General features: G+C 43.3%; 11 protein-coding genes and 1 long non-coding RNA gene across 29 annotated transcripts; 8 read left to right on the forward strand and 4 right to left on the reverse strand.

The window, feature by feature from the left end:
* The first annotated feature begins 1,321 nt into the window (after nt 1-1,321).
* Nucleotides 1,322-21,674, forward strand: CLGN (calmegin). Of its 4 annotated transcripts, XM_064711337.1 has the most exons (16): nt 1,323-1,652; nt 5,336-5,506; nt 6,278-6,348; nt 8,106-8,164; nt 9,470-9,611; nt 9,795-9,876; nt 10,604-10,796; nt 12,638-12,827; nt 13,204-13,317; nt 13,870-14,026; nt 14,893-15,108; nt 15,919-16,038; nt 16,216-16,354; nt 18,141-18,221; nt 19,903-20,030; nt 20,515-21,671. In XM_064711337.1, exons 2-16 carry the CDS (start codon nt 5,345-5,347, stop codon nt 20,587-20,589), a joined length of 1,929 nt encoding a protein of 642 aa, XP_064567407.1. In that variant the 5' UTR covers nt 1,323-1,652; nt 5,336-5,344; the 3' UTR covers nt 20,590-21,671. The 4 variants fall into 4 exon arrangements, with proteins under 4 accessions (XP_064567409.1, XP_064567407.1, XP_064567408.1 ...); XM_064711339.1 differs by lacking the exons at nt 19,903-20,030; nt 20,515-21,671 and adding an exon at nt 17,730-17,821 and having other exon boundaries at nt 1,322-1,652; XM_064711338.1 differs by lacking the exon at nt 18,141-18,221.
* Nucleotides 21,675-23,246: 1,572 nt separating this feature from the next.
* SCOC (short coiled-coil protein) lies at nt 23,247-31,868 on the reverse strand. 3 transcript variants are annotated; one of them, XM_064711343.1, is made up of 4 exons: nt 31,790-31,868; nt 26,233-26,304; nt 26,049-26,132; nt 23,247-25,484 (listed from the first exon to the last, which is right to left on the reverse strand). In XM_064711343.1, exons 1-4 carry the CDS (start codon nt 31,851-31,853, stop codon nt 25,342-25,344), a joined length of 363 nt encoding a protein of 120 aa, XP_064567413.1. In that variant the 5' UTR covers nt 31,854-31,868; the 3' UTR covers nt 23,247-25,341. The 3 variants fall into 3 exon arrangements, with proteins under 3 accessions (XP_064567413.1, XP_064567412.1, XP_064567411.1); XM_064711342.1 differs by lacking the exon at nt 31,790-31,868 and adding an exon at nt 26,928-27,038; XM_064711341.1 differs by lacking the exon at nt 31,790-31,868 and adding an exon at nt 26,928-27,028 and having other exon boundaries at nt 26,233-26,307.
* Nucleotides 31,869-54,461: 22,593 nt separating this feature from the next.
* Nucleotides 54,462-216,330, forward strand: MAML3 (mastermind like transcriptional coactivator 3). Of its 2 annotated transcripts, XM_064711345.1 has the most exons (6): nt 54,462-54,693; nt 54,826-55,980; nt 147,223-148,695; nt 208,696-208,920; nt 209,745-209,832; nt 212,460-216,330. In XM_064711345.1, exons 2-6 carry the CDS (start codon nt 55,567-55,569, stop codon nt 213,446-213,448), a joined length of 3,189 nt encoding a protein of 1,062 aa, XP_064567415.1. In that variant the 5' UTR covers nt 54,462-54,693; nt 54,826-55,566; the 3' UTR covers nt 213,449-216,330. The 2 variants fall into 2 exon arrangements, with proteins under 2 accessions (XP_064567415.1, XP_064567414.1); XM_064711344.1 differs by lacking the exon at nt 54,462-54,693 and having other exon boundaries at nt 54,740-55,980.
* A 24,556-nt stretch (nt 216,331-240,886) lies between these two features.
* Nucleotides 240,887-259,590, forward strand: SETD7 (SET domain containing 7, histone lysine methyltransferase). Of its 4 annotated transcripts, XR_010439919.1 has the most exons (10): nt 240,887-241,001; nt 244,989-245,118; nt 249,274-249,475; nt 250,008-250,197; nt 251,768-251,849; nt 252,511-252,628; nt 252,922-253,079; nt 253,569-253,655; nt 256,538-256,624; nt 258,863-259,590. XR_010439919.1 is itself a non-coding variant. In XM_064711349.1 (9 exons), exons 1-9 carry the CDS (start codon nt 240,962-240,964, stop codon nt 258,885-258,887), a joined length of 1,032 nt encoding a protein of 343 aa, XP_064567419.1. In that variant the 5' UTR covers nt 240,887-240,961; the 3' UTR covers nt 258,888-259,590. The 4 variants fall into 4 exon arrangements, 3 of the variants coding, with proteins under 3 accessions (XP_064567419.1, XP_064567418.1, XP_064567417.1); XM_064711349.1 differs by lacking the exon at nt 256,538-256,624; XM_064711348.1 differs by lacking the exon at nt 258,863-259,590 and having other exon boundaries at nt 256,538-256,710.
* Nucleotides 259,591-260,528: 938 nt separating this feature from the next.
* On the forward strand, nt 260,529-270,616 carry LOC135447414 (uncharacterized). Of its 5 annotated transcripts, XR_010440108.1 has the most exons (9): nt 260,529-260,780; nt 261,262-261,505; nt 262,395-262,454; nt 263,073-263,204; nt 263,986-264,132; nt 265,244-265,304; nt 265,475-265,746; nt 269,578-269,703; nt 270,422-270,616. XR_010440108.1 is itself a non-coding variant. In XM_064712350.1 (7 exons), the coding sequence occupies exons 2-7, from the start codon at nt 261,308-261,310 to the stop codon at nt 265,576-265,578; spliced, it is 702 nt and encodes a 233-aa protein (XP_064568420.1). In that variant the 5' UTR covers nt 260,529-260,780; nt 261,262-261,307; the 3' UTR covers nt 265,579-266,265. The 5 variants fall into 5 exon arrangements, 4 of the variants coding, with proteins under 4 accessions (XP_064568420.1, XP_064568423.1, XP_064568422.1 ...); XM_064712350.1 differs by lacking the exons at nt 269,578-269,703; nt 270,422-270,616 and having other exon boundaries at nt 265,475-266,265; XM_064712353.1 differs by lacking the exons at nt 269,578-269,703; nt 270,422-270,616 and having other exon boundaries at nt 260,569-260,608; nt 261,374-261,505; nt 265,475-266,268.
* A 1,797-nt stretch (nt 270,617-272,413) lies between these two features.
* On the reverse strand, nt 272,414-279,523 carry RAB33B (RAB33B, member RAS oncogene family). The gene is made up of 2 exons (XM_064711350.1): nt 279,247-279,523; nt 272,414-275,330 (listed from the first exon to the last, which is right to left on the reverse strand). The coding sequence occupies exons 1-2, from the start codon at nt 279,487-279,489 to the stop codon at nt 274,887-274,889; spliced, it is 687 nt and encodes a 228-aa protein (XP_064567420.1). The 5' UTR covers nt 279,490-279,523; the 3' UTR covers nt 272,414-274,886.
* Nucleotides 279,524-279,668: 145 nt separating this feature from the next.
* LOC135446876 (uncharacterized) lies at nt 279,669-283,563 on the forward strand. The gene is made up of 3 exons (XR_010439920.1): nt 279,669-279,809; nt 279,890-279,957; nt 283,098-283,563. It is a non-coding gene; the product is annotated as an uncharacterized LOC135446876 (long non-coding RNA).
* Nucleotides 283,564-287,097: 3,534 nt separating this feature from the next.
* On the reverse strand, nt 287,098-322,166 carry NAA15 (N-alpha-acetyltransferase 15, NatA auxiliary subunit). Its single transcript, XM_064711351.1, has 20 exons — nt 321,881-322,166; nt 308,537-308,621; nt 307,583-307,687; nt 306,785-306,942; nt 304,905-305,039; nt 304,577-304,730; nt 302,137-302,256; nt 301,378-301,473; nt 301,137-301,243; nt 300,658-300,730; nt 299,785-299,954; nt 299,167-299,319; nt 297,494-297,622; nt 294,835-295,048; nt 293,856-294,049; nt 292,136-292,244; nt 291,674-291,772; nt 290,838-290,981; nt 290,303-290,400; nt 287,098-288,556 (listed from the first exon to the last, which is right to left on the reverse strand). The coding sequence occupies exons 1-20, from the start codon at nt 321,932-321,934 to the stop codon at nt 288,356-288,358; spliced, it is 2,598 nt and encodes an 865-aa protein (XP_064567421.1). The 5' UTR covers nt 321,935-322,166; the 3' UTR covers nt 287,098-288,355.
* Nucleotides 322,167-322,285: 119 nt separating this feature from the next.
* On the forward strand, nt 322,286-325,230 carry NDUFC1 (NADH:ubiquinone oxidoreductase subunit C1). The gene is made up of 4 exons (XM_064711354.1): nt 322,286-322,567; nt 323,277-323,380; nt 324,185-324,264; nt 324,964-325,230. Coding segments are annotated over exons 1-4 (246 nt in total). The 5' UTR covers nt 322,286-322,506; the 3' UTR covers nt 324,965-325,230.
* A 789-nt stretch (nt 325,231-326,019) lies between these two features.
* MGARP (mitochondria localized glutamic acid rich protein) lies at nt 326,020-346,047 on the forward strand. Its single transcript, XM_064711352.1, has 6 exons — nt 326,020-326,278; nt 327,660-327,763; nt 328,814-328,916; nt 333,001-333,282; nt 343,168-343,216; nt 344,919-346,047. Exons 1-5 carry the CDS (start codon nt 326,194-326,196, stop codon nt 343,212-343,214), a joined length of 621 nt encoding a protein of 206 aa, XP_064567422.1. The 5' UTR covers nt 326,020-326,193; the 3' UTR covers nt 343,215-343,216; nt 344,919-346,047.
* Nucleotides 346,048-353,658: 7,611 nt separating this feature from the next.
* Nucleotides 353,659-382,111, forward strand: ELF2 (E74 like ETS transcription factor 2). Of its 5 annotated transcripts, none has more exons than XM_064711355.1 (9): nt 353,659-353,795; nt 359,343-359,536; nt 360,495-360,660; nt 374,681-374,794; nt 375,766-375,939; nt 376,899-376,985; nt 379,256-379,448; nt 379,814-380,167; nt 380,399-382,111. In XM_064711355.1, exons 2-9 carry the CDS (start codon nt 359,465-359,467, stop codon nt 381,024-381,026), a joined length of 1,788 nt encoding a protein of 595 aa, XP_064567425.1. In that variant the 5' UTR covers nt 353,659-353,795; nt 359,343-359,464; the 3' UTR covers nt 381,027-382,111. The 5 variants fall into 5 exon arrangements, with proteins under 5 accessions (XP_064567425.1, XP_064567429.1, XP_064567426.1 ...); XM_064711356.1 differs by lacking the exon at nt 353,659-353,795 and adding an exon at nt 354,215-354,343; XM_064711358.1 differs by lacking the exons at nt 353,659-353,795; nt 360,495-360,660 and adding an exon at nt 354,218-354,343.
* Nucleotides 382,112-386,174: 4,063 nt separating this feature from the next.
* On the reverse strand, nt 386,175-394,620 carry NOCT (nocturnin). Its single transcript, XM_064711360.1, has 3 exons — nt 394,359-394,620; nt 389,116-389,385; nt 386,175-388,287 (listed from the first exon to the last, which is right to left on the reverse strand). The coding sequence occupies exons 1-3, from the start codon at nt 394,543-394,545 to the stop codon at nt 387,452-387,454; spliced, it is 1,293 nt and encodes a 430-aa protein (XP_064567430.1). The 5' UTR covers nt 394,546-394,620; the 3' UTR covers nt 386,175-387,451.
* Between the last annotated feature and the right edge of the window lie 16,845 nt (nt 394,621-411,465).

A 411,465-nucleotide genomic window follows, 5' to 3' on the forward strand; every position in this document is an offset into this window, starting at 1 on the left:
GACATCTAATGGTCAGAATTCCTTAGCACATGGAGCACAGCTGCACCCTCATTCCCCTGCACAGGCATTGCATCCTGACAGCAGGAAATAAATGTAGAATATACTAAAATAATAGATTTTCACAGTAAATTGAGATTTCTCTCTAGTTGTTGAAGGGTATTTTCAAGCTCAAAAGCTTATCAGAATACTTGAAATTGTATTAGGAAATGACTGGACTTTAAAAAATTAAATGAAATTTTCCATTCTGTGCTGCCAGCTTGGTGCTTCATTCCTCGTTTCTGTTTTTACACATTTTACACAACTGTAAATCAGAGAATACCCCTCTCATCACTCTGATGTAAATGAGGTTTTACCTGATGCTGTAAATAATTAAAGCTTCACAAGAACCATTCATTCTCACAAGAGCAGAGGTTTCTTGCGCAGTCTGCAGAACCCCAGCTCCACAGTAAAACCAAAGGAACCTCCTAAGGGGAATTCTGGATTTTCAGTGAAGAGGCAATAGAGGAAATGCAAATATTCCAGCCCCAGGAAGTTTACCACAAGGGAGAGCAGTGGAAGAATGTGAAAAATGCACGTATTTTATGATTGGCCTTTTGCAAATATTAAAATGAATGTTACATGTGTTGTGTTAGAAAGTAACGCTGTATTAATTCTCTTGAGTACTGTGTTAAATATAGTTTAGGTTACAAAAATTGTTAAAATAGAAACGATGCTGTGTAGGATACTTTTTTTAAAGAAAGGACTAGCAGCAACAGGACACGTGAATCTTTCAGAGAAAAGGAATTTATTGCCCTCTTATCAGAAGAAACGAACTTCTTCCCGCCTTGGAGGCGCTGTTAGGATAAGAAGGAAGAAGTTGACAATGACCAGACAGAATCCTGTGTTTGAATGGAATTTATGCATCATGTATGAAGTGTATGAATATGCAACAGGCTGTTGTTCTTAAGGGTTAATCCTCTGTTAACGGGGGTCCTTTTTCGGGCTCGTGCTGCCCAGAAAAAGGTACCCGGACATCCATAACTCTTTGTTCTTGTTGTCTCATATTGTCCTAATTCAAATTGCCCAAATTATTATTATTCTAATTGTCAGCGGGCGATTGGCTGGGGCGCCCCTGGCGGGGCGGGCCGGCAGCCGCGATCGAGCCGCGCATTGGCTCTCGCCTCAGCTCGGGCACCTCCGATTGGCGCAGCCCGCTGCCCATCTGCCGCGCCCACACACCCTTCGCGGCCGCTCCGCTGGGCCGCGCCGTGCCGCGCGCGCAGCGCCGTGATTGGCCGGCGGGGCGCGGCACGCGCTGCGGCACCTGCTCCCGCAGCCCCGCGAGCGGCGGGGGTGCCGTGCGCGTCGTGCGCGTGCGCGGCCGGGGATGCGCCGGGACCAGCGGCCGGGCCCGGCTCCTCCCGGTAACCGCGGGCTGGACAGCGCCGGGACCGCCGCCGGTAACCGCCGGTAACTGCCCGCCGCGGGCCAGGCAGCGCCGAGACCGGTACCGGTAACCGCGGGCCGGGCAGCGCCGCCGGTGACCACCGGTAACCGCCCGCCGCGGGCCGGGCAGCGCCGGGACCATCGCCGGTAACGGGCCGCCGTGGGAGCAGCGGCGTGGCGGTGCTTGGTAACCAGGCCGGGGAAGCGGCGGCCGGTGGCGGCGGCAGGTGCGTGTGGGGCCCGGGCGTGGGTACGGGGGGTGAGGGTGGCTGCCCTGCTCCGCCTCGCTCCCCTCGGTCCCCGGAGGCGGCCCACGGGAGGCTCCGGGAGCTCGGCCCGTACCGAGGCGGGCGGGAGCCGCGGCATCGCGGCCTTGGTTCTCCCTTGGCGCTGTCCCAGAAAGCCGGTTCGTGTTGGTGCTGACGGCACACCGGGTGGCCCTAGGGTCTGTGTTTTCAGACCGGGAAATAAGGTCGGCCTGAAGGGTTTGGTGGAGCTCGCTGTGGCAGCGCAATGCCTGGAGCGCCTGCGGGAGCGCGGCACTGCGGCTGGAGCGCCGCTGAACCCCACATTCGGCATCCGTGCCCGCGCAGGGTGCTCAGCGTCACAGCTAACGGGAGCGGGGGACAGTCTCACACCCAATTAAGGAGAAATGTAAAGTTGTGCGAGTGTTCTTGCGTGTGTTTCATGGAGCAGTTACAGCTTATGTCAGGTTTATGCCAATGTAGGAGAATGAGGGAGGAATAAAGCAGCCCGTGGGTACAGGTGGAAGAAGGGGTGTGTGAAAAAATCCTCCACTTTTCATGGCCCTGGATGGAATTGATATTTGCCCTATGAAAAGCACACGTGTTGATACTGGATGCAGGAACTTTGGAGGGCACAGTGAGAACGGCTGTCTTATTCCCTTTCTGCTTGAGAATCCGGAACTCCCAGAGTTACATGAAACAGGCATGACCGTTTTCAAAGTCCAGAAAAAAGTTAGTAGTCTGGAAGATCCTGACCCCTTACTTAGTTCTGCAGCAGATGGAATAATGATGTCACTGACTAATGGCATGTACACAGTGCACTAAACACCATGGTACAGAGGTGCAAAGGTGGACACAACCCAAATCAGATCATTCAGCTGGGAAGGGACACCAGGAGGTCTCTCCTGACCTGCTGCTCACTACAGCAGCAGCCCTGAGGCTGGTCCAGCTTGCTTGGAGATTTTTTCTGGACTGTCTTGGAAAACCCCAGGGGCAGGGACTGGGCAGCCTGTATCAGTGCCCACCTGTCCTCGTGGGGATAAGCATGCTGATACCCAGTCAGACCATGTTTACAGCTTGTGCCTTTGTCTTTTATAAATACTGGTGTGTGTCTCAGGAAAAGCAGCTTGTTGCTTTGGGTGCAATGTTGTGCTGATGTTGCAGCACTGTTGCTGGTCCCTAGAGCATGCTTTGCCGTAGTACTGCTGGCTTATGCTGATGTGTAGCTGTGCTGTGGTTACCCATGGCAAAAAGTGACAAGTTATACAAAATATATGTTAAAATTAAAGTCTGAACTTAGATACATTGACAACACTGCTGGTAAAGATGTTTGGTGTTTTGTGGGAGCCACAGGCTCTTCCAATTTGCTTTGTTTTGATAACAGCGAGAATCCTTTTGGTTTATTTGCATTGCCACCTTGAAAATGGAGTAAGAAAAGTTTCTCATAGTCTTCATGTGTTAATTAGGAAAATTCAGTAGGTTTTAAAGATAATTAAATGTGTAGTGTGAAGTTCTGTTTTGAGACCAGAATCTCATTGGCTTAGGTGAAAGATTTATTTTATATGCTAAGACTTTAGTGTGGCAGAGTTCACAAAAGTGAAAGATGTCATGGGCTGGTGTCATGGTTTGAGCCTGGCACAGAGCTCATGGGGGCACTGGCTCTGTGCCAGGCTCAAACCATGACAGCTGGTTAAAACCATGTCTGGCTGGCAGTTGAGTGATAGCTTTGATTGGTCTTGATAACGTATTTCAGCATTTCTGGGATAATTTTAAAAGTATATCAAAAGGTCAAAGGTTAAAATGCACCTTCTCTTCTTGAAGGAAGAGGTAAGAGATCCAATTGAAAGCTGAAGGAAATTAGGGAAGTCCTAGGTAGGATCAGGGAGTAATGATAAGATTCAGTGGGAACCAAGTGAAAGCAGCAGAAATTTTGGAAGGGAGCTGTTTGGAAAGGTGAGTACTGGTGTGTCCTCTTGGATGCCCGTGTTAGTCTGTGTATGGAGCAGAAGTGAATGGGGCTAATTACAGTAAAGTTACAGCTGTCTAAGTGGAAAGCATTTTGGGTCATACACACACACACCTGGATGTACTGGAAGAGAAAGCTGTGCCCCTCATGCTGCTTTAGGAGAAGCAGAGATCACGTGCATGACGAGCTAGCGAAGGTGAGGTAGGCAGGCTGTGTGCTGAAAATGCAAGGCTGGTACTCGGTTAATATCGGACACCTTAGCTAGGAGCTAAGCAGTCCAGAAGGTATTGATGTGGAATTCTTGGAGTGCTTGTCCTAATGTGATGAGTAAGGAACAAGAAAAGGGGGTTGGTAAAACTGATACTCCTCAGACAGAGGTGTTCCAGAATACACTGTAAGATTAAATGTTCACCTCTGATAAACTCAGTTACTACAAATCTTCAGGGCGAGATTATTTTCAGTTCTAGAACCGCTAAGGAGGTCTATGAACTAACAATATCTCTAGTTTTAACCTAAAAATAAAAAAAAATTCAAATACAAAACACTAGTAGAATTTGCAGATAACTATTGAAATGTATCACCTGAGGAACCACAGACTCACCATCTCCAAGCAAGGTTGTAAAGTCCCACAAAGAACAGCAGGAATTGTGGATAGTAGTGGGGGAGGAAAAAAAGAATGGTAATATGTTTAATGTAGTTTTGTGGAAAATAGGCGTTAGTCCAAAAAAAAGAGCTTTTGATTATTTCCTAGTATTGCCATGGTACCGGTGTGTGAAACAGTCCTTTATGGTAATCGTGTGGTTTGTGTATGTCCTGGCTCTAGATATAATCAATGCAGTTAATGTTAAATTAATAGATCATAAAAGAAATAAAGCCCTGATACTGTTTGATCTCTATATGTGTTGCTTGATAAAACTTGGAGGTGTTAAAAAATGAATGATGAAGTAATTATTGGTGCAGTTACAGTGTTTGAATTGCTTCCCACATTTGATAAAGCCAGTAAGAAAGAAAGAAAGAGACTCACACTTTGAGTATAAGATAATATCTGTAATTGCTGGGACATTCAGTGAGTATAAGATAGTATCTGTAATTGCTGGGACATTCAGAGTTGTAGTGATAAACAATTCAGTCTCTAGGGAGTGATGATGTACCTGAGAGGGTGGCTGCTCTCTCAGGTGCAAAGGTACTCAGCACCAGAGCTTTTAGTATAACCACTAGTGGCTGCAAGTAATGCAAGGCTTGACAATGTCTTAAAATAGCAAAATAAACACCAGCATTTATTTAAGCTTGCTGTGAAAGGGATGTTAGTTATTGCTGCATTATAGAGACTGATTTAATTTAATCACTTGTTCAGATTGTTTATGAATGAGAAAAACAAAAGCAGTCTTGCTTAGTTCTTTAAAAGCATACATATTGCAGTCAGATTCTTGCTAGATTTGGCAAGGTAAAGGAACAGGCTATGAGCACTTCCATAGGGAAAACAGGAGGGGAAAGAGAGTCTGAGTTGGGGCTCAGTAATAAAAAAAACTTTTAAAAAGCAAATTAAGACAATATTATAGTGACAACACTTTTTCATAGTTATTTCTCATTATTTTAATGGGTTTTTTCCCTCTTTTAGATAAAGTCTGGGGTAAAATTGAAATAATACTAATAATATAGTTGAAATTATATTTAAAATGTAAAACTTTCAATTCTGCAGATAAGCAAGATGCACTTCCAGTGGGACTGGCTGTGCTTGGGTGTCCTGATAATTAGCTCGATGACTGCAGGAATGGAAGGTGAAGAAAATCTGGATGCAGATGTTGAAGTGGAGAATTTTGACAAGCAGGCCCAAGAAGCTGATGTTGACAGAGATAAATCTTCTCTAGAGGTAAGATTACAGAATTCTTTAGTTCAAGCTGGTTAAATACAAGATGCATAGTTATAACTAGAGCAAGTTAATCTGCATTTGACAGCTGAGTGGGTCTCAGATGTGGCAGTCTGAGTTTTTCACTTGCTATATGTGACATTCAGGGCAAACTTAAAGAATGACTCTCTTATGCCTGAGTGTAAAATATCCTACTGTGGTCAGTAGTCATGAAAAAGGTTTTTCTTCAATCTAAATACAGAACCTTTTGTTGCAAGTCCTAACGTGACACTTGTAAAGAAGTAAATGGAAAGCACCTTGGTCTCACTGAGACTTTGACTTTAGACCAGTTTCTTGACTTCATCAGTCACAGCTGCCTTTTGACACTGTCTTTATTACCAGAAAATCTGTATGCTATTCTTCAAAAGAGATGTAGGCAATAGATGGGAAAACAGAAGAATGGAAAACATACAAAGAGAGAAACAGGGATGAAGCAGATTTGGTGCAGGTTCAGAAAAATTTTGGAGTTTTGTTTCACAGAAGATGTAACAAAGCTTTAGTTATGAGCTTTGAACAGAGGAAGCAACTTTTAAAGTTCAGAGATATGAAACTGCTCACAGTTGGAGGGATGCACACAAAGTATTGAAATGTGGAGGGAGAGAAGTGGTTTTATGCTGCTAGGTATTTCTAATGAAGAGAATCTGTTGTTCTGCCTGGGTGGATTACTTCTGGACATAGGAGAGTGTATTTCAATTGTAATTTATGTTGGGATGTGTATCTGTACATGTCTCTTAGGTTGTGTACCAGACTCCAAAGCCAACTGGGGAAGTGTATTTCACAGAAACCTTTGATGAAGGAATGTCGGGGTAAGTTCATGTCTTAAAATGATTAACTTCTACTTTCAGCAGTTTTCACTTACAGTGGCAGCACTTTTTTTGTATTCATTTTTCTGCTACTGCCTTTTAAATATTTTTATGGGGATTAGAATTGGGAAGAATATTAAGGCTTGGTCCAAATACATCATAATGTTAAGCTGGACACTTAACATTTCAGATATATTACTCTCCTGTGTGTGTTTTAAGGAGGCTTTTAATAAACTCTGGATTTGTGGACATTGAGAAAAATAATCTAAAGATTGAGCCGGTTGGGTTTAACTAGCTGAGAGGGTGAAGTGCCATTGCACTTCAGTAGCAAACACTTTCTTTCCACATGATCTTAGGTATGTGTCAGTTCTAAATGTTAACTGCAAAAGCAGCACCTGTGATGACAGAAAAAAATATTAGATAGAAGAGGTGATAATGGTTGTTAAAAAAACCAAATAAACCACTGAAATCCTTGACTGACAGATGGAAAGATTTAACTGGGGTACTTGAATGATATCATTCATCCAAGTTTCTAGTTTTTTGAGAACTGTTCAAAGATTAATTTGTCTTCCTACTAAATCTAATGTTCAAAGTTTTAGCTACAATGCTTGGGATTTCTTGGTCTGGCTTTGCATAATTTATGTAAGACTAAGGAGTATGAAAGAAAGATTTATGAGAAAGTAAGCAGCATGCTGCCTTTCTTCCCTGAAGTGTGGAAAAGAATTATATATAAATGGACTAGGTAAGAATAGAGTAGCTTTTCTGAGAATGGGCCTTGAAAATTTTTTCACATGACTTGTAGAGATGTTTTATTCCTCACTGGTCTCTCTCCTCATAGGCTGAGGATCTGGTGTGCTACTTATACTGTCAAGCTTTTGCAGCGTCTTTGTTAACAGTGAACAAATGTGACTGCAGTTCAAGCAGAAAAGAGAAAGTATTCATCCCTGGATCACTCCATGCAGAGGAGAGTTCAGAAAGAATGCAGACAGTTCTTTCCAGAATGAATTATTAGAGTGTATTCTTGTGGCTGATACAATAAAGAGTTGAGCAGTGCTGTTGGCTGTAGATATTCCTGTGCGTGGCTCCAGACAGAACTGCTGTGGGTCCAGATGAGGGGGGACTGCCCTTTCCTTTTTTCCCTTTCCAGAGGAGCACTTTGTGAGGAGACTGTGCCTATCTTGTGATAGTGCCCTGAATGAGATGGCCAAGTCTGCCTTGCTCACAGAATGGAGATCAGTCTGTGTTCGCCCTGCTGGATCTCCTGTGTGCAGTACCCTTGGAATCTTGCACTTGTCCCTCTTGTCCTCTGCTCTGTGTGTGTACTGCTACTGTCACATAAAGTTAAGATTCATTTGGCTGAGTTCTTTTTCTTTTCTATTGAAAGTATTATTTCCTCTGTTGAAGGTATTATACTTGAAACTTGCTATTTTCAGTGATTTTTTACGTTAAATGCATATTACATTCTGAACTTGTATATAAAACTGAAGTTTATTCAGAATTAAAGAATTCAGGAATTTAATTACTTTAGACTTTTAATTGTCTATTCATTTACATTTTTAGGAAGTATTTTGAAATGCTGTATTAGACTACTCTCCTTTAATTTTTCTTTGCATGTTCTTAGAGCTACATGCAGTTCCACGATGCTGACTCAAAATCAGTATTACAGGTTCACAGCCTAGAAACAAAAGCTATTTTTCCTTTATTTGTTAAATAATACAGCTTTGCCTAGACAGATCAATGACCAGTACAATTTTTTTTAGGTGGGTGTTGTCTGTAACTCTGAAAGAAGACATGGATGATAATGTTGCTAAATATGATGGTAAGCAACTTTATTGTTTGCCTCCACTGTGTAGTTTATGATGTTCTGTTGCTTTTTTGCTTGAAATAAATATTTCTTTGAGAAATAGCACAGAACTTGTCTTTGAATGTCTAGATGGCAAAAGTCAAAAATGTTAGTTTGTATAATGGCTGTTATCCTGAAACTGTGAAATGTTGCTCAGTGGGTTATTTAGTGTGAAGATAACTTTTTTTGTCATTCCAACAATGTATTGCCATGGATGATACCAGAATAACCTTGGGAAACTGAATATTTAATCCTGTTTGTTTATGAGCATTGTTTCTTTAGAACTGTCTTCTCTGAAACCCTGTGAGAGAGATTTATCACTTCAATTTCAGTTGTTAAATAGTTTTCTGAAGCGTTGTTGTTCCATTTTGCTCCATCTGTCCTGCTGCTGATCCACGGATTGGTTTCTTGGTATAGCCTCTGAAAATTAAAACAGCATATTTTTTTAAATACTTTTCCAGATTTCCTGTGCTTGAATGAAGGGCTCTTCAGTGGTTCTTGTACAATTTAGTCTTAGAGTAGCCAAAACCAAATTTGGAGAGCAGTAATGGAAACAGTGTACTGATGGTTTAATCATTGCAGTTTGCACTTGTGATTTCCTAGTCTAGAATTGGCTGCTTAAGCATTCTTCACAATTACAGTGGATTGTCAAAGTAGGGTACTTTGTGCTGTGTTCTTTCCTGGAAAAAAACCCAGTGGATCTTGTCCTGTTAGTCTCTGAGAAAATGTAACTGCCCTTTTAGAAGAAATCTTGTTCTTTGGATATTGGGCATGTGTGTATTTTTCTCAAACTTGGAGAATGTATAAATATAAATCTTCTCTTTTCAAAGCTGTAAGCTTGTTTTGGACCAAACCTGGTAATTCCTGGAAAGACTTTGGGGAGGAGGAGGGAACTTCATCTACCCTGTGATTAGATTTGACTCAAGAGATTTTAATTTTATGTAAGCAGAAAAAAGTAATGATGCAGGTCTTTGGCTTTACACAGTGCTCTGTGACTCATGTTTTTTGTGTGATGATGGTAGAAGTAAATTTAAAATCTGGAGAAATACTTTGTTCTTCTGGCCATTGTATGATACCACAACCTAAAGATACAGATCTACAGGAATATAGTCTACTTAAATTTGAGAACAAAAAGAAATAACATCTTTGACATCAGATGCCAACATTTCTGCCCTGTTTTGGCAGCTAGGCTTTATTTGTTACTAACCCTTTACTTTCAGCAAGGCTGATTTCTGTGTTCACACGGCATTTTTTCAAAGACTTTGTGCATGTATGTTTTAGGAAGATGGGAAGTAGAAGAGCTGAAGGAAAATGCAATGCCTGGAGACAAAGGATTAGTGTTAAAATCAGTGGCAAAGTATCATGCAATATCAGCAATGCTGACAAAAACATTTGTTTTTGTTGATAAACCTTTGATTGTTCAGTAAGTATTCCTTCTGGTTTTTTATGTTTATTAGTAATTTAAAGCATTTTGCTAGCATAGAAGTGTTTTGACAGTAGGTACTAATGTGCAGTCTGAATATATTAATAATTAGAACTGCAGATTAGCAGTTAATTGATATTTTTCTGCTACTCAGAATGTTTTTCTCACTTTCTCTTTGCTCAGATATGAAGTGAATTTTCAAAAAGGCATTGACTGTGGTGGTGCGTATATTAAACTTCTCTCCAGTAGCAATGACTTGAATCTGGTATGTCCTCTTGCTTAGTATTTGGTATCAGTTGTTCATTTGAGGGACAGCTTGGCTCTGCATGGCTGGTGTCTGATATGCAGGACAGTGGACCTTTGTGTACATTTAGTATGACTTTCAGAATTAATAGAAGTCAGAGGATCTTAACTGATAACTTGTGAAACAATTTTACTGATCAGCACATGCATATTACTGTGTATTCCAAATACAGAGAACATAGATAAAGATACTGTGACATAACTGTGTATTGCAGCATACTGTGAAGGAGAATAACTATATCGATATTTTTAGGGTTGTTTGTTGCTGTTACTTAATGTGGAGAGAAAAAGGTACTTATAAAACACTGGGTATTAATATCCTGGGGTTATCTTTATTGGAAAAGAAAATTGTTATGAAGAACAGTAACTAGTTCCCTTCCATCTTTTAGTGTAGTGTTTGTAGAGGGAAAGAGATACTTGGGTGCTTTGATTTGTAGCAGGCATTCCTACTTAAGGATAAAGTGTAAATATATAAATGTGTTCATCTTCCTTGAAGAGGCTGAGAGTTAGTGCATTCCCTGGAAACAGAGAACTCCAGAGGGCTTGAATTCCTTTCATGATTTACCCTACCACTTTTCATTTACCTTTTACAGATAGGTAACTATGCTCTGCACCAAGACAAAGAAGTACCAAAAATGACATAATAAAGTGTCCAGTGTATCACATGCTCAGCTTTCTTGCTTCTACAGGAATACTTTTTTGACAAAACACCTTATACAATTATGTTTGGACCAGATAAATGTGGAGAGGATTACAAACTACACTTTATCTTCAGACATAAGAATCCTAAAACCGGAGAATATGATGAAAAACATGCTGAACGTCCTGATGTAGACCTAAAAAAATTCTATCTGGACAAGAAGACACATCTGTATACTCTTGGTATTGTTCAATTCTTAAAAATGGAATTCCAATTCTTATGTTGGAAAGGAGAGATTAAAAATGTGGTTTTGTCTGCTGAAGTTTTATAGTTGAGTCTTTGTTTGTTTATAATAGCTTGTTAATTCTGAGTGCTGGTTGTTTAATGATTTGGGTTAAATGGTTTAATGACAGGCCTTAACTACAGGACATAAAGTAGCTTTCAGATGCTACTGCTTAATATCCAGTTACAGGACAAACTTAGCAGCCCTGACTAGCCTTTACTGATAAATGCCTTCAGCAATTATTATAATAAAACTATTTTTACTGGGAAAGATAGTAGAATGTACAAGTGCCCAATCTTCTGGGAAGGTGTCAGAGTTCAGAGGAGTTCAGTTCAATCTGTAGCATGCCACACACCACTCTTGTCCCCATGTTAGGAGTTCTCACAGGCCCTGCACCTGAAGCAGTGTGCACACACAGGTCAGCACAGACTCTGCAGTGAGTACGTGTGGGCTGGTTGTAATTCATGCGACAGCTCTTCATGTACCAGTGAGCTGTACAGAGAAATAAAAGTTAGTTTTTATCCCTTTTTCTAACTTCTGAGGAAGAACAGCAGTCAATGGGCTAACCTATGGCATGCTGCAACCCCAGCCAAATTGACTGTACTTAGGAACTTCCACTGAGGAGTAGTAACAGAAGGCATGTTCAAGTGCTGTGCCATAGGAAAATAATTCAGTGGTTTCTAAAATGGATTGCTGTAGTATGCCACAGCAAACTTACACTTTTAGATAGTTTTATTTGCTTGAAGAATCTCATAATAAAGGAATGCATGCATTCCTGTATTTGGATTGTTTGTTAGAAATTATGAATCAAGGTACTTAAACTTGAATTGCATTTATTCTGTTATACTTGTTCAAACAGACTTCATAGAGCTGTGTGATTCCAATGCATTTATGTGACTGATAACAGGAGTTTAAAGATTAGTTCTTTGTGTTTTATCTAAATGTGATATGGGGGTTTCATTTTTGCATTTTATGGATATTTTAATGCTGTTGAAAATTTCAGGGTGGAAGGCCATCATTAGATATTATCAAATTGTTACAAGACTGTTACTGTGATTTTCTTAACCTGTTTTTAGAAAACTGTCATAAAAGTAGAATAATAACTACTTTTACTTAGTAATCTTCATTCTGTTAAATGGCCAGTTGAATCTGCTGTTAGACCAGTGAGCACACTTATAAGTGCTTATTAGAAATAGATCTGGATGCATCTGGGTACCAAGTCTGGCAGTGCTCAGTTCTTACCTTGGCTTCTCAGTTACTCACACTTGCTAACATCCAGGGAATTCTCTTCAAATGTGTGAGCTCTTGCAATGTGGCATTTGAGGAAAATGGCTTAGAGAGGTTAGAACCTGATAGAAAGTGCTGTTTTATCCTTCTGCTATGGTACTGGTACAGTTCTTGTGTTCCTATGCTTTCAAGTGTGAGATTATAATTTAGTAGCAGAGATGCCTTTTGGGACAGACTTTTTTTTCACTGTCTGTGCTTTTGAAGTAAAACCACAGAATTTTGCCCAAGTTGTTAGGTTTTTGAAAAATCTCTTAGAATATGTTTGGACGTGTTTCAGCAATTGAATTTTCTTCAAATTTAATCTTTGTGGGCCTGATGCTGGTCATACATCCCCTCAAGGGCAATGTTTTGTGTCCAGATCCAGTGCCTGAGTGAGGAGTCTGTCTCCTCTGCTAGTGAGGATCCTGTTTGCTCTTATTTGACTAAGTCTGTGTTTATTCTATAGTTTTGTTAAATGTATCTGTAAAATTAAATGGCTACCTTATTTCTTCAATATAAATTTCTTCAATTTAGTGCTAAAACCAGATGATACATTTGAAATATTAATCGACCAAACAGTTGTCAGTAAAGGAAGTCTTCTTGAGAATATGATTCCTCCAGTAAATCCTTCCAAAGAAATAGATGATCCTACTGATAAGAAGCCTGATGATTGGGATGAGAGACCAAAAATACCTGATCCAAATGCTGTCAAACCCGATGACTGGTAAGGAGAACATTCTACATTTTACAATGTCTTTTACATACAGGTTGTTTACTTGAAAGATTTGACTGGTTTTATTTTGGGGTTTGCTAATGACAGTTGGAATACATTTCACTAAAAGCACTGAAGTTTGAAAACATATTTGAGGTGGGCATAAGGAAACAAATAAAATCATTATTTGCTGATTTGTTATAGAACAATGTAAATATAATCCAGATATTTATAAGCAGATAATTATATAGCTAATGCTCATGATCAGCGAGTCTAATTCTGTCGTGTTTTTGGAAATCATCTCTTCCATGCCAGTTGTAGTCCTCTGAACAGAGCATTGGTGCAAAGTCAGGCTGCTGTATTTTCTAACAAAAGTCTGTAATTGAAGGGATGAAGATGAACCTGCCAAAATAGAAGATCCTGATGCTGTTAAGCCTGAGGGGTGGCTTGATGATGAACCACAGTATGTTCCAGACCCTAATGCAAAGAAACCAAAGGACTGGTAAGTGCAGATTGCTAATGTGTTTTGCAGATAAGACTGTTCTCTGTGGCATATTATTAGTTGTGGAAGTCAGTCCAGATTTCATTGTCTTTTGAGGTAGTAATGTGGAATGTGTAAGGTGGTATGGCCAATATTTGTTGATGTGGGGACTGCTTCTGTAAAAACATGTCATTGCCTTTGTTTTCTGAAGATACATAAGTAAAAACAGAATATGAAGGTCCCCTTTGAAAGAATTTGCTACAGTTTAAGTTGATAACTTGAAATCATAATGTAAGTCTCAAAGGGATCTCTAAGCATCCTGGGCAGAGGATGCTTAGAGGCAGGAATGCAGTTGAAGTCAGTCATGCTGTGGTATATATGAACATATATGGCCTTTAAGTAAAAAGGTGTAGCACTCCTTTAAAAAAGTGTTTATGCTGTTGGGTAAAATTGTTTGAGCTGGTCAGAGTTCTGGGGTTGTTACAACAATACACATAGACCCTAACTTCAGACTGCCAGTGTTTGACACCTGGCTGATCTTGAAGCAGTTGTTGGTCATTTTTTTCTCTGTAGGGATGAAGAAATGGATGGGGAGTGGGAAGCGCCCCAGATCCCTAATGCAAAATGTGAGACTGCACCTGGCTGTGGAGAGTGGGTGCGTCCCATGAAGAACAACCCAAAGTACAAAGGAAAATGGAGAGCACCTATGATAGATAATCCTAACTATCAGGTAATAGTCAAAATGTTGGGCATGGCTAAAAGATACAGGCAGCAGAGCAAGCAAGTCAAAGCAGTATATTTACTTAGGCTTTTCTGCAGTGTATTTATATTTTACAATGAGTCTGAAAACCCTCACTAATTCGAGAATTTTTTGCTTTTAATTTGCCTTTTTTTTTTCCTTGAAGCATACTGGGAAACAGTAATGCTTCTTGTATTAAAACAACTTAGCTGTTTAAAGTTGCCATTTTTGTCATTGATACCATTTATTTAGTATGGTCTTCAGAATTGTATTCTGAATTACATTAGGCTTTTAAATGTCAGTCTGTTGAATTAGTCTCTTTAATATTAACAAATGAAGCCTTTCAGCGAGCAAAATGCCTTACTAGTTCAATTTTAGAGGAAGCTTCAATTTTGGATAATTAAAGTCCTGTCCTCCCCTCCAAATATAAGAGGTAATCAGCTGGATATTAAAGAGAGTTACTTTGTATTAGTTATGGGAGTACTTGAAATTGATGTCTCAGAGGGTAAGATCCTAAGCAGGTTTGCAAACAGAATTTGGCTCTAATTTGCACACGTACCATAAGGCTGAATTTTCCTTTGCTAAAATTTTCTCTAACACTTCTGGTAAGAGTCAGTTATTACTGTAATCTCTACAGTAAAAAAGAAGATAATTGCTTAGGAGGTCTGCCCTGAAACATGAAAATTGAGACCCATTTGCCAAAATCCTACAGGCTATTTCCAATTCTGTTTTAGATAGATTAAACTCTACTGCTTGTCTCTTTTTAAAGAAAAGTTCTTATTATTTTGAAATCCCTTTCAGAAGCTGTTGTTTTGGTGAGCTGTAGGTAATGTGATTGTGTTTGTTTCCATTAACAGGGAATCTGGAGCCCTCGGAAAATACCAAACCCAGACTACTTTGAAGATCTTCACCCATTCAAGATGACTGCTGTCAGTGCCATTGGTCTAGAACTCTGGTCTATGACATCTGATATCTACTTTGATAACTTCATCATCTGTTCAGAGAAAGAAGTGGCAGATCGCTGGGCAGCAGATAGCTGGGGCTTGAAGAAATTGGTAGCAAGTGCTAATGAGGTATAAACTTTGCTATGTTCTTGATAGTAGAAAGTAGTAAGGAAGCTGTGCTGTTGGAAGAATTTTCTGTCCATGCTGACATTAATTTGTCTGCAATCATTTTGCTGAGTAACTGATAGCTTTTCTGTCTTGTAGTTTGGCTTTTTACCTTTCCCAAATCAATATTTTCTTGAGGTTAAAAGGGTACTGCATTTTACTTAAACACCTAGTAAGTACTTCCTCTTTGTTTATGTGTGAGCCTGTATCCGTACCTGTACACACAATGGCAAAAATAATTTCTTTGAGTGCCCTTGTTCCACTGTGCCTCTCAGACTTCCTTAGTGCTGCTGTACCTTTTACAGAGATGCACCAGGCACTTGCCTGAGAGTCTCTACTCTCTTAATCAGAGCTGTACTGGGAGGACAGTTTACTCCCTGAATAATTGGCTGTCAGAGGAGAGAAGGTGATGGTACAAGTGGAGCCAGCATTGCTCCTCAGGAACTGCTGCCCTCAGGCTCTTGATGCTTTGGGAGCGTTCAGCTGAGTTGGTACAGTGTGCAGGTATTGCTTTACAAAGCTGAGTTGTGTCTGGTCTGGTGTGTTTGGAGTTCTACATCTGTTCCTCCTTACTCAACACCTGCCACTTATTTGCAATTGGTAAAGTTGTTGCTTTACCAGTACTGAAATGCATTATTGCTGTTGTCATTAAAAAGCAAAGGTAAAGAAGGGTTTTGGACAATATAAATGTATACAGTACACTTCATAAACGTGTTTAAGTGTAGAGAGGGATATAAATACAATTATTTTAATTTTATTTTTTTTTTAACACAGCCTGGTATGTTTAGTCAGTTGGTGACTGCTGCAGAAGAACACCCATGGCTCTGGGTTCTTTACATCTTGACTTTAGCTCTCCCTGTTGGTCTAACTGTGTTGTTCTGCTGGCCAGGAAAGGTTAGTGAAATTTACTATGTTTTTATTTGGTTTTCTTCTTAGTACTTTATTTGGAAACTCTTGTGCATCTGTGCAACAATGTGCCCTTTTAATATGCCATTGGTATTACTTAGCTTACAGTGCCTGTTTAATTCTTCACTGGAGTTGAAATATAAATAGATTTTTCATTTGTTGTAGAAATCAGATGAATATATTGACTTCAAGAAGCCTGATGTATCTAAGCAAATTACAAAGGGAAAACTAAAAGAAGTGACAGAGGATTTTGAAGATGATGAACTAGAGGAGGAAAAAGAAAATGAAGATACTGATGAAGATGGTAAGATGAGTGAGAGTGTGTCAGCTTGCAGTTTGGTTAAAGACATGAATAGAACCAGTTCATGGATTGCATTGCCAATAATTACAACCTGTTTTCTTAGACTATGTGAAATGTGCCTTGCTTTGAGCTTTTTTTTGTCTTTGGTAAGTGAGTGGCATCCTGTGCCTAATAGGTCTGATAAATATAAGCAGAAAGTAAGGCTCTACTCAGCATTTCTGCACTTTCAAGAAATAAACATGCTTCCAACACAATTTTTTTATGTTTGTAGACTGTGACACACATGTTGTCCCTTCTAAATATTTCAAAAGATTTCATATATTAAACACATTTTAATTATTCAGATATAAGTACCTGAAGTAGTTAAAGTCACTTTATTCTTTAAAATGTGTCTGGAATAGCTTGAAGTCTTCTAACATAAATCTGCTTACACCTCTCTGGGAGGGTTATACTTGAAAATACAGTAGGCTTGAAATTCTGAAGCCTGCAGCTTCCTTTATATTTCTTTTTAGCAACTTGTTGCACACCTGCAGAGGTGTGTCCTGCTGCCCAGGGAGAAATGAATGACTCAGTAGGTTGAGCTGTACTCAGGCATCCAAGAATAAAACCATCCCATGTTACTGTATCAAAGATACTGGCTGCTACTCAGCTGTAGCTTTGAGGTGCTGGTAGCATTTCCCTGTGTCTATATAAAGAATAAAAAATCAAACTCTTGACTTCCAATGCATTATCTTTGCTTTGATGAGAAAAATTTTAGCTTCAGAATTCTGTAAGATTCTGCCTGTTATTTCAGTCTTCCTTGGTGAGAACAAAGTAAGTGACAAGGGACAAGCATGGATAGAGACGTAGCAGACATTCATGTTGTGGTGGGTCTTTGTCTTGGTGCTGCCATCACTTTGTGTTACTGACTGAAATTGGTGGGTTTGTCTGTCTTTGCACCATGTTCCATGAGTGTGGATGGCTTGTGTCTGTGCAGAAGGCATCACTCAGCAGCAGCAGTTCCCATGCCATCACTGACACAATTGAGTACATACTTGCACACTAAACTCAGTCCATTTGCCTTGGAGAGCCTTACCCAGGCACTTCGTTATTCTGGTTATGCTCCATACACTCTTTACTTTAGCCTAAATTGTAGGTGTTTGATTTCAGTGCTGTATCTTCCTAATTTTCCTTTTGATCTTACTCTACTCAGCCTGTTCTTTGCTCCTGAATTACCGACTCTGTTTTATTCTACCCAGTCTTGATGCAAATCATAGTTTGTACATAATATGCTGCAGCTGCAAGGCTGCCATTCCTCAGTTCCAATATTCAGTTACTTGATTTAATTATAACACATCACTTAATAAATAATACCTTAAAATGTGTGTTTCAATGTTAGAAATAAGGCCCGGGCAATTGCAGAGGAACACTGTTCAGCTCCTACAGCTTTCTTAAATTGTACTTGGAACAGCTGTTCATGGTGGTGCAAAGGTAGGTTCTATTTTAGCCTGTTACTTTTAGTTACTAAAGAGAACACAGAGTAAAACTAACCTAGCTTGCTTTGGTATGACTAATCCAGGGTTTTCAAATAAATTCTAGGCTTCAGAGGGAAGGATTACACTTTGCTGTCATATGTCTCCATTGTTTCTTGCTTTAAGAAGAATTGCTTAGCTTCCCTCAGCTTCCTGCCACCTTTTACATTTGCAAGTTGAAATCTTCCCTTTTTTTCTATTGCTCTTTTGCCTCTTTGTGTCAGAAAGCATTAGAGAAATTGTCCTCTGCCTCCTTTTCCTCATTCTTTTTGCTACAGAGAGAAGAGAAATGGAGGAGACAAAAAGAGAACTTATAAAGGATAACACAGAGAAGATGGGAAGGGAGGCTTCTCTTTCAGGTACTGGGAAAGGGAAGCAATTTGGGCCAGGACTTAGAAGTGGGTCTCTCCTATCTGTTTTCTTCCCTCTGCTTTCTTGTTGATGGTAGAACTTCAGTCTGGTGGATGCCAGCTTCCATCAGGTCCAGATGCAAGTTTCCTCTGAGATTTCTCTCTGTGGTGTCCATAGTCATAAATATTTTCTACTAGTACCTTTCTCTCCTTATGGTTTTTACGATTTTTAGTGATTTTGTTCCTTCCTAGTCATTACCTCCTCCTTTGATTTTTTTGCAGTTGAAGGCAGTGGGGTTTTGAGCTGTGGAATACTGAGTGACTCAAAATCCACATTGTATCTTGGGACCATTTAAAAAAGAAAAAGGAAGTGCAGCAGAACAGCAAATTTTAGAAACACTTGACAATTTCTTTAACACCAGTGACAATGAGTTGCTGGCAGAGTACTTCTTGAGGGCATTGTCCATGGGCTTTACTGCTTTATTTTGCTCTGTGTTAATATTTGTGGCGTTGTCTGTTTGTCTGCTTTGTCTCCTTGCTTTCTTTGACCTGTATAAAGACATTGCAGGAAGTAAAAATTGTTGCCACAGAATGGAATTTCAGGGGCACAGTCTGAACCTTATTTGTCAAGTTCTACATTTATTTATATGAAATAATGCTTCAATTACTATTATGGTTAAATTTAAAATAATAATTTTAAATAGTATATCTTTCCAGTGGTGGGTTCTATAGCTTCTGATATCTCAAGTACTTTTTTGGGAGGGTTTTTTCACTTCTGTTGAAATTTGTACTTGTGGGAGGAGCTGGATTTGCATAATTTATCATTTCCACTCTCTTTATTAGAATATGACCAAAGGCTTTGTGAATTTCTGCCAAGCTCTTCTATTACGGGCTTATTTTAGGACTGAGATCTTTGTCTGCATCTCATAAACATGATCTTCATTATTTGGTCATACTTCTCCTTTTGATAATAGAAAAAGAGACATAGTACACATGAACCAGATATACTGACATATGGCAAAACTGACTTCTTAGTTCATACCAATTAGTGAATCTCTGGCTCAATTTACAGCTGTATTGCAGACAGAGTTCTTGGGACTTTTCAGTACAAAGATTCGAATTCCTCAATTTGAGACAGAAGTCTCAAATATTTTAACAAATTAGGTATTTCTAGATTTTCATCACCAAGAATCAGGAGAGTCATGTCTGATATCTGACTACATTCTTAATTTGTCTGGATACTTTTGTTTCAGTTTAACTCAGATGCAACAGTAAGAATTTGGTGTGGGTACAGATTTTTGGTGTTTGTTTTTGGTTTTTTCCCTATTTTTTTCACACCTAAGCAGTGCTTATGAGACGTAGGTGTGACCTGACAAGGACAGAATTGAGCACTACTTCCCTGCTGTTTTTAAATAAGCCACTGGCAGACTGTTAAGTTGCAAAATGCCAACGAATATCCTTTCTGTCAGATTTAAGATTTGTAAAATTGGTTGTTAAATCTGGCAGTTATCACTTTCTACTAATTCATGAGAATTCTACTCTATATCCCAGAGATGTTTTTATGGGTTATTCTAAACAAGCAGTTCATTCTAGGACTGAAATTGGCTTATTTTCCTTACTGGTGTGCCTGGATGTAGTGTATCATAGTAATGTAGTTCTGTTTATGAAGTAAAATTAACTTCTTCTACAGAAGGTGAAGGTGGTGAAGATATTTATGATGATGAAGAAGAAAATGGAGTTCCAGATGAAGAAGAAAATGAAGTTCCAGATGGAAGTCAAGAAGGTGATAGGTCAAATAAATCTGATTCAGAAGATGAGGTAAGTTTGCATTTTTCCCTGCTTTCTCCTTGCCATTGTCTGACATTGTACTTTCCATTGCTTTCAAACTGGGAACACCACATCTGATTTAAGCACAGTAGCTCTATTTGTAGTTCTCCAAAGGGAACAGTTAAAATGTTTTAAATGCATCTTACTTCAGAAGCAGAACTAACATTAGCAAAAGGTCCTCTTTAAGGAGTTGGTAAATTAATTTAAAAGTTACTGCTTTTAAACCAGCAAAGACACAGGCAGAACCAAATTTCTGACATCAGTTTACAGCTCTCTTTTCTGAATATAGACATGAAAAGTCTTCTACCCACTTTATTAACCATGACATTAGTAGTGTGGAAGAAATGTCCCACCACTTAAGCGCTGCATTTAGTGATAAAAGGACTGGGGAATTGAGGAAGAGGAGTAGCACAGTGTGCCAGTTTCAATAATTACAATAAGTTTGAACTGTTAATGCTGAATGTATTTTTTCCAGAAGAAGGAAGCTGATGAAGGCATGGGAGATCGCCCGCCGAAATCAGTGCGCAAAAGAAGAGTGCGCAAGGACTGAGTTATTTCCAGCTGCTGTTTGCAGGTCTAGAGACAGTGACGGTAACTTTGGGTGTGCCACCTCAGTGGGCCTGGCAAATTCTGAGCTTTGATGGGAAAGGAGGGCTCATTGCTCTATAACCTCCTGTTTTAATTCTCTGGCCTTGTTAACCATCGCAAAGTTCCTCAATTCCCCTTTTTTAAGGATAAACGCTATCTGTGAAGAGTTAGCTGGTATTTCGAATCCAAAATAACAGGGAAATTACAAGCTGACCAACTGATTTTTAGGTGAAGATTCTTAAGATTTGAAGTTTCTTAGAAATTAGTATTAGTTGGAGATAAACTTACTCTAAATATTTTTTTAAATAAATGCATTATAATACTTTTGTAGCTCTAGCACAAAAGAAGCCGTTTACAGTTTTCAGCTTAAAGAAGATGGTAGTATAGATGTAGCATCTATAGCAGTTCACATTGCTATGAGAAAAGGTATTATTTTCTGTGCAGAGCTAAATGCAATAATTGTTTTTGTATTATGATTTTGTGCTAGGAACGATTTTTATTGTAAATTATTTATTTTAGTTGATCTTGTTACATGGGTGGTCACCTGTTCACTTTAGGCATTGGTTGCAGTAATTTATTTTCAAGATATATTTTAAATAGAATACAAGTGGTAATTGATGTTGTTTGTTTTACTCTTGAATGCAGGTATCAAATCTGCAGGTCATATACAGATGACTTTTTCAAACTTTTATAGTTCTCATGTTCCAAACCAGAGTGGTATAACCTGTTTATAGAATACTTGCTACGTGTATATTGTTACCTAAAAATATTTATTAATTCTTGCTTAATATGAAATTTATTAATATAGATAAGAATTTTTGATGGATTAAGTTTTTTACGATGTGAGTAACTTGGGTATTCTCATAGTTTAAATAAACTGCTTATTGTAAAGAAACATTGTTTCATTGAAGTTCAGTTGTATATTAAACAATAAAATTTCAGTCACCAGAAACCTCTTGCTGCTTGGCAGCTGCCTGTAGTAGTGGTAGAATGTGTAAATGCTAGCAAAAGTATCATACATTACAAAGTAGAAATACACTAATTCATTAGGAATGTAACAGATTTTCTTGTGCCTGTCATAAAATTTGTCTGCTTTAAAAAGAAGTATTTTTCACAGCAGATTCCACAGAAGTCTGTAAGAAATGAATGCCTAACCCTGATGAAGAAGGAAGTGTCCTCAAGTGCTTGTTTTGAAGTGTTCAAAAGTTAATGATATTTGACTTCTATTTGGTGTGAATTACATGGAAATGTCTCTAGGTTTTTGTTTAATTTGGGGCTTTTTGTGTCTTCTTTAAGTTTATTGCCATTCCCACCTCTTTATTTAGGGCCTCTGTGCAAAAGGTAAGAAGTGAAGACTCCAGGTCACTCCTCAGCAATAGACAGAGTCTCTCAGCAGTGTAGCAGCCTGCTGACACCTTTTACATGAATTATATAATTTCAGCTCAGCTTTTACATGAATTATGTCTGAGTCTGATAGAAGTCCTTTGGAATTGTTGCAGCATTTGGGTGTCCTGGGGGGCTGGTTTGTTTGTTTTCTTAGGGGTTTTGGAGGGTTTTTTTCTCTGAGAAGTGATAAGTTACTATCATTTCTTTGATGTGATTTAGTTAGTCCAGGGATTGGCCACCCCATGGGGGATTCTCATCTTCCTTTAGGGTTCTGAATTTAAAGTTCCCATAAAAGTCTTGATTGATGCCCCATGAGCTTTGACCACCTAGAATCTAGAGATAGCATACATCCTTCTGCACATCAGCTGACTTGGATCTAGATTTATGCTGGTAATTAGAGCAGAAATACCAGAGATGTTGAGGATTTAAGGTTCTGAGGTGGAAAGCCAAGCAAAAGGGCAACCCCTGTCCATTGACACAATGCAACAGTGAGATTTCACACACTTCCTGTGCACTGTCCATTTTTATCTGAACAGGTATTTCAGGAAACGTGGTTCATCTTGCTGTCATGGTCGCTTGAAAGATCTTTAAATTTGAAAAAATCATCATTTTCAGTTCCAGCATCCCTTGCTATTAAAACTGTCAGTTATCTTTGGACCTGTGTAAGTAGCAAGACCTCTAGATGCTGCACTCCCTGTGACTGCTGCAGCTTGGTAAAAGAGCTCTTACTGAGGATGCCAGATCCCAGACTGAACACCTGATATGCAGGGAAGGCCAAGTAGGACTGAGGCCCTTTTATTAATTACAGTTGAAGCTACTCTTCAGTTGGCATCTACATTGATGAAGTAATTCTGGGTTCTGTCTAATGTAAAGCTCACTAAAAGTGTAGGACAAAGTAACATTTCTAACTTGGCTTAGCAGTCTCCCACATTGAGAAGTGCAAGTTTGAACTTTTTTACAACAGTGGATGCAGTCTACCAATCCTTTTACTTTAATAAGAACAGAAAAGTAGACAAATTTAAGATTGATGGCTGAAAATAGCAAGGGAGTCAGGAACTGAAGCTTTGTTAGAACCACATTCATTAATTCAGGTTTAATATCAAATACATCTGGTTTTTCAGACAATTCAGCTGTGTCAAAACCTTTAAGATTACTAACCCTACTGCTTTTTCACCTTTTGACTACAGATATTTATGAGAAGTTTTAGGGTTTACAAATGTTAAACCAAACTAATTGAGACAAATGAAAAGTTTTTATTTGGTGTAAAGTCAGAAATACAACATCTTTAAAATGTTCATAAGTTAAATGAAGGCCACAGTAGTGGGATGTCAAATGGCATGGAGATGAAATAACTGCTGTATACACACTGATGGGTAAAATACCACTATCCAATGTACAATACAAACCATGATTTGAAAATGACCTTATACTGGAATTGCTGCAGCCTAACAAGCGCATGCTGTGTTACCAGGTGACCTGCAGTGCACATGGAGGTGACAGTGGTGTGGCTTGAAAGCTACGGTGGCTGGAATGCAATGCAATCTTCATTTGTCAAGTGCTTGCTGGGATTTTTCTTCCTTTAATGCTCAAACTCTGCACTAGCCATGTGATCTACTCTACCTACTAGCAATTCTTGGATTAATTTAGTGTTCCAGTAATGTGAGAAAGTAGTCCATAGAAGATAAGAATTAATTTTAGGTGTTGGCAAGGACCCCATGACACAAATGGTATCATTCAGTTTTTATTCACTGGGTTTCTTGACCCAGACGTTTAACCAGCCCTCAAGACTGTACTATTAGTGCTTTGTTTGCAGTCTTTTGACTTTGTTAAGTGTCTTTTGACTCCGGTGAGCATTGTACAACCATTTTAAATGGGGAGAAATTCGCAACCTCACCTTTGGGAGGGGTGAACCTCACAATGTCAACTTACACTTGAGACACAGCAGTACCTAGCTAAGAAACTTGGGATTTGAGAGGGATTTGTTATTCTATTACACTGACTCATTCACACCACGCTTGAGGGAGATCCTTGAACTAGAAGTTTCCTTTAAAAAGGTCAAGCAAAATGGCTTCATTACTGAAGCAGCAACTCAGCCCTAGCCAACACCCATTAGTAAGTCTATAGGGCAAGATGAAACAGGTGCAACTAAGTACTGCTAAAATTTACACAGTTGTTTGTATTTCAGCTTCTGCTCTCCCTTAATACTGACTGTGCTGGACATGCTTCTGTGGGAAGTGCTCAGACCCATCATCTGGGCTGAGCTCCCCTACAAAACCTAACAACATCCAAGACAGGAACAACCAGCACCTTGACACCAGAGCAGCACAGCAAAATCCACCTTTGTTCCACTGCATCCTTGTGCTTTAGATGTTTTTGTGCAGTGCCTCAGGAAGCACTTTGCAAGTGTAGTTCTGAGGCAGGAAAACAGCTGCTCTGAGGCCTGAAGCAAAGACAAGTTTGGCACTGCAGGAGGACAGTAAAAGGCAGGAAGGAAAAGACTTGTTCTCAGTTCCTCACTGCACTGCTCACGAGCATGAGCAGCATTGCTGACCACCTCTTGCAAAGTTTATCACTCAGGTTTTTACTTAACTTTTCCTCACACAACAGAACTTCAGGAAGATCATACATTGTGATGATGTGCCTGGGCATTCTTCAGGAAAATGGGAAAGTAGCAATGGTTTCAGGCATACATATTACATCTGATACTGCATCAGTTTGGTATTGCCCTGAAAAGTTGCTTACCCTTGTGGCTCCTCTTACCTTCCCCCTTCCCAGAAACATCTGAGGTGTTTTTCTGTAAGTAAGCCCTGCAAACAATGTCATACTGTTCCTACTTCACAGAAATGCTTAACTGGTTTATAGGTTTTTGTTTTGTTTTCAGAACTATGAACAGTACTATGCAGTAAACACATCTCAGGTGCAAAAAAGTGATGCAGTAAACTCTGAATATTTTTATCAAATGGGGTTTCAACACAATATTGTAACACAATATAGTCAAGAAATCTACCCTAAGACCTCAGAGTACCAACAGACCTTTGTTTAACCTGACAAACTAATCTTCTTTTTAACAAGATATGGTAATTTTTAAAACGAATACAAAAATTTTGTAGTTATCTACACTACATTTGCACATTGCTTAATCTTAATACACAATCTTCTTCTGTCTCCTGTTCGTGATAATGCTCTTAATTCCATTTATTATCAAAGTCTATAATCTCTGAGGATCCAGTAAGCCACAAACTAAAGTATTTTAGCTTATGTAGCCTATGCCAGTTAAAACAAAACAAAAAAAACAGCAGCAATACAATGACATAATCTGAGACCACCCTTACTTCCTTTTGCTTTTTGTGTCAGTTGTTTGGAAAACACTAGATGCTGACATCAGATTTTCTATATACTGTCCAAGAACTTGGTTTTCTGATTTCAGTTTCAAGTTTTCTTCCTTAACAGCATCTACTCGTGCTGAGAGATCTGCAAAGGTGATATTATAAGAAAAATGTTAGACACTGTTGTGAACAATAATGAACATGTTCTATGGGCCTACATCACACTAGTTACACCTTTAATCCAGAAGGCATTACCAGAGGGTATTAAGTTATAAAACATTTTCCTATTCGTGTTTTACCTAAACAGCATTTTCCTCTATTATTTTGTAGTACAGTATTTTGACCCACCGGTTAAACTGAATGCTAGTCTGTAAGCTTATTACTTCCCTGAATTTTTAAATTAAGGTATTGCAAACCAAATTACTTGGAAACAAGAGTTCAGTGATGAGCAGTCTCAGATATGTGTCCTCTAATAAGCACATTATTAGCTGCATCACCTGTTCTACTTGCTGTGTACTACCAACGCTGAGCAAATGTAATGTTGCATAAAGAGGAAGAACAAAACTATTTCCACGACCTTGGTTTTGTACCTTCAACTGCATTAAGTAATATACTTCTGGACACTGTGACTAAGGGTAGAGCAGTCAGGTTCTCTTCTTTTGCTTATTACTGTGTACTTGTAAAAAATCTGGTACATCAAGCTGCTAACCTTCAAGTGTGTGCTGCAGTTCCAAAACTTGATTAATAAGCCGTGTTTTCTCTTCCAATTCCACCTGATTCTCAGCCTCAACAGCTGCAATAAAGCATGAGAATTTTAGTGCAACCTGTGTTAACAGTTAGAAATTATACAAAACAGAATACCAATGAAGAGCAAGAACATTAAGAATTTATACCATCCATATCGGCGTTCATCATTGTGGCAGGGGCTCCTTCCACTTTTGAATAGCGTTTTCTTGAGCGGTACTCTGCTTAAAGAAAAAAAATGGAGGCAGCAATTACTGGAACTTCCATTATATTTGAGTTTTAGACGTATTTTTCTAATTCTGAAGGGTCAGTGCTTTAGCCTAAGGCAGAGCAACCTTCTTCACCATTCTTTAATTATTTTTCCTAGGCCTCACGCTGTACATCCCTACAGTTCGTTGAGTAACTATGCCTCTGTTTACAAAAATAACTGATCTAGATTACTGCAAAGCATGAAATGCCGCCGTTCCAATGATGTAATCGTCGCCCTCTCAGCTGGCATCATTGTGGAACGGGTTATTCTAGAGCGGCTATTCCCGAAGGCCGGAATGGCTCTGCGCTGTCCCCCCAGCACCCCGGGCCGGTGCAGGGGCCTGCGACACGGGGCTGTTCGCCTCGGGGCTTGGCACCCCGCTCCCATCCCCGCCCGGAGCTGCGGGCCGGGGCCGCTGCGGGAACAGCAGCACCGCGGCCCGGGAGCGCCGGCCGGGGCTGGCAGCACTGCAGAGGGGTGGCCCCGCCCGCGCATCCCACCGTGCGCTCCCGGCCTGGCTCGACACTCCCCGCGCTCCCGCGCTCCCTCCCTCCTTCCCTTCCTTCCCTTCCTTCCCTTCCTCCTGCCCCGCACCTGCCCCGCCGCCGCCTCCCGCGGGCTCTGTCCCGGCCCGGCCCAGCCCAGCCGGCTCCGCGCTCCGCCGCCAACGCGCCTGCGCCGCGCGCGGGGCGGGGCGGGAGCGCCATGGCCCCGCCCCTCCGGGCACCTCCCGCTGGGCGGCCCGTGAGATCCAATGGTTCTGATCCATTCCTGCTGTGCATGTCATGGGCCGGCCGTGCCCCTTACGGCACATCCCGCTGGGCGGCCCGTGAGATCCAATGGTTCTGATCCATTATTGCTGTGCTCATGGGCCGGCCGTGCCCCTCACGGGCTCCTGAGGCCGTGCCCCCTCCCGGCACGTCCCGCTGGGCGGCCAGTGAGATCCAATGGTTCTGATCCATTCCTTCCATTCCTTACGCCGCCAGTGTTCAGAGCAGCGGTCCTCAATGGCCGGTCGCTCTCCCTAGTGTTCCAAAGAGATTAAGAAAAGTCATTTGTTCCCCGATGTGGAACCCCTCAGATTTAGGGGTTGGCAAAGCCTGAGGCAGGTCCGAGGAAGCAGCGCGTGTGTGGGTGCCGACAGCTCCCCGGTGCTGTATGTGGGCTCCGGGAGAAAGCAGCCTCCCAGACGGGCTGCAGCGGCTTTCCCTGCCGCATTCAGTCCCTGTACGCCCGGCCCAGCTGCTTCCACTCGGGCACGTCAGAAACCTTTCCTCAGCAGGGTCCAGAGCAGGACACTTGTGGTTAGCTCCGTGCCGCTGGATCTCACAGCCCTGAGATCACATCACACATCACCTCAGTAACTTCGCGGAGCTGCTCTCACCTAATGGCTCAGCAGCTCCCGAACAACGCTCCTGTGTCATTGTTCTTTCCCTGGCTGGAATAACCCTCGCAGAATGTCACAGCACAGTCTGTGAGCCACGGCAAAGCAATGGAAAACATTCATGACCTGAGCTAATTTTGGTGGCTTCACTGAAGGGACTGCACTGCATAACTTGTAGTACTATGTAGCTTGAACTGTATGTTGCATTGAAATATATTCATATTGTATCTGTAAATTGCAGTAATACATCTAGCTGTAAATAAATAATTCAGTGCTGTGCAGACACTCAGGAAGATAAAGGCATTTGGGAAGTGAGCCCTCTACTGTATTTTTAAACACACTTCAGAAAGTGTGTATTTCTAACATCATCTGGCTGCCTCCACGCTGTTATTGTGTCAATGACTTTTTTTAACCTTACAATCAGATGAATTCAGATTAGACTGAATGCTTTTCAAGGTCTGAAAATGTACTGCAATTAGAGTCTTGCTATCCATCTGTAGTGGAAAATGCACCTGTTTCCAGTTCCATTAGCTGGTTTAGTTAAATGTCTCTACAAAGGGCATTTTCAACACAGCAGTTCCTCCTTATTTCTTGCAAGCAGTCTTCTCAGGTGGTGGGTGGGCTTTAGGTGCTTGTTGGAAAATTTCCTTGATTGCTGTTTTTAAATGCCAGATTTAATGCTTGCGCTGTTTCAATCTTGCTTGCTGCACTGGCAAACCTGGCAATCAACAGGTTCTCCTAATTCTTTCTAATGAGACAATCTCCAGCACTTGCATCAACAGGGGAAAAAATTATGGCCATATTCTCCAGGTGTGTACAAATGGAGGGAGACCCTGCTTACCTGGTAAAGGATGTGCTGTTTTTCTACTGTAAAAGGGGGAAAAATATTGTGGGCTGATCTTGAGGAAATGCACCCCTCTGCTGCAGAAATTCCACTTTTCTTGCTGCATTACAGTTGCAGATTGTTGTCAGAACTGTCCCAAAATGAGCAAAATGGGGAAATCCTTGATGTTAAATTAGAGGACAGAATGGAAACCAGACATATTGGCTCCTGTGCTGCTGTAGCTAAAACAGTAGTAATTTCAAGAGCTGCTGGTTTACCTCCTGTTTCCTTTTTGGTATGCGTACCGTTGGGGTTCATTCTGCTTTGCCTGGCTGTGGTTTCTCACTGTAGTACTTTCTTTTGATTCTGAGCTCTAAGCATGAGCACCAGGATGAGCACCTTTGCAGAAATCAGCCTCTGTGAGAGGTTTTTTTGGTTTTCCTACAGAGAAAGCTGTTGTTCTGAGCTCCCACTGTTGGCATTGCAGAGGGGTTATCAGCAGAGAACAGATGATGTGTCTGGTCTGCAGAGTGCTGTGGGTTATGAGGTTAGCTTTGAATGGTCCAGGGACGAAGAGGTTTGGATTGGTACTGCTGGGTGCAAATTCCACAGAGAGAATGCCTAGATCATCCTGTGCTCCCCTAAAAAGGCTGGCATTCCTAACCCTTCTTCTGTATTCCAGGGCAAAGAAGGCAACTCCAGAATTCTAAATATCCAGTGCACCACTACTTTTAAACAAACAAACACCAAAAAACATGCACACACTCAAAAACCCCAAAACACAAATGCAAAAATGTCCAAACCAAATATATCGCAAAATAAAGGTCCACAGCGCAAAGTATTCTTGTATGAGAAATCAACCAAGAAACCAGAAGCTTAACGTTATCATGATTTACCTACTGCCTTTTAAAATTCTTTACCTCGCCTGTCTTGCATTGTATAATATATTAAAAATTGTGTGGACTTTAAATGTAAAGCTTTAGGCACTTAGGAAATATCCCCAGCAAACAGATTCCTTTTATAACACAGAATGTGTCCCAGGGAAGGCACCTATGCGTATTATGATACCAGGCTGGGTGGGAGTGTTGATCTGGCAGGTCCTGCACTTGGGTCACCACAACCCCAGACTATTTTCTAAGGCATTTAGTTAAATCAGAGGAGGCATTCTGATATTGTCATTATATTAGATTTATAGCAACAAGTTTCAGTTTACAAATGCAGCTATCTGTACTTACTTGTATCCTAAGTTCTGGTTAGAGTTTCTAAGAGTAGCTGATGCCATTGGCAAAAGGAATTAATCTATTCAGTTTCACTGAAAGAGCAATTTTTGTTTGAAATAAAACAGCCTCCCTAGGATAAAATACATCATTAATAGTTTGCCTGAGTTCATGTACAGGTAAAGTTACAAACTGAGGAGAGGATTTCATTGCTCTGCACTCAGAGTCTCAGTCATTGCTGCTAACGACAAACATTTTCAGACATTTTATTTCTGAAGCTCAGTTTTACATGCTGTTTTCCCATGGCACACCAGCAAGGCTCTGGCTTCCCTTGTGGCAATGTTCCAGGCCCAGAGCTGACAGAGGCTGTGCTGTTCCCCACCACAATGGAAATGGATCCTGTTATGCACTAACACAGGCAGGCATTGTAACCATTGCTGAGATGACTTTGCTGTTGCAACTGCACTGTTTGCTCCTTTGACTAATTACTGCCACAAAGAAATAGACAGAAAGGAACACGAGTGGCTTAAGTGCTTTTCCTTACATTGCTAACTGCTGAGACCTTTTACACCAAATCTTCATTCTTTTGCATATTTGCAGAAATAACACACTCTGAGGTTCTTTTTTCATGTAATGTTGCTTTACACCAAATTCTCTGCAATTCTTATTACTCTTTCAGAATAACCTTAAATAACCTTAGTAAGATAACTTCTAGGTACTCTTCAATGAGCAAAGAGGGCCTTGATCTGCTTATTCAACATTAATTGGAAGTACAGCAAAGAAATTTTTGCAGATGTTGGACAACATTTCATTGTTTTGTTTTACTTTTGGTTTGATTTGCTCTGTTTAGGTTGGTCATTTTTTGAGGGAACTTTATCCGGTGCTTTGAGTGTCTACAATGAAAGATATTTCTTTCATTAAAGGTGAAAATATTTTCACATGTTTTGCTTGATTTCATGCGCTGTTAATGTTGCTATTAAAATACTTTCCAGTAAGTTTCTGTCCATTTTGTGTTTGTCTTAATTTACATGTTTTATTTAATACCTGCATACTTCACAAATAGACCAAACTCTGACAAATTGTCTTCTTGAGAATAGCTTGGGCCAGCCACATCTTGGTGTCAGTAGCCCTAGATGATGTACAAAGAAAGTGTGTTCAAACATCCAGCTCAGCCCCATCACACTGATATGGAATTGCTAATAGAAAATTATCTTCTAAAAATAAGATTAACTTAGTGGAATTTGGGGGTTTTAAAATATGGGAGGTAAATACAGCATGCACAATAACATTCTTTAAAAAAAAGGAGGGGAAGGAAATGTAGCTTCTATTGTTCAAAGAAGCCCTCCAGAACCCTAGCAGTGTGAATTAGCACACCTCTTTGGCAGCCCTGCTGACATAATCAAGTTGATACTCTGGCCAGGCCTTTCTAAATAATTTATTATTAATTCATATTAACTCACTTCATTTTTCCACTGTGTAGGACTCTCCGACTTCCCCTTCCAAGTAATTTTATTGTATAAGTGGAGAGGAGGATGGTGGAGGGATAGGCAGACTGTGCTTTTGTAGTTTCTTTCAAACAAATGCCTAACAGTGAGGATTTAAAATATCACCTTATTTCCATTGCCAATTAACTTCCATCACTTCTTGTGAGTTTTCACTAGCATATGTCAGAGTTCTGTTATTCTGTATACAGCATTATCTGTATTTTATTTGATAGTAGTAACTACTGAGTAAATACTTGTGTAACAGTGTCTCTCTAACCAGAGAAAGGCTCTGTGTGCTCAGATGAGGAATGTATATCACCCAGGGCTAATATATGAAAACTGGGGTAGCCTCGTAGCCTCCATTCCCCCAAACCCTCAATTCTTAGCTCAAAAGGCTTACTCAAACCACGCAACTAACAAAAGTTTGTTTGAGGGTATTTGCCAGAAATACCTTGTACCTGGTGATCGGGACAACCTTTCCTGCTCTCAGTGCTGTTATTCAGCCTGTGGAATTTGCATTGTATCAGCGGAGTGCTGCAGTCTCTTACCTGAGTCGTCTGCCAAAGAAATGCTGGTAAAGGTGCCATCCTCCTCGTCCAAAGGCAGCTCCATTTCTCTGCCTTTTCCCCAAGTTTGTGAGGTGTGTGTTAGGCTTGGCAGTTGTCAGCCATGTTCAGGGCACACGTGATCCTCTGTTAAACCTTTAATGAGTCCTGCACAGGTGGCGTTGGCAGCTGCACACGTCTTGCTCTGTGCCGGCTCCTCTGAACCTTGAGCTCTTGGGCGGAAATCGTTTGGCTAGAAACTTTCTCTCTTCTCGCTGCTTTCTCAAACACATGCTGAACACACCCTGCTGCTGCAAGTTCTGCCTATAACAGAACTGTATCCATCCTGCCTGGCTTCCGGTTATCATTCTCCTTTGTTTTCTCTAAGGCTGCACAAGGGATTTTCTTGGAGGGGTTTTTGATAGAGGAAAGGGCAAAAGTAACTTAGTGTTCAAGAAATGCTGCTTACAGTCCATGAAAATGCAATGGACTTTGGGCTGGGTGAATTTCACTGGATACTCTTACTGGGCTGCCTGCTGTTGTTGCAGGCTTTGGAGGAGAGGGTTGTGTGGGAACTGCATCTGCTGGTCTGGGGTATTTTGAGTGTGTGCCAAGGGAGGGCTTTGGCTTGTTCATAGCCCTGTGTGAGATGCAAAGCTGTGTTTCATGTCAGGTACAAACAGGCGACGTGTGTATTTGTGAATGCGAAATGTGTGGACCCCGACAATGGAGAGCTGTGAATTATAATAATAACTGAGGAAAATAAAGCATGGAAAAAGGCCTTTGAACCTATCTTTTGTTTGCAATTAACCCTGGTTGATTTAGGAGCAATGGAATTAAGGTATTAAAGATGTTGCTTTTTGCTTGCATTTAATCCACAAAAAGCTCTGCAATAATAACCTTTTGAGGTATAATTTTAAAATATTACTTGTATCCTTGAAACTATAGCTTTGGGATATATATAAAGGAAATATGCTTATCTCACTCCTTATTGAAGCAGAGAAAAACAGCTTGAGAAAGGAAGATGAACATTACCTCAAGGATTTATGGGTTCGACCAAAGGGAAGCTGGACATCACTGTTATGAGATTTAGAGTCTCTGCAATTAAAAGGTGGACACACATCTGGGGAGCTGGACCCCACTAGATGGGATTCGGCTTTCTTCTTTCGGAAACTGGACCGTCACCATCTGGGGATACTCCTTTGAGATACATCCTGAGAAAAACTAAATCACTGTAGTGTGTAGAATTGTGATGTAATAATTTGGAATAAAAATTGCTGATGAGTAAAAGACTGGAAATAGAAACTGCTGAAAAAAACCCAAAACTGATGGGTACCCCTATAAATACCTGTAACCATCAATTATCGGTGGGCAGTTGGAGGGAAAACTTCCCCCACTGTACCCAGTGCTGTATTGCTCATACTTTACCATATTAAATAATAAATTGATTGCTGTTAGAATATTGGCCTAGTCAAGCTTCTTATTCATAACACCTGTAATGTGCAACTGGTGAAGAGGACTGGGTCCAGAGTACCAGGCAGAATTCCAAGCCCTTGACAACTTATTAGGTGAAACAAATATGGCATTTGTCATTTTCTCTGGCCAAAGTGACCAAAGCACAAAAGCAGCCTGCTGCTCCTCCCTTGGAGCACTCTGCAGAATAAGGTGTGTGTCAAAGAATGACAAAGCCCATGCATGTGTATCTGTTTCTTCAAAGCCCCATACTTTAGTAAATATTACTGTCACTTGCATGCAGATGCCCCATTCAAAGATCTCAAGTTTCCTGTTGTTACACACCGGGTTTCTAGAGGAACCTGCAGTGGAATGAAGTCATGTAACACATTTGCTCAGTCATTTGTTTCTTGCTTATTTTTGGATGTTGTCTATTTGAGCAGCAGCTCTGCTGGCTTTCCTTCAGTACAAGTCTCCTGGAGGGCTGTTGCTGATGGCATCTGTGGCCAAGCTGGTCTGGAGAGATTAATTATTTAATGTGACTAATGCATTTAATGGACTTGATGATCAATAGTGCATATAACAATACAATAGCAGGAAAATCTCTGTTGAGAGCAAAAATGTTTTCAGATATGATAAAAGCAATTTCTGGAGAAGGAGCTGGTCTTTGGGCATATTCTTTCCCCTACAAAATGGGCTGTTTCCCAGTGACTTTAGTAGAATTGTGCACTAGATCTTAGTTTATTCATGAATCTTAAAATGGTGTTTCCTTAAAAAAAACCCTGAAATTATGTGAGAATCTTCATGGGTTTTATTTTTAAAATGCATGACTTGTGAAAAGGAATGAAAGTTTAAAAGGATACTTGTGAACCGTGACAGAAACTGAACACAAATGTGAAGTATCTTAATGTATTAAGGAGAAATTCTGGTACTTTAAATCTAAATCCATGAGTAACAGCATTTAAATGGTGGAATACTCACTTTGCTCCCATGCTTCACTCTGAAAATATTCTATCAAGGCAAGGGGGTTTTTTAAGAGGTTTAAGTTTTTTTCTTTTTTTTTTAGACTGTGGAAGTGGTTACAAGGTGTTATCTCTTGTGCTCATGTTTGAGTAACTTTGCTTACCAAATTCCCTGTGTGGGAATTGCATCATCTTGAAGAAAAGGCTTTCAGTTTTGATTTGGAAAAGCTGACTGAAATAAGACAGACAAGACTGCATCTGCCAAGGCCAGGGAGAAGGATGTTGTGGTAATCAAGATGAGGATCAGAGTTTGAGCTCTGTGGATGGGTAAGGAAAGTCATGGCTTAGATTTGTTATCCAGTAAGAACATACAAGACACCTCTAATGGAAAGTACAGGTCATCTGCCTCGAGCAGGTGTTTATTAGAACAGTTGTCTAACTGTTAATTGCAGAGGAAGTGGGAGGAAGGGTGAAAAAATAGATGAAAGAGGTAAAGAATAAACTGTAAGAAGGTTTCTAGCACTGCTTTCATGTGTCACCACACCATAGCCAGAGGCTGATGGCATATATCTGATCATAAGGTGAAAGCTGGTCTTTTTCTTCATTATTTCATTGTTTCCTGAGATCAGCAGCCTTGGTGCTGTAAAGTTGAAGGAGTGTTGTGCACCCACCCTTAGTGGTGGTGACTCTCATGAGCTATACTGAACCACCAAGCCTGCAGGACTCAACAGATGCACCTCTGCCTCAAGCTCCAGCAGAGCAACTGGCTGGGCTTAAATTATTAACCAGGCCCTGATTTATGGGTTTTTCCCAGCCCTGTGTTTTGCTGACAGCAACCACTTTCCTAGTGAAGTTTGATTTGATCCTCCTTCCTTGCTTCATAACGTTTGGGTTCTTTCCAGTGTCATTTACTGAAATGCTCTTGGCTGGGGTAACAGGTACATCATTTTCTCCAGTTTGTGTACAAGCAAAACAGCTTATTTGTTAGTTAAGGCAACAGGCAGAATCTGGCAAAGAAGTGATCACAAATTTGCTGCTCTCTGGAATATCTAAGGGTGGTAATTGGGCCTTTTCTTCTTCTGACATTCAATCCATGGAATAAAGCGTTAATGTCAATTGATTTATGTTGTTAAAAAGATACAGAATTCTGTCTCAGTATTACACTTCACAGATAGAAAGCATTGAGTCCTAGTGAGTCATTACTATATATATAGTAATGATTATTATTGAATACAGAATATACTATTCTGTTACTCGGGATCTTTCTCCTATGGTCCCCAAACAATCTTTTCTATGTAATAATTATGAGTTCATGTGAAAGATAGCTTGTAGCTCAGAGAACTTCCTTGGCTTCAAAGTTGGCTTTTGTTGTTTTATTTGCTTGCCTGTGACTTTCACATTAACAGCATGGTTCTGAAATGCTTATTTGCAGATGTCACTTTAAACAGTATTTTTCAAGAGTTTATTTTTCTTTGAAAACAGATGTCTGTAATTATCTTCTTTGACCTTGGGACTTATCAAAGTCAAACAGGTAATCATCCAATCAGACAGGGTATCATTATCAGAAGAAAAGTAATTATAATCTGAATATGTTTGAACATGATTATTACAAGCTTTAAACAGTTACACTTCTGATTGGGGCAGAACTAAAGACATTATCACTTCATAATTCACATGATGTGACTTCACTTACTCTTGTCATTTTGGAATATGAAGAGCTAAATTTATTGAATAGTGTAGTTCTTAAAACTTGTGTAAATTTATTGAATAGTGTAGTTCTTAAAACTTAACTTCTCCACTGGTATCTATCAGAAAGAAAGGTTACAGGCAAGAGATGAAGTGCATCACTCTGATGGGGACTTTGGATTCAGATGTTCTTCCTGATGATAGAAAAATTAGTATTTTGATGTTGCTGCTGCTGCTTTTAAGTTCAGTCATAAACAAAATTATGCTGCTGGTGTCTGTAGCCAGTGTTGCAGGTGGTTTTTCCATGGTGGGGAGCAGGGAAGTGACTGTTCAGTGAAAAATGTGACTGCTGCAAAGAAAGCACAGTTGTCATTGTTCCTCCTTGCTTGTCAGAAGCAGAAATATCTCTGTGCCCTGGAAGCAGGAACACAGAGACCAGAATTAGCCTCTGTTGCAACTGAAAGCTTCCATGCTACTAGAATAATGTATGACTAGCAATTTTAGTTTCTAGTCATGAATTAGAACAAAATGTTCATGTTCTACTCCTGCTGTTCTGAACTAGAAATACCCTTTCCTCATTTGCTAGAAGAAATTTGGGAGAGAAGGGGATAAAAAGCTGCAAAGTGACATGGACAAGATGGAAATCATTTGGGGTTTATGTCATGAAAACACTGAGATAAAAATGATAAAACAATTATTTTTAAAGTCAGTTGTTGAGTTGCCTAATTCTTGCTGGACTCAGAACTGACATTTGGGACCCAGATGGGAAGTGTGTCAGTTAATGATGAAATCATCTGGCATGAAAAACCAGGTTTTCTTTGGGGTTAATGGAATTAGGTCCTGGAAGTGTTTTATTGCCATTGAATGCCTTTAGCTTCTCAGAAGGGAAAGAGTAGATTTTGTAATTTTTAAAATCTGCTTTCTATCCAAAGTTATTGACATTTCTGTCATTTGCTAAAATTAATCACAATTTCCTAAATCTGGATGGATTTTTCTGAGAGAGGAAAAACCCTGCTTTTTCACCTTTTCTGCTAATTCTATTACTGACTTGACACTCTGCATGTCTATTTCTACTGTTTCAGAATTCTTCACTCTATTTTAACCCCAGTATCTTTCCTAAGGGATCTGAACTTGCTTAATTAAGTAATTTATCTAATCCTGCTTCAAAAATTCATCTGTTCTGCATCACAGCTAATCCTGAAACTTGGCATGAAACTATGCACAGTTTATTCTGCATTATCATGCTGTATTCTTCAGAAGGCATGATAGCAAGGTTAGTGGACATATTTTCAAAGCACAAAAGACTGAGATTTATTTAATCTCTACCTTTAGCTCAAGGAATTTCCTGACCTACAAACAGTTCAGGCTGGATGGACTGTTCAGTAGCTCCTCTGTAGCTGTTCAAGCACATTCCATCAAAAAAGCTGTACCCAAATTTGAATAGAAACTAATAATATTGTGCTATAAATAGTGTCTCTCATACCACCACTGAAGTTATAGCAAGTAGATGGTGTTAGTCTTGAATTATGGCATCTATTGGAACAATGGCTTCTGTCAGTTCATTGGGCGTCCTGCAGCTTCCATCAGTTCTGTTCAACCTCATTGGATCTGAATGTTTGTAGCGTCATAAGCACAGAGAGCATTTTTAGAGGAGGAATCCAGCTGAATCAAGGTTGAAATGTGTGTATCTTGACTGAAAACCCACAGTCTCACTAAAATGCTTTTACATGTGCTTTACATTCTTGTGCTTCTAGTCATCTTCCTCTTTTCACTGACTGGACCAAATACCTTTTCTTGTGAACAAGTTTGGGACAATAGGATTTAAACCTCTGTTTCATACTCTGATATCAATAGCCCTGTCTTTTGCATGATATTTACTGACAGCTTTTCAATTTAATGCAGATTAAGAACCTGTTTCAGTTAGGCTCTTCTTGCTCTAATATGTGTATCTGACAAATAAAACAATCCATTGCTTTGGAATAATTTTCAGCTTTGAGAATGGTGAATATTTATTAAATAGTTAGCATTAATAAATCCAATGTTCCATTATCCAAAATAAAAGTATTTTTCCATAATAAAATATAAAGACCTAAGACTACTTAACTTATTGTTTAAATATTTTTAAATCATATATTGCTCATATTGTTTCAATAGACACTCATTTACGAGGATAATTTATATTTCTGTCTATACTCTGTCCACACACAACTAATTTGTAATAACATTATTGTGACTGTATTTAAAATTGCGGGTTGTCATAATTAACACCTTGTATTTAACCTATTAAATTTTCTCCTTTTTGTATTTTGCTTTGTGATGTACCATTTGAATATCATTGTATTCTGTTGATTTGGGTTTGGGATTTTTTTCCCTAATGATTTGTCTCAGTGTCTAGCAAGGCTGGTGTCAAATGGAAACAAGTCTGTAGAACAAAACAGAAGTCTGTAACCTGGAAACTACAGGTGATAGTGGCAATGGTGTGAGGGTTACAGGGACAGTGCTGTGAGGGTTAGTTACTCAGACTATGCCCTCTTTTTAATTCCATCTCCTTTATTCAGACATTTGGTAAAAGTTTGGTTCTTCCCTTTTCTTCTGTCGCTTCTCGGTTCTCGTACATCAGATTAGCTCTCCTGGGTATTCAGGTATCTCATCACACCTAAACTCAACTGCCCCCTGGTTTGCATGTCACCTTCATTTGCTGTGGTACCTCAATGAATCAGCTCCTTCTTCATCACCTTTAGCTTCCCTCCTCCATTCATATTCCTACACTACTTGTCAGGAGAATTCATCTGCTTCCTTCCCTATTCCAGTTTTCAGACTGACTCTATCCCCAGTGAGGTCTTTTTTCAGAACTGCAGGGGTTCAGCTCTTACTCTTCACCCTTCTGTGGCTGATTCAATAAACTGTGTTACCTAACTGAGAACTGACTCTTGACTCTCACAAATTTTCCCACTGAAAGGTCTTGAAGAAGGCTGAAGTATTTCCCCAAGTACACATGGCAGTGACACTGCTTCCACTTGAAATCTTAGAGAGCTGCAGAAAGCAAAGATTAAAAATAATGTATAGTTCTAACTATTGAGCAGCTCCACTAATGATGCATTTGATCATCTCTCTCAATTTCTGCTTATCATTGTGATTTTTTTAATAGCAGAAGCCACATGATCCATCTTGCAGAGAAAGCTTTTGATAAGCACAAGTGAGGGGAAACTTGTCTGACTTTCCTTGACATGCTGTGTGCTAGAAGCATTTGGTTGCTGCTCCCATCTGTGCCAAAACTTTCCCTGCATCTTTAAATACATCAATATAAAGCAAAGTAAAACAACTCCTATGCTGAACTATAGTTATTAAAGTATTTTAAATATGCTTTTAAATATACTTTGTTATACTTGTCTCCATAGAATCATTTTGGTTGGAAAAGACCTCTAACCTCTAAAGTCATCAAGTCCAACCATTCACCCAGCACTGCCAAGTTCACCACTGAGCAATGTCCCTGAGGGCCACATCTAGAGTAATAAAGGACAAGGAATCAGTTTAAAAGCAGTGCAGAAATAAAAAAAGGAGCAGTGGAACATAGCAGAAGTTTTGATATGTTGTCTTTGTAAGAATAATATATTTTTTTAAGATAAGTTGATTGTAACTTTTAAGTAAAGCTAGAAGGGAATTAGGTATTTTGTACTTCTACAAATAATGCCAAATGTAAGAGGTCACAATAAAATAAACTTGTAGTGGTATGAAATTCAATGATTAGGGTTTGTGGGTTTTTAATCTAGAGGTATTTCTCAACTGCTGTGTTCTATTAAACCACATGAGCTCTGGCTTGTTCCTCTTTGGGAAGAGGTGTGCCTTAGTTACTAGGAGAGATCCCAGTGTACTGTGAACTCTTAGGGAAGAAAGGAAAACAAACTGCAGCATTTAAAGCAGTGCAAGTATGGAAAAACTGAGGGTGTCTGGAGATATTCTGCATTTGTATGTCACATCCTTTCCCAGCATTCACAAAGTTGCAATAATGCATTACGGACACACAGTATCATAAATTGTGTAATGCTACCTCCATTTCATTGACAGGGGGCTGAGATACAGAAATACTCATGGTTTTTCAATTCATTCAGTGAGCTAGTTCAAAAATGGAAATATTGTTCCCCTTTTAAAAATCCTTATTGTGTTTCAAGTCAAAAAGGGCTTTTCCACTCATAAAATAATATATTTTTTTTGTAACCCCCAGTAAGAGTTCTGATTTCTTTTTAATATCAGTCTCAAAATATGTTTGTTTAATTTGTTCCCTAGCGATAAATACATCACAACCTCTCCAGACAATATGTTTCAGTTTCCCTGCACTTATCACTAGGAAAGTTTCCTGCAATTTAAATCTATTAATCCTTGTTCACAATGGGCAGGCAGAACAAATTACTCCTTTGCTTTGAAAACGGCGGCCCTACTCCTCCCCAGCCTTCCCATCTGGAGATAAAACAGTTGCAGTTCTTTTGATCTTTCATGGCAGGCTGTATTTTCTAACCCTCTGATCACTCTCTTTGCTCCCTGCTGCTCTTTGCAGTTAACAACATTCCTGACGCGTGCCCAAACCAAAGTGCTGCCCTCGAGCCTGATGCCTTATTAGTGATGAACACAGCAGAAGGATTACTTCCCTTGTCTCACAGCAATTTCCTGTTGCACACCAAATGTGTTTGCCTTTCCCCCCAAGAGGGACTTTGCTGATTGTTGTCCTGAGTTGGAGACCTGTTTTTCTGTGGAAAGGCTTTCCTACCACTCCAGTCCCAGCCTGGCCTCTGTGTGCCCCCCTTGCAGTTGTCATTGACATTTGGTTTGCAGTTTTAGCGTCAGGCTGTCTTCATCCTTTCCAGACTGGATAGACAGAGCTCACAGGAGCATAAAGCACAGAGCCCACCCCAAGCCATCATTACTGCCGCCATCCCCATGAAATATCTACTTCTACACATTCTTCAAATGGAAGTTTTTTCTTGCCTACACCATTCTGGGATGTTTGTTACCATCCAAGGTTGATCTAGTTGGACTGTATTCACTTGTTCTCATAGCAGAACATTCTCCATGGCGTGGATACCTGTGCAAAGAGCAGCCCTGTCCCTTGTTACTTCACAAGGTCCTGGAAGCCAAGGCATTCTGATCTCCTCTTGTGTCTGGAGTGCTGTTAGTGACAGGACATTGTGTGTTTCACTGCTGTTTTCCTGGCCTGGGGTGACTGCAAAAAAAGAGCAAATAATTATCTGCAGCATCTGGCATGTGATAAACAGGTGTTGTATTTTCCTTTATTTTCCATTTATCTTCACAGTTTTCACTCTAAACATTCTATGTGATGTTTTACTCAAATGAAAGCGAATGCTTTCATTAATATGTGGTGTGTTACGTTGCTGAATTCCCGAATCCTTGCTGAATCCGCTGGGCCTGCCCTGTCCGTGCCCGCCGGTGCCGGCCATTCCCTCAGGGAAGCCGCTCCCCAGCCGCGGTGCCGCCGCCGGCCCCCAGGTGGCGCCCCTGCAGCGGGCCCGGGCCGGCGGCGCTGCCGCTGCTTGGTGCAGCCCCGGGGCTCGGCACACGCCGTGCGGGCCGGAGGAGCGCGCCCCGCTCCGGGAGGATCCACCCCGCAGCTTGGCTGCGGCTCCCGGCGTGTGCTCCTCAGGGCTGGTTTCCCTGGAGCCCGGGCCCGGCGCTGCGCCGCCGGTTAAAGGGCATCTCGGGCCGGGCCGGGCCCGCTGCCGGCACACGGCGGGAGTGCTGCCCGGCCCGCCGGGGACAGCAGGGACGGCGTGCCCAGGGCTCGTCCCGCCCCGCCGGCGCTCCCTCCGGCCGCAGCCAGCGCCTGTGCGGCGGAGCGAGCGGTGGTGGGGCAGGAGCCGATCTGGAAAGGGCCTGCTGGTGATGGGAGGGTGGAAAGGCCTCAGTGCTCCCGCTCCGAGTTTTGGGTGGTGTGCGGAGGGTGGAGAGGCCTCCGTGCTCCGGCTCCGAGCTGTGAAGGGCACACCCATCCCATCCCGCAGGATTTACACTTCGCTTAGTACAAACACTCAGATAATCAAAAAAGCTGGATTCAGGAAAGAGAGCAGAATTAAAGTGTCGCTGATGAGCCAGTATTGTCCGCAGTGTTGCTCCATTAATTTCCTAAGTGTGAAAAATGCATGTAGTTTATGACTGGCTTTTCGCAAATATTAAAATGAGTATTGTATGTGTTGTGTTAGAAAGTAATGCTGCATTAATTCTCTTAAGTAGCGTGGTAAATATAGTTTTAGGTTATAAAAATTGTTAAAATAGAAACGATGCTATGTAAGATGTTTTGTTTAAAAGAAAGGACTTGCAGCGAGATAGCAGCAACAGGACACCTAGATCTTTCAGGGAAAAAGAATTTATTGCACTCTTATCAGCAGAAACGAACTTCTTCCCACCTCGAAGGCGCTTTAAGGATTAGAAGGAAGAAGTTGACAATGATCAGACAGAATCCTGTGTTTGAATGGAATTTATGCATCATGTATGAGTTGTATGAATATGCAACAGGCTGTTGTTTTTAAGGGTTAATCCTCTGTTAACGGGGGTCCTTTTTCGGGCTTGTGATGCCCACAAAAAGGTACCCGGACTGTCCGTAACTCTTTGTACTTTTTGTCTCATATTGTCCTAATTCAATTTGTCCAAATTGTTATTACTCCAGTTGTGTTACTATTTTTTTAACCATTTTATTACTATTAAACTTTAAAAAATTTTAAAAACAAGTGTTTGCGTTTTTCACACTAAGAATGTTGTTAGTCAGGCCATCGGTTCTGGGATGGGTTGTCAGAGGCAGCAGGCTGTGTCTGTGTTAGGCAGCAGTGGGGTGCAGCGGGAGTGGATCTGTACAGTGAATCTTGCTGCATGACCATGCTGTGTGCTTTTCAGGATACTTCACTGTGTGCTGGCTCTGGTCTGGAGCAGTGGACTGGATCTCCAGTAATGGCTGGAACACATCTTCCAGTGTAACTTCATTTGAAATTAATCCAGCTTCAAACAGCTCCACGGATTGAGCAAGCCAGGAGGAAACTACCAGGACAAATCTCTTCAAAAGCACACTCCTCATACAAAATGGAACAGTAGTGCCAAGGCACTCTGTGCATATTTTTTATCATCAGACCTACAATGCTTACTTGCTTTCAGTACTGTGGATGTAATTCATCTATTCCATGAAGTTTAGCAGGACTGCTGCCCCAGTGCTTGCTAATCACCTGTGATCAGCTGGGATAGAACAAGGGCTTTCCAAGAACAGCATGGGCCTTTGTGGATTTTGGAATGCAGCTAGCTGCATCTCTTTCCAAACCTGAGATCAAGACCACATAGTGGTTATTTTAAGTGAAAAGAGTAAGATTTTTAGATGACTCTGTGTAAAACATACTGCCGTTTCCCCCCCTTTATACCTCCAGCAACAGCTTAAAAAAAAAAACCAAAAAAGGCAGCAAGTAAGAAAGGTGCAAGCCTGCCTTTGAAGGTTCACCGAATTTCAGATGTATCCCTCTTCCTCGTGCTGAGAAACATTGTAACTATCTACAGAATCCACCACAATTAAACAGTATGTGTATAATTTCCCTTCAAAATTTGGAAATTTCAGCATGAGTTGAAAAAATCTGGTTGAGCAAATCAGGTTGAACAAATCTGAACCCTGCTGTACGTACAAACACAATGAGTGTTCACAGTTTTAATGTTTTCATCACAATGTAGGCATAGTCAAATAAAACTAAGTTAAAACATGGGATCTGTGTTGATTTCTGAAGAGCACTGCATTCTGTGAAGGCTGAAGGGATAAGTTCTTCTATAACACTTGCTTTTAACAGGGGGTGCTTACAGTTGATGCTGGATTTTTCTATTTGAAACTGGAATTTGGCCAGTGGAATTACCACTGAATCACAGAAAGTAGAGATGGAAAAAGCCCAGTTATGTCATCCAGCCTTTCTCCTTCCTGCTGTAGGATTATTGTGTACCAACACTTCAGTGTTTTTTCCAGTGTAGTTTTAAAAGTCCTCAGGGACATGCCATGCCTCTTCCTTCAGGCAAATACTGCACAACTTTCTGTATTTTACCATTAGGAATCTTTTCCTGCAATTTGACCTAAATTTCTCCTTTCTTAAGTACATTCCTTTTGCTGAAGATTTATTACCTTGAAGCACTCTAAGTAATTCCAGTCACTCTTTAGTATTGATGTCTCTAGCATGCTTGTTCTTTCCTAATGCTTTGTCCTTTAATCAGAACAGCTATCCATGACTAGCCTGTCTTTACAGTCTTACACCTCTTCTACTTTGGTCTGTAGGGTAATAAAGATTTTTGCGCTATTTATTGCACTTCCACCTTAAGTTCATTTTCTTGAGAGTAACTTTTATAAGAGTGACTTTTTCATGGTTAGCATGCCCGAAATTGCAGGGTTTTTTTCTGAAGGAAAATTGTCAAAATGCTGTTATAATAGTTATTATTTTTCAAAGATGTACAGAGATGGAGAGAGTAAAACACAGTGGCACACAGTGAAGGGGAGGGGGAAAGCCTAATTATCCCCCACTTCAACTAGCTGCCTTGTTAAATCATTACATATTTCTGAAAGTCCCTTGATAGATGTAGATCCTAAATGAAACCAGATGAAGGAAGGACCACATTCAGATGCCAGGAACTCATGCCACAAAAGATTAAAACTTCTGAAACAAAAAAAAACCCGCTCTCTAAAACTCTCTGGAAAGATATTTGTTATTTATTTTGCTACTCTCTACCAAAGAAAAAAAAAATTAGGCTAATTTATCTCTTTTGGAAAGAAAAAATTACATTGAGCTAACATATTGCAATGACTATTTTTGGTCTTACCATTTAAAATTATGGAGTTATAAATAGAGCAGTGTAAAATGCTGCTATTTTGGTTCTCACTGGGGTTCACACAATCATTTGCTTTGCTTTCTATCATTGGATTAAACACTCCACTCAGTGCTGTTTCTTCTTTGAATACAGAGGATTCATCATTTTTTGATTTTTAAACAGCCAAATCAATTTGCATTTGAGATTTTTTTGCTGACACTAGACCTTAAGCTATCTATTGTTTTGACATCACCTCTAGTTTGCCAAAAGAACTGCAAAAGTTTCAATGAAGGTGGCTCAGTGAAGGTGCTGGTTTTACAATGAAACCAGAATGAAGCAAATTTTGTCTGGCAGTGGACATTGTAACAAAAGCTCTGGTTATAAGGGTCAGAACATTTGTAATGGAAGTGGCCAGTGAATCCTAAATAGCAACAGAATATATTGCTATGAAATGGGTGTACCTAGAGGGGGAAAATATTGTCCCACTCATGATAGAAAAGCAGCAACTTACTTGGAGCTATTCTCGGATGTTAGAGTCATTCACCAACTCCCTGGTCTGTGGTGGGGAGGTGGGTTTAACCAAACTTAGGCCATTGCTTCTTTCTTTCTCTCACTTCCCACAAGTGTGTAAGAAAGAGTATTATGTACCTCTAATGGACCAAAGTCTACTTTAATTTACCCAGTCTAAATATACATATTTTTTACATGTGTTAAAAGAGTAACTTCACAGCTTTCAGTAGAATTACTCCAGAGAATCCCAACTCCAAAGCACATTGTGTCTCCAGATGTTTCTTAAGGTTTTGCTAATCCAGGCTCCTACTTACCCAAACCAAGAACTTGTTGCTATTCCCATCTTACTAGGCATTATATTTCTGTGGAAATCAGGCTGTAGAGGGGAAAAGCTGATACAAACATAAAGATAAGATTTGGTCAAGACCTAGGAAAACTCTTGCACTTTAAACATCATCGGGTTACCTGCACAGATGGGAGGGAAATAGAGATGTGTAGCCCATAAACCTGTGTTTACTCAGGTGAGTAAATAGCCTAGTTGTTGGAGACTGAGAACTGCACCTTCACATCAGAGCAACACGGCTTATTTTATGGCAGGACTTAGGGACTTATCTCAGGCATGTGGTATCAGAAACTGTTTGACCCAGGGACATTGCCTTTGCTGGGACTTTTGCCTTGAAAAACGTATTATATTTAATATCATTTCCCCGGCAGTTAAACATTCAAAGGTACATTTATTAGCTATAAATTGCTTAGAAAAACACCTGGCACTACAAAACCTCTTTGGCACCCAAGAGCTTAAAAAGCAGGTGGGGTTTTTTTCTCAGCTTAAAATTAAGATGCTCATGGACTAAAATTTCTAGTAGAACATATTCTTAAGAGCAGCTTTTAAACCTGTACAAATAAATGGAAGCAGTCACAGTTTTTTAAATATAGGAACAGTATGGATGCTGACAGAGGTTTATAGGGCTTGGAGAAGAATTACTATTTCTTTGCATTAGGCATTAATGAAATAATTTGAAGATATAGGAGAAGTTCTGCACTTAATGGTGGGAGAAGATAATACTGATGAAATGGTCTGAGCTTAGTTTATACAATACTTATTTTATTAACAATGCCTGTTAAAGACATCTGCTGGAAGTCTGTAATACAGATTTAATAGGGAGAAAAATTAACAAAGTTCTTTAGCAATTCTGTCTTCAGTGTAACACGAACTTTTAAAAGAGGGTTTATGAGTGCTACATTATTAACTGAAGCTCTGCTCATTGAAATCAGGCCCACAAAACCTGTTTTTCTTGAGATCATGCTAGGTTTTTAAAACAAATATTTAAAATTACACAAGAGAATGAATATACTTTCACTTTCTTTAGGATTTTTAAAGGCAATCAGGTCAGGTAGAGAAATATTTCTAAACACCTATTCTCTCACTTACAGTATGTGACCTCTCTAGCAGTGTTAAAGTGCAACAAAATATTACCGGGTTCCTCCACTAATTCATTACCTGAGAAAGACAATCACCTCCAAAGTGACTGAATTACAACTTGTAATAAAACACCCAGTACTTTATACTGGCTTTGTCAGGGCTGAAGGATATGTCTTTAGTTATGAGAGAGACTGGGGGCAGACAGAGGTGGGAATGGCAAAGATCATGATCTGAAAGAAAAGCTTCCTTACAGGAATTAAATGCTGAGCTTAAATGAATCCCATTGTTGCCTTAAATTGATCCCATTGTTGCCTAAGTGACATTGCGGAGTTGTTCTTTTTTTCTGAACATAAATGATAAAAATTAAAGTAATAAAATAAATAATAAAGTAATAAAGCAATAAAATTTTATCACTTAAATTTGGAGAGGCCTCATGTTTTGCACACTTGCAGCCTTGATGGATCTTGAGGCAGTTCTGCCAGTGATAAAAGGAGTAACTCACACTGTCAGAGAATTTGGCTGTTTCATCACTGACATGAGAGGCCAGCCTCATTCCACGGTGGTTGCTGTCTAAATTACTTATGCAGTTTCTTCATGTACATTTTGACTGAAAAGTGATAAATCATGCAATGAGTTATTTGGCATCAGCCTCCAAGACAGTCTTTTTTCTTCTTATAAATCCTGCAGCACCTTTCAGCCACCCATTTTTAAATAAAACTATAGTGGGTTAGCTTCTAATGTCAAAGGATGGTTAAAATAGTTTTGCTGCCATTCTTCTTTGTTTAATTTTTTTTTATTTTTTGTAGAATTATATTTCCTGAAGTGGTATTGAGAAAGTGAGAGGTGAACTCAAAGACTGTCTTTATTTTACAACCTAGGAGTGTGACAGGGCATTTCCTTCCTGGTGGTAGTGACACTCTTTCTTCCCACATTGTCCAAGAATCCAGAGGAGAAAATACACTGACACCAGCCTGACTCTGAAGTCTTGGACACACCCAAGAGGAAGGAAAACAGTAAGTAAAAATTTTCTACAACTGAAAAAATGATGAGGGATTGTGCAAGGAGGAAGGTGGTTGTACTGTAAATTTGGTAAACAACAGGTAGGATTATGCTGTGAAGCTGACAGGTTTTCACATTTGAATTTTTTTCAGTTCTAGCCAAGTATTTGGATGAAAACAGCAGCAGTTTCTTTGCTCTAGATTTCCTAGAGTTTTATTTGGAGGGTTCCCCACACAAGAGGATGACTGAGGAGTGTTAAACACAATCTGAAGAGCTGCAAAGGTGATGGGTGCTTTGGACATCACTTTCTGAGTGTCTTTTACTCTTTTTAGTAAAGTAAACCAGTTAAATCATACAGAAATACTTGCAGCTTATATTTCTATTAAGCCAATCAATCTCTTGTGTTTCTCTATCTTTTTTTCACTTTGGCTCTTAATTTTTAGACAAAGCAGTGACTCAAAACTATAGGTGAGTTTCGCAGTATTTACTCCATAGGCTCCAAGTTAGAATCCATATCCTTTTAAGGCAGATGTTCTTTAACCAAATGTAAGGATGCAGTTCCTTCTTGAAGGTGTATATGAAAACCATCTGCATCAGGCATGTCTTGATTGATGTCACCAGATGAAAGATACCACTTCTTGTCAGTCCCATTTAAACCTTGAAATGACAGTGCATCATTGTGTGGTTGCTTTCAAAGGATTCTAGCTATACAAAGTTTAGTATTTGTCAATGAAAATAGGAATTATACATAAGGAGAAAAACTAATCATAAAGCATTTGTATGTACAGAGTCAAAAGTCAAGAGTCAATGAGTGTCACCTGGGTTAATTTGGCATGGGAGGTTCCTGTTAGTTACCCAAAGCAACTGAGAACAGATGAGGGGTTGCCATTCCTCACTTTTCTCTCACTCTCATTTTAATCCTTTTCTAGTTTTTTCACTTTCATGTGTATTTTTAGATTTTCATTTGTATTTTCTATTGTTCAGGTTGAGCTCCCTCATAGAAAAGAAGGACCTGCACTCTTCTTCACTGTCTTGGGAACTGATTACTTTTTGGTTCCAAGTAGCACCCTGGCATTCATGGTAACAGGTGGGCAATGCTGATGGCCTTGGCAGACTGCAGGGCATGTGTGAGATGCAGAACCACCTGCTATACTCAGTGGCAGTCCTGAGAGCCCTTCTGGTGCAGGAGCAGAGTTCAGCAGCGTCCATGGGTGTGCAGACTCTCCAGTCACAGCCATTCCCATGAGTGCCCCATTGCTGGCTCCTACATTGTGCTTACAGGAGATCCTACCTTCTATTCCACTCTTCATTCTCTCCATTCAGGTCCAAACCTTCAGATCTGAATTTGCTGTTTTGTGATTCTGACATTCCGCTTTATTGGTCTTTGATTTTTCAACCTCACAAAACCTCACTTTTGTTTTCTGATTAGTTTTTATTCTTTCTCTACAGTAAAATCTGCCAGTCATGGGAATCACATGTGGAGCCTGACCCAAGATTGCTGAACTCCTTTTCATGCATGGCTAAGTGCAGAATTGAACCTCATGCTCCAGAAGTGAAAGGTTATTGATTTTAGATAATTTTTAAATAATGCTACAGGACCAGATACAGCTACTCTCAGTCTACTCTAATCCTGTTTTTTGTTGACTGTGCCCTTGTGAAGGTACTGCTTTCTGTCAGTGATTAAGAGGAGAGATTGGTTTTCAGTTCTGTGCTGATTCAGCACAGCAAAGAATCAGTGCATTAGCAAGGACTGTGAGGGAATTTTAAATATTGGTAGAGTAGCAAACTTCTACTGTTACTATGTCTTGGAGGTGAAATTCCAATGTAATTACTGTACCAGGCAATGTGGGAGAGGTGACAGCTCTCTGAGTCATAGGAGAGAAAAATGGAGAAACCTTGTATCCAGTTTTTGGCTTGTTAAAATCACTGCTATAAAGTTAGGATGTGCAGAATATAGGCCTATAGAGCTAGTATGCATTCTACTGGACTCCATTTATGAACAAAATTACATTGGCAGCTGAATAATAATTAACCCTGCCAATTCAGTCTCTTTACACTTCATGGAATGATACTCTATAATCTTGAGGTCTCTTCTTGGTTTTATTTTTCCTTTCTGCATGAAATAAGATGCTTTCCTAAGTACAACATGCAGCTTGGTTAGTTTTGTTGAATCATGAGGTGCGCTTATGCACAGAAAGCTCCCTAATCTGTACCTCCACCCAATGGTGTGACACTGACATAGAAATTGAGTAGCATGCCATTAAACACCAAGGAAACCCACCAAAGAAACATTTTCTTTTTTCTCAGCTGGCCATGTGCATAGCTGCACTTGGGACAAAACTGGTGAAATGGGGTTAAGGGAGCAGCTGCTCAATACTCCAGCTTGAGATGGTACGTGACACAGAACCTGCCCTGGTATCAAAATATTGCTAAAAAACTGGATGAGTAACTTAGAGAAGTAGGAGAAATGGAAGTCAGACAGCTGAAATGGAAAATGAATGACTGTACATCTCAAGGACTAGAATTTTTAAAAAACAAAATCTATAGATAAAGGTATTGATGCTATACCCTGGAGAAGTTAAAATGCTATTATTTATTTCCTGTTTTATGGGGTATTGTTTATAGACCATGTACTTCTGCAAAGATAGTGGTTTTGGTAGGTAGTTCTGGATTTCTCCAGAACATGTCCCACATGAGTCACGGGAACATCGATGGGCTCAAAGGCCCAACAACGTGAATGTTGTGTCTGTATCACCTTATTCAATCAGAATGCCTTGATGAGCTATCAAATACTAACATGCTTAAAAAAACAAGTCACCTTGAAATATCTGTTGCATGAAAATCATTCTATGTTACATTGGTACAACACAAATATTTGTTAAAAACAAGTGAAAGAGGGACCGGAAATAAGAGTGTAAACACCGCATCTGGGCATGTTTACTACATAAAATCAACTGTAATTATAATAGCAATTAGAAAGTAATGCCCCCAGTAGTTTTGGGATCCTAATAAACAAAGGAGATACCAATATAGGTAGCAGAGTGAAATGAAGAGTCACAGGTACTGTCTTTTGCCACTTCTCTGTTCTGTGGCTCATAAACGCTCTGCAAAGAGGAATGATGGCACTAAGAAAGGTCTGAGAACCACATGCTAATAAATGCTAATTATTTTCAGTGTGTATTTCAGGCAAACTCAGGAATCAGAACAGATACAAATGAACCCTCAATTATGTCTGGTTACATCCAGGAAAACCACAAGTCCTTTTGCAGTTGTTTGTCAGTTTACCAGCTACTACTGCCCTAATATATATATATATATATATCATTTGCATAATTATGTATAACAGATACATACACACATCCATAAGCATATATATGCATAAATACATATATAGCTTGCTGAACATTGAGATTGCTCTTTAAGAATGACCTAACACCCTTGGATTCATTATCTTTGGGGAGCAGCAGAGGTCAAAATGCCCACTACTGTTGTGTTCATTTCAACATGGAGAACGATGTGAAAATGAGAAAGTTTGCCAAGAATAGACAAAGAATCCACACAAGACAATTAAATCCAAAAAGGCAAGATGAAGACTACACAAGGAGACCCAATAGGCAGCAGAGTGCCAATGCACACTATCTACTGAACACTCCTGAAGTACAAATGAGCAATCATGGACAAACAGCAAAGAAAAATAAAGAAGATGTTCTTCCAAAAGCTAAAGACATATGCAAATGGGAAAAAAAACCCAAAACCAAACCAAAGTATCATAAACACTGATAGATATACTCTTACAACTATTATGAGTCTGAGACCTAACTACTGAGAATCAAAAATTGGTCAATATTCCTTTTTCAATCCATCAGGAAGGAAGAGATCGTCAGTGAGTCTGAAAATGACAAGAGTACAAACTGAACTCTCAGGGAGGGCAAAATCACTGGAGAGAAGCTGAACACTTTATGTCCTTTGGTTACTGTGGAGGATGGGTTTGTAAAAAGGCAAGGAGAGACTGGAAAAAACTTTGGAAGAGATGCTGTAGAGTGCACTAACTAGATAAATCACATAATTTGACTTGAAAATGTTTGAAGGGGATTTCACAGATACATTCATTCATGGAGGCTGTGGGGTTTTTACATTTCAGTGGACCCTCAATACACAGCTTTGCTTTTACTATTCTCCAAATGACCTTTAGTGTGGTTTCTAATAGAGTGGGACTCCCATTTGTCCTCACAGTGGTATTTCTCATGTTGCCCCTCAACTGAATAACTGTCTGGCTCAGCTGACCAACTGCAGTGCTCTGCAAAGGCACATTTTATGTGTTTTTATGGAGTCCCTCCCACTAATATGACTAGCTGGATTATGTGTAAGGCTGTGCTTGTTCTGAAACCACTATTGATTGAATGCTGAGATGAATTTTTTTTTAGAAGCTGTCATTGGAACATGCTTAGGCTGCACTTGCTGTCAGCTTAACAGTCATGTTTCTGTGTCTTCCTCTAAATTCCTCTCCCAGCTGGGCTCTTTCATATCTTAGCATTAAAATAGTTCCTTCCTAATTAGACAGATCTCTGTCATGATAATCATCTCGAGAACGTATGCTGTATTTTCATACTGCGTATCTTTCCACAGATCAGGCCTGTTTTATCATTTTTCAAACTCCTAACTCGCTGAATAGATCAAGCAATAGACCAAGCAATCATCTCCTGTAGCTGGTAATTAGCGTCCTGTCAGCTGATAGAAGTCGGCATTACTGTTCATCTGCTGCCATCAGCACGTTCATCTTAGATCATTTGGAATTCTGATAGGTTTGATACTTTTCAAATTCCAGTTGTGAGGATGGTGTTCCAAAGCTGATGTGCAAACAGGGGAAAAAAGGTTACAGGGCAAATAAACACATTTGTGCGTGCAAAGGGAATTTCTGCAGAAGAGGTGTTTGTTTGTAAGCCCATGGTCATAAAAGTGAGAGCACACACAATCATGAGTGAGTCTGTGATTGTGTCTGACTACAGAACTGAGCTGTTTGGTCAGGGCTGTGAGGAACATCTGTTTTAATGACAATAATCAGTAGTTAGAACAAAACTGAGATCTCTCTATTTCATGTATTGCTCAGGCTATAACACAAGGAATTTGTTTCTTGTTTTTATTTTTTCAGTCTCGGAGGCTTAGCAGAAGTGTTGTCCTTCTCAAAAATTGGATTTAAATAGTTCACTAAATAGCTCATTTTACTTTAGCTTTTTAGAAGCTGGTGATTGTTTATGTAAGTGTCCTTAAAATAAATGATGCAAAAATGAACTGTGAAATCTTATCTAGTGATTTGTTTGCAAAACTTCTGACACTAAGCACTGGTTACTCCAAAATTTCTTTTACTCCAATCATCACCCTTGGGCTGTGCAGCCTGGCAGAACCAAGGTGCATAGCCGAGAGATAAAAAAAATCCTACATTTTTAATAGGCTGAAATTAAATTCTATAGCAATACAACTTAAAAATTACCACGTTGACAACTGCCAAAGTAATATGCTGGAAGTTAAGGTGTGTTTGTGTGACTTCATAGAGATTGAAAAATGTTATTAATTGCAGTCGTAGGAAAAGAAGAAGACTTCTGTAAAATGCACCGAAAAAGCAGTCTGTAAGGAGACCACTGCTTTTATAGGTGCTTCTGCCCGGTGGGTGTAAAAAACCTTTTTCTGGCCAGGCTGCAGCACACGGGCTGCGAGCTGCAGGGGGCACTGATGAGGAAGCCAAAAAGTGCTCGCTCCGAGTTAAACCTACTTAGAGCCCTTTCCCTCCCTGGCCTGAGCACACTTTCCATTTCTACTACTACTATTATTATTATTATTGTTGTTGTTGTTGTTCCTGAAATTCCTTCTTTTTTCCTCCTGTTTCTATTCTCACATTGAATCTTACCTGTTCAGTTACTAGAGAAATTCAGTTACTCGCGGAATTACAACACATCCCCCATTTCCAAATTAAGAGAGGTACGAACGTCTATAATTGACTCAGGATTGCAGCTTCCCCACATTCTTATGCTGCTTCTGAGCAAAGCTGTAATTTCCCCGTGCTGGGTCTGTGATAACGTAGTAATCAATGATCATGAAGCACTTCAAGTGAGTTCTCAAACTGATACTACAGAAAAGTTTTCTTTTCTGGAGGGACGATCTCTTTGTTAATCCCAGCGTGGGTCAGGTACTAATTGCTGGTTTTATTTGTCCACTATTATGTTCCATGCCATGAGTTGTGGCAATAGGCATGAAACCAACCCCAAATTTCATGCTGCTGAGCACTTAAATAAGACAAAGACTGCTCTTTGTCACTGTATCTTAGAAATAGTATCCTAGGCTAATCTGCAATGGCAAAAATGAAGATGGTTTAAATCAGATTACATTACCAGTGCGTGAGTTCCCAATTTTCGTTAAATTGGCTGCATGCTAGAGAATAAGGGCGTCTCTCTGAGATAATTCTGTTCTATACAGATGTATTAAAAAAAATTGGAAGTGCATTTCTCCCAGGGCTAGATAGAAAATAATACTCAACGACAATTGTGGGCGCAATAGCTTTGTCTGCCAAACGGTTTAAAGCCAGATTCCCGGGACGTTATTCCTGATCCATGAATCACCGGCGCTCTCTGCGGAGGCAGCCGCTCTCTATGTTCTCCCGGAGCAATGCCGCTGTCGGCCGTGTCGTGTTTCCCGTGCTGTCTAAAATAGCAAGTTCAGCCCGCGCCGGGGAGGCAGGCAGGGCTGGGCGCTGCGCTCCATCCATTATGCAACACGGGAGCCAAGGGCGGCACACGCCGCTGCCCGCGGCCCCGAGCGGGCCGGAGCTCCGCCCGCCGCGGTGCCGGTGCCGGTGCGGTGCGGCCGCGGGGCCGGCAGGTGTCGGGGAGCTCACCGTGAGCGCCATGTCCGCTCCTGCGGGCCGGTCCGCGCCGGGTTTTGCACCGTGTCCTCGGGCCTGCCTCCCGGCCCCGAGCCGCCGCCGCCGCCGCCGCGGTGAGCGCTCCTGCCCTGGTATCACTCCGCTGGCACGGACGGGAGGCGGCGCGGCAGCAGAGCGTGTGAGCATTGTCATGGTGGTGGCAGCAGCAGCAGCACCGGCGCGGCACAGCCAAGCGCCAGGCTGCCTCGCTCAGCCTTTGGCAGAGCGCTATTTTTTTTTTTGCTTTTCGTTTTTGTTTTTTCCTCTCCAGCTCGGTCCGGATTGTTCATGTGTTTACTTCCCCCAGCCCGAGGATTTGCTATTTAGGTTCCTGTTGAAATGCAACTGAGCAGCCAAAGTACTTTGCGAACACCCAAACTTTTTTCTAGAAGGAAAATACAATAAGCAAGCGGCTTTGCCTGTCTGTTGATGCCGGGGAGCGCGAGTGAGTGCGCCGTGTGTGCCCAGCGTGTGCCCGTGCTCGGATGTGTGTGTGCGAACGTGCGTGTGAACGGGCGTGCATGTGGAGGGGCGCGTGTTTCTCCCCATCCATGGGGAGAGAAGGCTTTTGTCAACATCTCCGGAAATCCCATGGAATCTGTTTTGAAATAATGGATTATAAAAAAGAAAGAGGAGGAAAGGAACTGGTCTGATATCTCCTGGAGTTTGCTAACCCGAACTGCTGCTGCTTAGTTTGTTGTGCTTTTTGTGTGTGTGTCTGTGTGTGCGTGTGTGTTTGTGTGTGTTGCTGGCGATAACCTTTTAGCACCTTCTCTATTTCCCTCCCCCCTTCCCTCTCTCTTTTTAATGTTTTGGAGCTTCTCGAGAGGGATTGGCTGGGGGAAAAGAGAAACATTTGCTTGGGATCGCTGTTTCCCTGAGACATGATGGTGCCCCTTTCCCCTCCCCGTCCCCGGTTCTCTGAAAAGTATCCCATCAGGACCCCGGAGAGACTGTCCGTGTGAAGTGTAGGATAAAAAGTTCTTCCAAAATAGTGTGCGCGGGGCCGAGCATGGGGGATTTCGCAGCCCCCGCTGCCGCCGCGAACGGCAGTAGCGTTTGCATCAACAATAACCTGAAGAGCGGCCTCGGCGGGGCCGGTGCCGGGGCTGGCGGCTCTCCGCACGGCCCCGCCGCCGGTAACAATGCCGTCCCCAAGCACAGCACGGTGGTGGAGCGGCTGAGGCAGCGCATCGAGGGCTGCCGGCGGCACCATGTCAGCTGCGAGAGCAGGTACCAGCAAGCGCAGGCGGAGCAGCTGGAGCTGGAGCGCAGGGACACGGTCAGCCTCTACCAACGGACCCTGGAGCAGAGGGCCAAGAAAGCGGGCACCGGCACCGGCGGCAGCAAGCAGCAGCAGCAGAGCAAGCAGCAGCAGGATGCCGAGCCCGCCGCGGCGGAGCAGAGGAACCACACGCTGATCATGGTAAGGGCTGCGGGCCGGGGGCGCAGCGCTGGCCGGCCGGGATGAGCTGCAGCTCGGGCCCGTGGCTCGGCAAGGGGAAGCGGGGCTCGGCTCAACTTTGGCAGGCTCTGGCGGGACGCTCCGCAACTTCTCACGGGCTGGGCTGGAGAGAGCGGACAATTGTTTTTGCCCCCGTCCCCTTCGGAAGGGTAGAAACGCTCTGGGATAGGGGGAAGGAGCGGTGCCAGGCGTGCACGGGGAGCCGGGGGAGGGTTTTGTGTGTGTGCGTGTGCGTGGGGCTGGCCCCTTTAAACCCCGCAGGCTGCAGGGAAAGTTGGGCAGGATTCTCGCTGGGGCTGCCCCGGCGTGCGGCAGCGCGGCTCCCCACGCTGCTGAGCCGCTTCCCAAAGTTTTCTCGGGAATTAAGGAGTTTGGCGAGCAGCGGAGGGGCGGAAGGGGGCGGGGGCTGGGCCGGTAGAAGCGTAGCGGCGAGTAGGAAGCGGAGTTTCCCACTCCCCGGCTGTGCCGATGAATAATGAGAGCTGTGGGGGGAGCCGGGCCCTGCGCTCCGCCTGAGCCTCATTTGGAGCCGGTGGCGGCCGCCGGCGGTTCTGCTGGGGCTGCTGGTGCTGGCTGGCGGGCGGCTGTGCCCTGTGGGACACGCGAGGGTGTCCGTGTGTCCTGACGTGTGTCCGTGTGTCCTGACGCGTCCCCCGGCGGGCGGGGGGCGGGCACGGGCAGCAGCGGGGCGCTCCCGGCTGCCGGGGCACAATGGGAGGAGGGAGGCGCGATGGCAGCGTGCGCTTTACAAGCCTCGCACGTCCCTCGCTGTCGCCGCCCTGCGCTGCGCGGAAGGCGCGGCCGGGCGGAGGGGCCGCCGGGGGAGGGCTCGGTGACAAAGCGGCGGGCGGCCGTCCTGCCTCTCGCCCTCCCCGCTTTCCGTGCGATTTGTGTCCCTCCGGGGCCGCGCCGAGCCTGCCCAGCCCCGGCCGCAAGTGCCGGCTCGGTGCCCCTGCCCCCTGCCCCGCGGCGGGGATCGCTCCGGCAGCGCGAACAAAAGCTCAGCGCCAGTGCTGCCCCCGCCTCCCGGGCTGGGAGCGCAGCATCTCCCGGCGAGGCCGGCGGGACGCGGGGATGCGCGGGGAGCGGGAATGAGCGGGGCCGGGCGGAATGCGTGCGGTGCCCTTGGCAAACAGGAAGCAGAGCGACCTCACTGACATCTTGCTGCTGTCCTGATGTTAGCAGCGAGCCATAGCCGTGTTTCCCTTCCCTCAGCAGCCAGGCTTTAAAACACGCTCCTCAGCACGGAGCTTTGCCTCGGCTTACCCCTATCCCGGGGCAGCAACAGAGTCACTCCCCCGTGAGCAGGGACCGAGTTTTCGTCATTTGAGCTGTCCTCAGATCCCCTTTCACACCTCATGTGTGCTCCCCAAGGCACAGGAGAGGGGCTGGAGGCTTAGCAGACATTCCCAGAATGATTCTCTCCAGGGCAGCGCTGTGTCCCCATCCAGCTCCAGCACAGCCCGGGTGCTTTTGGGCCTCGGCTAGAATAGAATAGAATAGAATAGAATAGAATAGAATAGAATAGAATAGAATAGAATAGAATAGAATAGAATAGAATAGAATATTATAATAATTTCTCCTTTCCCCTTATTCCCAAGCCCCGGTGCTGAGGCATTAAAGCCAGGATTTTTTGATAAAGCAGGTAGTTGGTCTTCCCCTGAAGATGTGGGACAGAAAGCCAGAGCTATAATGTGGAAGTTATAAAAAGGAAAAAATAAAAGGGGGAAGTGCAGTTTCAGCTCTCACTGTTACTAGATCCTTTCTAACACTTTAAAAGCTAAGAGCAGCCTAATTAGGAGATAGTTTATTATGGAATTTATCATAACTCAATTCCTGGGCTATGATCTTCATGTTATTTGAATATACTCAATGTGCCCTATGCCTTTAATCTTAAAAACATAAATTCTACTGCCTTATTACAAAAAAAAGACCCATTTCCGTTTCTGTTTTTTTTAAAAATACACAAATGTTGCAAAAAAAAAACTCTAGACACATCATCTGCTTTGTTTCATTTGTAAAGTGTTAATTATGATTTTTGACTAATGTCTAAGGACACTGGGGAGCATCCATGGGAACATGAAAGCAGTACTTAAAACCCAAGAGATTACTCTTTTTCAAGCAAGCAGTTGGAAATTATTTTCTTTCAGACTTTTATGCTTTTTGCAGTAAAACCAAATGCAAACTCCCAAACTTCTTAGTTTCTAGCAATCATATCAGTATGGTAAGTTTAACTGTTTATGTACATCATAACTTTTATTTAGCAGAAAAATTCAACCTAAGTTTTACATTTTATTTTTTTTTTACATAGGGAAAACATTAAGTACATTTAGGTGTTTTCTCCCTTTCTTTATTCTCTGGTAAACTCCAGTGTAAACTTTCACTGTGGAACAGTCTGCTGAGAATCTGTTACTAGTTTACTCTTCTTTTTACACAAAAATCATTATTAGATTTTTCACTCATATTATTAAACTGCATTATTTGGAAAGGAAGCTGTTTGGATTAAATGACAACAAACCCAATGAGGACAGCAAGAAATGCTTTTTCTAATTAATTTTTTTTCAATGAAAGCAAATTAAAGGAAAATATAATCTGTGTGTGTGTGTGTGTGTGTGTGTGTGTGTGTGTGTGTGTATGTGTCCTCCAGACTGAGAGTTGGATTATTAAAATGCTGTACCAGCCTGGCTTTCAGAGGAAGTATTGGGAAAATTTGCAATTCATCCCAAACTCTGCTGTTCATATGTGGATCGGTTCCAGGAAATATCAACATTTTATCAGTTCTTTGGTGCTTTGTGAGCTAATCTGCTTTCTTGTTTCCTCCTTTCAGTGCAAGAGTCCTCTTGGCTCTGCATCCCTGTTATGTGTGGGGTTCAGAGGTTGTAGGTGTGTGTATACACATACATTATATAGAGAATAAATTATATATTTAGTATTTAATAGCCAAATACATAATAATAACTGCAAGATATATCACTTATTTTTCTTGTCCCTGTGACTGTTGTCCTTACCATGCATTCTTTGTGCAGTGACGTGTAATTATCACACTCATTTTCCAGTACACATTTATTTCCATCTGAGCTCTCTTGTAAACTATGAAGAGGCTGGAGCTACTTTTTCCTATTTTAAGGCCCTTTGAGACTTTTTTTTGTTTTAATTTAGCATTGTTGTGGGTTTGATAGCCACTGTCTTACTCTCCGTTTCCTACTCTAAACCCAGTACTTGGGAAATTGTGTTTTAAACACAATTGCATATGTTCACAAACCTGAGTGCATTTCTTGTGTTCTTTCTTGTGTAGTATTGCTGTTCCACTTTACATCACTCATGCTATAGGAAAAGTCCATTGCTCTGGCATTGCAAAGATGAAAGAAGATAATTTTTTAGATGTTTTGTTTTGTTTTCCACAAGAAGTCAAATACTTGTAGCCCTTACTCATGCCTGATGACTAGCTAGGATTAAGCATCTCTTCAGTTAATAAGCTATGTCTGATCTTGCTCACACAGGGGTAAAGTCAGTAGTAAATACACAACAGGGATGATACCAGAGTTAAATCCCAGGCCAGCAATGGAAGGAGTCATTGTGTAACCCTTTTTATTTTCCCTTTCCTGTAAGGGTGGATCTCTGTGTCTTTCTTACTCCACAGGCCTCTCCCATTTGTTTTCTCCTTTTCATACCAACGGGGGCTCGATGTGCCTGTGTGATTGCTGTCCTCAGGACAAGGAGTTTTTGTGCTGACCTCCTTTTGCAGCTAGTCAGCACAATAGGTTTCAGTGTAGCAAACTGAAAGCAATGAAGAGACTCTTCACTTGGAGCACTGCTAGCCTCTGGTGACCTTAAATGCTCGGATGGAAAGTGTGTCCCTTTCAAAGACAGTGGCTCGGGGTATTACAAGCCGTAGCCTGAGCAGGGCAAGCTGTATTTTGACACAGGGTATCCAGTGGTAGTGAAATCTCAGCTTCAAGTTGACCAAACAGAATGTGCTGAAAGTCCTGCAGAGAAATTCTGGGCATTGTGAAGTTCAGGAAGAGCAGCTTTGTCTGGAACACATCAAAAACCCGTTCTGCTAACGCAGCGCCGAAAATATGAACGTGTGATTGTGTTAGGACAATTGGCTGCCTTTAGATTAACCTCAATTTACAGTAACTTGACCTAAAGCTTGAGGCCACACAAATGGCCTCAGCCGGTGCAAGCTGAGCTGAGGAAGTGTCTCTCTCTCCTCTTTCCTGCTCCTGTGCTGAGGGCTCTGCTTGTGCATCCCCGGGTTCACGGGGCAGGATGAGGGCACACACACTCCTTCCCTCTCCTCGGGTTCTCTTTGGCTGGATCACATCCATCCTCTGTTTGTTTGGCTGCCCCTCCCGCAGGGAGCAGGAATTACAACACCTTAATGTTCCTGTGAAACCCAGCCCTTATTCCAGGACAAACACCTGGGCCCTCTCAGTTCAGACGTGCTCACCTGGCGGCACACACTGAACCTCGGCTGAGTTACACCTGGTGTTGTTACTCCTGGTGTCAGTGCACAGCTCTGCTCCTGAGCACAGCCACTGGAGCAGGGGCACCTGTGGGCAGCACAGGAGCCAGGGCTCATTGTTATTTGAACACTTGCATGTACAAGACACTTGGTTGCATGTCACTCCAGTGTGTATAATTCATGTGAGAGGTGTGCTTGAATTAGCAGAGGTGTAAGAACAGGCAGTGGCTGCTGGCTGGAATGCTCCAAGTGTGCTGTTTTGTGAATTGAAGTGTGAGGTGCAGCCTTGTCGGGGGACACAGTGTGGGTAAATGAAGGTGGGAGAGAATGTAATCATGTCCCCAACGAGTTGCAGCTGAACCCAGTTACTGAAGATGAGGAGCAGATGTGATGTTAACAGCCCACACCTGTGGCCAATAAGAGCAGTAGTATAAAAGAGTGGGTTGCTGGGATTTGGAGTTAGTTGGCTGCTGCAAGGACCGGGAACAGGCAGTGCTGGAGGAGCTGCCTGCGAGGAACATCGAGGAGGTATGGAACTCTGGCAGTATGAGATCCTTGCACCATTATGATAAGAAAACCCTTGATATATAAGGCAACACAGCCTCTGACTGGAGTTACCAACCTGTGACCAGCCTGAGGTCTTACAGGCTGTTTAGATAAGCAGCTTGCTTGTACGTTCAGGGGGAATTTGGGAGCCTTAACAATTTCAAATACATATTTTCCTGGTTTGTCTAAGCTGGTGAGTCACAAAATCATGTAACTTTGATTGCTCTTTTGCTTTGCTCTTACTTGTTTTATTTTCCTGGTGTTTGTAGCTTTAAAATCCCACAAACTGCTCCTGTTTGCTTTCTGAGTACTTGAAACTCAGTTCATAGGGCTCAAGAGAAAATGTCTTTTCTAACTTGCAGTAGTTAATAAGATTGCAGCTGCTGAAATTCTGTGCTTACAGCAAGAGCTGCCTTCTTTGAAGGCTTTCCTCTTTCAGACTGATTTTGTTTGCCTCCACACACCTTTAAAATTGGTGAGGAGATAAGAATAATTAATTGTTTTGTTGACCTGAGAGAAGTGTGTGTGCACCCATAGGAACTTTTCTGGATTTTCTGGAAGTTTGTGGAAGTGCTAGAGCTAATGTTGCAGTGCTGTTGGCAGCACAGATGATCTATTGCTGTTTGCTTGCTGTCAGCTCTTCACAACCACAGCTCACAGAGAGCAGGAAAGAGGTTTGAATTTATGACTTTCAGAATAACCAAGGGAGTAAACAGAAAGATCAACAGGTCAGGTATTTCTTTTTGCTTTTTTTTTTTATTACTTTCTGCAATTGTTCAGTGCTGCAGTGAAGGTGGGGTTTTCCTGCATCATCTTTGTGATGCTTGTGAAAATCTGGGGCCAATTCAGAAGGTCCTTGGATGTTGTGTGTCTTGGGAAAGGACAGAGAATTGGTTTTTAACCTTGCTCTGACCCTGGGCAGCATCACAGCCAAGAAGCCAGCATGCCTATGTGTGTGTGTTTGTACCTGTACTCACACACCAGTGTTTAACTGTACTCCAAGGCAAAGTGAAGTGATTTGTGATCAGTTTCGATGGTGAAATAGGATGTAATAGTCCAAAAAGTTTAACAATTACGGATGCATACCCATTTTCTGTATTTGCATCCTCTTCCTCCTTCCTTTAGCTCATGTCTGATCTTCTGTGATGTTTTGGCACTTCTGCGTTGTGTTTCATCTAAAGGAGGAAGGGTGGCGATGGCAAATGAGATTGTAGAATAGTTCTGGAAAGTATAGGAGCTCTTTAATCATCCTTACATTGATGGGGGTAGATCAGCCCTTTGCCAAAAAAGAAATCGTTGTGTTCCCTGCCCAAGGATTTACCAGGGCCATGCTCATGGTCAGCTGCAAACACCAGCTGAATGAGTTACTCTGATTTTCCTGCTTTTCCAGGTTCTATGTCCATCAGAACATCTCAGTGTGCTGTGCTGGCTGATTTTCTGCACTGCTGTTAGCTGGGGGGTGACCTGCCTCTGTTTTGCTCAGATTTCAGGAGTTCTAAACGCTTTCCAGTGGCATGGCTGATGAATATGTATTCACAAAATGCAGCACCAAACAGCCAGGATTTTGGGAAGATTTACACTTTAATAAGCCACAGTTATGGTCTTGTCCTCTTTTTGTCCAAGCAATCCTATCTGTGCCTTAGTGTGTGAACTTGGTGCTTCAGATATTTGGGTGATTTGCACATCCTTCAACAGGGGAAATCACTGAACAGCTTGAAATCAGTGCTGGTTTTCATCAGACCCATGTGGCCATTACTGTCTGAGGCAAAAGAGTTGGGTGTTTCCACAAGAATCCAGAGCTCCTCACAGTGTTTTGTAATATGGTTTGTGTGATCCAAAAGTCTGCCTTCTGCAGGCTTAGTTGCCAGAAAAAAGTTTTATATGCCACATTTTGTGTTTCAGTCATAACACTGAGATGTCAGCGTTCCTCAATTAGTAATCATTCATAATATTGGCATTTCAGTAGGGGTCTTTGTGTCACAGAGCTGCGCCTTTGGTCTGCAGGGTGGCACAAGGATGTTATGGAGCTGATTGTGTGTTTTCAGCACGGAGACTATTTCCCTAACCCTGTGGAACTGCATGGAAGTTCTCAAATCATTTTGGTAATATTAAGCAATAATATTCTTATTTTCCTCTCTCGTTATTGCCTGCTGTGGTTTTGTGTTGCTTCTGTTGTTCTGTAAATATCAATATGAGTCAATCTCTTCCTCTTTGTGATGTCGTATAGGGATTGTTTGTACAATGAGATATAAAAGGTGTCCTACAGCTTCAGTTTAGCTCATCTTTGAGGCACAGAACATGGAAGCAGAGACAAATTGAGAGATGTCTGTGGTGGCAGAAGTGAAATGTTACTGGCAATATTTGGAACAAATTTGGGGGTATATCTTGGAAAGTTACTGCTGACAGTAACTGTGTACTGCATATTAGAACTATGCAGTATCTTTATCCAATACATGCATAAAGAAAAATCCTAATTCCTGTAAGAAACGGAGTTTTGGCAAACTGTGGGGGGAAAAAAGATATTACAGAAATCCCCAACATACGTTTGAGCCATTTATATGGATGACTTTATTTATAACCTTTTTTCTGTCACACATCAGCACTTCCTGGCCCTGTTTTCCAATTCTCTCTATATGTAACTTTTATTTCTAAACCTGTAGAATTTAGAAAACCAGAGCTGTCATTTCTCACAGTTTAGAAAAACAATTTGTGTACATGAAATTTCTGCAAGATCTCTGCCAGGAAAAAGCCTCCCTCCCTGAAAGCTAAGAACCCACAAACTGTGAGCTATTGAGAACTAATACAGACCTTAAGAGCCACATGTCAAGTGCAAGATATCTTTGCAAGTTTAGGAGATATTAGAATCAAGTTATTGCTGAAGTGTGTTGGCTGGGCCCATGACTGAAAGGAAGAAGATAAATAAAATAAAAGGAAAAAAAATCCTGGGTTTTTTTTTCTTCTTTTCCTTTTTCCCCTCAGTTCCTTGTTTCTTTCTTCTTGTTTCTTGTTTCAATTTTTCTTTCTTCCTCCCCCCTTTCTTTCTCCACCTTTTCTCCTCCCCCCTTTCTTCCCCCACTTTTTCCTTTTCCCCTTTATTTTTCTTTCTGTGACAGGGGCTCGTGTCAGACCTTCAAGGGGAAGAGACACAAGTCTTCTGAATTTTTACTGTTTGTGAGTTTTGTACAACTAATGTAATTAATACAGAGAGAACCCTGCAGTGAGTAATGGGCTTATTTATGGTAAATGTGTGTTTTGACAACTGAGACCACACTCTTAATTTCCGTCTGTAAGGTGAAAGTTTTGAAGAATTGGGGGGTTCTGCCACTTGAAGAAAATGATGTGATTGGAAAAAAGGGCTAATTTCCTCCAAAATCATTTTTCTGCAGAAGCGTTTCATCCTGGCACAGTTAAGTTGCTTTAATTCCTCCAAGGGAAGTGTGTGTGAGGGAAAACTCAAAAAAAACTGTTTCTGCAATAGGGTTTTACTGGCTGCTTCAGCTGATTTATCTCAATAATGGCTCAGTCACACAAAGGAGTTGAAGTTTCACAACTAGGTCATCTTTAAAAAAAAAATTTGTTTAGTGTTGACTTTATTCTTTCTGGCTGGAGCTTCTGTCAGGTGTGGATCAGTGCTTTTAAGAAAACTGAATTGTAGTCTGGTCATCTCATTGAGCTGGGTGTGTGGGAATGGAGAAGTGGCAAGATCTTTCCCAGTGCTGGTATGTAAAATTATTTTCATTCAGTGTGATGTTAGAAATATATTCTGGCCTATACAGTAACATAAAAAGATTATTTCCATATTTAATATTTAAAGCACTTAGTGCTTTAATACATTCATATGGGCAAGTACATCAGGTACTTTAAAGAATTTAGGAAAACAATTATAAATACTGAAATAAAGTCTACTCGTAAAATACAAGTTAAGGGAAGCGGATAAGTTACTTAGATCTCTCACAAAGTGTAAGGTGGTGTAAGTTGGACAGTGTGCAGAGCCCATTCCCAAAATTAAAAAAATTAAAAAATCCTTGGCATTACTGCTGTGTGCAGAGGGAAGACCTTGGTAAGAAGCTTTGAGCTCAAACGCTGTCCTGGACATAAAAATAGCCATCTGTGCAGGGCTGCAGGGAGGCTCAGGAGGCAGGAGATGTTGAACACCACTCCTGTTCCCTGTGTGATGTGCTGGTCAGCAATGGCCAGAGCACTGCTGTCCTTCTGGGGCCAAAACCCAGCTGCTAGGTGAATGGCAAAAATACTTTTTAAAAGATGCTGTAAAAAATGTGTCCCCCTTTCACCTTCCACCTCTCATATTCTGATTTTTTAATTTAATTTTTTTTTCAATTTAAGTTGTTTAATTAATTTTTTTTAAATTTTTCTGCAATGGTTTCTTCCAATGGGCATTGTTCAGTCTCTCTCACTCGCTTTGCGCTGCAGGGAAAAGATTTGACAAGTGCTCCAAAACAAACAAACATGGTATTTCTGCCTTAGGTTTTCCTGTCTTTTGGCATGGGCTGATGTGTGAGGAGCGCTCATGGGTTCGCTGTGGCATTGAGCAGTTTTGTGTGGGTTTATATTCCTGAGTGCCCTGCTTGTTCAGATTCTGCCCCAGGAAGGTGACAGAGGCAGCGAGGGGAGAATTCACTGAGACAGAAGAGAGAACCCCAAGGTGGGTTATCCTGGCAAAAAGGTCTTGGTGTCTTCCTCAGGAACTGCTGCCATGCTTAGTGTAAAACAGGTTAGCTTGGTGAAAGGAAGCGTTTTCTGCCTTTTTTTAACTGCAAGCTGGAGTGATGCTGCTGTTTGCAAGCCGCAGGAGGATACAGGCAGCCTGAAATCGAGCTGTATCTGATGATCGCTATGGAGCAGTCTGAAGGGTTTCTCTCAAATTTCCCATAGCATGGGGAAAAACACTGACAGCAGTCTCCTACACATGCACTTCGTCTGGATTTTCATGTAGCTCACCTACCTCAGTGGCATTAGAATAGTAAGACAAGGAATTTTGAAACGAGACACAGATATTTAGAATGTCATATCCTGATGCTCCTTTTCCTCAGGGCCATAAAGGACCCTTTCTCTCCCAGGTTTTGAGGTGGTTATAGAGTCACGGAATGGATTGGAAGGGATCTTAAAGGTCATTTACTTCCAGCCCCCTTGCCACTGACAGGGAAGCTTTCCACCAGGCCAAGCTGCTCAAAGCCCCATCCAACCTTATGCTGTTGTCCTCTGGTTATTTGCAGTCTGTTCCAAAAAAGATAATTCAAAATTAACCAGGTTAAACTGATGGATGAGGGTGATTTTTTTCATATGTCAGCTGCAGTTATTCTTTAATGAGTTGTTTGTTGTATGTGTTTATTTCCTTGTCTCTGCTGAGGCCCTTGTTTGGAGTGTGACTTTATATTTTGTTAATAGACATGCACACACTCTCCCCACCTGAAACACTGATTTTTTTTTTTCCCCCTAGTCCTTAATCCGGATTTATGAGCCCTATTAGTAAAGTTAAAATCAATTTTCAAAACCTAAATCAGATGTGCAAATAGGATAGCTTATGCCTAAACTTGCTGTTACCTTTTTAAAATAATCCAACCATTTAAAAAAAAGCAACTGAGCATCACGTTTATACTGAAGTTTTGAAGGAAATTGAACCAGCAGAGGTTGGCATTTAGGAAGTATTCTGGAACAAGGGGGTCTTAAAATTCTGCTCAAGGTAATAGAAGCCTTTGTGCTGATACTGACATGGGGTTCGATCAGTTTACGGGTTTCAGTTCAAGGCTGGAAGCTGAGTGTGAAGATAGCTGGAGGAGAGTTCTGCTTCCCATAAGGTGAAAGACAAGTATCTACTAATCTTTAAACATTTGTAAATATAGCAAAACCCCAATTTGATAAACTTTTATTCTTGCATAACAGGTGCACTGAAGGTATTTTTAAAAATTAATTAGGAATCAGTGTTTTCCTGTGTTAATGCAGAGTGGTTTGTGTGTTCATGCAAGTGGAGTTGTCAAGTAACACATTTTAATAGTTACCAATCAGTAAGAATTGACCCTTCCTTAGAAAAATTAGTACAATCCAACCATGCTCCCAAATGGACTTATTCATATCAGGATTTCCTGCTTGATGATTTAAAGCCTGTTTAAATTCAGCAGTTTAAATCACTTTGATTTACATCAGCCATTCAGCCTTGGGTGAAGTGGGGTTGTGCTGGGACTGAGTCTCTTTGCCATTTAGCACTACACTTACTCCATCCTCCAGTTTTGAGTTGCTTGCATGGTTTGGCTGATACCTGTGTGCACTTCCTTTGCTGTGCTCATCAGCTCAAACATGTTCATTTGTGTGTGTTTTAACACTTGTATCAGAATAAGGAAGGGGTTGAGTAGTTTAACAGTGTAATTGAGATGATAATGCAGCACAAATGTGTAATTTATACAGATGTTCATGACCAGTAAATATTTTGTCTCATAATGAAACTTGTTTATGTACAGTTAATTTATTTTGGTTTTATCATTTTCAGTTCTGTTTGCTTTTTTACTGGGCTGAAATTCAGTGAGACCTTGATGAGTTTGGGTTTTTTTTTTTCTCCTCTTGCTTAACTACGGATATCAGACTCTGTCCCTCTCTCTCTTTTCCTTTAACCTGAAATCACAGGAGAAAATGGTACTTTTCCAGGTCAGATGGGCTTTGTCTGTGCTCAGCTGCCAGGTGGTGAAGGTGTCTGCAGGGCAATTAGATCTCATAAATGCACTGTTCTACTCACTAGGGTGAATTGATTGCTTTTATTTACTCAAGTTAGTTATGATTTATGATATATCATAATGGGAAGTTTTTTTTGACATGTCAACTGGCATTTTTGAATCATTTGTCATGTTCCTGTCAAAAGCAATGAGGAAGGACAAGGAGTTCAAGTAAAACACAGAAGCTTTAGGTTTTAGCAGTGAGCTAGGGGTCTGTTGATCCAGGTGCAAAGCACAAGTGCAGAGTTGCTGTGGTGGAAGGTTTTGGAGAGCACAGCACCACCTCCCTCCTCTCCCTGCTGGAAACTAGTGAGCAGGCATTGTGACAAAAGGTAGATTTGTGTGTGAACAGAAGGGTAATGCACCACAGCATTTAATTAGGAGGTGAGCTTGAGGGATGCTGCGTGATGCTGCTGTCATCTCCAGCACCTCAGTTTCAGTGCCTGGATTGTTCAATGGCTTGTCTTCCTGTTCTTCAAAGGGAAGGAATCAAATGTGGTCCAGAAGGTTTGAAGCAGTAGTAGATGTGAGTTCAAGTGTCCAAGCTGTATTGTTCTGTTAGCCTGGCATTATTTATAGATTTACAGATTGCTATCAAATCAGTGCAGACTGGGACATGTTTCCATCACCACTGAGTTCTGAGTTTGTGTTGGATTTGCTGGAGACCTGATCTTGAGAGCTCCCAGAAGAATATGGGTGGGAAACATGAGGGTGCTGGATAGTAAAATTCCTTGAGGAAATGGATTTTTCTGGGGATTAAAGGAGAGAACTTGTTTGGCAGATGTTTTACTTTTCTGATTGTACAGATCTTGCCACGGTAGGAAGTGAAGGGGAGGGTAGAAGGTGGTTTTAACCTGTCCTGGTAATTCATTAGAGCAGGAAGGCTGTGCCTGTGCTTGGGAAACACCTGGCACACCTGGAATGCACCCCTGGTCAGAGGGAATAGTGTGGTTCACTGGGGTTCTGTAACTGAGTTTCCTTCATTATGGACATGGGCAAAGTCCAAAAACAAATTTTGAGGTTGTCATTATTGCAATTGACTGACATGAGCACTTAAAGATTCTCTGTGTGTGTATGTATATACATATATATGACGACATGTAGTTTTGCCAAAAATGCTAATGTAAGTCTATGTTTACCTATTGAAAATATAATTGACACTGTTGCCAATTCAGCAGTCCATCCAGGTTTGGCAAATCCAGTAAATGTTGTAGAAAATGACAGCCTTCATATCTTGGGGATAAAAATTTGAGTGTGGCCTGTCAGTGGAACTTGGTTGACCATATTGGAAAATGCTCAGCTGGAGATTGCTTGAATATCATGATCTTTTATTAATTTGTAGATATGCATGGAAGGGAGAACTCTCTTCTCTTTTGCTCTTTGGAGGTAGATATTGAGCACAGGGTAATAAAATATATCTGCATACTTTTCTTCCCCCACAGATTCTGTGGTTAGGAAAACATTAGCAAATCCTGACTGTGACCAACCTTGCCTTTCTGACCATGGAAAAAGATGATAAAATTCTGATAAACTAAAAATAGATTGTCAAAAAAATTGGTCTGTGGGGAAAATGGGAAAGCAATTACATGGAAAAAAATAATGCAGAAACATTTATGTGGCTTGATTTGCTTTCCCCAGTTATGTTTGTGTTAGAATGTAGACAGATACACCTATATCACTTCTTTGCAGACATGCTTGGCACTAAAGTTCTGTGTGTAATGAAGTCTTGAAAAATGAGTTATCTGGTTATATTGTAGGAATAGAAATGGATACTTAATGAAGTGGTACAAGAGTAGAAATTATCTGCCATGCATCACAGTTGTTAATCAATAAATGCCTGCAGAGTTTATTTCTGTATTTAATGATACCTGGAATGCTTGGCCCAAATCTGACTGGTGTTCACAACAGCTAAAGTCTTTGAACCGTTCTGTGAAATTCAGACCAGGCCCTCAGTTATGCTGGAGTAAATAATCTATACTCTAATACTAATTATTTTTCCTTAATTAGCGTAATTGAGAAACAGTACCGAAGTCACAGCCCGTGCACATTTTGGTGGGAAACTATTGCGCTGCTTTCTAGAAAACGCTTTTTCTGCAGCTTGAAACCTCAGTCAATGTAACATTTTTGGTGGGAAATTATTGCACTATTTTCTAGAAAACACTTTTTCTGCAGCTTGGAAGGTCAGTCCAATGTAACATTTTTGTGTAGATGTGGTCCGAGGAGTGCAGGGGCTGGGACAGACAGGATGGATGAGTGCAGTGTGTTCCAGACAGAGATCAGATCCAGCACACACACCTGCGGGTGGGTGTAGGGCTGAATATAATAAATGTTAATGAGAAATATGAAAACTCATTAGGAGGGCTTGATGAGGAGAAAAGGAGGTGGAAATGGCAGTGATGTCAGTAGTGCCCGACTGTTCATTAAGTGTGGTCACAGTTTTACCAATTGGGGCTCACTAAGATGATGCTGCACATTTCAAGATGAGTTTGGAGTCACCGAAAGGGTTCTCTCGGTTTCTCTGTAGTTGGTTGCTTGTTGTGCAAGTCCTCACCTTCCCTAAAAGCTGGGTTTTTGCAGGGGAAGTGCCTGTGGCTGCCTGTAATTTAACACCTCTCATTACTCATTAGCAAAGGCATCCAGGCTCTCCTTGTAGATGTTTCTCTTTGTCAGGCTTCGCTTAGGAGAAATGGCTGAGTGATTTGTGACTTTCCTTGCAACTAATACTAGTTTACTTGTTGACGTATGGGAGTTTTCATTCATGACGTATTTTCTGTTTTCACCTGGAAAATCTCTCAATTGTTATATCACAGAAAAGTAAATGTGCTGCACATATTCTTTGGGGTTAGTCTGTATCTGCTGGAGGGAGATAGGGGACTGATACGGAGGGAGGAATGCTGTGGCTTGTTTGTGGCAGTTTGCCTTTCAGGAAGGGGAAGATCTGGTAGGGGATTTCTTGTGTTTATTCCTGAGGAAAGACTGAGCGCTGATTCAGAGTTACATGGCTTGGATGCTTACCAGCCTACGTACAAATACTAGCTCTACAAAACACTAGTTAATGAGTACGCTTCTTCCCATCAGCAAAACCATCCTTACACGTTTGACAGGGAAGAGAAAGGGAATTTCACTCTGTATCTGTCTGTGAATATTACAGCAGTTCTCATTGCAGTACCTGAGTTTCTTGGCTCCTGCAGGAGATCAGTACTGCAAAAAGCATTTGCTTGTGTTGGAAGGAAACTGGGAAGGTATTGGTGAGATAAGTTCTATTCTTCATATTTTATCCATCCTTAGACTTCAGGTGAGATTTTGAAACTCAAAGAACCTGCAAGACAAGGGTTCAAACAGGAGAAATCATGCCCCGGGCAATAGGTCTGAGACAACACAAGTTAGGCATGCCTTTGGGTGGTTGCAAAGCCTCTCAGACCGCTGCTGTTCTGAGTGCAAGATTCTGCATCTACTGTATCTGTATTAAAATTAAATGAGAATAAATTAAGCCTGAGAGGATAAATAAATAAATACCAGAACAAAAATACAGTTAGGCACTAACACATGCAGGGACAATGAAGCTGGAGGTGTCTGACATGTCCAGTTGAACAGATGACTTGTTGTTTGTGAACGTGCTGGCTCATAACTATAGAAGCAGTCACTGAATGCAAGTGCTGTATGTGCAGGGACAGCTGTATCTGGTGTGTCTGTCTGAAAACACCTCAGATGCTGCCAGCTGCAGCACTGGCCTGCAGAAAGCACCTCTGCTTTGGGAGGAGATGCATGATAGATGTGGAAGCATGTGATGCATAGGTACACATCTCTCTGGTCTTTGATGCTTCCTCTAACTTTCAGGTGTGATTCATGTTTCTGTTTGTGGTTCTGTTTAGTTGTCTGGGTTTCTTTTCTGCTGCCTGTTGTGCTCATTACATTTTGGCTTCCAGTAGTCTTTATTTATCTATAAATAGCTATAAATATTATAGCTATTAAAAAGTTATTAATTCTGATTTTTCCTATTTCCTGACTTGGTAGAGTCTCAATGCTCTGACCAGAGCTTGCTTTTCATGGCAAATTCGTAATAATTGGAAAGATTCTTGCATAATAAAAGCCAGAGCATAAAGAAAAGAGGAGAACCTAATCCTCACATTTAGCTAAACTATTATTCTGGTTTGCGCTTTTGGTTCTTGCAGTGGCTATGGATACCTATTCATGTTCTGAGTGTTTCATCAACAGTGGCAGGTTGACTTATTCAGCTTCTTTGTCTTCCTTCTGGACAGTGTGTGTGTGTCGTGTGTTCTGCACAGGGACATTTATCTCAGATTAGCATTGACAAATAGAGCCAGCGCTCTTCCATAAAAGCAAAGATTGCTTTGCAGACTGTATCTATTGGCTGTGCATCCCCTGTATGAATTAGTAGTAATTTAGGAAGATTAAAAACAGGAAGATGGACCCCCACTCTAATTCCTTTCCAGAGATTGGGTGTTGCACACAGAGGAGCTCCAAAAGATGTGGCCAGTACAGGACTGAAATTATGTTATTAGAATTAATCTTTCCCATGGAAAGGGGAGGGAAAGGAAACAAGTGCACCAATTTGAGGGGGCAGGAACCAAATCTTCTCTGAAGAAATTCTGAAGTAAATCGTTTGACACTGTAAGATATCTTTAAAAAATAAAAGAGAAGTTAGTGCAGTGGTTTTGATAGTACTGGCATGCAGGTATAGTAAAGGGGAAATACACTGCAACAGTAAGACACTGAAGAAATGAAGGCAAGGAATCTGTTTGAGACACTCTACCTGGAGCAGATAATAAATAAGAGCCCGGTTAGAGGACGCTGCCGATCCCTGCCATGGCAGAGCCGCCACGGCTCCGTGTGCGGGGCTGGCGCTGGCTGTTCCCTCGCTGGGGGAGCCCAAGGCGAGCCCCGGCGCTGCAGAAGCGCTGTGCACGGTGCTGTAGGTGGCACCCTTCCCTTTGCGATGCTGCTGAACCCGTGCCAAAGGCACACCGAGCTGGGGGCCCTCGGAGCGGGGGGCCCGGCCGGCTCCAGCCGCCCGGACCCGCTGGGTGCTGCTTTGCCCGGCTGGAAAACCCGGCAGGCGAAAGCAGGGCTGCCCCCTGTGCTCAGCAGGGCCTCTGCAGCTGTGCATCGTGCTGGGTGCGAGCTGCAGAGCCCCTGTGGGCCGTGCCCTCCCAGCGCATCCCATCCCTGCGGCTGTGCTGCGGGAAACTGCGCGGGCACCGGGAGACGCACGGCATGCTGCTGTTAACGAGACATGGGATGCTGCTGTTAGAGATACTATTGCCTTTGCTGGTTGAGATGCTGCTCTTAAAGATACATAGGATGCTGCTCTTAAAGATACTATTACTTCTGTTGGTTGTAACGTTTTATTCGGCTGGCACGTTAAGAGGTGGTCGTTAAATCACAGCGTTGCTTCTCTAGCAGTAGCTCTGCCACGAGTACTGGAGGTTATTCCAAATGCGTGCTTGAGCGACGTGGGGACTGAGGGTCCTCAGCCTTGTTTGTGCTGCTCTAAGTAGAGACCACAAAAGGCTGGCTGGCTTTTTATTGACCTTGTGGTTTGGGAGCTGAGAGTCAGGGCACTGGGGCCGAGCTACAGAGGGGTTACTGTGTCAGCCGAGCCGGGGTAACCCTGCGTGGCAAAGCGAGAGGTGGGCTCTGAATGAAGCTTTCATTGCCTGGTGCCAATGCTGTGGCCAAAAGCAGTCAGCTAAAAATATGTCTCTAAAATGGGCAGTCATCTGACATTTTATTTACTGTTGTGGTTTGGGCATGGGTGGATGAAACATTTTAATAAATTACTGTATCTTTTTGTCTGCTGACATTTATCACATTTCACTAATTCAAGAGGTATTTATTATGTGCCTAATAAATTGGAGCTTTGGTGTGCTGACTAATTTGCATGAAGGTGCTTGGAGGAGGAAGGATTGGGACAAGGAGTATGAGGCAGAAAACAAAGCTTTTCATTTCTTATGCATGTGACCTAATCCTCCAGCACCAAATCCTGTGCCAGGAGGTGCTGTATTTGTGCCCACTGCAGGGTGAGAGTGCAGGCACTCAGTGTCCAGCATTTGCCATACTTCAGCGTAAGTTCTGCTGCTCTGTGTCGTGGCTGGGCTCCCTCTGCCCTCTCAGCTCCCTGCAAGGCAGGCAAGTCATGTCCCTGTGTGATCATTTCACCCTGATCTCCATCCTAACCATGGCTGTGGCCACAGACAAAGGAATAGTATTTTGGCATTTTCTGCCAGAGATGGAGGGAATGCAGTGATCCTTTAGGGACCTTCAGAAAGGGTAAAATTCTGAAGCACTGCCCTGCAGTTGTGCTTTAAAAATGAAAAATTACAAGATATAGTGGGTGCAGGGGAGGAGCTGCTGCTCTGCTGTCTGACACAGAGCTCGCTCTCCCTTCATCTGAAGAGCCATGCTGCTTCCTGAGGCTGCTGCTGCTGCACAGTGCTTGCTCATTTTGATGGGAAGGCATTTTCCAGGAAGGGGAGGGGAAAAGGGGACAGCTAATATCCTCTCTTCACCCCCAGTGCGAAACCAAAAGGACCTTAAGTGATGCTCTACAAATAGAAGAGAAATTTTCACTTATCCCTCTTAGTGGTTGGTACATTCCCCTGCTTGTGATTAGTCCTTCAGCACTGTGAGGAGCCAGTTTGCTCTCACTGCTGCATTTTTCTGTCAGGCACAGACATGCTTTTCACTCCTCCTCTCCCTTCCAAACCCACTTAAGGTTTCTTTTGGGGTTTGTTTTCCCTTTTTTTCTTTTTGCAAAGCAGCCATGAGAGAGGAATAAAATAATTTCAAAGGGCGTTATATGGTGAGGATTTTGACAATGAGTGGAAGATTGTAATTACTCTCTGCCATTAGGCTCAGTGGCTCTGGACAGATAAGCTGTATTGAAACGTGTGACCAGGGCATGGGATCATGGATTGTCTTTGCCTGTTGTCATGGAGACAGTGATGCAGGTGGCCTGTGACTGCCTGCCTGTCAGATCTTGTACATCAAACTGCTGCTAAGTGAAAGTATGGTGCAGGCATGGGGGTAGAATTGCCAGCAGTCTTTATAGGATCAGGTGGAGGAGAACGAGATGGCTGTAAAGGCAGCTTTTTGTGGGAGCTGTGGATGGCTCAGGGATGCCTCTTTATTTTGTTGATGCCTTCATATGAGCAAAATCAGTTTTAAAGGGGGAAAATGTATACAAATATACATCATTATGATGTCTTTGCTGCTTTCTCAAAGTAAAAATGTTGGTGGTGTTAGGCTGAGCTGGAAAGGGAACGGGGAGAATGGCAAATACTTGTGGGGGGAGCTGGAGCAGGCTCTAGAACCCAACAATAACAGAGGAAAAGATGGTGGTGATGATTCGCTGCTGTACCTCAGAGCTGCTAGCAGAAAGCTGTCCAGATTTAGAGATGTTTAAAAAAAAAACTTAAATTGTGAAACAGCACCTCAAAGTCAGGGCATCTCACAGAAAATGTTTGCTAGATTTGCCGTAAAGTAATTTCTTTTCCAGAGCTGTTTTCTTGTGGGTTTGAGGCCTGCATTCTGTGACATTTCAAACAGGTTCTGACCCTCATCCCCTCCCCTTTCCAGCTGATGGTGCCTTTCAAACCACTGAGATTTACAGTAGTTTCTGACACTAAAATGAATCTGTGTCATTTTGGCAAGTCCCCCTTGCCTTGTAGTGGCCATTGAACTGCCTTCCCTCTCTAATCTCTCTTTTCTTTGCAAAGAGAAGAGTGAAAGTGATGGTGCAAAAATTAACTTCTGTTCTTGTCAAATGTGAAGTATTTGCTTCCTGCCGTACTTTTTCTACTTCTGGCAGAGCCTATGGGAGACTTGCTTACCCCTTGCCAACTTTAATTGCACCTTTGTGCAAGACTTTGTGGCTAAAATTTTAATAGAATTTTAAAATAGAAAAAATTTTAAATACAACTTTTTTAAAATTTTAAATAGAAAAAAAAATTTTAGTTTCCTGGCTTAGTGCTTTCTAACCTGCTATTGAGCTTCTCTGCACTCCAGAACCCAGCAGTACATGTTTTGGTTTCGTGTATTTCGGGGTTTGTAGGTGACACAAATATTTTGTTGCTAGTAGGAGGAACTTCTATTTTCATCACAGTTCCCTATGGAGTGTTTAACTAGAGTCAAATACTTATTTATGGATCTGTCAGGGATACTATTGATGTAGGGAGTTATTGAATATTTATAATGAATTAACAAAATTAACACCTTTATACAGTGTGTGTAATTAACACTTTCATACAATCTGGTAAAGACACATTGCATAAAGGGCAGTTTTGATCTGGGTGGGAGTGGAGGAGTTTCTAGATTTGTTCTATTTTTTGTCTCTGGGGTTTTTTGCTATTTTTTTGACCAAGTTTTGATCAAGGTTAGGTTTTTATTCCTGTTCTAAACATTGCAGTGTTTAGAACAGGAAGGATGGAGTGGGAAAGGTCCTGCAGTTTAATGGTTGCTCCCGACCAAGCAATCTGTTCTTCCTTCTCTTAAATGGCCAGAATTGTGGGAGATTTGCCTACTTTGAGTCTATTGATGGAAGGCATTAGGTAAGTTAGATGCTATGCACAAATTGCAGGATGAGAGTAAAATTGTTCAGTATAGTAGTGAGGGAATGGTGTCAGATGGTTGGAAAACACAAAGCTGAGCCCTGAGGTTTCCACGTCAAGATTTGCTCTTGGTGAGCAGTGCAACACAGAGAAGGAAATGAGCATTTCCTACACCTTAAACTGTACAGATTAATTATTAGTGTTACTAAAACTTTGCAATTCTTGCCTCAGAAGTGTTGTGAAATAGCAGTCAGTGGTGAAGAGGCAGAAGTATGTGAGGTATGAAAGCATGTAGTGATGTTCTGTACCAGATAGCCAGTGTCAGGTAATGGTCCTCAATAGGCGTCCCAGTAATCCATAAGAATTGCCTTCAGTGGGTGGTTACTGACAGAAGGCAACCTTGGCTGAGATTTTGGGTTCATTTGTGGGTGCCTTTAAAGGTGCTGTGGTGTCTTCAGCTTCCACTCCGACCCCAAATGCATTAGACCAGCTTACATAAAGATTTGCGTCTCTAATGCGGCTTTGAGATCACCAAGAGCCAGAAAAGGCCCAGATGTGTGCATATAAAGGTTTCCTAGCTTAAGATGAAAAAACTGTGTTTAAGATGATGTCTTAATTCATGTGCTTGAGGTGCTTCATTGTTTTTTTAATCATAGGTTGCTGGTACCAAATTAGCATTTTGTAATAGTTTTAGCATTAGTATTCAGGACAAGTCTGGGTAGGAGGGGACTGGTTTTGTTTTTTTCCCCAGTGTTTTTTTGTTGTTTTCTCCTGAAGCTGGAACACAGAGGAGGTTTGGTGTTTACAGTAGCTGTACACAGTTTTAAAGAGCAGAAACAGGCACAGCAATGTAGCTGCTCTATTTCCTGACCAACAAGTCGGCCTGGCTGGTGGGCTGGACTCTTGTTTCTGGTGGTGTGCACCGCACAATGCGGCTTGGGTGTTAATTTGGAGGTAACCAGGGAGGCTGGAGGCTGGCAAGTGTTATCACCTCATTACCCATCGCTCAGGGTTAGCTGTGAGGTTCTGGCCATCTGTACACACACACAGGGAAGGGAGGAGGGGAATGGACAATACAGATTACATATTTCAGGCCAGTGTGGATCCTGATTAAGTTTGCAGCTCATCTCAGCAGGACGGAGCTCTCTGGTTCTGTCTCATTTTTGCAGCTCACAATAGTTGCTCAGCTCCTGCTTGCTACAAACCCATGCCTTTTAACAGGTATTTTTGCTAGGTTACTGAAAATAATGCTTACTGGTTTTTTGGGTAAGTGATGTTTTTCCCAGTTTTGCTGAAAAAATTGGGACTTCTGACTTTTGAACAGTTTAATCATACTCTAGGTGAAAAATAACTAAATAAGAATAATGTTATTCCATCCTCAGGGCTTTTTAAATACAATGCTATACCTAAATAATTAATAAGAAACCACTTTAATCCTGGCACAAGCAGGCTGTGGTGGCATTGTGGTTGTTGCAGCCACCACGGTGCATGTTGTTTTACATTATTAACAAAAATAACGTGGCAGAAGCCGCATGGTGGTGCATCGTGAGTTTTGTGCTGTGCCGTTTGCTAACGCACAGGAAATATGTTCCTGTAAATCTTGTTCAGTGCCAGCCCTTTGCGTTGGAGCAGGGTATTTGTGGGCTGGGTTGAAGGATGCTGCACGCCGAGGCGTTTCCCATTCCAGCTGCTGTGCAGCTGCTCCAGGGAAGGGAAAGGGAAAAGGAGCAGTGCAAGGAGAGGGCTGGAAGGTGCCTCCGAGAACCCAGAGAGCGGGGCGGGGAGTTTCCTTCAGGAACAACAAAGCCAGCAATCACCAGGATGCTCGTCTGCCACAGGAGTGTCTCTGTTTGGGTGTGAGCTGCGTTCCGTGCCTCCCTGAGAATCGAGGATCGTTTGGTTTGGATCTCTGAGGGTTTCTTTTCCCCTCCCTGGTTAAAGGCTCTCCCCTTTGCTCCCTCCTCCTCCTGCCTGTCCCCCCTTCCCAACACATCTCCCCATAGGTGGGCAGGCTTTGTGGAATGAAAGCCTGTGTCTGAGAACAGCGGCAGTGCAGGAGCACGGCTTCAGTGCTGCTGACAGGGGTGTCTCTTGCTGCACTAATAAATGCAGCAATGTACTTCTTCTAATGGCGTGGGTAGGGGGAAGTTTGGGCTCTGAAGCTGTGCAAAGGGAGAGAGTGAAGTGGCACATCCATCCTCTCTGGATCTCCTTGGTTTGTAACTGCTTGGGATGGAGACACAGCCTTTGGTGTCCCTGGCAATGTCCCTCCCTGTTGGGTAGGGCTGGAAACAAGTGCAGATCAGGGCATGTTTGGAGGTGAGGCTGCTCAAAGGCTGCTCTGGGCACTCCTGAGTTGCAGATGGGGGCGAGGAGCAGGGATTTCGTTCCCCAGGGTGCATTTTCAGCTCAGATTTCCTGTGTTTCGATGCTGGAGCTCACACAATTTCCTGCACTGAGCTCGGTGCAGAGGGGAGCGTGCCTGCCACGTCCATTTGCGCTGCTCAGTGTGAGCCTCAGCACTGAGACACGTGCCGCTTAAACCGAGTGGCTGTGCCTGTGCCAAGAGCCTTAAATCCACCCGCGGTTAGTGTGCTTCCCTGCACGCTTGGCCCAGCCTGGTTTAGTTTGTTTGCAAAGGGATAAGGCAGTGCTGTGGCTCTAGTGGCATAGGAAACAGCTCTCTGGGTCCCCCTGCTCGCCAAACCCATGCTCTCTTGCACAAAACTGTCAGGAAGGGGTGGGCTCATGAATGGTGAGCCCTCCACACATGGCAGATGGGCAGAGCTCCCTCCTTTAGAATTTGCCTCTGGTCCAGGTGTGTCCTTTCCTAGAGTTTGCTTTTTTTTTTTTCTTTTCTAATACTGCTGCTCTCTAGGAGCCTAGCAGTCCCCCTCTCCTGTGTCAGCCTTTGTCTCCTTTGTTCTGCCAGTGATGCCAACACTGACATGCTCTCAGTTCACGTGCAGCTGTGGCACAAACAAAGGGGACCAGGGCTTGTGCTGTCACATGAGCATCGTTTGGCTGATCAACAGAGAGAAAAAAGCCAAAACTTTCCACATGAAGTCAAGAAGCTGTAGCTGTGGTGATTCATCGTGACTTTAGGATGGGTGAGAATTGCAGTGAAGGTGGAATATTGCATAGCCTGATCTCAGGACTGACAGACATTCTGTGTCAGAGTTTCAGCTCTCTTTGAAAGCACATCCCAAAGCTTGGGCTGTCACAGCAGCTTCATGGATATTCCACATGCCCTTAGTGAGAGCAGCTCTTCCTCTTCTCACCATGTGCTAGTGAGAGCAACTCCTCCTTTCTGTGTGCCTGGAAATGCCCGTGCACAGCAGAGACAATAGTAAATATGCTAAAGAAGAAAACATGCCTGCTCTCAGGGGCTGGGGTAAAGAACTCCAGCAGCAGAGGGTTTTGATTCCTTCTAGCAGTAATGGAAGAATCACAGACTCGACTGGATTGGACAAGACCTCTGAGAGCATAGAGTCCAACCAAAGACCTGCCACCACCTTGTCAAGCAGGCCATGGTGCTGAGTCCTTCCCTAAACACCTGCAGGGACTGTGATTCCACCCCTCCCTGGGCAGTGCATTCCAGTGCTCACTGAAAGGAAAGAATGGAAGAAAGAGGGCAAAACAGATCACCAGTCCTGATTCCAAAGCCAAGCACCCACACTTCATTTAAGTTCTGATGTCAGTGACTGCTGTTGGCCTCTGGATATCTGTCCGAAGGCTTGTTGTCAAGATGTAAATTATAGCCAGGTTCCTTCTGCCTGCTGTAGCAATTGAAGGTTGCTGTTAATTAAACTGACTGACCATTAGGAGAGAACCTGAAATTTATACATTCTCAGCTGTTTCGGATGATATATGCACATGCATGCACAAGAGAGCTCTGCCTCTGGTGAAACACTAAATCTCAGTCCCAAAAAAGCAGCTTTTTTGTCCTCTGTGGGTTAATAAACAATTGTAGCTATTTGTTGCAGTTCTGTCTGTGCTTTCCTTATTGAGAACCTCTGGATGACTGTATGCACTATTAATCTTAGAGCTGGTTTTCCATACTGTTGGGCTCATTGTGTTTTCCTGGGGACATGGGGCAGCCAGAAAAGAGGCTGGTGTACTGTGTCCTGCTTCAAAGTGCTCCAGTTTCAGTGCCATTTTTCTTACTTCTTGTAGTTTAACACTTGCAACGATTACTGCCACTCAGCCAAAGGTTCTGGTCTGTCACAGGTGGGAGGAAGTGCCCAAGTGACAATTATGGTTCTGCCTGGCCAGCAGTAGCAGCCTTTGGTCAGTGCTTTGGAGGAGCTGTAACACGTTAATTGGAATGTTTCCCTGTTAACATGTCTCACTCGGGTTCGTGTCTGGTGCTGCTCTAGTGGGGAGGTGGGGGAAGGCTTCTCTTTGTTGAGGTGGCTGTTTATTGTTAAATCCTATTGAAATGTGTCTCGTTTGTCATGTTGTCTCCTAAGATTGACTAGCTGCCTTTTTTTTTTTTTTTTTAAGGTAGAAGCTGCAAGGAGAGGAGTAATACAAGCTAGATGTAATATTAGCTGTGAGATGGAAATAGGATTTGGCATTCCTGATAAGCTCACAAATTAACAATGTACATTTCACACTGACCAGCTATGGGGATTACATACATTCCTTCCATCTGAAGAAAAACACTGGTAGCAATAACTTAAATGGATAGATAATATACACATTTATTATACTGAATAGATATTTTTCATTCTATACAGCATTTATTCTTAATTTTAAAATTATTTTTTACGGCTTGAAATTCAATACTAGCCATAGTTTGGAAGACTCTGACTGGGCTTCCTTGTTGCTGGTGGAAAACACAACTTTCCACCCTGACTTGCAGTAGTAATAGGTGGAAGTAGTTAATTCAGTAACATTTGTAAGTGATAAACTGAAACCTCCTTCTTTTAGATTTTAAAGACTGAGAAGAAGAGAGTGCAAAGAGCCAGGTCTTGATGCTATGACAGCACAGACTGGCCTGGCATGTCTGAGGCGGCATAGCGTGGGCGGTGAATATTGTGATACTGACAGATAGCAAACTCCAGAGAAAACACAGGTTGCTTTCACCCATGGAAAGGTAATGCATTGCATAAAAGATTCCAGGAGCTCCTTTGCAGAGTGTTTCAGCTGGGAGGCCTATAAAGCAGAGGAATGGCAGGAATAAAAATTCCAGAATGGATTGTAAAGCTGCAGCAGTAAGTAGTGTGCTGTCAGTCTCTGGATCAAAGCGGTGACAGCAAGTGCAGCAGCTCAAGAAGAGTTTAAAGACCTGGGAAAATCAGCCAGAAGGGCAGTAATGTTAGCTCCATCTGCCCACCAACGCGAACAGGCTGTAAATGACAGAGGACATAGCTCTAGGAGTGGGTAAGGACAGACAATGTTTCCAAATGGGGTTGGTTTTAGTTTTCTAAAATATTCAAGAGGAAAGCTGTTTTCTTTCTAGGAGTAAATATATCTGGCCCCTTTCAGCAGCTTGTTTTATGTCTTGCAGTAGTTATCCTCCTAAAAGAATGTGGTTGCACTGTGCTGTGAAATGCTCCCTCATCTTTTAAGTTACCAGACTGGGCAGGTCATTGTTTGGGAGGAGACACTAATATGCCTAATTGCAGGGGGAGAGGAAAAGGTGATCCTTTTACTGAAAAGCGTGACTCCTACAAAGTGTGACACCAAGGTAGCTACAGCTTAAATGCCTGGAAAGGAAAAAGATGCTTAAATGAGAAGAGACAAATATTAATGTAGAGCAGAGAAATTGTTGGTGAGGGGAAAATAAGCTCAGTATGAGTCATGCAAGTAGTGAAGTGTATGCTTTTGTAGGAAAGCTAGAGACCAAGATGAATGAAAGGAAGTTAAAAGGACAAATATATACATACATACATATATTATTTATATATATATAATTTTTATGTGTATATGTATAGATAATGAGTAATTTTCTTCCAGAAATATATTAGAAATCCACTAGAGAGCTGATGTTCCTGAATAGCTCTGGAGGCTCAAGGGACAATTAAGAAGAGAAAATTAGAATATAAAATACTTTTTACACTGGAATACCCGGTGTGCTTAACATTACCTTTTGGTAAAAAGTTGGCAGGAGTAGAGATACTTTTATACTTCATAAACCCTCATTGAATCTTGTGATTTAGCGGGCAGTGATACAAATATGAGACTTGGGCTCTGCTTGTAACTTTGCCCTGTAATGCCCTTGTCTGTGCTTTATCTTCCTGGTCTTCTAAATGGAGATAAAGATTGTGGCTTTGTTGTTAAAGCAGTTTGAGATTGACCAACATGAACGTGTAAATATGGAGAATATTAATATTATAATATTTGAACTGCATTAATCTATTAAGTCAACAGTTATTTCTTTAGTATTAGCTGAATTACCTTCTAGGAAAAAACAACCCCAAAATAAATGTGATCTATCGTTACAGCTATAATAAGAGTCTGGAAGATTGCCAGTGCTCTTTTTATTAAGGTGGGAGAGATGATAAGGGTGATCCAGGGAATTATAAACTCATGACCCTCATTTAAGTGCCTAAGAAAATTGTTGAGAAAGTCGTCATAGATGTCATTATAAAGTACCTGAGGTGCAAACCAGCGTAGCTTTCTCTAAGTGTAAACTTCCTCTAACATATTAGAATTATTTCAAAAAGCTAAGGTGGTAGTGCACAATGGGAAAAATGTTTGATTTACTGTAACTTATTTACATAGGCTGTATTTACAAGGCTTTTGTTGAAGTTTTTCAGAGGAGGCTGTTAGGGAAAGCTGGTAATCAAGGGGTGAGTCTTATAGTCACGCTGCAGGTTTAATAACTGTCTTAAATAGGAAGCAGAGAAATTGGTTGGGCCAGAACCAGTTAAAGGCAGTGTCTTCTGGGATGCTTTCATGCCAAGTTGTATTTAACCTTCTGATTTCTGGTAGCAAGCATTAGCAGGTCCCAGGAGGGCAGAGAGCAATGCTCTTTATAGCTTGCCTTTAAGCATTCCAGTTTGTGGTAATCAGTGGCCAAGGAAATTCCTCAACTAAAGACTTCCATGTTTAGGAACAATTCTAAGGACAGCAAAGGGAATCTACAGTCTGTTAACTTGTTTTAATCCCTGGTTGAGCCCTTTCCTAGTTTTTGCACCCACAGTTGCCCAGTTTTCTGCAGCTGCACAGCAAGCAGCTTTTTCCTGTTGGTCTCAAACCTTTGCCAAAAGGCTCAGAGATAGCTTGCTGCAAAACCTGGAAAGAGAAGAAATACTTCTCTGTGTGTGACTTCTACTACCCACAATTTTCAGCTTCTGGTGTCTACTTCCTCACTGCTTTGTCAATTGTAAGGCTGTCTCAGGAGGTTATTTTTGTTTATTTTGTTTATAAAGGCTCCTAAACCACTGGTAGCTTTCCTGCTGCCCACCCTGTGTGCTTTGTACCCTTTTAACATATTAAAATGGTTCATTGGCAGATATGACAAGGATCAGGGCAACATACAGTAATCTTTGTGGCTGGGAGTAGTGAGAGACAGGAGGTGGAAAGGGAATATGGGAGCTCCTCTTTTTGGTACCTGTGAGTTAAGGGGTTTTGGCTTTACATCTCGTCTGAATACTCAACCACACTCCTCTGTGCTGTACATTCTCATGTACAAAAGAGTTGTTCCAAAAACTAGAGGATTTTCACAGTTTGTGAGCAGTTCTCAAGAAAACATGCAAGATGCTGAAAGCCTGTAGTCAGATTTTATCTGGAAGTGCACATGCATTATTTTCCCTGGAATTGTGGGCTCCCCTGGATACCTGCATGCCTCTGGACACATGTTTTCCTTTATTGAAGGAGTGGAGAGTGTGGGCTGATGCAGGACTGAAGCCACTGCTCCAGATGTGAGAAGCTGATGCATTCAGAGGCTGTTTCCATGCACACTATTGGATTTAAAGGAGAAACCCAGCAGGAATTCTTTGTTCTGCAGCTTCCCGGCCTGTTCCTTGTGCTCATGCAGCAAACCTCATTGGACAGCCACTCTCAGGCTGGTTTTTCCCCCATGGGAGCAGTCACTTCAGTTGAGCCCTTTGTTGAGATGGCTCCTGCTGTAACTTTAAAAAATAAAGGGCGTGGGGCACCTGTCTATTCTTAATTGAACAATTCTTTTGAAGTCTGTAAAATGTTTAATGAGTGGTTTGGGGATTTTGTTGTTTTGCTTTTGCTTTTGATTTTTTTTCTGTTCTAGTTTTAAGCACATTCCTTTCAGTAGGTTATCCTCACACAACTGCGAAGATAGTTCTGATACTTTGTCAGTTCTGGTAAATTGGTAAAGTCCAGCTATGTAAGATGATCTTTTTCTGACCTAAATTATTCTATGATTATAGAAAAAGTGAAGCCAGAGCATGTTAAATAAATAAGACAAAAAGAGAAGGTAAACATTACTTCTCTGTCCTCTCTAAAGATGGGTGAAAACCACCATCTTTAGAGAGGACAGAGTTGACATGAAAACTTGTGAGCTGTATTTTGAAAAACAAATAGTCTAAGTAGTGAAAGCTGTTTTGGAGCCAGCACCTGCCCAGAGTTGCCAGCCAGTTTGTGTTCTGCAGTGTCACTGCATTGTGGTTGATGTCTCTGTGCAGTGTGCCTGCAGTTACAGAAGTTGTGAATCAGCAACTTCACTGGGTCAAACAGCCAGAAATTTTTCTTCTCTGATGTGTTTCCCTTATAAAGCTTAAAGATGTTAATTGTAAGAATAGCAAGTGTTAACAGAAAAAAAATAAGCATACAGCATGGCTCTTAAAAAGGGGGAATGCTCACTGCCTTGAGGTACAACTGTGTTAGAGTTTTGCCTGAATGAAGTCAGAAAGATGAGATGCTTTGTTTTTTGAGTCCCTTAGTTATGCTCTTACTCCTCAGTTTTATAATATATATTCTGCTTTATCTGAGAAAGAAACCAACTGTGATTTTGAAGCACTAGGCTTAATTCTTCCTGATCAGTCCATTTGGAATTATACAGAGGGAGAGTTTGTTCCAGGCTTCCTGAGTATTCTGAGAGAACAATTATAATCTAACCTGCAAAAAAAAACATGGGAAGATCTGTAAGAGTACACTGTTACCAGCAACATTTCTAAGGCGCTTTTATTTGTCTTCCCTTCATTTTATGCTGATTACAGTTGTGTTTATTACATATGTTCCCTTCTTTCCTGTAGATTAACTATGGAGGGATAAATGTGTTTGCACATAAATATGTTTACAATAGGAAACTGTCATCCTTTTTAAAGAAAAAAATTATGTATTGCTTACAACTATACATATATGCTATTTTATCAGATCTTAAACATTTGTAAATTTAAAGAAAAAATATTTGAACTACTAGATTTGCTTTCAGCACAGGAAGAACTAAGGTAATAAGAAGATATTGTGTTATTTTGTCTCTTCTATGCGTAACCCATATAAAAAGCACAACAGTAAAGGAAGTTCAGATAATGTCTTCTCTCTTCTGTAAGAAACTCAGTATTCCTTACCTGGTCTCTCCTGCCTTTTACACGTTTGGACATGTCATTTAGCTTCTTGGTGCATCAGGTCGTGACAGAAATTATATCTGTTAATAAGAATTTAGCCAACTGATGGTTTTGGGGACCACTCAGAAGTGTGGCTTGTGCTGTCATCCTTTTAGCTAAGCTGAACCAAATGGGATCAAGGTGTTCTTGTTCCACAAGGGGATCCCCACAGTTGCAGTTCTTCAGGATCGACAGCTGTGCTTTAGTTTTGCATCCTGCCTTAATCCGAGTTATTGTTCAGGTCCAGGCAAGTACCGTCCTTGGAGCAAACAGGCCCTGTTAAAGCAGACAGAAAACCAGCTATGTGCTGTGTGTGATTAAACATAAGTTAATTTCAACATAAATCCACCCACACAGTGATCTTGCTGTTACCCAGAGTTCATAAGACTTATCATTAGAAAGGGGAAATGCTGCTATTCCAGCCCTGCCTGCTCAGGGACACAGCTTCATGTCTCAGCCTGATCCCAGCCCTACCCAAGCTCCCTCCTGACCACAGCCAAGCCCTGGCAGCACAAAAACAGCACTCCAGCTTCACAGCAGGAAAAGATGGTTTTAGATGGTTTTATCTTCAATTCCTCCTCCTTGTTCTAGGGAGCCAGGTCATGGTGATAAAGCCCCCCTCACTCCTTCATGTTAAGGTTATTCTTTTGGTCTGCACTGCCGTGGAACTGCTTGCACTGCACTCGTGGTGGGCTGTGAAAATTTATGCCTGCAGAAAAATCAGGATAGTGACTTGGCAGGCCTTACTCAGTGCAGATTACTGGGAAGATTATGTATGGTGTTCACAGCTCCGAGTGAGTAAATGGCTCGGGAGGTGTCTGTGTCCCAGAACTAGGCTGCTGGGTGCTCCAAGGCCACCACAGACAGGTAGCTTGAAATACTTGCTCAGGGAGATTATGAATGAAGGTCACTCAGTGCTGATGAACGAACACAGCTCAAGTGGTGACAGCTGTGTTCTCTGGTGAGAAAGCTGCAGAGAATTATAATTGTGGGGATGATACACAGATGCTCTGAAGCCTGCAGAACTCTGGTTCTGTTCCTGGGCATGCCCCTGCTGGTGGCTCGTTTTGATTTGGTAGAAGAGACACCGGTGAGTTGTGTTGGCCAATTAATTGTCTCTCAGTGAGATTTCAGTCCTCGTTTGGCTTAACAGCTTTTCCAAAGTGCCTGCACACCTGAGTAACAGAAAGCAGGGTCCTGAAAAGCAAATTGGTGCCTTGTATGCAGAAACAGTGACTAGAAACTCACCCCTTGCTGCAAAGGGAGATGTGTCCTGCAGCATATGGTCAAGATATCAGAGGTGGTTACCCTTGGTTCCCCTTTCTGTGTCCATCACATTCCTGCAGTCCTGGCTTTGCAGAGACCCTGGATTGGCAGAGCAGCCCAGGGCACCCCTCAGCCGTACCTTTGCCCTTTTACAGCATGACCTCCATCCTTCTCCAAGCAGCCACAATGTAAAACCAGGTCAAGTAGTTCTGTCCTAAGGCTGAGCCACATTAGTCCTGGATGCAACTAAGTCACAGGGAGTACAAGTTTCCCCAGGATGTAAATGTGATCCTTAATAAGCAGGCGTTTATGAGCTGATAAAAATGATCTCAAAGGCCAAGGATCAGCCCCACAAATGGAGAGAGCAGAAATGATCATTGGCTGTTTCTCCCACTGTTTTGAGTCAGAAGTCTATCTGAGGGTTTAGTGCAAAGAGGGTTAAAGCACTTGTAAGTCAGTGCCTGCCAGTAGGGAAGAATAATAAAGCCTGCATTTCTGTGTTGGTATGGGGCAAATGCTGCAGAAACAGGAATTTTATTATATAACTCTGCCTCCTACGTAAAGCTTTGGGTGGTGTGGAGGGGGGAAGCTGGCAGGGCTGTGCGTCATTAGAATCTCACAAAACATGGTGCCACAATCAGAGTCCTGTGCGTGCCCAGGACTGTGTGACACTCACACATTCCCTGTGGCCCTGCCACGTCCCTGGGCTTCAGTTCCCTTGGTGGTGCACAGCTGGCAGGGAGGAGGCTGCCTGAGCTAAAGGTGCTGTGCTTTCTGCCGTGGAAATGGAACATGAGAGTGTGGGAGGGGTGGTGGTGTTTGTTGTTGTTTCACAAAGACTTAATTAAATGATTGCAAGGAAAGGGAGGGAAAATGCAGCTCCTAACTCAGAAAATGCTGAGCTGGGCACACCACCTCTTAGAAGCAGAGAGGCCTGGAAGCACTGCAGGGTCAGGAAGCCCTTCTGGATCATGTGTGGTTGTTTTGTGGTGTCCCCTTTACCTTCTGCAGGAGTGCTTCTCACAGACACTGGGGGAAGCTGCATTCAGCTGTTGTCAGGATGAGGTGGTCCTCCCACAAAAAGAGACTCACAGATTTGGAAGGAAAAAAGAGATCCTGGTTATTTTAATATTGGAGTAAAAATGACCCTTTGTCTCAAAGCAGTGGATAAGCAACAAATCATATTAATGTCTCTTAGGGCGAATTGAGCAGCACTTGTCCTGTTATACAAGAGAAAACTCTGACATTGAGTGATTGTAATTCTCTGCCAGAAATGGCAGCTCCATGGATTTTCTCTGAGCACATGCCTGGTGGTCTGTCTGATGAGATTTGTAAGTGTTTTCTGTTGTCTGCATCTTCTTTAAGATCCAATGCACAAAGTTAAGAGGAAGTGAGAAGATATTTCTGGTTTTGTGTATGTTGTCAGCAAGCCACCAATGCAGCCAGGAAGAGCATTCTTCGATCTGATTATTCAATTCTCTGTAAGCCAAAATTAAAGCATTCTTTCTGTTCTGAAGATCTGACAGTTAAAGGGTTTAATTCAGAAAAGTGTTTAAACCATCTGTATTTAAATAGGCATTTAAGCACTTCTTTGGATTGTATCCTAATAGGGAGGCTTAGCTGAATGAGGCTGAACTGGAAAAACTGAAGGCAAGGAGTGTATTATGTTAGTGAAACACCTGGGGGATGCCTGGAAAGCGTTTTGCTGCTTCCATTTCAGGTTTTTTTTATTCCATTTTTGTTTGGTGGATTGGATGGAGTCATGCAGACACAGCCCCAGTGGCACAGGGCAGGGAGAGAAAGCAAAAGGGTGATGCAGGTGAAACAGCCAGGAAAATGGCAGAGGTGTGAATGAAAATCAACTTCTTGTTTTAACATACAAAACAAAGATCGAACTATTTCGGTTCCCATACGTTGGGAGGAATGAAGAGCTGGTTCATTAACAATGGGTTCCTCTAGGTGTTTAATTGCTGTTGGTACCTTGTGGGGGATAATAATGTGTGACTTCTATCAGCACCATGAACGAGTTACTTGATTATAAACCGAACATATCAGAGGCAGGGATGTTTTATAAATCTCCCTGTAAGTCTGCAGCTAACTTAAAGAAGAGGTCAGCAAAATTTTTTAGCAGCCAAACAGTTTGCACAGATTATGACACGTGATTCAAAGAAATCTACTGGGCTGAAAAAGGGGATTCAAGTTCAGTTTTCATGGACCAGAGATACCAGCAAAGTTGAAAAGCAGATTCTGTTTGGCATTATCACCACCCACTTTTCCCAAAGATGTTCTACTTTTCTAAGCAGCCTCTCTATTGCTGTAGCTATAAATAAGTATATAACTGTATGCATGTGAGAGATCCAAGTTAAAGCTTGTATTTAAGCTGAAAGGTTATATATAACAGAGCTGTACTAAAGATGATAAAAGCCTTATTGTTTTGTTCATGTTTTATCTCAGTGTAGTGTGCGTGTTCATGGGCATACAGACAAATATTAACATAGACAGACATGCATAGGACCAAAAAGACAGATGTTAACATAGGCATGCACAGGACAAAAAAGCAGTCCTGATTCTCTGCTCAGTTTCTGTAGTTGGTGTAATTAACTTTCATGATGCAAATGGAATAATTCTAAGACAGTAGGCCAAACAGACAAAACCCTGTCTGTTTGTACACAAAGACTGAAATTTAGATGAGGATACTACATGGCAAAATGTGTAATTGCTAAGTTTGGTCATTTCAGGTTCACTTTAAGAATCTTAAAAAGCTTAGGCTTAGAAAGCTTCCCGGGCTCAGCTGAAGAGTTCAATGAGTGTGTGTGAGCCCTGTGTGTGTGTGTTACTTGAAAACACCAGGTAACAAGTGTTAGTTTGTAGCTCCATGGAAAGTTGTAGGTTAATGAGCTTTTACCTCATGTCTGCTACGATCTAGCAATGCACAATTACTTCCTGTGGCTCATCCAAGTCCTGCTAATTTGTTGTGCTTGCAAACTCGGCTGCTTGTCTGTGAAATCGCAGACACTTGTGAGATCCACAGCCTGCCTTATTCTCTGTATCTTCTATTTTTATTATTTTTTATTTTTATTTTGACTGATTTGTCATCTGTTGCTAGTCAAATGTATATGGTTCTTAAGTTCCTGCAGGAATCTTTTAGTATGATTCTAGATTTGATGCAGCAATTCAGACAAGATGCTCTTAGGTAGCAAAGCAGTACTGGAAAGGACATGTAGCTCTAAAAGGATTTCAAATAAAAAGGGTTGCTAATGGAACACAAAATCACTGTGTGGAATGTGTTTGGATTATTGAGGTTTCACTGTATGCCAAGGTCCAAAGCAGACACTAAACAAGTTCCAGGTCACTGTGAAATCCACAATGCTTTTTAAACAGTGAAAAGGGGGTTTGTGAGACCCAAAAGATACTCCCACTGATGTCTGCTCATAAATCTCTGATGCTTAGGTAGGATGCTCCTGTTATATCTCCCTGTACTTGAAATTGCTCCATTTGGTGCTCAGTTCAGAATAATTCTCTTAATTTTGGCCATTTGTTGCCCTCTCAGTCCTATTCCAGATTTTCTTTTGGATTTCTCATGGTTTTATCCTAGATTTGCTATTGCAATGTCTTGTTCGTTGGTGTAATGTGCACAATAAGGTGAATATCTGTCGTGTTTCGCTTCCAAACTGTACTAAGGATTTGCTATACAGGGGAATTTCTTATATTTGTGCTTTCAAACGTTTTGCACGTCTTATGGATTTCCCCCCATAATTGTTGTATTCTTCATTTGGATTTATTTTCACGTAGATGGCATCTTAAATTTTACATTACATCACCAGCTGGTTGCAGAAGGACATATCAAACTTGAGAAGGAAATGTTGAGCTGCTGGAACATCACTTAGAAAATCCACACTGCGGTTACCCCTTATCTCAGTGTTTTACAGAAAGAGTTAACAGCTGTACTTGCATGGCTGAAGAGAATTACTAGCCTGGCTGCTAATTATCTTCTCTGCTGGGTCAGACTTTCCAAGAATGAGTTTATTACAATGAGAACTGTCTCTCATCTCTCTCTTCAATATCTCTCTCTGTCTTAGTTTTCCCCCCTAGGAAAATATTTCAAAGGATCTGCAAAACATGCTTTATTGTTTGAAGAGGAATAGTTTTTGAAATTTAGGCGAAAAAGTAGTTTGCAAACTTCTCCTTGGGGATTTATTAATGGAAGGTTTTGCCTGTATTGCTAAAATGGATATAGAAGCTGTTATCTGGATAGTTGTTCCTTTTCCTTCATTGTATTTCTGTTGGAAAGTGGAGTCCAGCCCCATTGACACTTGGGGTGGTTTTCAGCCCGTGATAAATACACAAGGTGTCTGAGCCCATCTCTATTCTTGTATCCCTAGTCTGTGTGGATTTCTTGTTTGTGCCTTTGTGTTCTCTCTACTTGATAAAAAATGGCAGAGAGGAAGTTTTCCCCTTCAGTGACTGTGATGTGGTTTGGTGGTGTGGTGATTATTGTTCAGGTCATTTCTTGTAGTACGGAATATGGCTGTTCCTGCATGCTTTCCCATTGAGCAGGTGCTTTAGATTTTTCCAGTTCCAATTACTACTCAGTAATTTTAGACTAGTGAAATGTGTAATTGTAGATGCTGTTTTGGTGCCCTTGTAAATTTTTTTATTTCCAGGCTTAAAAGCTGACAATTGCATTGTTGGAGGTGTCACTGGAATCACACCTTGAGCTGGCAGGAAGACACCATGCCCATCTCCTTGAAGGACTTTTGGCTGCCATTTGCAGGTGTTGTTTTGCTCCATGTGAGGTTGGTTTGAGGGGCACTCCTCATCTTCTCTTGGTTTCTCACCAGGCTGCAGGACCTGTCAGGGTGTCCAGCCTCTGGGAGACAGAGCTGTCTCTCAGGTAGCAGAGCATCTCACACTTGTCTAGCACCCTGATTTATTGTTTTGGTTCCCCTGAAGTACTTGGGTTGTTTCACATCCTGGCTTTTATTATCTGAGGAATATTATCAGCGGCAGATAATTTCTCTGTCATGGAGACAGATTTCAATTCATGCTTTCTTGGGTTTGAGACTGGGTTATTTGATTCTATCTGCCTCCACCCTTTAACTCTTGCAAGTAAAATCAAAAAGCTGCAGGAAGGCTGCTGCCAAAAATCAGCTTTTCAGAACAGGAGGAGTCTTTAGTGTTCTGTGTTCAGTGGTGTGTCAGTTGTAAACTCTTCATGCTGATTTATAAAGCTTTGCATGGCCTTCGAGTGTCTGATGAAAGTGTCTTGATAACCACCCACTGGTGCTTCCTTCCTGGCTGCCTGTGGAACTGGATTTCATTCTGCCACTCACAGAGCACTGCACCATTATTCTCCTGCCTGCTGAAATGCTCTTACAGAGCTATCATTCCACTGAAGTTGTGTAAAAGAAGCCTGGTTTTTGGTGGCACTACCTGACACCAACAGCAAGACTCTCAGCTGGCTTTCTGTTACCAGCCATGCAAGTAACATAAAGCAGCAGCTTTACCAAAAGGGTCATGATTGGTTAGAAATGCATTTTTATTGTAATTTTGTAAGGCTTTTCTTAAAGAGACAATTAGTGGTGCAGTTGGAAAAAATGTTTTTCTCCTTTAGGCATTTTTTCTGCTTTTCCTTCAATGTGTTGGAAGGAGCAAGTGTGTTTATGAAAATCCTGTCTATACAGAAAAACTCTTCCCTCTAAGTGTTCTTAGTTTTTATTTACAAAACAGAAACTAGACAAAAAAGGTTTGTTTTGTTTGTTTTATTTTAAATTCTAAAGAATTCTGTATTGTTTTCCTTAAGGTAAATTCCTCATTTCCCTTACCAAATGAGAATCTTTAGCTCCACAGAGAAGAGTATTGATTTGTCTCCTACAGTGAAATTGCTGAAGCATAAAGGAAATGTGATGTTTGTGGTGTTTAAAAAAACCCCAATGCTTAATTATTCTCCTTCTCCCTTCTTATTCCAGCAACTTAAGGTACAAATTAAAAGATGGGCTGTTAAGAGGCATTGTTCTTCTTCAGATCATATCAATTCAGAGGTGGGCATGCAAATCAGTCCCCCAAATGAGAGCTTTTAAACTTTGTATGTGTAATGTGGAGATGTGGTTAGGTTACATAGGTTAGGTTTCATAGGTTACTTTGAGTAACCTGTGAAAAGTGGAAGGTGACCCTGCTCATGGCAGGGAGTTGGAGTGGTGCCTAAAGATTTTTTAGCTTTTTCATATATTTGTAGCCTTCCTTTCCATGTACTGTATTGATACTTCAAACAGATTTCACATTCGTGAGATAATAACAATGACCATGAACCTCATTTAAAGTTATGAACATATCCCAATGGGAATCCTCAAAGCTATCTAATACCCAAGTTTACATTTTCAGTAAGTTCAACTTTTTCTACCTCTGCTCAGTTCCTGTAATCTGTAGATTTTTTGTTGGCAAGGTGAAATCCTTCTATGGAGGAAGTTAAAGGAGAAGGAGGCCTGCAACCCGTTCCTCCAAAAATACAGGTTCCTCTTTAACAATTACATATATGTTTTGGATATATTGAATCTAGGGAAGTACCATTTCCTTTCTTTTATTACATATCCGTTGTATTGTTGAATATAAGGAAAATGTAATAGAATTGTCACACAAAAGAAGTGAAAAGGATAAAACAACACCCTTGGTTGCTTTTAAGCTCCTCATTCTGAGTAGAAAGAAGGCCCTGGTTGGGCATTATTTTTTGGTTTTGAGCTGATCTGTTTAGAGCTGTTCAGCTGCTGCATTTCAGTAGGCCTGACTTGCAGGATTATGTGTTCAAAGTTGGAAAGGCCAGCAGTGATACACTCCACATGCAGAGGGACTTACATTTAGTTTTATAATTAAAAATTTAGATCTACACAAATGTAAGGCAATTGGGAGAAAGAATAGGGTCAGTGACATTTGCTGTACAACTACTTCATTTGGGGATGGGTGGAGAGGAGGGAGACATACCCTACACGTGAGAAAATTATGCTTTCCCTGGGGGGTGCTCAGAGCTCTTCTTTAACAGTGTCAGAAAGGAAAATATCTGATGCCAGTTGCATGGGAGGGTTGCAGGCCCTGTGTTCCCTGTGGAATGATCTGCATGAAATCTCTCATGTTGCTCTGAACAGCAGCTTGAAATAATCAGTAATCTCTCAGCACAAGCCTTCTGTGTTTCATAAAGGAACTAAGATCTGCAAAATACTTATTTTTTCTGTCTTAACACCTTCCTCTGCTATTCCCTTCCCTGCTCTTTAAGAAACTTTTTCAGAAGTAGCTGAGATACAGGCTTATGCTTCTGGAGGCTGAATAATGGCACAGAGAGTGTCTTTCTGCAGTTGGTTAAGTCTTGGGTTTTTTGCTAATAGATAGCAGGAGAAAAAGCAGATGAAGGTAAACTTGTTTGTTCTTTCTGCATAATCTCATCTCTGGCTTTCTTCCTGCCCCATCCTTCTTCTAACACATCACATCTTGCATCCATATTGTTTCAGGCACAGAATCCGTTCTTTACGACCTGCATTAAATACAGGCTGTATTGAGATTGGCTGCTGCTTGTAGGCTCTGATTAGGCTCCTATATTACAAATGCAGTATGCTGGGCTCTCAAGCTGCTTTTGGTGGGATGAAGGGCACCAGCACCTGTGGCTGCCACCCCTGCAGCAGGCAGCAGTGGTGCAAGGGCAGAGCTTGCCCACTCTCTGAGCCTTCCTCCCCAGCCCTGTCTCCTCCTCCCTCTCGCGGGTGCACGCACACGCTGCCAGAGAGTTCTGCTGTTGCTAAGTGAACAGCTCCAGCTCGCACACAGAGCAGAGCCAATAGCATCCTGACCTCTGAAGGCTGCTGAAAGCTGAAGAAAGAAAGGGAATCTAACAGATGCCATCTTTTCTGTGCTCCCCTCTCACCCCCCTTTCATGGGGAGGTGAACACAGGATAGTGGAGGTAATTTACAATAGCCACTCGTGTTCTGGTGGCACAGGCAGTAATACCTGGGGGAAAAAACATAATCTTATGCTCCTTTGTGCTTATACACATGCAGAGGCAAACGTGGTTTTCCTTGTGCTGTGATTAGGAAATGAATTAACACTATGGAGTTATTTTGCTGTGCTTTTTGCAGCTGTTAATCTCCTAATCACTGACACTGCAATATATTGTCATTATAGGCTCATCTTTCCCTCGCCCAGAGACACACTGAGCACTGCTTCAGCCTTCCTGTCACTAGCCATGACACAATTATCACCTCACAGCTGTTGTTTCCCTGCTCTCCTTCAGGAGTTTTTGGGAAGAGGAGCTGCTCACCACACTGCAGACACTTGTGTGATGGCTGTGGTCCCAGTAAGAACACAGCCACATGGTCAATAGCTATAGCAATTGGCCATTTTATAGTCGTATTTTGTTTAAAAGAAGTTTGTTTGGGCTCCCCTGTCACAAATGCAGCACAGGATTTTTGTGATTCAAGTGGTAAGATAAAGCATGTGCTTGGTAGCCTAATGTTCAGTGGGAACCTAGTATAGGTTGTTTTGTAATATGAAGTTCTTCCTGTTTAAAGATGTTTGCACCTTGAGCATAGTTTTTTAGGCACAGCAAAGAAATGAATGAAGTTTTTCTGTAAACCATCAGTGCCAGTGACAAAAGTACTTGTGTTTGTTGCCCTATGGCTGGATTGAGTCTGCTGGTGTTATGTGAGGAATATAGCACACACCTTGCCTCTAAGCAGCAGTGTGAAGGACTGCAGTTAGTTCTGGGTCTGGAAGGAAAAGGCATAACCTTCTTTCCAAGTGTAAATGAGAGCAGCATGTCCAATATTATTGTTTGCATGTCACAACCACATGACATGTTTTAATTGAAAACAACCACATGAGACCAATCACAGATGCACCTGTTGCATTCCACAGCAGCAGATAATCAATGTTTACATTTTGTTCCTGAGGCTTCTCGGCTTCTCAGGAGGAAAAATTCCAAGGAAAGGATTTTCCGTAAAAGATGTCTGCGACAAAGCGATGCAATAGTTTAACATAAGATCAGCAGCGCTTCACTGGATGTCCCCTGAAACAAAAGGTTGCTCTGCTTTTATAGTCATGCACCATGTAAGTCATTCATGTCCCTTGCTGTGACATGTCCCAGCTGCCTCTACAGACACAATCCCAGTCCTTTCAGGCCAGCAGAAGCCAGCTGCATGTGGCAATCTTGTTTAGTGCTTTGTAGAGCTAATCCCATGCTTGCCTCCTTAGCCCAGCTGATGACTGTAAAAGTGATAGAACTTGGAAGAGCTTGCCACAGTCAATAATTTTGCATTGCGCAATGAAATATAACGTTACAGTTGTCACTTTTAATTAACAGATGACACATTGTCAATCTGCAATCAATTGAATTTAATTTTCAGTTTGGAACTCCCTTTGCATTATTACCATATTAACTGTCCTTACATTAAAAAATATTGCATAAAAGCATAGAATTGTGCTTGATAAAAAAAATTGTTCTGATCCATAGATTTCAAGAAAACTAAACAGCTCAGGATGAAGTCTCACTAGTGTCTCTACTCTGAGAATCATCTTTCTTCCTTCGTGCAAGGTCTCAGCAGTTCCTTGCTGCCCCTGCCTGGATGGTGCTGCATGGGCTGGTGCAGGGCAGGCACCTGGTACCTGCCACCTTCTGCAGATTTTTTTTTTTAAATTCTCTTGTATAGAATTCACTGCATACAAATCCATTTGTCTGTCTCGACTGTTGTGTTGAGTGGTGCTCCCAGTGTGCCCATTGCCATGGTATCTAAGCACTTTTTAATGTGTTCCATCTGAAATTTGCTATGTATTTCAAGCTTAACAAAGCTCCAGCAAGAGGAAGGCCTGGACTGAGGAAGAAATGACACTTTGGAAGAGCAGTAAAAGGAGAAAAATATGTTCAAATTATCCCAGTTGTTACGTTATTCCTTCCTTCTCCACAGAGGATTTATACAAATGAAATTTTGGTATGCAAGCTAAGGCTGACTTTTGTCAGTTCAATTTATCCTCTGAACCTGGAGATTATTGATTGCTCTGTCACTTCCCATAACTGCACCATTCACTAATCTCCTCTGCCTTTCCCCTCTTTTTCTGCCCCCACACAGCTCACTCAGGCTTTGTCTGTGTTAGGCAATCTTGCAGTGTAAATAAATTGATGTATCAGTCGCTGCACCGTTATAGACTTCTCTTACAAGCACCCTTCTGGTGTAACAGTAAACTCAAATTGTTTATTTCTTTTGGCAATTAAATCCAATTAGGCTAATCTGGACTACAGCTTTGCAGTGTGCCCATTTAAAGATTTTTCACTGGTGTAACTGTATCTATTCACGTGCCAGTATAGTTTTTTTCTTTGCTTTATGTTGCCACTGAAGGACTTTGGGGTGTGATTCCACTGAGGTCTGGGTGCACCTTTGCACGTGTTCACACAGAGAACACACTCTGTACTAAAAATCTTATGGGCAAGAACAAATATTGACTTTCCCTGGCTTTTCACGTTACACAGGTGGCTGTTTCTGACCTGCCAGGTTGGAAGTTAAGCCACTGTCTGTAGAGTCAGAAGAGTATACTTGAGGTGAAGGTGGAGAAACAGACTGACTTAGTTTTGCTTTCCTGATGTTCAAAACCACACTGTACAAGAGAGAATCTTATCATTCTGTAACTGCTGTAAGTGCTTGAATTTATGTAATTCCTCTTGTCTGGAGAAGTCCAAATGCTTTAAAAACTATCCTTGGTTCAGGAGAGTTAATTTCAAGATACAAAATAAGTGTATGTATTAGAATGTAATGTAAAATCATCTGTGGCTCTTAAAATATTTAACAGCGTAAAGTGGATCATTCCTCCCTAATTTTACACAACTGTGTAGAATTCATATAGTGTCATACACTGGCTATTAATCACCCAGATAGAACTGTCATCTTTGTGGGCTTCGCTGGAATTGCTAAGGTGCCCTCTGCAGAAGACACTGTGGCTAATGTTCTCATTACCAGCTAATTGGCTAAAGAGAATTCTCTCACACTGCATTTAGTCTGATGGATATTTTCTATCACCTGATGGATGGAATAGACAGCCAAACCAATTATCACAGCTGAGAGTGCTCAGAAATTCCGGGCAGAGACAAAAGAGCCCTGTAAGGTTGTGTCCGGTTGGTGATGCTGCAGTCTGCAGCGGTGGTGCTGGATGCAAGCGGTGCTGCCTCTCTGCAGGGCACCACCGTTCCCTCTCCCCAGCAGGGTCACAGCCTCCTCGAGCTGAGCTTTTGTTCAACTGCTACATGGATTTGGGTTCTGTGGTAAAAGCTCAATCCAGAATACCTTGAAGCTTCTGTAAACCAGGCAGCCCCTCTGCTGATTTTGGGTCATGGTGTTAGTGTTTTGACCCTAAGTGAGTGTGGAGGGCTGAAAACAAATTGAGTAGTCCTGAGGTGTTAACAGACAATGTTCTGGAGACTTTATACCTGAATGAGCCTTGTGATTCAAAGGTGCTGGGGTATGTGCTATTTGCAAATTAACCCCTAGACGCAGGCATTATTCAAATTATTTTTGTGCTTATTTTCCTTTCGTGTAGCTCTCAAATTTGAAGGAATGTTTGTGCAGTAATTGAGATGGGAAGTTGCTTGGTTCTTTTCTTTGTAGTTAAAGATTTAATTTTTGAGATCTTTGTTTGAAAGGCAAAGGTAATTTTCTGGAGTAAGGGAGAGCAGGTGTACAGTTTTTTTTCAGGCCTAGCTTTGGGTGTTTTGGGAACATTCTCTGTTTTTCCGGCATCAGTGGAAAAGCTGTCTTTCCTATGGATTCTGGAAAACCATGCTCTTAGAGACTTGGCTAGGAATCTCACTTTTAGTAATGCATTCCTTTTTTTTTTTTCAAGTCATATAATTTGTAGCAGCGTTATTTTAAATAAGCTTTCCTTGCTTCATTGAAACCATAATGAGAAACAGAAGAAAAGAAATTTCTCAAATAAGGGCAGGTGACACAGGAGAAAGTAGATTCCTTTTCATGTACAAAATGAAAAGTGTGTGTGGTCTGTTCCTTTTTTGTTCTTTGCTGCGTATTCTGCCTCCTTACTAGAGGGGACTGCACAGGTGGAGACTTAAGGCTCTGTCCCTGGGAAGCTGTAATCCAAATGGATGAAGGGAGAGGAGCAGAGGAAAAGGAGAGGGTTTCCATGAGAAAATCACCTGAGTGTGTGCATGGAAGTGCATGGGTTGCAGCTTCTCCAGGTGTTTGTTATTGAGAGGGTATAAGCCGCCAATGCTCCTAAAGAACACTCCAAGAAGGATGAGTGGAGCCGAGGGAAAACGCTTTGGAGCATTGAATTGTCTTTAAATCTCACAATGTACTTTAGCTCTGCATGGCTGGTCCGGTTTATACCTGTGAGCTGCTGCAGTAGTGAGGTAAGAGAGGTACTGGGCACTGCTGATCTACATCTAGTTTGAAAAGACAAATTTTAAGTTAAGCATTTCTTTCACCCTTGCTTCTTAGTGACTGACAAGGACGATGGGTGCTGGATGTGTTCTGGCTCTGGATCTTGAGCAGCAGCAGCTCTGTACAGAATCTGCACCCTCCTGCACAGAGGGAAAAGCCGGAGAACTGTAATTCAGCGTGACACAAGGGCTTGTTTGTGTTTCTGAGTTGTCCCCGTGCCTTAGTACGCAGGATAAACAAGAGCTGGTCTAGGAAACACCGTGAATATGCATGCTCAGTGTTAATGCTTTGTTGTTCAATGAATACTCCAAATAAAGTGGACAAAAAGAACCGAAGTGCACTTATGCAGTTAGTATCTCCAAGAATAACAAAGTTGTTCTTTTATTATTTTATATTGTGGTGACAAACCTCTTAAAAACGCAGCCAGCCTTATCCCTAGATTGCTAAAGCAGTTCACTCCCTTGCATAGATGGGCTTTGTTTTGTGCTTCAAAGTTCACTTCAGTTCATTCTTGAATATAATGCAGCTCCTCAGCGGTTCCTCAATAATAAGTACATCAGAATAAAACTTTAATGATAAAATAGACACTATTTCTGATCAGAACTAGACCAAAGCATGTGCTGTCAAGCTCAAGTGTGGGAAATTTGGTGTTAAACTTTATTGGTTCTATTAGCATTTTAATGTAAAGTCTTCCCAGGCATTCCCTAAAGGTAAAGAAATGAGGTGTCTCTTAAAAACTATATTTTATTGAGAGATGTAACCCAAGATGCAATAAGTACACTCCTGGGTAAGGAAAAGGACAGTTTGGGCCAAGGCTAAAATTGCAGTAAGGAAGGAAGCATACATTTGCTTCTTTCACCTGCCAATAATGTGTGATTTTCCACATGATGGCCATAATCAGATTGAAGTGGGGTTTTATTTGGCATAAACATCTGTTTCTCATTGTTCTGGGTGAACAATCCCAGTTTTTTTTTTTTTCTTAAAAAAATAGAATTGTATTTTAAATATTTGATTGTAAGTCTCTGTCCACCCTGCCTGGACTCTAGGATACGCAACCCTTGATTGTAGATAGAATTATGGCGCATGTGAAACATCATTCCAGATTTCTTGGCTCAAATCTCCTGGGGGGTCTCAAAGTGACAACTGCCTTCGTGGGAAAAGGATGCTTTGTGTGACTTATGCTGTTCAAAGGAAATAGAAATTCTGGGTTAAAAATCAAAACTATTGCAAAAGAGGTATTTAGGTTAATTTATCTCTAATTTACAGGAAAAAAAATTAATTGGTGGTTTGCTTGTTACATTTTGTAAGGAACATGCACAACTGTTGGGCTAATGTAAAAATGACATTTTAGTAATAATTATGGATATCTTGCTTCAGCCTCATTTAGAAACATGTTATTGAAGTGATAGATGGATCTGTAACATCTGAAAATTTTGTTAGTGTTTTCCTGGTGGTTTAAGGGCAGCTGGTATCTCTTTTCACATGCTTTATGATCTACTAATCTCTGTTAGGCAATGACTACAAGCCAGGTATCCATAACTTGTATTTCTGATACTAAAAAACATTCTTTAAAAAATTCTGGGGACTTCTGCCCAAAAAAGTTTCTTTGCTCTCAGTGAATTCTGATGGACGAGTGTTGCCACTTAGTGGTCTTTTATCTCACAAAATCTTCTCCCCACCTTGCATCTTTTATTTGTGTTCCTGTGCATAGGCAGGGTAGCTGTGAATTGTTTTGTGCTTTTTATTTTATCTGAACAAATGGAAACAGCATCCAAACATTGAACTGATGGAGAGAATGGAGCTGAACAAGCTCATCATGTCTGGAAAGAAACATTTGTCTTTGTGGTGAAATGGTTTGAGGCACAAGCTTTGTGGGGCAGTGGCTTCCTGCCTTATGTCTGTAAGGAGGATGAAATATCTTCAGAAGCTGGGACAAAGTACATGCAGCATAACACCAATGCATTTCCATTTTTTGGTGTTGAAATGATTAGTTAGTGTGACTTTTGCTCTTCCTTGTCATTGGTGGGGAATGTTTCCAAATACTGGCAGTGTCTTGGATTCTTTGCTTTGAACTGCAAAGCTGGTAACCTCTCAGAGCTGCCAACATCAGGCATTAGCTTAGAGGTCTCTTATGGAGTGAAATATTGGACATGAACCAGCACGGAGAATGAGGCAGGCTTGGGGCAGTCAGTAAAAGCAGTGTTTCATGTGTAGTGGGACCTATGATCTGTGAAAAGAGTTGTTCTAAAATGTATTTTCTTCTTAATTGCAAAATTGCAAGGATAAACTTAGAGTCAATAGGATTTGAGTTGTTTTCTGTAATGCCTTTTTTTGGACTGGTTTCACCTACAGGTGCTCTCATGGAAGAAAATGGAAATGAAAATTTCCACTAAAAGTCTGATTGAAGCCAAATTGCCTTTAGAAGGCAGGGGCTAAAGGGAGTTTGGGGAAGACAGGTCACTATAGGTTTTCTTAATGGGTAGGTAACTCATTTATGTGAGGTAGAAAAAATGAAGTTGGGACACAGGGCAGCATTTGAAATCCAGGTAGAGATGCCCTTACCTTTGTACAGTAAATGTGGAAAACAGGACTTGGTTTCCCCAAGATGTGAAGAACACCCTTTTCCCCTTGCTCCAGAGTGAGCAGAATAGTTTTCCCAATGCATCAATTCCCCAGATCAGAGTTGTCAAAGAGAGGTTATAGGTGGGAAAGCAGAGTAGAACAGAGCATTTAAAGGAGGAGAAAACTTAAAATGCAAACTTGAGAGGCAGGTGCCTGCCAATCAGCACATTGTGATGTTGCAGGGTGGGAAGCTCCCTCAGTGCTTCTAGCCATGGCACCTTTGCACACCCTGGTGAGTGATATATACATGCACATGATGGGTCCATGTTCATGTGGGATTTAGGGGTTTTTTGGAGTTTTTGGTCTTTTTTAGTTGTTTTTAAACACACTTGGAGGAGAATACTTGTGTGATGGCCACTACATCCCTCCTGTCTGGGTTATGTGCAAGGCTCTCTGTGAAATAATGAGACACCTTTTATGTATCCTGTTATAGTTTCCTTTCATTCGGTGAGCAGAGCTGATTATTCAATTTCAGTGTCCACTAAAGCAATCTCCCCAAGCAGTTAAAATAAAACTCATTACCTGGTGTATGTGATATGGTATGTTTAGAATCCTGAGAATGTGCTGCAATAAAACTTCTGCTAGCTTTCCCTCTCCATGGCAGCAGATAACAAAATTTCCACCGTGTCTAAGAAACTGAAAAGATGAATCCCCACAGACTGGGGACGATTGTTTCTTTGTCTGCTGAGAAGTATTTATTTATTTGTGAGACAAACCCAGAAGTCACCTCCAAAGGTGAAATCTGTATTTCTTGAAGATGAAAATAAGCATTCTGTGACTGATAAATGACTGAATTTTCTAAAAATATGGATTTATATTTTTCCTCACCCTTTATTTTACCACATGGCTCTTCTGAACAACATGGAAATATTTTAACTCCTTTTGTAGCTGGGATGCACTGTCCTTGACAGAGATTGGGCTGGTGTTTGTATAGGGCTGCTTATGCTGGAAACCTTGTCTTTCTTTTTTGTAAAAGACGCAGAAACCCTGTGTTTCTCAGTTCCTGAGGGCTGCTCTGCAGAGAGGCTGTATATAAATATTGGATAAAGTGGGAACCCCCTGTGCCACAGTTCACCCCAGATGCTGGCAACCAGAGGTATTGGGAAGGGGCAGAGGAGGTGAGGGATGGCCTGGTTTGGTTTGGTTGGGATCTGGCTTGATTCATTTTTACACTGCAGTTGTTTCCTTATGGGTCATTCATTTTCCCAGTGCATGATAGTCTTCTGATTTGTTACTCATGGGTAAGGTTGCTGCACTTTGACATCACTTGCCTCCTAGAAATGTTACCTTTTGTTGTCACAAAAGGTAACATTTTTGTCAGAGTGTGTGACATCTGTTTCAAAGGGAATTCTGCTGAATAAGTGGACAGCCACAAAGTGTCTGTAGTGAAGCACCTGGGATGGGGGTTTTTTTAGTTACTTCTTTGAGCACATTGAAGACACACCTCTCTGGTGCTGTTGGTTTGCTGTTAGAAATGCAGTCTTGCTCAGTAGAATCTGTTATCTGTTCCCTATTTCTTGCCTAACTATCTCTAAAAGAAACCAAGTGCCAACCTCACTACTACCAGAGACGATGTCCTGGCTATGGGGCAGACAAGAAATAGAAAAATGCTTAATAGAGCCCCATCCTCAAGGCTGTTTGATATTGCTCTGTTATAGACCTCCATCTTCATGGAATGTAAATTTGATGCATGCAAAAGGACTGTGCTTGGGTTAGGGTGGCATCAGACCAGTTTGGGTTGATAAATAAAACCAAAGTGTAGTAACCTGAGGTCTGCTCTTGGCACCATGGATCAGAAACACCAGAGAATCCATTTGGGTGTCCTTTTAGAGCAGTAACACCTCACAGTATCTGTAGTGAAGCACCTGAAACATCTTACTGAGTGTACTGCATTAATCTCAGCATTCCCTGGGGCTGGGCTGTACCCACGAAGTTGTATCCAAATGAAAGCTGTGCAGCCACCAGACACGAGGTTTCAGAGCACTGTTTTTCGTGCTTAAAAAGTATTGTCTAACTTGTGGTTAAGAACATAACCTTCCGAATGTGAAAGGAATCTAAATTGGCACAGAGCAACTTGTCAGAATCAGCACCCGGCTTGCAGCAGGAGCTTGGGAGGGATGTGAGCTGCCTTTGTTCTTTGCAGTGGGGGTGTTAACACTGAAGTTTATGATAATGCACTTGCCAGCATTGTTAATTATTCTGCTGGAAGGAAGGAGCTGGAGTGTGTGCACAATTTACTGTCAGTGAGGGGCTTATTTTGGCATTCCACTTTGGCATCTCAAATAGGGGGTGTCTGGGAGAGTCCTGTTTTCCTGGGGGAATGTGGGGCTGTGGGAGGCGCTCTTTTCACTCTCTGATTTGTGTCTCTATTCCTCCTTGATACAAACAGGATTCTTCTGGAAACTTGGATGAGCAAGCTTTCAATGCTTATGGTCTTTAAAATTTTTTTTTTTTCCAGTTGATCCTCATAACTGTGAAGCTCATTAACCTGAATGGCTCAATTAGCCAAATGCTAACATGCTGCCAGCACTCCTGCTACTGTCAGTGATGCCACTTCAAAAATGTTGTTTTTCATGCGTATGCTTTAAATGTTCCATTTCTGCTTTCCTCTGGGGGAAAAGATCAAGCATGTGCACTAAAAAGATAGATATCCTTGCAGTAGTAACTGAGATAATGCTGAGTAGTACCTGCCATAGCATGAACGTGTTCAACAGCTTGAGCAGCAAGCTGTTTCTGAGGTATCTGGAGTAAGAAGCTTTGACTGTAGAGTGACAGGTTTACTACAATCAGCAGAATTAAATACATGTGTTTCTCTTTGTCATGGTGTTAATGAATTTTAATTTTACTTAAACATTTTAAAGCACATTTGGAAATAGTTGTATAGAGGTCAAACTCGTTGGTTTCTGTCAGTTTCTGCCTGTTGCCATTTGGACCCTCAGCTGAAATGTTACACCTTGTTTGCATCACATGCCCATGCTCAGGACAGAGCAAATCTATGTCGGTTCAGGACAGTGATAAAGGAAAACCTGATTTTGGGCACAGTGCATGGCTGTACAGGCTGCTGTGAGCACTGCATTGATGTGGGCTCTGATCAAAACAGGTGCTGCTTTTACGCAGTATTGCAACCTGATTTTAATGATGGGGTCCTGGCAATTGTTATTGTTGGGTAACTGCGTGAAGCATTAATTTCTTTAGTTTATCCAGTGAAGCTGTAAAATGAGCATAATCAGACAAACTAGTTTCCAAAGACATGGTGTATAATTTGGTGTTTGATGTGATTTCTCCATACCTGACCAACAAGACAGAATGCATATGGTTTGTTTGGATTAGCTTTTCCTCTCTTTTTTTTTTTTAAGAATAAATAAATCTACCCTTTTTGTACCTTAGGGCTATTCTGTGTTACCAGCCTCTTTCCCAAGTCTTCCAGGATCTCTCTCAATGCAAGCTTTTGTTTTAGAAAGTAAAATAAAAACTGGAAAGAATGTTTATACTCCTTGGGTTATGAAAATAAGAATCCAAATGTCAGTTGGTACACTGACTGATTCTTCCAAATATTCAGTGTGAGTAGTAGAAGTCATATTGTGTGTAAAACCATGCTGTGTAAAATGAAGCTCTTGAGGGCAGAGGAAGGTGGTTTACCACAAAAGGTGTTGTCTATTTGCATTCTTCTGTCTCTAGAAATGGGGCACTTCTTACAAGGCCTGTTGCCACTCAAGTTTGCCTCCATTCCACAAACCAGGTTCTGATATTTCTGGGCTGCAACGCCTTCTATTAAACAAAGGGTAAAAAATACTTCTATGATGTGCCAAAGCATGACACAGGTGTCAGCCTTCCTCATCTTCTGTTGCAGAGGATCTCCTATTTGAGCTCTTTATGACGCATATAAAGGGCAGAAACAGTGGGAAAGGACGTCATGTGCTCAGCAGTGACTCAGAGTTTGTGCAGGCTGGTGCATTTGCAGGGGCAAAAATGGATGGAGTGGAACTTTGTTTCTGGCTTGGCTTGGTCCCGTACTTTGTGTTCCAGTTTCAAGTAATCTGTTTTGTGGGGCAGGATGGAATGTAATGGTTCAGTTATGATGGAGCTATTAATACCACACCATCTTACCTTCCTGTCAACTCTGCTGTAGCTGACAGAGGGCATGAGTCTCATTTGTTTGCTCCACATTGGTAAGTTTAAAGAAATTAAGTGAGAATTTCTTGTGATGTACTTATCTTGAAGCTTGCTGGTTTGGGGTCTGATCTCTGAAACACCCACTGTGTATTGCATGTCCCCAGAGAGGGGAGGGACAAAGATGCAGCACCACTGCATCAGGGAGGGTTTAGGGGCAGGCAAGATGCAGTGCTTTGTATTTTCTGGGAAAAGAGACCTGTCTAGAGCTGAGTTCTGAACATTGCATAGAAGCAAAATAAAGGAAGGCAAATGCTCACCTTTCCCCACAAACTTCAGATTACAGCCTGAGCTAAGGAAAGTGGGTTGATTCCTCGCCTGGTGGCCAGCTCTGATTTGTTGTAAGGCTGTGCACAGAAACATTGCAGCTCAGAGCGTGCCAGGCTTTGTTTGCTGGTTGGTTGGATATTTATGTCAGGTTGCCAGGCAAATTCATATACTGCTATGCTGCAGGCAAGGTCTTGGGGGCGGGGGAGATGAGTAAACATCTCAGAGAGATCTAAAGGTGTAGGAAGAGGCTTGGAAGAGAAGAATGAGGAGCTGGGTGTGCAAGCTGTAAAACTTGCGTCTATTTTTGTCTTGTGTTGCTGAAGCAGAGGTACCCAGAGCGGAGCTGCTCTGCAGCGCTGCCAGCTCCACATCCGTGCTGCTTTGTACCCTGGTGCCATGGGCAGGCAGCATCCCGTGGAAAACTTCACAAACAGCTGGTCCCTGAGATGTGGTGTGACTTTGTGTCACTGCCTGCACAAGTGCATCTTTATGGATGCTCCAAATCTGCAGTAGTTTCAGTTGGAGTCTGTTCAGCCAGCACAAACCATGAAAAAGTAATTAAATAGACAATAAATCTCCCTGTGCTCCATGAAACGGTTCCCTTTCTCACCCCTGACTGCCTTCCTTCTCCAGCCTGTGTGTTGCTCCTCAGGTTCAGACCTGCAGTTTATGATGCAGGATGATTTTTAATCACCATTTGAGTGCCTGGGAAAAGGCTGGTGACTCCCTCTGTGTTTGCGAGTGCGTGCTGTGCTTTGCTGCAAGACAAAGTGTGCAAGCCAAAGCAGTGGTGTTCTGAGAGAAAAGTTAAATCAGGAAACAGAAGTAAAGGCCTATATCAGTCTTTGATATATTTAGTTACCAAACAGCATCCAGTTTGTCAGCAATACATGTATCAAGCACAAAACAGAGCTGCCCATTGCTTTTAGCTACTGTCTGTGCCAGGGCATTCTGTTCTTGTATTCGCACTCAGGAATAACTGAAATTATTATAAGTATTTTTGAGCAAACGGCAGCTTTTGTTGTTTTTTAGCAAGTATAATTGCCAAATAAACTGGGCGGTTGCAAAATGCTGATGTTTAGCACTTTGCTGGACAAGCTGTGTGTGCTTTTGGGACAACCAGCACAGGGGAGATAGTCAGCAAACTACTGTCAAAGACCTTTGTGACTCACAGCAATGGAGAGTTTTGAAAGGGAAATCATGTTAGGTAATCACAGCCTTTGCACGTCAGTGGAAGCATATTTTTCAGTTATTGCTTGAGTCCTTTCTCAGGCTTGGTTGAAAATCAGTTTGGTTTCATTCTCTTTTGATTAGGAAATTAGAAATTTATATTTTCAATCTATCATTATTTCTCTTCTGGAAAAAGGAAGGGCGTTTATTTGAAAGGTGAGTTGCAAGAGATTAGTGTTCTCCAAGTATGAGAGAAACATTCTTTACGTCTTGTTTCAAGTTGTGAAATGCTAGGAAGTTGAATCTTTATAGCTACTGAACAGATCCCAGGGCAGGTACATAGAATTAGTTTGCTTTCAGCAGAAATAAAGCTATTTCTTGTGTGGGAAGATAGAGGAACAGGAATTCTTATGTAAACAAATTCTGGAAATAGCCAGCCCAGCAGAGAGGTAGCTCCCAGTTTATTTGTGAAAGCTCCTAATGAAATGGAAGATAACAAGTTAGCATGATGGACAATCTGGAGGGATGAACCTGTACTTCAGATTTGACAACACTTAAAAATATTTATTTCTGCAATTTAAGTAGAGAGTATCAAGAGAAATAATGTTTTATTTCTGTCACTTCACCTTCTCTATAACATAGAAACAAGTAATGTAAATAGTAAATGTTCCAGTGAGGACCTTGCACGTTAATATTTACCTCAGAGCACAACAGACAGTGGTTAATTCTTCTGCCTTGGCCTTGGGTGGAAGCTGGGCAGCCCCTGTGCTGTCACTGAGTTTTTCTTCACCTGCACCTCCAAGCAGTATTCACAGTGGATGTCCTGGGCATTGATAAAATTTCATATAATAGTTGCTTCTAATAATTTTATACTTTCTAACTCTTTTTCTTTCCTTTTCTTTATTCTTCCTCACTACCAAGTACTAAACAAAATATTTTGCTTTGCTGACAGAGCTTCTGGTTCTGCAGTACTTCTTTCCCAAGGAGACTTGCTCTGTAGCTGTTAGGCACAGGGCTGTGTTAGTCAGTCACAAATACATTTGCTTCCCGTAGTTCATTTGAGCCCAGAACATAAAGCAGTTCAGTGTGGGCCAAGAGTAAGAGGTGGAGAAATTGGGGTTGCTGCCTACAATTACCTGAGATGGCAATTTTTTTATTTACTGCCATTTGTGAAATGCTTTCCAGGAAAAGACATTAGAAACCAAGAGCTGACTAGTTAAATTTTAAAATACTAAAATGCTAAACCACTCTTTCCATGTGGTTTCCCAGCAGCAGTCCAGTAACATAACACATCTGATTTCCAAGCTCCTGTCTCAGTTTTACGTGCTGGAATCATGTAAATAATCTCACATTCCAACTTTTCAGATAGGCAAAGGATTTATTAAAGCTCTAGCTACCTCCTTGAGTGCTTTGAGTCTGTTCTTGTCACAGTTGTGCTCAATATGTTGCCATTATTACAAATCTAAACAAGGTGTGACTGTGGGCTCCTGCATAAGAGCAAAACTCCCACAAGAAAGGGAGAATTCAGCAAGGAAGTGACTCTGCAACTACAGAAACAGGATAAGGTGAACCATTTTTCGTTTATTTTTCGGGGAGAGGAAAATATCTTTTCTGGATAATCTTTTTTTTCAGGTCAGTAAAACAGTTTGTCAGGCTTCATTCCTTTTTTTCTACATACACAGGCAAAGAAATCCCTAGGAGTCTCCCTGAATGAAACACTGCATCATCTAAAGGCACTGGTCTTGGACAGGAATGTCTGATAATGAAAATTTGTGTTGCAGCAAATTTCATCTTAATTTAGGTGAAGATGATAGATCTGTGATGTTTGAAGGAGTAAATCTAGTAGAACATTCCAAACTAAAAAGCACTGCAGTCACTCATATAGATATAATATAATATAATATAATATCTTTTGTATGTTTTATATAAAATACAATATAAATATATAATATATAATACATAATATATTTAAACATATATAAATATATATTTTATATACACAATATAATTATATTTACCTGAGTAAAATTATATATATAATTTTACAGCTCAGGTATCAGCAGGTGCAGGTTTGTGTTCAGAGATCAGTGCAGGACAAGTGGAATCCATCTGGAGCGTAAAGACACCTTTTAGGCAGGTGTATCTGGAGAGTTGTTTAAAAGGTCCTGGTTAAGCCTGGAATTCAAATTGTTCTTTGCAGATATTTTGAGCAATGGATGAAGGTTAGATATGAATTGTCAGCCCCTCCTCTTGTTAAGGCAGACAGATTTACTGCATTTTGAATTTGTGTCCATCCCAGAAGGTAACATTTTACTGGATTTTCAGTTTGTCTCCACCCCAGGGCTCATGTGCTGCCTCTTCCCTTCTGATCCCTGCTGGTGTCAGATGCTGAGGCAATATTACAGAATCAGAGTGGTTTGGGTTGGAAGGGATCACAATGATCCCCTTGTTTCCAGTCCCTGCCAAGGGCTGGAAGAGACACCTTTGATTGAGCATGTTGCTTTTAAGAGGTTCCTCTCCATATCTCTTCTACTCAATGCTTTATCATTTATGCCACCGTGGACTAAAGCTCAAAGGCAACTTTGTGTTGGAGCAGTTTGCCATTAACAAATACTGTGTTGCTCCTTGGAGTATAGGACACAAGGTGGGAACAATTCTTGCAAGATGCAAAAGTCATTTTTGAGGCGAACTGTTAAGGGTTACTTCCTCAAATATTATTTATATTATATATAGATATATATATGATTATATTACTGTATATAATTATATTATTATATATTATATTACTCTATATATTTGTATTATATATAAATATTACCACTTTATTTTATTCATTTTCTAAATTCTTTCTCTCCCTTCCTTCTGTCGGTCTCGCTCCAAGTCTCTGTTATGTGGCGCATATGTGCAGAAGGGGCTGTTTCTAATGAGCTTCTAGGCAGGCAGAAGGCAAAATAGATCACTTTTAAAATTGAAAGAGAAGGGTGTGGGTGGCAGTTTACACAGAGGGACACTGTATTTTTAATAGATTCTTATTTAATTAAGGGCACTTCTGGAGGGATGAGGGATGATGGTGTCTTTAGTAACACATTAGAGAACAGCAGTTGTTTTTGATATTTTTTTTCCCCCCAAAAGCACTCTGTGATTTTTCTTTTTGAGAGCTGCGTTTGTGCATTTACTTTACGTGCTATGGTTAATAAAGAAAAGAACACAATCGTAAACCCATTGTGAAATACCTGTGTTGTCTGAAGTGCATTGAAATGAGCTCTTTTTGACATACATGTGAAGTCTGATGTCTCTCTGATTAATAATGAGGAGAAGGTTCTGGGCATACACTGACATTGATTGGATCAGATAGACTCCCTTTAGTAAAGTATGTTTAATTAAAATTCAGATGTAGGAAAGAAGTATCATCTGAAATTAAGAATTGTCACTCTAATGGATGCAACCAAAATACTAGTTTGACACAGGTCTTTTAGTGCAAGCCTTAATTTGAGAAACTGATCTAACTTGGGGGGAAACCCTGGTCCCACCTAGGTTAGTTGTGGTGCTGCTGTGATGTCCTTGGTGCCAGGAGCTCGTCCTGTGTCACAGTTTGCTTACACCCCACATCAACACTCTCCTGCTGTAAGCTGGGAGTCTGGACTCCCCTTGCACTGGTCCAGGCATCCAGGTTTTGGCATCTGACTGGCAAGGTTGGGATGGATGGATACCCTGACAAATCTGGTTTACAGCCCCTTCACCAGTACAGCGAGCTCCTGACCCAAGATGGTTTTTGCTTTCTTTGTCAGATGGGCTGGTCACATCCCTAATGCAGGCTCCTGGAAGGCTGCACGCTTCCATGTAGCATAGCTCAGGCTATGACAGACAGAGCCTCTGGACCTCCTAATCACTCACTGCTATCACCCACCGCCTTTTCTTGGTTAAACTCGTTGTTAATTTCTGTATTTGAGGAGCAGCTTGGGCCACTCTGCGTGGCTCTGGCTGTTGTTTCAGTGGGTGGGTGCTGCCTCCCTAGCCTGCAGAGCTGTGAAGTGGCGCTGAGTGGGCACGTTCAGCTGGGTGGGAATGTCTGCCTGTGAAGGAAGTCTCTTCCTTTGTTGGTTTCTTTCCTGTTCCTTTTGTTGAGCCTGGCCACGCTGGGATGCAGTTCTCCAGCACTGAGTGATGAGGTTTGGGATTAGGAGTTTCTGTGACACACACCAGTGTGGAAGCTAGGCACCGTGCTTGAGTCTACTTCTTTGTGTCAGCCCCACGCCCTCACTGCTAGCTGTGATTGTGCTACCCAGACTATCTTGTTTTCTCTCGTTAAAAATAAGAACAAAACCTTCCTGCTTTGTGTTGCTGTTGTGTTAAATACCAGTGTAAACCAGGAGAGCGTTTGAGAGCAGCACAAAGTGCCTATTGCAAAGCAGTGTCTGATCCCTTCCCACCACAAAGACACAAAACAGACTGGTTGCTTGTGATGTTGCCTCAGAACAGGTTAAGCAGATGCAGGTCATGTAAAATACATGGGAGTTCCTTACAATCACTTTAATATTGTTTGTTTGTTTGTCTGTTTGTTGTTTGAAGTAATGCCATTAGCCACAGGACCCACTGTACCCCAGCAATTCAGCTGTGTCAAAGATGTGATTAAGCCTCAGCTGTGGGGCTCAAGTAAAACTGGCAGACCGCATTAGTAATATAATTTGTGGCTGTACAGCAGCAATTTCCAGCTTTCTTTCTATGTCAGGCTTTGATGCAGGTCTGGTTTTCATTCTTCACTCCTGTTCATTGAAGGGACACATGGGATTATAAATCAGTAGTTAAAATTCATATTAGTTGGAATTTACAAATTAAGAAGTTTGACTTCTTAATGGAGAACTTTGACTTTTTGCATTAACATTTAAATTATGCTTGATGGCAAAGCTGAGTTGGGGCCAGATACGTTCTGATTTCCTATGAATTCTGGTTTCTCAGGCCTCTGGTATATATAGAATTTGCCCTCCACATAAACCCCATGCATGAAAAGCTGACCTTAAGACTTGGCCTCCATGGAATTTATGTGTGATTCAAGAGAAGGTTTTCCAGAATCACATAAGGCAGGAAGGGTCTTCTTCTCTGTTTTTCTTTTCAGTGAAAATGAGGTCCTAACCAGTGTATATTCCAGATCTCTCAAAAGAATCCTAGTATTGTCTGGGACCAAGATGTTCTGTCTAATATTTAAATAGCTTTTTAACTTTGACTATTTTTGTTTAAAATGTTTCTAGCTGGTTTAATTACGCCAGTCCCAATCCACTAAGCATGGCAAACACTAGATTCATGAAACCAGGTAGTTTTCTTTTGGTGTTTGTTTGTTGGGAGCAAGGGGCTATGTATCCTGGCTGGGTGTACATCCCTGCAGGTGGCATGGTGCTGCATTTGAGATGAACCTCAGCAAAGGCTATAAATGTTAAATGGAGGAAGTTTTCATCTTCAGTTCAAAAGTGCTGCCCAGTAATGCCAAAACTGCAGGCACACTGCTCTCAAGTGTGCACACAAACACTTCTTGTAAACACCTAAGAGAAGGCATTTTGAATAATCCTGCTTAATTCTTTTTAGGAAGAGTTATTTAGACAGCGTCCTATGAGAACACACAAGCTTGATGCACTGGTGTCAGTCCATGTGCAGTTCCCAGCAGTGCAGGTTTGATATGAGCACTGTATTTATCTTTGCTAGAAAGGAAACCCTGGACTACTTTCAAGTGCCACAGGGTTTGTGGCTGGTAGTGAACATTCCAGAGTCAGAGTTTGGTGCCAGCATAAGCAGTCCCTATGGAAGCCCCAAACCATGACAAGATTCCAGTTAAACCTTAAATAATTGACTAATAATTAAATAGTTTGTTTCCTTTATGCTTCAAAAAGTTTCTAGGCATGAGTAGTGGCGGAATCTGAAGAAGAAAAGCCATCTCATTTTTAGAAATGTAGAAGTCATGTCACTGCTGCTTTCTAATTTGTTTTTCAAATTAATAATTCCCATGGCGACCAGGAGAAGAGAAAGAGGCAGGAAGGGATTGTGTGCTGGTGGTGAAGTGGACCTACACAAAGCTGCTGTGCATCAATTGTGTTTTCAAAGTGATCAACTGTGACTTTCAGACCATGTGAGTAACATCTGACAGATCCTGCCAACTCCATCCTGTGATGTCTGGCAGCAGATTTTGGAAAAGCACCTATCCTCATCAGTAAGATAAAGCTGTCAGAGGAACCCAGAGACATCCATGGAAACAAATAATGATTCCATATGCAAAACCACTTTTCTAGTCCCAGGGAAAGATAAGAGAAGCACGTTTCTGAGAGCTGCATTTGAGCATCCAGATGGATGAGGGAAGAGAGAATTGCAGTGACCTGGTGAACTGAATGTTCTGGAGGACTTAAAATTATAGGAATTATTTCTGAAATGTTTGCTCAAAATACCAGTTTATCAAAGATAATATTTGTGGCATATCAGGCTCTGACACGTGCATCTCTATACTATATACACCTAATACTGTGGATAAAACACTGATGTTCCTCATATTGTATATTTCCTGGGTATGTGGAGTAGCAAGGAGAATGAGCAGACTGAATCTGGTACAGGAAAGGATTAGTTTATTGCATTTGTTGTGGGAGTTGAATTGTTCAATGGAATGCAATAGCAGGTTACTAGTAATTGGCTCCAAGGACCCCTGAGATGAGCAGGCAGTAAGAACAAGAATCACTTAATGCATGTCATTAGCAAGTTGCATTAAAGTATCTGCCTCTCTGGTGTGTTCTCAGAATTTTGTGGCCAACAGGCTCACTGGGAAATCATTCCTCATTGGTTTAATGTCTTTTCACAAGGATAGGATTTGTTTCCCTGACTTTTGCCTTTTAATAGACTTTAATTGAGCACAGAGCTGTTGGTTTTTGTTTTCCTTGAATGTGTGTGGCAGGGTACGTTGGAGTGAGTGCATTCTGTGTTAGCAAAAAGCACCTGATGAACATCCTTCAAGCTGGCACAAGCTCATGCTTGTTTTGGGAGTGCCTGTAAACCCTGACCACATATCAGGATCCCTGTAACAACTGAAGGCATCCACACCTGTGCAGTCCAGATATAGCAGAAAAACATATACCCTTGTGCCTTCATTGTTCTCAGCTGGAATAATTAATTAATGTGATGAGGGTGCTTGTTTCCTGTGCAGTGCTATCCTGCTGTATTCCATGGCTAAGAGCAAGAAGTGGCCAGAGCTATGTAGGTTCTTTCCTTAAAACTTGTATTGTGGAGCCCTAGAACTAAACTTTTTAAAACTGGCAGTTGTGAAGGATTCCTGTGCCACTTTCTGCAGGAAGAAGAGAGGGAAAGAAGGGATTAACTGCCATTGCTGGCATACTCTGCTTTTTTGGTAATGAATAATTACTCCCTAGGCAGGGCTCTTAGTACAAGCTTCTTTCTTAAGAGTTGTCCTTGCTGTGCATTGTGGTGAGGATTCTTCTTTTCATTCTCTGCACAATGAGCAAATTCCAGCTAAAAATCGTCCTGCCTGTTGAAGCTCCCTCCTGCTGTTCAAGCAGGTTTGGAATACACTGCCTTATGTCCCAGGCTGCTGCACACTGATGAGGAGGAATCCTGGCACCCACTTTGCAAAAACAGCTCAGTGGTACAGATCTGCGCCGTACTAATTTGATGGTTTATAATTATTTGAAAAGTAAGACATTTTCTGCAGTTAATTTTCTGCATTCAGGGAAAGGGTTCCTGGGGAGTACAGAATTATCTGCAGAACTAGCTGCTACAAATTCTCCTCAGATGGTTCTGTTTGGTAATTTCTTCAGAAATTATTTTTCTTGTGGTGATTAAATACTCTGTACTTGTAAAGACATTTTTGAGTGTGTTCCATTTTGCTAACAGATCCATAGGTCAGTCTGTGCTGCTGTGGGACTGTCTGCCCTAAAACACAAGGAAGGCTGGTTCTCAAGGGATGAAAATTTGGTTTCAAATGCCCAGAATTCCAGCTCTAAGGGAAAAGGACCATCCAGGACATGAGGTCTGTTCTCACATACTGCTTTTATTGCCAGTTAGAGAGCTGATCTCTGTCAAAGCATTACTTTTGGTTTAGCTCCTTAAAGGGATGGTGTAGTCCCATAAAATTAAGGGTATCATTTTAGTTATTCCTAACATGGCATTATATCTCTGTGAAATGAATTCTTTTTCTGTATAGGAATAGGGAATAAATAACCTCTACAGTAGAACAAGGTCTTACTTATCTAGAAATCAAAATGCAAACCCCAAACCTTCACCCCTGTCCTAATCCAAGTTGTATTGTTTTATGGGAAAGAACACACTTCTTCCTAAGCAAGTACTTACTCCTCCTTTTCATGCCTGGATTTCTGTGGGAAGGGGGGCGGTGTCTTTAAACGTACACGGTTCAATTATTTTTCTGGTGTTAGTATTAATTGCGAGACTCAAAATAGGTTGATTAGGATAAGACCTCACAGGGATGTTTATAATTCAGATTTTGGAGATGTGACTAATGAATAACAACCACAGCTAATCAGTTCTCAAAACTGATGGTAATGAGCAGAAAAGGGGGAGGAAGCCAACCTGGATCTCTGCTAATGCACTGCAGTGGAGGACGGCAAGGTCTCCTAACATGTGTTTGATTTGGGTGGAATTATTGATTTTTCACAGGAAAAACATTTTTTTAAAAGCAGAGCTTGAAGATAAATTTTAAATAACCAGTAGTCAATTACAGCCTTTAAAGTCAAGGTAGCATTTAATTGTTTGAACTGTTAAGAGACTTGAGGATTGATTCTTATGGCATCTTTAGGCTTTTTATTTGTCAGTTGAGAATTTTGGTATTCATAACTGCTGCAGAAATGACAGCACTGAACACTGGAGTCCCTTATTCATAGAACTGGCATTATAGGGGCATTGATACTGTGTTTTTTCTCTGTGCTTCCAAGATTTTTGACCTTGATCAAGGTAATTTCTTAAAGATGAGATGAGGTAGTACGTCTCTGGCTATAACCTGCTCAGTCCTCTGCCCATGTGCATGTATTTGTTTAACCATGCAGTGAATTTGCTGTCCTGAATAAGAAGGAACTTGAAATGTATCAGAGGCTCCTAGACTGGAACTTCAGTCAGGAATGATCCTGATCCACCTAGGAATTGGTGTAGTGTCAGTCTTGGAAAATGCCTTTCCAATCATAGGCAGAGACCTTCATGTCAAATCTCTCTGTTTCTGCCTTGCACCACATCCTTGTAAGAAGAGAATTTCCTACCAGCTCTTCAGGTCATGCATTTTAGTTTGGGGATTTTTGACACATTTGTTGTCAAAGAGCATTCTCTGCAGTTGAACAAATAATTCCACTTATACCAGTGAGACTGCTTTTGGAAGGAGGGCAGGAGAAGGAACTGTCCTTGGCTGGTGAAGCACTTGTACCTAGTTCAGTGCACCCAGGGAGGCTCTGCAGATGCCTGCTGCCCTTCAGAAAAAAACCAAAAAATGATGACCAAACACCATTTCAGAAACTCAGTTTTGTAATCTGACCCAGAGCTGAGCTGCTGGTTTGTGTCATTTCTTTAAATGATACCATAGGACCTAACTCAGTGTGACCATGAGGATGAAGTCCTTCTTTTGGCAGTGAGCAGTGTGGTTTCTAAATAAAGCTAATGGTAGAAATTAGTTGTGTTTGATACTGGGGCAAAGAGTATGGTGAGGCCAAGGTTGTTGCAGTTGCTTGTATCCAGCTTGGGGCTTTGGGGAAGTGAGACAGGCACCTCTGCACATCTCCTGCCCTTGACTTTAATTCCCACTGTTTGTCACTCACAAGATCAGACTCAGGAGCAGCTCAGCTGAAAACTTCCCTGTTCTGGGGGACAGTGGGTGGAAATCAGGGAGCACTCTGGTGCAGCCCACTGAGCAGCTCCATGAGCATCACTGCTGCCATGGGACGAGGAGGATGGATGCTCACACAACAATTGTGTAAGGGAGGATGGATGTTCACTGCCTTAAATCAGAGGTTATGCCACGCACACACCTGAAACCTCCTCCCCTCACCCTTGGTTGCAGGAAGGGCAGGGGGATTTGGGGTGTGGGGTTATGTGCAAATTTGGCCTCCTCCACCCCAAACCCAGCCAGGGATGATTCTCTGCTGTGTTTGGCTTTCTTGTGGGTGCATTCCTTTCCTTCAGCCTTGTTTATTTTTCCCCAGACCTGAGGTGATCCAAAAATAGTGTTGCTTTTATCTTATCTAGGTGGCTTAACTCACAGGCCAAAGTTCCAGTCAGGAATCTTTTAGGAGGGGTGGGCTTCTGTGCTTGTAGCTTCTTTATGCAGTTTTTGCTATAATGGGGCCTTCCAGGCACAAAACATCTTAATACAGGCAGGAAAGATATTGATTGACTTTGTCTAAGGTAGTTACATTTAAAATCGTAGGGAATTAAAGCAATGCAGAATTTTGCACAGAGCATCTTGGCATGTAACTCAAATTAATATAATTAATCAATCCCTGCAGTCATCACCTTCTTTTAACGGAAGAGCTGATGGAACAAGGAAGAGAAGAGCATTTTTAACATGCTTTTCACATGCCTGCAGTTAAGCACTGAAATTTGTATCTTTGCACCCAGGTCAGAGGCTGCATGTTTACACTATACATGTAAATGAGCGATAAATGGCGACATTAAAGACATTATACCTCCTACAAATAACCCTCAGCTCAAGCCTAGTAACAAAATAGAGCTTCTTTTATCTCGGGCTCATTTAGGACGTGCCTAGTAAAGCCATGTTTGCATGGTGTTTCAGTTTGTAGCATTTACTTGTGTGAGAAGGACTAAATGCTTCTGCATTGGCAGTAAAGTGTGATAATCAATGCAATGAGGGCAGTTCACTGGAAACAGCATGTTTTCCCTAGTCTGAGCAGTCCTGGGGGAGACTAGGCTTATTTTGTGCTTAAATCCTCTTTATACTCTTCATTCTCTGAAGCAGCTGGATAAAAATATCATCTTTGCATGATAGTAAACTGCTGGAGCAGATTTTTATTTTGACTAATTCTGTGTTGGTAGCAAAATACGTACTTGGGTGGCAGGACTTGAGAATCCTAGAGAATCAAATTGAGTAGATGGATTTTTATTTTTAAGTGAAAAAAACCCCTGCATTTCAGATTCTGAAAGGATGTAGGCCTTTGGAATCTGACTACACCTAGGTTACAGCTGATATTAAGGTGCATAACTGGGAGCAGAGGAAAATCACAGTATCTGAAGCAGTAATTTACTGTGTTCCAGCTCTGAAAGAGTTTTGTCTGTCTCTAAACAGGAAGGCACAGAAAACTGAAGAACCTTTCAGAAATATTTTTGTTCTACAGCATGACTAAGAAAGAAAGAATTTCAGTCATTAGGACGTATTTTGCTGGAAATGACAAATTCATTTATGTAAATAGTGGGCTTGCCTTTTAAGGTTTCTTGTGAACAGTGTTGTACAGTGATCTTTATGAATTCCAAATGCACAATGGAGATAGAGAAGTGAGAACACAGTCTCTTGTTTTACTTTGATAGCAGTTCCCCCCCCCCTTTTTATTTAATTTATTTTTGTATTTCCAGCAGAAGAGCAGATGAATGCAGGGTGTTCTAAGAAATGTTGGTTTCACTGATACTGTGCCATTACTTGCTTTTGGAATAAGTTTGCTCTTCCTAAATAGGACACATCAGTAGATGAAGTATGTCCGAGACAAAAACTTGGACTTTTCATTGTTGTGCAAGAAGGCAATTCTACATGAGAACAAACAGAGGCACTTAAATACCTGTTAAATATTCCTGACACTGAGCAGCAAAACTACTATGGAAGGAAGGTAGGAAGATTTCTTTCTTCCTAACTGTAGGAAGATTTATTTATCAGCCTTTTAGTGGGATGCATAATGAAAAAACTACTTATTTCACTTGTCCATCAAAATACGACTTGCCTGGAGTGGATGAGTAAAATTTTGTAACTCTGCCTTAGGACAGGAGCAGACTGATGCTGGGGCTGCCCTGGGAGTTGTGTTAGTGTAATGTAACCAGTGCAAGGGGAAGAAAAGCACAGTGCCTGCAGTCACACAGGACAGAATATTGTCACAGTAGAAGGGGTGGCTCTTGTGCTTCTTGCCACCACCTGTGCCCGCAGAAATGGAAGCCTCTGTCCCCACAACATGGTCTTGGGCTTCAAGGAGAGCTTGGGATGTGCTGGTGGCAGCATCACCTCTCCCTCTTCTCAGACAGTCTGCACAGATCCTTTAGAGCCCCCTGTGGACTGTGTGTACTGCTCCTGAACATGCAGGAGCACATTTTCTACATGCGTGGTACATTGCCCCTTGTACGCTGCCCCTGCATGCTCCTGAAATGCCCTCAGTGCCCATGGGCAGCCTGGGCACTCCTGATGAGGCAAATGTCATGCCAAGGGACAGGAGGTGAGTTTCCCTCCCTTGTACGAGCTCAGGCACTGCAACCAGGCAGCGCCAGCCTGCTAACCTGCTCTCTGTCCACTGGGAGGGTAAATTGGCTTCTTTCCTCAGAGAACTGAGCTTAGACCTCCATCGTTCTGGAATCTTTTATGAAATGAAGGGAAGGGTTTGGCTGACTGTAGAACCCGAGCTAGAAGGGCAGGCGAAGTGCTCAGCTTGGCAGGAGCAGCCTTGACTGATGGCAGAGGGTCACTGCCTTTGCAGAACGAGACTGTTCCTGTGCTCAGCTCAGACCTGAAGTGCTGCAGTGGTGTTGAGGGCAGCTGGGGAACTCTGTACACGAGTAACTGGGCAAGAGATAGAAAGGGTTTGTGACAGGAAGCCATCAGTAGCACTGAAAGCAAACAAACAAGCATCAGTGGTTTGAATTTCTTTGTGGCAGGAGAAATTCCCTAGGCCAAGCAGCTCCCTTTATACATTCTTGTTGTAATTGCGCAAACCATGAGACTGGTTTATGCAATTTGAAAAACAAAAACAGGACAGAAAGCCGGGGGGGACATGTTGGGGAGGTGCAGGGCTGTCCTTTGCTCTGGAAAGAGTAGTCAATTCTAAACTTTTGTTCATCTGCAACAATGCATTGGGGCTGTGCAATGACTGTTTGAATGTTAAATTACAGCGCTTGTTTCACTCTTTATGTCTGTGTCTGGTGTGACGCAGTTTGTACCAGCAACATCTGAATGTTTTGGCTTACTTTGAAAGACTAGGGGAGTTAAGGGTCTTTCGTGAAATGAAAGAAAATCCTGAAAATAGCCTTCTGTGATTTCTGAATTGTATTCTTAGCGGTATTAGCATATAGCTGGAGTCAATTCATTTGCATTAGTGAAAAGTTCAAGTGAGAGCAGAATTAGGCCTTTTTGAAAACCAAGTCAGAGTCAGATCTGATGCAGCTCCATCCTGGCTTCGATCAGAAGCCTGTCATGTTGCTTGTGAACCTGGGGACGTGGATGTGCCACACTCATCCCGAACAGAAGCTGTGTGACATACCAAAGATGTGACATGCCAAACTTGGGATCCAGCCAAGTTTGTTCTGTACAGTGGCTTGAGGCAGAGGCTTGTCCCTCCTCTCCGTCACTGGCCATCCACAGAGCCCGTGCTGAGCTGGCCTCTCCCACTGTCAGAGCTGGCTGGCTCCCCAGACTCCTGTTTGCTGCTGCTTTTCTCTGACCTGTAAAGGCACAGCTTTACATGTTTGAGGATGTGGGTTTGTGTTTGGGGGTAATGAGGGGGTGGTCAGCAGCACTGTGGGATCTCAGCACGTAATTGCCATGGATTTCAGGAGGAACTGGGTGCTCAGCTTGCATAGGCACTGTGGAAGTCTCTAGAGATGCTATGGTGAGGCGTTCTGTCGTGGTTTGACACTGGCCAAACACCAGGCACCCACAAAAGCCTTTTGCTCACCCTCTCTTGCTCTCAGCTGGGCAGAGGAGAGCGGAAAAAAATTAACAAGGGGTTTGTGAATTGACATGAGGATGGGAGGAAACACTCTAGGGACAAAAAATGGGTTCAAATTTAAAGGTATAAAGTAAATTTATTGTTAACAGAGTTGGAAGAGGACAATGAGAAGTAAAACAAGCCTTTAAAACACCCTTTCCCCCCCAGCCCTTCCCTCCATCTGAATATTATTTTTTAATCATACTGCACTTTAGATGTATTTTCATTAAATGTCAGAGTCTTCATTTATTTCTGTTTAGGAAAATATTAAGAAAAAGGGAGCTAGACCTTCCTTAAAGCATGTATTAGTTGACATAGTTTTTATCACGTCAGTCCTGACCTGAATTCTCTTTAAACTGATAGTTACAATCTCTAAAATCCATCCTCAGATGGAAACTTCTCCATGCCTGTAATAACATGTATGCTTTTTGAAATGGGCAGCAAGTATTTGAGTGGGGAGTGTTCGTGAAAGCTTTACTTACCCCTTTACTTTTTTTTTTATTTCCTTGTATTAACACATTCTCCCACCCTCTTGTTTTGTTTCTTTGCTGCTTCTTTGTCCTTCTGTGTAGAGCAGGTGTTTTCATTCAGCTGCCTACAGTGATGCTGAAGAATTTCCTAGGGCAGGTGGAGTTGAGATAACATCCATCAGCAGGCATGAGGAAACCCCAGTTCTTTATGCACATTACCTTGCATTTGTCTATACTGAATTTCAGCTGATCAGAGAATATTTCCTCAACATCTAGTGCTTGCCTTTTGTTAGGAGGGGCACTCTCTATCACCTGAGGTAAAACTGGGCACATACCTGAGGCAAAGGCTGTGTCTGCTACCCCAGAGGATTCTGAATCACATCAAATAAAGCCAACTGTAATCCACATTGGGTTCAGCTGTCTGCAGTTGAGAACACACCAATTTGTAAAGTCTTAACTGGATTTTTGCAAACAGAAAAGCACTACCCAGAAAGTTCAATTGAATTTTCAGTTGTTCAAGACAAAATTCTTATCTGTTTTCCATCCCAGGTATCAGGAGCTTCACTGTTGTCACTACTGTTTCTTCCTTGTGCCATGGTACATTTATTGCTCAGGAAGCCGTAGGGCACATGAAAGTTCATTTTCTAAGCAGATTTACACATGGTTTTGTTGAAACTTCGTTGATATGGCGACGTGATGCAAGTACATATGTGCTTAGGATGTGTGTCTGTAAACTTCGTAGGCAGCCTGTGGCAAATGCAAACAGAATGTTTCAAATGTGTTTCTGTCTTTAAAGACCAAACATACCAGCTGAGCCATCCACAGTTCCCACTGCCATCCAAGCCCCAAACCCTGCGTGCTAAAGCAGGCAGGGTGAACTAGTTTTGAGCACCACCTCTAGCTGAAGATTTGTCATAGGAATTATAATTTACATGCATGACTTTTAAACACAAATCTGATCATTCTTTAAAGAAAATTTCTCATATTTCATACCGTCTGTTTGTGTGTTCAGAATGCAGTGTCCCTTCACCAGGGAAGGATGAAGTATGTTCACTGCTAGATCGCTATTTAAAGAGAAGTCACTCAGGTGTTGTAATTGGAATACCCAAATTGTGGGCTGAGCTTCTCCTCCTGGGGTCCTGTTGCAGCTTTGATATACAGACTTAGCTGAAGGTTTTGAAGGCAGAAAGCCTGCCAGGAGGAATAGTAGCAGAAAGCAGGGAAGATCAAGATATCAAAGGCAGTGGTACTGGCAGAGGAGAAGTCTGCAGTGATGAGGCTCCTATGGATCTTTTCCTTTCTCTTCCCAGGGTTCAAGAGCTCTCTCCCCCCAGCAGAAATTCAAATGGGAAGCAGTGGGCATCAATACTTTGTGCTTGTCAAGAGTGGCCCACCAGAGCCAGGGAAGGAGGGAAAAGAGAGAGAGCTGTAATTTGCTTCTTTTCTTGCTGGCTTCAGTGAACCTGGCTCACCATGGCTCCTTCTCTTGCCCTTGCAGAATGCATCTGAATTTGGTGCAGCATAAATGTGAATAATTTCTGCTCTGTGTTGAAGAGCACAGAGTGGTGCTGTCTTGCTCTTGGGCTTGCTCAGACACACACTCCATGTATCACTTACCTACCATGCAGGGTGGTTATGAGGATTAATTAGTTAATGTTTGTAGAGCACTTTGGAAATGTAATGCACTATTAGGTTTTAGTCTCTGCTTGATGCATGAGTGGAACACCTATTAATCTAATAGAAGTTGCATGCATTCCTCAAGCAGGGAATACATAAATGCTAAATATAATGTTAATTTTTCTTGTATTTTGCAATATTCCTTGATCATGGCTTTGTAATTTAGCTTAACTTTTTTATAAATATATGGCTTGCAGAAATAAAAAGCAAGTTCTTATTTTTTAATCTTGCTTTCAAGAACTCCCTCAGCCTGAAATAAGTAATAATCCTTTGTTCATCCTGTTTCATTATTTTCTCCCCCTTATTCTGTCTTGTGCACTGCCTGACCAGCGGTAGTTTCTGTGTTCTGCAGTTGGCAGAGGTACCTTGCTAGCTAAGGAAGCAGACTCCTAACACCTCACACAAATAGTATTTGATTACTGCTAATTACAGTGCTGTCACATAGACGGGGGAAAGAACGGTGGCTGGCTTTGTCAAATAGCAATGAAATAACCTGCTGTCTGTCTACTGACTTAATGGCTTTAATTGCCAGCGCATAATCAAGATCTGGTGAATTTGTTTGAACATATCAGCAGGCACCAAATATTTCAATTAAGATCAAGTTGTATAACTAGTGTTGCTTCAGCTAGAGCAGGATTCTGGTAAATTCAGCTTTTTGAGGCTCACAAAAGGGTGCTTGGCAAGAGCCAGCAAGCAAGCAGACAGATTATTTCTTCTTTTTTCAGACATTGGGTAAGCTTCCCCTCTGATGCTATGGGGCCCTTGGAGGTGGCTTCCTTTTTTCCTTTTCCTCCTTTTTTTGCTTTTCCTTCTTTTTTCCTTTTCCTTTCTTTCAGTATTTCTTCCATGTGTTGACAGAGCTTTCTTACCCTTTTGGCACTCATCCTCTTGCCAGAACAGTCTTTTTCAAGGGATCAATCCCTTCCCTATAGCCAGTGAACGATACAAAAGTTTGAAATAAATGCCTTAATTATGCTCAGCTTCCAGAGATGGTTTTGTCCCAAACTGTCAGAAGGCACTTTATATTTGTCAGAGCCTCAAAGATTTTTGTTCTATCTTTGAAGGATCCTTCCTCCAGGGATTCACGCCCATTCAACCAGATCATTAGCAGCTTCTTAAGCAGCGCAGAGCAGGTCCTTGTGATAAAATCTGCAAGGCCATGAGCTGGACTTGCCTTTGCTCTTTCATTAAAGGCTGAAACAGGAATCTGCTACTTCTCTAAATCGACTTTGAGCGCTGGACGCTGTAGACCACCCTTATCTGTTCTGTTCATATTTAATCACAACATTTGAAAACACCCACCTGGTCCAAGTCATGCCTGTTTACCTCATCAGTTTTCATTTCGTTACATAGTTGAATTTTCTGGTTTATTTGTGTGGTTCCTATGGCTTGCCGCCTGGTAGGTATTAGTCCGGGCTGGTGGGTGGATTTTCTTGGCACAGTAAATGATCTTCTTAGTTTTGGTGGTTAGAACTGATGCTTAACACCAGGAGAAATGCTCTTTGCTTGTCTGTATGCTGTTATTTATCTGTAACCTTCATCCCCACATCGCTCAGGGCAGCTTTGTTTGACCCCGGGATGTAGCTGTGACCTGTCTTTTCCCTGCCTCCATAAGCCATGTAATTCTAGGGATCATGCTCAGCAGGCATGCACTCCAAAGCTGGCATGCAGAAAATCACAAGTTCTTTCTGTTTGTTTTCAAGGGCCTTCAGAAAGTTGTACCCATCCCCTGCTTAATTCTGGAGTCATTCTTGTGTGTGTTTAGTGGGAGCTGTCAGTGCTCCACAGCTGTCTAGATCAGACCTGCAGCCTGAGAGCTGAAAACAACACCAAAGTGCAGAGATGATGTATGACAGACAGTTGTGCATTTGCAGAAAGGCAGAAAATTAAGCCAGAGTTTCCTTCCTACATTTATTTCTTTTTTTTTTTTTTTTTTTTTATGTTGAAGAGAAGAAGCCTAGACCACTAAATGCTGCTCCCAGTTTTGATTCTTTTGGATATGTGTGTGCATGTGCTTCAGTGAGTTTGCAGTATTGGAATGGATATTTTAAAGGTGATATCATAGTAATAACAGGGTAGGGCAGAGATGCTGAGTAAGGTCAGTGGGCATGCACACTGATGGAGTCAAAGAGTAGGAGGAATGAGGAGGGCTTGTAAGAGTACTTACTTTGTGCTTGCTATCCCTGAATCTAAATTTAGCTGAATTCAGGAATCTTGAATCACAAAGAAACCTGCATTAAACAAAAAAAGTCAGGTAGTGTTTAAATTACTTTCAGGTTTTTTTCTCTTTTATTTCCCCCAGATACTCAATTTCATTGTCCAGCTTAAATAACTCAAGTATCAGTCACACAGTTGCACTGCTCTCAATGATACCACACAGAACTAAATTACATAATGTGATAATGGATTTTCCATCTCCAGCACCGCAGAAGATGCTGGGGTGGCAGCTCCTAACTGTTACACATCAGAGCCACCACTGTGATGGACAAGGAACAGTCACTGATCCCTGCTTTGGAAGCAGAAAAGTAACAAAAGAAAACAGAGGTTTCCCACTCTGTTTTTTTGCTAGTGTGCTTTCCATTTTCTGAGTTTACTAATACAATCCCATATAGGTAGCCCAGTAAGAACTTCCATGTTATGAAGTTCATCTTCATTTTCTGCTGGATAAATATCTACCCTTTGGAGGATGCTGTTTCTGTTCGTTTTCTGTTTCTTGATTGGTTTTCAGTGTCGCTGGTTGACTGTAAGCAGCAGTGTTCCTAAAAGTGCTGGCCAGATGCTTGGAAAGGATGAAGCAGCACAGCAAAGCAGCTGCTCCTGCTTCTGCCACCTGATACCCCCTTGTTATCTCTTTTTTGGACTACCATTTGTGCATTTTGTAGCTCTGAGCAAACTTTGTTCATGTTATTTTTGGCAGTTATATCTTCATTAGTTTCTGTCCTGCCCATAAACGCTACCAGCATTCCTGCCTTGTTTATTTCTGCTCAAGAGCTGTAAGCTTTGGTAATTTTCAGGCTGTCATCTCACACTTCCAAAGTCACCAGATTTCTTTCACTTGCGAAAGTGCAGTCTTTGAAGTGTCTTTTACTCCCTGTAAAGAGGTTACATCCAGCTTTTTTTAAAATTTTAAAAGTCCTGTTTCCTTCTAATTATTCTCCCCAGTTGGAATTAGTCTGCACTGGTGCAGGATGTGTGTCGTTGGGAGCTCTGCTAGCTGGCGGTGGAGTTAGAAGCTCTGCTCTCAGCCTGTGTCCTCTTTAATCTTAATGAGGTGTAGGGATTGTGGATAGCAGATGTGTGAAATCCTGAAGGTTTTTGCATTGCCTTTTAAATTCAGTCAAAAATAGTACTGCTGAAATGCTGCTGCCATAAAGAAATGTTGGGGATCCATGTGCTTGGGTGGCAGAGAGCTTGCAACAAGTGAGGTGGAACAGAGCAGGGACAGGCACCACCAAGGTCAGATTCTTCAGTGTTCACTCCACTATTTTGATTATTTTTGTAATTCTCGTTTTATTTTTGCTGATGAAATTTCTCGTTGGATGCCCTTCCGTGGAAAACTTAGTAATTTTCCTACATAGTTAATATTCAGATATAAAAAAAACCTATTACAGTCTAAATGATGAATAGATGCTAATTTATACATATATACATATACTCAGAATGCCTAATTAATGATCTTCTGTGTCAGTCACGGATATGCAAATGATTATATTTTGCGAGTCTTATCGTAATTGTGTTGCCCTGCTGCCTTCAGTTTGGGGAAATGTTTTTACTGCAGTTTTGGAGGGGATAAGGAAGAGACTGAGACAACAAAGCAGTGAAGAGCACAGCTGCTGTGATCAGTCAGAACCAGGTAGATCCTGGTTGTTTTCATGGGTGCCAGAGGCATTTCTGGAGCAGGAACTAAGTTAGAGGATCCAGTAGCTCTCTGGGGAACTCACCTATCCTGCCAACTACAGATTGGGCTATATTCTTATACTTTACTGGACTAATGCCTAAAGTAATACTGGGAAGTCTTCATGAACCCAGCATTTCTCATTTTTCTTTCCCTTAGCCATTGATGCAGATGTTCCTCAAAACGTATAAAAGATTCTCTGTATATTTTAGTAGAATTTGTGGGTATGTTTTGCAACATAATTCTGCTCTCCATAATTATGGAGGACATTAATAAAAATAATTATTTGTTCCCCTGGTACATATGTGCACAGAAGTCGCTCCAAATCTGCAAGTCTTGGTACAAAGGAAAATGGACAACATTAATCGTTGTTATGTCTATCTTTTTGATATCTTGGACTGAAAACAGTTGTGAGGGTGGAAAAATTTAAACCTGAAAAAATTCATACAGTTCCTGGCCTTGGAAAATATGTAATTTTTTAAAATGAATGAACACAAGCTTGTTTCTAACCCTCCAGCACTTGTATCAGGGTGCTGTATGGGCCGAATGTTTGCTGGGGGCAGGATTGTCTGTGCCTCCTGGCAGTTCTACTCGTGCTTATCCTCTTTGCCTGCTTGCTCTGGCTTTGTGGTCACTTCAGCCATGTCAGCATATTGGAAATTGCTGACAGTAAACACCAAGGGCAGGCATGCATGCTGCTGAAAAAAAGAAACAACCACAAGGAAAGCAGCCTTGGGTAAACAGTGCATTTGCTAATTGTTAAATGTTCACAGCTTCCACACACAGCCCATAGCCTCTTACTAAATTCAGTTTTTAAAGGGCATTGATACAGACTGTGACACTACTCTTTTCCATGTGAGTTTTGGTACATGCAGTAGGAGAGAGGATCATCCTGCATGGTGCTGTACAGAACAGCAGAGATATTCAGACTTCCAAGAAGAGCAGCAGCCATAGGCATGTGGGTCCTGGGTTTTGTGTCAGGAAATTTGGCCGTCCATCCACAGGACAGCCTGGGATGTGCCACGGTCTGATGTCTCCAGAGTTAAAAGTCAGTTTCTTAGTGGAAATTATTAATTATTCTGCCATCAGATGATGCAGTTAGGATTCAGAGCTGATGTGTACTAATGAAAGGAATGGGAGAGAGGTGTCTTTACAAACAAACTGTGAGCCTGCAGGTAGATAAACCCAGATAATGATGTTTGGAAAAAGCAATAGGACTAACCATGAATTCCATAGGAATTCCACTAATTGGCATAGACTGTTGATCACCCAAGGCCGTGCTAAATTCCTGAGCTTGGAGAAAAAGAACAGAGACACAAAGAAAAAGAAGGGGGGGGGGGGGGGGGGGAATGCACATTGGATGCCCTGATCCAAGCACTGTGCAGGCAAGGAATAAACCCACCAAAATCGGTGACACCAAAGACTGCACTGAATCTGCTGTAAAGTTCCCTGCACTGGAACCCCAAATACTTCTTAAAGGGTTCCTGGAGGAGGCTGGCATGGACTGACTGGTTTTGTAAATCCTGCATTAGAAATGGAGCTGTGCATTGGAGAGCCTTTGCTATATTTAGAATGAAACTCCATGCTCCCGCTGTCAGGATGGGAGCTTAATTACAGCGTGCTGCAAACTTTGCTTTTGTGAAGGATATTTTTCTGCACTGCTTGCTTCAGAAAGCACAGTTTTGCTGCTATTTTTATGGTGCTTTTGCAACAGCAGCAGGAGTTTAAATGGGTTAGGTGAAACTTGAGAAGGATTCTCTGACAAAACCAGCAATAGTCCGTGTGGTTCCCAGCGTGGAACTTCTCACCAGCTGAAATTAATCAATGTCAGGAGGAAGTTGTTGCTGGTTGCTGTTGCTTTGTTTCCCTTCCTTTTTACTTTTCCCCTCTTCCTGCAACTTGCAATTCACTTTTTTTATTACACCAAAAGTTATCTGCTCAGATTTTTAACATGGATCCGTATTTGCTGCTTATGAATAGATAGCTGTTAGAGGATTGCAGAACTGGTGAGTTTGGCAAGTTTTGCATCCAAAAGCAATGAAAAGGTGCACATGATTTAGCCTCCCTGCCTTAAGGGGTAGCTGTTTACAAGAATTGCCAAGCTCTAAGGAGTCTTTTGTCATTGTCATGGAATTGGGATGCATTTTGCTTTGCTGCAGGGAGTGGTGGTGTGTGGTGTGGTGGTGACCAAGAATGGAATGGGTGCTGGGCATGAACAGCAAAGCATCTTAAGGCTGCAGAGAAAGATGTTTAGAAAATAGAAAACAAGGTCTGGGGAAAATGAGGAGTGGGTGGTCTGTGTTTGTGTTTTCTCTTTCCCTTGTTCAGAGGAGTTATCTGTCTCTATCAAACAAAGGAATTTGAAAGTCCATATTCAGTCTGTACCTAGGAAAAGATTCCCCAAAGAAACTAAGTAATTTAAAGTGAGCAGCATTTGCCCACCTTTTTAAAAAATGTATTTTAACATTGATTAAAGCTGTCATAAAGTGGAAAAGTCTCCATTTTTAAATGGTAACAGAGAAGTTTTCTAGAAAATATTTAATTTGTCAACATGTTACGCTAAAAAGTAAATAGGACGTAACCTGCTGGAAAAAACATTATTTTCACTTCTACAAATAGTAATGTAAATGTTAAATTTGCTTTTATTTCCCCTCCTTGGTTTTTAAAAGGAAAATAAAATAATTGGCCAGATGTCTTTGAGATTTGATGATAGATTACACAGTACAGAAGCTTGACACCTGCTAGAAAGTATTCTCTCTGCAAAAGCTTTTATAATGTAACGATATAAATTCATCTATCTAGGGTAAGCTATTTTCTGTTCCCAGGAGACTCTCACATGATGTAAGGATCCTACTGAGACTGCTTACCCAAAGAGCAGAAAATGTATACAGGTGCCACTTGCAAAATCCCCAAAGAGAGACACTGTAGTTGGAAATAATAATAATTGAAAGCATTTTTAATTTAGCCAGAGCCAAAGGCATTCTCAAAGACATTCCAGCAACTTGCTAGAAAATTACTGCTGCAATAATAAGCAATGCGAAAGGCTGGGCATGGGGTAAATAATTCAGGATCAGGACGTGGTGTTTTGCCTGTGTGCTTGTGTTTCTTGGCTTTAAGAGTATCACAGCTGCCCTCCTGTGAGAAGGGTGCTCACCTCCTATAGAAAGGATGTAAAGTTTCCTCACTTTTTGAAACACTGAAGGTCCCTCAGTTTCTAGAAACTTGCCTGAGTAGAGCTGCTATCTGAAAGATGAACAAATAAACCTCACTTGTCCCTGCTTTCCCTGTGATGTGGGACTCTTGGCTCAAGCAATACTTCACACTGAAGAAAAGAATTTGTTGACATGGATTTATTAATTACAGGCCATATTTTGACATTCCAGTTCTTTCCTTATCTATTCTAAGCATCATCTGGGAAAGTAGAGTGAATATTTTTCCTAGAACAACTCTGTTGTGCTTATGTTTCTTTAAACATAATGTAAGATATTAAAATCCTTTCAGTGAGATCTAGGCATTAGTCCTTATACAATTCTTGCTGCAGTTAGGAATTGCATAACAATCTGATTGTTATAGATAAAAATAATAAACTAGTTAGGATTAATAGAATATTTGTCAAGAAAAAAGGAGTCTAGTTGTCCTGTCTTTCTGTGGAATATGTAGAGAAAAGCTCCTCCACATAGACCAAAGCTTTTGGAGAAGAAGGGATTGAAATTGTTGATTTAATGCCGCTTCACAGAATAAATGTTGTGACTCGTACCTTCCCCAGGTCATTAGGTAAATGATAAAGCAGAGTTTCTTTGCTGCAGGCCATTCTATTTCCATGAAGGCACTTCCATGAATTTGGTTGCATTTTGCTGAGGAGTACTGACTCACTGAAACAGACTAGACAAAGGGCAGAATATTTTTACCTCCTGTTGGTCTCTCTCAACCCCATCTCTTCTCTTTCAAGGTCCTGCAACGACTCTGCATCAGAGGTAGTTTTAAGTGAGGACACTGTGATTAGTTTTTTTATCTGCCTACTCCTAGTCAAGGTACCGGTGTGGTCCTTTAAGGAGAGCTCTATTAATGCTATTAATGCTGTTCATTCTCTCCTAAATGCATTGCTGGCACCTCAGGGCTTGGTCTAGCAGGAATGGCCAAGAGGAAAATTGTTGAGACCTCCTGTTCTCCAGCTCCCCTGAGAAGTGCAGATGGGTGGAAAGGAGAAGCAGGGAGGCACTGGAGAGAATGTAGCTCTGTCTGGTTCCTTCCTCCTATAAATGGCAGTGCTGGAAGCTTCCGTCTGGGATGTAAATCTTTCCAGCTGATACCAAAATTATGGCAGATCTGGCTTAGAAGTAGCTCTCTGTCATTTTCTCTTCCCAGATCCTAATGCAGTGACAGCTCTGGTTTCTCAACACACCCACCATGGACCTCTAGAAGCAGGAAGGCCCAAAGGATCAAGAGTCACCTGTTACTAAATAAATTTATCAGACCCAAAATTTGGGTCTGATAAATTTATTTAGTAACAGGTGACTCTTGATCCAAAGTTTGATTGGGTGAACTGGATCAGGCAAATATTTAGCTGTCCAGCCTGTAAACATCATGGCGTGTGCAATATAATATATAATAAATATGTAATATGTAATATATAATTTACGATGGGGTAAGCCACCAATAGCTGGGCAAAGGGCCAGTAGATGCCAGGACAGCCATGCAAGGCATTCCCTGTCCTGAGCCAGGGTACAGCCTCTTGGCAGAGCCCCAGACACAAGAGAGCTGGTCCGTGAGGGGCTGGACATGGGGGCTAAATGAGGGAGAGAAGAAAAATGACATTCTCCTTTCCTCTCCCTCCTTAAAATCAGTGCTGGCTGATGTTCCTGTTGTTACTGATGCATTTCAGGAATAAACACCAGCAGGAGCTGGAGATGCAGAGCTAACATCAGCACAGCCTTTGTGTTCCATGGGCTTTCCCTCCTGTCACTTATTTTTCTGAGGAGAATTTTCTGACTAAGTCAATATTAGGCTGCTTTGTTCCTGGCTCTCTCTTTTGGTCAGTCCACCAGCCGAGATGATTTGTAAGCTGGAATGAAGATAAAGTCCTAGAAGACAAAGTAATCCAAATGAGGCAGGGTGGAGGGGGGCAAAGTGCAGGAGAAGTGCAACTCAGGTATTCCCTAACTTTGTGGTGCTCACAGCTGGGTTGCAGCTACACAAGGGACCTGGTTCCTAATGGATCTGGGTCTTCAACACCTCTGCAAAGTTTTCCAATAGCTTCTAATTTGCCTTCAGGCTTCTTATGAGCCCAACAAAAATCACATGTGGTCCGCAGTTCCTGATGTGAGTTTATTAATGCCTGGGCATATCGTAACATTCTCATTAGGTACCTTTAGTGAAGTACAACGGATGACTTGCCATTTCTGTGCACTGTTCTGTGCTGGCTGGTTTTTGTGTGGTTAGTGGTGGTGAATGCCAGTTGCTGATTTCAAGGAGGTGACTACTGATGTGAACTGGCAAGAAGAAAAAAATTTCCAGAAATGTCTTTCACGTTTGGGGTGCCTGTTCAAAGGTGCTTAAGTGTGAATTATAAGAATGTTCAGGTTTTTTTATCTAAACAGATTACAGACATTGGATGTAAAGCAATTTATTACACTTTTCTTTTGCAATATTGATTAATAGGAAACTACCTCCATTGTGTAAACCTAGGTTCTAGGTTCCTGGAGAAAGCTATTTTATTCTGAGGAATGATCAGCTTACACTGTAAATGTATAACTGTGCTGTCATGTGCAAAAGGAGGCAGCAGCCTCATCCCACGTTGCAGAGGGATGACACACACGTGTAGGTGACTGAGATTACAAAGCCCTTCTCTGACTGGAGCAAATGCTGATATTCCTTGTGGGATGCTGTGGCTAGACCTTCCCTCAGGACTACATCTGCTGCTTCCTCTCACTGCTGAATGTAGGCAAGGGGGAAATCTACCTTTCTTGTCAATCAGAGCTTCCCAGTAACAGCAGAAGGACAAACCTGGCAGGATTCTTGGCAGTTTTGCTGCTGCCCATAGGGTACTGATTATCATTAATGAGCCTTATTGATTTCATGGTGCAGCTTCTTGGGAGCCTGTCTGCAGGCTCAGAAACACAAGCACATCAATGGCCATGTTTGAGAAGTTATCTGTGCAATCACGTGGGCTGGGGTTTTTGCTCTTGTTGTGCTGTTTTGTTCAAATTAAAGCCTAGATTCTGCAGCAGTTGATGGTTTTAAGAGCCACATCCTTCCCTAGTCTCATCAGGAAATCATTCCTCTTACCGCTGGTGAGTGGGTTTCTCAAGCCCTCACATTAACTGTGTTCTCAGCTTCAAGTTATATATAATATGACAATAGCCTCTTGGGGATCTCTGATGCTTTCAAGACAGCCTGGTTTTTGTGTTGGTATTGGTTAGGCTCTGGCTGCTGCATTGATCCACCCAGGGCAGTGGTGCTCTTTGCCCGTTCTTCCTAGTGACAATTTCTGTTCTAAGGTGTGCAGATTCAATCTCTGAATTCCAAGCCCGAACTGAAGAGCAGTGTGTGGAAGGATTCCCTCTTTACCTAGACATGATGTCTCCGGCTCATCCTCCCCCCTGCCCCAGCTCTGGCAAGGAATACCAGCAAAAACAAGTGCTGTTTGTTTGTTTGTGTTTTGCTGTAAAACTGAAAATAAGAAAGCTACTGTGCTTTATTTTCTTTTTTTTTTTTTTAAATAAACAAAACAAATGTTTCCCAGTGCTTTTACCCTCTTGGTTTAAAGCTCCTCATTTCTGTCAAAACACCCATCAGGCATCACTCTCTTGGAAAACTTTCCATATCATTTGCAAAGCTGCTGCCAGAGCGAGGTCATCTTACAAAGTCTGCTTAAAATTAAAGAAAAAACCTAGAGTATAAAAGTAAAACATTCCCTTGCTACCTCCTTTCCTTATCTTTCACTTAAAAGTAAAGGAAGTAGAACACTTTAAAGCAGCTTTGTTTCTGTGTATTAAATGGACTGAAATGCATCCTCTTTCTCTCTTGACTTTCTGCCCTCAGCCAGGTAAAGAGCAGGTCCAATGAAATATTGACTATCATTAGTCTGAGATTTGGATTTTTTTCATCTCTCAATGAAGCACAGATCTTTTTTTGGTTACCATCAGCCCTCCATCATAGCTGCTCCTGTGTAACGCTTCCACTTTGATATGACAATGAGTTTGTACAGCGGAAAGGACCTTTACCAGAGAAAGAATTGTTTCAAGAATCGATGAAGGATGAGACAAAATTGGCAGCGTATAATTTAAAATTTAAAAAAAAAAAGACTAAAAGGTGTGGGCAGGGAGGAAAGAGAGCACAACTGGGGATGTGGATGAAGAGGGAAGGAGCTCTGTGGGGTAGGAGAGCATTGCTATCAATGTGCAGCTCGCCCATTGACTTCCCCTGCCCTCCACAGGCCTGGCTGCAGTGAAACCTTGTGTCTCTTCCTAGTGACGCTGAACAGAAATCAGATTTTGCTTTTAGTTGTTCAATCAAATTTCCCTTCCTTGAGCTCAGAAGGCACGCCTATAGTAATTGCCTCCCCCCGCTGAACTGCTGCTACCCTTATTGGGTTGGCATAGGGTTTCAGAGGGCTGTGTTTAACATGCAGCGAGGCGCAGCAATGCAAACAGCTCCCGTGTTTAAACAAGCATCCATTAGCGCAGGAAACGAGGCAGGGCCAGCCCGTTTGGTGCTCTCTCTTTGGGGCTGGCAGTTCCAGGGCTTTGCGGGGATGGGGACACCATGGGGCAGTGGCAATTGCAGTGTCAGGAAAACAAGCAAAGCATCTCTGTGGGTCTGTGAGAAACGGGCTGCAGAGGGGGGAACGCTTGGATCTGGGGACATGTGCAAAGCTCATTACTATCTCATTATGTTCCAATTGCGGTCTCCCAGAAGATTGGCATTAATGTGTGATGTGCTGGAGGAAGGGGCTGCAGGAGAGCAGCAGAGATATTTTAAGCAAGAGGGGGTTTTTTTCTTTCCTTTTTCCTTTACATTGAAGAAGGAGAAAAAAATAGTGAGTGCCAGCAAACCCTGATATTTTGTGCATTAGCCCAGTACAGTGCACTTCATCAAACGAGAACAGTGCTCAGTTGGGCTTATCATAGCACCCACTAGCATCTTTCAGTATTTCCAATAAACCTCCTTTATTTTCAGCACTGGTGAAGTCAATTGTAAGGTTTGGCTCAGTGTGAAACCTCCAACTTTCAGCATCTCAGCCCAGGATTAATTCTCCCCACCCCCAGCTGGAAGAATTAGGGAGTCCAGGGGGTTCTTAGACTTTTTTCCCCTCCCATAAGTTTGTAGGTAGAATGATGTCCAAAATACTTTTTCCTCATCCTCCTGTACTGAAATAGCTTTTGTTTTATGCTTAACTGGAGGGCTGCAGTCATTAGCTTACCAGCTGATAAGCTGCAGTCATTAGCTTATCGACTGACATCAGTGCCTGCACTTGCTTCTGCAGGACCACATAACATTTTTCTGATAAGATCCTGAGTGCCATGTTACTGGGAAAAGACCCATTTGTTTTAGAGCCAGTTATTCCCTCACTTTCTGTACCTGGACATATAAATCCTCTTAAAAAATAAAACGCAGCTCCCAGCAATGGCTCATCCAAGGAAGAACTGCCAAAGACTTTATGTGGAGGGAGCACCTTGCTGCGCTCCCAGGTGCTGAGCTGCCTGATTTATCTCTGTGAACTTGCCTTGGGAAGACTGGAGTCAGGAGAGGGACAGAGAATGGGCTTCTTTTGTGCTCTGTAGCCCTGGGCTTTCATAAAAAGTGTGTTACTGGCTCGTCCCAGGAAAACCTACAGGTTTGCTTTCCTGCAGACACCCACTCATCCTGCAATCTACCAAAACCATTTAGTAGGAGGTGCATTGGAGGAGGCGTTTACAGCCAAACTGTAGGAAAATCATTCTTCTTCAAATCCTTTTAAGCCACAAGAGCAAAACAATATTAAAATCAGTCCCGACTCTTACAAAATACTTGCAAGCCCATACATCTCGGTTCAAAATGAGTATTATGTTTGAATTTTATTGCCCAGGCTATTTATGTGTTTATCCTTCCTAGTAAACTTTCTTTTGCTTTTATGAAACAATATTGGAGCCCTCCAGTGGCCAAACTAATCATTCTGAGGAATGGAGTTCAAGTTCTGCCAATGAGGTTGATTTTTTTTCCTTCCCTATTAAAAAATTAATTTGGTGATCTTTTTATATTCAGAGTTTATGTGGAGCTAATTTGAGTCACAGCATCATTTGTGAAAAGCAAGGAAACCCCGGAAAAATAAAAAATAGTCTCTTTGCCTTTCTAGGATCGCTGTATTTTTATTCTTCTATATTTTCAAAAATTTAAGGAGTTTATGGTTTAATTAAATTCTGTTAGATTTCATTTTCAGAGAGGATCCCATCATATGTACAAGGCAGAGAAAATGCATTTTGACTACCATGACAATTCACATTTCCTTAAGTGACTTTTATCAGTTCTGTGACTCTTTATCAGTGATGTGACTGGTCTGTTCTCTGGCAAAACCTAATTTTTCAACAGGACATCACCATTTGTTTCAGGGGCCTCAGCACATTGAAGATTTTGGCCCCAAGGCTCTTGGTCATATGTGGCTTTCACTTTCTATGTGAAATAGATACTCTGTGTATTTGAAAAAAATAGCTTTTGATTACATTGTATGCACTGGTATTAGTGAGAGGAGTTCTCTTTGGGAAGGATGTTGAGTTCCTAACACCTAAAATTGCCTATTTATGCCTCCTCATGTTTAATGTGGTAGTTATTGCAGTCTTTCCTTCTTCCAAATTGTAGGAACAGTCTTTCAAAATCCAAAATCAGATACTGGTAGGTTTTGGTTGTGTTGGAGCTGCAGGTTTGGGTGGAGGCGGGGGATGAATAGGGGAAGAGGAGAAATTGGAGAAATTGTTCAATTGGTTATCTTTTGACTGGATGACCACAATCTGGCATTCAGTCCATGTTCAAAAAGCACTAAAGCAAGGGATTAAAGTTGTTATCTTGCACCAGTTTGTCTTTATTTAGGGGCTACTGAACATGAGTTTCTACCACATTGCACTGTATAGCTGCTGCTTTATAAAATCATATATTATCACCAAAATACTTCATAACAGGACATTGAAAGTCTCATAGAGGGAGGGTTCTGTTTGTTTTATTTCAGCAAAAATCTTTTTAAGTAAAAATCTTAAGTTTAAAAAATGCACCACACTGCATTTCTTCTGCAGACACTTGGGTATAGGAGCAGTTGTACTGGGTCATCTCAAAGGGGAGTTGAGCCCAGTGTCCTCTCAGTGAGCAAGTGGAGTGTGAGAAAGAGAGCAGGCGCACAGTCAGCCTTCCCTGGCACATCTTCCAGCTACCCCAGGTCTGAGAGGCTCTTGCTGAGCCCATCTGCACACAGTTTGCTTTTGCAGCCCCCTGCGTATGTGGAGAAGGTGTCTTCTTGTTCCTGAAGAGTGGGGTGAAATGAGAGAAGCCAAGGAAGCAGCTGTAGCAGCAGCTTCTTGTTTGCACTGCATATTGGGGGCATGTTATGCAAATCCCTCTCATGGGCAGTAGATGGAATTCCTGGAGCAACCCTAGGCTTTGTCTCCTTTCATGCTTTTCATGTGAGTTTGGAAATCGCTGGAGGAGATGAATGCCCTGCTCCAGTTCACCTTTTGAGGAAACTGCTAATGAGGTCAGTTTTCCTCGTGGCTTTATTCGAGACCGTAAACACCAGCAGCGCTGGGTAAAAAGCAGCTGGAAAGGTGGGGAGAGGTTGTTTAAAGAATATGAGCATGCGGCAGCAAGCAGAGGCTCCTTGGTGTCACAACAATGTCCTAGGGCTGCCTTGCCTTGTGCAGCCACAAAACATGAGGCTGCACAGGGCTCACACTGCCCTAGACAGAGAAAACTTTGTCTGATGGGTTGTGCTGCTGTAGAGAGATGCTGGGAGCACTCAATGGGAAAAATGCCTGCTTCAGTTCCAGGCACTGCAGTCCTTTCTCATCAGCAGGGAGAGGAGAAGGCTGCCACTGCTTCACTGATGAGTCAGGAAAACCCTCTGTGTTTACAGTGTTGGATGTTTCTAATGTGATTTTGCAGGTCTGAATTTGGAGTTCGGCAATATCAGTTTGGGTTTTGGGGAAAAAAAGGAAAGAAAACAGTAATGACTTGTGTCCCCAGATACAATGAACTCATGGTGCCCTGCAAATCCTGCAGCCATCAGGACCCACACTATTCAAGGTTGTTCTTGGCCTCATATCATCACCTGGCATTGAAAAAAAGTCAGTCTCAGGCAGCTGTGCCTTTTAAAGCTGGGCCCTTACTGTAATTCTGAAATATGCTAATTGCCAGGCTTTTATTTTCATTTGACTGTTTTGAAAAGCTTAGAAGAGAGGAGAAAAAATAAAGGAGTTTTGGAAATAGCCCTAGGAAAAACCTCAACCTGCTGCCCATGTAATTTCCTTTAAAAACAACATTTTGTGCTGTGTGAAATTATCACACAGCAGATTTGCACACAATCCTATATGTCCAATGTCTATGTGATTTCTTTAGCATGTTTGTTCATTGTTACAGTTGTTACTAATAACTGCCATTAAAGAAGGAGGAAGTGGGTGCTTACCCCAAAGCTTGGTTCCCTGTGTGTCTAATTAAAAATACTTTTTTGTTTCCCCTCACTACAGACTTTGCTTAGACCATCATGGTTGTAACACTGTTCACTGTTTATCTGGGATTTAAATTTGTATGGTTTACTTGCCCATATTTAGGGCAAATCTGCTGTGCAGTGCTGGCTGGCCTTCAGCCCATGGCAAATAGCTCCCAAACCGTGCTCAGAATAATTCAGAACATGTCTGGGGCATCCTATACAGTCCTTTGATTCCTTGAGTCTCCACAGATCTTCAATGACCCTGCTTTTTTTTTTTTTTTTTTTTTTTCCCCAGTACTGGCTATAACTTGTATTGAAATCAAAAAATGAATGTAAAGTGGAGTTGTTCCATTAGACATAGTTCTATCTCTGAAGAAATGCGGATGCAGAAGAAATGGCCTTATCAGTGCCCCCCAAATTCCTAGTGAACCTAATGGGGTTCACCCTGAGCCATGGGTTTTGTCCAGGAGCCTTTAAGAACTGCTGCTGCCTCTGTTCTTTTAAAGAGATATGCAAAGTCAAGACCATCAAACAGTTCCTGCATTGCTCTCCTTTCCTAGAGATGGATCAAGCTGACTGTGCTGATCAGGGAATTGTTTGACTGAAGAAAAAAGCTGTCTCTGATAGCTTTTCTATTTTGGGATTTTCAGTTATTTGATTTTATTGTTTTTTTTAAATGATCAGTAGCTTAGCACAAACTTATTTCCAAACTCATCTGTCCCATGTTGGATTTTTTTTCCTTTCCCCAAAAGACATGTCTCATTACTATGCAAACAAATAAAATGTAGAAAAAATATTATAATTAATTACCATGCAAAGCATTCATTTCCCTCTCCTTCCCCCATGCTTGGGTCTGCTTTGCAATTCTTACTGTATCATTAATTGTTCAATCTGTACTTAGATAACCTGCACTCCTTTAAAGGTATTTGTCCTTGCAGGGAAATCTTCAGCTGACCTATGTCCTCAGCCAAGCTGCCTGTTCAGGGAACAGATGGGGAAAAGGAGGCTAAATTTACCATTTTGTTTGCAGCACAGTATGACTTATTCACAAGATTTTTCTTTTAATGTGTTGGTTGTGGAAATCTGTTAATTTGATATTTAAGTTATTTTCAAGTGGAAGCTTCATTTATGGTGTTACCTCAAGAGGGTGACTAAAATCTGTGGGCTTGAACAGGTACAGTGTGTAGACCATGTGGCTCTCATTTCCTTCCTTTTCCAGTTGTATGAAACACTTTGCATCAGAAAGCATGAACTTGAACTTAGCCATGTGGAAGAATGCCTGGAATGACTTAGCCCACACTGATTTGAGGAACTGGAAGGTGCTGCCTCATGCACCTATGGAACACGTAGCTCTGTTGCCACGAGGTGATGTGTGTTGGGAGTTAACACCGGTGATGTGAATGTGCAGGAAGACAACTGTGCCATTTCTGCTTTCAGCCTTCTGTCTGCTAGAGATCATGCACTAGACAGGCTTCGGTAGTAACAGAGATCCAGTAGGAACTCACAGTCCATGGCAATCTATGGTGCCATCGGGGGATTTCTGTCATGCCTTCACCATCTCTTCTGGCTCTTCCTTCAGAGTTTCTCTGAGGGTAGTCTGCAGTAATATATTATGTATGTAGATTGTGCCAGGGCAGTATTTTGCAAGCAGCTGGAAGATAATTTGCTTGCCCCAAGCATAGGAAGGGCTTTTCCCTTATATCAGTCAGAAAAGGTTTTGGTCTGTCAGTTCTGAAGTCAGGAATAGAGCTCACATGCTACTGGTGCCTTAATGACAAGGAGAGCAGAGCCTGTGTCACAGAGCTGCTCCTCCTTTGTAGAGGACAGGAATGCTTTCATGTCCCACATATCCCTTTGCTAGGCAGCCAGGATGCCATCAACATATTCACTAGCCTGCTACAACTTGTGCTCGTGCAAGGATGGACTGGGACAAGATTTTCCCAGGAAACCATTCCAGTGTCACATACACAGTTTAAAGAGCTGCTGAGTAGCTGTGGTGCACGTGCAACAGCACCAGCTGTGCTGTTTTGCTTCTTCTTAGTTTAAAACACAAGAGGTTCCTGTGTTTCTTTTCAATCCTGTTTTGTGGTAATTTGGGAGGCACAACTTTTATAATCTCTGGAGTCTGCTTTTTATCATTACCCTCTCTTCTGTCCAGATACAAAGCAGATTGGAAAGGGTGAAGACTTATCAGAACAACTCCCAGACACGTCAATTGGAGGCTGCCTGACTAAATTGTCATAACACACCCTGAAAATGCAGCTCTTGCCATCTGCAAGGACAGTTTCAGAGAGAGCAGATCTCAGCTGCTGGGTGAGAGAGGCAGGAATAGGTACTGCCAGCTCAGTAGTTTAGCTTATAGGCTCTTACACCTTCTGAAACTTGCACAAATGGAGCAGTGCTGGCACTGCAATGAGGTCACTGCTTTGCCACTGTTTACCCCATTGGGCCAAAGCAGGATTAAATGAGACAGATCTCTGCAGGACACTGCAAGTGTCATTGGGAAGCTGCTGTGGAGCTGGTGGGCTTAAAACACTGGTGACAAGATGTGGCTGTACCTCAGGAAACATTGGCTTTTGAATGGCAGTGTCAGAGGTGATACAGCAAGGAGGTGCATGCAAAAAATCCTTTCAAAGGTTGAAGCTGAATTTCTGGCATGCAAATGGCAATGCTGATTATTCCTTACTGATCTTAGATGCTGTCATGTCAAATCCACTTGCTTAGTGTCACTTCATAGCCACCCCTGGGACACTTCCTGAATTGTTGATAGGATTTAAGCACAGCACAAGAAGTTAAGTAGGAAACTTTGCTCAGTCTTTAGGGTGCAGGCTGGAGACTGCTGAACTGGGGGGGTGTTTGGCAGAGCTTATGGTAACTACTCCCTGTTGGAGGGAAGAAGTACCAAGATCTTTCTATAGAAGCTCTAGGAGAAGAAGAGAGAAGAAAGAGGGGGCAAACTCAGGAACAGACACACTGGTATGTTGCAGACATCTTTTATGAAAAATTCTTTCCTTAGGATTTTTCCTTCTGAGAAGCTGAGAGGCCTCAGGAACAAAATGTAAGCAATGGTTATCTGCTGCTGTGGAATGCAACAGGTGCATCTGTGATTGGCCCATATTGGATGTTTGTAATTAATGGCCAACCACAGTCAGCTGGCTCGGACAGAGAGCTGAGCCACAAGCCTTTGTTATCATTCTTTGCTATTCTATTCTTAGCCAGCCTTCTGATGAAATCCTTTCTTCTATTCTTTTAGTATAGTTTTAATGTAATATATATCATAAAATAATAAATCAGCCCTCTGAAACATGGAGTCAGATCCTCATCTCTTCCCTCATCCTAAGACCCCTGTGAACACGGTCACACTGTTGGGAGGGAGAGTAGAAACCCTAGAGGAAGACCCAGGACTTTAATTCATTTCATGGAAAGGAACTGAAGGTCATGGTGACTGGTGGGCCAGACTGATTCAACATAAAGAACTGAAAAGATCAATTTTTAACAGAGTCTCTGAAGAGCATGTGGAGAAGATAATAAGCCCTGTTTTTTGTAACCATGCATATCTTCTGAGTGAGATGGACTTTGGGCTTTGGCTAGTTTCTCCGCTTTCCCACCGGGAGCCAAGATAACTCCAGAGCAGGGCTCATTCCAGCAGAGCTGGGAAGCCAAGTGCACCCAACCTCTCAGAATTGCTGCCCTTGTCTTGTACTGAAGCTGCTGGAGCTGCCCTAGGCAGAGGAAAGTCAGTGGCTGCATGCAGCTGGTACACAAAAACACCTGCCAAAGTGACAAAGGGACATCAGCCTCCTGCTCTGGGGCCCCAGAGGAGCAGTGGACCTGTGTCAGACCCTGTGAACAGGGCATAGAGAGAATTTATCCTCTCAGCTCCCCGCCTCGCCCTGGTTTTTGTGCTGTTCTTTGAGGAGCAATGAAAGGATGTTCTGGTGCCACAGCCTCAGTCCCTGCCGTGTGCTGGGGCTGAAGCAGCCGCCCACCAAGGCAGCTCCTGGTGGAGGATGGGCCCGGCTGTTGCTATAACAACTGCACCTCTGTCTCGTTCCTTTTGAGAAATGGATTGCTGCTGGGGAGATGAAGCGCAGCAGCCTCTCCTCACTGGTGAAAGCCCTGCCACAGCCTCCCCACACTCCTGTTTATCTGCTGGCCCTGCCACGGTGCTGCCCAGGGTTTCGGGATGGGCTGCATCCCACCCTTCAGCTCGGTGTGTGTTTGTGTTTCTGTGCCCCTGCCTCTCCTCCAACCGAGAGCCATTTAAAAAGTCAACCTGCCAAAATCTGACCTTTTCTCACTCTGCGACTAGAGTTTTTTCAAAGGCTTATAAAGAACCGATAGTCCTGCTTGCCCCTCTTGTGCTTTGGGGTAGAGAAAGCAGTGAAATGAAGAATCATCAGCCAAGTATTTTGTGTGAATAAAGCTAAAAGCTTATGAAGCTGAAAGGGGGTTGTTTTATTTCAATATTTTCCTTTGATTTTGATATTTTCCTTTTGTTTTTATTCTATGTGTCAACAATCTTTTGTTCCGAGACACAAATCTCTCAGCTCCTGCTAATATCTTCACAATGCACGACGTAACACATGCACAAACTGTGTGCTTGTGCTGAGAAGGAGAGGGAGGGTACTTTAAAAGGTACTATTTTACTTCAGGGATTGTGTTTATAGAGGGAAGGGGAAGTGCTGGGGTTTTAGTCTAAGACATTCTGGAATCCTGATTGTGGTAAAGTGTTTGCCAGTATATGCTCAGTGTAGGATATCCAAACCATTCAAGAGTTCATATGGTGACTGGGAATTAAATCAAGATATGAAAAGGAAATCTTTCATTAAAATCATTTGATAAGAGTATTTCTGTGTTGTACCTCAAAAAAAAGGAGATACATTTATTGTCATGACTCCCAACTCCCCCAAAATGCTGGAACCAAGAGGCTTCCCCAGCATGTTGCCTTCTAACAAACCTTTCATGTTAAGTCTCTGTCTACCTACAGTTTTTCAATGAGCAAACAAGACAAAAATATTAGTGCCTGTTAACCCCCCAAATCCAAAAGCTTCTGAAGGAGAACGATGTGGATAAACAAACTTAGAATAGATTTAATTTTATTTCTTTTTACAAAAAGGCACAACTTCTATATGTTTCATATTTCATTGAAAATAGTTTTCATGTCAAGCTGCTTTTTGTTGTAATGCATAATAACATGATTATGAATATTTATATACTGGGCTAAAGTCACTGTCTATTTGTACAGGGGGACATCCAAGTTCCAGCACATGATGAAACTAGGAACTGATATTTTTAGGGCTGGTTATTTGGTTATTTTCCACTAGATAGTTTTGATTCTTTTGGAAAATTCTTTTTAATTTGTATATTCATATACAAATAAGGTGATAGATTCAGGATAAGATGGTAAATGTTTTAAAACCTGGAAGTGTGAAACCATGTAAAAGCATATCACTCTCACCAATATTTTTGTAGAGTATTCATTCAAATTTGCAAAACGTATGGAGTCAGTTCACTTGTTTTCCTCAGGAGATAATCACTCTCACTGGTCCCTGCCTTGTCATTAGGGAATTTTTTCCCCCATATTTTCCTTATAGAACTTTACTTCATGATGAGAAGCCTGCCACCATGTCCTGTTCTTACTTTATCCCAGCACTGGTCAATATGAAGTTGGGGTAAAGGGCCATGACACATTCTGAACATTTCTTCAAATCCTGGTTTTGCCTGAGCATTCCCATTGAGCTCACTCTTGAGTCACTTGCTGTTGGGGGAATGCAGTTTTTCTGCTGTGGCAATAGGGACTTTGCAGTGTGATGGCTTAGGAGCTGAAATGGGTGATTTCAGCTGTAAATTGTGGGAGTGGTCCATTAAGGGCAGTATTTAAATATACTATTTTTACATTTACATAAATATGCTATTTTAACCCATTACATCAACTGACCAACCTGTGCCAACACCTCACCATCCTCACCAGGAAGAATTTCTTACTAATAGCCTAAACCCACCCTCTGTCAGTTTGAATCCATTTCCCCTTGTCCTGTCACTTGTAGAAGTTCTTCTCCAGCTCTCTTGTAGGCCCTCTGGGTGCTGGAAGGTGCTATAAAGGTCTGCCCAGAACCTTCTCATCTCCAAGATGAGCATCCACACCTCTCCAAATTCAGGGTTTTGAGATCAGACACCGGAGAGGGAGCCCAGCCATGGGGCAGAGGCTGTGGTTACAGGGCAGCTGGTCTGTGTGGCACCACAGAAGCACCAAGGGGAGGAATTTCTGCCTACAGGAGGCTTGGCACACACTGGCTTTGTGCAGGGTGGAACAGGCAGCAAAGTCTCGGCCACTTACGCCAACAGTGACCCACTGGTGACTCTTAGTCACATTTTAATTATTTTCCCACATTAAAAAGCTGATCTGCTCCAGTGAAAATCAAGGAGTTGATGGTCTGCTTAGACTCATGGCATTGCCTTTCTGCCCGGCTCTCTGCACTAGAGCAGCCTCGCAGTAGCTTGGTGTCCCATGCACGCTGAGCTGTGGCTGCAGCAATGCATGTGCTGGCCGCATCTCTCTGCACTGTGTGATGAGAGAGGGGCAAGAGAAGGGCACAGCCTTCCCAGAACCCGGGCAAGATACGGGTTTGCTTGCCCATCTTATGCATGGGATGAAAGGGGGACCAGCCCTCTGGGAGAGGAGAAATAAATGGGATCTGGATTATGAGAAGAAAGAAGATTGAGGACCTTTAGGTTAGGGAAGGGGTGGGAGTTGCGTATCTGGGACTTCCCGACCAGTGAGAATACTTTAAAAACTGATAAAATCTTTCAGTATTTTGTCTTCTATTGTTCTAGTATTAAGGATGCAAGCGTGTCCTGAAGGCGTTTGCTGGAGCTGTGACCTCTTTGCTTCCTCCCCTCCCCACTATTGTTTTTTGCCTTAGTGAAGAGAGATGCTTTTTTTAGCCTGGTACATAAGTAAAGGACTCTGCTTGCTGCAGTTCTTTGCTATGCTTCTACAACCAGATTCAAAACTGATGTTAATATACTATTTTTTTATAAAATTCCTATATTCCAATTTATTTGCTTTTCTGTAGACTTGCCTGGCCATTATTTCTGTTAGCTATTTATGTTTTATGTTAGCTCTTAGCACATAGTCACATAGTTGATTCCTTTTTTTTTCATTATTTGATTGAGTTAAAGTTATGCAAAGCACTTTCTGTTTTCTAGGGTGGATTTTTTTTTTCTCCCTTAAAAGTGATTCTCAATGTGTTAGCCAAGAACATAGGGCTAAGCAAATGAAACTATGCAATTTTTTTTGTCAACAACACATTTCAATATAAGTAGTCAATCAATTATATTGCAGTTATTTTTTTATGAAGCTTCTAGAAACTTCCAAAAACAAAAAAAAATTCGGAGTGACTAGTAAGTTTTAGTGATTCCTTTTTTCTCTTTTTTTAAATTCCTTTTTAAGACTCCTCACTGTGTTAGGCACACTGTTTAAATCTTATCCCTGTATTAGGCACTAAAATGTCAAATTAGTCAACTTGCTCCCTAAATTTTTTGGAAGCTAGCACAGATTCAGCCTGGAAAGCACAGACATATTTTACAGCTCTGCTTTCCTAGTCAAAGGAAGGTTTGGTTTGGGACAGTGGGAGGTGTTTGGTTGTTGGGGGGTTTTTAGACTGTGTTTTCAAAGTGACCAAGGCATAAGAATGAAATCAGAGAAACCTCCTAATCAGTTTTGAAACTTATTGTCACTGGCTTGATGAGGAGTCTCTTGTCACAGTGCCCATGAGCACTTCTTTTGCATCTGCAAATGGTTAATTTTTTCCTTTCCTCTTGTTTTCTTTAAGCTTCAAGAGACAGTCAAAAGGAAGTTGGAAGGCGCACGTTCACCTCTCAATGGAGAGCAGCAGAATGGAGTTTGCGATGGGAGCTTTTCTCCAACCAGCAAGCGGACACGCAAGGATGGGCAAGGCATTGAGGCAGTCAACAGCTTGCCCATTAATCTGCCTTTGCCTGCTGTTTCTCCTCTTCACCAGCTTGACATGAAAGCTCCTGTGCTCCTGCAGAACAGTGGAACTCACAGGAGTGGTCTGGAAGACTTGGGTGAAAACGGTGGGCTTTCTGAGATAAAGCTCCCTGTTAACGGCTGCAGCGAGCTGGATGATGGTTTTAACATCCTGCACAACAAGGAGCTAAAGCAAGAGCCCCTGGATGACTCCAACTGCATAGACACTTCTGAAACATCTCTTTCCAATCAGAACAAGCTCTTCTCAGACATTAACCTAAATGATCAGGAGTGGCAGGAGCTCATAGACGAGCTGGCAAACACCGTCCCAGAAGATGATATACAGGATTTGTTCAATGAAGACTTTGAAGAGAAGAAGGAGCCTGAATATCCCAGGCCTGCCACAGAGACTCAGGAGAGCGTGAGCGTGAAAAGTGATCCATCCCATTCTCCATTTGCTCATGTCCCATTGGGATCTCCCCAGGTCAGACCATCTTCTTCCGGTCCTCCATTTTCCAACATCTCCTCAGGCTCCAGCGTTGCCTCAGCATCCAGCGCGCCGCTGGCCCCGGTCCCTGCTGGCTCTCCAGCAAACTGTGTGGTGCAGTCCCCTCAGACCCCCAGCCAGGCCCACACGCCCGGGCAGACGCAGGGGCGCTCCGGGAATGGCTTCCTGATGAGCGCGGCCTCGGCCGCGGCGGGCTCGGGGCCTGGGCCCAGCGCTGACCTGTCCCCGGCCGAGCAGCTCAAGCAGATGGCAGCCCAGCAGCAGCAAAGGGCCAAGCTCATGCAGCAGAAGCAGCAGCACCCAAATCAGCCCTCAAGCTGGTCACCAGGGGGGCCTCCATCCAGTCCCTACGGAGCACCCTTCAGTGCAGACAAACCAAATAGCCCAATGATGTATTCTCAAGCCTTTAACAACCAAAACCCCATAGTGCCTCCTATGGCAAACAACCTCCAGAAGACCACAATCAATAACTACCTCCCTCAAAATCACATGAACATGATCAGTCAGCAGCCAAATAATTTGGTCACAAACTCCTTGGGCAAGCAGCCCAATCTGCTTTCTTACGGCAACACCAAACCTCTGACCCATTTCAGCACTGAGCTGGGTCAGATGATGGCCCCGGCGATGGCAAACCCCGGGAAGAACACCATGGTGCCCTACATCCAGCAGCAGCAGCAGGCCCAGCAGGCACAGGTGCCAGCCCAGATGGCACACCTGAGCGAGGAGCAGAAACGCGTGCTCATCATGAAGCAGAAAGGAATGATAAACCAACCCGTGGGATATGCAGCACTCCCTGCCCTTGGTCAGGTAAGTGAGGGCACAACCAGAGGCTGATATGAAGGCTTTGTACAATGGGCCTCTTGTGTTGCTCATACAGAGTCTGACACCTCTTTGTGCAGTCTCCTCCATTCGCCTCCTCTTTCTCCTGGAAAATATGGAATGTCATTGCAGATGCTTCTTGGATTTTTCATGTGGTATTGCAGCCTGATTATTTTAAGAACTGAAATTATGTTGCACTATGCTTCAGTTGTTAATTCAGTGTTCTCTCCCTGTGTCTCTTCTGATGAGTGCCTGGGGACACTCTGGGAAATTTTGAGTTAGAAGTCACTCTTCCTTGGATGGTTTATTTCCTTTTTTTCATAATACAAGACTTGGTGGTTGTAGATCTCAAACCACTGCATGGCAGTGTAGCTAGCATTGTAAAAAAAAGATGGAGCAGTTGGTCCCTTCTTCTTGGGGTAGAGATCAAGCTACCTTTAAACAGCATTTTTGGCATTTTGGCTCTGGGAGCAAAGGAAAAACATTTTGGGTTCTAAGTGCTTTTGGTTTTAACTAGAAAAAGTAAGAACAACAGAATGCTTTTAGTGGTGCTTGGGCCATGATGATGAGATGGTTTATTCTGGGATTTTCAAGCAGTCGTTAGCAACCCCAAGTATTTTGTCTTTCAGCAAGAGGCTAAAGCCTTGGTGGCTTCAGAGCCCTGGCATCACTGTCTCGTGTGTATTCCATGCTAAGCTCTGGTGCAGCAGTTGCCAGGCCTGGGGAATACTTTGTAATGAGTTAATAACGGGTTGGAATATTGCTTATATTAATGTCCTATCACCTCCTGGGTCAGCAGGGTGTTCCTAGCTGTGCAGCCCCTGTAAAGATCTGCCCATGGAAAGGTTCAAGAACAAATTTTCTAAATGTTGTATTGAGAGTTTTAAAATGGATTAAAGTTAATAATCAATTCTCAAAGTAAGTGATGTCTTTGCAGCAGTTATGCCACCAAAACAGGTCAAGAAGTCTGATATGCACCAATAGTGTACAATACACTCATAGAATTGTTGGTTGATCATTTTAGCATAACATCTTTTCACCAAATTAGCTGTTTCCACACCACCTACAGGGAATACTTCGTTCTGAGTATGGTTTAGCTGTGACTCACACTGTAATGCATGTAGAAATACAGCAAATTTTGTTATTCCTTCAGCTTATGGAGTTTGGGGATCAACCAATAAGGAGAAGTAGGAGCTTTACCAGGTCAGACCACATCACATATTATTTAAAGTTAACTGCAAAACAAAAAGAAATGTTCATCCACCTCCTGGTTTTGGTTCAGGATGTATGGTGACAGCTCAAAAGTTCGTATTTTTATATTAATTCTGCTTGCCTATTTTATTAGACATAGGTGATCTAAAGCCTCTTTTTCTGGGAAAGGCTTATCTAGAGAAATATTGCAATAATGACTTAGAACTCAGACTGTAATTGTAGCTACAGATCAGTCATTTTGTAACTAAGAGGCAGAGGATGCTTGGTCATGCTGCCAATGCTTTATTGTTTCTTGCTTTTGCTTTTGTTAAATCTGCTGAACTCAAAGACCCATCAAAGAGCTGAGAGGATGATCTGCCTGTATGAAAGAGTTAATGCCATCTCCTCCATTTCATAAGTCGAGAAATTCATGTTACTATCTCTCTGCAATTCCACAATATGAATGGATAGCCAAGGTTTCATTTATCTAATCTCATTCAGTTCCTTTTTTTTATAAGTGTAGGAAAAACTGGATATTTGGATAGAATTAGATATTCTTTCATAAACAAGTCCAGATATTAAGTCATTTCTGTGACTTATAAAGAAGAAACTTAGGGCAGAGCCATAAATAGTTTGTTATAGTCAGGGATAGTTTGCTTGAGTCAGGGATTTTTTCAGAGGTGGCCTGAAGGTAATTTTGATGGGATTTTTTTCTGGAGCGGAGTGTTAAATCCATAGGCAGATTCTGACTCGTAGATATCCAAAAAACCTCATGACTTGTCTACCTTATCAAGACTCTTTCCTACCAATATTACCTCATACCTGACTGTTCTCCCCTTGGTCAGACTCAGAATTCCCTGCTCTCTACCTTGCTCCATGTCCCCTGATCTGCCCCAAAACCATTTGTTAGTTTGTGAGCATGTGGCAGGTGTTGCCCGTTTTTGCTTTTGTTTTTTCTGGGTGGTTCTTCCATTCTTACTTGGCTGGGGCTCATAGGCTAATCCAGCAAGTAGATTTGCACAGATTTGCTTGGTATTTGAGGGGTAGAGATTCTCTTCTCTTGGGGTTCTCATGTCAGAATAAGAGAAATCAGTTCCCCCCTCAAGATGCAACAATCGCTTTGTTTAGACTTTTTATATTATTTTAGAAATAAAAGGGAGAAAACCTGAACCCACCTGCTTCTCAAAAATTACACTGCTTTTTAAGCTAAATGTTCCATTAAGTTTTTGAGATCTATGCAAGGTTTTATGGGAGGCAATTTTTCTCTTGTTCCTCAAACCAAAAAGTAATTTCTAATTGAAGAAAAGTAAAAAGGTTTTCTTTGGGAAATTTAGGAATAATTAATTGTGCTTTTTCTTACTTCCAGCTGTTCTATATGAATGCATAATGGTAAAAAAAAAAAAAAAAAAACAGCCCAAAGGAATAACTGTTGAATGGCTGAGGCAAAATTTGATGTTTGGAGCCAAGTGTGTGAGGGAAAGTAATAAGAGGTCAAAACAAAACAGAATTCTCTGTGGGCGTAAGAACAGTAAAACTAGACTGCAGCTATTTGCCTGCATGGGACTGTGAGAATGCTGCAATTATTTCCTAATGAAACCACTAGTTATTTTGTTTAAAATTGTAGGGATGCGAATGAAGGAGAGAAATGACACCAATCCTGCAAGCATATTTCATATTTAATTATCTGCCCTTTGTTTTAATCTTATGCAATCAAGATGCATCATCTGCTCAGTCTGGTTTTGTATGCCAAAGTGAATACTGCTAAATCCTCCAAGTTACTGCTGGTAGAGAGCTGAAACCAGTTGTTCCATTGCTTGGCTAGACAATGTGTCAGAATAACTGGTCTTTTCCACTTTATAAAACACAGTTGTAGTGGTAACTCTTTGATTCATAGAAACTTCTCCATTTGTTTAAGATTTATAAAAATACAGTGTTGTGTGATTTTCTCCTTGTCAAGTTTCATGAAGACTTATAACGTGTATTATTCACATCTGTAAAGAAAATGTCCTGTGTTATTTTTAGAAGCAGATATTTTGTATTACTGACTGCACAAAATGTATATTAAATGTCCTCTATTTTACTTCTTTTCCTTACACTTTTCCTTCCTACATGATCTAGGTTTGCTACATAAAGAGAGTTTGTCCTGTTATTTAGTAAGTTCCAATAGTTTAATGATTCAATGTGTGCCAATCAATTCTCCTTCAGTTTTATTCATTACAACTGCAGTTGTGAAGTACTGTGATTTTGAAATGTCTATAGCCAGTAGCAGCATATTTTTACATAGAGTGCTACCCTTTCCTGGTGGTTTTTTGTGCCATTTTTTTCCTGAAAGTGCAAGTTAGCATCATCAGTTTTCGCTTTCCAATCTCATAGCCCATTCCAGCTGCTCTGAGCTCAGCATGCACCTGACCCGTGTCTGTGTGAAGGAGTGCTCTCTGATGGTCAGTCTGTACTCCCTGCATGGCTAGGATGTTCCACATCACCACCAAGGTGTACCTCACACCTCTGACTTCCCATTTTGTCTTTCATTTTATCTATGTGGGTCCTATTTCTGATGCTTTCCAAAACATTTCTAAATAGTCATGCCTTATGCCACATAGAAGCATTAGGTTATCGGTATGTGTGTTCCCTGCAGAAAGATTTCCTAACGTTGCAACGTGTGAGTGTCCGTAGTAGGAACACTCAAGATCTCTTGAAAGACTGTCCAAGTGAGTGGTTAAGTGCAGATTTGGAGTCCTTTGCTCAGGAGGTTCTGCCAAACCCCAGCTGATGCATCTAATTTGCTGAAGAATGTGGCTTCTGCTCTCTCAGCAAAGATTTCATTCCTCATGGGCAATGGGAAGCTCGCCCTCTCTATGTTAATGCTCACCAGCTCAGTGTTGTCTGCCACAGCCAAATTTGTTAATAAGGAGGGGAACAGATCTGCTGCTCCCTGTGTTCTTTGTTCTCTTGTTGCATTCTGGAGTCCTCCCACTCACACTCAGCCCCTTTTTCATGTGTGAGAGGAACATTTTGTGTGCCTTAGCCTGCAAGCATATCTTACACACTGGGACAAAGCCACCCATTCTGTGGCAGCACATCTCCCAGACAGGGGCTTAGTCCTCATTTACACCCGGTGGGAGCTTGTTAGCAGCTCTTGCTGTACAGTAAGAGAGGAGCTGCCCGGAGAGAACCAAGTATCTCATGAGAAAGCAAGCCCAACTTTAGCAGCATTGTCACAAAATCATGTTTCCTCTGTCTCCTTTTCGCTTCTGTTTCACACTTGGGCAGTGTTAAAGCTGATTACTCACTCCAGAGGCTTTGTCTTTGGCTCATGCCAGCACCCTTCTGTTGAATCTGTTCTGTCAAATCTCTCACTTCTGGTTAAAATCTGGTTTGAGAAACAGGTAAACATGTAAAATGCCTTTTGTTTGGAGAAACGGGAGAAAAGTCTGTGTCTTTGAAAAACAGAAAGAAAAAAATTTGAAAGTGTCTACCTAGAGAGAGTGTAAGGTCTGTCCTGAGATGACTCCTCCTTTTGTGACATGACATTCCTTGAAGAGTAAACATCCTCAAAAGAATCTGACTTTTAAAATAATTTTTGTACATAGTATTGCCTAGAGAAAGCAAGATTCCTGAGACTGCCCAGCATGCACTTTCCAGGGAATTATTTTTCCAGTGTGTATTTATTTCCCTCTGAATCCAGCAGGTTGGGGGGATTTTTTGTTTTTGTTGTTTTTTTTGTTTCAGTCTGTCCTATATTATTTGTCTGCTTCTTTTCTCTCTCCCACTACTGCATAAGGCATTTTTCTTTCTCCCTGTCTAAGTTCCCTGCTGAAGTTTACTTCCTGTTTCCCCTCATCCAGCTTTTATCTCTCTGCCTCCTCTCCTTACCCCTTTAATAGCACAGGACCTTTTTTTGGTGTTGTCACAGCTCACAGGAAATTACTGCAGACACCATGGCTTTCTGTGGTCTGTATACCTCTGGCAGATGGAAATAGTATGAAATATTTGTTGTCATAGTAAATGGTTTTTTAACCAGTCATGGGACAGGTGCAGAACTGGGGAATCTCAGCTATAATCTCACTAATGTTGCAGCACCATCCATGAGATGAATTTGGCCTCTACACCTGCAGTCTGACTGCTAATCCATCTCAACCAGAATTGCAGCGTTCCAGACTATGGAACAGCTTTACTGGATCAATATTATTTGCAGTGTGCCCTTATCACAGATGGCTAAAACAAAACAAAACAGGTAGGAATGTTCTATTGTTAAGTGGCATAGGACATGCACACCCTAGGGGATTTGTCTATGGCAGGAGAATGCAGTAAATTAGGGTTACAAACCCTTGCAGCCTTGCAGATGGAAAAGCAATTTTAAGTGATTTTTTTGGGAGAGTAACTTTCAAACCCCTCATATCATGTGAAACTGGTCCCATCACTTGAAGACAACTTCACTGTTCTCACAGACATGCATAGAACAGAAATATTTAAAGCCTTTTAAGACATTTCTGGCATAATTACTATGTGTATCACAAACTACACAGTGCACATGGATGTATTGTAAAATTTAGTGTATGTGGTCAGTCTGAAGATGCATTCACTTTACCCATCTGACTCCGTGAGGGTTGCTAGTCCAGAATCAAGGAGAATAATTTCTGTGGTTCCCCAAGCACCTGCTCACATCCCCCAGGTAAAAAGAACACAGTGGGGAAACTGTATGTACCAAAAAGCTTGTGTGTCTGCAGTTGGTGAAGCTCTGGGTGTCAGTGCGATTGATTTTCAGTGAATTGAGAATACAATACCTGGTCTCTCTTTCTCTCTCCTCCATTTTTCTTATCTATTCCACCACTTTTAATTTCCTATTAATAGACTGTGCTTTTCCTTTTCAACTTAGTGAGAGATTTCTCACCTACACAACCTTAGTCAATGGGAGCACTTACATAAGGACTGCACTGTCTGCCCCTGTGCATCTTAACGAAATTGGAGAAATTGTGGGGGTTTTCCCCTTGTTCTTTGGAATTGCATTCTCCTTTCTCAAAGACTTTTTTTGGCCTCACAAAATTAGATCACAACTTTGCAGAAAACAACCCACTGTGATCACAACTTCATTGCACAATGCCTGTGCTTTCTTGAATGTTGTTCCCATCTCTTCAAGATGAAGTAAGATCCAGTGGGTTGGATTTGATCTGCATAATAAAAGGCAAGGAGGTAGTTTGTAAATCCTTCCTTTCTCCATCTTTATCCTTTGCAATTTGGGACTCGAAGACCTGAAATAATTTTTGCTTGCTGAGAGGAAACTTTATGTAATATATGTGGAGAAACTATTATGATAATTAGCGTTGTTAGGAAAAATCAATGTGTATAAGTGATCCAACAGCAAGCAATGATCTTCTCACAATCAGCAATTTATCATGCATTGCCAATGCAGGAGGGCTAAGACTATTTTATTCAGATAAATTTCTCATTCATTTAGTCAGTAAATCATGGTGCACTTCATGATAGTAATTTTTAATGTGACTGCATTTTGTAAAGTTTTAATCACACATAATAGATTTTATCTGACAATGAGGTCAACCTGTAGTCTCTTCCTCTGTCATTTGAATCTTACCATCCCATCATGGGGAAGATCACAGTCACACCTGGAAGCCCCAGACTGCAAGGAGATAGGAAATATAAGGGGCACAGGAGGATGAACAGTTTAGACTAATTTTTAACAGTTGAGGCTTAGGTGAGGATTTACTCTTGGTGGAACAATAACAGATTATACTTGATGTATCCTTGCGTCTGAGTGCAGCTGAATTTGTTTGAAAACTCTTTGCATGAGCTCTCCGATGAAGCTTTTGATCTGACCAGCTTGAGCCTGGGCTGCAGGAGCACCTTTAATCCACTGGGTACCCTGGGAGGGATGTAGCTAATGCTGCTCTTTTGTCTGCACTCCATGGTGAACTTTTCCATTGGAAAAGCAGTCAACGATGAGGCATAGAAGTGAGGCAGGGAACCTTTGTGGTTTTCAGAGAGAGACAGGCTCTTCAGTGTCTTCATCTTGAGTCTGAGCTCTGCTGTGACTTGCTCATTCTTAAGCTGGTAGGAAAAGCCCTGTTGTCTTTGTCTACAACAGGAGTGTGCCCTGGATCTCCCTCCCAGCTTCAGTACAATTCTTCAGGTCTTGCTTTTGTTTCTGAGTAGCTGAGGAGTGTTTCCATTTGCTTCTTATAGATGTGGTTTGAGTTGATGTCTTTCCCCTTTGAAGCAAGCTATGGATGGCTCTTCTCTTTCCTGCTGCTCTCCCTGTGTTCTGTTAATCTCCTTTTCCCCTGCACTGCCTTGCACAGGTCTGTGGTACATGGTTGGGTCCAGGTTTATTAAAGCCCTGTAGGTGTTCCTGTGCTCCTTCCAGCACAGGAGCTATCCTATGGCCACCTGCAAGGACATGGTTTTCTCTGCTCCCTTTCACTGATGTGAGATCAGGATGTCATTTAGAGAGGTGTTTGAGTTCCTTTGGGATCAAAGGGCCTCTAGAAGTACAAAATCCTCATCATGTCCCACAAGGCTGGCTCTTGGAAGACCCCTTTAATTTCTCCCTCCAGATCCCCTGATTCCTTCCTTTTGTTGTTCCTCTGAGAGACTGACAATCTAGAGGCTGATGACCCTTTCTCTTACCACAGAACTAGAGAGGGGAGAGGGAAAATTAATTGTCCATGAATTTTGCAGGAGTTTTTTCCTCCTGTATCAAAAGACTGGCATACCTTGCATGTACTGAGGCTGTGACTTGCCACCCTGTGATGGTTTCCATGTGGAGCCTGACCTGCTCTTTCCAGGTCAGACTCTCTCTTGTTACACTGCTGCAAGTCAGGAATATTCACTGGATAATGAACTTATGCAGAGGCGCTTTAGAAAAAAGAATGTGGTCATTAGTTTGGTAAATGGAAATGGAATAAACCTGCTCTGATGTTTTGTTTGGGCGGTTGGAGTTTTGTTTTGTGAGTATTAAAGAGAAGAGCAACCTTAAAACATTTTGTCTTAGCAGGTTTTTAGTATGTCTCTCTGTGCCTTTCTCTGTCTCACTAATGCAACTTTGCCTACAGCTTCATGCATTAGCAATGCAAAGCAGATTTTGAAAGCCAAGGGAATCCAGGCTCTTCCAGATGAACACTGATTTTAAAAAGACAAAAATCTAGAAAAAATAAAGGTTGTTCAAGTGACATATGGTGTGACAGTGACCCTACTGTAAGGACAGATGTACAGAGCTAATGGTAATCCTACACCAGAGCCAGATAACATTCTGAGGTTAGGAAATCAAAGCCCCATGCTTTGGCTTAGCAGAGAATTAGCATGTGGAGCTCTGGAAACAGGGCAATTCAGTTCTTAGCCGTGTTGCATTTGGGGCTTTCAGCTTTGGTAGCAGCAAGATCCTACCTCATCCTGTGCAGGAAAATCAGACCCACGTAGTTTGGCCAGGGAACAGAGTGTATTTAGTAAAGTTCGAGTGTTTAGATGGATTGGTGGAGAAGGTGTGTACTCCCTCTGATAATTAGTTCTGAGAAGCTCATGTCTCTTACTGCAGAAACAGCTCATACACTGCTTCAGAGCTGTGGGGCTTTTAAACTGGGGAATAAGTGCTGATTTTCAAAGCAGAGGTAGCAGCAGTGGTACCCAAGGGATGTTTTGGAGCCTATTCCCATGGGGACCCCAGGAGCTAACCTACAGCAAACCAAGCCTCAGGTGTGCTCAAGAGCCACCTGTGCTGACACAAGTTTGATATCCTTTAGTGACAGAAGAGAATCCCAAGGCTTGGGGTGCAGCCGTGGCTCCCTTGAGCCCCCGGCCAGCAGAGTTTGGAGCAGCTTCAGGTGGCCAAGCACTGTGCAAAGACATGTTCTTCTTCCAGAGAGGGGACTACACATAATGCCATTGTTTTATTTGCCAGTGGCTTGGCATTTACATAAATGCTGTGCCCCTGTTAAAAACAAAGTCATGACCAGTAGAGAAAACCAGGAATGTTCTGTGTTCTCTGGCAAAATACCTCTGTCTTCCTCAAGCCCACCTCTCTGCCCTACTTCTTGTGACTCCCCTCTCTTTCTTCTGGTTTTAAAATATATTTAGCAATGAGATCTTCCTTATTTGTATTCTCTGAAAATACAGGAAGTAGGTCATGTCTTCCAATACATTATATCAGCAGCAGTCATTGGAAAACAGAAATTAATAGGGTAGGACCATAATTTTTTGGTGCAGTTTTGGATGCCTTAGCAGCATTCAGTTAGGCTTTATTTTTAAAGTGGCAAAATGTTCCCAGTATCAACAAAAAAGATTATAGCACTGACTTTTTACCATGCTCATTCAATTTCTTTTTTATGTTTACTTTTGCTTTCCCTCAAACGAGGTATTTGGGTATAGGAGAAAAACATAAATTTAAAATGTCTAAAGGCAACACATGATTAAAAAGTTAAAAACTTTTTTCAGGCTTATTTTGGAAAGTGTCCTGACTCAGTTGCAGAAAATAGGCTAGGATTTATAGAATTTGTTGATGTTGTTCTTCAAATTCTATGCACATATTTTCTATCATTATTGTTCAGGAATGGGGACCTGTTGTATTTTTTTCTATTTGCTATCAAATATTTTCTGTCACAGTATCTAGATCCAAGTACAAAATCTATGTTATGTTAAGCTGTATTTCAGTCACTACAAAGTTGAACTCCTTTATCTAATTAAAAGGCACGTGTTAGATTTTTTTAATACAATCTTTCTGAAAGATTTTTGGGCTTATTCATTACTTTAGAAGGAAGCTTGGGTGTTTAGTGTCATTTCTCTTTGCATTTTGCATTCAAATGGTGGTGTAATTAAAAAAAATTAATTAGCCTCTGTGCATATCTGTCTCTGCTTTTCTGTTGCATCATCTGCTTCTTGTTTTCCTCCTGCAAGCAGAGTTATATCCTCTTGCTTAGAATAATGTGTGATGGGGGAAAAGAGGAAACTGATTTAAATACTTAAACCAGGAAACAGTCCGCTTACACAATCCCCTCTTGTTTTTGCTGGTGTCCCTGGAAGCCAGAGCACAGTCAGTCATTCCTGCACACAGTCAATAGCAAATATTTTAAATCCAGGCTGTTCGCAGAGTATCCATGTTGGGTTTTGTTGCAAGTGATGGATCACTAATAGTTCAAAACTCCGAGACTGGGAGCTTTTTTTGTAAATGGAAGGGGATTATTTCATGCTGTTGAGTGTCCCTGCCAGAGTAGAAAAGTCTCTTAGGAGAGGTGGGGTTGTGTATCCAGGAGTTGCTTGCAATGTACAATTTCAGTAAAAACTGAAAACATACTTAGGAAAAATCAAACCAAGCAAACAAAATTTCAGCGCTATGCTGCTGCTCTCAGATCAAGCCCCTAAAAAGGAAACACAACATAATACTCACCTGGCAAATGTGGCCTGATCAGGGTTTTGGCTTGTGAAATATGGCTTGGCTCAACAGCTAATAAAGTTGCTTGTAATACAGAGGCTTGCTCAGCAATGGTATTATGAAAATTCTTTTAATTGTTACACATAATTGCTCCCGAACTTCATGGTAATTCTATTTTGGAGTACTAAAACTTGAGTTAGTAGAATCATGAGCACCGAGCCAGTCTGCCTGTCCTTGTTCCATCCCCTTGACAGCAGGTGCAGTGTTTCGGTTCACCCAGCTGTGTTCTTCACATGCAAAGGGAAGTTTTCACAAAGGCAGCGATGCTCCCAAATCGCACAGAAACTGAGTGCAGTTATGTGACTGAGTCTCTAATTCTCATTTCTTCTTTTAAAAATTTCTCTCTGTATCTTTATCATTTTGGTTTCACTAGACAAGAATGCCCAAACATCTTCCACAGTTGGCACATTTGATTAGAAACACTGACAGATAAATATAATCCCTGCTACTTTCCCATGTTCCTGCTTTCACAGGCATTAGCTGTTAGGCCTTAAGAACTGGGAAACAAAATGTAATAAATCTTCCATTTCACCTCTTTGTCACCCTTTTTCTATCAGAGTGGCCCTAAAGGGGCTTTTGGTCCCCATGACACCTCTCCATAGCCTGTGTCAGGGATGATATAGCATTGGCATTTTGGGAAATCCCTGTAGTTCTGGGCACTTAACAATTTGGCTTAGGAATCACAGCCTCTTTACTTGAGTCACTGATCTTATTAGAGAAACCTCCTAGAAACAGGGTTGCAGTTTTTTGGAGAGAGATGGACAGCCAGCTGCAGGACACAGGTTTTTCCTAGAGCCAATGAGCACCTCTTTGTCACTAGAGCAGAGCAGAAGACTCCAGAGTGGCAATGCTGTCTTGGCAAATGCCTTTTCCATTGCAGACTGAACTGCTCAGGGTCCCCCCAAAACAGGGCTTGCCAGCAACTCAACCTTGGACATACTCATATCTTACCCTGCTTCTGTGTACTTGCACTCCTCTTCCTTTAAACATCCCTGTTTCTCTGAAACCTTGAAAGGGCAAAGGAATGTACTGCTGATTCTCACTTTCTCTTGAATGATGCCCTTGAGTGGCCTCTGAGAGGGATAACACTTCCCAGGCTTATCACCTCTTTGGTATGGAAAACCCATTTTTTCCCCTCCAAGGGAGTGTCCTTGAGCCTCTTACCTCAAAATTCAGGATAAGCTCTCTTTCTCTGACAAAATCACAGTGAGTGGAAGGAGACTGGGGCATTCACAGCTGGCACAGAAACCTTGTGAAATACAGAAGCTTCCTTGACTGTGGAGTAGCTGAGATGTCCAGAGTTCACCCGTCTTGCAAGATGGCAAATGTTGCAGTACTCATCAAACTCCAGCAGAGAAAGGAGGGAAAGGAGGTGCCTTTTCCTTTTCCTGCCTCACCTGCGTGTGTGCAGGGCCCGATACATCCCTAATGCACATCTCTCTAATTTCCAGAATTGTCTCACTTTAGGAGCTTTGATCCTGACTGGCTGGGAGTCTGAGAAACAGCAGAGAGCATATAAGGGGTGCAGACACAGAACTGCTTCCAGGCTCTCTGATTTGTGAGCTAGAATAACGTGTAACAATAGTTACAACTCCATAGCAAAATGTACTAAAATAGAAAGCTTCCTATTTGATTTTCTTTGAGCCACACCTCCACAAAATCCAGCCACCCACAAATGAAGCACCAACAGCTTCAGCTTGACACTTTTATATATAGTAAAAAGCTCTTGAGAAGGCTTCCAGGACAGCATACGTTTTTTGGGACATGTAGATCCATTTTTCTCTGTAAGAGGGAGAGGCGGTTCTGTGCAGCACGAACAGGAGTGGGGAGCAGCAATGGGAATTAGAGTGAATTTTCTCCCATCACTCTGGAGAGTGATCACTTTAGAGTTCCACCTTGTTAAATGGCTGGCTGAAATCATGCATGATTAATGGGCAAAATGAAAATTAGATTATGTGTCTTCACTCTTCCTGTGACCTCTACTTTCTCCTGTATCAACTTAAAGCAGCTGGGGGTGGGAGGGGAAGGGAAGGAAAAGAATTGAAATCCTGTGTAAAAATCCAGGAGAGAAAGGGAGAAGGAAAGGAAAGGTGCAGAGCCCCTCTGCAAATTATATGCCAAGAATCATGGCTTCTGAAGTATGAATCCCACAGTGCTAAAGCTTGAGGAATTAAAATGTGTCAAAAATGCCAAATTTTCAGGCTGCCTGTCAGTAACACCACATATGCCAGTCAGCCACATGGAATTGCATCCTCTGGGGAATCTGGTTTCCCTGTGCACCGCACACAGGAGGTGACCTGTGGTTCAGACACAGTCAAGCCATCGGAACAGATGCCTTCCCCTTTGTGGAAGAAAGTTTCAGTGTGTTGCCCATTTTTGGACTCCTGTTTGGACTATCCATTTGAAGACGTGAGTCCTAGAGGCAGAGGGAAATCCCTGCTTGCCTGCAGGCGTGGGGCTCTCTGGCAGTTGTGACATCCTTCAGTGCTGTCTGTGATCAGAGCATGGATCTCTGCGCTCACTCAGGGGCACCCCATGTGTGGAGGCACCAGCAGCCTGCTCTCTTTTCATGCCTCTCTCTGTAATATCAGACAGTAAAGGTTTTCCTCATCACTTACAGACTGCTAGCACAGAACAAAATGCATCTTGCTGTGCCCTCCACAACTTCATTCTTTGGAGGAAAAATGCACATATGAATCCTATATTCACTTGAAATAGCTAAAAATCAATGTGTTACATGATTTGCTACAGAGTCCATGGAGTGTGCTCCCAGGCACAGGGTGTGAGTCCTGGGATATCCTGTGCAGGGCCAGCAGCTGGACTCTATGATCCTTGTGGGTCCCTTCCAACTCAGGATATTCTATGATTTTGGGAATTTGATTCCTGATTTTTAAAAAGTTCAGGGTTGGCTGTTCTGTGATGGTCTTTTAATCTCCCTTGCATGAGAGTAACAAAATGCTATAAGAAACTTCAGCATTTCCTTTGGGAGTCACTAACTAGGTCATGGGTATTGCTGCTGTGGAGGTACATGAAGTTTCCTTTAAATTGTTCTGAAAATCAGGGGCTTAAAGGAAGAGAAGATGGCTCTGAGCAGAAGTTCTATTTCAGGACTGGCATGTTTTTCCATCCTTTAATCAACTTGTCCAGATTCCATTCTTCTTTTGTTGTCACTTGAGTTATCAGAGTTGGGCAGCACAAAATGGAAGTGAGTGATGATAACTGTAACGAGGACCTCCTTGTGCCTGTCATTTCCCAGTTCTCAACAGGCTGGTTTGGCCACTTTCTACCTAAAGTCCTCTGGCCTACAGCAGGAGATCCCACCTCCATGGCATCATGCTGCAGGGGCATGCTGAGGAGCCCAGGGCATGGTGCACCCTTGTTCTTTGTCTCATTCATGCCTTTTTTTTCTGAGTTTCACGTCAGAATTCTCTGTGCCTCTCCTGTCATCTTCTAATGGTTTCCTTTGTAAAGGGGAGCCCTCTGAGAGTGTGTCATCTCTGCTAGAGCTGTCTGCTGCTGCAGGGAGAGATACAGCTGAAGTGACCCACCTCTGGAACTCATAGTGGGACACCAAGCACTGCAGCTTTTACCTGGAGCTGCTCATCACGGTCAGCCTGGTCCCTGAGAAATCTCTGTGTCTCCTGTTTCTGCTGCAGTTCTATGGCAAGCTTGTTGTTCATTGTTCAGTTTGCTCCCTGTAAAAATTATCCTCTGGTGTGAAGGGAGAGGCAGAGCCTTAGAGAATGGCAGGAAACATCTTTCATGAGATTTTTGAAGCCGCTTTGTCAAGGCTATCATTTTCTTATGAAGGCCATATGCCTCAAGCAGCAAGTTAAGGGTCGTGTTCTTTGTAGAGGAGTAGGTGGTCATGATACATGTCCAAGAGTTGAATACATGTATAATTGAACATACATTTCTACTCAGGTATTTTGACCAGTCAGCTAATAGCTGTGAATAAGGTATTCTGCCCTCTTCTATCAGTTCATCTGCCACTGTCACCTGCTAAGTAAGATATATGCTGCTTTTTATGCATATAACTCTTGGTAATGCTAAGGATCATTATGAGTGTGGTTTGAGAGGTGTCCTTGCTTCATCCTTTCAGGATATTGTCCCTGAAGAGAAGGAGTTAGTGCTTTGTACGGTATGGCTGTCCAGAAAGGCTTGCAAATCAAATGCTTTCATTTGCTGTTTGTGCAGGGAGTGGGAAGGAAGGGGGCTGCACACCTTAAAAATCCTCTCACCCAGCATCTGGCTTTAAAGAGCAAAGTCTTTTTAGGTTTGCAGGAGCACAAAAAGGCATTCAGTCACATCCACTTTGAATAATTTGACATGAACCTGTATTGTTAGTTAGATATCTGTCTGCAAAGTCTATTTTTAAAAAATTTGTTTTGGTTTGGTGCTATCCCTGTCTAAGCAGGGAGTGGGTGTCAGGAAATCCTAAGTTTGTTTCCAGTCTCTAACACAGCTGTCCACATAACATACAATGAGCCACTTAACTTCTCTTTTTCCTCATCTCTAACTAGTTGAACAGTTTCCCAATGTATCTTTTCTTTCACGTTGCCCATCTGTTCAGTTCTGTGCTGGGTTTGGTTTTTTTTTTGGCCTGGGATTTCCATTATTGCTCCAGCAAGGCGTGCAGTTAGGGCATAAGGCAGAGCAAGCAGTGATTGTCTGTGCAACATAGAGAGCCATGAGTGAAGAGAAGCAGACCTTTATTTACACAACAGTGCCAGTCTGTGCCGTGCACCCCAGCCAGTCAGTGCACAGGAGGCTCGCAGCTACACATGCTCTGGAATATGGGCACTCCATGTGGTGTTCTGCAGCCTCCTGGGAGAGCTTGCCTGCTGAAGCTGTGGGATCTGGATCTGCTGTGCACTCAGTGTCATTTCTGTACCAGCTGATAGCATAAAGGCTGAATTCATTTGCTTGATGTGGCCCTCTGCAAAGAGACATACCTGTTCAGAAAGCCCTCCATGATGTAATGAGTTATCTGTAGCCACAGTATCACTGTGCAGGGTAATTACTTCTGTTTATTTAAAGGAGACCCAGAAAGCTATTAGCAGGTCCATGTCCAGGGGAACAAGAAGAGGAAAAAGAAGAGATAAAACCCCCTGTTTGGTGGCTATTAATCCCTTCATCATAAGGGACAGCCTGTAAGAAATTGCACTTGCTATCAGTGTCTCCAAGTACCAGCAATCATGCAGGGGCATTGCTTCTCCTTGCCAGTGATAAGGGTGACTTGTGGTGGCTTGGATAGGATGGTAATTTCTATCTGCTGAGTGCATGATGCTTGTAGAAACAGAAGTGGCCTTGTTAGCACTTGATATGACAGTAGTTTTGGCTGTTTATGCTGACAACCACTGCAGCCCCTTTTAAAGCTCCAACCTGGGCTCAGATTCATTAGAGAACATCTGAAATTATAGTGATACAGCATCTCGGCTGATTTTCTCATGCTCTCTGCTCCAAGCAAGAGGGAGAGAGACAGTGTAGCCCAGTGGATGATCTTCGCTTGCTTGTCAGATTTACTTTCTGTGGTGAAACAGTGACTTGTGGAAAAGCAAATGAGGTGCTTAATTTATGTGTAGGATGACTTACACGAGGACAGGGAAGATAACTCTGTCTGCAAGCCCTGAGAGATGAAAAGGAAGCAGGCTGCAGCACAGGTTGTGTGCAGCTGGCTGGTGGCCCCAGCTCCCAGCAGTGATGCTTCTGAGGAAAGAGCTGTGGCAGTGGCTAGGCTCAAACAGATCTTGCATTCATTTAGGACTCCTGAACTGAAAAGTCTTGAAAACAGTGTCACCTACAGCATTTGCTTCCGAAACCTGTGGCATTTAATATATTGGAGTTTTTTCCTGCAAGATTTCTAAACCATCTTATATAGGCTATTAGTGAATTATTTCCCTGTTCTGTAATTGGCTTATAAATTTTACAGAAGGGTTATTAGCTATAAAGGGTTGTGACAAAAGACCTGTGTGAAGGAGGGAAACTTAGTTAACTTTTCTTCCCTGCCTCCACCCCTAGATTTAGCAGTTGTGCTAAGTCTGTGCAGGCTTTCCATCTTTGTAAAGATGGGCACCTGTGAGGAGATCAGTGAGTGATCCTGAGCTCCAAGGAAAGGGCATCTCCTAAGAGGGGCAGAAAACCCTCTGGAGCTCCCCACTGAGACTGCAGTAATTATTAGTGAGCAGCTGCCTGAGTCACCTAAAATAGACTCTAACAATTGTCAGGGCCCTGATCTGAGCATCTGCACTGAGAATGTTCCCATTTACTGCCCTAAATCCACACACAAGTTGGAACAGTTTTGGTGAAAACAAAGCTGCATCTACCAAATTCTGTCAGGGCAGGCAAGAGATGTTGCTGCCTGCAGAAAAGGGACAGTCTTCACAGAGAACTAGGAAACCTCTGGCAGTCGCATGTGACTAGAATCCATTTCATATTGGTCAGGGCTCCTTTGTCTGAGCTCCTGCAGAAGCTCATTTTCACATCTCTTCTCTCCATGGTGTCCTGAGCAATTTCTGTGTATAAACCAAGCCATTAAATAAATAAGTAATCCCCATCTTCTCAGTACCCTCAAGTGAGATTTTACATCAGGGCTGTTTCTTAGATATCTTTTATTTCTAAGTGCTCTCACTTCTACATACCATGTGATACTAATAATAATACTGCTAGGAATCTGAAAGCTGCAGATTTTTATGGCCAAACTGTGGTATTATTCTCTGAATCCACATTATAATTTTCCTGCTTGTGGCTGGCATCCGGCCCTCCTTCACATGCAACCACCCTGTTCTGTTCGACCATCAGCTGCCCTGGGATTGCTGCATGTGTAATGCACCTGTAATCCTTCAGCCTCAAAGCATGGGGGAAGGTAGCCAGCCAAACATATGAGTGAGATTTTTGCAAGCATGTTTGAGTCATTTGTCAAGAGTTTCTTGTTTCCATGGGAATTAGTGAGTGAGAGAAGACGTAAGTCAATCTTATCCCTTGCTTTAGCCTCAAGTCTGCCTGCATCAACCTGCAGGCCCTATAATTTAGACCTGTGGGGGACTGAGAAAGCTCATTTTCCTTTTTAATTATTATTGCAGTGAATAGATGGTGACCTATCATGGGAGGAGAGGAATTGTGTGTCTACTTTTTAGAATAGCCCAGCACTGCAGTCCAAGCTTCCTTGTGTGGCTGTAAACATGCCAGGCCTGCCTCTGTGGTGAACTACAAATACTCTCTTTTGAGAAGCCCAGGGAATCAATTCCACACTCCAAGGAAGAACAATCCATCCCTTTTCCCATCCCCCTGTACATACACACACACACCATCCCCTTGTCTCTTTTTAGGTCATTTATAATCAGCAGTCATGGAGCACTGGCCTCATTAGTGATATAGCCATTCCTTCAGCGCTTCAGAAATAATCATTTAGAAAAAATGCATGGTTTTCTTCCCTTGAGAGCCCGTGAGTGATGAATTTATTTCAGTCTGGCTGTCTTGGCTGTCTTGCTCAGACTTATCTCCATATTTATTTCAACAAATAATGTACTATGGTGTCCTGGTTTAGGGCAAATTTGGGAGAGAACCTCCGAAGGGGTTCCTCTAAAAAGCAGATTCAAGCAGCCTCTCCCCCCAGCTGGTTCAGGAAAAGATTTCCTTGGAGAAAGGTGGAAAAAAACCTTTAGGGCAAATTTGGGAGAGAACCTCCGAAGGGGTTCCTCTAAAAAGCAGATTCAAGCAGCCTCTCCCCCCAGCTGGTTCAGGAAAAGATTTCCTTGGAGAAAGGTGGAAAAAACCCCTGTTTATTTAACAGGCAAAGCATTCACCAGCACAAGAAAATGAACAATATTAAACTATAAAGCTCCTTGCCACAGCCTAGGCCCAGCCTGGTGGCCACAGATGGAGCTGCTGGTGCTCTGCTGGGTGTTCAGTCCAGAGCAGGTTAAACAGGTCCAAGGAAAAGAAAAGCTGCAGTCCCGGGAACCTCTCTGTCTCAGCCAGCTAAAAACTAACTAAAAGCAAAGGAGAGATTTGTCCTGCTGTCTGTCCATCTGTCCGCAGACAGTCCAGGAGCAGGAATGTGGAGGAGTGAGTGCAGTTTCTGAATAACATTAAATGCTCTGTATTCCTTGAAATTGTGCTTTCTAAGGATTGGCTTTCCAAATGGGTAAGCTCTTCCTGTTAGACCACTTGGCACCCTTGCTGCTGGGGAAATAAATCTGAGTATATGGCATCACTTCATGCCATGTGGCTGCAAGCACGAGTCAGCTCTGTGTGACAGGTGTCTTATTTGAAGTTTGGGTTTATGTGTCCTTACAGAAAGGAAAGCTGAGCCTGTCCTCTGCCAATATAGCCCCTCTCCTTCCCTCTTCCCCTCTCCTGCAAGCTCACATGTGAAGTGGTTTTTCTGTTATTTTTCTATTGTGTCTGCGTTTCATGTGTTCCCTGGGATGGCTTTTCTGAAGCATCTGGAACTTGTGATTTTTGTGTGCAGCTGTAAAGTACATGTAATTTGCCTTGCTCTACGTTTTCAGAAGCAGCTCCTAGCCAGATTTACTGACAGGTGACACTTGTGAACAGAACACACAGCATTTGACTGCAGGGCTCCAAGCAGTGATGCACATAGCAGCCCTGTTCTATATTTTGTGAATGTGCACAAACATCCTTAATGACTCTTCCAGGTTTTTGTTTCCTTAGTAAGCATGGCATTCATTTACCAAAAACCCTTCCCCTGCTGACTTGTTAATTAATACATATTCCCAAAGTTTTCTTTCGTCCTCTATCCCTTTTATACTGAACTTTCAAAGGCTCAAGCAAACCAGCTTTCTGCCAGCATAAGGATAAGAGGTCAGCAACTAATATTTTAAAGCCAGTTCTCGTGTTGCTTCAAATGTAGACACAAAAATGCCCCTCCAGTCTTTCCTATAAAGGCAAAATGATTGTTTAGTTGTTTTCAGCTGGTTTCTTCATGCATTGCTTTCTAATCACCTTGGCAGCAGGACTGTAACTAGGTAAAGGGGGAATAACTAGCAGATTGCTTGCTGTCTTCTTCCATAAGAAGAATCAGTGCCTGCATCTGTCCTACCTTAGAGATCAGCATCATCAGCTCATGAAGTGTGGGGGGTGTTCATAACCAGGAAAGCTCAGAAAGGTGGCATCTCTCTATGAACAGGCAGAGTTCTCAGGGGAGGAGTTTAGCACTTTATTCTTTCCAGCTGCTGGTTGGGAATGCTTTCAGCTTTTGCAAAGTCATACCTCCCTTGCCTTAAAAGAATTTACCCTTCAGAGGGTAAAGAGGAAGCATAGATCCATATCTTTGAAACACTGCAACTGGTCACCTTTGTTTTACAGGTGGAGAAAATGACTTGAAAAGAATTTCACAACAGGCAACAGTTGGGGGGAGAAGGGGTGGATTCTGAAAGAGAGCAGGCAGTTTCACTTTGCTGCACAGGCCTCAAGGATATCTCTGCTTTCTGACAGAGAAACTCCTGAAAGTCTCAAAGACATTTTTTTCATCTTTATTGAAAAGATGGGAGTTTTACATTTACAGAACAGATGTCCTTTGTTACAAATTTTTCAGTTCTTATTGAAATAGATATGAGGAAGAATTCATACCACACAAACTCAGGGGGAAGCAGCATTTCAAATGAGATGATTAAAAACCTTGCCTTCATTTTTCACTTGTGACTCCTGTGATGTCACCCATTTTCTCTTCTCTAGTTGTCATAGCTTTTGCTGGAGAAGAGAGGAGAAACTCACCTTGGGTGTCCATAACCAATGTCAAAGGTAAGGGAAAAAGAAAATAGAGGAGAGGGGCTATCTCTTTTAATCTTTCCAGATCAGAATGATCAGGATCCACACCTGATACATTTTCTTGATGCTCATTAAGTTGCTTTTGTGGTAACCTACTGTAAAACGGTAAGGCTTCAGGTCTGAGAGCAGGCTGAGATGCTGTGCTGGCCATCACTCCCAGATGAATGATCAGAAGTGACAGGTCAATACATCCAACAAAACCTTGGCTGAGACCAAGCTCGTTGTTAAGGCAGTGTGAAAGGAGGTCCCTGTGTGCAACTGGGGTTGCTGGGTCCTGCACCTAACATGTGAGCCAACTGAACCACCGTTTACACCAAAAGCTTGTGAGCTCCTGAACTGTGTGGTTGCTAGTGATATTAATTTACTACAAATCCTTCCTGTAAGCTCTTTGTAGAGTTTCACACTGTGAGCCTCTTTTTCTGTTAATCTTTTCTTTTGTGGGGCTGAGTTTAGCGCTGGTGAGGAAAGGCAGCCTGATGTCCATGGAAAATTAAATCCTTTATTTATCCATAGACTGAGCACCAGCTGTTCCAGCAGCAGAACCCACTGCAAGATTGAATTCAGCTCAGTCAGCCCTCTCCTTCCCCTTGGTTTGCCTTCACCGACTGCCTGTTGTGGAGTGAAATTGGTAACATGGATGTAGAATCCATTCTAAACTAGACTGACACCACTCAAAAGTTTTTGCCTTTCAATAGTTTTGCAGGTTTTGTCAAGTACAGTAAGACTGAGCCACTTGCTTCAAATCTGTCAGGCAAAGTCGGTGCTCCAGAGGAGCTGTGCTTCACCTTTAAAATTCACAAACTGTGGTATATGCTAACCACCACCAGGGCTCAAGGGTTAGGGTTAGGGTTTGTCAACAGCTACTGAGGCCAGTTTTAAAGCTGGAGCAAAACAACCAAATTCTCACTATTTATCCTGATGTTTCAGCCTCAGATGGATTTGCTTTAGGCTGTGAACACAAGCCAGCCTCCTGTAGTGCTTCCCTTTTTTTTCATCTGTTTGTGTATCATTGAGTGAACCTAGATTAATTGTATTTTCCTTCCTCTCTAGACCTGGCTATCTTGAGTAGTTGTAACATCTGCAGGATATGGTTCAGTCAGGGATTCACATGGATTAATATCTTCCTTTAGCCCATGGCCAAATGCAAGAAATCCCATCCCAAAGCATCCCAGCTTTCTTTAGTTTGGCTTTTGCAATACTGGTTTCAGACCCCATCAGATTTCCACAGCTTTGGCTTGCAGATGACATGAGCAATCCTCCTTACCCTCCCTCCTTTCATGCTTAGTTTTGCTATTTTGGGAGTGAGCAGTTCATCAGACCGAGCAAATCCTGCCCAAACCCCCACAGTTATTGAGGAAGTGATGTTTTTACACCAGAAACCCTGGACCAAAAGCAGTGTCCCCAGTTACCAAGCCAGCACTGGGTAACCTCTGTTTCTGGTCTGTGTCCCACCCTTAACCCCACAGCCAGTTTTAAATTGCCCTGTAATAGTGTGACCAGCAGGTAGAGATGAGACAAGCAGTGATGGCAGAAACACTGTAGAAATCCTCACATAAAGCACATGGATGGAGGCCTGGAATAATTTCTGCTGCTGGCATATCTCATTCTCCTACCTGTGCAAAAGTGGGGAGTGAGGAGCGTGGGTTAGAGCAAGTTTTGCAGCTCTGCATCAAAATGGCAGTGCTTTGTTAGGGCCTTTCTTCCAGAGTTCCTTCTTTCCTGGCTGACACCAGGCAGGAATGAGAGATGTGGTGTTTCCCTGGTGCCATTCTCCTGTTCTCCATCCTCCCCCTCCCCTGCGCTCCTCGTACTCCCCACTGCCCACACTGAACATGTACAGATTTTATGGTTCACTGGAGAATAAGTGGCTGTCATTTCACAGATGGGCCAGGATGTAATTAGCCACAATGCATCCAAGTAATGGAACAGATGTCTCTTTGTAAACCGAGTTTGCTGTTGCACACTGTGTGTGTGACCTGCCGACTGCTGCAGGCAATTCCAACCCCAGCCCACTCAACCCCTCCCCTGGCTCTGCTGCCGAGCCCAGGGCTCAGCTCCCATCCAGTGTGTGTGTGTTTGCAGGTCTGTGTGTGTGTTTGCAGGTCTGTGTGTGTGTGTGTTTGCAGGTGTGTCTGTGTGCCTGCAGGTCTGTGTGTGTGTTTGCAGGTTTGTTTGCAGGTCTGTGTGTGTGTTTGCTGGTCTGTGTGTGTGTTTGCAGGTTTGTTTGTGTGTTTGCAGGTTTGTGTGTGTGTGTTTGCAGGTCTGTGTGTGTGTTTGCAGGTCTGTCTGTGTGTTTGCTGGTCTGTGTGTGTGTTTGCAGGTTTGTTTGCAGGTCTGTGTGTGTGTTTGCAGGTCTGTGTGTTTGTTTGTAGGTATGTGTGTGTGTTTGCAGGTCTGTTTGTGTGTTTGCAGGTCTGTGTGTTTTGTGTTTGCAGGTTTGTGTGTGTGTTTGCAGGTTTGTGTGTTTGTTTGCAGGTCTGTGTGTGTGTTTGCAGGTCTGTGTGTGTGTTTGCAGGTCTGTGTGTGTGTTTGCAGGTCTGTTTGTGTGTTTGCAGGTCTGTGTGTTTTGTGTTTGCAGGTCTGTGAGTGTGTTTGCAGGTCTGTGTGTGTGTTTGCAGGTTTGTGTGTGTGTTTGCAGGTTTGTGTGTTTGTTTGCATGTCTCTCTGTGTGTTTGCATGTCTCTCTGTGTGTTTGCAGGTCTGTTTGTGTGTTTGCAGGTCTGTCTGTGTGTTTGCAGGTCTGTGTGTGTATTTGCAGGTCTGTGAGTGTGTTTGCAGGTCTGTTTGTCTGTTTGTGTGTCTGTTTGTCTCCCTCCCTCATGTGGTCTCTCCTGCTGCAAGGCCGCTGATTGTGTGATGGATTGTTAGCAAGCAGAGCCTGCATTTATCGATGGAGCCACTCAAAACAGAAAAGGTGATACCCCTCTTATGAGATAATTGGCACTTTCAAGTTGCTCTTATTACCCGATGATAATACACCAGTAAAATCATAAATTACTGTTATGATGCCCAGCCTCCTCCTTTCTTTTTTCTTCTTTCTTTAACTGAAACTAAAATAGCTGTTCTCCCTGAGCCCTCAAATTAGTATTTATATTTTACATAAGAGATAGACTGTTGGATTGGTTACAATGGGATAATGCACACAAGCTGACAACAAACACAGCCACTCTCAGAAAGGTGCCCATCTGACTCAGACAGGAACTGCAATCCAACCACCAGTACAAACTTAAAAGGAGCAAAACCAGAACCTGCTCATTTTGTAGAGCATTCTTGTCTCTGTCAAGTACAGAAAATGGATACATTTAATTTATCTAGTGGAAGGTGTCCCTGTGCGTAGGGGGTTGGAATGAGATGATATTTAAGGTCTCTTCCAACCCAAAACCCTTCTATGATTCTACAGTTCAAAGAATTTTCTCCCTTAATATTACTGATACATACAGGAAGCAGATTTAGAGCAAACACTTTTGTGTGTGTGTTTTTGCTGCTTCTGGGTATTGTCAGTGTTTGTGTGTCAGAACACTCACAGTCAAATCATGCAGGTAGTCCCCCTGCCTCTGTGTGTTTGCATGCATTTATGGTTTATTTTCACACAAATTTCCTGAAGAGACATGTGTTTTCCCCAGGGCAGTTTTGATGAGAAGTGTCCCATTATTTCCCCTGCCTTCCACTCAGCAAGCTTAACTTCAAATTGCACATCTCCTGAGTGTTAATGGTGCTGAGATGCATTCAGGGATGATGGCAAAAAACAGGTCTTTTGTGTAGGTAGGATAAGTTTTTTACCTCAAGCTAAAATGATAAAGAGGCAAACTAGCACCATGATGTGTGTAAATACATTGGATGTGTGGGAACCAGAGAACGGTATCGTAACCCAAAATAATCCTCTGCTGATTTGTGGATAAGGCATTGGCCTGCTGCCGTCTTCAGCCCATGGAGTGGTTGATTAAAGATTTTAAAGGACACAAAGATTGGGACTGGGCTGCAGCTTCATGGGTATCTCTCAGCATAGCCATAGGGAAACACAAGAGAGATATAATAACCCAGTTGGAGCCTGCCCTTGGAAGCAAATCATCTTGCAGTGGGTTTCTCTGCCCTACCACAAAGCTCTTTTCACTTGTGTGGACACATGCACTGAGCAATCCCCATTGTCAGGAAACACAGAACTCACCAGCCCTGCAAGTATCCATCGTGGAGGGCACCAGAGCTTTTCCAGGAGTCTTTCAGGTCATCTGGGTATGTGCAGTGCTAGAAGAGTCTTCTGAGTCTTATCAGACCAGCAGCAAATTTTACAAACACTGTAGTGCAGATTCCTTTAAGTCAAAGACCATATAATGAGACATGAGAAGTAGCCTTTAGTGCAAGAGTGTGCATCTCCACAGGAAGAAAAAAACAAAGCAAATTATGCTCTGGAGTTGAGAGTGTAGCTTTTAGTTTCCTCTGACAGTTTAAGTAGTAGGTATTTTATGAGACAAGAAGTATAGAGCTTTGTCACAGTTTTGCTGTGCAGCTATTCCTGGCCAAGGCTTGTTTCTGCCTAGCATTTAGTGAAGGGAGCAAGGCACAGGGGTGTAGCCCAGGCCCATGGCCTCACTAAACCCACTGACCCAAAGATCTGTCACTTGGGGTGGGCATGCAGGTCTGGCAGAGCCATTCACATCAGCAGAAACTCTTCCATGGACTTCTGTCAGTGCTGGTTCTCTGCAAACCTCATGTCCCCCTAGGAGGACTTTCCTGAGCTATCTGCTTCCAGCTCCTTCCTTTGTGTTTATTTTTTTTTCTTTTTGACACCTGTCTCACTGGCATTAATAGAAAGCACTCTTAACCCACATTATTGGGAGAGAAAAAATTAGTCATTGGTTGTGATTTTTCAAGCTTATTTAATAAAAATGGTCCTGTGGGTTCCTTGGGTTTTAGTCAGCATTGTACTCTGCATGGTTGGTCTGCAATGAAGTTGGTACTTGCATGGTATTTGTGGCTGGTTTCATCTGGTCCCTGCCTTTCAAGAGGCAAAACTTGAGGTTTGTTATGTCTTTGCAATACAGTAAAATTGCAAAGCAGGTACAATGGATTGGTTGAGCTTTTCATTTGCCTTGTCTCAGAAGAACCAAACCTATTGCTGCAAGTGCAGGATGGTCTCATTAGGGAGAAAGAGGGAGTTTCTGTTTGGGTCTAAACATAGGCAGTTCCTGGCAGCTTAAATTCAAAGTGGTTTGTCGGTCCCTGGTAGTGACGATTGCACAACACTTCAGAAGAGACACTGTACAGCAGCAAGTGCTTATGACAATGAACTATCCCTACTGAACTCTTTTAAAAATAGTATACAGTTTATTTGACAAGTGTGGCTTTTTTTTTTATTGTCTAAACAATAGCTTTCACACTCCCAAAGCCCTTTCTCAGGCAAAGCTCCCCCTGACCCAGCAGAAGGAAGACTGAGTTGACTGCAAGGTGCTATAGTGTACTGGAAGGCTGCATGTAGGATTTAAGTGCATGCTACTTGATTTTAAACAAACAGCAGCTGATCACCAGATGCACATCTGTCTTTGCAATTACCTGTGACAGTTTACACAGCATCCTGAGGTGGTAGTTTTTCTGCATACTCTGACAATGTACCATTTACAGATGGGGTAAACTGAGGCAGGGAGCAATTAAGTACCCAATTCTGTCCCCAGCACTTACCAGTGAGAGTCATAAAACGGGATTCTGTGGGTCTGAATGGTAGGACATGCATTAAATATGGAGAATCTTGACTTGTCACTGATGTTCAATGCTGGGTTGTATTAGCGGAAAGAGCTTTCCTGCAAAACCCTGTGCTTCCAGGGTGTGTGTTACTGGAACCCTCCAGCAGGCACCCTCTAGCTTGTAAATGGTGAGTCCCTGGCACTGTAATTTTGGGGATTGCTGCTGCAAACCAGCACAGGCACTGAGAGCAAAAGCACTTATCTTCCACAAGAGCAGTGCAACCTTGCTGTGATGTGAGGGTGACCCTGGAGGAAACATAATCAAGCAGTGCTAGGCTCCTGCTCAAGTGCTGCTCGGGTCTGGCACTACTTTGGTTCCTGTGCAGATTTGACATGTTCCAAAGTATGTCCCTAGGCCCATGGACAGCCTTATGTCCCTTTGAAAAACATGGCCTGGCCCTTTAGGGCAGCATAATGGCCTGGTTAAGGTGGGGTTAATGTGAATCTGAACAAAGCAAAGGTCCTGCTTGCTGTGCTGTGCTGCAGGGAAAGGCTCTGGGTGCCAGAGGAGACAGCCAGGTGTCCAGGAGGACATGGAAAAAGCCTGTGTCACAGGGCAGGTGGAAACTGGGCCCAGGGTAATGCTTCATCAGGACAATCATTCCAGAACATGTATTCCTTTCTCTCTCTCTTTACATCTGACTGGTTATCTATTGCTCCTCTTTACTGCAGTCTGCTTGTAGAGCTTCATAGCTTTTGAAGGTATAAGAATAGGACTTTCTTTCCTTTTTTTTATTTTATTTTTATTTCTCTTGCCTTGAAGTAATCATCTATATTTAGGCCAGTGACATGATGAAAGATGTTTATGTGTTTTTATCTAAAGCTGGAAATTGCCTTTCCGGATATCATGGAATGGAAAAAAGCTAATGGAGCCCTGTTGTGCTTTCACTGTTTTTGCAGTGGTCTTCTTGCTTAAGCACTAAAGCACACGAAGCATCCTTTCCCCTCCCCATGGCCCTAGGCTCTCAGCTCCCTCTGCATCCTCTGCTGGCTCCCCTGTGCACAGGGACTCGGTGAAGGGCAAGGGGAGGTCACACAAAGTTGTTTCTGTCTCCAGTACCTGGAGCAGGCGTTGCCAGCCCTGGCCTATTAAACAGAAAATGTGGCACTGATAAATCCTGTCCACTAAGGAGCTGAGCCTTTTTAATATGCAAGTGCTTAGGCAAAGAAAGTAAACGGACATCTCCTTCTGCTGGGAATTATTAGACAAATGTCTACCTCCCCTTACCCTCCTTCCTTCCTCCTCCCTTCCATTTAAGTGTAGGAAATTCTGCTTGCTTTATTTGATAAAGGGGAGGAGGGGAAAGGACATGCACTGAATCATGGTTAAGCTGCTGCCTTCTAGCCCAAGACCTTCCCGTGTAGATGTGCTTCATTAGTTTGATAAGCAGACACCAAAAAGGGGGAGGGTGTGGGGCTTGCATGAGGGGATCTGCCTAGGGGCTGCCTGCAGGTTTAAGAAGATGAACTGCTAATGATGTTGAAGTTGTACCTTTTTGGGACCTTGGCTCCTGGAGGAAAAATGGGCCCTTTCCACTAATTGTGTTGTGCTCAGTAGTATGGTGGAAAGGATCTCACAGGGGAACGGAGCAGAAACAGAATGAATATCGGCTGGGCGCTTCCCCTGAGCAGCCCCTCTCCCCTCCCTCCTTCAGTGCCGTATCTGGCATGAAGTAATCCTAAATACTGGGAGATAACATTAACAAAAGAGATTACTCAGGCATTTATTTGGACAGTCTGGTGCAAGCCTTGTAAACCGAACACAGATTTTTAACAAGTGTTGTCCAAATTGGCAGTGCACATGTTTTGATGAATAGCTACCAGCAAGACTGTGAACCTTGGATGTGGCCCCGCCTGTGTGCAAACACAGGATCTGAGGACTTTCAAATGCTGCTCTCTCTCATCCTGTGCCAGCCCCTTTCCTCTCTGACTGATCCATGTCTTGGGAGCACATAGCTGTGTTTTCCCTGTGCACTGGGGTGTGCAGGTTTCACCTCAGGTGCTACTGAGTATTTCCACATGTGCTTATTTCCCTGTCATGCCGCCCCAGTTGGGAAGGTAAAGAGCAATTCCCAGGTGCACTCACTATTCCCATGGAGAGCACCCTTGCTCACCATGGCATTTCCTCTCTCCTGCAGTGGTGTTAGTTAGCCCTGCTCAGCAAACCCTGGTGTTCCACTCTGAGTTTTGGCCTGGGAGTGCCAGGCTGTGCCAGAGTCTGTTTCCATACTCCTGCCAATGCCGCCCCAGTGAAGCACCCCGTGTAACTGGGCTCCTCCTCCCTGGACAGAGGAGACAGAGGCTTGGCACCATTTCCTTCTCAAATAGCAGCAGGCACAGCAAGCCCAAACCATGCAGATTGATGGGCCTCTAGGTTCAAAAGGGACTTTTTCAACCTAGTCATAGCATCATCCTAAAATGGTATATCCCTGCCATGATTGTGGCTGGCCAGTCAGTGACAAACAGGTGGGAATCACTTGAAAAGCTGTTCCTTAAGGGAGACACGGGTGGAGCTCCAGGAGACAGCTGGGTGCCCAGGGAACTGCCCCAAATGTGAGATCTCCCCACTGTCAAGGAAAAAGAGCATGATAATGCAATGTCTCTGGAGCATTTCAGCAGCACAGGAGTGGGTAGGAGGTTTAAAGCAGAAGAATGTTTTGGAGTTGTTTTGTTCGTTTTTCTGCACAACACAACAATGTGCAGAATTCCCTGCTGCACACTGCTGCAGAGATTGTATGTAAAAGGAATTGTTTAAATGCACCAAGGAGAGCTTTGCAGGTAAGAACAAGGGTGTTGGATGTATACAGTCACAGGGTGCTCCTAATGCTAATTGCTGAACACTGGGAGGGATCCCAGGGGCCAGGTTACTGTGCATCCCTCCTTGTTCCCTTTATGCTTTCCCTAAGACTTTGTGGCTGGCTACTGTCAGAGATGGGACACTGGGCTAACAAAACCTCTGAGTGTAAGAACATTACGTTGCACTGATAGGACAAGAATGGAATGAACTGGGACATGGTGGGATAACCCGGGCTGCAGAGCAGAGCTTTATGGCACTGCTGCTGGCCACAAGTGGCTGCATCCATGACTTCCTCAGCATTCCTTTGATGGGGTTGGTAAAAAGAGGAGTGCTGGCAGATGGTGCAATAAATGCTGATGTTACATGAGCTGTAAACTACTTCACAGGGAGCGGTGAACATTTCCCAGGGATTGGTGTGGCCGGGCTGAGAGACGGACTGTTTGAAGTTATGCCCAACTGCATCTCTTCCTTTCTTTTCAGAGGTGACTTTACATAGAGACAACTACAGAGAGCCCCACCTCTGATGCTGCATGCTGGGCTGGGAGGGCCGCTCTGGCCCAAGCCATCAGCTCTCCTGCCTGGCCATTATTAACTTTTTGTGGCTTCTGCTGCTGTGGTCAGACTGGTGCAGGAAGGACACTGTTAGAGCACTTCCTCCTTTCCCCACCACAGGGACTGGTTTGGGAGTTCAGAGCTTTCCACATTAGCTGCACTGATAAACTGGTTTGCACTGCAGTTGCTCCTGCTGTCTGTGCCCTCTTGTCATTGCTGTTGACTCATCAGGCTGAAGTGTCTGAGCTTAATTGAAGCAGTAACAATGCAATCAACATTTCTCTCTATTTTTATCTGCATCTCCCCCTCCCCTCTGGTTTTTCTGCTACTTGACATGCTATTTCCGGGGCTGAGAGCTTGGCAGCCTTGCCTTGGTTGCATTGGAAGGGAATGAAGCCACAAAGAGAGTAAACCTACCAGAAGTAACAGAGGTTTTTTTTTTTCCTTTTTCTGGGTGCAGCTGGACTCTCTGCATTGCATTCATCCTTGCTGTGCCTTGTCAGCTCCCCCTGTCATCCTTTCTGCAGCTGAAGAAGGCCTGGGCAGGGGGAAGCAATTCTATAGCAGGGCTGCATTGACACACCTGATTAGCATAAAATTAGCATAACCCCCTTTGTTTAACAGAGTACTCAGCTCTCCTCTTTTATCCAAGTGATGTGACCAGAGGCAGGGAGCAGTGGCTGGTCCTGGTGCAATCTTTATGAGAGACTGGGGGTGAAGATGCTGCCAGCTTGGCCTTTGAACACCAAAGTGTTCTGCCCTGCCTTGAGGAGAGCAGCTACAGCCTGCCAGCTATAGCCTGTAGCAAGGGCATCATTTTCCTGGGATGTAGAAGCTGGAAGTTCTCAAGTCTCTGTAAACATGCCCACTTAGAGAAAAAGGAGTGATGGGAGGCAGGAAGGAGTAAGAAAATATGGCCATTTTGTACTAAATGAAATAGCAATTTTTGAATGCAGTTCCTGTGGAGGGAGTAGCAAAAAACACATGTAGCTTAGAGGTTCTTAAAGGATGCCAGCTGGCTTTTAAACGTTTCTTCTTCTGAAATCAGTTAGGGTTACTATTGATGTTGGTAAAGTCTAAAGTGCCAAGAGGAAAAAGTATGAGGCAAACAACTGTTTTATTTTTTTCCTTATCAAATGTCTTGGTGCACTGAACAGCACACGTGTCATTGATGTCCGAGCTTTTTCCATCCCCCAAATGCTTTTTAGCTCTTCTGCAAAGGGATGGCAGGCAGAGAATCATCTGAAAGTATGAAAACATCAATAGAAAAAAAACAGAAGTGAGAGCAGGCATCTGGGTAGGTAAATTTATTGAAAATACTGTAGCTTATGCCTGTGAAATGCCTGGATTTCAGGTTGACGGAGTCCTTTGCCATGAGACATGCCTCTCCTTTGTGTGAAACTTACCACCCTGCATCCTCTTTCTGCACCTTTTTAGCATTGTTATTAGACTACCATCTCTATTTTGTATTCCTTTAATACAGAATTAACATACTGTTCTCCTCCTCCATACTACCCTGCAGTACAGAGAAAGACTGCTGCTTTGTATCAAACCCAGAATTGTTTTTAAGGCAATAAATATATATCTAGACTTCTTACCAGTGATGCTGTAATCTCTGCTGGCATCCTCAACAATTTTATATCCTTGTGTTAGACTTTGCCTCCCAAATATATATACAAAGCCCAAAATGTGTTATCTAGAGAACAAATGCTTTCAAATCTGTTCAAAGGGTGTGTAAGAACCAGCCACTAAAGCAAAGGAAGGCAAGAGGCAGCTGACTTGGTTAAATATTTGTTAATGCCTCTTGCTGTTGGTAGTGCCTGAAGTTGCAATCAGCTCTGTCTGTGTGTCTCTCTATGCCTTCTGCCCATGCATGTGCCTTTTTGGGCACGCACAGGTTGGGATGGTTTGTGTGTAGCTGCATGGCTGCTGGCACATGTCCCACGTGTGCTGTGTGCCTGCCTGCTCGCCACGGGCTCTGCTCCATGTGTTCTGTCACGGATATCTTCTATGGAAAAACCTTCCCTTAGGATTTTTCCTCCTGAGAAGCTGAGAGGCCTCAGGAACAAAATGTAAGCAATGGTTACCTGCTGCTGTGGAATGCAACAGGTGCATCTGTGACTGGCCCATGTTGGATGTTTGTAATTAATGGCCAATCACAGTCAGCTGGCTTGGACAGAGAGCCGAGCCACAAGCCTTTGTTATCATTCTTTGCTATTCTATTCTTAGCCAGCCTTCTGATGAAATCCTTTCTGCTATTCTTTTAGTATAGTTTTAATGTAATATATATCATAAAATAGTAAAGCAAGCCTTCTGTAATATGGAGTCAGATCCTCGTTTCTTCCTTCATCCTCAGACCCCTGTGAACACCATCACAGTGTCCCAGCATGTCTGCCTGCATGGGCTCTGCAACCTGCCAGGATCTGCCTCCCTGTGCTCCTGAGGGTGTGTGTCCCTGTGCTCCTGAGGGTGTGTGTCCCTGTGCTCCTGAGGGTGTGTCCCTGTGCTCCTGAGGGTGTCCCTGTGTTCCTGAGGGTGTCCCTGTGCTCCTGAGGGTGTCCCTGTGCTCCTGAGCATGCCCTGTGATCCTGAGGATGCCCTGTGCTCCTGAGGGTGTCCCTGTGCTCCTGAGGATGCCCTGTGCTACTGAGGATGTCCCTGTGCTCCTGAGGGTGTCCCTGTGCTCCTGTGGGTGTCCCTGTGCTCCTGAGGGTATCCTTGTGCTCCTGAGGGTGTCCCTGTGCTCCTGAGGGTGTCCCTGTGCTCCTGAGGATGCCCTGTGCTACTGAGGATGTCCCTGTGCTCCTGTGGGTGTCCTTGTGCTCCTGTGGGTGTCCCTGTGCTCCTGAGGGTGTCCTTGTGCTCCTGTGATGTGCCTGTGCTCCTGAGGGTGTCCCTGTCCTCCTGTTGATGTCCCTGTCCTCCTGTTGATGAGCCTGTGCTCCTGAGGGTGTCCCTGTGCTCCTGAGGACATCCCTGTGCTCCTGTGGATGTCCCTGTGCTCCTGAGGGTGTCCCTGTGCTCCTGAAGGTGTCCCTGTGCTCCTGAGGACATCCCTGTGCTCCTGAGGGTGTCCCTGTGCTCCTGAGAATGCCCTGGCTGCCTGCGCACCCCTCTCCCCATGCCTGGCATGCCTGGCATGCCTGGCCATGGAAGGGGGTGCAGGATGCTCTGTGTGTGGCGTTTGAAGATGACTGTGCTGGTGGTGATCTGAGGACTCCATCGTTTCCCTCTGTCAGCCTCACTGACACTCGCACCGGGGAGGAAAAGCTGCTGCCCTCGTGGCTTCAGCAAAGGGAAATAAATGCTGCTTCAAGTCAGTGGGAGTGGGGATTGCTTTGCAGATGTCAGCTCCTTAAAAATGGCCTCACTTAAAATATATATGGAGTGAAGTAAATGGATTTTTCTCTTAAAGGAGGGGCTTGTACCCTTGCATGGTGTTGGATTTCCTCCCCCCACCAAAATCCAGGCAGAACGCTGTGCTCTGAAGGGAAGGTCTTTAAAAACAAAGCAAAAGGCAGCTGTCAATTTAAATCAAGCTCCCTGATAAAATTCCAGCAGAGTTCCTTTTCTCAGAGATGAAATAAGAACCCTGGCAGGCCCTCTTGACTGGCCACATAAATCATTGGTGGTAATTGCTCTGAGAAAGACGAGTGCCTTTTCTCTCAGGTGCAGGGAGGGGGAAGGCACCCAGAGGCCGGCACAGCACCCGGGTGCCCCGGCTGGTGCTGGGGACCCTGCAGCAGGATGGGTGCTGCAAACCCCAGGGGACAGTGCACTGCAGGATGAATAACAGGGTTTCCTGTTGCCTTCCTTTCCTTTGTTGTTGGTCCTGCTAATTGCCCTGGAGGGATTAGAAGTCAGACGGTGGGGGAGGATTTGGGGATGGAGGGGCTGAGAAGGAGAGGGGGAGGGAAGGATGAAGAGAATGAGATGGAGGTGAGAGGAAGAAGGATGATTTAAGTGACTAGCGTTCAGTGCGGTGGGGCACAATTTCAATTAGCTAATATCTCCTTGGGTTGGTACATGACTCTGCATGCTCCTTGTTGCTCCAATTAGGAACAGAGCGGCAATAAAAAGCAGAGTGCCAGGCTCTGGTGTCAGCTTTTCTGGCTGCAGCAGTGCAGGGGGACAGCTGCTCCAGGAAGCCGCAGAGCTGTGATTGCACTTTCCCTGGGAACTCGTAAAGATGGGGATAATAAAATAACAGGGGTCTGAAGCAGCACTACAGGAGTGGCCACAAACTCCACGAAAAGGGCATTGCTCGATGCAATCCTTCGCTTTCAGGGTAGAAGCAGCAGGGTGTAGTTGTTATCATATTTAGTATAAATCTGCAACTGCTGCTGCAAAATGAGCGTTTCTTAAGCGTTTGTCAAACCCCAGTGGTCTGAGTAGTTTTGGAGGCATAGCTGTGGCTAAGAATAAGAAACAAAAATTATATATAAAATAGAGTCAGTTCATATGAACGAGGCGTGAGGACCAGAGTGGGAGACTGGAGGTCTGGCTTGTGTTCCTGTTCTGCCTCTGGACCAGACTCCTCTCCCCTGAGCCCACCTTGGAGCCCACCTGGAGCAGCCTCTGGGTTATGGCAGGGACATGTGAGCTGGGCAGCAGAGCTGCATGGTGGCACAAGAGCCACTGCTGTGGGAGCAGTGACATGCTGGCTTTCAGCATCTCTTAAGTGTGCTGCTGCTTCTCTGTGTGAGCCCTGCCTGCTGCCTTGCAGGTGAGCATTGCCGTTCAGCAATTTAACTTTGAAATACAACCTGCACCAACTGGTTCTGTGGCACCTGCTTATTCTGCTGCTCTCCAGTGCCATTCCTAGTGCAGAGCCAGAGCTGACATGGCCTCTTTTCCTTGCCACAAACAAGCTGCTCTGCCAGTGTGTCAGACATCTCATTCCCTCCCTTTTGTGTGGGCATGGAGCCCAGCTGCTGAGCACATGCTGCAGTGTCTCTCTGAGCAGAGCCCTGAGAGAAAGGCTGAGGAACAAAGGAGTGCAGCCAGCATGGCTCACTGGCAGCTGGGGTCAGTCCCCCAGACAAGCTGCTTGTACTGTTTCCAGCACGGTCTCTGGGCTGAGAGGAGGGGACAAAGATGTGCTCACTGTACATTCCCCTGCTGCTCACTCCCAGGTTCCACAAGTGCCAAGCTCTGGGAATGGCCCTCACAGACCGTAGCATCCCCTGCTTTTTTGGGTTGCCACTTCCATGCCCTTCAGGCACTCCTCTCTCTCTTTAAAAACACACAGGCACTTGCAACAGAGAGAAAAAAAATAGTTTATGGGTGGGAAAGTTGTTTGTGGGTGGGAATGAGTTAGGTGTGTGGGAGAACAACTGCAAAGGTATGGCACACGGCCTCACACACGTGTGTGTTACACACATGTACGTACCTGACAGGGTCTATGTTGAACAGACTGTGGTGAGAACCTCAGTCACCCCCCCTCCTTCTGGGGGCCTTGGCCTGGAAACGTGTGTGAGTTAGCGTGCAGCAGCAGAGGAAGCTGCTGTGCCCGGCTCTCATCCATCCCTGATCCCAAAGCGGCTGCCCTTGGAGCAAGAGCCACTCAATCATTTTGGAATCAGCTCCTGAGCAGCCACAGCTCACAGCCCAGCACATTAGGGTGAGCTGGCACACACTGCAGTTTCCTTAATGGGCTGCAGCCAAGCAGGAGAGGCTTTTGCAGCCATGGAGCTCTCCCTGTCACACAGGTGGGAGTGCAGGGGAAGGACACAGCCCAGCCCCATCTGTCAGTGCTGGAAAGCTCACTGACAGGGGGAAGGGGAGTGAGCCTGCATGCTGCAGGAGAGTGCAGGGATCTCAGCCTGCTTCAACACATGCTGAGCTGAGCCTGGGGAACCCTTCCGGGCCAGCCCCCCTCTGTCATCACCAGCAGATGTGCCAACAGCACCCGTTAGTGATGGGGTTATCCTCCCAATTATCAGAAAGGAAGCAGTTGATTTCCCTTTTAGGAAAACTGGGACACAAAGAGGTAAAGAGCCAAGAGTGAAGTAGTTTGGGATAAAGATCTCTGTGTCAGCAGTGGCATCCTACTACTTCTCTAGTACACACTTCTTGCTTTCTTAAACCCTCTGGTTCATTCTAATCAGTTCTCCATGAAATGTACCTACTGTCTTGCAGGTACAGCATTCAGTTTCCTGTTCCATTTATTCTCCCAATTGCCTACATTTCTCTTTTCTGTTCTTACCACTTTTGTAAAATGTATTAAACTACATTTCCTGCTGTTTAAAAATGAACCAGAATTAAAAAGCACCTTGCCTTTGAGGTGAAGCTGTTAGAAATCATAAAATGGTGTTAAAATATCTGCACCTACATTCTTTTTCATGGTGGGCCACAGTTCTAAGGAAGCTGCTGACTGGGTGGGAAAACTGGCAGTTCCCATGTGGTGTGATGGGAAGGGCTGATTCCCACCCTGCAGCGCTTAGGACAGACATGATAAACCCCTTGTGTCACTTGGTGAGGACTGTCACCTCGAGAGCCACCATCCCACCCTTGCAGATGGGCTCAGAGATCCTGGGGGCTGGCATGGGAGAGGGGCTGAACTGTCCCTGCTCCAGCCTGTGGGCAGCCTCACTGGGAGCTACACTGAGTCAGAGGGAAAAGGAGGATGGCCTGGAGAGAAGGCCGGTCCCTCTCTCTCCTAGCAGTTTCAGAAGCTATCCCAGGGCCAGCTGCCAGGTGTTTCATTTGTTACACTGCTGAAAGCAGGGATGCTGTTTCACAGGATGGCTGTCCAGAAAACTGGGCTGGATTCCTCCATGAGACCCAGGCTGCTGAAGTTACCTCCCAGAGAGCCAAACACGTGGTCCTTTGTGGATAAAGCTCTGGGAAACCTTCACTGAAAGTGTACAAGAATCTACATCTCTTTTACAGTTAAATGTGTGATCATTCCTGTTAGCTGATGGATTGTGACCCCTTGAAGTGCTTCTGAGTCACAGTTGTTTCCTTACTTGCTGGATTTTAAAACAATCTTTGTCTCTTCCTGTAGACTTTACTAGGGCTCTGGTTTGCGCAGGATTCCACTGGAGCTGCCTTGAGGAACAGATTTCTACTTAGCTAGCTGAAATGTCTCCTTCAGTGCCCTCTTGTCAGGTAGAACATTCAGAGATGCTTCCTAAACCTGAGCCCTATGGGCTCATGAGGGCTGGAAGGATCCCAGGGGTGCTTGGACACCTTATGTTGGTATTAACAACAGCTGTCAGCATGCAAGTCAGTGTGTGATATAAAGGTAAGCAAAGCTGGAAGCTTCCCACAGAGAATAGGATAGGATTTTTTACAGTTTGATCTCCTTTTGGATCTGCAAGCTGTGCAGGTGAGTCCCTTTGTTGCAGTGAGAGCTCTCCCTTATTTTTCCTGGACAGCACAGAGGGTGGAACTGAGGGAAAACATGACTACAGGCAACCTTGTATGTGCTTGGGGTCAGAGAGAAACCTTGTACTGACATCAACACAAACCCCAGTCCTGTTTGTAACCTCCACTGTGTGAAATGCATAATCCAGGGTTATCTTTCACTTAAGTGTAAGCAATCACTAAACTCAGTTTCCAGCTGTGACTACAGCTTACCCTGTAACTGCAGCACTTGGATGCTGACAGATGTGTTAGCAGCTGACACTTGGAAAGCCAGATTGATTGGCACAAATAGAAATTCAGAGATTTATTTGAGGGCTGTATAGGATCTTCAGAGCATCTCCTCCATTCAGGCTGTCAGTTATGCCTTATAAGCACATCTGAAAGGTGGCTGCTCAGGTTCTGCTTAGATGCAACATGGCAAAATTACAGTTTGTTCTAATTTTTTTACAGATATAGTAGAATAATGTCTAGGTTTATTTTAGTTCATTGCATAAGGTTTTCTGTAAGCTACAGATCTGGGAACTGCTTGATTAGTTCAGGGTGATATGCTGGCATATCTAGCCCCTCCTCTGAGGCTGTGCAAGGTATTAAAGCAGAGAGCCTCAGAATCTAAATGGTGTTTTAGCATGATATATTTCATTCTGTTTTCACTGTAATGTCTTTTTAATGACAGTACAGAAATCTCTGCAAGGTGTACTTTCCACCTGTATCTCCATACTCAGGTCTCATACATTTGTACTCAGGAGGTACATCCACTTTTTTCTTCCTAACTTGGATCAAGCAGATTTTATTTGAACACATCTCTGGCTGTTTTATGCCTTTTACCTGAATAATTAGGAACTGAATTCCCAATTAGCTTCCCTTTTGCAACTGAAATCCTGTTGATTTCAACAGTATAGCTTTGTTTGAAATACAGAGTGAAACTGCTCTCCCAGTGCATCCCAGGGGAACCTTGTAATCTTATTAGATGTACCTGCTGCCATTTCATTTTAACCTCTGAGTTTTTCCCTGAAGCATAATGAATTCAATATTCCTCTGCCACAGAAAACCTTCCCAAATGTACCTTGCCATCACTTTGAGGAGGAGCATGCCTGCCTCTGGGGCACTGCCAGCAGCACCTCCATCCTTCACTGCCCAGCCTGGAGCAGCTGGGAGTCACCTCCACCCTCTGCAGGTGCCAGCAGCCCCTCCTGGGTGCCATGGATGCTCTCATGACTGCTCCTGGTGCGTGTCCCAGCCCAGAGAGGTGGAGCTGTGCTCTCCTCTCAGCCTGCAGAAACCTGACTCTAAATCTCTTCAGGTGGCTGTTAAATCAGTAATAAAGCAGGATATAAAGTGGTTTTGAAGCTTCTGGGATACTGGGCCTCCTCACTGCTGGCTTCACAGCTGTTACTTCTAATCAGCTGGGCAGACACCATAGAAATGTCAATTTCAATAAACACTCCTTCATTTCAAGTTGGGTTTAGGTTTTACTGGTACAGTGGAGGGGCGGCTGACCTTGCAGTCTCCCATGTCAGAGCTGCTCACAGAATACATGTTGCTTCCCCCTTTGCTGCCCTCCTGTGTCCTGAAAATGTAGTCTGGGGGGGACAGGAGGGAATGACATTACACACCTGACAGGGGACCAGCCTGAGCCTGTGGACCTGGCCTCCCAACCCAGCATCCCATCCTGGGCAGTGGTGGAAGCCAATGCCTCGGGAGGAACTGAGGGCATGAGAGGGCAATGGAGCTTTCCCCAAGACACTCTCTGAGCTTTCAGTGGTCTTCATCTCATGGATTTCAAGAACTACCCACTACGTCTCTGTGTTTAATTAGAGGGGTATAATTAGCAGTGGCTCTGTTTGGATCTCACGCTGCTTTGAGCCCAGTCTGTGCCAAACTCGGTGTGTACTGTAGAGCAGCCACTTAAAAATCTGGGAATAAAAAAATGGCAGAGTCAGCACCTTGGCTTGAATCCCAAGCTTGGCATGGTGGGCTGAGACCTGGGTCGTGCTTTCAGGGCTCACGTTCCTCTTTGCATCTCCCAGCCTGTGCCAGGCCATGATCTCTCCAAGAAGACCTGCCCTTGGTGCCACTCTCTTGCCATAAGGATTCGACTGCCCACCAGCCTTCCCTCGACCCTTCTCCCTGCCATCATTGCCCACCCTCACTATCTCTAGACAGGCCTTGTCCATCCTGTCCCCTCCCCTCCACAAGGCATCCTGTGACATTTTTATTGCTCTTTGTGGGCCTTGCTATGTCTAGGAAAACTACCAGGTGTTATCCAAGGTTTGGGGAGAGTAGCTTCTTGCAGGTACCATTTTTTATCAAAGCTGTGTGGGTTAAGGGAAGAAAAAGAAGAGGAAGAATACTGATTTGTTCATTTTTCAGTCACTGCTGTGGAATTACAGGCATGGGAATGAATCCATTCCCAGGAAGCCACTGGCAGAATTTGTTAAAGGGTATGAGATGAAGTATTCTCAGCAAGTGGAAGTAAATCATGGTGGGAAGGAGACAGGCAGAGGGGGAAGGCCCCCATGAGCCCCATTGCAGACGCTGCCTTCTCAGCCCAGCAGCATTCCAGGGCAGACACTGATGTGGTTTGGCTCACAGGACTCCCACCATCCTTTTCAGACCTAGGAACAGCATTCCCCTCTCACAGCGCTGTCAGAAGCTGTTACACAAGAGGCTCTGCATGTCCCTGTTCCACTTGTGCATGTGTGCCTCAGCACGGGGGGAAAGCAGGCAGGGTTTCATGCTGATCCTGGGGAATTTGGCTTCCTTTAAATTCAGGATCTCTGCTCAAACTCATTTTTTTCCCCCAGCAATCCCTCTTTGTCAGGACCTCAGTATTTTCTGGAAACATGTAATATGCCTGGCCATTTCTGTCTGTTGAGGAAAATGAACGTGTGGGTTGTAATATGTATTAATTCCCTGGAGGAACATTGAACTGTTTCCTCTGCCCAGGTGGAAAAGGATAAACACAGCCACTGACATGCTGTTTAGTCTGAAAATAGCCCACTGAATGCATAATGAAGAGCCTCCTGAGGTGTTACTCTGCATGTTAAAATGGTGTTCAGCAGCCTGTGCTGTCACACAACATAATTAGACAATAAATGTGCATCTAATCAGCCTCCCAATAGCTGACTGTCACTGTCTGGCCATTAGTATTACCTGTCTGTTCAATGGTAGCCGCATCTTTGGGAAACAGGAACTTTGTTGGTCCCAAAAATACATCTTGTATGTGAGCAAGACAAACGAGGAACTCTGTGTCCTGGCTTTGTGCTCAGTGTGCATTTCATGCTGAACAGCCCCTTGGGTTTAGCTGGTGAGCACAAAGGAAAATGAACGTTTTTCTGCCATGGGAGGATTTCTGAATGATCAGGGGAAAGAGCACCCCGTGTCCTTTGTAAGCCTAATGAAGGCAGAGCAGCTGAGGGTCCTTCAGTGACTGATGCAGCATCTTCTGGTCCCTGCCTGCACCGAAATAAAAATCGTCAGCCTTGATCCTTTAAAACGCAGGCCAGGTTTTGAGCAAAATGGCTCAGGTTGGAGTCAATTGACAAGTGGCTTCTGCTGTTTAATTCACACCCTGGTAACAACACTTGCATGAATGATATATAGACAGCCACTTTTGTCTCTGAACGTTTGACAGCAATTAGGGCTTCACTCCAGGGCAGAACATCATACTAACACTGGAGTGCTGGAGGAGGAGGTTAGGGTAAAGAAATTAGCCATCTGTCTGGTGGAGACTGTATCCTCCAGGAGGCAGTTGCATGTCAAGAACAGGAAAAATGTTTCCATTCTCATTGTCCCGCACTTCAGTAGTACACAAAGGCATGAAAGGCGCATTCACTCCCAGTTATGTGGAGGTCTGCCACCAGCCGCCCCAACAAACACTGCCTGGCAGTTGCAGCAAGTGGCAGCTGAGAGCTGCCCCCTGTGTGCTGTTTGCAGAGCAACCTGTCAGTCTGGGCTGTCCCATCAGGGAGAGCTGGGAGGCAGGGACGGAGGTGTTCAGCAGGGGAAAGCAGAGCCTGACTGCAAATGAGGAGGCAGAGTGGTTCTTACAGCCTCCCTTTCCTTTCCTTTCCTTTCCTTTCCTTTCCTTTCCTTTCCTTTCCTTTCCTTTCCTTTCCTTTCCTTTCCTTTTCCTTTTCTTTCCTTTTCCTTTTCCTTTTCCTTTCCTTTTCCTTTTCCTTTCCTTTCCTTTCCTTTCCTTTCCTTTTCCTTTTCCTCTCCTTCTTTCCTTTCCTTTCCTTTCCTTTCCTTTCCTTTCCTTTCCTTTCCTTTCCTTTCCTTTCCTTTCCTTTCCTTTCCTTTCCTTTCCTTTCCTTTCCTTTTCCTTCCCTTTCTTTCCTTTCCTTTCCTTTCCTTTCCTTTCCTTTCCTTTCCTTTCCTTTCCTTTCCTTTCCTTTCCTTTCCTTTCCTTTCCTTTCCTTTTTTAAAGAAACCAATCAGCTACAGCATTTTCCTGTCAACAATCTAGTTCTGATAAACACAATGCCCTTGCACAAGTCCCCTAGCTTGATGATTATAAAATTCAAATGTAGGACAATTTTTCTTGCCTGATTTTTAAATGCGTCTGTGAGTCTACAGAGAAAAGCACCTGTGAGAGAGCAAGGGGCAGCAGAACATGTATTTTCATTGGCTGTATTTGCCAGCTTCAGAGGGCAACTTGATTCCAAACTACTGTTGTGGTAAAAAAAATCACAACTCACCAGTAAAGCTGCTCTTGTCAGCCTTCCTAATTGTACCTAATTGAAAGCAAACCAGTGGGACACTCCAAGTCAGAACTACAATTTAATAGGAAAATGAAAATAAATGCAAAAGGCTTAAGCTGACAGAGTGACCTGACACCCTGTGGGTGAGGGTGTTGGCAGCAGTCCCATTAAATGGTGGCTGCAGCCCTCAAGAAGGGATTGATGGATGTGCCTCTGTTGGAGCGGGGATCCTGTAGAAAGGCCTGGTGTTCCTCTGAATGTCCAGTGGTGGTTCTGTAGCTCTTGTCCTCTGGGAATCCAATAGGTAAGGCTGTTTGTGGAGCTCCAAATCTCCGGCTATATCCAGGTAGGGATGTCTGGTTTCTCCCCCTGGGTGGAACATCTCACAATGGGATGGTGCTCCTCTCCCAGCAGCCATGTGAATGAAAGACCACAGGAAAAGGCTGCTTGGGAAAAAACACCTACCACGTTTTTCCTTTGTACAGACTTTGCCTTTCTTCTTTCAGATGTGAAAGATAGAGCTGGCAGAGGATGCCTTCCTTTCCTGCAAATGAGATTTCAATACCCAAAGAAGTTGACAGTGTCCCTCTCTGTCTTATGCTCTGACACAGTGGAAGGCTTCAGCTTAGCCCTGGTAGTTATGCCATAATTGTCTGAACTGATCCAGGGGGAAGCTGTGGAAAAGTGACACATGTATCCTTTTTTTTTTTACATGTCACTCATCCAATTGGCTTTTAAGAAGAGCACTCTCCAGGCCGTCTCTAGAAGGACCTGTCTGCTAATGGGCACATATCACAAACTTCTTGATCACCTCCTCCTCCCAGGCTTTTTATTGTTTGTTAAAGAGCATTGATGTGCTGCAAGATTGTCTCATTACAGTAATTCCAGTGTGCTGGACTAAAAAGTCCTCATGGGAACTGGGAGATGAGCTAGCTGATCTTCTCCATCACTGCCTTCTGTGATTCTGTCGTTTGTATGTGACACTCCTCTAAACACTGCCCTCAGAGAGCACTGCTGGCAATACAGGGCTGAAACGCTGGGATTGTGCAAGGAGAGCCTTTCTAGCTCAAAGCAAATCACATAATTGAAGGTGCAGACAGCTTAACCAAAGCAGGGCTTTGAAGTTTAAGCATGTGGCTCCTGCCAGCACTGAGCCTGGCTGTGCCGTGGCAGAGGTGCCCATAAGGAGGGGCCAGGTGTGTGCCTGGCAGTGTGCAGCACTCAGGTGACACCTGACAAAGGGGAAAAGCAGTTTGCTGAAGGGGGAACACACAGCTGTCACAGCTGTCGCGGTGGATTCGTGGTGCTCTGCTGCTCCATCTCACCCTGGCAGATACAAGGAGATGCTTGTGGCACTGCCTCGGCCACAGAAAATCCCTCAGTTTTAGCCAAGAATCCTGGTGTCCTTCTCCTGCCTGCTCCTTAACCTATGTTCTTAGTGACATTGCTCAAAGGAAGTGGAAATCACATAGGATAGAAATTTTTTTTTTTTTCCTTGAGTATTGAGGAAGGCTTTTTTGTCAGTTGATATGTTTAGGTGCATGCAGAAAAGAAATACAATTCTGGGCTTTAATTTCGAGAAAATGTTTTATCTGAGAATGTAACTAAAGCATGCAGGCACTGTAGCTCCCTGGATCCTGTTGCCTTGCTGGGGCTGGGGCAGTTTGTTGAAATCAGAGGAACTGTCACTGTTGTGTAGGGGTGGAGATGCCAGGGCATCAGGCACAGTAGTGATTTGTCCAAAATCTGCATTGTGAATATATCAGGCTGCCAAAAACCAGTCTTACAACATCCTCTCCTGTGTAGGGTTAATAAAAACATATCCTGCACACTTCCTAGAGCTGCATACACCCACCTGCCCCCTTTCCACCAGCTAATGACCTGTCTGGAAGCAAAGAAATGTGCCTGTTCTTGGGAGACCGGGTAGCTGCAGGCAAGGTGGCACCCCGGGCTTTTTGCCTGAAAGAAAATGGGTTGATCTAAATAAGATTCTGAAATAAGTTCCTTTTTTCCCCTCATATCAACAGCACACAGGACCCTAAGGCCACAGTACTTCCTTACATTGCTATTGACAGAATGCTCTGGATCCCAAGGAGCTCTTCAAAGAGGAACAGCTTGTTTACCTTTACTCCTTTTTGATCTTGCTTCATAAGCACACACAGAGCTGTCCTGTCCCTGAGCAAGGAGAGGTGTGCTCTGGCTGACTGGAATTACTTGGACAGTACTGAGTATTCCCAAAGCTGAGATCAAATGCAGTCAGCTAGCCATCACTTGAGAAAAAATTATAAGATGGAGTAAGAAAGGACTTATTAACAGAAAACAGGAGCTGGTTTTGCATCCTGCTTTTTCCTTATCTCAGTAGGAAAAGGTTCTGTGTTGTATTCATGCCTTAGCTGTGGTGAAGTGGAGGGTCTGATCCTTCTCCAAGACTGAGGCAGCAGGTGAGGTTGTGGCCAAGGTGCCCTGTGCTTGCCCAGAGCTGGAGTGGTGGCTCAGGAGCCATGGGAGCACCGGGCAAAATGCCACTTAAAAACATCGGGGACAAGGATTTGATGGGATTCTCTGTCTGTTCTGGAACTGGTACCACAACCCACCTGTAGATATTCTTTAAGGAATAGAAAGCCTATGTTAGATGTGTGTTCTCTTTTATGATTTCTGTCTCTTGAAATGGATCTGACAACTCTTAAAATTTCTGAAAGCTTTGAGGAGGAGGAAGAGATCTCTGTGTGCTTGTTCAGCACTAGTCTCTAGCTCTCTCTCCTCAGGCTTCTCCCCTCCCATGTACTCATGGGCATGGTATTGGGAACAGGATGCATCCATTCAGCCTTATCCCAGCAGGAGATAGCTGTGGCTATTCTGTGTTCCAGGGTGCACCCAGCACAGTGAAGTGTTTTATTCAGCCTCCTTGCTTGTTTGAAAGGAGGCTGTTGAGCACTCTGACCACCACTGAAGCCCCACTTTTACAGCTGGCCATGAATTTCCAAGTGTGCAGTGATATCTTTAGCTCTGACTCCAGAGATTTCCTGTGGAGCGGCGAGATGCAATCCTGAAAGCTAAATATACTTTCCTGAGCTGATATGCAGCCAGACAAACAGGGGCAGTGTCAATACCAGCCTTTTCCAGTGCTGAAAGGGGTGAATCATTCTGGAGGAGGTGAGGCCTAGTTCAATTAATTACGCAATTAAGTTTGTTTTGGTATTTTACCAATCTTTGGACCTCTCTGTGTGTTTCTCTTGTTTGTACACCTCTGGAAAATGCCGTGTGACCATTGCAGAGGAAGGTTTGCACCCTCCGGGCAGACTTTGGCTGCAAAACAGTGTTGTAGGTTTTCACTTGTATAAGGCCACAGCCTTTAAGAAAGTTGAGAAAATACATTTTGAAGCAGTCCCAGTTTAGTGAGGGATAATAACAGTAAAAACCTGGAAATGAGACAGACAACACAGAGCCACTCCACGAGCTTCCTGCACCACTTCCCCAGCAGCTTTTGAAGGCCTGTGCTTCTGCCCTGACTTGCATCTCTGCTGATTTTAGTGCCTAGCCAAAGCAGCTGGAGTTTGCTGCAGGATTGTTTCTGAAATGTTAGGGAGAGGAAGAATGAGGTTTACTTATGCTTGGGGGTTTTTTCCTGAGCATTGTCAGCATGCCTTTTTCTGGCAATGGTGTGTTTATATCTCTTAAAAGAGAAATGTCTCATTGTAAGCAGTGAAAACACGCACTACTACCTCAGCTCAGAGTAACAGAATCATTTGGAAGGAAGCCAGCAAACAAAACATGCCACTTACAGTTAAACAAAAATAATACTTCTGGTTGATGAGTATAGGGCAACAATGCACATTGCTGATGTGTTGTGCTTGTTAAAGAGCTGATGTTTTCGCAGTGACAAACTGAACACTGAAGTCTGATGACTGTTACAATTTGGAGATGTCTGGCAAAGTTAGACATGTGTCATCATGCTAAAATCCCAATCCTTTCTGTAGCAAATCCCTAGCAGCATCTTCAGCTGCTTATTTCCCAGAGCTTGTTGGTAGATTTTGGTGAAGCCCAGAAAGATGCCAGCACCAGGATGGATGGTGATTCTGATGGACACCACAGCTGCCAGTCTGGGTGCCAGAGATATCTCAGTCTTACATGTGTTTTCATACATAATATCTAGAAAATCAGGTGTGGGAGGTTGAAATCCAGTGAAAATTCAACAAAATGTTTGCTCCCAAAGGATACAGGTCAACATTTTCAGGAGCTACTGTGAGATATCTGAGTGCTTTGATTTTTGGACACTAAGAAGCAGATGAGAGTCTTCAGAAACTCACAAAAATTGTGACACTCCTAGTAGTGATAACTGCATCTTTTATTTGAAACATTATGAATTACCAGCTAGAATGTAGCACAGGAATCTCACATCACATGGTGTTAGGGGGAATATTTGGTTAACAAGTTTGCTAATGGAGGAACAGTACTGCTAAAAAGTGACCTGTTAAACCTGTCTGAAGTAAGAATTGTGATTCATTTAGGTGTTTCCTACTAGGTACCCAGTCTGTTGCAGTGTTGTAGGTAGTTTTGGAGGAAAAAAAAATTTCAGATGCTAATGACAGAGTTACAGCTAAAACCTAAGGGGAGGTGGAGCTAAACAAAAGAAGGATTCATTAGAGAACAAAAGAAACACTGGAGACTTTGAACCTAGGAGTCTCCCACACATCAGCTAGGTGTACTGCCAATATGCTACAGATGTGTGTTACATCAACACATAAGGTAATGATATATCTACAAAGGGCTGAATGCATCTGTTTGATATTTTGTGGTGAATTATATTTAAGCAGGTGGGAAGCTGCAGACTCCCCAGTCCCTCCACATATCAGAAATAAGGTATCAAGAGGTCCAAAGCTATCTTGTGCAGTTTTTGTAGACTCTCAGCTGACAGTCACACCATGTGTTGGTAAATTGGAGCCCTGCTCTATGATTGGGAAGTACAGCCCGTGGTTTCACAAAGCCACTTTGGCTTTGCTTCGTGAAAGGTTTGAGGTATCATGAAAAAATGTAGTAAGGAAATGTGAATGCTCAGCTAGAGGAGGTCACTGACAACCTAGGCACCTGCCAATGTCATTAGCTCCTTTGGATTTTGCACTGTAGGGACCTAAAGGAAATGTTCCCTAAAAATAGCCACCTAACTTACAAAAATGAGTCAGCGAAACCTTCCTTCAGCTGAGCTGCAGCTGCCTGAGCATTCTGAGCAGTGGTAATAGCTGCATTATGGATCTTTTTCCTTTTCTCAGGAGACTAAACTTTACAAAGGGTAAAGAATGATGGATGGAAGATCTGCCCTGTTTTCAGTTAAATAATTTCCAATATCACCTAAGAGGGAGCCGAGAGATTCTGTCATTCCATCAGCATTTTAGATTTTCGCAGAGCCTGGCCTTGGTTTGGTGACTGGGATTTGAGTCACCAGTGCTCTGCCACTTACTGGGTTTTTTTCAGATACACAAACAGCTTTGCATTGGGACCCTGAGACACGGTCATATTCACAGTGATGGCAGGTTGTATTAATGAAGGGCATCATTCTTTGCAAACAGTGGTGTTTTTAATTAATAACTCCAGCAGGACTTTTCTGGGATTTGCATTTTTCTATTCCACGTCCTTTTTAAGTTACTGAGATAATGAAATTACAAGGATGAAAGTGGGGGCAGGGGGAACGCAACTCAAAGTCTGGAAAATAATTGCTGCATTTTTTTCTAAAGAAAGACTGTAGTCTTCATTCCTGTTAGTGATAGCTCAAACAAGGCACCAGAGTTGACTGGCAACTGCACCAATTAGCAATGCTGCTGTTGGTTTGTGAATTGCATGTGAAATGTAGAATTTGTCCAGAAGTGCTAATGCAAATTGCCCAACAAAAATGTGCCTTCTGTGTCAAGTCTTTTCACTTGTTCTGACACACTGATGTCTCCCCAGATTTCTCTGATCGGCAGATCCCTCTCTCAGCTGACAGCTACCAGAGCTCATAAAGTAATGAAAATATTTCTTATTGCCATTAGCTGGGTCTTTTCAGGGAGGACTCCAAGCCAGCACCAGCTACTTGCTATACAACATCATTCTGACTTTTATTTATAGCCTATTGGACTTCACATTCTCAGACTTAAATGCTAAAAGCCCAGTAAATGCCTAAGATTTTACCTGCACAGAAGTTCAAAGACCTGGTCATCTGCCACAACAGTAATTTGGTCACTTTGCATGTGTTCAACATCCCCTGTTATTGTACGTGGTGATAACCTTTGTACAGCACTGGAGGGGGCTGAGCTGCAATTGCCATGGGAACTGTAACTTAACATTTCCTGGCTTTTTCAGCACATGATAGCTCATCCTTATATTGTGTTCTTTAAGAGAAGAAGTAGTGAAGCAAGGGCACAGTGAAATAATGGTATTTTCACACCTACAGAATGTAAAATAGTGTATTTAGCTGTATGCAGATTGAAGTTGGATTTGTTACACTATTTATTGCACCTCTAAACTGTAGTCCCAGTTTAGGAGTCTCATTGTTCTGGGCCCTCTGCAGATGCGGGACGTAAATATGTTTCCTTCCCCACAAATACTTCTAACCTAAGAGCAAGATAAGAGATAATGCAGGCAGACAAACACACCAGAGAGTACAAGGAAACAGAAGGCTTCTGGACATCATGGAGACAAAACTTCTACAAATGTAACTATAGTGGGGCACGGTTCAGGGTCAGATTTGGGTGGTCTGGAGACTCTCCTCCCCAGAATGACATCCAGCAGGGAGAAAAGCACCAAGGCACTTGTAGCTAAAATGTAACTTGTGGAAAAGAGTGGGTTGTGATGGGGTGACAGAAAGTCTCAGCAGTGAGAGAGAGATGATGTGTGAGGCGGCATATGCTGCAGCTGGGTTTGAGAGCAAGGGAGGGTGTGGAAATTCAGAGTAAAGGGAATCACAGAGAGGGCCACAAGGAGAGAGATAGCACAGGCAGGATGACAGGCTATGATAGCATAGCAGGACAGCAGAACCTGGGCAGTCACCAAGTAGGGTAGGATTGCAAGTGCCAGGGTGTGAGGCAGCAGGGGCCTGGCTGTGGCACTGCACAGAGCATGGGGGCACAGGTAACAGCCAGGCCATGGACTGAGTGAATCCAGGCTGTGGCACTGCACAGAGCATGGGGGCACAGATGACAACCAGGCCATGGACTGAGTGAATCCAGGCTGTGGCACTGCACAGAGCATGGGGGCACACACAACAGCCAGGCCATGGACTGAGTGACAGCCAGGCTGTGGCACTGCACAGAGCATGAGGGCACAGATGACAGCCAGGCCATGGACTGAGTGACAGCCAGGCTGTGGCACTGCACAGAGCATGGGGACACAGATGACAGCCAGGCCATGGACTGAGTGAATCCAGGCTGTGGCACTGCACAGAGCATGGGGGCACACACAACAGCCAGGCCATGGACTGAGTGACAGCCAGGCTGTGGCACTGCACAGAGCATGGGGGCACACACAACAGCCAGGCCATGGGACTGAGTGACAGCCAGGCTGTGGCACTGCACAGAGCATGGGGGCACACACAACAGCCAGGCCATGGACTGAGTGACAGCCAGGCCATGGGGACTGAAGGACAGGAAGGACAGCAGGCCTAGGGAGTAAATGAGAGCCTACTTTGAGCTTGAGCTGACAGATATCCACAAGATAATCCCAGAGGCAGGGCATGAATTTAGCTGGAACAGACGGGAAGTGGCCAGGGACAGAGAGGCAGGTGGGTGAGTCACAGGTGCAGAGAAGGTTCCTGAATGTGCACAGGGAGAACTTAGTCTGAGACACAAGGGACAAGGAAAGGAGACAAAGAAGGAGGACACAGAGGCAAAGAACAGCAGCAGGTGGGAGGGTGAGCAGTGACAAACTAGTCTGAGTAACCCTGAGCAAGCAAAGGAAGGTGCTGGAGTCAAGCAGGAGCACTGGGAGAGGAGGACCAGGCTTCCAGAAGGAGCTGACAGGCTATGACAGAGAGCCTGGTGTAGTGCAGAGCTGCAGCCAGACAAAGAAAATTGGAAACTCTCTGATTCTGCTTCTGTGACAGGAGTGAGGTGAAAGCCCGTTTGAGAAAGAATCTGTTGGAGATGGAGCCTGAATTCAGTCTAAATCATATAAATCAGCAGCAGCAGACTCAATAAGCTTAGAGCTGACAGTGAGAAGAAATAGAGAGCTGGAGAGTCACTAGGAGTCAAAGGTTGTTTGGATTTTTTTTACACATGAAGATAAAGCCAGTTTGTGTTGCAATGGGAAAGAGCAAGAGGAGAGAGAGATATACAAAAGGAGAAGGCAGATGGGGGCAAGAGAAATGAGAAGAGAGGACCCAGTGAGGTTGCCAGAACAAGAATAAGGGCTGGGGACCACTGATGAGGCCACCTCTTGTGTGGGCAGGAGCAGGGAGCTGGGCAGGATGGGAAGTGGGGGTAGAGGGAGAGCATGTCTTGCTTAAAGTCTCTGTCATGGTTTGAGCCTGGCACAGAGCCAGTGCCCCCATGAAAATGCCCTCACCCTGGTGTCTGCTGTGAGATGTGACCAGGAATAAGCAAAACAGGCTCCAGCTTAAACATAAAGAACACTTTATTACCTAAACTACAGGAAAATAGGGAAAAACTATAAGGAAAAGGAAAAAAAATTGAAAACCTTACAAAAAAAAACCACTTTCCTCCTCCCCACTACCTGAATTTCCCAATCAGATACATTCTCCCAAATCACCAACTGCCCAGCCTGGCACCACACTTTAGTATACTCAAACTTCAGTTCATGAAGAGGAGAGGAGTCCTTCTTGTTCCATAGGCTTCCCCTGGAAACACGCTGAAACCTCTGTGCTTCCAATGTCACTCGGCACCGCCCGGAAAGTCCTTTTGCCGCTTGTGACATCTTCCTTCCATGCCCAGTGCTCTCACCACCGTGCATGGACCAGAGCTGCTTTTAGGGTTGTCTTTTAAGGATGCCTTGTCTCACTCCAAAAAGGCACAGTCTCTGCTTTGGGACATCTGTCCCCCCCATATTTTTCCAACCCCCTGGGGCCGGGGGGTCCCCACGATGAACCCTCCTGGTTCTGAGGCACTGCCTCCCCCTAAGTGCAGTCTCTGTGTCAGAGGAACAAACTGAGTCCATGGCCACAAGAAAAGTCCAGCCAAAAGGCCACTCCAAGCATCTCTCTCTTCACTCAGCCAGTCTTCTCTACGTCCTTCGGGCCAGGTCCTTGTTTCATCTTATCTCTTATCTCCCTTCTTAGTCAGCTCCGAGGAGGATCAGCATTCTTGCAAGGCCCCAATCATGAAAGAAAGGGGTTAAAAATTTCAGTCTCTGCCTGTCTCAGAACGATGATACTCCCACACGCACTGCTGCTGCGGCCGGCCGGGCTGCACCCTTCTCCCCCCTTTCTCCTCCTGGGCCGGCTGCTATCACATTCCGTCTCGCCGACTCTCCTCTCTCTCCCTCCTGGGGGGGGAATGGCTGCCCGATGTCTCTTGGGGCTCCTCCACCCTTCCATCCTCAAGGGCCTTCTCACCCCCATCTCTGTCCAGGCCCAGGCCTACCGCATGGCTGCCCCTCCCCCGCCCAGCAGCAGCGGCTGGACAGGGGAGGGAGATCTGACCTCTTTCCCTCAAAGTCCCAAGAGAGCCTCCCAGGGCCAGAGCTCTGCTTTTTAACCCCTGTGTATTCTCGGAGGTGTGTCCAAACCCCACTGGCTACATCAGGTGCCAGTATCAAACTCCGAACATCCATTGGTTTGACCACAGCATCCCAGAATTCCCACTTCTTCCTGGTCAAACCACCACAGTCTCTTATGGGAGAGATCAGCACAAACCTGTGCAAAGTCCAGTGAAGGCAGGGCTTCAGAAGTGAGTCCAAGGCTGCAAAAAGGCAGGGTTGTGCTTGTGCTGGGAGGACTAGTTAAGCTGGCAAAGATAAGTGGGCATTAGGAAGATGGCAGTACAGAAGGAGGCGAAAAAAGCATTCATGTTGTGGAGTGAGGGAAAAAAAAGAGGAAATGTAAGGTTTAAGAGGTATCAAGGCCATCTAGAAAGACTCAAACAGCATTAATAAGGGCTTGGTCAGCAAAGCAAGCTGTGCCTTAGAGACCTGGAAGTCTAGGGATAAAATCAGTTCTTCTATAACTTGAACTGAGTTAGGCTTTGCAAAGGAAATTAATTCAATTGTGAGATTTTCCTTACTTGTATAAATAGAGGGAGTCATACATATTGAGGTTAAAGACCTTAAAGGCAAGCTAGGCATAGCCCAAATCAGAATGCCTTATTCAGTTTTCAGTAAGGCTAAGATGACTGTGTCAAAGTAAAGGCCAGGTGGCTAATGGAAACACAAAAACAACATCCAAGAGGGAGGAAAAATCAAAAGAGTTTCAAGTGCTGGAACCAGGTGGTCTGGGCTGCTTGGATTCAAGGGTGTTAAAAGAACTAGCTAATGAAACCTACACCTGGTTGTGCCATCCCAACCAGCCTGGTTTATCAGCAGTTAGCTAAGTAAAACCACAGCAAAGGTCCTGTTGCTTTGCCAGGCAGCTGGACCACTTCCCTTGGGCCTGCCAGCTCCCTTATGGAAATATTTGGCTCTGGATTTGAGATGGAAGTCCCACTTCCAGAGGGGCTGCACAGACAAGCACATGCAAACAAGGCAAGGGAGTTATTCCAGCTCTTTGCAGTCACTGTCAGGCCCGAGGAAGATGATGGAATTTATACATTAATAGGTACAGATGAACATTCTTCATAAGCAGCAATGCCTTTATCATAATCTGCTGAAGGCCACCAGGGCTCTGAGTCACTGTGTACCCATTTGCCTTTCTTTTTGCCTTTTGCCATTTTTCTGTGGATATTTTTTTTTTTTTTGCCTTGGCAGAAGCAACGCCATGGGGGTGAGTGTAGCTTCTACCCAATTTCTGAGGTAAGGTGCCTTCTGCACAGGGGAAGGAGAGCATATGGCCCACAGCGTGTTTATTTCTCAGCCAGGATTCTTTCAGGCTTGGCAAATTACACACTGCTTGCTGAGGAGCAACACAAGAGCCAAGTTCAAATTTCTAAAAATGAAAGATTTAATTCATCGCAGCACAGAGAAAATGATCTGAAAAACACCTGTAAGTGTGAAAAAATACCTTTTGTTTATGCTCAAACAAAACAACTAAGAGGAAGTTTTAAAAAAATTCAGCTAGAGTAAAAAAAAAACTCTGCAGTCATCCACAGGAGACTTGAGGCAGCTTCTGCTAGGCATGAGCTAGAGCCAGGCTCCTCAAAATACCTCAACAAGCAGGGAGCTCCGCGGGTCCAAGGGGATACTGTGGTACAGGCTCAGGCCATTAGAAGGAAAGGGGCTGCCTGATAATGCAGAATGTTAACTTCTAGAGAGCTCCATTAGAGAGCATCTTTTTCTTACACTTTTGCTTTTTCCAAGCCCCATATTTTTCCCTGTGTGTGCTTAGAAGCTTTTCTTTCTCTTACATCATTTATTTTTATTGTGCCATTTTCCCTCTCTTCCCCCTTTTCATTGGCCCTGTGTGAGTGTTTGTTTAAACCATTTGCCTGCTTTCATCTTCCATTTTTCTTCTCTCCCTCTTTCCAGGAGCTCTCTAGCTGTGATTATCCTTACAATTCACATCAGCTTTCCTCCCTCCTGCTCCAGGATGGGCTTGAAGGAGGCATTGATTAAAGCTAAAACCTGCAGCAGGAAAATTTCTATCAGGCACCAGCTTCAGGGTCCAGTGGCTTCCATGAGCTCAGCTCTCACTTTTAGTTTTTCTCCAGGATCAGTTTCAAAGTCCCAGGAAATCTACAAGGACAGGGCTGAGCTGGCACTGAAATGGCAAACCACAGCTCCTTTTGCGGGCTGATCTGTATCCTTGGAAGCCCTCAGCCCTGGGAGAAGGCAGCAGGGATGTGGCATGGAAAAGCTTTGGCACGGGCCAGGTTTTCACCTCCCTTCCCCTGCCTTTTGCTCCCTGAAGGTTCCCTCTTGCTTTCTGAGTGCTAGACCACACTGTGGAATGCTATGGTGGCACAGCTTCACACAGCACTCCTTGAGTGGAGTAATTACAGCCTTCACAATATGCCTAAAATGTAAGGTTGGGCACTTCAGTGTTTCTTCAAATCCTCGCCCTCTTCCTGCCACCAGCCTTGCCTGAAGGCCAGTGCTCCTTTCTTTTATATTTTACTTTTTTTAAAGATATGGACGTAAAGAGGGTGTTTTGGTTTGAATTTGGGCTGATCCACTTTTTCTTTTTTCCTCTTAAAAATAATAATACCAATTAAAACTGCAATTGCAAGGAAAATAGTTATTTGAGATAAATGAATACTTCTCAGTGCACAAACCCACCCGTTATATCCTTACACTCCATACCATGGTCTTATGGTGTGCTGGTGAAACTGGGGGTAAACAAAACTTGAAAGTAGGACTGATTTCCCCTGCAAAGGGGAAGAAGGGAGAGATCACCAGAGCTGTTATTTGCAAAAGAGAAAATGAAGCTGGTTTTATTGAGCTGGTTGAAGTTTAGTGGCGTTCTGTTGAAATGCCACATTCCTGAATCCGTAATTCCTGAATCCCTCAGGGGTTTGTGGAGTGGAACCCCTGGGCTGGAGCAGAAGGGGGTGTGTGGGGAGGTGCCAGCAAAGCCCCTTCTCCTCTCAGGCTTTGACAAGAACTTCTGCTGGCCTTCAGCTCTTGAAGAGTGTTACAAAAAGAGCTGCCCCTTTTAGAGCCCTTTGTTTCCCACTTCATCACCAGAAATGAAGACACTGGAAGAAAACAAAAATACACCAAAGTCTGACAGATCCTGTGTGTTTTGTGGGCAGAACAAACTGTATGGAAAACACAGGGAGGAGAGATGCAGGTGAAGAGAGGTGAAAGGAAAACAAATCAGCTGCACGCAGAGGTCTGGTGTCAAACATCAGAGGGATCTTGTTTGCTCAGATACTGCATGATACTGCCAGACCATGGCAACCGGGGGCCTGGGGGGAGGAGAGGTCTGCAGCCCCTCCCTGAGGCTGGGTGACACAGGAAATGGGTGAAGCAATCCGCTCTGCTGAGCCTGCTGCTGGAGCTGGAGCCAGTGGATTCCATCCCTTCCTCCTAATCACTGCTTTTTCTGAGGCAAAAAGCACCCCCAGAAGTCTGAAATTAATGGATTTGTAATTTCCTTAGTCTGTCAGATGGTGCCATTCTGAGAAAGGTGGCTTTGCTGTGGGCAGTCTGATTTAGAGAGAGGATTAAGATCCCTGCGAGACGCAATAAGTCACAACATTACATTACAAAGAATCCAATAGAAATATTTCTGAGGGAGTACAGGAATGTGCTTTCAGGCTGCTCTGAAAACACTGGCCAGAGATGATGTTTCACTGTGACTCAGTGTATGGAAATGGAGTCATATTTTTGATCCCAGTAATAGGCTGGAGATTCCCCTGGTTAACAGCCAGCCACACACAGACACAGAGATATGCAGGCAGTGCCTGTGTCCCCAGCAGCAGCCCAGGGCTGTGCAGAGCAGGGCTGTTCATCAGCCCTACACATCACCTGGAGCATCACGCCCATCCCACTGCACTGGTGCTGTGTTTATCCACAAGGGCGTGCACCCTTTAAATGGTGGAGATCTGCCATTTCTGATAGGTAACAGAATCAGAGGGTAAAAATGTGATTCTTCTTTCTGATTTGAATCTGTCTTCAGCTTCCAGCCCTTGTATCTGGTTTTGCCTTCTTCGTTGGATAAAAGAGCTCTTTAAGGAATTTCTTCCCTCATGAAGGTATTTTTATCCACCATGGTCAAAAGCATCTGTCCGTTCTTTTTGTGGTAAGCTAAATGGATTGAGCTCTTTAAGTCACTCGCTGGCAGGCATTTTCTGCCACAAATCATTTTTTTGTCTATTTTTTCTGCTCTGACTCTAAAATGTAGATGTCTGATTGCATACATTTTTCAAGTGTCATTCTTCTGATGCACAGTGCAGGATAAGCTACCTCCTGGCTTCTATTTGCTTTTTATATTCAATATCCATTCACTCACATGACACAGAACAGCACAGAAAATTATGTTTGTTTGTCTGTTTTACACATTCCCAACCCTGCTCTCCAGTCTATGTCTCTTGCAGCTTGTTGGGCAGTGCTTTGCTCAGAGATGTGGAATGCCCATCCTCTGTTGATTCCTGCCAGTAGCTGCCTGGAACAGCCCCCTTTTCCCTGAGGTGCCACTTTGGCCCCCTGGCCTTCAGCAGGAGCAGAGCTGGCTCCTCCAAATGCACCAGTCTGTGCACAGAGGGATGGACAATGGGCAGGCCTGGGTGTCCCCACCTGGCTCCTGGGGCTTCAGCTGGTGCTCGTTCTGCTTGTTCTGCAAGGAAATTGCATGATTGGTTTTGGCAGCAGTTGGGGGATTGAATGACATGTGCAAGGAATAAATCACTGCATGATAAGGAAGAGGCACGAAAGATTTGAGACAAAGAGGAAAATCTCGTTTCCACTTCCCTTTGTTATCATTTTACTATGCATAACTGTACATATCACACATATGTTACTCTGAGCTCCTGCAGAGTATTCCATCACTCCAGCAGAGCCCTGGAAATTCACTGGGAGGACACAGGATTTATCTTCCTGCTGCTTAACTAAGGATTGGCTTATCCACAGGGGGCAACTCCTGTGGAGGCATTAAGTGAGCAGTCAGATCCCTGCACAAGTTCATCTTGCCCTACACCTGTCCAAACCTACAGGCCTGTCCAGGTGTGCTGTGCTGACCATTTGGAAATGCTGACCATTTGGAAATGCTGGCCATTTGGTCACATTCCAGCTCTGGGAACAGGCAGCTCTTTGGCTCCTTCAATCCCTGCTTTTGTTCCCAGGGGCCAAGCTCTTCATTCTGTCCTGGGCTGCCTTAAAAGTGGGCAGCTGAGGCTGCAGGGGCAGGAGGGCTGCCAGGAGGCTGATGCAGGGCCTGAACCTGCTCTGTGTCACAGCTGAGGCCCTTGGCACCATTGTCCCTTTATGTCAGCAGCCCTTGGCCTCACCTGTGCCTGGGCGAGAGCCCTGCAGTGAGCTGCAGCACGGCTGCTCCCCGCTGGAATGCCTGTGACTCTGCTGAGCCACGGCGAGCAGGAGAGAGCTGTCTGCAGCCTGAGAGCAGCACACAGCGGCATGGCGTTAAACAGAACCAGAGCGACAAGTGAGAAATCACATTGTACCACTTTCCCAGATAGCATGAGCTGAGAACATAATCTGTGTTTCCCCTTCCAGGGCATCTTGTCACTGTCCTCAGGGACCAGCTGCCCACAGAGCAGCCCTGGGCACAGGGCAGGAGCTGGGCAGTGCCCTTGCTGCTGCAGATCCCTGGAGCTGCAGGGTGAGCCAAGCTGTGTGCATGGGCACACCAGAGGGGTGAGATGCAGCCACGGGCTGGGGGCTGATGGGGGTGTCTGGAGTGCAGCAAGAGGCAGCAGTGCCGGTTGGTGGAGAGAGGAAAAGGCAGAGGGTGTAGGAAGGAGAAAGGGATAGCAAGGAATGAGGAGGAGGAGCAGGAAGGCTCAGGGTGCAATAGGAGGATGAGGGAACAGTCAGGCAGAGCAGGAGCAAAGAGGGCTGTCAGTGAAGCTTGCATTAGTTTGGGTTTTAAGCTCTGTAAGTGTGAAGGTGCTGCACTCAGCCTGCGTTGTTTGACTCAGTGTTCAGCCCCTGTGTGAGGCTGCGTCTGGGTCTGGAGCTGCCATGGCTTGCAGGAGGCAGCCCTGTGGAGCCCAGTGCTGCTCCCTCCCTGCCCAGCTCCTGCCACACTGCCAGGTGCCATCTCCCCTTGGAGCACAACAGCAGCAGTGCCAGCTGCAGGGCTACAGCTCTGGGGACAGAGCTCTGCTCCAGGGGCTGGGGAGCATTTTCCTGCAGACACTCTTGGCCTGGGCTGTGCTCTTATTTACAGGACACACAACGCAGAGCTGCTCCCAGTGATCTCAGAAGGGCCCTTCAGCATCAGTTGGGAAGAGTTTTTGCCAAGAACAAAAAGAAAAGGAGAAGAAATGTTCTGGGCAGGAGGGTGGTCTAGATAAAGGACTGGCTTTAAGAGCAACAGGAAGTTTTCATGATGTACCTCGAAATGACTGAACACACAACACTGGAAGTGACACCTGTGTGCTAATCTTCTGTTTCCTTCAGCTGCTGCACAGTTCACCGGGCTCACGCCAGCTGGTGGGGCTCCTTTCAAAACTGTCTTCCTTTTAACCTCCGGCATTAATTTATAACATAACTCATCAGAGAATGGAGTGCTTTCTGTGTGGAGTGAGCTGTCCTTCAGCTGCACCTGTGTGTGCATTGGGAGCCAGGACAGGAGTTCTGTAGGAAGGTTTGTTTTTAGGCAATTCAGAGAGGACTTGGGCTGCAACCCCAAAGGCAGCTGAGCACTGAAGCTCGCAGAGGAAGCTCCAAGGGATGTCACAGCATGCCCCTCCCTCGGCTCCGGGGGCTTCCCCCTCCTTTTTCTTCACCTTGTGGTGGCTGCAGCAAAGGCTCCATTATTTGGCAGCATGGCCTTGCTTTTGTCTATAAATGGAAGCAATTGGCCATGATCCCAGTATAACACAGGATGGTCCTGCACACCAGTTATGCAACTGGGAGCTTGATGACTTCATCAGAAGCTGGGGGAGGGCCAGGGGGGGTAGGAAAAGGCGTTTGCCATCAGCTCTGCTGGAGACAGCCAATAAATGTGTGTTCCCCCAAAGCAAAGCAAGCAGAAGCTCAGCGACAGGGGTGGGTTTGATGAGGGGTTTGGTGCAGGAGCAGCCAAGGGATCCTCAGTGATTCCTGGACCCCAGCTTGGGGCAGACCCAGCCACTGCTGCAGCCCTGGCCTTAGGGTGCTGCAGGGACCATGCTGGACCAGGCTGCAAAATGCAAAGTGGGTGATGTGACTGGGGGAGAAGTAGAAAGAGGAACAGGGAGAGAACTTTCAAGCCAATATAGATGTTAAAAGGGAAAGAACCTAAATGTTGGAGAGCTGCCTTTCAGCAGAGCCCTTCAGGGAGTATCTGTGAAAAGTAGAGATGTGGACAAATTGTATTTGTTATTTCCATGGGAGAGTCCTTGAAAACCCGACCCTCATGCAGAAAGGCTGACCCTCATTTCCCAAGGTACACTCCAACATTGAACTTAACCCTTTCCCTGAGTGGGTGGCGTGGGTGCTGCAAGATGCCCTTTCTGTACACCCAGATCACACAGTGATGGCAGAACTCAAAAGCCAGCGAGGCAGGTGAATCCGGACCTCACCCTGGCAGGCCTTGGACAAAGGATGCTAAAGCGATACAGGTCCGTTCCATCGAGTTGGTGGCTTTGAATAAGTACTTGCCGTCTCTATTCTTCGGTTAAAGAGGTTCTACGGGCTCTCATCACCCGAGATAGGGACCGGGCCCGGAGTTTGCAAACACGGCATCGAGAGCGGCGCGGTGCGAGCCGGGCCCCCAGCGAGCGCTGGCGGTGAGGCCGGTTTGCCCGGGCCGCGGGACAGCCGGCCTGGGGCAGGGGGCTCGGAAAGTCCCGGGAATGCTCCGCAGGCCGGCAGCGAGTCCCGGGAACGCTCCCGAGACCCCGGGAAGCGGCGGCACCGCGCGGCTCCACCCGGGCCGGGCCGCGAGTCAGCAGCGCCACCTGCCGGCAGCGCCGGGACACCGCTCCGTTTTCCTTCCTTTTCCTTCCTTTTCCTTCCTTCCTTCCCTCCCTTCTTCCCTTCGGGACGTGCATGGGATTTCCCTCCCTCCTGACCTTTCCTCAGTGCTTTTCCCAGCACTAAAATGCAGCAAATTGGATTCAGAACACGAAGAGAGAGTGGGATGTGTGCAGGGAAGGCGCTTGCCCTGATTCCTCCTAGCCACACACACTGGTGCAGTGCTGCAGAATGGAAATCTTGAATAAAGACATAAAGGAGTTAAATCCTGAGGTTCTGGAGAGGAATTAGTGCTGCCAGCTCCCACTGTTCATTGTGTGTGCCCAACACCTTGGCTTCTCAATCCAGGGGGCTATGTTGCTATGTTAAATGAAGAGAGGGAAACGGAAAGGAAGAGAAAATATAACATTCTACTTGAGAAAGGAGAAAAAGTTTAGAAAAACATTACTCTGAAGCAAGAAAAAACTTAGCTTACAACTTCATTGTTTCACTAGTAATTAATTATAAAGTGCTCCTGCTTTACTTGAGGGGCTTTGAATTCCAGGAGAAAAGGGGAACCTATTCCCTATGGGGAGCAGTCCATGGCTTGTTCTCCAAGCTCCAGGCTTCACACACAGCCTGTGTGCCACCTCAGCCTGGAGAGCTGCATTCCCTGCCTGTGCAGCAGCCAGTAATGGGGCATTCCCTGTCTCCGTGCACAGGAGCACCAGGCAGCACAGTAACAATGCATTCCCTGTCTCTCTCTCTGCACAGGAGCACCAGGCGGGAGTGCCGCGGCCCCTGCAGCCGGCGGGCTCCAGCAGCATGGGCACAGGCTCCAGCCCCGGGGGACACTTCCTGGGCAGCCAGCCCCAGGCGGCCCTCATGAAGCAGATGCTGATGGAGCAGAGGGCGCAGCTCCACGTGATGGAGCAGCAGAAGCAGCAGTTTCTCCGGGAGCAGAGACAGCAGCAGCAGCAGCAGATCCTGGCGGAGCAGGTACGGTATCCATCTGACTCCAGTGCATCTGGCACCAGCTCTTCCTTCTAGATTTGGGAATTATCTCTGTGGGTCCTGTCAGGGTATTTCAGCAATGCTTGTCAAAGAAGAGGCAACAATCAGCCCTACCATTAGCTTGGGAAATATTACCCGTTTTTCCAATAGTCGTGTTGGATTTTAGGCACTGGAAAAGTTAGCTCTTAATCTGGCATCTAGTGGTGCACTTAGTCCAGCAGAGGCAGACTCAGCTGCAGTTACAGTCACAGGTCCTCTCCCCTGCATTTGGCGGTCACCACTCCCCAAATATCATTCACTGAAGCACAAGAGGGAATGTGCCTTAGTAATCCCTTTCTGTTTTGGCTCAGGAATGCTCCAGCTTGCAGCTGAGTGTTATAAGTGCAGACACGGAGCAAAGCCTTGCAGCAGGAGCACAAGCCTCTAGACCTTGGCAGGGCTGAGGGAAAGAAGGTGTGTGTGTGTGGCTACAGCTGCCCTTAGACCTAGATGGGCAAAGTTAATTCATATCCCTCCCTCTCCTTTCTGCCTGGAGACAGTTCAGCTCGTGCTGTAGAGGTCAGGGTGAAAAGGCTGTAAGCAAGGAGTGATGATGGTGTTGGCCTCAGTGCATGTTCCTTTTTGAGCCAAAAAGAGTCTGAGTGCTGAGTAGCCCAGGTGCTCTGAGGAGGACTCCAGATGACTCTGCCTGTCTCTCCAGAACACCTCACCAAATAAGAACCACTGCAGGTTCTGCAGTTTTGCCACCAGCCTGTTAATTAATTAATCATCTCTTCCTCTTCTGCTTTGTTTCTGTCCTTCATTTTCAGCAAATGCAGCAGCAGTCACATTTGCCTCGGCAGCATCTGCATCAGCAGCGAAGCCCATATCCAGTGCAACAGGTCAACCAATTCCAAGGTAAGAGTCCAGTTGTTTTTCCTGTTTTAGAGTTAATGCCCTAAAGGTAGCAAATGTGTGAAGGCTTGTGCAGTTTGTGACTACCAGGTTTAAAGCAGTGTGCCAGAAGAGGAATACAGGCTGTTGCACACACCACATATTTTACCAAAGACAAATGCCCAAGTTTGCATATTCAGTTAAGTTTGTATTTTCCTTTCTGCTCTCTTCAGTGAAAACTGCTTGCTTTTTCTTTTTTTTTTTTCCTTTCTCCCCCCCTTTTTTAAATGACATTTGTTTTGCCTCTTTAACATCCAGATGTCATGGATTCATTGATAGATTTATCTTGTTGACTCTTATGAATTTTTTTCCTGCTAGCATTTCTGAATGTATCTTGGTTTTGCCCCTCCTTCATTCCCCACTTTATCTAATTCAACGAGCAGAGAATTTAAGAGAGGGCATCCTTATCTAGAGAAGGGACAGATAAATGTCAGGTGTGGGAAACACAGTAAAATATATGAGATGTAAATAGAGGGTTTTTTAAATGATCTCAAAAAAAGCACAAGTATTATTTTGATGTGCTCCTAGGTAACTGAAGTGCACTCATTTTGGCTTAGGGAAAGAAGTTAATTCTGAGCTTTTTAGGTAAAAAGCATCAGCTGAAGTCTTCACTAACCATGACTTCTATATTGACATGAAATGAACACACACTTGTGCTGTATATTCATGGTAATACCATGTAGATGCAACAGAAAACAAGGGAGGCACTTCTGGACATTCCACATTGCCATTCTGGTTCCCAGGATGTGAACGGGCAGCCACATCTTCTGCTGGCATATATCAGGGTGGCCTCTTCTAATCACATCCTCATTTTTATCTTTGGCACCATAAGTTCTGTACAGAATTACTTTTTTCCCCAATAATTCATTTCCAAAATCAAGAAGTGTGAGTGCACAGCCATCCACTGAGATGCATACATACAATCTCTCTGCATTCATGCTTCTTTGAAACACTGCCTTTGCATGTATTATTTAAAATAAAGAGAGAAGAGTTTAGGCTAATCTGACAGAGCAATGAGTTCATTTTCATAAATGAACTAATTTAAATAGTTCACCATTTTTTCCTTTTTAGTCACATGAATGTAATCCAGTGCAGTAGGTTATGTGTAAATGAGACCAGAAGGTGGCCTAAAACCTTGGCATCTGTTGCAACTCTCATTTAACTACTCCTTGTCTGATCTCCTGTCACTTATGCCATGTACAATAGTTAACAAAAGTAGTATGTGAGCCTCTTGCTGTTAGTGACTCTTTTGGAGCTTTTCAACTGCCATTCTCAATTAAAAAATAGCTAAAGATGCATTAAGATTTTTACATTATCTGTATCTTAAGCACTTGCTCGAGTCATCATAAAAAGACTTTTTCTAATCATGAAAGGAGCTGATCTAAGTTAAGAAAAATAGGAACCCCAGTGCCAATCATTAAGAAAGCAGTTTGATAGCATGAATAAAGTAAAAGCTGCCACTACACACAGCCTATTCCAGTGAGATCCAGATGGTCTCACTTCATGCTACAAAATGTTTCATTTCCAGCTGTGTGCTGGAGCTAAAAGCATCCACCAGAAGCTTGTGGTGCTGCAGAAAATGGAGTTGTAGCCATCCTCTGTTATATAATAGAATTACATGTATAGAAATGGTGCTTCCTTTATCCACCTGTTTCTCATGGAAACCAAGCCAATATCAATAACAGGGACCAGTGTTCTGTTGTCTGCCACTGAGGGACAACCAATAGGAGCAGATTTAAGAACATTCAGATTCTGTTGTACGGTTCAGAACCCTTAAGCAATGATTTCATATTTACACCTGGCATTTAATAACATTTGGGCCTGCAGAAGTTGTGTGCCTCAGATACTCTGAGCTTCAACTGCCGAGTGTTGTATTTAGTCAGTGACTCAAATCTGCAGAATCTGACTATTTAGTTAGTGACTCTGACTGGTGTATTTGGTAGTGACTCAAATCCACAATGGACCCATGGTGTAATCTGAGCTCCAGGTAACTGTCTTTATTTAAAGATTGTAAATATAGAAGCATATTGGCTTCCCAGAAATCAATAGCTCTCCCCTACCCCTGAAAGTAAGACACAAGCATGGTTAAGTTATCTGTCATGGTGTGGAATTTAACAAGGCTAGGATCTTCTGGTTTCCCATCACTGGCCTAAGGTGAAGTAAAATGTGCTTATAGTATTGATTCACTAATACACTCTCCCTGCTTTAAATGTCCACAAAAACCCGATTTTTCTTCTTTCCATAGAATTAATCAGTAGCTATGCTATAGAAAATCCATTCATTAATGCCTCCTGAGCTATTAAAAGAATTGATTGGCCTTCTGAGACTGACATTTCCATTTTCAAGGCTTAGTTTTGAACGACAATGGAGATATTTAAAGGAAAGCTTCAAATGGTAAAGTGAAGTTCAGCTGCTTCAAAGAAGACCAGTGGAAGTTTCTCTGTTTGCTTGCTAGAAGCTGAATTAGGTGTAGCTGAAGAAGATAAGTGCTGCTGAGGATGCTTCTACAGATTGTCTCTTATGCAAAAGTGCGTTAATTAAGATTTGCAGGTCTGTGGGCTTTTCCTTACCTTCCTCCTTTTTTGGTGCAGGTTCACCCCAGGATATGGTGGCTGTGAGGAACCAGGTAGCCCTGCAGAGCATGAGAACATCCCGAATGATGGCCCAGAACGCAAGCATGATGGCCATGGGTGCCTCCCAGAGCTCCAGCACGCTGCTGACCACGGCAGGCCAGTCAGATATGGGAGTGACTCCTTACAGCAACGCCTCTGCCAGCCAGCCAGGAATGTACAGCATCAGCACGGGCATGAGCCAAGTGTTGCAGCACCCAAACCAAAGCGGCATGAACCTGGCGCAGAGCACGGGCCAGGGAGCACGGCAGGCTGCCTCTGGACAAGCAGTGGGAATGGTTGGAAGTTTTGGTCAGAACATGCTGGTGAACTCTGCTCTTCCCCAGCATCAGCAGCAGATGAAAGGACCTCTGGGCCAGGGCTTGCCGAGGCCGCAAGCACCACGACTTCAGAACCTGATGGGGCCTGTCCCTCAGGGAGCACAGAGCTGGCAGCAGCGAGGCCTGCACGGCGTACCTGGCAGGACTAGTGGCGACATGGGGCCCTTCAGCAACGGCACCGCGTACGCCGTGCCAGCGGGGCCGCGGGTGCCCAAGCAGCACTTCCCTCAGGGCCTCAGCCAGACTGTCATGGACTCGAGCGCCACCGTGAGGGCCGTGAACCCGGCCCTGGGCAGGCCACTGCTGCAGCCCCTGCCCGGGCAGCAGGCGGGCAGCCAGGCCAGGCCCGTGGGGATGCCAGCAATGAGCCAAGGGGTGTCTGCCATGCCGGGCTTCAGCCAGCCCCCAACGCAGCAAATGCCAGCTGGAACCTTTGCTCAGAGCAGCCAAGGCCCAGCCTATGAGAGGAATCCCACTCAGGACATATCTTACAACTACAGTAATGGAGGAGCAGGGGGGTCATTCTCCAGTTTAGCAGAGGGCACAGACCTTGTGGACTCCATTATCAAAAGCGGACCAGGGGATGAGTGGATTCAAGAACTTGATGAGTTGTTTGGAAACCCCCAGTGAATGGGATTGTACAGTCTGGAGCTTTGGTTATGTTTTGTTACGTCTGAACAAGCAAAGAGGAAGTCAGATGTTCTCCCCATCCCTGCATTGTTGGTTTTTGTGTTGGTTTGGGGTTATTTTGGGGTGTTTTTGTTTTTAACTGTGCAAACCGAGCTGATCTGTAGCCAACTTTGGAAGATTCAGGGGACGATGAAAACATCAACATCCCAAAACTGTCACCAAGCAATCCTTGTTGCGTGGCAGTGCCCACTGTGTGGTGTATGTGTGTGTGTGTGTGTGTGTGTCAGAATGGAGAAAGTGGAAAAGCCAGCTGATGTGTGTGGCTGGGAAGATTCCTTCTCCCCCCACTCAAAACAAGGCTTCATTGCACAGTGGTGAGGTGGGTCCTGGTACGTCCCATCTCTTTCTGACTGTGCACATTGCAGCTTCCAGGGAAGCAGAAGGAAGAGCTGGGAGCAAAGCCTGCAGACACTCAGGGGTGATTGCACAGCCCTGGTCAGAAATGGGGCAAGCAGGTCTGGGGCAGCCATGGCCAGGCGATGGGGCTGGCTGGGCTGTCCTGAGGGAATGCACAACACTCACATGGCAAACCTAAACAGTCACAGGGAGGTCACCGTTTTCACTGCACAGTGATAAACCCCACTGCAAGTGCAGAAGAACATAAATCTGGCAGTGTTGTGAGGGCAGATTGATTATGTGACTGCTGCTGGGGACAGCCCAGTGCTGGGTTAACTTAATGAACTGCTCAGTCCCCTTGGGACTTTAAATAATGTTTCCCAAGCCAGAGCACTTGGCATGGCCCAGCTGTCTGGGCTGCTGAAGGGCTGAGAGGAACCAAGGGGCATTAGCAGAGCTCCTCACTGGTGCCTCCCTCTGCTTCCTCCCCAGGGTGCTCTCAGTTCCCTCCCTTCCCCTCCTGCTCCTGCAGTGTGAAGCCAGCTGAGCTGGCTGCGCTTTGTTTTCAGGCAAGCCACAGAGGGCCAGGCAGGGGAGGATAAAACAGGCATGAGAAAACACACAGGGAGGGTTTGGCACACAGGAAGACCTTCTCCTCCCCTCTTGAAAAGCCCAGGTTTGGCAGGTAGCACTACCCCACGGTGTCTGGGCTCTTGATGTGGTACATTCATTTTTAAACAGATGTTTGGTCTAATATCTCTGGTTTGCTGGAATAAAATTCACTGCAGTATTTGAAGAACAGGAGTCAGTGAGGGACTACTGTAAAGAACATTCAAGAGTGGGTAAAATAATTGATATTGCAAGCATGGGATCTGCCCCAATAAGGTTTTAGATAATAAGGATGTATCACTGTTTCCACTGTTTGGACCTGTGATGAAGTTGTTATAGATCTCACACAACACTGAAGTCACCAGCCATTCTGAGTGTGTACAGCAGGTTCCCAAACTGCAGTTGGAGGCTGTTTTCTGGAACCTATTACCTCTGTAGTGTTTTCAGCTGAGGGCTGCATGTCAGGTTATGTAGTTGTGCATCTAAAAAATGTTAACATGACCCACAGTCCAGAGCTGTAGCACCCTGTGGCCCAATGCTGGCCTCTGAGAGCCGTGAGCTCACTGCTCTGCAGCAGTGTGCCAGTGCCAGTCCCAATTCCCCAGCTCCTGGTCACCTCCCTTTACGCTGCTCTCCCTGGCCACAGCAGTGCCAAGTGTTGAGCCCCTGAGTTCCAGGGAGGCTGAGGGCCTTGGCACTGGGCACTTTCATGTCCTGCCTTTCCCCGTGGAGCACAGACAGGCATCACATTAAAGAGGGAGAGCAGATGAGTCTGGAACCATCTCTGTGCCCCCTTGAGGCTCCCTTCTGAGCAATTTCCCTTGCTGGGCTTGCCTAGTGGGGGGAATCACCTGTTCTGAATGCTGTGAGGCAGCAGGACAAGCTGCATTTTTAATGTGCTAAAGGTGAGCTACCAATCCAACCTGCCCTGGCTGCTATATTTTTTAAAATGGCTTTAATCTCATCTCTTTTAGCTGACCCCTTTATAAAATACAGCACAAGGGCCAATCCCAGCTCCTGCTGAGGATGATGAGCATGATTAGCATGCCTGCTGCTTCAGTAGGAGCCAGGTTGGGCCTTGATTCAGTGGAAGGGAGCGCCAGAAGAGTTTTTGGTTCATCCTGTGGGTCAGCATCTCCTGGGCAGACTGGAAGGGACAGGCAGACCCTGGGAGGAGCCCACCAGGGCTCACCTCCCAGCACAGAGGGGGAAAGGGGAACAGAAACACGCACCCACCACACAGCCGCCAAGCAAGCCCGTGTGCACCGGGGAGATACAGGCCCTGGTGATGAATGGTGGTCAAGGCGAGTCTCTGTTGTCTTTGTAAGGCTTCCTCCAAATACTCCACACTGGGATCAAGTACTAGAGAACAGATTTTATTAGATTCAGGTTGATTGTTTTTTTTTTTTTTTTCTTTCTTACTATGGTGCTGATGTACATGCAATGTTTTAAAAGAAGTCACTTGTAAATATGTTTTTACAATTCTACAGATATCACTGGGTCTACTATCTGTAAAATATATACATATAAATATATATATATAAATATATATATATACTGTTTGTTTAAAATAGAGTATTTTTATTTCATTCCTTGACTCATCCTTACTGCAGTGGTATTGCACTTCAGATGACATCTAATTACTAATTTGTACTGTATCCCTGACAGCAACTTGCTCCATTTTATTCAGATTTTTCTAGTTTTCTGGTTTTACTTTGTACATTAAGCATTGCTTATTTCCTTTTGAGACCTGTACAGAGTCTGAAAACATAGAAAAACACCTGATGTTGCTTTTAAAGAAAAAGAAACAAAACAAAAAAACAAAAGAAACAAAACAAAAAACCAACCAAACAAATAAAAGATGGTTATATGAGTCATATACCTGGTGTATATGGATCATGTCTTGCGCCTCAGTGAGCAATCTTGCATGGAGGGGAGGGAAGCTGCATGCAGGTTGGTCTGAATCAGCAAAAATAGGGAGTGGGGAGGTACTTCCAGGGGGGAAACAAGGTGGAGGCGAGGTGGGGAGGGAGAAGGGAAACACGTAGCTGGACAGAGAAGTCGGAGAAAACAGGAAAACTGGAGAAGGATAAAGACACAGGCTTAGGGTAATTCCCTATCACCTACCAGTACAACAGTGTGAGAATTGTGTTGTCAGAAGCCTTTAGGAACGTGCAGGTAGATCTGTTGGACATGTTGGACATGTATTTCCTGTCCATACATGGGGACAGGAGGTAGGGCGAGGAAGAGGAGAGAAGAGAACGTAAAACATCAAAGCACTATAACAGGTAAGCTTGGAATAATTTCAGAGGCAAAGGACCCATTTGAATCAGATGGGCTTTGGACCTCCTCTAGTCTGTATTTTGGCTCCGTTACATAGTTTGGAGCAAAGCACGTGCCCACAAGGTGAGCATCGAAACTCTTCTCTCTCCTGGCCTGCAGCACATGCACATCCCAACTTGGGCTTCTGCTCTAACACCCAGCCCTCTGCCCTGAGGGCTGCCAGACCATTGCATTCAAGTATAATCACTTTTCACTGCCAGCCCTTGGCTCTCAGCCCAGCTGCAGACCACAGCCTGGAGCTGTTAACCTGCATCCAGCTGGGAACCTCCTACCTTCCTTTCACAGACTGGACAGAACCATGGAAGTACTTGTACAGCATACCCCAAAAGGAAGCTAATTCTAAGAAAGAAAAGATTAATATGGTGGAGGAAAACAAAAAAAAAAAAAAAAAAAAGAGGATTGTAGACAGTTAACCACTCTAGTTATGTTTTCCAGTTATATTGCTTTGGGAATTTTTACAGCTACCCATAACTTGGGAAGTTACCTTGGGAAAGAATCATTCAAAAGAGATATAAGTATTCTTACACAGTCACTGCAAGAGGTTCTTTCTATGGGTTTACAGATAGGGGTGGATGTAGGACTGCCCAAAAATATCCAAAAGCATTCCTTCAAAGGGACATCTCAAGAACGGACAGGAATCCTAATCCCCCCAGTTTGGTCATTATCCCAGGAATAGGACAGTGGGTAGAAGCACTGTGGCTTGACCCAGCTCTGTCATTTTGTATTATTATGGCAGTTTGTGCTAAGGGGGGTGTTTGTTTTGGGAAGAGAATCCTGTTTATGTTGTTAATAACCTGCTTTGCATTTATATAGCAACTTTTATCCAAGGACAGGGAAGGAAGTTGTAGTGAAGTCAGCTTTCTGACCTCCCTGAGGGAAGAGTATGAAGTCACCTCCACTTGATTGATGGCAGGGTATGGAGGTCAGTTGTGTTATCCAGGACTAAGCAGTGCTTGTTAATTTTGTGGTTTGAACCTCTGTGTGTGTATTATAGAGCTTTCACTGTGTGCTGGATTAACTCCTGTAAATATACCTGTGGGACACAGCTGAAACATTACTTCAAAGGAAGGTTGTCATGATCTTTCATTTCTCACATGTGACAGCACCTGTGTTGCTGGCTAGCAGCTGTGATCTTCCCTGATTCAAGTGTCTGTCCATGAGCACGTGTGTTATTTCATATAATTTTGTTGACTTAAGTGGTGCTTCTTTGGATTTGCAGTGGAGATGGGACTGTAAGAAAGCCCCAAACAAAAAATTAATGGTTTGGAGCAGAGAGAAATGGAGAAGTTGTTTAGGAAGGAGAGGAATGTGGACATGAGCTGGTTATCCTTTCCCCAGCCCACAGATTTGATGCTTCTAAAACATTAGTTGGGAAAGGGTTAATAATAACTGTCCCAAGTTTTACTCTATGAGAGCTCCCTGGTTTGGAGAGAGAAGGGAAAGCTGGTGGGGCTCTGTGAAATGCCATGGGGATTTCAGTGTCACTGAGTGTTCTTCTAGGAAGGCTGTGTTAATTAAAAGCAGGGGAAAAGATGTCTACAGTCAATTACTTCCTGATAATCCCAACATTTTAAAAAGTTATGTAAAACTTGTCAGTCCAAGATAAAAGCAGAAAGTATTTACCTTGATTGAAAAACATCCTGCAGTCCAGAGCCAGTCAGGAATATTGGGTAAAACTCCACACAGTTTTTTCTGCAGAATAAATTTGAAAGAACATTAGTCTGGAAAGGGAAAGAGCTGTGGGTGGGATTTTCAAGGAGAGTCATCTTTGGCCTTGTTTGGTGCCACCAAAATTAATGCTAAAGTCATATCCAGTGGGAGTACTGTCAAGCCAGCACTAGGTACTCTTAATATTTCTCATTTTTGAAATCTCTGATACAAGCTGTTTAAAATATTTTCCTGGCACTTAAACTTAGGCATGGATCTGGATCCCAACTACATGGAAATAAACAGGACAAATAATCCTCAATCAAGTTGCTGTGCAGCACAGACAGGCAGGAATTCCAGTTCATTGATGTGGTGTTAATCACTTATCTCCACACTTGCTGGTATGCAAGTTTTGGTGTCAGCATTACTGGGGCTGCCAGAGGAATTTGGATTACTCTGCCGAGGCGCAGACAGCACATCATAGATTTTCTTATGGCAAGGACTATAACACATTTATCAGTTTTCCCACCAATACATTGTTTGTATATCTCTTTTCAATGGTTCTGAATTAATTTCTTTTTAAGGAATTAGGCAAACTTCTGTGTCTAATGAGTCATGTTATCTAACAAGTTGTCTAATGCATGGTATATCTCATTATTGTTATACACTACAACTACAGTTACAGCAGATGAGATTGTTTGAAATAAATATAAGTAATTTTGCACAGGGTAATGAGTAAGTAAAGATTTTCATAGTTTTTCTTTCCCTTGTATCAAGTAGTTCAATTCTAACAGGCTAAATTAAATATGACTGAGGTAGTTACAAAGCATGCTTGACTTGCCTTTGTATGCCTTTTTTTGTTTTCATCTTCAGGTAGCATTTATGGTTACTGAGCCAATACCTTTACTCTGAAAACGTGGGACAAAGGAGGCTTTCAAAGAACATTACTCTCAAATATTTTATATGTTTAAAAAGCCTGTTGAGTTGCTGCTACCTGTGTCACATTGTATGATAATGCATATTAATTTGCATGGCCTGGCCTAACAACCTGTAAAAAACCAATCATTGTCATCTTACTGATAGATAAATGTGAAGGAAAACTCTAAAAGAGCTGGTCATTTGAAAAGTTAAAAACACAAGGGCTAAACAATTTAAGGCCAGATGACATTGAAGATGTATTTCTTTTTCTGACTTTATTCAGAAGATGCAAATTTCAAGATGGTGACACACATAAAATCCAGCAAAGATTGACATAAAAGGAGGCAGGAACAGAGGTTCTGAGGAGTGAAATCTCATGTAATTCAGGACACTGGTGGTGTCTGAGCAGATGTAAGTCTGTCCTGTTTGTCCTGTTTTACTTTGCTTTTCAGCAATACATTACAAAGAACATGGGCCTGTGTGGCACTGGGTCATACTCAGCTTTAAATTTATCAGAACTATAAGACAAGTAAAAGCGGAATAAAATATGCTTATTCCTTCAATTATTCCCTCTTTCTGCCCCCTAAATACCATTTGTAACCCATGTCTGTATCTTTTCATATGTACTTTGTGTGGGGTTTCAGAGGAAGGACAAATAGCCCATTTCATCCAGTTCAGTTTAAGGTCTGCCTGTCCAGAGTCCCTGCTTTGTGGCAGTGTTACCAAACTGATCCCATTTGTCATCCCCATCCTCTGGGGATGAACTCCTGCATGATGGCAGCAGCAGAGCAAATTCAGAGGGATTAAATACAGTAGTAGACAGAGGTTTGGATTTTTCCCTGAACTGCAGCCTTGTGTCACCTCTATCAATATTGTGTATGAGACAGGAAAGGATTGGCTCATGATGTTCCATCCAGTACTGTCATGCTGCTCTCAGGCAGGTGTGCAAGGCATGGATGTCATCTCCTTGAGAAAAATAACCCAAGCAGCTGATGTTGTGAGTGCCATATTTACATGGACACATTTTGAAAAAAATAAAACCTCTCCAGAGCCCTTCCACCACGCTCCTCCATCTCTCTCTCCAGCCAGGAAAGCCCCACTCACGTGCACTCTCCCCGATGGATGCCAGCTCAGCTTCCAGAGCACTTGTACAGGAAGCTTTGCCTGCTCCTGAGCAGGGGAGGGATGCCCTGGACGGGGTCTCGTGTTGCTTGGCAACCTCTTTCCCTCTCCTCCAACACGGTTTTCCCTCGCACTGTCTGCTGGTGCAGGCACAACAAATGGCAGCAATGTCACTGAAGCAGTTGTTCCTGTCGCTGTTTGCTTGTTATTTATGGTTATTGTCATGAAAGGATTTGTAAACATTTCTGCACTTCCTTCCTCGGTCAAAGCAGATATCGTTTTGTGCTTCTGTAGCATGCCTACATAATTAACGGATGGTCACTGCATTCCAGTGTAAGCGACATACAGTTTCATTGGTGGTTTTTAAAGTGGTTCCTGGCTCTGAGTGCTTCTATTTTTCAGCCCCAAATTGAGACATACAAGGTTTTACATTCAGAAGTGAAAAAACCCAGTGTAAGCAAGTCTGCCTTAACCACCTCAATTTGTGGTTCTCGTGTCTAGGTGCACATATGCCTAAAAAAGGCTGCTCTGAATGACTTTCTGTCCCCTTCAGGAGTCTAACACTGAGATTGCAGAACAAAAATGCTTCCATGAGCAGAGATAAAGCTGCCAGGGTGTTTCTGTTTGCCATTTCCACCTCCACACTCACCACTTCCAGCTCAGTCTCTCTGGTTTGCATTTGTGGGTGCCCCAAAGAAGACACACAGATTCCCTTGTTCCTTTTCTCCAAACGAGAAGAAAGCCAGACTCCAAGTGTTTTCTGAGCTTGCAGTGAAAATGCTGCTGAGGCCTTTCTTTACTTAACCAACAGTGGTCACTCAGGACAGACCTGGAGAGCTTCATGCCTGCTCTGGCCAGTTACACACTGCCAGGTTTTCAGCCCTAGATAGGATTTATTCCCTTTGTGACTGCCAAGCTTGTGACAAGGCCTGGAAGGCCAGGGAAAAGTTAGTTTTCTGTTTTAGGGATGCTTTGCAGGGCCAGCCTCAGATGCACATCTGCCATTGCCCTCTGCTACACCACTTAGATAGTATATTTAGTTATTGTTTGTATATTTATAAACAATTAGAATGCAGAGATGCTTTCTAACCACAGCTCTGCAGCATATTGCCTGTACGACATCCACCCACTTATCTTCATACTGAGTAGAGACAGCTGCAAATCACAGCCTAAAGCAGTTAGGGGGTGATCCTGAATCCATTTAAAGATCCAACCTTCCCACAGCCAGCCTTATTGAGGACAGCCTTTTTGAAATGGCTTTATGGAATTAAGGCCTTTGAAAGGCCTTGAAATTAAGTCCTTTACAGAAATTAAGGCTCAGTTCTGAGGCACTACATGCCTACAAGGAAGGGACATCTTGCATTTCAGGAGTTTTGCAAATCAGGAGTTTTGTGAAACTCTGAAAAGAGATTTGAAGAGTGCTTTGAAATCCTTGAATGAGCACAGCCTGGCCAGGGGTAGTTTTCAGTCCTATTCATCTTGAAAATTCCTCTGTGTTTTCTGGTGGAAACAGAATTGGAGCAGTGTTGGTTCAACTCATAACCTGGTAAGTCTCATGTGGATGCTCTCAAGAAATAAACCAGGTAACAAGGGAGTGCAATTTCCCTGTCCTCACCACGGTCCCTGTCTGAATCAGCCAACATATTGTGCTGACTGAGTTGCCCTTCTCAACTCAAAGAGACATGATATTGCAGAGTACAGAAAACTGCTGATAAATCATCAGATTTTAGGGTAAAAGCCATTCCAGTTGCAGAAAGGCCTTATTACTCTTTGAACGAGCCAAATGTTTCTTGATATAGTTAATTTAGTCAGCTCTGAAACAGGGAATGCAGAAATAGGTGGCATTGAGTTGAGATTTTTTTTTTAGGTAATGCTTTTTGTTCCCTTTCTCAGCATAAGAACTACTTTCATCTTCTTCAGAGGCAGAGTTGTAAGTATCTTCCACTGAGCTCTGGGGCCTCTGAGATGAGGGCGCAGCACTTTTCCCTGCTGTACACAGCAATCATATTTCCTTCCATTCCACTCTCTCCTGACAGAAAAAAGCCCCTCATCTTGCAAAATCCATTAGGTATTTTCCTGAGGAGTAAGAGGATGCATGTGGGGAAACTGCATTATTATTATTATTATTATTATATGTTGTATCAATATGAAACAGAGTGTCCCATTTCTGCCTGTGCCTAGCCAGACTTACACATTTCACAGTCCTGGACCTCAGTGGCCTGGTTCTTGTCTGTGCAATCAGTAACATGTGTAAACTCCTGTCCTTGCTCCCCTCTGCTTATTGCTGCTTCCACATGGAGGAGTCCTTGCCGATGGCACTTCAGACATGACAACACTTTATTTGTCAATGTCTCTTTCAGGAAGGACCAAGCAAAAAAGAACCAAAAGTGTGTCAATGGCAAATTTACATGCTGCTCTACAAATATCTGACAGACCCCATAAAGATTTGTAACCCATTGTTCCCCCAGGGAAGGACCAAGGCTCACCTTTGGGTCCATTTTCTCTGATAGGTACTGTTCCTTTAGGAAGCCTTGCTGAGGTAATCTAAAAGAAAAATGACTGGAGAAAATAAATGGAGCAATAAATACATAAATTGGTGGGGGAATGCCTGTCCGACAGAATTGGGAGATGCAGATAGGGAAGTAGCATTTCCTATTAACTATCTTAACTTTCAAGTGCATCAACATATAAATTGTGCTTAGTTGCCCTGATGGATAGAGCATGGGTGCATTGCAATCCATGGGCATGACTGAATAAGCAGTGTTATGAAACACGTGTAACCTGAAATAAGCACAGTGTGACCATGAATATCAGAGAATATCAGAATGTACTTCAAGTTGTACAGTTTCAGCATTATACATGATTTAGGAATGTTCAAAAGGAAACAAAAGCATTTCAGATCATTTTGGAAATGTGTCCATTTTAAATTTCTTATGGTCATTGTTGTGATGTTACTTCTTAATTAAAATTTAATTTTTTTGGCATTTGCTAGTGCTGGCAGTTAGGTTTCTTCAAGGAATTTTCTTCCCATTTGTTGTCATGGAAACGGCAAATGGATGTGGATTAAGAGACAACACCTTGGCACACCCTTCAGATTGGCTTGGGGAAAGCAGTGTGGTTTTGGCAGATTCTTAGCTGGAGGTGCTCCAGTTTTTGCCTGGCTTGGAGAGGCGATGGTTGAGGTGCTTGTTAGCATCCCATGAACTCTCTCCCCTTGGTCAACCCCCAAGCCCTCAGCCCTGGAAACATCAGTAAGCATACTCACTATAGCTATAACTACTCACTCTTCATATACACACATATGTATGTGTGTATCTATATATGTACATATATATTCTAGTGAAGAACTGTCATTCTTCTCCCCATATCTTTGCCTGAAAACCCTGTAGTTTCAAGGTTATAATAATTTGGAGGGAGGGGGTCATCTTTTCCATTACAGGAAGGTTCCCACTTTCCTTGGCAGACAGCTGTCTTTTAAAACAAGGACAGCTAGCTCAGCATTATTTGAAGATTTTAGTTCAGATTTTACCTGTCACTTTAAATCCCACATTTCCCTGAAGGAGAGTAGGGAGGGCACAATTCTTTAATGGGCAATTAATATAAACCAAAAGGTTAATATTACAAACATTTGTCTATTTTGAAATTAAACCAATAATTCTATAAGGAGAAAAATATTTTAATGGACTTTAAAATGCAAAAATTTAGTTTAAAAATAAATTAAAAACTGGGCATTCTTGAAATAGTTTTACTGCTAAAAGCACACTAGTGAAAGTATTAACAACAGTGCTAAAAATAGGTATTAATCATATTTCCTAGTCAAATCTATGCTTTTTGTATTTTTGACTTTGTTCTATTAATTATATAAAAATATCAAGGATGTAGTATTTATGAAAAAGTGTGTCTTTCCAGATTATAAACTTTGAATAAGGCAATTGGATAAATTTTGGTTTATCAACCAAAATGTTGTGGTATCAACACAATTCATGAATTCATGTCAGATCCATTTTCTTTTAAACTTCATGAACAACTTCTCTGTAAAGGTTTAATTCTGTTCCTTTCTTTTCCCCATGATCCAAAACAATGTCAATGTGACAATGTTCAATACTCATTCTTTTGAGACCACCTGCCTTTTAAACAGAAATGGACAAGTTAGCATTTTTAGACGGCAGATGTGCTGTTGAATATGTGATGTACTGGAAAAATCCATACATTGATTATTGTATTTTGCATAGTTGGCAAGGCATTGAATCTAAGACAGCAAATAAATGAATACACCCCATTGCTTTCCCTCTTTCTCTTGCCTGTGGTTGCACATTTCAACAATGAAGCGAGGCAAAAATTGGAGTTAAAAAAAATACACGTCTAAAGGAAAAACAAGGTAGTCAACTGTAATCCAAATGAAACCATTACCTGATACAACCTGGAATGTTATTAGGGTGTGGAGCTGACTCTGCTAGGAGAGCACCAGAATCCCTGCCTTTGGTTGTAAGGCCTTTGATGCCCACACAGCAGCACCACTCTCTACCTGAAACCAACAATCTCATCCCCTCAGGTCTCTGATGTGGGGCATAAATTGCCACAGTTGTAGTTTATAAATTAGCATCATTATTATACAGTGATAAGAGAAGAGGGACACTTGGCCTGCTGCCTCCCATTTAAAAGTGTTTATAATGCACAGAGAGGCTCCTTGTTTGGTGCTAATGGACAGCATCTCTTTCTGCTAACTGAAATATCCATTTTGGCAGCAGAGTAAGTACTTCCCATTGCTCTTTCCAGGCACAGGTTTTATTTCTTTGCTAATCTGAAGAACTACTCTTGAGTCAGGCAAGGCAGTCCAAGCAAATCCTGAGTGCTTCTGCCAGAGCTGCTCTTTTTTATTCCGTCCAGTGGGAGGTCTCAGGTTCACTGGCATCATTGATATTCACTGGTTCAACTGAAGGGACAGGGCTCGTGCTTTCTAAAAATCAGCTTGTCCTCCAATGCCCTCTGGTGACAGGAACTAATTAGATGCTACTGCTTTTACTGACTCCAACTGCAAAACACTTAGGTAATTTTATTCCTATTAAATATTTCAGGCAAATACTGAGATTTAGCTCAAACCAAAACCACTAGTTTGAATAAAACCCTCCTCTTGTAATTGCTATGGCTCTTCCTAGGAGTTGAAAAACAAGCACCCTCCAGACACACCATAACTTAGGGAATCTCCAAAGCTTATTAGGCTGAGCCCTTAAATACTTTAGTCCTGTTTTTTCCTGTAGCCTGACTTTACTGTTGCACCATTGTGATATTAAGGAAGCAGGTAACAACACTGAAATGCACAGTAACTGGTTGGTGAAAAAATATTGAAAATAAGCAGGTCAGATTTTCATTTTATGAGCCTGGTGACCTTCTGAGTGTATCTTTTTAAATTGTTTCTTCTATTATTTGCAGTCTCTGTTCTTCAAAAACAAACCCCATAGGAATAGCACATGCCTTAAAAACAAAATGCTCCAAGAATGCTGCCATGGACTGAAAGCCTACAGCTTAGTTACTAACCTATGATAAAGAGAGTTTGTAATTAAAACTACCAGCAGGGCCTTGATTACTGAGGGGGACGTGGGTTCTGGTATAATTTAATAAGGTCCTTGGGCATGCAGATCTGCAACCCTTAGTTACTGTCTCCAGCAGCCAGCAAACCTAAAGTTTATTTGTAAAAGCAAATATCTTTTTCCATTCGTCAATCAGTGGAATCCTTCCCATTGTTTCCTTTATCTCCCAGTGCTGTTTTTATCTACCAGCAGACCCACAGCTGGTTTGTAAAGACAAATCTGCCATTCCTCTCAGCCAGGGTTTGCAATATCCCATATTTGTGCAGTGGTCTTTCTAGCACAACTCTTACCTCCATGTCCCAGAACAGCTCCTTCCATGCCAAGAGAGCTCTCCTCCTGCTCCAGGGGTTATCAAGCCATTGCCTTGCATTTTGTGCATTAAATAGCCTTTTCCTGTAGCCATGCATCTGTCTAGCACTGGAACTTCAGAAATAAAGAAAAGAGTTAGGCATTTTATGAGCTTTTTGGAGTAAGGAGATCCACCTTAAAATTGAGCTGGGCATAAATAAGGAGCATGATATAAACCTGTGCAGATTACCTCACCCCTGAGCAAAGGAAGTCAATCTTTTGGAAAAGACGGGTGCCTGTTTATTAGAAGCAATTACAAGCAATGGTCATAATCCTTTTAGGATATACATGGAGAATTACTCAGATAATTTGATGAGGTGCACTGCTGGTTTTCCCTGATGCACTGGCCCAGCAGAATTACTAAACTCTCAGAACAGGAGGGTATTAGGGCAGCATTTGAGTGAGCTCATGGTGGCAGGCAATTAAAGTGTTGGGGCAGACCAAGGTGAAACTGGCAGCATGGGAAAGCTCACAGAGGTTGGATCTCCCTCAGTGGGCATCTCCCTCTATGCCATCCTTCTGTGCTCTTTTGGTAGGCCTGCAGAAAAAGCTGTGAGCTTCTAATATTCTAGCAATACTTCAAATTACATGGCTGAGACGCTCAATGCTTTACAGATATTAATTTATCTTCAAAGTAGGTATGTGAATGAGATCCCACATTTTCACATCTACAGCACATATGAGGCATGGACAGAGAGAGAATAATAGTTTTCCAGTCAGTGAGAAGCATGTCAAGCTCAAGACTTTGTTCAAGGCTTGCAGGAGGGTTAAGCTCAGGCTTAACAGAAACGCTAGAAGTGATTTACTTCCGCACAAGTAGGCATCAATGGCAGTTAAGCAGACCTGAATCAGGGCAAAATGTTATGGAAAACATTGCCTGAAATGCCCTGTAGCTGGCTCTCCAGGGCTCTGTCATACGGCCTAGAAAATATCCTTCATCAAAGGAGCATTTTGTCTGCCCTCAGGTCCAGTGATAGCACCAACCTGGCATTTCAGAGGAAGACAGGATTTGCCATCTACATTTTTAATTAGAGTTAACCCAAATTTTGAGTTATTTTGAGCACTGTCTCTGTGCAGGTGGATGTGTGGATGTTCTTGCTAACAAGATAGGGGTACTCTAAGCAGAGGACTTATTTTATAATGTCTCTTCTTTGCAAGACTCTGTGTGCAGACTGCTCGGAATGCAGCCCTTCTGTCAGCACTAGATGCGTACATATAAAACACTTAGTGCCATGCTGGCAGCAGCATCTGGGAGCATCCCTGTTAGGAATAAAGCAGGAGTGCTCTCAGCAGGTAGCACGCACAGCTGCTTCACAGCAGTACCTTCAATTCTCTGCTGTGGCAGGGCACAGCTGACCTAACATTAACTGTGGGTTTGCACAGGGTCAGGACAGCCCCAAAAGTGTCAAAACAAGGCGGGAATATTAAAGGAGAAACCTGGCAGGGAAAATTCTACCCAAGATGGATTGGGTGAGGTGACTAATCCTTTTGAAGATCAGTGAAAAGGAAAGGAAATAAGTAGAGATAAATAGCCTAAGTCTGCACACTTGGATGCTGTGAAACTTAAAATTAGGTAGTGGCACAACTGAGTATACAACTTTTATCTATCATTAGCTGTCCTTAAAAGGATAGGGCTATGAAAATTTGATTTTCTGTAGGAATAGATGTTTGGGATGTTTCATGCACACACTTATGTTACATTACTTACATCAATAAGAGATGCAACTACTAAGTGTCTCCATCTGCTTCTCAGCTGAAACAAATTATTAAAAATCTCTGTGGTAGAGATAAGAGTTTAAAAGTGTAGTAATCAGATGCTTGTGAACATGTATTGGAATATGTATCCCAATATAACCAGTTAGATGGTGCCTAGGCCAGTTCTGACCTTCGCTGCTTGGCCAGAGGCAGCACTGTGGTGTTTAACCCCAGAGATACCTTGGCTGGCGGCAGAGTGCAGCGGGGCACAAGACAGGACTCCGTTCTCCTCAGGAGAGAGCTTCTGGCGATGGTGGAGAGAAAGGGAATGGATTCTGCTAGAAGGTAGCCAGATGTTTATTCCATGAGTACAGATACGTCTGCACTGGGCCACTGCTGGTAACAGAATAAAAGCCGCATGGTCTCATTCACATTTTAAGCTCAGGACAGGGGAAGGGGAGGGGACAGGTGAGTCACCAACCAGGTGAAGGGGCAGGGTCTCAAGGTACTAGGGACACCTATCACACGACGCCTTGCTGGTATGTTAGCCTGATTGACAGGGCACACTCAGCGAGGGGCGAGGGGGAAGGGAGAAGGTAAAACAGGATATTGCAACACACCACAACATCTCCCCCTAGTTTTGTTTAAAAAGAAGAGGGCTGTGTTTATGGTGCAGAATGATTCTACTGAGGCTTCCAGGTCATCCACTGGAGCACTGAGGGCTTCCAAATGGTAGACTTCAGGAGGGGGAGATGAGTTTGAGATTAACTTGAGAACCATGCGTCTGATTACTCCAAAAACAATGCTAAAAACTACAATAACTACAACTAAAATAAACAGCACTAAAATTAAGTTTTAAACAGCACTAAAATTAAGTAAGTTTTCAGAATAGATCCCAACCAGCCCGAGAGTCCCCAGCCATTGAAAAGTCCATTCAGCTCGTTGTCAGTTTCTCTGTTGATGTCTGAGAACCTTTATCGAGGTAGTCCATATGTGGTTTGGGCTGCGGTACTATGTAGGAGATTGCAGGTGGGATGATCACGAGTAGGACGAGAAGCAGGCTCGGTCTCATGACGTCTCGAGGCTACACACGAACAGTGGGATCTAAACTGGTACAAAAACTTGAGACAAACATATATTACAAACTATTCCAGATAGGAGGTTTAAATGGAATTTCCTCCAGAGAACGTGCGCGGCGTTTTCTTCTCCAGGCAGCGTGAGCAACCTGGGGTGCTTCTGCAGATTTCTCTGAGACTTTGGGAACATAGGGCTTTACCCATTTGGAAGGAACCCACCTTAAACCAGAGGGGGTGGACACACAGGCGTATCCACGTCCCCAAGTAACCAATTTGTAAGGTCCCACCATTTTCCAAGTCTCAGGGTCCTTTACTAAAACTGGAGGTTTTTCTTTCATCAACCTGTGACTGTTCCCCCCAAAGTGGCGTAGGATGGGTGGGTTCAGGCTGTCAAAAGAACAATTCAGAAAATTGATTGTGAATAGTGCCCTGGATAACCGGATGTGGGGAGGTTCTACCTTCAGAACCTGTTGTTGCTGGTCCAGGACCCTTTTAATATCACGGTGAGTTCTTTCTACAATGGCTTGACCTGTAGGGGAGTAGGGGATGCCAGTTTTGTGCTCTACTCCCCATTGCTGCAGGAAGCTCCCGAATTCCTTGGATCTATAAGCAGGCCCATTATCAGTTTTCAGCTCCTTGGGGATGCCCATGAAAGAAAAAGCCTGTAAGAGGTGCTTAATAGCATCAATAGATGATTCTCCTGTGTGGGCAGAAGCATAGACCGCTCCAGAAAAGGTATCTACACTAACATGAACATATTTCTGCCGTCCAAAAGCCTGTATGTGTGTTACATCTGTTTGCCACAGTTCACAACTGTTCAGTCCCCTTGGGTTTGCTCCCGTACTCACTGTAGGGAGTGCATGTTGTTGGCAATTTGGGCACGTGGCCACAATCGCTTTGGCCTGTTCTCGAGTGATGTTAAACTGGCGAACCAGGCCAGGTGCATTTTGGTGGAAAAGCTGGTGGCTGATTTTTGCCTGTTCAAAAACATTTGGGAGAGTGGCCATCACTGCAGGCGCAGCAAGAGCATCTGCCCTTCTGTTGCCTTCAGCAATAAACCCTGGCAAGTCAGTGTGTGACCTGACATGCATCACATAAAAGGGTTGCTCTCGGTGAGTGACTAACTTTACCAGTTTGGAAAGCAATTCAAAAAGTGCAATGTTAGATACATCTTGCAGTATTGCTTGATCTGCTCTGGATACTACTCCTGCCACGTATGCAGAGTCTGTAATCAGATTAAATGGTTCTGAGAACCTTTCAAAAGCCCTAACAACTGCAGCCAATTCAGCAACCTGAGGTGAACCTTCCACCTCAGCAATGTCCGTCTCCCACTGCTGGGTTTGAGGATCTTTCCAAGTCATAACAGACTTGTGGGACCTCCCGGACGCATCTGTAAAGACAGTCAGAGCCCTTTTTAAAGGTCTCCTACTTAGAGCAGTTCTTAATTTTAAAGTAAATTGAACATCTTGTTCAAACAATTTGCAAGCGGGCCGTGCTACCGAAAATTGTCCTGAGTAGGAATCCAGAGCAAACTGCAACACTTCATTTTCTTGAAACAATTGTTCCAGTATTTTCATAGTATTTTGACCTGATTTTAACTCAACTGGAATGTGAATGCACTTAAAATCACATCCTGCTAACTCCCTGATCCGGGTCCTTGCTTTCCGGATCAGTTCTGCTATCAGCTCTTGAGGCTTTGTCAGCCTCTTGGACCTTTTGTGACTGAGGAAAACCCATTCTATGATCAAGAGAGAGTCCCTCTGGTCCCGGTCCTTTTTTGGTGTGTCCTTTGCCTTAGGTGTTTGTTTTTCCTCCCACTGGAAAATAATTCCATGGAGGTGTGGCAACTTACCTAGGATGATAAATTTGAATGGCAGGTCAGGCCGGCATCGGTGGGCCTGTCTTGTGGACATTGCAATCTGAACCTTTTCTAGAGCTTTCCGTGCCTCTGGGGTAATAGACCTAGGAGCCCCTGGGTCCTCTCCCCCTTTCAATAAATTGAAAAGAGGGGCAAGGTCTTCATTAGTCAGACCAAGCCATGGTCTTACCCAGTTCAAAGACCCACACAACTTGTGGACATCCGCAAGGGTCTTGATCCTTGGATTGATTTCTAGTTTTTGAGGAACAATGGTCCTATTTCCAATTTCTAAGCCCAAATACTTCCAAGGTGGCATCTTTTGAATTTTCTGTTCCTGGAGCTCGAACCCTGCAACAATCAATGCATCGATCGTTAGGTCAAGCGCATGTGTTAGTAAATCATCATTGGGGGCACACACAAGGATATCATCCATGTAATGATAGATGATGGCCTTCTCTGCAGCTGCACGCACTGGGGAAAGCAGGGAAGAGACATACCACTGGCAGATAGCTGGAGATACTTTCAGGCCCTGAGGAAGAACAGTCCAATGGTACCTTTTCATAGGAGCTTCTGAATTGATAGAAGGGACTGAGAATGCCAAACGCGGTGCATCGTCAGGGTGCAATGGGATTTGGAAAAAACAATCTTTAATATCAATAACAGCTAATTTCCAATCTTGAGGAAGCATTGTTGGGGATGGCATACCAGGCTGGGGAGAACCCATATCTTCAATTACATTATTAATTTGTCGGAGGTCACAGAGAAGTCGCCACCTCTTTTTGTCAGCTTTTTGGATGACAAACACTGGAGAGTTCCATGGGGACATGGTCTCCACAATGTGGCCCTTTCTTAGTTGCTCTTGTACTAGTTCTTCAAGCACTTTTATTTTTTGTTTACTGAGTGGCCACTGTTTCACATCAACTGGTTCGTCTGTTTTCCACTTAAGTTTTTGAGTGGGGTGCTGTTGTTTAATGACTGCTGCACAAAAATGCTGTGGAGAGTCTGGAATATTAATTGTGACACCCCACTGGGCCATTAAATCTCTCCCTAACAAAGGTTCTGAATAATCTAACACAAATGGACGGATATTTGCCAATTGTCCGTTTGGACCCTCGAATTGAATAATGCTTTTGGATTGCCTTGCCAATTGCAGACCTCCTACACCTCGAAGGTGACCAGCAACATTTTGTAAAGGCCAGTGTGCTGGCCAGTCTTGTACTGGAATCACTGTGCAGTCTGCACCTGTGTCTACAAGCATTTCAATGCGTTTAGACTCCCCACCCCCACTGACATTGCACCACAATTTGGGTTTATCTGTCCCAATAACTTGGACCCGGGCGACTGTGGGCCCTTGTTTATCGACATTTTCAGGTAAAGATGGCACAGGGATAGCTTGAGCAACAATTTGTCCCTTAGGAAGAAACAGGGGTGGGTGGAAACAGTGCAGGCTGAGAACAAATTGCTTGGGATCTGATGTTGTCAGTCCCGGAGCAATTTCGATCTCTTGTGGTGTGTTTTTGTCCCCAGTGATGATGTACTTACAACGAATTTGGTTCCAAGTACCTTTCTGTTCAGGATTTACAGAGACAATATGCCAGTCAGTGTCCTTCAGGTGGAGTGACTCTGTCAGCTGCAACCTGTAAGGCTCATTGACAGAAGATGCGGTTAATACAGAATCACTTAAATCATAACAAAGGTTATTTTGTTTCACATTTAACAGTGGACTAGCGGACTTGGTCTTTGAAGCACCTGCTTCACTTACACAAATGTTAATATTATCGCGCGCTTGATTTATTTTGCTACCCTTATTCTCTTGGCCTGCTCCTTTTATGTCTGCACGCCTGGCAGGCTGGCGCTTTATTCTTCGTTTTTTTGTTGTTGACCCCCAGGGAGGGCTTGCAGTTCTCCTCCCCTGCTATTTTTAAATTCATCAAATCCCCTTTTCAGGGGGCACTGGTTACTCCAGTGCCCTAGCTTATTACAAAGCAGGCATGGTTTAGTGGGCTCAACCATTGCCGGTCTCCGCTGCTGCCCAGGGTACTGCTGTGCTGAAAGAGAAGGTGCAGGGCTGGCAACAGCAACACGCTGAGGTGGTCTTGGCAGCAGCCTTGGTCTGGAGTCTTCAGCAACACTCATCAGAGGCACTTTCCTGTTACAGACTAGAAGCATATCTTTTAATGTAGGGGAAGGTTCCATAGGAAGGCTCAGGATTGCTGCTCGACACTGTTCATTTGCATTTGTGAACGCTATTTCTTCTAAAATTGCTTCCCTTGCATTTTCCTTTTTAACTTGTATTTCAATGGCTCTAGTTAGCCTTTCTACAAATTTCACAAAAGGCTCTGATGGTAGTTGTTTGATTTTACTATAGGGCTCAAAAGGCCCCTCAGGTTGGAGGGAAAAGAATGCCTTTTCAGCTGCTTCCTTTACTTTCTCAAGTGTTTCTGCAGGAATTGCAGCAGCTTGGACTGAGGGAGAAGACCATTGACCCTCACCACAGAGGTGGTCAATAGTAATAAGGTTACCATTGTTGTCTTTTGCTGTGTTTGGATCAGCCTGTAAGCTTGGGAGAGCATCTTTTAGCAGTTGTTTCAATGCTGATTCCCATAATTTGAATTCCGTGGATGTCATGAGACATGAAAACAGTTGTTTTAAATCATGTGGAACTACAATAGTCCTACTTAATTCAGAATTTAAAAGGCCACGGAAATATGGACTGTGTGGACCATATTCTTTATGAGATTTACAGATCTCTTTAATCAATTGTCGTCCAAAAGAACTCCAATTAGCAGTTGGGGCTGCTCCAGCTTGAGCTGCAGGCTGAAACGTAACAGGGGCCAGTGACAACATGGCACCATGCATTGGGTCTGCTGTCCCCTGCTCTGTATCCCTTGAATCAGAAGCATTGGGATCACAGCTACAGGTTTGGGGACAGGCAGTGGGTGTGTCCCCACCGTGGGAACCCGGGGAGGGGGCGGGGACAGGGAGCCGGCAAGGGGCGGGGAAACCGTGGGAACAAGGGGCGGGGTCAAGGGGCTGGCAGGGGGCGGGGATACCGTGGGAACAGAGGGCGGGGTCACCTGGTGACATCACGTCAGCAGCCGCCCCCTGGCAGGAGTAGAGGGGCGGAGCTGAGGGTACTGCAGGAAAGGCGGGGGGAGGGGGAAGGTGTCACGAGGAACAGGAGGAGAGGGGATGGGGCAGGAATTTTGGGATGCTTAAGAGGATTTTGGGAAGAAGAAGACCAGGTTTGGGAAGATGCCACGTGGCACCCACCATCTTGTGCACCCCCTAGGACTGGGGGCCATTTTGGACATCACTGCTCTCCGAAAAGCTAACACGTGCTCGGGATTTTTTTGGGGAAAGAGGTTTAGGGGTTTTAGAGGGAGAGGGAGGAACAGGGAGAGCAGAGGCACATGGCTTTACATTTGGCTTTTTCTCCATTTCCTTTTGTTTGAGTAATGCTGTTCGAATTTGTAAACTCCAGAACACAAATTTAGCTGAGGATAATTTGCCAGATTGTCCTAAGGTTATCAATTCATTCCCAACTTTATCCCAGAATTGAATATTGTGGATTTCTTCAGGGGAAATGTTTGGGAACTGCAGAAAAAGCCATCTTATAAACTGTTTCAATTTTCCTTTAGAGAATTTCACATTACTCTTGATTAGAATGCTAACAATATCATAATACACTCCCCTTTGTACAATGCTAAGTTTGGAACCCATGATAGATGTAAAAAAGCAGAGTACTTAATCCCGCCTGACCAAAAACAAAGCTAAAATCAGCTACCAATTTCTAAAAAAAACCACAGATAGAAAGCGATAACGAGCAGACAAAAGCTTCACAATGCAGCTGTATATAATGCTTTTAAAATTCCCGGGCAGCAGCGGCAGGGCACGCCCTGCCGAGCCCAGGCAGAAACAAAGCCTCCCCCGCGGTGGAATGCAGCACCCCCGCGGAGCAGAGACAGCAGCCACTCCACGTGGCAGCCGAAACCGGGACGCCCCCCCCCCCGCCGCCGCGTGTGCAGAGCACTCTCGACCCCGCAGGTCCCCCGGCCACGTGGAAAGAGAGCCCCCCCCTCCCCCGCAAAGAGAAAGAGAAAGAAAATCTCCTAACACGTGTCTGAACACGCTGCTGAGCCGGGGGGGGAAGGGCAGAGAGCGATCCCGCTCCGGCGCGAATTCTAAAAAACAGTGAAACACACAGCAGGAAAGCTAAACTAGAACGCTATGAATTCTCGTCTGTGGGGCTGCGCAGCCAAAATGCAAAGGCAAAAAAGGAACAGAACTCGCGGCAGAGTCTGTTTTTGAGCTTCTGCTCTACCGAAAGCAGAGATACTCACGTGAAATGGAAGCTGTAGGCTGGGTACAGGCAGGCAGGTCTCCACCGGAAAAGGACCTCTCTATGGGTGCAAGAGAGGCTGCCCTTTTCTCCCTCTGGAAAATGTGCTCACCACAATGAAGCAGGGCTTTCCAAAGGCGCCGAACAGTCCACGAAACTTTTTCTGGGAGTATTCCCAAAGTCTCTAGCTGGGAGTCTTGAAGCCAGGCTCCTTTCAGCTGGATGCACGGCTGGCAGAAGCTTCTCTGAGGAACTGCGAGTCCGTTTTTGGGCTCAGGGTCGCTTGCCCACCCACAGGGACGCCAATATATTGGAATATGTATCCCAATATAACCAGTTAGATGGTGCCTAGGCCAGTTCTGACCTTCGCTGCTTGGCCAGAGGCAGCACTGTGGTGTTTAACCCCAGAGATACCTTGGCTGGCGGCAGAGTGCAGCGGGGCACAAGACAGGACTCCGTTCTCCTCAGGAGAGAGCTTCTGGCGATGGTGGAGAGAAAGGGAATGGATTCTGCTAGAAGGTAGCCAGATGTTTATTCCATGAGTACAGATACGTCTGCACTGGGCCACTGCTGGTAACAGAATAAAAGCCGCATGGTCTCATTCACATTTTAAGCTCAGGACAGGGGAAGGGGAGGGGACAGGTGAGTCACCAACCAGGTGAAGGGGCAGGGTCTCAAGGTACTAGGGACACCTATCACACGACGCCTTGCTGGTATGTTAGCCTGATTGACAGGGCACACTCAGCGAGGGGCGAGGGGGAAGGGAGAAGGTAAAACAGGATATTGCAACACACCACAACAAACATGTACAGATTAACACAATCTAGTCAGACAAGATTCTGTTGCCCCCATCACATCTTGACTGAGTTTGCCTTTATGCATTACACATACATCCTCAGGAAGGAGAAATCTTATTTCTCTCTCCTCTCTCTTTTTCTCCACCGCCTTCTCAAACACCTGTGCATTGCCTTGTTTATTTTTACAACTCGTCCATGCAGTGGCACGCCAAGGATGAGAAAAGCTCCCTGCACCTGTATCCTCATGGCCTCTGCATTGTGACACATCTTCTGAGAAACAGCAGGACATTCAGGGCAAGGAGAGATTTTGTTGGGGCTGCAGGCTAATCACATGTGCTGGCACCTTCAAAGGAGCATCAGCCTGTCTCTCCATTCTCATTGCCTGGTCCCAGAAGTACAAATCGTTCCCAGAAATGATAATTGGTACCAGTTACTGAATCACGTTTTAATGGAAAGCTACAATTAACTCTGCACATCCCTCAGAGAGACCAGATTGCAAAACTGCAAGCAGACAGGAACTCATCTTGCTGTTAACAAGTGTTAAAGTTTCTATTTGAAATTTAGTCATGCTTTTTACAGTAGGTCAGTCCAGCATTATTTGTGTGGATCAGCTTGGCTTCCTTTCAATGCTTACACAATTGAAATCAAAACCTCCGAGTAGCACAGGGGGGTCATAGATGAATGAGGTGATAAAAAACCCACACAGCTCCGTGCAGCACACACATGCTAGCAAAGGCTTTACAGGAAAACTTCTCATTTATCACAGCTTCTGAAATGAGATCCTTCCAGCAGACAGATCTAGCAGACTTTTAGCTTTAAGTCTTCAGTCAGTGGTGAAAATTAATCTTCACTTTCAGATGGGCAAATAAATATTGGCAAGGGCGTTGTAGAAACAAACAGCAAGGTCCAAGAGTCTCTTTGGCCTTTTTCCTTTACCCGGAAATTCTTCTGAATTCTTCAGGGATTATTCCCTGAAATGCTGGGATTAAACTCTAGCACACTGGGTCTGGAGCTGTGCTGCAGCCCTGTAAGCAACTCAGGCCTTAGCCTTTCCAGCCACAAGTGGGACTGGCAGTGACCTGAAGGACTCCTGACAGCTTTCACTGCACCACTGTCCAGAGGCTTGCAAAGGCTGCAAGACTGCTCAGGCTTGCAAATGGCACATCACTGGAAAAGTAATGCAATGTTATTCTGAGAGAGAAAATACCAAATATCACACCCCTACTCAGAGAAATTACATGAGAAACCACTATGTGGAGCCAGCCACTAATTATTTGGCAGATGAGAAAACTGGATTCAAACTAGTTGTCACTTGAATTTCAGGTGCCTGTGCTACCCCACAGGCTTTTGCTTTACCTCTCTCAGAAGCCTAGACATGATACAATTTGCTGTAAATCTGAACACCAGCCTAGAGGTGCCTCTGCAGTCTGCCAAGTCTAAAGTGATGTGACCCCTAAACACTGCAGCCTGCTAAGAGTTTGCTAGGGATGGCTCCCAAGGTGGGCACATTGGTTCGACAAAACTGGTGGCAGATGATGGCCAACATGATTGTTTTCCACTCCACAATAGTGCACTCTCCTGCAGCAGCCTGGCTCTGGGCAATAGGTGGGTGGGCTTTTCTTAGTTTGATGTTAAACTTTCCCCCATTTCTTAATATCCAACATGAAATGCTAAAACAGTGTGTTTACCATCATTTTCTTTTAGGGTTGCTCTTCTGTTCTTAGAGCTGCATTTGAAGTTAATGCAAATTACTCTTTGAGATGCTGCGTAATGCTAAGAACTCTTGACAACCAGCACTGGATATTTACTGGACACTTTAATAGCTTCAGCCAAGCCTGTTACTTCTCCTGCTGCAGCAGGATAACGTGCCTAGTGCCATCACTGCTGCAAAAACATGTTATTTAATGTGGGAGGAAGCTGGGTGCCATGGAGAGGGAAGCTCAGAAGCTCTCACCACTGTCACCCTTGTATGCAGTGGAGAGTAGGAAATAAAATAAGCAAGGCCTGAGGCTGTATGTGGAATGGTCAGAGCAGAAGGCAGCACTGTAATCACAGAACAAGGCATGGAGCCTCTGAAGAGTATGTGGTCATGCAGGTAAAGGCAGGAGAAGAACTTGTGCACAGAGCTGGGCACCTTGCACCTGGAGGGGATTTCTTGTATTTGGAGAACCTGTAACTTCAGCATTTTTACTCTCCAATTTTGGCCAAAAGGTCTGCTTTTAGTCTGAGTGCTGCTGGCTCATATCCCCATGAGTACTCACCACATTACTGTGTTTAAAGGTCTGTTGGTCTGCGCTTTGTGTAAGTCACAGCATGTCCTCTTCCATGCTTTCTGCTGTATTCCCGGAACTCCTGTTATCTTCCAGTAAAAGGGATACCTACTTCAGCTCCAGCCCCACAGCCTCATCTCTTTTCTGACCACTAGGAATGTTCATAGCTTAAGCACATCACCTTTAATAATTCAAACACTGTGTATGTGCTGATTATGAATTAGTCTCTTCAGGGACTTTGCATAGGGGTTCCTATTGTGCTCAACATTTACTCTTTCCTTTTCAGAGGATTGAGGTCAGAATTGTTTCAAGTATGTGGGCTTTAAACCACAAATCTTCTCTCCTAAACAGCAAAACGGACTGTTCTTCAGTGGAATAACCACCTATGATACAGAGGCAAGACCTTCTGTTCTGCTCAAGCTTTCTGTAAAAATCAAATCCTCCCCAAAGCTCTCAAGATTAATAAGTTCTCATATCAAATACTAACCTCATTATTCTAGTTCAAAGATTTCCAGACTCTCTTTCTGCAGACATATCTAATTATTTTGCTTTGTTAAGTCATAGCTGTCCCGTTTTCCCGGTGGGATGCATTCCCTGCCTCCAGCAGCACTGCCTGGCAGCGTGTGGCTGACTCAGCCCAGACTTAGTGAGACCTTCAGGTGGGAAAGGACCTCTGGAGTTCCCCACTGCAGCCTGCTGCTTACAGAGGGGCAGCTCTGAGGGCAGCTCAGGCTGCCTGGGGTTTTAATGGGTCGGTCTTAAAACGCCCCGAAGGATGGAGACTGCAGAACCTCTCTGGACAATCTGCTGCACTGCTTGGCTGCTCTCACAGCGAGCAGACTTCCCTGTATGCCATGTCTGAGGTCATATTTTCAGTCACCGAAAGCCCATTGTCTTTTGTCCTTCTTGTGGAGCACTGTGACAAGCCTGTTTGCATGGCAGCCCTGCTGTAAGTGCTGGTGGGCTGCTGCTGGGTCCCCCTGACGCTGTTTCTTCTCCAGGCTGAAGGAGCCTCATTCCATCAGAGAGCCCTGACTGTCTAGGTCACCTCCAGTAGGATGGAGACCCTTCCTGTGCTCCCAAGACAGCTGACTGGAAGACCTAGAAACACTCTGCCTTTCCTTTAAGGTATGCCTGCATATTGTCAAGCTGTGGTGCAGAGGAAGGCCCCTGCAGTAGACTGAGACATGGTGGTGAAGAGCTCCAAAATTGCACCCTCTCCTTGGGGCTGTCGCCCTTCCTGCAGCCCTGAGATCCAGGAGTGTGATTCTGTGTGTTTTGTGAATTAAATCCTTCAGCACCATGAGGGAGAACTGCTGCTTGTCCAACAGGATTTCCTTCCACAATGGGGTATCCCACCTAGCTGTTCTAGGAAAGCCAGTAGATGTAACTCTTTTGGACTTCAGCAAAGCTTTTGGTACAGCCTGTCACATACTTCTGGACAAAATGTCCAGCACACAGCTGGATAACCGTGTTATGGGATGGGCGAGCAGCTGGCTTACGGGGCAGGAACAAGGAATTACAGGGAATGGGGTCACACAGGAATGGTGTCCAGTCACTAGTGGGGTTCTGCTGGCTCCGTCCTTGGCCCTGTGCTCGTCAACATCTTTGTTAATGACCTGGATGCAGGACTCAAAGGAATGCTAAGTAAGTTTGCTGATGATAGTAAACTGGGAGGTCAGAGATGCCCTCCAGAGGCCTCAACAAATCAGAGAGATGAGCAATCATCAGTTGTAGACAGTTCAGCAGGTGATTCTGCCCCTGGGATGGGCCAACCCTGGGTGTAGGGAGAGACTGGGCAATGAGAGGCTGGAGAGCAGCGCTGTGCAAAGGGCCCTGGGCTCCTGGCCCATGGAAAGCTGAAGGTGAGTCAGCAGTGCCCTGGCAGGCAGGAGGGCACTGTGTCCTGGGGGGCATCGGGCACAGCATGGCCAGCTGGGCAAGGGATGGATTGTCCTGCTCTGCTCTGCTCTGCACTGGGGGGGCCTCACCCTGAGGGCTGGGGGCACTTTGGGGTGCCCCAATATAAAACAGACATGGAGCCATTAGAGAGGGTCCAAAGGAGGCCACGGGGATGGTGAAGGGCCTGGAGGGGAAGTTGTGTGAGGAGGGGCTGAGGTCACTTGGTCTGTTCAGCCCGGAGAGGAGGAGACTGAGGGGAGACCTCAGTGCGGTTAGAACTTCATCAGGAGGGGAAGCAGCAGAGCAGGCACTGATCTCTTCTCTCAAGTGAGCAGTGGCAGGACTTGAGGAAACAGCCTGAAGCTCTGTCAGGGGAGGTTTAGGCTGGATGTCAGGAATAGGTTTTTCACCCAGAGAGAGGTCGCCATTATCCCGAGGGCCAGGACAGGCAGCTCCAGCCATCCCCCTCAGTCCCGGGCGGCCCTCGGGCCCGCCCTCAGGGCGGCGCTCGGGCCCTCCCCGGGACGGTGCCGGAGGCGGGGCGTGGGGTGCGCGCCCGCCCCCGGTACCGCGGCTGCGCCTTGCCCGCGCCCGCCGCCGCCATGGACAGCGACGAGGAGACGCTGGAGGAGATCGTGGAAGGTGCGTGTGGCGCGGCTCGGGCAGCGGGCCCGCCGCCGCCGGGCGCTGCTGCAGGAGCTGCGGGGGCGTGGGGCGGGGGCGGCGGAGGAGGCCGCCGGAGCTGGGCGGCCGGGGTCGGGCGCAGCGCGTGACATCAGTGGGCTTATGCAACGGACGGGCCGGGGCCCCGCACGTGGCCGAGCTCGGCCGGGGACAGCCGGGGCCGCGCTGGCGCCGGTACCGGGCGGGCGCTCCGGGCGCCTCCCGCCGCCGAGCGCTCCGCCACAGCCGGAGGCTCCGCGCCCCGGCCGCGGGGATGGCGGCTGCTCCGCTCCCATTGTCACGGATCAGTCACGGCCGTGGTTTGTGCCGCTGCTGTGCCCCCGTGCGGGCGGTGCCCGGTCCTGCCCCCGGCGGCTGAGGGACACGGCGATGCCCATCCTCGGGGAGAGCCCAGGGATGCAGTCACGTACGTGCAAATGGAGAAGGGAAATGAAAGAGCGGCTCCGAGAAGACACTGTTGCCATATCCATGGACAGCCGGGCTGGAGCAGTCCGTATGGGAGCGGGGTTGGCCGCCTTATAGCTAATATACACCCTCTGTGTGCAGTTCACTCTCACGTGTGGATAACTAACCCTTGAAGAGCTCTAAACACAGAGGCACCTGTCCCTGGAAGTGAATTACTGGTGGAAACCTTAGCAGGCGGGGATGCAGCTCCCCAGCACGCTTCATCAGGCTTCTGGGAGCAGGGAAACAAAGCATGGCATCTCCCTCTGAGGGAAAGCACCAAAGGCTCCCCAAAGGTCCCTCGCAGAGAGGGCACCGTGGAGAACAGTCACACCTTGCCCAACCATCTCCTTCCTGTGCTGTGCCCTGTGCCCTTACAGATGTGGTTTGCCACTGCCTTTCCTCCCAGCTCCTCAGATCTGTGCCTTGCAGTTGTCTGGGGCAAGGACTCATAGTGTTTTCATCCTTAGATCCCAGATAAAGTGATCTGCTGTATCCTGGATCTGTTTGGCATCTCTGTGAGCTAAGGAAACACATTTTTAAAGCATCTTTTTTTCAGCAGTGTATATGAATTTTTGTGTTTCTCTGAGTGAGACAGAAGCAGGATGCTCTTTGGGGATGGACAGGATTTTGCACTTACCCAAAGGAAGTTAGAAATACAGCAATCAGCACTTCCACTTTGGTTGGGGGCAGTTTGGTTTATGGTTGTGATCCCCCAAACGTCCATCTGGCATCTCTGTGGCCAGAATCTTTTAGTGATGATACACATTATATGTCATCTGTTAAGTAATAGGGATACTGACAGTAAAGGGCTTTATCTTTGGTTTGTATACATCAGTGGTTTCAGAAAGTGACTTCATTGTGAACTAGCCCCTATCAGGGTAACTCCTTTTCTTGGGAAGTTCATTGTCTGAGTTTAAGAGGAAGTCTTGGGAGACCCTTAATGAAGCAACAAAAGTGAGATTTTACAATCATTTAAAAATATGTTTAGACGTTTTGGGTTTATTTTTTGCAAATGGAGGAGAGTGGTGAGGAAGGAAAGTAGAACGCACTGCTCCCCATGAAATAATGAGGATTTTTTCCATTTGACTTAATTTGAAACAGAGGTGAAGGCCTCAGCCATGCAAAAAAAAAAAAGTTGTATTTATGTTATGAAACTTGAAATTGCGTTTTCCCCATGTTGTTGACTAAGAGAGACCGTGTTTCTTGTTTTGTTGCAGTGGTGGGGGCATGGTTTTATTTTTTTTTAATAGGGGAAGCTTCTAGCACATTAGAATAATTGGATTCTTTGTATTGTGGCTGAGATTAAGACCCTGTATAGAGGGCACTGGATCAAAGCTGACCATTTTAAATCCCCGAGGTAGTCTGTATCCTGCTGTGCAAAAGGCCTGACGTGTGTTCTCTGTACAGACATGGCAGCTTTTGTGTTGGGCTTTGCATTCCAGCAAAATCCTGACAAGGCTGAATAGTCACAGAGAGCAAAGTTGCAAGAGTTTGTTTTTGTTGTTGCCTTGGGTGTTTTTTTAAATGATATGATGTGCCAGAATTATCAGTGTACATTTTTAATCCAAGTGTTTTATAAAAGTTTTGCCCCTGTAGTGATGGGGAAATTGGAATTGTATTGTTTAGGGTTCGTTAACTTACACCACTGTACCCTTCTATATTGATAAAACTTATTTTAAAAGGCTTTTAATTAAAACTATACATGTTGACATAGTTTTTGGTCTAAAAGAGGTGTCCGTATCAGAAATGTTACTGACCTTTTAGTTAAATTGGTCATTAATTTATTGGTTATTAAATGTTTCACCATTAATAATAATTGATTAAATTTAGCTAAAATTTGTCCTTTCTACAAAAAGGGGTGTCCTGACAGAATGGGAGGGGAAAAAAGCCTGTTTTCTCTTTGGAAAGAGCAGTTTCTGTTTAAAGAGTTCCTCTTCAAAGTAATTAAAAGCCTTTAGTGATAAAGCTTTTTCCCTTCCACCTTTTGCGCCCTCTTTTTACTCTGTTATTTCTCTCACTGTGAACTGATAATCAGTGCCTGATTGGATTTACTGGCTTCTCAAGCTTTTAACTGTTTTCAGTGTGCTTTGGTGTAGGGACCTGAAGTGAGAGCACAGTCATGTGCAGGTGCGAGAGGAGCTTGGTGGAGCATGCAGGGGAAGGGTGAGGGAGGGAACCCTGGCTCCTGGATGAGTGCAGATTCCCCCCTGCTATTTCTCCTGTGCGCTTTTCTGGGTGCATTTCCATGCTCAGTAAAGTGTGCCCGTCCTGTTCCCTGTCTGGGCACCAGAGCCCAGGTCTGGCAGTACTGAGGTGCCTGGTTTTGTCTGCATTAGCCCGGGCTGTAAATCAGTCCCCTCACACTGATGTTCGTTTCTGCCTTTCCGTATTGGTGATGGACCTTTCCAGCTTAGGGCAGAGTTGGTCAGGGAAGAGCTTGCCCCAAAGCCCGCAGAAGTGGACACAGGCACTGTCTCTCATCTCTAACAGGCTGTGTATGCATCTCCAGGGGACTGGGGCAGTCAGTTTGGTTAGAAGCATAGCAGAAAAGAAGTATAGGCTCGCTGTTATTTATTTTACAGTTTCCATGCAAAATTTATACCTGATAAAATGTCACTGTGGGAGCTGCAGCACCCGCTCAGTGTGTCCCTGTGCTGAGGGCAGCCCTGCTGAGCTCTGCAGCCAGAGCCCACACAGCCAAACCAGGCAGTAACCATCCTTTGAAACACTTCTCTGTTGTTTTCCTTTGGCTTTGAAGAGGCAATTAGAGATGCCTTATTATGCTTTAACTTAGTAGAGTTGGCCATTTTTATTCAATAAAACACAAACCATGCAGGTGAGCATCCAAGTGTGTTGTCTCTGCTCTCCCTCTGTGCAACAGTGATAATAGGGAAAACTGATATGGCTGGGGGTAGGAACAGGATATAAAGTGAACACATAGGAAGGGCACTGGAGAGCAGCATTTAAAATATTTAATACCACGTTGACTGACATATGGCAAGGGTGGAGCATTATGGATATTACATACTTTTATTTCTTTAAATTCCTGTGAATACAGCTGTATAGTGGCACACCCACATTATCATAAGGCACGTGTTTATCAAAAGAAAAAAATCAAACATTTTTTTATCCTTTTCTCACCAACACATGTTTTAGATAAAGAATTCTAATACTTTTGAAGATGTATATTCATACAAGTTAGAATACTATAAACCTTGTTTCTTTCAGAAACCAGTTTTGCTTATTCTCTTCTCTATCCTGTCTCTCATCCCTTTTCTTTTATCCTTATATGTTATTTTTATTTAAAGCTATGTGATACACAAGTACAAACGTCAGTTGTACAGAATGTCTGATCACTGCTCCTAACAGCAATGATCTGGATTACTGTTTTGTACTAGGGAGCTACTGCATTTCTAGTAGCTACATAATGAGAGCAGATATAAAATCTTGCATAATAATTCGTGTGTTCTGTTGCTCTTTGTTTGGGTTTGATTTCAGGGCATCTAGATGACGATGGGCTGCCGCATGGATTCTGTACAGTAACCTACTCATCAACAGACAGATTTGAAGGAAATTTTGTGCATGGAGAAAAGAATGGCCGTGGCAAATTCTTCTTTTTTGATGGAAGGTACACTCTGATTTTTCCTCTGTATTCTTCCTTCTGCTTGTAGTGATGCAAAACTAATATACATTGATTTTATACTGCTGAGTTCCTGGATAAGAGTTCTCGTTAAAAATTGTAGCTGGAAAGTTTGCTGCTGCTGCAGCCATTCCTGTGGTGGCTTTGTGTGTGATGAGGTGCCTGTAGTTGTTCCTTGGAGGGAGAATGCAGTGGTGTGAGCTCTTTTAGCACTGACTAGTTATGAGCTGATTAGAAATCATAAGGAATGGGAGATGGTCAGAACTACTGAAACCATGCTGACAATGACTTGGACATCAAAGGTTGTTACTTCAGGTGGACTTGTTTGCCTTATAGAAAGTGCAGCTGGACCAGGAGCTCCCTGTGCCAGCCCTCACGCACAGATACAGGACCTTGACAGTGAGGTTTGCCTTCTGCTTTGTCAAATTGTTTATCACTTAAAGGACTGAGTTCAATACAGGTTTGTTAGCAACTCTAGTTAATCCTCTGCAAGTTGCTTGTGGCATGATTTTCTGAAAGAAAGCCCCCTATCATTTCCCTTCTCTTCACTGGGAATTGTGACTGTGAAATTGGGCTAGTCCATGCCCGTGCATTGTTTTGTTCTCTGATCCTCATTATGACCACCTTGTAAGCCTTCCCCCCACCACCACTGCGGCCCTCCTGTGTGCAGTTGCTCAGAACTTCCTCTGAGGGAGCAGCAAATGTATAAAATGACACAATTCTTCGTGGTTTTGCAGCTGTTGGTGAGGCTCTGAATAGCGCCTGTTAAACTGACAGTCGTGCTGGATCTGCTCTCTTCCTGCTCAGCAAAATCCTGAGCAGGAGCAGAGGTATTGTGCTGTCTCAGTGAGTCAGCTCCTTGTCTGTACTTGCCTTTGCACTTGCTTCATACTGGGCATTGTGGGGTTTTTTCATGAGAAACATAATATATTTATTCAGTGATGTAGAAAGGGATCAAGCCTCCAAGCTTGGATGAAGAAAATTCCTCACTGTTGTTGGTTGTGGCCTTATTAAATCTTCTCTGAGTAACTGAAAATCAGCACTGCCCAGCAGCTGAGTTCTCTAAAACAGTTTTGGTGTAAGTTGTTCTGCAGCATCTCTATGGACACATGTACATCATGTTTCTGTGCTGGAGGATGATCTCAGCAGAGTGGCTGCTGATTGCACAGTCAGAGGAACTGACCCACTGTTGTGTTTGTAGGGTTGCTCCTCCATGTAATCCAGGGTACAGGCAGCATTTCCTGGGAAGAGTCAGTTGTGCTGTTTGAGTGTTGCCCACTCTTTTTTCCTTCTTTTTTTTTTTTTGGTCTTTCAGTTTTCCTTAGAAAACTAGAATAGCTGACCACTGATGTCTTCAGAAACTAGCAGAATGAAAATATGCAAAAATAGTCTGCAATGTGGTTTTGGAAAATGGGATGTTTTCATTAACTTTTCTGTATTTTAAGTTAGCTAAAGCACCCTTAACCGAGCTAATTATTGAAGATGTCATTTATCTGTCTATGTCCAGCTTGCAAGACTAAGTTGCTTTCTGAAATGGCTGGTTCAGGAATCATGACGTCGTAAGAATGACCTGGCATAAAACAGGACTTGCTGTTTCCATTAAGTGTGCCATGGGCAGGGCTGAGTGCTCATGAGGATGAGCAATAAATATCAGGAATGTCTCTGAACAGCTCTCCCTTTGCAGGATGCTGTGCAGTAAGCTGGCTGCTCAGCACTCGTGGTGTGTTTCCCTGGCAGGCTGCTCAGTAAAGGCTGACAGCTGTCCTGCTGTTCCTCTGCTGCTGGGGAGCAGCTGGGTCCTGTCAAGCACAGGACTGGCTGCACTGTCAGCATCCTCATTTCTGAGTTTTGGGCAATAGCACTGGCTGCCTGGCTGCCTTGTTTGGTAAAGGAAACTTCCCTTTACTGAAATTACTGCCCCCTTCCTGTTGTTTCTTTAAGGGAATGGAAATCTGTTATGAAATATCAGTTGTTTTTTTCCTTCCCCTTCAAGAAAATGCAACAAATCACAGCATATTCTTTAAGAGAGAGAAGTTTGCCCTCTGGCATACTCCCTGTTTTGGATTGTGGACTTGAATTTTCCTTGGTGCCAGTGGTTCTGGAGTGTATTTTGCAGAACTCTTTGCACTGCAAAGGCAGGCATGAGAGCTGTGCTTGGCACAGAGCTGCAGCTGCCCTTCCTCCCTAATTGGAAACTCCTGTAAACTGACATCTCCCAGAACTCAGTAGAAAACTATTCTTATTAGGGAAAAAGTTTTCCCTATTCCCATATAGAGGGAGCGAGAGATAAATGGATCAGTCTCTATAGATATTAACTTAATCCCTGGAAGGAAATTGGAGTAAGTATTTCCTCCCCCAGTCCATATAATTGGTTTAATTGTTAGATAAGAAGTATCTTCCATCCCTTCAGGGCATAGTGGATAATGGGAAGATGGTACATTTGATCAATCTTGACTGTGGTAGAATTTATGTTGTCAGAAGTATGATCATCTGAGAAGGAAACCAGAGAAATACAGGCTAGTTCAGGGTTTGTATTAAAAAGGTTTTGCTTATGGAAGACACAGAAGCTATTTATTCATCTTTGTGCTGGTCAGGTCTTAGTTGCAATTATTGTATCTGGCTGCAGGCATCATAATTTGGGAACTTATAATGAAGTGAGGAGCAGGGTGGAAATAGCTCAGAAACTCTGAACATCATAAAGGTTTCTGAACCTGACTGTTTAGGTGATCTTGGTGGACATAGACTTCTTTCTTAAGGTATCATCCTTTGGATTTCCTTAGATGAGATGGATCTTTTGGTCACTGCTTGGAGCTTAATACAAAGAGAGAAAACATAAAAGTTTGGGTTACACTAAAATAAAATATATTCTTTCCAGGGATGAAGCGCTGTTGCAATTTAGCAATGTTTTAACTTCAACTAGTGCAATTAAAGGTAACAAGACAGAATTTTTGACTGCAAAAACTGAGGGTGGCTGCTTCTTTTAAAGAGTAATCCTACATGTGCACGCTGTGTCTGTTGTCACTACAATGGAATTAAAATCTAGTGATCTGTGATAAATTAGAGGGGAAAGTGGCATCATTTATAGTTAAGTAAGGGCACTGATGTCTGGTGGTTCTCTCATTGTTCCCCGTGCTGTAGTGCCATAGCTGTCTGTGCAGCTCTGTAGCAACATGGATCAAGAAATCCATTTGACTGAAAAGTAATTTTCCTGCCCCTTGTTGTTTTGCATCTGGTGTGCACTGAGGCTTTTACTGTAATATATTTTCCCATGGAAACCTCATCCAGTTTGCCAAAGTTACATAAAAACAGAACACAGGGCTTTAGAAGCAAGAAAGTGAATTCTGAAGAAACATTTCTTCCACAACTCTTGCAAATCTGTGTGGTAAAACATGTACAGTCATGTGCTCACAGACACTAGGTCAGCTTATACCTGAGACGTCTGCCTCTGAAAAAGAATTCTGCAGTGAAAATATGTGTATGCTGGCAGCTGGATGTTAGCTGAGTGTGCTGAAGTAAAAGCTAAACAGGTTGTGTTCCCTTATTTTAATCCTAACATGAGAAAGAAATATCTGAATAGATCCTCTTTTATGGTGGTAGTAAAGGGTTTGCAAGACAAAACCAAAATGCAGTGTTTCTTTGTTTAAATCCAAGTGCAGCACTAGTTCTGTTTGACAGGCTGTGTTTGATTTTAAGATAAATGCATGAAAAAGGGCTGGTTTTATCAGGGCCTGTACGTATTGCTGGGGTGCTGATGCTGAACTGTGGCAGGTTGCAGTTCATTCCCTGTGTCCAGCAGCTCAGTTTCTTCTCTCCAGAGACACGTCAGTAAAGGTCCACACACAGCAGGTAGAGAATCCTAATGTGAGAGTGGCCTGCTTGAGCAAGAGCTCCTTCTTTGACCAGGAGTGTCCATTTGCTGACTATTCAGCCTACAGAAAATGCCAGGCATGTGATGGAGAAGAGTGATTCAGTGTCTGTGCAGCACACCCTGATGAAAGGGTGCTGTAAGTTGTTTGCTGCCTTTGGAGCTCCATAGAAACAAGTGTCTGGTTTTCACCTCGGTGTTCCAGCGCTTTGGGGCTTTGGGTTCGCCCCTGAGAGGCGAACAGTTTTCCAGTGCTGTTCTCTTTCTCCCTTCACCAGCACCCTGGAGGGATACTATGTTGATGATGCCCTGCAAGGGCAGGGAATCTACACCTACGAGGATGGCGTGGTCCTTCATGGCACCTACGTGGACGGAGAGCTGAACGGCCCGGCGCAGGAGTACGACAGCGACGGGCGGCTCATCTTCAAAGGGCAGTACAAGGACAACATCCGGCACGGCGTCTGCTGGATTTATTACCTGGTAAGCCGGACCGCCCTTTGCATTTTCTGAATGCTGCCTAGAAAATAGAATTCCCAGCAGCATTAGTGAATATAAAAGCAGACCTTTATTGAAAAGCTGTCAGGTACTCAATATGGCAAAAACTGTACATGGTACAGTAAATTCATTATTTTCTAAGGTTTGTTGATTAGTGTAACTATCATGTATTGTCCAATTAAAAGGTTAGTTGATTAGGTAATAAGTGCTTGGGTTCTGCCCCACTGGAAGCAGTCCCCAGGCTTCTTTTGCCCCGCTTTTGTTATGTCGGGTCCAGAATCTTGTTGGAAAACAGAACATCCTCGTAAGTGGGACTCTTCTTGGAGTAAGACTAAAGAACATTTCAGGAATGTGTTTATAAGGCTAGCATATTGTTCCTAAATGTAGGGGAACAGGATAGGAAAAGTAATAGAAGCTACAAATGCATGAAAAATATAAAAAACTAAAAATCTTAGGCATCAAGGATAGTAAAGTATAATTAAATGCTTTGCCTTTTCTTTCTTGCCTGTGCTCTCAGGATGGAGGCAGCCTTGTGGGAGAAGTGAATGAAGATGGGGAGATGACTGGAGAGAAAATAGCCTATGTGTATCCTGATGGAAAGACTGCATATTCTGGAAGGTTCATAGATGGAGAAATGATAGAAGCAAAACTGGCAACTCTGACAGCTGTTGAGGATGGCAAACCTCAATTTGAAGTAGTTCCAGGCAGTAAGTTCAGCTAACACAAACTTGTACTCCTGCTGCCAGCCCTTTGCTGCAGACAGCTTGGTTCCTGTGGTGTTCCTCACTGGACACTGGCTGTGCTGACACAGGCTGTTAGTGAGGGGCCCTTTCTCCAAGTCACAGAGGAGGATGGTGTTTGTCCTGGGAAATGCCCCCTGTGTGGTCCTGCCCAAGTGCATTTCATGGCCCTTCTCTCACTGCTGTGCTCATGGGCACAGTCCTGCTTGTCACACATCCCAGTGCCCTCTGTACCAGGTGGAAAACCTGTTCCATTCACCCTGGTGATGGTGCTGCAGCATTTCTTGCAATGAAATAACTGCAGGAGGAGAGTGAGGCCCTGGTTTGGCTGTAGCTGTCAGCTGGGTTTGTGCAAGTCAGTGTTTGCACTGTGAATGTTCTGGCACCTGCGCTGCTGGGCTGAGACTGGAATTAGTGAACCAGATTCAGTCGTTGTGTAATGGTGTGATTCACCAGCACCCTTCTGTGTGTCTGGTCCTGCTGGCAGAAAGTGGCGGTGAAGTGCACAGGGTAGGGTGGGGCCTTCTCCACCTGCTTGAACCTGTGGTTGTGGGGTGGGTTTGTGGTTCTGAGGTGTTTGTGATGTTTGGAGGAGTGTGGGTTAAGCTGCAGTAACAAGTGGGGACTGCTAATGCATTTACTGCTCTTCTAGCAAAAAGTGTCTCATTTGACACGAAATAGGCACATCGAGCTCAGTGAAAAGGTATTGACAGGCAAATGCATGGGAGTTTATTTTCTCTCAGTTATGATAGCAAGTCAGAATTTAACTTAAAACTTACTTTGTAGGAGGATATGATTGTGCTTCATAGAGAGGATGAAGTTACGCTCAGGAGGAAGCTGCCTTCAGCCAGAACAGATCCTGGGCACCAGGGGCAAAGGCCTTATATCAGACATTGTACTGTTCTGTTCTGTGGGGTTTTTCCCCCATCTTATTTTCACATTCTTCTTAATCTATGTCCAAGATAGTCCTCTAGCATTGAGGACAGGGATATAAGAGTATAATTACAGCTGTACCACTAAGTTCTTTATTAATGACAAAAAATAGAGGACTGTAGCAAGCGTGCTTTCTGATTACTAAATGTTATCTTCTGGCTGAAGTCTCTTCAGGATCTGGGCTAAAAAATATTTCATATTTGAAGTAATCAAGTTTTTGTGGGTTTTTTGGGGATTTTTAAATGAGCTGTTCAATATATCCTTTTAAGCTTTGTTTTACTTTCAAATTATGTTTAGAGACACTAGGAGGGTCAGTTTTGGAGGAGTATCCAGTCCTCCTCTGCAAGTTGGTAATGTGAAGAACATATTTATCATCTTTTTGTATTACTCTAGAATGTTGAGGGGAAAAACATAATCAAGAAGCAGTATCTCATTTAAGGCTTTTTGCAGGTGCAGTTCTGTTCAATACCTTTTTTTGGAAGTTTAGCATTTTTTGCAGCCTTTAAAATTTAGTTTTTCAATGTCTTAATTAAGTCAAGGATTGTATACTCTCAGTACTGCCAATTAGTTGATTTCCTTCATTGATGTCTGATTTTTTTTTTAGGCCCAGTGTACAGTTTTGACAAATCCACTTCATCCTGCATTTCTACAAATGCCCTTCTTCCTGATCCTTATGAATCAGAGAGGTAAATGCTTTTTCTTCTCCCCATATTTCTTTACTGTTACCTATTTAGAGTCTAATTTTGCAAGCCTTTTCTCATCTAAAACTTAAAGGATGTGTAAAGGTTTGTAAAATGGAAGCCCTGTGTGTACCTCAACTGTATGTGCTTTCTGATACTCTGAAATATCTAAACAAGGGATTAGTAAAATTCTTGCTTTGATTTGCATTGAGTACTTGAAGATGTGGTGCATCACCTTGAGAACTCCTGCTTCCCAGTGCATGTACATACCAGCAACCCCAGCTTGGTGGGGACTTCTGGGGTTCTGGAATGTTATTGAAGGCGTTCCTGAATTGAAGCCATCATTGTGGAGTAATAGTGGATTGGCACTTAAAAAAAATATATAAGTTTTCCAAGTCAGCCAAAACTTTCCATGAAATCTCAGTTTTGACAAAATAGAGAGAACATATGGAAGAAAGAACATAGGGAAGAGAGGAAAGAAAGGAGTTCCATAAAGAGGTTTATTATGATGTTGATCATGATAATAATAATAATTTTGTTTTGTTGTTGTTGTTATTATTAGCTTTATTGTTATACTGAAGTATTAGGCTTTATCCTAGTAGTGTTGTGCTTCTTGAAAATTAAAACTGCAGCCAGTCACAGATTCCATGCCCTGTTCCTCTTGTAGGGTGTATGTGGATGTCTCCCTCATTTCCAGTGCTGGAGAAGGATTGTTTTCAAAAGTAGCAGCAGAAGCCAGTACAGTGATGTCCTTCTATAACGGAGTGCGAATTACACACCAGGAGGTAAAGAAAAGAAAAAAGTCAGTCTGAATTTTCATTGCTCCTCCTGAAATTTTCTTTTCATAGTAGGATCTAACACCTACTGCCTTCCCACCCTAGATTTAACATGGTGGAGTTTATTTGAAAGAAAGTGCATGCTCACCTATGTATAGATTTTAAAAGTGTGTGTTGTTCTTTCCAATGACGTACACCCATGAAAAGCTTTATTTGCATATATTTTGAATGTTGGCTTTCAAACCGCTGACAAAGTTGATCCCTCCTACACACAGACATTGGATTTTTGCCTTGCAAACTAGGTAGACAGCAGAGACTGGGCCCTCAATGGAAATACAATATCCCTGGATGATGAGACAGTCATAGACGTGCCAGAGCCCTACAACCACGCTGCCAAGTACTGTGCCTCCCTGGGGCACAAGGCCAACCATTCCTTCACTCCCAACTGCACCTATGAACCGTAAGTACAGCCCTGAGTTTGAGGGTGGGAGCTGCACCTGGCTGGCTGGGCTCATAGGGGTCCCTGGGCAGCTGGGGGAGCAGCAGGGCTGGGCTGGGAGTAACAGTTGAGGCACTGGAGGAGTTCCTGCTCACCTGAGTTGGAAATGGGCTACCTTATGGTCCTTGATGTCTGTTGGGACTTGCCATGGAGGATCTTGAAGTTTGCAACTTGTTCGTTTTGTCACAAACTTTGAGTTGCTTCTGGATTGTAAAATGCATCATCGCAGCTCTCTAAATCCTAGCTTGGCTAGAACCACGCTGTATTTGCTGAACTGCCAACGCTTTGATAAATCAATATTTTTGCTCATATTTTTAAATATTTATGAGGTTGACTCAAGTCTGCTAATTCAACATCAGATTATGCTCTGAAGTGAGTGAATTCTGGAGCTGTTCAAGGGGCTGGCAGAGTACGGGAATTGACAGCCTAGCAAAGATGTTTTTTCCCTAGGTTTGTTCATCCTCGTTTTGGGCCCATCAAGTGTATCCGTACCATCAGGGCTGTGGAGAAGGATGAGGAGCTGACAGTGGCTTATGGGTATGATCACAACCCTGTGGGGCAGAATGGGCCTGAAGCACCAGAGTGGTACCAGCTGGAACTGAAAGCTTTCCAGGCTGCCCAGCAAAAGTGACATGGGAGCACCTTCTCCGTTCAGCAAACTGAAACAGAAACTTGGATCTATGCACTACCTTTATACTGAAAACTGGACAACCAGGGATTGTTCATGCTGTTGCATCATAACCTTGCATTCTGTGTTAAGAGATAAGTTCCTTGGATACTAACTAGGTTTAACTGTGTTACTCATAGCAGATTTAAAAATTAGCTAGCATTGCACCAGTCTTATCTGAAAAAATTATTTAATATTCTATACAAGATGTGGTATTCTTTGGTAGCTTCTGCTTTTGCACCATATGCAAAGATGCCAAAAGACTAGGAAGAAACTAAAATGGGTGTATTGTTCACTTTTAGTCAGCAGACTTATAGTGTTGCTCTCTACCTGCCTAGGCATTATTGTGCAACTGCATTTTGCATATATGCCACTTGTGATGATAACAGTAATATTTTGATATTCTCTAATAGTAGCATAATTTTGCCTTTTTAAATCTTTGATCTGAATCTTGCAATAGAGCAGTTTATTTATTAGCATATAGGAGGCTGGGTTTTAACTCCCCTTTCCTCTTGTCTGAACATTGTTCTTTCTACAAATCCTCTTTTGCAGGAGCAAATCCTTTCTAACTAGTGGAAAGGCTTGTGTGTGTATGTGAGAGTGCTGTGTGTTGGTCTCTGTGGCTCTCTAAATAGTATAGCAACATGTCTAAACCTAATATTTATCTAGCCTGTACGGCTGGCTTATTTTATTTAATTTATTATTATGACATGCAAACGAAGCTGTTCTTTGCATGAAGATTTTGTGAAAAGGAGAAAACAGACTTGCTGTTGAAAGACTTCCAGAAGTACATGTTCTGGACAGCAAGCACATGACTTGCATCCGTGTTCATGAGTTGGTTTGTGTATTTTCACCTGTTCAAGTGGCCAGTTCTCAAGGCAAAAGATGCTTGGATCTCCATGGATTCTCTGAAAGGAGGTGCATGTGTCTGGGGGCAGGCTGTAGTCCTTGGTGAAGGAGAGCTGTATCTTTTCACTTGATGTTCACTTGATGGAACAACATAGCCTTATAGCCATCTTTTAGTAGTTCTGGTTTATGACACAGTGAATTAACATGATATGAGGTATCAAAAGAAGATTATTTTTTTTAAGAAAAGATATTAAAAGATTGTTTTTGAAAGACACACAATGAATGTAAAAACATCACTCAATGCTCATTTATAAACAGCAGTCAATCCATAGCTTTGTTGCAGCCAGCAGTGGGGGCTTGTGAATATTCATCTGCAGGGCTATGTTCTGGGGTTTTTCAGGGCTAGGGAAGTTGTCTCTTTTTTCAGATACTGTACTCGTCTTGCCTAATGCTATATAAGAGAGAAATCATGCATTGTCTTGATCTGGATACTGGAGTCTTTCTGGGACTCTGATGTTCTCTTTTGGGTTTAGCAGCTTAGGACAAACTCAAATGCATTTGCAACACTTTCTTTAAATGTTTGTAGTTTTAAAAAGTTTGTATATATGTAACATAAATTATTTGAGAATCAGACCTACCTTTCTATTGCAACACATTTTGGTTCTTACTTGAGCTGTTGGAGGCATCTGGCTGTCTGGGGAGCTGGGCAGGGAGAGTTGTTGGGTACCTGCAGGTTAGAAGGATGAGGCTGCTGTCAAGTGCAGTCTGAGAATCCGTGCTTTGGTACCTGAGGAAAGTTGGGAATTACTCATAACAGCCTGGGCTCTGCTCAGTCCCCGTGGCTTCTCTCAACCATTTTCCATCCCCTCATCATTTCGGTTTGCACAGAAGTCGCTCTGTGCATGTGCTGAGGCGGGCACAGGCAGGCTCAGGGTATTGTGGCACTCTTTCAGCAGGGATCTGCACATGGGCTGTGACACCTCCCGTCTCCTCGTGCTGGACACTCAGGTCACAGCTCCACGTCCCGCCCACGGCAGAGGTGACAGGTCAGGGACTCACCTGAGTGTGCAGAGGCACAGCCAACCTCACAGGTGATGGAGAGTTGGCAGAGGTCAGTCAGCTGCTCAGCTTCACTAAGTGATCCTCAAAGAGAAATACGCATCACTTCATCTGTCCCTTCCTGCCCATGGATCATCACTTTAGGTCATCAGCCTCTGGTAGGGAGCTCTTAGGTGTATCTTGGGAGTTATTGCACCAGGGCCGTGAAGTTTGCAAAGCTGAGGCTTGAGTTTAGGTGCAGGAAAGAGCAGAGGGAAGATGTGACTGAACCCTGCTGGGACAGGATGGTAACTTCCACAATCTCTATAACCTGCTTTGGACTGCTGGCCTCTCTGTGCTCACTGGGGAATTGTGTCTAAAATGTTCTGATCTCTAGAGTTCCTTTGCCTTCCTTTCTGATCAGTCTCTGATTCCTCTGCTAATCTCCTGTGTGGAGTTGCTTATGTTTTAATAGATTTGTCAGTCTTCATATTGCCTGATTTTGAGATAAATAGAATATAGGTGCTCTTTGTGCATCAGGCTTGAAGATTGTATCCTAAAATAGGGAATTCTAGGGAAAAAAAGGCACTGAGGTGTCCTGTGTCTTCTCAAAAAAATTGGTGAGAGTCAAGCAGATTCTTTTGTACATGTGTGTAGCCTGGTAGGTAGCACGCCACAGCTGTGGCTGTTGTCTCTGTTATCTCTGCTGTCCTTCTCAGCTCTGTAAAATCTGTTGGTCCTTCTATAACTCCCTTCTTCAGGGATGAACCTTCTGTAAAAGTTGTGATTGCAGAGCTGCTTTGGCTTGATTCAGGACCAAGCCTTTTAACTCTTCTTTGTTTTCTCTCTCTTCTTGGTCTGTTAGCGTGGAGATGGCTTTTGCCACTGGGTGGTGAAAGAGCTCAGTGTGTCCTTCCAAGGGGCGAGCTGGCATCCCCTGGTTCAAACACAGGTTAGTTACAGAACTCCAAATAATGCCTTAACTTGGTCAGTGTGTTGCAGCTCATTCTCTGGGGCTCACTAGAGAGCAAGACCAGCTTCACCAAGCTCCTCATTGGTAGTGTGGTGACATCCATAGACAAAGACCCACACCCAGCCGTGGTTTTTGTTTGGGGCAGAGGAAGTATCACCTGCACAGCAATCTTCTTGGGTCTGTAGGATGCAGCTGACTACTGGTGAATATGCAATAAGTAAAGAAGCTCCACTTTTTAGAGTCTGGCCAAAGACCTTTCCTGTTGGTACTGAACTGGGAGGAGAGCTGGTGGCTGTCAGCTGAGCCTGAGTGAGCATCTGGCTCTCGAGATACCCACTGGGAATAAAGAACAGCATAGGAAAACCTGGAATTGATGCATTTTTGAGGTACAGATCAGTTCCCAAAATCTGCCTTTGGTCTGCAGTGCTGAACATGGCTTCTCTGTGATGGGAGGGTTACTTGAGCTCCTTTATGAGAAGCCTGTGTCACGCTGTATTGGAGGCTGCTGATTGTCTATTAAAAACTAAAATCTGAAGTGGATCTTCCTGTAATGGCAGCACAGGGTTTTGTCACCAAGAATACAGAGGCTTTGTTTTCTGGAAGTGGCTGCTGTTGGAGATTAGAGCCAGAAAAGTTGCAGCTCAGAGCTGCCTGCTCCTGGGGTCACCGCTGGTAAAGAAGGAAGAAAAAGGGCTTAGGCCGTGGAGGGGATGTCTGAAGTTGAGTCTTGTGCTATAATTTTACTTTTGGGGATCCTGATTTTCTTTTAACAAACCTGAAAAGGCTTTTTATTCCCTTTTTTAAAAAGTAGTAATTATAAAAAACTTACCCTCTGTAAATACCTGTAAATTTTGACTGCTGAAAAAGTCAAAGGAGATACATGGAAATGACTTTCCAGCTGTGAGAGTTTTTTGACTTTTTCTACAGTTGCCATGATACCTCCTAGTATCTCCTAGGATGGCCCATGCTTTTAGTCAGGTGAAGCTCCTGGGGAGGTTTTGGGAGCTTTGGGAGGCCATGAGGTGAGGCTGCATGTTTTGGGAGTGACTAGGCAGGCTTCTCCTTGGCACACAGATGGCAGTGAGTTTTTTTCCCAGGGGTCTTGTAGCATGTTGCTAGGAGCTGGAAGCAACATGCTATACGAAGCAAGAGCTCTGTCAGGGATTTCTCAGCCTCTGTCAGGCACTGGAGGAACAGAGTAGCCAACATATCCCATCTGCTAAGAGAAACTCCTAAATTACAGAAATTGACACTGTTTTGTTTCCTTCCCAGCTGTCTGCCCTTGTCCTCCAGTCAAACCAGCGCTCACCACTTGGGTTGTGCCAGGGGTGCAGCGGGGTTTGCTTCTGTCCCAGAGACCTCTTTGATCTGTGTCCTTTCACTCAGTTTGATGGTCTTTAGGAAAATGCTGCTGCTGTGATGAGGTAACATTACACAGAGCCAAGTATCTGCTGCTTTGTTCTCCTGTGGCCCAGCAGAATTGCTGGAGCTGTGGGTGCCTGAGGGTGCCTGAGGGCTTCACCTCCAAGCACTTAAAAAAACCAAATTGCTTTGGACACGGTGGTACTGAAGTATTTTCTTTTATGCTGGGGTGCTGCCTGTTCCTCACTTCCGCTGCACTGCTGTGTGCCAAGGGCATCCAAGCAAGGAAAGCAGGTGGGAGCAGCTTCATCTGCAAGTGCAAATGAGTTTCACCTGCAGTGAACTTGTTCCTTATGTTTCATGTAATGGAATCATGAGAACTGTATTGTTGGACAAAGTATTTCTAAGCAGTCTTATAAGGGATTTTTTTTTTTAAGGAAAAAAAAAGAGGTGCAAGATTAGGTGCATGTTTACTTGTCCCGGATCAAAGGCTTTGAACACTAAGGTCACTGTCTTGAGTGGACCCTCCTCTGTCTTCGGGCAGTAGACCTTCCCGCCCTTTCTTCTCTTTACCATTTTGCTGTAATTCTTTTTTTCCCCTAGGAGAAATATCTGTACAAAAATTATAAGCAATTAAAAGTTCAAGCCATAAAATCATGAGTGTGGGAAGACCCGCTTCACAGGTTTTAACATTTGTATGTAAAATGATGTTTGTATGAAATATTTTCATGGTAGAAAGACTATTTAAAAAAAAGTTCCACTAAGATCTAAACCAGATTTAAAGAGATGTCTTTTTGTAAGATGCAAGTGTAATTGAATACCAGTAAGTAGATAATTTTTTTTTTTTTTTTTTAGGGGAGATGCAACAAATGATCCTTAAAATTACAAATGGTCGTTTCTGCTCTTTGGGGAGGTATTTATGCAGCATTACATGCAGCCGCCATAAATAATTGCAGTAGTAAGGCTAGTCACGTTTCCAGGACGTACCTCTCAGCTTGTCTCTTCATGATACCCTACAAACAACCCATCCCTCCTTCCTGTAGATTCCCTTCTAGAAAACTTTTCCTACTGCAGCTGTAACAAGTTTAACTTTGAGCTAAGAACCAGACTAAAATTGTGTATTACTTAACAGTTTCTGCTGGGCCTTCTGCTATTTTAATACTCTCTAGCCCATAATTACTGGGTGTTTCTGTTCTGAAGAACTAAGTGCTAAAGAATAATCTTTGGGGTAAGCTTGTACATGTGTTAACAGTTAACCCTGGAGTATTCAACTTGTGTACAGTACTTGACAGGTGTTTTATGACATTTGTACTCGAACTATGAGCCTTACTGAACATCTGTAGGTTTATTCATGACTTTTAAAAATGGATAACTACAAGAAAGATGTTTACATGAATGATGTTTGCCCTTCCTTTCATGTTATGAATGGGGTTTTTATAGTGTGTTTGGGCGTATGTGCAAGGAAGCAAGAGAGGTGTTTCTGGGGAAAAACAGACTTGACAAACATTTGTAATAAGTGAATTTTAAAGATTGCTTTAATTGCGCTATGAAGGCAATGCAAAAATAAACTATTCAACAGAAAACTACTGTCTCTCCTTGTTATTTGTATGTCACCGTTTTGGGCATCCTCTGACCTCTCCCTCTTCCTTGTGTCCTGTGTGACCACAGTTTTTGCTGATGCACAGGAGCAGGATTTCACACAGTTACACACATCTAGGCCACATTATGTAAGTAATGAATGAACACCTGACACCGCTTGTTGTTTTTTCTGTCACCTCTGCTGCTTTTCTTACTCCTCTTTGCCAGGGGAGCCTTTGCCTGTCATCCTAAAGAACCAATTATACAAGTCATTAACAGTATGTGTGGAGTTTCATGGAATCTTACAAGCGCAACGTGGCTTAGACTGTGAGAGATCTTAGATGTGACCATGGTCACAGGGGTCTCAGGTTGAGGGAAGAGATGAGGATCTGACTCCATTATTCAGGATGCTTGATTTATTATTTTATTATATATATTACATTAAAACTATACTAAAAGAATAGAAGAAAGGATTTCATCAGAAGGCTGGCTAAGAATAGAATAGCAAAGAATGATAACAAAGGCTTGTGGCTCCGCTCTCTGTTCGAGCCAGCTGACTGTGATTGGCCATTAATTACAAACATCCAACATGGGCCAGTCACAGATGCACCTGTTGCATTCCACAGCAGCAGGTAACCATTGTTTACATTTTGTTCCTGAGGCCTCTCAGCTTCTCAGGAGGAAAAATCCTAAGGAAAGGATTTTTCATAAAAGATGTCTGCGACGCTTAGAGATCATCTAGTTCTGCTCCCCGACCTTCTACTAGAGCAGGTTACCCTAAGCCCCATCCAGCCTGGCCTTCAGCATTTTCAGGGATGTTGCATTCAACAGGACCTGTGAGCCACCTGTGCCGCCTTCCCCATCTCACAGGTTGCAAACGTGTATGGTGTGAAGCAGCACTTACAGCGGCAGGGGGGAAATAGAGAGATAAACAAGGCCCAGTTGCTGTGGGGCAGGGATGCGTGGAAGGCTCGGTCCCGGCAGCCAGAGGGTGCCCGGGGCGGGGCGGCCGCTCCCGGCGAGGTGGGACGGGGCGGGCGGAGGAGCCGCGGCCCTGCTGGGTCACGGCACAGCTCGGGGAATTCTTTGGGCACGGGCTGGGAATTCTGCCTGGGTCAGGGCACTGCTCGGGGAATTCTTTGGACACAGGCCGGGAATTCCGTTCCCCGGCCGCGGAGCAGGAGCTGTCCGTGAGGTGAGGGCGCGGCGGGCCGGAACGGAGCAAGGGGACACGGGGGCACACGGGAGACGGAGCTGGAGCCGGAGCCGCCCCTGGAGAGGGCGTGCGGTGGGCGGCAGCAGCCGCGGGGAGTGTCGGGGCTCGGTGCTGGCCGCCCCAAGGGAGCCGCGGCGCCTTCCCGGAGAGGTGCGGAATTTTAGTTCCACATGGGAGAGAGCCCTGCGCTCTGAGGGCAGCACAAACCAGGATGGGAGAGAGCCTGGGCACTCTTGCGCTCTGAGGGCAGCAGAAACCCCAAAAGGAGAAGGATGGGAGAGGGCCTGGGCACCCCTGCGCTCTGAGGGCAGCACAAACCCCGGAGGGGGAAGGTCAGCCATGGGGTCTGAGGTGACAATCGCGCATTCCGCTCCAGCATGGTCGGGAATGGTGTCCCAGGCTCCTGGCACAGAGCAGCAGCCCCAGCCGATGATCCCGGCCCTTCTCTCTCTCCTGTTAGGAAGAGCCTTTCTCCTGGAAGGCCCCGGTGCAGCTCGCCAGTCTCCATGTTCAAGGGTTTATGTGGGAATCAGAGCAGAATGGATCGGTATCGGTATTTCATCTTTAACCAGAGGAACATGATCGTGCTGGGGATGTTCCAGCTTGCCTTCAGCACCGTCTGTGTCACCTGTGGGTTCATAGATGGCATTTTCAGAACAGAGTCCCAGCTGGGCAAAACCGGAGCTCCAATTTGGGCTGGCATGGTAAACTTTTACTATATTTTCTATGCTTTGTTTTGCCGTGTTTTTTTCCCCCGCTGCTACCTACTAGTACTCATATTGGGGGTGGGAGGGAAGCCAGGATTTCTTGCCACCTCTTCCCTTGTTTTATGCTTTGAACTCAATTAATAAAAATTTCCTTGTAATGGTATAGCCAGAAGAGTGCAAGCAGACTTTCCTCTGGAAGAACTAAATTAAATACATTTGTGGTGGATAATGTAGAAAATGGGACACAGTGACAGTTGACTGGGGTTTTTTGCAGAAGCATAGTGACCACAGAGAGGCCACCAAAGATGAGGAGGGGAACACCTTGTCCTCTGCTCAGGTAGATGAACCTGTGTCCCACAGCACAGTGCCCCTAATTTTGGTACTGCAGTGAGGTGTGGGCAAGAGGTGTCCCTGCTCCCTGGCATTCAGCACCCTGATTCACCCTGCTGAGCCATGCTGCAAGGAAATCACACTGAAGAGCTGTCTCCAGGGCAGAGGCTGCCTGGCTCCTTTCATTAGCATCTTTCTTTCCTTTCCAAGATGCATATGGACTTGGCAAAGCAACGTGCATTTTCAGCACCTTAAATCAGAATTATTCAATCAGGTTCATTATTTTTCCCGACTCACAAAGCTCTGGTCAGCAGTAGCAAGACTGTGCTGTGTGGGTAGCAAGTGGGCAAGGTGCATGTCACCCATGTCCTGCATCCAAGAGATGCTGCAGAGAAAAACAGAAGAAATGATAAATTCTCTTCCCATTTCTGATGCAGCAGTTACTCTGATCCAAGCCTTGAAAACACCTTTCATTACTTTTCATTACTCTGTAGCAGTTTATCTTCTGAATCTGCTGCTAGTCTCCCAAGCTGCCATCTCCTTTTGTGCTCTGCAGGTGATGGGAGTCCCAGGTGTCCTGGCTTTGTTCTCCTCGCAGAGGAAGAACCCAGTTCTTGTAAGCTGGAGGGGCAGATGGGTGTTTGTGTGCATGGGGCAGGGGAAGAATACTGGGGCAATCAAAAACAATCTGAGGAGGGAATGAGCTGACTGGTCCTCCTGCAGAATTGAGAGCTTATTTCTTTGAGTTACCTTCACAAAAGCTGCTGTCTTTATAACCAAGAGGAGGATGCAGTATTACCTTGCTTTCTGCTGCAGCAGACAGGCACTGGCCCTAATAAAAAGCAAAACTCTGTAAAAACACTTCATTTCAATGCTTTTCTTTTCATCCTTCATGTTGTTGAGCACTGTGTACACTAAAATTTGAAATGAGTTAAGAGGTTTGCATTTCCTAGGTGGGTTTCTCCAGCCATGTAAACTCCAAGGGAGGATACTGTATGCAAATTAGAGGTCTTTAAGTGGCACCTCTGATTAATATTCAGGACTCAGCTGTAACTCAGAAACTCAATGTTATGAAAACCTCCACTTCTCTGTGTTTGGCTGTTGTTCCTGGGGATGTTGCAGTGTTGTGGTAGGTCAGAGGCTACCATACAAGCTGTAATGCTTGTATTGGCCCAAGGACAGCTTTGATTCCTGCTGCCCTTCTTTTTCTCACCAAAATTCTCTGTCTGTCTAGGTGAATGTACTGATAGTTGCTTCCATGATCTCTTGTGTTGCCATCTTCATTGTAATAGCTTATAGCTCCTTCACACTGAGCTATGGTGAAGAGGAGGAGCTGAGTTCTGCCCCAGTCCATGTTATCCATACTGTAAGTATTGATATCACAATTGTTACTGGGGAACACGCCACCCTTAATCTGCAGGCAGTGCCAGACGTGGCTTACAAACAGAACCAGACTTCTAGGAGGGTGACACTAGGTCAGGTTGGCTGCTGTTGCTTTGCAGTGCAAAGGGGAGGTGTGGGCTGAGCCGTGGAAAAATACTGGTGCTGCTCAGGGAAAGGTGCTGAGAGCATCCCTGGCCTGGTTTGAGACAGTGCTTGCAAGGCTGGAATCTTTCAGGTGATGAAGTTACAGGTCAGCTGGGTAAACCTGGTGTTATTTCAAGTGTGTCCTCCGCAGTAAAGCTGTAGAGAAGGAATGAAGCCTTTTTGTATCTCTGGTCTACAAGCAATTGCTTGCTGCAGGGATAAAGGCATTCCAGAGAGATGAGGCTGATCATTAGTTTATTGCAGGACAAATCAAAATGCCAGGCTGCTATAAGGTGCAGTGCAGCAAAACAATGTTTCTCATGCTCAGTGTGAAGTAGAGCAGCCATTCCTTGGGTTTTTACTCATTGTCAACGCTATTTCCAAACCCAATTGCCATTGCATAGCATCTCACATTTAATCAGCAGCCTTATTTCCCTGCGTGCTCAGTTTGAGGTTCATACTTGGCTTGCTTTTCAGAGCACAGGAAAATCTCAAATAACACTGGCTATGAATCAATCTCCTGTCATGCAATGACAGCATTCTTGCAGTCATTAGGTTATTTTTTGGTGGAGAGTGTCACTTTTTGAGTATGGCTTTACTGTGTCCGTTTGTGTTTGCAGAGGTTTGTGCTCAGTAGGGTTGTCCAGGGTGCCAACATCGCCATGCTGGCCGTGTCCATCTGCAGTGCCTGTTGTGTGCTGGCCATGGCTTACCTGGGCTGCCGGAGCCTCCCGCGCTGCTCCTGCTACGACAGCGTCACTGGCATGGTGAGTGAGGGAGTGAGGAGCCCAGGGCACAGCCTGGTTGCTGCTCAGTGTTGGTGGGAGGGCAAGAAACCCAGGGGAAGGGGTGTTTTTCCTCTGTGAACCTGGTCTCAGCTCCTACCTCAGTCGTGTCACCCTGTTTTTTTAAGATTTTCTAAGCCTTCTGTTGTTGACATTCTTGTAGCGAGCTTTCTGACACGCTTCCTGTAAATAACTCATTGTTTTGCATTCCTTTATGGAGGAAGGGAAAGTTGATAGACTGTTAGTTTGTCCAGTGTCATTGGAGAGGTGGCACTGTCACCCTCCAATCCACTGTCACTCTTGGAAAACTACAAATGTTGGAGTCAGAAAATAAACTTCCCCTTTTTCTTCACCTTGAGAGCAGCTCTGTGCACTTCTGTTCTTTCGTGTCCTATAGTGACACAGTCATGCAGGGCTAATTCTAAGAAATTAAGTGGGATATTAGAAGGGTTTTTTATTTCTTACATTTTTTCCTTTTACTATCTCCCTCTTATTACAGTCTCATGTAACATCTAATATAAGTTATCTCTATTTTCCAAACCATTTGTGCTGAAGCTACTGTGGCCCCGTTTCCCAGGAATTCTGCTATCCTCAAAAACTGTTCCTCTCATCTTTAAGCCACCAGTTGCTTCTGGTGCAGCATTACAAAGACTTGCTGGTACTTACATGCTGGAACTTCAAATCCAGTAATAAAAGTATCTCCAGTGCTGTGTGTGCAGTGCTGGGAGGCTGACGTGTAATTCACTCCTCATTCCTAAGGACTCTGCCTCAAGTGATGGGGCCCACGGCATCTCTGCTAAGTGAGCTCAGTAAATAAATAAATACCAACTGCTTCTCTGCTAGAGCAGTTCTGGTGCTGTGTTATTAAACATGTGCATCCAACCATTTGGTTTGGTAAGGAATTAAAGGGTGCAGGCCACAAGGCAGCTGTTCCTCACTAAAGACACCGAGTGGGTAATGTGACGTTGGTTTAAACTTTCAAACTTAAACATGTTAGGAGCTGTGGACTGCACAGACTTTTAAAATAAGTTCAGGTGTATCTTGTTGAAAAAATTTCCAGGTGAGGTATTTGATGGTGCTGTTTTTTCCATAGGAATGGTTGCAGCCCAGTGAGGACCAAAATCAGGCCGTGGAAATGATTTGTGCTGTACAAAGTGAGTAACTCCTTTGCCTCCACATATCTGGGTGTTCACCAGGGATGAGGAAGGAACATTCTGAATAAGGTTTACATCCCAGGACAAAATCTGATAACCAAAAGGTACTGAGGATTTTGTGCAAACATCTATACCATGTTTAATGTTTTTCACTTTCTTTTCTCACACAGGCCCTGGGCGGGGAATTTTTACCTTCACAGATCGGTTTCCAGCCCAGTATGCAGATGCAGAAGAAGACACATCCAAACCTCCACCATATATCAGAATGACTTGAAAAAGTGGCTGAACATTCTGTTCAAATGTGGCAAGACAGTGCAATCAGTTCTTAATCTTTAGAGGTGGTTATGCACTTTTCCTTGGCCATTTGAAAAGCGCACACAGAGTGAACTAGTGATTGTCTGGCACTGAGCAGAGATCACAGTGCAGAGGGAAACATCTGCAGGTGATTTTGAACTTTCAGAATATGTACAGTGAAAATACCTCATTGCTTCTGGGAAGTGAGAGCATTTTTTAGTCCGGCTTTTGTATTTAAATCATGTCTTATTTCACTAGAATTCATCATGTAATTTGTGTAGCAGTGCTAGCCTTAGGCATTTAGATATTAAATACAATTCCTTTTTCTTCAAATGCTATCTCGATTTCTCCCTCTTACTGCATGAATTATTTGGATGATAATGAAGGACACACTTCATCCTTGAGCTTCAGAGTGTTTTCCTTTTGCTCTTGGTAGGAATGGGGGCAAGTAAAGTTTTTGATATGAAACCTTAATAGTGCCATTCAGATACCTCTGTCAAAACCTGGCTTCTGTGGGGTGTACATGATTAGTTTTAGCACTGACGTGTAACTATAGAATGGCAGGAACTGGAGCTGCTGTGGCTCCTCTTATAAAGTAACTTGAATACTCGAAATTCAGTTCAAGTTTTCCTATTTTGACTTTGTAGATTGAAAGTTTAAAAGAAATACTTATTTTAGGGCCTATTCTGCTAAAATGTATTACAGATCTAGACAAAGGTGTTTTGTGTATTTTCTTGAGGGCACCTCTTGTAGTTCCTCTAGACCAAGGAACTACAGCGTCCAGTCAGGTTCCGTCATATTCTGAAGTGCACAGAATTCCCAGATGTACTTTCTGTTTCACTTTTAGGTGAATGCCAAGTGTTGATCTTGCCAGCAGGCCTTGAGCAGGGAGTGGTAGATGACTTAACCCTTGGTACAGATTAGCTCAGCATTTGAACAGGGCCTGGAAAATAAGTTCCCATCTCGAGAAAGTGGGCAGTAGGATAAGTGATACCCACCATGAGGCGTGGAACTCTGGGAATGGTCTCATATAAAACTTCTCTAGTTGCAGTAAGTAAGGTGCCTTTTGTGGTCCCAAGAGAAGAGTTGTTACTGATTATTTTCTCTAAAGAGTGAAGTCCTTTTCATAATGCTGGTAAAGGGACTCCAATACCTAAATGGCTTTAAACTAAAGAGTGTGGGTTTAGATTAGATATTGGGAAGATTTTATTTTCTGTGAGGGTGGTGACACGCTGGCTCAGAGTGTGCAGAGAAGCTGTGTCTGCCCTATCCCTGAAAGCTCAAGGCCAGGCTGCATGGGGCTCTGAGCAGCCTGCTCTAGTGGAAGGTGTCCCTGCCTGTGGTAGAGGGGTCAGGATGAGGTGATCTTTAAGTCACTTCAAAACGATTCTATGATTCTGTGAGGATTCTGCAAAGATGTTACTCAGCTTTTTCTAGTAATCTGGAACAGGGAAACACTCTTAGCCACATACTGAGGAAGTCCCAGTGAACAGAGACACCCCTCTGTGTGTGTAAGGTGCTTGCCAAGTGTATCTGTTGCTGACTTTAACCATTATAATTATTGATGTCTGGGAATATATCAGATTGAGAGAGCAGCCCTAACCACCAGGCTCCCTTCACAGCCCTTCTCAGGTCACAAATTGCTTCTTCAGCCAGGGAAGCTGTCCCCAGCTTTGGGTGCTTGGGCTAGCAGCTTAACTTGGGCCTGCAGGTCCTACTCTGGCAGCTGGAGGATTAATTATGTGCCACAGTAGCCACATTCTTCCTGACTTTGGCTCTAAATACCTTCATTACCTTGCCTGCAGAGCCACAGAAGGGTTGAGCTTGGAAGGGATGTCTGGGGATCACCTGGTCCAATCCCCTCCTGTGCCAACCAAAACACTGCTGGTGTCTTGTTCATTTGAAGGTGTTAATGTTTGAATTGCTTTAATATATTAATCCAAACGTTGTGACTCAAAATGGGGTGCTGTGCTTTTTCCTCTGAAATAGTGCCTGTCAACAGGCATCAAAGCACCCAGTGTGACTGCTCTCCCTGTCCTCAGATGCTTCTGGCACAGCTCCACACCATCTGCAATGAAATGCTGGGCAGTTTCTTCTTGTTTAACACAAACTGCGCTTCTTGTACACGAAAAGAAAGTCAGATATCTTCACAGGGTATTTCAGGTAGCTGAAAGCAGTGGCTCTGGTCAGTCTAAAACAGATTTTACATTCCTACAATGCACTGCTCAGCCTGTGTCCTCTGGGAGTTATGGTCCCACCCAGAAGTGCTGTTCCATAAGCAGTCATTGCAGTGTGATGTACTGAGCATTTGACTGCTGGTTGAACAGGGCAATTTGCCTTTACTGTGAGAGTGCAGAGCAGCAGGTCACCACTCCTGTCTCAAATGCTGTGCTGTTTCCATCAGCACAGGCAGATAACTCCTGGGATGAGGGTGGCAGTGCCCCCATGGCTGCTGCAGGTCAGGTCCTCCTGGGACACAATCCAAGTACCCAGCCCAGCTCTGAAAGCCTTTGATGTGGCATTAAGTGACAGGTGTGGCAGGTACTGGTTTGGCTGTGAAACAGCCTGAGCAGCACATACCGAACTCTGAGGGTGTAAAAGAGAAGTATGCTCCATGCTGCTTCTGAATAAAAACGTCTGCAATTGATTTAGCAGCAGCTATAAGATGGTTTATTTCTTACACAGTCCTTCCAGTTGTGCAACTATTGCAGGTCACTCATAGACAGATGATTTCAACAGTTCTTTCTACAAAAGTGGGGGTTTCCAGAAAAGCGACAGCTGGAATAGAAACTGGTGGAAACTGATTATCAGTTTAATGTTACTCCTCTTTGGTTAGTGTTGCAGAAAATAAATTCCTGACTGCAGTTTCCAGTGCTATATTTAGCAGCCCGTTCCACATGCAAGCACCTTCCCAGAGCCTGCCTGCATCTCCAGGGATATTCCATGTCTTGTGTCACGCCCAGCTTCCACTGGTGGGAGTCAGGTGGAGTTATGGCCTCCCAATTATGGACCCAAGCATTCTGTGCTCACCTTGTGTCAGCATTGCTTGTGTTAAGACAAAGACAAGGCATTTACATCAGAAAAAGCTTCCTTACCTAGGTAGGCTGAGACAAACATGACCCTGTTCCCTGACGCACAGAACAAGGCACACAATATCCATGGGTGGATAAAGGCAAAGCCTGCCAGCCTGCCATTAGCAGGGGCCAGAGTTAATCACCCAGTGTAATCAGAAGGCAATCAGGGAAGCTGATTCTGGAAGTTAATGTTCAACTAAGGGCAAAGAATTTTTTGTAGTCATTTCCCCAACAGAAGGGGCAGGAGGTGCAGAGGAGGAGGGAAAGAGGAGGGATGGATCTTCATCATGGTGAGAATCAGGGAACCCTTTCAGGCACTTCTTTGACAACGAGCTCGTTTGGGATTTTTTAAATATACACATTTATTTTTATTTATTTATTTGTGTCTGAATTTTTATTTTTCATAGATCCATGTTTGGTGCAGTTCCTCCCTGGTGCTCAGGGTCAGGGCAGCCTTTGCTGGGCACAACCGTGTTTCCCCTTTGCTGGCAAAAGGCAGTGAGAAAACAGGGGATACCAAGTCACAGTTGTGTGTCCCCATAGCCCACCCTGGTTTTGCATGAAGTTGGAAATTGAAGTAAATCTTCACCACAGGTAGATGAACTGGCCTAAAATATTTTGAGTGGGGAACACAATAGGTCTTGCTCATTAAACAAGCAAGGCAGTCTACAGAAGAGAGCCTTAAAAGAGCTGGGAAAGGACGGGAGTAGTACTAATTAATCAAAATACAGATATGTCCTGAAAACAGAAAGTGGTATTTGCCTGCAGCTGAGAGGAGGAATATTCCCTTTTCTGCCCTTTTTTGGTTTGATTTTTGTTTTTTATACTCAGTAGAAAGCCCACCTAATATAAGACAGACAACATGCATTTTTTGGAGTCAGACTATGTGATTTCTTTTTTCCTAGGATCACAGAACCACAGACTTCTTTATGTTGGAAAGAATCTTTAATATCATTGAGTCCAACCACTGATCCTTATCGGTCCCTTCCAAACTGAGATATGATTCCTTGATTCTCAAGCACCAACAATGTGTAAGTATGGGGAAAAGTTGTTGAATTTACCTCTAGCTTGAGGAGGGATGCCCATTAAAGCAAACCCCCAGCAGTTCTCCCAACCTGCCGTTCCCAGGTGCTTCTCCATAAAAACAAACTGCAGTTTCACTTGCGCTTTCTAAGACTGTCAATAAGCCTTCAAATGCATTTCACTTGCGTTTTAAGCTTTTTCTCCTTTCCTTTTTTTTCCTTTCTTTCCTTTCTTTCCTTTCTTTCCTTTCCTTTCCTTTCCTTTCCTTTCCTTTCCTTTCCTTTCCTTTCCTTTCCTTTCCTTTCCTTTCCTTTCCTTTCCTTTCCTTTCCTTTCCTTTCCTTTCCTTTCCTTTCCTTTCCTTTCCTTTCCTTTCCTTTCCTTTCCTTTCCTTTCACAGAAATGTGTGTTCTGTTTCATTGACTTGACATTTATGTCATCTTAATTTAAAATTACTTGTTTCATGGTTCATCTTTCATCCTTTGGCTTCTGTCCACTACATGTTTTTAACTACACTCATCGCTTTCTTCTTTAGTCAATATTAGTTGTTATTATAATTGATGTTTATGGTGGAACAGTACATGCCAATATTGCTAAACCCTTTATCCCCACCCAATAACCATAGGACTGATTCAGGATAACAGATGGTGTTTTCAGCTTCCAAATTCTTTGCTCTAAGCATATCTTGCAGCACTTGCTTCTGTGTTTCTAATTTTGTCTGATGCAGGCAGCCTCCCAGCCCCAGGTGACCCAAGTTTTTGCTTCATTCAATGGTTCTTCACCCATAAAGCCATGAGCTGGAGCCTCAAGGCAGCTGCTAGAGCTGGAATCCCACCAGTGTCGTGTACCACACATCAAAGAGTTGGAATTCCACACAGCCCTCCCCCAAGTGTTGCATTATGATGCAGAAGGAAGCATGCTATGGTGATGTGAATATACATGTTTTCTGGTCATCATTTTACATATATAGAGACTATATATCTTATTTGTCTTTATTTACCCTCTCATCATGCATATGAATGAAATGTACCTATTTAATGACAGATGCAAGTATTGAAATGAAAGATCAAAGTACTGAAATCAGCTCTTTCATGTCAGATGCAGTTTGACAAAAGCACTATGAACCTTGAAGCAAAGGACAAGGGCTGCCAGCATTTGTGCTTTTTAACAGCAGCACCACAGTGACTCAGGTATTAGCTCAGAACTGAAGCTAAGCACTGCAATGCAGTCATGAGGATCCACAGGAACTTAAACACCCTCTCTGATTAGCACATGCTTTTCTTAATCTACAGTTGAATCTTTGCTTGCTGAAGCCAGAAGCTCTTCACTGTCTCTATTTTGAGTGTGTTAAAAATAACTTGAAGTAAATAGAAAAGCTGTTTCATGTATTTTCGGGTCAGTTTAGTCTTTTCCTCTTTGCCTGCCCTTCCTTAACTAAAGAAAGGTCTGAGGGACAGAGGACTATGAAGGGCAAGGAGAACCTCAAAGGCCCCTGAGCATTTAAAGTGTTTTCCTGTAGAGGAGTGGGTGTGAAGGATGTGGGGATGACCAGGCTTTGGAGAGGATAAATGGTTTGCAAATGCAGCTTCTGCTTTATGACTCCTGATTTAGAGGCCCAGCGTGATGTTTTCAGCAGTAAATCACTAAGTATTTTCAGAAAGAGGGAGTTCAGCATATTGCCTCACACCAGTCTTTTTTCTGCCTGTGACCTTTCCAAAGGGGCGGTGCAAACAGTAAAAAGTAATAATAGAAAAGGAAGTACTGAGCTAAGATCAGGGTCTTATGACTCTTAGTTTTCATATGCTAAGAGCTTCACCCAGCCTTGCCTGGAACACTTCTGGGGCATCCACAGGTGCTCAGGGCAACCTGTGCCAGAGCCTCACCACCCTCACAGGGAAGAACTTCCTCCTAATCAGAGCAGCCTATTTATTAAATGCAGACCAGGGACAGGATTGTGCTCTATTTTGGGGTTTGTTAATGATCACTGGTATTGCTGGGAAATTTGTTTTCCGTTAATTCCAAATGAATACCAAGTGGTTTTTTTTTGTGAGCCCTAGAATAATGACAACTTCTAATGTTATTTCTGACTTTAGAGTTAAGATTACGTGTTGGTGTTGTGTTGATTTCCCTAGAAAAACCAGACTGCCATTTAAAAGTAATATTATTATTACTTTTAAATTACATATGGCTCTACATTTATCTGGGAATTGCAATGTCAAGCAACACCAGTCAATGACCTCAATGAAAGGACTCTGGGGGAAAAAAAAGTATTAGAATTATATATTCTGGTGAAGTGAAAATACTCAGAGGGGACAAGAAATATGACTTTCAGCAAATTTACAGAAGTTAGAGGTTTTATTTCTGAACAAGATGAGACGAGAAGAAGAGTAATGGAGAAGATTCCTTTAGGGTCTTGATTTACATCCAAGGGTCAGTAATTGCTATTTTTGTAACTGTTGTTTCACTTCCCATTCTTCTGGAATCTGAAATAAATACTGAACACAGCTCTGAACCATCAGGTGGGTGCTTCAGATGCCCCAAAATCACCCAGAGTCATTGCAAGAAAGCAGTGATAGTAGTCCAAGTATTGTGACAGTCTTTTTTGTAAAAACTGTCACCCACACAGCCAGAAACTAGAAACTCCTTCAACTCCCTCACAGCATTTTTAACCATACGGAATTATATTATTATTTCTATTATAATAATTGAAAACAAGTGGTAACAGTTTGTGGCAAAGCCCGTTTATTAGTTTTCTAGGACTGTGCCCTGCCTGCCCCCAGCACATACAAAAGAACACAACTTTACAGTCTGATAAAGTGAAAATACACATACGAAGTATTCAGTACTCTGATATCCATCCTGTGGGCAGAACATCACCACTGAAAGCCAGGGAGCAACACTGAATCCTGCATTACTGACCACGCTGCCTCCACGGCAGAACCATTAAAACATGCTTTGTGCTGAACATGGAATTACACACTTCAACACCATTTGCACACAATTTCCATGACATGAGGGCCCTTATTTACAAGTTGTGATAACTCAAATAAAACTTAACAGATGTGCAGGTGTTTCAGATCAAATTTAACAGTAACACTGCAGCTACATGATTTTCTTACCCCAACCTGACTTTAAAATTCTTAATTCTGGGATATTTTATTAAAACAAACAAACAAAGCAAACAAACAAAAACAAACAAAAAAACCCACAAAACTTGCTGACATATTTAGTATACAAATAATTAAGAAGGATCCTCAGAAAAAGGATTAAGGACATGAGTGAAAAACAATTTGTCCAACAGGACTGTAAACCATATTTATACCATAGTATAAACATCAATTTAAAATCAATAATTTTCTTAAAGAAATCATTAAAGACACTAGTGTTAAAAAGGTGATTGTTTCTGAAACAACTGTAAATTTTAGTCATGTAAGGTTCAGAGGAATACAAAAGCTTCCTTTTACAAATGTTTCCTAAGCAAAAATACTGTCACAACTGAAGCAGCTTTATACAGGAAAAACTACTACCTTTTGTTTAGATTATTTTTAAACATCTTAATCATATAAGACCATATTAAATGGTCTTCTAAAATCTAGAAAAAAGTCAATGTATTTTTTCTGTATAGGTTGCAATGAAATTACATCTTAGGAACTGTAATAGTTTACATAATAACAGGTATCTTGTTTCAGTAATTTGTTTATAATGTGATCATTAGGGTGGCAGCTTCAGAACTAGCCCTTCCATTGAGTTTCCAGTAAGCAACACATGCTACACATTGCCAATTAAAAAAAAAAAATCTTCATTTATACTTCAAAAACTAAGTCACAAAACATTGTTTGACATGGCACATGAATGAAGTCATAGATTGCATTCTATGGCTGACATTTCACTTTATGCAGCTCTGTGCAACTTAGCACCATTTTTATTATGAAACTTGATCTGCAGGGAGGACTGGAAAAAAGCAGCTGCAACTATGAGAACACAGAAAAAGGTGATCCAAGAGGAATTTTTTCCCTTATCTAATCCCTACTAGTTCACATTAGTAATGCCAAGGATGCCCTACATAGTCACAACATTATATATGCAGGTTTTCCCTCAAAAATCTGTAACAGATGATGTAGTTGGTAGATTTATTCCATATTTCAAGAACAAATTTAGTTTGTGTTTGGAAATATTTTAAGAATGTACCATATTCCTAAGCATTCCTATTCCTGAAATATATTATCAAGTTGGCATTTCAAGATATCTGAGAAGCACTCCTGATATCTTAAAGCCCTGCAAACCCCATCTTTGAAAAGCAGTATGCCTCTGCCAAATTCACCCAATCTTTTACTTACTCAACTGTTTTTACTTACCCTGAGACACTCAGCTCAAATACAGCACCTTCAGAAATATATAACTTAATTTTAGTAAGATCAGAGAACTTGTGGACAGGTAGAGTCCCAGTTTTACCCCAAATCCTGCGCTACAGTACTTTCCATAATATGGGTTAACAGAACATAGCTTGGTATCACATGCTAATTATGAAAAATTAATGAAGTTTTAAGTATCAAAAAACTGTCTAGAGGTAGGGAGAAGTTGGTTAATTCCATTACCACTGCCATGAAGAAACAGACCAAGTTCATAGTGGAAGGACAGGCCAAACCTAGCAATATGCACCGACACTGGCAGCCCAAACTTTCACACACCTGTTTTGTTTTGCTTTTATAATAAAAAAGGTACCTGCTTTCTAATTCCCTAGCAGCCACCTCATATTCCTTCATATGCCAAAAATCTCCCCACTGCTGACCCAAAACCCAAGTTCCCTGGTTGTCACAAAAGGCTCTTTCTCCTACATGATTCCAACACAAGTAGCAACCAAAAGTATTAGTAAACTGGCACACTAGTTATAATCTTACCACAAGTGATGAGAACAACCTCAGGCAGCAAGAGCTCAACTAGGACTGCTTTGTCAAAACCTGACAAAGTACGTTCCCATATATTTACAGTGAAACTTTAGTAATTCAGAAAGTACAATTACAAAGTGCAAGAGCATAAGATGGGCACATCTACACCAAGAAAAATTAAAATAAAAAACACATTAAAGTGCCAAAGAGATTTGCTATAGTTGCTACCAAAACCTGTAACTTTGCCAAAGATCATAATTGAAGCACTTGCAAACAAGACAAGGTGATAACCAGCGACAATGTGACCTAACACCAGCAGGATGTGATAGGTTTTGGTTCAGGCTTTATATGAATTTCATCATGATCTGGGGGTTGACTAAGCATTAATGGCTTGTGACTTTTAAGCTTGTGAGCCAGTGTCATGAATATGGCCTCCACATGGTCATTGTCATTGGGGTTCTTGGCAGAGGTCTCAAACAATGGCATGCTGTGAGTGTCAGCAAACTTCTGGGCCAGGTCCGTGGGCACCTGAATTGCACTTCTCAGGTCACATTTGTTGCCAACCAGAATCCGTGGTATATCACTGGCAAGAAGGTGCTGTTTGCACTCCTCTATCCAGGAGGGCAGGCTGTGGAAACTGGCAATGTTTGTCATGTCATACACAAACACCACAGCGTGGACATTCCTGTAGTAGTGCTGCACCATGCTCTTCCTGAAGCGCTCCTGGCCTGCAGTGTCCCATAGCTGGATCTGAAAACACAAAGACAAGGAGAGGAAAATATGCTTTATTGCTCATCTTGGAAAATAACACAAACTACCTGCAGTGAGAAGAGTTGCATGATCACAGAAATCTACTCTTCTGAATTAACGATACTGACAAGTTGGTGCTGAAGGCGACTGTTGTATTCACACAATTTCAGAAGCTTTAACTTTCAAAGCTGCTCACAAGTGAGGCCAGGAGGAATGATGACACTTGAGAGAAACTACAAATTTCTGAAAGTGTCTTGGAGCCTGTATTTTTAAAGATTTTTAGAAAAATAAATCCTGAAGTCTCAGCAATAGCACTTTCATTTGAAAATTAAATAAGCGTTACTTCCCAATACAACATCAGCTGACACAATTTTTGTTATTTCCAAAAATAATCTCATCTTCCCCAAAATTTTGTTGTTAGCATGATGTTAACTGCCATGTAAAAGTAGGAAGAAATCAAACCATGCTTGATTTCAACATCACCAACAAAAACAGGACAAAGAAATCTTTCTCTGCAGTGTGTTGGAATCAAACCCTCCTGCAATGAACATCTAACTTGCTTATTGAGTGCTTTAACTGGGGACCACACTGTGGTTTGTAGTATCAAGGCAGCATAAAAGAAGGAAATTTAAAAAAAAAAGGTTAGAGTTGAATGAAAGGAGTTTTCCTTGAGACTCAGAACTCAAGGAATACTAAGTGTTCTGCAAACAATGAAGATAAATTTGAAATTTAATCTGTTCTCATCAAAGTCACAGGCACTATGTAATTGTTGAAACTGTTCTCCCATTACCATAGCTCTGCATTCCTTTGATCCCAATCTTTCAGTAAAACTTCTTTAGAAACTGCAGATATCTTGCAAGTTGTCTTGTCTACCACTTTAACCAGTGACTTTTTATATTAAAAAAAGGAAGCCCAAGTGCACGGGAAATCTGCCAAGAGCAAGAAGATGCATCAGTGATAGAGAGTATCACATAAAATTGTTTTGAAAGCTACAACAATGGAAATGCAGTGAAACTGAACAGAAGCAGATGCAAAGTCTTGATACCAGTGACTGACAATAAGGAGTTTTTCTTTAAGCACAGCATTCATCAGGTTGGAAATTATTAAAAGAATGACAATCCACATCCACGAGTCGATCACAGGATGTCATGAATCAGTCATGTGACAGACTGAAACAAAAAGAGTAAAAGATGTTTCATATGGTGTGAATTTTTCTGCAGCACATCTGTGTAGACAATATTATGTTATGGAATCATATGGATAATCCTGGAAATGCTATCAAATTAATTTAATCAGGGAGTTCGTTTTCACAGGCAGCTGTGAGCTTACAATTCTCTCCCCAGCTTATTCACAGAGCAGGAATTGGTTGTGCTTCAGTCAAGCAGAGTTCTGCAAGTGTACTGCCAGCCTTGGGTAAAGATGGGGAAATTAAATTAAAGGTTTACATAACTTGCAAGTGAAGCTTAAACTACAGCTCCTCCAAAATTTCATTTACATGCAGCATTCAAGCTTGAAGGGCATCATCAACTGAGTCATTTGCACTGAGAAATAAATCCTTTCCCAATGTTGAAAACTACACATTTCAGAAGTTTCTTATTTTTCTTGTTCAAGGGGAACTTGAGGAAATGGTTCTATTTCTGCCTCTCACCCCAAATATTTTCTCTTCTGAAAAACAACACTGAAAATGTTCATGTTAATGGGAGTGCACTAATGAAGTAACATTAGGATTACTATTTCATTGTTAGTCCAGTAACACCCATCTTCAGGGGACCACTGTTTTATAACAGTCCTTTAAAATACGTTACAGTATTGAAGTTTGAATACAGTTTGAATATTTGGTTTAATAGCATAATTCATCTAATAAAATTGGACAGAATCACTTGGTCACATTCCCTAGGAAAGACAAATGGCATAAAAATATTAAATACACTGACTCAGCTATCACAGCCCACCTTCTGATTCTGTTTCTTTGATCCAGAAAGGCTCTTTTCTAAACAAGGACTCACTCTGTATGTGTGGTTTATAACACAGTGATAAAAACATAGCTGGCCTTGATGCTACGTCTCCTTTAAAAAGGGAGAAAATTTGGAATAGCTCAAGGTACAGAACATGATGTTCAGATTTTCTTATTTGAATTTCACTTGTGTTTTGCTCTTGAATGTAGGTCAGTGAAGACTGACATCATTGTTTTCTTCAATTTTCAACACTTGGATCAATTGAGGAAGAAGAAAATGTAGAAGGCAACAGATCCATTTGTTGAAAGTTTTAATTTACTGATCACATTTAGGCATCAGCGTTAGATATGGAGCTGTCAGCCTGCTGTACAAGGAATGAATATGCTTGTTCCTGTGCCTGGGAACGCACACAATGGCTGTGTGGGAGCCCACCAGGAGAAGAACGGTGCCTGTGTTCCTGCGGATGACACAGCACTTTTCCAGCTGTGAAGGAAACAGTTCCTGCTGTGGCAGCACAGGACAGAACCACCCAGCTGGCTGGGGGAAGGGACAAGACACCACTTTGTAACCTATTTGATGCAAGAGGAAAAATTCCATTCTGGGCACACAAGGACTACAGTAATTGAGTTCATCGGAGCTGCTCTCTCCTGCTTCAACTCGTGCTGCTGCTGGAGCTGATTGCTACACCTGAGAAAGGTGCAGAGCAGTGAGAGAAGCTGCCAAAACCACCCAAAATCAGTTCGAACTGACAACACTCCCACTGAGAACTAGGGTCCTGGCCACAAGGATAACATCTATTCCTTTAATGCTGAAACAGAACTCACACTAAACAATGTGTCTCAGAAGAGCCTCCTTCACTTCTCTCCCTTCCTCAACCAGAACTGGCTTCTTTTACAGGTAATGCTCTTAAAAAATGCAGCAAAACAATCTACAGAAACACGTATCTCAGAATGGCACAATAACCCATGTGAAGCATCTAAGAGCTGTGGATTATGCTACGTTCTTTACTTCTCTCCAACAAAGGTCAGGCATCACTCAGACGTGATGAAAATGCCAGTGAATAAGATGGTGCTGACAAGACAATGTCCCTCAGGAGGAGGGATACAAAGGGATACAAATTCTGTACAAAGGAGTACAAAATTTCAGTTGTCAGAGAAATTCTAGTCAGTGGTTTTACTAAAAAAAAACCAAACCAAAAAAAAAAACCCAAACCACCAACAAAAACTCCTATTCACCTTCCTTTTTCAGTTGAAAAAGGATATGAGATAAAAATCCCACAGGAGTAGGAAAGCAAAGTGGTTCTCCTATTCTTATATATCCTCCATAATCTCTTTAATCAGTAAATGAGCAAGGAAAAACCATGGCTTTTGGCTACATAACTATGAGCTGTAATTATAAGGCCTGATGATAACAAATGCCCAAGTACAAGCTCAAGACTACTGTTAACTTCCTTTATTTTTGCACAACTGAGCTTTTCTCATAGAAACAAGCTGTAATACAGAAGCAGATGGGGATTCCGTCTAAAACCATGTTAGTAAACAAACTGCATCTGTAAGCTGTAACAAGAGTATTCTGCAAATGATGCTCACAATCATCACACGGCAAACTTAACAGAATCCTAAAGAGATCGATATACACGCCCACTGTAAAGATAAATTACCGATCAGCATCTGACCAAAGAGGCGAGAAGGTCTGGCTTACGGCCGGAATCGGTTCACCATCCCAGACACCTACACCGTGACTGCCTTTCCAACAGGAGCAGGGCCAGCAGCGGAACAGTGTCAGGGCAGGCACAGCCGCGGCTGCTGGCGCCGAGCCGAGCCGAGCGGAGCCGAGCCGAGCCTCCGGGCTACGGCCGGCACAGCCCCGCCAGGGCTGCGGCCCGGCCCGGCCGCTCTCCCGGCCCCTGGAGCCCCGTGCCAGCGCTGCCCCCCAGCCCGGCCCGGGCGGGCCCCGGGTACCTTGATGCGCTCGCCGTCGATGGTGACGGCCCTCTCGCGGAAGTCCACGCCGATGGTGGCCTCGGTGCGCTGCGGGAAGCGGCCTGCGCAGAAGCGGTAGGTGAGGCACGTCTTGCCCACGTTGGAGTCCCCGATGACGATGATCTTGAAGATGCGGGAGCGGGCGGGGGGCAGCGCGCCAGGCAGCGCCCCGGAGCCCGTCAGGCTCAGCTCCAGCGAGGACTCCACGTCCCCCGCCGCCATGGCGGCCCCGCCAGCGCCGCGGAGCAGCCCCGGGGCGGAGCCGCCGCCGCCACGGGCCCGCGCGCGCCGGTCTCGCGAGAGCGCGGCCGCCGAGCCCCGCGGGCGGGAACGGTGCGCGCGTGGGCGCTGCCGCCGGCAGGGGGCGCTGAGGGGACGGGAGCGGGATCGGGATCGGGATCCGCTCGGGAATCTCCGAGCAGCGGGAACGGGAGCGGGATCGGGATCCGCTCGGGAGTCTCCGAGCAGCGGGAGCGGAGTGCCCCTGGAGTCATTCCTGAGGCACCACGGGACTGCAGGGATGCCACAAACCCAGAGTCTGTGTAAGGGACAAAGGCAAACTCCCCCCAGGAAGGTGCCTGTGTTTTCCTACCTAGCCTGAGCAGATATTCTGTGCTTTTAGAGGCACCTTCACCACAAAGAAGACCAGCTGGAGAGGATCAATGGAGCGTCGTTGGGATCCATGGAGTGGTGAGTGATATTTTCTTTATTTTGTCCCTGTTACTCTCTTTCTGTCCCCCCCACCTATTTTCTATGTCTTTCTCTCTCCCATATTTACTATCAAATAAAACCCGTGCTGTTGTCACTAGGAAATGGTCTGAAAAGCAGACTACACTGAAAAGCAAATGTAGATTACAGTAGTTGGGAGAACCGGTGCCCTAACAGGGGGTTTGCAAACTGACAGCTGAGCCAGAATTCCTAAGGCTTAGGTCAGATACCTAATAATAGGCTTTGGGAGTCCTCCTCTTTACACTGCTGCACTTGCCCCTGACCACTTGGGGTTTCTGCCTGCACAATAATAAATGATCCTGACCTCCCAGAGATCAGCTGTCATGTGGTTGAAGCACAGTGCTTTGAGCAACCCATTATTACTCATATAAAAACAAGAGGCTGCACTAAATTAGAAAAACATTAAAAACATCCTGAGTTCAAAGCAACTACACTTACAGTGCCCGTTTTACATTTTGTCCCTCCCTTTCCCCCTCTCTTGGACCAATCCCTGAGACTGTAGAGATGTTCCTCCACCCTGTAGTCCTCTTCTGATATTTCTTTTCCTTTCTAATGTATTTGGAAGCCAGAAAATATAATTGAATTTATTTTTCGTCACAGAATAAAGTAAAAATGCTTCTTGCTATAAAAGCTCTTGAAAAATCTTTTGGTTTTCTTCTTTTGCAAGGACAGGTACTTTTAATGTGCTCTTCAGATGTGCTCAGTGAATGAACATATAAGAGCCTAAATTCACGGCTGTTTTTATTTAGCAGATGTAGAACTTTCCAAGAAAGGGGATTCTGAAAATAGTTGCGAGTCTCTGGACTTGCTTAGCATTTCAAGAATAGTTATTTCTGTTTTCTCCTGAAGGAATATTTTAACCTGTTGGTCCCATGAAAATGCAGAGTGTTTAATATCTAAAAATTGCCTGTACTAGGTCCTAAGTTAAGGAACAAATTAGGGGGGGAAAGGTAAGTCTAAGGCTGTCTCATTCACTTGTTTTTTTTCTGATCAAAAAGTTTCCAGGTGATTTAATGACAAATAATTTAAAAACGGTTTTAGAGTCTCTTTAAAGCTTTGTTTAAAGTTTTGCAGAGATATTGTATCTCTAACTTCAGGCATCTTGTGGGGCTTTGGTGTGAGGCTTCACATGCTCTATCTTTGCCAGAAAAAGTCCTGTGCTTTTGCAAGGAAAAGTTCTGCTATTGCAAGACCTGACTCTGCAAGTTTTAGGGAGAGTTTTACCCCCCCTAACACATTCCCTTATGACAAAATACGGATGGCAGAAATGTTGAAGCAGCACAGATCGGCTTTTTGGGAAGATGGGGTTCTGACCCTGTATGCCAGACTGAAAAAGCAAGTGTTAACACACCCTGTTGAAATCACAAATGTCCCACCTGAAATGAAGTTTTGACACAGCTGCTTTACTGCCAGCTGCCAGAATGTGCCTTTTGTACTCACTTCCACGCCCTTATTCAGGGTGTGGTTTTGTTACTCATTTCTGCAAGAATAAGCTTTCCTTCTTTTCCCAGGCTCACTCTTGTAATGCAGGGCCTAGTCCTACTGTGATTTCAACTAAAACATTGAATAAAAATACATTTGAGCCTCACAGTTTCACCCAGGCAGCCCCCAAGTCCCAGACAGCTGCTCCCAGAGATCCCAGGATGGGGGAATATTCAAAAGTAAATACTGGGATGTATTTGTGCTATTGAAAATGCTGTGATCACACCAGGAAGAACAATTTATAATGTATGTAGAAAAAGAAAAAAAAAACATCTCCAAAACAGATGGGGCCCATGCATCTGGGAGTATGCATAGGTATGAGACACAAGCTTATTTTCCTGGTGGTTTGCTAAGATGTCCTTTCAGATATGAGATTTATACACTTTTTTACGCTATTCAGAATGTAATCCTTATAAATAAGGATAAATACTTCTTGTTTATTACCTATTCCAGTGCCCTCAGTCTTTTCTCTCTTCTTAACACTTGGCAACAGCCAGTGCCTGCAGCCTGGCTCTGAGCTCATTGTGCCTCCTCAGCTTCAGCTTAGCTGCAGCACAAGGATTTCCCTCCATTTAGGTAAATTTAGGTCACCATACGTTTTTCACATAGCTTCTATGCAATTTGTGTACCTGTCAATAATTTAGAAAAGACAGGATGGTTTTGGGGCCAGCAGGGTCCTGCAGTGCCTAAACAGAACATAAAGGACATGGTGAAAAGGTGCTCATCAAGGGACAAAACAAGAATTCAAAAGGACAAACAATTTCACTCTTCAATAAAGCAAAGATTGGGGTTTTTTCCCCAGCTCAAACAGTTACATTTCACTGAGATATTTGACTAATACTGCAAGTGAAGTGAGATGCAGAACTGTGAATGTTTGATGATTCCAGTGAGGAAAAGGAATGGAAGGGGGCAGTTTCCAATTCTGACAAGTTCAAGGCAGGCAGTTTCCCAGCACAAATGCCCTTTCCCTCCCACAGAAGAACAATGAAGTTATGAGGGCATGGATAAGGAAGGGATGCTGTTTTTTAGGGGTGGTGGTTTTCAGGAGGGCACAGAAGGAGCCCTTCCTGCAGCAAGCCCCCCTTTCCCATCCAGAGGGGTCAATGTGAGGATATTGCTGCCCTTACTTCAGTATCACACCCCCCTTCCCTGCAGGCAGGGTTCATCAGAGCTGTCATTCATTACACACAGTAATTTACAAACTTTTTTCTCTAGGTAATCTGAAATGCCAGGTGCACAACACACTGTAGGTTCCTGTACTGCAGTATCAGCAGACTGCTTAGCTACTTTTACTACAATTTGGCAGCATCATCATATTATTTTGCATGGTAATTGATTAAAATCACAAGATACTCTGGGACACAGTGAATCAGGAAAACTGTGGGAGCAGGAGGGCTTATGGGTGGGGAAGAGAAGCCTTATTTTTTTTAATCCCCCAAAATTATATCTGAGGAAAACAGCAAATGCTTCTTCCTTTAGCCTGCCTCTGAACACCCATTTATTCAAATCCCACATTGGCTCTTAGCAGCCTCAAGGATCAAAGGATGGTTTTTTGTTGTACATACAGTTTGTTTCTGGGCTAGGACAGACAGCTCCTTACCAAGGTGGTTCTTTCCCAGCCTGGCTCCGAAGGGAGTCACAGCCTTCTCCTACAGACCTGTTTTTCCTTTTGGAGAGCTGCACCCCCATGAACAGCCCATCAGCCCGGAGGAAGACAAGGGGATGAAGGGCGCCGGCAGAGGGATCCTTTACCACAGAGCTGGTGGGGCAGCCAAGGAGGACGCTGAACCCTACAAGGAAACACTGGCACTCATTTACAAACAGAACTCAGCATTTTTATTCTTTGATTGACTTCCTGCTAGTTTTGATATTTGCTACCACCAGAGAAGAGCGTAAAAACACAGTACAACATTGTGAACCAGTTAGGAAGGCTGGAAGGGAAAGCAAATCCCAGTACAATTGCAAGTAACTTGGTGGAGTTCAGAATTGTTTTGAACGGATCAGCAATGAAGCAATAAATATGCTGCTGCACTGAACCAACAACAGGATTTAATCACTAACTTTGTGGTTTATTGCATTACAGTTTAAAACTAAATGTTGTCCCTCATCATACATTCACCAACCAGGTAAATGACACTTTTTCATATGTTTGATGCTAAATGGCTAAAATTATGCAGTAGCCAAACTAGACTAGGACTAGTAGAGGTAGATATTGAATGGGCAGTGCCAGGCAGAAATATTTTGTCAAGGTACTTCTTTGTCTTTCATTATGAACAGTTAGCAGGTTTAACACTTTTAATTAAAACATCTTAGGGAAGCTATTCTAAGATGCTTTGGACTTTGTAGCAATATTTCTCTTGCAATATTACAAACTCTTTGATAGTGTCTCTTGTAAAGTGGACAATTTTTGTCCTTCCAGTTTTCTGCCACAATTTGCATGGAGATTAACACACACAACTGGTATTTGTGAACATAATACTGCTTTTGCTTGTACCACTCCAGAATACACATTCACAGCTTCCTTGGCATGGGAAGACTGCATTTATAGTATTTACAGCTCCAGTCATCTTCCTAGCAATAAAAAAGCCATTTTATATTTAATCTAAAATGGAATTTCTATAATGCCAGCTCCTTACAACTCACTTCAGTCTTCTTTTGGCGAGCTGCTCTATCAGTTGCTCCTTGCCATTCCCACTGCTGGCTGCATGCTCTGGGGAAATCTCTGCCCAACACAGCCATTAAAATTAGTGTTTGTAGATTGGAGCTTTCATTTCCAGGAAACAGAATCACGATGGCAAGGCCAGAAGTTTTGTAAAATCATATACCCTTTGTGCCTCGCTTCATCCCAGGACAGCTGATTACTGGAAGGCTCGTGGAAGCAAAAGCCTTTCCTCAGGCTCAGCAACCACTTTCTTTCAACTGGAACCTGACCTTTCATGCATGAGCGTATAGATGGCTCGAATCAATTACTGACACAACCGCCTCTAATTACACTACATTTGCACCATTTTCCTTCACAGGACCCCAAAGCACTGCGTGACCACACGAGTGTAACTCTGACTTCCACACAGTTCAAGCTGTTTTACATTACACTTCAGTAAAAATGGCATTTGTAAAGCAAAATTCCTTAGGGGAAAAGATTTCAAAGCTAGCTACATACTCTGTACAGAACACTTAGAAAAACAGTTAAAGCAATCACAAAAAGGGGAAAATACAATTTTTATCTGGGTCTATCGAGCTGGGTGATGGTATCAAGTGGTTTTATTTGCATTAGTAGTACATGTCTAAAACAGAACTGTGGCAACAACATGGGAATGCTGCAGGAATGATGGCACCATTGCTCCAACCCCAAAGGCATCCCATTAGACAGACACCTTAATTCTTCTTGTTTATCTTGCTCACATGATACTGGTGGTTGCACCTCTGGCTCCTCAGGCCTGATCTCCCCCTGCCCTCATGGGTGTTTTCTTTCAGGGAAAATATAATTCAATCTCTGAGTTTCTATACCAGCTTTCCGAGTCCACTCTTATGGCTGCAGCACCTCCAAACCTTGCAAACCCTAATGCTACAGGAAGATGTAACAGGCTGATCATAAACACCTTATTTAGCCCTAGAGAGCTCCCTGGGAAATGTGAATTTGCTCCCCATGCTAGGGGAAAATCTGGGTGACAAACTTCCCTCTGTTCTGGCTGAGACAGCACACATCAGGACAAGCCTTCCCCCTATAAACATGCAAATATTAAGAACCCTGCCAACAACAACAAAAAAAAAAAGGTCAAATATAGATTTCAAGGTATTTAATATGCAAAGCAATTAATTACTGAATAGGTAATTTTGAGGCTGTTTTACCTGCTTGTTCACACATGTACCTGCATGCTTTGCTCTCTACATGGAGGAAGCAAGTACCTCACCTACCATCACAGGGAAAACCACAACTTCCAGTTCCCTACAATTTAAGCCCATGAATAACTCTGGCACTGCTTCATGCAGTGTGCACCATCTTCTCTTATCTAGGCAAAATTTAATGTCAGAAATTTTTTCATACCCAGGAAAGATACCCGTATCGTGTGTCATCACCAGTGGCTCCACTGATGGTGACACTTTCCTTCTCCAGTGAAAATAATGAAGAATCAAACTAAATTGTGTCATGCCAATGCTCTAGGTCACTGACCACAACTGCACTCCCTGCTCCCCTGCTCTGGCAGCCCAGCACCAGTGATCACAATTTTGGATCTCAGCACACAAAGGAAAGCTTCCACTGCAGCACAGCACTCTGTGCTACCAAAGAAGACTCAGTGCACTGGATCTCAACTTCATTTCCAGCTCTATAAGCTCTTCCTCAGAAGTCAGTCTTGCATCTAACAGAACAGATGTGAAGATGAAGGAATAACAATTTCTTTGCCAGTTAAAGAACCTCCATTTTCAGGCAAACTCTTGGCTTAGTTTTCTCTCCTGGGCTTGCAGTCTTCTGGAAGGGGATGAGTACCCTCTTTAATCCAAAAGCACCATCTCTGAAGCAGTGTGCATGCCTTTCAGCAAGGCTATGGGAAAATCAAAATAGATGTGTAGATGAGGACTTCTGGAAGGCCCAGTGAAGCATCCTTTTCCCCATTTGCACAATTAAAGACAACGAGTAACTTCCAGCTTTTAGTTCATTCATTTCAACCCAAAAACAGGCATTGAAAAAGAAATAATCCCATTTATATGCAGCACCCAAAACCCCAGTATCTGGAAAAAAAAGCATTTGCTTGATGCAATAAACAATCTGTTGCGAGTGAGCACTCATCTGCCTCCAGCAGCTGAGAAATGGGCAGCAATACTCAAGAGGCAAGGCCAAAATCTCACAGCTTGTGTAGGCAAGACTGAACCATCTCCAGGAGTTGCAGAAGACATGCAGTCCAAGTACCTCAGGCTGCAGAAACCACTGAGATCAAGACATCAGTACTTGAGTCAGTTAAAGGCTCTGTTGGTATTCCAGTCCCTAAAAGCCCAGCAGGTAAATATACAAATACAGCAACCCACACTCGTGATGGGAACTATACTGCAAACATACACCAGGATAGGCTAGCCATGAAAAGAAGGGGAGATGAAGACACAATGAAGAAAAGCCTGTTGTTCTGACACTTAGGAATCTACAAACCCCAGCAAGTCCTCCAGAATCTCTTAACTGTACATGTCAATCACTGAATTCCACTATGTGGAAGAGAAAGGCTGTGTATCCACAAAACAGATACTCTGTAACTGAACTCCTGCAGCAAAGAAGGCACTCACTTTGTAAGCTGTAGTTTATTTCTGCTCTGTTTTATATGATGAGCCTACAAAAGAAAACATTTGAGTACTTATCTATATTATTAACACAGTAGACTTATAGACTGAAGCTTGACTTGGAAACATTGGTGGAACTTAGAAGCCGAGTAGCAAAGCATTTTGTTATAGGACTTCCCAGACATTCAGTATTTACACAGAATGCATTTGCACTTTATATTCAATGACCACCCATTGTCAGCAGTGACACTGTTAGCATGACTGGACAGCACAGTGAGCCAGCCCTGAGCTGCACTCCAGCAAACCCATTCACTGTCCAAGTACAACACAGATCGGTTGGAATATTCACACAGGTGTTTTTCAAAAGGTTTTATTGCATTATATTTGGTACCTTATGTTTGACAAAGGAAATTACATCTGTAACTGCAGGAATAAGAAGCTGGTCTGTTATTGAAAAAAAAATCTTGGGCCCCTTAAAAGTTACAAAGTCTCGGGCTTGCCTGAAACAACTGAGCAAGAAATATATTCTTAGAAATGTAGGGCTTCAAGTATTACAAACCTGTGACACTGTGGAAAAGTTCCAGAGGTATCTAAACTGCAGCACTTTTTTTTTTTTTCTGCATAACGTGAACAAGGCCTGCTGAGGTTTTAATCTATTAGTCTCTTGATCAGTCAAAATGGTAGTCGGGAGTTTTCCTCTTTGCAACTTCAAGCCATAGTATGTTCTCATTTTGTTTTCACTCTACGTGAAAAATGCATGCGATCTTTCTAATTGGTGCCACATCACAGTGCATAATTTTATTTGGTTCTTGCATTACAGTTTTAAAAAGTTTGGCCAACCTATGCCGATAGGTTCATCTCAAGAACAGCAATGCTGATTCTCCCCTCCCCACCCCAAGTTTAATTCCAAGAGAGACCATTGTAACTGGTTCCTTCCTTCAGGTAAAAACTGTGGTGCAAGAACACCGAACTGATCGTGTACAGTGAATTTCAGAGACACAACAAGCTTATTGAACACACTATGTTTCTTAATTCTGGTTGATATCCGTATGTCCAAGCACCCCAACGTAACAAGTACGTTGTGGGTTTCTCTATATTCTGATTCACATTGCATACTTCCTATGGACACAATCATCCCCCGTATCAAAATCAGTCAGATGCTAAAGCCCCATCAACTCTTTGTGCTCAGTGAAAGAATCCAGTGCTAAAACAGCAGTTTTGCTGTCTGAGATAACAGTAATCTCACAATACAAATTTAAATTTAATATTTCTGCCACACACCTGCTCTGAGGGCTATACACCTCCAGGTCTCATATAAATTAGTTTAAAAACATGGGTGGGTAGGTGAGGAAAAGGGTTGTTTATTTTTTCCTTTTTTTCAATTTTAGCAGCTTTTAATTTTTAAGAAACCAAACAATCTATAACCAGTAATATGTTAGATATTTTATATATATACTTTGTCAGCAGGATAAAAAAAAAGTAAAACTATTTGAAGGCAACGGGGTTTTTTTTCCTTCTGTTCTTTGTGTAAGTTAGAACAATTCAGCAGGTGCGTGACAAAAATATTATACACCAGATATGGTCCAACGTCATTTTTTTGCAATAAAGTTGTTCATATTTCATTGGCCAGTTCTTCAGGTTCTGCAGAACTATCTCCATTAACTGTGATCTTCATATCCTCTTCATATCCAGGGGGCATGAAAGCCAAAGCATAAGGGAAAAGCTTATGACAATTTGCTCTGTAAGTTTCAGATGCTTCTTTACAGTCTCCAAGGCTACCGTCACATAAAGCTTCTAATACCTCCATACAAGTCTAATTAAAGAGAAAAATAAACAAGTGTTATGGCTTCTTAAACATTCAGCTGAACACTCACAACACAGGTTTCAAAGAGCAGTTCTGCTCTCTCAGATAAGAATAATTTCCCAAGACACATTTAAAACAGTATTTCTGACACAGACCTGCTCAAAAGGCCACCTTTCATCAAATGACATTCTAACTAAACACAGCATGAAATACCAGTGTAGTCTGATTTGAAAGAATGCACTTTAAAAAGGGATCTAAAATAGAGCTAGAAATATTGACTGTAAAATGAAATACTAATTTGTCACCTGTTTCTTATTTTCCTAAGAAAAACCCATTCTTGCTAACTGACAACCAAGAACCCCACCATTCCTGGGACACACTGACCACTGCAGCAACACATAACATACCTTTCAAACACATCAAATTACTCTGGTATTACCACGTTTTTCAGATTTTAGTTAATGATTTAGAAGAGAAAATGGAGATTTCCTGCGTAACTTTTTGCAGCCTGCATTCCAACCATGAGAAACCAACCTAGTGAGCTCCACTAAAGCCTGGCAGCATTTAACACCTGCCCATGGCTGTGTGCAGGCATTAGCACAGCCAGGCAGCCTTCTCCTGCTCCTCTGACATTTAGTACAATTTTTGTTTCTTCTGTGGACTGGGATTAACTGCTCTGTCCTCCTGCTGAAGGGTCGTGGAGCTCTCCTCAAGGACCTGTTTTGCTTTCTGTAGCATTGGCATCCACCAAAGGTGAAATATATCTGGTTTTACAGCTGCAGCGTGCCCTGAGACACCTGGTCTTTATACAATGAAATGTAATAAATTTGATCTCTTTGCACACAAAAATGCCTTTCAACAAACACCTAGACTCCTTTAGATCCTCCTCCACTTTTAGGGCACTTTGAATTTCTCATCTACAAGTTCAGAAGAAGTCCAACCCTTCCTTCATGTTGGCACCAAACATGCTTAAAGTCAACATTTTCAGTTGTATCACAATGCACAACCAAGCAGTTTTGGTCCCACTTCATCTTTCCCCAGTCCAATTCCCAGAATTCCACTCACAGGCAAAGCCCAGCCAATAGAAGGCAAATTAATTTTTGTTTGCTAAATCTACTTATAATCTAGATAAACTCTTTGAGACCACTCAAACAGAAAGAAAACTCGAATCATCCAAAAACCAATACCCAAACAAGACAAGTTTATGAAAAATGCTAAAGGCAGTGTCAAAGGGAGATTATTCCATGACCACCAGAATGAAGCAAAGACTCACTGGTGAGCTTTTCACTTAACTACAGCTAAGGCATAACTGGGCACATGCAGCTTTTATTAAGCTTATGGTAATTCCCACAGCTTGCAGGAAGCTGGCCATGGAAAGCCTTCCCAGAGTCTGTGCCACTCCTTCTCTTGTGAGCAGTTGCCTGTGTGGCAGTCAAAGCTCAGACAAACTACTACCTTTTCTTTTGCCCTGTGAATTCTCTCAAGTTTAATACGTTTTCCCATTACCTGTAGCAATCATATGGCTTCCACTGCTGCTATTTTCCTATTATCACAAAACTAAATTAATTTAAATGCGCAAAAAGGATATTAAATATTTCAGTTCAGGTGAACCTGACATACCTTTCTTTCACAACTCAACCTTCTTGTGTGTTATGACAAGGCACAGCAATGACTTCAGCTTCCTCTTACCTCCAAATTTTGCTTAAAGCTTCCACAGATACAACAGAAGTTGTCTACAATTTGTAAATACGTTACCTGAAGATTTCTGTTAATAAGGGATTCATCCAGGGTCATTGCCAGTTCCACTGCCCTTTTCTGACTGGAAGGATCTAAGTAGTACATCATTTTGGCAGCTACAGGAGGAAAAGAAAGATTCATCACCCAGTGGATGACCAAAATCATCTTATACACAAACAAAATAGGGATAACATGAGGAAGAGGGGGGACTGAACTCTCCAGCAGTAGTTCCAAATGGAACCAGCTTGGAGCATAAAGCATGATACCTACACAGGTAGAAGGGAAGCTCCAAACAAAGCATTAAAACAAACATTCTGCACACATTAGAAACAACAGGGCAGAGGTCCCCACATTCCCACTTCAGCAGCACAAAGAGAAAATTAAGGAAAACCACAGACAACCTGGCAATCATGTTGTCAGAAAAACACAAACAGAGAAGAAAGCACTCCAGAGGAAAGGAGTGATTGTTACATCACTGGGGCTGATACTGAGATACCACTGCCAGAGAAGCACAGGAAATGTACCAGGCAGAACAAGGAAAAGGGCAAAGTACCTGATAACCTATGTGGCAGTGAGTCATAGTTCCTTTTAAGGAAAGCTTCATTGAAGTTCTTTGGATTAGTTGCTCCAAAAAGCCGATTCATTTCTTGGCTTAACACTGTTCTAACAGCATCAGGCAGATCCTTACTTTCAGATACTGTTGGAAAAAAAGAAGTTGAGGTGAGCACAGGTAATCACAACAAAATACAATTTATGTATTTATTTTGGCATTTTTCATGTTTACATTATTAATATAATTGGAAAGTATCTCGAAGATGCATGAAATTAGATCAGGTAAATACTGGATGTGTTAGAAGAAGCTTAACTGTGGCACTCACCTGATGCCTAGAACAAGTCAGAGCTTTTTTACATTAATATACTCTCCCCCGCTTACTAATTAAAACCTATTAGGCTCAGAGGTTGAGGTCATACAGGTCTGTTCCTAAATGAGTCTACTCTGCAGCCTCCATCAGAAAGGGTGACCTTTGGGGCAGGGAGAGAATTCTTCCAACTTTCACCAGTAAGGACAGAATTCTAAGCCCTCTCCTTGCATGCTGACACAGGCTGTCAAGAGAAAAGTCCCATTCCTAACTCTGCAATTTCCATTTCTTCACTGTCACTCTCTCTCAGGCTTCACATACTGCTCAGAGTCTCAAAAACTCTTAACAATACTGGAATGACTCCTAAATACAGATGCAATCATAATAACCATACTTAAATTTTAGCATGAATCAGTTTTCTAATACATGCTTTAAATATTTTGAATTAATTGTGCTAAAAACCAATGACTGCAGGTTTGGCATCACCTGGCAGTGTGCACAGGTGGAGTCCTACCAAACAGACACATACCACTGCTGAAGAGATGAATCATGCACTCGTGGAGCCAAGGATGACTGGAATCAATGGCAAAGGCTCTCTTCACAGACTGAAGCATCAGAAGGAACTTCTCTGGAAAGAAAAACCAAGTGTTGACAAGTGTTCAAAAACCTGTGGCAGGAAACCACTGCACTGTGTTACAAGAGTATTTAGTGTTTGAAATTAGAATGATCAGAAGAATTTACAGCTGAGTGTGCTGCAAAAGCCATTTTTAATAACATGCATCTATTTAACCAGTGAATTAAGTGGATAATCACCAAATGTTCAAACTCTGGTTTGCACATACTGCTCACTGCTGGAGTGCTGGTCCAGTGAAAAGTTCTGTGCCGTGACAGGGATGGGCTCCTCACACCTCATCAGTAATTGCTGCTTAAGTTCCAATACACACCTTTACCATTCACAAATTGCTTGCCTTCATTAAGTGCTCTCACTTACCTTTTCGAAAATAAATCTCAAAGGCAAAAAGATGAGTCTCTATTTTGTTCTTCACTAAATTCTTCAAGGGTGTTAAAAATTTAATGGCTTCTTCCAAAGGTGCTTCAACCTACAGATTCAAGGAAGTGACACACCTAAGTCAAAGTTGAAACCTAGTAAATACAACAACAAAACCCAGCTATTGCTGAGTCACATCAGAGAGTTACTCTCCTAAGGCAGTGCAGAAGATGCTTAGAATCTCTTCTGTTACAAATTCTGCAGCTTCTACTCAATGTCTAAACACAGACTAAAAAGTCCAAAATATTTGCTTTCTGATGGCTACAAAGCACGTTCTGCTATAGAGATACAATTATTTTCCTTCTATCACACATCAGTAGTGAACACCCCTGGAGCTGAACCTGCACTGGAAAGGGCAGTGTGGCTGCCCACACCAAACTACATACATGGGCCTGAGGTAAATGACTGATAAACACCCATGACATCCTGCTCATGTGAGCTTCAGACAGGGTCCTAAAAGCTGCCAGGTCACAGTGACAGTCCTGGCCAATATCACAATACAATACTGTGATATAGAATTTGGAATCATATTAGATTCACATCTGTATATTACAGACATAACTAGATTTGCCAAAGAAATGCATTACACAGCTGCACCTGTTCCTTATAATCTTGGGGACTGGCTACATTTTTCATGACATCTCTGTACTACAGAACTCAATTTCAATAAATGCAGCTGCATTTCCATCTTGACTAGCATTGCAGTTAGTTCTGCTTCTTGTAACCAGTGAACTACACAATGGAAATTCCAGCCATATTCTTAATAACTAGTCAAGATTAAGTCACTTGTTTCTTGGCTACAGAGTGAAGTTCACTGACTCAACTTTCAAATATCCCTTCAAGAGCAAATACAACTCACTTCAGTGTGATTAGTATGAATATAGATCCAGAATACTGGATCTATTAAGACTTGCAATCTATACTACTATTGCTGTAAGTAATTTTTCCAGTCTCTATAATTTTCTTATCTTTCCCTTACATTTTTTTGAGTGTTTTCCTGCTCCTTACAGACATAATTTCTGCTAAAGGAAGAGTCTTCTGAGTCACCTCCCTTTTATAGCTCTCTATAGTTCTTAATCCAGATCTCTAAATACATCTCAGTCTAGTCTACTATTTACTACTACAGCTTCTTTATTCCTTTTTCCCCCCATTCAAAACATGTTTGTTTCAAAACGTGTTTTATTCAAAACGTTTGTTTGTGCAAACAAATCTCGTTAAAGCATTCAGTGCTTCAGGGTCTCCTCTTGGACAGACTATGTGAACAGAATAAAGAAATGAAACAGAAAAGCGTATCAGGGGGCATAAAAGAATGAACAATAATCACCTTACAGACAGGATAGAAAGACTTCCACAAAACCAGCTAGAAATAGGGCACAATCAACAAGGTAGTGCAGCAGACATATGGAGATAATTCCACATGTAGCAAATGTTTATGACTTCAATGATGGCCTTTGAGAACTAGGCACAAAAACTGCGATTTCCACACTACTGACACTGTATCTAACCAACTAGCCCTTGAAAGGAATTATTTTTAAAACACTGCCTGTCAAGAGATGCCATCAAAAAAAATTTACAAGTGATTTGAATGGCTTTTAAGTTTTATGTGTGCTTACTGCAATTTTTCTAGAAATTCCTAAGACTTTATTATTACATTGGTAAGCACCTTTGCCAGTTTCTCAGGGATCAGTTCCTCTTTCGGTCCTCCAATTTCTTCATCATCATCATCCTTCTTCTTTTTCTGATTCCTCTGTTGCTTCTCCTTCTCAGCATTTTTCTTCTCCTCCTCCAGTTGTGCTTTCTTCTGGGCTCTTCTCTGCTTATTTCGTAGCTTCTTTAGCTCCTTGTCAGACATGTTTGCTGCACACACACAAAGGACAAAACCACACAACACTGATGTCTCATAATTAACAGCATCAAGCAGATGTCAGACAGCATCACCAACATGTTTTAAACTATATCTACTAACAAGCAGTGCTCTCATCACCTTTGTAAAAGCTTATTTACTATGGATAGGTTGTTTTATAGTCTATGCTGATGCTTCATAATCCACAAATTCCTTAGTGGAATCAAGGGACAGAAATTAAAATAACAGTATAATGACATGAAAAGTACTAAAACTTTACAAATTCCTCTTAAAGGATTCTCTCATGAAGGATCCTCTATTAGTACCATTTGAGATGCCCCAAGCCATAACTGCTTAAGCTGCTCTCAAATCAGAAATGTGAGAAAAAAAATAGATTATTTAAACATTATTTTTACATCAGAAGAAAGAGATGATAAAATTTAGGTTGCTACCAAGAGAAATTTCTGCACACTGATAAAACGCTTAGAAAAGTTACTACCAAGCACATCTGCTTCAATCTCCTGTTCCATGGACCAACCAACATAAGAATTCATGTTTTTGCAGTCATTCTGTAACACAAATATTTTTACTTAAGAACTACAACTCTCACTACAAACCCATCATTGCTTTGCAATAACCACAATAAAGCAGACATCAGTTTAATTTCCAGCAGAACATCTACTTTACCATGCAGTCCAAGCTGCAATTTGCCTACTTTGTTTTTTGCTATCACAGACTTCCCTAAAAGACCCACTAATTAGTGAAACTGCACGATGAATAAACCCTGAGGGTTGAATACCTGTGTCAGTCTCATGCTCTTTATTCTCATCTGTTAGGGGATTATCATGAAGTTTCAAGTAGATCTCTATGGCAATGCGTGCTGCTTTGAAGTAGAAGGGGTGTTGTCGAAGCACATCTTCTAGTTTTAACAAATCCACATAAGACCTGAGGGTGATCTTCCTCATGCAGTAGGTGTGGAAGTCGAACTGGTCATCTGTGATTTCTACAAAGTGCTGTCACAATGTAACATAACATTTGTTAGCAAATATTAACAACGAGATACTAACCTGCACTTTCAAAATAATAATTTAATAAAAGCCTACTGTTTGACAAATACAACCTAACTATTACAAACGTTAACAAAACCCTCCAAAAATGAAGTCATGATGAGAACAACAGAAGGCATCTTAGCCCAGAACAAAAATACATCAATTTCAGTGTCTTACAAGTAACTACCTCTGAGAATTTCCAGTTTAACAGACAAATGTTTTAAAGTTGTTGCACTTAAACATCATTTGAGAAGTTTTTCTTCCTTGAACTGCTCTGGTTTTTTTAATTCAAAAAAATTAATTCTGATTTCTACTAAATACTATGGCAATGAATCTCACTCTTAAATCAGACATGAGAAAGTGCTTTCTTTTGTTCAAGATCTGCTTTCCAAACCATCTAATGTCCCTTTGTCTTTGTTTAAGAAGCAGTAAAAAAGTCATTCCCCTCTTGAGCTTCTCCAAGTACTTAACATCTCATATAAATTTACCCTAAACTCAGCTTAGTTTGTCAAAGCTCAGGATAGAAGAGTAAGCACAACAAGCTAATTGAGGTCTCTTCCTTTGAAAGCTACCCCAGCTGGTGACTTACTAACACATTTTTAAGATGTGACACTCAGATGTGAACACTGTGACAGATTTATATAATGGAAGAAAAGCACTTCTTCTCGAGTTTTAATTCCTCACGTGTCCTTTCCACTGCTGCTCCACACCTGCATGTAAGTTTTTGCAGCATTATCTTTAATAGTTTTTAGGATTCCTGAGTAGCAATATTGTAGGACCTTTTACTACTTACGCATAGGCAGAGAATTTGTCACTGACTACAATGCTGAACATTTTATTTCATGGGCTGCTTAATCATTTAGTACTGAGACAGAGCAGGTGTTGTCCTTGCAGTTGTCAGTCTGTTTCTGTGATCATGTATTGATGGAATAATGAAAACTCTATAGAGACGCCCTAGTAATCTCCATTATAAACTCCTTTTCTTGCAAGAGCTGATTATTTGCTCCTACTCTGTTTCCCCAGCCATGAATCAGCTATTAAATCCATGAGATCAGCTTCCCCACTTTTTCTAAGACAGTTTAGATCCTTTAGGTGCAAAGAATGAGATAAAAATGCTTCTGAAAACCAGAACACATTTCATCAACTAGACTGGCCCCTTTGCATAACTGGCCCCTCTAAAAGATTTAGAAGGCACTGCTTTTTCTTACAGAAGCTTTGTTCATGGTTTCTGAATTCAACATAATTGCTTATCTTGTGGTTGAACTTTGCTACACCTTCAATTAATCCAATAAATAAATTAAACACAGTGACTTAAATGCTTAGAAATATTCTTTTTGGTGGCTTAAGTTATCACTTCATTTGCTGACCTCTTCTGGTACCTTAGACAATTTATAAGACTAATAGTTTCTTATACAAAAAAAATCTTACACTAATTTATTTAAAGGATTTGTGCAAATAAAACACAATCCTGGCAAATCACAAACTGGTGTGGATTGGAAGGGACCTTGAAGGTCATCTGTTTCCAACCCTCTGCCATAGGCAGGGACACCTTTCACGAGACCAGGTTACTTTGGAAATTTTACATCACTTTTTTCAAATCAGAATGTTCCAGAGCTGAGTCCTCCCTGCAGAAGACCAGCAGTGCTGAAATCCCCTAATGCCTCTCTATTTGCAAAGAGGCACAGCTTCCTACTAAGTTCTGCTCTTTCAGCACTTCTTTTACACCCTCTGCTGTCTGGTCTTTTCTCTAGACTTTAGAGTGCTTTAAAAAACCCCAAATTCATACCTGCTTCTTTTTAAAGTTGTGCATCCAAATTTTGTTGTTTGCCTCACTATGGGTATCAACATTTAATGTGCAAGTGTTCCCCCTTTTAAATAAAATTCCTACTTTAAGATGTCTTTATTTTTGCAATGGCTTATTTTAAACTGTAGCTTTTTTAAAAAGAGAAGACAGTTAATATTTTTGGTAATATTTTAAACATTTATTGTGTAACTCTAAAACAGTGACTTAATAGTAACTGAGATCTGTCCTTCACTTAAGGATGGGCTTGTCAGCTCACCACTTATTTTTGGACTTAGAGTGCACATACTCTTCGTTTGTATCTAAATACCCATTTCTTATGTACACTGCCAGAACTAAGATTATTCTTGACAGTTTTCTCCTCTTGTCTGGATCTTTAAGTAACTTTATAAAATCTTTTCATAAAACACAGTTTACAATGGAGGAATTCATAAAACACAGTTTACACTTTTAGGAGGAAATGCAACTATATAATCTTGCCAGTAACCAACATGAAATCCCTCCTGAAGCTACATGAAATGCACCCTTACTGCTCAGAAAAGTGACATAGCAGCACAGTAAACTTAAACCAGTGTTTTCCAATCTAAGCCATTGAGCTGAATACGTACTCTCTCAATTTCATGGCATTTCTTAAGTGCTTCTCCAAATTTGTTCATTGCCTTGTAGGCCTGCGCACATTCTGTCTGAAACCACATGCACTGCATTTCATTAAGGTTCTCTACTGCCGAGGTTCCTTCCTAAAAACAAAAACAGCATTATACAGAAAATAAATCCCATAGGAGTCATCAGCTGCTATTTCTTTTATCTTGCCCTCATTAAAAGCACAGTTAAGGAAATGAATGTTAAATCTCAGAACTGGAGTCTTGAAAGTTGGAAATACCACAGTTAAAATTGACTAGCTTTGTTGATTAACATAAAAATACAAACAGCATGGAAAAAATGACAGAGAAGTTCCAGCCCACAACAAGACACTAACACCTGCAGGACTTTTTCCCCGCTCAACTAAAATTGCCATGTGCATCTTTCAGAGAACTGCTGATTGAGCTAAGCATCCTCACAGTAGTAGTAGTAGATGATTATTTCTAATGCAATCAGTACTAGAGAGTAAGGCATGGCAAAAGGAACACTTTAGTTTGACACCTTCTGGTTCAAAAAATGGGATTACAGTTGTCTTTCAAATCTGGTATTTATATTTACTTGCACAGATCCATAGAACTTAGCAATGAAAGAGAAAGGCAGTGTTCAAAACAGCCTGATTTAGGCAACTGAAAATGAGGAAAAGTATCAGTTCTATTTTCAGTATGCTTACTCTAGGACTCCTCTAATTATTTTTGGGTTTTTTTTAATTAAGAAGCCTGTATTTGAGCACTAGACATAAGATCAAATAGAAATAAATAAGAATGTAAAGAGTAACTTCAGCAATTTCTTTCAGTATTTTTCAAGTTCAGTTTTGGGTAACTGGCATGCTTCCTTTTAACATCATCTTAGAGCTGCTTAAGGCATTGAGGGAGGTCAAATTAACCTAAATTCATAATGGGTTTGCATCAAAACTCCCACATGGAGCTACTGAGCATACATAAAACAGAACTTTCTCTCCCCTCACGTCTGCCTCCGCATGGCCTTCATTTCACAAGATCCTTCAGGTTTCCTTCATAAATACCATTCCCCCTTCTCTCCATTCAACCTACCTTGCATTCCAGGTTTCTCCTGCTCTTTAAGAGAGGAGAAAATGAGACAAACAAACAGAAAAGGCTTTACTTTTGCAGGTAGATCCCAACAGCTTGCTGCCTGTCTCCCACAGACAACACACAAATGACACTGCCAGTATTCCAAAACTGGAATTTGACAAATAGTCTGGAGAGACTTCACTGAGCTGTTTTGACTTGCAGTTATGAAAGAATAATACCAAAGTAGTACATTTTAAAAAGTAACTATGTGTGACCATCAAACCTATCCGAATGGGGCTACAGCAGGGACATAAAGTGACGCATGAAATCGTGCCATTTCCATAACCCAACATTCATGCTGTATTTTTCCTACCTAGCAAAAATAACCAAACCGAAGCTTTATAGAGTTTTCACTTATTCCTATGGCATCATGCTTATCCAAGATTAATTCAAACCCTCCTATGGTCTACCATAACTGAAGCAAGCAACCATAGGTGCTCTGAAACAGAATTTAAATATTCTGACAGTGAGGCTGACTGCAAAGTTCAAAAAAGTTATTCCACAAGGGATTAGGCCCACACTATTCCAAAGACTTCTAGAAAAGTGCAACAAACCCGTGTAAACTTAGAACACATTTCTTCAGCTTCTTTAATGGAGTTTGCTTTCAACATATATTTTGCACATTTGGAGTTGATAAATCTGTCTGCTGTGTCCAAAGCCTGAGCTTCATCCATCCACCTTGCAGCTTCTTTAATATTTCCAGCATGCTATAAAGACAGAAATTTGAGTTGATTGAGTAATTGTAAAACACGCATGTTTTATCTACTCACTGCTTGATATAAATAGGTTTTTCTTTAGACTTTTAAATATCTTTCCTCATTATGGAATTACTGGTCTTTTAGCACTGAATGTTTTTCCTGAAAATGCTTAAAGAATCAGTTTGGATAATCCCATTCTGACACAGTATCATAGTGCACCCTGAGAAACTGTTTTAAGCAGCTACAAAAACAGGGGGTAGGAACAAATGAAAGACTCAATTTAATTTATCAGTGTGATTTTTAAACTAAGAATTCACATTTCTCCTTTACTGAGTTAGAAACCTACATAGTGGCTTTTTCATATGCAGCAGAAAACCCCATCTCAAACAGCTTAACAATACCCTTACCTAGAAACTCACTACAATTCCTAACAAACAAATCACCTTTGGTCACTAAGAATAAAGCCAAACTTACCTTATAAATTTTTGCCTTCACAAGGAAGAGTTCTATCAAAGTGGGAGTACTTTCTATAGCAGCATTTATATATTCTAGAGCCAGGGATGGCAGTCCAATTTTATCATAATGCTGAGCCAAGTAATACTGGACCCAGAGTAAAGTGGTTGGAGGTTCTTCTTTACCATCATCTGGCAGGAGCAAAATGGAGAGGGGTTGTTTGTTGAGTTTATTACTAAAACAACATACCAGAAGTAAAATGCTCTAAGCACAGCCACTGAAATTAATTCTGTCTCTATCAGACCTAGGAGAGCTTTCAAACTACTGGCTTTAGGTACGGTACGTACATGAGCTTTTAAGTCCATCCAAGACCTAGGTATATCCTTCTCCTTCTGTGGTTTTAAGGAAAAGGCAGTTGGGGGTCAAAAGCAGGTGCACTCTGTTCCAACTATTTGCTTAGGGCAGTCAGATATGCAAAACCTCCAGGAACACAAAACACAGTCCACAACAAAAGCTCCAAAACTACACTTTTCCTTGAAGATTGTACTATCAGTATATTGCCTTTTGTTTGGCATTTCTGTAGTAACAGATTTGACACAGCTGCCAAACCTCAGTTTTCTGCACAGTGATAAACTCAAATCTTGAAAATAGCATACTTGAACTCAAGTCTGCAAAGACACGACTAAATTCACGGATCCAGGAAAAAAGTTTAGAGCAAGTGACTACATTTTGAATAGAGACTTTCTATTTGACAGCTAAGGTTCTGCATTAGGGGAAAAACAAAAACCCCACATCCCCTTTGTTTCTTCACTCCCATTTCCCCACCTCTGAATGGAAACACAGTGCTTACAACCAGGCACTACTTCCATGAAGCCCAACAGTCTCAGCACTCACCATTTGGGTTAAATAACCTGCAGCTTCTTAGAGAGGTTTCATAACCTATCACGAGCTCTTCTATGATTGCCACCTACATGTATGTACAAGACGAGACACAGGAAAAATAATCTGTAGGCCACATAGTATTTTATTTTAACTTGAGCTACTTGGTGTTACCCAAACTAGTTATTTTGGTAAGAAAACTCTGCAATATCCTGAATTACATTACTTCTGAGAATGTACTCAATCTCACTTTATTTTTAACCAGGCCTCCCTTGGTGAACACTTACACAGCTTAAAATTACTAAATTTTAAGTTTTTTACATTTACCAACTTGGCACACGTATGCCCACATACATACTACTTTCTTCTCTCCACTGTATCAGGTCATGTAAAGCAGCGCTCATGGAGAGAACACTGAAGAAAAATGGTTTCCTTCATCTCTTCAATACACTACAGTTATGAGGTAGAACACAAAAACTGGTTAGAACACTTACCTTCTCTTTGTCTTTATATAATGACCTCAAAGTGTTGAAGACTGGTGGGCAACCTTTGCTGAAGTTCATCCTTAAGAACTTGTCCAGACATTCCTTGAACTTTTCACCTTGAGAGGAAAAAGACCTGTTGATTTTGTTTTACCAGACATTACTCATCAATTGCAGGTTGTTTATACCTTTACATCAGAATCTAAGAAACACAAGTGTTGATCACTACCTGCTCAGCAAAATATGCACTTACCAGACAAAAAGTTTAATGGTAATCTTCTTGGAACTAGTCCCCTTGGGTATTTAGTCCAGGCCTCCTCATAGATCTTTAGTCTCTCCATCATATTAGCTGGAAAAGAATTTTACAGTTTACTTTCCCCTTCCATTCAGGCAAGAAGGAAAAGGGGAAAGTGATTTATACCTGACTAAAAAAGGAATCAGAATATATAACAACTATAATATAATATATATAATGGCTTCCTAAAGAACAGAATTTCCTCCTTATTCTTATTAAAAATAATGAATTGAATGACTCCAAGGTACACAGTATCTGCTAATTCCTCTTCCACCACTAGAATACTAACTGCTTATCTCTCATCTTAAAAACAGCCCCTGCTTTATTGCTGTCTAAAACCTTCAAAGAAGGTCATTCAGTTTTATCAGCTACAACATAACATTAAGATAACAGAAGCAGTAAAGGAAAAATTCAAAATTAAAACTGTCATCTAAGAAATAATTCTATTCTTTCAACCACACACAAAGAGTATTGCAATTTTATGATTCTATGATTTTGGATAAGACAGGGTAACAACAATGCAAGAGATATTTCCTGTCTTTCTTAAGAAACCCCAACATTATGACTGTATGTACACACGTGGACTAAAAAGCAAAATTTAAATGGGGACTTTTAAAATAATAGTTTTAGTATTTAAAGCAATACAAGCTTTTCATACACATAGTAATTTTAAATATATAGAAAAAGCTTATTTACTACAAGATATCAAATGATTACCTGGCTTAAGTGCCTTTTCTAAGCCTTTGTAATAAGCCCAGTTTTCAGGATTTCTTTCTTGCAGTCCCTTGTAGACATCAACTGCTTCTTCAAGTCTGCCAAGCTGAAGCAGGAGTTCTCCTGTGTGAAGAACAAGATGGTTTAAATTGTAAAAGCAGTGTAACATTTATCTCTCTACACTAAAAGACTGGATAATCCTTAGCTCCATCTGGATTCTAATTTCATAGAAAAAATAAGCACTACATATAGCATTACAAACTAGCTGACAGATATGATTTTACTTTGACAATAGCTGCAGGTAAAGTAAGATTTTACAACTTGGCCCATAATTCCTGAAATGTACTTGAAAATTTAATGCAAAATGCCTCACTTACTGAAGTTTTTTTCCTCACTTACTGAAGTGATTGCCTTCTGCAGTAAAAACTGCACTTAAAGTAACCAATTAAAAGCAGCACATGGTATTTGATGTATACAGCATCTTGAAAACCAAACAAACTGCAGAGCTGCAAGTAAGAGAATGGTTCTTCAATCTGGTATTTCATGAAACTAACTTCAGTGTTTTTAATCAAGCCATTGATTAGATGGATGAATTTTCAAGATTATGCCAACAAGTTTCCTTTTCACAATACTTCAATACAAATTAAAATTGATAAAGTAAAGATTAGCTCTAACAATTGTATAAGCATCTTTGTTAATGCTGGAACTGCAACAGGAGTAGATTTCCTGTTTCACAATGGAAAACTATTTAACAAAGCTTTGCTATTGGCAAATGTTAGGCATGAACAGATTACACACCAGAGGTGAACAATACAAGTCTAGACTAAAGCAAGATTTTTTAAACCCAGTTTAAAAGAGGAAAATGCAAATTCACCTTTCTTCTTCCCAATGTCACACAATTAACATGCAATTTTGTCAAGAGATGCTGCTTTACACAGTTAGAGTAACTTGAGGACTACACACAGAATCTAGTGCCCAGGAAAATGTTCACTCACTGAGAATGACAGAATTGGGAAAATAAACCTTAAATTCTTTCTCTGAGGTGAAAGTTAATTTTTTTCCTATCTAAGACCAGCAAATATCAGCACAAGTTTGAGTGTTTTTCTGCTGTACTTCATCCTGTACATTCAGAGGCTTTTGCATGTGTGCTTAAAATTTGCACACACTCATTTATTACAATAGAGAATACACAGCAGCCAAGCCAGTCCAAACAACACAATGGGAGCTGTGCCCAAAAAATTAATCACTTGTACCCTGCTGAAAGCACACAGCCTGCAAAGAGTATTTCCATCCTTTTGTCTGGTAACTTCCTAAGGAGGTTTTGTGTTTTGGTCTCAGGTTTATTGTTAATGAAGTCCTATTTGCAAAACTTATTTTCATCCTACACTTTGGACCTTCAAACACTAAGAATGTCATATAATACATCAATCAAGAACATAAAGTATGTCAAAAGATCCTTCAGATAAAAAAATAAAGTCAAAATAAACTCCACTCCTACCCCCAAAAGTCTCACCATTGTGTTTCAAAAATGATCTGTGATATTGTAGTCTCTACATCCATCTCCTTTCATATGCAAACCAAGTAAGATATTCAGCTACCGTGGAGAGTCATCTGCAATCAATTTCCTTGAGGAAACACCACACCTACCATTACTGTCACTGCTCAATTCCTAGGTTCCTTTGCAAGACAGTGAGATTACTATTACCAGAAATAAGAACTTGCTACACCATCTACATGAACAAACCAGGGTAAAAGGATTTCTTCTCTTTAAGCAATCACCTAAACAGATTCCAGTGTGAGCCGAGAGCAAGCAGCACCTTCAATAGATGGGCAGTTTCAGAGACTGTACAAGCATCAAGCAGAAAAGGAAGAGAGCATGCTTTAAGGAAGTGCACCTGTTAAGAGAGCTGCTAGAGTGAACTTGTATCACTCTGCAATTCCATGTGTGGAATATAAGCTACAATACTGTACTGATCTCTTACAGTATTATACACCAGGCTTTTCATAGTACAACAGAAGCTCCCCCAGCCTCACTGAAGAGTCAATTTCTACATGCTGCAAGGGTGACTGGGGACATTTAAAAGCCTTCTGCTGTACCAAAGATGATTCTTCCTTTGCAGCACGTGCTATCCTTGTCAGGGCCACTATCAAAGCTGTAACAGCACAGGGTACACTCACACAGACCTTCAGCACATCAGTTTAGGATCTCCTGTCTGAAACATCTGGCTGCTTAAAAGTTTCAAAACCTCACTGATGAGTTACCAGCTTGGGACCTGAGCATGACAGGGACTGAATAAGCTGTGAGACAAGCAGTCCTACATAACATCAAAATTAAATAAATTAAGCTAAAAACAAATCTGAGTTCCAAAAGATGGGAAAACCTGACAGTACAGACATCCCACTGTATGCTATGTGTTTAAATGTATCTTCAGAAAGTGATTACCTTTAGTTTCTTCAACAGCCAGTTTATCACAGATCTGCTTTTCATAGGTACAAAGATGCTCCAAGGCTTCTTTAAAAAGCCCTGCTTCCCGGAGGACTTGGTTTTGATAGAGCAGCAGCTCACTGTACTCATAGTCCACTTTGTCAGGTGATGTCTACACAGGAAAGCCAGACACAGGACACAGATCAGCCTTCTAACTCTAAACTTTGGGATCAAATTTATTTGACTAAACAAAGTTTAGTCATGCATGAAGTTCTCATCATGAAAGGAATGTTTTATTTTTGGCTTCCGCAGCACTCCATATAGCAATTTCATGTTCTCCTCTTACCTGCTGTGTCTTCCTAAATTCCTCTAAAATTTTTGCTGCCATTTCATAGTCTTCCAGCAAATGGTAAGCGATGGCATAACCGATCCATGATGCTCGCTGTGCAGGTCGGAGCTGAAGCAACTGGTATCTTGTTTCCTGCAAAAAAGGAGCTGCTAATTTTACTCTGATACTCTGCAGAATCCCTTAGGCAAGATCCTGTCTTCAATATTCTAGTATTTGAGAAGTCACTGAGAAATAGTTTTGTACATGCATTTTATTAACCAGAGAAAGAATAAACTCTGAATTGCAATGGTGCTCGCTGAATAAAAAAGTAAGCCTTCACAAAATAACATGTCCAACCAAATCCTGATGAGTCAGACTAATTTTGTTAATGCATGACACACATGCTTTTCCTGTCTAACCACTTATGAACAGAACATAATTAAGGATACTTGGTTTGAATTGCAGGAACATTTACCAGTGTTTCACATTAACCTTGAAAGTACATATGTATTTAAATAATTGGAAGTGTTCTTAGGCAACACAGGTCACGCAAACACATCCCTGTTCTTTGGCAAGAGGATAATCACAGCTGGAAAAGACAACAGATTTGCTTGGTATCACGCAATTTTAATGCTACAACTTGTTTTGTTATAGACTGCTGAAAGGCATTTTCAAATAACTTAAAGGAAAAAAGTTACTTCCCATTGAGAAATGTCTAAACTGTCAAAAATAGGGATTAACAAAGAACCAAATCCAGTTACAGCTGTTTTAATAGAATGGTGATCACTCAAAATATTTTCATGTGGAGGCTGGAATTTAAAGGAAAGGAAAAAAAAAAACAATCAAAACACAATCTAATTCCCAGTTTTGAGAGCAAATTCACATTTCTTCAGAGAGCAGCATATGATTAGCCATGAACTACTGACTTCTAAGCATCCTAACATTTAATCCTTAATGCATTTGGCAACCATGTGTTACTTGTATGTTTAGAGATTACAAAATTTGCATTCACATTTATCCAGAAGCCAAGAAAATAGAAATTTGCAAACACATTTTGCAAATGTGCATTTTGGCACCTACACTAAGTTCTAGCTATCTTGTATTGGCAAAAGCGGAACCAAATTTCTAAATGAAAAAAATTACTATGAAAAAATCAGTGATTAAGAATTGTCCTGACTGAGGAATAAGTCCTCTAAGGGCCTGTGCTAGCTCATGGCTCCACACAACTCTGAGCACAGAATTTTCTCCTGGCTATAACTAATGTTACCATAACTTGAAAAGGAAGTATTACATGAAGAGACCAACTAATCTGTTTTAAATAACACAACTTTAGAGGTGCAAGGGAAACCTAAAAAGATGAAAACCTGACAAAAAAATTGAGCAGTCACTCACTAATGCCCAAGCTGGCAAGGAACCAAATATGATCTTTCAAGCAGCACACTGCTTTTTCAGTTATTACCTACTGCTAAGAGAAAACAGGGGGCTTGTGATATAAAGGCGGAGGGATATATAGTACAAAGTTACTAAAAATACAAGCTCCTTTGCCTGAATAAAAGTCAAGTTCTGAACACATTGCCCCTTACCTACAGGAATCCTCTCAAGAAAAGAACAAGACTGGAGATTGCCTACAGCTGGGTTATACAGCACCAAAAAAAAAACCTCCACAAGGCAAACAATTCTGCACGGAGCTGAAAAATGCATAATTTAATTTGCCATTAAATCTTTGTATTTTGTAGAAATTGCCCAGTAGCACATCTGCTTTTACTTTATGAAGTGAAAGAGCGGCGTATAGTTTTAACCCTCTGGACCTAACTATTTTTTCTTAAAGTGTCATTAATCAATCTGCCCCCTTTGCTGCAGTTCCCCAGATGATCATTAAATGCAGCATGCATACTCACCCTGTACCCTTCAAGATCCCTCATTTGAATCTGTAGCAGAGAAAGGTCTCTCAGGATTTGAAGATTGTCTTTGTCCCATTTCAGTGCATTTCTGTAGCATTTGATAGCTTCATCATACTTCTTGTCTGACCTCTGAAGAAGGCCATAGACGTGCCAACCTGGAAAACTCTATTAAGGCTTCCTCTGAATTTGAACAGGGACAAATGAGCGCTCCAACAGGGCAGGGACAGAACAGCTGGCAACAAGCTCTCAAGCTGTTTTGTAAATGGACAGGAAAAGTACAATTCCTTTTGTCAGGACTTTGCCAGTTATATGTATACGATCTGTACAATATGCTGTAAATGTTACTTTTCACACACTGGGGGAGGAAATAAAGTAACAGGATCTCTGAAAACACTCTTAGGCTTACTCAAACCCAATTTTAGACAGCTGAAGTGCTGATACTTCCTGAACTCTAAGTGTATGAGCATTCTTTTAACAATGTAATGGCAACCACTCATGCTTCCAAAGCAAATCACATGCTTAAATGCCCACCATGGGTTTACAGTTGCAGATTAATGATAAAAAACACACACTTCATGCCAGAAAAATATGTAAGCTAACTGGGAGTGTAAGGACTGCAAAGCATTTGCCCTTTGGAGAGCTTAGACAAAACATTTATTGGAAATTGAAAATTCTGCACTTCCAATCTGAAGTTAAAACTGGCTTTTATTGCTATTCTATGAATGAAGCATACGCAGAAATGAAGCTTTTCAATTTTTCATTTGACCAGCAAAAGCCCTGTTTCACAAAGGATACAGACATGACTCTTCAGGTCATTCCTCAGGCCTCTGCGCACAAGTTCATAAGCCTCCTCTTTCTTCCCAAGACAGTTCAGTGTCAGTCCTTTCATTGCCAAGGTTTCTAAGAAAGAAAAAGATTAAGTTATTTAATTTTTTATTCATTTCATGGGTGATTCAGTTATTCATTTTCATGGGTTTTAAGCTCCATATAGCAGCCCTAAACATAGTATACATGCAAATTTAGATTCGGTTCTCACTATCAAGAATTCATTCTTTTCTCACATGGAAAACTCTACTGTCAGATTATTCACTTAAGTATATCATACACAGCAATAAACCTTTTATATTACTTCCATGAAAAGATGAAGGAATGCTTTATTTTAAATCTGTCTGTTCTACAAGCTTCTGGAGATTTTTTTATTCACAACTCTGATATTTATTCACAACTCTGATATTTCTACACATCTACCCATACCAAAGTAGTTGGAAAAAACCCACAAAGCCATTTCTGAACAGTGCAAAGAGACTTTCACTAAGTGGCAAGAGCTGACTAAAAATACAGTGAAGGAATAAATACCTTTTTCTTTTTTTAAAATACAACTATTCCTTCAGAAAAGTAGCATCCCACAGCTGACAGAATACTGAACAATATTCAGCCTCTTCCTTTTGTTTGTCACTTTTATGTGAGTGAATATCAATTTCCCATGAAAAGTGATTTTATTAATGCATACTTGTATTAAGAAACTTGCTCCATGAATCTTAGACTTGAATGATAAAGAATGGGAAGCTCTGACTACTGGTAAGATCAGTCTTTAAAATGACAAATCTTACCAACAGTAAGTGCTTAATACACGTTCCTGGATGCTCTTACTGCTTTATGGGCAAAAAGTTAACAGTGAAGGGTTAAAAAATTAAAATAATTACTGTAAAGTACAGTGAAAAAGAGAGCACATGCCATTTGAACACTTACCTCCATGTTCTGCAAACTTGGGATTGGAAAGGATCTGTTTACAGAACTTCAGCCCATTTCTATACTGCTTATGTTCATAACACCTCTGTTGAAAAACAAAAGAAGTTTTTTCAAAAAATTTATGGAGTGGAAGTGTTCATGCATGCCTGAAATGAAGCATCAGTACAGATACAGATTTTAGAAAATGTACTCATATTTTAATGAATCCTGTTTATTGAGCTTCTTGTGTTTAAAAATTCTTTCCATTGACAGGAAAAAAAAAAGATGTTAGCAACACCATGAGTTTAAATGTAGAAGTGAAGACATTATCATACAGCAGAATCTCAAGACACCACAGGAAGCTCAAGTGCCTGAAGAGATTCAACCCTCCCTCAACACAAAAGGTAAGCACTGAACCCACTCTGGCCAATTATCCCGAACAGAGACCCACGAGACAACCTCCAACAAGCACACGAGCTGGAAAGACAAAAATCACTGGAACTTGGCTTAAACTACCTCTGACAGCAACCTCTCAGGATGAGTTTGATTACAACATGTATCTCATACACCCAGACTTTCAAAACTGGTATATAGTAACATTATCTTGCCATACTGGAAATTTAAACATTCCTCTACTGTTTTCTTAGTCCAACTGTTTTGGCTGAGCCTCATTCATTATGCAAGGTGACCACAATGCACTGCAGCACACAGCATGACCTTTTGAAACTAGTTTTAGTATTTTATTTATCTAAATATACTTCTTCTGCTCATATTTAAATAGAAGGCAGAAGAAATAACATTACAAACACCAATTCATAGATTTTAGGTCACTTCAGCAAATGCTTGGAACCTCTTACATTTAATGTTTCTGTAATGAAATAAACATTTAAGAGCCCAGGAGTACAGGACCACACACTGACTGAGCAACCGCCCAAATCTTATTAATCCTGTTATTAATTACAAAGTCATTCATAACAGGATCTCACTGACTCTGGTTGATTCATTCTGGTGGCAGGATGGTGGACAGGGGTGTAAAAATTGGGTACAGCTCAGTTTTCAGGTCCTTCTAAATAAGTTGTTGCTCAGGATTCCATCTTTCCTCACACTGCTCCAAAGTAATTATCCAAGAGCATTCATAAGCACATATGGACACCATGTGTCCTCAAACCACTCTCAACAAAAATATTTAGGAAAGGCAGACCCAAGAGGTCTTCCCTTCAAGCAGACAGTTCTAAAAATAAAACTGTAAAGAGTTACATGAATGTTAGGGGAAATGCTTAAAAAAGAAAATGGCATATTTACAACTTCTGTGTTTTATGCTGCTCTTCATAATGAAAGACGATGTTTAGTGTCTGGTTTTCTCTTGGAAATACCAACAATAAATTTCAAAGCTATAAAAAATGGCAGAACGCTAAGTGCATGTATTATTTTCTAGCAATAAAGTCATACAGGTGAAATAATGACTGAAGACCAAGATGCATCACTCACCACCCATCCTGCTCCCCCTACACTGTCGCCCTTAGGAGAAAGGGAATTGCTCACATGGAAACAGAAGGAGCAGGAAGAGCCCAGAGAGAGCAAGCCAGATGAGGCTTGCTCAAAGAGGAGCAGATCAATAAAAGAATTAGATGGTTTGAGCTTGAGCAGACCTTCAAAGGCCATCTAGTTCCACCCACCCCCATGGGCAGAAACACCCTACACCACCTTGTTCAAAGCCCCATCCAGCCCTGACTTTGAACACTTCCAAAAGACAACTCCCTCTGTTCACCAAGGACAGGAGAAGTCAGCACTGCAAAAGAACATTTGAAGGGTTAGGTAAGAGAAAATCTGTACAGGCAACTTTTTTTTTTTTTTTTCTATTAAACCTGACTGGGTATTACTTACACCTTCCAGTCATTATCAGCTTTCAAGCAGCTGGCTGAGTCACTATAATCAGCCAACTAGTCAAAGCTGACAGACTTTCTCTTTTTTTTTTTTTTAATTGAAACCATCAGTCATAAATGTTACAGGCAGGCCTCCTCCCTGAAAAGCAGAGCCCCCACCCAGGTAGTTGTGAAAAGCAGCAGAACCTGTCACAGAAGTGGGGCAGCCACAGGAACTGAAGAAGGTGTCTGCAGCAACCAAGGCACTGACACAAGCAGATGGGGCACTCTGGATTTCTGCAGTCTGGCTTTGAGCACAGCTTGCTCAGATGCTGGCTATGAACGTGACATCTTATCACTAAGTGGTTCCATTTAATGTATTCTAACAACCAGGCTCCCACCTTGAAGCTTAAGCAAAGTCATATGGGATACATGCTAAAGACAGGAAATATCTGCACATAAAGTTTTCTAGGGTGATACAGAGCTTACAATGCAAGGTAGTTTGGAACAGAGCAAAGTCACTGACAATTGTAACAAATTCTTCCTTTAGGCTTCATGGAGGAAAGATTTACAAGTTTATATATACTTACATCTCATAACTCAGAAACCACTTGGATAGGGCCAACAAATTATCAGGAAACAATCTGGATATACTTTTATCTCCAGAATATAGCTCTGTATATAGACATGGCTGTGTATACTCCCCAGTGAAGCAACAAAGGCCTCCTTTGACAAGTCAGTTCTAGATCAAGACAAGTTGGAATGATTTCCTGTATACAATTTCACCAAGTTTTCTCGTTAATACTTTCAAGGTTATTTCATTCTGTTAATGCAAACACTTCAAACTGCGTTTTTTTATGAGTTTCCTTATTCTGTGTATGTGTTCTGTGAGCATACTGTATGCTTTGACAATGGAAGGAAAGAAGCAAATGAAATTGAGGTCACATTTAGCTCTTCAAAAAAGAAGAGACTGTTTCCTCATAGTGGGTCCAACAGCACATTGAGATTCCCCTGCCTGAGCTGTGCACATACTTAACTCATCCTCCAGAGAGATTATGGACTAGCAAACTCAAATTAAGGTGGGAATGAGACACAAGGAAGCCAGGATAGAAGCACATGCAACCACGGCTGGTACAAACATCAGTGAACCCATAGTTTCAAGGAACAGACAATTCAAACAAAAAATCTTTTAACAAAAAGGAGACAGCAAATAAACACACAGCCTGGGAAAGAAGATCCTTAAGCAAGTAAGCGGCTTCCGACTGAAAGAAGAAAAAAGAACAAGCAATTAAATTTTAAAAAGAGAAAAAATCACAGAAGCAGGAATGGTGACATGTCAAGTATTCTTGGGACATAAAGATACAGGCTTCCTGGAAACAGGAATTTTATTCATCTGGGTAGCTTGTTTCCTCCCAGATGAACAGCTTGTAGCAGTCATTGCCAGAGCTCCAGCCCCTGCTTCAGGACAGATGTTCTGCAGAAGTGACACATTTCTCTGTCCCAGAGATGGCCAGAGGAGCACAGCTGCCTGCACTAAACTAAATTCCTGCACATATAAACTTCAAAGCCAGCAGGGCCAGTGTGCTTGTGATGCCTGACAGACAAGGGCTGCAGCTACAACTTGTGACATCATGCAATGAGAAAACATGAAAGCTAAACTTTAAAAGAGTAAGGTTAAGAAGGCTTCAGAAGAACAGAATCTGACTCTACATCAGTACTGAATCTATTACACATTTCCTGCCTTTCAAAGCTTTTAGTTTAATAAGTTACCAGATCTTTTAAGACATCTAACAAACTTATGTATACATGCTGTGGCCAGAATTAAAACCTATTCTAAACACACCAAGGTTCTTTTTATATCCCTTAACTAATTTTCTATCTTTATAGGAAGGAAATAACACCTGCTTTTATACAATTGCACAAAGAATTAGTAAGATGAGGCAGGCAAAGTCTGATTCCTTCGAAATCATGCAAGGCTATAGGAGGTAGGCTATAGGAGGTAAGTTACATTGCTTCCCCCACCAAGTATTTATTCAATGGATCAGAATGCACAGCAATTACTAGATGGCCCATATTCTCTACAATTCCAAGTCTGAGGTGGCAGGAAGGCTTTATTCTGATGTTCTCTAAACTGCATTAAGGCATCAGTGCAGACTCAGTCTCTGGCCAGCAGATGCCTTACACGCACACGGCTCACTGTGCCAAATGTGAATAAATTCCTCCCCGTTCCCTCTTTGGTGGCTGCCATGAAGGAAGGTGAAGAGACTCCTACTATTCACAGCTTATCTACATCAAGTCACAGCCCATGGCTACATGGAGTTTGTTCCTCCCTTGCTCCAGCTTTCCATTTTTGAATCTTCTCCCATCTACTCTCTAAACCCTGCTGCCAAACCTACAGGCAGTGAACACTGACATGGATTCTTGAACAAGGTAACCACAAGGTTGTTATACAAGGGCCCTGCTACTGATTACAGTAGCACTAAGAGCTGCTTACAAGCAGAAATTACTTCCATCCAAACTTAATTCAGCACTGTTTTCTTTATATACAGTATAAGCAAATACATTGTGACCAGAGCATTTTAGAGATTTTATATTTTTGAAATTTACACGACTAGGCTCTGTAACTGTTTACTACTGTGTTAGGTTAACACAATCTGGCTTTTAGTGGTGGCAGAGGAAGCCACAGAGGCTTCTGGAAAAAAAAGGGTCCTTGAAACTTCTACTATGCCCAGCAGAGCCAATTCCTAAAGGCTCTGATGACTGAACACCAATTCTCCCTCGAGTTGGAGAAAAGGAAAAGGTGAAAACACCTTTTTAAGTTTTATTACTGTTTTGCCCGTGAAATGCTTCTTTCCAATCCTTACCTCAGCTCATGAGCTCCTTTATAATTGTTCTTTCCCCCTCCTCTGCTCAACTATACCAAAGAATGAGTGACTCATTCGATTTTTTGTGGGTGCACTGGCATTTGGCCAGCATCAAACCCACGACAGCTACCTATAAGCCAGCAGTGTATTTTACCTCCCAAGTAATTCTTCCCTCTCAAACTAGACATTTTAATGGTCAAATACATGTACTTCCAACACACGATATTAGTCAAGTGAAGGATTCTGACAAGCAGATATGTCCCTCAGGGGACACAGCACACAGCAGACTGGACTCTGACATTTATACATGAAATATTTTGCACATATTCACACCAAGGAGTGCAAATCCTTTTATCGCAAAGCAGTCTTCACATCCTCCAAACATTTAAAAACTAAGGTAAATTATTTAACAGCCATCCAGACTTAAACGTGCTATTTATAAGAAATTTTATACAAACTACACTGCAGACTGAAGTGTGTTGTACGTTGAGTAACACCAAGAGTTAAGATCAGCTCAACATCAGGTGTTACCATAAGCCTGATCTGAAGCTTCACAGTGAATCTACACTGCCACAAAGTACCACTCAACCTACACAAAGAATCACCTCAATCACAACACAAAGCAGAAAACTCCCTTTCAAGCAGGTACACTTGAGAGTCAATACACAGGTACAACCCAGCTGATTCAAGAGTGTTTTAAAACTAATTTGCAGCAGTAAAAGAAAACAAAAACACTCACAGGAGTCTATGCAGCCTGGATTTTGCAGCTGATTAAACAGGTGCGAAGCACACCCAGAAGTGTTTCATGAGCAAGATGAAGGCAGTCACAGAAAACCAACATAAAGGAGAAACCACCTTTGTCATCTCACCTGCAAGCATGCAAGACTAGAGGTTTTCCCTCTAGAGTAATTATCAAAGACAAGAAGGTATCATCTATTCCCCAAGCTCACAAGTGGGAGCACTGGGGCATTATTGACTACTTTCTTTTTATTCTTACTTGAATCAGCCCAAGAAAGAGCAGAGTGAGAATTAAATCAATATAGCAGAACCAGGTGGGTGGAATGGGATCACATTACCAATTGTTATGCCCTTTGAAATTGAACAGAAACCAAAAATAGTGTGTAATTTCCATTAAAGAGACAGAATTTTAGAAAAAAAAAACAGCATAAAGAACTTTTAACTGTTTTCTCTTCTAAGACTCTGTGTTTTACCAGGTCACACTTTTTACTCCAACCTAACACACCACATCTGCACTGCAACTGAAGTAAAATGAATGTAAACTACCTCATGCCCCAATACTTAAAAACAATCAACCCAAACCAACCAAACAAAAAGCCCCACCAAAACCCCCACAGGAAATCTCTTCTCACCCAGAAATAATGCTGTAGAAGTAAGCATCCTCATTTAGTCAGTGCTGTGACAGACCAGCTGAAGAATATGATTTTCTTGAGATTGAGCCCCAAAAGACATCAAAGCTGCAAACTGAATTTCTCTGGAGTTCCCTGTACTCAGCCCCTCTCCTTCAGCAAGTGACACAGCCAGTGTCACCATCAGAGGAAACATACTGCAGACAATTCCCCATCACATACAAGAGTCACCAGGACAGCTGATCTACACATGGGCACAGGTGAGCATCTCACTGGCAAGGCCCCAGGAAGAAGCACAGCAAAGAAGGGGCTGCTCAAACAACACAACTCACAAATTTGTCACTGCTGTCCTCTTCCCTAGGGTTCTGAGGCTTGAGCCCATCCATGGTGGAGGAGGAGTTGGACTACATGACCTTCAAAAGTCTCTTCCAACCAAATTACTGGCCCCCAAATGATTCTGTGGTTCCACAACAAACCCTTTCAACTACAGCAGTGTGCTCTTAGGGGACCCCAGTTTCTCCCAGTGGCGGCCATGGATGTACACTTGGGGCATCCCCTGGCAACCAGGATGCTGTGAGATCTCTGGCAGCAGGAAGCACTGCAATCCCTGGCCTTTGAATCACCCAAGGTGTGCATATCCTGCACTGTAAGTGCTCATCTGCCACTCTGATTCTACTTCTTCCAGCACGGCTCAGAGGCAGCACTTCCCAGACAGTGAACTCAGGTGCTGGGCAGCTCAAGGCTGTGTTCCAGCACAGTTCCTCTCTACAGGCAGAGGAGACCAGGTCAAGTCACTAAAGTGCACGAACTCAAGCTAAATGCAGTAAAGAAGATGCTGAAAGCTGGAAGCATTAGGAGCTACTACTCACCATGAATTAGTGGGCTCTTTGAGCACTAACCATATCAAACAGCTCAGCAGCTCCAGGCAAAAGATATTCCACACCGATTCAATCTCATGACAAACACAAGATATATAAACCCAAGGACTGAAGAAACCACACAAATCTTGCAGCTGTGTTAATGCTGAAACGCTCTGGAGCAAACTGGCATCGTTTTCTGCTGTCAAATTGAAACAAACTATCCTCTTTCACCGCTCTGAAGTGTTAATTAATTGAATTGTTCAGTGAAACAAACAGCTTCAACAATTGCCTGGTTCAATGGATTAATAAATCCTCCCCTGCACAGCATGCTTTACCTTTGGAAGTCACTGACATCTTCCTAACTAGCGGAGCTTGGTAGCATACAACCAGAGGAATAGAAAAAGTTGAAATTCAAATTAGTTAGGAAGAATCTAAGAAATATGTATACCTTTTCATTTAATACTAAGGCAGAAAAAAAAATCTATGCCATGTCTACACTTCGGAATTGGTCTTATTCCTTTATTTCAGAAAATTCAGCTGGAAACAGGAGCTGATAAATAGTTAACTACAGCTCTTCTAGAATACTAGGAATCCTCACTCACTGAAGACAGACTAGATGAAAAAAACACACTGTTTAAAAATCAGTTCTGTTGGCCTGTACCTGCTTACATTAATCTCTTATTGGGGAGAATTACCATGAATTCGGCCCTGCCAACTAAAATACAGTGACTTCTGTTCACAGCCTCCACATTCAGGTTTCCTCCCTGAACTCATCAAGAAACCCACTGTACCTCACAAGAGATCCAGAATGCACAGGATCACAGGATATAGTTGGTTTTTAATGATCATCTGAAACAACAAATTGTACCAATCCAAATTCCAAGATGAGTATAAAAATGTCTAAAGGAGCCTCGGCTGTTCTGGACTGAGACCCGAGCTGAAGTATCCATGTATCTCACAAAATAATCCAAGACACAGGGTGAGGCTACTGGCATTTTCCACCTATGTATTACACCTAGAGTACTCCTCACCCTTAGCACTGAGATATGCAAGATGAGGTCTGGTGGCACTGAGCATTGAGAAATAGTTAAATGGGCCTATTAAGATAAGAAAGTTGTTCTTTAACATTACAAGGTTTGCTAACTTGATTCTGTGGTATCACAAAAGCAAACAGAAATCCCTGCAGCAAGTCCCACTGACCTCACTTTTAAGGGTGGCAGTAAATAATTGTTAATTTTCCCTAAATTCCCTATCAGCAAAATCAGAAAATGCATAGTTCCTTACGCCCACTCCCGCTGCATTGACACGGTGCTGTTGCAGACAAGAGATTTAAACCTGAAACATCCACATAAAGTCCAATCAACAAAACCTCATTACAAAAACCTTTCAAAAACAGAAATAAACACAGCTTCATCAAATCCTAACCAAAATAATGGGTAGTGGCATATAAATAATTAACTTCCTTGCCTCAATTAAAACCACTTTGGGTTCAATTAAGAGTATCTATAGCCTTAACAATGTAAGACTGGCTGTAATCTTACAATCGACAATGTTTATGTTAATGAGTCTTTTATTTTCACCAGCAAAACAGATAAAATTATGCTGCTCCTTGGAAATTTACAGCAGTGAATCATGTTTCTACAATTTCTGACAGCTCCAGTGACAAAAAATGGCCTAATTTCATGAACAGGCTTTAGTAACATGTATTGCTCAAGTGAATCCTCAATGGCATCCTAAAGTCTCAAACAGTAATTAATTTCTTAAGCAGCTTTGAGAAATAGTTCTGAAAAATAAGATCAGTGATTCTGCTTAAAGCAGCAAGCCTATCCTGTACTTCCATTCCAATGTTCCTGCCACGACACCATTTCTCTTGCTACTGCTACTGACCAAGTAGGGTATTCCTCTTGGCAAAGAAAAATGAAGTAATTGACATCTCAACAGACAAGCAATTGGAAGAGGCATGTTAGTAATTCCATATTTCAACAGAAAGACAATATATGATAAAATTCCAGTGGTGTGCATACTTGATTACTGTACAGCCATGCAAATGCAACAATGACTGCAAACAAACTAATTTACTTGGTTACTGATAAAAGTAAAATTCTGGAAATCAAGTCTTTAATCTTTAATTAAGATGACTTAAGAAGAGATTTCCAAGTCTTGTCACCTCAGCAATCTTAAAATCAGCACCTGAATTTCTATGACAGAACAAATTTTTAAAGGCTTCATGCTGATGAGAGTGTTAGTAAAGGAGAAGCACTGGTCTGTCTAGTTTCAAAGTGCAGGGACAGGGAGTAGATTCTAGAATGAAGAAACAGGAAGATGGCCCAGCACGAGGGCCTTGGCATATTTACAGCAGAGGCACGGGAGAGAGGTTGTTCGACAGGCTTTTTACCACCAGCAAGTTCCTCCATCACTTGGTAGAGCACTTCTCAGAGCCAGCACGGAAAGGAAGCCCACCAGCTCACAGACAATGCCCTCAAGCACTGCCATGTGCAGGTGAAAATGACCACATGAAGGGGAAATGTTCCTGTCCCTCAGCAGACACTGCTTACGGCAGTGCCCCACAGCAGCACACAGGTCTGGCCATGCCCTATCAAGCCTGCACAGCACCTAAGGAAAGGACAGAGATGGAAGATGAACAGCTTCCATGTGTCAAAATGGCCATGGCTAATCCCCAGTCCTAAACAGGGAAACTGATCCGCACACAATGCAATACACACCAGCTCAGAGCAGTACGGCATCCCCTTCCTTAGAACATGACTTCTGGAGCACAAAGCAGAGTTGTGACCAGTGGAACTGTTTAAACAAGGACTCCACACACTCACACAGCCCAACTGCTTGTTTCCAACATAAAACACAACGACGTTTCACTTCTGAAACGCTTGGACTTTTCTCCTCTTTGCTCATCAAAGGCTAAGCTCACTATGCATGGTGAAAAATACTCGCACCACCTCAGCCTGCCAGAACTCCAAGAACTTCAACCTGATGTTTCAAGAGACTGAAAAAACTCTTCCACAAAATATATGGCACCCCTAACAGCTCTATATTTAATTTCTCTTCAACACCTTTTCAATAAATATATTTAACTTCTACATCCAAAGAAAACTTAATTGAGTATTGTCTTTGGGATTTGTGAAATAAAACTGAACATCATTGATGAACTGTACCTGACCAGATACAGCAGATGAATAATTTGGCAAAATTCCAGGAAGGGTTAAGGAATGTTCATCAGCTACATTTAATTAAAAATCAGTCAATCTTACATCCTACAACTACTAGTTCTACAGTTGATACTAGAGGAGTGGGGGTAGAAGGAAATGGAGTACATCTCTTTCTCCATTACTTCATAGTGTATCCAGCCTTATGTGTATCAAAATGCCAATTTAACCATTCCTGTGCTCTGTTCACTATTCTACCCTTTCCCCTGCCTTCACCTGAACTATTCTCCAGTAATTTCTGGACTGCCTAGAAATTATGTGCGTTCAAAAGAATCACAAAGACTCAATTATTTTAGATGTTCAAATGCTGATATCCACTTTTGCTCTAAATTCCTCAGAATCTCTGGGCAGTAGAACATCTACTTGTAGACATAACAGCAAATAGTCAAAACTATAAAAAATATATGAGCTAGACACTTTTATTTTAAATGGAAGTGCAGGTTTAAGGAGAACAGTGATTGCTAATCCTGTGGGTGTTTTTTTTATTCAAGCTAATTATGCAGATCTCTTTCCTGCTGTACTACAGGAACTCTGAATTGTAAAATGTCTTTCAAATGGAAAAATGTTTCTATTAGAAACTCCACATGCCTGTAAAGTGACTAGAAGAGATTAGTCTAGTTACAGTGTGTTGAACACACAAAGCATACACACTTCTGAACTCAGAATTTGTCAGGTAAGTGGAAATGCTGTCTTTGAGCAAACCCCTACACATGAGAAAGGTACTGACCATGCAAGACGCTTACTACTGAACCAACAATCAACCCAACTCTAAAAGCTAATTATTGCCCTTTGCTAGGCAAAGCTGGGCAGGTTGGTAACATTTGTATTACAGGTATATATATCTTAAAAAAAAAAAATAAAAAATGAGGCCTCAGGAATTGAAAACACACACAAAAGCACATTGAAAAACACCCCAACTTTATGCTCACTCGCAAAAATACAAGGCACTTATCCACTCAGGTCCTGTGTTTATTTCCAGGGAATTCCAAACGGGAATGGGTTTCTACCTGTGTTAACAGCCTGTGTACCAGCAATTCCGTGTCTGTAAGGTATTGCATCCTTTCAGTAACCCTTGGGCCAGCTCCCAAAGCACCTGCTGACAAACCTCATGCAGGCACGCTGCACAGGACACACGGCCTGGCTGGGCCAGGAGGCAGCAGGGCTTTACCAGGACCAGCTCCCTCCTGGCTCAGGGCCGCACAGGCAGCTCCTCCCGCTGCTTCCTACAGAGCACCACACGGTGTGCCAGAGATACAGGGGCTACAGGCTCCAGAGAACACGTGTACAATGAGCAGAGGCCGCAGCATGACAGACATGTGAAGGGAAGAGGGAAGGCACACAAGGGAAGTAATTTTTCTCATGGCCTGCACTCAGGACTCCCTAAAAGATGTCTCACTGATTCAAGTCAAACACATAACTAAAACTTCACAAAGCAGGGTCACTATCTGTAGCAGGACATACAAGCACTTCATTAGCAAAACTTTCAGTGTGATGAAAACCAGTTTTGAGCCTTTTCTATTCACCACGTGTTATAAAGATACCACATCAGAAGGCAGTCTTAAATACCAGATTGCACATCTGTCTCCCAGGCTCATCCTTGTGAGACACAGGAAAAGATCACAATGATACAACAGCTTCAGCCTATCCAGACACCTCAGACTCCACGATTTTTATTAAAGACCTTCAACTTGAAAAAAAGCATACAGAAATCTGCTTGCACTGGGGCACACCTTTTCTAGTCTGAATCAAGCTTTGAATGCAAGGCTGCTGAGCCAGCACTTTCTCTAAAGACACACTTTTTCCTTATTTGTTCCTGCCCTCCACACAAGTACTCAGACACATCCAAGCAAAGGGAAAAATTAAAAAAAAAAAAAACAAAAAAAGAACAAAAAACCAACCAAACCCGCTCAGACTGAAACAGGGAGAAGCTCCTTGATTCAGTGTACCCTGTAATCACACAAACCCTCCTCAATGCAAAGGAGGATGGATCACTGAGCAGCAAGGCAACATCTGCCCCAGCCCATAACACATGAAAAACCACACTCAGTACAAGGTCATACCAACTCGAAAGCATGACTGAATCTTTTCAGAGATTTATAGTTCATATTTACTTTTTAACCCTAACTGAAACTGCATGTCTCACGGCCACATGCCTGAGCATAGGGCTTTCTAGTTCTACATGCTCAGTTTCCACAAAATATTTTGGAAACAGAAGTGACAGAAGACTGTACACATCCCTCCCACTTAAGTGGCAGAAGTTTACAGAACCTTAAGAGTGCTGTTGCTCTAAGAGGACAACAGTACTCATCCTACTTCTGATCTTCGGAATGACTCAAAATAGTAGCCTAAGTCTTTCTGAAAGACAACATGAGATTTTTAGACAAAACCGACTTCTTCTGAGAGAAAGCAGCTTAATCTGGATACAAAATCTGGTTAATAAATCCACTGAAGCTGCTCACTAACAAACTTAAGACACTTCCAATTCAACCCAAGTCCTTAGAAAGATAAATGTCCCAGCAACACCGCATGAAAGCTGAAACAAGTTCCTTAAGATGTAGATGAATTGGGCCCCTTTTGCTGGTTATTAGGACTGTAGACCATCTTAACCTCATTCTGCAAACCAGGCTTCTCGCCTAAGTTACACTGAATGCTCTCTCATCCATATGCCAGCCGCCACCCAGCAAAATCGATTGACAAATTTCCATAGGAGCTGGCTGCAAATTAAACTTCAAGAAGACTTCAAAACCTTCATCCTTCTCCACTTCCTCCTTCGAAAGCCATCTTCTTACCGACCAACTAACATGGTTATTACCTACAGCAAAACAGTGAGTTACAAAAGAAAGCAAAAATAAAAAATGAAGTGAACCCAGGGTGGGTGCTCGGCAGGACAGCGGCTCTGCAAGGCGAGCGATGAATGAAGCGGCGGCGGGGCATTTCCCGCAGCCCGGGGTGCCTCACCGCGGCCGGCGCCGGGACCCGCGGGGCGAGCGGGCGGACGCGGCGGCCCCGGCGCTGCCCCGGCCGGGCGGGACGGGGCGCGGGCGGCGCTGGCCCCGGCTTGCCCCACTGGAGGGAGCCGCGGCCGGAGCGGTGCCGCCGGGACTCCGCTCCCCGCCGGCTCGGGGTACGAGCCGGGGCCTCCTCGACCCGCTCCCCGCCGCCGAGCGCGGGCCTCCCGCTCCGCCACTCACCAGGATGCGCTTGAAGAGCGCGTTCTCCTTGGGCGGCAGGCTCACGGACGGCATCCTCCCCGCCGTCGGCTCCGGCGCCGCCGAGGGGTTCCGAGGAGGAGACTGAGTGGGCGGGCGGGCGGGCTACGTCCCGTCTCCACCGCTCGGCCGCCGCCGCCGCGAGCCTCGCCGCTGGAATTCCGCAGCTCCCGCCGCCCGCGGGCCCGGCCCTTCCCGGCCCTTCCCGCTCCTTCCCGGCCCCTCCGGCCGCCGCGCGCGCCGGGCTCCCCGCGCCAGCCCCGGGCGCGCTCACGTGGTCCCGAGCGGCCGCCGAGCCGCCGCCAAAATGGCAGCGCGGCACTTCCCCAGCCGGGTCACGGCGGCCCCGCGCATGCGCCGCGGCCCCGCGCCGGCCCCGCCCCGCCGGTTGTGTGCGCTCCGCCGCCGAGCCGCGGCCGGCCCGGCGTGGTCCCGGAGCGGCGGCGCCACTGCCCGGTGCCGGCGGCGGGCGGGAAAGAGCGGAGAGCCATCGGGCTGTGCAGGGCCCGCCGGGTCTCGCGCGGTGGAGCTCGCCCGCCTGGGCGCCGGGGCATGGGCGGGGCGGGGTGGTCCCACCCCCGCGGGCGGAGCCGCGTCCGGTCGACAAGATGGCGGCGGGCCTGAGGGCGGTGAGGCGCTGGGGGCTGGTGGCGGCGCCGCCCAGCCTAGGTGAGCGGCGGTGGCGGGAGGAGATCCCCTTCGGGGCAGGCTGGTGGGCTTTAACCCGGCCCATTGACCTAGGGCCGCGGGAGCCCTGCTGCCTGGTCAGGTGGCGGCGTCCCCGCCAGCCAGTCCGCGTCTGGCGGTAGAAGAAGCTTCGTTGGTAGCTTCTCTCCTTTTACTGTTTTTAATCGAAGCCCATTAGCTATTTTTAAATCTTTTATGTGTTTTAAGTTGGTGTTGCTTCCAGGCCGGGAGAGGGCTCACCGTGTCTCGCCGCGGTGGCGGTGCCGGCCCTTCCCTGGCAGGCTGTGCCCGTAGCGCGCTCGATTAGCGGGGATCGGAGGCGGGGAAGGCCCGGGGCTGGGGGCTTCGGGCAGGGGACTGTGAGAGGCGTCCTTATGGAGCAGAAGATGCGGGGGGAAATTGTTATTGTGGCTGGGGAACGGGCAAAAAGCGCTGCTTTGAGGTGTTGGCAGCCCGCCCGTCCCCTCTCTGGCGGGTGAGGGAGCGTGTGCTGCGGGAATCCTGCGAGCGGATCGGCTCGTTATGTTATGTTATGTTATGTGTAAGTGTTATGGAGACCACTTCATCATTGCATTCGTTCGGGGTTTGTTGTTGTCGTTTGCTATTTTCCTTGATTGCACGGATGTCAGTAAGAACCTGGTAGTCTAACCCTGAGGAATGTTAATGCATTTGTAATCTTGTGCCTTTTTAGCTTTTACTCGTTCTGCATTTGTTGTGAAAAAAGCGAATAATGCCCAACCAAACTGGCTGCGAGTTGGCTTGGCGTTTGGCACCAGTGCTGCCTTGTGGGCTCTCGTAAGTGTTTTCATTTGGTTTTGTTGAACTTAACTATTCCTTTCAAATCATAACAGTGACATGAATGCAGTGACTGCGAACTGTTGAGTTTACTGAGGTAATGGATGGTCATAGCAGGTCTCAAATTTGAAGCATGATTATGTTCATTACTTATGTTTTCCCAGCTTTATGTTGTGCTCTTATTTTAAGAAATGACCAACTTCTTAAGCTTCTCTCTGTTGCAAACAGAGAATTCTTCAAGCCTGTTGGATTAATGCTTTGGCATTATTTTCCCCATGGTCTTTCCAAAAAGAGAGAAGACCTAGGGATGTGCCCAGATAATGTTGTATTTATCGCACTACCAATGCGTTCTCACTTTTCAGCTGGTTAAGGTGGTTTTAGCTGATTTCAATGGATTAAGACTCCTTTTTCCTGAGCAAAGTGCAGATGTAAGATACCTCTGTTTCAGAGAACTCACAGACTTTGTGGTGGTAAAGGAAACAGGGTGCAGTAGAATCGTGCAGGATCAACAGCATTCCCCATGGTGACAGTGTTTTCAGGGTGGGATGGGTTCCCTTTGGGGTTTCCCCCTTTTTTGGGGGTGGTGAATTCGTTGGCAGTGGTGAAGAGAAAATGTTTGTCCTACGAAGCATTGTTCTCACACCTTTTTCAGTTGTTAATTTAGATAGGTTGTGTTCTGGACGGTCCCAGTTACATACTGGTTTGCATGCTGGTAACAAGTATTTCATATTCTGCAAGCTGTCTTTGCTGTCTGGATCCAGCTGTGAATTGTATAGCTGTTTATAATATTCTGCCCTTTTATAGCTTATCAAGCAGCACCATGAGGATGTAACGGAATATGAAAGAAGAAAAGCAAGAGCACATCAGTGTAGACAATGTTCATAGTAAGTATGCACATAACCAATGCTTTTGACTTAGCTGAACACAAATTATGAAGGTCTTTGACATCTTTTGGAAGTCAAGATACTGAACTGACTTACAGTCTTCTTTTTTTCCTCAGTACTTCACATTTTGGATTTTACTATTCTTTTAAATCATTCCCAGCTTTAAAATGATAAGTTGGCTGATCTGTATTTTCATTTATTCACAGTGTATTCCCTCTCAGCTTTCTGTCTTGAACATGCAAACTCTTAGAAAATAACATATCTCTTACAGTGTCTGCAATGAATAAAGGTTGTAAATTGAATACCTTATAAATGGCTCAGTGGCAAGGAAACAAGAGTGACTAATGATAGCTTATCTTTTCATCTTGGTTTTTCTTTTAACGTATGTACAGTGGGGTCTGTGCCTGTAGATGTGCACTATAGGGCAAAGTGTATGTAGTTATTGTCCCCTTTTCAGTCAAAAAAAACCATAAATTGTGTTTCTGCCAGCTAAGAAGTCTTTGGGGATTATGACCTCAGAGGAATTAACATGAAAAAAATCCTTATACTACAGAAAACCTTGTGGTGCTGTGGTTATTTTTCCCCATAAACATTCCTCTCCAGATAAAGATGCAGGATGTTATGAGATGTTTCTTGCCACTTTGATCACATCTATTTTTCTTATTGCTAGGAATTTTTTCTCTTCTTTTCTTTTCTTAGGCTGATGACATGGTCACAAAGAGACGTGCACTACAGAGCCAAGTGTATGTGGTTGTTGTCCTATGAATAAACGAGCACAGAAGAAGTAAAAGGTTATCTAATTACTTGTATGTTCATACATTTCATGTGCATAATTAAAAATAAATTATAAAGTCTAGAAGAAACCTGAAACTACTTTCTTTACCATTAATATTTCATTCTGCTGGTTGAAGTTGTTTCATGTTTTCATTTCCATTTCTTAGTTTATCAATCTTATTTTCAAAACTGCCTTTGCTATTCTGGAGGGTATATTATAAAATTAAACATCAGTTCAGATGAAGTTCAGTAAATGTTCCCGAAGTGTAGTCTTGCTCTGCCATCACTGTCACTGCTAAATTTATAAAATAAGCAAATATAAGAATAGGATCTGTATAAATGCTAAAATCTGCGTTTTCCTGTGAGCATTTTGGGGACTGGCCGTGCCTGAGAGGTGCCCCCAGGGAAGGACTGGCCAGCCCGTGTCAGTGTTGGGTGTGAGCTCTGCCTTCTGAACGCTTCTGCCCTCTCTTCGTGCCTCAAGGTCAGTCAAGGACGAAGGCTGGGAAAAGGCCATCGTGGCAGAGTGTGATGGCATTAGATGATCATTAGGGAACAAAGGAGCTCTGTACAGAGGAAGGAGGGGAAACAGGGCTGCTGCCCAACAATGCAGGTAGGACAAGGGGAGCTGCACAGGTCTGACCCGGAGACGCCCTGCGCTGTGACAGTCCGCATGGTCCCAGAGCAGCGATTCACTGCGAGCACCTCACTGCCCACACCTCACTGCCCACACCGAGCGCCTTTGGCACCGTGCCTAACCCGAGCGCCCTTCGCCGTCAATGTAGTTGATTTCTTCTTTGGTTTTGTTTTTTCTCTTGGAGAAATTCCTTTTTAAGTGAAACAGTAGCTCCCCCCTATCTTTTCTCTCCTTGGTCCGTGCCATCCCGTTGTCCCGGGTCAGTTGTTGCGGTCAGTTCCGAACGCCGCTCCCTTGCCGTGGGGCGGGTGGGTGTCGCAGCCCCGGCCTTGCGCAGTGTGCGCGCCGCTTCCCCCGTCCCGCCGCAGCCGGGGCACCCCCGGCCGGGAGCGGCGCCCAGGTGCGCGGGGCGGGGCTGCGGCTCGGCCCGCCCCCGCGGCACCGAGGCGGGACCGGGCTCTGCCGCCGCATCCTCGCCGCACCGGCAGCGCAGAGCCGGCTCCGTTCTGCTCGCCACCATGTCCCTGTGCAGGGCCGCCTCGCAGGCGCTGGCCACCCGCCTGAGCAGGGCTCCCGCCGCCGCCAGCCGCCTCAAGCAGCGTGGTACGCAGGGCCGGGCCGGGCAGCGCTCCCGGGATGGCGGGACGGGGCGCGGACCGGGAGGCGGCGGCGGAGGGGATGCGCGGCGGGGGCGACGCGGGGCCGGGACAGGTGCGGCGGGGGCGGGCGCGGCTGCTCGGTCATGCTGGGCTCCGGCACTGGCTGCTGCAGAGCTCCGCCGGCAGCCGAGCTGGTCCGGGACCCCCTGCCCCCGGCCCATGGCAGAGCGGAGGCCGCTGCTGCCTTCCCTTCCTTTAAAATAGCGGGGTGCATCCCCCCGGTAGGGCAGCCGCAGCTGCGGGGCCCCAGCAGGGAGCGGGAGCAGAGCCGGTGCGCCACAACCGTGGCTTTTGGCGCATCAGGGGTTGTGTAACAGCTGGCAAAAGAAAAATCTGCCAGCCGCGTTGGGTGATGGCAGCTTGCTGATCACTGTCCTATAGCTGGCTGCCCCGGGGGGAGGGTTAAGGACATTCTGATGCTGAACGAAAATATAAACGTATGCAAAGCCGTGAGGATGCCCGGCTATTGGAGAATAGTCTGAGAATTGTGTCATGAGACAGATGATGCTAAACATAACCTAGCGCACCATGGCAATGTTTTGACATCGGGATTATTTTTGCAGCTGTCAATTGCAATGCCCTGAGCTATTTTATTTTTCATGAGCGCTTTTTCAATGAGACATTTCTTATCTGGAATCAAGTCACAAAATTCCACAGAAAGCTTTGTTGACCAAGAGAATTACGTGTGGTTTTTCATGGTTATCTTTTTGAGGCGTATGGATGAATCCAAGACTGTAGTAAGAATCAGTTTATAACAAATGAATGGGTAGCACTGCTGTTACAGTTAATATGTATCAAGTCAGGTAAAAAACTCTGTAGTTCTACTTCTCTGTTGGCTCTGTTGGCCAGTTCATGAGGTGAAGGGTATGGATCAAAGTGTCAGCAGTCTGAGAGTGAAAGAACGTGAATTCAAATGAAAAAGCTTTCTAAAAAATTCCTTGTTATTACCCTGAAGAGAGAATTCATTACTTCTGCTGATCATAAGGAATAAGGACAGATCATTATTTTACCTACCTTACCTTAGTCAGGAGCTTTTTACATTCTTTTTTTTATTAAACATTCCTTAGTCTATATAGACTGTGCCCAGAACCTGGAAGCTGATGGTAGACGACATAGTTCACAGAAAAACACCTCTTAGGAAGAGCTCAGCCATGGAGCACCACACCCTGTGTTACTCAGTCATAGGATACATTAATATGCATCAACATCTGTTTTTATAACCTTTTTGAATCATCCTTTCCCATACAGGGTTCAGGTTCCATAATTCATTTTAGTGATCATATTTTAGCAGCACTTTACATCACTTTCCCTAATGGTTTTTGTAGCGCCTCCTCGCCAGATGTCATCTGGGAGCGTTCCTGGCTCTTCTAGAGACAGCATGATGATCTATCTCCTTGCTGGTGTTGCTGCTTTTGGTGGTTTATTTTATGTAAGTGTTTGGGGATGGAGCTGTGTGTGCTTTCTGAGCTGGCATGGTACAAGTTGTGTGCTGGGTTAGAGCATGGTCAGGATGCAAACCATCAATGAACGCAGATATTGCAGCTAAGTGCAGCCTAACTTAGAAATCAGCTTAAGAGGATTTAGTGAAGGTGAAAGCCTATTGCTTGCCTGTTCTAGTGTTACTTTGATAAGTAGTGCTGGCTCTTAATGGAAAGCATGTTTAAAACTATGTGAAATGAATGTTTCCAAAGATTGTAGGGCACCTGTCTCTAACCCCTTGCCTTGTCTTGTCAACCAGAAACACTTGCAGTGTTTCCAAGTGGGCGAGGCAGATGTGAAATAAGCAATCTGAAGCTACAGGGGGAAGATACGAACCTTGTTAATTTGGGCACAAAAAAGGAAGATAACAGCCTTAGTTACTGCAAGGAAGCATGTTAAAGTTTTGTAAGCATCTGGTTTGGTTAAGCTTTTTGGTAACCATTCTCCTCCCTGCTTCTAAATGTGTCTGATTTTGTGCTTCACATCCCTAAATCCTCCGTTCTATAGCTTCCCTCTACCCTCTCCCCCAAGACCTGAGACAGTGCCTAGCACACCCCAGAGAGGTACATATGTCCCTGTCCCACAAAGTAATCCTCTTGAATGGTTAAGTAGCTGTTTGTTCAAAATATCAAACATGTATGATTGCATTTCTGAATGTATAACATAGTATCTTCCTGTCACATTTTTACCACATTACAAAAATAGAAATCTTAATGTAATTAGCTTTTAAAAAGCTGTTTTCAATTCCTGAAGCACTGCAGCACTTCAAAAGCTGCATGGTATATTGTATTTTCTTTCTAACAAAGGAGAAATATGAAATACATAAATATATTAATTTAGTAGATTATTAATTTTTTTTAGCCTTTCTTAGGATAAATTTTATATGGATTTTAAGATGGGCAGTAACACTTGTTTAAAATCCCTTCTCTCCTTCTTGCCTCTTTGTGTTTGGTAAATTTGTAGGGATGTAGCTGTAAATTCAGGTATAATTCCCTTTCAGGCCTACAGAGTAGTCAGTTCACCCCGCAGCAAGTTTGTTGAAGATACAAATATTCTTCGTGAGAGAGCCGATGAGCAGAAAAGCAATCCTGGGTCAAGAAAGGGTGAGTTGAGCTCCTTTCTCTTGTTCCCTTGGTACTTGAGGATTTGGAACAGATTTCTATATTGTCTAATCAGGCTTTAGCACTGTCCACGTCCTTGTCTGAACTGCGTGAGTGGGACTGAAGACAGAGGTGCTTGTACAGTATTGTTCTGCTACAAAGCTCCTGCTGCAGGAATTTTGGTAGTGGCCTTAATGTTCAGGCATTAATCTGGTCTTTGGTCCACCTATGGAGTCTCTTGGAATGGAAAGAGTTGATGTGTGAATCCTATTAATTGTATAATGGGTATTTGATTTACTGGAAGCTTAATGAAACTTGACTGAATACATAATGCTGTCAAAATCAATTTTGTTCTTTTGTTTTTAGTGGGGGGGAGAAGATAATATCTTTTCTTAGTCAACAGGTTGGCTTCAGGCCACATGCCATCAGGAAATACAGCTCAATAGAGGAAAAAACCTGCATTAAAAAAAATTAACTTGCATCGATTTTTTTGTCCTACAACCTTGATTTTGTCATTTCTAATTTGGGGTTAGATGAAATGCAGGCATTACCTAAATGTATAGTAAATCCTTACTTAGCTCTTCATGCTTGAATAATTAGACTGTGTTAGTTCAAATACTTGTAATGGAATGTTGTCCCTGTCTACATCAATTAGTGTTAACTGATGTTAATTTCACATTAATCTAAAAGGTAGAACTTTGGCAAGCATGGCCTTGCTAGGAAAAGCAATTAGGAAAATTTCTTAAGGATATTTAAATATTTTTTTGGTTGTTATTTAAAAGAATTAAGCATTGAAGCCAGAGCACTTGAAGCTCTTCCTTTTTTTTTTAAAATATTGGCTTCTAAGAATTACTTTAATATATTTGCATGCACACAAAGAATACCTTTGATTAAAGTATCAGGAGTTTAAATTTTGTCTTCAGTGTGAGAGCATGGTTTAAATTGTCTGCCTCTATAATTATTCCTTTAGAGGTTGTTAGCTTTGAACTTCTACAACACATGCTTTAGTTTCAGAACATTAAAACTACAGACCTTAAGATTTAAAGTAGTGAAATACCTTAATTTCCAAAAAAGAAAGCAGTTTAGTTTTAAAACTCAATTGTTTAAACAAATGCTGAGAATTCAGCCACAATTTGTAATCCTTCGTTGTCCCTAAAATAGAAAATGTAATGAGGACCAAAGTGGATCTCTCCCAGGGACCTGGTGTCCTGCTGTTCAGGACAGAAGTGAGGATTACCCTCGTTACATTCTGACTGCCATAGCTGGGAGAATGGGGAAGCACTAAGCAAACCTTCCAACATACTCCCAGTGCTCTCTCTTTTCTCCTAAGGTGCACTTCTGCAAGGTACTGAGTTCTGGCCCTGGCCTCTCCACATGCTGGAGTGAAATACCCACAGCACTGAGTGCTCAGCAACCGCTCTTGGGTGCTCTCCAGACATCCCATCATCTGCTGCTTCATAAGTCATCAATGTCACAACCAGTGGCAGATGATTGCTGCCTCCCTTTTTATTGATAGTAAGAAGTCCAAAATGTTTCTAAGGCCATTCAGGGAATACAGTTGAAACTTGTTTCCTGTATTATTTTCAATATTTGACTTCTGAATAAATGCTCAACCCAGAGTTTTTAGTTGGACTTCTGAGTAGTTAATTCCAATTCACAGTACAAAACCACTGTTGAATCAGCTCCTTTTTTAAATCCTTCTTCATTCCCAGCTGTATACACCCAAAAGAACAGAACATGAAGAATGAGCATCAGTTCTGTTCTTACTTTTCCTACAGAATCCTCTGTGTGCATTCTGAAAAGAGTTATCACCCTTCTTCCTCCCCTTTTTTTCCTGTTCCCTGCATAGTCATATTTTTGTGTTTACCTTGTCACAGAGTGCTGGAATAGCATTGCTTTTCCCAGAAGTGCCTTTGCAGTTTCTTTCCCTGTGCATTCTTTAGAGTCAATCCTTATACTTTTTCCCAGTAAGCATTGCTGATTAGAGCAGTTAAAAATTCTGTTCTCAAAGTATTCTGGTGTTTTTTTAGGGGCACATTAAATCAAGCTTAAAGTAAGGTCTAAAGCAGAGCTGGCAACCATATGAAGTGATGGATAGAAAAGCAGTATGCCAAGCAGCATGTTCATGGCATATTTGCTGGCTCTGATAAAAGAACTTCCTGGGTGGAAGAACTTAATACTGGAGAACAGCTGATCAGAGATTCTTTTCATAGGATTTTTGTGATTTCTCATGTGGGGGAAAATTCTCCCCTTGTGCCTGAACCCAAAATGTGTATTACAGAGAACTGTACATAGCAAACAAGTCTGTCAAAATAAGAGAAAGAATCATACGAGGGTTCTTTGTTTATTAGAGGGTTGAAATGATATTTAATGGTATTTTAATTAATGATAACAGACATTTAGAAAGAGATCTGATAGGAAATTTCTGTGGCTCATTTTAACTGAAAGCTACTCTCAAATTAGGGAGGGATTTAAAAAGCCCCTGGAAGAGGCCTGACTCACAGTAGCAGAAGAAAATCTGGGACATCATTTCAAATGTAAAATGATGTTTGGCTTGCAGGATGTTCTCCTTGCTTATTTAGTGAGTTTTGTCTTCCATTTGTTGTTCATGTCCTTTAAGATTGTTCCTGATTTCTTTCTTTTTTCTCTATGACTTTTCTTTTTAACTTGTTGCAAGCTGATTCAATCTTTCTAATCTATACTCTGCTTTTACACTTTCCAGACACAAGGGAAATCTCTTTCCAAACCTGAGGAAGTTAAATACAAACAAAGGACAATCGTTTACCATTGAGTACATTGCAGCCTACCTTGGGATGACTTTGTACCTTCTATTGTAAAACTCCATTTGTGTGAGACTTTTAAAGAACTACCTATGTTTGCAAGGCCAAACCATATTGAGCTTATTACTGAATCTGCTTTGTAGAAGGCAGTTCTGAGATGGAGAAGCTGGCTGTTCTGAATGAATGCACTCGATATTTGACTGTCCAATAAAGTGTACTGAATGCTGATCTTGGCTGTTAGCCTGTTCTTTGTGTGATGAATTAAGGGGTTTTTGAAAACAATGTTTTCTTAAAGGGACATGATCAGGTTGCATAATGCAAAGTTTTGATTTTTACTGAGCAATGAATGGACTTGTCTTGAAACCTGAGCACCAAATTATAGGCTTTCACTGGCATAAGAAGACCAAGAAATGAAATTGGTCTGTTTAGTTTTTAAACAGATACAAAAGAATCAAACAAACTCTGACTATGTCTCCTTAAGCTCTTTTGTTTCAATTCTCACATAGTTGACACTTTGTTACAAACTTATTTCCAGTTCTTTTTTTTTTTTTTTTTTTTTTTTGCATCCTGAGTTGGTTCTAGTGGTGAACTTGTGATGTACAGTTGGTATATAACTTTTCCTTTGTGAACTTGATGTTAGTGCATGTTTGCATGGTGGTTTAGCATCCCTGTTGCTTTGTGCTGTTAGTTTTTCATGACTTGTCTCAGCTGAATTTGAAGTGATGCATGACTGGGAAACACTGTTTTTCAGGTCCTAAGGAGTTGGACCCATAGTGGTGTAAACAAGTCTTTAAAAGGGAGTTGTGAGTTGTAAAAAGAAAATAGTCATAAGTGGTCATACATCTAAAAAGTGAGCTCTGACCACTTGAAATTAGCAAGTTATTTTCTATATAAGACCAAATGTCTTATTCCCCACGTGGTAATTCCACAGAGTCGTGCTCCCTCTGGCACCTGTGTGTGTACCACCACTGGCCCTCTCAGCAGAGTGCTTTGAAGCAACACTTGACACTGTCCTTTTTATCCTTCACTGCTCCCCCAACACTTGCTTTAAGCCACAGTTTCTTTTCTTATCACTGAAACGTGTAATGAAATCAGTAATTAAGAATATGGTTTCCTCATCTTAGTTTTTTGATGCCACATTAGACAATATGGGGGATTAATTATTGATCTTTTTTGTTAATTCTGATCCCAAATCTTAGCTTCCCACTTCAAATTTAAATGAGGATGATGATGATAAAAAGTATTTGGTGAATTTTTTGTTGCATGCATGCATTTTACTCTCTTTATTGTATTGAATGAATCCTTAGAAGGTGATGCAGAAGAGGTGGATGAGGTCACTGGAGCAGAGAAGGCCACGGAAGAGGCTGAGGCAGCAGCTGCTGTGGAACCTGCAGCACAGGAGGAGAGTGCTGGACCCACAGCACAGGATGAGAGTTCTGGGGTGCCCCCAGAAGCTGGAGGGGAGAATGACTTGCTGGCTCCAGAGGAATCCCATGCTGTGGAGGAGGCACAGCAGGAAGCTGCTGCTAATTCAGAAGCTGATGCTAATTTGGAACTTGCTGATAATTCAGAAGCTGCTGCAGTTCAAGGTTAATTTATGAATGTAGTTTTTGAGTGTGTGTGTGTGTTGTGGGTTCTAAAGCTCTGCCTCTTACAGAACACTGAGAATGAGCATCAGTGTTCCTAATGGAGTTTGTCCTGCAGTGAAAACTAATTCAGGCATTAAGATTGACATATCATGAGCATAAGGTAATTAAGTTTATTAAATCAGTGTCTCTAAAAGCATCCCACCTCTGGCACCAGAGTTACTGTCTAAAACAAGTAGAGTCAAATGTTTTATTTCCCTAACCCATCCTATTTCTTAAGATATTAAGTTGAGCTTATAACGTGATCAGTTAAGCAGTTGTTTAGTGATGTAGTTCTCAAGGGTTTTTTAAGGAATCTAAACTCTTTAGTTCACTAGCCACTCCAAAGATATTCACACTGAATAATTATATCTGTTCTATCAATGTAAGTTAAACAGGATCTTGCATAGCAAAGGAAATGCTGTCATGGTCTCAATTCTAAGGATATATTAGACTAAATTTTCACAACACAATAAAACTTCAAATTGTTGTTAAACACTGAAATTGGTAGGTGGCAAAACATTCAGTATTTTGAGCTGTCAGGGTGTTTGAAATATTTTGGTTTATTGTGCTTTTCAAAAAATTGCAATAATATAAATGCAAAACTGTCCATAAAATGTGCAAGATACAGGATTGTAATTTAATTTGGCAGATTTAAAAGTATTTTTTTAAATTTTCTTTTTACTGCTAGTCTTGAGAGGATATATCTAAAACACAGATCAAACTGAGATTAAAAATATTTTGACTGCTAATCTATGGTGTTTATCACAGTACCATCAAAGGCATTAGCAGATTTGGAATGATTTTCACTTTTTTCTTGGTGTCTCCGGTGAGGAATGGATGCATTTTAATTGCCTTTTTAACAAATAAACTTGAGAAATAGTGCAGCACTTCTAATCACTGAGTTTTATGAAAGGTCTGTGTATGAATGTGATTTTAATTCAAATGTGCTTAGTTCCTGTGCTTGTCTCTGAAACCACCTATTACAAATAACATTTTAAAACAATTCCTAGTGTGATCTGCTGTAATACAGTTTATAGAAAGCAGAAGTAAGTACCTTGGCTGTGATTATTACTGCTTACATATAGAAATATTTATAAGGTAGTAGTTAAAATACCTAGAGCCCTAAAAATTTCCATTTCTAAGGAAGTAGTCTGTTTTATGTTAAATTTGGTGAATTAGAGCCATTAAGAGATATGTTTAAAAATGTATTGCAGCATTTCTTGCTCTAGAGAGCAATTGCAAAATTTCCCTTTAATGTCCTAAGCACTTTCTTGTATCTGGAGGTGGTTGTATATTCCTTTGACAGTGCTTATCTATGAATAACTGTCCATGGTTGGATAAGGTAGGATCTGCTCTATGGTGAATATTTCTGCCATTTCAGACAGTTAACAATGATACCTGCCTGGAATGTTCTCCTTGCCTCAAGTTAGGCAATTTACAATCCACAATTCCAATGTGGAATTCTGTGAAATACTGTTACCAAAATGAGTACTGAACTATGTTACTCTGTTCCCAAGGTTTTAACTTCCTCTAAATGCTAATTCTCTCTACCTTTTTATTGCTTGAGCTGTCACTCTTGGTTACTGGTTCAATTCCTGTTGCTCTCCTTTCACAGTGTAGTCTGTGTGTGGGACCATAAATTAAATTTTTCTTCAGACAAACCAAATGCTGTAAAATTCACCGATTGGCAAACTGCTATTTGGATTAGGCATCTGTGACTTCTGGTGTTTGGGTTGCCACCATAAATTCTTCTCCAACTCTGGTATTGAGGCTTGAGGTTCTGGCATTATCAACTGAAATAAGAGAACCAATTAGCCCCAAACTGTGCTTTTCCAGATTTCTTCCTGACTTCACTAACAGGTTTTTTCCCTATTCTTTAAAGTATTGAAGGACATGGTCTCTGTTTGTTATTTCCAAGGCCATTTGAGTGAGTGCCTGGGTTTGGGGAGGATTAGTGAGTGAATTGAATGTGCCAGTGTTTTCCATGCTGAGCTTCAAACACGCTGCAATGGCAGCTGTGTGCAGCCCAGAGAAACAACTGGAGGCTGCTCTGCACAGGAGCTGCTGCTCTGGGACAGGGCTTTGCTGAGCCCATCATGCAGTGGTGCCAGGCAGACAAAAGCACCTGATAGAATCAGTGCACGCTGGCTTGGCTTGGTGCACTACCAAATCCTGGGTGTGCTGACAATGGTGGTACTTAGAAAATTACTGAAGAGTTCTCAGGGTGATGTGCAATTGCTCATAATTATTGAGAGGCTTTCAGAATGATGTTGCTCAGTAGAACAGGCACACCATTCTAGGCATCTGTTTGTGTGAGGTGGAGGAATGAGCTTTTTCTCTTTACTGATTATGATAGACTGATCTAACTAAATTAGGCCCTCAGAAGTTGAATTATGTAAACATTATCATATTATGTAAACATTATCATATGGGGAAATATCTGTATCTGGAACTGCTGGTTGGGTAGTTCTGTTTCACATTTATCACTTTCTTTTATCTGTCTCTTGGACTGCTGCACTTACCTGATGGCCCTGCACTGGCCACTAGTCTCTTCTTCTTCCTCCTGATTTTCCTTCATAAAACTGAGTTTTAGATGAGTCATCATAGCATAACTGGAAAATCTCTGTTGGAAGAAAGTGAACAATATTTAGAAAAAAAAATTCTGTAAAAGTTGTGAGCGTTGAAGAGCTCGCAAGAGCTGAGAGTTGAAGACCCAGCTGGTCCATGGAGAGTCTGTTCAGTTTTAATCAGCATAGCCAAATAGAATTTTACAGCATGCACTGGGCTGGGGAGGAAGATTTTGGTAAAATGGAAAAACCCCTAGAAGCTCCCAGCTGAGTGCAAACAAATAAGTGGGAGAGAACTGCCTAAAATAACTGTCTTCCTATTTGTCTATTCTAGAACAAGGGGGCAAGCAGCTTCTCAAAAATGGTAGAAGGACATACAGTGAATAGTAATGCCTAAATGAATGTCACTATTAATGAGAAAATAGATGCTTTTACTAGTATTAATAGCTCATTGCCAAGACTTAAAAAAAACCCTTAAAAATAACTGTTTGTATTTAAATTGGAAGGCAACAACTCACTTTGTACAACGAAATCTGTTAGCATTTAACTTACTGTACATGGTATTACCTGTGTTTGAAATTTTCTTGTAAATACAGTCACCATTGGAATATTTTTAGTCTCCTACTTTAGAGAAAAGACAGCAGCAGGGACCCCTTGCTGTTTTCCTATCGTGGCAGTTCAAACCAGAATGGGAACGATAGGGATTTTGAAATTAATTTTTGGGCAATGTTTCCTGTAGCAGAGAAAAACATCCTTTTCAAACAGAAACTTTTCTCCTTTAAAAACTGTGGATAAAGTGGATAAAACTTGATGCATTACTTTGTATGAAGAATGTTAAAGAAAATGTCTTGACTAGAAGTGTTTTTAGAACTCCCAAAGGATTTAATCCATCAAATTATTAGGGTGCATTTCATACACATGGTTTATATTAACTTATGCTAGTTTTCCTTGTGATCCATTCCAATCAGTAACTAAAGATTGTTCCATGTTAAAAGCAAACAAACAAACAAACAATGTGAGTTGCTTCTCATTGCTACAATTCCATGCTACAGAATATAAAACAATATTCTTGAAATGTCTGAGGTATTACAAACTATTCTGGATTAATGTGACATGCACTGTTATGCTTTGATTGTGACCATTATAGGGATCTCTGAATCTTTTTCTAATAAACGACTGGAGAATAAACACTCTTCAAGGGAACCTTCTGACCATTAGTAAGAGCTAATGAGGCTTTTCTTGGGAGCTAGTGACCTACATCAGACACAAACAACCTGTGATGTGCTTGGCTCATTGAACACGTTTCTCTTTCTGTATGGAATGGTGAAAATTTTTATTCTTATAATGGGCTTCATAATGCCATGATTTAGGCTCTCAGGTAGACTTCATGGATTTTTATCTGGATTGCTTGTGGATGGCTTGCAAAAAGGAAATTATATCATATTTGTGTAGTGGCAGGTTTATGAGAAATCCTAGCTTTCCCTTGCTCATCAGTTTCCCAAAGACCTTGGGCTCTGAGCCTTTGGTTTATGTTCGTCCTATGGAATATCTGGAATGCCAGAGGGACTGAACTCCTGCTGCCCATGGGCTGGAGTGAGGGAGGGCTGGGGTTGAGCTGCCCTCATGTTGTGTCCCAGTACCAGCATGATCAGGGCAGGTGGTTCCACACACAGCTCAGCAGCTGCCAGCCATGAGTTCCTGTCCTGTGCATCCAAGGATGGGAACGATCAGACTGAAAAATAATCAGTGCTTTTCTAAGTAATTGTTCTTGCCTTGACTCTGCTTAGAACTAAAACGTTTATTTTTCCCTGTGTGGAGCTCAAGTGCTGATTTCACAGTATTGCACAGAGGCATTAGTCTGTGGTCGACCACCCAGGACCTTTTTTCTTTTTTAAGGCCAATGTAGGCGTAAAGTGGTTTTCCTTTCCAAGCAATAAGTTGAGTAACTTGCTCTAGCTGGTTGGAATCCTAACTGTTCACTGAATAAAATGCCAGAGAGGAGACAGAGAATATTTCAGATGGTCCTGAGAGACATTCCTGGTGATGGGATGTTCCTGATGGGCGTCTGCAAGCCCTCCATGCTGAGCTCCCTGGATCTTCCTGGCCAATGGCACCTGAAGCACTTGGTCATGTTACAGGGACAGCTGCATAGCTTTGCCTGTTTTGTCCCAAACTGTATCAGTGATCATTATTTCCCCCTGTTTCTTTTGATGTGGTTTGAGCCCCCATGAACAGAGGGAGAAGGTGTGGAGCCCAAGCTTCTTGTGCTCTGTTTTGCAGGTTTTCTCAAAGAAATCCTTGAATTACTTTTCCAACGTGACAGAATTTGACTCTTTAAAAGTCAATTCTATTCCACTGCCAGTTTTCCATTAGCAGGTCTTTAAACTATTAAAATGAACCAGGAATATTCTGCTCTGCTTATCTTAACATTTCAGGGGACATCCTGAGACCTTCAATGGACCTGACTGAGGAAGCTTTCTGTAAACAAAAGCATCACATTCTAATGTGAGATGGTCTCTAAAAGACTGTAAATAAAATGCTGTTTCTAATTTCACAGTTAAATTTTACTTTCCCCCTGCTCCCTGCCCACCTTTGGAATTAGTGTGTGACATTGGTTATGCTACAGGCAGCTTGAATTATCAAATCCTTGTTTTGCACTCCAGCTTTGGTTTGCGTGCTCAAGGTGGATTCCATTTGTATGATGCTGGATAACTTGTGTTATTTTAGCTTTATAAAACCAAATTCTTCTGCAAAGAATATTTTTAAAGTAATTGAACCTGGTGTTTGGCATTACAGATACCAGCCTCATCTTGACTGCCTAGAAAAAAAAATCATCATATGACGGATACTGCTTCAAGTAAAGTGATTCACTCAGAAAAGTGTATTTTTAAATACCTGTAAAAATTGCAGGATACCAGTGCCTGTTTAATTTTTTTTGTTGTTGTTTCTAAATGGAAAGATCACTTTTAAATTAATCAAAGAATTAGGATTAGAATCAAAATATGTTAGCTTTAAATGGGTTGGTAAGGAAATGCAAAACTGAGGGAAGAAATACAGGCTGAAGTCCTGAGAAGGCTGGGTTATCTTGTATAACCTATTATAAAACTTCTGTCCTTCTGGAAGGAATCCCCACCTCTCCCCAAGCAAGGAAAAGACTGAATACAGCTTTCATTTTAAAATCTGGAACAGCTGTCTTCTTAATCTCTATTGTAAATCAGGAAAACATACTTAGAAAACCATTTAAAAATACAAGGTAGAAGATTAAAATCCAGTAAGATTTAAAAAAATAATATACAAATTAGTTTGTATCTCTTCCACCTCCTTGTTTCAAGGTCATCTTATATCATGTTTTCTACTGGGTTGTAGGACATGATTGCCACTGTAAGCTGGCCAAATTTTGCACTAGGGCTTTACATCCCAGACAAAACCCCAGGCTGTTTCTGCATAAAAACTGCCCCAGGAAAGTTGGAAAGCTTGCTTTAAAAGCTTGAAGGCTTTTGGGGAAGAGGCTGTGCAAGCAGTAGGATCTGGGTTCTGGGAGTCAGTGCATTTGCATGGTGTTCCCTTTATTATTAGCAGGAAAAAGTCAGTCTGGGCGCTTTATTTTTTATTATCAGCTGCAGCAGGGATTAGTCAGTCACACAGGGCACACAAGTCCCTGCTTATCTTGTCGCTCTGTTCTGCTGAGCTCACAAATATTCACACAATTCAAACTGACCATCACAAGCATGCAGAATCACCCTGCATTTGGGCTGCTTTCCACTCTAAGTGCACAGAAGTGTGTAGCTCTGCACTCACTCTCAGGGCTGCAAGTTCAGAGCTTGTAAAAATTGTCTTTAAAGACTGCAGGAATTACTGCTTTACATAGGAAGCAGGTTTTCATGGGTTTTCTTTCACTGAAATTATAGGGATGGTTTCCTAAAAATGACATTTCTAGGTGAAATGTTGGATATTGTGCTAATAAGCTACTGGAGCTTCTTGCCCAGCTCTGTTCTGTTCCTGCAAGTGCAATTTGGGAGGCTGCATTTCTTCTCCACATGGTTCTCTCCTAAAGTAGAGGAGCTCAGGACTCCCTGGGAATTCCTGTAGCTCTTGGAAATGCTTGCCCTCAGAATTCCTGCTGTGTCCAAGTCCTGAGTGCTTTGGCAACAGCTGTTGGTGCAATACGCAATGCCACGTGTCTACAGTTAGCAAATGTGATCCGTTTGACTCCTCTAAGGTTTTAAGTTCTTTTATATTGTCTTTTGTTGAAACCATGGGAAAGTTAAGGTCCTAATTCAGACCTGTAAGTGCTATGGTATACCTAAATGCCTGGCAAAATTGAAGAAAGCTGTAGCCAGCAATACTGGGATGCAGCTACTTATCCCAGGAGAAAATTGAAAATTGACAAATAGCCAGTGAAAAAGCTCAAGAGAAAAAAAAAAAAAACTTTCAGGAAAAAAATATATATACGCAGAGGGTGAGATTTTTTGCTGGCAGTATAGCACCTTGTATGAAACTGTGAAGTAATCCTTGTGTATACTGTAGAGCAATATTCTGTAAATTCTGTAGAGTAATAGATCGTGCTAGGATGGGGGGAATCATAGCACACCAAATGAAGCAGCAATATCGTGAAGCCATGTAACTCCAGTGCTTTTGATGAAGGATATGTGTGTGCAGGGGGAGCTTTCCCCCAGAGAAGGAAGAAGGAGCCCAATGAGCCCCACTTCTGTGGATATGAAGGGAAACAAAATAATTTGTGGCAGGGTTTAAATTGTATGGGTCAGGATGGAATTATCCCTTGGCTGAGATCCATTTGGCAGGAATGCTGCAGGTGGGTGTTTTGGTGAAGGTGTCAAGGAGCTGGAGTGGTATTGTTCTATAAGGATAATACAGCAGCTGGGCATTCAGTGGAAAGCATAACATTAAAATGCCATGTGTCCTCATTGCAGGGAAGCAGTTGCACAATTCAGATTGTTTTGTTAACTTACAGCCTGTGGAAATTGTAAGAAATCTGGCATAAACAGACAAAATGGATCATAGTCATCACTGCATGAAGAAATGCAGGGACTTCAGCTTTTCAAACTAATCATCATTCAGGAAACAACACAGAACCCGGTGAAGATGCTGTAACTCCTCTACAAATATTTTGAAAAAAAATAAATAAGCCTAATATTTTAGTATTTGAACTAACAAAAGTTAGGAGTGATTTTAGTTACCTCCATTACTTGCTGCAGAGTTCATGAAAGGCTTATTAACAATAATTTAACTGACTGAAAATCCTTCATCCAAGGATTATGGAAAATGAGTTACCGTTGTACCAGGCAGAGATTAAAGTATCTTGTATGGAAATAGGGTGTTACTGCAGGATTTTACAGGGAGCAATTGCAAGAGATTAAACTGGATTGAAAAACTATGAAATGCATGCAGATTAAAAAAAAAAGATAGAGGGTGTGAATAGCACTGGGAAACAGGGAAACACAAAGGAGAAATGCCTAAACTCTGTAACTCTGTCACACTTTGCATATTTTTTGCATTAGATTGCCTTTCTGATGGCCATATGGTTCAGACCAGAGACAATTTTTCAGTACAAGTGGTTAATGTTTGGTTTTAAGGCAGGTATTCATGTAGAAGACAAATAAACACAATTCCCATCCAAAGGAAATGAGGTTTTGTTAAAAAGCAGAAAAGACTGTGGTGCTCCCTCTAGTTGCCTACTGATCTACTCTTCTTAGTGCAAAAGAAATTAGAATACACACAAGGGAAAAAAAAATTAAATACTATCAGCCAGAGAAAGAACTTTTGGTAATATAAGCTGAATGTTTGATGCTACAAACTGAAACCTAGCAGCTTGTTACCATAGCGAATATGTGGCATTACATCAAGTATTGCTTCCTGTAAAATATCTAAAGTTCCAAATTTCAAATGTACTATTTCTATTGCATGACTTTTCCCTATAAAGGCAAAAGTGCCAATTCCTGAGCATTTCTTTTCCTGTTGCTTCTTCAAAATCCAGAAAGCATTCTGAAGAGTAAAGTGAAATAATTGATGTTCAGAATATGCTGTATTTAACTAGGGTGATGTGTTCTCTGTATGGAGACTGCCTACGACTAAATATTACCTGTTACAGGCTTTTTATAGAGACAGACTGCTTTATGCTTTAAGGAGTATTGAAAAATGGCCAGCTGGACATTGCAGCCTGAATTGCAGCCTGAATCTTCAGCCTGATGCTAGAAAATTTTTCCATTAAAACTACCCATGATGTCTTTCCAAGGTTATGTGTAGTGTAGATGTAATGTCCTACGAATTAGACAGAAATCAGAAAACAAAGCAACAGTATCTGCAAGAGAGAATTTATACATTAGAGAATATTTGCCTATGTCTATATACATGAAAATAGTTCCATCTGTGGTGCAGTAGAAGGAGGCTGCTAAATTTGATCGTGGCAGTGGGGTGAGCTCAGCGCCCTGCTCAGTAAGTGGCTGGATGTGAACTTCATTAAGAACAAAAAAATCCCCTTGTGCTGCATACAACACATTTTATCAACATCTGCCTTGATTTGAAAGACAGAATTTTCCTAAATTGCATTGGTGTAAAGAAAAATATGGTGCATGATTTAATTGCTCTATCTTAGGGAAGCAAACCAAATCTGTAACTTGATATGAGATCTTAGAAGTGTGATTTCACCAGAAAAGTCAAGCAGGTTCTAATATCTTAGAAAAGGTAATAAATCCTTTAGAAGTAGCAAGGGTGTACACAAAAAAAAAAAAAAAAAAAAAATCCCAAAAGTATTACTTGCCATGCAAAACTCACAAAAAAAAATGGACCAGAAAGATGAGGAATTAATTAGTGTGACTAGCAAGCAGTAAAATAATTTTTAGAAGAATTTTGCCTCTCTAAACCTAAAGTTCGAGCTGTCAGAATAGATTGTAAAAGGTCTTATGTTAGAAAGTGTGAATGGTATGAATAAAGCTTGCAGTGCTTTGATGCAACTATAAACAATCTGATAAACAATTGCTTTTGAAGTTGAGTGATGTAATTGAATGCAAAGAAAAATGTGTGTTAGAATCATCACTGTTGAGATTTTAAGCAGGAGTTTAGAAGGCCTGGCCTCTGAACTCTTTTAAAATTAGAATTAAAAAGATAAAAGGAAAAATGCCTGCATACCTAATATAGCTATGTAAATTCTATCCCTTTAGTCCAAGGATCCTTTGGACTAAGGGAAACAACTTGGTTGACTATTTGCCATTGAAGAAATAATTTCCAGTGTTTCTCATTGGTGTTTTGTCTCCATTTGCAGCTTCTGAGGAGGAGAAGACAACTGAAGAGGTTGCTAAAGAGCCCTAAAGGTACACAGTACAATTGCAGCGTGTGGTTTTCTGCTCTTCACCCATCTTTTGTTCTCAGTTAGTGGCACCTGCAGTATGTGGTAAATGCTCACGCACTGTTATGGTGAATTTGTATTTCTGCTCTCAACAAAATGTAACTTTATTGAAGTATTTCTTATTTTTTGGGAACAACTGCCAGCATCTTTAAGGGGCTAGGGAGCAAATCCTATATAAATTGTCACAGTGTGTGTTTATTTATAGCTTTATCTTAGTCCCATGCAAACTGGATAAAGATCTGAGAGTTGTAGCTTTCTTCCAAGCAAAAAACGTCCTTTGGATATTTGGTTTAAATTATATGTGGCTACTGGACTTCTGGAATATTGTTCTATGCAATAAAGCAATAGCCCCCTGGACTGTTTTATTTTAAATAAATTATTTCATTATTAGTCTCTCTGCACTTGCAATTTGTGCTAATGAAAAATACTGAATATCCTTTCTATTTTGCTAGTGTCTTTCTCATGTGGCTTTATCTATTATTTTATTGTCAGCAAAGTTGCAAGCACGTACCTCTCAAGGTTTTTATTTTTGCTCAAACTGAAAATTAAGAGCACCTTAGGGTACCACATCAGAAAACCAAATGACCAAGAAATTCTTTCTGCTCTGGAACACATAAATGTTGAGGTATAGAGAAGGCAAATAGATGAAAAAATAGATTAATTTCCTACTAGTGTACAGGTTCACTCAATTCTGCTTCAACTGCTTGGACTCTTTTTGACAAAAAAAAAACTTTTTATGAGTATAGCAACACAAGTTTACAAAAGGGCCTCTCATTGACTTTCAATTTGATCTTGTTGCCAGGGAGAAGATGATTTATGAAATATTTTACCATTTGGTGCTGGAAGATTACTGGTCGTTTGACCAGTTTGCAAGTCTCAAACCACACTGTATTCCTAGTCAGGAAATCATTATTTCTTTTTTTCTTTTTTTTTTTTTTTTTTTTTTTTTTTTTTGTGTGTGTTTTTTGTTGTTGTTGTTGTTGGTTTTTTTTGGTGTTTTGATTGTAAACACTTTGGAGTATGAAGCTCAACTCTGACTTTGCATTAAAACACATCGTCCTTTTTAAGGAATTCAAGGCAAAGAAAATGAAATTAAAAGAATGTTGACACGAGAATCAAATCACTATCTAGCTAACTTTTTTAAAAAAAATAATCACTTATTTGGTGAAGGGATAGAGGAAGTAGTAGTGGATTAAATCCTCAGATAAAGCCCTAAACTGATGCTCAGAGCATGCCTGAGTAAAGATGTTCAGCCATTTTCCTGAGTGTGGCTATTGGGCCCCTATTGATGCTGCTTTGGAATTACTTGTATCAGTAATCTCAGCACATACAACTGGTTTACCCTGTGCTTAAATTTAAGCATGTAACTATTTGTAGAAGTCCAGCATGCAGGGGAATTCACTTGTGCCTGAGCCATGTGGGTGAACGTGAGGGATTCCTTGGAACTGGGCTCTGGTGATGGCAGCAGAGCGAGTTTCCCCGAGCCATCAGACCAGCATGATTCACACATCAGTTCTGTGTGTACTCTGTACTTCACTGTAACCTGCAAAGTCACAGTGTGCTTTGAATGTTTGCAAAGAAAATGACCTGCTGAATGGTGTCTGTTGCTAAACACCATTTATTGTTGCTTACTCTAAATGAGATTTTCTTTTTTTCTTTTTCCCCAGTAAGCAGTGTGGACACCTTTGGAAAGTATAATGCAAATATTTGTGGCAATCAACCAGCTGATTCCTGTGTGAAACCTCATCATACTCTTCCTTGGAGACATCGAAGAAACTGTGCAGTTTGTCCTACCACACACTGGCCATTCTGGCCAGTACTATCCAGTGCTGCAAGAGATGAATTGTGCTGCCTAGAGAAACGCTTCTGTGACTAACAACTCTGCTGTAGAGAGTAACATCCAGCCAAGCCACTCAGCATGCCCTAAATACCTGTGCTAGGAGAAGCAGTATGATGCCAGATGAACTCCTTCTATGTCATTTCTGTCCTGATGTGTACATTGATTTCTTCCTTTTGGCCCAAACTGTTGTGCGTAGTTATACATTTGTAAAATCCCATGCAAAAATGTAAGCAAAATGTTAAGCCAAAATATTATAAAAGTACCTGTTAGCATTTTTAAATTGCATCACAGGGAAAATAACAACGTGTTTGCTCCTGAGTTTGGATTTGTGATTGTGAGCATAGGACATCTGGCTGCACATGACCTCATTTTCCCCCTGCATAAACATTTCAGATGCTACCAGTCCTTGCACAGTAACATCCAGGAGTAAACCCATTGCAGCCATCACAGAATGGCAATGGTTCTAAACCAGAGCCAAATAAGGTACATTATGTACTATTTGTATAGGAAGTTTCACAAGGTGTGTCTGACTCTTCTCTTCAAGCAGAAGTTTGGAAAATGTTGAAAGAGAAACAACAGCATCCTCCTACACATGGCACAAAGCAACCCATGCTCCTTCCCCCATCCTAAAGCAAATTACAATAGTGTTCCAACAGAGATATAGCCTATTGCTCCTGGATCTACTTAGGAATAACTGGAATAATGCAGAGGCAAAAGCAGGCTCCCAAGCTTCAAGAAGACAAACCACAGCCTTCTGCTTGAAGGATAAGGCCTCTGTGATTAAAAGCAATTTGTGTAGACCAAGCTACTGGAATAAAAATCTTAGACTGATATTTTGTTGGACAAGAGTCTATGTTTGTCTTGTGGATTAAAAATGCTGTGATGGATGTATGCATTTAAATGTTCTATATATTCATTTTCACTAATTCCTAGTAAAAGAAGCTGTTTTAACTGGATCTAACAGTAGGGTTTCTGGTAAAATGTGAGCTTTTCTGAATGGCTCTTTATCTCTGGAACTCCTCTGGTACATGGCAAAGTATGTTAGCCCTCTGAACAGCTGCCTGAATGACTGATTCACAAACAGTGGTTTCCAAAGCTTTTCATCCTTTCCATTTCAAAAAACAGTGAGAATCCCAAAACAGCCTGTCCATGCTTTATGCTAGAGTTCCTCTTTTTTTACTTTTGTTTTGTTTAGGTTTTTTAAATTAAAAAAAAAAAAAGAAGACCTGCAGCACAGCATGGTCTGCTTCAGCACTTGAATATTTTAGAGTAACAACAGTGATATTTTGCAATTTGCAGAGGTCTGGCCATTGTTTCTTCAGCCTTGCTAGTATGGAGTCTGAATACCACATAAATTAAAATTTTTCTGTCCTTCACTTCCAAAAAGTGAATTTTTGGGTTGCTACACAAAGGCTGTGACAAACCATGGAAAATTTTGAAGTATATTGTTGAAATGGATCATAAAGGAGGGTAATGCCACAGCAGAGAAGAGACACCATGCAAGACTAAAGCAAAGGAGATTGGGCAAAAGGTTTGGTCTTGACAATACACTTCACAGGCCACAGCAAAGCTTGAGACTCCAGAATTTGTCCAAACAGCACGTTGCTCCTTTGCTGTCAGGAACTATCTGTGAGAAGAGCTGGCAAGGATTTTCACCTCCCTTTAGTGCCAGTGAGCCCCTCTAGTTCACCTCTCTGAAAGCATGAACTACAGGTAATTAAACAGTGTGTTGGAACAGCATGGTTTGTGTGGAGAGCCTTTGTGCGGAGAGTCTCTGTGCAGAAGTGGCTTGAGGAAAAAGGCCATGATCATATACAGCTGGTTAAGCAGTAAAAAGCAGCGGTAAGAAGTAAGTTCTCAGCCTTTTCCTTAAGAGAAAAACAACAACACTGCGTCCTTGAGCAAATAACAAGAAAAACACGGTGAAAAACATGGTGCCCTTGAATGTAGTCAACAGCAGGATGTAAAAACAAGTATTAGCCTCAACAAGAAAACCACAAGTATTTTGAGAATGAGCCACAAAGGAGGGGTTGACATGTAATCTGTAACCAATGATGAGCTTAGCTTTTGCAATATGTATGAGCTTAGTTAACACTACTATAAAAGTATGTAAGCTGGATCAATAAATTTGAGAGCAATGATCATCAATAGGATGTGCTCGTCTCCCTTCACTTCCATCAAATGGTGACCTCGACCTGATACGGCGACAGATCACAGAGGAGTGAAGAACCGGGTCGGGTTCTGAAGCAGCTGGGATGGCAGATAAGCGCGGAGAATAAAGGAGAAAAAAGAAGCTGAGACGCGCCGTGCCCTGGGTGTCGTAGAGGCGAGCCCAGCCGATACGTGCTGCCGAAACCTTGAAGAGCTGCAACAGCGCTGACGATTTAGGTATGGAGAGGCAAGCAGCATATGATTTATTTACTGCCTTTTTACAAAAACGGCAGGTTAGGCAAATAGATTTACGAAACGATTTACCAGGGCTTTTAGCCTATGGGTACGCTAAGGGAGTTTTTATTAACCCCCACACTGTTCACGAGTTAACAGAGTGGTGTAAATTCGGTGATTTATTGTGGGAGGCTACTTTAGAGGACGATAAAACTGCCAAGAAGCTAGGTAAATTATGGAGGGTGGTTCACAAGGAGCTTTTACAACATCAAGCCGAGAGAAAAGCGGCCGAACAGGCAACAGCTGCACATGGCCATAATAAAGATTATAATCAGGATGCGGGAACTCCCCTAGCCCCTGCAGTTAGGACGGTGTTTTTGCCTTCCTCACCGTCCTCCTCTGCTTCGGCAGTACTGGGTATAGAGCACACTTGTGAGCCTTCCGCACCCCCTGAAGAACAGGAGCCGTGGCCAAGAGCACCTGATAAGCTCCTGCAAATCAATGAGCCGATCCCTGGGGCGGAAAACGACCTAGAGGAGACTATTGTGAGGGAGTGAAGGGAGGCTTGGGCTGCATTGGCAAAAGACGCCATGGAGAAAGGGGATGATGAGGTTATCAGCGCTGCTACCCAGCTAGCTTGTCCTGTTGTATTCAGTCTGCAGCAGGGAGGGGGCATGCAGGCTACCATTACAGCCCTTGATTGGAAATTACTATCTCAGCTGAGGTCTACTGTTAGTCAATTTGGAGTGAAAAGTGAGCCAGCCAAAAAAATGTTAGACTATATCTTTGATACTAGTCTTCTCTTGGTAAATGATTGTCGGGGAATAGCTAAATTGATATTTACTCAACATCAGCAATTGTTATTCAATGCTCATTGGCAAGGGCTTGTAAATGAATGCGTAGCACAATTAGGGCTAGGCTTACAAGAACAAGCAAAGACCTCTCAAAATCAGGTGTTAGCTGCTCTTGCACCACTTCAAGCGTCAGCTGCACTGGCTCCAATGGCTAGTTGGTGCCAAAAATGCCACTCAGACACCCTCAATACGGGCGCTTGCAGGCGGAGACCGGGAGGCTTCAACCAGGAGCACGAACCGCAGCGACCACGCACCGACACAAGTCGTCGCTGCAGCAGCGGCACCCCCTCCTGTCTCCAACCCACCACCACCGGGAGCCTCGGCTTGGAGCTGGCAGCTGCCATAGAAGTTACGCTGACCACCCTGCACCCACGAAAAATCCCAACAGGGGATTCAGGGACCTATTGTTATACAGGGTCAAGCTGGGTGCTTTGCTTTTCGGAAGATCATCTGCGTCTATGTTGGGATTATTTGTTCTGCCTGGCATCATTGATGCGGACTATACAGGAGAAATTATGGTCATGGTGCATACCCCTTTTCCACCACTCCAAATTAATAAAGGACAGAGGATTGCTCAGCTGGTGCCGCTTGAACAAATGACTAAGGGATTACAGGCTGTAAGAGGACAAGAGAGGGGAGAAAATGGTTTTGGATCCACTGGAGGACTTACCTTGCTGACTTTGAACCTTTCTGAGAGACACAAGAAAAGAGTGGAAGTGGAATTTCAAGGACAAAAAAGATCATTTTCAGGCTTGCTGGACACTGGAGCAGATTCCAGCATTATTAGCCCTAGCTGCTGGCCTCAACACTGGCCTTTGCAGCCAGCAACACCACAGTGACGGGGTTGGAGGCTTAACCCTGGCTAGCCGTTCTCCTCCTCTCCGGGTTCACAGAGATGGAAAACAGCTAACAGCTACTTTTTCAATACTCCTATTACCACCTAGTGTGCAATGCCTTATAGGGCGGGACATTATGGCTCAGTTGAGAGTGGTTTTAACCAATGAACACCCTTTAGGGTAAAAGCCATTGCTTGGAGCGTGGCTGAGGAACCTTGTGACATATGCTATAGGGATACTGGATGTGCTTTTAATGCTTTTGCTTATTTTGCCTTGTATTTTTAATTGCATTCAAATTATGGTCAGTAGAATGATAGAAAAACCTGGCAGACTAACCTTCTTGCACAAAAAGAAAACGGGGGAAATGTGGAGAGTTTTTGTGCAGACGTGGCTTGAGGAAAAAGGCCATGATCATATACAGCTGGTTAAGCAATAAAAAGCAGCTGTAAGCAGTAAGTTCTCAGCCTTTTCCTTAAGAGAAAAACAACAACACTGCGTCCTTGAGTAAATAACAAGATGTCCTGGTTTTCGGCAAATTTGTTAAAGAATCTGCAAAGGAGGGCCCCTCCAGAAAGTGAAATCCACACGGCCCCTCCCCCCAACCGGTTCGGGAAAAAATTCCTCGGAGAGAGGTGGAAAGAACCTGTTTATTTGACTGGCTCAGCACACAAAATGAACAATACCCGATGACACCGCTTTGAGAAAGATGGCAAAATCAGAAAGTCTCTTTCAGGGGTGGTTGCTCTGTTCTCAGTCCCTCCGGCGCTGGGCCAGCTGCTGCAGCCGAACCTTCGGTGTTCCGGGGTCCCAGTCCGGAGCAGGTTGAGGTGGTCACAGAAAAAGGAGAGGAGAAACAGTCCAGGAAGCAATGTGGACTGTTTAGCTAGAACTAGCTAATAAGCAGAGGCAGAAAGCAGAGCAGAAGCAAGAGCAGAAAAAGAGAGCAAGCAAAAGCAGCAAGCTGAAGCTGGAAGTGAAAAAACAGCCCTATGTACTGCTCGTCTCTGTGTTCCTGATAAGAGAAACCCAAACAAAACTTCCACTCTTCAGAGCCGGTCTTAAAGGCACAGAACAGATGAATGGGGATATACAAGCATCATAACGTCACCCCAGGACACAAGAAAAACACGGTGAAAAATATGGTGCCCTTGAATGTAGTCAACAGCAGGATGTAAAAACAAGTATTAGCCTCAACAAGAAAACCACAAGTATTTTGAGAATGAGCCACAAAGGAGGAGTTGACATGTAATCTGTAACCAATGATGAGCTTAGCTTTTGCAATATGTCTGAGCTTAATTAACACTACTATAAAAGTATGTAAGCTGGATCAATAAATTTGAGAGCAATGATCACCAACAGGATGTGCTCGTCTCCCTTCACTTCCATCAGGTTTGCTTGTGGTTTACTGAGAGAAACCAATTTATTTTTTATTTATGCCTGAACATATGTTATAAATCCATTTTACGACACGAGGTTGATGCCTCAGGTTTGAGCTTTTATATTTTTCAGATTCTGTGCTGCTTTAGTGCGGGGCTCTGGGCTTCATATTAGGGGATGGTGGGCTGGGACACGTGAGGGGGAAGGAGACTGCCGACATCACAGGCTCTAAACAGGCTTTTTTAGTGATAAATAGTTTTCCTTTAAAATTAAAAACCTTCACGTCTTAGAGATCTTCAAAAATATATATGTATGAGCTCTGCTTGTGCCCTAGGAAAAGTGTTAAAATTGTTGTGGTTGCTGTGTTTCCCCTCAGGAAGTTCAGCTGCCAATGCGTTTTCTTCTCAGTTCAGCATTGACTGTGGTATGCAAACCAATTAAAGAGGGAAATACAGAGAAGCAAAGAGGAGAGGCAGTAATATGCATGAAAATCATATTTTCACTATAACATAATTAAATTACTTAGGCCCATAGGGTTCATTGACCATTCTCCCATAATATGAGATTTTTTCCTGGCTTCCTTCTTCCTGCATAAGGCTATGTTCTTTCTGAGTAGTTAGTGGGAAATGTTGTTATCCAGTGAGGGCTAATTGAGCATAATTAACCATTGGGTAACTCACATCATCAAGCAGAAGAGGGCAGTAAATCAAAAGCAGTAAGTTTGCTAAAACCTGGGACAGAGAAAGACTCCCTCGTCCCCAAACCCCGGAGCTTAACAATACAGGAGAAATTCATAATGTGTGTTTTTTTCACAGTGAAGAAAATTGGCTTGAGTTTTTTGTTTCTTTTGGATTTTTGTGTTTGTTTGCTTGTTTTTATTTGTTGTTTGTAAAAAATCCAAAACACAAAAATGCTTTCATTCTGCTGTTTTAGTAAGTGACTAATTTCCAATGGAACCTGTTCAGTGCTGGGCTCTTATGAAGTGAAAGGAGTCAAACTGGGATTAAGTGCTCAAGGCTTTACAATTCTTGCCTCTGGGAACACAATGATGCTGGATGTTCATGTCTTTGCTACCATTTAAATTATTAATGAATTCTATGAAATCAAAATCTCGTCAGCCTCACCTCTCCTCACTTACTACAAGTACTGGCAGCAGCAGGAAGCCACACAAAGCACCAGTTCTAGTTACAAACAAAGAGAAAGGGACACTTTAAAGTGTCTGAAGTTGTTACTTTATGAGAAGCCTTTAATGGCTTGATTTCTACTCCACTGCCTTTCTGCACATCTCTTCCCAGAGTCTTGTGTTCTATACCAGTTCTGAGATATCCTCACTCACCACTGTCAATGTGAATTGGCTGCTCCTAAATCAAAAGTAGTTTTCCATGCTGAAGTATAATGCTATGGAAATTAAAAGGTCCTTGAGGACAATTATTTTGTATTTTTTCTTTAAACCAAAACAACAGAAAATAAACTGGCTAATCTCTGTATGGAATTTCTTCTTCACAATTTTCAGACAGTTTCCCTGTATAAGAAGTGGGCATTGTGTTATGTGCTACCTCTAAATTAAGAAAAGCAACATGCCATATATATCCCATGTATTTTCTAAGTGAAAATGAGGTAAAGCCCTCTTTCATACTGGTTCTTTTTCTTTCTAAAATATTTCAACTACTGTATTTTAAAGCGTCACATACAGCAAAAAAAAACCACTTAGTCCTTTATTTCTATGTAATTCTTTCTTTTTAAAAGCAGGATAAATTTATTCAAGAATAAAATCCTGCCGGAAACAGGTTTGTTTTGGCATTGCATTGTTCCACTGCTCAAATCATGTAACTCCTATGTATTTAGTGGTGTTACAACCCCTGCTGAGTATCAAAAGTTTCTTGACCTTACCGACTTTGCTTCTAAAGCCATTGGCCAAGGGAGCTGGGTGGTTACCATTCACAGCCAGTCAGGTTCAAATGCAGAGTGTGAAAAATGCATGTATTTCATTATTGGCTTTTTGCAAATATTAAAATGAATATTATATGTGTTGTGTTAGAAAGTAACGCTGTATTAATTCTCTTAAGTAGCGTAGTAAATATAGTTTTAGGTTATAAAAATTGTTAACATAGAAACTTTGTTATGTAAGATGCTTTTTTAAAAGAAAGGACTTGCAGCGAGATAGCAGCAACAGGACACGTGAACCTTTCAGAGAAAAAGAATTTATTGCCCTCTTATCAGCAGAAACGAACTTCTTCCCACCTCGAAGGCGCTGTAAGGATTAGAAGGAAGAAGTTGACGATGATCAGACAGAATCCTGTGTTTGAATGGAATTTATGCATCATGTATGAAGTGTATGAATATGCAACAGGCTGTTGTTTTTAAGGGTTAATCCTCTGTTAACGGGGGTCCTTTTTCGGGCTCGTGTTGCTCAGAAAAAGGTACCCGGACATCCGTAACTCTTTGTTCTTATTGTCTCATATTGTCCTAATTCAATTTGTCCAAATTACTATTACTCTAATTGTATTACTACTTTTTAAATAACGATTTTATTACTATTAAACTTTTAAAAACAAGTGATTGGCGTTTTCCACACAGCGTATCTCGTACTGCCAGGGAACAACAAGAACTGGATGAGAAATTTGCCTGGTTCCACACCCAGCGCTCTGTGAGCCGGCGGGGTACAGCTGCGGGCCGGCATTTCAGCACTGCGCTGCCAGGACACTGCCCGCATGGGTTCTGCACGCCCGAGGCGCCGCAGCCGGCCCGGCACGGCGGCAGAACCGCTGCGGGGCAGCCCCGCGCCCGCGGCCCGGAGCGCGGTGAGGGTGCAGGCACCTGTTCGACACAGCGGCGGGGCAACGGCACCCTGGGCCGCTCCTCCCCACGGGCTGCCCTCGGCTCGGGGTGCGGCGGCGAGGAGCAGGGGCCGCTGAGGGGCGGCTGAGGGGACGCCGAGGGGCGGCTGAGGGGACGCCGAGGGGCCGCCGCTCCACAGGATCACCCCGCGAACGCTCCGGGGCTCGGGCGAGCCCCGCGCATGCGCGGAGCGGCCGCGCATGCCCGCAGCGCCCCCGCGCGCCCGGCGGCGGCGGCGGCGGGGCGGGGGGGGCCGGGCCGGGCCGGGCAGGTCGCGCGCTGCGCCCCCGCCCCTCCCGCGCGGGGCGGCCCCGGCCCGGCCCGGCCCCGGCCCGGCTCTGCCCGGGCGGCGCCGCCGCTTCCTGCTCCCGGCCCGGGCGGGCCACGGACGCGGCCTCCCGAAGCACGGCCACGGTAAGGGCGCGGTGTCGGCTCCTGCCGCCGCGGCGGGCGGGCGGGCGCTGACAGGCGGCAGCTGCCCTGGCAAGGGGCCGCGGGGCCGCGGCGGCTCGGGGGAGGCCGCCGGGCTGTGTGGGATGGCCTGGAGGTGGCCGGCCCGGGGGCCGCTCCGGCGGCACCTCCCACCCGCCGCCCCCCCGCCGCAGCCGCACTTTCGCTTTCGCGCGGGGCGCGGCGGAGCAGCCGGGGCCGTCCCGCCGCCCCCGGGCCCGCTGCCCGCGGGTCCGCGCCGGCGGAGGGGGCGGCGGGCGGTGCCCGGAGCTGTCAGCGCACACAGCCCGGGCAGCGTGGCCGCCGGGCCGGGAGCGGGGCGGAGGCGGCGGGGCAGCGCCGAGGGGCAGCGCCTTGTTTACACGGGCGTCGGGAGAACATGGCAGCCCGGAGCGCCGGACACTCGCTGTCATGCGTGAGCGCTCCGCCGTGCCCGTCCCTGCCCGCGCCGCTGATAACAGCGCGGGTCCGGCGGGCTTTCATTGTAGCGCGGCCGTGAAACGCCGTGCTGGGTGAGCCCAGGTCGTGTTTGTCTGTTACCTTCTTGGATGCGCTCCCTCTTGTCTCTCCCCGCTTGAATAATTCAGTTTTTCATTCTGCCTGCTTCCCCCCCTTATGGCTGGTCGCTGTTGCCTCTCGTGTGACTTTTCTTTTGTCATTTAACTTCTTTAGCAGAGACAGCACAACCTTACTGCAAGTTTAAAAACTGGTTCTGGGTCTAGTCCTTATTGCTCTTCCTTCTGCACTCATTCCATCTCATATACAGTGCTTTCAGAAGGGTGCTGGGAAAAGGAAGGTTCTTTTGTGTGGTGCCATCAGTGACACATTCTTCATCTCTCAGGTTTCAGTAGTATCTGGTTCAGAAGGTGCCTGAAGTTTAGACTGTTACACACATCTTTATATTCAATAGTCTCATAAGCTACTCAGGAGTTTTACCATCATATAGCTGTCTAACTTAAATCTTACAAGTTTTTGACCTCTAGAATATACTGCCAAAGCTAATTATGGATTTTTTGCACACTGCTTCTTTTTAGAGCGTGTGTTGGGGTTTGTTTTTTAAACCTACATCCTCACCATTTAATTTAATCATCTCTGCTGCGTTATTATGTAAAGTGATGAATAATTCCTCCCTACTCTGGCTCGTGGGGGAGTGGAAATGATTGTTAAGGACCAACAATCAATTCTCTGGAAAGAGAGGTGCAAGTGAGACTTGTGTCAGAGGGAAGAGAAGGTTACCGGGTGTCTTTAAATAGAGAGCAGTGGGAAGAGAGCCTGCTAATAGGATGAGATGCAGAAGGTCCAGGAGCAGCCTGCTGAAGCCACAAAGCTTTCTGCAGAACGTTAATAGTTTCTAAGTGATTATAAGCTTACATGTTTTGGGGCTCATCAGCTGCAGCTTTTGAGGCTTCAGAGCAAACTTTGGATGTTCAGATTATATATGTATGGAAGGAGATCATCTGGTGTTTTACTGGATTTGATGCATCATTAATTTGATCCAGCATAACAGTTTCTGTGCATTCAGGAATAAATTTACTGCTTTTTTTTTGGTATGAAAACTTATGAAGTGTGGTGTGGCTGGGACTACTTTGCACATCCCTTATTTTGATTTGTATTTCTAAATTTTAGTGCTCGGTCTGAATTGTGAGGTACTGTAGACTGTGTGGTTGGCATGCTCCCCTGACCTCGTGGATGCAAGGATTTACTTTGTATCCTAATTTGGATATAACCTGTGCAACAAACTTTATCAAGAAGCTTAGGAGTTTTTGTTCTGCTCAGACAGCTTTTTCAGTAACTTAATTTTTCAGTTCTTAGACTCGTTGAGTTTCAGAAAAAGAAAGGCAATTTGCTGTTTCTTCTGCGCGTGCCAGTATGAATCAGGTAGCCAGAGATGTAAATATGATCTGGGAAAGCATCTTTAAAAAGACTTTTCAGTCAACATGAAATGTGTTACAGAGTGTGCTGTGGTTTATCTGTGTCAGAGTGATAGTGGCATTTACTGCAGTATTTGAGGTTCTGCCTGTGAAACATAGAACACCTTAGTGCCCTTAGAAAGCCATATATTGTTCCTCTTAATGGGATTCTGCAGTGATCTTGGCCGATGGACTTCTGCTCGTGCAACTGACTTAATTTTCAAGCCAACTTTCTTAACTTTTTTGGTTTTGATTAAACGAAAAGAAGGCTGTTTTGAAAAAAAAAAACCCAAACCAAAAAAAAACCAAAAAAACCCAGTTGCATCTCTGGAGGTATCTGCATGAATCTCCTCAGGATTTAATTGCGACCTGAATCAAAGGGGGATGTTGTTCCACGTGCTCCCGTGGTGGTTCTGAGTGCTGGAGGAGCAGCTGCCTCTGCTGCTCAGACTTCTGTGTGTTGGTCTTGTTTTTGTGTATGGGCATCTTTTTCCAAGCATTGTGTTTTGAGGGGTTTTTCACTAGTTTCTTTTATAATTAAAATGAACGTGTGCTAAAGCTATTTGCAGACTTATATTTAGAGTTTTGTTTTGAAATTAGTCCTAAATAACTTCACTTGAAGTGTGGCCTAGAAGAGATGACTCTCTCTACCATCCTTTCTACACAGTTTTTCAGTTGTTATCTTTTATTCTGTTGAGCTGCATGTTTGCTTCCCTGTTAATTTGATAGGTAATTATGCACAGGGGGAATCACCTTCAGGTTCTGTGTTTACTGGGATTTGTGTTCATCACAGTTGTGATTTTGTTTTTACTAGGATTTACAGTTGTGATTTGAAAGTTTTAAACTTTGTGCCAGAAACTCACAAGAATAGTTTGGATTTCTTGTAGGCACACCCTTGGATACGTAATGTAGGTCAGATTAATGTACTATTCAGTATGTGAATGAAGTGGTGTTTTGCAGCCTTTATTGCAAGTGCCCGGTGGCCTCTGAGGACCTGCTCTAATTGGTTGTCTTGACCAGTGAAAGTTATAAAAAATTTGAGTCTTTGGTGTGTGTTTTGTAGTGTAAATAGTTAGAAACTTCTTGCTGTTGGGGCAAAGTATTCAAGATTCAGAATTTTTTGTTTGATTGGGGCTTTGTTTTTTATTATATGGTGATGGGCGCATGTAGATTTATTTTTGTTTTCCCGTGAGATGTGTATAAAAATAACAGCAAGGATGTTTTTGTGGTCACAAGGGTTTTTCCAAATGTTTCAGAACTAGTTTTTCTCTGAATTTTCCATTGCCAGGAAGAACAGGAGTGGACGTCAGAACTGTAATAACATGATTTAGTAATTTTTTTGGAAATATTATATTTATTTTTTCCCCTCTGATGTTATTCTGTATTTTGTTTTATTGTGAGCATCTATCCAGAGAGGAATTAAATTTGTAGTGTGCAGTTTTTTGTTTTTATTTTTAATCTTTCTGCAGGTTGTTCTGTAATTCCAAACTAGTTGTACTTTGAACCAGCTTCTGTGCTTGCTAATTGTATCACTGGGGACAGCCTAGATTCTAACAAACCTGAACCTTTTCTTACTTTAGGAGTGTGAGTCCAATTGTCTTTTGGCCTTTTTGGCTGCCTTAGTTTTGGGAAATGTGAATTTCTGAGCTGATTCCTGAAGTGACCAGACAGCATTTTCCTTTTACAGGAATGTAATGAGCTGGGACTTGCTAGAGAGAGGATGGGGAATAGATTCAGTGTCCTGCTGAAATTTGAGGGTGAAGCAAGAAGTCTTCCATTGAGACACACTCCTTAGGGAGAGGGACAAGGGAGGTGCTGGCTCATAGAGGAAGGGCTGTGTCTGTGGGAATCTCACATAAATGTGGGTGCGTGTGTGTTTGAGTGTCTGCTCTAACCTGGAACTCCCAAACCAGGCTGAACTGAAACCCTTTCACCTTCTCACGTGCTGATGAGTGGGCTTGTTGTTTTCTCTGCCCTGGCAAAGTTTTGGAAACATTGCTGGCTGAACGCCAGTATGAAGTTCAGATCCTGTTGTATAAAGACTTGGAGTACCTTGATGGACAATTCCACGTATTCAGTCTGAGGATACAGTTCTTTAATGAATGCTGAGATTCAGCATCTCACACATTGTTCTGTGTACTTTCTTTCCCCTGTAAGGTCCTTACTGTGATTTCTGCCCCAGCTGGAAAATGAGACTTATCATTTATGTTTCTGCATTGCCTTAACTTCATTTCTATAGGAAATCAGTGATTCATATAGAGATAGATCAGCATAAAAGTGATTGAAACCTTTTGTAACCTAGGAGACAGAGTTCTAGAGAGAGCCTGATCTTGTAAACAGTATTGGGTGCTTTCAATTGATGCAATTTGGCAGTTACTTGGCCATCTGTGTGGGATTATAGTACCTAAAATATAAATATACAGTAGATGTGGTCTAGTGTTCTATTTCTTTGCATCAATATTTATTATCAGTGATTGTTTGTTTGCATTAATATTGTGCATGAAAATTAGCTTTGTTATGTGCTTAAGCAGAGGTACCATATGAAGCACTGTATGTTCACTGAGCTGTGAGTCTGAGTTGCAGGAACAGTGCTGATGTTTGAAACAGGTTAGAAGGTTTGTGCTTCTAAATTAATATGCAATTTAATTTCTTTGGCCTTCTATTTTGGGTTATGGTTCATTGGCAACATTTCTGTTCTGTGTATAAATGGAAAACTGTAGAAGAAGAAAAGATTTTGCAATAAAATTGATTTTTTTTCTTTGAAATGATTATTTTAGTGTATTCATAAGCAATTGTTTTTCTACTTAATGTATTTTTTGAATGTAAAGACTTTTGGATAGGTAAGGAGTGGGCTTTTTGTTCTAAAAGGTCTGCAGGGTGACAGGTGTCTGTGGCTCCAAGGGATGCCTGATAAAGGCTTTTCAGCCCGAGTCTTGTTTGGGGACCATAGGAACTCTTAGTTTCTTCTTCATCAAAAAGTGGTGAAACCATGGACAATAAAGTAGTAACTTTGAGGGGGGAGGTTTGTGCTGTTACAAATTAAATATAGTTAGGTATGAGTTGTGCTTTGTCATGTAGAGTGGACTGCCTAAGTGAGCAAAAAAAGCCTTTTTTTTTTCCTAAATTGTGTATATTTTTTTCTTTCTTTTCAAATGTATCTTGTGCTTATTCCTTGCTTAGTTTGTATCTGGCTGGGGAGATGATCAGCATTTGTAATTTTTGTTAGTGTAACCTTGCCTGTAGGAAGCCCAGTTACCCTGCATGAATCCACACTAGTGTTTCCCTGAATGAGCAAGATGAGATTAGTTTAAACCAGCTCCCTGCTGTTGGAAAGCAGACTCACTGAGCTTGCCCACTGCAGTATGGATGAGCATTTCTTTCTTCAGTACATATTAGATGGTCCTGTTTTCTTGCAGACCTCAGTGATTGGTGTAGCCTTCTAATGGATGGATTTTAGTAAAATGTTGGGCCAAATTCTGTCTTTTGTTACAAAGCACTGATCTCACTGTTTGCTGATGCCCTATTTTGATGTAGAGATGCAGCATGCAAGAGAAGACTTTTGAGTATAAATTATGCAAATAAAAATTATTTTGTGTTTCAGCAACCTCTGCCTAGCTGTTCAAGAGCAGCGGACTGTGAATCCAAGCCTTTGATATCCTGAGGTTATCAGCATTAGTATCTTCAGGAGAGATAACAGTTCTCAGACTCTTCGGGAGATGCACCATGACATCAGTAGTGATTGACAATGGAGGCCCTGCCCTGGAGTTTGACAGCAATGAAATAAAAAATCAAGAGGTCAGAAAATAAATAGCACTTATTTACTATCAAACTTTGAAACCTTTTATCTTAATTTGAAAGAAAATTTTGCTGTGAACTTGCTGTGAAAACAGATGAAATGGATCTGAGGTTGTTATGTAAGGAGGAGGAGTGCAGCAATTTTTCAAATACCTTTTAGTAGAAGAGTTTGTTGTCACAGCAGTGGAAGCAGGAAGTCTTGAGGTCTGTACTACAACTGTAGACTGGGTGTACAAACTTATATTCTATATATAAGCTTTCTTTAACATCTCAGATGTGAGATATAGAACAAGTTGAGCAGAACAATACATAGACCTCTTTTAAAGTTAGCCAGCACAGCATATTTTATTGTATTTTGCATTTTTATCAACAAATAATAAATATATTCTACTCTTTGGTAGCTTTTAATAAAGATCATCTGGCACGGTTCTACCTCTGCAGCACTAACTGATTATATATGCTTTTACAGACATTTTCATCCTTAAATAAGTAGAGATGGCACATAGGCTTTGAAGTAGTCAGTTCTTGTGTAATAACTTAGGCACTTAACCCAAAACATGTTTGGAAGACACAGGTCAGGTGTAGGTACCTTGCAGTGCATGGTCAAAGCCTTTGTTACCTTTCTTCAAGCAGAGGGAGGAGAAACACTTCCCACAGCTCAGTGTCTTCATCAGAAAGTATGCTCTTTTCTGGTATCTTAAGCTGTCTGGTGCTTTAAATTTTCCTTAAACTAAGGAAAACTTTGAGATTTTGAACGTTCCCTCTAATGGCTGATAACTATCTGTTATTCCTTTAATCTCTTGCTTTGGAAGAAAATTTCCTGTAAAAATATTTGAAATTATTATCATTATTTCGTAAAGCATTTAAGAACATAAGAGGAAAACATTGACATAGAGTTCAATAGTGCAGTATTTAGAGCATTTTTTTTCTTTTCTTTCCTTTTTTTTCCTTTCTATAGGAAAATGGGCCTGTCTCTGAATTCCCAGCAGTGGTTGTGGAGCCAGTTCCTAGTGCCAGACTAGAACAGGGTTACGCTGCTCAGGTCCTGGTTTATGATGATGAGACTTACCTGATGCAAGATGTAGCAGAGGAACAAGAAATTGAGACTGAAACTGTGGAAACAGGTAGACTGACTTAATTCTTTTCTTCCATGAGGCTTTTGTACTTTTAGAAATCCCCAAGGAATGTGTCTATCCACAGGATGGAGGTCTTGACGTGGGGTCACATCTCTTTCCTCTAAGCTTAGTTTTGCTTAGGCTTCACTGGTGCCAGGATCACCTTGGTGGGTGAAAATGTCACGTTGCATTCAGAATGCTGCATTGTAACACTGTGTCTCCTCCCTCATGAGCAGGCAGATCTTCAGTTGTGTCTTTGCTATGTACTTATGCAGGGAGTTTACTAGAGAGCTAAACTTGGAGTGTCTAACAATCAGCTGAGCCATGACGTTAGTTGGAATTCAGTTTTACGCTGTGTGTGAGGCACACAAGGGCAGGGCAGCTGGAAGTAGGTACTGTGTGGCTCTGTTTACCCCATCCTCCAGCTCTTGTCCCTTCCTGTCTGTCCCTTCCTGTCCTGCCTTTTTAATGCAGGAGTTTGTTATTGCTGGTTCGGTTGCAGGAGTGGGTGGCTAGGGGGAGTGGAGTTGGGCTGTCCCTTTATGGGTGAAAAGCCTAATACATTGAAATTAACACATCTGTCTATAAAATAACAAGTTAGGAATGGAGAAAGGAGTGGAGCGTTGCTGTGAAAGATTAACTGTTTAGATGAGGTGAATCTTTCTGTACACCATCTCTCCAAAGAACATACATGATCAGGAAGTTTGCATTTTCTGAGGGGCACCAAAGTGTCTGCAGGAACAAAAGCTGTGCTGCTGGAGCAGCCTAATAACCTCTGACTGTTGGGCTGTGATTCCTGCTCTCCTTCCCTCTTGCTCTCTTGTGTTGCTTCTCATACTTCTCTATGCTAATCTTGCAAGAAGAAAAATAGCAAGGAGACCCTCAACTGTTTTGTATTTTTGTTGAGGTAAATTTCTGCTGGATTAGCAGAGTGTTGGAGCAGGGAGCACATGGAACTGCAGCCAATGGACAAGTCCTCTTGGACACTCCATATGTAACTGGTGAGACCCATTGACATTGGTAGCATCTGCTCCTCTCCTGCAGCTGCCTTATTTAGAGCTGGAGTTTAAATTCATGATGTCAGGAAAGCAAAATAAAGGTGAGAGACCATCCCAGCTGCTTAACTTGGCATCTCCTTAAGGCTATGTTCATTCCTATCAGATTAGGTAAGTTTCAGTGCAGATTTCTCAGTAAACAGTGCATGCAATTGCTCATACATCCCTCTCAAGTTGGATGTTATCCTGTAGCACTGCAACAAAAATCACAGGCATCAACTTCACAAGGTGAGCATGAGCTAGTGATGCAGGTTTTGGGACAATACTTACAATTCCAGTTTACTGAAACATGTTTTGAAAGAAATATGCTAGTTAGAATTTCAACAAAGAAATGTAAAGAGAAGTTATGAAATAATGTATTTCTTAAATTTAATTTCTGACTATGGTAAGAAAACTTTTGAGGATAAGGTAAGTGAGAAGTGAGAGTATTCTTCCCAAACTGAGTTTTACAACTAAAGTTTATATTGGGAAACCTTAAAGAGCTTATACTTCGAACATTTTTGTATTCAGAAGTTGTTTTTAAACATTAAATATGCTGCTTCTAGTAAGATTTTTGTAGAAAAGTGGTTAAATTAATGGCTAACAGAACAGCTCTTTTAGGATAAAGAGCTGCTGCAAATGAACTCTTTGTGTTTTTAAGCATAATTTTACGGCCATAATAAGTGGAGGGAAATTACAGTTAAAAACTTGTAGCTCTTCTATAGAAATAGTTTTATGTAAGCTGCTGTTCAAAGAAAGGGACATGGGTGTTTCCAAGCCTTGATATTTGAAAGTATAGTGTTAAAATTTACGGGGCAGTTGATCTGATAATTTGGTGTCTGTGGCTGGAGGTGGTCAGAGATGTGTCTTGACTGCATGTAGTTTGTTGGTGTTTTCTGTGTTGCTTTTGTTTTTCACAGTTTGGCATTAATATGTTCTTAAAAATTTAGTATGATAAGATCATGATATATTTAAATCAGTTCAAATATTTATTTGTTTTAATAGTTTTGATCTAAGAATTAATAGGCAGTGAAAAGCCAGTAAACAGTGGAGGAGAAATTAAAGTTAATGAAGATTTTAAAAACTCTGAATGCACACCCGTTCCTACAGTCCATCTTTTAAGTATTATTTGTGTAGTGTATACCCTTATTAATCCAGTGTGGTTTTCATGGTGTAGTTACACCTGAGAGTGAGTAGTGGTCCTTGCACAGAACTAATGTCCAGTGTTGGTGACAGGAGTGCTTGGGTTGGGCTGTTCTCAGGGAGGCATTCATTGGGCTGTTCTTGTGGGGCATGTGTTGTGAGCAACAGATACAGCCAGGAGTCTTTCTGAATTGTTTCTCATACAGAGAGGTAAGATGGGCAGAGAGAAAGTATGAAAGCCCTGAGGAACATTCATTTTGGAGATGCACCATTATTAATAAGCAGTGAATTGCAGGACAGTGAGTCTGAGTGTGCTGATTTTAAATTTTAATTTTGTAGTAGTTACTGGGCTGTGGGTAGGTAGCAATTTACTGTAGGGGAGAGGTGGGAACAGGTGCCATGGTAATTGTTAATGAGAAAGCAGGCTAAGGCAGTAAACAAGGTACAATGTTTAAAGAACATTTTAAGGTGCTAATTTTTTGAAGTGCGTGCCTTTATTATGCTAATGATCCCAATTTAGAGAGGTGCAACAGTTAGATTTTTCTTCTAAGATGTACAGAAATCAATTCTTGCTAAAGTAGTCTCAATACATCTACTTCCTAAATGACAGAATTAATTGCTACAAAAATTTTCATATTATTTGATAAATGTATCATTGCACCAAGAATGAGTAGACTTAATACCTTTTGTGGTTCTAGATTCTACAGACAGCATTGTAAATACTGAGACCCGTCTTAAAGAATCCTTGGCATTACTTGAAAAGGATCCCTTTTCACATAATACATCCCCCGTTGTCAGTATCTTTCCTGTTGGCCATGGACCTGATTTTTTTCTCTTTCTTGTGACAGTTCATTGGCAATTCCAATGGCTACTGATTTACGTGGTTTAGAGCATTACAACACACATTCAAATAGCCTCGGGCTACCTTGCAGTTAATCTAAAGCTGCATAATTTATTACAATATAGCATTATTCTAGCCTCCAGAGATAGGGATTAGTACCCTGTGTGAAAAATGTTGTAGGGAAACTGCTGTGGGAAGATTTACGTGGGGCACTAAAGAGATGATCTATGCTGATCACTGAATGGTTCTGCTTGTGGTTTGCTGTTCTGTGAATGGTTTTGAGACTGTGTCCACTATAAGGACAGTTGTGCTGAGCCAAGGGCAGAATCAGGGTCTGCAATTTGTTTTTAATTAAAAAGCTTCTCACATTTATGAAACCACAATTCAAATAAAATATATGACATGATCATTATAAGTACTCATGAATTTTTAGTTAATTCTAGTGGAGTATGTGAGTTTTTGCCCCCCATCAGACTCCTTCCCACTAATCTATCTTGATTCTTGAATCAAGGATCATTATTTATAATTAATCCTTTAACTGTAAAATTAATCCATTAACTACTAAAGTAAAACCCAAATGTCTTTCAGCAAATAAGAAAGACTTAATGGTTCATTGTTTTTATTCTAGAAAAATATGCCTATTTGCTTGGAATAGAAAAAGGAGTTTTCTAGGAAAAACAAAAGATGGAAATCTGGGTCATTTCATGTGACCTTGTGACATTCTTTGTGGAAGTAGTGAGTGCCTTTTGTAATGATTGGAAGGGGAAATAAAATTGTTAGTTTGACAGTATTTAAATGTTTTCTTTTTTTGTTTGATATTCTTGGGAGTGGTACCTTTAAATCATCGAGAACTGAGTTACAGCCTTAAAATTTTGTTTACTGCAACAGCGAACATGTTTATATCATAAAAGATACATCCTTCTTAACAAGTTTTTAGTCATACTCAAATTCTGTTGGCTTTCATTTCCTGCAGTTTTTTTCCCCTGAAAGTAGTTAGCCCTTCAGTTTTAGGATTTATTCAACAAAACATTTGTAGTTTGCATAATACCAGAAGCTGCTTTCTTTTAAGAAGCAGTGTGTTTGAAGTTAACAATTGCTACAATTCTGTTTATTTTGTCTGCGTTTCTTGATCAAAAAAATAGTGAAAACTATTGACAGTAATAATTTTTAAAGGTGATCTGCATATTAAAAAGGAGATTGTAGTTGACAGCAAGCTGTAGGATGAGAATAAAGCCATGTTTGTTAAGGACATTTAGTCCTTAAAAACATTCAGTGGACTTGTAGAATAGATGTTTGTTGTTATCAGAAATGCCTTAAGGACTTCAAAATGATGCATCTGGGACAGAGAAATTGCTCAAGTGTGGCATAGTTTATATGCCAGTCTATTACCAGTCTCAAATACTGTTAATTTTGTAAAATCACATAGAGTGCTATGCAAATACCTGACCTATCATTGTCTGATAGACTGCCCTGGAAAGAATTTCCTTACAAAGCAGGGAAGTGTAAATATTGATTGTTTGTGGGTTGGTAGTTTGGTTTTCTTAATTTTTTCAAGACCACTGAATTTTCTTACTCTGCATGCACAAGTAATAATGCTGAAATGTAGACACTTGCTATTTTGAGTAAGTGTGTTTCAGTTTGTCAGAAGTAGTGCCAAATCCTGAGGATACATTGTTTTTTTTGTTTGGAATCATTAATTGCTCTCACTATTCAGTAACATCAGGACCCTGAGTTTACTCAAAGGCACAGATTGTGACACACTTTGGTATTGTTAGACTTCAGATGGTGTAGTTAAGAAAATGAGCTTGGCATGGTCATGGACCACTTTCTTCAATATTTCCCTCCATCTTCCAGGGACACTTTGTGGTTATTTTGCTATTTGAGCATTTTCCACTGTCAAATCCGCAGTGGATGGTAACGATTATGTTGATGTGCTGATAAAACAGATGGCTGCATCATCTTGTATGTTTTCTGGCATTTAACTGTTAAAATGCTTCTTTCTATGGTTACCTTTGCAATGCAGCAATAGCTATGAGCAGTGATGGCCTGCTGTTGAAGACAGCAGCTACTTCTATAATTATTAGATCAGAATTTGAATAGAATTGTGTGCAGCTGTTCAAGTCCATTTCATGTGCACTGGCAAACATTGTGCTCAATCTGTGCTTGCAGTAGTAAATAAATGCTGCTTAAGAAACTGGTGTTAAATCAAGAATTTCATGTTCAATACTTTCTGGGCTTTTTTTAATTTTGGACCTATGAGGTTTGTCAGAAGTTACACAGTGCCCATTACTTGCATGCACTTATTCAAGGAGTCCAAACATCTCAGGCAAAACTATTGGGTATGAGTCAAACACTTCAGGTTTTGACTGGAAGCTGCCATCAGTAAACAATCCTCACTGAATTACACAGCAATCAAAAAAGGAAAAAAACTATGAGTGCACCTTTTCTGAAGTATGGTAGTGTGAATTCCTGTTGACATGGGTGTGGATCTTCAAAGGCATTTAGCATCTCAGTACAGCTTTTGATCTGGATCTAAACAGACAAACTTTCAAACTGTATTTTATTGCTTGGAGTGCGGGTAAATTATAGTTTTTAACAACAGGAGGTACACACAAGTGCACAATGTGACAGGAGTACAGGATTATTCCAGTACTCTGTACATAAGCTGAAGCTATGGTGTTGCTAAACTGCACCATGTAAAGCTTCCACTTCGATCTCAGGATGTTCTAATGAACAACTGTTAAATTTTATTGCACATATAAGTGTAGGCCTGCCTAGAATGCCTTTTCTTGTCCTTGGGCTTGTCTCCACTAGGAAAGTTTCTGCTGGAGAATACAGCAGAGTCCCCTAGTGGAAATGTGCTGATGGGAGGAATTCTTGTTAGCACTGCTGTTCCAGCTCTCTGAGTAACAAAAGCTGACAGGAGCACTGTGCAGTTGGCAAAGCTGGATCTGCATGAGAGCTTTTTGCCCTCACAGCTGGCTAGGTGCCTTTTTTGTCCGTGCTTCTGGCTGTGGAAGGATCTTGATGGGCAAATTGTAGCACAGGCCTATCCTTAGGTATCATGGCCTCTCTTGAATGTGACAGTGAATGATGCTGCTTGCAGGTCTTGCTCTTTATCCGATGAGGCACTGAACAAATTTAATTCCTTACACCCAGGAATAGATGAGTGCTATCTACAAAATGCCTGATTTTTTAATTGCATATTATAAACATTATCTATAAATACAGTCATGAAAATGTATTCCTATAGTGTCTTGAGAGTTGTAGTGGAGGAATAGTATTTGTCAAGAGTTTGAAGCACTGAATTTACCAGCTGTAGTTGATTTTTGCTGGACACGATTTTGTGATTTCGGTGCTGGGCAAAATTGTTTCTAAATTGTTCCTTCTGCTCCAGGACTGCTGAAACTTGAGAAGGGAAGAGATTGTGTAGTCAGATTGCAGCTGGATCCCTTTGCCTTCTTTTAATGGAGCTGTGCAGATGATGTGTTCAAGGAAGGCTCTGTAGGCAGTGGGTGTTTGTGAGATCTTGACTTAACATTGTAGGCCTGCTCAGGTGTGTGGTTTAATGAAGGAATTCCTGTGTGTAATTTCCATGCACCGCTCTGTGTGAGACATACTTGGCTTTTCTTGGCACAGCTGCTCTTTGTATGCAGCCCTCAAGTTTTACCCTGGGAGTCATTAGTGCATGGACTGGGTAGGAAGTGTGGAGAGTGTCTTCTCCTGACTGGTGCCTCTGTCCAGGGCTGTGGCCTTAGTGAGTGACACAGGTGTTCTTCAGGGGAGAGAGGATGCAGCCCCAAAAAGTGGTGGTAGTGCTTTGGGTTTTTTTTTTTTAATTAAGAGAGCAATGAAACTTTTTTTTCACCCCACAAATCTTTTCCGAGATGAAGGCTGGCTAACTGGAATAGGCCCTGTTCCTCTGACGGAGATAGGGTGGATTGCAGGCACGGAGCTTTTCTGGCAGTTGTTACTAACATAGGTGCCCTAGGGACTTGTCAAGGAGAAATCTTGTTAATGCGTCAGCGGTCACCTCGGTGAGGCCTGTCCGGGTTACACCGGTAGGCGGTTTGGCCCCGCTCACAAAGCGTCACCGGGGCACGGAGGCGCGGATGGCCGAGGGCTGCGGGGAGATGGAGCGGAAGGCGTTGGCGGCTTGCGGGGCTGGCGGGGCTGCGCCGCGTCCTTGCCCTGGGGCGGCTCCGAGGCCGCGCCGGGAGGCGCTGCCCGTGCGTGCGGCGGGGCGGCCGCGGGGCCCGGCGGTTCCCCCGCGCTGCGGCGGGAGCCGGCGCGGCACTTCCTGTCTGGGGCGGGCAGCGGAAGGACCGCGCGCGCCGCCCCGCAGGAAGCGCTCCCGCCGCCGCGCGCCGTGGCGGTGAGCGCTCCGCCCGCCCGCCCGCGGGAGCGCGCCTCGCCGCCGGCCGCTGCGCGCGCCCGCCCGTCAATGTGAAGCCGCTCCGGCAGCGTAAACATGGCGGCGTCCGTGCATGAGGGGCCCACGAACCAGCTCGACCTCCTCATTCGGGCCGGTGAGCTGCGCCGCGCCGGGCCGACGTGGGGCGGGAGCGGGGACGGGCCGGGGCGGGCGGGGGGAAGGACGCGGCGCACGTCGCGCTCCGGCGGCGAGCGGGAGGCAATGGAGGGCAATCAGGAAGTGATCACCTTGGTAGCGGCCGGCCCGCGGCACTTGCCTCCCGGCGCGGGCGGCACCGCCGCGAGTTGCGACGGGGCGCGCGGAGGAGTTTAGCGGGGTTTGGGAGGCTGGGGCGAGAACCAGGAAGTGCGCGGGGCTGTTGTCCTCCCGCCTTTCCCGGCCCTCTCCTCGCTCCTCGCGCTGCCGCCACGCTGTCTGAGCGGGCAGGCCGAGTGCCGCCGCGCACCGCACGCAGGGCCGCGGCCCGGTCTCCCCGGGCACCGCACCCCCGCGCGCGTCCCCCGCTGTCGCGGCGCCTGCCCCCCGTGCCCTTTTAAACTCGGCTCCGGCGGCGGGGCGGGAGGAGGCGCCGCCGGCAGGGCCGCGGCCCCACGTGTGCGACGCGGGGGGGCGGCGGCGCCCCCTCCCCCACGCGCGCCTCGTAGCGGAAGCGGCGCGTTCCCCCGGGGCCCCGCGCGGGGGAGGCGGGGGGCGCCGGCCGCCAATGGGCGCGCGGCGGGCGCGGGAGTGGCGGCGCGGCGGGCGCGCGCGGCACCGGGGGGAGCCGACTGTAAACACGGAAGTGGCCGCGCCGCCGCCGCACGTGGCCGCGCCTGCCTGCGGGCGCCCCCGGCGGGCGGGGCACGGGCGGGCGGTGCGCCGGGCCGGGCCGGGCCGAAGCTGCCCCGCGGCGGGAATGCCGGGCCCTGCCGCCGCCGCGCTTTCTCTCCGCACCGCCGGACCTTGCAGCCGCCGGGCGCAGCCGCTGCCGGGGCAGGGCCGTCTGCCCGAGCTGCAGCGCTTGTTCGGGGTTGTGTTCTGAGCCCTGCGTGGTTTGGCCTCGTTCCGTTATATCCGTCTGACAGCAGGATACTCCGGTGATCGCAGACTTGTCTTAAAGTGTGGTAAAGCCCTGGAGAACCAGCAAGATTACCACTGACCCAAAGCTCAAATGCAGTGTCAGGCATTCAGTTCTCCACCGAAGTTGTACTAGATCTGGTTTTATTTTTGCCTTTACATCATGAATCTGAACTTCTAAAAGTGGTCCTTGGAACCATAAACAGTACAGTGTATGGCATTATAGGTAATGAAAGTTGTGCAGTAGCTGCACATGAGTTTTCAGAGAGAGTCAAGCTTAATACTGGCTTTGCATTGACATGGCAGTGGGTTTTTAGAGGCCTAAAGATAAATGCTCTGTCATTTATCAGTGTATTAAGACATGTTTTCAGAAAGGGCCAAGTCACATCATCATCATCATTTATTTTATTCAATGTGGAAAAATACCCAGGGTTTTTTGGAGGAGGATTACCCACACCCCAGACCTGGAAAAATATACTACAAAGCAGTGAAAAACTGTTGTGCTGCATAACGGAGTAGGTCCTAAGCATTTTGACGCTTGGGTCTGAAATGGAGCAATAGCTTGACTTTGCCAGCCGAACAACTTTGATTTCTGCAGGTCTCAGTGAGTTGTTTTTTACTTTTGATTGTCCAGGAATAGAGAACGTTTAAGTAGTTGGTCATTGTGTCAACACCTTCTTAAGTCACTGTAACTAGATTGCTTGAGAGCCAGACCTTAGATAAATAATGAATGGCCTTTGCATTGCTCTTTTTGATGTCCTTTGTCATACTAATTTCATTAGCCCAACCAATTAATTCCTTTTTTTTCCATATTTGCATTGCAGTGAGTGATACCTATGCATATCTAGTATTCCCATCATCATACTATCAAGATACCATTTCTGTTTACTTCATTTTGTATGTAGATATCACGTGGATTTAAGTGAGGAATTCTTTATCCTAAGGAATTATAATAATTACATGTTGCTTTTTCCCATGGCTGCTGGTTTCAGTGTTGACAAAACTTCAGTGTTTAATAACTGTGGGAAACAAGATGGACCAAAATTATTACTGCTTAGAGTTCTCTTAATTGCCTGTTGTAACAGCAACTCCTAAATGACTTTACAAAGTTATGTTTTGGCTTTGTAGTTAATATTTCTGTCAATATCGGGCTGATAACATATGGCTCACAGTGAAACAAGTGTTTTGAGATGGTTGCTCTCATCTTTGTTATTGATCTGCCTTTATGCAGTGGGTTAGGCATCATCCTTACGTTGTGTGCAGCTGAGAGTCTTGAGCAGAGGCAGGCTTAGGGAAGTATTGAAAAACCCAAGAAACTGGTTTTTGGTTTCTGAATAAATGTCTGCCATGAAACAAGCAGTAAACTGAAGAATGTTTTCTTTTCCAAGTCAGGTTTTGCATACAGAAAGATTTCTGGGTATTACCTATAGAGGCAATTCAACTGCTTTTAATTAAGATGTTGTTTAAGCACTCTTGCTGACTTCCACTGCTGATTTTAAATGCTGAAATAAAACAAGCACATGAACGTCAGTAAACTTTAATGAGGTCTGTTAGTGTATAGGTAGTCACTCTACTGAGTTCCATGCTTGGAATTGTGAATTCTTCAGTAAAATGTTGCTTTGATTGCCTGACAGCATTAAAGGGTAAGCTATTGCAGGTGCTACTGCAGTGCAGTGCAAAAGAAGACCATTTTGAAAATATCAATCCATTTTTTCAGTCTCATAAATTGCTTTCAATAATTTTGTTAGCCTTATGTTAAAAGGGGGGGGACATTGTTACCAAATGAGTGTTGCCACAGTTTTTTTCTGTAAATCCAAAGTACAGCCCTTTCAGACTTAATTACCAAGGTTAGTATTTTGTAACAGCTGTTGAGAACCTTGAATAATCTACTATACACACTATTTGGGTAGAAAGTGGAGTTAGCAAACATTAGGCCAACAGTGAAGATAGATATCAACTAGCCTACTTATCTATTTACACTTTATATCTGAATTTGCTTTTTGAGGTTTTTTTCTATAAATAGATCAAAAATTTTAAATTAAATATTCTAAAATCATGTGCCAAGGACTCAGAGTCTTTAATAAAAGCAGTAAGATGAGATTTGATTTTAAAGAATGGAAGATAAGCTCTCGTGTGTTCTGGATGAGTAAATGGCAGTTCTCTCATTACTCAGTTACAGAAGTGTGGAAAATTTGCTTCCATCCACATAAACTACTTTGCTTCATTTGGGCGAGTTACAGTTCTTTCTGAAATGATTGTATAATATAACAGACCTACCCCTTGTATTGTTTACTGAAACAATGCAGTCTATTTTAGCTTGGAGGTCTTGAATATAGTTGATAGCATTAATATAATAGAAATAGAATTGGGCATTTTTAGAGAAGTGGGTGACACACTTCAGTCTTTGATTAGAACTGTGATACTTGTACGTCAAAGTCTTGGGAAGTTGTCTTTTTTTAATTGTGGAATCCTACTTGTTTTGTTTTCCTTTTCTCTCCATCTTTTTTTTTGTGAGAACTGTTGTGCTACAAGTATAATTTAGTTGATGACACTTGGTCTGGTCATTTGCAAGGAGAGCTGCCTGTTTTTTTCTTGTCCCTTCTCTGAGAGAGCCTGTTCCCTCACTTCATCTTTTAGGATGGGTGTTTTAGCTGGTTTTGGGTACCATGTCTTCTGTCTGAGCACTCTGACATGCTGTCTTTCATTAGACATTTTCTAGCATGTCAGAAAGGTATTTTACATAAATATCTTTCTGACATGCTAGATACAAATTTCTCTTTTTTTTCCTTCCCACTGTGTTGGTGCAGCAAACATTCCCCGTGAGGAAATGCAAACTCCTGATGTTCACAAATGCCTCTAAGGCTAAAACCCATGTACTGGGTAAAGGAGAATTAGTTAGCTGGGAAGGCTTGAAACTTGGTAATAGAACTGAATTTAGTAAGTGTTTTAATAGCTGTCCTTCTGGCAATGTTAGATTACTTTGCGAACTGTCGTGACAGACAGACAGCATGTGTTGTTCAGCCAAAGCCAGGAGTGTTACTATTTTTGCTTGATACGTTTTAGGTGACATTCTTAGTGGAGTCCCAAGTAGCTCCCATGGGAAAAGCACTTGTGAAGTGTGTGTTTTCAAGTGTCAGAGGCTTTGAGGAGTAGATAGTGCTGTTTTTATTGGACATTGAAGGGTTGCTTAGGAGAGAGGTTGAGTGGCTCCTTTGCTTTTCTGTTACAGTTCTGCAGTCCTAGTCCCCAATGCTGGTTGTATTTCCTTTTCCTCCCCTCTGATCCTTCAGCAGAATATCCTAGTGCTGGAAAAGTACATAGGTGGCTTTCTGCTATGTTTGTTTCTTGCCTGGTTCCTGCCCTCTGCTAAGTACCTCTTAGTTGTGGTGCAGCATCTAAACTGTTCTCTGTAGGAAAGTTTTGTATGCTTTTAAGCATTTAGGAGGTAGTGAATTCAATACCCTCTTAAAACTGAAATTTGTCATCTGAGTTTGAATTTCTTTACAAAAGTCCTTTATATACTGAACCTAATGGCACAGAAGCAGCTATCTGGTTGGAGAAGCTTTACTGACATGCTTTGAATCTTATTGCATGCATTAAAATAATAGCACATATAAATACTGATTTGGATTTTCTAACTTCAGTAGTGTTGTAGAATTTACACGTTTTTTATCAACTATCTGAACATTGTTCCTGTATTCTGATAATCAGTAAAAATTTTTATCAGGTAGATGAGGGAAACTTAGTAATCAAATTCTGTGCAATTGAAACTTTTGTTTAGGAAGAGAACTGTTTAGTCAGAGGGTTTCCTGCTGCAGGAGGGCTGCTCTGTTACCATGCAGGTGGTCAGGACTTTGGATGTAACCAAACAGCTGCTTGGGAAGGAAACACTTGGCCAAGCATGGGGAGCATCCAGGGTTTGCAGCTGGGGAAAGGGGCTCATGGTGCATAATTCCTGCTGGTGGCCACTGGGTATCCAAGGACAGAGTGCAAAATAAAGACCCTTCCCTGATTTTCCTGTGCTCTTAGGTCAGGTTTTATTGTTCACAGCCTGGGGTGAAGCAGTGCTGGAATGCAGCCTTAACAGGCATCTACTGTTCCAAAAGATAAAGCCCTCTAAATAGCATCCCAGGCCATGGGCTAACAGGCTGTGGTGGGAATCCCATCAGCCAGTGTGCAAGTGGGCAGCAAGAACTTTGTCACCTGTAGTTTTGCATTTCTGCATCTTCCACATCTCGTCCACTTTCTGCTTCTGGTTGATATGTTTCATCTGCTGGCTAGTAGATTTTTCAGGTTTTTAATCCCTGCATTTGTGAGAACTGCAGTATGCTGGAAGGCTTTCCCATGTGAGCCTGCAGGGAATAATCTCTGTGTGTCTGGTGTTTCCCTAAGTCAGAGGTAACTCTGGCATTGTGTTTGCCTGCTCTTCACTAAACAAACCTCGAGGTATTTCTCAGCTTTTTTCAGTAACGGCATCCGTGCCTTGATGTTTTTGTGGAGAATTATTCCCAAATCCTCTTTAATTCTGTGATACTAGAGATAGGTGACTGTGCTCAGGCTAAACATAGATCTCCTGGTTGCCGGCTGCCTGGCTGGAGTGGCTCAGCTTAGAGCAGATGGCCATAAATGGAAAGAGCAACTGAAGAGAGACAGCTACCTTGGCCAGAGGGTGGATAATGGGCAACAGGTGTTTCTGCACTCACCACTTTTCCAAACCTTTACAGGGGTGAGGAATATGGATTTAGCTTTGCATAGAATTGTGGTTTTGCTTGGTACATTGGGGTTTTTTGTGTTGGTGCTGTGATCTGCACTGTGTCAAACTTAACTGTGCTCTCTTGAAGTTACATTATTTTTGATTAATTAGTTTTCCTAGATTTTCAGAACTTGAAAAAAGAACTTTTTTTTACCTTCTTCCCTTAGTTTTTGCATAAAGCACACTCTTTATACCGTTTGTTGTGCTTTGTGTTTTTTTTAACAACCAACCTGCTAAAACGAACTCAAAATTATTTTCAGTGTCAGAAATCAAAACAGGATGTATGTTTTGGAAACTAGTCTTGTATTTGCATATATTTGTATATACATAGACATGTATATGTATATATTTATCAAAAAGACTGAAAATTTGAAGAGATGACCTTTAGGTTTTAATGGGATAATAGCTGGAGGTGGTACTGCTTCTCTGTTCTGCTGCATTAATTTGTAATCATCCTCATCTGTTTTTTTCTGGTTAATTTGAAGGCAGAAGACAAATCTCAGTCTCTTTCTGTAAGCTCTTGAACTCCTCATGGAAATGAGTAGCTTCCTTGTGAACTAGAAATCTAATCTAGGAAGTGACAGTGTCAGTTCTGCTTGTCTTATGCCTTCCCTAAATATTTCTGTTGACAGGAAGGTATAAAAGGTGTGAAGACATCTGATAATCCTGTGGTTTTCGTGTTAAAGATTGAGAATATAGTTGTACAGGGATACATGTGGACTTGTATAAGTAACCTGTTCTCATAATTCTTTTGTATCCTTCTGCAGTAGAAGCATCAGTTCATGGCAGTAATGTGCACTGCACAGATAAGACAATTGAAGCTGCAGAGGCCTTGCTTCATATGGAGTCTCCTACCTGCCTGAGAGATGCCAGGAGTCCTGGTATGTCAGCCACAGTCTCTGCTCTGGGAGCCATTTCTCCTTCTACTAATCAGTAAGACAAGCAAAATGGGAAGCCTGTTTCTGTGAAGAGCTGTATGCTGTTTAAACATTTGCCTGCATATTTAAAAACTACTGATTTGTTTGAGTTTTACATGATTTCTCCACCCTGCAACATGTATACTGACAGATAAAAGAATTTATCTGAGAGGGTTTGTTGGGAAGAGACAGCTGAGTAACAACATATTTAAAGTTAATTTTTTTCCCCCTAAAGATCATGGAATACTTTTTCACTGTGCAGGTGACAGAGCTCTGGCACAGATTGACCAGAGAAGCCTTGGGGACTCCATCCTTGGAGATACTAAAAAGTACAGGATCCTGGGCAACCAGCTCTAGGTGGCACAGCTTGAGCATGGAGTTGGACCAGGTCCCCTTCTAACCCCAGTCCTTCTGGGTTCTGTGAATCTGACATTTTAAATTGCTGAAATAGAGTTATTTTAAGGGAAAAGTATTTCTATTCATCTTTCCATTTTATAAAGAATACCCAAAACCAATGTGTTGCACAGTGTCACCAGTCTGAAAAACCAAACCTTAATGTTGATGGTTACTTTAACTGATGTCCCTTCTGAAGTTATTTAATATATGTTGGATGAAATAATGATCAAACTGAAATGCAAAAGCTACAAAATAGGAAGTGGAGATCAGAGTAATGATCAAAGATGAAGCTCTAATTTGTTTAAAACAAAGTTGAGTTTGGTTCTGAAGAATATTGGTGTGGTACTTGTTTTTGCCTAAAACTACTGACAAGTGTGCATGTTTTGGAGAGCTGGATTGATTTTCAAGGTGACAGGATTTTGGAGCAGAAACTTTATATAGTGTTGCATATGCTTTGTTTAAAGTAATTTTATGTAAGATACATTAAAATAAAATCAGGTAGAAACTTCATCAGATATTCTTTTTTTCTTCTCTTGTAGTGGAAGTTTTTGTCCCTCCTTGTGTGTCCACCCCAGAATTTATCCATGCAGCCATGAGACCTGATGTGATCACAGAAACCGTGGTGGAAGTATCAACAGAGGAATCTGAACAAATGGATGTGTCTCCTGTTCCAACTTCCCCTGATATCCATGAGCCACTGAAAAAGAAAAAGGGTACATATGGCTTTTCATAGGAGCAATCTCAAAATTTTTCTTCTGTTGTCCACTGCCATGGATGGTGCAGTTGATACAGGGGAGGATGGATTGGATGGTCTGATCTCTTTGCTCTTACAAACAGATTGATGGGAGTCTGAAATGTGAGTTCTTAGAAAAATGGGTCTGCATCAAGAAAAAAGAGGGAGCAAGAGAGTGGGCTTTGACAAGCCATGAAGGAAGATGGTTTCTGTGTTCTGTGTTTTAACACAAAGTGGAGGAAGGGTAGAGTGTTCAAAGAGGACCTTTGTGGTAGGTAGCCACTTTGTGTGAAATGTGGGTATATTTGGTGAGATGGTAGACTTGGGGTTCATGCAATTAAGCATCAGGGTAAATTCTAACTTTAAAAAACCCATAAATCAGTTTACAAAATCATGATAAGATCTTATTTGTGAAATTTTTCTCTTTCCTGTCTAATTGGCATGTCTTGGAGGAGAATCAGTTCAGAACAGTGTTTGATTTCTAAGCATTTTGCTGTCACATGAGAGGTGGGCACTTGGTAGGGTTGCTGTCTCTGGTCTAGCAGTTTTGTTAGAGGCATCAATACAGTTCACATAGCTTTAGGAACATTGATTTAATAGTTTCCAGACATGCTGAGATAGAACATTTACTTGTAATTTAGAGGGAAACAAATGCAATGTTCTGATAAAATGATACAAATCCAAGGTCTTTGAGTCTTAGAATTAATAAAAATGCACTTTAACTTGTCTGCAATTGAGTTAAATCCGCCTATGAAGTAAGCAACCGAATGGTAAATGCACTGGATGTGCAGTAGTAATCTAAGAATCAAAGTTTATCCATACCTGTGGCAAGGAAACAGCAGGGGGGAAATGCACAAACTGCTTTTTTCAGCAAAGGCAAACTATAAAATTTACTCTGCATATGATTAATACTTCTTTTTCCCCATGTGTTATGTGCAGCTGGCCGTAAGCCCAAGACCCAGCAATCAGCTTTATCTGATGGCTCTCCAGATCTAGGTATCAAGAAGAAACCTAGAGAAGGCAAAGGTATGTTTTTCCATTCATTGAGTCTTTAAAAATAAGCAATGTATCTCCATGGTATTTATCACAGGAAATGTACATATCTTTAAAAATGTGATGGATGAGATTGTATTTATTTTACTAGAGTTTTATTCAATGTCTTTAAATTTGTTTGTACAAGATCTAGCTCAAGGATGTATCTAGGATGTGCTCTAGGCATCTTTTCTAGTACCCTCCTCAGTTAATAGGTTTTCTCATTTTTTATTTGCTTTACTTTGTGGTTATTGACTCGTGATGTCTTTTGTGTTATGTTTCAACTTAGTGCTACACACATAATTTATTAAGCTACTGCTCTAAGACTTGCTTTCAAGTAGAGACAGCAGCACATGAGCATTTAGTAAGGTGATGGTTGGAAGTAAAGGTAATAAGGTTGGAAATATTATTTCTTAGTTAATTGACAAACTTCAGTAGGAATATAAGTTCAGTTCAGTTTAAGGAGAAAAACAAATGATGATGTGTTTCTGTATTGGTTGAGTGGAGCATTATGTGCAGAAGAGTTCTGATGTTTCTCCTGATAAATAGGGGTTCCTTTCTTGGGCTCCAAGCCCCTGCCACTCATTCTGCAAGAAGACAGGCTGGGACATGAGCTCTCAGGTTACCTTTGGGGTGGTGTGCCATGTATCAGCTCTTCCCTGGCTGCAGGTGACACATCTGGATCTTGCCTCCACTTGGTGCCCTGGTGGTTGTTCTGAGATGTTGCTGTGGCTGGCAGTAACAGCTTAGTGACTTGGAGTAGCAGCGTGCCAGCTGAAAGAGTGTGCTGTAGTCAGCTCCACTGCTATTTTGACATTTGGTTAAAAGCAAGGTCTCTGCTGTTTACATAATTCCTTATCTGGCTACAGCTCCTGAGTCATCAGCTTTGTCAATAGGGCAAGGAAGAATGGGACTGACTTCATGGAGATGTTTGCTCATGGAAACCAGTGCAAACACTGATTAAACTTCCCTACAGTGCCCAGAGTTGCTTTAGATTTGGTGTAGCACTGGACTTCAGTGAAGATGACAGATTTTGTATCTGCTGTATTTAAAAATACCTCTTGTTTAATTATTTCCTTTTTCTGTAGTCTTCTTGAATCCTTGTCTTTCTTTCTATTTCAGATTTTAGCATTACAGCTTTCTTTTACCTGAACAGTACTTTCCAGTTGTCCTAGGTCCTAGTTTCCTGGACAAATGATTTGAAAAAGTTCTCCCTTTTGTGCTGGTGAATTCAGCTCTATAGCTTCTTGTTTTATAAAGTGGGAGATGGTACTGCTCTGTGGTTTTCAGGAGATTTTTTAGCTTTCTTTTAAATTTATTTCATTTCTCTGGCACTTCCTAATGACCTACATATATCTCTTGTTCTCATGAAGTGTCTCATTCCATATTTTATACTACAACTGGAATAAATTAATTTTTTTTCTTGATGTCCTACAAAATATTTTTAACTGGATTTAATTTTTGTTACTTATTTTAAAAAACACTTGCAAAGGTAGGCTATTTCATATGCAGCATGGGTTTGGAAAATCAGGAATTATTCTACAGTTTAGTACTATCAGAGTTAAGTCATGGAGAATGAGAGATGATTGTGCACATTTGGAAAGGGGATCCCTTGTTGGCATTCCTTCCTTTGTGCATTCTGGATACTTTCTGGTGCAAAGTGAGGCAGCTGTAAATGTGATTTAATTGTGCCCTATGGCTTATTTATTCTCTTGAAGTTCCTGTTTGCTTTCTAATCCTGAAGCCCACTTACATTTTTGCAACAGCTCTTGGGAAGGGTTAGAACATGGGGTGCCACCAGTTGGTTTGAGAGTCCCAGATCCCAGACAAACTTAACCACAGTTGAGATGGTTTGTTGCTGCAGGTTGTATGCCTTTTAAAAATTACATATTTATATCCTCCTGGTTTGCAGTGTCATAAAATGTACTGGCATTTCATGCCCTGTTTAATCAAATATGAGAAGAAAATTCTAGCGCTCGTCCTGCTGCATAGATAGGTACTGACTTGGAACACCCTCCCATACTTCTTTTCAAGAAAATGGGTATTGGATTGAACAGGCAGGCTCCTGTGTTGTAGAGTTAATTACTTGGATTAGCTCTTTCAGAATGTAAATATTTATGGAAACTTCATTAAATTTAACAGAGTGAATGACTATGTGCAGGTCACATCCTCTGTGTAACATGGCTTGTAATGCAGGTCATATGGAGAACTTTCTGTTATCTTTAAAAGTGGTTTTCTAACACAAAAATGCTTTCTGATTGTAGGAAATACAACATACTTATGGGAGTTCCTGTTGGACCTTCTTCAGGACAAAAATACATGTCCTCGATATATTAAATGGACTCAGAGAGAGAAAGGAATATTTAAACTTGTGGATTCAAAAGCTGTCTCCAAACTCTGGGGAAAACACAAAAACAAGCCTGACATGAACTATGAGACTATGGGAAGAGCTCTCAGGTAAAAACTCTTAGATCCTTAGGTTATCTATTACAGTTTAAAATCTTATTTTTGCCCATAGAAATATAAAGGTTCTGAAATTTAAAAAACTTTGCCCTTTTGCAGATTTAGCCTTTGGTCTTGCAGTCCCTGTAACTTTTTATATTACCAGTAAATTTGCAATTTTAATTCCTGAAGTATGTATTTGAAAGGTACGATTTTTTTCAGGTAGATCCTTCAGATCATTTGCCAGTGTGTTCTAAGAGCTTCTTTCCATACCTCCTTACACTGTAGATTTTACTGTGATAACTTCAGGTTTTCTTGTTAGCTCAGAATGACGTTTTCTTTAAAATGTTGCTTAATACTTAATTGTACTTTACTTGCAGATACTACTATCAAAGAGGAATCCTGGCAAAGGTTGAGGGACAGAGGCTTGTGTATCAGTTTAAGGAGATGCCAAAAAATATAGTTGTCATAGATGATGACAAAAGTGAGTCCTGCAATGAAGATTTGTCAATGCCTACAGATGAAAAGTCCCTGGAAAGAGTGTCTTTATCTGCAGAAAACCTTTTAAAAGCAGCAACCTCTGCACGTGGAGGAAAAAATTCCTCTCAGTTAAGCTGTACCAGAACAGAAAAAGCAGTCACCAGAGTTGTGAATATTGCCTCACCAGCTCATGACACATCCTCATCTCATCCTTCTACTACCACTGCTACTGTCCCAGCAACATCAGCTCCCAGGTTTGTGTTAATGGGCCTGTTAAATTTACAAAGTCCTATTGCTAGATGTGCAAAAGGTTTGGGGTTGGGCTCTTTGTTTGCTGGTTTGGCTTTTTCATTTTTTTGTTACGGTTAGGTTTGGGTTTTTTTAAGAACCAGTTAAAAACCTGTCTCTCTTGGAACTGCCTGTCCTTGTCGTCATCTGTGAGGGTGCCCTGTGTTTTGGCCTAAACACACACGTTTATCTTGTAGGACTGTTCGAGTGGCAATGCAAGTGCCCGTTGTCATGACCTCTCTGGGACAGAAAATCTCCACTGTGGCAGTGCAGTCAGTAAATGCAGGGTCACCGTTAATAACCAACACGAGTCCAACCACAGCAACAACCCCAAAGGTAGTAATCCAGACAATCCCTACTGTGATGCCAACCTCTGCTGAAAATGGAGACAAAATCACAATGCAGCCCACCAAAATCATCACGATCCCTGCCACGCAACTCACGCAGTGTCAGCTGCAAACAAAAACGAGCCTGTCGGGGTCAGGGAGTATCAACATCGTGGGAGCCCCGCTGGCTGTGAGAGCACTGACCCCCGTGTCCATAGCCCATGGGACACCTGTAATGAGACTGTCGGTTCCTGCTCAGCAGGCCTCGGGCCAGACTCCGCCCAGGGTGATCAGTGCCCTTCTCAAAGGCCCAGAAGTTAAATCAGACACGGCCGCCTTGAAACAGGAATGTGAAGTGAAAACACTGCAGCTGGTAAAGGAGGAGAAGCCAGTGGATGGAAGCAAGACTGTAACCCACGTAGTAGTAGTTAGTACACCCTCAGCCATTGCCCTTCCTGTAACAATGAAAACAGAAGGAATCATCACGTGTGAAAAATGAAGAATAGGTTTCTTCCAGCACGGACTTCTGACTGTTACGGTTTTGAATATACTGACGTGATTGGGGGAGGGATGTGGAGGCCCCGCCAAGTCATAAAGGAGAGTTGTGGAATGTTAATAAACATGCATATGTTGAAGACTTACTGGAAAAAAATTATTTTCCCGTGTTTCAGTGGGACTTAAAGCACGCTGATACGCTGATTACAAACTGCCTCTTCCAGTTGGGAAACAGCTGAACCTATGGAGAATGAAAGAGAGAGGGACTGAAAAGGGACCAAACAATTTCACTACGCTACCGGTTACCAAGCTACACTAAGACCTGAAACACTAAGAGAGAGCTGTGTGAGAGGTTTGCCTTGGTTTTTAGTTTTCAGGGGGAGAGGAAAGTCTCATTGTTACACAAATGGCAAATTTGATGCATTTTATGTGCATACCAGCGATTACTACTGTGTGCCCACAGTACTCAACTGGTGCTATGTGAAAAACTATGCTACTAGGTGTTGTAGGAAGTGAAATAAAGGAGATTAAAGAGCTTCTAAAAGAAGACAGAGGCCTGGAGGGATTTTTGTATCATACAGCTTAAGCAGATTCAAATTGAAAGCCTTAGACTGATTTTCAGTTATCTTTCTTGAAATAAGCTAATGGCTTGTTTGTGTAAAGCTTTTTTATTAAAACAAATTTTTTAAAAACCTTGTACCTAGCACAGTATTGTTATAGAATAACATGTAACATATTTTGTATGGTAGTTAAAAGTCTGTCTAAATTTCTTAATCGTGGACAAAGTAGCAGCAGGTTTTCTGCCTTCTGCTGTACCATGCCTGTTTCTCTCACTTAGCCTTGACATCTGTGCATACATTTCAGTTTCAGCTCTACTCTCACTTCAAAGGTCACGCCCAGCATGAGCTTTTGTCAGGTAGTTCTAAACCTGTAAATTTTTTTTAGTTGAAGTTAAGAGGGAAGTACCAGTGTTCAGAACGAACTATAATAGTTTGTATATTCAACATTTGAAGTATATTCTATTTTGTTGTACTCTTGTTTCAAAGTGTATTCAAGTAGGTTTTAATGAAATACAGGAAGAAAATTTAATGGTGTTTGGTGTGCTGTTTGTTTTTTCCTTCTTCCTTTCTGCTAACCTGTTAACCTTTTTTCTTACTTGAAATCTTCCAGGCATTCATCCTAATATAGATGATACAGTGTGAAATTTTGGGACTCCTCCCTGCTTCAAAGGGCTGGCCAGCTCTCTCACTCATTTGTGTAAATACCTGTGGAGCTTGCTGGTGAGGTATCTTCTGGCAGAGGTCCAGTTCCTCGATGTTTTCAGTATGGTGGTCATACACATGGGCTCTGTGAGCTACCCAGCTGCTCCTCCAGCTGCACCTGATGGTGGCTCTGTATTTCCAGTCCATCTGCATGGCGTGAAGTGTAGCTTGCCCTGATTTCAGGGGCACCACACTGGCACATCAGGCTGTGGGTAGTCATGGTAGTCACAGCACATGAGTACCTGAGTAGTCAGGTAGCCAATGGTCCCCCAGTTCCTAGTGATATGCCCTGAAAAGTCTTCAGGGCAGGAACTTGGGTAATCTTGAAATTTAATTGAAGTCTGAATCATCATCTAGGTACTTCATGCCTGGAGGAGAAATTTTAACAGCTGTCTGGAGCTGAGGTCTTCTGTAATGCTGAGAGACACCAGAATTAAATACTTTACATGCTGAGAAGCAGGTTACTTGTGGAGTCCAAGCTGCAAGGCCCACTCTTCCCTTCAACTGGTAAGAAAAGTGGAAATATCTCCACACAGCCAGGCCAGCACTGGGGGGGACTATGAAAGGCTTCTGGAAAAATAATTATTTTTCATTCTCTTCAGCAGGGAAGTGGAGTTGAGGAGCAAAATGAAGCTGAAGCTGATAAAAAGTGAGTGTAAGGCAGCAATCCAGAGAATCAAAAGTTCTGACACATGATCTGTGTTTCTGGCATGGGGTAGAGGACTAAGAGCCCTTCACTCAAGGACATGGAGAGAGAAGATTACTTTTTTCCTAAGAAAGGTAGGAAAGGGAAGTAGGGGAAGCTGGGCAATCACTCGATTAATCTGACAGTCTGAGGCACTATTGTTCTGAGTAAAGGGAAATGGAGCAGTGTAAAGAGAGACAGGTGGTGGTACAGATCTGAGCTAAAAGATGAGAGAAACCAGTGTTTTTAAAGCTTCTGTTGCAAGTCCAGTCTGTAAGAAACCCTATTCTAGATGGCTGTTACTTGATTGTATCTCAGAGCATGAAGTATCTATGTCGAGTATTTGTAATTAAGACCTTTCCAACACCTAATTTAGATACAGTGGAAGTCAAATGGGGACAAACTGTCTTCCTGGAATTAGATAAGGATCTCCAGCTGATGACCTCCTTGTAATGCCAAGACTTCATTATGTAATGGCAAAAACTAGAGGAATGAAGGCACCCAGCTCCCCTGCCGGTGGGGTGGGCAGCTCTGAGACACTGCCAGTGCTGCGTGTTGCCACGGAGCCAGTGATGGTCCTTTGGCTCTCTCCCCTGGCCACCAGCGAGTGGCACACTGGAGTTCATGCAGTGCTGTGAGAATCTCAGTCTGTGTGAGGATGTGCTGTAACTGAAATGGACAGGGGGCTTACCCCGATGCTGTCAATAGGGATGTTTTTGCTGGTGGTGTTGGAGGACGTGACCTCAGGATGAGGGAGCCTTGGTCGGGTTTGTGACATTTGAAACAGATGAAAGGAACACTAGAATATTGAAGTGGTTAGTTTAGTATCTATCTGTACTCCCAGGCTTTTGAAATCCCATTGAAAAACCTGTTGTTTGGTACATGGGTGAAAGCAGGATTCCCTTTTACATCTGAATCTGGTGGTTCACGTAGGGGCCAGGCTTAACTCATCCTTGGCAAGCAGAAACTCGTAGATGTGTGGGTAGAATGAAACTTGTGTGAAGTGAGTTATGCTTTATACAGAAGGCATTGAGACACACACAGACTTAGTACCACTGATTCTGCAGATAAGAACTATTTTTTATTTTTCAAACCCACTGTTTTAAGTTATAGAATTAAAAGAGTGATGTGTAATCCAGAGGGGAAAAATACCTCAGCTGTAATTTGTAACTCAGAATAAATGTCTGAGTATCAAAAACGAGAAAAGGAGAATCCCATTCTAGAGACAAGTGGTTTTGTTAGCTCTCTGTTGCATATCTTTCCCAGTGAAGGGGCCTGGGCCTGGGCACAACTCTGGGTAGAGTGTGCTGAAAGGAAGACTGAACTCTTGGGATTCTCTGCTAATTGATTTCATCAACTTCAGGGCTTTGGGGAGTTCCATCTGAGGTGATCAGGGATGAGTGAGCCAGGGGCAGTCAGAAGTTGAGGAGAAAATGGAGAGGCGCTTGAAGCCTCAAGCTGGTACTCAGCACAACGTGTGCAGCAGGGATCTCAGCTACATGTGAAGATTGCTACTGCCAGAACAAGCCAAGTGCAATTCTGCCTTGTAGAGACAGTTCAAATAGCAGGTGTTAAGCTTATTAGGAAGATCCAAATGACACTGTGTATTTGGGATCTAATTGTTCTCCAGGAGAGATAGTGTTTTAATAAGCTTGCAGCAGCTTCTGCCTCTCACAAATTAAACAAGTGGGTCATTTCTTCCTGCAGCTTGCTTGAGAGTGAGGGAAAAGTGTCACTGCTGAAGCTAAGGCAGCCTTTATTCAAGATGAAAGCAAGGGATCTGTGGAGCCTTTTTTTAGCCTTGATGTGCTTATAAGGCATACATTCACAAGGAGAGCTTGGAAGACATTTTTTATTGTTAAGAGTCATACTGCTACACAGGAAAAAAAAATCCTTTCTGCTTCTTCTGAAAAATATTTAGTGTACTGATATTTATAGCTGGCAAAAGTATTTCAGTGCTGCAGGCTTGTCTCTCGCTGCATAAAACAAAGCAAAAGCAATAATCCATTTAATTTTTCCAAACGAGTCTGCCAAATAAATTATGGCATGTACTGGAATAAAAGGGTGAAGCTGCCTGGGAACTCTAGCAGTTAATTTCTGCAGCCTATCTACCTTTTCATTAAAATGCAGCAGAAAGGGTTCAACACTGCACTCTAGCAGGGATTTTCTGAGAGGACAGTATTGCATTGAGATGGGAAGCGTCTCCAGCCTTTTCAGTTATTCCATTCCCCCCTTGCCTTCAAAATTACCCTTTAAGGAGTTGAAGCAGTGAACATCTACTGTAACGTGTCCAGGATGGAAGAAGAATCCCATCCCTTTCCACTTCATCAGAGGTTCTGCAGTGATGGCAGTGCCATACAAATCATGCTCTTTCTCACCAGTTTAATTTCTTGTTTAGGAGAATTAAGCAAGGGATGCAAGCAAGGGTATAAATCAAAATGTCTTAAGAATCATAGATGCCATATACTCCACTGTGAGAGTGACAGTGGGAATTCTGCAGCTGGGATAGTTCAGCTCCTGCTGGTAAAAAGTCTCCCATAATCGGGTCTGTGGCTCTATGCTCTGGAAGTGGGAAAGGGGCCACACTGATGGACACCTTGGCTGGCCTGAGGAAAATGAAGCTGCTTGTATAAAAGTGAAATGAAATCATGGAGTGATTTCATGTTCGGTGGGAGTGGTGGGGTTTTTTGATTATGGTGTAGTTTGTTTTTAAATACAGACCTGATATTTGCTTATTTGCTCTCAAGTCAGGGCTTTCCACCATAAGTATAGTTTCTTCCAGAGAAATGAAACTGCCAAAAGGAGTCTGGATGGAAGCTACAGCTTCTGGTGTGGTTTTTTTGTGGTAGATGAGCAAGGATTTGATCTACTCAAGGTAGACAGACACTTATGGAGAGGGGAATATTTACAGTAATACAATGTAGGTTTCCTCTCTAACTAGAAGAGTGAGCAGCTTAACAGCTAAGCATAACTCCCTTCCTTTCAGACTTGTGAAATTTGGACATTCCAAGCTGGAGAAAGAGTGTGTGCTGTGAATGAAAGCAAAGCAGCCATGCCACTCTGAGACCAGGGTTAGGGGTGGGAGAAAAGAGCTTTGGAAGAGGAAGCATCAGCATCAACTTGAAGCTCAAACCAGTTGAGACAGGTCACCTCCCTGGAAACAGGAACTTGGGACAGCAAAGTGAGAAAGACAGCAGCCAAGACATTACTTTTTTCCAAAGAGTTTTATTAACAAACAGCTGGAACATTTAAGAGTTACTATGCACCCTGCTTCACATGGAAATACTGCTTTATTTGCCCTGCCATGTCTTCCTCAACTATCTAAGTGTCAGCACAACTCCAACTGTTGTCCCTCTTCCCCCCTCTCTTTCTATAGTATTTTCTGGCATAATGGCATGTTTACAACCCATATATGCAATTCCTATGTCAGCAGTGAGGAGTTACTGCACTAACACACCTCTGCTGTCGCCCAGATGCTTTGCCAGAGTTTCTCTGGGTCACAGGAAGAGGCTCCTGAACGCTGTCACTCCATGCTTTCCAGTCAGATGCAGGATCACCAACTTCTCTCAATAAATAAATTTTATCTTATAACAGGTTCCAGTGTAGCTTTAGATTCTGAAGATAAATAGAAGAAAATCTTTCAATATTAAGACTGGCCTTTTACTGAAACAGCAAGATTGACAAGACTACAAATTTAAACCATTTAGAAAAGTAATACTCAGAGGAAGAAATAGTCCCTGCTTAGCTGTGTCCTCCAGAGGGAAGCACAGAAGAGATGAAGGTAGTCACTGGACAGTCTAGAGTCTGTATGTGTGTGACAGATACATGCACATTGCTCTGGAAAAGTGAGGGCATTACTCTAGGTCATAGTCAGCCTCTCTCTCCTCACCTGCTCTTACTGGAGGGGTCCTTCATCACACTTGTCATGAATTTGTCATCTCAAGTCATGGAAAAATGACAAGACCACACTATTATGAGCTTAGCTTTTTGTCTAAACTGCATTAAACTTCCTTCGTATTGCAACAGAAAAAGATTTAAGGTAATGTCACTGGGTAGTTGAACCTCACTCCCTTTGGTACTTGCAGAAGCTTAATATGAAATAAATAAAATCTGCATGCTGTCAGGGCAAGATGTTTTACAGACACAATGTTTTGATTTAAATACTAAGGCCTCCACATTCATTAGAGGATTAAATCCTTAAAACAGGGGGCTTAGTGAAAGAATAAAGCCATTTGCCTTCTAGTTTTCAAACCCTGAAGCGGCGAGAAGAGTACAATGAGAACACTGGCTTCCTTCTTCCTCCCTCGAAGGCTGCACATTAATGAGAGCTGAACAGCAAGTGTAACTCCAAACAAGTGCCTGAAACAATGGTTAGTCAACAGTATTTCCTCATCTTTCAACAGCATCTAGCTTCAAAGGTTTTCTCTAAAATAAAAGACTGGAGAGTTCAGACACTGCAATAGCAGCTGGCATTCCGGGACATTACAGCAGTCTGTCAGGGTCCTGATTGAAACTAAAGTCACACACAAGGGACAGGTGATCGGAAGGGTAATTGAATGAGGGCAGCCTGTTGGGCCCAATTTGCTCTTCAGTCAGCAAGCCCAGGGCTGAGTTCACATTCAAGGCATGCTGGGAGTACCAGATGTAATCCAGCGTGTGCCGGCACTCTCCGGAGGGCCGGATCTTCCAGGTGGTGTAGGGGGGCTCTGTCTGTCCATCGGGGCTCAGCAGCTTGTACGCACTGTTCAGATTGAGGCTGGAGTTGGAGAACTCCCTGTAGACCTCCTCGGTTGGCTCCGCGTTGAAGTCCCCGCAGACAATCAGAGGGATCTTTGCTCCCTGGGTGATGTTCTTGAGGTTCTGGAGGAGGTCACAGCCCTGAGCAGAGCGGAACCTCTCCCAGCCCGTGCGGGCCTTCAGGTGGGTGACGGCGATGCAGAAGAGCCGGCCGGTCTCGTGGCACTTGAGCGTCTGAGCGATGGCCACCTGGTTGGTCTTCAGCTTCATGGCGGTGAGGCGGATGTTGGCGCTGCTGACGAGCTCGAAGCGCTCCTTGAGGAAGAACATGGCACAGCCGTCTGGGCCGTTGTTGTGCTCCACGTCCAGGCACGGCGACCACGGCTTCGGGAAGAACGTGCACTGGTAGCCCAGGCGGCTGAGGAGCGGCTCAAAGGTGTCGAAGTAGTGGTCGACTTCCTGAAGGCACAAGATGTCGGGCTTGTACGCAAGGATTTCCTCCAGGATGAGGCACTTCCTCTCCTCCCACTTCAGAGCTTCCATGGGGCACTGGACAAAGTTGTCTTTGCCTTCCCCAAGAGCTGGAATTAGCAGAGAGGGTAAACAAAAAACCCAAAAGTTAATGATAGCTGAAACAGCCTGTCATCCTCCAGGTTTTATCAGTTTACATGCTGGTGACTCTAAGGGTACCAGATTTGCCCATAGGTGTGAGAACCCCATCTCAAGTCACTGGAGTCGCTCCAAAAAAATTAAGTTCCTTTTACAGATAAAAGATATATAAGACTTTCTCCCGCTCTGCCCACTACGCAAGGGCAAGTACTCCCATGTGTGGCTGCTGCAGCATAAGCCAAAATAAAATGAAGTGGGTTAAAAGAGACTGCAGAAGGTTAAGGCAGTCCCTATGAGGGAAATTTCCCACACCCAAAAGATTTTAAGATGAGGCTGCTGCAGTCGTCAACTTATAGCCTTGATTCAAAACCAGCAGTTAAAATTATTTTTAAGCATTAAGAATTCCCGTAGCAGCTCTGAATTTATGGACAGCTCACCAATAAGGTAATCAGAAACTGAAGAGAAACATCACAAATAAAACTTAGGAAAAAGATCGGTTTTCTCTGGGGTTAACAACCATCTAAAACCGATGGGTCACAGCTTTTAGAATACACTGTTCAGTTAAGACAGGAATTTGGGGCTACCTTTGGCATCAGAGTTGCAAGGAGAGACCTTTTTTTTCCTTTCCTGTGGGACAGAAGGAAAGCCACTATTTCAAGTGCTCAAAATACTCCCCCCTGGCCCTCAGTCAGTTGTGTCTCATGTAGGGGAGTTCGCTCCTCTCTCCCTTTGCTCTGCCAGGGTTTTCATGGCTGCATTTGATCTCAAGCTCACACCTTGAGCTCACAAGCATCTCCTACCTTGGGCGAGGATGTTCCACTGCATGACCCGGATGGGGCGGTGGTTACTGCCGCTGTTTTTCTTCAGGTTCACAAAGTTCCTCTGGAACCGGGGTGGCCGCTTCTGCAGAACGATCTGACATTCCTCCAGCAAATCCTTGGGGTCTATGGGATCCAGCTGTGCTGAGTCCAGCTGCTCCAGGCAGTCCTGGTGCTGGGACACGGCCCCACTGCTCAGCGTCTTGGCGAGCACGCTGTAGAGCCGGCTGGTGCTGTTTCCCATGGAACACACTGCAAGGGAAAAACTCCTGTTAGAGATGGTCCACCACAGCTCTCCTCATCACCTGGGTACCTCTCTGCAGTGCCAGCCATTGGTGGTTGTGCAGGAGCCCGTTCCTGAGTCTGAGGCAAAACAAGAAGGATGCAGAAGAGGGTTAGTCCTGTGCAGCCTCATGTTCTGCCTGTCATCAGGGGCTGCAGCCTGCAAACAGCTTGCTCTAAGACCTCATGCTGCTGTCTTCTAAGGCAACAAAGAATTCTTTCAACCAGAATAGCAGGGCTAAGATTAACTCTGCATATATTGTAGAAAACGCAGTAGAGCACTTTTTTTCCCTGTTCACAGAGGAGAGAGCCCAGCAGGTGGACAAATGCTGCCTGCTCCTTATTTCACGCACAGCATTTGCTTCTGATGGAGAGGGCACTCTGTATGGCCTGGCACCCTGTGTCCATATGGGATGCCTCCAGGCTGCAGACTCCAGTTAACCAACCTCAGGTTGGTATTTAACAGGAATCTCTGATCAGTGTCATTTATCCCCAAAGCAGTAATGCTGTCATGACCATGAAGCAGCCAGATGCTTCTGCTGGCTGAGACCTCAGGATGTGGAGTGGAGAAGGTGGTGCCTCCCAGCTCCACATCCCTTCGTTCATTCCCCCCACCCTCCTTTCTCCCTTTGTCTCCTCACTCTCTTGTGCTGTGCCCCAGCTCAGCAGTTTTCAGCCCTCCCTGGGCCCAGCCACCTCCTGTTCCTGTGGCCACCTCACCCACACGAGCTGCTGTCTCCAGCTCTCCCTGCTAACGCAGCTGGCCCTCACCCAGCCCCATGTCTCCTGCAGGGAGGGCTCCCCATCCCACACGGGCTCACAGCTGCCACGGGATGGGGATGCACGTGTGTCCCTGCTCTGTTTTGTCCCTGTGCACATTTTGTGGTATTGCTACAGTGTGTGCAAGAGCTCTCCAGCCCCGTCTCAGGGAGGGACGGCTTTGCTCCTTCAAACGCAAAGGCAGGAAGGGCAGTGCACCACAGCAACTTGCATAAGAGGCAATGCTGACTGAGTTCTGTTGTTGTCTCAACTTACTTATTTACTCTGAATGCCTTTTGCAAAGGGAATCTTGAGCAAAAGAACTTCAGTGTTGCACTGCTGTTGGCCCACAGTGGTTTTTAAGATGAAATTGTTATCTTGTGGTCACATCTTGCAGAAGACTTGGCATGCTACCCAACACACCTGCATGCTCAGACTGAACTACAGCACCACCAATTTTAAGATCTGGTGACAGACATACAGTAATGACAGGCTAGAGGGGCAGGCAGTAAGATGGACACCCTTACAGTTCAATAAACATACTCAGGAGGAAAAGAAAGACTCTCCAGTATAAGCCCCACATCCTTGTACTTAGGAAAATGGATTCTTTTAAAAGATACTAAAAACTACTTGCTTTAATGTGTGTTTTGTATGTGTAAGCCCATGGAACAGTTCCAAGAAAGTTGTGAAATGGGAATTTAGATTAGATATAGGACGTTTCTCCTCATCTCTGTCCTTTTAGTTAAAGGAATAGGAGTTCCTCAAACTGAGATGTGATTCTGAGCTCACACACACATATTTCCACAGCAGCTATGTGTAGTGTTTCTGTTTCTGCAGCCTTTCTCAGTTTACAGAGAAATTTACTTCTTCTCAAGAAGCCAAGTACTGCTGAAGTAGTAGAAGTGCCCTTAATAGTGAGGGAAAACACAAAATCCCTGAGCAGGATCCTGCCACAGCTGTGAGGGGAGCGGGAGCAGGGATGAAAGCGCGCTCTGTGCTGGATACAGAAGGGTGCAGATTACACACAAGCAGGGCTGCCAGGCCGCCATGCAGAAACCCAAAGAAATCAGTAGAGCTTTTAATAGATGCTCCACAGGGAGCCACTCACCTATTTTTAGGACAGGTACAAGCCCCGGCTGAGTGCTGCAAGTGGAGATAAGCACAGTGCTTTCTGCTGCATCAGACACGCATCCTGCCGTGCCATGGATGAGGAGCATGGCTCATGTGGGGCTCTCCAAAGGAATAATAATAATAACCCTCCAAGAAGCCATTAGCAAGCTCTTAGGCTGCTTGTGGCTTTGACCTGAGTCAGAGGGATGATGCTGAAGGTAGGTGCAGCACAACTGGAGTCACAGGCCTGCTGGCAAAGCCCTGAGCAGCTTACAGCTGTTACAGCAGGATCAAGGCTAAGCTCAGTCTCCACCTGCCAAGCTGCAAACAAAGCCAGAGCATTGTCTAAATCTCATCATCCCTGGGATTGCGGTGTATCCACCTCTTTATGGGCTGTAAAGCACAGCCCAGCCTGCACTGTGGCCCAGAGCTGATCTGACAGCTTTTAAAGTCAGCCATGACTCAGGAAGGAAAAAGACCTTCAGTCTTCTTTTGAGGGCCCAGAGATGATTGTGTGAAAGAGGTCTAGACTGTAAATTAAGCACTTTCAGTCCTGGCATAGGTGGCTTAAAAGTTCTTGGCTGAAGCAGGGAAGATTCCAGCTTAAGATGACTGCTTATCTGCACAAGTTCTTTGTACCCAAAGTGCTGGAATCCTGACAACACAGACTGCAGAACAGGGGCCAGACCAACAACCCGAACCTGAAAATTCCAAACACAGGATCCATTTTTTATTTCTGCAATGCTGAACCATGTCCACAGCAGTCCAGCTACAATACAAGCACAAGGTCACCACTCTGCAATCTCACAGTGCAAGTGAAGTGAACTTGCTGGGACAATGTGTGCTGCCAGTACTGTGGTGCTGGTGGGGGCACAGGCAGACTTGTGCAGATAAGCAGTCATCTCAAGCTGGAATCTTCCCAAGGAGCCCCCTGCTTCAGCCAAGAACTTTCAAGCCACCTATGCCAGGACTGAATGTGTTTAATTTACAGTCTAGACCCTCTTTCACACAATCATCTCTGGGCCCTCAAGAGAAGACTGAAGCTCTTTTTCCTCCCTGAGAAGGAAGCAGGCTTCTGAGCTTGCACTGTAGCAGTGGATAGCAAACATGAAAGTGATTCTCTTGGTGTTATGTAACAGGGAACACCAACTCAGCAATTACTATGCAAGGTGCTTAAATCAAAAAGTTCCTTCTCCTCAGCAAGGGTGGCACCTCAGCACAGTAAGGGTAAGGGAAGAATTCAAACGGACAGTTAAATGTTAGAGCAGGGTGTAAAGTTGGCAGGCTTCTTGCTCCATCCAGCACAGAAGAGAGGAACTTCGAGGATCTCGGGCAATGAGCCATCAGACACTTTATTTCAGAGATGAGGGCTGCAGAAGGGTGTCGGACCCTGACCTTTTGGGTAAGGTGAACAACATTCCCATTCCCCTTCCTTTCAGGTCATACCTCCCCACACCACTCTCAGGCAGAAGCCCTACCCTGTTCACCACAAAGCTTTCCCTGCTAGGTTAATGACTCCACACACCACAGTCTGGAGTTGCATCAGCCTCCACAGCCCTAGAGCTGGCAGCAGCCAGAAATGACCTCCTTGGAACCCCAGTTCCAGGAACAACATGACAGGCGCCATCCCCATGTGACAAAATGTACACTACCAAGGTATCATACTACATGTACAACCTTGTCTGGGACAGCAATGAGAGCTCACCAGAGGAAGGCAGAAGCTGCCTGTTCTCAACAGGCAACACCAGAAAGAAGAGTGAACCTCAAATCCTGCCTCCAGTAATACAGGGAATCAGTACTTGGCACAAGCTCTGGAAACCTTTATCTTCATGAATGCTTTATTAATCATGAACTCGATTCTGCCAGCTCTCAGATGCATATGCTCCTCTTCCCTGCAGTGCCATGAAGCTTCGATCCTGCCATATGGCATCCTGGCCTGGCATCAACAGGACCAACAGAAGCACCCTGCCCCAGCCTGGCTTCCACACTCCGCCTGCAACAGCAGCAACAGGGAAGGAACTCTCTTCACCCCAGCCCCAGCTGAAGGTGGTAGGGCAAAGTGGATCTCCTGCATGCCAGATGTGTCATACAGCCTCAGACATATTGCCCAGAGAAGCTGTGGCTGTTCTATCACTGAAAGTGTCCAAGCCCAGCCTGGATAGAGCTTTCAGCAACCCGGGCTAGTGAGAGGTGTCCCTGCCCATTGAGGGAAGGCCGGAACCAGGTGACCTTTAAGGCCTCTTCCAACCCAAGCCATTCAATGATAAGGAGTTGGGCTTATCGCCCTGCCCACGGCAGCAGTGAGGAGCACAGTGAATGCTGCCCCAGCTGTCAGCAGGAATGGCTCCGGATGGCATTCTGAGCCACGGACAGAGCCAACAGAGGCAGCTTAGGGCTGGATCCGAGCTCAGGGGTGCGTGGGGTCCGCACAGGCACCCGAAGGCATCGGGCACTTTCCAGGTCTCATGTGGGGAACGAAGAACGGGCTGTAATTATTTAACAGTACAGGCAAATAGGGACGTGATGGCTGCTGCTGCCTGCCAGAGGGTAACCTGGGCTGCTCCCACACGCTGCCTTGAGGGAAAAGTGAGCCTCGAGTGAGTCAAGCTCATCCTACACCAAGTGCAGCTAAAGAGGGCAGCTCAGCGAGCCGAGAGCAGGCTCCTGACAGCGGCACACGGACACTGACGCTCTGGCTCACGGACAGGCCAGCGCAGCGACACCGGGCTGACTCCCGCACCCAGCCTACGTGCGGGCACAGGGCGCTCCATCCCTCACACGGAGGGCACCGAGCCAGAAACGCCCGAAGCTCCGGCGGGCTCTCCGGCAGCGCCTACCGCGGTGCCGCGGAATGCTGCCCGCTCTCACCGGCTGGGAGAACGCCACGGCCGCTGCCTTAGAGCCCAAGGGCCGGTCCAGTCTCGGAGAGGAGGCTGGCGAGGGGACAAGAGACACGCTGACGCGGGCAGCACAGCCCAGATCCCGCTCCGACAGCACCAACCAGGCACCAGCCTCCGGCTGTGACCCCGCGCGATTCCCGGGGCGGCTGCGCCCCCTCCTCAGCCCGTACCCACCTGTGCGGGGCGGCGTCCCCGGGGCGGGCGGGCCGCCCGCTGCTGCCCGCGGCGCGGCGGGGCCGGGGGGCGGCGGCTGGCAGCGGGGCCGCGGCAGCGGCAGGCGGGAGGCCGAGGCGGCGGCGGCGGGAGCGCAGCAGAGGGCGGGCAGGGCCGAGCAGAGGCAGCGCGCGGAGCTCTGGTACATGCTCCCGGCGGGACGGAGCGGCACCGGCAGGATCGGGCGGGACCAGACGGGATCAGGAGCGCGGCAGCTCCCGGGCCCGCCCCGCGACCGCGCTTATACAGGCGGCGGCGCCCCGCGCGGCGCGTACCTCGGGCACTACCACCTCCACCCGTGGGGGGGAGTGACAAGGTACAAACAAACCCTCCCGGCACCGCCGTCCGCACACCGAGCCCGCCCGCAAAGACCGGCGAGCTCGCGCTGCGCGATCGTCCCGCTGTCGCTGGCGGAGGGCGCTGTATGAGGAAGGACGCGCTCCGTGGCCGTTCCCTCCTCCCCTACCCCGCCGTGGAGTGGTCTGCCCCGGGGGAGGTTTCCCGCCGGTGATGTCAGCACGGGGCGCCCACTGCTCCCATAGACGTCACGGCTCAGGGGCTGCCCGGCCCGGCCCGGCCCGGTCCGGCTCGGCTCGGCTCGGCTCGGCCCGGCCCGGCCCTGGGGGAGCAGCGGGGCTCGGCAGCCGCGGAGCTCCCAGCGCAGCCGGGCAGGTCCTGCAGCGCTGGGGATATAATGTTCTCTACTGGGATGGCTTCCTCGGACACGAGCATCCCCCTGCCTAGGCCCGCCACGTTCCCAGGACCGCGTGGAGAGCGGGGCGCTCCCTCAGCTCGGCACCCCGCCCTGTGGGAGCCTGTGAGGCGCTGGGCTGGGGGGGAATATCGGGGAACAGCCCCCGGTAAGGGGGGTCTGGGCCCCAAAGCTGGGAGCTGGGGGTGGGTGATCTTGTTTGCTGTTTCCCCCGCTTCCCGTGGCCTCTTTGCCCCAGTGCCCTGTGTCAGGCCACAGGGGCCAAGGGCGGCCCCGAGCTCCTGCGCTGGAATTAGGGCAGTGCCCGCAGCTAGCCTGAACGGGCTTCCTGCTGAAAATGGGACTTTTTTTTTTCTCCCCCTAGAAATACTTGATTCTTTATGTGTTTGCTAAACTACCGAGGGAGTCGGGGGAGGCAGATGCCTTCTGTGAGGGATGCTGCTGCTGCTGCAGGAACCAGGACAAGCTGGCAGCATGGCATTACAGCTGGCTGTGCTTCAGCGCCCCTGGCTCATCCCTCTTTTTCTCAGGCTTTCTCTTGACAGAAAGATGGCATTAGGGCACAGCAGCTGATCCCTGTGTTCCCTGTGTTCTGGTGTTCAGTGCCTGCTGTCAAGGTTTTTTTCTCCAGTTTGCTGCCTGCTGGGCTTAGGGTGGTTATAGCCATCCTCTGGAGACAAGAGAGAGCAGTAGAAGCGTTTAGGTGGGAGAAAGCCTCCAGGATCGTCGGGGTGGAAGGTTTTGTTTGGGTGCTGGGGGTGTTCTCTTGGTGGCTCTCAAGCCCCCCCACTGCACCAACTGTTCAACAGGATGGGGGACACCCAGAAAAAGGGGCCCTGGAGAGGCTAAGGATGCTTCCAGTCCTGTGACAGTAACCAGAGGGAGCCAACAACCCACTCTGCAACTGCCAGGCAGTTCAGGAGCTGAGTGGATGAAAAAGTATGGTGAAAGCAGGAAAAGACCATTCCAGAGCCACCTCAGAAGAGTTGCCTCTGTTCAGCAGTGTGACAGGCTGGGCTCCACTGCTGAGCAGAGGTCAGGTTTTGGAGAGGATCTTACCTCTGTTCTTTGTGCTTTCAGGATGAATTACCTGTGTGTGTGACGTGTGACCTCGTTCTGAGCTGCAAGTGAAGGGGATTTCACAACCTTCCTGAGCTTCCAGAAAACTCTTGTCTGTTTTGGTTTTGGGCAGGAATGTAGGCACGCCTCTGAGTACAGGGGAAAGGCAGTTCTGACCTTTCCAGGGACTAAATTGGCCTCCAGGGCTGGAAGCAAATGCAAGGTGCCATCAGAAAGATGGGACTTGTCTTTTCCCCTGGCATGTCATAAGATCTCTGACTTTCTAGGTGCTTATCTTTCCCAAGCATACAGCTGATCCTGCTTTCCCCAGTGCAGGAGGTGCATCTTGGCCTGGGCAACACTACTTGATCCCTGTCACTGTTGTAGCAGTCTTTTAATCTTGCAGACTGTTTTTCATGGGCCTGGTCTTTGTTTTCCCCTATAAAAAATAAACATTCTTCTTTCACATCATGTCTTCTAAAACTTTCTTTATTGCTGTCTCCTCAAGCCTCTCCTTGCCCCAGCTCCTGCATACAGCCCACCACAAATTTGCTCGTCTTTCTTTGTGTTACTCTCCATTCAGCCACAGTTGTCATTGTCAAGTTGTTCTTCATGACAATTTTCATGGTGCAAAGAGCTTTCCTTCCCCTTTGAAGGCAGGTGCATTGTTTGTCTTTTGTCACCTGGTACCACTCTTCTTGCCCAGATTTTGGAAGGGCTTGTTAGGGGTTCAGCGACAACTTGGGAGAATATCCAGAGTCTTCTGGGATGATAGAGGTAGCTTTTCTTTCTGCCCATCCTCTCCCTGATTTGCTTCCTTGTTCAGACTTTGCTGTCTCATTTCTAGAGCTGGGTTTGATCCCTTGCACCATTTTGATGGTTTGAACCCTCTTGGCTCTGACTGATTGCATCCCAGTTTCATCCCTGGAGGCTTGTGCTAGTTCTGTTATTCTCATCTGTAATTTCATCTGTTTGTCTTTGTTACTCATTTCCTTTTTGATTATCAAAGGAAAGTTTGTGATATCCTGGATTGTGATAGTCTCACAAGTTGTCTGCTGCTGATGTTTTTGTCTCAATGCTGCTTTTCTCTTCAAAAACATCTACAGAGCAGCTGCAGTTTCAAAGGTGGGTCCTAGATCTTGGTGCTTAAACTCATCTAGCCCTCTCTAAGCAAAATGCTCTAATGTAAATGCATTCAAACAAACTAAAAACCGCGAGAAAGATAACTGAACAACAAGTAGGTAATTAGTACCCCACTAACTTTTCCAGTTTTGTTTTCTGCAGAGTGAAGTAGCCTGGCCTCGGCAGACAGTGCTGGGAGCATGGGGGAGAAGCAGCTGGAGAACCTGGGTAGGACAAGGCTGGAGCCTGGATTTCTCTGCTTTCAAGCATGTGGAACATTCCTTGTAGATGTCTCAGCTCTGATTCATATCCTTTCCACTTTAAATATGTAGAGAAGAGACAGAGGCTTGACTGCTGTGCAGGACTGGGAGCCCTGGTTCCTGACTGGGCTTGTCTGCTCTCGAGGCTGGGCACTCCTGTCACAAGGCCAAACCTGTGACTGGGTTTGTTTCTATGCTTGTTGTGCATGAGCCTCTGTCACCTTTTCCTCCCCTTTTCCTCCCCTTTTCAGTGACCAGATGCTTCTGGAAGGGAAGAGTGGCTGGGGATCCAAGGAATCCATGGGCTGTCCCAATGGCCCTGCCATTTCTGGCGGGGCTGGGCAAAGAAAATCCCTGACAATAGTGGCCAAGGGGATAGGTAGCCTGGGTTTTGCTGCTGACAGGTTGGAGATTTGGTGGCAGGGAAGCTGCTGGCTTTGTGTCCTGCTCAGGAGATGAGGCAGCTGAGCCCATCTCTGAGCTCCAAATCCTCAGCTTTGTTCTGCTCTCCTGCACCATGGAAAAAACCTTGGGTTTTCCACGGAGATGGCTGCTCATCCTCCTCATCTCCTGTTCCAGCAGATTTCTTGGAGCTGCTCACCACCTAGCAAGCTTAGTGCTTAAGTAATTAATGAATGCTAGTGCAGTATGTTTGTTATTAATTTTATTTTTCTAGTTGGGTTTTGGCCAAACCACTTCTTCCTGTGATCTCCAAGGAGGGAGGACAGAAAGTTTCCTGCTTCCTGCTGTACTGCATGTGTTTCTCTCTGCTCTCTTGAGTGCTGGCTTTCCTTAGCCAATTAGTGTGCCCATGCTTGCGTGACAATAAAAAAGGCGTTTGTAAAAGAAAAAGAAGTCCCTGATGAAGCTGTTCTCAACACACATGGGCTCTGTTCCCAAGACTGGGAACAGTGGTGATTCACCTCCAAAGTGTGACTCAGTGATTGCTTGGCATTCCTTGGGGGTGATTAAAGAGCCCTACTAGCCTTCTATGGAAAATAGAATCCTTCTGAAAATACACGAAAGATATTATTAATTTTAGGTGCACGTGACTTGGTGAAAAGAGAGGAGTTCCTTGAGGAATTGATCTCAGCTATCCCATGTGCATCTGCCTGATGTTTGCACAAGCTGAGATCAGTGAGCAAATGGAGAGGAAGGGTCCAGGTGAAAGGACAGTCTTCTTGACATAATTTTTCTTTCATTGCTGCTGTCTGGGCTCCTGTTGAAAAGCAAAGTGATGAACTGTGGTATCAGTACAGGGATGCCAAGGACCTTTGGCTGGGCACTGCAATTGTCATGTAAAACGATGCCAGTTTTCATCTTTGGAAGTAAATGCAGCTTTTATTTTTCACGCTCTGTTACCCTGGTTTCATGGTGCCTTGGTGCCTCAGTGAAGAAACCTGCCAGCCATGGGTTTCCAGATGATAAAAGTGCAATTGGAGAGGGACTGACACAGAGCCGGCAGCCAAGCCCCGGGCTGGACTTTCCCCTGGGGTGTGCTCAGTGCAGGCGCTCTGGTTGGGCAGCTGGCGGGGACTGCAGGCAGCTCCGGCTCCTGGTGGCCGTCAGGCCTGGCCAGAAGCCAGCTGTGCCTGCGTCACCGGCCCTGCCGCTTGTGTAAGTGCCCCTGGCACCGCAGTGACCCCTCCAGCAGCTCGGCGGGACTCTGCCCTCTGCCCAGCCTGCACCCTGCCCGTCCCGGGGCCTGTGCTCCGCTCTGACCATCTCAGCAGGAGCTGGGAAGCCTGAAGGTCAGGCTGGGAAGCTCTTGGTGCTGCTGGAAACGCAAAATTGGAAGCTCCCTTTCGGGCGTCTGGTGGAATTTTCGGCTCCTCGTGCTGTCTGCAGCCACCCTGCCCTCGCACACCAGGCTGCAGGTGGCTGGGCAGCCCCTGAGCCCCCTGCCCTGGTCCAGCCTGAGGTTTTGCCAGCTCTGAGCCATGGAAACAAGGGCTGGGAACTGGCCACTTCCCAGGTGGCCGGCTGGGCTATGCCCTGTCCCCGGCTGTGTGCTGCTTTGCTGAGGCAGTGAAAACAAGCCATGGCAAAGGCCACCTGGGCCGTGCCCGGGTTTATCACCCTGCAAAAACGAACTGCTTATTCAATAGCAAATTCCTCTGTGAGTTCCCTGCTTGAATTGCGTCAAACGCGGATTTAATTATTCAGAGATTTTTGTCCTCCAGGGCAGCTTCAGAAGACAAGGAAAGGTTCTCTTTTCTCCATGGCTGCACCCTGGAGTTTGGGTGAATCTGCTGTTTTTCTCACAAACTACTGTACTTTCTGCCTTTACTGTGTTCTAGTTTCTGTTTTTGAAAGAACTTCTAGCTTCACCTCTATCCCGGGGTTATCAGGGGACTGATTAGGGCTCTCCCAACAGACTTTCTGTAGCTCCCAGTCCAGAAGAGTGTTTGCAGAGAGTCCAATTGGGAGCTGATCCTTGCAGGGTGGAAACATCTCTCTGCTTGGCAAGGCATGCTTCCTGTTTTCAGGGAGCTGTCAGGGTGTCTTCTGCATCCCTTCACTGCCACGTGTCAGTGTCCCACAGCTTCTCCCCAGCCTGTTTTGGTGCTTTGCCTCCCTGGGGTTCCCTGTGTCACCACAGCTCAGAGCTGGCTTTTGGAGCAGGTGCCACCTCCATCTCCCCCTGCTCCTGGCTGTGGCACGAAGCAGGCAGCCCATGACTGGCTCTGACTGTGGCTCTCTGCCACAGAAGTGCTCCAGGGCAGCAGTGGCCTGAAGAAACACTGGTTTCATTATCTTTTGGCTATTTGGTGTGTTGCCCAGGACCCTTCTGGGATCCTACTGAAATTGTTTAAATGGTATTTCATCCTTGGCCTCCTGACATAAAGCAGGGATGCACTCTGTGATGAACAAGGTGAGGACAGTGAAAGAGTTGTGCAATAGATGATCCACGAATGTGATATTTGAAAAGCCCCAAAGACACTTCTGGGGTAATTTCAGTACTTCTGTCTGTTGGGTGGACAAGGGGCAGTTTTGAATAGCTTGTCCTTTGCAAGGGAGCAGAGACTGCCCTATGAAAGACCCTTCATCTCAGGAGATTAGGACCTTGTTCAACACAAAATCCATTTCCCCTCCACTGAGCTGAGTCAAGGTCAGCAGAAAGTTCCTCCTGAGAAGGACAACAAGCCCTGGGCGCTAAAATTCACAGTGGGAGGACGTTCCGGGCAGCTCAGAGGCAGCCCAGTAACCCCGTCCAGCAGCAAGGCAGCACAGGGCAAACCTGTGAAACAAAAACCACGCTTGCAAATGCAGTGAAGCCGGGGTGGTTGATCATTAGCAGCTCCAGTGAGGCTTGAATGTGTGTCCTGGAGGGGAAAGGCTGCTTGGCAATCCGTGACCTAACTGAGCATCCCTCCTGTGGTGCCATTCAAGATCCAAAGTCTAGCAAGGCAAAGGTCTGATTTTCACTCCAGCTTGGGCTTTTAGGGCATTGTCAACAGGCAGCATCCTGGGCTGGTGTCAGGATATAGAAATTCTGGAAGCATTTATTCTTTGTACAGTGCAGGGCAGACATATGCAAGAAGAAAAATGCACTCACCACAACTGACTGAAAGCTTGTCTGGCTGCTGGTGGTAGCCAAGCCCACATTATCACCAAACCTTCTGTAATTGCTGTACTGACTGTTCTGGTGAATGTAGGAAGTGACCATTTGATTGTCCCCATGAAACAGCGTGGCTGCACCACTCTCAGTTGTTATGGCCTCTGGCAGAAACTGTGCCTCCTGTGCTGTCACCTTCATTCCAATGGCTGAGAGTCATTATGGAGACCAGCTCCATCTCCAGGTCCTGAGACATGGTTTGGAATGGTGTTCCCCAATCTGATGTTCCCACTGACACACCCCAGACCTTGTGCTGCCTGCTCACTTTCTCTCTGCTATTCCTGCGATGAAATGGGGAGGAGAATTGAAGGCACAAAAAGCTAAAGATCGCAGGTTGAAATAAGAGCAATTTCCTAGAAATAGCAATGGAATAAAAATATTAAGAGTAGCAACAAGACACTGATAAGAGAGTTAAAAGATGGGCAAACTATTTACATGTGATTGCTCACCACACAATTTGGTGTTCCTGCTGTAGCACCCCAGACCACAAACTGCTCACTTCCTTCCCGTTCCCTGTGCAGCAGAAGAGAGAGGAGAACTGCAGGCACAAAAATCTGAGACTAGAACAATTTACTAGGAAAGGCAAAGAAATAGGAAAAACTGTAACAACAGTACCAATAGCAGAGTGTGCAGATTGGTGCACAATTAATGTGTGACTGCTCACCTCGTGGAATCCAGGGTGATGGGACCATGCACCACCAAAAGAACACCACCACCACCACCCTGTGTCCATGGCATGAGAGGGCATCAAATTATTGCAGGGCCGTGCCCTTCCTGGCTGCTGCAAAAATTAACCCTGAGATTAAAAATTAATAAATTTTTTAAAATAAAATAATAAAATAAATAAAATTAAGGATAAAATTAATCCTGAGACAAGCAGGATAAATGAAGTGCCTCTGCATCTCCAGGTGAGGTGTCCAGCAAAGGGCAGAGCTGGCATTGCTTACAAATACTCTGCATGTGTTTATTCCCTCAGCTAGAAACAGTGGAATTTGACAGAAAAATAAACACAGCCCTGGGCTTTTTGTGTCATTCTGTTCTTCTAAGTTCTTCTAAGCCTTCTGATGTTTATATGTTTGTAATGGAGTTTCTCACACTCTTTTCATGTAAATAATGATCGTTTGCCTTCCTTTATGGAGGAGGAGAAATCTGATGGACTTGGTTTGACCATTGTGGCTGGAGAGGTGTCAATTTCATCTTCCAATCCACGGGTGCTTTTGAAAGTCTATAAATATTGGAATTTGGAAATAAACTTCCTTCTTTTTATCTTGGACGTTTCAGCTTGTGCATGTCATTTATTTCATGTCCTATTTGTGAATGGGAAAAACCTCACAAACTCATATGCCTGATGTTTTCAGGTCATGGATCTGTTTTCCAGTTACCGTCCAGCTGCCAGGTATCTCTGAGACAAAGCTTGAGGCTGCCTTCATTGAGTGCAGAGCGTCGCAGACATCTTTTATGAAAAATCCTTTCCTTAGGATTTTTCCTCCTGAGAAGCTGAGAGGCCTCAGGAACAACAAAATGTAAACATTGATTATCTATCGTAGGAGTCCCAGTAAAATATCAGTATTGTATTTGAACATCTGTACATTGGCCTTGATGGGCTGCAGCTGTGGCTAGTGGAGATAACTGGGATAAAAGGGGGGGTGGGCTTGGCCAGGCAGTGAGGGTTGGGAAGGAGGCCTGATGAAGGAGGAACAACATGCAGAAGTCTGTGCTGTGAAGAACTGTCCCCAGGAAATATTGCCCAGAGGGTACGGGACTCTAGAAATATCATAACAACAGTTATCTGCTGCTGTGGAATGCAGACCAAAACCAAAAATAAATAAGAGAAAATCCACTGATTGACATGAAGGAACAATTTTCACCTAGTTTCTGGAGTTTCTTACAAAAAAATTTCTGGGTTGAGGAGAATTTTAATTAACCCTTTAAGCAGATAGGATGAATAGACTATGAAGCAGTGAAATGCATATGATGGACAGTATTTGCTGGCCACATTCACCCTTGTATTTGTGTTGTCTTAGTTGGAAAGAAGAAGTATTTCATGTGTGACATCATGTCATTCCTCATCCTCTTTTTGCTCCAGTTTTTTAATCAATTCAAAGGATGTTTCAGCCAGCTGGTTATTGAATGTGTGCATAGTGCTTTAGGCAGCATTGAACAAGGTAAATTGGCTTTTGCTGCTTTTTATTTTCATTCTGGTGTGAGTTTAGCTCCACAGGTGTCCTTGAAATTACAGAATTTGCTTCCTTAAAGATTTTACCTTGGAAGAGAGCATGGACAGCTGGGCTTTGCTACACTGGTGTCAGAGAGTGAAATATTATAGTTTATTACTTAAATGTTTCCATGAATGACTTTTAAAACTACATTACATAAGCGGCAGAGAATACCACCACACCCTGAATGGGACTCTGAGAGGCCCTGCACTGTTCCCTGATGAAGATAAGAGCTTTTATTAATTTGGTTTGTTTGATTGTAGTGCATGTTTTATTGTTATGGATCATTTGGGAGACATTGTTTATGTCTTTAGGCTTTGTGTTTGTTTCTAGGTGGTATTTTTATTTCGATAGATTGAGGCACTATGGGTTTATTCAGTTGGGAATAATTTTTTTCTTGTAAATTTAAGTTTATTTGGTTTTGGAGACTTTTTTGTTGTTGTTATTTTTCTTCTTTTAATTTTTTTGTTTTCCTTGCATGTATTTGATTGTTGCTTATCCGGTGTTTTTTTTTGGGAACATGGGTATTTATATGGTGGCTTTTTAAAGTTTTTTTTTATTATTTATTATTTGGCTAGTTATTTTCTTAGTTTTTAGTGGTTGAAATTTTTTTCTATTTTGTTAATTAGCTCGAGTTTTAAAGTTATTTTTACAGAGTATTGGTTATTCTTTGAGTTAGTGTAGAGGTAGAATTTTGTTTATTTTTTTAGTGACGTTCAGGCTCAGTGGCACTGTTTGGAGTTTATTAGGCTGGTTTCATTTTTTTCAGTAGTTTTTGTGATTTGCTGTGTGTGTTTGTATAGGGTTTTCTTTTATTTTGGTTCCATTTTTCTGATGTGATGAGAATTGTTATTGAAAAGAGTGTTGTGTGGTTTTTTCGCTGACGGTTGTTTGGCTGGTGGAGGTATCTTGATGTTTTTGGAAGATATTGGTGGGAATTCAATGCTGTTTGTTTTGTCATTTTATTTAGGAATTGGATTTTAAATGTACAATTATAACTATATTTAAACAAAACAAATAGATGTGTAGAAATGGGAGTAAACCACTTTTATTTTTATATATTCGGTCTATTTTTAAAATGTAACATGTAACATATGTCATTATATATTACAATAAGGTATTCTATTTTTAATAGTGTTGTGTATATTTATAGATATATAAATAGAGAAGCTAAATATACACACAAGCCAAACTGAAATATAAATATAGAAATGTGTTGCAAATATATGCAGATATATAAAAAATTACTAATAATTGAAAATATAAAATAACATAAATCGATACAATACATAATACAAGTAAAACTGTATATATCTTATTTAATATAAGAATGAGATATAAAATAGAAATAAGTATAGTATATCAATATGATATAATAGAAAACCAATTATAGATATGATAAATATAAATATAAAAATACTTTTAAAGTTTAAAATAAAGGACGGTTTTGTTTTTTATTTGGCAAAAGCAGGGGGTTTAGTATAAAAATTATAAATACAAATAATATAAAGGTAGAAATCTAAGTATAGAAATATATCATAAATAGCTAAAGATTAATATAAAAACTAAAAATAGAAGAAAAAAGAAGTTGTAGCAGTAGATAAGATACATAATTTAAAAATTTATCTCTATTTTAATTGGATACATATTATATATCATTATTAATACAATGCATCGGTATAAACTATAAATATAAATGCGAATATAGTCATGCAAACGATAAATATAAAAATATTTCAATATAGTTTAAAAGAAGAGGGTCTTTTGTATTTATTTCATTAGAATGAGATTTTTATTTTAAATAATAAAAGTATTATAGAAATGTAATTTTAAAAATAGAAATATACAATCAATAGAGAAAGATATTTATAAAACCACAAAAGATAAATAAATATAAATAATAGGAATAGACGGAAAATATTATATAAATTACATACTACATCAATGTCCACTATAAATATGCATGTGAATATAAATACGGAAAATAGAAATATAAAATTTATTTAAACATGGTTTTAAATCAAGGGGGCTTGTTTGGTTCTTGTCGGGTAAGAGGCAGGTTTTTGGCATTTATTTCAGAGCAGTTTTTGGCTGGGGTCGGCCCCGTTCTTTTTTGCCGCCTTCGCTGCGCCCCCGGCTGGGGCGGGCGGCAGTGCTGCCGCCTTGTGGGCACAGCTCGGTACTGCAGCCCTGCGTCGACGGGCAGCCGGCCGGCCGCCATCTTGGGAGTGGCGTGTCGCGGAAGTCGCGGACTCGCTTGACCTTCTCAAAATGGCGGCGAAAAGGGCGGGGAAGTGGAGGACCCCGGTGGGCATATCTGGACTGCCTGCACGGAACACCGACGTCAGCGCGGCCCCGGTGGGATTTTCTGTGGCGTTTCAAGTGTATCCGACATGGGCTGTGGGCTCTGCGAGGCCGCGGGCAGGCGCATTTCGGCGAGTTTCTGACAGGCAGCTGAGTAAATGCCTCTTTATGCCGAGGGTCCTCTTTTGGCCGCCATGTTGGGAGTGGCGTGTTGAGGATGTCGAGGATATCGCGGACTTTCTTTGACCTTCTCAAAATGGCGGCAAAATGCGCGGGAAAATCGCCCGTAAGTCTGCCGCCCTGTGGCCACAGAGCGGTACTGCACCCCCCGAGCCAGCGCCCTGCCCCTCGCCGCTGGGTGCCTGGGGCGAGGGAAGGACGCGGCTGCCGAGCGAGGGAAGGGCGAGCGGCGTCGGAACGGGCCTGCAGCCGCCGAGCCCGCGCGCGCCCCGCTCCAGGCGCTGGGAGCGACCGCCGGCCGGACAATCCCGGCGGGGCGGCCCCGGGCAGGCGGTGCAGGAGGCGGAGCGGCGCCGTGGCGCTCCCCGCCCTTGCTCCCGTCGGCTTTGGAAGGTCGGGCCGGGTGCCCGTCCCGTCCCGCCGCCTCCCGGTCTCTGTAAACTCCTCTCTGGCTTCAGAGGTCCGTGCTGGAGGGTGGGAGAAAGGGCCCTGCTGGTTACCGTGTCTTCGGTGGGCAGAGAGCTCTGACCTTGGCCGCTTGGGCTGCTGAGTATTGGAACAATGGGGATGCGCTTTTACCTATTTAGTGACCTTTACAGATTTATTCCCCTCCTTCAGGTGAGCGTGCATCATTGCAGGCTTGGGATTGATTGAAATGCGCTGAGGAAACCAGCTCTGGGGAGGGAAATCCTCTCAACATTTACCAATTCTTTTGTCAAACTCATCACAGCAGGACAGTGTGAAGACTGAAAGTGTAAGAAGATGTGGAGGGAAACAGAGAATCTGACAGGAGCGGCGAACGCACAAGCGCACGAATTTTGCTTCTTGCTTGGATTTAAACTCAGGAGTTGAAAGGAATTTGGGAATGAGAAGGGACATTTCAGAAGGAGAAGAAGAAGTTGTTGTTACAGCCCTGACAAAATCTTTTGTTCTAGCTAATAAGTTGGTTTAAATAAAGAAAAAAAAAGAAAAAATTTGTTTTTTTTCCTTTCACTATTATATTCATTGGTGGTATATGGTGTGTTGTTTTATTTCTTGGTATTATTAACTCTGTGTAAGTTGGTTTTTGAGTGAAGCTAACTTTCTGGATGAGTTGGTTTGTATTTGAAGTAGGAATAATTTCAATAGGTTTCTTTCATAGACTTCTGATAGGTATTACTGGGATTTTGGTTTTGTTTGCTGTATGAATAAACAGAGATTTGGTAGGGCCAGCTGAGCTGCTGGAGTTTTGGGTGTGGATTTATTAGATGGCTTTTGTTAAACACAGAATAATTATGTAAGTTAACAGCAAATTATCCAATTTATCTAGCTATGCTACCTAAACCTATGCTACCTAAACACAAATTTTTATGTCTTACCAGTTTTCTGTTCTGCTCCAAGTAGCTGTTGTAAAAAAGAAAGCGCTCTTATTTTTCTGAAGAGTTTTCTTCTATAACAAGCCCTTTACTGCCCTTGAATTCGAGTCAGAGGAGCCAAACAGCTGCAGCTGCTCTGAGGGCTTTTATACCCGCTGGGATTTGCCCCCTCCCTTTTCCTGGGTGCCATGGGAACGAGAGGCGGGCACCATCAGGGGTACATTAACCCCAGCCTTGGCTGAGGGGCTTCATTCCCTCTCTGGGATGTGCTGGGGTAAGAACCCTCCTCTCATTTCAGTGAAGAGGCTCTTTCAGCTCATCTCAGCTTGTTTTCAGCAGGTGTTTCTTGGCATCTAAAGCAACAGAGACTGGGAGGAGACTGTGGGGAAAACAGTGGAATACCGGGAGTATTTAAGTTCATGATTTTGGGTTTTGTGCTTAGGGGTGGTAAAGCTCCTTTGCAATTTCTGGTGCTGTTCTTGTTTTGTTGTTTTATTGGTTTTGGGAGGAGCACAGCTTCCAGAGGTTCCCGGTTGTGTCAATTACAACACCTTTTCCAGCAGATTCATCATGTCACAAGAGGGATCTGCCCAGTGTCAAAGATGACGTTTGAGACTGAGGCCTCAGATGAGTTGAGGATTGTGACTAGGAGAGTGAGGGTGAGCAGGTATCCAGGTAGGAGTTATTGGGAGGGGGTTTGCAGGTAGCAGGGTGAGAAAGGGTGTTTATTTGAGGACACCCCACCCCCAAGGCTTCTCAGAAGCCTAGCAGAGGCATTCCCGTGTCTTGCAGCACACAAGGTCATCCACTGCACTCACAGGAATGCCATTTAACTTTGCCTTTCTCTAACCCAGGTGCCACTCCTAATGAAGGCCACAGCCTTGGAATCAGGATGAAGCTGGAGCCTGAAGGAGCCAGGCACACTCAGGAGAGGGCAAGTAGCTGCCTTGCTGGGATTTGGCCCACATAACTCTGAACTCACACATTGGTTTTGGTTTTCTTTATTGTAGCTGACCGAGAGGCTCACAGGTGATCACGGGGCCCTCCAAGGCAGACTCATTTCAGGTGCAACATGGATTCCCATCACCGATCATCCAAAAGATAAGTCGGGGGGCCACAGCCTGGAGATGGGAGAGTAGCAGGTTGGGAGTTCTTGGGACAGATTTAAAATTTAGCAGAGGGAAAAGCAATCTTCTCCAAGGGCCTCTTAGGACAGCTGAAGGGAGAGGCTCTGCTTTTGATGGCAGCTTTCAGGTGGGCAGCGCAGAACAGTTCTGGTCCACGTCATGTTGTCGGCGTACCGTGTTACCCGGTGTGTCCTTGGGGTCCCTTTGGTCAGATATCTCTGCCTTTTCCCCTCGAGGCCCTCACCACAAGCATAATGTGTCGTGTTTATTGTCCCCCTGTTTGTCCCGTTCTGTGTCATGGGTGTCTGCACGCATTTGTGCCGGAGCTGCTCTGCCCTGCCGCATAGCCTGCTGCAACAGGACAAGTCCCAGGGACTTGCAGTTTGTGGGGTGTCGCCGGACTCTAGATGATATTCCTAGACAGGCATGAGATCTTTGGAGCTGTGACGTTATCCTGCAGCCCTCTGGCTTTTGTTCTCACTTTCTTTCAGATGCAGGACAAAATCCAGGGCAAAATCAATCCACCCATCCCGGGTGAGGAGGTTCCCCCGAGCAGGTCAGTCACTGTCTCTGCAGGGGGAGTGTAAAGTGTGCCTCTGTTACAGCACTGTTCTTTTTCTTTTAAGGAAGTAAAGCTGGATATCAGCAGTCAAGGTGAGGTGGCCAAGGTGAGCAGGGTACAGAAGCAGTTGTTATTGCTCAAGTCTCACTTTCCAGTGCAACTCTAAGCATCTGTTTCTGCAATTTAGGCAGTCCACTCGGAGCACACCAAGCCCTCGTCACCAACCAGCCAACGCCCCAGGTTTGCCACTCTCCTGAGCCCTGCAGAAGTATCACTGGAGTCGGCGATGAAGCCTCTGCCTTTTCTATTTCAAGGTGTCACCAGGATAGCCTTCAGCAATGGCCGAGGAGTTGTGAATTGGGGCAGCAGGGAGGAGGAGCGAGGGTCCCCTCAGGTTTCAGCCATGGGAAATCACCTCATCTCCGCTTAACCCAGGCGTCCCCTGTGACGGCGGCCTCGGTCTCTGAGCGTGCCCGAAGCATGCGGCCCGAGCAGCTGGGCATTCCTAGGAGCACGGTGAGCAGCAGACTGGTGGGGTTTTGGCTGATGGGCTGCCACGATCAGGCACTGACGTTTGGTTCTCTTTAATACAGCTGTCTGAGAGACAACAGCCCGGTGCCAGCAGGACCTTCCCTGCGGATGAGGTGGCCTTTCTTTGCAACTGACATGGACCAGCATCCCCAGATGTCTGAGAGATAAGCAAAGGGCTGCAACCCACCGAGGGGATGGAAGCAGGGTGCTGGTTTGGGAATTCCAGGGAGGGGTTTTTGAGTCTTCTTTGGAGGTCGGGGGTGTCCATGAAGTGGCCCCTTAGGCCCCATAAAAGCAAAGTCTCACTTTTGATCACAGTGCTGAGGTGCGCAGCAGGACAGAGCAGTCCCGGTGTGTATCGTGTCACTTGTCTTTTGTGCATTATGTGTTGTTTGGATGTGTCATGTCCTTTATCTTAGCCCTTTGAGGGGCCTGTCAGAAACCTTGGCACCATTCTTAGCATCCTCGATCTCCGTGTTCCTTGCCATGGCACCCATGATTCAGGAGCTCAGATAGGCATCAGAATTGCATCTCTCTTTGGAAGCATCCAGTCAGATGTCTTGTCAGGTCTTGTTCTGAGCTGTATGGACAGCTATGCCCCACCTGGATCCATCATGGTGGACTAGGACTTGAAAGAATATGAGATTAGGTAGAGGATTCTGACCATTGGGATTCCCAGGCATCCATCTTTGCAGTTCTTGGAATAAATCATTGTTTTGCATCTTCTTCCTTCAGTGTTCTCTGAGCCTCATCAGCTCACCATCGGTCTCACCTTGGTCATCTCCTTTTGCATTCTCTCTGTCCTTACATCCCTTTTCCTTGCCCAGAGATTTCTGTCTGTGTCTTGTGCCCATTGTCTGTCTCGTCCTGTCCTGTGTCACGGGTGTCAGCACACATTTGTGCCGGAGTTGCTCTGCCCTGCTGCGTAGCCTGCTGCAAAAGCAGAGGTCCTGGGGATTTGGAATTTGTAATGTGGGTTGTACTTGGACTCTAAATTCTATTCCTAGATTGACATAAGATGTTTGCAGCTTTTGAGTTATCCTGCAAGTGTTTGACTTATGTTCTGTCTTTCTTTCAGGTGCAGATGCATTGCATGCATGGCAGAGCACCCCATCCTGGGTGAGCGGGTTCCCCCAAGCAGGTCAGTCACCTTTTGTCTGGGCAGGGGCAGTGTCAAGTGTGACCCTGTTACAGCACTGTTCTTTGTCTTTATTTTTAGGGAGTATAGCTGGATCTCAGCAGCCAAGAGGGCAAAGTGGGCAGTGACCCGTAGCCTTTCTTGTTGCCGAGGTCTCTTGTTCCTGGGGCGAGTCTAAGTCTCCATTCTAGTTTTTGTGTCTTAGGCAATCCACTCGGAGCATGCCCGGCTCCCATCCCCAACCGCCCGACGGACCAGGCTTGCCGCTCTCGCGTGCCCTGCCTTCCAGGTAGCCGTCAGGAACCGCCGAGGAGTTGCAGTGAGTCGGGGAAGCGGGGAGGAGGAGCGTGGGTCCACTCAGGTTTCAGCAACACCACATCACCCCGTATCTTCTTGACCAGGCGTATCCCGTGAGCGCAGCATCAGCCTCCGAGCACGGCCGAGGCCAGTGATCCGAGGAGCTGGGCCTTAGGAGAATGGTGAGTAGCACACTTGTGGGGTTTTGGCTGATGCGGTGCCAAGGTCAGGCACTGACGTTTGGTTCTCTTTAATACAGCTGTCTGAGAGACAACAGCCTGGTGCCAGCAGGACCTTCCCAGCAGATGAGGTGGCCTTTCTTTGCACCTGACATGGACCAGCATCCCCAGATGTCTGAGAGATAAGTAGAGGGCTACGACCCACAGAGGGGATGAAAGTGGGGTGCTGGGTCAGGACTCCCTGGGGTGGGGTTTGATTTGGCTCTGGAGATGAGGGTACCCAAGGTGTGGCCCCTTAGTCTCCATAAAAGCAAAGTCTCACTTTTGATCACAGTGCTGAGGTGTGCAGCAAGGCAGAGCAGTCCCGGTGTGTCTCGCGTCACTTCTCTTTTCTGCATTATGTGTTG

This window comes from Zonotrichia leucophrys, chromosome 4 (genome assembly GCF_028769735.1).
Source record: "Zonotrichia leucophrys gambelii isolate GWCS_2022_RI chromosome 4, RI_Zleu_2.0, whole genome shotgun sequence".
Lineage (NCBI taxonomy): Eukaryota > Metazoa > Chordata > Aves > Passeriformes > Passerellidae > Zonotrichia > Zonotrichia leucophrys.

Coding starts and splice junctions, on each gene's coding strand:
- CLGN (XM_064711337.1), top strand. CDS start 5,345: ATGCACTTCCAGTGGGACTGGCTGTGCTTGGGTGTCCTGATAATTAGC. Junction 5,507..6,277: donor GAGATAAATCTTCTCTAGAG/GTAAGATTACAG, acceptor CATGTCTCTTAG/GTTGTGTACCAGACTCCAAA. Junction 16,355..18,140: donor TGAAGATACTGATGAAGATG/GTAAGATGAGTG, acceptor TTTTTGCTACAG/AGAGAAGAGAAATGGAGGAG.
- SCOC (XM_064711343.1), bottom strand. CDS start 31,853: ATGGAGCTGCCTTTGGACGAGGAGGATGGCACCTTTACCAGCATTTCT. Junction 26,305..31,789: donor TTCTTTGGCAGACGACTCAG/GTAAGAGACTGC, acceptor TTCTTTAAGCAG/AGTACCGCTCAAGAAAACGC. Junction 25,485..26,048: donor ACTGCAGCACACACTTGAAG/GTTAGCAGCTTG, acceptor TCACCTTTGCAG/ATCTCTCAGCACGAGTAGAT.
- MAML3 (XM_064711345.1), top strand. CDS start 55,567: ATGGGGGATTTCGCAGCCCCCGCTGCCGCCGCGAACGGCAGTAGCGTT. Junction 55,981..147,222: donor GGAACCACACGCTGATCATG/GTAAGGGCTGCG, acceptor GTTTTCTTTAAG/CTTCAAGAGACAGTCAAAAG. Junction 209,833..212,459: donor ACAGGTCAACCAATTCCAAG/GTAAGAGTCCAG, acceptor TTTTTGGTGCAG/GTTCACCCCAGGATATGGTG.
- SETD7 (XM_064711347.1), top strand. CDS start 240,962: ATGGACAGCGACGAGGAGACGCTGGAGGAGATCGTGGAAG. Junction 249,476..250,007: donor TCTGCTGGATTTATTACCTG/GTAAGCCGGACC, acceptor CTGTGCTCTCAG/GATGGAGGCAGCCTTGTGGG. Junction 250,198..251,767: donor ATTTGAAGTAGTTCCAGGCA/GTAAGTTCAGCT, acceptor TTTTTTTTTTAG/GCCCAGTGTACAGTTTTGAC.
- LOC135447414 (XM_064712350.1), top strand. CDS start 261,308: ATGTTCAAGGGTTTATGTGGGAATCAGAGCAGAATGGATCGGTATCGG. Junction 263,205..263,985: donor CAGTCCATGTTATCCATACT/GTAAGTATTGAT, acceptor TTGTGTTTGCAG/AGGTTTGTGCTCAGTAGGGT. Junction 264,133..265,243: donor ACGACAGCGTCACTGGCATG/GTGAGTGAGGGA, acceptor TTTTTTCCATAG/GAATGGTTGCAGCCCAGTGA.
- RAB33B (XM_064711350.1), bottom strand. CDS start 279,489: ATGGCGGCGGGGGACGTGGAGTCCTCGCTGGAGCTGAGCCTGACGGGC. Junction 275,331..279,246: donor TCGACGGCGAGCGCATCAAG/GTACCCGGGGCC, acceptor TTGTGTTTTCAG/ATCCAGCTATGGGACACTGC.
- NAA15 (XM_064711351.1), bottom strand. CDS start 321,934: ATGCCGTCCGTGAGCCTGCCGCCCAAGGAGAACGCGCTCTTCAAGCGC. Junction 301,244..301,377: donor ACCATTAAACTTTTTGTCTG/GTAAGTGCATAT, acceptor TTTCCTCTCAAG/GTGAAAAGTTCAAGGAATGT. Junction 290,401..290,837: donor ACTGCCACATAGGTTATCAG/GTACTTTGCCCT, acceptor TTCCTCCTGTAG/CTGCCAAAATGATGTACTAC.
- NDUFC1 (XM_064711354.1), top strand. CDS start 322,507: ATGGCGGCGGGCCTGAGGGCGGTGAGGCGCTGGGGGCTGGTGGCGGCG. Junction 322,568..323,276: donor GGCGGCGCCGCCCAGCCTAG/GTGAGCGGCGGT, acceptor GTGCCTTTTTAG/CTTTTACTCGTTCTGCATTT. Junction 323,381..324,184: donor GTGCTGCCTTGTGGGCTCTC/GTAAGTGTTTTC, acceptor GCCCTTTTATAG/CTTATCAAGCAGCACCATGA.
- MGARP (XM_064711352.1), top strand. CDS start 326,194: ATGTCCCTGTGCAGGGCCGCCTCGCAGGCGCTGGCCACCCGCCTGAGC. Junction 326,279..327,659: donor CAGCCGCCTCAAGCAGCGTG/GTACGCAGGGCC, acceptor TGGTTTTTGTAG/CGCCTCCTCGCCAGATGTCA. Junction 328,917..333,000: donor CAATCCTGGGTCAAGAAAGG/GTGAGTTGAGCT, acceptor ATGAATCCTTAG/AAGGTGATGCAGAAGAGGTG.
- ELF2 (XM_064711355.1), top strand. CDS start 359,465: ATGACATCAGTAGTGATTGACAATGGAGGCCCTGCCCTGGAGTTTGAC. Junction 359,537..360,494: donor ATGAAATAAAAAATCAAGAG/GTCAGAAAATAA, acceptor TCCTTTCTATAG/GAAAATGGGCCTGTCTCTGA. Junction 374,795..375,765: donor GAGAGATGCCAGGAGTCCTG/GTATGTCAGCCA, acceptor CTTCTCTTGTAG/TGGAAGTTTTTGTCCCTCCT.
- NOCT (XM_064711360.1), bottom strand. CDS start 394,545: ATGTACCAGAGCTCCGCGCGCTGCCTCTGCTCGGCCCTGCCCGCCCTC. Junction 389,386..394,358: donor GGGGACGCCGCCCCGCACAG/GTGGGTACGGGC, acceptor TTTCCCTTGCAG/TGTGTTCCATGGGAAACAGC. Junction 388,288..389,115: donor GTGGAACATCCTCGCCCAAG/GTAGGAGATGCT, acceptor TGCTAATTCCAG/CTCTTGGGGAAGGCAAAGAC.